Source organism: Corvus cornix, chromosome 1 (genome assembly GCF_000738735.6).
Source record: "Corvus cornix cornix isolate S_Up_H32 chromosome 1, ASM73873v5, whole genome shotgun sequence".
NCBI classification, from domain to species: Eukaryota; Metazoa; Chordata; class Aves; order Passeriformes; family Corvidae; genus Corvus; species Corvus cornix.
Genome location: NC_046332.1, coordinates 24,473,346 through 25,010,187, shown reverse-complemented (window position 1 = coordinate 25,010,187; position 536,842 = coordinate 24,473,346). Strand labels below are relative to the sequence as shown.

At 40.7% G+C, this 536,842-nt stretch overlaps 2 long non-coding RNA genes across 2 annotated transcripts; both read right to left on the bottom strand.

The window, feature by feature from the left end:
* Nucleotides 1-52,653: 52,653 nt before the first annotated feature.
* Nucleotides 52,654-56,453, bottom strand: LOC109144162. The gene is made up of 3 exons (XR_002044739.1): nt 56,028-56,453; nt 55,190-55,352; nt 52,654-52,969 (listed from the first exon to the last, which is right to left on the bottom strand). It is a non-coding gene; the product is annotated as an uncharacterized LOC109144162 (long non-coding RNA).
* A 25,015-nt stretch (nt 56,454-81,468) lies between these two features.
* Nucleotides 81,469-411,706, bottom strand: LOC109144161. Its single transcript, XR_002044738.3, has 7 exons — nt 411,393-411,706; nt 352,908-352,967; nt 319,290-319,411; nt 278,612-278,687; nt 196,220-196,283; nt 127,235-127,335; nt 81,469-81,525 (listed from the first exon to the last, which is right to left on the bottom strand). It is a non-coding gene; the product is annotated as an uncharacterized LOC109144161 (long non-coding RNA).
* Between the last annotated feature and the right edge of the window lie 125,136 nt (nt 411,707-536,842).

Here is a 536,842-nt window from a genome sequence, read left to right as displayed (position 1 = left end):
ACAGTTTTTTTATTGACATACTTTTTGCCCACATATTTCCTTGCAAATTTCAAACTTAGTTTACCCTCATCAGTAAGGCTCACAGGTGCTGCAGTTTGTTTTTGTTTTTTTAAGATGTCTCTTTTTTGCTGAACAAGAAGTCTTTTATAAGAGATAAAATATACTTACAGTGGTTTCCAAACGGTATCACTCTTCAGGTAAATTACTCCAAGCCTTGGACCTAGTGCAGACGTTCATTGGGGCAGGGAACAGAGAGAGGCTGTGTCTGTACCAGGAAGAATCAAAAGGAAAGGTCAGGGGGAAATAATAATTATTTACTGAGAGCAAGAAAACTTGCTACAACTCTAACTGGCATTCTGTGCTGTGAGCACAGCTGGCTGCAGCCTGGTAGTGCCGAATTCTTCCCACGTCAGTCCCTCCAGCCCTGGCTGCAAACGACCACAGAGTCAGTCCCCAGTTATCCCAGTCTGCCCATGCAACCTGATCTGGTGAAGTAAGGAGGAGAGGGAGGATTAGCTACCAAAAGTGCTATCAGTAGGATTCCTTCTGAGAAGTTGCTCAGTCCAATGGCACGAGCACGGAGCACTGATGGAGAGCTAGCACAAACTTGGCACTCAAGTGCATCTCATCAGAACAAGGCCAGTCCTGTTCTGAGGAGCAACAAACACTTCCTCAGGACCGAAAGGCAGGAAAAGGAAGGAAAAATCCTCCTTCCTTTTGCTGTCTTTACATCACAAAAAGCATGGCTCGTATCAAAGCAGAAACCCCACTTTTCTCCCATCAGCCACCTGGTCTACTGCAGTAACACCAGGGAAGTAACCTGTCCGCCTTGCAGGAAAGGTTCAGCTCAGCAGCAGTTTTATCTCTGAAATCTTCTGAGCTAAAGAGACAGCTGGAATCAATGGACTAAGATGGTATCCACAGAAAAACCTCAACTCCAGTATTTATTAGATGGCGATTTCACCATCCAGATCTAAGTTTTTGGGAGTATTTATATTTTTGGGGGACTTGAATCCCTCTCTAGACTAAGAGAACTCCTCCTTTGCTAGCTTTTTATAATCCTTGGGTGGCTCACTGTGGATGTAGGGAGTTTGTCTGAAGTTGACATCCAGGGACAGAATTAAATCCTGCTCACTTCACCTATGCAAAGAACTCTTGGGACAGGAACATATTCAGTGCCATCCACAGTGAAGCTACTGGTGCCACTTCCATTGAAAAAATGATTTTGCCTACTCTGAGCAGACCAGAAAAGCAAGTATTTGTTTTATCAAAGAAATCAAGAAGATGAATGCAAAATGATAAGAGATGTAATTGTTATTTCACAGGTAGCTAATATCACTGTGCAAGTTGGAATTTATGTCTGAAAATGCAAAACAAAAAAACCCACTGTTTGTGCAGCAGGAACACTGCAATGAGCACCAATGGACACAATGAAGGATTTTAGATGACACTGTAATAAAGCTCTTCACAAAATATACATTCAGTTTTATGTTCAATTCACACATTTTATAATGACGATGTTCCTTAGTGACTGGGATATATACTAAATTCTGATTTCAACAGGCTATATGAAACCTGGCAGCTACATTTTACAGGGGCTCAAGCAAACATTTTCTCTGATTCCAGTTTTTTTAGGTTCTCCCTCTTTGAGTCTGCTTTGAACCGCAAATTAAGTAACTTCAAACACACACACACAAAATCTACAACTTAGTCTGAACCTCTGAGTTTCACCAGGGCTTGGGAGAGGAACCACATGCATCAGGTTAGCTCGAAAGAATTACATAAAACAGCGACACCTTTGACCAGAACCTAGGATTGAATTTCAAAGGTGCAGCAGCAACGCCCAAGGATTCTGTAGATTTAAGTCCTTGCTAACACTCAGCATGGCTGACTTTGAAGCTCTCCTTCCCACCTCCATGTATGCCCCACCTGTTCTGCTAACGCTGACCTTACTTCTTATACCCACTTTGCACACGAGTCTGTCTTTTATCTGGCTATTGCTCATCTTTTTAAGGCATAAATCCCACATGCCTTAAAGACTGCCTAGTACTTCAGATAATGTGCATTTTTAACTTGTACTAGAAGCCGAAAAATCACAGGATCGGGTCTTTAGTCTTTACTTCGGCAGAACTCCTGCTCACTTCACTCCTAATTTCACACAAGAGAAGCCTAAGAACTGCATGTATTAATCCTGCATATTTTGTCACCTCTCTTTTTGTGTCATTATTGCTCTTCCAATCTCTGGGATCCCAATCCAAGTGGCTCTCTCTTGTAGCACTGCCTAGCACTCAATCTGGCTTCACATCAAGGGTCAGGCAGACAAGTTGTTAGAGATGGGCTGTTGGAAGTCTTCTATAAAATCTGGGCACAAAAATCTCTGTGAAAGGCAATACTTAAAATATCTTCATTTTTCTCCATATTTTTTGCTATGGCCTGGGAAGATACATCTCTTTCCTCCAGTGTGATGAGCATAAAGCACTGAGATCCTCAGCAGTTGTTAGGTACTTTTTAAGTACATGAAATCAACAAAGCCAATGGTACTTCTGAAGACATTGGGAGTGCAACAGAGAATGAAATACCCTAAATTTTTGTAGAAGACTTAATCTTTCTTTGGACAAATTAGAGGAAAAGGATCTTTGACCATAAGAAGACTGGGCAAAAAGAGAGACAAGCAGGACAACAGAGGAATGGGATGAGTGACATTGGGTTAAGTAACTTCTCCCCTGTCTACCTGGGCTTCTCTGTCCAGAAACGGAAAGCATTATATTACTTTTCCATGAGGTACTGTGTGCTTAATTAAGATTTTGGAGGATAAATTTTCTGCATGAATGCATTCCAGAAATGCAGACTTTTATTACTTAAATATTCCCACTGATGATAGTAACTTGGGCATTTTATATATGCTCACTTTTATTGCACCTTGCTCTTTCCAAGTTTTATCTGGTAATTTAGAGGGTGTGAGGAACATTAATCGTATCAGTGTTTTTATTAAGGAAGGTTCATTTTATGAGAGTACTGATGTACTACAGATTGTGATTTAAGATGTACACTTTAGGTCAGTTTTATACTGACTTCAGTGCAGTTGCAGTGGGCATAAAGTCAGGAGAAAATGTGGTGCTTTACATAATAATACTGATGATTAATAGACTTCTGGATCATAACTCTATATTCTGAGGCACTGATCCTCCTTCTCCCTCCTAAAATTTGTGTCTTGACCCTTTCATCTCTTGTTAGCTACCTTTCCAGAGTTGTTCATTAATCAGCACCATTGATCTGATGTGGTCTGTCATATTGTATTACCTAAAACACAGAGAAGCAAGCACTGGCCTGACTCTGCTCTTTACACAACACACCATCATATTTCCTTTACAGATGACTTAAATATTATAAACATCAACTTACTGCTGTTTCTTGGTCCTAAAATTGGCTTTTTTTTCATTAGTTCCCTGCAGGGTATTTCTTTCCCTCCCCCTGGACATACTTCTGTCTGCTCAGAGACACCATCAAACACATTCAGTATTCCCTGCTTGCTAGGGGCACTCCTGTATCTGACCAGCAAAGGACAATCAGCAAAATAGCTCCTTCTCTTTGCTTGAGACCTGATACCACAATTTTCTGTTACTTTTTTTTAGTGACTCCTGATCAAGCAGACTCAATTTTTTAGTTAATTGCTATTTATTTTATTCCTGCAATAGTCTTTTCTCTTGTATCTTCAGAATGCTTCCTTCTGCATTTCCTCTAATCCCTAGTAATGAAAAAATTAAAAGATGAGCTTCTTGTGAACTTATTTCTGATTATTCTTATTTGCTATGCTGGAACAGTGCTGTCTATCATGAGGCAATGGAAAGTAACTCACTAGTGCCTCAGAAGTTAGCATGTCTGATCCTAATCCACATTATTGTACAGGTCTCTTGAGTCATGTGGGGTCAGTTTTAATTGATGCTTTCACAGTCATGATATACTTTCAGACTGGGATGTCTAGGCTAAACTCAATTCTATTTTGGTCACTTTTTCTCTCTGGGAGTAGCATTTTGGATTAAATTCTTAAAGCCACAACAAGAAAATGAGAACAGCAGTGTCAGCCATCAACAAATATGATTCAAGAATCAGCTTTCTGCATGAAGTGGGTTGTTCCAGATATATTTTACTGTTTCTCTGTAAGTAGAAAATATATCTTTTGACTAGGCCTGACTATGGCATTTACATTGTATGAACCCCACTGTATGTATCCAACCCCAATGTCTTAAATGGAGATCAAGATGGACTGAGATATAAAAACCACAGTTCCAACAGAAGCGAGGACTTGTGCCATAAAACCCACAAAAGTTTGGCAATATAGGACATGTTAGAAGGCCATAAGCATGATTTTTTCACAGTAGTCAAGGCTTCATTTAGGAGAGGAAACTGCTAATTTCTGTATTCTACTGGGACATCTCTACGTCCACTATCAGTATGGCCTAAAAATCAGAAATTAATTTGTTAATGGATTAGACATTTATAGAAAGACTGTTTAAAGAGGCTGGACTGCTCTAGCCTGGTAAAGGCCAATTTCCCACAAGGACATGTTTGCAATAGCACTAGAGAAAAAAATCTCTCCCTGAAGTCCCAGAGGTACTTACTGAAATCCAGAATTGCAACGTAGTCTACAGGAAAGTCTACATTATGTTCCCCCTTCTTGTCTCACAGGCCCTCTATTACTTGCCTGCATCTGTTTCTTTTTCCCTTCTTTCAGTGCCTTTTATCTGATACTATAAAATTTCACTGCTCTTAAGCTGCAATTCTTAAGTTTGATTTTGGCACTCGGAATAAGCATTTTCGAGGTCTCACTTTTGTCTGTTGATTTTTCTGATATTTCTTTCTATTTGGAAGCAGTAGTCTCAATGCAACAGCTAACCATGCCTAAGAGTTCAGGTCAAAAAGGATAACTCTTGTCCTTCTGACTTTCCTTTCCACTTCCCATGCCAAATGTCTCCTCCTACCTGGGGCAGTGGTACAAGGCCTCAGCCCAGAACATTTTGTCTCATTTCAGGTCTAACTCTGAGTGCTGCCTATTTCCCACTAATGAAGATCTCATCATGCTCAGTGTGTTGGGTGTATAAACTCCACACCTGCAGGTGTGGCAGGTGCCCAAGCAGAATGTGTGCTGCTCTCTTGGCTGCTCCTCGGGGCGGGCGGAGCAGGATAAAGCCATGCTTGGCAATGTTAAGCAACTGTTTGGACTTTGCACACCTGATTTGAAATGAAGATAACTGCTACTTGGAAGAGGGAACTAAATGTCAATAGTTGGTAAGCCTATCAGAGCAGGAGTAGGTCACCAAAAGCCCTAATGTAACATTCAGCTAATGGTTTAAATGAGTACAAAAATCTGTGATGCCAGACTAAACCATGGCAGTGGGTCAGACCACTTTTCACAAGTGGTAACACAAGAAACAGTATTGTACACATACACAGATATATACATATAAGCAACCATATATATCTGTATGTATGTGGAGTTATATACATGATCGTTATTTTAAAATTATCTTTTTCTGGCGAAACGCTGCTGGGTATAAAATACAGAATTCTGTATATTCCTACTGTGGAGCCTTCACAGTTGTACCTGAATGCTGAGTGAAGCCACATAATTCTCAAAGCAGTTAATTAAAGTGGGGTGCGACTGAGGCAAACAGATAAAGTCCTAATTTTATTGATGTTGGTGTCAAATGTGGAGTAAATCATCTGTGCTCAGTGGAACTGCACCTACATAACCTTTCCCAGCAACAGACTGATTTGTGGGTAGTGCTTGTATACTGCGAGCGTTGTTGAATCTTGAGTGCTACTTTTCTACAGATACTTAGTATTAATAGAAGCAGTGTGAGGGCATAAACAGCCTCAGGCATTTATGTGCTGATGCTGTAGGTTACAAGGCATCAGCATTATGGCCTGAAACTCAAAAGGTTTGTGGGAGGGGAACAAGTAAGAGGTTAACGTTTTGAACCCATGAACACTAAAGATGGCCAGTGCAATCAGAGTATCGTCTTGTTAAAAAGATGGTGGCACTTGGACAACATGATACTGACTTGCTACCTTAAGCAAGATTCTCACAAAACTAAAGGTATAGTTGTGCTGCAATTAATATCTATGTTTCTGAAACTGAAATATGAGTTGCCATCACTGCAATCACCAGAGACGAAGAAAATGTGTAGAAATTAAATTGTTACAGTAATATATCCGCCTAAGCTACTGCTTTGGCTAGATGAGCCAGATTAGCTCATGACAGATGAGCTTCATGAACATTTCATTGCCAAGGAACCCTGTCAAAATATTGGTGATTTCTCCGAATCTGTTCAACATCATGGAGATGTCAAACGAAATCTGAAAGGACATTATTTTTCAGGAAGAACAAAAACAATGAAAGCATACGAAGAAAACGAGCTGAGTTTCTTCCTTCTCCCCTACATGTTGCCTTAAATGCTGTCCTTGCAAATACTTTGGCATTAACCCTGAAACCTTTAGTCCCATAGATGCTGGTGAACTGCAGTACTTTTACTGAACATCCTCAAAGAATAGATCTCCCTGTTTCAGTAACCAGGTTTTCAAACTGACAGTGTATTTTCATCAAGGTGCAGGGACTGTATAATCTCAGCACATAACAATTTAATCAAGATTTACACTATTGACATTGGTTCTGCCATACCCGCTCCCTCCTGGTCACAGTGCTACAGCACTTGAGGCATCAATGTCTGGCCACCAAGCTTGTGGTTCTTATGCTGAAAGACGATCTCAATCACAAGTCGGCAGTACCCTTTCATGAGTATGGAACATGATACAAAATGGTAAGTGATAAAAGTAATTAAATACTGTTTTTTCATGGCTTGTTGCTTGCAGAAACTATGAGATACTGTTTACATTAATTAAAGGTAGAATTCCACGTAGGACAGTGGAATAAATTTCAGCTATAAATTTCAATAGATTTGATCTATTTGTCACAGAACTATCCGTTTCAAGGTAAACTAAGAAATAAAAGTTTCACCGATACATCTGGTTTTCTCAAGCACCAAGAGTCAGGTTATCAAACAGATAAACAGAAAAATTGAACACCCTCCTTCCCCCCAACAAGTCCTTAGTATCTTCTTGACAGAATTCCTCCCTCTCCCTGAGCTTTCATTATATGACTTGTTTTATAAGGAGATGAAAATGCTTCCGTGATTTTTATCTGCATTTACTAGAGGAAGATTTATATTAAAAATCACATTTATATGGATTCTGAGGGGCAAAGTCTGAGACAAGGAATCTTTTCCTTAAGTTTTAACATTTTTACCACCGCTGCCCAAATGCTGAGCTAAACAACCGTGTTACTGTCAATTATGAAAAAATGAAAATTATTTTGTTGTTTTGGATGAGTGTCTCTGTCTCTGAAGATTTCCCTTGCCAGTCATTCATTAAAGAGTCGGTAACCAACACAGTGAAAAGACTAGGTAAAAAGCATCACAAACGTGTTTTCCCATACCATTTTTCCTGTGTGTTTGCTGCCTCTGGCCTCAAACTGTACAAATGAAAGCTTATTTGATTTATGTCAAAAACTATATATAAAATATCACACGGGATCCACAGAGAAACCGAGTCACTCTGGGCTTTAGTTTCATTACCCATTGAGGAATAACTGACTACAGCCTTGGAGTATGTAGAACTGATCAAAGCGCTTGCTTCCTCACAAGCAAAGAGAAAACCACTGTAGATTTCCTGTTTCATGCTTCAGTGCCAAAACACAATGAAAAAAGTTCTAGATGAGCATGTGAATTATTCTAAAACATTGTTCAATCAAATCTGATGGTTATGCGCATTTGTGAAACTCATCATTTGAAATGTCAAGTCACTGACAGCAGTGTGTCCTGAGGTGTGATGTATATTTGTGATAATTATTTGCTTTTTAAAGTTATGTATCATCTGCATCAAACCAGGATTTTTCTTAAGTGTGCCTTAAATGTAGAGATGTCAGTGCCAGCTGCATTATTCAGATCTGGGTTTTAAACACCCTGTGCCAGGAAAACACAGAGTCAGGATATGACTACAATGCCATTTTTAAGGCACTCTGAGTTATTTTTCACTGTTCTCTTAAAACTGTATGCGGTGTGGCTGATGGAGAATGATTACTAACATTAATAATAGCTGAAGTGATTTCTGTGCAGTATATGCAGCGTGATGCATTAAGGAAAGTAACATAGCAATAATTGTTGTTATTCTTACTTCAGTATTAGTATTATCCCAAATGATACTCTTGGGATTTATTGTAATTCAGTATTCAGCTCTCTTCTGTGGCTCTTAGAGGCCTCTTCTCTGGTCATTTCAAAACTTTTTTGAATGAAACTGAAGGCAGTTGGCTCTGTTGTTGGATAAGTTCTGCTAACGTAGGAGGGCTGTCTCCTGAGTGCTAAAAAGACCATTTGCAAATCTTCAGCATCTTCTTCCTTGACAGCAGAAGTTACTATGCAGAATGGTTTAGATGGTGCTGAAATGAAATTTTAGAGGAGATTCACAATATTCCAAGACAAGGCACGGTAGGGAATGGCAGTGACTTGAGGGAACCTTATAGCAACTTCCCCACCTTTTAGTTTTGGAGAGCGACACTGTAAATAAGCACCCCACCTATGACTGAACGCAACATTTTTCTTATCAGGAAAGAAATTCTGTGAGGAGGTGATTGAGTTTTTGACAATCTGGCAGCTACCTTACTCCTGCTATTTTGTGACAGAAAATCTTATAAGAAAATGGCCCATATGAACGAAATTATCAGGGTGCTTGCAGATATTCTGATTTCTGCCACGACCGGCAATAAGTACCATAGGAGATGGATCACGAATCTTAGCTGTAGGGGAGCTTAGAGCTATTCTAGTTCAATCAGATTTCACAATTTGCTCTAATGAAGAGCACTGGCACAAGTTCAAAGCTACTCCAGGTCTCGACTCTCCCTCCACATTACTATAAAAATGTCTGTAGAAGTGTTAACTGCAGAGGAGCCAAAAGTTGTTTTGGTTCCAGTCTTTCCCAGCAGGAGTAACTGAGAAAATAGAGTAGGAGTGCTAGTTCTGCTCACAGCTCCCTCTGCCTCATGCAGAACACCAGAGACGTTGCCGGGAACATGGCAAAGTATGCCCAATGCTGTCACCCCTCACAGCTCCCGCAGCCTCAACCATGCCCTGCAAACACCACCAATACAGATGTACCAGCTCAATAACTCCAGAAGTCTTTGGAATTAGCATCAACCTCCACTGCTGATAACCTGAAGTCTGTTTGCAAGCAGAAGGTATCAGGAGGATGGCTGTGTTCAGCCAGCATTGATTTCTTCAGCCTTTTGTCTATGTCTGCTTTCTGTCTGGTTTGGAGGTGGTTACTGTTACTACAAGTCGCATGAATCATGTCTCTGTTAAAAAACAGAGCTCCAATTGTCTTACCTAACCCGTGGTAACTGCATGCCTAATAATAGCAAGCCATTCCCAGGTAGGGATTCTGTCTGTGTCCCAGACCCAGACACATCCACATGCATGCACACACACATATTCATATTACTTTCTACACCTCATTTCTGGGAAGAAGTGAGCTTTTCACATGCAATATGACAGTTCTGAGCTGCAGGACATGGCAACTATTATTTTAAAATGCCATTTTCACTTATTGCCTTGAGAAGCCAGTCTGGTATGTGCAATTTGCTTCTCAGTCCAAGCATCGAGAAGGAGTGAAAAAAAAAACCCAACTGCACTGTTTGGTTTTGAGAGAACATTGAATGATGAAGGCTGTGGTTGGATCCTGTCCTGAAAGCTCAAGTCTTTCTAGTGTTAACTCTCCTTCTGTCTCTTAGGGAAGGCCCACACTTTAGTAAGATACGTCTCATAGTTCTGACAAACCCTTATTTTTACACCTCTCAGTTTCCCCCTTGGAAAAATAAATGGCAATATGCAATTCCCTCATTACTGCAAGGTTAATAGATAATGCTGCAAATCAATAATGAGGTCTTCAGATGAAACTTCTCTAAAAATTGAAAATATTATTCTTTTTGTAATTCATGAGTGGTCTACAGAAGGAAGGAGTTTCTGAAGATTACTCCGATGTCACAAAATTCTGAACTTTCATTCAGTAGGAAGTCATCCTTGCGTGACTACCTACAACTAAATCATTTAACTGAGCACCATCCAGACACTTCCTGAACTCTGACGGGACTGATGTCAGGACCACTTCCCTTGGGACCCTGTTTGCAAATGTAGTGGTTTTAGACTATTTCACAAGGTTTTCCAAAGAAACCAGTTCCTTCTGACCGCTCTTATCATCAATCACCATTTCTGGGCATCTAAACTTGAATTATATGCTATTACCAACGTAAGAGCCAGATTTAAGTCATCCCAAATCTCTGTATTTTCTCATTTAAGGAGATGTCTTGGAGCCAGGGATTTGCAAAGTCAGTTTCACTTCTGAATTTGTTCAGCTTTGAGAGTTCAGTTTAGGTTCATCTCTTCACATTGGGTGAATAATACGTGTGAAGAAACAGCTGAAAATGTAGGTGATGACATAATAAAAAATGTCCTCCTTCAGCTTTTATTTCTGAATCTATTATCTTTCTTAGCTCAGATAATCTTTATTGAAAGTTTGTTGGGAGTACTTGAAAACAACAAAACTCAGTGGATCAGATGTCAAACTCTGGTTCTGTGCCTACCTCTGACCAAGGCAGGCTGTACTGCATGCCAAGCAATATCTTTGAAGAAATCCTATTTTCTCGTTTCTCGGGATCTATGGACAACAACCGACAACTTGGTATTGTTATTATGGGATCAAGTGTCTTACTTCTTATGAGCCCCTGGATCTACAAATCACTTTGCAGTAAAGTCAGACCTGAACTAAATCTAGACTGTGTTTGAACTCACAAAGTGACTGGTCTGGCCAACAACTGCAGACCGACTCTCATGGATGCCCTCCCACTAAGTTAGTCTACAATACTCATATGATCTCCCACAGATTTCTGTGGGTGCAACAGGGAAAAAAATTGGACCAATGCTTTTATTTGTTATCAAATAAAAGCCTACAGTTCAGCAGCAATAAGCTTACTGTGAGAAGTCCGAAGACCCAAGCAAGTTAAAAAACCGAATCAAACAAGAAACCTACCGAGCTGTAAACTGTAGTTTATCAGTATCATGCAGTCATGAGCTGACTGTGTTACTGCCCTAGGGTAAGAAGTTCTTACCTTCTCTGTAGGAAGTCAAATTAATTTGCCTTCACTATCTAGTAAGCCCTTTGTCAAGCACTGAGAAATTCAGATATTGGCCCCTCTGTGCTACAATGTATTCTTTGGAAAGTTGAAAGACAGAAATGAATGGAAACCGTAGAACGTGCATCAGTTGCTGAACTGGCAGCATTCTTGCTGGAAGAGCAGTAGTAATATTTTAATTGCTGATTATAACACTATGTCCCAGATTCCAGCTGAGCATCTAAGAACACAATGGATCTTGTGCATTCAGGCTGTTTTTATTAGAACTGAAACTCCTGTAGGAAACACTTTAACTGGGGACTCAGTAATGGGTTAAACAAAAGTTGGACTCAAGTTTCCAAAGCCATCTGAACTGGCTTCAAGAAGACATGAAACATCTATGCATCTAGAAAATGGAACCTGCAATTGACTTTTCTGTACCATCTGCTCTCAAGAACATTTTCTGCTTGGGAGTTGCATAAGCAATGAAAAAAAAGCACACAAACAACTTCCTGTACCATGTTTTCGGTCACTTGTAATGACGCATTACAAAGCAAACCAGCTAAATATGCACAACTGTGCCTCACTCCAGATGACAACATGTATTATATAAGAGCAATGCCTGACAGAAAGACACTCATTTTAAGATATCACGACACAAAGAGCACTCAAGAGGAAATATTCACTACATGTGAGAGTTGGGGGCAAGAGCCAGGGAGAGTTTTGCCTCCATCTCAAAAGGCCAGGAGTAGTTCAGAAAAAACAAAAAGCAGACATTTTTCGGTTTACAAAGTAAAATGATGGAACTTGTTGCGCCTCCTTCTGTAAAGAGGATTTTAACTTGGAATGAATGTAAGCTTTTTGTTGTTATTTAATGTCACTTTAATGCATTTTAGATTCAAAATTGTTCTTATCCCAAAAGCTTTCAAAAATATAATTTGTTTAGACTCGCTTCGTTTGTCTGTTGGGAAGCCATGGCCTGGTTTAATCTTGTATTGTGGCATAAATAAAACAATATCCCCAGGAATTAAGAGCAGTTTAACCAGAATAAAAATATCTACCTCTCCAAATGAGTCCCAAAAAACTGTGTATGTATGTATGTGTTGGCCTTTCTCTTTCCAGTGACTGCACTAATGGAATTGGACGGAGACATATGGGGAGATCCCAGTACCTGTGCAAATGCAGGGAACTGCTGAAGAGGGGCTGAAGCCTTGACTGAAGCAGGGTGTGCAGCTAAAGGAGGTGGTTTGCCTCCACTTGGGGGTGTTTTTGGAACTGAAGTCGAGATGAGTTTGCCCACTAATGAACAGACTCAGCTCAGTTGTCAGTGTAGATCTGACCTGGATGGGCACGGGCACACGATCACATTACTGTTAAATTAGCAAGAGTTTGTGTTGCTGCAGGAGAGCAGATGATACCTAATCTAGCCTAAAGTCACAGGGGTGCAGACAGGTGATACCTGATCTGACATCCAGCCTGCCACATAAAGATAATCCATTTGTTCTGAAAACATTCAAATCAGTGTGTGAATCTATCCGAGATCAACATTTTGTGCTACACAGCTACAGCGGTTTTGATACTGTTTTATGACCGAGATCCACTATGCAGTCAAACTACAGCTTCAGAAACTGATTTTGCATGGAAACAACCAATTCTGTCAATCTACAGGGTAAATATGGGGGGGCAAACAGCTGCAGGGGAGACAAAATCCCCCACCTGAGAAGCACATGGTCTTTCTAAAGACTAGCCATGGAAGAAAAAAGGGCTTCACTTCCAAATCAGTATCTATTGTTTTCCATGGGCCAAAAGGACTTAGACTACCAAATTTTCTTCCTACCTTCAAAATACAGTGGTTTAATTGTTAATACAGGGTTCTCCTAGATAATGAACCCTGTAGTCTAGAATCTGCAAGATTAGATAATTCTCAGGAGACAAGTCTGTCTCCAAGAAAATATCTCAGCCTGTGGCAACAGATTCTCAGGTTAATGAAAACTGTTTTAAGATTTCAGCTGAATTAAGGAGGTGCACAGTTCATATAGGTCACCTCTGCATGGGAGGGAACATCGATATGTTTTCTGTACCTACAGTTCATTAAAAGCAAAACCTGGTTAATATCCTCTTTGCTACACCATCCTTCCTTTCCTGCCTAGCCCCCTTCCTGACTCTAATGCCTTACACCTCCATCCATCAGAAGGACACCATATAAAATTTTGTTCATAATTACAGTGGCAAGTCTCCTCTGGTTTTCATGGAAGTTACATCCTCATAAATGAGAGCAGAATTTGGCTCTCTGTCTTTTCAAAAGGAAGACTAACGATCAAATAATTTTCTCACATCTCTGTTTGCACTTTCACAGTCTGGTTACATTGATTTGTGTCTCATAAGTAGACATTTCCTTTGTTGGTTACAAATCAATGTTATAGACCTAGCCTGCCTGCACATTTTTTCCTTCCCTCTTACAGTGAGAAAAACAAAGTGCAGCTTCAATTCCCCTTGCTTTATAAATGTGAACTTCCTTGATGAAGCATGAGAGAAAAGCAGATAAAATTCCAGCTCTCCCTCAAAAAACAGGAAACGTCTGTGCTTAAATTTCTAATTACCAAGATGCTTTATGGTATGATAAACACCTTTATCATTCCAGTCCTGCCACTGCTTTGTTAACCTAGCTATAATCCTCTCCTTCAGATATCACAAGACTTCCCAGGGCAACCCACTGTGATATCAGAGACAGCAATGACTTCATGGCATGAGTAAGGAAAAAAGAGGCAAAGGTTTTAGTCTGCAGCAGGACTGATCTGCCACACAAATCTCCAGGAAAGGACAGAAAAGAAAAGGGTTTGCAATTGGTGCCTGAGAGGCAATGAGGTTTATGACTGCAGTGTGAAAATATAATGGTGAAGATAGATGGGTATTTCATTGCAAATGGATACGCGTGATAATAGAAAAGGAGTAGTAAGAAACAGAGCCATCAATCATAATATACCAAGTAAAAGAAGGTACAGGTGTAAATGTAGAACATATCAGTTTGATTTTCCTTTATTAAAAGAGAAAAAACTAAAGTTAAAAAAGAAGAGTCAAAGCAGCCTCAACTCAATCTCAATTTTAATACTGTGAAGAAGTTTAGTAAGTGATGGTTCCACCAATTTGATGGAAAACGCGTGACTGCCAAAATGAAAATAGAAATTGTTTAGAGCTGGCAGCAATAATAATAATAATAATAATAATAATAATAATAATAATAATAATAATAATAATGTTTAGAGAATGTGAGATCAAAAAGGAAAAGAAAAATTTTACAAATATGAACGTGGCTGTCACCACCATCAAAGAACATCCTCACAAGTCAAAAGGGACTTTTATTTATTTTAAAGAACAGCATTAGGAATCAGGAAATCTGGGTCCTACTTGCACCTCTTCTGGGGAATCTATGCTTGGCCTTGAGAAAGATATTTCAGTGTTCTGTGCTTCAGCTTCTCTGTAAGACCAATCAAGATAATAATAGATCAACTTCACAGGCATCTTAATTCATGGGTGTTGAGCAAACACTTTAAGTTTTTTATGTAGAAACTATTTAAAGGCAAGAAAGACAAAAAGGAATGTGAAGATTTGGGAAACATTTGAAAAAGAAATTCCACAACTCGACCACCTCCTCAAATCAGAGGAAGAGAACAAATAATGTCCTTTTTTGTATTTTATTTCCAAAGGAAGTATAAAGCTTCCCAGCCAAATGGGCACAGAAGTTTCCCCTGCAAACATAATCATGTATATGGCAAGAGGGAGCCGTGGCTGGCTGCAACCTTGCAACGTTGTGTACATGTGCCTGTTGCCTGCGAGATAACACCACACTGCTGGCCCAATGGAAAGCAAGATGAGAAGTTACGACTACTTGGAGAGCTGTCTACTTTCACAGACTCTTGACACAGCAGTTCAGGCAAGAAACCACATCACTCTAAGACTATGGGGACCAACCATTTGGACTCCCTGTTCCACCAATCCACAACCTTAGGCACCTACCTGTTTTGCTTGTGTTTAAAATAGGCCTGGCTTTCTAAAAACCTTGAGTATTGTAATAGCAGATATGGTGGAATAGGCCTTGATAGAGTAAACTAGATTTTAGAAAGAAAGAAAGAGAGATACAAAATAAGAACACTAAAATGAAGAGAATTATAAAAACAAAACCATTATTCTGATTTGATAAAACTTCGATCCAACTTTTCCAAACTCTTTTACTTAGACAGAAATGACAAACATAAAATACCAAGATGCCATGGGTCAGACTGGCAGAATCAAATATGTTAATCAATGTCTGTTGCAACTTTTGTCTCAAGTAAGAGTTAAGAAAGAACTCAGGGGACAGAACTACTCAGATCAGTTTACTGATTAGGAACATATCTACCAAAACCTCTAAGCAGGGATGTGTTACCAGCCCAAAAGGACTAGCACGACCATGTTCAGCTATAGGACAGAGAGAACTCAATATGCATTTCAACACAAATATATTTATAGCAGCTTGTTTACAGCTTATGGTGCCTTCCACTGTATTCTGCGTATTTTTCTATCTTGCACTATCAAAGTTAGCAGACAGTGGAGAGGTATGCATCTTTTTCTTATCTTATCCTGAACAGGCTTCACTAGCAAGGACATAAATTCTGTCCTTTCAATACCAAGCTACAATTAGCACAGAGGTCATGACATTGCAGTGAGCACAAAGGTCACAAGTAGCACTGCTACCACCCAGGGGGTTCCAGAGCTAAACATGAACCCAAAGCACTCTGGGCATATGGAAATGCAAAAGCTTGTTTTTCATATCTGCATATATGCATGTCAAGAGTAAATATTTAAGGAATGAGCAACATGATAACAAAAAAAACACCCCCATGTTTGTAAGCATAACAGGGATCAAAATATGCAACTGACAGGTGGACAAAGTAGGTTTACCTGGTGCAGAGCACTGGAGAGAAATGAAGCCTTGCCTTTTACATTTCATGCATTTCAAGAAGCTGCTCAGATTATTTGTTTACTTTAACCTGATGTCTGTTCTTTTGACAGTAAGTGCCAAAGCAAAATTTGTACTGGAATACAAACACCTTCAGAAATTCCAGAGTATCTCAGCATGGCATTTCTGTTTGGTTCTTTCTATAGAGTTGTATAGATAAACATCAAAAGGTGAAATATTTGGGCTCAAGTCACCCAAAGACTGGGAAGTGCCCAGACTGAGTATGCATGTTACTTGAAAAACCAGTTTCATGCAGAGTCATTACTGAGCTGAACATTTTCAAAGAAGCCTTGGCTAGACTTAGCTGGCTAAAGGTGAGTGCCAGTATTTCCTACACATTGGAGCAAGTAGCCTCAAAAGTCCTGGCCCACAGGATTGGCTCCAAAAGCGGGTAGAGCTGAACTGTTAACTGAAGTGTTTGAAACACACCAACCCTGAGAGGATTATACTGAGTTTTGTGACAGCTACACTTGAGGAAAAAGAGGAAAGAAAGGGGCTGAAGGAGCCTGAAAGGAAAATGAACAATTCAGATCAATGGAACAGGCCTGGAGGCTTCTAAAGAGAATCTTTTAAAGAACCACAGACAATGGCCACAGTCTAGACTGAACACACAGAGAAAAGTCAAGACAAATAGTCACCATTAAAAGCTAAGTAATCACATCACATAACAGCAAGATACAGCAATAGTCTCTCCGTCTCTGCTCTGAGGTGAAATCACCTGGAATGTGACAGTTGTTTCTGGGCACCTCCTCATCAGAGTGATTGTAGACAGTTCAGAGAAGAGCCTCATAAGCCGCCAGCGTGGTAGAAAGACTGAGCTATTAGGGAAAGAAATGAAGAGCTACATCTGCAATAGCCTGGTTACATGCCAGTGACTATCAGATGAAGGCAGAGGCATGAAAACAAGCTGCATATAATTGAAAGGTGCAAATGACAAAAAAAAAAAAAAAAAAAAAGGAAGAAAAGAGGTTAGCTAATAATATAAAGCTATATGGATGAAATCAACACCAGTAATGTAAAGCTGAAATTCCAAGGGGCAAATATTATAAACCTGAAAAGTAGTCTCCTTAGGGAAGTAACTGAAGTTTGAACGTGTATTTAAAACTGACCTAGACAAAACATTAGACATGCAATGCACACATCCTTCATTTGCCCTGGGGAGATGGGCTGAGCAGGTCTTGATTGTTTTTCCAGCTTGATGACGATGACTCCAAGGTACACTGTGTTTTTCTGGTCTAAAAACCATCCATAAAAATATGGAAACCCATGAAACACACTTTGGTAGGTTAGAAGATGATTAACCAGAAGGAGACTAAATTCATGTGCATTGGATAAGCCTGTGAATTAGGCAGAGTTGTATATGAAGAAAGAAGTAAACCAGCAAGGAGTAAAACTGACCAGGTTGAAGAAATGGCTTTCAGCATCAGGTTCCCAAAGAGGAACAGCCACACAGCAGAGTGGTTAATCCATTTCATAAAAAGAGAGCAGTATATATGGATCAGGTAACAAGATGTGAGAATGGAGTTGGGGAAATTACTTTAAAGCATATGTGACCTCCTGAATTACAAGTTGGCAAGTCTAGGGAAAGGTTAAATGCTTGTGTCACAAATTCAGAAAGCTAAGTGTTCAAAAAGGGAGCTTGTCTCTCTCTAGAAAGTATCCTAAGAAAGTAAATGACAGACAGAGTGAGCCTTGCACTTTTCCATACTACTGAACTAGTATACATGGATATAAGCCTATAAAAGAAAAAAATAATAGTCCACTTACCTGAGTATTGAAACACTGCAAAAAGCTGCACACAAAGACAAAAAGTATGATAGAGACATGCGGGGGGTGGCAGTGAAGGGAGTGCAAGTGTCTGGACACAGTGGGATGAAACATTGCTGTCACTTCCTATCCATAACCTCCCCAGGCAGCAAGGAGTGCAGACAGGAAAACCACTAAACCTGAGACACAGAAGTTACTACATAAAACAAACCAGATCCTGACTGATTTCAGCCTGTACTGGAAATAATCTTTAGTTTTTTTAACTGGAAAGTAAAGACCTTATGGGTGAGATGCAAGGGGAAGGCAGAGACAGAGAAATAAACTTTTTACTGATAGTTTTCAGCAAGAAGAACAAAGTCTGCCTTTACAGCAGTCATGTTATCAAAGAGAAAAATTAGGTTATCATCATTTGAGTGGTGTCTGGTTTCATGTTTTTCGGAAGCAAGGGGAAAAAGACAACCTTCTTTGAGCCAGATACACTAAGTGATTTAACTCCTGTGTCCTTACATAGGAGGGGCTACGTCAGATTTTATGCTGCCATGTAGCCCTGACAAGGCAGCCCCTTCCTGACACTGCAGCATCTTCCTGACCCTTCACTCAGCCTGAGGTCTTATGAGTACAGCACTGCTGTCTGTTGGCTCCTTCCACGGTGTGAAGGGAGAACATCTCATAAAGTTTCAGGTGACATTATACAAAGATCATATTGGCTTCTGAGCTATACTTCTGCTAACCTTTGTCATTGGTCAAGTATGACATCCAGAAAACTTTCCTCTTGCTCTACCTTCAGGGGCCCAACTCCAAATTCAGCATTAAGATACATCTTTGAAGAAGTCGAGCTGGTTGTATCAGCAATGGTGCTTCCTGCACAAAATGGTAAACATAAATGCAGTACTGATTACATTGCAAATCATGCCCTGAGGCTGAAGGTCCAATTAAGTAGTGATTTCAGAAGCAGTATCAGGTAAGGTACTCTCGTTACTCCCCAGGCCATTGCAAAAAATTACTCTACGATCCCTGCAAAAACTCATGATTTAAAGAAAGATTGGTGGTCTCTGTTTGTAGCTTGACTCTACAAACATCTGTGCTGAGATGAGTGGGAGAGTTGTGCAATATGTTGGTAAATCTGAGCAGCCAAGGAGGGAAATTTATTCCACTGGTTTGGTCCCTGAAGCCCATGTATCGACCGACCACAGCCTGTGCTCCATCTTAGCTTTCTGCAGGTCTCTGCTAACTAATGGTATGTACCTGTCCAACTGCAGAGCCAAATATAGCTTCTTTTAAAGAACAGAAAGGAATTCCTGCTGAGCCTGACAGAAGACAAGCCCACCATGTGTCTGCCTGGTGCTGAGGAGTCTTGTGACAAAGGTGGCCGGAGGCTGCGTGTTTATTTTCCAGCTGATGCGCACTGATAACCTGACCTCTACACTTACAAGATTCATGTAATATTTCATGGCTCACCCCAGCTACCACAGGGCCTGCATCCTAAAGCCCCACATATGTCACAGAGGACCTTCCAAGCAGCTGACAGACAAAACACTTCTGACACCCATTCTGGCTAGCATAACACTTAAATATGAGGAAGAAATACAATGCTGCTTACTCCCCCAAGTGCAAGGTAATTTTAAAGTTCATCCTATGAGTCCTTATAGAGAGGATATTTTAATTACCTTCAGCCTGTCCAAACCAGCACTCCTACCCCTATGTGTACTGCTGAAATGACTGACAGCTGAGAGCTTTTCTAAACACCAAGCATAACACTGCAGTCACTAGCGACTCAAACTGCCTAAAGTGGTGTGATTTTTATCACTTTGACAATACTTATGACAACCTTCTTTAAGTGTAAAGGGATTTTCAAAATTTACTAAGATTTATAAAACAAGCCTACCTAAAAGTTTCGTGTGTGTACGCAAATGTTGCCTAAAATCATACACAAAGAACAGTCTGATTTTTGCCTCATACCAACATTAAAAAAAGGTGTCTCAGCTCAAAGAAACAAGCTTGGCCCTCCTTTCCTCAGTTTACATAGCCTTCCACTCAAGCCTGGGAAAACAGATAGGGCTCTTCCCCCCAGTAAAACAATATTGGACTTTCTCTGTGGAAGGGTACACTAATGTAACCAGTGAGACAAGGCATGGAAGAGAATCAATGGCAGAACTCATCAGGTTAATTCAGCTATTAAGAAAGCAGCCAAACCCCAAAAGCCCCTCAAAGGTCAAAAAGTATCTCCGAGATTACGTCTGAGAATGACCTAGAAGTCGGCGTCATCCAGAGTGCTAAAATGTTAAATTCTATGCAAGCAAGAATTCGCTCTGTATATGAGCTGAAGTTTTCAAACCATCCCCCACAGAGATAATCATAGTAGGATCCACAATAAGAAAGATCTTGTTACCTCCCAAATACTAATGCAAACAACAGCATGCTTCTATATTCAGAAAGCATCTACATCTCTGACAAGTCTAAGATTTCTGAGACCAGAGCAATAAAAGAAAGTCAAATGCAAGTAGGTCTTAATTTCAAAATACAGGTATCTTGACATCCAAAGGGTGCAAAGATTTTTTTTCCTGGCTCACAGTGTATTAGGTATTAGAAACCTAACCTCTATTTTATGTCTGACTCAGCTCCTGCTAAAATAAGAGATGCTGGTGGACCCAAATGGGAGTCTAGGACATTTTTTAAAAAGTCAGCCATTATTGGGCTTGGCTGGATATGATACATAAAGATGATTTTTCAGGCAGAAGCAATGAGCATAGCTCCACCCAACACAAACTGTGGTTCTGCTAGAACAGTCCCTTTAGTAGAGATCTGCAGACCCTCCCCTGTGTACCTGACTGTCTGCATACTGCCAGTGTAGGTGCACCTACTGCTGGTGCAACAGATGTTAAAGCAGGAAAACCTGACTCCCAAAGCAGAGGGATTAATGGGGCATTAACATTAAGGACCCAGTCGTGGCCATTTAAATACTAACAGCTTTAAGTAAGTTATCCGAATCTCGAGCTTACTGTGTGAGCCACTAGCACTTAATTATAGAAGATTTGGGGCCAAAACTTGCCCCAGGGTATGCATGAAGTCATCTCAACGATGCTAAGGGAAATCCATGTGCTATATATTAGAAAAGCAACTGGTTCTAAATAGGGCTATTTTAAAGCAGAATGCAACAGGTTATCTTTTACTGAACATCCTTTTATTATTTACATTTACAAAAACTAATTACATGACAGTTGCCCAGATTCATCAGCTGGGCTTCAATTTACATTCTTCACTAACATTCCCACAAAATCGATTAAAGAAAAGCTTGGTTTTAAAGCCTAGCAGCTTGAATTAATGTTCTGTTAAATCTGACAGATTTTGTCCATGGTTCTTTATTGACCCTTGTGCTTTTTTTGACACCTTTGTGAGGCACCTTTTCCCAACCAAAGTGTATTTCATGGTCCAGGGATGGTTTCTGACTGAGGGAAGAGTATTTTCACCTCCTCTTCACCTCCCAGAGCAGTATTTCAGGGCTCATCAAGAGGTGTGCCATTAAACCTAAAGCATGCTCATGGCTCCTCTTGCATTGCAGCAAACAGATCTGTCAGGCTTCAAATCTACTGAGCAGCAGCAGGTAAACACAGCTTTTGTTTTAGCAGCTCAGTTACAGCTAAGTGAGCATCTGCCCTGGCTGTACACAATAAACCTTCTATTTCAGAGGAGTATAATTGTCATTGTATTTCGTTGTCCTTTGAAACTTAGAGCAGGAGGCTTCAGCCTGAGAGGCCACTGCAGTCTTTAGGACATTAAAACCCCCACATTCTTCACCACTTACTGTAATATGCAATTATAGATACCTGTGTAAAATGAAAGGAAAATATCATACTATGTAAAGCCTCAAATGATCACTTGCCTTGGGATTCATCTACAAGAGGCAAAGCCATACAAGTTCAGTACTGTTACATGACTGTGGTACTTGCTATGAGCAATATACTGAGTAAAACTCTTTGAAGGTTTTCCTATTCCTGTTAACAGGTTAGGGGGCTCTTGAGAAGTGTCTTATCAGATGCTACTTTTCAGCTCTAATGAAACTTTCTGCTAAGTGGGAGCTGAGCTGCTCCATTTGCCACTTCTTTTGTAAAAAAATCACTTGTAGAAGTTATGGGCCTGTTTTCTTACATGCAGCCCTTTGCTTACTCCAAAAAAGACTTTTATATCACTATTTCTTCAAGAAATGCACCAGAACTTCTTTCTGGTTAAAGTCTCAAGGAATGGCACAGATGCAACTTTGAAAGCAAATCTGTGGTGAAATTCAGGACAGGAATGCAGCGTGTATGTGTTCAGAACAGTGTTCAGAACACGTTCTTCATACAGTATGAAGACCATAAAGTAATTGGCAACTCACCCAAAATCTTAGAATGAGTAATTTGTGGCAATTTCATCTACGTAAAGTTATCTATAGCATGTAGGGAACAAACACATACATGCTTTTGAGAAAAAATACCCAACCTCTTGCTACACACTGACATTGCATAGTATATGCCTAAGAGTTTAATGAAGTGTTTGGGGCCCATGCTAACTTTGGTGTGTAGGGCTCTAAGTCATGCAGTTCATGCTGATGTTACTGTATGCTGCTATGAATACAGAGAAGAATTTTTAAGACCAGCTCATTGTGTTACACTCACAACCCTCATTTTATTTTAACGTAAATTGTGTGTTTAATCTCTTTTGAAGATTTCAAAGATCCTATCACCTCTATTTTTTTGGGCACAGAATCTCATGAGAGGATGCAGAATAAATGATACCCATCCATTCCATTGTGTTTCTTCCTTTCTACACTGTCCTTTCTTCCTGTCCCTTTATCTGCCTTTTTGGGTCTCTCTTTACTAATTTCTAGTTAGTCCCTTAGCCTGCCACTTGTTCTCCACTTTCACATCTACAGTTTCTAATACTCTGTAGTATACACCTTTTTTCTGTTTCTCCTACTTACCTCTCCTGGCACCATCAACGTTCCATGCCATCACTGTACCTGGGCTTTAGTTTGTGTGTTTACCTTTGTCTTGCATTTAGTAGGATAACTCTCTCTCTTGTCTGACACACTCACCTTTCAATAACCCTGGTTTCCTATCATCTTCAGTTCCTACCACCCCAGAGAAGGCAGGAGGGAGAATGAAGTGCTTGTGGAGGCAGTGCTGGCTGTCACAGACTGATTGACAAGGAGCACGGTGCCTCCAAGTGCCGAGATGCCGCAGTTTGTGGAGTGAAGTGAGACCTTGGTGCCCGATACACCCTCCTTGCTTGAACAGACATTTTGAGTGTGGCTGCCGATCACTGTTAGCCCAGTGACTCCCTGCATTCTCCTCACTTCCTTCTCCCAAGCTGTCAGACTGGCAAGGCTCAGGAGGAATCACAGGTTTCCTAATTGCATTTGTGCCTGCACAGAGAGAAAACTTAAATACAGGCTGGTCAGATCTGTACAGATGATGGAGAATGTTTCGCTCCATTCTGTGCTAGTGTGGGCTCTTCAATTTGTGCCTGGCAGCTTCCTTGTTCCTGAGAACAGAAAGATAAACTGTGGCTTTGTATGGATGGGGAACATGACAAAGCAAAAGGACAGAAAAGGAAGTTCATTACATTTATCTGTGCAAACATTTTCTCAAATGATTCATGCAATTTCACATATCGAGCCCCCTCTGTGAGCACATCTATCTTGGATGGCTGTATCTTGGATTTATAGAAAAAGCTTGTTCCTATATCTACTCAGTCAGATTGGAGCTCTTTATTGGTGCTGATGAGTCTATTCAGACTCTTCTGACTGTTCCTTGATCAGAGGCAAGACATCATGCACTGTTTTCAATGGCTATTTAGGCATCGAGGGGGCTCTGGTAACTAGGTAATCCAGAGAGAAAAGCACAGCAGCAGCCAGTCTGGACTGCGACTCTGACTCAAAAGTGGTCAAGTTTTCCTTTGACTGCCCAGGATAGGCTCATTTTTAAGAGGTCATTTTCTAGTCAAACCAAACACAAAAGTTGACTAAATCAAGATGGCCCAGTGACTCTTGGGCATTCCAGTGCCTTGAGTGATGGAAGAGAAAGCAGGAGCCACAGACAGTCCTTCCCCCAGGTTAAGGGTGGCTCTATGGGCAGCCTTAGTTTATTTGGCTCAGTGGCTCATGATTACTGAAATAACAAGAAGCTTTCTTCTGTTTTATCACAAAGTCTCACAGGAGGCTTCATTTGCATACAGTGACTCAGAAAGCTGCCTGCTGAGCTGCACGTACTGGATGTCTGTCTGGAACAAGTCAGAGTAATTTGTCCTCTTGTTTACAGCAGCCTATTTATAACAGCACGGAGATGACCCATGGATACACCAAGTCTACCCTCCAAACACCCAGAAAGGGGCTTTTCACACTCATCACAAAGCCTCAAATACTATAGCTCCCTCACCTCCTCCTTCCAGTGAAGATGATCTCCAAGAGCTACAGGCAGCAGAGTGGCTTAGAGCAGGTTTTGATGAAACACATCAGCAAGAACCTTTGTTGCTTCATGGTCACAGTAAGAATCCATCTGCTTCAAGATGATACAAGGCCCAAAGGATTGAGGACAAGTGTCCTTGAATACCTGTGGACTATGGTATCCACTATTACTATTTTCCTCAGAAATAAGTTGTTTGCAGCCACTCCAAGGTGATCTGTGGCTTTCAGGATTTTTGTTCAATGGCTTCCAATGCTCAAAACTCCTAGAATGAATTCTATAAAGGCACAACCTGTCTCAGTCAGATAATTTCAGCACTTAACAAGACCAAGTTTCAGAAAGCACCATATGTCATGTATGTAAAAATGATAGACCTGTAATGAATCATATACATGTATTCTGAATTAATTTTTCACAGGAGTAATTTTTAATGTCCTACATTAGCATCTCCTGCTGGCTAAGATTTCCCCCTAAGAATCAGATTCTCCAACCCATGCACTTTCAAACAACTGCTTCTTCCCAGACAAGGAAACAGGTTTTTCCTCTCTGTTACAGATACTGTATTCTTCATTAGAACCACAGAAACCTAAGGTCCTGTCTTCATCCAAAATTCTGTCTCATGTGCAATTTCTATTTTGCATTAGAAGACGGTCCATGTCACTGCTTTGGAAAAGAGAGCAGGTTTCTTAATCAGACATGCCATGCTTATTTTTGACCCTGTTGCTAGACTGAAATTAGTGACTACATGAATATATCTCACATATTTAACGTACAAATATAAGTATATATGTGCACACACACCCACCAAACTTCAACAGTTATACGTATTCATGCATGCATATGTGCAAGCAACTATTTAATTTTTACATATATATATATATATATATATTTACAGGCATATTTGTATATGTACCTACACACACTCACATATGTAGCTTGTAAGCATTTGACAGTCATTGAGCACTACCTGAGCTCTGCAATGTCTCTTTTGTGATATCTGAGGTATTTGATATTTGAAGAGGAAGGGAGTAGGTCAATCACTCCTGTACTTACAGAAAAGAGACCCAGTATGCTCAAGGCTTACCTAAAACACTTTTCTGTTATATATATATGTATGTATACTCCATTAAAGGACTCCAAAACTTCTCCCTGCATCCTCTTTTATTTGGGCTGAGCAGCACCACTTGGAAATGGAGAGTATGTTATACCCAAGCTCATGTCAGCAAAACTATCTGTATTTTATCATGAGTATGTCTGCCATTCCTACCCCAGCACTCTCCCTAAGCAGAGCTACAGCAGACAGTGATTCTTCTGCCTTTGCTCAGAAGCTTCTCCTCCACAGTGCGATTTCGAATATCTCAAGTTTTCAAATGCTTACTGAGAAAACAACCTCTTCTCCTGCTCCCTAATTAATTTTTCTTCTTTCTTTCTTTCTTTCTTTCCTTATTTATATCTTACCAATTGCACAGGCCATAAACTAAAATGGCCCAGAGTTCCTTAATGGCAATTTTGAATCCTGGAGCAATGACAAATACAAGGTGTGAATTTTACAATTCATGATGAAAAGAAATAAAAGAATTCTGTATTGAAGCAATACAATTCCTTTGATTTTCAAAGAGGATATGCAGAACGGGGTTAAAGGTGGCTTGTAAGGTCCTGAGAGATCAGCAATGCTATTTATAGCAACACTTTGTACAGAAAAACCATATATGCAATTATTCAATTATTCTGACATATGTTTACAGCTGTTCCCTATCTCCAAGGCTGTTCAGGAAGGATTAGTAGAGTTGACTGTACAACTGATTCAGAATGGAAAAATTTACCCCCTTTTTATTTTTGGTACAAGTCTTAATTTTTCAAGAGATGTTTTTGTTCAGTTGCATGAGCTGAGCAGTCTGGATAGATGGTATACATCCCTTTGGCAGTATATGAAGGATTCTTTTTTTACCATTTGTTATTTATACCATCAGTCTGGTCATCTAAGTCATATGCTTCCTGTTTTTAACTGAATGACAAACTTTTCAAGCAGGAGGACAGATTCCAAATGATGCATAAGTATTCATAACCACAAAAATCTTCACCTGAACATTTTGAAAATGTTCATTAGAAGAGAAATATGGCAGAATAAAATAGAATCTGGACAAGTATGCACAGATGCCATTTTGTGGTGTTTTGCCAGGCCTAAGATTAAAGAATCAAGATATAAATAGGTGAAATAAAGAACTCTTAATATTTTGCAAATAATTATGGTTATACTTCACAAAGAATTGTATGTCACAAGTTAGAGAGTGAAATAGGGTGGGATTAAGGCTTTCTGACACTAATATGGGAAGACTTTCATTACTAACTGATCAGAGACCTTACTTTCCAGGAAAATTTCCCAAAATTTAAACATGTTGTGCCAGATGTCAAACATTCTCTAGCTACATCACAGCAGTGAGAACAGAAGCCTTCCTACTAATCACTCAGTTTTACCTGTGGCTGCATTTTGTTGTTTCCTGGCAATCCCACTTCACATCTTTGAGCCTTCTCCATCCAGAAGGAGGGGGAGAGAAGTGGAGATTGGTTGAAAGCAATATAAACTCTCTCTTCCCAGAGAAAAGATGTCTACAGCAGTGTGTGACAGTAGAGTCAGCAGGGAAATACATCTTGGAGTGCAGGGAGCTTAAATGATTATTCCTTGGCCTTGTAAGAAGCAGCCTTTGGGCCCATTTGTGCTATGCTTCCTGAGCATTTCAAAGAGCTGTTTTCCCCCAAAGACCTCAGCAGGATGAAAAAGAGCAGCTCGTGGGGAAAACACTACCCAGAGTGGGTATGGGAGGGGTGGGCAGAGGCAGCTGCCTCTGGTGCTTCGGACAGAGGAATCAGGAGGGTTTCTGCAGGGGGGAAGGAACACCACTATATCCATCATAAATGAAACCTGTTTCTTTATAGTCATGTAGAGTGATCAGACTCTTTCCTTGTGACACTAATGCATTGATGGGCATTCTCAACAGAGTCTGTCTTAGACACTACGGCTTGGAAGGAAAATTAGGGAGAAAAATAAAAAACATAAAGTCAAACCTGTCAACAATGATTTCTTCTGATTACAAGCAGTGCTGAGGTCATATACTACTGACATCAATAGAATTTTGCTTGTGCCTCAATATCCATTAGATTCCAACAGTCAGTTGCACGTTTAATGCATTTTAATATGAGTCAAATCCTTTGAAAACTGTGCCTGAGATTGGGAGGAGAGCTGGACATCACCACACACCTTATCATCATTCTTTTATGATGGAAGAGCATTTTGTACAACCAAATCTACGTTCCACTGCTCTCAGGTTAGGTCTCACTGATGATGTGCATTCCCACTATTTCTTTCTTCTTTAGATACTTATGCAAACCATACAGATGAAGCATCATCTCCTCACATAACCTTCAAAATATTTTGTCTCATACTGTCCTTGTAGGTTACTGAAATGCAGACATTCCTAACTTCCAGTCTAGAAATTAAGGCTTGTAGATGATGTTACTTGCCAGGTTCACAGAGGAAAGTAATAAGCAAAAATCTGAAAATCAGACTTTACAATTCCAAGCAAGTAATTTAACTTTTGGAATAGTTCCACTGTCCACTTTGTGATTGAAGACCCTGAAGACCCTTTTCCTCCTGCTACCCCACATAATTAAATTGGACCTTGAAGCTTTTCCATTTCTCATTAGATTTTGTCCTGTGCTTTTACTTAAAAAATATTTTGCTTTGAATACTTCTTTTTTCCTCCCTGTGACTTCCATTACTCCTGTTTCACTTTTGCTTTTCCTTCTGCACCCACTTGTTGCAACTGAGATCAGTAGAAGCTGCTGTGTTAGACGTCCCAAGAGCCAGAAAAACCACACACAGGATTTTTGAACTTCTGACCCTATCTTTTCCCTTTGGGTCATTGAGTTGCTTAAAATTTTATGCACCATGCAAAGCAAGTCTAGTTTCTCTGTAGGCAGCATAGACTATAGTCCGTTATGGCAACATTTTCTGGGGCTGTTAAGGGAGGATGCACACTTCTTCCTATTGCATTGTGTATTTCTGATTTCCTTCTGAATGCTCTGAGGGCACTGGATATTTACTGAGTCCTTCATAAAACTGAACTCTACATCAAGATTCACTTTCACAGGCCAGTTGGCAGCATGGCTTTTCCCAGCCCTGTGTCTCCTTTTCTCTCTTCTCTGCCATTCAGTCTCCAAGAGGTCTCACTACGTTGTGTTTTCCCCTCTGCTCTACTGTCTTGTGCTTGGCGGCAGACTGTCACATGCAGCTGAGATCACTCTGACCCCATAACTGAGCAATCTTGCATGTCAGCAGCAAGAGTAGACTGGGAACATCTCTGTCAGGTGTTATAAAATGCAAAGTGTGTCTGGCAGCCACAAACTTCATTACACCTCTAGCAAAGGCCTTATACAAAAGGCCTCCTGATGCAAGAACCTAGACTTCCCATATTTCTTTACAATTTCAAGTACAGTCCTAGAGCCAAATTCATAGCAGTGAAAAGTGAAAAGTAGGCTGAAGGCTCTTTTCCTGATGGAGAGAAATTGTGAATGCTAGCTACTTTCAATACCATGCTCACTGTGCTTTGGCATTTGGAGACATCCTTAAGCATGGATTTCTTGGTTTCTATTGTTTGTATGTTCTGCCCCAATGCTATTTCAGTGTATATTTTAATGAGTGAATTTATTATATAGCTCACTGCACAAAAATTTCAGTTACATTATTAAAAACTCCCTAGTACTGATTTTTGGATCAGATATTTCCTGCATGTATTTTGAATCCACTGTTGGTTATTGAATAGGTTTTTTTTTGTTTGTTTTGGTTTTTGTTGTTGTTGTTGTTGTTGTTGTTGTTGGTCCTGTCTGGGAATAAGGCCTAATATGGGTCTGCCCTCAGTACTGCTACCTTTTTTTCCTCCCCTGTGTCCCAGACTACAGCACAGACCTCTCTTAAACCCAGTAAGACAAGATAAGCCTTTTCTGCCTGGCAGCATTTCAGAAACATTAAGTGTAAGAGAGAAGGTAAGTAATCCACCATGCTTCCCCATTTCTGTAATGGCAGAGGACATCTTGCTACATTTACAATGCTCCTCTGGGGATATTTCATCAGTTATACCTAACTCTAATGGACAAGAATTGATTTGAACTTTCTACTTAGCACAGAGCTGTAAACAGCTTCACTCCAGGTCGCAGCAATGAACTGGTGTGTAAAATTGAGAGAAATTTGGAAAACTTCTGTGTTGATCTATTAAGTAAGCTAGCAGTTGAATGATCCAGGGTTTATTAACTTGTCTTTTTGATTTTTTAAAAACAGAAAGAGCAATTACTAACCTAGATTATACATTTTTTCATTCTAACATTTCTCCTTCATTTTTTCTAGAGTACTGACATTTGAGCTATCTCATTTACTTTCAGTTGAGATTTGTCAAACCAGGATACAGTTTGGGAAGGTATTTTTATTGTTCTATTTAATGTCAGATGCTTATTTTTGTAGTTCTCAGAGCAAAAAGTCCAGAGAACTCTTTGTCCTGCTGTAGTAATATCTGCTAATGTCTAAAGTCTATAAAAAAATAGCATACAAAGCTCTTGGGGTATTCCCCCCACTGTCAAGTTTTCTATTGGTTGGTACCTTAGGCAGTTTTAATCCTGGGCATGAAAGCAAAATTCCATCATTTAAAAAAAATTGGCATATACAGTATTATATCTTTGCCAAGGTTTGCAAAGTGAAAACACAGAGTTCTTCATAGCTCTGCTAGGGAGCAAATAAGCAGCTCCTGTTATCGCATGCTGTATTTTTTAATGCCTGTTGTATTAGAGATTATCTAGAAAGGTTGAGGCTGGGGCAAATGATCACATCAGTAATCCATATTTTAAGATCCCTGCTTCCAACATACTGATCATCATGGTGAGCTATGAAAACATTTTGTAAAGCGTTAACAATTCTTTACAGACAATACAAATAGTCACAGAAAACAGACAAGCAAAGGAGATATGTTTTATATTAATTCTAAATTTAGAAATCAGGCAAGCATAAGCAAGAAAAGACAAAACAATGACCTTCCCAGCTCAGCCTTTTGTTTCTGTTAACTAAAGATGTCATTCTGCAAGACTGTGTTTCTGCGCTGTTCCTTTGCGCTGAAGACAGAGAGAAAACTGCTTTTTTTTTGTGGATCATCATCTGGAACTGGTGCTGGAACAGGACACTAGCCCTGAAACCTTTGCTATGGGGCCACAGAATTTCCTCTAACACAGGCAGGGCAGAAGATGTCAGGTTTCAAAATCAAGCAGCACTAGCTGCCACCACCATCTGACATTCGAATGGGATCCCAACCTAATTCCAGCTGGTATGAACACTGAGAGCCTAATCCTCACAAGACTTTCTTCTTTTGGAACTCTCACTGACATCAGTGAGAGTTCCCTTTTGTTAACAATTTTTCTAGTTTCTAGCAAGAGATAACTTGGAGATAAATTGAAACAAAATGGCAAAAGGCAAGACTGTCACCAAACTACTCTAAGTTTGATATTGATTGGAATAAATAATGAAAAACAGCCTATGTGCCTTCAGAAACTTGAGAACCACAGTACTGGTTGTGCAACTTCTGTATCTCTGGCAACTTCTGTATCTCTGGCATTTTAAGAGAGAAAAGCTTTTAATTTCCTGTTGGTCCCATGTTTGAGTAGAGTTTTTGGCGTTCATCCAGCACAAATTTAAGGAGTTAGCAGCAAAACCTAGGTGCAAGTCTAAATTTTATTCCCTGGTTTGTACTGGTGCTACAAACATGGCAGTAGGGAAACTGGACTACTGCTGTTAAGAGGTTGTGCTCTTGTCTTCAGTTTTCAAATAACTGATTAATTTGGGTAATTCCATACTATGAGGGTCAGGTGAACTAATGTAGAATGCCAATATGTTTCTGCTTATTACTTTGGTGCTTTTGTTCTCTTATAATTTTTTTTATAGTTCAGTTTAATTTGATTTTATAACAAGAGGCACAGCTGTATTTTAAGTGTTTTGTAATGAGTTGCTCTGAGACACACTTCTTGACCCAGTACCTCGATTTAGCATCTTTCTTGAGACAAATTTGCAATTTGGGAATGGCAGAAGATGAAGAGAGAGAGGTGCTAGCACAAAGGATTTCATCTGAACACTTCTCATTCCAGCACATTTCAGGGAGAAACTGCTAAAAGGAACTGGCTCTTCTAATACACTCCTTATCATAAAACCACAAAGACAGACTGGAATGAATTTTTAACTTCTGTAGTGATAACATTTGCCCCATCTCTTCTATCCTCATGGATATCCTGGGAAATGGATCCTGGATGCAATACACAATATTGGCTGCCAATTACTGCTTCACAGACCAGCACCAAGCTGGTAGCGGGAAGTGACAAAACCTCCTGGCATTTACTGCTTCAAAAGGTGCCCATCTGCAGAGATGACACCTGGGACCAGAGGGATGGGCTGTTCAGCACAGGAGGCATTAGGCATTGAGGCACTCAGGCATGGACAGATTCTTCCAGCCAAGTGGAAAGAGTCACTAAAGACTAACCAGCCTACAAGAAAGTGTTTATGGTTTTAACTATAATGGTAAACAATTTATAAACTACCGAAAAGAGGTTTGCCAAATTAATTAATGAGACAACCACTTGGTCTTTCAAAGTAATTGAGCAATTTTTGAATCTCCTTGTTTCTCCAGCTAACTTGCAGAACAGATTGCATTATTTGGTTTGTTTGTTTGTTTTGTTAGGCTCACCAACACCACCCATCTCAGTTCCCTGCATGCCCTAGGATTCATATGCAATATGATCCTAGACAATATGCCACTACACCCTCTGTGGAAGGTGTCTATAAAGGATCTTAATTGGCTGAGAATCATAACGTTCTTCAATACAAACAATGACAAATGAAAAGAAATTCTTTACAATGCCTCAGTATTCCCATCCTTATATCCTTCTTCTTTTCTTTGATAATGTCCCCATCTATTCCCCCTCAAACTCAAGTTAAACTACAGAACCTTTTCTTTCTATGGGTTTGCTTTTTGCTTTTTCAACCACTGTTGCACCCTTTTCTCTGTACCTTTTATCTGAGATTTATAAACCTTTCTTATGGATCTGCTTGTCCTGGACTTGAGCTTAGTGAAAAGCACTTTTTTGACTTGAACAACCTCTTCCACTTTTGCCCATTTAGGCACACTCACCTTCCTGCTTTCCTTCCTGCACTTTGCAATACCATGTCTCTGGTATGCGTAAGAAGTCTTTGTGAACCTTTCCATTTTGTCACCTGCATTTTATGGCCTTTCTTGAATTATATTTTTTTTCTTCCTTTCTTTTCTTTAAGCCAAAGTAAAATAGGCTACCATTATGAATCTGTTCTGGTATTCAGCAACATCAGAAGTGTCCTTGAAGCAATTCTTAAACACTGCAGTATGGCCTGGGCCAAAGAGCAGTTCTTTAAAGGCATATTATAAATGAAAACACTCTCCATAATAAATGCTATTTGCACAACTGCTTGACTTCTTCCTTCCAGCCATTCACTAATGAAAACAATAATATTTCTAATTTACCAAAATAAATAAATAAATGTAGGTGCAACTTCTAGTTTCTGGCAATATTCTCATCCTTACTAAATCATATTAAAGGAATGTACTGAAATGCAGCATGATGAATTCATTTTCATGAAAACACGGATGAAGACAATGAATCTGGTAAGAGAAGATGCCAGCATCTTTATACACAACATCTTTGAAAACCTATGCCTTTCCATTCAATATCAGATACAAATTCTGCATTGAAGTGGCTTAGCCCAAGGTGCTATAAACTTTGGAATTCAAACTAGATGCCTACCTTTTCAAATAACACTTCAATACAAAAATTCATACATATTGTTCCTAATCATGGACTCCAAAATAACACTGCTAAAGAAAGATGTAATTTTTACTGCTCACCCCTTCCAACCTTTCCCCAAGAGGCAGCCCACATATCCGATCCTGATATTTTTCACTTGTGATTCTGGATACATGCAACAATTGCCTGGGAAATATTGCAAGGTCCCTTTACACAGGGTGAATTGGGTAAAGACTCAAAATAAGTGGTGCCAATCCCTTATCCATCTGGTTTATGACTGTTCCAGATGGAAGGAAGCTATTAGAACACCACTCTTAACTCCCAGCAAAGGCGGAATACAGTCTCCAAATTAATGATTTACCATATGAGCGACCTAAGCTTCGTCAGAAGGCCAAGAAAGTATTTGGCCCACTCAAAAATGTTCAGAATCGTCTTGAAACAGAAAAGATCAGATTAACAGTTCCTGAAATTTAGTAGCAAAAGGAGTTAGGACACCTTGACAATGGCTGACAAAAGCAGGACAGAAGTCAGCCCTTCCACTCTTACACAAGCTAAAAATGCAGGTCTTCAACCCACAACATATTGTAGGACAACCATCCTCTCCTGTGGCAGAGCTTCCAATTCAGGTAATGCAGGTGCAGCCTCTGACATCCAGCTTTGCTGGAAATGAGAAAAGCTACAAAAATGAATTACTTTCATTTTCATTCAACCTAATGTTGTGCAACTCGTGTGGACAAGCAATGCAACCCACAAAGCGAGGGAAGCAGTCCCTGGGGGGTGACCAGGGGGCCCCCAGGTTGCTGGGGCAGCTGAATGGCAGGGCCGGGCTCAGCACACAAAGGGACAGATGAACAGGAGGAACCCAAAGCTTCGAGTGACACCTAAAGGCAGCTGGAATAATAGACACCTTTAAAGAGGTCTTTGAAAGTGGAATGTGGAGCCGAGATAGCAGGGGTACAGAAAAGGCATTGCTGAGGATTTTTCTCTTCGTTAAGTGAAGTAAAATACAGCCCTCGCTCATTATGGAGGCAGGCAGCCTCGCCAGGCTGATACATCTCATCAGCCTATTAATAAAGCTCTGCTCGAATCTAGTTTCACAAGGCAACCCATCAGAGTCTGTGCTTCCAACGAGTGCTACAGACACAGGGCTATGGAAAATCTCACCCTCCAGAGAGACCTGAGTGAGGCAGTCTTTTTCATTAATACCAAGTCTGCACAATGAATCAACAACAGATTCAATAAGGCCAGGAAGAGCAAAAATAGAGCTTCTGACCAAATAAAAGACATGTAATGAGATCAGAGTGAATTTAATGGGAACCTCTATTCCACTGAATAGGCAAGGTCCCAGACATCCTCCTTCCTGGGTCTCAGGAGCTAAGCCAATAGACTTCAAGTTGCATCATTAAGTTCAAAATCAGACGAACTGTAATTGAAATAAAAGTCTTATTTTTGGCTTGTTGATCAAAATGGAGCTCAGATGTGCCTGAGGGCATGATTTTCATCAGGACCTCAATGCAATCCTTGATTTCCCAAGCACTGCACCTGCAATGAATCATGGGCTCAACTAGTAGCATATTAATACCCAGTTACCTGGTGTGCAGGTGGAAACAGAAAATGCAATATTTAAATGCTTTAAAAGCACCTGCCATTTATAATGAACACAATTCTTTCCAGGCACAAAATTGCATCTTAACACACATATGCCATTACTGAAAATCATGCCCAGTGATTTTGAAATACTATATTCACATTTGTGCCTACATCCTGATAGCCTTTCATTTCCCCTTCCTCCAATAATTAGTCTAAAAGACCCTCTTCCTGACTAAGGAAGTTAGTAGAGTCTCCATATCGTGTTCATAGCAGATCCCTTAACCTTGTGGGAGAGTATCACAAAGCACACATCAACCGAGAGCCAAGCAATGATCCTACACTGCAACTCCGTCAAAGACCACTAGTTAAAAACAGCCTGTGGGCCCTCTAATATGTGATACAGCAGGTGACAGAGAACTGAGAGAAATGAAAAATCTCATTCTCATGGGTGAAGGGGCAGCCTGTCATCTGTCCAATTTTCCCCACACATGAGTAGGTAATAAATACCAATTAGCATCCATTGTCCTCATGCCTTGAAGCTTGGCCTCTAACTTGGTGTCACACACAGATTCCGCGAATCCTGTAGGATATTGTAGTACCTAGGCAGAAGAGAAGGTAATTTGGGAGTTTGGAGATCTGGGGCAGACAAATGAAAGAAATAAATGGCTTCTATGATTCTCTTGTTTCCTGCAGAAGAAAGCATCTGCATCAAAGTGAGTTTAAACATAAGGGAATACATTCTCAATGTGTTGCACAGGGATTTAGCCACATGACTCCCATTGATGTTTATGGGAAATGAGTGGCTAAATCCCCATGTAATAGGTTGAAATTTTAGCCCAAGGAGACTGACTGTGGAGGAACTCATCAAGGTCTCTGCTTATAAAAACTGTGAGCATATCAACCATTCTCAAATACCATCTCTTTTGACTGGTATATAATCAAGAGGACCCCTTGAAATGGACTAGTGAAATTAACTCTGTAAAAGGTTACTGAGAAACCTGTAAAACTGCTCTATTAGTGAGTGCATGAACATGATCTGTGGGTCCAAGGGCATGTCAGAGGATGACTTTTGTGTTGATCATGTCACTTTTTACAAGCTGATACTCTTCTGGAAGACAACAAGGGGTTATTGAATAATTTAATGCTTCAGACTTCAGCAATGAAAGGTATCTAGCAGCACGGACATCCTGCTACAAAATGCATCAAGAAGAGCTTCTAACCATAGTTAATCTCAGTAGGTTGCAAGAAAACAAGGAAGATGCTAAATCCCTTGGCTTTCCTCCTGCCTTAAGGAGGATGCAGATAAGCGTCAGATTGAAGTGAGAGAATCTCTTCTGTCTTCCAATTACACAGATACAGGCCTACTGCAAGCCAGAAAATTTTCAGTAGCCAAAATTTACAACCAAATTGGCTATATGAATATCAGATTAGAGGTTTAACCAGGAAATACATGTCTAATTCTTTCCTCAACTGTATGACAGCTACTGCTCAGGGTAAATTAGCAAAGGACTAGCCTATTTCTGACTAGCCTATTTCTTACCCCTAAAGTCTGGGTAAGAGTGCTCTGTGAGACCTGCATCCTTTCTGCAGCAATGCCAATGGCATTCTGCAGACATTTCCCCTCCATGCCCTCCTGTCTGCCCCCACCCAACAGGGTTTTCTGGAGGTAATATGGACAAAAATGAAATGTTTTAACATAGCAGATCAATCGATTTTATTCTATCATCCAAGTGCAGGTTTCAAGGAAAACTAGTTCAAGTACAGTTATTACAGAAAGCAGGTTCTCCACAGATGTGCAGACAGCAAAATGATTGTTGCATGTCTCTAATCATTTTTATATAGCCGCCAAAAAACCCCTTCCTGGAGAAGTTAGTATTCCTGATTATTACATAGACTTGAGAAATCTCTGAAGATTGTGATTACAGCAAAAGATTTTTTTTTTTGACAATTATAAGCCATCAGTAAGTGTCATTCCATGAAGTTTGAGCAATGCATACTTATTCTTCTTTGGCCATCACACTACTTATTCAAAAGATAAACTGCATTCCTCTGTGCGTTTCAACTCTGAAATACTCTATATGTGAAAATTAATCTGGCAGACTCTTCTGAAATCACAGGCTTCTGAGATGAGCAAATGGGTACAGTTTTCTTTTAACTGTTTTTTGAACCCCATGTGTTGAGAGAAAACAACAGAATGGAAATTGCTCATCAAAATGTTAACTTGTGGCACGGCAGAGCCCCAAGCAGGTGTGTGGCATGCCGTTCCCTCCGCTGACATGCCTACCACATGGCACCCAGTTCTGCCACCTCCGTCCCTTCCCTTTGGAATTCCTCCTCCTGCAAGAGCTGAAATGTGGCTTGACTCCGAGTCGCACAGAAGTGAGACCTTGCAGAAAGCAGGCGGTTTGGGAAAAGCTTCATTTAGGATAATCTGTCATGGAATAATCCTTTAGATTATCTGAGGCAACCACAGTTCTTCCAGCCCAAACACAACTGTCTCAGCGAATGCGCTTGCTATTAGGAGCGCATCTAGTCAGGGAAAGATTATGATCTCGCTAATTCAAGGGAACAGCGAGGATGCTGACCCATCACAAATAGCTGAATTCTTCAAATTAACAAACAGTTGAACAGACAATACAAAATATAAATAACTAAAGGATAAAGTGTCACAGACCATACTTTGTTCATTTATTTTGACAACTCCTTAGGTTTAAATTGTGAAAATACTTTACAGTGTACAAGTAAATGTGCTGTGATGAACTTTCTAAAAATAATGAAGGCTTCATCATCTTTGAATGAATATCTATCCCTATAGCTTGTAGTGGGAACTGAAAGATAGTAGAGAAATTACCATACCAAGATAGCTTTTTCAGAGAAATTATGGGAGCAGAAATGTTCTTCTTGACTTGTTTTTCATTTTTCACAGTGTTGTGTGTATTTCAGCATCACAGACCTCAAGAAGCCAAAAACTATTCTGTGTCTCCTGGATTCTTTAGCCCTCTGCTAAACCTTGGGGAAGGCTCACTCACATTTCCCCCAAAATGTCTAATGAAGAAAACAGTACTGTGTCTGGTATCCACCCCCATTTGCCTTGTGTAGAGTCTTGCCAGACTTTCACAATCTGATATGCTAAATTTCAGTTACCTGCTCACAACCAGGTTTTGGATAAAGAGATGGATTTGAAATAAAACTCTCCATGGGCTTAGAATAAAATTTCACTTGCTCCGAAATTCCACATTTCTAAACATACTACCCAGAATTTTAGAAGTCATGTTTGAAATATAATCTTAAGGGTATAAAATGTTTATCTTCACAACTTTTTCACCCCTCTTGAAATGCAAGAAAATGTTCTATTTTTCTAAGACATAAAGAAAAATGTAGCTCCATAAATTAAAGAGCAGTACTCTTCTTCCAGCCACATCTTTGTCTTTTTCTCCCACAAAATGGCAGCATAGGATACCTTATTAATGTTATTTGAAAAGATGTTATTAAACCCGCGCCACGTGATTAGTTGTCTCAGGCCTTAAACTATCACTCTCTTCCTGGCCAAAGCAGCAAACCAACAGTTCACTGGTTTAGTTACTGCATTGGTTCAATGTGGCCTGGAGGTGCCAGAGATCATTCTCTCCTGGAAGAGTAGAGGATGTCCTAACACACTTTCAAGGGCCTCTGCATCCCCACACAGGGAATGCATCTACCATCTGCTTCCCATTTTCATGTAACAGTGTTCCCCCATGGGTTTACGTTTCCCTTTCTCAGCTAGAGAGAGTATCACCTGAATGGGGAACTTGAGAGGTTTCAGAACAGAGGAAATCTCGCTGTGAAAAGGTAGCAGCACACAGGAAGTTTAAGAAAATCCTGATAACGTCAACAGGCTGCAAGAAAATCTGTGGGCTACAGCAGTCCTTCTTTGGTGGCCCTGGTATATTTGCTGAATCCATGTTTTCTCTTAGAAATGTCATTATGAACAACTACTGTTTCAGGTTGCAAAGAAGAGTTACCACGCCAGAGCACACACATGTGGCACTCTTTCCAAATCTTCAAGAGGAAAAAAAAAAAAAAAGATTGGAGCAAAAATCCTCACAGATTCTGTCTCAAAAGAAATATGAACTCTCAACTATTTCAGCCACTGGGTTCCAGCAGCTGCTGTTTATTCCTTTCACCCACACAGTGAGAGCTGAAGAATAAAAGGCTAAGGACAGAGTATTGTGAGTGAGATGGTTTGAGTCAAAGAATTACACTGAATGTAAATAGACTGGAGATGAAGAGGGGAGCTGGTATGGACATCTTATGCTGATAGCGGATTTATTTACCACAGTACAGGGCTGACTGAACAGGCAGCTGTCAGGGGAAGCATTCATCGATGGGACTGGGCTGGAGAATGGTAGAGGGCCTGATCCAAATTTACCATGAAAAGCATTCCTAGTAAAATATAATGCAGCAGTAACCATTGTTATAATATTTATTACAGAGTTAGTGTAGTTTGCTACTCAGATGTGACAGTATTCAGAGGTGAAAAAGGGGCAGCTCTTGCTACATGGACAGCACTGATGGGATTTTCAGGTTTGCCATTTTCCTGTGGCCAGAGAGGTAAATAACTCAGAGACATAGTTTGATTTCAGCCGTGGGATGGCAAAGGGAAAACCAAGTCATAGCTCTGTAGATACTCAGTTGCTCCACTGGCGGCCTCAGCCTTTCCTTTCTTCTCAGGATGGAATTTTTTATGATAGATGTGAGCTTTAACTTCATTCTTAGTGACTGAACTTGTATCCAAATGCCTCTTTGCTGGCTGCTTAGACTAGGTGGGGGGGTATTGCCCTAGAGCATCATGCTGTTTGAGGACAATAAACAGCTCTAAAAATTCATTACTTTCTTTAACCCCCAACTTCTCATTATCATTTTGCAGTGATAAATACAAAGTGCAGATAAGCAGAGAAAATAGAAGATGTGAAATACCCATGACAAAATACAGAAGCATTAAAGTGATACTTCCTTTGCCTTTACTTGGAACAGTAGTTAACTGACACGATAGAAATCATAAAACTGAAGAGCCAAAGTATTTTCAGCAAAAAAAGTGATTTGATCGTGTCTAAAGATTATTCATAGCCTATATTTCACTGGAGAACCAAAGTCCCCAGGGTTTGTTGGGATACATCCTGTGTGGCTTTCAGGATGGTTACCAACACCATACTGTTAGCTGAGCTGCATTAAGAGCCATATGATGCCCTGTAGTCTAACAGCAGGGTATGCAATGTAGATCAACCCTTCCGAAATTTGGTGGGCACGATCTTCCCAGCGCAAAGCTCACTCACATCCTCAGCATTATCAAGACAAAGCTCAAGAGTCTTTTCTTCCCTATGACTTTTTAAAGAGAAATGTGTCCTTAGAGAAAATGTTGGGATGAAAATGTTTAAGTACTATTCAGTACGTTCCTGAAATTTTCCAGTGCTGCTCTTATTCAGGATTAAGTTCTACTTTATTGTGTTGTACCAACAAACAAACAACAAATCCAACCCCAAGGCATTTAGTCTAAATCCACTGGATTTTTACTGCACTACTGCTTAAGTGGGAACAGACCTCAAATGCTGCTACTCCTTTTCTGAAGGCAGAAGACCGTAGCACTTGAGCTCAGAAGCTTGACCATTAATTGTTTGTATTGCAGTGCCTATGACATACTTAAGTAGCTGAGCACAACAATAAACACAATAGCCAGTTCATTAAATCATTCTTTGTTAAGACTTTCCAAAGCTTTGGGCTTAAGCCTCTTAAAATTGAAATCATTATGCTATTTTTTTTTTAAACAAAAGAGCAAACATAACTCACATAAAAAGGGGAAAACACAACAGAGTCTTTGATGTATGCATCATCACTGTGATGTCTTACTGAGATTAAACTGTATGTCTAACACAGCTAAGAGGTTTCAACAGCTCTTTCCAAGGACAAGCTGAAATCAGGAAGGGCTATAAAGTGCTGTCGTTGCTGTCACCTCTCCTGCAACAGCTTTCCTTGGCTTGTCACATCATGAGAGAGGCTATCAATAAACTTTGTAGAGTGGTGTTTGTGGTCCCTCTTGTGTCTGTAAGTTCCTGTCAAAACCCTGACTTGTTGACGCACCCTGACAGGCTCAGAGGATGACTGGAAATGACAAAAGGTGGAAGCAGGAACGGAGGTTTGCTGCCTTGGGTGAGTTTGTGCTTTTAACACCATGTACTAATATTCTGTCTTAGAAAAACATAGCCAGACTATTCACAGCTGTGAGGTATTAGGCAGGCATTTTACACAAGGCTATTTAGATATGGATAAAATACCTTAATAAATTGCTACTGTGATGAGTGCACCAAGTTATGCTCCTTTTCAAATAAAATCATAAACCTTACCCTTTCTTTTGCTACACAGCTCTGGCAGCCTACAGCTTGTTTCTTTTCTCTGTGCCAACATTGCAACCACACTGCGAAAGAACTCGGGTTCTCTTCCTCCATAAAACAATCCTGCACCTTTACTCACATCATATGCCATGGGCAGAATCTTTGCCTTTCCAGTACTGTAAAAACAATTAGTATGTGAAATCACACACTATTTGCATGACAACATATTCTAAGGAAAGCAGAAGAGATATGCAGAGCTAAGCAAAGACTTAAAAGAAGAAATTACCATCTTTTCCCCCACTGTTGCCACTATCTGCTTTTTTTCTTCCCTCACTTGTTATGGTTATGACCTTTGTTGTTAGGACCATGTTGGACTAAGAGCCAGCTTCTGATGGTGCCGAGTGCTCCCTAGTTTTGATGGGTTACTTCAAGCTGCTAGGGCCCAGTTTCCTTTCCACAGGTATCTCCTAGACTCTAAGCAGTTCAGGGCTGGAGAGTGTTGCTTACAGGGTTGTGAAGTGCCATGTTCCTCTCTGGGAACAACAAATACAAACAATAATGGGTGTGTTGAACATCCTACTCTACCAGACCTTTTAATTGCTTTCTCACAGTTTTTACCATTTCTTACAATTGTTGCTACTATAAATTTCAGAGCTTACCCTGATATGGAAGTTACAGGATCACAGCCAAGGATTCCTTCTCTGTGACATAGCAGCCTCCAAGGCAGCTCTTCCTGACAAGAGGGAGGGTGAAGAAAAAAGGTGGGAGGGGGAGAAGGAGGCAAAGCCCAGCTTCTTCTTGCCCATGTAAGGTACTTCAGCCTGAGCACAGGGCTGCAAACTACCTGCCTAGGACAGTTGTGGCCACAGATGTAAGACTAGGCTCTCCTTTCTGTGCACACACAAAGCACTTACAGCTTTAAAATACATGTATAAATGAATTGAGAGTTAAAAACTACTAGAGAATACTCCACGGGATTATCTGTACTATCAAGACAGGAAAACTTTGCAGATGCTACTGTCTCTCTAGAGGAATAAATGCTTGCATTTTAATATTCTCAGCAGCTGGTTCCTGTTGAATGCCATCAGGATGATTCAGCCACCCACCAGGAACACCAGTAGCAAGTGCACACACAGACAAATCTCCAAAACTTTCTTCTCCTGATGCCACTGTTGTTACTTAGGCAGAGTCTGATCTGTATAAGCTATTCTTCATTACTACCAGTAGCAGGTTTAACTTCACCCCAGGATGGTGAAAGAAAAACAACTAGTCCCTGGGGCTGCCCTAATCAATCCAACTGTCTGCTTCCTATCAGTAGTGCTTCCCACAATCCACATCATTAGCAGCTTACTCTGTGGTTACCTCATTCACTTTCAGCCTCACCACAAGTAACATATGTCCTGCGAGCTCTCTGCTCAAAGTGATGGCCCAGGCAGTCTGATGTCCTTCCCCCCACCACAGTCAATGTCTGATGAAGGGGACACCACCTTATAACATGCTTGGTTTCTGCATGAGACTCAACTGCAATAGATTACTTCCTCACCCCAGCTGATGAACAATCTATATCTAAAAATACAAGATCTGCTATCTTTTCCTATAAGGAAAAAAAAAAAAAAAATCCACCTCAGTGACGTTCTGTCTGTGGTCTGTGGACCACTTCCAGGTGTTTTATGGAGGTGCATCTGTCTAGCAGCAATAATGAGGCATTTACTTTTCCTCAAGCGGCAATGCTTCCTGACAGTTGTTGACTGGGTCAAATCACTCAAGGCTTCCTCTAATCCTACTGGGACAAATTTCTGCCTCACTTTTGTCTGGCACTTCTTGGAAGTAGAGTAAACTGTGATGCCAATATGCAGAACCCTACCTGGAGAGGCGAAACACTAGAGAAGACAGAACTAAACAGCACAATCACTCCTGCAGACTGGTAGACCCATGACTATAGATCCTGCAGTAGGGAAAGAGTCTTTCAATGGTAATTAATGTGATGACTGACAGCCAGGGAGTGAAAATAAACAGCTCAAATGCAAAATGGTGGGAATGTAACGGAGCAGCTGCATCCATCTGGTCAATAACACCTGCTTAAGTTTTCCTCCTTAATACTACTGCCATTTCACTCGGTGCAATAGGAAAGATGCTACAGGTGGACTGCAATGCTGTATCAACATCTATTCTAAAATTTTGGGGTTTAATTCCATCATTACAGAGCATCCTAATTTCAGCATTATTTAATGTTTTGAAAACAAATCATGCCTTCAACATGGAGATAAATGTTAGCACTGACCAAATCAGTGGTGTTGGCTTTCCAACAGGAACAACCTCAAATACTGGTGCCATGCATATAGATAACTCCTCAAGTAGTCTGTCAGACAAATGTAAGAAATTTAGGTTTATCACCTGTGCCAAGTTGCCCTGATGTGGAAAACAAGCCAAAATAGGTAAGTCAGAAATTGTGCATTGGGTAAGTGACAGAAACATTATGAACACAAGTGTTCTCATGTCAGATCCCTGATGTACCCATACAGCTTGTGACACCTACTGCTGACTGCGGTGATATTCATCCTGATTAAAAGACATGCTATCACATTCCTTACTTGCTTTGCAAAGAATATCTTCAAGAATTTGTATCATTTAGAGAATCCAGAGTTGTCCCTACCATGATCTCACCTTAAATCAACAAAGTTACAGAACCACCACTTGCTCTCTCTAATGAGTGAAACAGTTAAGTGCCATTCAGAGTGAGCCAGGAGTGTGCATGAATATGGAAAAGAGAGACAGGAGGGCAGCAGAAACTGAGAGAATAATCTTTCATACCAAATTAAAAACAACAAAAAAAATTAACGAGAATTTTAACTGCATGCCCAGTTTCCTGGTATTTCATCTCACGTAAAAAACAAGAATTAAAATTCACAGAAAGTAAAATCACCGAAAACCAGCGATTTAATTTAACTGAATCATAAAAAACAGTGTTTCACTTTTCTTTTTCCATTTTGAAAAAAGAATAAGAGGAAGGAGAAAAATAACATTTTAACTTATTTTACCTTTTTTTTTTTTCCCCCAATCAATATTGAGGTTTTTTTGACCAGTTCTTCCAGTAAGCTATCTCACTGGATGCGATGTGGCAACAAAGGTCTGTAACAGATAGTGGTTTCAGGGCTGAGAATGCATTGGATTGTCTTCTCTGTTATTTTAGACCCAAAGTATATTTTAAATAGCCTTAAAGAGAATGAAAATTCTTCTCATACCAGTGACAGGGAGAAATGGCTTTAGAAAGGACTTTCATGTTTCTAACAGTTTTTGATTTTTTGTCCTTTTGAATTTTTTTCTTTGCTTGCACAAATGCAACAGGATAGCATTTTTAAAAAAGATCTTGGAATATGACACTCAGTAATCCATCCATCAAGAATATCCAGATATGTGTTTCTTGCAAGCAGTGAGTGTCATAGCATTTACTTCCATGCACTTCATTCACATTGGAGACAAGTCAGCCACACAAAACCAGTTTGAAGGAATGGTTTTTTTTTTTTGTTTTGTTTTGTTTTTACATCTTTTTAAAAGCATGTTATCGTCTTAAAAGTGAGTCTGAATGATCCAGACTGGCCCCATTTCAGTGCTTGGCCTACAATGGCAACTTTGAAATTACCATTTCTCTTACTCTATTTTGCCAGATTGGTTAGGACCAGTCATATATTTCCACAAGCAAACCAATGTCCTTCAGAAAAATATTTTTTCTATCTTAATAAAAACCACCCAGACGTTTACCTCGGCCAGAGGCTTTTATCAAGTTTGAAGAGGAAAACACTGATACCTTCAAAGCATGAAAACCTCATTACACTCACAGTCAATGATGAGCATTACCAGAGATGTTTCACAGGTGAAGGAGGACAGGAGAGAAATTATACGATATTTGAAGATGCAAGAATTCTTCATACTGAACTGTGTGAAATCCAAAGACAAAGGCAACCTTGCCAATTGCACCTAATTACTTTGTAAGCATTTCACAGGCCATGTTGATGCCATCTTCTCAGCTGCCCCTGAGACAGGAAACCACCAGCTGGTTTTAGAGTTGGTTGGAGTAATTTGAAGCCAGGGGTTAAGTGACCTGTTCCAGACTGCACCATAAATGGGCAGTGGGTGAGGAACGAGTCCCTTTCGTGATGTCCCAGCCACCAGAGGAAAGAGAGGTGTTGCTCCAGAGAGGGCTGGAAGAGAAACAACTGGAGAAAACTAACAGTACACTTACCGTAAGAAAGTTTTACCCTATTCTTTGTTCCTTTGTTGGTAAGGAAAAGAAAAAAAAGAAGCAAAAGCTATGTGTGTCAGAAGAGCTTTCTCTTGCCTAATTAGGCCCCCCTTTCGTTATGCCCTGAACATTGGAGTTTTAATCCTGAGCACAGAGAGGCCTTGGGCAGAAAATTTGGCCAGTCTTTTTCACAAAGTTTGAATGTGTTCAGACCTTTCAAAACTGTACCAACCCCTCTCTAACCTTCAGATTAAGCAGTGCATTTTCAATGCCATAATGAGCTAAGCCTGCTGGCCTCCTGTGAGATGGGAAAGTACCCACTGCTTGAGAAGCCCTAGTCCAAGGCGAATTATTGCTAGTTTTTGTTACATTCTTAACATACTCTGATATTTCACCATTTGTTTTGGCCTTATTGACAAGTGCAGATTAAATTGTTTCTTTTTCCTTTTTTTACTAGCTTTACGATGCTTCTCTTTTCACATTACTTTCTGCGTCGGTTCTCAAGACCTTTTCTCTTTTGTTCCCATCTCTTTCCCTCTTTATAACTGGATCTTTGACTTTAGCCACATATTTCTTTCATTTCTGTCTTATATATTCAAGTAGAAAATGAAACCTACTCTCTCTGCATACTGTTTCTCTTCTCTACTCACCCACTTCTTCTGCCACCAGTAACTCCTCACCTCTCGCTTCAAATTCCATTACTCACCTCTCCATCCCCTCTAACTCTATTCTGGGTGTCAAAAACTTACCATCAGTCAGCCAGACCAGCAAAGTTTATTAATACCAACCATGGGGAGAAGATTTCTGACAGTAGAGGGCTCCTTAATACATCAGACAAAGTCATAGCTGAAGTTAAGTTTAATTCAGACTCAAAACAAGTAGAACAGACTTTAAAATCTTCAGAATAATTGCCTTAAATATGTGGTCATTCCTGATGACCACGTATGCTGAAGACTTTAGGATTATCTGTCTTCCTGAAAGATATGTTCTAGCTCAGCAGAACAAAAGTGCTTTAACGAAGTCAGTAGGCTTTATCTTGTAAAAGGAACTAGTTAGGACTACAGGAAGTGCCCTTCCTGCTTGACCATCTTCAGAGATGAAAAGGCATCACTGTCCAGTCTTTCTTGGACTCTGCCTGGCAGTGTTCCTGTTGTTCCAACTGCTAGCAGATATTGGATAGTTTGGGACAATTCCTCCCCTTTTCAGCTACAAGTCTATTTCTCCCTGTTTGCAGGGGTTACCCTTTCTCAAGCCTGGGCTTCACAGCTCCTTTAAAAATAGTGACTTTGAGGATCTAAATGGACGTATTCCCCTAGCACCCACCGGATGCTGAGAGGAAAAACAGAGCAACTTCTACTTTTCAAAAGCCTTTTCTCATTTTACAGTCCAGTCCCTGCCCCAGCTCCTGCTCAGGGCTTTTCCAGACTACCTCCAGCAAGCCTGACCTAGCTCTCCTTGGCTCACTGAGGTCCCCAGAAGCATCACTAAGAGCTCAAGATTAATATGTTTTTCCAACTACATGTTCAAAGGACCGTAGCAGCCACAGAGCTGTTAGGCCCAAGACACATGAAGTTATCAATGACTCAATTGACATTAAATTACCATTTGGATATTTATGTTCTTAATCATATCTATGAGAATATACAGTCATGTCTTAACTGAAGTACAACTGACAGATATGGAACCAATCAGCATTGAATACATGGATTTTTCAAGGTCTGTTTAAATTCAGTCTAAACTGTGGGTTTATGGCATGGCAAAAATTTACTGAAAAAACATGAGTTAATATTTGTCCAGTTCTTTCACATGAGAAGTGCTGTTACTGTTGTCAAAAAGTCTACTGTAGGCTTAAATAGCTGTGAGAATGCAAAACAGTTTAAAATTTGAATAGCTTTCGTAACTAATAGCAAGTAGGCAATATAACAGATGGCAACTCACATGAAAGATAAACCACATCTTAATAACAATAACTTACGTTCAGAGGGGTAGTGTTTCCTAGTGCTTAGAGCATGACACTGAGAACCAGGATTCCCAAGTTATCCTCCTGGCTCTGCCATTGATTTGCTGTGTGCATTTAGAAACGTCAAACATTTCTGTGCCTCAGTTTCCTCATCTGCAAAATAGAGATAGTTCTTACAAATATCAGCAGACCACTGAGGGGAAGAGGCCGAAGCTGTCAGATTTTATAATAAGCATCTTAGACAAATGAAGGTATGGAAGAGAGCTGTTGTGTGTTGTCATTGCTGAGTCAGTCATTGATCAAATTGCAAAGTGGTTACTTTGAGCTGAGCTAATACAGCCATCCCAAGAGTGGGAGGTGGCAGCTGCTTAACTATGCTCCACACCCTTATGGTGTGGTTCAGGCCAGGAACTGAATATTGCCCTGCACAACTGACACTTCAGAGGAAATTCAAGGAGGTCAAATACAATTACCTTCATTGAAATTTAGCCAGGATGTTATGCAATCTTTAACATCAGTCTGAATCTCTCTTTTTATATGTCTGCTAAAAAAGAGCACCTAGAGCTCTCCAGGTTTCTATCATCATTAGTTTTAGGCACATATTAGGCACAGTACTTCATTTTGATCAGAAACAAGATTGCTTCTCACTCGCTGACTTTGCTTGGTGCAGTTCTACAGAGTTTCACAAAGGTTCTCCAAAGCAAACACCAGAAAAGTCTTACGGTGTCTGACCATAACTGAAAAATGCCTGAGCATATGTCTGAGCATAATACAAAATGAATAGGCTGAAAATCAATGTTCCCCTTTACTTTCCTCTATGTATGTTCTTTTGATGATGTTGTTATTTTTGTTGTTTATGAGGGATGGAAGTTTTAACTGTATGAGTAGTAGTCTACTTAGAGAGGGTCCATTTTTGCCATGCTTGCCAGACAGAGATGACTTTATTGAGAATTCAATGAAAATAGAAGTTAAAGAATTAAATCAAGATGTTAAAAAAGATTACAGAGAGTAAAATTCCTTGTAGGGTACATCGGGGCTGCTTCAGCAATGTGCAGGCAATGGCACAAACTAAAGCTTGAAACCAACTTGGTGGCTTCTCTCATTAGCAGGGAAGTCTGCCTCAGATCCGCTCTGCTTAGCACTCTCCAGCTGTACAAGGTTATTGTGGCACTGATAATTTTCTGTGGCTTCTGAAAATTGTGGAGATATATTTCAACAAGAAAAAAATAGTATTATCTATGTATCTATCTATGTATCTATCTATCTATCTATCTATCTATCTATCTATCTATCAAGAACAGTTGCTCTCACTGAAGAAGACTCTGGCATCTTCCTTTCAAAGAGCTTTCACTGGTATTTCCTGATTCTCCAGCCAAAGAAATCATCACTAAACCCTTTTCTCTGGAAGGACAGAACAAAAATTATTTCTCACGCTGGCTTGATGGGATATGTAGTTGAGATTAACAGGTCAAAGAGTTTTAGGAGTCCTATTCAGAGGACTGCCTAAAGAATATTCTATGTAACTAACTTAACTGCTCTCCAGATGGTCAAACTGAAAAGGCCATCTGAGCAAAAATCAAGTTTTGGAAAGTGACATGAGAAATTTTAGCCAGAGGATGTGGATTCTGCTTGCGCTGGCTTCAGTGGAGACAGACTCACTCTAAATATTAATTTTGTTTTTTTTTTAAAAAACCCTTAATTTCTTACAAAGAAATGTCTGGAAATTCCATGTTGTTATTTTCAAAAGTGATGAGCTCAAATCACAAAATCTGGATCTGGATGCCTAGCAGTGCCAGAAGTTCAGGAGAGTTTGGACCGAGAAGGCTGGCTCAGGAAAGTGTTGAGTGTTTTCCCAGGATTTTCTGAAGGCCAATACAAGGGTTTCAAAGAGGAGAGAGGCATGTGCAACATGGCAGAGTTACAAAAAAACATCGCTTGGAATTTCCTGGGTTTTGTGAGATTAAAATTGTGAGTCTAATTAGTTTAAGGAAATTAGCTCTTTATAATTTTCATTTTGTATTGAAGAAGTAAGAAAAATTAAAAATAGAATGAGAATGGAAAAATTAATGGGTTTCAGTAATTAGTTAATCAGAAAATGCTCATGTCTTAGTGTGGCTGCCCAACACATTAAAAAAGAAAAAGAGAAAAAAAGTAACCATGACTTTCCTCATACTTTCCAAAACAATATAAGCTTCACCTCTGAGCTTGGAACAGCTACTTGACATTTCAACTCAGCTCATTTTTTAGCGGTAAGACACTGAAATTGGTGTTTAGGTTGAAATACCATCTCACCATAACATTAGTACAGACATAGAATAAATACATACATCCTGGCAAAAATAAATCAGAATTTGTTGCTCCTACTGGCCACATCACATTTACATGAGTTGCATGCACTAATGAAATGTTAAATGGAAGGGAAACCTCTTCTGAGAGCAGACCTTTTCACCAAGTGCTGAACTGGGGATCTCTGACATCTGAAAGCAGCAGGACAACTTATTACGCTGTAGGAAAACACATTTCTCTTGACAGTGGTTATCCAGTCTGAGGCCTCACAAGCCACACACTGGTGCACTAAAGAGACATGTGTTAGACAAGCTGTTTTGTCCCTTGGCTATCACCCTCCCGAGCGCTGAACAGATCTGGATCGGGCTGGCTTAGAAAAAAAGTCAGATGAAAGCAGTGAAGTTAAGCCAAGTCAAAACACAACTTTGGTGCAATACCACCAAGTCCAAGTTAGGCTAACAAAGCTTCAGCAGCAGCGACCCTGTCCTTCTCTGCCCAGCCCAGAGCCATGCTTTCAGGCATTAGCAGCAGCACTTTGCTTTCAGCTTTCTACATGTCTTTGCTATATTTATTTTGTGAGGCATCTAAATAAGTCTTTTATAATTATTTGAGCCTGTAACATCTTTGAAACAAAAGAATCTACTCTGCAGAGATGATGTTGAAGAAGTCTGAAGAGCACGGGGTTCTTTCCTATAAATAAAGATGTTGAGCAACAATCCACTGAAATGGACAAAAACTTGAAAGAAGCCTTTTAATTCCCACTTACATTGCTCTCAAACTTCAGCCTTATCGTGGAGCTGTTTACTGATTGTCAAGTCAACTAAATTCATGGGCAACTACCAGAACGGGCTGACAAATAAATACAATACCCACAGCTAGGACTGCTCAGAGCACTGGAGCACGCGTAGAGTACCAGGGAACATCATGTACCGTGCATGCAGAGCACACAATTCTTACATTCGTAACACTTACTCCAAAAGCAGATTTCTTCCAACAAAGTCTGTAATTGCTTCCTCAGGAGCATGAATGTGCCTTAGCACGAAATGTTAAAGTAAAGCTGGTTTTAAGTTGGTCGAGGAAGAGAGAAAAGTAAAGAAGCCTGAAAATGTCTCTGGTCAAAGAGTCTCTTACTCCTCATTGGGACAACTGGCAAAAATGAAATAAAAAGAATGAGTGTGCTATTGAGAGCAAAGCAGACACTGGCACTTACCTGGAGGAACTGGAGGCATACACAAATAAAGTTTCAGACTGCAGGAGTCATCTCAACTCAGCTGTAGCATCTCCACTAAAGCAAGTGCACCCTGCAGGCTCCAGAGGGATGCTATGCTATGCAAGCACACACTCTGGGCTGTCTGGTTTCCAACACTTCTTCAAGGGGACTACCCTAAATCCTGATGTTCTAGCTCTGTTTTTCAATACCTTTTCTCAGGAAAACCTGCACTGACTTCAGTGGGAAGGTGCCTTAGATGAGAAGGAAGAAACACAACCAACTAGCAGGGTGACCTCAATTCAGTTCAACACACCTACAGTACAGTTGAAATGCAGGTGTTTCTGGACTCAACAAAAAAAACCTCTGGTCTGTATTTGCCTCACTTACAGGATTGTTTTTGTACACTGGCCTAAGTATACACTGGAGAGGAAAGGCTAAAACTTATAGTTCTTCAGCTGTTCTAATAGGAATATCAGCCCAAAATGTATATAAATCACACACCAAAATCTGTCCATACTTTCCTCCAGAGCGTGGCGATCGGCCCGCACACAGTCACTGCTGAACAGCACAACTTGGTAGAATGACTGGCTGGCCAAAGCATCTACCTCTGACAGAAAGTATCAGTAACTCCTTTGTGTCTCTACAGTGCAAACAGGACTTCAGCTTTGCTGATCATACCAAATTCTGACAAATAAAACACCAAGTTCCATAAAAATACAGCAGTAATTACAGAGGGAGCAAAGTTGTGTAAAAAGCTTATTTACTGGTTTGCTTGACAAAGTATATTACGATGCAGGTTGCAAAAAACTGAAGCAAATGAACAAAAACCCAAACACTTCAAATTCCTCCGAAAAAACCTAAGTCTCCTCCCTTCAAAACCTCACATTTTGGAATGTTTTAAGGATTTTCCTCCCCCCCACCTTTAAAAATCAATTCTTAACAATTCTCAACATAAATCCTTAGTTCACAAAGAGAAATTAAAACATTGCGTAGGAAAGTATCAAAACAAAACATTACCTCTCTTGGAAAGACAGACCTTTTTCCTTGCAACGATTTAGTAAATTTGATTTCAATTCAGTGTTTCTGTTGACGTGACTTAGCATTTTCAGGCAAAAAAGTTTTGCAGCAGTGTTTATCTAAATAATGTCATACTAAAGACAGCACAAACAGGGAAATATATAATCTCCCTTAACTAAAATGTGACTGAGTATCAGAAATGCTGCTGCCATAAGGCTACTTTGCTACACACCTCCAATTGTTAGCTGCTGTCTGGCTCCCCCCATCCTATTATTAGGCACCAGCATTCTGGTGCAGGAAACTTTTATGGGCGGCGTACACAAAGCGTGTCTAATTTCTATCTCGCACTTCATCCTCTCTTCCTTCAGCAGAACATTTCATTTTCTTACAGCCTTAACTTCCCCCATTTGCTCACCTAAATGCAGAAAAGCCCAGCACAGGGATTGCTGCCTGACAGCTTTTCAAACTCGGTGTGGAGAAGGTGCCCAAATGAAATAAATAAATAAACAGAGAGAAGTTTATGAAAGTGAAAGGAACGGCACGGAGCGGTAGGAGCGGCAGCAGGCAGCTCTGTATTCCTCCTTAGATTGACACAGGTGTATCCCAACTTCACCCACTCAGGCAGGAGAGACAGGGAGACACACAACAGAATATATGGACACACCGAGAAGTGCCAGAAAGGGCACAGGAAGAAGTAAAAGAGAGAAATAAAGCCGAAAGGTGTTATTTATTTTTACAACTCGACAATGAACTTCAATTTTGGCAGAGGATTAAAAACAGCCCTGGGAAATGATTAAGTTTTTTTTTTTTCTTTTCTATAAAGCTTCAGCACAAAAAGAGAGATTATAAAGGGGATACGCTCACACAGGCACACATAAAATGGGGGGAACTAAGGAGAAGGAAATGAAAGGAAAAGAAAACAAACAGCCTCCTAACAGGCCCATACTGCTAACGGGAGTCCAAATAAAGAGTCATATGATATCTGATAGTGCAGGACACGTCGCCAGGAGCTGGAGCGGATTGCCTGCAGGAAGAAAGAGCCAGTGTGTTACTGCTCAAAGAGCTTTTCTTTCCCCTTTTTTTTATTTTTTTTCCCCTCTCTCTCTTTTCTCCTGTACTGTGAATGTGTTACTCTCAGGTCAGGTCCACGGAGTCCCCAAAAGACAGCTATCGCCTTTCTCCCTACTTCTGGATGCAGTGACAGCCACTGGAAGATGCTTTCTAGTTGAGATTGAGGGGGCTAAATCTAGGTTTCAGCTCTGTTCTGACCTCTCTCTTGAATCACCACCTCCAGGGTTGCAGATACAAAATTCTCACCAAAAGCATGTTAGATTTAAAAAAAAAAAAATAAAGGGGGATTAGAGAGGTTGGGTGGAGGGAGAAGAAAAAGATTCAGGCAGAAAAAAAGAGCCTGCTTATCCTACGGAAAACTTCAAAGGCCAAGTCCCATTTCTGCTCTCTTTTGCTTACTTTTCCTGTGATTTTTTTTTTTTTTTCCTTTTTGGAGAGAGCAAGAGAGGAAAGTCACTGAAAATATTCAGATCATGAAAAACATCAGGAGCTGGGAAAACTCTCTGAAGGAATGAGGAAAGCAAGGATTTTAGGTAGAAGAAAGGCATTTCTAATTTGCCAAAAGTTTTTCTATTTGTTATGGTGGTCCGTCCCTCACGGCCAAGCATTTCACATTAAACTGGGGAGCCCACTAAGTACTTTTGACTTGGCACCACTATTGCTGCTGCCCATGGAAAGGCAGAACACCTGGGTTACCTACAGCAAAGGAACCTGTACTCGGGGCGGGGGACTTCAGCCCCGGATGACTCCCCAACTTCTGCTGGGAGAGCTGTGCCCACTGCAGCTTTGGAGAGCATTAGCATTCTGGCTAATGAAGCTGGGGGGTTGCAAGCCCCCAGTCTAGATACTGGTATGAAAACAAAACTGTGTTTTAACTGGTGGTTTCACTTGCCATGGACAGTTTTCCTTCACTTCTGCAAGGGACAGGCTGTATCCTGTAGGATGTTTTGCCACTGTAGGGTAGTGAGATTTCTAAAGCGGTGCAAGCACAGAGCCCAAGGATGGATTTTTTCTCCCCTTCATCATATGAGGAGATGTAAATGGACTAATTCTCCGTGTACACTTACACAATACATAGGTGCTGCTTAAAAAGTGTTACCATACATATGCGATACCTACGTAGCTGTAACAGACAACCTCTTCTGAGGAAAGCCTGCAGCATGAAAATAAAAATCAAGGTATTGTAGCAGTAGTGCAGCCAGAAACAATCATCGTAACTCTGTAATAATTTGATCTAGTTTTGTGTATTGTGTGCTCATGATTTTTAGGGGGGATATAATATACAGTTTCCTCTCTTGTTTTCTGTAGCTCTGCTATATGATGCTGTTCTTAGATTGGCGATTTGTCAAAGCCAGGAAAATACAAATCAATATAGGAAGGAAGGCAGAATTTGGCTAAAGAAAGCACTTCCTTAAGCTACTGAATTTGCAACAGTATATATTCTCAAACATCCTAACCACTGCACAGGAGATGCTGTAGAGAAGATATCCTGCGTGCTACACACTGTATGCAATGAAATTCAAATCAAACATCTCCTTAAACATGATGCGCTATTCCCTTCTATATTACATGTGCCTTTTTCACGTACAACTAGACAAAGAGTGTATCTATAAGAAACACATTCAGAAGAACAAAAAATCTACAGTGCAAGGAAGTCTATCCTGAAACCCTCAATCTGGGGATCGATTGAAGAACTAAACTCAGAAGGTGAAATGAAGCCATTTAAAAGAGGGTCCCACTGAACAGGAGGAAGAAGCAAACAAACAAATAAACAAAAAAAATCCCTGAGCTCCAACTAATCATTTGAGCTGCCAGTGAGAGGTGACTTTTAGACAGATGGTCAGGGAAAAGCTGGGTCCGTGGACACAGACGTTAGTGCCCCATCTGTATTTTAAGATCCTAGCTTCAACAAGCCATTACCAACTTTTTTTCTAAGTGACAGAAAGTGAAAGATTTCTGTTCCCACTAATTTGCTTCTTTTTTATCGAAACCACCCCATTTCCCTCTTTTTTTTTTCCCAGTAAAAATTTGTTGATTGATTTTTTAAGTAATCAGAAACTGTTTGCAGTATAACTTTTATAAAAAAAAAAAAAAAAAAGCTAGGTAAGTTGGCAAAACAGCAATTCAAATTTAAAGAGAGAGTTAAAAAAAAAGGGAGAAAAGAACGACATACCAAACTCACTTCTTCTTGTCCCCCTTCCATTCCTGTTCTTATTAATTCCAAATTATAATTTGGAGGTAAGGGAACTGCATTTCCTTTCAATCTATTTTGTTGCTGCCACACATTCTGTGCTTTGCTTCTCTCTCTTTCTTTTTAGGAGGGGGAAAAAAAATCCCTAATAAAAATAGAAAAACATATCTCAGGCGTTAAGCTCGCTCTCCCCCTTCCTTTGTAAAGAACTCTTTGTTCTCTAGTGAAAATGCTGAAAAAAATCCCCGGGCTCCCTGAAACAAGTGCAAAACACTTAGAGGCTTTTGGGCTGGCGAGGAGCCAGAAACCCTCCCGCTGTCTGGTTAGGAAGAGAGGAAAGAGAGAGAGAGGAGAGAGGGAAAAAATTGGAGCTTCCTTTAATAGACATAGGAAGCAGGTCTTTTTTTTTTTTTTTTTTCCCCCCTTTTTTCCTTTTTTTCAAAACTGGCGGTCAAGCGTTAAGTAACTCCCTGTCTAAATCCACCTGCTGGAAATGAACTTGGGTAACCCCCCCCAGGGGTGCACAAAGAGGAGACACAGTAACACACTCCCGGCTCTTCTCCCACCCGCCCCCTCCCCGCTGCCCTGCTTCCATTCTCCCTGCTCCCAGCACACAAATGCCCACAGCTCGCACTCCCCCTGCCACCACCAACCAACGTACCAAAATAAACGCTCGCTCCATCTCCTTAAAGAGCAGAGACGGCTGACGGGGGGGGGGGAAGAAGGGAACAAAAAAAACCCAAAAAACAAAAAAGGGGGGAGGAAGCGCTTTTTTCCATCTCGGTTGCGACAGTGATAAGGGGTAGGGAACATCTCATACCTGGTGTGAATGCTAATCAGCCAGGAGTTCTCCTTTTTTCCCAAGACAGGGAACTGTTTCCTTCCAAATTTATTAGAACCTCCTCCACTGCCTCTTTGAAAAACCTTCTTTGTCACCCTCTTCCCAAGTCCTGATACTTCTTTAAAAAAAAAAAATGGCTTCGGAGCTCCTTCTATTCTTGATATTGATTCTCTCTCTCTCTCTCTCTCTCTTTCTCCCTCTCTCTTTCTCTCCCCCGCCACCCCTCCTCCTTTCTCCTGTCTCTGTCTCTTCTGAGTGGTCTATTGATAAGTCCCTAGAGGCACTGGGTCAGCCTGCCCGTAGGAAACCAGACACAATGCACAAATCTCCGAGTGCCATTCTGCCATCAGCAAGCAGACCACGTTTAGGAGAGAGGAAAAAAAACACACACACACACACAGTAGAGCAAAAGACAGAGAGAGAGAGAGAGAGAGAGAGAGAGAGGGAGAGTGTGAGAAAAAGACTGATTGGAACAGGAGGGAGGGAGGGAGGGAGGGAGGGAGCGAGAGAGCGAGGGAGAGAGAGCGACACTGCCAGTCAGGTTAATCATCCCTACTTTAATTAGCTGTTCGGCTTAGACATAAAACAATTGAATTTGAATGATCTGTCAGTGGGCTCGGCTGAACCAAAGGGGAAATGCGAATATTACAAAAAAGACTGTTGGTGTATTCAGATAAGCTCGCAGGGAAAATCCTCAAAGGATAACTATTAAAACTTATCACCAAACAAAAAGTAAGATTCAAATGGCGTTATACAGAGGCCATCTCCAAAAAGCTGGGAGATCCCTTCCCTCTCTTTTTTACACATCACTGCAGCTTTTGCTGAAACAAACACCTGCACCATCCCACAGTCTTCAAAGACTACCTGTCCTGCAGGGTGGGGAAAGGAGTGCAGGTTTGCCTGCTACCTTGGCTTGCTTAAAGCAAGACCGTGCTGCCCTTCAGTCAAATTTTCCTGATGGATCACTGGAATGTTGATTCTGGAACTACACAAGCTCTGGGAGCACATCCTTGCCATGCATGTCTACACAAACACAGACAAATCGAGCACCGGCAGGGTACAGATGGAGACATTGTGAAAAGGCAGTGCTGGGTACTGGGGTAAGACAAGTCTCAGGCACCAAGGAGGTGGAGAAATTATCCCCCCAAACAGGTGGCAAAGTAATCTATTTCTTCTACCCTGGGCTGCAAGTTCAAATGGATGGTTCATATGGATGGTTCCTGGTACAGTTCAAATGGATGGTTCCTGGTGATACCCAGTGCAGTGGCAGCGCTGTGCAGCAGGCAAGGCAGAGATTTATGACACTTGTGCAAAGTCTGCTTCTGAAAAGGTGTGGCCCAGTTGGCCTCTCCCCCTGAGAAGGAGGGCAGCAGGTAACACTCTGCTCTGAGAGGGAGCTGTCAGCATGTTTGGCTCCCAGACATCACCGCCCTGCCTTGCCCTGCCCTGCCAGAACTTTCCCTTGTCAGATCCAAGGGACCTGCTTTGGGTTTCAGGACACTGAATGTCCCCTCATCAGGGACTCAGATGTCTCCTCCTGAGCAAACAGCACCAAGGGAGGTGTCTGAATTTATTCTGCAAGGCAGGTATATTCTCTGTGTTTTAAATACATTTTCTGTATGTCACAGAGGGCTGCAGCTACAACAACAAATCCATAATTCCTGATCAGCTCTGTGAACATCTGCTGTATATAAACTTTTAAATGGGCATGACTAACCTGCAAGTGCCACTCAAAATCATGGGAAGAAAGTAGAGAAGGGACTCACAATGCAGCTGACTGCTGGCCTTCTAGAGGGAGTGCTGGGATTCTCCCCCCACTCTGTATTTTGGGTACAAATGCTTAAGGAAGGAAGAAACAAAAGACCAAAGTCCTATCAACTTCTCTATATTAATTTCATCGTCTTTTTGACATATGTCTCCAGGCAAATCTGGAACCAGTTTTTATGTGTTTTGCTTTTAATGGAGAGCTGATGGGAGATGTCAATATTATTCATTCCTTCTATCAACTTCTGCCATGGGAAAAGGTGGGTTCCTGGCCTTTTCCACCTTCTAAAATGTTACATGCTGGCTGGCTGTGTCCCACCTGCCTACCAGCCCCATTGGGGCCCATTGACTCACACAGTTTACACAAGATCTAAACAGTCAATGGGAGAGGGATGCATTGAAGAAGCAAATGGGACATTGGACTTAATGAAGTTATTTATGAGTTCTTTCCTCAGCCTCTCCAAAATATGAATTGCTTACATTTGAAATATTATGTAACGTAAGATATCCCAAGGAACAGAAAAGGAGATTTCAGAGAAATACAGTACCATCAAAGGCCTCAACTCCTTTTCAGATGAGATTTTGTAGAGCACAGTGACAAAGACAAGTCTCTTCCCTGGGTCAGTACCAAAGTAATAATCCAGCAGAGTGCAAAACAGCTCTGGGCTACATTTCTAATAAAACATGCAGAGGACCTGACCACCTTATGCAGGGATTCAGTGAAGAAACAGTGTGCAGTCATGTAACTACAAGGTATGATAATGGTACATGGGGCCCTCCCTAAGGTTGCACAGACAACATTAGCAGTGGCATTTCCTAACTTTTAAGTGTTTGACTTAGTAACATTAACATTACAGTGATGCATTTTCAGTATAATTTCTCAGGGTTTTCTTTAAAAGTCAACTTAGAAGCTGTTCCACGTTGCTGCTGAGGCTGAGGCAGGTTAGCACCTGTGGAGCTGTAATACAGGACTCCACCACTTCAGCCGGCAGCGCCAGCAGCAGCTCGAGTAAAACAGCACTTACGAGGGGATCAATCACTGGACTGCGAGGATACTTCATTCAGTGATTTGACAGTGTCTTCCTGACAAAGAAATTGCTGAGAGACAGGAGCCCTAAGCTGACTTTCAAGGAGGAGAGCAAAGCACACTGCTATGGGGAGAGACTGGACCCTGGCTCCCCAAACCCATCCATCTTCTGTTGCTGTCGGATTTGCTTCCATTCAGTTGACTCCATGGACTGCTGTTCCTCCTGTTTTGTAGCTTACTTTCTCTCACGTTATTTCTCCCTCCCTACACTACTCCTTGTTACAGTCTGTTCCTCATCCCAGTGCCCTAAAAGAGGCATTCCCTCAAATACCTCTTCCCCTCTGCTCTATCCCAGGCATGAACAGACCCTGAGCATAGAGGAAAGCAAACTGCTTAGCATGGTAAATTAGGCCACGTGGTGTTTCAAGCTGCCTTAACTAGACCACTCCTTGCAAGACTGTTTAAAACTAACTCGGGTATCATAATTTGCAATCCACAGTGTAGACATATCAAAATGTCCTTGTTCTCATTTCCACTGCTTGCTGCCATAGCAACCCCTGGTCAAAAGGAAATTTCCATTGATATCAGAAGGAGCAGCATTTCACCCAGGTGAGTTTTTACTATGTGGCACATATTTTATTATCATGTGTTCTTGATACAGAGGTCCCCAAATCTCCTATAGCGCTTAATGTAGAAAACACTACTGTTAAGTCCTGCTCTCAGCTGGTCCCATTCTACAGGAAGCTACAGAAGTCAAGGACCTCCTGCTTTCTACCTGAATATCATCCAAGAGCTGACTTGGAGTCTAAATAAATGCATAAGGCCAGGAGGAGCTCCAGAAAATGTACATCGCCTTCCTCTCCTGAGATTTTTATCACAGATTTTAACTCAGATGATGATGATCTCTAGCTTTGCATGGTGCCCTCTTGCTTGGTCTTCCTTCATATAAATTACCGTGTGTATCAGGGAGGTTTAGCCGAAGAAGTGATAATTGAAAGCTCAGTCTGTCTGATCAGTTGAACAAAGTTTGCTGTTTGCTATGGAAAAGGCAATCAGTGCTGCAACAAGTTTTCAGACTCATGTATGACACCCTCTCCATAGGAACAAAATATTGCTACAGAATTGAAAGAGATCTTTATGAGAACTGCACCTGGATTTGCCATGGGCAAACGGCACGACTTACCAAAGGAAAAGCCACCAGAACTGCTCCTCACTTTCTGACTTCTACATGCATCACTTAACGCCATGCCAAAAGCAGGACACGGAAATGGCAGAATACTTACTCCTTTAATGTATATGAAGTATTCTGCAATGCAACTTGTAGCACTCAGTATAGCTGACAAGAGCTGACATTAATGGAAAATCAACAGATCTGGGTGGCACAGAGAGGAATTTGGTTCCTTTGCAAAGAAGGAGCTCTGTCTGCTTGAAGAAATGGAATTTAACTATGTAATCTAAGGATGCGTTGTATAAATATATTCCTCTAGATTTATTGGCTTGTCTTCATAAACAGCTGTGAGTTTGTGCTTTTTGTTCAGAGATGTAAACCAGCACAGCATGTTGGAGAGGGTGAATACACGGTTATTATTCAGTACATAAGAAATTAGAGAAAGAGACTGGGAAGTCCACTTATTACAGAAATCAACTCCTTGCTTATCTTTTGGGAAAGCATAATTCCTAACTTGCACCACTGTGCTCAGTAGGTACCATTGCATGCTAAAGGAAGAAAGGTACCATGCCTCACATTGAGCTCATTTCTATCATAAATGCCATTTGATTTTCTGGGGCAAAACAAAAAAGCTTACTCCTTACTGCACTGATTACCAAAATCAGCCCTCTCTACCCCTCACTTCCCCCCACTCCTCCTGCCCCAAACTATATCAAATATCCAGGATTGGTTCCTAAAGCACCTTTTACCTACAATATGCAGTTCCCAGTTCCCAAGGCAATTCCTTTCAGAGATTTGTTGACAACAGGGAAATGTAAAGGGAAGCATCAGAGGGTCTCCACATTTTTACTCTCAGACAATCCATACATAATGGCTTATTTTGTGGGAGAGCCTCTCTTAGGAAAAAAAAAAAAAAGGAAAATACTGCAAACTGGTCTGTGAGAAGTATGTTTGTTCTTTTGGTTTTGTTTTAGCGTGCTACCACCACAGTAAGATGTGCTGAAAAGTGAGCCATGCCCTCCTGGGCACCAGTGCAATTTGCTTGCCTTCACTGGAAAAGCAACACTGCAACCTAGGGGAACTCCATAAAACATCTGGTTGAGAAGACATGAGACGAGCAGAACTCTGGCCTTTCTTCCTCCTCAGCTGCACTGGGTCCAGAAGTAACATTTTGAAAGTGTGTTTTTACAGAAAATTAAGGAAGTCTGATCACTGGTTAAAAAGCAGTTAAATGAGGACGTGATTTTTGCAGGTAACGTGTTTTCTGTACATTTACAAGGAAGTTTATAATGAAGGCCCCCGAAGACTTTTAAACACTGAAAACATTAACTCTCTACTCTCTATCATGATCCATACTATTGTTACCAATTGCATCTCTGCTCTAAAATTAAAATTATTTAAACAGCATTGTGTGTTATATTCAGCCTATTCTGCTCTGGTCTATTATATTTTGTTCTATGATTTTTGTAAGAAGCATAAGTATCTCAGGATGTCAGGAGGTTTAATTTTTTTCTCATACCTTCATGGGTAGACAATTATAATTCTGATTTGAAGAACTTTAAAGCGGACGTCTGCCCCACTTCTGTTCTAAATGCTGACGGGAAACATGCTACATATCCCTCTTGCTAACTTTGGTGCTGTCACATATTCGTAAATCTTATTTCCTGCATTTGGAGGTGACAGGTATTGTGCCTCTGCTTCCAGCCTTTCTTATCTAAAGATGTCTTGTTTCAGGAGGCTTTTCCATAGGCTCAACGGTGAGGAAAAATCGTAATTATTCTCATATTCCTCATTCTAGACAAAACCTTTGTAAGAACAACAACATTGCTTGCAGTCTGGGGAGCTGTATGGCCACAGCCATGCCAAAAACATGAGATTGCCACCAAAATAACCCCACTGAGGGCTTTTGTTTTCTCTGTCCAACCATTAGTTTTGTCTCAGGGACAGCTGCAAAAGGGTCTCTATCTGCACATACGACTTCATCTCTTAGACTTGGATATAAATAGAGTGGGAAGCCAAAAACCCAGAAGAGGGTGTAGAGTTCTGACTCTTTTCTGCAGCAGATATAATCGTCCATCACGTCCTTCAGCTGGGTGAGGCCATGAGGGAAGAAGACACAGATAGGGTTGATTTCCACCTCCACTCTCTCCACAGACAGAGCTGCAGCTTGCACAGTGACTGGAACAAGACCGGCTCAGGAAATGAAGAGTAGCACATCACTCACTCTTCCTGCCTGTTTGTTCCTAATTATCTTGCAATACATCTCACTGGTAGTTTTATCTTACAGAAAGACAGAAGGTCCTTCTGGTTACAGCACATAATGACTAGTTTTAAAATGGCTTGCTATTCATTCCTGGGAAAACCTCAGTCTCTTTCTCCCTCCCTCAAGCTCACTGCCTCTCCTTCTGGGTAATTGTTTTGGTTTTTTTGGGGGAGGTAGGATGTCAATTCTCTGATAATGTATCCTGATAAAAGGAAAAGAAGGGCCAGCAGAGGTGGCTTTCCCTTTCTTTTGATGAGACAGCGGCCACACTGAAAGAAGTGACAACAACTGCAATAATTTATTTTTGGCTAATACAACACCTCTTACAGGCTTGAGCTATGCAACTCCTGTGTAGTCCTTAGTACAAATCAACAGAACCACTTTTATACTTGTCTTCCAATATTTCTCTCCAACCTCAGAGAAACAGAGAATTGCTAGAGGGCAATGAACTCTCATTTTGCCATTGACATTTCTGCAATCCATCTCCCTGAGTTGGGAGACCCTTTCACAGATCCGGAACCTCACCAGCATAAGGAAGAATTAGTATAATTAAGAATTAGACACAGGGTCTCTAAAATGGGAATCATAACAAGGACTAACATCACAAGAGTGTTTTCACAATTAATTCATGTAAGTAAAGCACTTACAAGATAAAAATGTAGGAGCTGCCACATCAGATTAGACCACTGCTCCATCTAGTAGAACATCCCATGTGCAACAAACAGCAGCAATTAATGCAGGGTAGCAGAACTGGGGTTCTCCCCCTTTGCAGGAACAGGGTTCAGTCTAAGAATAATCCTTGGTTAAAGCATTATTTTATTACTTAGGTGAGATATTTATGCCCCTACAATGCATCATCACTAAACAAAGTGGTCTTACAATTAAAGGAAGGAACCAGGCTCAGCAAGGGTTGGGTATAGGGACTGTACAGCTGCACATTCATTCCTGTGCAGGACAATTTCTGATGAAGAGTTTTTGCTTATCAGTGAGAGAACCTAAAATTATTCTAAAAATCACAAGTTTCAGAAACTCTTATTGAAAAAATGCATGGTAGGATATAAGTATTTCTAAAATTGGTATATAGGAAGATATATATACATACATGCATACATGAACAAGCTGGTTAAAAAAGTAACCTCATCCTCCCTGCCTCTACTTTGAGCAGGGTGAGGGTGGGACCCAGATGACTTAAGGAGGTTTTTTCTGATTTTATTATTCCAGGATTCTGTGAATTACAATTTTCCATGGCAGAGCTCTGTCACTGAACATGAAACAAATTGTGGTAAACATAATTTTCAAGAAAAATATAATCAGGGAAGTTTGTTGGGATGAGGATAGAAATTTAGCTCAAAGTGAAGAGGCTCCCATGCTCCCTCACCCAGTGGAGGAGTCCTGGTCCTAGTCTTTTAAAAGCTAGTTTCTTTATGAAAGAGTTTCATAAAGTTTCATTCTCATACTCCAAAACTGCAAATAGTTTCACTGTGGGATATTGCTGGTTTCTGGCCAGCTCACCTGTATGACTCTGCATTCTGCAAGTACCTGCAGACTTTGCATCACTGCTAACATCAGTTGTGTCAAGGCAATGACAATCTTCCTGTGATATTTCACTATCTCAGATGGTTTCACAACTTTATTTTAATTCTTACAGATTTTTCACTTTATGAAACAGCCTTATTTGAAAAGTAAATGGATGAGTTTGGATGAGTTTGTCTCAATTTAAGAGTGAGGTTTTAAAATTTGGTTTTACTTTTGTATTAACCAGGCAGTATTTAATAGCTACAATCATTACAATGCAAAACCCTCCTGAAAGACAGAGCCACAATATGTTTCCGTGCATGATTCTATTCTATTCTATTCTATTCTATTCTATTCTATTCTATTCTATTCTATTCTATATTCTACTTCTGTACAGTGTAATGAAAAACCCAACAAGTTAGAAGATAATCTGTGAAAAAACCAAATCCCTCATAACTGACCGAACCATAAATGAGTATTACATTACTGGGACTGGATAAAGTATCATCAGGGCCAGACTATTACATAAGAATATGTTAGTAATGTAGCAGCAGTCTAGTCTTTTAAGATGTGAAAGAGCGTTATCTAACCTCTCTGCAAAGTTCAGGAAGAGGAGCCATATGTCCAAATAATCATTTTCTTGCTGGTGTTTAACATGTCAGTTTTTTCAAGGGGCCTATTTCAAGTTTAAAAAAAAAAACAGGCGTGAAATGCATTTTGATTTTTTTTTTCCTTTGGCAAAAGCAGCTCATTTTCAAGCTTGCAAGGAAACAAGAAAAACAAAATCAAATGTCAAGTAGATTTGCTCTTTGTTGTAATTAATACGCAAGCATTTGCTCGTAGATGGTCCTGAGCCTGAAAACAAGTAGTGCCAGTTGTGGTACTATTAAAAGTAGTTCTCTGGGCTTCAAAGAGCCAAATGTCCAAGGAGTGAAAATCCTAACTCCAATCAGGGGCCCTAGGCCAGTGTCCATCAGTCAAGGGTCTGACCACAAAGGAAGGACAGCATGAAGCCTGATGGCTGACGACTGAGGACGCGCCACATGCTTGCAGCACTGGGCCCTACCTGTGATGAGACAACAAAGAAAGGCAGGGCAGACTTCTTCAGAGCAGGAGGAGGGGAATGACTACCTGAAAATATGGAAATTCCAAAGCCCCACGCTGCAGACTGTATGCATGCTCAGTTTCTGGTCGAGCAAGTTACGTGAGATTTCTCTTTGAGTCAGAGCAATGTAGTGGATAAAAAGGCCCTGTCTAGCCAGGGGGATTTCCTGAGGCCATCACAGACCAGCTCCACACGCTGTTAAGAGGCTCGTTTTCATGAGAGTTCTTGTTGCATTTGTAACACTGGCTCCAGGCCCCTAGAGCTTCAAGTGCCACATCACAGTGCTACAAGCCCAGTGCTGAATGCTTGGCACACGACCAGGCATCTTCCCTCTTTCTGTTCCCTCAAGTCAGCAGGTGGGGCTCCAGGGCTCCATCTTGTTTTGATTTGTGTGGGGAATTTTTTTCTCCAAGAAGAAAAAAATGAAGACAAAATTTCCCATTGAATATTTGCTATTCTCCTTTCCCCCATGTTGTTCTGTGGAGGTGTTTGGAGATAGAGAGAAAAAAAAACCATTTCTTTTTTCTTCCTCATCAAAGGGGCTTGGTATTTTCCCTGAAACGGGATGCTGGAAACACCTCATCAATGAGGCCTCCTGGCCTGAGATCTGCTCATCTTCACATCAGGGTGAATCAGTAGCAATTCCAGTGAGGTCACCATGAGTGCTCTGGCAGGCAGCTCCCCTTGCCAGATGTGGGGTTAGCCCTGCTCAGCCAAACTCTTCCACAGGATCAGCCAGGGCCCACGCCCTGTGCCAGGTCACAGAATGGGTGTACACGGATGCAGGGCAAAGAAAACATAAACCTCTACCAACTTTCCCTGTGAAATAATCATAAAAGTGCTGGAACTCCAATGTTGGAGGCAAGAATTAGGGGAAAAAGCCAGCACCAGAACAAAACCCTACCAGCAAAAGTGTGTGATACTGGCCAGGATAAGAGAGAACCAGGGCAACATATACTATTTTGTTACTTACTTTCCCACACACTGATGTCCAATGTGTAATTCTGTCCTATCATTTAGGTCACTGCTGGATTTAGCCCTATGGGTTTGAACAATTAATTATTATCAGCAATAGAACTATTCCATTTTCGAAATGGGTTTGAACAGTAGATTAGTTCTAGATTAAATAATTTAACTACAGATCAGTAGTAGGTGTTTGTTCTACATTAACTTGGCATATCATTGAGCAGATATTACTTTTTAACGTTTCAATATGCTTAATAATTTATAATACTACATCGTAAACTGGCTGAATAACCATCACCTTGGAACACTACAGCCAACACCTCCAAATTTAATCTCTTCTCCAAAAAGCCTTGTTCAATCTTTTAAATGGTCAGCTACATGAAGAAAGGAAGGAATGTAACCACAAAAGACTAAGAAAAGAAAGCTGCTTAACTCTGTGAGCATAAGCTCTCAGGTTGCTTGACCTTAAGCAAATGCTATGCCTTGGTTTCTCCATCTCTACGTAACAGCGGTACCTAATTAATTTATTGCTATAAACACTATTCAGTTATTTGTAAGATGCTTTTCAGCAGACAACTTGAGGCAGATATTTCAAATGACTTCTCAGAAAATCTCTTGAAATGACCCTTAAACTCAAAGAACTATGTGCTTAGGTATTCTGTTAAATCCAGATTCATCCTGTGACTCAGTTTCCTCTACATCTAAGTGCTGAAAATATGACCTCCCTACTTCACAGAAGTCCAGGGAAAGCTGAGTCATTAACAATCACTAAGTAATTGCAAATCCTTGGGCAGAAAGTCTTGGAGAATGCCTTAATGTTAGATACTATGGATAACTGAGGCAGAAGAGGCCCAGAGCTCACGCCATAAGAAGTTTCGGGGTTCATCATATTGGAACCAAAAGGATATGAAGTCAGTTTTGCACAGAGCAGCAGCATCTGGGAGCCATGAGGATGAATTATGCTCCACTTTCAGGGGAGAGAGAAGGGCTTCAGGCTGCTCCCTCCCAGGCCATTTCTCATTCACAGTGAGAAGGGCAGGCTGCTTCTACTCTGCTGGAAACAGGGGCACCACACAGATATTGTTTTCCAAAAGGAAACGCAAGAGTAAGAAGAAGAGGTGGATGGAAAAGGGATGAAGGAAGGACATCTTTTCAGTTTTCAAAAAACTTTCAGAAGTGGCAAGATTACTTTCCAGAAAAGGAGAATACGGGAGATACGTAAAGTAAATGGGCAGCTCAAATGTCCTATTTAAGTTCAACCAATCATATTATTAAGGGTCAGGAATGCTCGGTTTGGGTTAAAGAAGTGTACAATTGGCCAGCTGCACTAAATATGGCCTTTACCTTCCTGCAGTGCTTAGGTGGGGACAGACCGAAATCAGGGCACTGGAGGTAACTTCTGATACAGAGCAGAGAAACTTGTCCTCCCTCTCATCGTTGTTACAAGGTCTGAAAGGCTGCAGACAGAGCACTCCTCATCGGAGAAGCCACAGTGTACATTATGGAAATAGACTGGAAGCACAGTTAAAGGTTAGCATGTCTTTTTCCCTCCAGCTGCCATTGATATGAATGAAGCCCATTCTTGCACTGGCAAAGGGAAAGAAAAGATGAGTTAATGTCACCCTCCCTTCTCTAAATTCTCAGATTTGATGACTAACAGGCTACCATATTTCACTAGGAAAAAGCCTGGTTTTTACTTAAAAGCCCCAAAAAGTATACAGAGAAAGTAATCTTCAAGGTCAGAGGGTTGTTTTGACATTTAAGAAATACTAAAAAAGAATTTGGCTTTTAAATTTGTAAGCCAGAACTACTTCCAGGCCTGAGAGACAATTTGCCAAACTTCTAGCTGACCCCAGGCTCTTCAGAATAAGCTAGAATTATCAGATATATTGTGCTGTCTAGGTGCACACCTCTGATTTTAAAACAAAATTTTGATCAGCCTTAAAAGAACACAGTTTCTGAGACCTTTCATAGAAATAACATGCAGCCCTTGACACAATAACTGAAGAGGCTTTCTTTAATAACCGCTTTGGTGGAGTTTTTTGCTTACTGTTGGAGAATTCAATTGCTTAATATACACTAATAAAAAAAATAAGGGAAATAGAAACATTTCAGCACACAGAAACCAAAAACCTCCTTTTATTTTACACCAAGCCTTTGATCCTCCCACCAATCCTGTTGCAATACAAACCAATTTCATTTAATGTTACATCTGACGAGCCAGACTTTTGTGAGATTGCAAAACTCTGCTAAATCACTGGGCAAACTGTAAATGGGCTGAGGGGAAGGTTCAGAAATTCACAAATAGCATGTACATGCAGGTGGACCACGCAAACATAGGTAGCACAACCTTGCTGTGCCAGCTCAACAAAACTTTGTGCATATATAGTATCAAAGGGTCATACTGCTGCTTAAGATGTGCCAGAGATTGCAGTGCTTCTCCTTGCAGCCTCTTTCTCTCACAACCCATCCTGCCTACCTCCCTGGCTCCACTTGTGCAAAGTGGGCTGTAAAATAGTCATGTTATTTTAAATAGAGGGGCTGTACTTTCTGCTTTGCCTCTCACACCAAAACAGCCAAACCAATTTCGCTGTTTCAATTAGGCAAGAGAAATGAAACTTTTGTGTTTTCTCCATACTTTTTTTTCAGTGACAAAGTCAGAAAACTTTCAGCCAAAAGGAGCAACACTTTAAGATGCAGTCCTGCAAAGGCAGCTGAGCTGAAGAACAAGAACCTGATGGAGCGGAGTGGGAGCAAAGAGGATGCTGCAGTTTCTGATGCTTCCTAAATGCATCCCATATGCACCCATGCTATTTAAATGTTGCCAATTCTTATATGGACTATAATGGGAAATACTTTCTAAGACTGTTTATGAGATTTGTTTCTTCTACCCCTTTCAATCACAGCTGAAGTAATCACAGTAATCTTCTGTTAGTTGGTTTTGGTTTTGGGTTTTTTGTAAGTTCTGTTCATAATAGCAGAAAAGCAGAGAATTTGTCAGCCTGCAACTCTGTTATATCAAACTGATCTGAGCATTACAGGATGTAACTTCTTCTCTGGGAAAGGATTTATCTTTAACAGAATACCCAACTTGCTGACTTCTGCCTTTCAGTAGTTCTTCTCTTTTCTCCACCCAGTCATCTCAGCATATCATTCTCTAGCCAACAAATACTTAAAATTCATACAATCTGAAAGATGACTCAGAAAGCAAGAACTGATGAGTTCTGACAAAAAGATCCATGAACCTGGCACTTCCTGGTGCATAGGATATTCACATACAAGAAGGAGAGATATGCATAACACCACTGCTCAGCGTTTGAATTTTTTTAGGCACATGACTCGCAAAACACTTCAACATAATAATGGAGAAGTTTTGGATCAGATAATTATTTGTGAAGCTGAGGAAGTGATACTGTTAGCAAAATGAGAAGAGTGTCATTTCCTTCTAATGCCCAGTTAAAGGCTAGCTTAGGCTGTGATTCTGGTTTTGGCAGGAGTACGTGGACAGCTTCTTGTGAGAACCACTGCAACACTACACAGCTCAAAGTGGAAATGATAAAGGGAAAACAAAACTGAGGCCCTTCATGAGTAAAATGGTCAATACACAGGGCACACAGCCAAAACTTTTGAAAAGCTGAGAAACGACTGATGACACCTGCTTTTACCGAAGGAACCTGCGGAGTTAGGTGCTCCTACCTGGCTAAATTCATGTTTTTCCTAATGTAAATCCATAGTTTAGGTGCAGAGATTAAATCTAACCAAATCTAGGGCTACTGCAAATGTGCCTGCAAAGATTGCAATGTCTCGTAATTACCATTTCTCGAGGATCTCAGATCAAATGTGTTGAGAAAATGAAATTATATCCCACTGAAAATATCAATACCAAATTCTTAATCTGAGGTTGCTACTGGAAATCCGCATAATGCACAAGGCAGCACTGAATCTTTGCTCCCAGAATTGGTGATTCTTCCAAGTTAAAAAAGTGAAAGCCATAAAAGCTGGTTTAATTGGGAAAGTAAGACAATGACTCTGAACATTGACAAGGAGTGGGCTTGTTAGGTTAGAAAAGCATCTCTACAAAACCTCTGCTAATATCTGAACTTCAAGAAGAATGGTATTCTGGTGAGCTAGGTCATAGTTGACACCATGAAGATGAAATTGAGGTGCAACAACAGGACATCAAGTGATTTCCCCAGCATCAAGAGGGAGTTTTACAGCTGGGGTTAAAGTGAAAAATTCATGTTTTCGGTCCTGTTAGAAAACTACAAGCTCATATTGCTTTTACTACAAACAGATTTCCCTTCACCATACTGTACTTTTCTTCATACTGACTGCTCAGTGTGACCATCCAAAACCACTCCTATTTGTGTTATTTTTCACACACACCACCCTGAAAAAAAATTCAGTATGAAAGTAGAGCAGTTTCCTCCAATACAGTTCAACATCCAAACTAAGCAGCAGTAAAATCATATTTATTCAGTGACTGAGGTTTCGAACAGTGAAGTGATTGTTAGAGAGTTATAGACTGGACCATGCACTGAAAAAGACCCCAGAAGAGGCTTCTGGTGACAGCTCTCTCACCTTGACAGTCCTCAAGAGCACAGAGGGAGAAGGAGGAGTGTATGCACGCTTGAACTGGGGATGCTATCTGAATACAGTCAAGCTTCATGATCACAGTAGCCAGAATTTGGCAGACTTTACCTTTGGGAATGAAGTATGGGGACAGAAAGAAGGGAGCCAGGTACCTGAGCCCAGCCCATGCGTGTTCACCTACAAGCTGGGTGTGCCTGAAATGGGAGTCAGAGGGAAAGAGAAGCCAGGAGCTCCCTGATGCCAAATGTGCTCCCACACTGCCAAGCTGAGCAATCTGAAGGCACGGGTGCTAAATGTGGTCTTCTCTTTCTGTGCAGGCTCTGGCAAACACTCTACCTTTCTCTATGTCTTTGTTTTCCTGTTTGAATTTGTGGTATTCCAATGAAATATAAATATTAATATTTGATTAGCGCTCAGCTACAAAGCTTAGCTCCTTAAAGTCTAGTACAGATCTTTGAAATCCTTGAAAAACTATATAAATATGAATCCTTTTATTTTTATAGCATTACATTAACGACTGTACAGTGGAAGTTGATGAATTAAATCATCTCTGTCTATATTTGCTCATACCTTTGTGAAACTGTTACCTTTTCAGCTGCTATTTCTCATGCCTCGTCTCAATCCAGAAATGACATTTTTGGTAAAGTTTTGCAAAAACTCATTCAGCTGCTTTTGAGTCATCCAAGTATGTAAAAAACAGTTTCCAGCTGTTAAGTTTTCCATAAGCCTTTTTTTTCTCAAACATGCTTGTATAATTATAACACAGCTTTGTTTTAAAACATCAAACTTGACACGTACATAGTCCTGAAAGGGAAGTAGCAGCACTGACATGTTTGAAGCCATTTTGTTTTGAAATAACAAGTTTTTTACCATATTAAAATATCTTTATTTTCTTAAATATTCTTCCAGACACTGAGCTTTTCTAACTGTAGACAGTGAATTGTGTAAATGACCAGTAAAAAAAGAGTATATAAAAAAGATACTATTCTTGTAATCTGTGACTGAGCTGTAGCAGGAGGACTAGGGGACAGTTTCAATTATTGCATATTTGCACTTTGGTATAGAACGGCATCAAATCAGACTGGAGGTGTTTCCTCACTTATATTCTGCCTAGACAGACCTGATACCAAGCAGTGAAGAATCAGCCATTTCACAGAATCACAGACTGGGTGGGTTGGAAGGGGCCACAGTGGGTCATCTGGTCCAACCTCCCTGCTCAAGCAGGGTCATTCCAGAGCCCATTGCACAGGATGGTGTCCAGACAGGTCTGGAATATCTCCAGTGAGGGAGACACCACAACTTCTCTGGGCAACCTGTTCCAGTGCACGGTCACCTGCACAGTAAAGAAGCTCTTCCTCACATTCAGGTGGAACTTCCTGTGCATCAGTTTGTGCCTCTTCTCCTATTGCTTGGCACCACTGAGCAGAGCCTGGATCCATCCTCCTGACACCCTCCCTCCGGATACTGACAGACATTGGTGAGGTCCTCTCTCAATCGTCTCTTCTTGAGGCTGAACAGGCCCAGCTCCCTCAGCCTTTCCCAGGAGAGATGCTCCAGTCCCTCAGTCATCTTTGTCATTCTCTGCTGGACCTGCTCCAGGAGCTCCATGTCCCTCTTGTACTGAGGAGCCCAGAACTGGACACAACACTGCAGATGTGCCTCATTAGGGCAGAGATGCAGGATCCCCTCCCTTGACCTGCTGGCAACGCTCTTTCTGATGCACCCCAGGATACCATTGGCCTTCTTGGCCACAAGGGCACACTGCAGTTCTTACATACCTTTATAAGATTCCCTCTCAGTCATCTCTTCCCAAGGCTGAACAGGCCCAGCTCCCTCAACCTTTCCACATAAGAGGGATGCTTCAGTCCACTAATCATTTTTCAATCCCACTTCATTTAATCTGGAATATTTCAGGTTCTGATGTCTTAGCAAAATAAGTGTTGATTTTGAGAATATTAATGATGGCTGAAACAGCAGCTGTAGTCTGAGGGATTATTGGATTACATGGGTTTCACTCTCAGAACTACTTTTTTATATGACAATATGAAGGCATATGCAGCTTTTGTGCCTTGTATGAACTGCTGGCCTCAGCATGAACTCTTCTGTCATACTAGAGGAATTCTTTCTAAAGATGAAAAAATAAAGTCACTGCATGTGTAGGTTTTTATATGGGGCTCAACTGTGTTGATTTGTACAGACAACAAGAGACTCCATAGCTGTTTCTTATTCAAAGTAAATAGCAGTATCTCCTGCTCCTGCCTTGCCTGGGACATATCCTCCTACCCTGCAGGTGTGAGTCCACAGAAATGTCAGTGACATGACAGTGACTCTGAGGAGACAGCCTGACTCATCTGGAAGCAAAAGATACAACTCTGGCAAATGTGTGTGTGCATGCATACACTCTTCCTTACCTTACACTCTTTGTGCTTCTTTCAGTACACCTATAAATCAGTTGTATGTCCACTACTTGGAGAGGTTTTCTGAATGTGTCTCAAACCACATCAAACATACAAGCGGTGCTCAACAAACAAATGTCACTGGAAAACAATGACAGGGGGAAAACCTCAAGCAGTTCCTCTTCATTGCCCTGTCTTCTCCCTGTACTGTCTGCCTTGGAAAGCTCACAGCCAGGGATCAGTAAGAGACTCTATTGTAAGCAAGTGGCAGAGGCAAGATTGCTCTGGGAACCTTAAATCTAAATTTCCTGAGTTTAGGTAGATTAAAATCTCAGCCGTCACATCCATTAGTGCACTTTTGTGTGCATGGTCCAGGCAAGTGTATTGTTCCTAAAGGAAAAGATACCCTATTGGGTAAATAGGTGTCTGTGCACATTTTGGCAACTCTAAGCTACATCATTCAGTTCTAATCAATGCTACTAGGTTTTGAAACCCACCAATATAACAATGAAGTGGAAAAAGCCATAGAAAAAGTCCAAACAAACTCTTAAGTTATGCTGTATGCTCTACTATTCTGAGTTTCAGTGTTGAGACAAAAGAAGAGTTTGCCATTTGCTAGTTGTTAATAATCAAGAGAAGATCTGCCAGACACACTCTTTGAGGGCTCTGTCTGGACCAGGTAGATGCTGCAATACACAAAGAGCTTCACACACAGAGAAAGAGTGTTCATGGACAATGATGCAGCGTTCTTAATTAAGATTTTCATTACTGATACATACATTAAGGTTTTTCTAATGCAAGTGCCCAAGCACTCTAATGTGCAGGTAGATGTCTCTGATTGTATCTCTATCTCCCTTTTGCACATCATTGCAAACATTCACCAGCCAAGGCTCAAAATCAGCTCACCTGCCCTTTGCTATAATGACTATGAAAAATAAAAAATGGTATTTTACTTGTCTGCCAGATGAGAACTTAACTTTTTGCAGTCATGAGAATGAATAGGCTCTTGCAAAGCTGTACTACAGTGTATTGAAACTGATTCTGATCTCACTTACACCTGTTTGATGTCGATGTAACATCAGGAGCTTCAATAGCATGAGAGAAGCAAAAACTGAAGGAAAAAATAATGGAAAAGACATGTAGGTAAATGGAAAATGGGATGAAACAAAACATGAGTTTGCCAAAGGTAGTTTGTAGTAGACTAACCGGATAACTTTCTTTGATAAGATAACTGATTATCCAGACAAAGGAAATGCAGTAAATTCAATTTATCAGTAGAGCATTTGATACAGTATCACAAGGGAAATTATGAGTTTCGATCAAGATTTGCAAAAGGACTGTAAGGTGAGAAACTGCTTACCTGAAGGGAAGATTGAGCAGTGGTGAAGAAAGAATTATTGGGCAAGGTGAAGGCTATATTTCCACAATGGTTTAGTTAAATAGAACAGCTTTTTCTATCTAATAAGATTTGGGTGGAGCAGGTAACATTTCTTTACAAGGCCACTCAAAGGGAGGGGGCATAGATTAGGAAAAAGTGGGGTCATGCTTAACAGCTGTAAAAGGGTCAATCAACATCAATAAATTGCTCATGAACAATATTTAGTTCTCATTCACCTGTAATGTTTCAGTGTTATTTCTATGGTTCTGTTCCTTGGGAATTTCAGAAATGCTACAACTCTCTCAGCCATTTACTTGTACAGTTTAATTAAATATCTAGTTCAGTTTTGTGCTTTTAAAATATTCTTATTCCTAGAACAGGATGCCAATTCATCTACAAAATCTGCTTGCTGAATGCCTTCGAATGCTGGACCCCGCATCTCAAGAAAACGCTGCTGGAATAAGATGTGGAGGAGAAATACTTGGTGAACAGAAGCCCTTACAAAAGCCTTGCTTCTCCCTGAACACATGATGTGCTTTTCTTGATCTAGTCAGACTACAATGCTTTGTGAATTTCTGCTTTAGGAAAAACGGGGCTGCCCACTAGCAGAGTGGCACAAGCCAAGATGGAAGGCAAAGACGTTGCCACAGAAGTCACAGTAGAAAGTATCAATGTGAAATTAATTTGCAGGCTCCACAATAAAAGATCTGCCAAACTGTCTTCAACAAGTTAAGAAAAAGAAGGATTTTTGACAATCTTCCCCGAGGCATGTCTCAGTCCGCAGGTATTTCAATGACTAAAACTGTTACCTTTCCATTAAAGTTCACTGGAAGAGAAGCTCCATTTTTGTTTTAGCCTTCTGTGGCAGAATTTAAGTATTTAATGTCATGACTGAACTATGCTAAGCATGCACAGACATTCACACAAGAAACTTGCCCTAAACCCAAAAATGTAAAAGATTTTTTAAATGCAAAAATTGAAAAATAGTGTCTGAACCTTCATTCTTCAAAGTTGGTTATATGCTGATCACACATAACAGTTCTCCTTCACAACCTCCAGTGCATACTGCAGAGAATCCAGAATGTTACACATTATTTTTTGTCTTTTATGTAAAAGTGGATTTACTGCAAAAAGCGAAAAGCAATTAATCCCTCTACAGACATCCAGGATAAGTGAACATGGACTAACATGAAATTTAAATACACACCCAGATCCAAACGTTGCAAGTGATCCTTGCTTTGGAGTTGGGATTTCAATTTTGTCCCTGAAAAATCAAACTGTTTAGAGTATGCTTAAGAAGCTAAAACAGTAGAAAACAGCATTCAGAAAATGGATACAGCTATTCTATTAAACTTAAAACTTAGTAAGATGGAACGGGAGAGAGCAAGATCTGTTTAAATCCAAAAGCATTTGCTTTTGGTGCTGCGCAAAATCTAGTATTTTGGGCATGCAAACATATGAAATGAAAATATTACCTGGGGGGCTGAATTTGTGAACCATACGCAGCATGATATTATCCAAAATGATGGAAAGCTTCAGCAGTGAACAAGAACTTCAGAGGGAAGAATCATTATTTCTTAATATGCTGTGATCTTTTATGTCTAAGAGTTCCCATTCCCACCAAGAGGTAAAACAGCCTTCATGAAGCACAGCCTGAAGAACAACCACGTGTTTTGACATGTGCACCTCTGTAACGGCACACGAATGAACTACATGGCGGATGATTTGCTTCTTTTTTTAAGTGGGAGTGGTGGAGAGGAAAAGGAGATGGAGGAGATGCTCTTACAAGCTCAATTCTGATTGTGGTGTCTCACACATAGGACATTCAGCATGGACATGGACATGTGGGCAGGCATTTAGACCTCCCTGAGTATTCGTATCTTGGTGCCAGTTCCAATAGACAAATCTATGATGTCTTGATCAAAAGGTGACTTCTGGGAAGCTTCCTCTTTCTGGATGTTGTGTTTTATAATAACCACTCCTCCAGCACAACTTGTTCTTGGTACCATTTTTACCTTATATCTGGTGAATACATCTGATGGAGGCAGATACACAACATGATGCTAAAGCAGGGTGCATCAAAGAGGATTTCTGCATTACGAGAAGGACTCACAATAAAGCTCAGAAAAGAAAAAGACCTTTGGTGATACAGCTGTAGAACAGCAATGTGCTTGCCAAAGCTGGAAGATAATTTACCATAACTACAAAGGGAATATTCTGAAAAACTCTGCCACACTCTGTAGTTGTTACCATTTCGCACAGTGATTTCGACCTAACAAATTGGTCTGTCTTAATATTTTGATGGTTGGTGTTCAAACTGCTGTAGGAAATGCTGCTACTGCTTTGGAAAGGTGGTCTTTTCCATCCAAATATATTAAATTATGCCAGTGTGGGGTAAAAGTGCATTGAACAGCTCAATTTTCTCTCTGTCTCCTTCTTTTTTCTAGTTAAATCTGAAATATTATGCTCCTACAACTGTCTAGTTAAAGTCCATTTTTTTTTTCTGTCGTACTCCATAATATTTCAAAACAAGCTAGCACTCAGTCCATTATATTACACTAAGTAAATGAAAAACAACTCAGAACAAAGAGATTGCGAGTATGCATAATGGCAGAAAGGTGTGACATTTTCAGCTGTCATGCTGGCCAATCTTAAGTTCAATCTCATCCAGCACCAGTGAATATACTGTAGGTATTGCAATTAGAAAGCAGGTTGAACACATGCCTCTATTGTAATCCACACATCAACTTCACAGCCATGTGCAGCCTTCATTACTTGCTAAACAATTTGAATGTCAACACTTAAACTAATGCTTGAATAAAAAACTGGGATCAAATTTTGCCCCTTTTTGTAAGTCTGGCTACGTCTTGGGTTTTCTACATATTGGGTCTATTATTTATGCAGAAGTTTTAAAACAAACCCATGAACTTTGTCAGATTTGTTTTAAATAATGAGGGGTTTTTAATTCATGCACATCTATTGCTTAAGTCTATTTGATGGCCACATCTTCAGATAAAGATTAAAGCTTAAAATTGTGGCACTTGCTCAAGAACATTCATCCCAAGGTGTACTCTCAGTCATACAGTTTCATTTCTATAAACACATCAGGGTAGAATTTCAGCTCTGCTGCCATTTTGAGGCTGTTTCACCATTTCTCTCATTTGCCTCTGCCCATGTTATTTTCTTTTTTGGAACATTCCCTTCCTTCAGGAGACACATAATAGCTGGGGAAAAAACACTCCTTTCCTGTCTCAGTTTGTTTAGGTGACCATCCCCTTCCTAAACCTCCTTCAGAAGCAGATCAACTGATTCTTCTAGATAATATGCATGTCTATTTATTACATTAATTATGGTAATTCTTGAAAAATGCTAACTCTTGAAAGCTGTTGTAAACATAAGGCTTATTACATGTAGACTTTTTTGGCATTTTGCAAATGTTCATTTCTGATTCATGAATACGCTTGACCTGGAGGTTGCTATCCTCTTCTCAAGTAAGGGAGAGCTTCTTAAGAAACCTGAGAAAAGATGCCTCCTCCCTGTTCCTAATGTAGTAATCACTGATGTTGTTCCTCATCTGCAAAATATCACTAAGCACAGAACCAGATAAAGGGATTCAGAGGGTGCTAATCAGTTGCTATTTCATGATAATGGTTCAGAGTGGTAACAGATGAGAGTTTGGTGGTGAACAAGTACCAAAGCAGGGACATATACATAGATAGCAAAGACTATTTGAGCATCATCACGTCTGATAAAGCGAGCAAGTATTCTCAGAAACTGGCTACTGGCAGGTTGGAATACTACAGGGTGTTTTTTGACATACAAATCACTGACCATATGATGGATGGTTCTCATAACTATGATGAGATCAGTAAGATGCCTCTCAGCTTCCCTTAGGTCATCATTACTTGACCAAATATGTCTTCATGAAGCTGGGGAATAAATGGCATTTTTTTGCACTTTTTTCCTTCTTTTCTTTTCTTTTTTTTTTTCTTTCTTTTTTTTTTTTTTTGCCTGTCTTAAACTAGGATGTCAAGTAACAAGAATTAGAATCAGTGCTCAATCTGATAGGAAAGATGCTGGAGCTCAGTACAACCTGGTGACATCAGAAAACTATTTAAACAGAATGGACAGATATCCATGGAATTAGGTTAACATGTCCTGCAACTTCCTTGTATGTGGATGACTCTGGTGCCCTTCTGATTTGCACTTACCAAGGCTAACAGCAGATAACTTTTCAATATTATATGGGTTCCATCTGAACAGAGAGTGCTCTGGAAGTAAAAGAAGTGTTCTGCTGTAGCTATTTATCCTAGTGTAGCTATCTCTCCTACTGTAAAGTACCTTGGTAATGCTGATACTGCTACAGGATGTTGACATTATGATTAAAATGCTCCAGACTGGTTGGAAGACTTCTTCCATGAAAAGAATGATTTTGACAAAGAATACACCTGTGTCTCTCAAAGTCCTGAGGACATTCAACTGGAGCAGAGATTAACTGTATCCCTCTTAAGTGGGAATATAGTTTGGGGGAGAGATCTATGAAATCTTTCCACCTTCAAAACCCTGATGCCATATAATTAGGCAGACGTGTGCGTAACATCGGGAGGAGAATGAAGACTGAATCATCAGCAACTTGTGGGTAGGGATACGAAAAGAGAGCCCAGTGCTGGACACTGAGACAGAAGGCAGAACAAATCAGTTACCTCTAGATCAGAAACATCCTTGACAGGTACCATTAACGGCTTCTAATGTAAAAATGTCCCATTTACACTTTTTCTGTTACCAAAAAGAACCCAGACTATCAATGGCCTGAAGGACCTGCCTATCAGAGAGAAAGGAGAGAGCCAGTACAGAACAAGCAAGACATGCCTGAAATAGAGTAGGGCTCCTATGGAGCTTGCTAATTTAGGAATGCAGGAGCACCAAGAAGGCCCTCTTGGCTGTGGAATAAGCTTGACTTAGAGAAGCGAGAGAGCATGTGATTCTAATCCCACATGTCAAGAAAGAAAGGCAGACAGATGCAAAACAACTAATGCATGGTCACACAGCAGAGCACTGTTGAAGAGGGATTTCAGCTTCAGGTTTACACATGCCTACCTATCATGAAGCCATCTTGCTGTTTCCAACTAAACTGCCTTGCCCTGCAGAGGTAAAACAATGTTAAACTGGTGCCTTTGAATGTCGAAGGCACACGGTGTAGGCCACAGATATAAATGGTTTTGCCGCTGCTGCGGGAAGTGTTAACACAAGCGGTGTTAATGCTTCCTGTCCCTGAGTATCATTAATGCTTTTTATTGATATTATGAAGTTCTGCAACAAAAGTAATAGGATTTGTCAGGGGCCATTATAAACTGCCCCTGCTGGATAAATACATAATACATGATGGCAAGGGTCCGATGGGCCTTTAATCAATTGCCTTTCTGAGTCAAATAAATGTCACATTAGACATAAGCCTTGCTGCATTCTGTGGGTGCCTCTGCTCCCCTCATCTCACAGGCCTGACACTGCCACGGGCAGCTATGGACACGCATAGGCTCCGACTTACTTGTAGCAAATATATCAGAGCAAAACTGGAACAGCATGTTGTAAATTACAGATTTGGGACACCTTATAATGAAAGGCAAAGGAGAAGGGAGAGAAATATGGGGACACCATAGGCATGATAGGTCAGCTCAAATACATCTCCTTGGGAGCTGGCATTGTCATACCACCTTTTGCAGCCACTGGAGCAAATGTCATCGTTCTGCCCACCGGGCGGGGGAGAAGGCACCGTGCCATTTCTTTCAGCACTGCAAAAGTAGTGGGTCAACTTTAAATGTTAAAGCCACATATTTTAGGTCTAGAATGAGGAAAAGAAAGCTTTTTCATTGTTTCAGCAAGCGCGTTGAAACAATTATGAACACCCATTTGCACTTTAGCATGCCTTTAAAGAAATTCCAACAATCAAAACACAACTCGAACATAAATTTACAGATTTGCAGGTTTAATTTGTCTCCCATATATGAAAGAGCTATTTTTCTTACAGTGCTGGTTTTTTTTTTATAATTCCAGGCAGCACTTTAACAGTCATCTACTTTTCTCTCTGAACAGGTAGGAGATAAGAATTTAAATTGCAAAGTGGAGATCTAAAGTAACACGAAGTCCAGGTATATTTGGACGTGGAGTTCTAAACCTAAATTTAAAAGCCCTCATTATTTTTGGCATTCACTAAATAGCTTCAGCTTGGACATCCCAAAACAGTGGCTTAAAATACTAGTGGACATTTGGAAAACTTTGGTCTGTCTTTACTTAACTATAGTAAATATTATGAAGTGGTAGTGCTATATTTCCCTTTATATTTCAACAAGAAGAGTCATTGTTTCAAAAGCACTACATTTCACTGCCAATATGTATGAAGGAATCCCAGAAAAATGCGCGTTTTTGTTCCAAATGCGCAAAACCATCATGTGTCAGAACCTGACAAAATTAAAACTCAAATGATAACAAACAAACACTCCCAAAGGCTCCATCCCTTATTCCCCCCAAAAAGAAAAAAACCAAAACTTAAACCAGGAAAACATTAATTCTTCCTGTTCTGGGTCTTGAAAACACAATTATCTGGATAAACATAGCATTTTCTTCAGTTAAAAAGGTCAGCGAATCACCAGTCTACATAGCAGCAGCCAAACTCAAGTGAATGCAACAAGGTGAGAAAAGAACCCTGCATAACATCCTCCAAAGAAACCACTCACAGATTTTTAATCCTGATACTGTTGGATGTCAATGAGAATACAGCCCATTTAATCTTATGAGATAAGGAAAGCAGGTCAGAGAACAGCCAGGACTGGGTAAGGAAGGGTCCCACACCACAGGATCAAACTTCAGCAATGCTAGTTGCCTGTTTTCTGTACTTGTTTTGCACTTGCACAGCATGGAATACTTTATATTTAATTCTGAATTAGAGCACAACAGCATAATGTCCATCAGAACATGTATATCTCCACACATAAACAGAAATCTTCCATATTGTCATCTAGAAACGTACATATAAATTCTAGATCAATCAATCACACAATGTCACTGAACTAAAATGTTGAGTCCCATAAGGTAACACTGCATTAAAATATTGGACTGCATTTGAGTAAAAATTCACTATTGAGTCCTGTGGCCATGGGAAGTAACAGAGGCCCCAGGCTGACTTTGATGGAACTTGAAGAAAATGCGCAACTCATATCAATGAAAAGTACAAAATGTTATAAATACTTACACAAGAGACAAGGAAAGGTTCCTTCAGAGAAAGGCCACAAACTGATTGTGAGTGATCTGAGAAGAAAAGACAGAAAGAAAAAAGGAAATAAAATTGATAATAAACACACTGAATGATATCAATGTAACAATATAAAACAAGGATCAAGGAGACTTACAATTGCAATTCCCACAGCAGAGGAAAAAAAATTGTTTTAAATTCACAAACAACATAGATCTTGAAAGTTTTGAAACTATCTGACGCCAGAACTATGTAGCTGAGAAAACTGGTAATGGTTGAGGAGCCTTTCAGTCCTGGGATAATTCCAAACCAGCAGAGACTAAATATCCTCTGGTGGCTGTTCAACAGTCTCCGTGAAATAGGCTTGTGGCTCCTATGGACAAATGCTCTTATCACAAAAACACTGCCAGATTTGAATGGCATCCTTCTTAGCAGTCATGCCAGATGACACAGGACTCTGAAACAGAACTCGTCTTCTTGATCCTGACCTTCACAGAAGAGGGGTTAGGCTTATTATTAGGGCTGAGAATGCTTTCATTACAGCTGATAGCTGCACAGAAAAATTGTGTTGTCTTAGTTCCTTCTGTCAACACAGTATCTCTTGGACTTGATTGATCTGTTACCCTAAGACCCCTAAGAAAAAAATGACTGCATGAAAGTGGAATGGCTAAAGGTTTGCAAACTTCTGGCAGACTACAGGTCTACTATGGAGTATCTAAGCTTTATTTCCAACATATTTATTTCCAAAACATATTAACCTGGGATGAAGCAATAAACAAAATTAATCAAAGCCTGATGCTCTAAATTGTAACAAGAAGACACAACTCCTGTTGGACACAGAAAACAAAGGCAGATGCTCCCCAAATGTTCAAAGCTACATATCAGTCCTGTCTCCCATTCCCTTCACCAAGCTGAAAAAATTGGGGTAGTCAGGCCAGACAGTGCTCTCCAGAAGATTGTTACCAGGGGATCAGGAGAACAGTGGAAAATGACCACGGGATCCATGTGGTGTATTCCAGCACTTAAGACATGGCCTTCAACTTCTGTTTCCTGTCTAGTTACAGGGAGAGATTAGCTCTATCATTCCTCAAAGCACTTAAAAAACTCAGAGAAATATAAACGTGAGTTGTGAGAGTGAAGGAAGAGAGAGGAGCTGTCACAGGAGAGTGAGAGGGAAGGCAGGCAGCAAATCTGTTCAGAGTTGTAGCTACTATTTGTGGGAATTATGGTCCTGGTAGAGGGGAGCGTGAGAGAAAGCACGTGTACAAATCTAGTGGTTGGTTTGCAAGGGAAGTGGAGGAAACACAGTAAAGAGCAGAGACAATCATAAAAACTGAAGGGCAGGAACCAAGATGCTTATAGCATCCTTTGGACAGGCCACCCTGAGAGGCCCTTCCAACAGCAAATTTCTCTTTAAAGGAGCTGACTGCTCACACAAGTAAGGAAGAATTGCATGAGACAGAAGACAGGATGGATTCTGCCCAGACTGAAAAGCTGAAATGAAATAAAACAAAAGGAAGGGCAAGATCAAGCTTGTGGAGAGAAGGTCACTATCCTGCTTTCAGGAATCTATTATTCTAATGAACTGTAACAGGGAAGTTCTCCTGGTGGAGAAAATCTTTCCTAAGCATGTATGCCTTATCTTCCTTTTACATTTCTCCTGAAGACTTAACCATGGAACTCTATGGACTTATCTGTAGTAGATGATAGTGAAGGATTGTTAGGGGCTGGTAGTTGGGTAGTATTTCTTTCAGAATTTTGGGCAGATGGGACAGTGAGATGCAAACCAGGGAAGAACCTGAGTCAAGAGGTCTGAGCCAAAGAATGTGCCTTGGAGTCCCAGAGTTTAAAAAAAAAAAAAAAAAGAAAAAAAAGTGGGAGGCATCCAGTATGGGAAAAAAAACCCAACAAAACACAGAATGGAAAATTTTAGGCTGAGGTTAGAGTTTGGCTCTGTTATAAGCAACATAAAACAAGGTCTCTTAAGGGAAAGCATCAAGCAATTTTGACAACATAGATGCCAAAGAATTCTACAAATTATGGCCCGAGATTCCGGATGTGCTGAGTAATGACTTACACCAATATTACCATCAAATTTGCTCTAAGAAGTGAACAAGATTGTCTTCCCTAATTAAAACTGTAGGGTAATTTTAGACAGGCACAATATACTAGAAGCTGCAAACTAGAATCCAGCAAAATCACCAGAACTGAAACACATTGCTTTTTTAAATGACTGCAGTCGGTCTGGACACTTGATTACCAGTTTTGTTCAAAAGAAAATATATGAAAACAAAACCTTCCCTGTAAAGTACTGGAAAAACAAGATGTGTCTGAGGAAGCTATGATTCATTCCAGGTTAGATAACTTCAGAACACGTATGCGGGAGAGAAATGGGCCAAATCCTGTTCTCACTGCCCTGTGCAATCATGCTGACTTAATTGAAACCATGAGCAGAACCTGAACCATTAAAATGCTGGGGTGAAACTTTTTATCATACGGCTCTGTTGGTCACTAGAGACATTTAACCTAATTACATTAGAGTAACACACTAGATTTCCTCAAGATATAGTATTATATAACGACATAAGAAAATGAAGTTGAAGATAGCTGACTGTTTTCCCCAGGTCTCTATGTTATAAACAGAATAGTTACCTTTCTCTATGTATGTTGCTTGTTTTCAGCCCAGTATGGCTCTGTTTGTTGGGATGGACAAATGGAATCCACTGACTTTTTTTTATATCGAATTCCTAGTGTTAATTAATCAATATTACTTGGAAGACGTTGTGGCCACTGAACAGAATAGCCAAGGGCTAATCTTAAATCTGTCCTTGCTTCACTGTGGTCAGATTCTGTTCCCCTTCTCTTTCTTTGCTACATGAATAAATTCCATTTAACTCACAAAGACTATGAGACAAGCAAGGTCTAAATGTTAAGGCTGTTTAGGACTCTAGCTCCCCCTGAGTTTAATGAGAATAAGGTTCATAAACACTGAATAATAGCTATTTACCGGGAGTTAAGATGCTGAAAACCAGTGGTATGAGTTACATTATATAAGCTGATAACAGATTTATGAGGCTAACTACAATTTTCAAAAGTGACTGAGGTGTTCACGTTGAAGTCCATTGGAAGTCAGTAAAATTTTGGCTGCAAACCATGCTGAAATATATTACCTTTGTTAGCTTAAGGATTGCTTACTTTCAACAAAACTAACATCTTAGGTGCCAAAGTCATTTTTGCAATTGGCATTCAGTTGCTTCTTAGACTTTATTCACTAAATGGCTTGAGTTAACCTGCTTCAAGTGCCTTCTTAGAAGTAAATTGGGACAGCAATTCTGCTCTATTTCTGCAAAGTGATTTAGGATCTCTCTGATGTAATGCACTACGCCAAGGTGAGCAAAGTTAGTCCTTTAGCCCCAGACTAGGAAGAAGCAGGCTTGAAGGACTGACAACAAATTCAGATAATCCTAAAATGACTGTTCTTGCCTCAAAGCATTTTCACCCTTTACTGATATGGAACCAGTGAGGGGCACAGCTTTATCATATGTAATATACTCAGTGAATTGGATCTAAGATGCAATCTTGTCTCTCCTCCCATTCTCGGTGCACTACACCTGCCCAGTATCAAAACTAAAATTTACTCCCAGTGGAAGATAAAGAAAATCATTTACTAGAGAATTCCTCAGTTCAAAGGGGGCCGAATGGAGCCAGTGTCATGCTGGGGGGAAAGAACAGACTCAGCTGAAATTCAGTGGAGCCCTTTAAATGATCTGAGGGGGCAAAGAGGCTGCACTGTGTCTCTCACATAGCAGAGACAGATTACAGCAGAATTAAATTGAGGATTTTAGTGGATATAATTGTTGTTTTTATATATTAATGAATAACAATAATACATGATTCTAAACTGAATACCAGGTTTGACATTTAATCTGAGTGCTTATACCATCCATAAATGTTCATAAACGTCACAAGACCCCTACCCTTTGATTGAATTACAATCTAGTATGCAATTTAGGAAACACGGATTAATCTACATAGATTTATATTTCTGCAGGTTACACAGTTATTTGTTGATTTATACCCTTTCCCCCTAAGTGTCCTTTCCATTGAGAATCCAGGAACATACATGCAAATCTTTAATAGGAGAGCAGCTCAAAATCCAGTGACTAGCAGCAGATGGAAGCTTGGTTCAGGGAAATCTATACTAATTATCATCTGCTTTTTGAAGTCACCTCTGCTAATGGCCAGCAAAATCTTAGTCCCTGTGATATCTTCTATTACCTTCACATTACTTGTTACTACAGCCAGCAATCACCTAACATCTTTCTTGGCAATGCTGTGCAATTAAATCGCCTTTCAATCAGCTTGCTGAGGAATCCAGGGATGGAAACTGCTTTAATATTAGGAGTTAATTAAAAAAATGCAGAGGAAGGCAGTCAAATGTTATGTTAGCATACCAGAAATATGACAACACCTTAGCCACAGATGTCACACACAAGGTAAGGGGCCACATCAGGAAAAGCAATGTGGCAATGTAGAGAGGAAAATTACCTTCAAGTTCTCCCTTTTTTTTTTTCCTGTGGTCATGCTACTTGAAGTGACCACCTCCTTTAGCAGTCAAAATATCTGGAATTTCAGTGACCTGTATTAACAGGCTCCACTGCACAATGGTGTTTGCTTGGGGACTGATAATGACACCGGCTCAAGCACTGTGTCACAGCACACAAATGGTCCAAAAGGCCCATCAGAGAAAAAGCAGTTCAGCAGATCTTGACCCACAGAGAGGCCCAATCCTGCTCCTTTTGAAAGTGAGCAAGTCTTTGCAAAGGGCTAACAGGGCACATTGCTTTTCTTCCTCTGCATCTTCACCTCTGTGTGCCTAGCAGAAGAAGCAGCTCCACAGCCCAGCCCTTGTCGTCGTGGACTCACTCATTCATACAAGACTGAGGAGAAGGGCTGGCTACTCTGTTTAATAAGACAGGAAATGAACATCACTCAGTTGAGCTAGTGCTTAGAAAGGGATGAACTAAGGAGATGGTTTTACAACTGACAGGTTATTGCAGGGAGGGAGAAAGCTCACATGGGAGAGGACACTGCAAATACAGCTCAAGAGCCAGTTATATGGCCATGTATAAACCCTTAGTCTGCAATACTGGAGAACCAAAATAAAATGATCTTTAGGAAATGACAAGGAGTTTTTCTATGTACATTAGAATTAACATAAGTCTGTGTACATTGGCACACATGTATGTATTTTCATTATGAATCATGAAAGAATTTGAAAAGAAATCTAATCAACTACAGGTGCACATGCTCTTTTTAACGAAATAAACAGCCAAATTGTGGTTCTGTAAAGAATGCAGTGATGACACGACAACAATTTTGAATCAAAATTAATTGATAATATTTCCATCACTCATTTTCCAAAGACAGGGTTTGTTTAGAAGCTGTAGTCCACCAAAGATAACAGAAATGGTAACTGTTTCCTCTCTCAAATTTGAAGACAGAATGCCTTGCTGTTTGCCTTAACACATACTATAAAGGAATTATGACACAGCTCAAGTTTATATTTTCTTTCACTAGTGTATTTAATGTTACTAGTGTACTTAATATTGCTGTTAAATTTGGGCTGCAAAGTGTAGTAAAAGGAGACTTTTAAGTTTTTTTTTGGTAACTAAGAATGGTTAAAATTTTAGCCTTGTCTTTTTCACATCGAGAAATATGTACTGGAAAAAGTAGACTTCGAATGTGCATTACAAATGCACACACACAAAAATGCTTTTATAAACCAGAAAACTTCATGGACCCACAACTAGAAAATACAAAAGAAAAATCTTGCTGGCATAGATTTTTCAGCACACACTGCTTGCCAGGAAGGCTGGGTAATATTATGTTTTGATAAGACAAATTAATCCAATCCAAATTTGGACTTTCATGTATACGTAAGCTAATTCAAAAAGACATCAAGCTGACTTATTCCACAGGTAACTCAGCCCAAAATAAGTCCTAACAGCTGTTCCCAGTGAAAACACTGAGACAGATGAAACAAGAACAGTAATCTCTTGCATCTGCAAACTGAACTCTAATTATCATTCATTGGAGGTCTCTTGCTCCCCAAGAAGAACTTCAGTCAAGAAAAGTCTCTATACAAAGCACCTCTGAGCAAAACATCTTTAAAAGAAGAGCAGGAGAGTTCTCTGGAAGCAACAGCACATTACAGCTTCAGCAGCAGTTGCTTTAAGGGGCTCAGGGTGAGGGCAACACTTGCAAAATGTGAGAAAGACGAAAGGTTAAATAAATTCTTGTATTGTAATGTAAATGTAGCATTTTGACCATGCATCTTGACTTAAAAGATGGCCTGGAACAGTACTACTTTTATCTTCCTGTAACTAACCACTGACTACATCTTTGAGGGATTTGTTACCATAAGTGAAATCAGGGCATTTTGCTGGCAGGTGCCTGGCCAGTGCAGCCTCACACAGCTCATCCCACTGGCAGAAGGAGGCTGCCCAGCACCACCTCCCAGTGCCACAGCACTGCCCTGTTCCTGCTGCCCACCACCACCCTGGAGTGCTGCACGGACAAGGAAATCACTGCTAGGGGACTAATTCCGGGAAACAGAATACCTGGGAAGGGGTGGCCACTGCCAAAATAACTCACAGCACCCACTTCTGACTGCCGAAGGGGCTTGTGCTGTAGGCCAGCTTCACTGCTCTGGTGGCAGCTGCTGCCTGCTCCTGTCTGTAATCTTTCCAAGGCTCCTGATGCCCTTCTCCCTCGTTTTCGGGCCGTGTGTGCTCCCATCAAGAGACTGTGAAGGAGCAAAGGTGCCACTGGAAAGATGTTGGTTGCATTGAGACTGGGTTGTTCCCACCCAGCATACAGCCTGCTCCCTGTTCACTCTTGGAGAGAAAAGAGAGGTCAGCTGTTGACCAGATGAGTCGTCTTGGTGGTCCAGAAGCAATCTGGGCATTTCCATTTTATAAAATATGTTGTGTTGGTTACTCTTGGCACTTAGAACTCAGCTTTGAAACCTTAAATAGAAGAAAACAGAAAACATATCTACCTAAATATAAAAGGATATATACCTAAAGGTTCTGGCTGCCTTTCAGGATCAGAGCTTAAAAATTACATCTTGGCTCTGCTTATACTTGTAGGTGAATTTTCTGTTCTGAGGGAGTGTGGTTGAAGTGGCAGCTCACAAGTTGGATCTGTTGTCTTACACTGTAGCCACATCAAGTCATGCTCTCCTTATTGCAAGGTGGATGAGCAATGAAGCATCTTTGCTTCCCTGCTTGGAGGTTTGCAGACCTAGTGCATGGTCCATGTTCCCTACATCCTCTCAAGTACTTGTCCTGAACTCTGCTGTTCCAAAACTGGACTGCACAGCATGAGAAAATACAATCAAATAATACTGAATTATTTAGGCAGATGACACTTGAGTAACCAAAATGTTAAACTGAGAAAGTAAGGTACTAAGAACTAAATGCATCTTTATTAATAATAGCAATTAGTGAATTTACTATTAATAAGGAGATAATTGCTATAAAATCTAGTGATACATACAAATAGGCTACTAATGTGAGGAAGTGACCCTGAAAAAGTTACTGGTTGGGAGCTTTCTATTGCTAATTGTTATTTGCTTTCTGGGTACTAATGTTCCTCCATCATTATCTGATAAATCTAGTGGTGTTGTGATCACTTCTCTAAATGGTGTCCTTGGATCATATGTGGTCCCAAGAGCCATGACACTCCACTGTACGTAATTTATTTCCACAGCAAGGCGTGCTGACTCTCCATAATATTTCTTTCATTTTAACATCTGACTAACATTCAATTTGGGACATAAGTACTCTGATATATCATTTTCCCCTGATGGCACTGCAGAGCAGAACTGAAGGGCACTGGCTGAGTGTACGAGTACTGCAATACCTGGAGAACAGGCTGGGCTGGAGTGGGGAACACTGCTAAGCCTGAGCTGCAAGGGGACTGGAGGGCTGTGCAGCGATGTTGGGGTCTGCTGCTGGGGGCAGAGGGTATGAGCAGAGTTCTGGCAAACCCCAGGCTGAGGTTACACCGGACTTTAAAAATCCAGCTTGCTCTCTTTGGTGAGAGGTGCATGGTTTAGGACTTGACTGTGAGGGTGTTTGTTAAATCAGGAGCAAAATGGCAGCAAGATCATTATGGAAAAGTGTGAGCATGTCAGATCCATCACCACAATCATTTAAAGAAACTGTCAGGATGTTTTCTTGACTGCCTATCCATAAAGAAATCACAACCTGACTCTATGAAGACCTATAGGAAAATCCTAACCTGACAGATACCATAGTCAAGAGCAGCAAATCCTAGAAAGATTAGAGAGCATATGGCTTGTGCTCCATCTTTTAAAATTTGTACTGCTTCGAACATGAGATGTGTTCTTGTGAGAGTACACAACACTTGGAACAAGACGAAAAGCATTACAGAAGGATTTCACTTGCCTTTAAACCCCTGCAGACACACTGAAGTCACCGGGGTCATGCAACTGTATGCAGTGTTAAGCCCTCGGCATCTACAAAGACAGGTTAAGTATGTGTTTTTTCCGAGTTTTCCAGAAGGAGAACCAACTGTTTTTCTCCTACAAGGCCATAATCAATACTTTGGAATTTATCTTTCACCTGTTTCTTCTCACTTTATGCCTATTAAAATAAACCAAAACTACCTTATAAAGCTCCACTAAAATGGCTTCTGGGAACAATAGTCTCCATTTCGTATTTGGTATGAGAACAGCATATTTTGTAGGACGCTGTTACTTCTGTGATGCGTGCCCTGAAAACTGAGTTTCAGGGTGACTAAACTTTACATTGCTCTTTTATATGGGAATGAGCGGCTAAAGCGTCAAGAATGCAGTCTCCTACCAATGAATTTGATCCCTCTTATCAAATGATATGATGTTGTTTTATAGGAACCTGTTCCTAAGTTTTACTGCCAATATATCCAAACCGCCTTCCCTCTTGAATCCTTGTTACATCAGTTTAACTTTGATATGCCTCCCTCCCTCACCCTCACCACCAAGGTGATACTGCAGGAAGGGAGTTTAAGTTGTGCAACAGCAGAGTAGCTTAGATGGCATTTTTCACCAACTCTTCTATCTTAACTGGAGTATTCATTTGATAATATAGATAGAGGATGAGACAGCGTAGTTGGCTGAATCAAATCATTGCAAGATGTAATTGAAGGGAAAAGGTAAAAGAAGTCATACTGTAAGTACCTAGCACCTTCTCTAGTAGGACTTAGCTTAGAAGTGACACTCTTGTTCCAGTCCTGAACTTCCTCTCCTGAGCAACCAAAACATCTCAGGCTATCTCAACCTGGGAATTTCCTTTGCTGACCCAGTCAACAAGTAGAAATGATACTTATAACTGAATTGTGCGTTATGTTTTGTGAAAGGCTGAATTATTCATAGGATTTTCTAAACTTCCCAGTTTTCCCTAACACAGTACAGCTTATCCATATCTATACAGCTCATCCAGAGAGCAACTAGCGTGCCTTAAAGTTGTGGAGTTCAATATACAGTCTCAGGAGCTTTATTTGTAAAAAAAAAACCAAACAAATCCCCAGCCAGCTGAACATCACCTTTAGCTTTATAGGGGTAATTCTCCTTATTCCCAATTTATGGAATGAAAAAAGGAAAGATGAGAAAGCTAAACTGATCTTGAAGCTGATCAATACTAAGGCAGAACTATGAAATGAACTCACATCTTTTGATGCCCAGTTTAGAGCCTGTATCACATCAAATGAGAAGAAAAATCCTCACAGAAACCTGAAAAGCCACCTGCATGCTCCTTTCTGTGAAAAAAATCCCTTTGATTGCTAAAGCCAAACCAAACAGCAGACACAAAGATTTTACCAAGTCTCTTAGTGGTGAGTCATAGTTTATGCTACTTATCAGCTTTCCTGCAAAGCTAAGTGTCCATTTCACAAAGACAAAACCAAAACCAAAACCAAACAACTCCAAGAACTCATCCAAACTCAGTTTACATAGTTCACTGCATCCATTCAATTCAGAAATGTAAACCCCTCTTTAAGGGTTGGATTTGAATATAATCATTATATTATTTTCCCAGTTATCTAAAAATGCAACAACTTATGATGACCAAAAAGAAGTGAGTTGGTTTAAGATGCAGCACAATGAACTGGTTTTAAAGTCTAAGAACATGTCACTTCTTTAGATGGACCCTGTCTCATAAGTGACTGCAGAGTTATACTCAGGGTTAGTTTGGGAGACTGTTGGTGGGGGAGGAAAGACTCAGATCCAATGGATACTGTATAGCATGAAAGCAATGCTACCTTTATTTTGCAACCCATTGTTTTCATACGAACATGAATCAGTGAGATAAACTATGCCAATTTCTTCATAGCTGACTTGTTACAGGATATTGTTTGAGTCTTCACTAATGACTCCTTGAGGTTGGATATTACTGTGATTAGAAGTTGGGAGGATAGAGGTCTGAGACCTTTCAAAGGAAATATTTTGTTCAGAACTGTTACAAGAAAATAAAGTCAGCATTACAGTAACTTTAACAACCCAACCAGGATAATGGTCTGCTCATGTAGACAGTGCTTTTGCTATTTTAAATGAGGGAGATAAAGTTCATGTAAGATGGGAAGCTGAGATATCCAGCTATTCAGTCTGGGCAGTCAGAAAGCTGTCAGCTTGAGAAATATGAGTATCTGTGGAAATGCACTGGACAAGGAAGGAAGGCGAAGTTATTAGCAGTTGCAAAAAAAAGAACAACCCCAAAACCGAAAAACCAAACCAAACCAAAAAACTAAAAAAACCCCCCAAAACAACAAAAAAACCCCAAACCCCACAAAAAAAACCCCTCCTTAAAAATTTACTTTTTGTTTGGGGCACAGATAAATGAATTAATGAATCTGAGATGCTTCAATACCCTTGGAAGCCTACTGAGACAGATTTTGGTTTTATGCTAAAGCAGGCTGTAGGCAATGCTATTCTGCGCTGACAATTATCCCAGAAAGTCTGGTGGCTGTGCTCATCACCGAGGTTGGCATGAAAAGTTCTACTGGCTTTACTGAGAGTGAAATGCAGAAGCAGCTCTACATCATGTTCATTTGTAGCAAAGGCAGATAAAAAGCATTCCCTGAAGACAAACACAGGTTTTGTGGGATCTGACTCCCCTCCAGGCTCCTATCTGCTTTAGCCACAAAATCTTAGTTTCCTTATTGCCAAAACCTGACATTAAAATAACTCACTTCCTTAGAAAGCATGATGTGAGAGAATGCATTTTAAAACAAAGCATCCTTTTCTTTCATTATCAGCTCCAGCTTTAATCACCAGCATCTAGCAATTGCCAGTATGGCAGGATCAGAACCAGCAGTGTTTGCCCAGACCCCTTTAAAACCTCCAATAGTGCAAAGTATCTGGCAGAGGTACCACCAGACTATGGTGGATCTTCATTGGAGGATTTCAAGTAAACCATGTATTTGAGAAAAACTAGAGAGTTTCCTTATTCAAAGCACTCAACTATTTCCATTTCAGTGCAAGTGGAATGGTAAAAAACACTGAGAAATGTCTTACATGTGCAGAGCTTTTTAATGCACTCATATCAACAGACCAACCTACACACTTTAAGAACTAAGACCATGTCTCTATCCTAAAAGAGCCTTGAAGAAAAGTTAAGGACTAGACCACAGAGAAGACTCATTTACTAAGAGAGCTATACAGAAAGTGTCTGTGTTCCCTCAAAATACATTTTCCTGGGGACAGGTCAGGGATAAGACATAATATGTAACCTGAGAGATGATCACTGTTTTCTAGCTTCAAAGAAGGGAAAACCATGTGAGCAAACAACCTCCCCCATGTGCACCACACAAAAGTGATCACTGGGAAGAGTTTAATGGAATCAGCTTGTCAAAATGATGAAACTGAAAAAGCTTTTACAGATTATGTCCATGACAAAAACTTTAGCATAATGTATATAGTGCAGAGTGTTTTTTGTCATGGCAAAAAGGAAGGAATATCATTAATTTAGACACTAAGTGTAAGGTTCTGCTGAAAATCTCCATGGGATAAATTGCAGAAATACAGCCTTGACCAGACAAATGGAGCCAGGCAAGTCCCAGGTCTTGTTAGAAGTTATCGAAAGTGCCATTGAGATTTAAAGTCTGTCATCTCCGGTAGATGATAAGAAAAGGGTTGGGCTGTTTTCTTCAGATCTACAAGCATCTGGCTACAGTCTTGCTGGGGCATATACATGATTGGAATCGAAAATGAGCTCTTTTAAAAGTGCTTCTTAAAGGGACCCTATTCATACACAGTACTTTCTCCCCAAATCTTTTATGGGAAAAAAGCTCATTACGGTCACACAGACAAATGCTGTATAATCTTTCACCCTGTCCACTAGCAACGTGTTCAATCCAATTTACAGCACTTCCCGCTATTCTACTTCTGGACTCCCCACACAGCTCTCCTAAATGCATACCCATCCTGACCCACTGCTCCCCACCTGCTGCTCTTTCAATTTCAGGCTTCCCTGGAGCACTGACTGCCATTTATGCCTAATAGCAAGGTGGAGCAACTTGATTATACAACTCTGAAAAGTGAAATTTCTGAGCCATTTTTAGACATAGAAACACCATAATTAAGACACATATTACTGTATGTTGGAATGCTCTGAGACAGGGATGAGAATGGCCTTCACTTCAGGAAATGTCATTTTGTACCCATGACAATATATATTCATCTGAAAAACAAAACTTTCTGATTGAAGTTCCTTTAAACTCCTTCTCAGCTTGCTGACAGATCTATCCTTTCTCTTTACATCCATGTCAGCTCTAAGGGAAGTAAGGGCTGGCAATTAGTAGAGAGAAGTTTTCAAGGATTCATTTACCGGGCAAATTCATACACTTATCTGCCTTTGGAAGGTCCACCAGTAGATTCAATTTTTTTTCCAACAAAGCCTATTTTTTTCATCTACCTTGGGCAATGCTGCTCACTAAAAACATACAATCTGCTTCAAGTACTTGACATTTGGAGCAGGGGTGCATAGATGGCATCAAGCAGTGCAATAGACCACGTCACACAACTGACATACAGCATTGTTTTTGCATCCTGACAGCATTAATGTTAAACCTTGAGCCCTCAAACCATGTACTCAAACCCATGCTTAAATCTAAATGTGTGAATGCAATGGGATTCAAGAATATAATTAAAATTCAACCTTTACTTCAGGATCCATTAAACAGAAATGGACTTATGTAGGTGTTTAAATGGTCTGCTTTGTAAATACAGCTGAAGTAAGAATTGGGAAGAAGAGATGAAGACATCATTGTGAACTGGATACACTCAGAATTAGAGGGGAAAAAAATGCTACTGTGAAATTATAAAAGATGGTGACTTCTTTTAGAAGACTAAAAGCATTTTTGATGCAATTCTAGATTTCCTGATACTCTATAGCTTCCTGGTTAGGGATGCAGTTTGATTTTCTCTCACTATTTTTCCTTAAGCTAGTCCATCACCACTTGGAGAAGATCAAGCCAACTCCTGGGCTGATTCCTTTACCTGCACAAGGGAGGTGAGAAGCATGTGCAAAAAGCCATCTCTCACAGTACTTACCACTTACAGGGCAAGCTGATAGTTCCCTGCCTGAAAGTGTATGAACACGTGATTTTTCAAGCCTGCCTGCTTGAATGTTTGTGCAAAGCAAACATGCAAAGGGTGTGACTGCAGCCCGAGCAAACTCATTTAGAAAAGTAAGCGAATACTCCTGGACTTTTTGCCTGTGTGTGCATTAATGTCCACACAGTTGCTCTTTTATTAGGTGTAAGTGGCCTTTCTGGTTGACACTGAGAAACAGAGCATCAGTCTCATCCCAAGGATACATGCACATCTGCCAGCTTCCCTCATCTGTCAATACAAACATGCACAGGGTAGGAGCAGGGGTGAATCAGAAGGACTGAAAGGGACTGACAATAGGGCTTGCATCAAAGGTAGTATTTCCCCCTCTCTCTGAAATGCAGACATTTTACAAGCCTTTCTCCCTGAAGGAATTAGGATTAGACTTCAAAGCCGCAGAACAAAACAGAGTCATACAGGCACACAATTATTGGACTAAGTCCATGGACAATGATACCAAGGGGTTTAACGTTCATGAGATCTTTTCAGGCTGTTGTAGTATCCTTTCTGTTCTGAGAGCTCTCTTGCCAGAGAAAGCCTCCAAGCCCTCTGGTAGCCGCTGTATTCACTGGCATGACAGCACCATGTGTCCCCAGCCTCACCGGTGGTATCGTATTCCCACTAGAAAGATTCAGTACACATCTTTCATGTTTCTTAATAAAGGAAAGGATTACAAGGTACTAAGAGTATCAGACTTAACCCCACCAGTTCCTCTTTCACCCCAATTCTCTTCCAAGATACTTATTACATCAATTCTAAATTAATTTATCTTAGGTAAACAGCACAAAAATATTATAAACAGAATCAACTCTTCTTCAACTTGCAACACATTTTTTTTTCTTTTACATTCTTTACAAATAGAAGAGGAAAAAAATAATATATGTACATAACGGCAAATGTTCTCCCACTATTTTTCTTTTTTTCTGTTTTTTAAACTGTTTTTATCTTATATAAACAGTGGTGATGGAACTATAAACACCATTATTCCACCTCCATGTTAATACTCTTATTATCTTGCATAAACAGAAGTGAACGAATATGTACATGACACCAATCAATCCTTAGGAAAAAAAAAAGAGAGAAGTTTTTATCTTTTATAAACAGCGGAGGAAGAACTTAATGAATTCAAAATGTAGTTTTCCTGTTTATATTATTATGATCCGAAAGTAGAAACCAAATGATGTATATTCAACATCGTGCACGCAGCCAGTTATGAAATACTTTCTGCTGACTTCAAGAGTAAACGCAGCGCCAGTGAAATCTGCAGGTCTGAGGGGTTTGAAAACTGGTGGTCTGCCTTGAACCACAGAGCAGGGAATGTGTTGTCTTCTCCTATGATACTTTTCCAAAGTTCTTCAGCCCCTTCCTTGAAGGGCCACCCAAGATAAAACACAATAGCTCAATCTCTATGATGAACCCTTAGTACTTGGTCTGTCTGGTGAGATTGCCAGATATGGGGAGGTAATTAATACAGATGGGTTTTGTGTAATGTGGACACCTGCCACTAGAAACTGGGCTCAAACCCCTAAGTCATTTCACACAGGCCACCCAACAGCTGTTCAACAGTAATGACTTTGGGGCATGATTGACCTAGGTCAGATTTAAACAAGTAACTTCAAGCTGATAGGCTCCATATGTCAGTACTAACCTCCATAACCACCCACGCCTTCTGCTTTCTTATTTTTGCGTGTGCTTTTTTCTGGCTGATCTTCTAAAGCCCATCTCTCCAAGCCTGAAAGATTCTTCCCTCTACCTCATACATCAGCCTTAACCAGGATGAAGTGTAGTTGCAATTTTTTCCCCTTTACCATAGCTTTCTATAGTGGATCCTCCCTTCCTTTGCTTTAGTCATGCGGAGTCCACCTCTTTCTCACCCTAAACTGTCAGCAGTGGCTGCTGCGTTTCCCACAACGGGTGAGTAGAGGAGATTCTTTTTTTCCAGGGCCTGTCCATTTTCAAAAAAGGGGCTGCTCTCCAGGTTGGTGATGCTCTTCTCTGCTGTTATCCTTTGCAAAAGCAAGATGCATTTTGTTTCAGCCAGTCTGGGCATAAACACAAGCTGGGGTCTCCTACATAGCTGGGTGCAACTGGCAGACCAGGTGGTCAGCCTTGCATTTCCTTCAAAAGCATTTATTCTGAAGCTCCAAGACTTTACACAACTTTAACTTGTATCCCGCTTTCCCATCCCTAGAAAAGTTGGGATCCGTGCACAGGAAGGGAAGATCACTTGAAAAATTAGGACCCAATTCCACTGAACAGATTTTAACAGGATGCATGGTTTGAACCACCTGCTAAAGGGCAAAAATCTCTTCTGTGGGTTACTGTACGTACTAAGAAGACCACAAAGGAAAACGTCTGTAAAAAAATTCAGAAAATTTGAGATATTTGGGCCAATGAGGGACTGCAGATCCCCCCTGTTCTAGGAATTAGAAGAAAGAGTTTTGCTTGGCAGCAATCTGCTTTGCTGCACTTCAGACTGTGAAAAAACTTTCCTAAAATTATAATTGCTCAGATAATCATGATGCACTGATAGTGAATATAGAAACAGTGTTGTCCTGACTTGTTTCCCTCCTTTGTTTTCCATGTATTCCACTTATTTTCTATATTTGTACATACTCTGAGATCCAGTTAGTGACCCTTCTGCTTGTTATTAGAGAAGATCCCTGAGATCCACAGCTCTGGTCAGCAGGATCTGTCTGAATTTTCCCTCCTCACAGGCATGTTAAGTCTACAATTTGCAGCCTCTATCTATAAAGGCTTTTTCAAGCACCAAATTAAACACACAGGGAGAAGTGAGGCCTTTCAGAGGAGGGTAGCCAGAAATAGAAGAAAAAAAACATATTTCACCATTTGTTTTGAAAACACCAAAAATGATTAAAACATATTATAAATGAAACCAAACTAAGAAAAAAAATATCTTACCATATGAACAAATTCCCTGCCAAGTTCCATTTTTAAATCAAAGCCATTTTAGGCTCATATGTCGAAGAAGAGAGTCTTAAACTAACAAACTTATGTAATGGATTTTAAAAATCTGCACAGACGTGCTTAACTGAAATTGCCAAATCTGTTCGGACTACATGAGGAGAGAGGAGGAGGAAAGAGAAGGACGTAAAAAGGTTTGGGATTCATCTGTGCAACTGCCCCCAAGTTGAGACTCCCTTTGAAGTTGGTTCCAGCTTTCAAGGAGCCAAGAATGATGACTCACTCTAATTTAGTTTCTCCCCCTGCCCCCTTTCAGTAGACCTCAAAATCTGGGACAAATACTAACAGGCTTCCTTACCCATAGTAAAAATTATGAACTTACATGTAGATAGCAAAGGGAGAGAAAAGGGAAAGAGGTGAGTGAGTGAGAAGTAAAATACAAATCCACAAAGACTTTCAAACAAGAAGTAACAAAAGTTAGGGAGCTTTTGGGGTTGGCAGAAAAACGTAGACTATAAACCAGGACAGAAATGAACTGAGTGGTAAGCAAAACACTGTTAAGTAGCGTGAACAGAAAAATGTGAATGACAATGAAATACTTGTATATCTAATCCATCTTTGGAATAGTTCTTTTCACCTAAGAAATACCAGGTTTTGTTTTTATGAAGAGGCTATCATTGCATTCTTCTAGGTAAGTATAAGAAAATATAAACGGTAAAAGGAAGGATTACTCAGCCTCTTGTGTAGCAACTGAAAAGGCAAAACTGGAGTTCTCATTCTGCCAAGCAAGGACTCCCTGCTTCAAGCACTAGACCTCTTCTTTCCCCCTGAAAACTATTCTGATACTCCAGCCCCATGCAACAACAGTCACACAACTTCTACGACCTCCACTCTGTGAAGAAACGAGATGTGAGACCTGCCTTGTACCTGGCCTTTGAAATTCTCCAAAGCCAAGTGGAACACCCTCTGACCTACTCAGAAGTGCACCTGCTTCTCTCTCCACGCCAAATTTTGGGTGGCCAGGAAGGCCTGCTTACCCTCTCTCAGACTACTCAAGTGACCTTCTAAGTCTTCCTAAGAGTCGCTTGCATTCCTTCATCTGACATCTGCCAAGGTCAACTAATAGCAGGCCTCTTTCTTTCCCCTTCAACAGATTCCCCAACCAAATGTTGTTCCTTTAGGATTTTGGAGTTAGCAATAACAACAAAATTACATCTGCATCGGATGACTGCATAGCCTTGCTTCCCTGGCACGTTTCTGCTCTCGCTTTCCAGTGTTCAGACAAGATTGTGTCTGGATCCAGGTTTGAAAAGCCCTTCAAAGTCCACAGCTCATGAGGTGGTTCAGGGGCAATGTCCTGATTTAAGCCTCTCTCTGTACTAATCTGACAAGAATGCTGTGAAGACCAAAGGGTAAAGAGCTATAATTGCTTAGTATAATCATAGGAGAGCAAAGGGGGTTCTGCTGCTTTTTAAAAATTAAAAATGTGTTCAAGAATGCTTCTCTGTTAAATTTACACAGAAAAATAATCTCAGCTCATAATGACGAACAATGACTTAACAGGAAAAATAAATCACAGCCAGAAGGCAAGTCCCAGGATTGCGCAGTCACTAGAAGATACAAAATATATGAAAAGTTACAATAGGGCCACAATAAAATATCTGCATTTGGTGGCCTAAATCACTCTCTCTGTTAACTCCTGTACAACCCAGACATCTGCAGATGTTTCTTCCAGTGACACTTCTGCAACCACAAGGCCTAAGAAACACACTGTCAGTGATGCATTCTCTACTCCACCACCTTCCGCGAAGAGCATGGGTGTAACCTAGGGAGAATTCACCTGAATGGGATGAGGGAGTGCAGAAATCACCTCAGGAATGTCTCATTACAATGGGATTTGCAGACTGTTTATACAGGCACATGCAGCACTCTTCTTTATATTCCTTGTTTGGATTGAGGTCCTTTCATGTGAGGCACTGAAGGTCCAGGTTCCAGGGAGCCTGTCTCTCCCAATGGCAGAGAACCACTGCCTTGGGCTGCCAAGTGCATGCAAAGGGCACGATGCTTTAGGTCTCATTTCCCCAAAAGAAAAGGCTGGATAACAGCTTCTTGGAAGGTCCCAACAGTACGTGGCCACCAGCTCAGACTGAGGAAAGTCTAATCTGAGCTTAATTATTGCTTTGTTATAGCTTTAACGTAGGAATTAGCAACTGATATTAAGGTTGGACTTGATGGTCTTGGAGGTCTTTCCCAACCTTAATGACCCTGTGATATGCCTTCATCATCATCCCCAAAGGGAGGAGTTGTACCAGGTGAGTCTGGCTACTGATCCTGACCAAACCTTTAAAACAGACTGGGAAAGAGGCAAGGAAACAAAATACCCATGCTAAATCAACCCATTCTCAGGGTCTTCCCACAGCAGGAAACACATGCTTTGGTAAGTCGTTATTTACTTCCCTACTTCCCTGTGCATCAGATTAATCAGTCCTGGGATTTGTTTAATACCAAAAGAAGATGGACATTTGAGCTATACTATACAGCAAAATATCAGAGACTGACATATAAGAGACTGAAATATGCCTTCATTTACACTCCCAGTTGTACAGCTGTATGAAACCTTCTAGGTTGTGCAGGTAGAGGATGGCTTTTGTTTAAAAGGTCTAAGATGACTGATTCTAGAAGGTCCTCATGCTCTTGGTTTTTACCAGCTTTCAAGAAAGTTGTGAGTGCTCACATCCTATCATAATGATATGGTAAGAGTCATGCATATTCAGATATTCAAAATTTTAAATTCTAGTAAAAAAAAAAAAAAGAAATAGACACTTTTGTTTAATAAATGAAATAATAACAATAAACCAAAAGTATAACTCCCCCAGCTACAGTTCATCTTTTCTGCATGTGTAGAAGTGTCTTTCTGGGTAGAAGAGCAAGGCTGTGCTAGGAAAATGAGTAATTTCCAGCTGGGGAAATGAAAAAAAAACCAACATATAATTTGATCAAGGGAGTGATCTCTTTTCCTTTCTCAGATCGGTATTTGCTGCCAGATATGGGAAAGCTGTGACTCAAATCTGCAAATGCAACTGAAAACATGACTGCTTGCAATGGAATGTGCAAGTACTTACAACCACCTCTTTAAACAGAAGTACAGAAGGAAGGATGGTCTCGGGGCTAGTGAGGCTTTGCAGAATTATCACAAAATTCTACCAGCCCCATGGTGAATAGCTACTTCAGAGCAGTTAGCCTACCACAGCTATCTGGCACCACTGGCCGGACAGGTCAGTGATGAGCAACAGTGGAAAGAGAAGATCTTTTAAGACCTCCATCCTGCCAACAACCTGCCAAACCCCAGATTCCCCACACTTCTGCACCCTAGAGAAAACCAAGATTACGCAAGACCTGTTTAGAACAAACTGCTAAGAAACAAGAACACCTGGGTAGTACTCTTTGAAATCAGGGTGACTCATAGTGAATCCCAGGGCAAATAAGTTTGGTGTGAACACTTCCGACCAGTTGGAGGAGAACTTGGTTTTCCGTAGGGCTAAAAAAGCATGCAAAAGTATAGCAGGAGACAATTAAAATGCATTGCCACACCACAGTGATGCTGTGTTCTTTTAATGGGCCCATTCCTTCAACAGATGTTTGAGCAGCGGGCTGCAGCCTGCTATAGCTGCACCCACAGAAAACGGACATGTGCATTGTTCAGTTTTTGGAAAGTACTCTGTGGCCTTTCAGAGTCGTGGTAAAAATGCAAGCCATACCTGATCCCAGCTCCCAGGAATAATTAAGAGCCAGTGCTAACATCTATTCCAATTCTGATTTACAGCTCTTGTCAGTATAAATACAACTGTCCTTTTCTGCCACAGGGAAGGGTGAACTGCCTTGCAAAAAAATGCAAAGTGGCCTGATCTTTTACCCAGAACACTGCTGAGTAACTAATCCTTTAACCATGCCCGTTTGGGAGGGAACAACAAAAGCAACAGGCATTTTCTTCTGGGAAGTGTTGCATATTTGGACTCGGAACCTTCTTCAAACTTTAAAAATGCTGACGGAATTTCTGAGCTCTTTATTACTAAATACATACAATGAACTTTTGAAGACTTTGTTTAGACATACAATGCATTTTGCTAGGCCTATGACACTAAATGACAAAAAATATCCTGTTCAACACAGTTCTTAAATAACTTATAGTCCAGTTTTGAAAATATAATTATACAAAGGAATTCCTACAATCTTGGATACTTAGCTAAACAACTTCCTGATTTGAAGCCATAAGTACTCAGACAAAGGTGAAATGGACAGAAAACGGATGAAGAGTCTGGAGCTATCTTCAGAAAAGCTGGTCCCATCAGTCAGCTTTGCCTTGGATTTCAAGAAGCCAGCATTAAATGTGGGATTTCATTCTCTGCTTTCATATTCACTCCATTGTATGACTTAGTCATTTTTTGCCTCAGTTTTCCCGTGGCACTATGGAATAAATTCAGTTGTAAAATAAACTGTTGTTTTAAAATGACAACATGTAACTGTCACAAGAAAAATACCTGGATCCCTACAACACAGTTCAAAAAGGGGAGAAGACCCAAGTTCCATCAGCCCTAAGACAGTCAGTATCTGAGATAGTGAGAGCCTTAGCATAAAGGTTCTGCCTCGAGTGAGCTTTCTTGCAACTTCTGCTCATATTTCTGAGAAACAGGAGTCCTTTGGAAAAGGAAAACCAGATCAATATAGAAAAGAAGGGCTCTAAATGGAGAAATCTTGTTTGCTGCAGCTCTCCTGCTGACCATTGAAGTTTAAATGTTTTCAGCCAAACATTTAAAAATACTTATACATTGTGGATGTCCTCAGGGCCTTTTGTCCTTTTTATATCTAATAGCAAGACAGATATACTGCATTAGGTACAGAACACCAGATAAGCATTCTTGCGGAGCAGATGGAGCACAGATGGAGGATGCACCTGACCTCAGTGCTAGAGCAAAAAGAATTGGTATGACTTAGAATCAGTCCCAGGCACTGGGATGTCAAATGTTGTTGCCACCCAGCTCTCCACCCACCACTGCTACAATGCTGTCTGAAATGCTCATGAAACAGATTTTGAAGCGTCATGGCTCACAGTTCAAGGTAATAAAACAAATCATAAGCAGTGACGGTTTTCTTGAAAATGTTTGGTAATAAACTGGTACAGTTCAGGGCTCGTCGCTTCAAAAGAACGTCAGATGTTTGTAGAGCTGGGATAGAGCTTGGGCACCTTGGGCAGGTAAGTTTACTTACCACACCAGTGCAAGCTGTCTGCACTCATGAGTCAAAATACATGGCTTTTCTACCCCCTGAAGTGACTCTCTCCCCTTTTAACCCTAGTGCCACAGCAGAAACTGTATAGCCAGAGAAATCTGGGCTTTCTCACCCTTCTTTGTCCCCGCCTCCCCTGCAAATGGCCCCATGCTGTGGGCTCATTCTCTTCACCTTTTTATGTACTTGTATAGTCCACACTTCCCATTTTTGCAACAATTATTTTTAAAGTACCCTTTATAAATCAGAGACATGTACGTACAGGTGGGAAATGGTGGCACAGAAAACCTAAGGCTAAGGTTTGCAATGGTATTTTGATTCCTATTTCCTAGGAATTCAACCAACTTTATCATCCACTTCATCTGCCAAGAAGAGTGGAAGCTCAATTACCTGGATATCAGGCAAAACCACTAATAATTATCTGACCAGTAAAAGGTTCAGATTAGGTAGGCATTTTTCATTGGAATAAACAAGCTATAAAGAACACAACCCAACTTGAGATAAATGGAAATTAGCCTGTATCCTAAACCAAAGTAAAAATTACTGAACTTGAAGCTTTAAGTGGTGCTTGGACTCCAATCTGCTTATTCTGAAGTGCAAGCACAGGCCTCAGTGTCATTTCCACTATCACTTTCTTGTTTTCCTCTTGCTGCACCACATACCATACGACGGAACATATCATGAAACTGAGTATCATCTGGGTGCATACAACTAGGACGACTTGAGATTTTTCCAATAGAACATATGGCCATTGGAAGATGCCGATTTATCAAAAGTGAAGCCCTGAAAATACAACAATTTCAATGAAATTTTGTTTAGGGAAAAAAATTGAATGATCTGCTACAATCAAGTCAATATTGCATCTCAATATTGCACCTTCTAGAGGGTTTTTTATTCAGATGGAATTGCATAAAAGACATTAAAAATAAAAGGAGAAGTCAGAACAAATGTAGTAAGTTTTTAATGGACTATCAATTAATTTTTTGGAGCAAAACCAGGGGCACTTATGCCAGAAGAGGAAGAAAACACACACCAACCCTCTCTTCCCCTGAACCAACCCACAGAATCCTACAGTGCTCTGAATACCTGAAAATGAATTCTCTCTTTTCACCTCTCGTTCTGTGCACATGCTAAAAGAAATAAAAATCAGTTCAGCTTTGTTATGCAAATGAGAGCAGGATACTTGGGAGATAGGTCTGTATTTTCTACATGCCACAGAGCTGCAACATTTCAGACATTTCAGACCATCTTGTGAGTGGCAAGTGGAGGAATAACAGTGAGGAAATACTGTGGCTTACAGGATCTCCTGCCTAAATGCTACACATATAAACCTAAGCACTGTCAGTGAAGGCTACTGAAATCCTAGGGCTACAGTGATTTCAGCAGTGGCATCAGTGTGTCTGTGGGCTGGGACAACAAGGTCTCTTGCAGGAGGTGGTAAATGGGCTGAGGTTGCACAGTCCCTCTGACTTTTTGCCTGACACTACCAGACTGGGTCTTCAAAAAGTGTTGTCTGAAGTACACAATCAGAGGATGAGACTGTGCCTCCTGATGCAGAGTTCGGCATGTCCCAGGCTGTGAAGTGCTGCTGTGGGTCACGGCCAGCTGGGTCTGTGCTTCCCAAAGCACCACTACTGGGCCCATGGCTCTATGCAGATTTAGCACAAGGATCAAGGTAAGTATACCAAGCATGGAAGCACGGCAGATCCCACACAGCAATATAACCTGAGGTTAAACTCCCCATACCAGCTCTCATCTCCTTCCTGATAATGTGCTAAGCCTCCAGCCCTGCATTTGTCTAAGCAGTATGGCTCTTGGAGAAGAAACATTACGTTCTGCTCTGACTCCACGGGGGGCAGAACCACCATTCCCACAGCAATCAGAAAATGAGAGACATACGAGGACATAGTTCAGGCCTGAGAAAACCTTACCCTAATTGCTGATTACTAAAGTACCATAATGTGCTAGAGAAGAAAGGATTCCTGAGAACATCAGGACAGGACATTAGCAGATTAATATTAATCTCTAGAGTTCCAGATTCATTTCCTGTCCATGCTAATGTCCTTTTGATTACTGCAGAAAACAATCACACAAAAAAGTTTAATTACAAACATGAGAAGAGACTTAAAATATTAACATTTTTGAAGCTTTCAACCAAATATGTATAATTAAATGTAAACCTAGGATAATGCAATGTTAAAGTTGAGATTTTAATTGTGCAAAGGTCATGGAGTTTAGCATCAAAGTTCATCAGTACATTTAATCATACTGGGCCAAATTCTGCTCTCAGTCACATTGGCATAAACTTAGGATATCTTTACTTTAGTAAGTAAAGATTGTTACATTGTCATGCTACATCAGTGTGCATAAACACTAGAACTTCCTCACAATGTTTGCAACACACAAAGCATTACATGTGTACTAAAAGGCACATTGCTGACATGAGACAAAGCATAGTTGAATTTAATTACATTGTCTATGCAGAAGTTCAATAAAAAAAAGAAGAAGAAAAAAAGCACTGCCTTTTCAATTGCACAAGACTTTATCACTTGTCAAATTATTACACATTGTCCAGGACAGCATGATGGAAAATTGTATTCCATGCCTGCAAGACAGCAGAAGTATATTCATTTCACTGTTGCACAAGCAATATCTGAATCTTCACACTGAGTTAGCATCATTGCACAACTAAAGACCTGTATTCAAGAGACAGCCTCATTTTGTCTATCTAACCTTGCACTGTGCAGTCAGACTTGCATACGTGGTGCCAGATATCCACCAGAACCACAAGGGTCTGAGCTGTTGTTTTCCTGCAGAGAACAATGTGCTGAACTTCAAAAGCTTTTGCACCCATAAACAGCCCTGTTTGTGAGCTCAGTGCAGCAAACAAGTGTGCTTGCCTGCACAAAACTGCATGTGAACAAACCTTGCTTGAAGCCCGTCTAAAAATCTGCTACGAAATGTCCTCATTCTCTTTTAAAAGACAACATAATTTAAAACAGGAGAAAACAGAATAATAATGTACTTTATTGGAATAAGTAGGTCATCAAAAAATAAATGCACCTACATTTATTGGAAAGTCTAGTCCTCATAAATGGCTTAATGGATTTTTTTCAACCTTACAGAAACATTATTCACCTCTGAGCTTCGAACAAGCTTGAGAAATTTCAGCCAAAAAGGTAATTGTTTCAGAAAGTTATAAACCACCAAAGATAGGGGGCTTGCAATAAAAGTGCTGTCTCAACCATAACTACAATAAATACAACTAATGAATAAATGTGGTCTGGAAAGAACAAACAAAATATGAAAAGTGTGATGTGGCCTGCACAAAATGCAGGAAGGTAATTGAGTGAGTAAATGCCAAATGAAGGATGATCCGGTCTTCTGAAGAATTCATCTCAGCAAAAGATTTGGTGAAGGACCTCTGGACCCAAAAGGAAGATAGCTACATTTTGGAGCGAGGGAAAACCTCTCCTCATTTATTAATGGAGTTGTCTGCAAAGCCTGCAAGCAATAATGATGCATCAAAGATCACATATTAGAACTCCCCGCACTGGTTATGTCTAGCTGAAACACTGACAAGACTCCACCTTCCTTCTCTTCCACAGCTTCCTCAAACAGTACCAATCTGCACAAACACCATGATACTCTTCCCAGTGGCAGCTCCTTCTGTGGCAACCCTGTAACTTAACACCTGTCTTAGTCATCTTGAGTATCTGCAATAAAATTATGTGTACTCATCACATCCTTGTGCTCTAGAACTGGACAGACAGGAAGACTCAGGCACTTGCTTTCCAACAACTTTATCATCTTATGATACAGTCACAAGTGCCTGTTTATATACATGCATGTGCAGTCTCAAAATCCCTTACAAAAGGGCATGAGTATTTTAAATTGGATTCAAACTTCCACTGTAAATAACCAGAAGGCCTGCATTCCCTAGTGCCATCTAGATACCACCAAAATTTTCCTCTACCAATCCTTCTTGAAAAATACAGTGTAGAAATCTTGGGAGAAAAGCTAATCTTACATCACTTGGATTCAAGATATGTAGACAGAAAATTACAAGAAAAGCTTCAGTATGACCACTGACTTTGCCTTGAAATCCAGCCACATCCATACTTCAGCATGACCTTTTTGGTTCAGCTGTGGAATGTGGTACTTCAATTAAAACGTCGGTCTCCACATCCTAAGGCGTCATTTGAGGAGGATTTGGCAACTGAGAGAGGTGTTGTTTATTCCTCAACTGGCTGGATGTTATAAACTGCTCCACCAAAATAAACTAACAAAATCAAACAAATTCCCAACTGTGATAAACTGTAACAAGTTGCTCAACTTGTGAAATTGTAAATGAAAAGGAATTAGAACTCCATTTCACAGCTGATTTTTATACTTTCCAGGTAGGCAAGTCAAGGGAGAATTTGAATGAATTTGGAAGATGGCGGAGTCCTTGTATTATCTCAACCTTTATGAGAAAGATGCTGTTAAGGATGCTGGACCACCATTTCTTTAGACAATTCTGCTGAACTTCCTAAATTGCAGAAAAAGGACAGAAAGTACATAACAGTATAACCCACAATTGCCTTAGTGCGTGTTGCACTAGCAAACAGTTATTTAAACATTAAATCTTTAGTTCAGTCAAGGTTTTCCTCAAATCCTACGTGTAAGCAGCCTTTTGCAGGTGTTTTACTAGCTAAAATCCCACAAATGTCTCATTTTGTAATTCACTCTGCCATACACTTTGTACAGAACACCACCTTCATCTCTCTCTGAAAAACTTGCATTGGCAGTTGTCAGAGAACGAAACTAACTCTGTCAAACAAAGTCTAGGAAGAAATGTAATTCAATGCTTGTGTTGTAATTGTACTTTTCAATTAAAAGGTTCCCAAAACCTATTTTTTGCTGGTTTTAGGAGTTCTGAATTGCCATTAATCTGATTTAAGGCACAGTGAACTTGGTGGGAATTTCTCTATTAACCCAACATTTTTTTTATGTGGTCCTTCTGGAAAATATCAGTAAATAAAAAAGATACATATGAAATCATGGCATGTTATTTCATCTTGTAACTATTTCTTGCAGCATGCCATCTAAAGCACTTCCAAAACACTTTCTGAATTATGAAAACTCCCAAATTCGTGCAAAATGTCAAGTGCATTGGATTCTTCCTTGTGTAACTGCAAGTATTCTATTGCTATATGACTGAGCTACTTTGCTGGAAAATCTCTGTATTTTTGCTTCAGCCACTAGAGTAAGAGTATCTATGGCTTTGCGACTTGTAGATTCCAGTTTGTCTCAGGTTTTTCTTTAGATGTTTTACGATTCAAAAACCCCAAAGAATGAGACCTGTTACAGAGTGACATTTCCATTTGATTTGGTTTAAAAACATGTGTTTGAAATTTTAGAACATCAACACCCCCATAGAAATAGTTAACCACACACAGGGATAAAGCTCTTACTTTCATGAATTATCACAAACAAAGGGCTGGATATTTTGCAAGTATAACTTAGCATGTTTCAACTAAGATCTAAATAATCATACTGATTTTACAACATCTAAAAATGTGGCCAGACATTCTTTTGGCTAGTCGATATGCTATTTCAACAGCTTGGTGTTCTATCATTTCCTTCTTGCTTGATACTTAGAGCCATCTTTTCTCTATCAGTGTCACTAAATGTACCATTTGGAAGCACGTAATAGTCAAAACATAGCATAAAGGAGAGCTTTTCTCTCTGCCTGGACTGGTGACGTAGGTATCTTCTTCTGAGAGGCTGTTTATCAAGCCAAGCTATGCTGACTGTTGAATGGCTCAAGTTCATATTGCAGCTGATTTTGTCTGCTCAGTATTTCAGTGTGAATGTGAAGCCCACAGCAAGCATGCCATCCTTCAAATCCATCTCCTCCCTGCATGGCAAGCACAGCAAAATGACAACACTGTGGCTTTCAGTGCAGTGCTCATTGCACAGGCTTTCTCTACCCTCTGAAAAGTCAGTTGGAATTTCCTATTTTTCTAGTTCCTTCTTATTTACACCCCCTTCTCAATACTTTTGTGCTTCTTGGTACTCTGAAAGAAGCAGACCACATCATGCCCTCACATGCTTCATACAGCAGCAGCCTAGAGGGCACTCACAACTCGGGTGGGTGAGCTGGCAAGCCTTGGAGGTAGCAACAAAGATCTTTAGAGAAATTCTAATAATCAAACATAACAGCAGGCAGCGACCAGAATTTTAAAAGACACCCAGTGCTAAAGGAACAACCCTAACCTGCTAATGTACTCTTGAAAGTACCTTCAGGCAATCAGTGACATCTTTAAACATCTAAATGCTTTTGATAATCTGGCATCCAACAATTAGATCCCTCCATTGCAGAGTTCCTGGAGATGGGAAAAGTGACAACAGTATACATGTGTTGCCAAATGCAACACACAAAACCCTGCTGTAAGGGCTGACATTTATCTCTCGTCCTGAATATCAAGGTACGATCCAGAGAGGCTACACTGTCCATCATGTAGTAATCCACTGTCTGGTTCTAGGTACCAGATCATCCCTGCATGCTACAGAAATAGCTGCAATCTATTTTTTTTCGGTATGAAGTGAGGGTGTTTGTGAAGCTCCAGACATTATTTGCCCAAGGCAAAATTTCCATTTACTTCACGGGTTCAGAAAGTATTGTTCGTTTACTTTAGTATTGTTCATTTGCTTTATTATAAGCATTTGTTCCAGTTTCAAAATATAGCAAATCTAAGAATTAAGAAATATGCCTCGTCAGTCAGATGTCTGGGTATCACCAAAAATCAGGATGGCAGACCATTCTGAATCCCTGTTTTATGGGAAAAACCACTGTTCAGGAGATTGTTTCCTTTAGCAAATGATGTTTACAATTCAAAGGATTCAAACAAAAAATAAAACAAAAAAAGGGACAAAGCCTAAAAACAATGATTAGTTCAGATAAGCAAATGGTTAAACCCAGTCAGAAATCAGAGTTGCTCTCCAGTTTAATTTGATTGGATTTTGATTTTGCTCTCTAAAAAAGAGCACTTTTCTCTTACAGAGAGCTAAATACTAGCTATTCCTGAAGTATTATGAGAGTGAAGAAAGGATTCAGGAAAGCTTTCTTCTCTGAACCTCTTTATTTATCTGACTGGGATTAGGTATAACACTGTCATTAGCACTTGCTTAGCTCAAAAGTCCTGGGTGCATCATGCCCACTGGCATCTCCGGACTCCCAAGGGGGATGACTGTCTGTTGAAGAGCAGTGCCAGCCTCCTCCTATTCCCCCATTCCTGCTGGCACCCTGAGGCAAGCATCTGGGAGTGTACGCTGCCCCTCTCTGAAGCAGGTGCAAAGAATGGTAGTCAGCGTGTTTGCTCCCCATGAGCCTGCTGCAGGCAGACAGAAAAGCCTGGAAATCCCTCCAGTAACCCTCCCGGGGGAGAATGAGAATTTAGCCAAGTGCACTTAAGACCAAAATTGTTGCAGAAAGGAGACACATACACTTGTTAAAATCCGTCTGTAACATTCCCTCCCATCCTCCCCTTACTGTGGACCGATCTGGATTTCTGAAGAGTATAATTATGTCTTGCACAATGATTATGAGCTTTGGGAGCTCTCAGAGAAAATTTCCTCACTGCACATGTGGCCATTGGCTGACATACCAAACGCATATCACTCTATTTTTTATCTTTTTTTTTTTAAAACTCTGCATTTTGCTGAGAGAAAGAGGCCAAAGAGAAAGGACAGACACCCAAGCCCACGGCCAGGTTCTGCACTAACCTGGTGTGTCCTGAAAGCCAAAGGGAAGAGCCATTAGAATGGCTTTTGTTTCCAAACACTCCTGTTCCCCTGTCTGCCTTCCCACTACCAACAGTAGGACATCTAATCTATCTGTACATTACCAACAGACCCTATATCAAGAATTATTGACAGATTTTTAATCTACCCCACTTATTTTATGTTCTCCTTTAACAGCCACACGAAATAGATTCTGTCTTCCCTAAGGCAGATGCTCAGAATTCACTGTAAGCCCATGCAGTGACATCAAGGTTTACAATCATTGTCAAGCTACCTGGAAGCTTTAAAAAAACCCCACTGACTGGCAAAATGCTAACAGCAAAAATTACTATAATACACTACCCTCCTCTCTGAATGCACCACTGATGGGCTGGACATGAACTTTGTCAATGGGAAATGTCTTTGTACTGAGTACAATTAATGCTTTTATTAAAAAAAAATCTTTCCTGAATGAGAGAACACATTGTCCACTCATGTGAAAATGGCACCACTATTTATCACAAATGATAGAGCCAGTCAAGAATAAAAGAAATTATTTCACCTGCAAGCTGTGACAATTTGAAGGCATGTAAAGAATAGCATCAGTCAGCTTGTACGGCTGAGGGTAATGGACATCATCTTTTTCCCATCCCAGTCACCATCTTTCCCATTTCCAAAGGGCCTCCAAAGATGAAAATGAACTTGACAATCATTCTGCAAGGCAAACTGACCCTGATTCTTCCAGTCACTTTGTAATTCACTGCAGATGGCAAGAGTGAGATGTTTACTGGCTGGCAGGTAATGAGCCTCGCTGTAGATAATAGTGATGGACGGGCAATCTCGCCTGCTGACAAGGAGGCAACTCAACATGGGCACATGGCATTCATCCATGACTTCATGGAAAAGGATAGCTGTGACAATGCACACAGGTTATGAACTACCCTCCTCTGTTAATGTCAGCATGCAGCTACACTTAAACCTTTCCAGTTCACATTTAAGTAGCATAGAATTGATCCTGATTGTCCACGAAAGTGGAATAGTCAGATTTGTGACCTAATGTTTACTCTTCTATAAGAAGATACTTGATCTGTTTAAACATCTAGATATTCCCTCTTCCCAGGTAATGCCATTCATCACAGCTGTCAGTGCTTCTTTAAAAAAGAAATGACCCTCAGGCATAGCATAAAATTTTGCGGAAGAACTACGCACACCTTTGCCAAAAGAACAAATAGCTTGGGTTTTTTGCACTGGGCTTGTATACACTTTGTGAAAGGCCTACACACACTGAATTATAAATCACTATTTCCATTTCCCCACCCCCACATAAAGCAACTCATATTAAGACCTACTCACTGCCCTGGTTTTTTTTTAATCTCAGACATAAGGGTAGTGGATTTGGACAAGCTCAGCCATTTGATGAGATATACTTAAGCAGCTGGTTCCAAGGGAAAGTCAGAGTAATTCAGAAATGCAACAGAAGATAACAGAAAAGCTCTAACTCCATTCCTCCTCTCCTTGTAACTTTGTGAAGTAAAAATAAAAAATCATACTCAACCAAATCCCACTGATTTCTTTTGTTTCACCAGAATATATTCCTCCTGAAGAAAGTGGGTATGGTTAATATTAATAAAATATATGTTTTAAAAAAGCATTTGTTTTTACACATATATGTAAATATACACACATTTAAACACAGATATTGTTATTCCACAGATAGACACTTGGTCTTAGCTTTCCTCTTCTGAATCGAATATCCTTTCCCTCCTTCCCTGGTGAAATCTGATCATTTGTACTGTACCCGGGCTTCAAGACGTGATAAATGATCCCACTGCTATGCAAGTTTCATCCAAAACTTGTCTCTTCATAGATTCACTCCACATATTCTTTCTACTTTAAAGACTCATGTGATCATCACTTTGATCCGTTCTCCCTCAGCTCTATTAGGGGCACCATCTCTTCAGGGCTTGCAGCTTATAAAAAGACCACCATATTTTGATATGCCTTTGATGTTGTCTTCCAAAGTATCTTTGATTTTTAAGTTCTGTTCAACTCTTTCACCATTAACCTTGATTTCACTTAGGAATTAATAGATCTATAGTTTTATTGGAAGGCTAATTTAGAAATTCTGTTTTCTCTGGCACTGTTTTCCCCCCCTTAGCTGGAAAGGTAGGTGAAACCGTACTAAGAAACTGACCAGTGCTTTCAAAAAAAAAGAAACTATAGATAAGCTAATACCTTTCTTGAATTTCGAGTTGCGCTTTTTGAGCAAGTCTCTTACTGAATCATTAAGCTGCCAGCAAATGAAGTGGTTCTGCAGGATGGTAATGAGCCACACAGACCCTCCACACGGCCACTGGTGACTGAGAGCTGTTACTAATGGATGACTACTTAGTAGGACTGTGGTCTCAGTCCTGTGCTTGAAGATTGTCTCCCCCACACAGGACACTTGCATTTCTCCTTCTTTTGATGCTCAGCAAAGATGCTGAAACTGTAGAGGCCAAAGGAACCATATAATTTGAAGTAAACTAAACATAGAGGAGCAAAACACATTCTCAAGAGGAGAAACTGGCACTGTCTTTCAAGTCTCTTTAGTAGGTATTTTCAATTTTTAGCTTATGATATTTGAGATTTATTTGCCCTCCTCAGGCACCACTAAGTGTGACTGAAGATTCATTTTTGCCGGTATAAAGAGACAGATGAAGGCTAAAACCAGGTCAGCCATATACCTGTGCACACTCCCCCCACCCCCAGATTTATTTATACACCCTGACTACGTTCAGGTGACATTCAGATACATTTCAGGTTCTTGAAAAAAAAACCAGCTTCCGTAGACGGAGCTCTATATCTCAGCGTGCCTTCCCTTTATTTAAAACTATCCTGCTTTTCCTCCACAACACTGTTTATCTCCTATTCTTCTGAGGAACAGCTCAGTAGACTTCACTCGCTCTCCTCGGTTAAACAGAACTGCTTCTGATGAAGACAAACACATGAAGTCCTTGCAGCAGCTGGCATGGGCAAACCCATCCTTTTCAGTAGCTGCATAGGGCCATCACTGCAGCCTGTTGCCTTTGCTAAGGCACCACCACACAGTTTAAGGGTTCTTTCCCAAGAGCACTCGTAACGCTGCCACAATTATCATTCTGGGCTAACGCTCTAACACCTAACCCTTGGGACACCCGGAGCTTCTGATAAGACACTGCGATGAGAGAATCCAAATGCAGCTCATCAGATCCGTGCCCTTTCCAATGATCCTTCCTATCACTCATCGCACTTGCTATCTCAAACATCTTTGGCACAGAAGCGCAGGCTGGGCGCTACATGACCTGCTCACAGCACTTCTCACCCTCCAGCGCTTAAGTGCACAGTCTCACATCGTAGCAAGAGAGTCCCACCCGGGCTCTCTGCGTAGCCCCGTGGCCCGGCACAGTTCCGACTGTATCACGCCTTTCCGGGAATCTTAGCCCTGCTGGAAAGCATTCAGCATTGAGAGGACCCATCTTTATGCTGATAACACTAAAATATAAAATAATGCCAACAGCTGGTGCTACAAATGGCTTTTAAAAACGATGTTCATTCACTAAAATTCCTCTTGCTACTTTTGACATGAAACACGCAGTCTCTAATTATTCTGATCAAGACGGTGAAATACAAAAACAAACTTTAATTGTGTTTAACAGATATTTAATCAGGACTCACTGAACTACAGATTAAAGCTGAAATTCATAAACCATAATTACCCAATTGTCGCAAGCTTTTTGGTCCACATTCTGCTTCCGTCTGGGCGTCTGGCACTTTGCCCCGAATTTCTTTTAGTGTCTTCTCAGTTTCATTGCTGTTCATGTTTTCCAGCAGAGATTTAGCACAGATTATAAAATATCTGTTCTTGGCAACTTTATTAGTTGTTTTTTCTTAAAAAGATTACATTCCACCTATCCCCATTCTGGGGCTGAATGAACAGGCATATACCATGGGTTATTTCTCATCATGAGCTGTCCTTCCCAACTGCCAGGGTGACCTGCCCTACTCCGGTCCTGATTCTCTGACCATGGTCCTGCCACCAGAGCATCATCCGGATATTGCTTTGAGTGTGCCATGCAACATAACTATCATGAATTACTCCTTCCTTCCTCCAGAGACAGAACTGGGTGCAATATGGTTTCCTGTTTTGGTAGAGGCTTTTTTATGCGCTTGATGCTCTGTATTTATATTTAAGAAGACATGATAAAAGAAATACGCTTCCCATGGGAAGCAGGGGGTGGTAATGTATACACCAACCACCAGTTCCTCAGGGATGTAACTGCACGGGTTCAGACTGCCTCCCAAGCAAGTGACAGATTGTCCTTTAGCACCGAGAGGATGGTTGTGCCAGAGAAGCCTGGCTGTTGACAGCAGTTTTCTAGGGACCTCCATACACTGTGTGCAGGTCATGTCAGAACTCCAAAGGCAAGGATTCCCTCCCCAGGAAGCATTCTCAGGAGCTTGCAAGGGAAGATTATGTGGCATTTCAGACACAGGAAAAACAGCTTAAGAAACTCCGGGTCAAGGTGGTGAAAACAAAGACCCTTCACCTTATCAGAAGGGGGGAGGGGGTTTCACACACTCAGTCTGTTCTGTTGTGGGGAAACACAGAACTGCTGTTAGGCTTAATGCCTCAGAAATTTGTGCCATGAGACCAAATGGCGTGAGATATGGAAAAGATAGTGTGGAAGATGGGATCTCAGCTCTCTGCTAAGATACAAAAAAGAGTGAGCTTGTTTAAAAACCAGGATGCCCTTCCATGTGTACCTGCTATTGCTTTTTCTCTTAATAGCTGGAGTGCTCTTGAAGAATTCCTAGTCTGGGTGAAGATATATGGAACCCCACTGAAGTTCTGGCAGAGGTATTAGGCCTTCACGGCCATTCATTCAGTTCAAACAATTTCCTGACAATAAGTATAAGAATACAGGCTAAACCTTTACCTTCCTTTGGACCTGTTTTTAGCTAATGTGCAAAACATATGTGTCTATTTTTTTCTCTTTTGCATCTTCCAAACATTCTTCATCATCAAAAATAGTATTTCATACATTTCTTTCTATCATGGTCTTTATGCCCTATCTCCACTTTCACTTCTTTTGAAGAGACAGGCACTGAACCTTCACATACCAGACACATACCTTCTTCATCAGCTCCTTCAGAGCAAGTCTTAAACAAGAAGCAGTACCACCTTAGTAGTCACTGCTGTACTTACATCAAACTGCTTTTTTGTTTGTTTGTGTCTGAAACCTCCTCTGAGCTTTCAGGACTTGACAGTCTCTGCAAGAACCCATATCTCACATTTAACAGCAGTCAGACACAAGCATGTGAACACAGAGAGACAGGGAGAAGTATGCTATTTCTTTTGTTTCTTTTCCTGCAGAAGAGAGATTTGATTCTTTCTGTCAGCCACATAGTCTGAAGTCCAGCCACAGTTCAGTCTGTCCAGCCTATGCAGAAGTCTGACAAGAACACAGGGTGGTTGATGACTTGCCATACATTGCAAGCCTGATTTTTCACAGGCAAATTGTTTTCCAGTTTGGCACAGTTGTTTGTCCAAGGGTTTCAAGCTTCGTATTTAAACAGTGATAAAGAAATTGCTATCCAGTGTTAGTGTCATTCTTCATTCAGACTGTTCCTCTGAAAACAGCCTACAGCCTTTGAGATGCAAAATGTATCGTTTTAATGTAGTCAAGGTCCCCGCTTGCAACATTGCTAAATCTATTTAGCAGATTCTTCCTGCTATAATCTGTCCCCAGACCTGAAGAAGCTCAGTGATTTTAAGTGGTTTAAGCTAATGATAATGGTTAGTGCCGAGAACAGATGTACCTGGCTGTGGTGTGATCTATTCTATTCGGCTGTTAGGAGCTGTGTATTCATATTGACTTAACATTTTATGTCTATTTTCAAGGTGTGATGGCTGCATGGGGTGCAGTCTGGGTTTTTTGCCCTCACATATGATGTATTGTCTGCCTGTGCTTTTGATACATGGCGACTGCATGGAGAGATAAGAACATGTGCCTGTTTGCTCTGATGCCTTCCCAAGATTTTGTATGTCTGTTCTTGCTGTCCACTGACACAACTATGGGAAGTAATAATATACACCTGTATTCACACCAGACCATGACCCAGGAAACAGTTGCACAGATTAGCTGTGCATGCAGAGAGTTTGATGACTATGCTATGTATTACAGAAGTTTACCTTCCCTGTGAAGGTACTGTGCATGACTAATTAATTCCCTATAACTGGTGGTTGCATTGAGAACATGGCAAGTAGAAGCTGTTTTACTATTCTTCTCCATCCATAACACAACAGAATGTAAAACTCCTCAGTTGTGTCAATAAATGGTGCTTCACTTCCCCTCAGCACAATGAAGTGAAATTTCTGCTGAAAATGATTTTCCTGATCATACTGGAGGCTTGGTCTTGCCAGTCACAAACATCTGCTATTGCCACCCTCTGGTAACAATGCACTGGTTGGGGCTATGATGCAGAGGAGGTCTTGTATCTTAAGACCTCACCACAGTCTTCCGACAAATAAGCAAATTCTTCCTACTTACATGGATCCTGATCTTCTGCTAGTGGGAGTTACAGTTCAGCTCTTGCAGAATAAATGCAACCTTAACTGTTCCACATTACCCTTGTGCAACAGGAGATATGTCTACTGAAAATGAATGCAGTCTCCTTGAACAAATCTCCTGTGAGAATCCAAAAAGCAGACACAAATGCAAAGCCGTGTGCAGCTCTAGCAGAGGCGCCATCTCCACGCTGACTAAACGAACGGAACTTTTAAGGGAAGATCCAGCAAGGTTAAAATCCAAAACCATTTAAACAACCATAATCATGGACAGGTTGAGAGATATGCAAAACCATGACAAGACACAAGATCTCAAGAGACATTTAAATTACTACCCTGATCTGTAAAGATTTACTGAGGGTGCCGAAGTGCAGCTCTGGACCAGCACACTGCCAGTTCAAGTTCTGAACAGTACTTTAAGCAGTTCTTGTGCTACAGGGCAGTGCAGTGATGTGCTGCAGTGCTAGAAACAAGAGGTTAAAAGGTTAAATTCAGAAGCCTAATTTTCTCTGATAGTTTGGCCAACTTGACTAAAGCAAAGCCCAGCTAAATGACAGGCACTATAAGCTTAATTCCATAGCTTGATGCCTCTCAATCAAAGAATGACACCAGTATCATAAACTTAATTTTCATTTCAGTACAAGGAATATTTACTCAGATGTGATTGATACACATTCTCTCCAATCCCTAAACCATGTTCTGGGCTCTTTGTCTCTTTGAAAATAGGAATGCATTCTTATGAAAATATTACAGGCTAAATACCTAGGACACTGCTTCATAAAACAGGTAACTTTACTATGAAAAAGTAAGAATATAATCTAATTCTGACCTTTGAGGTTCTGCCTATACATTAATTTCTCATTACCCCATTTCCCTCTCAAGTCTAACTACCACAGAAGTCAACTTGCCCTGCATTACCGCTCAGAACATGTTCTATAAACATCCTCCCTTTTCCCAAACCCCTCTTTCCCCTGACAGGACTTTATACAGATGTATAGGAGAAAATGCCTAGCATCTGACATTTAATAAGAATCTCAAAGAGAATACACACAAAGTGCATTAAGATTTTCTCTCTGGTACTCAAAAGGAGGTGAATGCTGTTAGCCCACTGCTAGGGGACTAGTCTGTATCTGAAACTGGGATCTCTGTTTCTGCAGCCAATACAGCCATTTCTCTCTTACATTTTACATTCCAGCTAATAAGGTTCATATTTTTGATCTGGGAAGAAAACATCTTTGCTGGAAGTCATGATTGTGGAATTGGGTAGTCCTCAATAAAAATACCAAAACAACTTAAGTGGCACTAATCTGGGATCTCTCACACTGGGACATGACACTGTACCAGCTATGCTTGGCTCACATTTTTAAGACATGTTTTTCAGCTATGATGCTGAGAAATTTCTATGGGTTTGGTTTTAAGTGCAAATTGCTGTTGATAGAATTTAAACTGAAGTTCAAATATGCCAAATACCATACAGAAGGCTCTAAAAATGCTTCATTACCTTCCATCATTCTAGTGGTCCTATTCATCTCCCATTTGTTTCTGATATGCACACATTACCTAATACATTTACATGTATTGGACAGTGGGTCCTTGCAAGAGGCAGCCTGGACTCAGCCAACAGTGCCTTTTAAACTTCAAGCAGTAATAGTGATTAGAAGTATCACCTAGAAACTGAAAAATCCATGACCATAACCTCTCAGGCAAAGAAAATAGCCCTGCAGGACCACCCCAGGCAAGGGGTAGCATGGGGGAATTTTGCATAGATCAGCAGCTGAAGAGACATGCGGGGACAGTGGGAGAGGAGCAAGGAGTTTGGGGGTGCTGCTGAATGACAAGAGGCCTCAAGGAAAAATTAAAAGACACAAAGAGACCCCTTGCTACACCTCCCAGCACAGAGCCCCTGCAAGGCAGTGATTTCACCAGCACACACAGGCAAAGGACTGCATTTCTTCTCCCCACAAGGACTGCAGCCCATAGAGAAGGAGTGAGGAGCATGAGGTGCAACAAGGGCAACAGAAGAGACATGAGACAGACAACTGTTTTCTACCCCAAAGTCTAACATGAGAGGGAAAATACTCAGCTTCTTTAAACATCATTAGGCATGAGTTCTCTCCAGCAGGCAGTGAGGCCAGAGCTCCTCGCACACTGACAGGGCAAGCAGCAAAGCTGGCACTGCAGCCAGCTGAGTCAGGACCTGGTCACAGTCAACAAATATGTGCTGTGTGGCAGGTAAGGTGTGCCATGGCTTGCAAGACACCTGAACATCTGCCTTTTCCCACTTTGGGAAGCACTTGTGCCAACTACCACACTGATGGCAACTCGTGGCCCAGGACTAAACCAAACCGGACTGACTCCACAACAGGGAAGGGACCAGGGGCCTAGGGAAGATGGTGCTACAGCCACAGTGTAGGACAGGGAGGATAATGTTATTCTGTTAACCAAACAGGAGTTGTTTATGTAACCAAAAAGGAAAAATGTGAAGATGTCAAAAGCCTATTTTGACATGAGCGAGAAAGGAAAGCATTCATTAATGTCTAATAACAGTCTTTATTCTTGTACCAAACTTTATAAACTGACCAGAGTTCACTTGTAATCTGTTAGTCAACCCAACACTCTGAAGAAACTTCTTATAACGGAGGAGAAAATCCCTAATTATTAAAAATAACCATAGGCTGTGCTTTAAGGTTTTGGTTTGAATCCAGTATTTGCAAGAGAAACCTTTCAACAGAAGGCACCAAGGAATTCTCATGGAATAGCTACAGGATCAGGACACGTATTTCCAGCAAAAGCTGGCCTTTCTTTCCCCTCCTCCCAATCCCCTTATTCCCAAAAGATACCAAGAAAACACAAGATTGTTGGGATTTCTATAAGAAGATTTGGCAGGTTTTTCATATTTGTTTAGACTGTAAGATATAATTTGAATTTGGGTCTTGCCTCTTTCTCTCTCAGAGAAGAAGAATGAGTTATTTGTTCTCTGAATAAGTATTTGTTATTAGTGGATCAGACATGGATAAGGTATATTATTACAACCATGTTTGTTAGGTATGATTTACATTGTTTGCTGCATATCATCTTAGGCTGTCTTTAATTTTGTTATACTTTAGGGGGTTTTTGTTTGGGTTTATGCATTTAGTCACAGTTGGTTGTGTTTTGAACTTGGAAAAAAATTAATACAAAGGAAATTAAAAAAAGAAAAAGAAAATATTTTCAAAATGATGTGGAAATCAAATCTATCCCTGAGTAATTTGATTTGTAGGAAATGGAGAGCAAAGCATTACAAAGCATTACAAACAGAATGCCTTGAAGTGCATCATAATTACTTACATGTGCAAATACATCGTCTAGGTTTAGGAATTCGGTTAATAATAGTCATAATAATTCCATGCCCTTACACCAGGTCTTTCTTCCAAGCTTCTCCACGTTTGTGTAAGCAGTCATTAACTAATGCCTGGGTACCTGTAAGCACTCTGCTGCCCTTATGTGTGGAGAAATAAGGGAAATAGGGGCAAAAGCTCTCCAGGGTTAAGGACAAACTATGATTTGCTCTACAGGTGGGAGACAACTGCAGATGATTGTCTTCTAACTACAGGTGCATCAGAGGTGCAGAAGTTTGTAGCTGATCTGACATTTCTACAACTTCATGGCTCTGTAAGAATGAAGGAGTGCAACAAACACACATCTTACACCTTCTGTTCCAGAAAGTTTAAAGGTTAAAAATTGACGTAAGTCAGATCCATGTTCCATCTTTGGTGGAAGACTGGTATATACAAAAACATACTGATGCTTTGTATCAAAGCACAAAGATTAACGAATTTGCCTTGTTTGGAGCTGTTTATGAGTGCAAATGGTTTTCATCTGAGGCTCCACAAATGGTTTTCAGACTAGGCATCCTTTGTGGAAATCTGGGCTGAATGTGGAAGGAATCTGGAGAACGGTACCCTATGAAGTTCAGTTGTTATAGAAAGTCCCAAACACCAATTTCATGCTTGTAGATTATTCTCACATTGATCTCTTAAGTTTTAAGAGACCTGAAACTCTTAACAAAAATCTGAGCATGCCATATTACCCGAAAGCTTTTCCACAATTCCAGGCCGTGAAGAAATGTTGGATTTTATACTCTTCTGCTGTTTATTCCATGCCACTTCCTCCATGTACAACTACATTACTCTCTCTCACAACTCATGAGAGGAACCCATGGTTTCTGCAGCCCAGGTCTTTAACACTCCAACCTTATTTTACCAGAATAAATGTTTTCATGCTTCATTGGATGACCAAAATCCAAGATTGCCAAATACTTCTGCTGTTTCATTTAGCCATGCAATAATTCTAATGCTTTGAACTAGTACCTGCTGAAATAGCAATAAATTACTGACCCACACAGACACACAACTGCCTGTTCGAGGGGTTTGACATTCACACATCCCATTCTCTCTCAGCCTACATTTCTGTGCTCCCTGTGGCTGCAACAAGAAAGTGTCTCTCCATACATTTTTATTACCTGTTATGCTTTACACTAATAAAAACACTGGATATTATTTATTTGTCTGGCTGACTGACAAAGCCAGGCATCAAAGCATCATTCCAGTGTCAAATACTTCAACGCTCTAATCTTTCAGAACTTGTAAAGCAATCTCTTACGGCGCTTTGTGGGCTGTGAGATCACCCTGACAAACTGTGATAATGTTGGCAATCTCCAAATGGGTGTTCATTTGCAATCTTACTACAGAGGAATTGCTATGTTTCCAAATTTGAGGGCTTGACATAATCTGTCTTCACAAAGCTATCAGGGTCTGTCATAAGGCTGTCTGTGACCCAGGGATTTTATGGGGTCAATATCTATCCCCAGTGAAACTTCATTGCAGGCAGTGGAATTACCTAGAGTACGACTTTCTCTATCTATTTGCTTTCTTTCTCTTTATTTAAAATACCCCTTCTTTGTACTATATGTTTTGAAGTGCAAACAGCACCTACTAATAACATCTGAGCCGGGTAGGGGAGACTGCTCCTCCAAATCATGGCCTGTTCCTTACAGTTCATGCCAAACCCTCTGCTCCCCTCATCACACTGAGTGACTAAGAAACAATGCAAATGTCAGGTCAAGCTACAGAGCTATTGCCATCATCTCTTCCCTTCCGTATGCTCCCAGCACTGGCAGTCTCTGGGCTGCAGTCCACAGGATATCCACAATTATGGCCCAGATTGAGGGAGGGGTAGAAAAACGATGGTACTCTGCCAATTATGTCAGAACCTAAACTTGATCCATTTTAAAACTGAAGCTGGGGACTGTGGGATAGCACTGTGTTTGCTATAATTTGTGTAAGGAAAAGAAAATAACTTATCATCTCAAAAAAAAAAAAAAAGGCAGAGTTAATGCAGACCTATAATAAATAACTATTTTATATTTACCTCTGAACCTTATATTTAACTACAGACAATGCTATCTGGATGCAGAAGGATGATTTTTAAAATGCTGTAAGATGGTTAAGCACCTCAAGAAAAAGCGAGACAGGGAGTGTCAGGCTTTGTTATATTCATGAGGGCCACACAACTGCTAGTGAAGTAATTCTGTTTTAAAATTACTTAGGATTCCTTTAGAAAAGCCGGGAACACAGGATGGAAATAGAAAACTAAAAAAAGTGCATCCAGTGTTTCAAAATACTCTCCCTGCACAACACCCTTTCCCTGCTATCATCTCCTGAGGCAAATTTCCCAGGCAGTTCCTCACACTTACGGAAAGATCCTCCCCAAATCCTGCACAGGGTGGGGGTGAGCAGCTGGAACCTGGCCATGGTCGGGTCAAAAAGCCCATGCCAGGCAGAGGCTCTGGGGCACAAGCTGAGCTTTAAACACTGGCTTGGATACTCTGCTGAACTGATGTTGGAATGTGTTTTGCTATGTTTACTACGGTTTTACAAACTAAGTTCTCTTCCTTGGATTATTCCATCTAACCAAAACAAAAGCTGAGAAAGATGCACCATACTTTGTTTTATCCCCATTTAAGCTATTTTCTGCATTTCATTCTCTGTGAAAAGGAAAGTCAGCGTCACTATCCAACCTTAGGAATAAGGACCTAGCTGCAATGCTACTGGAAAATTTTGGAATCCAAGTAAATTCCAAACTCGTATTATGGCCTGAATTTACAGCAAACTTGCTCCTGCTCTCAAAACGCCTACTGCTTTCACCAGGAGCAGCAGTTATCCCTTGTGCCTCCTTCATCTTTCAGGAAAGAATGCACAGCCTTGGAAGCCCAAGGTAAATGTTTTAATGTGTGTGCTATCTTGCTGAAGTCAGTAGGTTGCATGAATATTAAAAAAAGGTTGCATGAAAAGATAGCACAAAGATCCATGGGCTTCAAAAGGTTAAGCAGCTTCACTAATACAAACACTGCAGCTGGGACAGCCCTGAACAGAGCAATACAACTGGTATGTGCTTTTCCTTCCTAAAAATCCTTTCTTGAGGGTGAATGTTATTTATTTTACAGTAAGCGGAAAACTGTTGAGTAGGCTTTTATACTAGTTATTATTTGACTCTTTTGTACAAAAATCTATTTTTAAAGACAAAAAAGTCAAAGCAAAGAGCCCTACCTCTCTGCTAATACCACTTCAGAAGGTTTTTGCTAGCCACAGCTGAATTACAGCAATGTTTCTCCTTTTTAATTTCCATCTTTTTAGTATTTTCAACACTGACAACAAAATTTTCCAAAAAATAAAGAAAACAGACTGTCACTGGTAGATCAGTATTTATAGATGGAAAGAATACAGAAACATATTAAATTTACCCTAAACAAGGGGGCTTATACCATGACAGAAACTTATAGTGTAATTCATTTGTCTTATAAATTACATCCCTGGGGATATCCCTGAAAATTAATTAGGTCAGAGAGGGAAGGAAAAAAACCTGAAAACTTCTCAAAACTACAGGAAACTAAGTTTTAAACACAGCAGTATCAAAAATCTCACTATAAAGTTCTTCCCTCCTCTTCCCCTATTCTTCTTTCAAGGAGACCAAGATCCTCATATTGAGAATCATTTTGGCCCACCAAGGTCAAGGAAACCATATACATTCAAGTACAAAACATTTCTGAAACTGAAGATTTTGCAAGCAGCTCTGCCTTTTCAAACAGCAAACTCCCTGGAAGAATTATGAAATATAATTTAGTAAAGACATTCATTGTGCTAATGTGGCTTTAAACACAAAGTTACAGTCACAAGATGTGGACATGATACATTCATCACACAGATGAGAGAAGAGCAAAGGGGAGGATGGCAGAAGGAAACAATAAGAATTTTAGACGAATTTTAATACCGGCCAAACTCATCCTCAAATCAAAACTCTGAAGGTTTGCCTGTTCATTAGTTTCTCTAGAGTTTAGGAAAAAAGGAATTTGCCCATGTACTCTCCCTGTAGCTCCCTGTCTTCATTTTGTGCAAGAAACAGCACTTAGGTTTTTTCACTCTTCTCAACACAGTTCACCGGATTGGAAGTGTTGATACACGTACGCAAAATCCAAGACATTTTCTGATTCCATTTGTAATGTAGATCAAATTTCGTACTTCCTGATGCCTGTGCCACCTTCCAGGACTAAGGGAAGAATAGAAAGACAACAAAATGCGGGGACGTAACTGAGCTGATGGTGCTTTATCACTGAAACTTTAACAGACTGCATCAATGGATAACTCCACAGTACAGATTTCACCTGGATCACATGAGGGCATGAGATGCCATTTCTGCCAGCCCTTGCAAGTGTTAATGTTAGCAGCAAGGAATAAAAGGTATCAGATAAGGCACAGAGCTTGCTGGTAAAAGTCAACACATCAAAATATATTTTAAAAACTGCATCAGAGAATTTATAATGGATCCGTGCTTTGCATTTTGAGGTGACAGAGTTCTCGATCTGGTAGAAAGTTCCCAAAGCTCAATTTACTACATTGTCAAAATATAGCCTGAGGGGACAATCTGACTTACAGCATCTTTATGACTGGTGATGAAAGAACCTCGCTTGGCTTTTAGATCCCAAGTTTGGCTCAAGATAGTGCAGTAGAGAACAGAACATCTTCTGTTTTATGCTGGGTGTTCACAGTGTTCCTCTTCAGCACAGAATTAGGTTTTACTCTATAGAATTCTCACACAGCTCGCTGATGGGTTAGAATTCACACCTTCAGATTTTGGGGATATACTTCACACCCGGCATTGTTACTGCTACTAAAGATACAGATTACACTGTCCTCATGTCATTGTGGCATCTGTAACAGAAAACTTTAGAAAATTCAGGGAAAAACTGCATCTTTTAGAAGGCCACAGCATGTCTTATTCATTATTCTTATTCTTGGAGAGACTTCAGAGCACAGTAACCGCATTAATTGAACATTATACGGACAGCCAAGCAAAGCTCAGTTACTGTGCAGATTTTACTGCTTTTTGCCATGTTGCTTCAAAACACATTTCATGTTTTAACCAGTCATATATACATATGAAAGCATTTCGCAACACTGGACAATGCTACAGATCCACAGGAAATAACTGCTTCACAAACATGAAGCAATCTGCACAAATATAAATAGCGTGGCCCAAATCTGTTCTAAATTATGCTTGTGCAAACCCATGGAAGTCAACTAGTACCACTAACAGAACAGAACACACAAGAGCATGTAAAAGTATAAAATATGGCTCTACTGTTCAGCTATTCATGGTCCAAACCCTGCCAGCCTGCCATCACTTACATTCTACTACTTTACCAGCGTGGCTCTACAGGAAATAAGAAAAATACTGGGATTTCTAGTTCTCTCATGCACTGGGGGACACAAGTCCAAGAACATACGGGCTTAAATGTGTCAGCATCCTACATCACTCTTATTTGAAGAACATTTTTAATTTTTGTGGGTGGAGTCCAAAATTCTAATGCCATATTAACACACAGTGGCTGTTTCTGTAAGGCGGATGTCACAGGGAGCGTATGTGTAGCAGTCCAAGGACAGCATTTTAACTTGATTTCAAGTGATTTTCTGAATTGTAATACCCTCAAAAGATGAAGTACTGATGCTGCTGGCAGGATATTTCACAACTTTTGTCTTCACAGTTTCATCCAGTCACCTCAATTCTGACCTCTAAGATATCATGCTATTGCAGATCTGGACTCCACACAAGGCTGTTTCAACAAATCTCATTTTGCTCTCTAATACACAGCATGTGACTTCAGGATTGGTATTTTCAATGCTGAACCGAGTTATACGAGTGATGAATGCTACTCTAGGCAAAAAGAAAGACTAATAGCAGAAGATTCTTTGCCATGCTAACTCTAACTAAATTTCAATCCCAACCTTCTCAAATGAATTAACCTCTTTACCAAACTCACAGGTACAGACAGATACTGTGGGAATCAGCCATGTAACTCTTCCAATTGGACACAGTGAGTAAAGTATTGCCAAAGGCTTTTCGGCTGTGACTCAACAGGTGGTTTGGCACCAAGATTTCTACCTGTTTGTGGTTTTCATCTCTGATTTCAAGACAGAAAATGAGATTATACCTTTCAATGCTGCATCTCAAGCAGGCTGTACGTAGAGCAAGGTTTCATTCCAACCAAATCTCTCTCTCTCTTGCAAAGCTGAGGAAAACTGCCAACCACTGCTGCTCTTGACATCAACATGCGATGCAGATGTCAGGAAAGGGAATAGAAAAGGGAGAGAAGAAAAAAGGAAAATAAAACTGTAAGTTTTACATAAACAAGAAACTGTACTTAATGACTACATCTGAGGAAAACAAAATAAAAAGTACTGGCTTTAGTATAAGGCAAAAAATAAACAAAACCTTGGAACAGTTTAATCTAAGAGGTTGGGGGGGGGTTTTGTTTTATTTTTTGGATTTTGGGTTTTTTTTTTTTTTTTTTTAGTTTATTTGATACACAGAATTTTTGTTTACATTTAGTTCCAGGAGATAAAATACCTTTACATGATAAACTTGAAGGGACAACATAAAAGAAACAAATCTATCATAGCATCAAAATTAACTACTGCATTACTCAGAGAAGAGTCTAAGCACCTTTAACAAACACCCTGAAAAGCAGCCAAAGCACTCACAACATATGTTCTTCCCTGCAAATAGCCCAGGGTGCAAGAGGTGGGTTTCATTTTTCAGTTTTTAAAGCCTTCTGCATAGGCCTAACTCTGCCTTTGTTGAAGGTGGTGTTAACACACACTGAATGCAGAAGGAACTGAATGTGGGTAACTGCATACTTTGAAAAATCACACCCAATATGTTCGACTGATGCCATCGTTTCCCGAGGACAAGTGTAGGCTACGGAATACTACAAATAATAGAGAGCAGTCATCTAAAGCAAGCTTCCCAGAACCAAGGAAGCATATTTCAATACTGTTTCACAGATAATTGGGGATGCACATCTTCAAAATAGTAGTCAAGAGTAGGTAAAGACTGTCTAGAGATGCTTACTCTACTCAGTGACAGAAGTCTCAATGCCTTTTCATAAAATAAGGGTTCTTCAAAGCAACTCTCAACAACCATTAAGAGAACAGTCAGTGAATCTATGCTTTTCGGATTAAAGCAAGAAAATGAAAGTCAGTACTTCTCCACAGACATAGATGTAATGAGAATGACTTTAATACATCAGCATTTGAGACATCCAAATGGGCCCACATTCACTAGTGCACAGAAAAGTGGAACCCTAATGACCAGCAAGAACTTTGCTTTGCCCTGGTAAAATCCTTTCAGGATACATTAATTTGCCTATGGAAAATGAGACCCTCATAATTAAAATGTATTAAATCATCTATACTAAGAAAGACTGAGCTGAAGAGAAAATGGAAGTATCTTATCATGATGATATAATCACTTGAGGGAAAGGGGCCCCAAAATGTTCTATTCCTGAGTTGGAAGAATCAGCCAAATGGGTCTTTCTTCCTCATGAGAAGGTCTTTCCACAAAAATACACTTCTCAGATAACCAAACTAGAATTTTTTCCTTCAACTACCTGGAAAAGGAGGGGGGAAAAAAAGAGTAAAGAGTATTTTAGAACCAGCAGTTGGCAAATATTAATTTGACTTTTCTTGGGTAAAACAGTTATTCCACAAGAAAATTTTCATTTCAAGAAAAAAGAATTTCCACTGAAAAATCATTCTGATGAAAAACGCCTGGCCACAGCTACAAAGGCTAACACCACTGGCCTCAGCCAGGGGAAGGTCAATGCCAAGGCCAGTGGACTGGATCTGCCACAGTCCTCTTGCAGAATCATGGGCACAGTGCATCCATTCGCCGTGATGTTCCTTCTGCTCCAGCTTTTCTGCCTACATAGACCCTCCCCTCTCCAGGGCAGGAACCGTCTCTCACTGTACTTCGTGCACAGCCTGCTGCAACACGTGTTTTTGATGGCTTTCAGCACTACAGCAGCAACAGTGTCTTTTCCTCCTACAGCAGCTACTCCCCAATATCAAGATGAGGAGAAAAACGTGACCTATGGCTGCAACACACTGCTAATCAAACACCATTGTATAGCATGGGGATGTGGGGGGGATGCCTTTTCATCACAGAACTAATCAGAGTTTATACACACAAAATCAGTAAACTGTAGACTTCAGTCTTGTGATTTGTGTTCCAAGCTGCCAGAAATAAGGCAGGAAAGAGGGGTGGGGAAGGGGGGTAGGGGGGAAGTAGCTCCTGTGTTCATAATGAAAGAAGAGAGATGACTGGACTAAGAGCAGATGAGGTTACAAGGCAACAGCAGTGCCATGAGTTGTTTGGGCTTAAAGCCAGATGTCGTGTATTTCCTTTGATTGTTTCTAAATAATTAATGGTATTAATTTAATCATGTGACCCACCCACCCCCCTTTTAGTATTTGGCTCTGTGCACTAACACTAAATATAAAGGAGGAAAACGGTACTGTCTATAGCATACTGAATATTGATGCTATGTGTTTGGACTGCAGCAACAGCTGATACTCATATCCCTGAGACTCTGTATTGCACAGCACTCACACAGTGTTTGCATGAAGGAGATGGGAGTAGTATCCTTCATACTCCATCCATAAACCAACTCAACTATGGCATATGGACACTGCATGTCTGAAGTAGTAAAAGAGAGGGTACATCGCTCCCTCTCCGCCCACACTAAGATGAACCTGCCACTACTATTTCACGTAACATTTTCTGGCAAGCTCCCAGTTTTCAGTCATGCTGGTTTACTTGAAAGAAACACTCAGAGGAGACTCTGCTTGTCTTGCTGTTCGAACAAACAAAATAATCACGCATCTTGAGTTAATGGCCCAAAGCTTAATGAAGATCATAGGAAAGAGGCTGCCTGTGAAGGGAGTGTTCCCTTCTGACTTAGCCACATAAGCCACTGCTGCTGGCAAAAGGAAATGGATTATGAGGATAATAAGTAACCCAGAGCTCTGGTCTAGACAAGCCTTTGCTTGGTACAGTAGCAGTAAGTGCACAGAGAGAACAGCAACAACCAGCAGTAAAAATTTCATTTCCCCACAATTTTCTACCCCAGGGCAGCAGCAGCATCAGCAGGAGGACCCGTGTTTCTTTCTCATGGGAATATTTGAGCTGAGTACTAGGACCGCTGGAATCTAACAGCGGAATTCCTGAACAAAGAAAGGCTAGTGAAAGCAGATCCCTACATGCATGATTCTATGATATGCACTCAGGAGAAACGTCTGCCCACCCTCCTGTATATGACAGTGTACTTTCAGCTCCCCTTGTCAAGTCTCCGGTCCCACCCATCTTACCTACCTTTTTTCCCTACCACATTCTCACTTATCTTGAATCCTGTGGTACCCACCACAGAATCAGAATCATAGAACTGTCTGAATTGGAAGGGACTTTTAAAGGTCACCTAGTCCAACCCTCCTGCAAGGGGCAGGGATCTCTCTCTTCAACCAGATCAGCTTGCTCAGAGCTCTGTCCAACCTAACCTTGAATACTTCCAGGAATGGGGCACACACCACCTCTCTCGGCAACCTGTTTCAGCGCTTTATTCACCATCAGATAGTATTAAATGGGGCAGCTGGGAGGTAATGGAGAAAGAAATCTGACAGCTTGGAGCAGACCCTTGTTTTGTCCAGTAATGCCCCAGACTTCTGGAGGTAAGGACAAAGTGATATCACAGATGTCAAAAGAAGTTTCCAAAAGTCTGCATAAAGCTAACCTCACCAAAGCATACCTGTGGGGAGTCAGAGAGGGCTTGGTCAAGTCTCATTTCCTAGATTTTATCCATGGCTCCCCAGCTGGATGTCATTCGGCAGCTAAACTATCAGATCAAGACTGGCAGTGGTGCATTTTATAGTTACATTTCGTCAGTCAAGGAAAGTGAAAACCAAAGAATTCTCCACTAGAAAGCCTGATCCTAATCTTCAAGGACTTGACCCTAAGATTAGCTCAGCTGGTTAGAGCACAGTGCTAATAATGCCAAGACTGTGGGTTTAGGCCCTGTATGGGCCATTCACTTAAAAGTTGGACTCGATGATCCTTGTGGGTCCCTCCCAACCCAGAATATTCTGTACCTTCCGACTTGTCAGTCAAGGCCTAGCAATCCTAAGGCATATTCCTTCACCACCAACCCACCACAGGTTCATAGGGAGAAGTCTGTCTCATTACATAAAGATCATATGAGAAGTACACCTGAGTCCTTCAGCTGGGACTGGAGCAGCACCAAAACCAGCTCTGGCCCTGCACACTGCAGAGAACATCACCTGGAGGGAGCATCACCACTGCCAAATCACAGCACGAGGCACTGCAGACAGGGTGGCAGAGTGCCACGGGTACCAGAGCTCAGGCTGTGGGGCTCTTTGGCAAGAAAGGAGCAGGATAAATACCACACTGCCTGGGCTGGGAAGAAAACATCTCTCCCTCTCCTATTAGTGCTTCTCTAACATGGTTATAAGGTTGAATAAAATTATGGGCTTATTGCTCATGGAAACATGTAAATGGAGAAAATACTAAATCATACCAGTTAAACAAGATGAGGAAGAGTAACATACAGCCCAACTTCAAGTGACTCCTTCAGTTCCTACCAGCTACCTACAGTAGAGTGGCAACACTTACACAAGCAAAAAGCCCATCAGGAATACCCGATGCCAGAGTCCTCCCCCTTGGAAGTCATTCACAGAAAATGGGCTCTGCAGCTTTGAACTGGAACAAGAGGAAACTGCTTCTAGACAGGAATGACCACAGAAATGACTACACTTTTTGCAAGGTAGAAACACTGCAAATAGACAAAAATACAGCTGAACAGTCACAGCACTTTATAAGCAGCCCCTGTACCCAACTGCTTGGTTTTCAGGATTTTGGGAGGTTCTGGTAGAGTGAGAAGACAGCATTTTTTCTATGGCGACAAGGATCTCTGAAAGTGTCTACGTGTCAGCCTTGGCCGAGAACGTATCCTTTGTTCCTTCTTCTGCATTATTTCCCTTTAATGATAGCCTTGCAGTGAATCCCATTTGCGAGCTGCTCAAATAAATGCAAATTTTATCTTGTAAGCAATACCCTCCAAAATATAACTACCACTGAAAATAAAAATTTGAAGAGCTAAAAGGCACTGGGTCTTCCCTAGCGCCCCCATCTCCCCAGTGCACTGAACTGCTTGCTATTATTATATATGGAGTACCAGGCAGGGTACTTGCTATTATAAATATGTACTGTATTGAAATATATAGCCCAAGTCCCCAGGGCCCAACATTCTAATTAGAACTACAGTTGTGCAAATAACTGATTTATTTGGCTAGCTGACCAAACTGAGAATCTTGGAAAGGAAAAAAAAACCCACAAACAAAAATCACCTATGTGTTTAATGAAATGGGTTTGTTTTTTTGGTTTTTTTTGTTTGCGTTCAATATATTTCAATTAAAATTGACTAAGTTTCAAAACAAAACCAGAAACCTTGTTTAGAAATACCAAAACAAAATCTTCTAGCTTTCCAAAATTTTTAATTTTCTTCTTAGTTTATTTTTTTTTTTGCATAATTTTGGCTAACCCATATCTGAGGTGAGCAGCTTTCAGCAAATGAAACATTTAACTCAACAGTTTTACCCAGATTTAAATCTAAGGGCTGAATTGTGAGTCAAGCAGCTCTTGACTTAATGAAAGAACAGGGAAGCAGAGGATCTGCATTATCTTCTTGGGTCAGCCCCTATCTTTGCACCCAAGGTGAGTTATTATTTAATTTTTCTGTGGTTGTCTCTCTGTCCACACTTTGTCTCTGCAGTCTCTGAGCTTGTTGGGGTTACATGCACCTCCTACAGCATGTCTGTACAGCGCCTAAAACAACAGACTGCTCATCTCAACTGGGGCTTATATGATTTACTAAAATATAAATAACTCCTCAACTGCAGTCAAATCTCTTTTTAATGCCAATAGTTTCACTTGCATATATTTAGCAGCCCATCATGGGAACATCAGCTTCTTTTTTAATTAATTACTTATTAATAGATGTAAAATATGAACGGACAGCAAGCCTAGATTTTTCCTGCTTCATCAATTTCAGCACTCAAAGAAAGCATCTCGTTTACAGCTACCAGGAACCAACAGGGACATGTAATGAATGAAGCCTGAAACCCAAGATCCCCTCAGCACTTTTGTACCCCCATTATTTGGGGACAAATCCTCTCCTCCCTCCAGGGAAGGAAGACTAGCTGGATTGAAAGAGCTGGAAAAAGTGGAAAGTCACACAGGCAACCTTCAAATTCCCTGTGCAGGGCTTTAGGCACACAATTGTCACCAGCAGGAATGGGAAATGCAAGAGAGGTGGAAACAGCCTGTGGGACTGCAGGGAAAAGGTCTGCCTGCCTCTCTTTTGAGGACCCCATGCATCTCATAAGGCCAGCTTACCTAGCTGAAAGACAACTGAAGCTTGTTGGAAAATAAACACCACAGAAACAGAAAGGACTGCAACACTATGAACTCTTCAACTTCCACGTAGAGCACTCGGGGCTGGGGGTGGGGAGGCTTCTCAGAACATACATGGCTGTCACTGACAATAAAGTCAGTCACGTTTTTAAAACACTGGGGATGGAATTCAAATGTGCCCCATTATGTCTTGAGATGTACTCCCTGGGTACAAAAGGTGCGTGGGTTACGCTAAGCTCGTGTGTTCCTTTGCTGAGACTGTGAAAGGCAGCGCAAAGTGCAGACTGAGAAGGAAGGAACTGTGGAGCACATGGGGCCATAATTCCCACCCAAAGGGGCCTGATCATGGGTGCCCCCAGCGTCCTGGAGTCCCATGGCAGCTTTAGCCTCATGCTAGTTTTCTCCATCCCTGAGACTGCTGCCCAGCTCCAGGAGACCCCACTGCTCTTTCCCAGCCCTGTGGCTGCGCCTCAGCCACGGCTCCTGTGAGAGGCTGTGAGAGGGAACAGCCCGAGCCAGGTGTGCCAAGCAGTCCTGCTCTGGCCACGGGCAGCACTTGCAGTTGGCCATTCCCCTCAACACACACGTGCCCCCACACCACGCTAAAGGAGCAATTACTATAATTAAAAATAAATCATCCTCCCTGTCCTTTGACTGTACTTATTGGCCATTGCTGCCATCTAGCCAGACGCATCTCCAGCATTCACAGAAGCCTTGAGCCTGTTTATTTTCTCACTGCTGCTCAGCCTGAAGCAGGGACACATGCATTCCTTGTTACTCACTGCATCTGCAGAGACATTTGTAAACTTTCACAAGGTTTTCCTTTTTTTTCAACAGGTGACAAAATACTCTATAACTGCAGGTGCTCTGGGACACAAACAGGAAAATGGAGATCAGATGCAGCTGTAGTTGGAGTAAGGGAAAAATCAAGATAAAGGCAGCAGACGAGAGAGTGCTAAAACAAGCAAAGAAATGATTGAGAAATGGTAGTTAGCTATTTTTGTTGCTAGCTTACTCTTGCAAGGTAGCTGTAACACAATAATTTTGTCTATTTTGTTATCATGCAAATTTTTGCAGGTGCTACCAAGGGAAGTTTGTTGAAAAAAAGTTTCTGAACATTATTGGAAAAGGATGAAGAAGTTGTCGACTCAAGCTAGCACTGAAGGATGTGCTGGAGGTCACAGATGAGGAGCACTGGCTGGTGTTACTGGACTTGCAAAGTAGGAATGATAAGGAAGTGTTTTCAGAGAACTTCTAAGTTCAGATTTATTTGTCTAAGAATTTGGTCCCAAAATTCAGTCAGGAAAACATTCATAATGTGGGGGGCTGACTTTGCCCCATCCCTTCATCTCCTTTTGGTATGTATGGCATGAAATAGGTTCCAAAAAATAGTATGCTAAGGAGACTTAGAAACTGAAAGATTCAGACAGAGTTTCATGGCCTGATTTCTGTCCACAGTTCAGCTCTAAAAAACCAATGCAAACTTCCAGACACTGTGGCCTTTCACTTCTCTAGACAACCTGGTTTCAGAGCCATATCCAGCAACATAATAAGCAAAAGATGAAGCACAATGAGTAAAGAGAAAATAAACATGGCTGTATCATAAAATACAGTGATTGTTCTCTAGCTATAATGTTCCAACCAAACAAAAAAGGGAAGGAGGACATCAATAAACATCTGTGAATTCAAATTTATTTTACTGTACTTCCCATTCCACCAGAGAAATGAAGAAAATTTTGCATTTTGCTTCCCTGTTTTTTTTAACTCTGAAAAGGGAAGTTTCATGGATAATCCAGAGTAATATTCAGCTGTGAATCCAATTTATGCAGTGGGATGGGATTAAAAACGGAACAGAAGGTCTGGATTCTGAACCTGCTGTAACAGTTTTGATTTGAATAGAACCCAAGTCTTGAAATGGCTTGTTTTCCACTTCTGGTTTGGAGCTGGTTGAAATACTGCCACAGTAGCACTTCCTGTAATATTTTAGTCCAATATCCTCATTATTTGGAACTGAACTCTAAAGATTTTGGCACCATGAAATCCAAACAAAACTCTGTTCCTGACTCAACTGGCCCAGAAGTCAACCCAGGCTTAATCTGGTTCTGGGTCCAAATCCAGCTTCAGCCCATTTCCATTGTTACATAGATTATGCCATAATACCACCTCTAGCCTCAGGATTTATGATGCCTCCTCACAGGATGCATATTTGTGTGTAAATACATAAATCACATCAGATAAACAAAGCAGACATGCCAGAAAACAGGAGGGAAGGGAAGAGGAGAGATACCTACCGAGCAGTTTGTCTCTAAAGTGCTGCCAGTTGTGAAAGGACTCGTCGTGCTCATATCCCCTCATTCAGACTCTTACAGACACGCTAAGAGCGTGACGGCTGGCAGGCAGTGCATTTAAGTGCTGTTACTGAGGCCCCCAAATATTGACAGAGTGCCAGACTCTGAGAAACTATTGATGTATGCAGCCGGCCACTGCTCCAGACACCTCTCAGACAGAGTCTTTAAATGTCACAGATTAATGAATTTTCATGAAATGGAGAATGAGAGAAAGAATTAAGAAAAGAAAAAAAACAAAAAAACCCCATAGCACCAACATGAAAGCATCTTTTATCCCTACACAAAATTCTGCCCTCAAGCCTCAAGATTCCTAATAGATTATAACAGATTGTAAGTCGGCATGAGATACGGGATGGAGGAGGTTAGACCCTCTGGATCACGCAGAGCATCCCCAAACAAAGCCAATATGCGAGGCGTTCATTTAAAAAAACAACGAGAGTCAAGGACCACTCAGACCTCTGTTTCATTTTAACCTAAACCACAAGTTACAAAGCTTAAGGGGTAGAGCTGGTTAAATATTTTTTTTTATCTGAGGTAAAAATGGTGCCAAACTGAAAAATTCAGCTGTTGACTTTGAACAACCCTAACTTTAGAGACATTGAGATAGACAGATGTACTTGGATCCTCTCTTAGTATTTGATCTTGTGCTTGATCTTACTCAAGAAATTGCCAAAGTTATGATAGAACATTTTTATGCCATCAGATAAACCAAGTATGCTGATTATTTCTCTTTTTTCATTTATATCAGGAACTCAAATATGTATGCAAGAACTTCAAATATCATTAAAATGTAATAATGCAAAATGCAGTTGGAGTGTAAATGACAAATCTATGCATAACACATCACTTAAAGAGGAAGGAAGTGAAGGGATGATGCAGATGATGTATGCAGAGGTAAAAATGGGTCATTTATACCCAACCATGTTAAAGATACAGCTTCAGTGAGTCCCTCTGCACAGAGCCACTTGGAAGTGGGGCTCCATGAGCCATTTTTTCCCCTGTTTCCCCAGGCACAGATTCCTGCAAGGCTCTACTGCCCCCACTGCCCCTGGGATGTCCCACAGGATTCGTCTTCAATGCAATGACAGGAAGTGGGGTGAGCACCAACACACCCAGCTCCTTGCTGGCTGCCTCCTTCCCCCTCAGAAGCACAGCTGTCTGACACCATTGACTGGGAAATGGAAGCTGGTGCCACCACAACAGCCAGGCCTGTTGCAGGAAAATCCAGGGAAGCTGAGAGCACCCTGACGAGCAAAGGGAGTGCTCTAAGAAAAGCCAAGCAGCAAGACCCTGTGGTGTTCCACTCCATTGGAACAAGTCAAGAGGAGGGCCATGAAGATGCTCAGAGGGCTGGAGCACTTCTACGATGGCAGACTGAGAGAGCTGGGGTTGTTCAGCCTGGAGAAAAGGAAGCTCTGTGGAGACCTTAGAGCAGCCTTCCAGTACCTAAATGGGGCTGACCAAAAGGTGGTGAGGGACTTTTTACAAGGGCATAAAGTGATAGGACAAAGGTTAATGGACTTAAGTTCAGAGAGCACAGATTTAAATTGGATATAAGGAAGAATTCTCTATGATGAGGCTGGTAATGCACTGGCACAGTTTGCCCAGAGATGGTGTGGATACTCCATCCCTGAAGGAGTTCATGGTTGGATGGGGCTTTGAGCAACCTGATCCAGTAGAAAGTGTCCCTGCCTATGGCAAGAGTGTTGGAATTAGGTGATCTAAAGATCCCTTCAAACCCAAGCCATTCTATGATTCTGTGATTATCATTGCAGAAGTGTCAATATTCTTCACTGAAAACTGTTCTCCTAAGTTCCCTCTGTCTCTGGCCACACGAGGCTTTGCTCTCCACAGCATCTATAAAATCTTACTATAAGAACAGGGACTAACATGTGCAGTGTTCAAGAGGTGCTTGTTTTCAGATCATCTTATCAGTCAGATTATTTGTGGCAACCTTTGCCAAAGCAAAAAAGAAAAAAAAGTTTTTTTCTATAAACAAAGCTACATTTCTGTGTGTGAAGCCAAGTGGAAACAACCACAACAACTCCAATGGCAACCTCCAGCTCGTGATGACAGAGGAATCTTTGGTTTTCCAAAGCCAATACACTTCTGTAGGTTGGCACACCTGGTAATTAACTGTATCAGGGACTACAACAGCCATTTGTGTTAGCCACTCTTGTCACCACCCAAAGCATGTCCTCCCTCCCACCACAGACCCCACAACCACCAGAGTTGCAGCAGGGTCTCCAACACCATTATCCATTACCTGCAGCTCTACAAATGGTCTGGATGAAGTAGCAAGTAGCCATCTTTTCCCAAAAGCCAGAGAGAAGACAGAGCATATGTGTGTGTAGGAGGGGATGACACAAATGACTTATTAAGTACAGGAGAAGGCAAAATGTCAAAGCCTTTTTATTGGGAGAACAATTTCTATACAAACAAAGCAAAAGAAAATCAATATAGATTTTCACACAGAGAACTATTTTACACATCATTGCAAACTTACTTTAAAGCACTCAGTACTTTTTCTTAAGGACTTGTAAAGAGCCTGTCTAATGTTACTGCCTATTCTGGTCTGTTATTTCTCCTCACATAGCCCTTTTCCTTTCTCCTTTCTTCCTATCTCTTTTTAAAAACTAATAACTGAGGAGCCATCACAAAACACTAACCCAGCATTTCATTCATTCCAGTATCACATCTTCAGCAAAGGCCAGCACTGATTAAACTGAAGGAAGATGTAAAAAACATCAGCATTGCCCTGCTACAAAAGCCTTCACATACCTCAGCAGAGATCAGCTTCAGTATGAAGACTGAAGTTGAGCGTTGGTTGGGATGATCCCTGAAGCACACAGAGAGGCCCAAGTGCCCAAGCTGTGAAGTTGCTATGAACTTATGCAACAGCCTTCTCCCCCGTTTTCTTTTGCAAATACTAGAATACCTAATAAGCCTTGTCCCTGTTCCCTATGCATGCCAACATGTGAACAGCCGTTCCAGTTCCATAAACTCTGCACCATCTCAAAGACTGGGATAGCAGAGGTAGGCAAAAATCTAGAACTGAAAGTACTCATGATTGCACAAAATATATCATAGAACAGAAAAAAGTAGAATATAATATGCACAGAAAAGAGCAGTTGCAAAGTAATGAATAGGAACAAATGTGTTACAGAATTAAAATTATTAGGTCTTAAGGAGACCTTGGAAGTTCCTAAGTTCAACCTCCCTCACCAGGTTTAGGATAGTACCACAGGCCATCTTCCTTTGTCTCATCTTTTCTCTTTGATTGTCACCATAAACTTTCCATCAATCAGTTAATTTCTGGTAGTAACTTCTGATTGTCTACCTTCAGTCTTTTTCTTTCCTGTCCTCAGTGTGCATGTCTGTGCATACATCACAGATCACAACCAGCTTACACCCCCCTCCTTGTTAAAAGTCCCACCTCTTCTGCTGACTTACTGCACTCTTAATCAAAAGGGCAGGAGGAAGCCGCCAGGATTCATTCTTCCCCCTCTCTCCTCCTCTCTCCCTCCCTTTTTTCAAATGGCACAAATGTCAAACTTTCTAAAAGGATGTTTGGCATAGCTGAGTTCAGTCATGTAACGTACAAAGTCGGTATGATCAAAAGGTTGCGGGGCTGCCCACTGCTAAAGAAGAGTGGGAAAAAAGGAAACGGGGATCTTTTCTAAAGTGTGAAAGAATGCATGAGACAACTGTTGCCACTGGAAACACCATGTCTATTAGCAGCAGCGGTGGGTCTGAAACACGACAACCTAGGTCCAGAGTCCAGATTCTGTGCAAAACAGGGCTGATCTAATTTTCTGCCCGTGAAGAAACAGGGACAGACACAGCTATGGAACCGAAGAATTTTTTTTTTTTTTTTCTGTGTGCTTTGCATCATTTTATGGAAAATAACTGAATCTATGTGGAAATAACAGCAGTTAGTTTTGTAGTCAAAGTTGCTGAAACTAATCAGGTGGAACACAGATTCGCATATCAAAAATATATTGTCTCTCTAGTATTTTTATACTTCTACCTTTCACCACAGTATTTTCATTCTTATTCTACCCACTCCTGAAAAGGAGAGCAAATTATTCCTCCCTTCTACATATCTAAGATTGTTATGATTTTGTAAGGCAACTGGTTTGCAATTGTGGAGCACTTCACAATTGCATGCTCGCATCTTCCTCTACATTTCTGATGCAACTCTGCTGTTTTTTTTCATCTGTTTATTTGCTCCACTTTGCTGAGCCCTTGTGAAAATGTTTGCATCTCCTTACCCAACACCAACATTAGAGAACAGTCCAGTTATGCCACTGGCTCCTGCAACACGTCTGCACCACAGTGGCATGAAAATTGGTCATTTCTGACTGGTCAGAATATTCAGCACGAACAATCTCTCCACTAACTCAGATGGAGTTTCCTTGCCAGAAGATAACCCCAAAAATGTAGATGAAAAAGCTCATCGTCAATATCCATTTAATAGAAAAATCTTAATTATAGATAGCTTTCAGTCCCAGAACAGTCGACGGGAACTTGAGATTAATTCCCCTTATGACAAAGTATGTGAACAATAACCAGAATTTGTAATCAATACCCAGAGGAGAGAGCATCCAAATTGTAACGGGGATTTGGGATTCATTCCCAGAGGGCATAATATATGATTTGGAACAGGTAGACTGGGATTAATTTTTGATTATGAAATATTTGAACAGCAATTTTCAACTTTTAATGAACAGAGGATGTGGACACCACAATTAATATAATTTCTAAGTCTCTCCATCATATTTCAGGAGACACATGATAGATCACAAACAGCTGCTCGGGTCATACACAAGTTAATGTGGGAGTGCCACCTAAAGGAAAGTGCACTAGGATGGGACTCTGGAGAAAGGCAGGCAAAGACCAGAGTTGCACTTTCCCCATTTCTAATAAAACTTGCTTATTACGAAGTCTGCATTAGAAGTAATTATTCCATGTTTGCTGACTTTACATGGATAATTGTAAGTCAGAAAACATCAGTATGGGAACATGGCTTTTCTCTTACACAGGGAAAAAATATAAAGGTGTTCACAGGAGAAATAATTCTCACTCTGAAGGAAAATTTCAAAACAGGAGTGTACAAGGTAAAATATATAGAACTTCACCATATCCTGGGGGGAGAATACAACCCAAATTTCTAAATTTCCTTAGAATATAATAAAGCAGTTAATTGTTTGCCTAGAATGAAGATAATGACTGAGCTGTGAATCTTACCCTTTTCTGTTAGTTTCCACAAAATAATTTTCTTTATGTTTTCCTCATCAGGCCAATGAGTAATTTTAATGACTATGATCTGCATCTGTAGCCATGTAAGAAAAGACAAATTTTGTTTATCTGCATATCTTGCCATTTATGAATGACTGTAACAAAGTGATTTTTCAGGACACAGGTTTATTGTCACAGGGGTAAGAAAACCTAGCTCCATGTCCAGCATTCTGTACTGCTCAGTTGGAAGAGAAGCATCCAGAAGGAAACTGACTTGCCCTGAAACAACTGATGTTAGTTGCTTCAGAAGCAGGAATAAAGATGAGACGAACCAAAATCCTGTTTCAGCTCCACACATACTTTATTCCTAATATATCTTTTCAACCTTGTAAGGTATTTTAAAAGATACTCTGAATTTCTGAAATCGAAGATTTACCTCTTCCATTTTATGCCAGTTTTGTTAAACTTTTGGGTCTTTCACTGAAAAGACATGAGACAACTGGGGTTCCCTGTGGGGCCACTCCTCTCCTCTCCTCTCCTCTCCTCTCCTCTCCTCTTAAGCCTTCAGACCCACATCTATCCAAGGATCATTTCCTAAGTCTCCAAAATTATGTGTAAGTATGCTGTCTCTGCCAGATCCTATTAATCATAAACTTCTTCTCATTTCATTTCAGTATTAAACTCATCTTGTTCAAATCTCTAATTTTCCACACTGACAGAGAAGTTCTCTATACATCATTCAGTTCTATTTCCTAGATACGTTCAGAATTACAAAATTCATTCAAGCCCATCTGATCTCTTCTCACTAAACCTTCTGCCTTGCACTGACTGACAGAGAAGAATTAGCCTTCCTCCTGTCAGGTATACATCTTTTCCCCATAAAAGTATGTGAAAACACCCAAATACAGCCAGTGACTCAGCTTGCCCTTGTACTTATGTTTTCCTCTACAAAGCAGCCAATTTTATGGAGCAGCAAGTCCCATTGATATAATATCAGAGGGACTACTAATATTTCTAAAGTAAAAACAGCTGTAGCTGCACGGCAAGCTACCACACACTGAAAGCAGCAATAGGGATGAAGTGGTACCATCAGCACCCCTCATTCCAGTGGAAGCAGGAAATCTCACAATGAAGTCATGATACAGAGTGACACTGCTGAGCCTAATACACCACAGGTCATTTTAAGTCATTAAAAAGTAAAAATTGCCAACCACAATTTTCCTCATTGATCATATCTAATATTAAACCCAGGTGCAGATCTTAGGGTTGGGAAGAAAACGCATGTTAGGTATTTTCTGCTCTTTCCCTGCTGCAGCAATGTCATCTATCTCATTTCTAACCCAGTGCCACAGCTTCTCTCTGGTTTTACAAAGACGCTGCAGCACTGTGCCAGCAGAACAAACGATGGTATTGCTCTATAGCAAACAGGAGATGGGACTAGAAGAGCACTCAAGCCTCTCTCTGTGGTTTTCTGCTTGGGTTTTTTTTTTTTTTTGTTTAGCCAGACATTCAGCAGAAATGATTATGCTTTCCCTAGAAGATACATGCAACAGTAAGTTCGGTGCTCCAGAGGTGGCACCAGCCTCTGTTCTCCCCTAGGGCCAGCTATCCTTGCTCTGAGAGGCTCTGGTTCCCAACAACAAGTTGCAACCCACAACGTGTGTGGGGACCTGCAGAGTCCTCCACTCACACATCCACACACAGGCTCCAGCAGCCCTTCTGGTGAGTTAACCAAAGCAGCTATGGCAGGGGACTCAGAGTCAGATGGGCTCCACGAGGACATGGTGTTAGATTAGTCACATCACCAATCTCTGCCTCAGTATCCCCAAGTGTGAATTAGTTTTTGGCACCTACAAGTTAAGAGGGCAGCAGCTTTAGAAGCAGTGTATGTTAGACAGACAGATCGATATCTCATTTTAAAGAACAGTTTCTATTCTACCATACTTTTGCTGGTTTGAAAGAAAACAGACTGTTGCAGTATTTTTTGACTAAAAACCTGTAGAAGAAATCGTTACAGTCTTTTACAACCAGAATCTGGAAGGGTGTCCCATTGTAATATTTTCAAAGAGAAGTTGTGCATGCAGTATGTATGTGCATATGGTGTTTATGAATTGTTTTTTAACTTTAGATATTTTATTCATTTTTCCACATGGTACAAGTAGAACACACATCTTTGTTGGACAGACACCAACACAGTAACATAGCTTTAGATTTCAGGCACTCAAGACTCAGTGGGACAATAGGCTACTCTATCTTCATGCCAGGACATCACGTCCTGAAATTAGGATGCATGCCATCAGGCAGTTAATATCTCACTGAAGATACTCAGCCCTCAATACATTCAGTTATACTAAGTGAAGGAAACTGTAACCACTTCCAGTTATTTCATACAGAGATAAGGACCATGAGAACTTTGTGTCTTGGCATACAACACCCTATTTTGATTTCGCTGTACTGTGGGATCTGCTGTTATCCACAGTTTGCGGACTTCATTTTTTTTCTTACTTGGAGCATGCACTTCAGTCAAAACAAGGTTCAGAAGTCCCTAAAGCAAAGGGAAGGCAGTAAGGAATGGCACAAAAAGCCCTGACTAGAGTTTCTCAGGACAGCAACAGAAGAGCACAGATGCTACTGGTCCCTGCATCCCTACCCCCAGAGCCAGCAACACAGAGTTCAAAATTCACTTCTCCTGCTTGCACTGTGTGTGTGCGCATGAGCTGCTCTTGCAGACTCATGGAGAACATCGGAAGGATATTCTCCAGGATAACTGCCTATCCAGACTCATCAGTGCTCAAAGTCAGATGAAATGCAAGTGTGAACAGCTTACCTCCAGACCAGAAAAGTCTGCCCTGCTGCTGCAGACTGCCATGTCCAACAACTATATGAACCTTGTTTATTTAATTTCAAAGCTGCTGTTTCCCTTAAGCTGTACCACAGTCTCAGGAATCACAAGATGGTGGCATTTAAGAAGTCGAGCCAATTATTTAATTGCTTTTCAGGAAAAAACTAGGTGCAAAAGCAAAATAAAGTTTCCTTCATAAAGAATGGAAATACTAAAATTATAACTGAATGCTTTTTATAATTTAACATTGTGAACCATCATTCTGTTAAATAAAATGTAAGAAGGGACAAACGAGTTCAGAGAAAATACATAAATATTAATTCTGTTCCCACTGGTAATTTAACACCTATCTGGTACCCCAAGGTCTTGAAAACACTGACTACGAAAAATAGTTCTTTCCCACTATCTGGAAAAAAGATGAGGATAAGGGAAATTAAACATTTACATTAACTTGAGACGCATTGGTTTTCAGATAGGCAAACTAAAATGCCTGTGCTGGGTACCTGTAATGATTCTTATCCATTGTCCTACTGAAAGTTTTTTCCTGTGCCTGGCTTAAATTTGAGGTTTCTCGACAAGCTGTAATGAATGGTTAACCTCGCTTTCCTGATAAAAAGCAAATGCTCCCTGACTTCACTCTTCTCTTGAAACAAGTCCATATGGATGAAATATACAGACTTCTGTCAACGCGACTGCTGCCTGCGTATTATTTACACGCTAAAATAATAAAAGGGGGATTTTTTTTTCCCCGCCCAGGAGCAGCAGGTCCTACCACGGGGAAGTTTAGCCCTGCTCTCCCAGGCACAGACCTGGGGCAGTGCCAAGTCCTCTCCCCCTCACTCATGCCCTCTCCCGCTCCCCCAGCAGCAGCGGCGCTGCCCCGGGGCTGCAGGCAGCAATTCCAGCGAGGCGGGGAATAAGCAGGAGATGTGCTGTAGCCTTGTGGATCGCAGGTGGCACAGAGCATTTATCTTCACACGCGCCAACGCGGATACCTACAGCTTAGGAGTGGGAAAGGTCAGGTATGTCAGCTATGATGGCAACAAACAGCCTCACTAGCAGGCGCGGGTGTATTCACCTCTCGCTGCTCACGGCCGGCGGGCGCCTCCGGAGCTGGAGCGGAGAACCGGCCACCCCCGGGCATCTCCCACCTTGGCTCGGGGCTCCCTCTCCTTCCCCTGCCTGCTGAGAACGCGCCGCTGACAGAGAGGGTGGCAGACAACGCCAGTATTTTGGAAATGCTCTCTTCCGAAGCCACTGAAGGGATTTATTATTTATAGGCAGAGGGATGAAAACATGAAGTACATACATGGGGGCCCGTGGGGGGAGGGCCAGTTGCTGCCAGGCAGTAATTTCACTCTGAAGTTCCTATGACTTAAATAGCCACTTGAGCTCTGCTCTCGCAGTTTATGATGTCAATAGAACCCCTAAATGAAATTACAGCCTTCTGATACGCAGCGGGGTAGCTTTTTTTCACTGTGTAATATACACGGCCAGAAGAAATTGCACTATATGCACAGTTTCACTAAAGTAGAGTTTATCACAAGAATGTTCCCACTAAAATATGATTAGGCTTCTTGTTTGCTGGATAACACTTCTAATGAATCAGGGTATGCGTGATAGTCATGTTTTGTGAACGCAGACATGTACCCTGAGGTGAACTGGGCACTCCACCACCTCAAAGCACCAGCTATTTCATCTCCACCGTAATTTGCACCTGCTTTGTTTTGCCAGCAGCACAGACCCACGCTAGCTCTGGAACTCAAACTTGAAGCTTGCAAAGATGAAAAAAACAAGCAAGGCAGCAATGGGGGGATCTACATGCTGTATTTACAGGCACTTTCATTTTTTAAGCATGCCTGAGCCTGGTTAAACCTGATCAGTAGCCCTGTGAGGGCAGGGGAAAAAAAATCCACTTTTCAGATGGGTAAGGGAGAAATAGACAGAGGTAAAGATCATAATGATGCATCTGGGATACAGATTCAGGTCTCCTAAAGCCTGTTTCATTTCTCTCCATTCTCATTATGTTACCGATACCTTCCCCTTCACAGCCCGGGACAGGAAAAAACCCCCTTCATCTTACCGTTCATGAACCTTGCTATTTCTTTATCCTTGAGCTGAGGACAGACTGCAGCTGATAATTAAAGATCTGTGGTTAGTGGCTGCTGTACCTCAGTAACTTGCAATCCCTTCTACTTTCCTAACTTTCCTTGTCATATGACTTAATTCAAAATCAAGTTTCACTTTCTTTTCTGAATTACAGGAAGGCAAATTAGTCATGTTTCAATGTTGTTACCCAGGAAAACAAGCTGTTGTTCAACTTTTGGAAAAGAGAGGCTTACAATATTAAATAAGAAAACAAATTGAGAATACCTTAAAATGGGAAATGTACTCAAAACAAGGCAGTTGCTTTTATGTACTTTTATTGCAAAAATTGTCTCTGGATACTGCTTAAATTCTTGTACTTCTGAAGCATCCCAGTACCTATGAATCTGCCTACCTTTATCATTACATCTTTTTCTGTGCTTTGTTCTTGTCTGATGCAGCTAACAGTCACAGAACAACAAGCATATCACGTCAAACAATTGTTGTGCAGAAAACAGTAGTTTTCATTCTACTACATAAACATATATTCTCTTCCCCAAAAGTGTGAAGTGGTGGTTTGAACATGACGGAAAGAATACCATTTTCTCCTTGCTTGCATCAGGCAAAGGAAGATAACTTTCCCACTTCATCTATGGGTAAAAGAGAGAGGTTTAACTTGGCAGAGCATGCAGAGCACTTTGAGATCACCAGCTGGAAGGGATGCTGTAACTAAAATGGCTACTGCTAGAAGCAGTGTCTGTATAGAAGAATGGCTGTATGTATTAATTTTCTTTTTTTTTAAGCAACTATGATAAACTATTACACAGTAGATAAAGAAGCTACTACTAATGAGACAATTTATCATCTTACCATCCTAAACTGTTTAAACAGACGGTTAGAATATGATTTGAAATTGCAGATTTTCACCCTAACGATTTTAGACCATAGACAAACCATTATAACCTTGGCCTACAGTCAATAAGCAGCTTATACCATAATAAGAAAGACCGATGAATTTTTCCACATTGCTATAAATAAATACCAGCCAAGACAAGTTCCTTTGCTACCAGAGAGACTTGGAGAACAAATAAATTAATGAAATAATTTAAACATGGAGACGTTTAGAGCAACACAGAGACTCTTAAAAAAGAGATTAAACATTGTTTTTCCTTCTTGGTGAAAGATGCCAGAGTGACAGCCCTTGGCTTCAGTATATCCAGAGAACAAGTGTTATACAGGCAGAAATTTGAAGTTTCAGACATTTAGCACTGTGCTTTGAGAACTTTCCATTTCAGAAGTACTTATGTCTTTCAGACTTACACTGCCTGGAGGGAGAAAGTAAATCAGAGATAAGCTTCAAAGATCAGACCCAAAAGTGTGTGTGGGCGTTCAGTATAGCCCATTCAGAGAAGAGAAAAAAAAATCCATTATGTTTCTATCTGTGATGTGAACTGCCTGAAAGTTTGGGATGTTCTGATCTGTGAGCTGCTTTGAGTACACTGCAGAAAGGTGATGCAACAGCCAAGTTGGGATCTTAGCATCAATTTAGTCGAAAGCTGGACCATTTGGATTGAGGCTTTGATGTATGTAAAGGTTATTTCTATGTGTATGTAAGACTCTTTACTGAAGGGATCAGCCAACTTAATTGCGGGTTTTGTTGAGAGCTGGTGATTTAGTTTAAGTTCAGAGAGAGGTCTGCAGCACCAGGGAATGAGGAGAAACAGCTAACCCTTGCTGCTCAGTGCTGAAAAACGTCTGCGGTCAACATAGGGGTTTGTACATGAAAAAGAGGAGTTCACAGTTCTTTACAGTTCTAATGCAAAACCAGATGGAACTCTGAGGTTTTGTCCGTCTTCCACTGAAGTTTTCAAGATTAGTCAAACTTCAGGCTGAAACTGAAGCATGGGGAGGGACTGACAACCCCACGTGGATTGAAACCAACAAAAATATTTGCAAAAATTGCCAGGGAGTAAAGCCACCAAATCTTACAGGACTTTACTTCTTGGTTATAAGAAATAGCAAGTACCTTAATATGGGTTGGACGTGACTTGACACTGAGCTTAGTTCTGAAGTCAATGTCAAAGCCTCTGACAACTTCAGTGGAGGACTGCTCAGCAACAGCCTTTATGTACCAATCTCAGGACTCAGAAGGGGAATGAAACCAGGGAAAAGGTGACTGGACTTCTCTGTATGTCACAGGTGACCAGCAGTAGTTGAAGAGGGGCTGCCTCCCTGGATGTCACAGAGACAAGCTTGTTGATACACCTGCTGAATAAATGCTACTCAAAAGCAAGACAAGGGTGAGAAGAATGCTGCCTAGTTAATATCCTGTGTGAGATATGTTGGTTCCATTAAGGATCTTGGTCTTTTGCCAGGGACATGTTTCAAAGAACAGGATAATAACTCAAAATACAAATATTTTGACTGCTACCCTCTGTTCCTTATATGCCTACTTTGTTAAAAGTAGAAAATGTTAGTCAAGAAATGATTCATTTCTTCAAGTCAGATAATATGGAAGATGATGAAGGATGAATGGAACAGCCCACGCATTGCCCTGGCCTTCTTAAGCATTACAGCAGAAAAATATTAACAGAAGTGATATGTTCAGCAGGGCAGGAAAGGACAAAAGGAGACAATCTGGGCCTGGAGCTAGAGGTGCTCATCCTACTCCTTTTTTTTTTTTTTTCTGCCTTTCCCATGCAGCCGTGAACAAATCACCGCAGCTTTCTAAGCCTTGTCTTCCCTATCCAACAGCTGAAAATAATTCTAAGTACCTTGATGTTGGCTGAGACACTCAGTTCTTTGGCATCCAAGATTTTGTATATGAAGTTCTACAAAGTACATTATTTTTTTTCCTGATTCACAGTTCCCCGTACAGACAAAAAGAGAACAGACGGGAAGCGACAGAGTTAAAAAAGAGAGAGAGAAAAAAAATCCAACCTTTCCCACTCCCTCAAATGGACCAGCAGCCTATAAACCAACTAGTTCTTCCTATTCCCAGAGGTGGCTTCCACAGAAGCATTTTCTTTTACAATGCATCCACCGTAGAGTTTCTTTTCTGCTTGGCTGGGCAATCAGGTATTCAGAGCATAATGTAAATGCTCAGAACACAGAGGCATGAAAACTTGCCAGACAGAAACTCCAAGCGAAGGATTAGCATCCCCCCCCCTTCCCGTGCCCCCCCGGCCGGCTCGCCCCCCCCGCCGCAGCCCGGCCGCGCTGCCCGGCCTGACCCCCGCTGGCGGCCGAGGGACACCGGGGCGGGCGCGGCCCCCCGCTCCACCGAGCTCCCCGCACTCGGCTCGGCAGCCGCCGCGCTCCAAGCTTCATATTCCTTCCGTGCTTGCCGCTGATTCTGTTTTCATGTTAAAAAAAAAAAAAAAAAAAAAAAAAAAAAGGCAAAAACACAACAAAAAAAAAACCTTTATTTCCTGCTTCGCCGCGGCGGCCCCGAGAATAGAAGCCTTGACACATCAAATTCTGGGAGCTCACCACTCACCAGGGCTGTGGTTCCTGGTCCAAGCAGTGACGAAGGAGAATCACCTCACAGTCTCTGGAGAGTGGCAGGGCTTGGCTGCGAAGCGCGCCCTGCGCCGATGGGCTTTTTGAGTTCGCTCTGTTCCAGAGCGAGTGCCGAGGCAGAGAAATTAGGGAGGGGAGAGGTGGGAAGGAAAATCACTGGAGCCTCTTACGATCAAACTTCCACTAAGCAAGAGGAAATGTCTTATAAATAAACAACAGCAAGAGAAACAAAAAAATCCATCCCGTCCTGCCAGAGGAATGTACATTATTGTCTCTCGACGGAAAACTTTACACCACACCAGAAAGCAAGAAAGCAGCCATTTCTCCTGAAGCTACCCTCCCTTGGGTGGGGAGGAGGAGGGCAATGCAAACTTAAAAAAAAAAATATTGGGAAGTTCATGCGATTTCCCAGTAGACAAACAAAACTGTCCAAATTCAACAGATGTCACTATTCCAAGGTTTCACGCAGCACTGAATTTCTTTAGATCTGATGATTGTCACTCCACCACTAGGACACATTCAAGGAGGAAGTTCAAGGCAAGGGGAAGGAGGAGAAGGTCACATCATATGTATGTGTGAGTGTAGATCTGTATGCATATGTGTCTGTATTTATTTATGCATAATACCGACATTTTATGCATTTTATGATTCATAAGAATATTTTTATATCTGTATTAAAAAACTCGAGGTGCATGAAATTCTCTTCTCTCATACCTCCCCATAATTTTTTGAGATTTACGGGTCAGAGTTCCAAGGTCTTCATTCTCGTCTCACAAGACTGCAGCTGTAACCTACTTAGAGCTGACATGTTACTGTACTGCAGCTCACAAGTGACACGAGTTTGGTGATTTCAGTACAGTCCCTGGCTTTGCGAAAAACTATTGCGTGATTTGGCACAATGCACGGCAAATAGCAGTCTCTTTATGAGGAACTACAGATGGCAATTGAAAGAGTAATTCAAATAATTTATCAAGCACATTTGGAGACCTAGAATGGGGGATGGCCCGAGTCGCCGAGAAACCAGTATGCTACAAGTCATTATTAGCAAGCTTATTAAACCTGCCTCACGTGCACAGCAGTAAAAGATCGGAGATTGCTGGTGAGAACCGAGGTGCTTGGCAGTGTGTGTTTTGGGTCATGACTAGGAAAGCAGAGTACAGCAGGTGAGGACCTACTTGAGAGGAGAAGTGGGACAAAAGACTGAAAGACCATGAGATAACTGAAAATGGCTTGGCAATCTCAACCTGCACTTCTGTTCTAGGGTACTTCACCATTTGAGACAGAGATGCAATGCTGAAAGAACATAGTGCCCACCCCAAAATTCAGTTTACCAAGTCTCAAAAAAATTCCTAATCTGTTGAATTCTTGAGGACTGCTGTACTCACAAGACATGAATGAAAACATGTTTTTTAAACTAATTAGTTTTACATCTGTGTGTTCTTGCTGGCAAAGTAATGCTGTCACAGACTTTTGCTAGCAACAGTCAGTCTACAATGCAGGTGGATAAGGCAGAGACAAGCTTAAGATCGAAGTATGGTTGAAAATAAAAGCCAAGAACCTTTAATGCAAAATTTATAGTAAATCACAGCTTCTTCAGGCTCAGATCTTTAGGAGAAGAGACTATTACAGCATTTCTAGCTCTGCAATACCCAGGTAATCTTAATAAAATAAAAGAAGGAGGCATTTTCAAGAGATTTCTTAAGACAGAGCAGAAGTGACATCACTGACACAGCACTGGGGGAGTGTAGGAAGGACAGGAGTCTCATTGATCTCACCAGATCAACTGGCAAATTGTACCTCTGACCATCCAGCTCATAAGGGCTGATACCAAAGAGGTCCTTAACCTGGAAGGGCGCTGGGTGACAGAGAGAAGCTGTCAGCTGATCTGACCTCATGAGAAATGCTTTGCTGATTTACAAATCAGCTCAGCATTCGCTTCTCTCGCCACCTTTGTGTTTACCAGCATTGCCAGAAATACTGAAGAAAACTGAGACAAATCTGAGCTCTTGCAACTGAAACCTTATTAGTGAGAGGTGTCCAGAGAGCTGAGTGCTCAGAGAGCAGAGAGGTGCACGAAGAATAATGGAACAGAATTCGAAATAATAATTCCTGTCTGTGACGAGGAAAACCTTTAACATTTCTAAGCAGAAACACAATTAGGAGGCTGATCAACTGTGACCTTAGGATCCCAATACCTTAGCTGCCTTTAGGAGACTTACATAGATGGAAGTGGAGGCAGTATTTGGCCCTCTGTGTTTAGTAAGTCATTCGCTAAACAGTCCAGAGATCAATAGCAGACATTAAATTAAGCACTCTGGCATTCTTATTATTTAGTATCATTAAGCATTAGGGATGGCTGTAGTGTAAATATAGGGAACAGAGAACCAAATGAAATCTTCTATTAAAAAAAAGCCTATGAAGTTTCTGAAAATTAGACTAAACAAAAAAACACATGCAGTGAACAGATCACGCAATTGTGATCAAAATCTCAGCAAATTCCGGCTGTCTGCCTATCACTGCAGACTATTTCCATTACAGACTTCAGGAGACTGAATTGTGCCATTCCTGCTTCACTAGCATTAACAGTGGCCACAGCCTCAGAACTGCAAAATAATAAGAGCCAGGAGGACAATCATCTTCCTCAGATTTTTTATTTTGACATTTCCCATTTGTGCCCTTTTTCAAAGTTTTAATTTGGTAAAGGCACTTTTCAGCCTGTCTTTTAACAGGTCACTAATAACTTGGGATGCAAGATCTCATATTTCATTTTTTTGCTGCTGCCACCACTAAATATTTCATTTACCTTGAGTACAGCAGACCACTCTGGAAGGTTTATTTATTTTTCTTTTTCTTTTCATTATACTGTTTACAGATTAGTTTTTCTGAGTCATTATTTGCATTAGGTTAGTTTCATTCTACCTGTTAAAGTAAATTAATAAACTGCCTATCAAAATACTTTCTTTAAGTAGCTCAGTGAGGCAACTGTACTGACTTTCCTTTTCCTTGGGAATTTCCATATTTCCTATATGGAAGTAATTGGGAGTCTTGGAGGTGGCACCTAGTTATAACAAAAGCTTCTTCTATACAATATTTTTTCATATTCACAACTATGTAACACACACAAATATAAATATATACATTTGTGTATGTACATCTGTGCATACACACATACATGTAATCAAAACCATCAGAGTTTTATTTCTTCCCCCTGTCTTGCCTGTTAGTTCTTGAACCAGAAGACCAAATAAGTTTTGCAGAAATTCTACATACGCACACACAGAGAATACAGGGCTAGACACAATAACCCCTAAGGCTTTCTCTGCCTGCTTTGTATCAGTATAGAGAGGACAAGCCTCAAAAAGGGTGATGGTTTCCCCGTCTCAGCAAAGAAAGATGAGAAAAACCTCAGCAGAGGAAGGAGAGTGCTTGGAGACCCTGACTTTTCTTTCCTGTCCTCCATACGTCCCTCCACAAGCTAAAGCTCTGTGCTTAGAGAAAGGCCATGCTGCAACCAGACCTTGGGAGCAGCTGCAGATAAGCACCTGGAGGTTAATTCTGCTTTTTGCTCCATTAACCTCTGCTCCACCTTTGTGACACCCTCAAGGAAGAAAGACAGGAAGGCAGCGTGGCCAGGAGAGCCAGGCACGTGCCAGCGGCCAGGCAGCGCTGCAGGGGGATCATACTAGGGTAGGGCTGCCTCTAGATCCTGGGCTTCACAGGCTTTGGAGACCAGTTTGCTTTGTTCCTGCCAGTTCTGCCTCAGCACTGAACACTTGCAGGATGCAAGTATTCCCCTTCTCTGCAAGGCAAGCTTCATGGCAGTTCCCTGCAGCTTTTCCCTCTGCTCTACGTTCCTCTACATAGCAGGAGATACACAGCCTTTGGCAGTGGGTGCAAACACATGAGATAAACAGAGATGAAATAAACCTAGTGGAAAAGTCTTCTCTAGCTGTAGTGTCTCTCACCTATAAACAGATATTCTCCTGGTGTCCTCCACATGCAAACACAGAGCTGAGATTTTTTTTTTTGTTGTTGTTTTCTTGTTTAGTACAAAGCAATTAAAATGTAACGACCTCTCAAAATCTTCCTTTATTTAAAAAAAAACTAGGTCAGGGACACAGAAGCAGTCAGTCATGGCTTGGAGTGGGCAAGCAAACAATTTTCCTTTGATTGTGCCCTTGTTTTTGTAACTAGCTTTTCTGCTGTGACCTGCTATACTTACCCTGTCTGCTGTGCTAACCAGCAACATGCCTTTTTAATCTGCCTTCCTGGGGTCTGCATTTGATTACAGCATTCATGTTCTATTTAGATTCTTTTGAATCATGCCCTGTGGTGCTAGCACGAAAGGTGTTATTTATAAAATGAAATTCTGTTGTATTGCAACTTGGATTCAAAGAGGACAAGCAATATTAAATACTTACTTAATTTAATAATATCTTGGATTTATTAACTCAATTTCATTACAAGATTAGAGACGGTAACCTGGAGGGGGTTATTAACTAATAAACAAGCTTCAGGCAACTTTGCCCTATATAAAATAAAATAAAAATACACATATATGCATTTAAATTACTTCTATTTTGAGGGCCCAGATACAAACCTCTGGCTCAAAAGTATGGCTTTCTTGATAAATAGTATTGCAGAGAGCTCTTGGCTGGAATCCACGAAGCTCACGGACCCTTTAGGACCACACTCAACAGCTATTCCAAGTGACCGACCCTATTTAGTTGGTTGCATCCCGCGTGGGATGAAGTCTGCCACTCAGCTATGACAGAACTGATGCAGGCTACACTAACTTCAAACCACTGTGGGCAGCACACCAGAAACCATGAAACTATGCCAACCCATCTGCCCCTCCTTGACTTCCCCAGCACCTCAAGGCTCATGTTTGTGAGCTGTTGCACACCTCTTTCTCTCCCAGCATCAGTCCTGCAAATTGCAGGACACAACAAAGGAGAAGATTCCCCAAAGCATTTGGGGAAACTCACAGGCAACATACTGTATCTCCCATAAAAAAGCTCCTGATCTATCGAAAGCCTCTCTTTCCAGAAGATGAGGGGATGGAAAATTCCTGACTGTGCACACAGTATGATACGAATCTGTATTCTGATACTTAGCTCTTCATGGTAACTTTAACAACATTTCAAACCAGTACATATTCTGTTCAGCCAGATATGGCACAACTGGCAGCTGAATTGAACTGCAGTCTCTTCACCTGGTAAGATGCAGCATGTTTGTCAGCACCCCAGCCTAGGGACGAGGGCCAGATTAGAAAATTCACTGGAGGTTGAAAGCTCCTCAGGAGTACAAGAATACTGAGATGCAAATTTTTCTCCATTTCCTAAATAAAACTAACAAATGCTAATACACTATTAAATGCCTCCTCTCTGATACACTCTATGACAAGAAGTAGCTTCTGTGACTTTAAACCTGTCAGGTCCACAATAAAGCCTGAGTCTGACATGGGAAAATAGCACAGTATCAATGTCACAGATAGTACAGGCAGGGAATTCCCACTTGGAAGTGCATGGCTGCTAAAAGCTTTCACCCCACATCTGTTGCACAGTTAGCTGTGAGTCACCTGCAGTCAGCTTCATTAGACCCAAAGTGTCACTCAAATAAGACAAGCTATTGCTAGAACAAGAGAATTCAGATTTTTAAGCATTTGATAGATTAAAAGGAAAGTGTCACGATATGTTAAATGGATATTCAAATACTTTAGGTCTCAGTTTTCATCTGCTTACAGATCATATGCCTTTGCTTAAAGCTGCATGGTAGGCAGAGACCAAAAATAAAGGGCAAATTATTTTTTTCACTCATGTGGTGTTGTTCATTGCAATGACTCAGTGAAGGATAGAATCCAGTGCATGAAGATCATGAAAAGACAGAAAGACTAATGAATTAAGTCTGATCAGAAACAGATTTGAATTCAGAGTGATCTCTAAAATTCAGGACAGAACACCTAGAGCATGGTGGTGCATGGATATTCCCAAAAGAAACTGAGGTTAAGTAACAGAAATGTATGGAGAAGAGGTTAATTTGGGTCAGAAATGAAGGGAGATTGAGAAACAGATTTATGGTAAAACTTTCAAAGGCAAAAGCAATAATTGCACCCGCAAAAGGCATGTGCATCATTGCTACAAACAAAAACACATGCTTGGACTCTCTACAGGCAATCTGGCATCTGTCTCTCATTCCCTCCCTCCTCCTGACCCTGAGACCTCTCTCTCTGGAATTTTGTTCCATGAATATTCCATAATGCTACACTCAGCTCCTATTTTCAAGAAAAGTCAGCATTAGCTAATAAGTGGAAGTTCACAGCATTACTGTCAATCAGTGGTTGGTTTCCATGAGAATGGAGACAGAGCTCAACAGAAAAATAGTGAGGTTCAGGCACAAGTGATACTGTGTCTACATATGTTATGTATGTACCACTTTGAAACTATGGAACTAACTTGTTTGGCACTTGATTTATTAGCAGACTCTCAAGGGTATCTACAAAATAAGCCAAGTTTAAACAACATTCATTTGGGTCATTTTGAAGTGAGGCAGAAACAAAATGTATTATTTGGTAACTTCAGAATACTGCAATTTATTCTCCTTTTTTCTTTCCTTGCTTCTTTCTACATGCTTAAAACCACCATTAAGAAAAAGACTGAAGCCTTTTTTTTCTACCTGGCTTTTTTTTTTTTTTTAAATTTCATCCCACCAGCTCCAGGTCTCAAAGTATAACAATTTCTATCCTAAAATAATTAGTGAGAGAAATTTCTAACTGATTCTGTGCATTATAAAGGGGAACTATCTCTGTTTTATTGATAAAAGCATGCTATTATTCCTGAATTGATACAGTCTGTTTAAAATAAACAGACTGGGCAATATGATGCAATGGCACAGGGTATGCACGGGGTAGAACTTTACAAAGGCACATTTGTTTTCTACTATTTTTACCAATTCATCAGTTTCTGGCATATTCTCTATTAGAACTAAACAAAGTAAACAGTGTAAGAAAATAAGGAAGTCAGTTATTTCCTTTTTCAGGGAAGCAAAGCCCAAAAATCCTATAAAATGTAGATACATTTCTAAATTTCAAATGTCGTTACAATTTAATACAATTGGGCCAATAGCTTTATAAGGAAGTGCTATGAAAAGGTCATTTCAATACTTTAACATAAAGAAGGATTCAGTTATAAAGTACACCCCAAATTTAAGACTATTTAGATAAAAGCTCTTGGCCTTACTTCTGATTAAATTAATGGAAAATGAGCTCATGGGTGACGGGAGAGAAGCACCAAACCAAAACCAGTTGAGAGACACAGTTAAAAAGTCAAACTCTCTTCAGTTGTTTCAGTGTGACTGATCTCAAGAAGAATGAAGCAGTTCTGCAGGGACAGACAGTCTCAGCAGTGGATGGAAAAACAGGAAGAGACACTGGGGTGAGAATGTCACTTGGGTGAAGCCTGCACAAGCTAGAAATCACTTGGCCTCTCTAAGACCCACCAAGACATAAGAAGTATAAATGAAATGCCACTTGTATGCATTCTTCCAAGTCTCCAGCCTCTTCCATTCTCCTCAGCCAAGAATCTCTCCATGTATCTACCTAATGAAAAATTTATCTTCTTTTCCTCAGTGAAAATTTAAGAAGTTCATGGGACAGACCTGTTTTAAAGACAAACAATAATCACACTCTGGCCACACAGTGGGGGAATTTTCTCCCTCTTGGGATACTCTGGTTTTGCCCATGTGAGGTCAGCCTTTGAAGCCCACTCACATATCTCTATAATACAAAGCAAGAGTTCTTTAATTAACCAGACACTAATATAAAACTGGTACTTGATTTCTATACTGAGACTCAAGTGTGCAGTGTAGGAAGCTGAAGGACCTGGTCCAGCACAGCTGTAATCCCGTTCCACAGTATCCAGTGAAACCACAATTTAAAATTTTTCTTCGAGCGTGTTTTCATTCAGCATTCTGTGGAAGGGCTGAGGCCCATTACAGCCATATTACATGGTAGAACAAACCAGTCTGACCCCAGGCAAAGGCTTTATCCTCCCTGTATCTCAGTTTCCCTGAGTGTCAGGCTGGAAGAGTCATTCTTTTTCACTTAATAGAGATGCCTTGGGAATTACCTACTTAATATACAGATTAAAAAAGGCTCTGAAAGACAAAGTACTGTGGGGCTGAGTGAGTAGGCTTGCTGCAGTAACATGGCTGTTGCCAGCAGGCAGCAGGTACCACAGATCTCATGAAAGATCACTCATCGATTTTAAGTTACGTTCATTTTGTGCCTGTTCCGTAGGCCCCCAGAGATTAAATACAGCTGAGTGCTATTATACAGTTAGCTCCAGCGAATGAAAAATATACTCTTTTAGCAGTTTTATTCCTTTATCAATTACTACTTTAAGAGACTTGTACTGTATTATTTTATATTGGCCAGTTGTAAAAATAATTTATTCCCTGAAGAGTTTTATTCCTTTAACATTTCAAATTTTTTGGTTCGATGTTTAGCATGTGACCATTTTCTGACAGAGAATGAAAGGAATACTTTATTGAAGGAGCTAATACAGCTCCTTTTCTTATGTACATTTTGACCATTTTAAAAGATCTGAATAGGATTTCCAGCAACGCAGAAAATCTAGTAAGATTTTTCTGTTTTCAGGTTTCTTTGCATTACTGCATTATCACCCTGGGGGGGAAAAAGATGGAAATCCTGCCCAGATTTCTGGTAAAGTACCAGACCTATTGAGGACCAAGCCCATTTTCCTCCTCTCTTCTAGGTACGTCTTTTTTTCTTAAGCTTGCTCCAACCAACGAATGTATAGAATGAAGACAAGTTCCTTACAAACTAGAAACCCAGTAGAAGAGCCATTGGGATGAAAACCTGTCAAGTGAACACAGAGAGCCACTACAGCACTGAGAGAAAAGCATGCTCAAACACTGTTCAATGACTGACACTGTCAGGTAGCTCCGTGACTTAGTTTTCTCTGTAAGTGGCTCAAACCACAATGAAAAGAGCTGTCACAATGAGGAAGGTGCCCAGTTGGATTGAAAGGGCAAACCTCTGTTTCATTTGAGAACATGGTATCATGGAGGCAGGAACCCAGATCAGCCTCCAGCTCAGCAGATGTGTGTGATATCACAGAACACGGTGACATCGGTACACGTGCCTCAGTTGTGGTCATACACAGTACAGAGTCAATTAAGGGTGAAGCCATCTGGGATGAAGTTCATCTAAGGATGAAGAGGAGAATGCACAGGGTGTGCAACGGAGCAGAGCTGGTGTTTGAGCACTGCTGAAACCGAGCTAAGCTTTTGTGGAGGCAGTGTTGCACAGCCTCATAAAACCTCTGCTTCTCAGCAGAAGATGTTGATTTCATTGCCAATTCATAATTCAAATCAGACGAGGAAGGATTTCCTGAGGTTCTCTATCCCTGTTAACGATGGGGAGCCCAGCTCGGAGTAACCCTGGAGCTGTTAAAGTGAAAACATGCTGTATACAAGGTTTTGTACAACTTCAGTACAAACCCTGGAGGTCCTGAAGACGCACCTGAGTTTTACTTTAGGCTACGAAACACAAGCAAACTGTGGGAGAAAAGACTGGCAAAGCTCATAGCCAGCACCTTTCATCAGCTGTTCTCAAAGTAGTTTACAAAGGGATTTCCTAATCTATGAAGGCAAAACCACTACAGTGAGGAGGAACACCTTGTTCTAGACCATGGAGCATAGCAGCAGCAGAGCAGGGGCAGAACTTGAGTTTCTTTGTGGTCTAGGCCACCATATTTTCCACAAGACACAATGCCTGAAAAAATGAATACTACAAGTTAGCAGCAAAGCTTTGTACAACCCTAATCAGCAGCCATAGAACACCAGTCCCCTACAAACATCTGCTCAGTCATCTAAGCTTATTCACTGGATGTGGATGAAAAGAAGTCGTTCACTAACTGGAATGACTTGTGTCAATCTTTAGCCCTTTAAAACACTGACTAATTTTAGAATTTCTGTGGTTAAATACATTTGTAAACTATTAAAACAGTCTCCTGGTACATGGAAAACATATGGTTTCAACAATGTTATTCCTTCATGAAGGCCTGTTTCTTCAAAGTTTCCTTTAGTTGTACACTAAGCTTGTTGTTCAGAATGCTTATTTTTATAACCATTTTCCCTCCTTTCCACAGCTATTTACTGGAATGATATATATGTGCATGAGTGTATATATATATATATATTAAAGACACATTTATTGACTGAAGATGTAATGATACGGTGCTAGTCAGAAAAGACTATAAAAAATGCATATCCCCAGGAACACATTTCCTCCCATAGCTGGTGCACTGCAAGTTTGCAGAGAGGAAATGCTGCTCATTGTGCAGTTTTAATTTCTTACACATTTGGTGAATACATTAAAAAACAGGGAAGAAGACAGCCTGCCCAGGCCAAGACCTACACATACATTCAGAAAGAATCCCTACATTCTACTAATGAAGAATGTCCATTGTTTCCCCACCAGTCCCAAAGCAGTAAGCTAGAGTTGCTCCCTGTTTTAACTGTTTTTCCTGGGACTATTTTCCATGTCAGACGGTAATCACCATATTTGGCTAGCTCCACAGCCACCCTGCATTCACCTTCCCTCTCTGGAGTGATCCCAGCAAACCTTCATTGCTCTGATCACCAGTTCGTTTGTGAGCTTGAAGGAAGTCGTGTTTCTCTTGGGTATCTGGCTTGGCACTGCAGACTGATGTTGGGTAAGATGTTAATCTCAACCTTACTTTGCACTTTACGGTTGAAAGGGAGAAGTGTAGCAAACAAGACCAGGCTAGTGTTAAGTGGGAAACAGTCATCCTTAACCAATGCTTGGAGCAGGGTGCAAACCCAGGAACTCTAAAAATCAGCCTTTGGTGGAGAAAAATTAAGTAGGAGGCTATTTCTCAGCAGCCAAGTGGGCTACACTGAGCACCACTCCTTCATTTCTGAAGAACAATGGGTCTGGCAAAACACCACGCCTGAATACACGAGAAGTGGACAAGAACAATATCACTTACATAAGAGCAAAACCCTGCTTTAAAGAAATTGAGAGCCGTGTCTCTTGGAAACACACTAGACCTAAAGTCACAAATTAGGGAAAATAGCTGAGGGAAGTGAGTAAACAGGATGGAGCAGAAACAGAATTGGAAAAGGCATGGTGACAGAAATGCAGGATATAAGTTGGGTACTGTATTCTATTGCTGGATGAGGAAACGTGAAAGCCAAACAAGTCCATAAATTCATTTCAGATATTAGCTGCATTGCTTAATGAACTTCTGCAGCATGCTCATACTATGAGTGCAGAATGATAATCTATAAAAGAGATTTGAAAACTTTTTCAAAGGTGTTTTTGTTCCCCTTGCATTTTACCGCTCTTACGATCACATTTCTTTTTCCTGTGTGAATTTATGCTGCCAAGGTTGGGACTGACTGATGTGTATGCATCTTGTTTGTACAAAGAAATCTAAAACATTACTCATGCAAAAGTGTGGATGCAACTCCGGAGGTCAGAAGGAAACACTTGTCCATGGAATCAAAATTAATAAATTAATACATTTATGGCTAAAACAGTCTGCCCAAGTAGCACTGTTTTACCTCCAAGTAATGTAAGCCATAGAATTTCACTTGGCTATGTCTGCATTCAATCCTATGGCGAGAAGCATCTTTGAATTGTGAAAACAGAAGGGAAAAAAATTGATAAGAGAGAGATCAAAGAAATGAGAACTAGACTTGGCACGGGAGAATAATTGTCAGTTAAGAAGAGGTAATGCAGGGAGAGAAACACTTGAAGGAATAGATGCCTGTACACTGAGTGAGGGTACTTTCAAAAGATCTAATAAATCTGTAATGCAAATACAGAGAAGGCAGCACTAGGACAGCAAGGGAGTAAGGAAGTATAAAGACAGATTCCATTTATGCCTAAAATTGACCAAGGACACAGTAACTATCATACATACTTTTAAAATGAGTACATCTGAACTATCAAGCTTGAGTTCTGACCTCCTGCTTGATGTAAAATTAAGTTTCAAAAAGGGAAAAAGGAAGAGCAAACTTGGCCTCCAGATGGGATGCTGAAAGAAGTGCTGCTTGCTTTATTTGTCCATGCAGTTTTCTTGCCACTCCTGCTAGAACAGCGTGAAGGACAATTGCTTCAAGTGTAATGAAATGAGTGCCCGAACGTGAACACTTCCCAACAGGAGATCCATGACGCCTTGACAAACTGTAGTGCCAGAACCCTCTGCCATCACTGCTCTGTCTGGAAACTGCCCTCAAATATTTGAGGCATTCCTGGAATTAATAAATAAGTGCTGATTTGGCCTGGCTAGTTGCTGCCTGGTATCCCTGGCTGGCACTGCCTTACAATGGATGGCATTGTTTTGTTGCAGCAATTCTTTTGCTTTGCTTCTTAAATTTCCCAGTGCCAGCAACAGGAAGACTGATTAATTTCAACTAATGTGACTGTTGAATCAAAGATATGACTCATTTTAAGGAAGCTTTTGTTGGATGCTTAGTCTATCAAACCATGCATACTTTAGATTATTTGGCTCTGTAGACAATATGATCAGGCAGACACAACCATTTTGGTTGAACTCAGGTACACATTATTTTTGTACTGAAAAGCTGGACATGAACAAAAGTTATAGTGCAGCCTCATGTAAAGTCTATAACCAATCCTTTCTGTGCTATCTGGAAAGACATGCATAATATACAGTGTGCTGAACTTATCAGAAAATGACAAAAAAGCAAGTAAAAGGGAGAAAAAAATGTTTGTCAGCCTCAAGTCAGTGAAGCTGTAGTACTCAGAATTTGCTTTATGCAATATGCATAAATGTCAGGTCACAATACAAAAACTGGGAAAGGAAAAGAGAGTATTTTCTCTTGTTATGCTTTTGTGCCATGGAGCAGCCCATAACACATCAGTTAACTTGGGGCTCCTTGGTGGACTAAACAGAATAATGCATTTCAAACATTTCTTTAATGAATAAAACTAAATGTAATACTACAGATATTGTCTCTACTTTTTGAAGCTCACATATACAGAGCTAAGTTTCAGGGGAAGTTCATCAAAATGCCTTTGGAAAACACCCATCTAGGATCATACTGTTTGCTTTTCTATCCGTGCATTTTCATAACAAGCTTTCATTTACAAAAATGCTTCCAAATGTTAGTTATTCAAGACTCACAATGGCTGAAATGGAAAAACAGTGGTAAAGGGCTGTTGCGATCTACTCAAGGCCACAAAAAAACCCCAGAAAACTTTCATGTATCTGAAACATGCTTTCATTATCATAGAATTAACTGCTCGGCTCACCCACACTTCTGTAAGACAAACACAGTCCTGATTCTATTATTCAAAAAGTGTTTAGAAAGAACTAATTTGCAAGATGGATATATGTAACAAGCATGGTCCTTTTACAGAGAAGAAAGGAGGACTGCTCTGGGTTTTCAGACTACCTTCAAGCCTTCACTACCAGGTCATTTGACTTGAAGCTGCTAAGCACAGAGCTTACCTTGGGTGCATGTAGGTACAATAAATATTTACACATGTGTATACATAAACGATGAATGCAATACATCTACATAAGTTTGAGCATGTACACACAATGTAAGGTGACTAATGAACAATTCATTGGCATGGCAGCAGAGCTGCATTTTTGGGACTTGCCGCATGAGCAGGCTCAACTAGAAAGCAACTGGGAGCAGGAAGACTGGCAATTACATGCCCTCCTCTCACATCAGTGTCTTAACAGTCCCATATAGCAGTCTAGTCCCACAGAGTGGTCAAAGGAACCCATACAGGGTTTCTCTGAGAGAACAATCCTTTTCTACCACCTGGCAGGACTGTTGAAGCTGTATATAACTGTTCCAAGCGGGTAGGGGGTGTGTGTGTAGGTAAGAGGAACTGAACTATGACCTGACCATGAACCAAGAGGCTTTGGGCTTTTGATTCATGTGTTTCTGCCACCCATGTCATAGGGAAAGTTTCTGTTTCCACTTACCCATGTATTAGAAAAGAAATGGAAATAATTACCCACAGCACTTAGGAGACTGAAAGGCTTGACATGTGTATGTGTTTATATCTGTGTACATGCATGAAGTCTCCTGAATAACTTGGGAATATATGGGGCAGATGCTCCATTTAGCCCAGTCCTCCCTCTCCAATGGAGGTCAAGAGTAATCATCTAGAAGAAAATGCATAAAACCAGAGCAAGCCTCTTGTGATACCTTCCCAGAATATTCTCCTTCCCTTCAGTGATTTATCGGAGATACCAAGGAATTTGGAAACCAAGAGAAACAAACAAAAAAAATTAGACCAGTCCAGAAATACGGAAGATTACCCTACATTAAAACCTGTGTCCATGTCAAGCAATGTCAGCTCAGGGGAAACCCAACAGGAAAGCTCAAAACAGAAATGAAGAAGACCTGTTATCTTTTTCTGACCACAGCCAGGTGTGGTCAGAAAAAGACCACATTTAAGCTATCTGTAAAGTCTGCATGTAGACAGGAACCTGTAAAGAGAAATCAGTCCTATTGTAACAGGAGTACCAAAGGAGGAGAATAATTCACCCTGGAAGGGCCAATTTATCTTCATTTATTTTAGAGAAAAATCTAAATTTCTGACTTTCAGATTTCCAAAATTAAGCAGGAAGGATTTTTACCCTTAGCTGCAACTTTGACCCCCAATTGCTATGGGTTAGACCCAAAGGGTGAATTCCTGAACTTCAGAGCTTGGAGGAAGTTTAAATCCCAACTCACACCAAACTTGTCAGACTTTTCCTGTACATACATGCTCCTGTTTTCCTGCAGGGCAGGTTTGTGTTGGGGGAATTCCTCTAATACTTTTCTGCTGTAAACTGGTACTCTTTTTTTCCTTCTCATCTGATGGCGTTCTCAGTACACAGATGGGAAGACTAAAACATTTGGGATCCCTTCCTCTGTAGCTACAGAAAGGACTCATATATGAGTCCCATTAATATCAGTGGAAGTATTGTAAAGAAATCTGCACTAAGAAGAGAAAATGACCCTGAGTTAAAAAAAAATTTCAAAGCTCTGACATCTAGGAACCCCTGTCACAAAGACAAACAAAGAAGTAAGGAATGCAGGACAACTTGTTTGCCCAACTACAGGACATCTGGTCTGATAAACTCAAGTTGCCTTGATTTAGAAGAAGAAACTGTAACAAGTTAAGCATTTTCAAGGTAGTTTCACTTTTGTTTATTATTTGTTTGAATGTTCAAAAAACCAAAACTGGAATAACTGACAGATACTCATACAGAAGGGAAAGCAACCCAATTCCATTCACTGTTTTAAAGGCAACAGAATATTCCCACTAGCAGAAGTGGATCATGAAGCTACTCTTCAGCACTCTGCTGCACTTGAAAGAGAGATATGGAGAGGGATCCCTAAGCATACTTTCCTGTTTTTCTCATTCCACCTGGAAAAGAAGGATGAGCCTGTGCACAAGTTACTCCCAGTACATCCAAAGGCACTGCCTATGGGGTTCTGCAGCGAATTGTCTGCCTACAGGGAAACCTTACGAAAAGCTTTTAACAGATTCCTGCAAGAAGAATTAAGTAGTTCTTCAGAGAACAGATGGAAGGAGAAAAAAAACATTTTTCCATCCCCGGCACCTGCTCTAGCCTCATATAACTAGATGATTATAGCATTCCTGTCTTAAATCATTCTCAAAAAGGGACCAAGTTTAAACTTTACAAACCTCAAACCCTAATTTAACCAAATAAAATACCACTCAACCCCGTTGACTGCTTTATTCTTAAATAAAGGAGGTAGAGTTCTTCTCGAGTGAAGCATCATATTTATTTTGACTTTAGACCTAACTCAAATCCCGCAACTCTGAGAATAAGAAAGAAAGAAAAAAGTATTTCAAGTGCACTTGCCAGATTCCAAACTGGGTAAATACAATTTCCTCATTTCAGTCCATTTTGCAGTTTCAACAGTCTAAGTTTTCTCTCTCTATACTTTAGGTTAGTAATGCTCTTGTTTCTTATTCCAAAATGGGTCCTGGTTTTTTGAAGCAGATGATAAGATTCCTGTGCAGTTTCTTTAAAAATTTAAACCTCTGATTATGAAAACATGCACTCATATACTTAGCTTACAGCTGGTTAGCTATTCCCCTGAATTTTTTGTCCTACAGGACTAGTCACACACTTAAATAATAAGCAGTTAGAAGTATTCACAAGAGTTTGTAAGTTCCTTTAGAATTTTTTCAGGTAAACAAACCTACCAAAATTCAAAATACTAATGTCAGGATTTATATTTCTGTCACTGCTCTGAAAATATAACAAATATATATAACATAAAATGCATATGTAAGGTAAATATTTCAATATTTACAAATGTAGTTCCCAGTAGAACTGAGACATCTCAAAATCAGTGACAGTCTCAAATTCCAGAAGAAACAAATCTTTCTGAGCCATTACACATTGCAAATTGCAGTACCCATCATTGCATTTTTATAATTCTTATTGGTAGCTTTTCATGTTGTTACTACTTTTTACATAAAAGAAGTCCTATTGATCAGAACATCTATTTTGTTCCACATCCTTTTTAAACAAGAGCATAGACTATTCTCAGTAGTACTCAGCTTAGAGGTACCTACATGTACAGCCCAGCCCAGGGCATACAGGTGCCACTGGAAGCATTCCCACTTAGATAAATGGTTTTTGGTGCAGACTTCTTGGGAACATTCCTGGAGCTGTAACAATAATTGCACTGAAGCCAATGAAAGTTCTGGGTGTGCCATTAAATGAAAAAGAAATAGGTCCACACAGGCTTGTACAAATTAGAAATACTCTAAACAGACTGCAAATCTCCTGCTGATTCCTTAATTTGGATTTTTAAACCAGAAATTCCTTCATCTGCTTTTCACTTAGCAACATTTTTATTTTATCCTGCCTTTCACTCAGAAATCTGGTCATATTACCTGGTCAAGACCAGGAACATAAAAATCTAGCATTAAATCCTGAAGCACTGCTTGCTTCTTTCTTGGTCAAAATTCCCGCTGAGATCTATAAAAGAGTATGGGCTAAAAAAAGCTGCTGAGAATTTATCTAACTCAAAAAACAGATGACACATTACGACATGGTCCTGTGACAGTCCACCAAAACTGGGAGAACTGACACGCAAAAGGATTTCTTCCATGACCTGCCAAATGCACTTTGACCTCTTCTTAGTAATTTCCTTAGGCTTTTTGATGGAATTCAAAAGAGCTCTAAAGTCCATTGTCAGAAACGCAGACACCTCACAGTGCTATAATTTTAAATCTCAGGAAGAACCCGTGCACCTAAACTGTTCTCCTCACTCTGCCAAATGCTTTGTCCAGTAAAATGATACAAAAGGATTGATTTGACAGGATAGGCAGTGCATTCTACTGTTGAAATTATGTATTGCTAAACATCCATAAGTAACATTAAGACTAACCTAAAAGCAGTGCTCATTACTTATTTGATTTTCTTTAAGAAAAGGTATAATTCACAGAAATTATTTTATGTGCCAACAAGCTCCTAAAGTAGGCATTCTCTCTAAAGCTGCACAGTAAGAATGTCACAACATCTTGTTGATTTGCACACTGCACTTCACATTAGATGCCACAGAAACAGTCCAGGCTGAAAAACACTCATGGGGACAGCGGATCCCAAAAAACAATTACATAAACAACAGAAAATCATATTTAAAAGCAATAATTCAGCTGCTTCTGGATGAATGATTAATATATATTCACTGAAAAGTTAGATGGCTTGGTCTCCAGTCCATGATGGAGTATGCACGAAGTGGTTCCAGTGTTTACACACAGGAAGTAAAAAAGCACATTTTGCTCTGTACAGTTTTACATAAACTTCATAGTGTCAAAGGTAATACATCCTCCTGGCTAAGGGGCAAGAAGAGCTGCTATCAAGGCAAGTTTGTTGAACAACACTCATCTCCTGCCACACAAAGTGCACGTCTGGAGATGAGAACGATGTCTAATCTGCAAAGGGAAAAGACCTGAAGTAAACAGAGAAGTTCTATGTACAGTCTTATTTCTCTGTAGCAGAATGATCTGCTCTATCAGGCTATGGAAAAGAGTTTCTGGGAACAAAGTGTCTCTAAACTATGAAGCAAATTCTCTAGAATAGGATAAAAAGGTTTCCACTGTTTGTCTCCTCGGAACTTTCCATTACATAAAAAAAGTCTACCAGGACCTGGAAGCTGTGCTACCTGTAGAAAAATTCCATGCAGCAAAAAAGAAAAATCATAGAATCATTTAGGTTTGAAAGACTCTTAAGATCATTTAGTTCAACTGTTAACCAAGAACAGCCAAGCCACCACTAAACCATGTTCCCCAGTGTCACATCCACATGTCTCTTAAATACATCCAGGGATGGTGACTCCACCAGTTCCCTGGGCAGCCCGTTCCGATGCTATACCACACTCAGACAGGACTGCTGGTCCCTGCTGTAAAGTGGCTTGGTGAGCACTTCAGCCAGTACCTCCACTCAGTAGGCTTGGGTGGATTTCATCTGGCCCCACAGACATGTGTGTCTCTGAGTGGTGTAGTAGGCTGCTAACTACATTTCTCCTTGGACTATGGGGCTTCGTTCTGCTCACCATCCCTATCTTCTAGCTCAGGGGGCTGGATATCCAGGGAAGCAACAAGTCTTACCATTAAAGACAAAGCTCTCAAACTGCATCCAGTCAACCAAACAAGGATCCTTTGTTTCCATAGGAATCAGCATCTTTTTTGACACAATCTAGAACCCTGAATCACTGTTTTCTGTCTCCTTACCCATTTATTTGTGCAGCTGTTATCTGTTTGCTCAGCAGACAGGGCAGTGAGAACAGACCCAACAAATCAATACATATAACATAAATCTCTTAACTCTAACCTCAAACCAGTGCCAGGCCCATGAATCAGTGTATCCCCTTCTGAAAACACCAGTATTCTGGGCAGAAATACCACCTTTCTTTGGAAATCCTAATGCTATAAATACGACCTTACAGTAAAAAGCTCACAGCCCTCTTCAGGTCAGTATTACTCTGACCTCCTCCTTTACATAAGCAGCAATAGTCCGGGGGGGGCTGTCACAAGTACTATGTTACATCAGACTCTATCAAGTAACACAAAATCTAATAAGGATCTTGTGAGTGTTCCCCAGTAAAAAAACCAGAAGACATTGCAAGTGAACTCCTGCTCTCCTGAACCATAGGTTTCATGCCTCATCTGAAAATTCCATTATAACTGCTAGATAAATACAGGATCTGGATTATGATGATGGTGAATGTTGATCTTGTAGAAGTAACTGACTGCAGATCCTTAACACCATGTCTGGAACAAAACTATCAGGAGTTTCCTTCTACATGGTGCCCCTTTAGTGTGCAATGCTGGGAGTACTCATGATGTCTCTCAGCTGCACTCTTGAGCCACGGCAGGAAAAAACCTCCAGCAACAGTCAGAAACCCATGGAGCACAAGCAAAACCTGTGTTTTGGAAAAATAGGCCTCACTGAACCTGGAAAGTATTAGCGCATCTTGCTTTCCTATGTAGGAAGCTCTTCACCTCCATTTTAAGCAAGACAGAGCAAACAAGTCTATTCTATCTCCTCTAACATGGCAGCATGTGACGGTCCAAGTGTTTGCTTGTCTCTCCTTGGAGTGGGTGATGCAGATTAGACATGCCTGTAAGGGAGGAGAGTGGCTCAGAGCTCAGGATTCCTTTCAGGGGTGACCAACAGAAGATGTGAGTTTGCTAACGCACCACGTCACCCCCTTGGTCTGATGAAAGCCTCCACACCTCCCCTCCCTCCCCTCTCCTTTAATCTCTGCATGCTGCTATGCGGAAGGTGCCAACGTGAGAACAGACAGTTCTGAAAAGAAGGCAATTAGAAAAAAAAAAGCACAGTACTTTAGAAATTTAAACAACAAGCCCTGTGATCAAAATAATTCATAAAGGGAAGGATTTTATGAAGTCATTTCACGAGCACACAATGCCTTTTTCTTTTTTTTGCTTTGTTTTTTAAATAAATCCGTCAGTACACATGCCAAGGCAACACATCTGAATACAATATCAGTAGACACACCCTGAATCCCTGCGCCTGTGCTCTCCCAAGTTACAGCAAAGGCTAAAAGTTGGGCTTTTTGCCCGAATTTTAACAATTATCAATTTATTTCTTTTCGTTTGGGTGCCTTAGTTAAAGCCTTTTCTTCCCCTCGCTCCCCCTTTCTCCTCCTTTACGAGAGTTTCTTTCTCTCCTCCCTTCACAAAAAAAAAAAAATTCTGAAAAATAGATTTTTCTCTCTGTGACGGTAAGTGTCTGTTTAAAAAAAAACACCTAAAGAGATCTAACTTATAATGAATCCCTCTGGCATAAGGAAGCCTGTTCTAATCTCTCTTTATAGGGCTTGAGTGATAGTTTTGCTCAACGAGTATTGACAGGGCCGTCCTGTTTCTCAGGCTTTCATTTTCCCTGAGTTGGAAAAAGGATACAGTGCATTTTCACATTCTCCAAGTCTGCAGTTGTTTTTATATAAGAAGCAATTTGCTTGGGTCACATCAGGTCAAATGGGAAGCCTGCCCAGCTCTTGGTTTTAAAGGAAAAACATACAGAAAGACACAAAAACACAGCAGTTTCCTTCATTAAATTCCACTCTACCTGCCATGGGCTTGCAGCCACAATGGAATTTCCCACCCTGGCTGACCATAGCTAAACTTTTTTTTTTTTTTCTTCTCTCAATAAGAAGTCTTATTAGTTTTCTTTCAAGTGAACTTTGAGGTAAGGGTTATTAAAGTCGATGCAATTGTCCATTTTAATAAATAAATAAATTAATAAAGGCCTTCACGGGACTGTGGCCAAGTGTTGAAGTTCTTACTGAAGCCCAGATTCTGATCTTTGTTACAATGCTGTAAGTCAAAAGCAACTCTTCTAAAGTTGTTGGAATTGTGCCTGGGTAAAAGATCAGGATCTTGCCTCAGTTTTTAACTCATTTCTCACTCAGGGAAAACCTCAGCTGACTTCGGTATGAGTTTGCCTGAGTTAAGACTGCCTGTGAAGCACAGCATGAAGCCTGTCTCTGCAATGTGTTAGGCGTTCTGCTGGGCTCTTCCAAACTCACACTGCCTTCAACACTTGAAGGGAATGGCACCCAAATAACTGCCTTTCTTAGTACTTAGTAATTGCAAAAGTTACCAGAACTAGGAAAGCTTACTCCCAAGGAAAAGGAAATCAGCCACAATGCTCCCCCAGCCTCCCAAACAATCACTGAAACCTGAGGTGAAATTCTACCCTGAGCTGCAAGAAGAAGATGCTGAGGAAGTGACTCAGTGTGAACACTTTTAGGAACAATAGATCATGAAGATGCTTCATTGATTTCAATGCAGCCCTTAGGAGAACAAGAGCTGCTTGCTTTGCTTTGACTATGATTTTATTGTACACACAGGGAAGGGGGGGAGGGGAAAGATAGAGAGGGGAAAAAAAGGATACATCCTGAACCAGACTGTTTCTTTTAAGATGCTAGAAAGGTGTCTAATTCAAATTTGGATCCATCTAACTATCAAAGCCTTTATACCTGGCCTCTCTCTGCTAAATGCCCAGTTGTTCCCACTGCTTTGCTACGAGTTTGCATTTAACTGCAAATGCTATAATTAAGTTTGCAGAGCAGTTTCCATTCAAACTATTTGCCCATAACTTTCTGCAAAGTTCTCCTTTTGGGCTGAAAGACTGGCCTCAAATGAATGATGCAAAGCATAAAGCAGATTGGGAGCAGGTGGAGAGAAAGTAGTGGAGGATCTGCTCAGCCTTGACAGGGCACCACAAGTGGGTGGCCCCCACCCTCTTCACAGTTTTCTCCACTCTGAAAAGCCGTTTAGAATTTTTTTTCCCCCCACAATAAATTAAAAAAAAAATAAAGAAGGAGAAAAAAAAAAAAAAAGGCACAGTTGGCTCAGTGCCCCTGTATCCTCTGTTTTCCAGACACTCATGTGAAACAAGGGCAGTTTTGCCTGAATCAGAGCTGAGAAGTGCTGGAGTTGGCCTCTGAATGATTTTTTGGACTTACTATTGTGACTTTCATCCAGAGATCACAAAGGGGTTTGCACTATTTATTACACCGGGCAGACCTTTGAAGCAGTCTGAGCCGAAGGAGGGCAGAGTCCCTTCTTCCCTTGCAGTGTCCTTCCCCTGGCTGTCTAAGAAACAAATGAGTTTTTAAAAATTTCATATACTCTCTTTGGTTTCAAAGGCTGGCTAGTAAGATACTGCAAAGTTCTCTATTTTGTTTTCCTACGGTCAGATGGTTCTTTTCTTTTTCTTTTCTCCCTGCTCTCTCTGGTGTCTGTTTTTCTAGTTGATTCATCTATTATCCCTCTTTATGTAATTAAATTTCTCTACTCAGTGTGTCATTGTGCTCAGGCTGTATTGTGCTCTGTCACCTCCAATTCCTTTCCTTCAGAATCTCCACATCCCAATTCCTCTTTAAAGTTGCTTGCTGAAGCATTTGTTCTTTCAGCATCCCCATACGTTTATAAACTGGAGATTAGTTCACTTTGTCTGACTTCCAAAGCCATTTGCTGCTTGAGACCATTTCATGAGCTTGTCTATTCATGTGGATAAACAACAAAAAAATAAAATAAAATCATCTATACTGTGAATTAGGAAGAATAAACAGCAGTTGCATGGAACAAATACCAGTAAGGGTGAAATTAGTAACAGTCACAGTTTTGCTGATGTTGCCCCTGCCTGAACTATTTTAGTTTGACATACCTTTAGACAGTAGGATTTCACAAGTTAAAAGGATGATAAACTTTTTCAGTACAACCAAGTGATGTACCGTAACATTTAGCTCACGATTCCAGCATTTCTACACTGAAGAGTCCCTAAACTCACAAACTTCTGTCTAGATGATTAATCTGAATACTCTGCAGCTTCCCCAAGCAGTCCATTATTTCCCACAAAGCCTTTAAAACTTTCTACTAAATTCAGGATTTTGAAGGGATGTCTGGCTAACAGATGTGCTTGTTCTGACACTTTTAGATATCTTCCCTCAAAACAAGAGTCCTTTCAACAATTTAAATGCAAGTCAATGGCAAAATTCATATTGATTTAAAAAGATATGCTCAACTCCTGAAATAAGGAACTGAGCCTGTCAGTTACTTTGTATGCAACATCAGAATAAATACAGAAATTCCAGTCTCCACATGGATCCATCAAATTGTTTTCATTATCTGCAGTTCAAAAATATGGCAGAAGGGGAAAAAAAAAAAAAAAAGTTTTGAAATGGTTTACAGGAGAAATGAAGGCTGAAGTTAGACGTAGCCCAAGAAGGTACCATGAGCACTAGAAGGTCTCCTTCCCCTTGAGAATGGGGCTTTGAGCCCTCTGGTCTAGTGGAAGGTGTCCTTGTCCATGGCAGGTGGTTTGGAACTAGGTGATCTTAATTTAAGGACCCTTTCAACCCAAACAATTCCATGCTTCTATGATCAGATGTGACATTTATGGCAGTCTCCTCAGCAGATTTTCACTCCTCTGAAATGGCCTCAGCCAATTTGCAAGACAACACACACCTCACTTCTCTGCTTTAACTCCCTTGGATCTGCATTTCTGCTCACAGAGATGTACAGTGCTGAAACCTTCCAGGCTTCAGGGTCCATAGCCACAGTCTGCAAGACCCAGAGGAAAACTGGATCATCTCTAGGCAACCACAAATGGTATAAAAGCAGACAGAGGTGAGAAAAGAACTTTTTGTGTCTCTGGTACAAACCTCTGCATGGTAAATGTCTCATCACAGGCTAATGATTTATTGGAGAGAGAACCAGGAGACCAGGTGTACCACTGAAGTCTTAAAGAAACATTTGCCAGCAGAGCTTCAATTCTGGTCAGGGAAACTTAACAGCCTTAAACACCACAACTGACTAAATAAATGTCTTATAATTTTTAAAATGACAGCAGGAATGACTGCAATTATGCTTATTAGCAGATAAAAATGTCTTTAAAGGATTGGATTGGGGGGTTTATAAAGCAAAACAGGAAACCAGCTCATTGAATACATCTGTGGTGCATGGTTAATCTAAGCCTTGCATACGTTCATTTTCCATGCCAAGCATGATCAGTATAAGACACGATTACAGTCTATCAGTTCTAGGGGTTAGAGCTTCAACTACTATAGAAAACTAGCTTAAAATTATAATCATGTTAAGATATTATACTGGTCTTCTTAAAGACCTGCTTAGCACTTGTGTATTTTGACTGCTTCAACAATATTCCCAGAATCAAGCCTTTAAAATTAACTACTTCATTATTTGTGTTGCTTAGGATTTTTCCAAAGTCAGACTAGGAAAAAAGTTTCAAATATGTTACAAGTTCTTCTCTATAACCTGCTCATGCTGCAATCAGTTTGATTGAAATTCCACATAATTTATGATTTTTACAACCTTCAAGAGTGGTAGGAACAGGAAAGAGAAAGTAAGAGATATTAATCAATCACACTTAAATGATTTTGATATTTAGGATAAAACCAGGGACCTAGGAAGAAAATACTTATGATTGATTTCAATATCTCTGGGATTTCAGATTTCTTATTTATTTGCTTAAATGGTAGACAATTTAATTACTAAAGTACCAAATTGATAAAATAACTGGGCAGAGGTAAAAAAATCACTAATGATACGTTAACCACCCACAAAACCATTATTTATCCTTTTAAAAACCCTTACATCGAGAGCAACTAGTCTTCCTGCCTTTAGAGCCATGCACCATCCCTAACTTCTACACACTGAAAACCATAAAACACATTCCACAGACAAAGAAAGATACGAGGTCCGGGGCCGCAAGAGATCACAAACTCAAGGGCCCTGCTGTTTTACTGCTCAGCTGGGCAGGGCTGAGCTTGCAGCTGGGACCTGGGTGAGTTGCTAATCTTGGCCTCCCTGACGGTCGCAGGGAGAGGGACGGAAATGATTCAGCGGTGCCCGGTGCCAGCACAGCCCTGCTGTGCATCACACCCCATCCTCCCTCCTCGGCCCCGCAGCCACCCGCAGCTGGGTGTCCCAGGCCTCGGGACAGCTCTCTGCTAAAACCTGGGCTGGCACTGCCAGGAGGTTAAAGGTCTGTGGGTCTGTGCTGCTTGCTGTGCTGAGGGGTCCAGGTACCTGGGCCAGCTCAGGGCAAGCAGCAGTAAGCCCAGTCGGGGTCTTTAACATGGGAACTCATTTGGCTGCCAAACAGGAATTTTTGAAGACTTTTGCAAAAACAACAAAAAAATTTCACTGCAAGGCTGACTTTGTAAGGTAGGTGAGGATACCCAGACTTCTAATTTCAATTTCATCAACCTCCACAATGGAAAATACTTGCAATTTTTTTTCACATTTCAAAACCTGCCAAGATAATTTTTTTTCACTAATTTGTTATTATTACCATTATTTTTCCCAAATGTGCAATTCCTGCATCTGAAAGGTCTAGCTGGGTACTGTGTTTGAGATGCTAAAGTTGCATGAATTCCCTAGAAATACTCAGCATTCACTTGCTCAGAATGGCAAGTTTCAATGAGATTTTCCTTGCTTTAATCGGTTTGAGCTAGCTCTTTGGCATTGTCTTATAAATAATAGAAGCTACACACTGCACTGTTATAACATCATTCATCTAAGGATCTCATAACTTAATTAAGAGGGACACTGTCAGGTTAAAAATCATATATTTTTCATTAAGTAATTTCCTTATCTATGTTACTAATAACATTTTAGGCTATTAAGCTGGAACAAATTCTTAAAATCTAATTCAACATCTACTACTAACATGTATATATTATATATACACACAGCTGGTTTACTCTCTGAGATATTAAAACAGATGTGCTAGCTTTACTTTTGTTTCAAGTTGGTTTCATTTACAGATTTTCATGTGTGAACAATGTTCTTCCTTCACAGTGGTATAAACACTCCACAAGAACATTTAAATGCAAACAAAAAACTGTATTAACATCCAAGAAAATAAAACATATGTTTTTGTTAATGTAAGACTTGCAAGGATTCAACAATAAAACTTTAATTTTGGAGAAAACTGCCTAACATTGTATGGTGGTTATTTTCACTTTCTCTAAAGGGAAGGTGACAAGTACTATTTCCGTAGTGCTTAATTATGGGAGAGCACAAATCTGTTTGCTGTGAGGGAATACATCATTAATAAATCCATTCCGCTATATTTGAGCCTCTTCAGATAACCAGAAATGTGCTGTTCCTTCACTGAGGCTTAAAGCAAGGCTTGCTTTTTGATGGGAGAAGCTAGCTGTGGGGAAAGTTAGCATAATGAAGTTTCTACCTGTCAGAGTTCAGCTAAACTCGGGGTTGTTGAAGTCTGTGAGGCACTGCCATAATGGGGGGGGACAGTCAAGAAAGCACTGCGGGGTCCCTGGGAATCCATATAAATAAAGCGTAACATCAAAAACCACAGTGCCTTTTTTTCCAGGCTTCGCTTAATACAGGGTGGAACTAAGACACATGATCAAAGTCACACAGTGAGCTGAAGATAAAACCAAAACAAAAATCCATAGCCTGCACCACTCATTCCTCACTAAACTACTTAGTTTCTTCCTGATGTTTCAATGTATTTCATATGAAGAACAACAACAAAAAAAGCTATTTTTCACTTTTATTCTTATTAACTAATACAGCAAGAAAGATGGGGTTTTGACTTCCAGTAGGCCATTTTGCTTCCCAAGAGATTCCTCCTCTTTCTTCCCTTCCCTAGGTTCAGTGATCAGCAGAGCAGGTGCTCACTTGCAGATCCAGAGCTCCTGACACAAAAGGAGTTTTATATTTCATTTTGCTTTTCAATGGTCCATTGCTCAGACATCAGACCCAGAAGACATACTGCCAACTACTAAACTTTTTAAGCAGGTGGGGGTTGAAATGAGAAGCAGGTCATGGAGTCAACAGCAGCGAGTCAGGTCTGTCTACTGTTTAAAAGAAAGCTGCACTAAGACTGGAAAAAACACAAATAATAAAAACAGACAGCCAAAAGGCTTCTCGAGAGCCAGTGAGGAGCCATGGGAGTTTGCTAAAGACAACCCTGAAGAATGGTGGTACGACCTGATATTCACAATGAAACACAACACTGTTGTGCACAAGACTCCCTGAGATGAGAAACATTAGGGTTCTTCAGTTTAAATGAAACTGCCTTCCAACTCGGCTGCAAATGCTACATGCTCAGGGTTAACCCATTTCACAGAGCAGAGACAATAAGAAACTGGGCAAAGGACCACCTTCTACCACAGGAACAACTAAAGAAACATTATTCTGCCTGAAAATGTGTTTTATGCAGTAAATGTGTGAGCTTTCAGAGGTACCCTTTTGCTAGCTGATTGCAGTAGTGAGACTTCAGGGTATATTTGTTTGCTCATAGCCAAACCTCTGATAACCTCTGGTAAAACTTTCATCATTTCACATTAGTATCATTTTATGTCGGGGTCAGATACAACTGCATGAGAGTCACAGTTTTCAAAAAGGTTAGGAGAGTGCATCCAGGATGCTACAAAATATGGATCCCAAAGACAGACTTTTCATGTTGCATCTATTCAGGATCCAGGACATAACAGCTTAGAACCCATGGCATGGGTCTGAATGGTGGCATTCCTGTATCATCTGCCAACCAGAAAGTTGCTTCAAGGGCCTGGTTAAGTCTTTCAGATTATCGGTGTTTCATTTTCTTAGTTAGCAATGTGTGGGACTTGTCTTGAGTAATGGTGCTTTAGCACTGTGAAGTCCAACCACCATTATGTACATCTCAGCCAAGATAGCCAGGGACAACAGATAGGATAATGCTTTTCAAAACTGTATTTGTGTCTTTATGTTGTTGTCTTAAAAGTATGAGGTCTGATTAATCTGGTATTAATGTGTATAATTGTCTCATTAATCAGCACAGACCTTTTTCTATGCATGCTTCAGCAGTGAATAAATTGTAACAGTGATGATATTTTTTCAAGTAAGACAATTTTTAAATGTCACACACACATATATATGTCTGAAGATACCTGCCTTCCTCCCTGGCTATTCCTAAGACCAGAATATCAAATTTAAAAGGGAGCTTGTCTAAAACACCAAAATCAATCCTAAGAGTCAAGCACAGCTATCACCCTCCATGCCCACTTTGCTTGCTTTAAAACTATGTTAACGCCCAGAAAGAAAATTTAGTCCTGTATTTCTATGCTTAGGGAGATTTCTCTTAAAATTTAAAAACAAATCCTTAGTTAATGGATTTAAAAATACTGCTGAAGCCAAAGTAAAAAAGAAAAATCCAACACATTTGATACAACTTAAAGTTCATATTTGCTGTAATTACCGAGGACAAAACATCACAGCAAACCAGCTGTAGCTATTTATAAAGGAATTTAGGACTGACTCTGGGGTCTGATATCCTTTTCTCGTGGACAGGCTGAGCACACAGGGAAGATGTTCACAGTATAGTACTCTTGAACTGCTAAAACGATTAGCCAGAGCAACCATGAGCCAATGGCCTCAACCCTTTCCACATAAAGGCTAACAAATTCAAGCTGACCGTTACCCTAAAATAGTCCTGGTAGGCCACAACATGGTGATATTCATTACATGTGTCCAGTTCAAAGATGTTGCAAAACACAGGTAGAGAACTTGGTTTTTCAGAGCTGAGCATTAGCAACAAAATACTTGGGTTTTCAGTGCTTATACACAGGAAACCAAATGAGTTTCTATGTTTGAGTTGCTGAAAGCAAATATGATTGTATTCCATACCTCTCTCTCCTTTGCCCATTCTTGGGCTCACATGTGCACTAGTTTTCCCCCTCAGATACACACTGTCACATTTACTTTCTCCCTCCCTCCTGCATTCCTCCAACCTCTGTGTCCTTAACTGGCTATCCACACATGGTTTTACAAAGTGTTCACGTTCTCCCTTCCCTCTTTAGCCATGGCATGAACCCACAGCAGGGCTTTCTCCCCCCAGCCACTCTCCTGTCAGGTTGTGTCGAGCCCAGTAAGGCAGTAGCTGCTGCAGAAATGCCCTGCTGGGAATGGGTCCCTCTAGGATTCATGCAAAGGACTAAAATGGAGTCTTTTGGTCTATGTTTGAGTATCATCAGACAGCACACCCACTAATTATAACTTTGCCTTGTCCCTCACCTCTCCCTGAACCTGTTTTCCCTCTTCCCTGTCAGGAGAGTTAGAGACAGTGGAGTACATCCTTTGGGTATGTAAGGAAGGCCTCCTTCATTAAATGCTATGAAGTGCTTTGCTATCCTCAGAAGCATGGTGTTATTTAAGTGCTAATCGCTCTAGTCTTCAGCATGTCCAAAATTATTTCACTTGTTACCAAAAAGCTCCATTGTCACACATTACGTTGCTGTTGCACTGAAAAATAATTAACAGCCTACATTTTGGGGTCCATTATTTCAGCTGTCTGCCTGATTAGGGAATTATCCAGCATTCCCAAGTTTTCAACAGAGAAATTAGAAAACATTAAAAAGGTAGGCCAGGGAACAGCTCTGTGAAACAACTCGTACAAAGAATGAGAAAAGAGACCATTCCTTCCAAACACTAAGACAAAGCAGTAGCTAAAAGTCAAGGCCATCTCACATAACAAGCAATCTATATGATAATTCAGGAAGGTAATCTTTTAGATGGAGTTCCAAAGATTATCAAACTCAAGTATTCAGTAAACCATTCTAAACTAGAAATCCTAAAAGTTACAAAGAACAGCACGTAATGCTCAAAATAGAAAGTATAACATATGGTGATACAATTTTCAATTTCAAGCAACATTTAAAACCGGATGTATACAAGAGAAACAATCCCTAGTACTTGGAGCACTAGCAAATGAGGAATTCATTGTCTCCTCTCTTGCTTGTTCAGAACCTCTTCAATTCCTTGCCTCTGTAGATGCAATCAACTTGATCATCTTGAAGTCTAGCTAATACACTGGCATAAGTCAGAGAGCCAATATCCTTGGCTGAGCCCAACAAAACCAGGTGTCACTGAAACTGCATCCAAACAGACCTCAGACTTCAGTGCCCACCAGGGTGAGACCAGTATCACTTCTTTATCCTTCAGAGCTTCCCGATTCAGTTAGCTAACATTGGGCAAATACTTGTATTACCAAAAAAAACCCCATCAAACCACCCTTCCCCCTAAAAAACTTCAAACACCACAACAACAAACCCAAACTACAAAAAACCCAGTGATATAGAAAATTTAACAAATAAATAAACTAACCTCCAAAGCTTTCAACACATATAAGTAAGCTGCAAATTTGCACAAGAACAAATCTTTAGTTGGAGGTAGAAGAGCAAATGTCTTAGAAGTTAGTACAGGTATTTTAAGAACCTGAATCTCAAGATCAAACTCAGCCTCTGAGGCACAGCAGTCTGGGAAGGGGCATCTTTCAAAGACTCTTTCCTTACATTCCAAACTGGTGGTTCGGGTTTTTTTTTTCCCTTACTGTCTCAAAGCCGTAGAAAGTCATCTTTCTTTTCTTTCCAGATCCAACTCCTGACTTCCAACACTGCCAGCCAGGCCAGCACCCAATGCACTCTGCCTCCAGCCACCGTGGAATTTCTCACCCTGGCACCACATGCCCAGCTGTGCTCATGGAAGTGGAAAATCTGACAGCATTGTCAAATTGGGATAATTGTTCCCCATAGCTCCTCTGTCAGTGAATATTTTCATATTCCTCTCACAGGAAAGCCACTGTACCTTTCATATTCCTCTGCTCCCAGCCACAGAATTCCTCTTTGCCATTAAAGCAGCAGTTAAACATGTTATAATCTGAGAAAAGGTTAAAAAATCTTGAGCAGATTAAAGCCAACAACACCATAACTGTATCTGGTTTAATAAATTCTTTGTGCAGCATAAACATGGGAAGAAAATGGAAAAGAAACCAAAAAAAGGTATCTATGTTTATGTAACACAGATGGATGTACTTCACGCCTGTAAAATCCCTATTTTATAAATACAATACATAGCTTACACTTGTGTCAATGTAAGAAAGAAAAATCACTATCACAATACAAACACTTTGGTGTAAATTTTAAACAAAACACAGAAAGAAAAGCTGTGCAGTAACTCACAGCCAGGCAGGGATCTGGAGCTCACACAACATATCTCAGTATGAGGAACCATTTTCACCTCAGATTTACAATTTCCACCTTCAGATCGATCCAACCTTGGTATCCATGTAACCTCATTGCAATGCCATTGTTACCATCATGCCTGAGCTCCCCTTGATGTCCAGTGCCTCCATCCCACAGTCCCTGGGAGGCAAAACATGCTGCTTCCCCAGGGTCCTCTAGAAGAGTGGTGCCAAAGTACGGGACAGCCCAGGGCTGAAGGGTTTCAGGCTGGTATGGTGTTCAATTTTCCTCTTAAGTGCGTGTTACACAGTTTTGGGATTTTTTTTAGGGACACAGAACTGAAAAAAAGATGCCAACAAAAATCCTGTTCACTCCAGCGGGACAAGGGCTGCCCTTTCTAATGTTCTCCACTGATTTTCCTCCATTTTTTTTTCCCCTGCCACAACCAGTGATGTTGTACCTGACTACTTGCAAGTCATCACTTTCTTTTTTTTTTTAAATGCTAGCCAATGCTTACACTGTCAAAACCGAAGTCAAGACTGGAGGGATATTCTCTCTGCTGCTTCCTTCTGTTCCTTTTGCTACAGATAAAGTGCCATTGCTACTGGAAGCAGAATAAACAACAGTCCTACTCTACCCAGAGAACTTGAACAACTGTTTCTCTGAGCAATTTTCCACCCTCATATCTGTGCACGCTCCTGTAAAGGCAAGCCTTGTGCTGATCTCAACAATTTTAGGTGCAAACTTATGTTAATAGAGCAAATGAAGCTACGTAGTTTCACACCACCTCTAGCTGGTTCCAGACCAGGCCTGATCTCCCATAAGAAACAGGGATGATTTGAAACCAAAATAATTTAACCAAAGGCACTCAAGTATTACACTGGTATCTCCAAATAACTTTGGTGACCCAGAAAACATAAATAAATAGCTGATGCTCAGTGTAGGAAGCAAAGTGGTTGGTAATATATTAAGTGATATTCTTTCTTTTGATCACATAGAACAATGTTCATAGTCTCTACCTCTCTTAGTAACCCTGACAAGGGTCCCCTCCATTTGTTTCTGCACAGAAGCAGGGGTAGCCTATTCACAAATCAGTGACTGTGATCAGTATGTCTCTTTCAAAAATTAGCCATGTTGTGAGGCGATTAAGAAATACCTTAATGACTAAATGGAGGTGCACAAAATCCTTAGGCACTCAACAAAATTTAGGCCGAAAAAATATAAACCATGCATAAATAATAAATGTATTTAGTGCAATGAATGCCTTTTCCTATACATTTTATGTGTTATGAATTGAAAGAAATGAAAAAACATGAAGTAGATACAAATACATGCACACACAGAGAGAAAATTATGTGGCCCTTTCTAGCATGAAAAGGAAATTATTAAAAGTTGGATAAACAACAACGGAGGATATGACAGGGGCAGCTGGAGAACCACACTGGGGGACAGAACTTCTAAGTGAATCCACACAAAAAAATGTCTCCCCTGACAATCCGTTGTTCTTCAAAGAGAATAATGATTCTAGAGATGAGTTTGCATTTGTCTTCGGATGTCACAATAAACGCTAAGAAAGCAGCTGAATGAGAGTTATTATTTCCTCTGAGCAACGAAGGATTTGGGTAGACTGTCAGAACACCAGCACCCGCAATCTGAGGGCAGATACAAAGCAACAGCAAGCTAGCAGGGAGCTCCGAATCTGTCCAGGGCCCTGGGAAAGGAAGATGAAAGAGGCCATGGGGCAAACTGGAGATCTAAGAAAGGTAGATCTAAGGACCACAACTGCAAGGCAGCTGTTAAATCATGAGGGAAACAGGAACACTGTTTGAGAAAGCGATCACAGGAGGCATAATGTTTTCCAAGACCAACAGAACACAAATGCACGCGAATTGGCGGGGAATGTGCTCCACAGCAGTCTATGCTACTTTGTTGGAATAACTCAGACAGTTTGGGGGTACAGGGGCTGCATCCAAATCCTTACCCTATTCACACATGTGCTACTCTGAACACAGCAGAAGGACTTGTAACCCCTCAGTGCTCAAGAGTATCACAGCTATATTATGGGCTGTCTAATCCTCCTGCTCTAATTGAGCATGCTGGGCACAACATAAATCCAGCCCTACCTCTCAGTAACAAGATGCTTTTCCAACTGGCCTGATGGAGTACTTGGCCTGATGATGACTCTCACAGTCAGATGTGCAATCTACCCTCTGGCTCCCTGTTGGTTTGGACTCATTGCCTATATACTCTAATACCCAAGACTGCGAGAGATAAAAGAGAGACTCCTGTTTGACTGTATAAAACAGTATGTTACAGACTATAGGTAAGCCATGTCCTTGGCACCCGCTGTTGGCAGAACTGGCCCTTTCCACTGCACACTCTTGCCTGCAGTGCTCCTATATGGAAGAAGACAACTGTAAATGACACGAAATGATCTTTAAAGGCAGCTGGAAAAACATCACAAACTGACCAAACAAAGTAGGGTGTAACCTCCCACTTGGTCAGGCTGCTTTGGAGTGTTGGTGTCACAATACTGAGGAACCTGTTTCACGGTTTGCTAACTTCCATGGCACATCTGAATTATCTTTGTTTAATCAGAACTAAGTCTAAAACGGACTAGGGATTGTGTCATGAAAGCATAAAAATATTTTTTAAATCCACAGCCCTGCCCTACGCCCCCATACCATTCTATCAAAACATACACGGGAAAATGTTTACAAGTTACAATCTTCCAGATAAGCTTAGTTTCCTGTATATATTTCAAATGCAATGTCTCAAGAACACACACATCCAAAAATCTAAAAATGCAGGTGGGGGCTGCACAGTGCTAGCTCCAGATTTTAGATTTGAAACATGTTATCTTCTTACCCATTGGCTTCAGTCTTGCAGTTTTCCCCACTACAGCTGGGTTATAGGATGAAGTTCAGACTATAGCTGAACAAAGGGAAATGCTGCCTTTTCTGTATGTCAAGGTGCTCACAATTAGGGGGAACTCAGAATCACAGTTTAATTTGGCATTTTCAAAGCTGAGATTTCTTCATTTCAAAGACTGAGGTAGGTCTGTAAACTTCAAAATATCTAGCACACCATCAAAACAAGAGAACAGAGCAATCACCAGAAGAAAATCAAGTGCTTAAACTAGGACAAGAAATAACTGACATGGATATTGGGTTTGCATGGCAAGGCTTTGGCAGCAAGGGGGCAATAGGGATGGCTTCTCTGAGAATCTGCCAGAAGCTTCCCCGACATCCAACAGATCCAGGGTCAGACGGCTCCAAGATGAACCCACCACTGGCCAAGGCTGAGCCCATCAGTGACTGTGACAGCTCCTCTGGGACAAGGTACTTGAAAAAGGGGATACACAAACTGCAGCACAGCAGAGGTAGAAAGGAGTTAGATAGAATATGTGAGAGAAACAACTTTGTAGACATCAAGGTCAGTGCTGAAGGAGGGGCAGGAGGTGCTCCAGGCATTGAAGCACCCATTCCCCCGCAGCCCTGGTGCAGACCATGGTGAAGCAGCTGTGCCCCTGCAGCCCGTGGAGGTCCATGGTGGAGCAAAGATCCTGCAGCCTATGGAAGACACCACAGCAGTGCAAGTGGATTCCTGAAGAAGACTACATCCCCTTAGGAGGCCCACACTAGAGCAGACTCCTGGCATGACGTGGCCCCATGGACAGAGAAGTCCATACTGAAGCAGGGTTTGCTGGCAGGACTTGTGACCCTGTGGGAGACCCACAATGGAGCAGCCTGTTCCTGAAGGACTACACCCTGAGGAAGGGACGCATGCTGGAGCAGCTTCTGACAAACTGTAGCTTCTGGGAAGGACTCATGTTGGAGAAGTTCACGGAGGGCTTCAGCCCGCAATCTCCATCCCCCTGTGTCACTGCAGGGAGGCGTTAGAGAAAATCAGGAGTGAAGAGAAATTCAAGAAGAAAGGAAGGGTGGGAGGAAGGTGTTTGTAAGATTTGGTTTTATCTCTCATTACCCTACTTTGATTTGACTTGTAATAAATTCTATTAATTTCTCCAAGTTGAGTTTGTTTTGCCTGTGATGGTAATCAATGAATGATCTCTCCCTGTCCTTATCTGATCCACGAGTAATATTTTCTCTCCCCTGTCCATGTTAGGAGGGAAGTGATAGAGTAGCTTTGGTGGGACCCTACAGATCAGCCAGGGTCAGCCCATCACATGTGGAACTGGGCTTTTCCTCCTTTCACTCTCACAATCCTGTGGTAAACCATTTCACTTCATCTTTGGTTTAATTAAGGAAAAAATTATTGAAAACTCTCATGCTCAGAATGAGAACATATTAATCTTTTGTTCTGTGTAATAAGGTGCAAAGAAATGTAGTCCTGGCAGGATACTAATTTTTGATGTTGTCAATTAAAAAACTTCTCCTGGTGTTTTGAATGGAAAAATCTCTCAGAAAGTGTTTTTATCGAAGCACCCAGTTCCAAGTCCTGGATTATTAGGTTAAGCTCCGTCAGCAGAGAGACCAATATAAATGCTTTTCATACCATCTGCCTTGATGCCTTGACAAAAAAATAAAGAAGAGAAAATACATAAGTCCAAAATTCTCTTATTTTAACCTGTTTCGCTTTAATACAAAGCTGGGAAATTCAGGTCCTAAAAATATAAAATGAAAACCACATGATTACTTTTTTCTTTTTATCTTTCCTCAAAACCTTAAAAAACATCCCAAATCACCCAGTATTTCCAGGACCTGATTTCTTTTTATATTTTGAAATCAGAAAAGCAGCTTTAAGTAAGTATAGGCGCTAGCAAATCATTTGCTCCACTCCCTTTTGCTGTTCTGAAGAGATCTTGTTACAGTGCATGCATTTTACGTGGTGTTTATTAGGAGGCTCTATACAGTTACCAGGGTTTTGATTTTCCTGTTTAAAAACAAATTAGGGTGGTGTGCAGGGCCTTGCAATATTAGGCAGCAACTCCAACAGCTAATGATGGAGGACAGTGCCTCGGTGAAGGTGTTAGCGATCCATCTGGCCAATTAAAGAGTAACTTAGGCAGGGCCCGATACTATTTCTCAATTATGGTGGCTGTGACATCGAGACTTGAGCAGCAGAGAGATTTGGTGTGAAACAATAAAGTGAATCCATGCAGAGAAAAATCAGGGAAAAGCTGCTGTAATCCCACAGCAGAGAGGAAAGGGAAAATACTATCCGCCAGAGATGTACCTTGACTTATCAACAAGAAAGAGGGCTGGACTTCAAAAAAACCAAAACAGCTCAGACATGAAACAGATACTGATAAAGTCTGTCTTCCTACAGATTTGCAACCAGAGCCTGTGAGCACCAGACAAGAGGAGTACAATTGTCTTTGGTCTCCTCTCCCAGAACAAAGATAATGTTCTCAGTGAGCAGAATACAGCCTGTGCTGTGGCTCTTCTGTGCTGGCCAGCCAACTGTCCTCTGCCAAACATGTTTAGCTGATAAGTTCTGCTTGTTTGTCCCTCAGCAGGGGCACTACCCTGAGTTTTTCTCCTCTCCTTAGATACCAGTTCTGTAGAAAACAAATAATCTTTTCAGTTCTTTCCGACTCAGCTGAACAATATCAGCATGCTCAACAGCTACGTATGGGTGTGACAGACAGGCATAGGGACAGGCAGCCCCACAAACTCAGATGAGATAACTTGGACAACAGTACTCCAGAAATCTGAGGTGTTTAAAATCTGAAAGTGGATCCAAACTTTATCTTAAGCCATGCCCCAGGTGAAGAGAGACCAAGGCCTTGTTCTGTTTCTGCCTTCCCATTTGGACCTCCGTGAGGCCTGAACACACGCTCTTTTCTCTCGAGGGTTATTTCTCATGACTGCCAAAGCAGCCCAGCAGGATTGCCCACCGCTTAATTTGGATGTGGATACTGCACAGAACTGCACATATTTCATATCACAGACTGTTTTAAAATTTTTTTCTTGTTTTTTCTTGTCTTGCAGCTTCAAAAGCATCTCACTTGAACTCAGAAGCAAACAATAATATTTCTACCTGTCCTTTCCCGCTTGAGACATTTCTGCTGTCCCCACTTCTAGGAGGTTAGCACACCCCTTCCTTCCCATAGCCAGTCTCCCATGCCAGCTTTTACTCCTTTCTCTCATCTTTCAGCCACGACAGGAGAAGGAGTTAAAAATCTCGTGTTGCTTTCTGGCCAGTACCTTCTTAAGTATGTCACCCCTCCCCACGCACACAGGAGTTGCACTGCCCTCTCCCCAGATGGTTCCACATATCTGTTCTCTGAAGTTACAGAGATGGGAATGATTTTCCTCAACATGAAATGCTGTATAAAGAGTGTGGGTGGGAAATATGCAGTGTAATGGAACTGAAACCCCATAAGGGAAATCAATGCAGGCAGCTGCTGATACACTATTTACTTGAATAAATCATCCATTTTTCTCCCGGGCCAGATGACTTGAGGTATCACCTACCCATGATGGCAAGTGCAAATATAAATAATAAATAAAACTAACTGAGGAAGAATTCTCACTGTAATGGGGTTTTGTAGAAAACTAAGTTTCAGTTAAACTTAATCCTTGCTGTCTTCTGTGTCTCCAGCAGCAGAAACATCTGGTCGGTTTTAGATTCCCCTTGGATTCCCAACTTCAAAGGGAGTTATAAAGAATAACAAATACATGTACTGGCACTGAAAAAAAAAAAAATTAGAGCAGCAGGAGAGAATGGTAAAATTGTCCTTATTTGACTGCTAGTGACAGGCGCCACAGGCAGAACTGTGAGAAAAAATCTTAACAGCTCAGGCAAATAAGCTTTTTTTTTTTTAATGACTGGCTCTCTGTACCAATGACGCAGAAAATCTATGGGATCTGCCCCATAATGGCAAGAAGCACATGTGCCAACAAATATGCACACAAGGGTATGCAGAAAATAGATTTCAAATCAGATATGTACTAAATAATAGGCAGGAAACTGGGAACTAAGTTTTGTTCCCAGCCTTTTCACTCATAGTGCCCTGTGTGTACTGCTGGCTAAATAATGCAGGTCCAAATTTTGGCTCTTTAAAGTCAGTAGGTCGTTGTAAAGTATGGCCAGAAACAATGACTGTCATATGCACTTTTCAAATCCTACTTCAAAACCTCCAGGAACAGGGGTAGGTAAGCAAACACAGTAACAGATGTCTGCCGCTCTCTGTCTTTCCTTTACTCTCTGGTGGCTGGAAAGTGAATGCTGTGCTCCTTTCATGAATGCAGCACACCAGCAACTACTTATGACATGTTTCTGCCCTTATGTGCAGTGAAAAGAAGCATCTAGCTTCACCCAGAGCTTCTGAATCAGTGCACTCATGAAACAATCACACGCCATTCCTCACTTCATCCATGCAACATCAGGACCTCCTTTTTCCATTTTTTGTTTACCACTTCAGTCATAGGGTTAATAAAATAAATGTAAAATGAAGGATGTGTGAGGATTCAGAAACCTGTGTGAAGCCTCCTATCTGCTAAACATTAACTCATGCTGTATGAACATTAACTCTTGTATGAAAGCTGAACTTGTCGCCTCCTTTCACCAAAACTATAGACTCCCAAATGCCTGGCATCGTGTAATGCAAATTTATAAGATCGATGCCAGAGAGGAAAATTACAGAATAGGCTTTTGCAAATAGTATTAAAACCACAGCCATCCTTCTTTCACCTCCCTTTACAGAGAGTCCATAGAACGTAAGTTTTGAAAGCAGTCATCGAATAAATTCCAACGATTCCTGAATCAAAGAGACTGATCAACTTGTGTACATTTGATGGGACAAGAAAAGCTGTATTTGGCAAATAAATTATTTGTTACAAATAACTCATTCAGTTCTGTTGCTGGAGCTGCAACCACGACTTTTTTCGTGACCTTATTTTGCCTTATTAAGTCATGAGGTAAGCAGCTTCCCATTGTTTCATCTTTAAAGATATTTCAGGATTTCTTAAATGTCTCACATAACAGCAAGATGATATCATGTTTCCCATAAATACAGCAATCACATATTTACATGAAACTTTCAGAAGTTTCAGTTGCAAAAATATGAAGTTCTTGTATAATGCAATGACCAAAGGACTTACACACATCTGCAACAGGCCCCTTACTGAAGGACCCTATTTCCAAATTTGTTTCTCACTGAATATTAAACCTTGTAAGTGAAGACACTTTACAAAATGCTATAGGAATAGGAATTAATGAATATACGGTGAAATTTGTCATGCTTGAGACAGAAATCAGCAATTTCTGAAGCTGCTGCCATATCTCTGTTAAACAGTTGAGTCTGAAAAGGGAATCCAGAACTAACCTGAATGCACACAGTCAGGAAGACAATTCTATGGATGGTGTACTGCTAATAGCTTTGTGGGAGCCAGCAGGGTAAACTCATTTCTTTCGCCCAAATTAAGTTTTGGGAAAGTCACTGACTTCTTGACCTGAAGACCTTTGATTCCTGAAAGGGAGCCTGCCTTCTTAGTGGGGTTTCATTACCTGTGTAATGCAAAATCCTCCTATTAGGAACCCTTTTGGAATTATGCTTACAATTTCCATTTGCCAGCAAAATGGCCCATCTACCTCTATAAGGAAAGATTAAAAAAAAAGATCAGGAGATCTCAGGGTTCCCCAAACTCATACTCCCAGAGGTGATCCCATCAAGCAACACTTAATACCAAGTTAACATCAGACATTTTCTAACTTCTGTATTTGCAGCCAGGACAGCTGTACTGTGTTGATTTGGGGCTGAAGACAGCCCAGCCTGCAATAGCTTGAACAAGAGTCGTGGGTTCCGACTGCATGCAGCAGTGAGAATTGAGAGTTTCCAACATGAACTTGATACCCAGCCTGCCAAAGCCAAGGAGAGAACTTCGATGAGGCTCAGTATGTGTTCCAAGAGAACTTCATCTGTTTTCTACAAGAAATCCTGGGACATCAGGTAACAAACACTTCAGTTACATGGCAGGACTTCTCCAAACATCTTTCCAAATGTTTCTTTACATCCTGTTTATGGTCCATTACATTCTCCGGTGACGAGGGCTGGTAGACCAGCTCCTACATGGTCTAATAGTTTCTCAAGTACCTTTCCTGTGCTCTTACATATCTGCAGCCATCCAGGCACAATGCAGCAATTGAATATAACCATTACAAACACAGTTCAATTCCTGACCAACCCTCAGCATGCACATATACATTTACAAAGCATTAATGGCATGGTAAGCTAAAAACAACCATCCCAATAATAGCAGCCAGCTAGGCAAGACCTACAGATGCCTTCTGTTTGCTTGGGATATTTTACTGCTTATATTATTATCTTTTTGATGTGCGCTGCTCTACCAGCATGCAGGAAATATTGTGAGCGTGTCCATAACGTAAACGACTTTATTTATTTACTGAGCTCAGAGGTGGGGTAGCTTTTTTTTTATACTTTTTAAGGCCTAAATATATTAATAACCCAACCCTTCATGTCCAAGACCAGTGCAAAATATATTCTTGAGATTAAATCAGTCTTCTTAAGACTAAATTTAATTTATACCAATACAGTAGGTTGCATTATTAATCATGTAAAAAAAATGCTGGTGAATACAGGAGATAGCTGTTGGACAAAGCATATCATTCTGCCTGTATTGTCACAGGCCTGTTTACTGAGAAATCCTGAACCAACAACACTGTTGGACTATTGCCCCAACATAAATTTATCACAAAATACCCCCTTTCTGGTTTGACAAACAGAAACAATAGGTTAGGTGGTCAAATGAATGGCAAAATTTTTCAATTGGTGTAACTTTGTCACCTCCTGTTTACCTCCAGTGGGAGTGAGAACTCCAAAGTTTGCAGAACCACAACTTCCACTGAATGGGTAATCAGACGTTCACTGATCTATCACAAACTTACAAAAGTTGCAGTGCTGATATTCTCAAGGAATATGAGATTGCTGTATCTATCCAAGCTCAAGGCAGACAGACCTGAATAACCAAGATATCACATGAGTGGGTTAAGTAGCTCAGTCCTTCAAAAAATAAGGATCATCACACTGTTAAGACAAGGTCAGATGCTTTACATTTTCCAGCAATAGAGCAATTCTTAACTACGTTCTTTGCTTTCAATCTTCACCCTTGCCCTATTTGTCTAACATACCCCCCTTATATTCATGTTTTTCTTTTGTAGAGTGCTCTCAGTGAAGCAGATTTAGGCGAGTCCTGAAGAACTTAAACTTAGAGAAAGCTGTAATCTATGAAGTAAAATGCCCCCAGGGCATATACCACATTGTGGCCCTTGACAAGACTGCTGCCAGAAGAATTTCACTATTTAAGTACACAGATTCTACATGAGGAAGAAAAAGAGATAATGTCTTATGGGTGTTACACAGGACAAGGAAAGATGCAAAGCAGCAACCAGAATGTGTTCTTCTAAGGGAAGGTCCCTTTTAAATCAAATCTAGGAAGTAACAAATAAAGTGAATACACTAATATTAACCATATAGGCTTTACACTCACACTATCATTACCTTCAACTGTTTGCTCCCTTTGCAAGCAGTTGGACTGAGATAGGCACCCAGAGTTTGATTCATGACCAGCCCACAGAGATGGAAGTCAGGAGAGCTGAAATGGTATCAAAGGCTTCCCAGTTTGCTGAGCAGAAACACAGAATACATTTCCAGGGGAGATCTACATACAGTTGCAGAGATGGATTCTGATCAACTCTTACAGAGCTAGAAAGTCCCATGACAACATCAATACAAGAAGATTTCAGTGTAGTCCAAGGGTCACAGAATTATTTAGGTGGGAAAAGACGTCCAAGATCATTGAGTCCAATCTTTGACTAAACACTACCACACCAACTAAGCCACAGCCTTAAGGGCCACATGCAGTTGTTTCCTGAATGCTTCCAGGGATGGTGGCTCCACCACTTCCCTGGGCAGCCCACTGCAATGCTTTACAACCTTTTCAGTGAAAAAAATCTTCCTGAGGTCCAACTTGAACCTCCACTGGCACAGTTTGAGGCCTCCCTCCTCTTGCCCTGTTGGGTCCTCACAATTTTATTTATTTATTTATTTATTTAATTAAACACATTCAGCAGAATTCTGATGAAGCACTCCCTTAAGCACCGCCCAGGAGAGCCCAAACACAACCCAACATTTTTGCTTCACAGGATAGCTAGACTTTTAAATTTGCTTTTGTTTCACAGTTGAATTAAACACTGCATTGCAAAGTTACTCATGAAACAAAAATAAAAAATCATTTCAATCAATTGAATGTTGTTTTGACAAAATAATTTTGTTTTGATTGCTACTTTCAGTTTTGATTTACATTTTATATTAGAATATAAAATACATTTTCGAAATAAAAAGTTTGAAACAAATGCATTTCTGTTCCACAAATGCCAAAAAGCTTTATCGGGAAATATGAAGAATGAAAACAAATAAGAGTCCTGGAAGTATTTCCTTTTTAATGAACCATTATTTCCACAAAAAGAGAAGACCAGTATGTATTTTTTAGTGCTTCTAGTCCTGACCTTCAGTACACTTTAGTTAGCCTCAGAAGCTTGTGATACCTCTGCAACACTATCAATATATCAGTGACAATTGAATTATTATTAATAATCCAGCAGGTAGGCTGTTCTTGTCCAAGAACTGGTGGAGCTTACCACTGTATGAAAGGTAAGAGGCTTTTTCAGACAGCCAGTTATGTAACAACTAACACACATCTTGTTGGGTTAAGTACCATTAATTACTACTGCCATTTGGGGAAGTATCAGAACCAGTTCTGAGCAGGATAAAGCAGCAGACTGAGAGTCACAGAGAGTCCTACTCCTGCAGAAGAATCTGAAGTGAGGAGAAGTGAGGGGAATGACAGTTGTTTCTGCTCTGCCCTTTAACCTTAAACTCAACTGGTAGAAAAATGTAAGAGCAGTTGCAATTAATAAGATATTTAACATCTAAAATTCCTCTTTCTTTAACTATTTGCTTCACCTGATAAGAAAGCTCTTGATCATGGCTCACACATTTGCAAATTACTAAAATGCAAAATACCATGAAGTCATGTGAAGCTTGACTGAAACTATAAGATAAATCCTAGCCTGAACAGGGAAGAACTGAGAGCTTTCACCCAGATCAGGTAGCAGCAGGAGTGCCAACACATGAAACTGTTCATTTAGGAAGACCAGAAAGAGAGCTGAAGCACAGCTAGGCCTTTAACCATGACAGCACATCAGTCCCAGGCATCTCCAGCTGTTTCAGCATTGAGATGCTTATGGGAAGTGGTTGTCTCCCATGCCATTGGGTGAGAGGTTTTTGTAACATGGTCAGAATCTCAGTAAGAACCAAAAAATTTTTGTTTCTTATAAAGTGAATTTCTGAATGCAGTGCTTGGAGAAGAAGTATTCAAACAACTCTACTGCTTAGTCCCCCATGAAAGCATTTTTAACCAGAACTTGAACCTGCCTACTACAACATCAGATGCCACACTTTGCAAGGCTGAGATGGGCGAAATATTGGGAGAAAATGGTTGGGATTATCTCGCTTGTGGGTTTTTTTAGGTATTAGATTTGGGGACAGGTATTTGGGAGGAGCTAAGGGTGGCTAAAATAAAAGGAGTTTGGCTTGCATATCTTTACCAATAGGTTATTACCACAGGAGAGAAATACAAAGGCTTGTTCAAAAGTCTGAACAACAATTACCTCTAACAGAGATTTTCCTGCTGCACACCAAGCAGACTGCTGAATTTGTATTCTGCATACTGGACCCATGTGCTGACACCTTCCACAATCTGAAAGGAGTTGAAAATTCTCCCCTGCATCTTGTGTGTGCCTGCAGCAAAGGCTGCCTGTAACCCCTTCCTGACAGTAAGATTTCAGAGGAACTGCCTGAGGAAGATGACTGAATCCCTCACCCTGCACAAAATAAAAATACAGATTTAGAGATCAGAAAAAACAAGAAATACCCAAAAGCATGTCCATGCCTCAGCATCCTCATCACTAGCAGTCAATGCTCCTCGGGCTTAGATCCATATCAAGTGAAAAAGGTTCCCTGTACAAAACAGTGCCTCTTCTGAATGACTTCCAATCCTTTTACCAGCAGCTTCCCTATCCCTTAGCTGGTCTTAGTTACTAGAACAAACAAACAAGAAAAGCCCTCCCTCTGCTTAGCATCCCTCCACTCTCCTCTTTTAACTTTCCTTGTGTCTCCCTTCACGCCTCCCCAGGTTTGTTGTTTTTAAGCCCATGCACTAATATCTGCTCTCTTTGTCCTTTTTTTTTTTTTCCCTCATTCTGTTTGCTTAAAACTCCCAGCCCCAAAAGCAAATTTGAAGAAAACTGGCTTTCTCTAGTTATCCCATTGTTCTTCTCAGGCAAGATCTATTTCAGATGTTTCTATTTCAAATATTTAATGACAGACCTATTCATACAAAGACATGCCAACACCACTCCCCTGTCTCTTTGGCATGATGCAAAGCACAGAAAAAGATTGTCACAAGATACAAGGACTCTGTTAGTCAATAAAATCAAGTTCTAACTCATAAACAATATGTAGCAGATTCCATACATTGCCACACTTCCAGAAGCACAAACGTGACAAAAAGCAGTTTCAAGGGACACCCCATGGAACAGGCGCATCCTTTTAGCACTACCACAGTGGACCTTGGCTGGATTCCCTTCCTGTAGAGAAGCCAAGGACTGCATTGAGCCTTGGAGAGTTAACTTATTTTTGGGGTCTTGTCTTCACTGCAATGTTGTTTGTAAGTACAATGCTAATGTTGCCCCCAGCACGACTCCCACCCACAACAGAAGCCTCTTGCTCAAACTGAGAGCTATTTTAACTTGACTCTTTGGCCTAAAAACAGATTAGAAGTGGCAGCCCATGTGTTATAGTTACCAGTGTCAGTAACACAGTGGGAACTCATCAGTTCTCCAGTTACGGGTTTAAAGCGCTGATCTAAGTTCCTGCCTTGTAACTGGGATCTAGACTAAAACCACGGAACCCTTTTTCCCAGTTAGCTGCATTAAACTCAAGCAGGTAGAGGTGACACTCTGATGTTAATCATCTGCTTCTCCTCTCCTCAGTCTCGCAGTACATTCTGACAGAGAAATACTCCAAACTTGCAGAAGAAACTGCATATCCACAAATCAGTGTCGGATAGAGAACCCTTACAGACACCAGTCTGTAACACTGCTGTAACAAACTGATTCAACACAGCTAAAACAATACTGGTTTCAATCACTTTTACCCACTACCTCTGCCTACCCAGGCTATTGTTTGGAGTGAGGATGGCTTTTTGCAAGTCCCTTAGAGTCACCATCTGTGAAACACAGCACAGCTGCACCGACAGGCGACATGAACAAGGATTTTAGCTTTGTGGGAATTGCAGGTCTTACATATACAGTCAAAAGCACTTCAAGGCATATGTGGCATGTGAGAGCAAGCTAAGGTGTCCACACAGTTGATCTGTGGCAACTCCAACCTCTTGCATATTGACTGTTACCTACATAATCCTTCTCTTCACTCTAATAAATTGGCATAAGATGAGCAAATCTAAGTACTGGCAACTAATACAAACCACCACAAAAGTGGCCATATTATCATCTGAACATCTCATGCTCTACTTTATTTACAGTCTCCAGGGCTGTAATCCCAGCTGGTAGTTTTAATTAGCAGTGAATGTACTTTCACAACAAATTGGACCTTCTCCTTCTTGGGCATCAGAGATTCCTTCCACAGATGACTGTGGATTATGAAGAGACAAATTTTGGGGATGTTGGGCAGACAGTTTTCTCATATCACATATCTGAAAAACTAGCATCACTCTCTGGCTCACAAGAGGACTTGGCAGCAAGTCAGACTATGACTATCCAGAAGACTCTTCCCTCAGTGTCAGAGTAGTAAGACACATAACGGAAACTTGCAACAAAGCATAAATAATTCTATTTAGAAGTCAATACAGAATTGTGGACTACAAAGCCAGCTGCAGAGGCTGTCTTCTTCTTGCGAGTTTTGAGCCAAAACATGGGATAACACAGCAAGGACCATCAGAGTATGTAAATATCTACGCTTTTGCTTTTCCCAGTCTGTAGCCATTAGTGAGTGCCTTACTACAAAACTGCAAGTGGAGTAGGGTTTTAACAGCCTTTTTCCCCTCGTTGCTCTGGGATTTTTCCTTTCTTGGCTGTAACTAGTTGCAACCAGTTGTGAATAAGTCGTTATCCCTCTGTGCAACTCACAGCAACTAAAAGAAACCAGTGTCATTATGCAATTTAAAAAAGAAAAAAAAAAAGAAAAAGAAAAAAGAAAAAAAAAGAAAAGTTTTGTTTTATGGTTAATTATCCATGGTCTATTTACAAAATAAATCAACCCATTGTGCACCACCAGGATTTGTGGCCTCATTTGAACTTTGCTTTTCATTAATCACTTTAAAAATAAAAGCTAACTAGTTTTTTTTTCTTCTTTTTGGTTTATTACTTGCATCTGGGTATAAATTGTAAAAATGGTGAAAGAACAAAGTATGGATTATTCATCCTCAGTTTCATGACTTACATGATCCCAGTCTTGTCTTTCTCCACGTGCCTAAACAGATGCACAGTCCAAAAATTCCAACATTCTATAAGAAATGCAATCACAAGAAGATTGAAATACTTTTTATACTCAAACTTTGTGCTTAAAAAAAAAAATTGCATAAAGGTTGCCTTAAGAAACAAAAAGGTGGGCAAGCATCTACAAACATAATTAAGCCACTGAAGGAGGCAAATGAAATTACTCAAGTAGACATCTAAGTAATACAAAAATGTTTTTGACAGATGAATACAAGGCTATTTTGTTTAGACAAAACCTACTTGCAGGCAGGCTGGAGAAGGCAGAAGATGGATATCTGATTTCTTTACAGTGCTTACAATTTATACAAGAAACCAGAATTTTTTTTTTCTGAAAATGTTTGAATTATATAAGAAGTTTAGATCTTGTCCCTATGAGATGACAGAGAACTACTGCATTTCTGAAAACTCGCCAATGGAGAGGCAGGCAAAGGACATTTTTAGCTGCTCTGTTAAAAAAACCCCAACTAACTGTATTAACACTTATTTCACTCCGATAGGAAATAAAATACGTATTAGCATAAAACTGAAATTCTTAACCAAGAAAGACTGAACAATTCATTTGTCTCCACTATGAACTCCTCAAGTAAAACTGAAAAATAAGAAAGGCTGATACACAAGCATGATAAAAGTATATACAATGATGGGATACAAAAATGTCACCCCTCTTCTTTATTTATTTTTTTTTCTTTTTATTTACCAGTACCAATTAAGTGTCCTTTGCCTTTACTATGACAAACAGAAAGTCACAGTGCTCCACTTAATCGCTAATGAAATGCTACAGATAAAGTTGTGCTGTCTGGAGGTCAAAAAATGTGGTTTTGTTGCACTCAAGACTACAACTTTTTATTTCTAAACTCCTGAGCTGGATGCAAGTACAAAGGTGACTAAATGTACCCAACAGGTATATTTTAGAAACTGAGATAAAGAGTTGAAGCTAAGAAATTAGATCATTAATACTACATATTATTACTAATAGGAGCTCTGAAAGATAATTTTTTGCGTGCCTGTTGGTGTGAAAAAGAATTGTAGAGGTTTGAAAAGTTAAAGAAACCCACTGCCTCCTCCTCCACTTTGCAGATGGCTGAGATGCTTTAACTTTCATTTCCAAAAGTAAATTAGCTCCTACTTAAATGAAAGTAAAAATTTAAAGCTGCCTCCACCTGATTGCAAAGCACAGCGGCCGGGCTGGGAGAATGGATAGGCCTTCAAAGAAAATAAAAGCCTTTTTAAGCGACTCCTCATATGAACGCCTGCCCTTGCAGCAGCAAGCTGTGGCCCTACAGCCGCTTTCCATTATAAATGCTAAATTGGGAAATGTTTAACATTCTTTGTTTAATCTTTGCAGTATAAAGAAAAAACAGCTGATTCTCAGAAACATGACAGCCTGAGCAACCATTAGTGATCTGCCTCCCCCTTCCTCAAAGCAGAACAGGCCATTTCCAGCCTCAGCGGTGACTGGCACTTTTTAATCAGGAATTTATATTTAGATGGAACCTAGAAGACAGGATTGAAACTTTGTCATTTTTTTCTTCCAGTGGTGTAAGGGGCCGAAGGCAACCAGGATATTTAATAAAAAATGTGAGTAGAAAAACAGTTTAAGAAATGTATGTAGTGGAAACTATGGACAAAGGTGGTTTCAGATGCTTTCTGCACTCTTTTCTGTTAATACCTTTCCACAGTCCTTCAATGAAGAAGAACATTATTATTTATTTTGATTTAAAATGTTACCAATTGAGTGTATTTTTCTCTTGTTCACAGTACATACAAAGCAGTGAGTCCATCTATTCTTCTGCAACCAGTCACATATAAAACAGCACAAACTCGGGAGTGAGCAATCTTTTCTGCCGCTTACACAGGCAAACCTCTCTTTGTATCTTGTGTATGCAAGAACTTCCCTAAAGGGGTGAGTTTCATCACGCATCTGAAAAGTCACACAAGTCAGAGGTTTCTACAGTTGAAATTATGAAGTAATACCTCAAATCAAGTCCCCACGGAAACCAAACCAACTGAAATAGTTAGGTTTTTTACAAGATTTTACCCTGGAGCACACTTTCCGGATCATCAAGTTCTGTTCCCTGCTCTCCTCTACTACAGATATTAAAGGTCACTTCTTAAAGAGTTGTTTTTAATCCTCTGCATCAACAAGGTGAAAAGAGCTCAAACATCCTTCCCATCCCAGCTACCAGCATTCAGTAGCTGCCAGTGACAAGACCAGACATCCAGTGAACAAACCCACGAGCAAACGAGGATGTGCTCCTTCCCCAGCGGGTTCTGACAGACAGCACAGAACATCCCCTCGTGGGGCTCACGCTGATGGAGGCACTCAGTCCAGACAGAGCCCTTGCTCTGCTCACTGACAACAGGAAAACATGAACCACGGTCCAGAGGCAAAAGCAAGGAGCAGCCAGGTGTCGACCCTGCTCGAAGCACTGCACACATCCCCACAGCTCCTCCTCACTGCTGGCTTTCAGTGACCCTTCCCTGCAGGTGTCACGGCCCACCCGCACACAGCACCTTAAAAAGCAGGGGCAAGAATACACAGGTTCTCTCCGGGAGAGATGAACCAGCTGCTTTGTTTGCTGGAAATGTACAAGATAATAGCTTTGAAAAGGTGGACTGCAGGAACATTCAGTGCAGCTAGGCTTGATACTTTTGTTACAATTACTCCAAAAACATTGATTCTTGCATCATTTCCTTGGGACTTCTGCAAGGCAAAAAGACCAGTGAAACTACTGAAGGCACTAGCAATGAGTTACTGATAGTGAAGGACACAAAATTGTCATGAACTTCCACCAAAGTGTGAGAGTTGCAAAAATGACTGTTCTGAGGAAGGGAGCGAGGGAGGGAGGAAACCTTGCAGAATAATTACTAGATAAAAAGCCTACCATAGCTAATTCAGCACATTGCTGGATACAGCAAAATAATTTAGCTAGCTATTTTTCAAATAGCTGCCCAACCCCAACTATGCGTCAGGGAAGAGAAATAATGAAATTTTAAAATAAAAATTAATGTAGAGCTCTTTTCATTTCTGTTGTTGTTTTTTAATCTTTAGGGTTCATATTTAACCTTTTCTCTAAAATAACAAACTTGAATTTAAGAAAACTAAGGCACAGATATTCACAGAGACAGGACTCAAACAGCTTATGTTTAAAAATAAAATAGCTGAGTCTTTTTAAGTTGTGAAGTGAAGACTTATTCATTAAAACTGAATATTAACATCTCATTTCAGAAACTGTTCAAACCATCCCTTTTGCCTATTTTGCCTATGAATTTAGGCAGACAGAAGTTTCACAGGTTGCATGTCTAGCATCTGGTCAAGTCAAATCACCCTCTCCTCCATAAATTAAAATTAGATTTCCATTCTGCAGAACACACAAAATTCCCTCGTTCTGGTTGCTGTTCAACCGTGCATATATAACCAGAGTTTTAGCAGCAGGCATTTACAAGGGTTTTTCCCTTTTTAAATTAGAAAATACTCAGGAAATAATTAAATGTTTGTTTGACCATTAAGGAAGGTTAGTGTCTTGATAGTAGTCCAGCCAAGCATACAAAGCAAAGCCAGGGACTGAAGACTTGGGAAGTTAGGGGTAACCTAGTGACACGCAGAGAAATGTCTCAGTAACTGAAAAGCAGACAGATGCCTTTAAGAGGGAAAATTGCTTGTCTGCCATTAGAAGTTATCAGGTTTTGTACACCTATTCCAAATAAGTCTCCCATTGCAATCAGTGCTGACAAAAAACTTACAGACCGAGACTCTGAAAAGACAAGCAGAAAGTAATTTTCACTCAAAGACAAATGATCACTCTTTTGATTAAGTCAAACACTGGACTCATTACTGAGCATGTTCTCTGTAAAGTTACACCATTTACATCTTCCAAGCATTTTATAAAGGGCTGACAGCTATGAGGGACATCAGGATAAGGGATTTTAAGGAGGTTACCCTCCTCCACTGCATGCAACTATGTTATAAACTGCTATTGATATGTTGATTCAGCCACAATTACAATTACATAGGTTTTCAGTGCCTATAATTCCTATAGGATAGTCTTCCAGAATTTAATCATATGATGGCCAAGGTTATTTCCATTTATATATTATCATTACATTATATAGGGTTATTAAATCTTGTGTATGTTTGGTGTCCACAGTTTGGTCTTCATGGCAACACCGACCTGAAATTTAAATAATTTTTTAACCTCTACAAATTATTTCAGTGCCTTCTCCCTATGTATCCAAATTGATTTCATAAACATTAATAAAATAGATTTAGAATATTTCTGCAGGGCACAATAAAGCAGTATCTGCCAGTATAATCCCTAAGTGATTCCTTACTGAGACACAAATGGAGGTAGAAGAAGTTTTCATTGCCCAGAGCCAAAGCAAGGGCTGGTTTCAGAATCCAGGTGTTCCAATACATTTTTGAATATATGTGTACTCCCCAGCAGTTTGGTGAAATATACTTACAGAGCTTAAAACATACTTACAGAGCTTAAAATATTCCACTTCCTGTTTTCACAAAACCCTGTTTCATTTAAAGTTTGTCTCAGGGATCACTGTTGGAAGATGTCAGCTTCAAATTTTTTTTCTATTATGCCTGAAGTGGGCATAATTCACATGTAGACTCATTTTATGGTTCTTTTCTAATGCCAGAAAAACACTTTAAAATAACTGAGGCTCGAGCCCTATAACTTTATAACTGACCTAATAGACTCCTGACATCATATCAACAGAATTAGTAGCATTACACTGGGTAAGAATCTGTCCAAGAATGTGCACGCAGACAAGAACGATTTGTGAAGGGCAAAAGAAAACAAACCCTGACACAATGCTCGCAACCACGAACAGGTCAGATCCTCGGAGGATACAACCAGGAATAAATTGGTTGCAATAGCTACAGGAATAATTTCCTCCTGTAGTATGAACAGAAAAAAAAAGTATGAACTTTTCTTTACTATTGACCCATTTCTTCCCTTCCTTGAAGCCTAAGAATCCCTCTTTTTTTTTTTTTAAATTATTATTTTAGCAGGGCTACATGTATTTTTTTCTTGCATTTGACAGAAATAAATTAAAATATCCCAACCAATCCTAATTAGAAGAATCTCTGGATCTTTATGGACACCAATCACTTAAAATAGAAATGAATAAATAAAATTCAGCATAACATAAAATTTCACTGTTCCTCTGCACTTGCTGCTGTTATACAGAGACTGACTTGACGCTTGCATCAAGGTCAGGAGAGGAAAGGGAAAAAGCTTTCATTGTATACATCCAAAAGTTGGAAGGAGGGGTAGAAGAGAGAGGAGGAGAGAGGCAGAAACACTGTGCGGAAGCCAGGGATGTTCCAGAGCACACTGTGACAAGAAAATGCTCAGTAAGAATTCCTCCAGCCAAATCCAGATCTTAAATAGATCCATTGTCTTCTAGCCTGAAGCCCATAAAAAGGCTCAAAATTAAAGTCTGTGCTGTGGGCACCCAGTCGTTCTTTCCTTTCATCAGGATTTGCAGGTTTTAATACAATCTGTCGTCAGGAAAAACAGTAGAGCTGTACAGTCCAGAGAGGTAACAAAAGCGAAAGGCAGGCAAGAGTTACATAACTGGCTTTTTACATAAATATTACATTGAGAGGTATTTTGCTTTTCAGAAAGGAAAAAAGATTTAAAAAAAAAAAAATCTCAAACGCCAGAGAATTCAATCCAACTTCACTTACTCCTCGTCCCTCTTTCACTTTGCAACATGTATCAAATAGTTGAAGTGAGGTGTTTCTTTTTCTTTTTTCATTACGACTAAACAAATAACCAATTCAGCCTTAAACACTTCATAACAGATTGTCTTCTATTACCTGAGAAGTGCACCACATCATGGAAGCTGGAAAAAAGTCTTATTTTCAAGCAAAAGCAAGCCTGCCTTGCTTATCTGCAGCACGGGGCAATTAGAAATGACCATGGATGTTAAACAAGCTCGCCTCTGTACAGTCTGAGAAAAGGGAAAAAAACCCTGCAAGTCTCCCCATCTGTTATTTCCCTTTTCTTTTTTTTTTTTTTTTTTTCTTTTGGCTGTAGAAAAGCAAAATTATGCAAGAGCTTTTGAATGTAAAGCCTGTGTGTGCTTTTTCCCTTTTTGTCTCTGTGTACACGGTATGTGCTATTGCGTAACGGAGCAGAGAGTGGGCGGCGAGCATTTACTATTGATTTACACTACTCCTCACATTGAATTCAGAGCTGCGAGGGAGAAATACACGCAAGGCAATGCAGAGAAGTGACATGGACGTGGATTTAAGGCAATGTGCCGTGGAGAGAGGGAAGCAAAGCATGCAAAAACAGAACTGTGCCTTCCTGAACTAAATGCAATTTTCCCTACCTTTTCATTTTTATGCCCTTTGGTAGAAGAGTGGATGCTTAAAACCAAACCTGCAAACCCCTCTGTCCAAAAGTAAGGTTTCCCTCCACACACCTGTGCCCAAATCCTATTAGAAACCACAAACCCTACCAATTAATGCAATTGTGACACTTGTGCTTGGCATAAAAACACCTAGCAAGCTCTTACTGACCATGAGGGTCATTAAGGTTAAAAAGACAATTCTTTTTTTGGTAATACTATACACGAACTTTTTACTAATTTCTTTAGGGCCTACAGGCTTGTAGGAGTGCAGAAATCATAGACACTATGCAATACAAAGCCTTGAATTTTTCTAGATGATTGGGTGACATGGAAATACAAGAATTAGAAACCAGAAACAAGGGAAGTTCAACCTATTATGCTCACTTATTAAGCCTGCCAAAATATTAATGTTGTTCTCTTTTTTCCACACACCCAGAGTCATCAGTTTAGACAGACAGGCCTCTGGCTCATTAATGAGAATAATTTTGAGTCTGTAAGGGGGAATCCTCTCGTTCCCACAGGTGAATGCCCATCACGTTGCTGAATCCCTTGCCTCCAAGGTGAGGCATGGCTGTCCACATTCTGCCTGCTCCCATTTGACACTAGGTCCTACAAAGCAAGGGAGCACCACCAAGCTGGCACAACACTGGACTTCTGGGGATCCATTTATTTATTCATATTGGGTTGGGGATTTCTCTAATAAAGCCAGTGGGACTCCAAAGCATGTTAACATAGTTTCTAAAGGATGCTGAAAGACTGAAGACTAAAAGGGAGTCTATTACACGCCACAGCAGACACTGAGCCTCACACCAGAAATGAAACTGATTTTGATTAAAAAAAAATAAATAAAATCAAGTATCAATGCTCTTAAAACTTCTTTTGCACTACCTTTATTGGAAGACACACACTCCCCATATTATTTTCTTCAAATTGTGTTTAATGGACAACATGTTTCTACTTCAGAGATCTGACATCAGACATTTTTACAGGTCCTAAAATAGCACAGTGAGCAAACAAAAAGCTCCATGTTATAAGAAAGACAAACCCTATTTTAAGGAAGTTACACAGATATGCAATGTTTCTGACTATTATATTTATTTTTTTTTTCCTTTTACCCAGGCCCACATCTACTAACATTAACTATGGTACTACCAGGCAGCATGCAGTCAGGATCTCTGTCAGGCTGTTAGGAAAACATTCATTCACTGTCTTGCACATGCTTATTCATTTTGTTTGCACATAACTGGAATTGCATTAAAATTACCCAGAAAAATTTTACACAAAAAGTCATGTGCAGCGTAACTAGTCTCATTTGTCTTAAAATGAAATAGACCCTTAAAGGAAAAGAATGAGGTCTTCATTAAGAGGGACCTAGTCATGCAACTTACTAATACAGATGGGGCCAACTCAAAACATGCTCAGGCATATTTCCTTTGCTCACCAGGGGAATGCTGGGGGAAACAAAAGAGACCCAGAAGGCAAATTCTACTTCTCTGTCATGCAGTCACTAGAAATGCTGCTCCACAAGCAAACTTTGAGTGATGCTATGCAAGGTGAGTGTTTTGTGAAGGCTAAACCAGAGGACCAGCACATCTAACAATGAAAACCTGCATTCTTCTGACAAGACTGAATGTGAAAAATAACGTATTTTTCAGCACCTTTTATACACTTGAAGTTAGTCTGGATGTTTAGGATATCCTCATCTTACGGGATGCAGCTTACAAGCATAAAATGCTTTACAGGATATTAGATAAAACAGAGACAGAAAGAAAATAAAGCAGTAACAGCTAAGGGAAACCAAGCTCAGATACTGCTAAGGGCAGCTCCAATGCTGCTGTGCTTGATTTATCATTGTCCAGAGTACATCTATTTTTAAGCACTTGTTAGCATGTCAAATTTTAAGCAACTAGCTGTGTGGACTCTACATAGCAGGTTCAAACAGAGATCTGAATCACCTAAAAATATGAGCATACAAATAAGGGAGTTCAGATCTGGTATATTCTGTTCTTGAGGGCTATCAAGTGAAGCTGACAAAAATTTCCATTATAACCCACTTCCCTTCAATCATTCAAAAATGTTGGAAACTTCACTACGTCAATTTTCTGTTCATAATGTTTACCCAATCTTAAATTTCCTGAAAACTTGAATAAACAAAAGTTAATCTGTTTTGCACATAGAGAATGAGAAAAAAACATCCAGAGATTTAAGAGAAAGGGAAAAAGGAGAGAAACTATCTATAGAAAAAGCACAGAAAACAATAGAAAATATGAATGGACTCATAGCTTGTAAAGTCAATATTGGCTAGATTTATGTTTCAAGAAAAAGCTTTCTACTATGAAGAAAATACTGAAGTTCTTAAAAGTCCACACACCTACAAAATCCTACCAGACCTTTTATGAATACCATCTTGGATAGACGTTTAGGTCAGAAAATCCGGAAAGAACCCCTATGCGTGTGCTAAAAAACCTTGTATTTGTATTTAACTGTATTATTACATTCTTTAATGTCTCTGATAGATGTTCTCCCTACAAGAGAACATAACTACATTGCAACATTAAACTACATAAAGTAACATTATTTTTCACTGTGTTAGACAGCTGGTTTGGATAGATTTTTTGGGTTTTGATTAGCGAAACACATTAATAGCAGATGCCATTTGCATTTATCAAAGTTTCTATAGCTCTGTATTTGTAGAAAAACGATGTGACTTCTTATTAAAGACTATCATAAGGGAGAAACTAAGGTTATAAACAAGTTATTACTCTAGGATTTCATGATGTTGCAAGTAAGCTTAATGTTTCTCAATACAGATTCTGTCTTTTTAATGACTGTAGGAGGAGATAAGCACAGTGCTAGGTTGCCATGGGCTTTTAATGGCAAAATGAATAATAAAAAAATATTAAAATGATAGAGACAAAACCTAAATATACTGGAGATGCTTGCCAACTGTTCCTGCTAGTTAAAGAATCGATAAACCTTTGCAGACCTTGTGCAACATGACTGTACTTGCAATAAAAGTAATTCACAACAAGTATGCTTTTCTTGGCAATTTACCTTTACTTTTCTCCTACCAACTTCTCTTTCACATGAACTTTTTGGACTCCAGTGTTTTGGAATGACCATGACACAGCAGAAGTTGCTAAACTTTCCCCACCCCTCAGCTAACCTATTAAACATGTGTAATGGTGTTATTTCCTAATGGTTCCTACAGACTGATATATTTCCAAGACGGTTTTAGTCAAAATGAATGGCAGTAAAATTGGCAAAGACTCAGAAAGCAACGTCCAAGGAGACTAGCAAAGAACTCAGTCAGAAAAAATGGTCTCTGGATATTTTTGCCATGTCTGCCAGTACCAAAAGAATAGAGGTTATGTCAGTGTTTCCATAATAAACATCAGTTTTCAAGACTATAACTCAGCTGCAAAGATCTGATCCAGACTGAAATCAACACATGCGTGGTTTTAGATCAAGAGCAATTTTCTTCTTTAAACATGTATTTCCCCTGCTGCAAAAGCAGTATAATGTTATAATTTAATCTGGTGAGGAATTACTAATTTATCAGAATTAGGGAGAGGAAGCAGAAAACAAAATTCAGAATTCACAATAAATGCTTTCTGGGATTGCATAATTTCCTTCCAGATATTTATTCCCTATGAGATTTTGAAATGACCATATTTCTAAAGTAATTGCTGGATCAGTATAATCCCCATCCAATGAACCTTAATATCTGTTTTGCTCCCTAAAAGCAACATCTTGTTTTGAAGCAAGTGTGACTTTCATACTGTGCAGCAGATGCAGGAAAAGACTAGGAGGGATTCAGAAGAATTGACAGGATAGGCCAGTTAATTTTGGAAGTACTGTAACTTATCACATGAAATCACCTTATTCCTCTCAAACACCACTCTTAAAACACACAGGTTTCATCCTGAGGGAGCCTGAATAACTGAGCTGAGGATATTCAGACAAAGGGTAGATCACACACCTGAGACATCTCTGAAGTGCAGAGGGCACCATGAGGTGTGAGAGCTGTGCCCAGAGCTGAGAGCATCCTCCAGCTCAGAGGCTGGAGCTGCTGCTGCCAAAGCCACCACGAGCTGCAGCACCCCAACCAAGTCTGCAAGTCTCTGTTTCATAAAGCTTTATCACTAGGTCAGGGACAAGAGGAAGTGCCAACACCTCCTGTATCAGTTAGGGATTTCCCACAGGGTCTTATTGTTCATATACACATGACTTCAAACTCCTCTTTAATTCAAGTATCTCAATAGATACAGTAAAAACATGTGCCTTCACAGGACACTTCATGCGGCTCAAAAATCAAATTTTCAGGAAGCACCTAGGTGATAGGAAACTGTGGTGTAAACTGAGTATGTTAAAATATACCTGGCAGAGCTTATTTTCAGGTATCAAAATAAGAAAGCTGAGTGAAAAATGGCTTGCACCAAACCAACTAATTAGCTCAGGAGCAAAACCCGGATGTTCTGAGCTGCCTTTTTCTCTTTTTTTCTGTAGAGAAAAGTTATTTTAGACTAGATACTTTAGGAAAACCTGCATTACATGAGCTAAATACCACAGTAAGCCTTTCACCACTTGACATTTTAATTTTCTTTCTTTGGTTCTGTTTTGTCATATTGAGTAAGGCTGGTCTGAATATGAATATACACATGCTGGTGTTTGCCTTTCTTCTGCTTTGCTGCAAGTTCCTCAGAATACCAAAACTTGACAGTACTCATCAGCTAATGGCATATTTTGAACACAAATAAATTAAAAACAAGTGAATTGTTTGTAACACAACACAAATCATCGGCAGCAGTATTTTCTACTGTTATCTCTTTGTTTTTCCTCAGGATGGGCAGAGCACTTTGTACAAAGAGATACACTCTTATTGAACACCCTGCCCTGTGAGTAGTTCCAGTGGAATCATGACACCGATTAACCAAAGAAGGTATTATTCAATTACCCAGCTCTGTGACATATTTACTATTAATTAGACTCACAAATGGGAAAGTAAGTTCATAGATTCTAAATTATTTGTGCAAGATCTCACTCTAAGCAAGCGGTCAAGCTGGAAATAGGATGCCAAACAGCTGCCAGTCTATTGCTGAGGTAAACTCCTCAATACTACCTGTATTATACAAAGTAAAATAAACCACAGCATTGAGAAGTTTCAGGCATTTTCCAGCAACCTTGATTTATCTGAACATCCTCATCAAAGCACTATAGAATAAGAAAGAAATGACCTTTCATGCCCTTCTGAATAGCTGTAGAGTTTACTTTAGTAAGTTTAAAACCTTTTTGATTTTAACTACCTACATTACAGCTATGGATTAGCCAAAGCTATATTGCTAGAACAGAGAGAAAAGATGAGTGTTAAAACAGGCATCAGAGATTTACAAAGAGAAGGCTAAAACACACATATATGGGCACACACCCAGCATTATTTCTGAAAGTTAGTTTTGCACTTAAATGCTTTCCTCAATACTCTACCACCCAAGTTCATCTGGAAAGACTGTAGGACCTGAAGCAAAGAAGATTTGTTGTACAGCAGAAGCAGAAAGCTGACAAGCACAGTGTGTGAAGCTTATTGTAAAATAGAAACCAGAGGTAGCACTTTTTCAGACTGTGGGTCAGGATTTTTATTTTATATCCTTATTTTAAGGTAAAATTACAAATGTTATGCTGTGACTTCAGAAGAAACTACACAACCACTTGTATTAAGCAAATGATTAGAGATAGTAAATCCTCTGTCACAAGTGCTGCTCATATTGGAAAGAAGTTTTCTTACCTTTTTACTCCGTTTGCTGAGAGCCAACAGTGTCATCCCCTTACTCATGTCAGCGTCAGCTACTCTTTTATTATACAGAAGGCGAGTAATAGCGAAACTGTGCTGATCTGCCTGCCTTCACTCTATATAGTATCTATATTTATAGGCTTTTGCTTCTATCTGAATCTATATTTATCTGCTTTATCTGCCTACAGTGCATCTGCTTCTCGTACACACAGACATATATACATACACATGTGTGCATGCACACAAATATACAGACACACATAAACACACATACGGGCATACTCAGAATATGGGTGCTTACAGCAGGCTTCTGCTCCGCAGCAAGATTTGTATAAATATAAACATATGCAGTGTACACAATATAAACCAAGGCATGCACAAAGAAAATCATCAGCTATTGCATGAATATGCCTTGCTGGCTTTGGGAAGGTTTATTATTCAGCAGTCTGCCTAGTCAAGAGGATTGTATACAATTAGTTTCCTTTACATTACTCTGCTGTTGTAGCTTTGCAAGCAGTAGCAATTTATGCTGTTATTTTGCTGGGAGTTTTTTTTCCATGTAAGCATAGTTGGCACAGTTGTGAAATCACTGCCATCCTGTCAGTAGATGGATTCCCTGTTGGTACCACTAAGAGTTTTTCCTCAGGCTAGTCATTAAAAAGCAAGAGTTAGGCCATCCTATGCCAGTTCAGGAGAGCATTCCCTAGAGGGAAGGAAGAAGGTACAACCCCAGATCCAGGTCGATCTGGTAATTTTAAGACCAAACATTCCCTAGGCCTTAAAAATAAACAACATTTTCCCAATTTACTGGAGAATAAATGGAGGTATGCATTTCACATGAGGAGAAACCATCATGCCACACTTCCCTGTATCACCAGACAGAGTTGAGGGTATTCTGTGCTATTACTTAGACTGGAACTATGTCTTGCTTCAACCTTTCTTCTTGCTGGTGAGGCTTCTGTTAAGACCATGAGAACTGCCAGGGGAGATAATGGAAGTGGAGTATGTGACAGTAAAGATCTCTGCGTTGCCATAATGTGATAAAGCTTCCATCAGGCCAGCTATCTAAGCAGACCATAGCATGTTTCTGCTGGACAGTCTTAATTCAATACTTTATTCACTCACATCCTACCATCTCCAAGGAGGAGGAAGAGTTTGCACAGTATAAGAGCAAAGCCAGGCAAGAAATCACTGGGGATTTCTTTCTGTCCCCCTCATTGCAGAAGCTGCAATTTTGGCTTTCCAGTTGTTCATAAGGCAGTAAAAATGAACTGCTGATTTAATACATGACCTCTGGACTCTTCTGAAAGGGACAGGAATCCCTAAGCAAAAAACTACTGGGTATATAGGCTGATACTGAGAAACCCCTGGATATCAAGGGCAGCTGAAGAAGACAGTCTTATCCATAATCGTTTTTAAATCCTGCAAAACTTCAAACAGGGCCCAACAAACATCCTGGCATTTCAGGAGTCAAAAACTATACTTAATTATAAAAACCCAGTCTCCTCTGAAAACCAGGTAACAAGTACATTAACTGCTAACTTGATGAATAAACAAATTATCATTAGGATGTATTTAAAAACCCTCAGAAAGTTCTTTAACTAAAAATCAGAAAAAACCACAAACCCTTAAGAAGACTTTTTATGTCAAGACCATGTTTGATAACTAAACCAGAAATATTACTACAAAATCAAAGACTTTTGGATAATTCTTTCATTCACTTGATCACACTGAAGAACAGCTCCTGTAGTAATTTTATGCTTATCTGGTATTAAGCAGTCCATTTGAAAGGGTTTTCAGAAAATCTACAGACAAGATGGTATTTAAATATAATATATATACTTTTCGCTTAGATTTTCTTTTAATCTTAATACTCACATTTCTCAGTCTTTACACTGAACTGTAGGTACTGAACAAAACTCTGTTCATGCTTTCCTCACTGTTAAAAGTTATCCTTACCCCAATGGCTGACACAACCATCTCAAAATTAAAAAAAAAAAAGTAATTCCATCCTCTTAACTCACTGTTTTTTTAACTGCCCAACCTACATAGTAACAGGGGATCTGCTCTACTTGAAAAGTTTTGCTGTTTTGCCATCTACAAATAAAATACCAATTTGAAAGAGAAAGGATTTTGAGTTAACTCCTGCATCATCTGAGCACCATCGGTCTGGTAGGATCTATTATGAAAATACTAGCATACTGCAAAAAATGACAGTTTGTGATTACTGTAATGACTCCACATTTATGATATCTTTAGCAGTGACCATTTAGCAACTAGTCCATTAATTTTTTTCTCAGCAGGGTATTTTATAGTTTTAGTGTGTTTAAGAGCATTTCTAAATTGAAAAACATTATTTAATTATTCACGTGGTGGCAGATGGATTACAGAATATAGTTTCTCTTTGAGGGTGCCCTACAATGTACCTTTATACATATAAGAAAGTATTCAAGCACTTCTTTGATGCACAAATGCACAAACTCCTACCTCATTTGTACAGCATTCTTTGAAATTTTGTAGGTAGCACATAAAAGGAACCTGTCTAATGCAAACTCTCTCCTTTCTTATGACAAAGAGAGTGAACATTACTGGAGTTCAAGAAATGTACCCTTCTCTCTGTATACATTGCACTGAAAAAATATAGGCTGGGACAAATGTCTAATACATCTTGCATTGCTTGGATGAACTTAACATCTGACATCCATCCATCCCTCCTTAGAAATCCTTCTATTAGATTTGCTAACTGATAGCTAGGATCTTAAACACACTATATTATTACTTGGACCAGCTTTAATGATATGTTAAAATTGAAATTACTTAAAGTAACACTTTATTTCCAAATAAATTAAAATATAAAATTTAAGCCCTATCCATCCCTCAAAAAATGACTTATGTCATTTTATACTGATGCAGCTCTGTGGGTTTATAACTCAATCTTATATTAGTATAACTATATACCTTCATTAAGTTGATCTGGTTAATTACTTTAGTAAAAATATCAATCCTTTCAGATAGAGCAATTATATTAGCTAAAATTTATGCACATATTGGGCCTTAGTAGATGTCTGAGACCTTCTAAGACAAAATGGTAGAGACCAGCTGTCCATTCCACTGTTCGCATTCCTGAATAAATGCAAAAAAGCTGAAACTGCCCAAAATATGTCAGCTTAAAAGTAAATAAATTACATGAGCCATGCACTAATGTGTTGAGTCAGAATTTCAGGGACCAACAATAAGCATTCATGTATCAGAAGAAAATATTTGTCCAATTTATCAACAGACAAACAGTAATGAGAAATTATAAAAGAGAATTCCTTCAGTGAGTTCAGTGAGACAAATTTGAAGAATTACATGGATACTGTAAAGCAACCAAGTGTGTTCTGCAGCTTTGCACAGAATGGGCTGAAACCTCTTGAGGAAGGGCTGATCAATGCTGCTTCCTAACAAACAAAGTCTTAAGCCTCAGATACACAGGTGCAACTCAGCACCATCATCATCTCTTTATGCACTAGCTGCTTTCACGTGGCCAGCAACACTTAAAATATGGAAACAGGGTAAGCAGTGTGCTCTTCGAAAAACATCCTTCCATAACTATTTCAACTCTTTTACCCACAACTGTAACCAAAGACTGGAAGTGTCCTTTACAAGAGTCAGTAACAGAAACAATGGAGATGTACTAAAATTTGAATGGTGCAGGAATGCCTAGCTTAGCATGATGTATGGGTTTTCTTTCTTCTTTCTTTTTTAAAGCACTCCCAAGTAACATAAATGACTTAAGAAGAAAATACACTCTTGAAACTGTGACATCAATAGATGAATTTTAAAACATTATAAACAGACTTCCCAAAAAGCAGTGTTCCAGGGCTTTAGCACTGAGTTTGATATATCTTTTCAGGAGCTCCTAGTTCTTTACAACTCTTAAATACTCTGTGGTTCTCTGAACACAGAACACAGCCTTATTCCTCCTTAGAAACCAGCAGAAAAAAGTTCTTGAGAAACAGAGGAAAAGAAAAAGAAAAGAAAATATTGTTTAACTCCGTAGATCATCTTAACCAAAATAATGAATTAGCTCAACAAATGTTGACAAAAACTTAAGGAACTGACTATCTCAATCCTATCACTTTTAACTTAAATTGATCATCCCAAATTTCCTGCAGAACTGTTGCAAATTATTTGTCTCCTAACACAATGGAAGGAAAGTATCCTACTCCCTGCTGTAAGCACTAAAAGCTATTGAGTAAGATTTTTGTTGGTAATTATCTCAGGAAGTTTTCTTGAAGGCTCAGGGGGAGCCTGAGCAAATACCTGATGTGGGGGAATAAAGAAGCCCACGTTTTCCCACGGAAGGACAAGAGGATCGGCGTGAGTGGAAATATCTGAAATTCTATTTAAACATGAACAAAAAATGGTCTTGAGGGTACTCAAACACTGGAATTGCTACTCAGAGAGACTGTGGAATCTCCATCCTTGGAGATACTCAAAAACTAACTTGACATAGCACTGAGCAATGTGCTCCAGGTGAAGCTGCTTTGAGCTGAAGGATTAGACTAGACCTCACTGGTTCTGTGAAATCTTTGCAAATAAGAATTTAGAAGCCACACCAAACCAAATTAAAATACTTTCCTCTATATGACTTTATTTGCCTTGGTCCTGCTCAGAAATATGAAGTTTGACTCCAGGCTGTATGGGCTAACAGAGCAGACAGTAGAATTATCAGTATGCTTTTATAATACCTTCAGTAGCAGCAAAAGGCATATCCTTCACCATGTATTTTGTTTATGAGAGCTGCTGGAGATGGACACAGACTCAGGTCACCATAATCTATAGACTATCAGATCTCGCTGTCTCTGAATGACACCTTGCTTTGGAGATCAGATCTTCATTCTGTGTCTCAGCAAAGCCTAAAGACTCTTTGATCCATCTGATGTAAATATGTCCAAGAAAGAAGTAAAAATTCTGTGTACACATTCAACGAGATGCATTTTTCTAGGCTAATAAATACTTCTGCAAATCCAACATGTGAATGAACAGACCTGACTCAACTGACTTACATCATTAAAAGCAATATGCAAGCTCTCAGCTACCCTAAATTCAGTTTCCAAAAAGTATCATTATTTACAAGCCAAGATGAAACAGTGATAAAATTCCTAAAAGTCTTAAAAGTATTTCCATTATTTCTTCTTATTTGGTATGACTAAGAACTAGAGACATAGCAATTACAGCACAGAAAGAGATGAAGCAGTAATCATTTAATTGAAGTTTTAAAGCCAGAAAGACAGGCAAATACCAACCACCATGACTAGAAAACCTAAATCTGGAGATGCACGATTAGATGTATATAGAGCTACCCACATTCTTAAGAATTAAAACCAGTCAAAAATGCCAAACCAATGAAAAGAAATTTTAGCAAAGGCCAGTTTCCTCTCTTAGTCTTGACCTCCAGTGCTCTCATGTCCTCAGAAATATGGGGGAAAGTAATAAATGGTAAATATAATAACACAGTCAGAATCCTTTGGCCATTCTACCAGTCTAAAAGATTTAATTATATAAGACAGTGTTCTGAGGCATATCAATCTTGAAAAGCTTTTACTAGAGCACAGCCCTACTGATTTCCAGCTGCTCAGGATTAAAAGTAATTTACCTTCTTAGGATTTTTGTAAGTATCTACAAGTGAGAATTTTTTCAGATGTGATTTTTAAAAGATGTGATAACGCTCTACAACAACTGATTAGAAGAAATGGTTGGACAGAAGTGTAACTTAAAAAGTGTTTTTATGGTTATTGTCCGATTCTATTTTAAGAAGAATTTGCATTTGGACTGTCCATCTTTTACTCTCCACTCAGAACATATACATTTCTTACATACCCATTAGGGCATACTTTCAAGAAGGTTACTTCTGAAGGTTTAGAAAATGATTAATAAAGGCTTCAATAAATGCTTATTAGCTGTTATAAAGGATTGAGTGGAAGAAGCCAACTGATGTTTATAATAACCTCCAGCCAGATCTGTGATGCGCTTACAAAACATGTAATACTTACTATCCATCTCAAAAATGTTCTAAGAATGCTGATAAATCATCTATAAACTTCTATGGGTTGTTTATAAAGTGTGTCATCAATATAAATGTAGCTGCCTAAACAATGCAAGAAAAAACTTGCAAAGAGGCTATTTGGCGTAGCTGTAAATACACATAATACTTCATTGTGCGAAGACTTGAGTAACAGTCTTCTGCTTTCACAAGGATTACTCCTTCTCATCCCTCAGCTGGTGATCCAAGTCTTATCTCCCCCTCCTGCACAGTACCTGCAGATATCTCAAAACATCTAGGAAAACTGAGCAAATTGTACCCACAGAGACATATGGGCCAGAAACTCCCAGAGCATCAGTAGGGAGTATGGCTTCAGATTTTCAAAACTTTGAAGAAAATTCCACCCTAAGCAACACAGGGAGTATATATGTGGGGGGAGTATGTGAATTTCCTTAAGGAACTTAACCAGTGAATGGATTAGTCCTATGAGCACAGGCAAGTGTTACCTATGTAACAATTATGACACTGACATATTTTTCCCTTTACCCTGCAAAATCATAGATTATGCATTTTGCTGTTAAATCAGTAAAAAATCCTTTCATGTCAGTCAAATGACCTCACATTTCATTGAAAGCAGAACCTGTCCTGAATGTCACATCGGTGAGAACACAACAAAATGGAATTCTCTTGTGAGAAGCCAGTGCAGAATTTCATGGCATATTAATGAATCTTTTCTGATTGTGGTAAGCCTTTCACTTATTGACACATCCTAAATATCACAGACAACTTTCAGTCCTTGCTCTTTTTTTTTAGAAAAGAAATTTCCTGGTGATAAAAAAGGCCCATCCAGGAAGTTACATACTGTCAGGAAGTTCGCAGGAGGGAAATAAACATACTGTGTATTACTTCTTGAAAAAATATAAAATATGAGGGTAGAATTGCTAACAATTGCTAACAATTTCACCAACATTGGCACTAGAGCTTAATCTTCAGCAATGCCATTCTTCATTCATGTTTTGGCAGAAATCATAGCTGTGCTTTAACAGTAATATCATATATTGACTGTTCTCAGTAGAAAGTATCAAGACTATCGTGCTCCAGGTATTCTATGTTTGCAGGTCTATGAAGAGAACAAGATTGTCCATTTTTCATTGCTTATCCCCTAATTCTATTCTTTTAGGCAGCCAAGTGAACTATTATGTCTGAAATTCAAGCCCAACTTCCTATCTACCACCACTGACTGAACCAGTGTGCTTCCACAGGTTTTCCCAGAAGCACAACTACAAAGGAGTGCCGTGGTTACGCTCAAGAAAATACGGATAACATTTTGGTTTGAGAAACACTGTCAGATGAATACATCGCTCCACCTCAGCTCTGATTGTGTCTGAGTAGCACATCAGAAACACATTATAGTTCTGATGGGAGGGTAAGTTAATACAGGAATGTATTACATTGAGTACAGGAAAAATCGGAGGGCATCGTAGAAAATCTGGAGAGAGTGATTATATAGGCTCGGGAGGATACCAGCAATTATGAAAAGGACATTGCCAGTCACAACTGAAAAGCAAAGAACAAAGCCAACAATATGGTATTAATCACATACTCTGTCCGTGTGTGATGCCAAAATATTCAAAGCACAGAATGTTCTTTATTCACCTCACTTTAAATTGCTTGAATGAACCTAGCACTTATGAAAATGAGAGATTAAAAACATTGATATCAACCACCCTTTGGCCAAATCTTACTTATCTTATTGATGCAAGTAGTTCCACTGATTTTAATGGATGTAATTACCATTGACTTCAACAGAGCTACTCACAGAGTCAGGAGAGCAGGATGTGGCTCATTGCATAACCAAGCTTCACTTACCACCATGAATGGTGCCAACTCATCACTTCTGATGCAACGTCCCCGCTTTTCTGGTAATGGATCCCTTGAGCAGAAACAACTATACACATCAGATTCTGAGATACTTTTTATGTGAGCACAGCAACAGCTTGACTGAAATGAACAATTTTACTCTCTTCTGCAGAAGCAACAGTCAGAACTGCCTGACACATAGAACTTCATAGCATGATTTTATTGTTAATTTCTCCAATTTCTTATGAATGAAACATCTGTGTGGGGCTGGAATCACACTTCTGCAAGGACTGCCTATTCTCTGATGATCACTGTATATTTGAAAAGCACAGTACAAACCAAACTGATTTACAGTCAGCCTCCTGGGCACACGAATAGGTTGCTTCCAGTAGCGGGTTTCTAGCAGTGGATAGCCCTTCTGAAGAAGATTAGTCTTTTCCCATTCTCCCTGCTTTCAGACTTAAATGCAGAGTCTCATTTATGACCACACCAATTTTCTTCTGCAGTATCCCTTACAACCACGGCAGAACAGAGGGGATTTGAGGGACAAAAACACAGAATGTAACAAAAACATGACTGAGAGAAAAAGAAGGGAGTCACAGTTTTTGACATCTTACAAGTGATGCTAAGGATGTAATCTTCTAGAGGCTCAGTCCTCATCCTTCAGTCGTACTGCTTTAATGCCAGAGGTGGGAACTACTAAATGTGTGAGATGGCACGACAGACATGCAAAACTCAGGAAGGCAGAAGCCTGGAACTCTTTTTTCAAGGACTTCAAGAGGCAGCAAACCAGTTTAAAGGCAGTTAAACCCACTGGAATATACTATAAGCCATGAATGTCTGTCTTCAACCCCAGCTTTCCACAATCCTACAGCATATTCTGAATGGCTATTTATGGTAGGCATCAATTCTAGTGTCTTTCTTATTTCATTATAAAATTTAAGTTACCTCCATCAATCTTAAATTCCTTTGTGGGCAGCTGAGATAAGAACCAGTCTGAAGATGTTCTGCTGCACTAGTTCTTACTCATCTTGGTGAGAGGTTATTCATTGCCCTCTGAAATTCCTCACTGGCTCCTGAATGTAGTTACAGATTCAAAGATGACACAGATCTATATATTTAAGGACACAGGGTCCAGATACTTTAAGAAAAATGTGATCTTTGTTGCAGACCAAATCTCTGCATGTAGGACATTATGAAATTCTTCCTTTATAGAAATAATACAACTAGGCTGAGGTCCTGTGATGTGCATACTTTTTAAACGATTATTATCAAGCACACAGAATAATGGTTAATATTTCAGATTTTAAAATACAGTGGAGCCTCAATTATCCAAATTCAGTGAACCCAGACAAGGTTTTGCCCCTTGTCATTTATTAATTAAATGGTAAATTGCTTCTATTACTAATTATTTCCACAGATCCATGGGCATGCAGGGCATTCTGGTTACTGGTAAACGCGATTATCAAGCTCTATTCAGTGTTCTTCCCATGTTCTGTAGATAATTGAGATTCTGACGTACTCTGAAACCCATTTAAAATATTTTTTACAATGTATTACTGGGAGGGCTTCCAGGTCTTGTAGGACCTCCAGGATAGAGGCATCCCCAAGATTGTGGGAGGCAGCAATCTTGACAAGCCAAAAGACAGGGAAATGTGTCAGCCAATACGTAACATAAAAGCAAAACTACTTTGTGAGCTCAATCTGACAAATTTCTAATCCCAGAAGTGTATTAGTTTGAAGGAGTGACTGTCTGAATAGGATGCTAGCAAGTCAGGTATTACATTAAACTTGCTCTTTTTGGAGGCTGGTCTTTATTTAAAAGAAGTTCAGCTTAAGAATCCTTTAGATGTGAGGGATCCTACAAAGGAAAAATGGTTATAATTAGAGAAGGTGTAGCAGATTTAAAAATACTGAGAGATATTAAGGGTAGAGGGACAGAACTATACACAGACCAGAAAAATGCATCAACTATGGGTAAAACCATGAGAACTCTGTATCAAAAGAATGTAAGCTGACAAAATTCAGGTACAAAATACAGCAAAGAACTGCTTCGATGGTCAAAACAAGTCTGCTGTCATTCTGAGTAGAGTATCTTGAACAGCCAGGACAAATGCGTAAGCATCTCAATACAAAAACTAAGAGGAGTGAAACATCTATTAAAAAATAAACAAGGAACATATAAGACAAGTTCAGCAGCTGGAGAAGATGTTGTACATTGCAAAACTAGGGAGCACTTCATAATAATTAGAGCAGAATGCACAGATGAAGGATTGTTGCTGTAAATTAAAATATATATATGAGTAATATGAATAAGTAAAAATTAAAAAGTAACAAAAATCTCCATGGGTTTTAATTCCATGCCTAAAAAGAAAGAGAATGGTGTTAGAATCATACTATGCACCATCCTACTAAAATGCTAACAGTTACTATGAAAAGCAAAATGGAAGACTTCAGAGACAGAAAACCTACGGAAGAAGGAGCAACTTTGTTTTAGTGCTAAGATAACTAAACCTACTTTAATATGTGCATATTAAAGAACCACTTTATAATAATGAACAAAATGCAAAAAAAATTCAGTTCTCTATAGGACTGAAAAAATAACAACAGAATCCACTACAGCAATATAAAATTTTAGGAAGAAAACCCTATTTAAAATAAGGAACAGAGAAAAAAAAAGAAATTAAAAAGAAGCAGCTAAGGGTAACATGTTCTAAGATGCTACTGTTAGAAGATATGTTATCAGAGATTCACGTCTCTTACAAGTAACAGGAAAGCCTTTCCTTAGAGTAGCTGTAATAATCCTGACCCCCAGCTGTCTGCCTCAATCATTTTGAGGAACATCTCAGCAGTTTGTCTGGCAGACACAGCAAATTACAGCCTGAGGTACTAAAGAGAGCCCTAAACAGTTCTGATTTACCTGAATATTCTGGGTTGTAAACTGTCATAATTCGGTTGCCACTTCAGATGAAAATCCTTTGCAAGAGGGCAAAAATCTCCAGGAGAAATGCATAATATGGTTCCCTTAAATGAAAGAACCTTGAAAGTTGTCCTGCAGTAATTAATTTCTACTCAGAACTAGCAAAACAAATGTAAAGCCACATGTGAAAACAAGAAAATAATAGGATTTTTAAAGCAAGCCAAGTGAAGGGATTTAATAGAAGTAAAAAGACACCATTCAAAAAGAGGAAGTTACACTGAAACACAGAAAGCAGGAAAAAAGTGTATGTTTTGTTGACTTTTTTTAAAAGAAAATCTTGAATAAAACAGGCCCAGGAAAATCTTGAGGAACAGCTGTTTAAAGCCATAAATAACCTTTCTGAACACTTTACATAAAATCTGTTTCTGCCAACAGATGAGGTGCAAAAGGGGTATTCAAAGAACAAAAATCCCAAATAAATTCCTTGCAGTTGTGTTCACTATGGAGTAGTTTTAAAAGGTTTGCAAGTGAAATCCCTTCTCTGGAAGGTTAAATCTGAGAAAATGTGCAATGGAAAGAATAAATGGTTCCCATCTAACAGTTGTAAAAGAAACTGTTATAAAGAAACTCAGTCGTGAAAGAGCTTAACTAATAACCCTTGCACAACAAAAAAATAGAAAGTGATTTAATGGCAATAGTAAAAAAGGGCTTTAGGAAGATCCACATAGATCACTTGGTCTATAATCTATGCCATAGAAACTGGTAGAAATTATAATAAATAATAACAGACACTTGAGCAGATAAAACAGGGAAACTACAACATGAATTTTTGCAGATGGAAATTTTGATTCACAAATCAGTAGAGTTCTCAGAAGGAGGCAATAGGCGTATGTTTCTAAAAATTAAAAAATATGAAAATCCTCACCAAAGTAACTTTCTAAAAGAATGCTATCATGCCATACGAGAAAAAAATACTAAATATTCATACAACAAAATAGGATTTAATTTAGCTAGTGCTACACTGGAAAGACACTGTGGAATCCTTGAGGATATACCTATGAAAGAACCAGCTCAATATTCAGAATTGATGATAGAGGAGGAAAAAAACTCTTGGGAATTATTAAGAAAGAGCTAGAAAATAAAACTAAAATCATAATGATATCCTTCTAATAAAATCCATTGTAGACTCACATACTGAACACTCTATGTAGGTTTCAACTCTCAAGACAAAAGAGGAAATAAGCAGCCAGAAAGATGCAGAAACAAGCACAAAGATGTTCAAAGCACAAAACAACTTCTGTGCAAGGACAGATTAAAAAGAGTTGGGTTCTTCACCCTGGAAAAGAAATGATTGAGAGAAATACAAAGGAGCTTGATAAAATCATAACAAACAAGGACAAGGTGAACTGTTAATAATTGCTCCGTATTTCTCATTACATATTTCTAGAAAGCATCCAAAGAAGTTATCAAGCACCAGGTTTAAAGCAAACAAAAGGAAGTATGTTTTCACACAGTCTGTAATTAAATTGTGGAATTCATCGGCACAGGATGCTTTCGATGCCAAAAGGAAAAATGGTTTCAAAAAGCGACTGGACAAAATCAGAAAATACTGCTCAGGCTTTAACTGCCTTTCCATCAGGGCTATTAAACACAGTGATGCAAAAGCAGAAAACACTACTCCACACTACAAAATGCACATTTCTGAAGAGCAGAATGAACCAATCTGACATGTATCAGACAGCAGCTAAGCTTCAACATGGCTAACACATAGATCACAGAGATTTCAACTTCAAAATGAATTTATGGAGCACATGGATTATGGCTGCAACTGATGATTTACTACTGCACTGCCAACCTACTGGATGTTGATTAATATCCTTCCCCAGGTACAACCATAGTTAAAGTGTATGTTAAGGACAAAATGTTAAGAGTGAAACAGAGAAATATTTGGAGAAAAAAATATTCTTTCAGGAGACTTGTATATATAGATACAACATATTTTCCTAACTGGATGAGATTCCAATAGGTGATATTAATTTCTGAGATGAAAACCACCAAACTTTTGTAATTACCAGTGATGATACCCCCTTTGGTTCTAATGGGTGTTCAGCACTTACACTATGGAGTGATTTCTGTGGAAGCTGCACTTAGTCTATTGTGCATGTTATGCTCAAAAATGCCTTTTAAAACCAAGCAAAAACATTCAGGTCACAGAGCAAAGCACGCAAAAGTATGAAAATATCAAAATGAAGTCTGTCACAACAGCTGTAGTGTTACAATACTATCTTCCATGTTATGATTGTATATTTTGTGCTCTGTATAATGGATAGCATCCAGGGAATGAGACTAATTCAAGTACTCTTTTTTTATCCTCTCTGTTCAGTGTGTGGCCCCAAGCCTTGTTTACTGAGTGGCATCCAATTCTTGCATGAAATAAGATGGGGTTTTGTTTCTGGATTTTCTGTGGTACTCATTAATATAGCATCTGAATATCCCAGCAATCTTGGTGAATTAATCCTCACAATGTACCCTCAGATGTTTGGAATGATTTTAATTCCTTATTGATGAAAATTATGAGAGAAATGATGTGACTTCTTTTGTGGCCACACAGGGAGCCTGTATCAAAGACAGGAGAGAAATTTAGCTCTGCTCATTCTAAGGGGTGCTGAGCATCTCCTGAACTCATCTTACACAAAGAGCACTCCGAGAATTCATGCTCTGCCATCAGATCTGCAGGTCATCTGTAGCATAAACCTCTCCTGTGGAGGTGGGATACCATGGACAGGGACCTCCTTCCTACCACACCATCTCTCTAATCCCGTGAATTGGGAAAAGTGTCTCAAAGGATACATTGCTGCAAGATTTGCAAAGCCCTTGGAGATACTCAGATCACTGGCACAATGAAGAGCAAAGTCATGACATTCTGTTGTTATAACCTTATGCAGAAATTTCTCCCTCTGATTTGTGTTCTCTAGGATTCTTGCCAGCACGAGGGATTTTAAATTATATTTTTCTAAAAAGTCTCAAGCAGGGGCAGTAGTATGGATGTAAGAAATCAACCACTGACACGTGGACTGTTTCTATAATGTTAAAGATTGCAATTGATAGTTGTGCTGTAGTTTGTAACTAGGAATGACAACTTTATGAAACACTTCTTATATACTGTTCTTGTGTTCTAAGTGCATAAGAACACATTAAAAAATAGCCTTATGTTCTGCTACCTTAAGGGTCTGTCTCACACCTACCACATCCAAGAAACTGAGAATAAAGCTCTGTGTCTGTTCCTCTATTGTGTTTTGTGCCTACATATTGCAGCATTTGTGGTCTGTAAGATCACACACTGTAGGAACAACTTTCAGTTCTCTGTGACAATAGGGTGAGCTGAGGACAGACTGGCAATGTTTAGAGATGAATTTCCTGCCCTTTGTGGGTTTCAGTTAGACTCTTAGCATTATTTGAACTTTTGCGGTTTAATTTTCTTTGTTGTTGTTTTAATTCTAATGGCAGAAAACAGGAGACAAAACAACATCCCTCTGGAGGCAGTGAATCTCAGGATCTGAGGAGTAAATGGCCATGTTTTCTCCTTCTGGCATTTTAAGATACATCAGCAAACAGAGAAAGGACATAGCAGATCTGTAGAAAGGCAAAGGGACGTAGAGCTTCTTATCTTCTAGTAAAGATACCAAAGGCCTTTGGATCTGTTGGTGTTTAATGGTCTTCTGAAGTAATTTCTGCCCATTAGGATACCATCACAACAACAGGCTCAGGAACTGCCCACTACCATGGGGCAGAAGGAAGATTGTTGCATGAAAGCTGCCCTTTTCACTTTACACGTTTGAAAAAGAATCATAAAATAACTCCATCGTAAAAATAAATAAGCCCCTAAAGCAAATAACAAATTACTTTTCCGAGAGGAAAAACTGCCAGTTATGGGATAACAGTCACTAACTACTGCCAGGAGTTTTCTCAAATTACAGGGAACAGCAGCATGAGAAAGTTTTATTTAGGTCCACCTTGACTAACATATGCAGAAAGGAACATTTCTGATTCTTCCTTCTCTCATTCTCTTGCGTGTCACAGCTTCCTAGCCTTTGCTTTTGTTTATAGTCGTCTCTCAATATGTATTTCAGGAGAAGAAAAATCTAAATAAATATCACAGCCTGTTCCATTATGTGCCCTTCCTCTTCTTCTTCTCCTCCTTTCTTGCATATGTGCAGTGTTGTGGCACCTATTAACTACCCATGTTTTCAGAATGACATTATACAAGGTGCAGGATGTACCACTGTGCCCTAAAAATATCAACAACTGCATTAGTCTCACAATAATTAATGGCAGGCATTATGCAAATGACAACTTTTTCACTGCAAAATAATGACATTTCTTCATTTTGAGCAGAGTTATGCAAAACAATGAATTGAGGATGATAAATCACACAGGAGAATTAAGAAAGCCATAACGTTCCTGCCCAGGCAGGCAGAAAGACAGACAGACCAACAATTCAGAACACATTGTTTGTTCTCAAACCGCTATTAAGAAATAAATAAAAGCATAGCCAGTCGGTCATTAGAACGTATGTATAATTTAGTTTCCCCCCTTTAGGCAACTGTGCATAAGGGAACGTTAAATTCTAGCAATCGAATTATTACAAGTCACAAGCAAATTTTTTTTTATTAACCTTAATAAGTCATTCACTCAGAGACTACAGTCATCAGGCAAATAAAATATATCACATGTCATTCTCCTACACATTAACTAATTTCTTATGCAAACATCACAATGTATAGCAATTACCACTGCTCAAAAAAGCCCCAAAGTCAGTTTCAATTTATTTTAATGCTTTTGTGCGTGGCCATTTCCTGTGGAGCTTTGCTCTCTATCCCCATGTTTTAGGCACAAAAGAAACTGAATGCAAGTAACAAGAAGCTACTTCTCTGAAATGTTCCTGCACTTTTTCTTCTTTTTTGTGAATACTGTTGGAAAAAGATGTCAGTAAGATCTTCTTGTGAGCTTCAAGAAGCTTCTCGAAGGTAAAAAGCCAACACTGGACAGAGCACCCTTCCTTTCCCACCCCTTTCTCCACTGCATGCTTCCCACCTCCTGAAAGAGCAGCCCCTGCCCAGTCCTCCCAGTGCCTCCTGCAGGGAGCCTGGTGCAGGACAGTCTGTGAGCTCCCCAGAGCCACCATTCCCACACTGCTCCCTGAGGAGCAGGCTTCCCAGTGAGAATGGGACTGGAGGGTAGCTTTGAACTCCCCCTACGTACAACACTCCTCCACTGTTCCTTACAGTGTCTCCTGATGGAGCGGAAGTAGCTCTAAGCTTTTAATAGACAGCACTCCTGGATCTTTCTTTTTAGTGATTCCTGCTGGGAGAGTCTGATGTATCAAAGAGTTACAGCAATTAAAGCTGGAGAGACCTGTGGTATTTAATCATTTAGTCCATCCTCCCACCTGAGCTGGGGTATTCCTTACGCTCTTTTTTCTGATGCTCTATCTAGTCTAACTTTAGAGTGCCAAATAACTGGGCTCCCACCTCTTCCCTGGGGAGGTTATTCCACAGTGGCACACCATGAGACTGGAAATTTCCCTAGGTATTTGCTGTAATTTTACTTCTTTATGTTTAGTTTTATTAGAAACGCTTTCATTTTCAGACTCCCAATACCGCCATAAGATTTCTTTTCTGTGTTAGTAGAGACTGAAACTGCAACAGACCTCCTCACATCCATAGCTCAGCATGACACTTAACAACATTGTCCACTGGAAAAATAAAGCCGGATTTAGAGCACCTAAATATTATCCAAAACCTGTTTTTACTGTCCATGGAGGCTGCTGCAAAGAACTGGTATGAAAAAGGATCCAGGACAGCACCTTTACAGCCAATGCAGTATTACCTCCCCTCTAGCCACATCTGCCACTCCCCTCAGGAAGCACTGGTGGCCATTCCAAACACACAAAAAAGCAGAGCATCAGCAAGGATTACATATTCCCCACGAGAAGGTTAAACTGCAGAGCTCTTGTGAAGCATAGTGAGAGGGCCTGGAAAACCCACAGTTCATGTGTCACAGTAAAGACATTATCTGAATCAATAGGAAGATCATCCACCACTTTTTCTTCTCCCCAAACGTTAGTACCCTTGCCTCCATCAAAGACAGCTAAGTCATTGACACAGACATACAGAGAGCCCAGGAAAGAGAACAGTTGTGCTGGAAGTAACTGGTATCTTTGAAAACAAAGTGGTAGCAATTGACCACCCCCCTCCCACTATCTATTTCAGGACTTTCAGGATTCAGTGCAATTCACCCTGCCTTGGAACACTGCAAAAAATTCTCCACCTCCAGCCTCTCATCCGGAAGTTAATAACATTTTGCAGCTCTCCTTAAATAAAATCCAGCCCATCCTGGATCAATAAGACTGATGCCTATTTCCCTAATGGCAGCCGATTGCCATTTGCTATTCAAATCAGACTAGATAAATTACAGTACATGCCAAGGAACAGGCCAGTGAATTAAGACAGGCCTCCTGAGGACCAGTGATATTATTAATCTTTTAAGACACTATCATATTTCTTCTTGACAGTGTGCGTAGACTCTCAGACATGCTGCACTCAGATTGAAATATCAGCTGCTGCAAAAAATCAATAGCGTTAGAAACACAATAATTTTCTGTCTGCAGGGCCCCCAATAAGCAACACTTGTGCTTCTCCTCCTTTCCACATCTATGTTCCAAATGCGTTTGTTTTAAAATCCAGGCCTCAATTCTGAATAGTCATTGTGGAGGACAAAGGTACTTTTCTTGTCATCCTTTGCCACAGAAGCCACAAGTGTGATTCTTGATAAGGTTGCGGTTCTCAGAGACAGCACAAGGTACTCCAGGGTCAGATACTCATCCAGTATATTTTACCCTTCTCCCCACACCTTCCTGCTCAGTCTCTTGCTCTCTCATTGAAGGCTTTATAAAGATAGATATTACTAGAGTTCCCACTGTCCCTAAGAAAAATGAAAATAGGGACCTAGGACATGAACTGACGAAGGTAGACCATACATGACAAGAAAGCAGAAAGCTTAAGGGATTTCTCTTCAGACTGGCAACAGAGAGGGTCAATTCAAACAATTTTGATCTCTTTAGGCCTGTGGATGAATTCAATAGAGGCTCTGACAGTCAAGTAAGATGGCCCTGGTTTCTCAACTACTCTTTATGCTGAAGGGGAGAAAGAGTCTACAGCTGGTAACTATTCCAAAAAAGGGTATTTTATGATTTATGAGACAAGTGGGCTTAGGGAAAAATGTGTATCTTGGGGGATTGGTAACAAGATGTTAAAATGAGGTTTCTCCTCACCCTTCACATGATATAGTTTAACTGTGTGGAAAACAAACAATTCTATAACACAACAAAATCAGAAGTCTCCACACAATTCTAAGCATAAGATTATTCTGCATAAAACTCCATAAAATAAAAAAAATACAGAAATGGACCAGACTGGATAAATCATCTCCAGGTTGGCTAAGCTGCGATTCGAGATTGCCAGATTTCTGGCATCCCAGGTCAACAGTGACCAGGAAGAGTTGATGAATGTCCCAGTAGGGTGAGAGGAGGGAAGCGATGAAATCATTCAAGTTACATCACAATTAGCAGTTGCCTTCTGCCCTTAAAACATTGTTAACAGCACTGGCAGGATTGGAGACCAAAAATATTAACTCTCCTCTGACTCTTGCAGAATCATGAGGGCTTCAATTTGACTTCCATTTAAAAAGTGGGGTAAGCATGACCACAGGCAAAATAAACATAACTCTGCCTTCTAATGAATGCCAGGGTGACCTGGCTGGTGGATACGCAAGGCTGGCTGATGTCAGCAAGGTGCTCATTAGTAAACGGATGAGGAGCCACTCTGTGCAGTTCTGGTGTGTGCTTTACCTTCTCTATGCTAAGCAGAAGACCTGGCTCCCCTCCTTCCTTGGGATTCTCCACACCCCTCTCTCTGGTGCATGAAATGACGTGCTTAGACAAAGACAAGAGTGAGCTGCCATCAGGCTGCTAGGGAGAGGGTAATTTTAATTAAGGCTGGCCAGTGGATAAGAATTTTCTTCATTGGGACAGATATAACAGGTCTCAAACTCTCAGATGTTATAAAAAACCATAAACTGGCCAAATACCTTCAGATCTAGACCCCTGAAGTTTTCAATCTCTCTGTCACCGGAAGTGGCCAGAAAGCTCTCTTCATCAAAGTCTTTGTGCTAAAGAGAAAAGAGAGCGATACGATGAAATGAAGATATGATGAAGTGCTCTCATCAGCACCGTGGTGCAATTTTCATGCGGGAAAGGAGGCTCAGGAAAGACCTTAATGCTCTCTACAACTACCTGAAAGGAGGTTGTACCTAGGTGGGGGGCAGCCTCTTCTCCAATGCATGTAGGGACACAAGAGGAAATAGCCTCAAGCTTGTGCCAGGGGAGATTCGGATTGGAAATCAGAAAGAACTTCTTCAGTTAAAGGGTGGCTAATCATTGGAACAGGCTGCTCAAGTAAGTGGTGGAGTCACCATCCCTGGAAATGTTCAAGAAATGACTGAACATGGTACTTAGTGCCATGGTCTAGTTAACATGGTTGTGTTTGGTCAAAGGTTGGACTTGATCTTGGAGGTGTCTTCCAACCTTAGTGATTCCATGATTCTGTAATTTTCAATTAGAAAATTAGCTACTTCCCAGTACTTTGCACATCTGAGGAGCAGACTTGCGATTCACTCTTGCTCCTGATTCTCCATGAGTTGGACTTGATTCATGCACCTGAATGCAACTGCTCCCAGTGTATACAAGTCTCACTCTACTTCCAGTAGGTTTTGGTTGTGACATGTGGGACCTAGGAATGCGTTGATAAAACTTCAAAGTACTTGTGAAAATGTCATTGTGAGCCATGTGCATGTGGAGCTCAGCCTAAACTGTGGGGCTAATATGAGTATTGGCACAAAACTATGCGTGAGCAAGCAGTATGAGGACTAAGGAATAAATGCGAACAGACAGCATCATGGGTGATGAAGAATGGGATTTGAGTCTTCTGCTTTTCCTTTCCCATCGTCAGATCACTCCTCTGCCTGCTTCTCCTCTTTCTCCTCTAGTATCCTCTTACCTGTGCTATGTCCTCTAACTATGGATCATTGCTGCTTTGATTTTGCACAGCAAAAATCATTAATTCACACAATACAAGGGCTAACAGCAGCATAGTTTTGGAGAAGATGCCATGGTATCTAAGCCTACAGATATCACGGAGTGATCAAGAGAAGAGAAACTTATTTTTCCAGATCAGTTTAAGGGCTAAAATAATCTATACAGCCATGAATATTGTGAGCTGGGTCTTCTGACAAGTCCAAAGAATGTGGTGGTGGTCTAAAGCTACCCCAGAACCTGTGCCACATCTATGCAAAAAACCCCAAAGGTACAGCTGGGCTGCAGTACAGCATCATGCACACAAAACTCTCCACATCAAAGCACATGAGAACCATTACATTAAGAATGCCCCATCTTTGTATCTATAAGCACACCAAACACCTGAGAATGATCTGAGGTCTTTAGAAGATGGGAACTTCACATCACTGTGTATTGTAACAAGGTGTTTCCACACTAAACCTGTACTCCACCTGCATGTACCCTTTTCCTATTAGAAACTAACACAATTTACTCTGATCAATATAGACTAATTTCTTCTTTTCCTCCTAGGTGCTGTTATATGGTAGCCTATGCCCTCCTTCATCCTTGCATTTGGATAAGAAATAATTCCTGTGGCAACTGGCCATACAACTATCGTTCAGGTCTCCCTGATACTTTTCCTCTGGGAAGCAAGGCACCAGTGGTCGTAGCAAGACCATGTAACTCCTTCATGCCGAAAAATACTCTCGGGATTTAAAAGAAGCTGTGCACATCTTCCTTCTGACATTTCTGTTTCTAAAGGAAAGGATTAGACAGAGGGTGAAAGTACACAAAGTGTTAAGGCCATAGCTGCTGGTCAGAGCTGGTTGAGAGGAGATTCTCTAGACAGCCTCCTCCGGATAGATCCTGCTAGAACGGAATCTGCAGACTGTAATGTTTAAATACCATTCAGAAGCTAAAACAGTAGTGACAAACCCAGTTAGGTTTAAAGCCAGATTTCCATTGCAAAACACCCTGCATGCCATCCCTGCTGACAGGCAATGCTAGGCATCGCTGTCAGCTACAGGCTACAAAAGGAAGAGGAAGAAAGTAAATGTACTTCAAGTTTAAGGCACAGACACATACTGCTAACAACTGCTGTCTGATATTCTTCCTCACCCCCAGTCTCTGCCCCAAGACATTGCTCTGATTTTGCAGTACAGAAGAGACCTGGTCTGTGCACAGAAATCTACCCACCGACTACAGCTCCAGGACACCCAGAGGGCATTCATCTTACCCTGTGCTTGGCCCCTTCAGTTATAGGTGTTGAACAAGCCCATTCTGCGAGGAGGAAGCAGCACAGGGATTACTGTCAAGCTCCAGTTGTGATTCACTATAATCTACCAGCTCATTCTATAAAAAAAAATGGATGGAGATGGAAACCGCGAGTGCTTTTAGGGAAGAAGAGCTGGGAGAAAGCGACAGTGAAAGAACTCCATTCTAGAAGGGTGGAATAGAGAGTCCAAAGTTCAACTGAGATGGTAAGGGGTTGAGTGACTATATCATGGAAGAAGAAAAAGAAAGATCTGTGTGGAAATGGCCAAAAGACAAAGAAGATGCAAAGGGAAAGGCACAGAAAACTGAATAATAAGAAAATAATGTGAGATAAATGAGGATTTTGATGTGGTTGGGGGAAGAAAACCTAAGCAATGAAAAGATGTCAGCAAATCCAACCATACTTAACCCAACCACAGGTTGGGAGTGCCCTCCCTAACTAGATAACTTTTTATCTAGTGCAGCTAGATAAAAAGTGTGTTTCCTTTTCTGGCTGTTAGCATCTATGTCTAGCAATAACTTGTGAACAAACCATTTTTGAGAGCTTTGTCAGTTATTCTTTCCACATCACAAGCACAGTCTCCCTGGCATGGCCAAAAAAATAACCAAACAAAATGTGTTAAAAACTTTGGATGTCTTCACCTCTTGGTAATGATCCAGCTCTGCCGAGGTCAGAGGTGAGAGGAAGTCACCGCTGTTCAGTCAGCTCTGTGAAATGAGCCTGGAAAAGGTAATGAACTTCTCCAGAACAATACTCTCCATGGAACATTAAAAATAAATTCTGTCAACACGCCCTGTTGCACCCTTAAAAAAGGAGGTGAAGGGGAAGAAGGCCTGACATCAAAAGATCAGGAGCATCCTAAATTCTCCCACTGCTTTCAGTGTGAGTTGATGCAATGAGCTTCCACACGGCTGTGTGGGGCAAGTCATGACCTGTGCAAGGCATGCTAAGTAACGTGTTTCAGTAAGCCATGGCCTCCTTCTTTGTCTGAAGAAACACTTCCTCCAAATCATGGCTAAATCTGCTAAGAGGGGTGGGAGGAAACATCTCCCACTGTGGCAGACATGCTGCCTCTCTCACATGAGTAAAAATACGATTTCTCACACTCACACGACTCCATCTCTGCACTGGAACCTCCGGTGGAGACACTCCCAGCTCAGTTACAGGTTTTAATTATGCAATGACACTATGGCTTTGCTTGAACCAGCATGTGTCACCGAAGCCGATAGGAAATATGTAAGAAAGAGACCCAGTTTAATTAGCCTGAATATTTTACAATGATTATTTTCTACAAGAAAACCATCCCACATCTTGATTTGTCACCTGTCAGGTTGCTGTCCTTATCCACCATGATCTCTCCTCGCTTCTTTGTGTCATAAAAAAACCAATGGTGAAAATGAAAGACAGATGCAAACAAGATTTTGGTAATTACAGCCCTGTGGCTGGTGGTTGTTTGAACATCATTTTATTTCTTCCAATCAAACAAGTCCTTGGACTTCACAGCCCTAGAGCTTCAGACAGGAGTGAAGCTGATTATGACATTACAGTGCAGACTGGCAGATCAGACAAAGTGGATTTCACTCAGTAATTAAACTGCAGTATCTTTCGTCTAAAGTCCAGGACAGGATTAATCGAAAGGTAGCTCTTTATCATTGCGATTAGTGCTGGGATTTGAAGAGTGACTCCACAGATTTCTGATCTGATAGCTCGTCCTGGGTACCAGCTTATCGGAGCCCATCTGTCTGACTTGTAAAAATAGCATGAGGTCAAGATCTATTTGCCAAGTCGCACCATTTCCTTTATTTTATTTTTACTTGGAGGAAACTCAGATTGATTTAAATATTACAGTGTCCTTTGGCTTTCTGTGGCAGTACAAAGATTTCCATTTAAGACCTGCTAACATGTAACTCTGCCCCCACCCTAAACTGCATTGTATCTTGGGGACAGACTCAAAATTTTCTCTGTACCTTTAAGTTTATTCTTCAGGGTCCAAGAAAATCCACCTGATCTTCAGTAACTAAACAGTACAAATTTTACATACAATAGCTTCCTAGCTGCCCAAAAGTGTTTGCAAAAGAAGTTTAAAGCTTTCAAGGCACTACGAAGATTTACTGGAGGAAAATAGCATCTTAAGATTTTGGTTTTTTTCAGCATTGTATGAAATCCCTAACATAAAATGCCAGCTAATGCTTTTTTTTTTCCTTAAGTTTCCAAAAAGCTTTCAAGGCTCCTGCTTCTCCTCACAACTTTAATAAACACAGAGCTGGGAAAACTTTCTCAGTATAGCCAGACAGTTTCCTTATGCTGCTGGCTGGGGAAGCAGCACTCCTGGCACCTGCTCTGATTTACTCACTAGAGGAAGGAGACTTTCTACAAGTGGAAGCAAGGCAGGGAAAAGCAATGGATATCTCTTAATTTTCTTCTGCAAGTAGTCATTCTATTTAAGAAACAGAAAAATCAAGGACAGAGAAAAACACTACTTCACAAAGAAAAAACACTACTTGTCCCTCCCATCAACAAAACACAGTTGAGAAACTGACTTAAAAATCTGGAGATACTCTCTACCTAAAATCTCTTCCAGGCAATACTGTTTTGAGTTATACTCTATAGAGAATACCCTGGTAAGAATCCCAACAGATTCCAAAAGTGCATTGGGGAGGTTTGGCATTTAGATTTAAGAAGTCATATACATTTTTAAGTTCCTTTCAACAAGTTTTGAAGCCATGGCAGTCACAAAAACTGATGTCCTACAGGCTACTATTACTAGGTTCCAACTTTTCCCCAACAAAGACTGATAAAAAAAGAAATATATTTGTGAACACATCAATAAAAATTTTTTTTGCAGATGAATGAGGTTTTTGAAAGACAAATACTTTTACTGAAAATTGAAATAATTTTTTTTGTGGAATGAAGGCAAAAATCGAAAGTATTCTATCTGGAAGTCAATTTTCAGCATAGTTTCTTTAAAACTTTTAGCCTTCAAAAAAAAAAAAAAGTCACAATTTAAACTGTTTTGTTTCATCCACAGAACAGTCCTGTACCTACCACATTCTACACAATTCAGATGTGATTTAGAATTGCTTAGCCCATCTGTAGGAAAGGATAATCACCACAATGTTCTTTGACATTTTGCCTATAGCAATGTTTCCTCTCATTTGTATGAATCTTGGATGTAGATTATGAAGATCTAAAGCAGGGGCAATCTCTTAATTTCTACCCAAACATTTATTAGAGACAGACCCTAATTCAGTTTGGAGACTGGGTAGTACTACAATCCAAATAAAAACCTAAACAATTCCCTAGGAAAACAAAGTATTTTATTTGCAGTTTTATTGTTATTGTTATTTTTGTAACGGAATTTACAGAGAAAAAAGCCAAATTATTCACAACCATTCATTTTAAGTCTTGAAAGCTATTTCACAGCTCTCGGAGTCATAGAAGACCCTCAGTATCATGCAGTCTGATTCCCATACAATAAAAAACTTACAATTCCACCCAGAAATTCCCACAGCAGTTCTAATGACTAGTGTGTGAATGGGCACATAACATTTACTAACAGTGATGATCTTAATTTATGGAATTAAAACAGAAGAATATAAAAAAATACCTTGGAAATTTGCTTTAGTAAGCACTTTCCCTGCCCAAACACTTAAAAGTGGGGAGAGAAGAGGAAATACAGCCAAGCATGCAGGCAGAGGCACAGAAACATCACACAGATGAATGATGAATAGTGCATTTCTTGGTCAGCTAATAAAGACACAGATAAGTAATACCAGACAGAACAGTTTCAGTAATCTTTGTTTAAATGGCTAGCTAAAGATGTAATAAAATTCTCACTGCCATACTTGTTCTTTGTAGAGGTGTGAAGGTGTGAATTTTGTTCCTAGTCCTGCTGCTGATACTGTAGATATGATTCAGCTTGCATAGGGATTTCAAAGCTAGTATTCAGACCACTAAACTATTCCTCAGACCAAACTGAAAACAAAATGCAAATGAACTACTGCTGATCCTGAGCTCATGCTGTTTCCCTCCTGCCTTTTAGAATTTTTCCCATTTTTCCTCTGAAAATTCTAAAGTTTTAAAAACATTATTAACCAATCAAATAAGCACCAGCCTTTATATTTATATTTTTTCATTTCTGAGTCTTTGTATTTTGCTTTGATCATAAATTCAGTATCTTCCCTCCAATCAGGAGGACTAGAAACTATTTTATAAACAAAAAACAAAGAACTTGACATTATCTGTTTACTTCAAGAGTACAATCTTTAAGAAAAACATCAGCTATTATGACACTTTCAGTAAAACTGCAACCACTGCCAGCAAAGTGAAACATTAATCTAGGTGTGCACATCCTTCTGGTTTTCACATCACGCATAAACACTGAAATTCCACAAAAAGAGCCTTGTAGTTGTGTGTTGCTCTGGAGAAAAGCTGGATAGAATAACATATCCATGACTTCACACAGCGGTCAACCAGCAAGTGCTTCCCACTAAACAGGAAGGGACTCTCATATGCCAAAACCTGGCTTTGGTAACAGAGTGGGAAATTTCATATTAAGGTAAACCAGGGTAAGATTCATCCCAGTGTAAATACAACCAGAATTAATGTTATGTTTTATAGAGTTCCTAAACAACTACTATTTCTTCCACCTGGAAAAGGGGAAAATACATGTCCTGCAGCATGTTGTTATTTTTTGAAATAAAATCCCAGCTGAAAGCTTGGGTAAGTCTAGCTAGGAGAGGAAGAGAAATTCCAGCCATCAACACAAAAAGTGACTGCATTTGTTCCCCAAACTCTGAAGATGCTGCCAGCATCCAGTTCCTAGGCCATATGTTAGTAAGATGAACCAAATCGACCCATAATCCCAACCAGGAGGTTACCATGAGGGCTGAAACTGTGATGCACTCAGTAAGGATCTGTTTTTCTCAATTAAAGAAACAACCGTAACTACTTTCAGTTGAGTCACTCACACTCATAATGTATCTAGCCTCAAAAGATATTTAACATCATATATTGAGTATGTCAAGCAGTCATTCCATTAATAACACTTTGCACTTCTATTCTGCTTTTTATGCCAGTAGACCAAAGCACTTTGTGATCATGAATTAATCAATGCTACCACCACCTGTGCACTGGAAATAGTTGGCTGGCATCCACTTAATGACCTGGGATGATAGCTGGAGATGTGATCCTCATTTTCCTATCTCCCAAACCAAGTTTTAACCAGAAGACAAATCACCAAGTAATAACACCAAATATTGATGGCTTCCCCAAACTCACCAAGTACTGAGCCCAATCAGAATAAATCTGTCAGACTAAGCAGAGATCATGAACTTCGCCTTTACCAAGGCAGAGCATATGAAAACCAGAAAGATCAAAAATTAAAGAAACAAAATGCACAGCTTGCAACTTCCTAAATTAACACCAAGTTTGCCAGGATAACAGTATCTTATCCCACTGCATGATCATTAGGCAGGTTTACATTCCCTCTGTCCTGTGCTAGGCTTACAGGCAGTAAATGAGACTGCCCGTTGTGGAACATTAAAGAATTGGAGAATAAAGTAAACTGACCTTGCTGATTTCTAAGCCTGGTTCTAGGACGAAGTTTCATGAAGCTAAACCCATCAATGATGACTGTCAACAAAATATAGATTTCTGGAAAAGATTTTAACAGGACTGGCCATATTTAAAAGCTCCTCAGATTTTACGACCAAATAAAACTATTCTTTCAAGTCCCTCTAAATAATCCTGAAATACTTTGTTAACTTTTTATTTGGTTTCTACATAGGTAAAAAAACTGAAGTCAGTGGAAGGTGTGCTAGAATAAGGTCTGAAAAGAGAGTTTGTAAAAGATATTACTCTTATTTTTGCAGTAAAAAAATAGCTGCAGAAAAATATCTATGCCTGAAATGGAAGAAAAATGTTCAAACTTCAGTGTTGCTTTTAATAAGGATTATGTCTTCAAAAAAAAAGACCCAGCAGATCAGACTGATCACATCTGATTAGTTGATATATAACCTTATGTTCCCAGCTTAGAAAAAATAATGCCCACGGACCAGGACAAGATCCACTCACGCTATACACTATCTAGAATTTTAATCCAACTGTTTTAAACATTTGGTATACACCTTGAGTAACTTCAGATGATACATATTTTCCCTTTGTACTTCAGATTTTACCAGACTGCAGGTATTTAAACGTATTTAATATTTAAGATAGTATATTTCCATCTGTATCCTGCAAGGATTTCAGTAATATGGACACAAATAGTTTTTCACTTTTGTTTGATCTGTATTGCAATTAATACAGAGGTTAAGTAAAACAGTTCCACTTCTAAGAAACTTTTCTACAATTAGTAGACATGAACTCATGCCAATCTGGGAACTCAAGTCATATTCACAACATTCAGCAAAATGTGCTGAGGGAGCTTTTACACTATCAGGTGTTGAACAGTTAAACTGTATTCTAATTATTCTTAAGTGCCCATCCCACCACTAGTACACGGTACAAGTAGAAAGAGCATTTAAAGGTAAAAATTTTGGCCTGTGGGCTCACCTAAACTGCCAGAGGGTAACTGATGTTATCAAACTAGCATTAATGAAATCAAGTATTCTTTATATTATACACCATTTCAACAGATTCAGAAATTTTGTCTAATAGCTACTTTAAAAGGATTTGTCCTAAAAAAAGTCTATGGTAGGATTATCATCAATAAATCATATCTTAGATGTGGTTTCAAGTAGGTAAAGTTTGGGGCTTAGGGCTCAAAGCATTTTTTTAAGCATAGCTTTCAAGTGCCATCAGAAAAGCCCTTTGGCTTAATCACATCTGGACATGGCTAGCAGATAGGACTTAGCATTTCAGAGAGAACTGCCTTTGGGAAAAGCAGCTGAAGGCCAGGTGGTGTATCCTACAGCATCTCACGTGGTAACAAACATCCACGCTTGAGCCTTTATTGGACACACAGTGCATGGCTACCTTTCCATCTACTCACTGCTGTCAGAACTTCTCATCCTCAGCAAAAATGCAAAAAAGTCAGATTCCTTCTCTTTCTGGCTAACCATAAAATACAACATTAATGAAAACTCTGCTCACAAAACTTCATTTTATGCCCTCCATGTCATAGTTGAGGAAATTCATCCTCTGTCTCTGCAAATTAAACTGGCTGTAACATATGCAAAATTTCCTCTGAACGAGGGAAAATTTGGAATTGTAAGAAAGAACATCCCTTTTAAGTTTTATAAATACACTGAGGTCAGTCCTGACAAAAATTCACAAAGTCCTGACTGAATAAATCGTGTTGGACTGCATTTCCCCTGACTCTTGAATTTTCCTTTCAAGATTATGTGATTGAATTTTCCAGACTAGATCCAGAGTCTACACTAGTCTCTTTTACCAGCCAACACACTTAACCCACTGATTTCAAATGTTTGCCCAGATGCTGCAGAAAGAAGGTGTTATTTGCCCTAGTTCTTACCTTCCCTCTTCACACACTGTGAAAGCTACCAAGAAGACAAGCTGACATGAAGAGGCTTCTCTCAAAAAACCAGAAATACCTCCCTGTAAAGCTCACACAAGGCATTGTCAAATTTCAAAATATGAATTTAAAAACAGAGACTTATCCATATTTATTCAAGATCTCACAAAGATGGTAAATATGATTAGACAGGGATTTAAAGACAAATAATATCATCTGCTGTCTCATCTTCACTGCTCTAAAATAAGATGCCCAACATTGGTAGAAGCATTCAAACTGCAGCCTATATTCTTACGACTCTACAGTTTCTTTTTATTTCACTTGTACTTGCTCTCTTCGCTGGCAGTGGTGGCACTTTTCACCAGCTGTATTTTCCCCAGTATGGCCATTAAGAAGAAGACTTTTGGTTTAGAGCACTGAAAGGCTCGGCAGAGCCATGGGCACCCACAGAGGAGACATGGGTTTGGATTGAAAGCAGCCTGGGGGACCTCGGTCAGTGGAGCACAGACATGCTATAACCACACGTTTATTGAAATGGGAGACTCCTCAAGCAGAGTGCTCCTCTTGAATTCTTGAGTGTTTTTCTTTCAGGGGCATTATACTGGCTCTGAATTCAACAAGAAATCAAATTAGGACTCCTGGGTTCCATTTCTGGCCTGCCACTTACCCACGATAAGATATTGGGCAAATCATTTAGCATAAATAAGCTTCAGTTTACAGAGCTGAAATACTGCACATGGGTGCAGTAAGGCTGATGAAAAGTACCATAATGGTATTATTAAAGTGCTTTCTCCCAGATTCTTTAAAATTCCTTATCAAATGTTGTCTTAACCTGCCTTGCTGAATTTTAAAGCCTACTCACTTTCTTAAGAGTCTCCTTTTCAAAGGAAAAAAATTTTGACTGTCTAAAGATTTCCTTGCAAACAGTTGTAAAAGACTTCAGAATAAGGCTACATATGGTGCAAGTAGACAAAAAACAATATGAGATATTATTGCTTTTAAGTTCCAACATGGAGTAGGATAATATGCTAGGATCTCTTTACATGTTTTTATCTGACTTTAGCTTATAGTTCTGGGTATGTGTGATAAAGGGCAGCTGTTTCCATCATCTCAGTCCTGTCCCAGTAGCCATTCCCTTCCACTTGGTTTGATGTGTACTTGAGCTCTGTCAAGCAAGTATTGGTATGTGTAACTTTCTCAAACCAATGAAATTAACTTAAATTCAGTCTTTTAATGCACAAATTAATGTTCACAAAAACCTTGGGGATCAGATACAGCAGATTAGAAGTACTGAGGGGAGTCAGGCTACATCAATTAATATTTAAGACCAATAATTTCATATACAGCCAAATTCAGGAAAAGTGTAAGGTACTCATGCTGAAGCATATCCACTCAGCACTAATCTTTACACATTATGTATGTGGAAACTAAAAAGAGCTCATAAAATGTAAATGCAAACCATTTAGGGCCTAATACACAGTTGCATCATTATAATTATGTACCCAGAGAAGTCCATCTTCTCAAAACCTGCAAACCTGCACAGTGCTCCCACTGTAAAGAGAGAAACAGAAAAGTGAAGACTAACATTTTTAGGGCAACTCCCTAATTTTGGTTACTAAGCTTGTGACAACATGCATAGAAGAATTTCAGGTAACTTTTGAACTGCTTACAGTCTTCATCCAGACTTTACAACCCATGAAAAGAAGTGATCCCTTATATGAGGGAATATTTCAGATGCCTTTCTTTGTGACAAGGCAGAATGACACCTCTAAGAGCCTCGTATTTTTCAGCTGACTGCAAAGGGAGCCCAAATGAGGACGGAGGTACCTGCACCACAGGTAACTAAATGCCAGCGAGAAGATCCTTTGACCCTGGCTTTCAGAAGCTCTGAGCATTTCTGGAATTTCATGAAATCCATAAAAGCTACAAGTGCTTAGCCCTTATGTGAACCAAAAATGCATAAAAAGAAACTTTCCAGAATTAACACACAATAATTGGGAGATCATGTTGTGAATTTATTACCAGTTTGTTAATTCAAAACATTAACATCACAAGCTCAGGGTAGGAGCCTTACTGTTCCTGCAGGTTTGGGGTTTTTTTTAAGATGATGTCATCTCCCCAGCTACAAATAATACAATGCTCAGACTGGCCATGAGGAAGTCTAATATAAAATACCCCTCTAGAGACAGCACGACTTCAGCCACGATCAGACTTCTGGTGCCACCAGGAAAACTTTCTGATTAACTATTCTGCTGTGATAGCACACACTGTACCTGCTTTAGGGTAACAGCACTCTTCAGCAAACAGGACTGTCACCGAGGGGTTTCCTAAAGCTTTTGTGAACATTGTGCAATTGTCTCTTTTCCTCTTCACTAGTGTACTTTTTCCTCCTTTCCTCTTCAGTGAAAAAAGAAATCTGATCTTCACAGATGGAAAATTAAGTATTGCCAGGATGGTCAATATACCCAACAGCCATTCAAACTGGTCTGATAAATGAAATCATTTAAATAGTTGCAACCAAAATAAGCGACAGAAGGTGGGAAAAGAAATGCATAATTATGCCAGCTACTAGGGTACTGTTTATGTTTTATCCTTTGGAGCATTACAAAGTACAGAACACAAACTACTACTAGCATTTTTGTATACCTTAATATCTGCATATTAAACCACAGGTATGTGTGATATACAGAATTTAGGAAGAGTATAAATTACCTTAGCTTCTCCAAATGATATGCCAGGACTGTTAGTTGGTCATTCAAACCCACTGCCAGGAAGACTGCTCAATAATATAAAATGGCCAAACCCAATCATGATACAACACAATCACTTTAAGTCAACTCCATTCCTTATGTGATGCTTCCATGTGTGCAGGCAGCACATGTTAGAAATACCAGAGATGAGGTAAACAAGATTACACAAATTAACAGAATCATCCTTCTCTTCCACATAGACACCCTGACCTCCAAGGGCCCAAGCAGCAAAGAAAAGACAAAGTCGTAGTAGAGGGAAGGTCTTCACAGCTGTCCTTTCTTTCCCCTTCACTAACTGACTTTTCAGGGACTTTCCTGCATGTTAAGCATCTTTTTTGCATTGCTTAATATTGTTATTAATAATTCATATTTTTGTCTTTCTCCTCTCACTCTGACAACTTTTATTTTTAATCAATGGGCATGTGTCAAATTGCTTTGTTATTTATTTATAATGTAAGCTGACAAAAGAATGGGATATGTGGTATAAAGATGAGACAGTGTTTCTTTCCTACAGCTGATATCCTCAGTAATAACTATGTGTCTTATTCTAATCAGTAGGGTCCAAAAACTAATTTTGCCACAAATAATGGAGGACATATTTAGTATATTTGTACAGCTGGATGTCTCTCCCCTGTCCCCACAGTCATGCACTAACATAAAAGTCAAAAATGCGGGTTTATTTGTATGCATGCACACTGTCTTTGAGGAAGAAAAGGAGTGCACAAAGGTGTTAATAACAATGTGCCAAATACTGATGTGCTTATTCAGACAAATGTATTACTAAGATCAATGTTCTTTGTCCCCTAATATATCGACAGTTCTCACAGGTTGTTTATGGCAGAAACCTTCCTACTCTTTTCAGCTCACAAAACCCAAGCAGAATCACTAACTCACCCAAGACAGAGAGGACTTCAGTGGCACGTATCTGCTTCAGCCCCCCATGCCAAATGACACATGGGAAACCCCTCGTGGCAGGATGCATGGGGTAAATGCATCACGAGGCACCTTCTCTCATAAAGCTGGGAAAACAAACACTTCCTGATGGAACATGTGAAAAGTAAGCTTTGATTACAATTGGCTTCCATGTTACACATGTAGGATTTGACTCTTACACACCTTTCATGCACACATATTTTACCTTGATGGCTACTTGAGAACTCATTTAGTTTCTCTCTGGATTTATTTCTGTCGCATAGTAAAAGCGTCTCTTAGCTCCAGCTGAATGGAATTCACTGTTGTGACTGCCTTGGTGTGTCCCGAGGCAGGAGGCAGCCCTGTCTGGACTGTGGGAATGGTTTGGTGGAACTTGGGATTGTATTCCGCAGCAGTGTTTGCCTGCTAGACAGGATATTGCCATACAGGGTGTAATTATTGTAAAATAAAATAAAACACAAAGCCATAGGGGGAGAAAAAATGGATTAGACCTTTTTTTTTTAAAAAAAAAAAGGCTTCTGTGCCATGTGACTTCTAATTCAAAGGAGGGTGTAGACTGAGGTTGTCTGCTTAAGACTCCTTCTTCCTGAAAAGCTCCTACTACCTACTTTCCTGTAGTCACCCCCACGTGTTAGGTGCTCAGTGGGGGTGTGTTTGAACTTTTTATTTCAATGTCTGCTGAGAATGTTGGTGCAAGAAAGCGACATCCCTTTACATCCTGTTCCAAGCCAATGTAGTATCAGCAGAGTTACCTGGTGTAGCTCTGAAAGCCAACCAAGCAAGAGGACATCAGAAATCTCAAAGTCACCATACAGGCTGGCCAGTGAATTTGAGAATGTACATCAAAGAAAGCAAGGTAGAAGATTAGGCTGTTAGAGCATTACATCATTAGAACAATAGTTTGGGAGGGGGAAGAATTTACTTTAATTTTCAGAATAAACTGTCATAGTCCGCACATACACATTTGCTTTTATTTTCAAGTTTGCTGGTGTTTCATTCTGTTTTAATTTACCCACTATGGAGGGGAGAATAAAAATTGAAGCATTTTCTTTGATGTTATCCTAGACTTAATGCTTTCTTTCAGTGCCATTTTCATCACACACATCATGCTGAGAGTAAGCACGGCATTCAAAGTGAGGATTGTCCCTCCCGATTTACAGCTCAGGGACAAAAGAAGGCAAATGTCTATTTCTTGTGCTTAAAGACCAGTTGGTAACCAGATCTCCTCATCTTATGCCTTCTTTTGATACAGCTATTAGAAAATCCAGACTCCAATATGGCCATAATTGAAGTGGTCAGTTCACATATTTGTCATGAACACCACCAGTTAATTTCCCCTCTACAAACTAAGGGACCACTCAGATTTTGAGTGCTAGAGGAAACTACGGTCCTTTGAACAACAGAAATACAGTAAAATCAGGATAACTCTCAGTTATCATAACTAACCCCACTGCATAATCAGGGATCAGGCACATATGGCATCTAGACAACTTGAGAATTGGAGAATGCTGTTCTTGAGAGTGTTGTCCTTACCCAGGGAGAGCAACCGAGCAGTTCAAAACTTGTGACACAAGACTGGGGGAATTAGTCTCTGATTTTTGACCTCAGAAGTCAAGTGCTCCCCTCATCACCCTCCTTCTCCGAGAAGAACCTCACAGAATTAGCTTTTATTTCTTTTTGTGTTACCAGTTAGGAGTTGCATAAGCAAGTAAAAAGAGAAGTGCGTTCTTGTCCAGTAATCCCAACAACTTTGTGGATTTTAAAAGGCCAGAGGAAAATCCTCTGGGTGCACAGACGAGGTGAGCTGCAAGACAATTAAAAACCAAGCAATTTTTAAATAAGGCTAGTGTGCTGGAAAGCACCAGCTCTCCCTGGATATGAAATAATGCCCATTTCTGTTCATTGTCTTTCCATATCTGAGTCAGGAACACAAAAGCAAAGGTGTATATCAGTTATTCAGTTGTTGGTTGCCTTTTTTGTTGTTGTTGTTGTTCAGGTTCTTTTTTCATATGTGAACCTTTGTATGTGAGACTTTCACAATGTGGAGTACTGGTGTGCTTCACCTAAAGGGCATGGTAAACCACTCATTGACTGCCATGAATATAAAGTAATTGCTGACTCTTGAGAAGCTTGCCCTAAAAAAAAAAAAAAAAAAAGCAAAACCACCCAAACAAATAGGATCTAAAATAATCATGGAGTGTCAGCATGTACCTGATGCTTATGTGTGCTTGTGTGCTTCTGCCTCTTCTCATCACAAATTTTTCATTTCCTACCAGGCGAATCTTTTACTTTTTCCTTGATTTATATTACGCTTGACTAACAGATGTACTTACAAACTGAACTGATACAAAAGTACAAATGTCTAAGGCGGAAAGGGATTGCCACAGATACTACAGTTACCTATTCAATACATACTGGTACACACATCCATATGATTACAATCTGCCATGTAACATGTAGTGAATGCCATTCAAACCATTCCTTGGTGTGTGCTCAGTCTAAAATCTAAAAAAAAGGGAGGCTTGTCCTGGTAAAGAAGTGAGACTACCTAGGATTACTGATTGAATGACCTGGATCTTGGGATGACAGAGTCAAAACAATTGGATCATCTGAGGTTACACAGAGGCTGAAAGCAAAAAAATCAGCTTGAACTCTGCAGACATGTGCGTGCTTCCAAGGGCTATGGATCTTCTGATTTAAATAGAGAGGAAAAGGTCAGGGCATCTGGTTTTTTCTTCCTCTATTGCCACTTTATTTGCTGTGTGGCCTGCTACATTTGTGTGTCTCAATCTCCAACTCCTTAAATAGGAATTGTTAGTTTGTACACAACACCAACGCCTTGAGATGATGTGGTGTGTTTTGCTGGAGTTCTTTTGCCATTGACTGAAGAGGCTGCTGGTTTTCATGTAAAAAGTCATGGCACTACAACTGTTGTGAAACCAAGGGAAGTTTATCTTTTCCTGTAGTCGCTTTTCAAAGTATTTACTTCTGCTCTACAAGCCTGCCTTACGCAGCATGCACATTTTGAATTTAAGTATACTAAGAGGTAAATCTCCTGATTATATTTACACCATGAGCCAAATTTAATCCTGCCTTATACACTGAGTAGACACTTTGACCTTCAAGAGATGCCAGTCAAGACAGAATTTGTCTCAGAACCTTTCTCTGACAAAGTTTTCCACAATCTTGCTCATGTGTTTTACAGTAATACTTTCTTTTCTGTTCATTAACTATTAAAATAAAATATTCACATGACAGATTTTTGCCTCAGTTTTCCCACAGCAATCATATTTCCTGACCCAAGAGGATGTCAGGAAGCTTCATTAATTGTTTCTGAAACATTTACAACTTTTCATGGAAAAGGTAAAGCATCTGTCTCCTAAAGGAGAAAAATAATTTCCAAATGGATGAAGTATCTCAGCTCCCCTCTGAAGCACACATGTATTCTAATTCTTCACTCAGAGATAAAGAATTCAAGACAGACATTACAATCAGTTTGTCAAGTTCATGTGTATTATCTGAAGACCAGAGCTTGTGTCTTTTTCCCTCCAACTCCTCTTTAATCTCAAAACAGTGTTTCCTTGTTAAACTACCTCTGCATATGCTGACAGGCAAGAGGTTATGCAGATTGAGCAAGTCATCCCACAAGTAATAGCATCAGTGAGGCTTGGTTTCCTTTATATTTGGGTTCTCTTCCTCTGTGACATCCTGGCCATGATATCCCCAGTCTTCCCAGTTATGACTGCCCTCTCCCACTTCTTCCTCCCATGCTCTTTCGCTCTTCACCCTGGCCACAACTCACAGCTCCTCCAGCTCCCTCTTCCATGCTGAGGGGCTGGCACCCAGCAAGTGCTCAGGAGGAGGAAGCACCAGACCAATCTGGGAAAGATGACTGGCCCAGCTGGAAGGACAACACTCACATTGGTCTCTGGAGTGCACACTTCAGCTTCTCTTGCAGGCAGGAGTAATTTCTGCTTCTGCCTCATTTCTGGTTTAAAAAAACCCAAACTGTAGGAATTGGGTCTCCTTGCAGCCTCTCCACTTCTGCCAAGCTTGCTTAAAACTAGACAGTTTAAAGCTGACAAAGGAGGAGGAGGGTGATCTCCTAGAAATGAGGCATCTTCTCATATCAGTAACTCAGGAGTGCAAACACCCCTGTCACCTTTACTTGTATTTTTCTGGATTCATGGATAGGTCTAACAAGTTGTTTCAGGCCACAATGCCTAGCCCATGAGAAACACAAAGCCCACTTAAAGTACAAAGAAATTACCAGCTGGCAGCAGCTCACTTGAGCTCATCTTACATGAGAGTTTTTTTAGAATTTCTTTTAAAAGCTGTATTAGAAGAATAGAAATTTTAAAAGAACCCAAACAATCTTTAAGATTTCTAAACAAAAAAAAAGGCTAATGTAAAAGCATCAGCAGTTGATGCAAATACAGAAACACACTAAAGAAAGAAAAACAAAACCAAAAACCCTTGAACTTCAAAAGATCACCAGGGATACACCATCAGAGATGGCCACCACAAATTTAAAAGCTGTATTTTCCCTTTCAGAGGGTGAATTTGCTTTCTTTTTTCCTACATATTAGAACTGTAGCAGTATTTTAACACTAGGTGAAACTAGTAATATAAAAATGACAAGTTGGGAACGAGCTCCACAGGTAGGAACTGAAATAGTTCTCTGCTGCCAACTAGAAAAACGGGGATTGAAGATGGAAGAGATTAGGGATATCTCAGGGTTAGGGGAAGAAAAAAACATGTCAGAAAGCTATGCCTTCAGGATAGGAGACCACTGGGAGTTTGGGGAGGATATTGAGCCACTGTTAGCCGAGAACTTGAATTAATGTACTAAGCCTCTGTAATGACCAACTCCAGTGAACATACCCAGTCTGAGATCCACTGAAGGAACGATCAGCACTGAGTTCCAGATCTGAAAGCAAGAGAGCATCATATAAATATTACTCTGCCTTCATGCGTAATGCAGGTCCTAAAGTCCTGCCTTCTCCATGCAAACCAGATGAGCCCCCGGGAAATAAAGATCTCTTGGGTTTCATTTGTTCACCCTGAGATCTCCTCATGCAACAGCAGCCCTGCAGTGCCCCAGTGCAGCACAGCACCACCCGTGCAGGATCCCTTGTGCCCCCAGGCTGGGGAGGAGCCACGGCCCTGCACTGCAGTACAGCTGTGCTGGCCAAATGTCCCTACATTCCAAGTCCCTCTGCTGCCATGGGGCTGGTCCCATGCAGACTCCTTGGCTAACCTGGCTCACGACCCGAAGAATGAACATTCTCCTGACCCCTCTGCAATGTGACCCTGATGCACAGCTCTTGTGTGCTGGGCTTGAAAGCAAACAGTACATTTGGGGAGCCTTGGATTTATTTCAAAATAGATGAAGTCCTTTTCCAAAAGAAACAGGAACATTAAAGTCTTTGTAATGGAAACAGTGAGACATGGGTTTCAGACTGATCAAGCTGAAGCAGTCTTCAAGGCAATCCTTTGTCACAAACAAGCAATATTTTCACTCCACGCCCTGCAGCAGACCCCTGTGATATATTTTATTTCCTTTGCAACTGGCATAAAATAATTTTCCAAAGTCAAATACATCTACCTTCCTTGCTTCTCTCTCTTGGGACTCTTTGAAGGAGAAGGAAAACATCAAGACTAGACTGTGTTGTGGGATTAAACATGTCAGGAGAGAAACAACAAGAGGAAACAATTATAGGCATGATACATAATACAAAATAAATTGGGAAAAGTGTGAGAAAAAGAAAAAGCATAGCCAAATCATCTAAGCCATAGCTGCAAAGAGCCTAACTCCCCCTATAATTTGCCCACTCACCATCCCTTGGCTTAGGATTCTGCTGTACTCTGTTTCACCACTGCCTATCGTTCACACACATAAAACCAGTGCTGCTTTGAGCTACTCTGCTTGATCATAAAAAGCCTTCCTACCCCCAATATCTGTCCTCCTGCCAGCACATAAATCCCAGGTAGATCTGCCACGCAGTATCACCTCTTCACAACACTTGAGCTTCTGCGCTCCTGCACCTTTTATCTCACTTCAAACATCATTTTCTGAGGACTGACTCACACCACCACTGCCTTTATTTCTAAAAAGACAGGATAACCTGCCCTTTGTAGTAGCATCCATTTTGTCTGATTTCTATTCTTCTTGGAATTTCCTGATGTCATATCAATTCTGCATCACAGGAAAGTAGGTGAACTGGTGTGAGGGGGAAGATCATCATGGAAAGAACAAATGCCTTCATAAAAGGACACCATCACTGCCTTACATTTATTTACATTTCAGGTGTCATCAGAGTTTTGAATGGCAGCTGTCATTCTGTTGCTGACACCTCCCTGTGTGGAGATGTTTGTGGCATTTCTCTGCATTTCCTGCACCATTTATGCAATATGCTAAGTACAATCCTAAATGTATCCGTTCTTTTGCTCTCCTTCGAAACTCCTGCTCCAATAATCTGAAACCTCCATCACTGATCACCTTTCACATCCAAGGTTAAAGAAGCTCTCTGGAACTTCTGTTTGTCTGCATTTTCTACATCAGCACAGGGAAGGGATTGTATCACCTGACTGATGCCTTAAACATGCGGAAAAGAAGTAACACCTTTATAATGGAAAGGTGAGCCTTCTAGGGAAAGAGGTCACATCCTAGTAGTGATGTGCAAAGAAATGCTTAAGCCTCATTACTCCTCACAGCTGTAGGGAGATCTCCTTCAACTCAGTTGATAATTATGTGGAACAAAAGGACCAGGACTCCTAAGACAATTTTCCTGAAAACAGGAGCAGGAGAGCAATCTTTCCTCCAACAGTGTCACAGATATTCACATTTGGCTACAGTACTCTTACAACTTAATTCTCCAGCAAGACCCCATCCTTTAAACAAAAGCAGAAAAAAATCTCCCTATTACCTTCTTTTCTCCCAACTCCTCAAAAAGTTTTCCACCCTATTCATCTTTTCATTTCACATTCAAAATGTGTTTTAGCTCTTATGACTTGTTTTTCCAATTTTTATAAACTTTGCTCCAACCTGATGACTAATGGAAAAATGTTTTTATGGAAAAATTGAGAGCATGATGCATCAGATTCCATAACTCTCAGAAAAACTTCTACAGAAGATTATTGATCTATATTACTTTCTTATTCCTGTATTCATTCATTTTAAAATGTGATTATGGTTATGAATCTGCTTTCTAATTGGGCTGAACGCACTGAAACACTTTCCTTGCAATCTAGATTTTAAAGACGTTAATATTTAATGCTTGGGCAAAAAGAGCCATGTTCATTATATGCCCTTTCCTCATTTCTTGCTACTAGTTAAAATTCTGATTAGTTATCCTCCTGATTTCCTTTTCCTTTATTTTGCCCTGAAATAGAATATCCTATTCTCCAGTCTGCAAATTAGAAGGCTCTACATTAGTGTCTCTGTTTTTTCCACCTCCAGCAATGCAAAACTTGATTTTGTTGACTCATGTAAGTTACTTGCTCCTGCAAGGGTAACTCTTCAGACCTCTAGAGAAAGGTGGCAGCACTTCATAGTCCTCTGTCATCCCAAGACCAAATGTGCTTAAGAGTACCTACAACAATGAAGTGCTCCCAGCAGGGATTCAGTAAGCACGCACCAGGGATTTTCAGCTGGATAGCTCAAGCTTAAGATCACAAAATTAGGGCCTAATGATGTTATTAATAATGAAGCATTGATATTCTCCAACCATTTTCATTCTGAACTAGGATTTATGGCAGTGTGAACAAAACCCAGTATAAATTACATCTGAAGTTATCAATAGCTGCAGAAGAAGTGAAAAAGTGTGGACACAGCTCCTTCACCACTGGAAGGCTGACTAGATACTTTGTCTACTCCATATTAAATGTGTAAGATAGCACAGATGTGACTAGAAACAGGTAATAGTGCTGATATGATTTTTCTTTCTCTGTTAATGACCTGCATGGGTTGTTTTGCTTGAGGTATTCAACAATTTACTCTGTATATTTCAGGAACGTGCACTGAGTTGACTCAGTATCAGGCATTTCAACAGTAGGATACACTTTTCCTTCCTTACTCTTTCCTGTACAGGGTTCACAATGATCTGTAGAAGGATACATTAGTTATTCCTCTGCTACAGCCCTGCTTTTGTGTGGGAAACAGACAAGAAAGAGTTTGCAAATCGCTCAGCTCATCAATGGCCATGGTGGAATTCAGTGCAGGTCTCTACCTTCCAGCACTTCACTCTAGCTGTGAAGCTTGCCTTGTTCTTCGCAAGGGATGGCTACTTCCAGCACACACTGTCCCTGCATCACCTACCATAAACATGATTAAAAATATATATGTATTTGGACTCTTAAAGTCCATAGTTTTTACTGTTTTACCTGGCTTTTTCTGGTTTGTCTGGGAAACAGGGGTTCTTTTTTGCTTTGCAGAATCTGAATAGGGAGCTGCACCTGTTAGCTCTGTGATACCTTAGGGCTCTCTAGTCAACCATCTGCTTTTCAAAATCTATTTGTTCTCTCTTGGGCAACCAAAAAGGCATAAAGTATCTTTTATCACCTCAAAGCTGAAAGTGAACATTTACTAGAAAAATATACCATTCCAGGTAGAATTTTGACTAAGGAAAAAGGAAAACATTTTCTGGTGGAAGGCAGGGAGAAGCAAGAAGAGGAGGCAAAAAAACGGTGAAGGGGGGTGAACTGAGAGGAAAGGAATGGGAATAAAACTTGCTTGCAGCAAAAGTCAACTTGATATGTTCTACTGTGACTCAGGGACTTTTTCTATAGCATGCCCCTGTATATCTGCAGAAATAAAAAGATAAGATTTGACAATCTGAACTGACAAAAGCTTTTAATACAGACACTTTTAAGTGACTGATGGTCTGGAGTTAAGGCTTCTTGAAACACCCGTTTCAAAGGAATGAAGTATCCTAACACCATCCGAGGAGCAGTCCTGGGCTTCGCATGCTTTTGCCAGTAAGAGTAGACCAATGACTGATTCATACTTCCATTATATCACAATTGTGCTTTTATTTGGCACCCTCTCATCTCTTGCAAGTCACTTGCAGATGGTCTAGAAGCCACAGAACAAGCTGTACTTCCTTTCCATGTCAGACATCCCTATCTTATGGAATCTTTCCAGTTTGCTGCACACAAGGTACAAGGATACTTCTGCACAGATATCTCTCTTGACTTCAAAACTCCCACTTTCCATAGGATTCTGTAGCTAGCCTTTCCATCAGCAGAAATAAAGAAATAATTTGCACTGCTTCCATCTCCCAGTGCTCGATAAGTTCAAACAACCCAACCCAGGAGAGGAAATGGAGAGATTTAGTGGGGTTGTTCAGGGCTTCACACTGAACAACAGGGGGTCCAAAGGAAATACTTCTGAGACAAGTATAATATGGTTATATAAGTCACTGTCATGCCACCACTTCGGGATTTGCAGTCAATGCTGATCACCCTGTCTCAAATAGGATAGAGGAGAAACAAGAACGGTTCAGAGAGTAAAAGACTCATTAAAACCCTCAAGAGGTTTTTGTATGTGGAAAGTTTAGAAAGCTTCAAAATGACAAAGAAAACAAAAAAGACTGAATGTAGTGGAAGTGATATAAATATAACTGCACAGAGAAAATAAAATCAATCTGACTTCCCAAGAAAAGAGGGGACAGTCATTAAAAGGCAGAACACTAAAACCAATAAAAGGATTTTTACTTTTCATCCACATGCTATATAATAAACTTCCAGTACTCTGTACCCAAAACGCCAGATGGGCCAAGATTTTATCAATTTATAAAGGACTAATTATTGCAATAAGAAAGACTTTTATAATAATAAATATAATATAATTATTGAAGTAGTTAGCATAGTACTGAATAAACAGAATATCCACAATTATGGTACAATAAACTATGAGGACTGAAAAACTGCCCATGTTTAAAGACATAAGTCAATTTTAATTTGATATCTATTAATGAGAAGTTACCCTTGTGTTAAAAGTTAAACCACCATTGCTCTTTATGGGGAACTTGTCATTTTTTTCTGAAGGATCTGATACTGGGCTCTGTGATGCTTTCTGTGTGGCTTTCCAGAGCTCTGTCTCCAACACATATGTGCCCCCATCCATCAAGTGTTCAGCTTGTTCACCACTCCTGAACATGGTCAGTACAATCAAAATAAACCCCCTGTAAAATCAAAGGAACTGCTCTTCAGGAATACGAGCTGTTTTCATTTACTTGTGAGAAGTGAGATTGTTTTAGCCATTACTTTTAATGCACATGATGAAGTGGGGAGAAGAAATAAGGGACAGCATTCTGTAGGTTTGATAAAAAATGACAGTATTACAGTTTTGTTATTTGATGATTAAGATGTGAGTAACAGTCATATTTTAAGACAAAGTATTCTTAACCACCTATACATCTCCACACCCTTTTTTAGTATTAGAAAATGAAGTTCTCATGTGGAATAAACAGAAATAAAATCCTCTGTAAATTTGATCCAGCTCCTGAAGAGTCAAATGAGCCTCTTTTATAACGGATTTCTGTCGGAGTCTTGTATCTGATGTATAATTCTGGGTATAATTATGAGGCCGCCTGTCCCACAGAGAGGCTGTTAAAAGAACTTTTCCCCTTTAAACAGCTGTCTACTTAAAAGAAATGTGGAAGCTCAGGTACCTTGGAAACTTTCACCCATCAAACTTGGCTAAAAGTGGTGAAATTTGGGAGAGAAAGGAGTAGGAAACAGGTAGGCAAACTGTAGACAGGAGCAAACAGAGTGGGTTCTCAAACATCTGATTTCCCTGGGGAGCCACACCTAGGGAAGCCCTGGGGATTCAGGCAGTCCGTAAGAATCCCTTACAAAAAGTTCCTTCCCTGCAGCATCTCACAAGGCTTCCTCCAGTGAAACCAGCATGGCAATACCAGCACACACGGGCAGGAAGTACCTGCCCCACATTAAGCTGATGTGTAGCTTTTTAATTAGAGGCACCTCCAAAGAAGCCAGCACCCATTTAAACTAAATAAAACCGGGCCATATACTTTCTCCCAGCTTGTTTTGTTTTCTTGTCTGCCGATACCTCTGTGCTGACAGAAAAGCACACACTGCAGCCTGCCTAAAAGACTATCTTCACTTCCCCAACTTTCAGACAAAATATAGCTGTGAAACCAAAACACCAGTTCTATCAGAGACAGAAGAAAGTAGCAGTCCTGTAACCGATGGCAATCTAAAGCTTTACAAGAAATATAGGCAGTAATACGCACATTCTTACCTGCACAAGTCTGTACCATCAGCCTTTGAGAGGTTTTTTTACATCTACTCTGTAACGATGCATTTTTTGAAAATGGTTCTAGTGCTCAGGAATGCCAAGAATTTAGGAAGAGAGCCACAGCTTAAGAGAGCAATTATTTGCCAGTAAATACTCAATTTGCTTGTCCTGTGATTTTTCTTCTCCTAACTCGCCCTCTCCATAATCCGTCTCTTGCTGCGTCATGAGCACAAGAAGTCTTTTCTTCATAACATAACACTTCAGTTTGCTATTTTGTTAGCATTAATTAAGAATTCCCTCTACTGGTCACTTTCTATACTCTTACAAATAGCACCTTGAGCCCCGGACATTAGCAGGCAGTGAGTCAGTGTGTGGGATTCAGCCACCATTTATAAACACCTTCAACCACATTCACCCAGTTTACAATATTCAGGACATCTCAGCTGAATTACTGCTTTGTGTCCAGTTTGTATTCAGATGGGGGCCATATGTTCCTTCATGTATTAGAGCAGAGCTCATTAGCACTGCTCCAGTCACGCCACAGCAAATATTTTTTTTCTATCTTAGCCTCCATTTTAACCTGATTAAAAACATTTTCTCCAGGGTAGGTTTCTGGAAAGGAACTGCTCAAATCCAAAGTACTGTTAAAATGGATATGTGTAATTTTAAAATTAGTTTAAAATTAAAATTTGCTGCAAAAGAACTCAATTGTTACTTAGGATTAAACTGCTTACTAAAAGCACCTTCTAAAAATATGGAAGAGTCTTCACAAAAGCTCTGTTGCAGTAACCACAAGGGCTAAATATTCAGGGAGCATACAGACCTAGCTCTCCCATAAGGATTTAGGCACACAGCCTATTTTTAAAGAGGGTATGTATGTATGCATCTGTGCAAGCAGCACAACTAGATTAACAGTACAACTAGATTAACACCTTGCAATAATGGGGAGAGTGGGTGTAGTCAGAAATCTGGATGTGCAAATTGTATTTCCTAAGAAATTTTGTGTAGGCAAGTCCCATTCTGCTCAATCAACAGTAGGCAGAGAAATACTATATTTGGAAAAAATTCATAAAATACAGAAGGAGTGACTTGAATCACGCACATTAATTGCTAAATGAAAATCTAGGTTCTGAAATACCAAACAGGAACACCCATATTGGGAGCAGAAGAAAAAAAATGACACACCTGGGATTGAACAGTATGATAAAGAACCCCTTTAAATCCATTTTAGAATAGAAATGCATCACCTGTTAAAATCAGCTCGGGTCTGGCTACTCTTTACATGAGTGAAAACAACTTTTGGGCCCCAAATTGAAGATTAACATCACATCATAAACACTTCTGTGCATTTAGAAGGACTGTGTGCATTTCATATGATGCAGTGATACTGTAGAAACCCATGGAATTCCCACAAATTCAAACCACAATATAATAAAATGTGTTAACAATTCCTCACATACAAATAAGCATTTCAAAATACCACGTTCAGGGCACAAACTACATCAGAGGCATCAAACACCTCTAATAAAATGTGTTTATGTTATATATATCTTATATATCTACTGCTAAGAAGCAGACAAGTTAGAAACATACTTAAACCACTCAGTCATCTTTAGGATTATTGTACACATATATCTCCTGCAGTGCCATATGCCCAAACTGATTGGGAGCTCATGTTAAAAATTATTTAACTTTTCTCCCCAAACACCTCCATCAAAAAGCAACTGAACAGCAACACCCATAGGGTCAATTTTTCTGGGGCACTGACCATCTCCTCCACAAAAGACAGCACTCTCAAAAACCAAAATAGGATGGGGAAACAAACAGCATGTGAAAGGTGAAAAACCCCACTTCAACAACAGCACTGCTCCCTTCTTCCCTAAAACTCTGACAGCTCTAAAAACAGCACATAAATAATATATGCCATGGCTAATATACCTACCTACACGAGTGCCTTGGAAACAGGAGAACTTCCAAAAGCCCAGGTAGGGCCCATCCTGGATGCTCTGAAGTAGCCAACAGTTTGCACAGGTTTCAAGAAGACAGCAGTGGACCTGTTCCCTGATGCTCATTTGTGGGGGAAATACACTGAACTTCAGCTAAACAGAGCTACACACTAATTGTACATAAGATTAACTGTTTTCCCTTAGGCTTTGAATTACACAGACATAAATAAAGCATTTCAGAATTAAACCTGACTATTGTCAAGTTTATGTTATGCATAATTTGAGGGCAAAGAAGAGTGGATCAGTCTTAGGAAGTACTTTCAGGTTAGATTTTCAATATTTAGATGAGAATCTGAAAATTAAACTTTAAATCAACTCTAAACAAAATTAAAGTACATTAAAGAAAATGAAAGTGGCAAGTAGAATTCTGTTGTTAAGGTTTAAAGGAGAAAAATAAATATGAACAAAAATAAATTTAATTTTTATAAATAATTGCAAGCAAGCAGAGTTTGTTGCAATATTTTGTAATAAATAATTCTTTCTGAAAAAATGGATAAGGGCTCCCCAGTTTTTGTTGTCTTAAAATTATGTGCTTCCACATTAATATACTAATTTGCCTTTGCACAGCAGAGCTTTTGAAAGAAGAGCTGACACACTTAATAGGGACAATTGGGTTAAAAGGGAATTTCCTGGATAAAGTCAGAACATAACAAATTCTTACTTATCCAGCGTAGTTAATGTAAAATTATACTCTTCTCAACAGGGACTGCATGGCGAAAGGGATATCTGGTTTGTTTAGGAGGTGCCCCCATTAACTGGATTTTTTTTTTTTTTTTTTTTTTAAATGCTCTAAGCAATCAGCCAGTAGAGCCAGACATTGTCCTCAGGTAACCTCACACAGCTGCCTCCAGTGCAAAACGCTGTCACTTCTCAGCCTTCACACACGGTGATCCGCTTCCTTCCTGCCTTCACGCTGCTCCCCCGGGGGCTGCCCGCCCGCCCCGCTCCGCTCCCCGGGCACCGGGCGCTCACGTGGCTCGGTGAGCCCGGCACGGCCGAGCACGGCCCCGTCCTATCGAGCCTCTGGGGGCAGGAATCCCTCCCAAATCCCAGCGACACAAAACTGACTGCGTGGCCACTCCGGTTTGAACCTCGCGTTTGCTTCCCCCCCGCTTGCGGCACCTATTTGCTTTCACTTTCGAAGGTACTTTTATTACCCAAAGCTGGCCAGGCGTTCTGCAGGGCTTTTTCTAGCACGGAACATCTCTCTCAAAACAACTTAGTGCTTTTGTTTCTGTGTCACGAAGGCTCCCGGCACTAACATTTCCATCCCACCTCCACACTGAATTAACTCTCAGCGTTATCTATGAATTGTGTACCACAACTACACATTCAACACAGATGAGCATCTTTACCTACTTAGAAATGAAGAAAGCAGAACTCCAAATAATAAACTTAAAGAAATCATTAATTTTGAAGAAAAGAGAAAAGCAAATTAAGCCCACATTTAGGTACGTTAACCTGGTAATGTAAAGGATTCAACTGGTCCTGAACAGTTAAAATTCAGCTGCTCAATGATACATCTTTTTCCAGGTAAATTTCTACTGAAATCAACAGACAAGCTTCTGTACAGTGACGCTGATACAAACCTGAGCTACTTCTACCAAAATCCCACAGATTTAGAAAGGTGTGATCATGCCCCAAGCCTGACCCAGTGATGCTTTAGGGACGACTGACAAGATGATTAGTAAGAACCAGCTTGCTGTAGAAAGCTTTCCACTGGAAAGCTGTCTCCTGGCAGGCAGGAAGGTCTACTGCAGCCGAGTGGGGAGATAAAGGCTATCACTATTCCCATTAGCAGTGTTAGGAATCTAAGAAGCTACGCTGTGACATGTCCCTCAATCCAAGCACAGCACGTGAACTTATTTTTTATTTTGCTGTCAACACTGACACGATATTTTCCCTAAATAAACCTTGTTATTTATTTAGTAAAAAAATTCTAATTTTTCATTATAACATCATGGATCTTGTAACCGATTTTCTGTACACATTCAACAATAGATTAGTCCCCAACATGGCAAGATGATGTAACTTAGGTCAGGCATGGAGGCACAGTTTGTACAGGCTGTTACTAAGTGACAAAGGAATTTAGGGCATCAGTGAAAAGGTTGCATTTGTTAACTGTTCATTTTCAAACAGCAGCGGCTCCAAGGGAGCTGCATTTTTTTTGGCTGGTTTTTTTGATGGGATTTCCTGCCTACCTCTGCTGAAAGTTGCTGGAGAAGAGCTGGTCAGGTATTTTGGTGGAAGAATCATTCTGGGGAGATTTAACAAGCAGTCCAGGTGCTAAGCAGACACCACTGATGTAAAGTTCCAGCCTCTGCTATTTCACAAGGGTTTTTTTGTTTTATTTTGTTTTATACATCTCCACTTAGAGTTCATACAGCACAGTTATTTCTAGCTCAAATAATAAAAAAAAACCACTAGGAAAAAACCTGTAATACTTTATCCTATCAGACATGCTTATAATGCACAGCTTATATGCCATTTACATCAGAATTGCTTTCCCCCAGTGAATAGTGGATAAAATCATTCTAGACTGCAGCAGATGGAACTGGAAACTTTGTCTTCCTGTTAGTATCTGGGACACATATGATCAGCCTATGTGAACAAGGTTACAGCAAAACATTTAAAAAAAAATGTATCAGGAACACTAGCATTTGCAGATAGTCTATGACAGAAGCAGCGCTACACTGCTGCTCTGAAACAACCACTTTCACCCTGCAAAGGTTATCAAAAACTCCAAACGAGCCAGGCTGGGCAAGCTCACTCACTGCATCCTGCAAGGGTGAGAGGAGCACACAGGGTGGGAGGAGCACACAGAAGTCTCCTCTGTGCCAACAGTCCTACGCAATAGGGAGGGAGATGTGGACATTTCCCAAAGCAGCTGCTGACAAGGTGTGCTCGGGAAGGAGTGGAGAGGCCTGCTGTGATTGCCTGGAAGCATGGATAATGTTCTGGGGGATCTTCAGGACCACGTGCTGTCAGGAAAATATGGCCCTGTGGTGCGGGCTGGGAACCTGATCCACACGCACTTTTTCCCATACTCGCCATCAGTTTCAGAGAGCAGGTTTATCTCCAAAGCACTTCTGAAGCAGGGAAAGAGCATCCTCTTCCTTTTACAGCTGGGGAATGTAGGCACAAGTATATTATTGACTTTTCCAAGGTTACAGAGCCAGACAGGAGCAGCCGGATGTTGGTCTGGTCTGCTGATCAGAGCCTTAATAACACCAAGCAATCCTCCCTCCAGCTCCAAGGCCACAACGTCTGCGGTTGAGTACTTTCACAGAGGGCATAATCTGGGCATACGTAAGGATGTGCAAGACAGGAAAAAAACTCTTGTTTGATCTTCACAGGAAGCCTTAGCCCTGAAGTAACCTTGAGGTAACAGAAATAATGAAGAACCTGATTTTTACTCACAAGTTTAACACATGAGGTTTGAAGGTCATCAAAGTGTTTTTGTCTCTGAAGTGAAAACTGGTGTTTTTACACTACACTTTCAGCACAGTGGTTTTAAATTATCTCTGCAAAGATGGATACAAGCAGTTTGTTTACCAGGTTAGGAACTGAGAAAAAAAAATCAACAAGATTTAAAACTCTCTTTGGCTTAATTACCCTTAACATTTTATTCACTTAATCAAAGAAAAGAAAAAAAAAATCAGCTTGACTTTTTTAACAGCAAAGTCAAACCAACTGGAAAATTCGCCTCCTACAAGAAATTTTGAAAGGGAAAACTCCAGATACTAACATGTTAGTGAAATCTCTTCAGCTGCAGACAGAACTGTATTGTAATGAAATCTTATATTTTGACTCCCTACCTCTCTTTCCCTCCAAAAGACAGGGAAAACTGTTGGATTTGAATATTGGTTTAGATCAACTCCTTTCCCATGGGCAGAGCCACTGCACAGGATACAGTCATACAAAATTATACGCCTGTAAATTTATTTTGCAGACTACCTGCACACATAAACACAGAAAAGAAATTACGGTAAGGTTAGAGAGTATGACTATTTCTTTAAAAATAGTTTTTCCCTTCCCTAATGCATGTTGCTAAGTTATATAAGTAGTTTTAAATTAATTTCAGAAACGGGGATTACTGGAGATCATTAATATTTTTTTTTCAAAATATACAAGAAGCAACAGCAATGCTGGAAATGGACTGGAGCTACGAGGTCCTCATTCTGCATCTTCACAGCACTTTCCTGGGGCCCCAGTGATTGTCTGTAACCACTGGGAAACAGTGATTTTTATATCTAGAGATCAAAGGGGCAGAATCTGTTCTCTGAGGATATGAAGTCCTAATACAAGCTAAAACTAAATGCTCTTAAGTTGCTCACCGTAGGGAACTTGGAAAAGAGACTTTGTTTTGCACCATTTATAGTGCTCTGCAATCAAAAGATTTTAGAAAAAACAGAAAAGCGTATACATATGTTCAAAGAACTGTTCCAGATCTCATCCTACATTGACATTATATAGAAAAATAATAACATGGACATAGATATCTTTCATATCAAGCTTCCAGTTTTATTTGGTTCTATTTATACACATATTTTGTTGTGGCAAGCTGCATTCTCTCTGGTCTCTTAGACAGTGGGTTTCATGCATTCTTGCATATATTTGAACTTTTGATCGTTTTCCAAAAATTCACTGCTAGTATCCTAGGCAGCCATCACTGGGCAGTGATATGGGTCATTCTAGCTCAGAATTAAAAGGAGATGAGTGTGACTGATCCTTTTTCTCAAGGCCAAATCTTATAACAAATCATCTGGAGAACTGCCAACAACTTCAATAAGACCAGAAATTGTCTCTACTGTTATCTAAAAATCTTCATGTGCCGTATGAGAAAAATCAGGGTGCAAATTCTCCAGCCAGATTAGACTCATTCTTCTACAGACTAGGAAAAGGATAATCAGACAAAAGAGCAAAGGGAGGGAAAGCAGACTTTACTGATGCCTATATGCTGTTGCTCATCAAATTCCAAAATAGATGGAGAAAAAGCAGGGAAACGCAAGCAGTGCTGCACCAGTTCTTCCTAAGCAAAAGTGGAAATACTACCTTTTTTTTCAGTACAATTTAGAACAGGTTTTATTATCTAAATAATGTATATTATATGTAAATATAATATACAAATACAACACAGGGCTGCTCTTGTCTTAATCCTTTAGACTTTGCTCCCGGCAAAGAGTGAATGGAAGAAAATAAAGCTGGAATATAAACAACTTAGGAAGTTCTTTTCTTTTTTGTCAGAAAGTGACAGGACAAGGGGAAAAACCTGTGCTTTTGTTCCCTTTTTTGAATTTCATGCTCTGGAAAGATGTCAGTACATCTACACAAGCATGCATGTGCATGTATGTATGTCGGATTTACTAGAATGGCAAGGAAGAAAATGAGGCGATCTCAAAAGCAGCCAAGAATCTGGGACTTTGAATTCTCTGACTTCAATAGTGTTTCGAGGACTCGGAATGTGACAGATACTGGCATATTGTGTCTTGCTGTGAATGAGGGGTCGACTGAAGCTTTACAGCGTCTCTGTTCCCAAACAGGAATAGGCACAGCTCATGAGGCACATCTGAAGGCTTGGGATGGGGCATTCTTGACCCCTCCCTTTCCAGTGTGCAGTGCTTACCCCAACGAATGCCTGGCCTTTTACTGACCTTTAATTTCATAATAGGCTCATGTTGACAAAACACTTCAAAACGAGATCAACACAGATAGGTAGCTTGTGCTGTGATACAGAAAAGAGTTTTCAAAAGCAGGGGAGCAGAGGAGATAAGCAGTAGCAGCATACATAATGGGAGCTACGTGTTCAGCTGTTTGCATGTTGGGCTATCATCTTCAAGTACTGCATCATATTACTAAAGCATCTTTTTTCCTTTTTTTTCTCTAAATAAAACTTCATATTACTAAAGCATCGTTTTTCCTTTTTTTTCTCTAAATAAAACTTCATTTTTTTTCTTTTAATTTTATTTTTGGTGGGGCTTTTCTTTGGTTTTGTTTTTTGAATTTCATTTTAACTAGTCCTTTATTTCACTCAGTTCTATTAGGCAGCCACCTCTAAGCCAAAACACAAAGGCAGATGGAAGGTGGAAAGAGTTTGAGAGGATAACCAGAACTAAAGAATTTCAAGTTTGAGCTTCAAACTCCATAAACAGCCATTTTAGCAAAGTTACCTTGTCTCATTGCTCTTTAAATTTCAGGGCAAATACTTAGAGTGATAATTTAGCCACGGAATGTTTGTATTAAACAGGGGCCTCCTGCTCTCAAGTTTCTATAGTTTACAACAAAGAGTTTATTAAACACAACTCTTTCTGTCTGACATTCAAATCCATCTCAGCAACACACTCTCCTCTGGATTTGCGCCACCGAATGAAATGCTTTGGAAAAACAAAATAAACCAAAACCCTGCTGTGGAAACAGGACAAATCTAGTTTCACATCCCCTGCAGAGAGAGAAACAAGACGGAAGTAAAAAGCACCAAATGGAGCTCATAAAGCTTCACTCTGATCTCAGCCTCCACATTCTGGCAGAAAGCACCACCTAAGAGATGTGCTCTGCTTCAAGTGAGAACAGCCTCTGATTGCACCGTGAGCACAAAAATATATTGTGTGTGAACAATTACCCTGAACAAACTCTGAATAAGGGAAATCTGACTACAGAATAAGGGGAAATGTGGTGGGAGGCAGGCTAATTGTCCCCCTCCCTTGCCAAGACCTTATCTTGCACGCCAGCCATCTGTAGTAGCTGTGCCTGCAACTACAGTTTTGTGGGCTACGCTGAACCTCCTTTCCACAAACTGCACCACAAACCACAATGAGGTGCAATCATCTTGCCCATCAGACACCATCCACCATGGTAGGGAAGTGATTTGAGTGCGGTAATAAAACCAGTTTCTCATTTTATCACTGGTATTTGCTCGTATTCCTTATTCCATACAGCAGTGCCTAAGTGGAAGAAAATTCATCCTAACCCACAGGTGCTATGTGGAGTCAATGGGGCTGGTGTTAAAATTCACTACCTCTTTCTCTTTCAGCATATCTACAAATAAAAGGAATTTATTTATTTGGAAGTCACTGCCCAAAATAGGAGCATATTCTGAACATCGTGAGCCCAACATGACAGAAGTAGAAGAATGCACACCTGAGTACAGTCTTTCTCTATTTCTCTTTAATTATATTTTAAGGACAATCAGCAACTTAGAGAAAAAGTGCGTGGTGGGTCAGGACTCTGTTTTCAGGTTTTTGTTGAATGAATCCACATGCACTTTGGTACATATACATGCAGACAGTAAAGGAAAGAAAAGGCACACAACTAGATACAGGAAGGCCACCTTGTGATCAACCAGGCTCTCACCTTGCTCGTAAAACTGATCCAAAATTCAGGTAGGAAACAGCTTTTTCTGCATGAGAACACAGCAGAATGCTCTGCCCAAATATGGGAGTTTCTGTAACACAAAGCATTGCTGACAGCTTTCTTGTGAACCCCCTGTGATCACATTCACTTCAGGGACTTTGAGTTGGCTTTACTAGTACACTGGGCACTCTGCACATACTCATCACTGGGCTTTTACAGCAAGAACATCTCCCATGTCATATGACAGTCTCTAGTTTAGACTTTAGTCCTTTATTCCTTCAGAAAGCAATGTTCTGCTGCTATTCCTCCTTTTTTTTTGTTGTTTTTAATTAATTCATTTGAGACTATTCCTTAAATTTTCATGTTAATGCATTTTTTGTGGGGGTCTATTAGTCACTTCTAAAGCTGTGTACAACCGTCACTGATTTGAAGTCTTTGTTACCATACATGTATGAATCTGTTTGCATTATCTGTGCACATGTATGTATGTACATGTGCATGTGTATGCACAGATTAAAAAAAACCAAACCAAAAAACCCTTCCAACTGCATCTTCCTCCCTCCTTCCTTCTCCATTCTGAGCAGGTTCCTGCTATCAACTGCTGGAGTGTGCTCACTCTACACCTAGAGCTATAATTATTTTGCTTTAATTTTACAAAACCTTTTGTTCCATTCCCACGAGCCCACCTGATCCTTATATTACACTTGCTCTATTAAAACACTCATGCAGAACAAAGCACAGTTGTACTGATTCATAAGTAACTCACCCCCCACCCCCTCTTTTTCTTTCTACTAGGCTCATGCATCTTACCACAGTTTCATGACACTGTCCCTGATACCACTCCATGGTCCCATTTTTGCCTTTTTTTCCTTTCTTTTAAACTGTTATTTTTATGTGCTTAGGGTCCAATTACACCATTGTGTGCTGCTGTTTTGAATTGCTGTTGTTCTCAGTCATTTTATGTTACGCTCTTTGGCACAACCAATATAGTGCAGAGGGTGTTATGGAATTTATTTGTTGTAATCAGACTCTAGGATTCTTTTTCATTATTATTATTATTATTATTACTCATAGAGTACAAGCACCAAGGATAGCCCTATATTTTCTCAAGGCAAGCAAAGACCATTTGTGGCCATCCTCTGACATCAGCCTCCCCTATCTGCAGAAAAAGGGCCCAGCAGCAGCTCAGATCAAGGTGATCACTATTTATTTGGGCATGGCCTGCATGAACCACTAGACTTTACAGAAGACCAAAGACACCAACACCACTTGTAATAGGATCTTCACAGAGGCACTGGTCATTTCAGAACAAAAAATCCCAAACCAACCTCTCATAAATTATTGCTGAAAAATGGAAGGACAGAGTACAGCTTGTCAGTAAAGATGGGAATAATAAAAGGGCTGTTTCATCTTCTTGTCCTGTACAACTTCCTTGCGCTGAGAGAGCCTTCATTTTCTGCCTTATAAAGCACTAAGCATCTTGTTAGGACCAAGTAGCAGATAAATAATCATCAGCCAGAAGAGTGTGTGTGAAGACAGTGCTAGCAAAGGGCAAATAATGCCAAGCTCCTGGTAGGCACCTCTTAAAGATGGAGAGCAGGACATTCTGCAGTGCTCTCCTGAACGCCAGAGGAGGCAGGTGAGTACAGACCAGGCGAAGGGCTGAGAGAAGGCAACTACAGGAAGGAAAATGGGGTGTGTGTATGTTTTTCTGGGTGACATGTTTAACAATGGTGAATACTAATGATTTCTAGCAAGAGAGAATAACAGGAAAAAAAAGGGAATGTGGCAAGGCACAGAACAAACACATCTGTACAGGGTACAACCGAAAGTTGCAATTTACCAAAGAATAACCATTCTGCACATTTTATGTAGCATGTCAGATCTATCAGATTTTTCTCTTATTAAATCATCATTCTACAGCAACAATCATTCTCTCAATCAATCCCCCGTGTTAACAACTCTTAGTAATGACTAACTTGGCAGGAACTGATGTTTACATATATTTTAAAGTCCTGAGCACTGTTCTGTATTTTTTGGATGTTAAATTTCCTTTACATTTTGTCTCTTATTCTTTAACCTGTTTTTAAAGGATGGATGCATTCAATTGGAAAATAAAGTTTTGTGACACACACTCTCAGATTATGTTAGTTCAGGAAATTGGCAGCGGGATAAGAACAAAACCATTCACCTCCTGATTGCTGATTCAAATCTAGCCCAAGTGAGATAGTCACAGAAGCTATAAGCCTCCCATGGTGGCTTTGTGATTTGAGATTATTTTTTATTTTTTGTGAATCTCAACCCACTTTAGACCAAGAACAAGAATTGCAAATCCACTGCCTCAATGAGCATTAAGTGGCATCACTGCACACAGTAACAAGGGAGATGCCAAAAACCAAACTGGTTCTGGGAACAAACTTCCAACCTTATCCTGGGAAACAATCATTAAAAAGCAGGGTATTTTGTTCCACGCAAATGTGAAGCAAAGGAAATGTATATACCTACCTACCAGACAGAAAACATCCCCTGTAGTCACATCAGCTGGTTGTTGCAACGTTTACCTGAGGTGTCTTATGCTGTGGCCCTGGACTACTTGAGAGCTGAGAGAAAGGGAGGGCAGGAGGGGAGAACAGAGCAAAGGTTTTCCACCACAACCCCTGAAGAAGAAGCAGAAAGCCCATGCAGTCCTTATACCTTAAAATCAAAAGATCCTCAGAGTTACTGAAGGCTTTGGTCATTATTTGGTCCATTTTTCTTGCCTTGGTAAGACAAACAAATGAGGCATTTAATTCTGCAGAAGACCAAACCTAAGGAGGGCTGTGTTGCACTTTGTATTTTATTTGGGACACGACTGATTAACAAATCTAATAGCAAAGCTATTTCACTAAACAAACATCCTATAGCATACAACAAAATAGTGATGCTCAGGCATATTTCCCATGGCTCCTTCTTTCAGGGAGCATGAATAATTAAAATCATTTGGGAATTAGCTACTCCAGCTTCCTCCCTTAGATGCATTTGCTAACCTGAGAAAGGTAAAGATGTCAGGACTCACGAGTAGATTTAAGTTTTCCCACTCTCTGTGCTGAAATGCAGCCAATGCAGCTTCTACCTTCGGATCTGCACTCGGGTGCCTCTCTGTTGTGTTTCACTTCACATTTGTGAACTTTAATCCTTAGAAACCTGAAAAATGCACAGCTGGCACACCGTGTTTGCATGCAACTTGGAATTGTTCTTCAGTGACTGTAGCTTGGACATGCACTTTACTATTTACAAAGGGAACTGAGATAAGAAATAAAGCTGCCTTTTAAATGGCCAAGTATTGCTAATTTTACATGGAGAATTTTGGGAGCAAGTAGTTGTTCTCAAAGTTTTCAGAGATGTTACTGAACGTATTCATGTACACAACAAGAAAAAGTGGGTGGGAAGGTCCTCCATTTTCTCCTTCCCTTGCTCTTCATTAATATTTTTTCTTTTCCCTTTTTGAGAAGATGAAAAAGGAAGACACTGACAAAAAAAAAAAAAAAAAAAAAGCATTGATTTGACAATCCTTGTCCAAAACAAAATTTTTGAGAAGGAGTAGCCTTACAGATTGTAAAGTATATCTGTAAATACATACACAGGTAAGTGCTTCTATTACAGCAAATTCCATTAAAATGTATAAAATTCTAAATATACCTAAATAGACAAAGTACAGTTAAAAATTCAGCTGCTAAACTGGAAGAAGCAGACAAACAATAGTAGAACTATTAGGAATTTGGAAAAAATCGCATATTTTATGTGAATTTAAACTTAGGATGTGACACAGAGAATGTTGACTTAACTTCGGAGTCGTAAGGTTAATGCTGATTCACTGGCAGATAAATCAAATACACACTGCATCTTTCTAAACCTTTTAATTTTTTTGAATATGTTTTGGGGAGGCTCCAGAATGAGCAGGCTTGTCAAGGGAACCTGTATCTGAGTGAAAGCTAGTGTTCATTACACGACTCAAAATCATAAATTACAAGATGCATTAGTCCAGCATAGCAAGGAACCACCATTTCAGGGAACAGGTACAGCTTCACTGAAAATAAAAGGAAATAATTTTCAGAAGGTGCAGTAGACAACTTCAGATCTCCTTTAACATGAGCTTTTATGGACACTGACTACACTTCAAAAAAGCACTTGTGAACTTGCTCACTGTTTTCAGGGAAACTGAAAGCACCAGGAATCAGAGAGAACTCAGATGTAAGTCTGCTTCAATCTGCGTTGCCTATTGTGAGGATAAAGGTAGCACTAGGCAAGTTCAGATGCAGGAGCTGCACACAGGCCCACACTGATATGCTGAGCACTGTGATGATGTGCTGTGCACTGGTGTGCTTTTCACACTGATTTGATGTGATTTTCACTGTTTGATCAGTGAATCTGGACTCTTGGTATTCTTGGTCTCGGTGGAAGCTCAGATTCTTACTCAGAGCTGGCTGAACTTGATAGGTGACATGTTGGGCTTCAAGCACTGGCATTTAACCAACGCCTTCAGTGACAGCACGTAGGCTGGAACCAAACCATCGCTTTGTACCAAGTGACCGGCAAGCTGAGAGCCTTTACCAAGAGTCAGAGGACACAGACGTTTACATTACGTTACATTACACAGATGTGACATTCCCATGACAATGTGTTCACCAGTATGGAGAATAACACAACAGGGAATAAAACCTGTTCAGTTATTTTCTACAGGAGAAAGTCTCAGATGAAGAAAGACTACCTCAAGTGAAGATGCCATCACTTTTACATGCCAGATTTGGCCTTGACATGGTATATGAACCTACAGCAAGATTTGAATTTTACAATTAGCTTCACATGCTCCAATTAGTTTCTCAAGCTGCACAGAAAGCAGAGGAAGCTCAATAGTAAGACAATAGTGAGCTTTTGAAAAAACGTTATAGGGAATAATTGTGCTCTGGAGAATTTATTTATTTACTAATGCAAACAGTACACACTGAGATAACATCTGGCAGTGTTTATTACAATGAAACCCAATCAATACTTCTGTCTACTACAATATCTGTCCACAAAACAGTCATTCCTCCTGGCATCCACAAGAAATACTCAACTATCTATTACAGTATCCTTTGTCAGCAAAAACAGGTTGACACCCTAATTCTTCTATTAGGAAGAATTAGATGTACCTGGACACAAGAATGATGGTGGAAAATTGGAGAGAGAGATGCAGCTTGTAGCATCACAAAGAATATTAGAAATTAATAAAATCATAGAAATGAAATTTCAAACCTATGAAATGTTTTGTGTTGGAAGTGACCTTTAGGATCATATTGTTCCATCTTGCTCCCCCTGCCATGGGCAGCAATACCTTCTACTAAAGCAGGTTGATCACAGCTCCGTCCAGCCTGGCCTTAAACACTTCCATGGATGGGGCATCCACAACTTCTCTGAACAACATCCCTAAAGAATTTAAAAAGCAACAGATCCCAGCTCTTTTTTCTTGTGTCTCAGTGGAGGGTCCTGGTCGATGGAAAGCTGAACCTGAGTCAGCAGTGCCCTGGCAGCCAGGAGGGCCAACCCTGTCCTGGGGGGCATCAGGCACAGCATCGCCAGCTGGGCAAGGGAGGGGATTGTCCTGCTCTGCTCTGCACTGGGGCGGCCTCACCTCGAGTGCTGGGGGCAGCTTTGGGAGCCACAATACAAGATGGAGAAGGGCCTTGAGGGGAAGCCATATGAGGAGCTGAGGTCACTTGGTGTGTTCAGCCTGGAGGAGACTGAGGGGAGACCTCACTGCAGTTACAACATCATCATGAGGGGAAGAGGAAGGGCAGGCACTGATCTCTTCTCTGTGGTGACCAGTGACAGGGCCTGAGGGAACAGCCTGAAGTTGTGTCAGGGGAGGTTTAGGCTGGATATCAGGAAAAGGTTCTTCCCCTAGAGGGTGGTTGGGCACTGGAACAGGCTCCCCAAGGAGTGGTCATAGCACCAAGCCTGACAAAATTCAAGAGGCATTTGGAAAATGCTCTCAGGCACATGGTCTGATTTTGGGGTCCTGTGCAGGGGCAGGAGTTGGATTCAGTGATCCTTGTGGGTCCCTTCCAACTCAGTCTATGATTCTATGATTACTTTTGCTAGTGAGCTACCAGGCATTTTGAGACATTTTAAAGCTACAAGTAAAGGGAGAAATTTTGACTTCTCATTTCCTTTTGAAGTCAGGATTCAAAAAGAAGTGATACTGAACCTTTGCACATAATTAAAAAGCCAAAAATAAATTCGTTGTGAAAGTTCTGTGTATTAAAATTTCCAAGTAAGCCCTTTCATTTTTTCCTATTCTGTATTTGCTTTATTGCACATTGCTGTAGAAAAACTAGCATGTTTTGTGCAATGAAAAGTCACTAAGCATTAGCTTAGTACTGAACCTTCACCTTTCTGAAATCTAAATGCCTCTTGCAGTCTAACAAACAGATTGACATGCAATAAGACATGCATTTCTACTTACATAACATGAAATTAAGAAAAAATAACAAAGCCACACAAAACAAAATCAATACTATTATTTTTCCTCCTTACGTTTTTAATTGCTATAATTTTGCTTCTGTTGAAACAGTCATTTCCAAAGAAAAATGATATGTCTGATTAATGTGACTATACATAAAATAAATGTACATTTGCCCCTGTTTAATTTCACATTTTGCTGGCTCATTGTTCAAGGCATTTCTATTTGTACAAGACCTAGAGGTGAAATAAGACCTTCCGTGCTACACCACGTCCTGAGGCATGGGCTATGTTCAGAAGTTATTGTGGTGATATGTTACTGTTTTCCCATAAAAACTTCACTTTGAGACGATAATTGGGACTGTGGTTATGAACTGGGGAAAGCAGGGAGAAGAGGGGACACAATTTCTTTTCATCTCTCCTGGTCTAGATGTACTGGGCAGAAGAGACCACATTTTAATTTGGACTGGTACACTAAGCAGCCACTATATGCCATTACATGTGATGCCTGTTTCTATAATTTCTGTTTGGTACTATTTGCACTAGGATTTCTTCTTTAGCTTCTTACTATTTCTTGCCCTCCACAGCATCAATGTCTTACTATAACCTAAAAGTCCTAACGACATGGCCATTAAGAATGAACTGGGGAGGAATTACAGCAATAGCTCTATATTAGCAAAGTGATGAAGGAAAACAAAAACTGACCTTCCAAGCACTGAAACTGGTGAAAATCCCACTAAAGTAAATGAAGTTCCTATTTAAAAGGCAACAGTACCACTCCCATTGCTATCCATTTAGCCACATGAATTTGTGCTACACTTGCAAATACACAGAATATTTGACCTAGCTTTAAGTGAGAAGACTGAGAATTCAAATGTGCAGAACAGGCTCCATTATTTCTTTCTATATTTAAAGAAATGCAGGACAAATGCAGACTGGGTTTTGAAAGCTCTCAACACTGAGAAAGATCAGCACAGGAGTTTCCATTTGCATATCAGTGATGCAGAGGAATAAAAAGACCAAACTGAGTCAGAGACTGGGACTTTTACAGCTGGATTCAGGGCAAGAAAGAGCCCAGCCCCAGTCCAGCAAGCAACTGGTCTGTCTGAACTGCATATGAAATTTGCCAGTTCCTCATCAATGCCACAAAATGAAGACTTGTTTTGTAAGTTAGTATTAAAACTGGGCTAGATAAAATGGGAGAAGGGAATGATTTCTAACCAATATAGTCTTGTAACCTTTCACCAAAGAACTCCAAACCACCTGAAAATAGGAAAAAAATCCAAAATAGACCTTCATTTAGCCACTACTGGGCACAAACATGCATGCGAAAAATTTTAAGCCACTTTGGTATTAAAACAGGATAAATCTAGTTGTTTTAAGAAAAAAAAAAGGCTCTCTAAAGAAAGAATGATGTATTTATTTTCCCACTTTTTTTTTTTTTTTTACCAAAAGGTAAAACTTTTTCCTCTACATCAGTTCAAGAAAAGTCCTGGACTTCCAGCAGAACATCAGCCAGAACAGTTGGTGTCTGCCCCTCACCTGGGGCAGGACTTTTGGAGAGGGGGGGAAAAGATGAATACATAAATGCATCAGACATACCATAACCCAACCCATGTGAAGGTCCACCTCAAGCACATATATTTGCAATGATTCCTGTCTCCACTGGAAGGAATGTGGAAGAATCCCAGGGACTTTATTTGGACCAGGACTTCCCTGTTTATCTGTAAAAGAAGTTATCAGAAAATGGCTGCACTTCATCCAGAAATGGTGTGCTGCGATCTGGCAGGGACCACAGGTGATAATTATGTTTGCATAACCTCCCTGGGCACTACAAAGAACACTGACTTTGTCACACCACTTATCTGCAGCCCTGATTTTCACCCGGTTCCACAGCCCTGAGTTGCCAGCTCTAGGAAGCAGCAGGGAGGAGGTACAGAGAAAGTCCTATCCCATTCAGACAGTGGGATGAAGTACTGGCAGCAGTAAAAGTGAGACTTAGTGCTTCAAAACATGGATATTCAGGCTTCCTACAACGTCAACAAAGAAAAAACAGGAAGAAAAGCCTACTACCCTTTCTAAACTTCCACCAGTGCAACCATGATTAATCACAACATGGCTTTGAGAATTAGTTCTGCATTAAATAAAGAAATTCTATTTTGCTATACAGTATATTTCTTTCACAAGAAATAAAAGCATAAGGAGCTTAAAGAATACCTACTATATGGTATAGATACATTCTAAACATTATGACAGAGATAGTGTAAGAGATTTTTAGAAAATCAGTGCTTTTAAATGTAATTAAGTAATAGTGAAGATAATCACATACAAAACTGTGCCACTGACAGTCTGACAATGCAGGAACATCAGAATTGTTTTCCACCATTCTAAGGCATGGGAAATCTCTGCCTATCTCATGTTGATGAAAGGCAAATTCTATAGGGGGATAGAAAATGGTATTTTAACAGCTGATAATTTCATAAAAAGAAAATGTTCCTAGCACATTTGGAATTCTCTAGGACATGAATGGATTGCAGTAAGGAAAAATATATTGCTGGTAAGAAATCCTGTCCATGGGAGAATCACGAAGTCTTTAGTATCTAGAGCTTCCCTCCAGTTGCCTCTAGGCTGAATGCCATCCAACAAGATGCTTCCCTTTGCCCTTAACACATCCCAATACTGGATAAAGACCCTAACTCTAGGGTTTGAATCCCACTTGGAGTCATGCACCTAAAATGTTACTGCATCCAGCTTTGGACCTGGCAGCAAAGTGTTCTCTCACCACCTATTTCCTTTTCTTTGCAATAGTCTGAGATTTACATATGAGAAAAGAATGATGCTTTGAGCATCACAGAAGTTCAGGGACTATCTGAATGCAAAGTTTTGGTTCAATACCAGTCCAAAAACATATCTCTTAAAGGATTTTATATTTGCTATAGATTACAATCATAACTATTAGTTGCGATTTACCTTTCTACACTAAGAACTCTCCTGAACTCTTGCCAAAGGACAGTTCCCTGGACAGGGCAGGAAAACACTCGAGGTGACCATGACTGGTATCCTGAAGAAACTAAATATTTGCTAGACATCTAGGGCTGTACTAATATCTGAATGTTCTCTTCAGTGCCATTGTAGAGCCCAGCACGCAGGCACAAGAACACCACAGAGTAACAAAGACTGCTGAAGTGAACAAGAGTTTGCCATGATAAATGTGTTCTTGAATGGCAAGCACAATCAGAGGAAGGGCAGCTGTAGCTGTAAAAGGGCAGTATTTTCTAAGCCACACACACACACACAAAGAAGCTGAGAAGTAGCAATACGCCAATTTGTGACACAGGAAGAAACTGCAAATGGGATCCTTTCTGGAGTGATGTCCCATGGGAAGAGGAACCAAGACATTAAATAGCACTGAAGCCCTGACAAAAGTAAGAAGAATAATCCTTTCCTTCCTGCAGGATTGAAACAATTACGAGGAATCAAAACTTTCACATTCATGTACATCCATGAGCATCAGTACCTATAGCAACCTTGCCTATTGACTCAGGGATTTTTCACTTCTAATCATGCTATATTTCCAGCCGAGTTGATATACTAATTTAATTCTATACCTTCTTGGTCACCTGGTGTCTGGGTCCCTCAGCATCCTCTCTCTGCATTCCTCAGGCTTTTGTGATGCCCTGACCACTGGAATTTCCCTCTGGTTGCTAACAGCATCCGGACTAAAGCTGTCAGTAAAGCACTAAATTCGCCCCAAAGGATGATCATTTTATAGCTGTTTGCTTCAGGAAGCCAGTATCACTTGTTCTGGGGAAGTGACAGCCACTCAGACATAAGCAGGTTAGTCGTGTATTAAAACAGGGCAACAGACATGACAAAACAGATTACCCTCCTCACTTGAAACCCTAATGAATGGAAAAAGGAACTGGGAAGAGATGAGAATTCATCTGTCTCTGACTCAGATTTTTCCACTGATGGTCTGATCTTACAAACTATATACATAGGAACTGTGCCACTATATCCCGCCTAAATGACCTGGGGCTGCGTGATCATGACCTATTCTGGTTTGTATTCAGAGAGGACATGCAATGATCTGGTGCACAGCTGCTGTCATTGCTGTTGAGAAATATATACCTTATTTCTTGAAAAAGTTTTGCTGGTATGAGCCACAGTATTCTTGATTACTTGCTGCAAATCTTGGAAGAAATGAGAAAATATTCTTCCATTCTACAAAAGATTTTAATTATTCAAAATTTCAATAAGAACATTGCATGAGGAAATATGAACATTTTCTAAGGAAATATGAAGAAAAAGAAAATCTGCCAAAGAAAGCAACAGGTTCAGAAAATTGTTTATGCAGGTTTTGACTCAGAGATGCCTTCAATTATTGCTGACACCAAAACATTTTGTGAAGTCAAATACTTTTTGGTTATTATATAAAAATAAACAAATAAAACAAATATTCTGATCTCTTTCACGCCAGTGGAAACTGTTGAAAACAACAGACCAATTTTGGCACAGCAGATTAAAATCTTTTCCTAATCTATCATCTAGATATTGCAGGAGCAATGGCAGGAAAGAGGGCAGTAAAAACAAGATCCTCTATAGTAAAATTCAGAGCTGGACAACTTACACTAGCGAAGAAAACAGACCAGAAAATGTGGGTAACTCCCATTCATCAGACTGCCCTACATCAGACTCCGGAGTTTGAAATGATTCAGCGAGAGTGTCCTCAGGGACACTGATGTAAATATAGAGTAACCACAATGCCTTTCTCTGGAGTCCCTCCCATTATACACTGGTTTAGCTAAACAATTTCATTTCAGATAGAACAGAACAGGAATACTTTGGAAAAGGCCAGGTCTGTGTTGCCTTTTTTCCTTTCATAATCTAATGACATCTCTGGTCTAAGATAACCTTCCTTGCTCAATAATATTTAATCTTTATTTTATCTTGAAGTAGACTAGCAAATGCTTTGATAAATGGAGTGAAAGATTTTCCACTTTCCCCCATAACATCTTCAGGTGCTGAAATGCTGAAGTGTTTTACTACAACTCGCTACAGCAGTGCTGTGCAGAGAATCAATGCTTATATTCCCATGCCTTTTTAACATGAGTGAATCACAGCCCATACTCCTTTATATACTAAAATAACCACACACCAGAGAGCCATTTTCCTATCCTCATCTATTGTGGCCACTATTCTGCAAAAACAAGAGCTGCCATCTATGAAAAAAGTCAGGATTCTACCCATTTGTACACTACAGCTGATGCCCTTAACATCCAGGCCTACAACATACAAAGCCCCATACAACCCCTCCACCTCCCAAAAAAACCCTTAAACATTTGTAAGAAAACAAAAAAAAACCTCATGAGAGCCTTAATCAAAGATAATTCCCAACTCCTTTTCTGTGCTAAGTTGTGAATGAGACTGATTAAAACCAACCTGAGAACTAAGAAAATTTTCTTAGTTCTTGGCCAACTGCATTTTGAGATTTGAAGTTTCATTAAGTGAAAACATCTTTCTAGGATGTTTGCATGAAAATTCAGAAAACAGAGGCAATCATAAGAAAAGAGAGACAATTACAAAGCTCTTAATCTCCTGAGACATTTACCTTTTTGTAGCAGGCTTTACTCCAGCCTCATTACATATTTGCTCTGATCATCAATCCTATTTGCAACTTTCAACTGTCTCCATGTTCTTTGTCAGAGGAGCTTGTATCAGGCAATACTTGGAGTGTCTCCATTAATTCAAATTTTAAAAACCAGTAACTGAAGCAAATCAGTATTTGTGCACTGACTGGAAAGAAACCCCTGCAGACTCACGACAACTGAAAATCTCTTTCCATGTCTATACAACTCCCTCCTCTGTCCTTCTCTAAAAAAAGAAGGGTCAAAGCAAAATGCTGGCAGCCCAATGAAATCTTTGGAAGACACAGCGTGCTTTCGGTTATGAGAGGATGGAAAAATGAGAACCCTGGAGATCTTTTGGGAACATTAGGCTTTATTAATCAGGAATGTATTTGCCACATACCAATATTCCCAAACAGTACACTGAAGCAGATAAATGCCTGGGAGCAACAGAACCCATCCAGTTTGGTCTTCTGTCTTATGGGAAGTTCTAGCATAACCTTAGAGGTGGTTTTCCAAGCCATTCCTTTAAAAAGAAACCTCCCCTGCTTCCATAGTACCTACAGGTTGTGTGTTCCAGCACTTTACAACCAATCCAATCAGAACATGGCTCCTAATACCTAACTTGGTAATTTTTGCTGCTCATTGAACTGATTTCTTTAGGTCTTTCTCCCAGCGGACATGAAGAACAATTAATCACTGTGCTCTTGATTATAACTTCTCACTCACTAGTTTTATTGTTTTGGATTTTTTTTTTTTTTAGTATATTCTCCCTAACATGCAACAAAAGCAACACTTTCAGAAGCATATAATGCCAGGTAGGGCTCCTACATATCCTCTTGCCCCTGGACCAGATAACAATCAACCAGTTTCTGCTTTCTCACAGTTTTAACTCTAGGACAATTTCTGCCTTGACAAACGTTTTTGACCTCTCCACATTTCCACTGGGGTTCCACAGGTAGAAATCAGGGCAGAATTTATCCCCATGAGTTTCTGGATTAATGCCTTGGTAAAGGAAGGGGAAAAGGCAAAATTAATTCTCTTTGTTAGTGCTAACACCATTCCTCAGGGATAGTCAGCCCCAAGACAATGATCTTTGTTCAAAGCAAGCACACTTCCATACTCATCTCACATTTACAGCACAGCTTCTACAAGCCAATATCTGCATCAAAAGGGAAAAAAAAGGCTTAAACTCATGAGAGTCTACATTTTGTCAGAGGAACAGGAACTGGGAATGGACTCAAAGCCCATCTTAGACCTGAAATTCTAGCTAAAACAGCAAGTTATAGGAAGAGAAGACAGGTCCCAAATCCATCAAGAATCATGAGGATTCCTGCACTGTAAAGAACATGGTAGTGCAGCTTGTTTGTTACTTCAAAACTCTTCCTTCATCTAAAAGCAGTGCTGTGATGGACGAAGCCCTTCCCAGCCCTGACATCCTGACGCTACACATGCAGCCTGCACTCTGGGATGCCAGCTTACTGTGTCACATTGGCTTGGGTTCTGCCTGTTCTTTTCCTTATGCCTGCAAGCTCAATTGAACTTATGAAAATTCAAACTGTCTTCTGTCTGTTTCATACATCATCAGCAAACAATCACTAGACAAAATGAATTTGCTCTCTGTAATTTGGAGGTTACACAAATGCCTCTGCTGTATAATGTAAAAAAAAAAAGGGAATAAAGTTTGGTATGCAAGGTTAACTCAGCATGGAGGAAAGGAGCAAAGAAACAGAGAGAGAGAACATGAACAATAAAATACTCAAAAGTGGGGAGACTGACATAAGAATTACTTCTGTAAACTGGAGTTGGCCTTGATACCTTTGAGTGATGGGATTAAACAAAGGCACAAGCAAGTTGTGAAAGATCACCCCCAAGAGTGGCTGTATCGCCATCCCTCGTGATTTGTCTACACAATATACTTATTAATAATAACAATGGTTACTATTTATCCCCTAAGAGCTTTGCAAACACAAATTCAGTACTGTTCCCAGAGCCATATCAGCTCGAACCAGATCTAAAGAGTGATCTGCTGAACAAGGCCCAGTGAGGTTAAATGATTTGTCCAGTGCCATTCACTGCACCAGTATCCATAAAGATAAGAACGCTGGATCTCTTGGTCACTGATCAGATCAGGCTGCGTAAGGCTGCCCTTGACAAACCAACCTCTTTTTTAACAAAAATAACATGTCATATACTCCTTATTGCCCTCAGCACATAGCAACATAACTAAAACTATTGCTTTGAAAGCACATCTTTTTCTTCCACCCACAATATGCTGTCACTGTCTCATTCCAAAACCCAGCAGACACTGAGTATGAGCAGAGGTACCTCCTCGTGCTTGACTTAATCCTATTTGGGGTTAGCTGCAAACAGCAAAACACTAAACCACATCCTTAAAGCTAAGTGTTTGAGTAGTCCCATTGACCTCAATAGATCTGCTTGCCTATCAACCCACATGACTTTAGTTGAGAGAACCCAACATAGCAAGAATCCACACCACAGGCCTTTTGCATTAGGAGAATATCTGTACCACATTTAGAAAGTGGAGTTTTTCATGCAACTGTCTGACAGATGTTCAGGTGTTATGTACCTGTATTTTCTTCTAATGCCATGTACCAAGTCAAGTATTTTATATTAGCCAAAAATTTGGCTCATCTTATATTAATCAGTCACTTTAGGGACATCCTAACATTAAAGCAGATTTCCACACTTTCATTGAAGAAATAAAATACAAAACTACCAGGATATGGCTTGCCTTTTTTCTTTGCTGTTTTTGGGTTAATACAGAAAAGACCTTGTGCCAAGTTCACCTTATTTAGGATCTTACAATTAGAAACACCTGATTACAGCAAACATACAGGAAACAAAGGAAATCCTTAAAGCATACCTTCCTCTATAAAAAGTGCCACTATTTTTATTGTGCCAAGTAACTAGCTACATGGACACGAGGTATAGCAAGAACCACATCCTCATCTTACAGGATACGTGTGCTTATGTAAGCACCTCGTTCTCACCTTGTTCTTCTGTATTCCAGAGACAGACTATCCCAAGCCTACAGAACTTAAAAGCAGCTAAAAGTTTAAAAGTGGGGGGGTTTTGTGGGTGTTGTTTTGTTGCAGCTTCTTTTGTTTGTTTGTGGATTTTTTAAGCTATTAGCACAAGAAACTCAAGGATTAAAAATATGGACCTTTACTTTATGGAATGGAAAGACCTAGGCAGGAGAGTCTTAGGAGTCATGATCCCACACTCCATTTCCAGTTTGACCACTGATTTACTTGGACCTTGAGAAATCTGCTCAACATCTCTGTGTGGATGCACTTGACACTTTTGATAAAAAAAGAAAACAAAAAATATTTCCTATACATGAGTTTTAAACTTGTGCATTTATTTCCCCTTCAAAGTCTACAATCTCATGTAACTAAAAAAAGCTCATCCCAGCCAGCACCAATTGCTACTCTTATTTTTTCTTGGGCTGTCCATGGAGGACTTAGTGACCATCTGGATCCTAAGGATTCAAAGAACTTGCCTCAATTCACTCTTATGCTGCTGCTGCTGCATTTTGGAAAGAGAATTACTCCTGCTTTCCAACAAAAATTTTCCCGGTTGTTCACACTAAATTGCAAGACAAGCATGAAATTTGGTACTCACAGATTCAGAAGAGTTTCCCCATTTTTCCCTGAACACCTCCCTTTAAATTGCTGCTGGACCCAGCAAATCCACGAGTGTTTTCAACTCGGCTCACTAGTGTAATTGCAAGGTTAACCTCTGATGGCCAAGGAAGCTGCTCACATTCAGCAATGAAGAGCAGAAAATGTTAAATACCATTCACTGGCCACAGCCTGCAGTTAATACACAATATTTAAACAACACAATGGCATGGCCCTTGCCAGTAATGTAAAAACACAGTGGAGTAGAGCCAGAATGGCACAATCTGCCTGTCTGAGTCATGCTTGGCGCTGTGTGCTGCAGGGGCAGGCATTAGCTGCCCACAGTGTAACTGTACCCTCCAGCTAGTTTACAATAAAACATTAAAATATATTAAAAAATAAGGGGGGGGGGGGTGTAAAGGCATGATAAATCCCCTATAATAGTTAAAGTATTTTAAAACTGGAGTACAAAAGTACCACTTTAGAAGCAGGCTCTGGGTTTCATTACAGACTGCACATTTTGATCTTAAACAAGAAAACAAACTGACTTTGCTTTGTAATATTCCACAGCTTTGTACTGTTCAACTGAAATTGATCTTTTTTCCCCTTTCTACAAGCTTCTGGATTTTGTCATATATTATTTCATTAGACTGAAAGTATCTAAATATGCTATATTTTCCAATCCTCTTTTGCATGCCTGTTGTTCAGTCACTGAAGTTCCAAATCTTAATTATTAACCCAAATACATTCAATAAACAGATTCTAAATATGGGTAGATCAGAGTGATGTGCAATCTGACTTGCCTTTATGGAATAACTATGCTCTTAGAAAAATACTCCTTTCTTGCTGAGAGATGTAGCTGTTATTTTGACTGTTTTGTCGTGTCACAGCAGAGATGAATTAGGCATTTCTGCCTTCATCTACACCCTAGAGCAGCTGAAGTCCCCCATGATGTCATCAGAAAGTTGTTTGTTTTTTTCTCGTACGAAGGAGAAGAATTTGTTACGACATCATGAGAAGAGAACAAACTATGTTTTCTGCTATAAGGAATCTTCTGCTACTTTCTGTTATCTCTGCACCAACGTGCAGAAATCCTCGCTGACAAAGCGACAGGAACTGTAAGTCAACAAACAGAGATGCACAGTATTCCTCCTAATATTCAAAACAAAGCAGGAAAGAATGACCTATTCAGTGGTCTGAAATTAAAGATCTGCAAGATGTAAGTTCCTTTTTAATTTTTAAATAAAACATCCTTTGAACTTCTAAATCCCATTCAAGGGGACTCTGACCTTTATCCAAGACCAGCTACTGTGCTAACACGTTGGATGCATATAGAGGAAAAATACGGACAAAAGGTACCGGAAAAGCTTTTACTTACAGGAATGCAGTGTGGCTTAATCTTTTTGTTTTTAAGGTGCAGTGATTTCAGCATCTACAATGTAACTTCAGGCAGTCTGAAAAGAAACAGGTTAAAATCTCTTTCAGTTATAATTGGTATTTCAGATTTAATTAAAAATTAAACTTTCATAATGTTTCACCATCCAAAGCAATGCATTATCAGTCAAGCGTAGCCTTTTTTTTTTTTGTTAAAAGAAGCTCTTCCCAGAGTAGTTTGCTATGAAAGAAAAAGGCAAAAAGGCAATTGAGAGTAGCAAAATATATTTCTTCAGCAAAGGATCTCTGAATAATTTGGAAAGAAGCCTTCTGCCACTTAATTTTAACAATCAACCTTATACTAATTAAAAAAAAATCACAATTTAAAAAGACAGAAAAACACCATCACATACCAAAGACTGTGAGGATAAAAATGTTCATTTCAGCAAAACAAGGACATTGCTAGGACCAGAACATACGCACCAAAAGGGAAAATATGGTTTTACATAATGCCAGCCAACAACATTTTAAAAAAATTCGTTCTACAGCATGCAGCACTTTCAGATTGTTGCATGGAGGAGCAGAGAAAGACAAGTTCAAAAAGAGGAAAGCTGTTTTTAAAGTGTACAACTCAAAAGGTCCCTTGCAACCTTTTGTTAAGGGATATGAAATAGCTCATCTATAAAACTGCACGGTTTCTTAACATGTAAAATAAATGTCACATTACTGTGTAAAACAGATGATTGAGAAGTGGTAGCTGTAGACACAGCATTTGAACAGATGCAAAAAAATGTTTTTTTTTCAAAATGCAGTTGAAATAGTTGGAATGACAATAAAACTCCAGGGGTTGTGCCATAAATATGAGTTTAAATGTTAGGCTGGAGTTTAAAACCTGTGGTTTTAATTATATCTAATTATAAAGGCTCCAAAACCAGGAGAAATGAGAAAAACAAAAAAATATTAATAATAAATTAAAACAATTTTGCAATAAGCTGTCAGGTTTTGGCCTCATAATAACAAACCATACAGCAATATACACAGACACATACAATGTTCCAATGACTCATTAAAGGAACAAATCAAAACTTCATTAAATTTTATTTTTAAAAGGTGACAGCAGAACTTGCCTAATTTACCCCATTCAAAGTCAAAGCTATTCTCCTCACCAGCAACACACTCACAGAGATGGTCAAATAAATCCCGGATGCAAATCTAACACTGATTTTGAATGTACCACAGGCTGCGAGCAATTCCTAGGTGTAATTTTACTTTGTTCTCCCGTAAGTAAAAATCCAATTCCTCAAATGTCAGTGTTATATGAGGCTTCTCAATCCATCCTCACAGATGTTTAAAATAAAACACACTGTATCAGACTGTCACACAAACATGTTCACACACTCACCAATACCACAAAAAAAAAAAAAAAAAAGAGCTCACAAACTTATTTGTAGGCTTAAGTTTTCCACTCAAGATCAAAGGTATTGAAGAGCAGAAGGGAAAGCAGAGAGCACAGAAGGGGACAGCACAGGAAGAATTAGAAACAATTCTTGAGCATTTGAATGAACAAGAGGCCCCTGATAGAGGCACTAGGATGATGCTGCCACAAGATAACCTTTATAGGCTTGGATGAAATTTTTCCTGAAGGAACCATCTGAGACAGGTGTTCCTGTTCCTTTAGACAACCTTACATCAAACAGCTTTCCTTCTTCCTCTTGACTGACATCTAATAAGGTAGACAAACAGTGAAGAAATCCAGGCAAAAAATTGTTAAGTCCATCAGAAGCAGGCAACAGCACAACTGCCACATAAGTGATAACAGCCTCAGCTTCTGAACTTACATTTCTTTCACTTCCTTCCCCTTCCAAATTTACCCCTTTTCTAACATCTTCAGGACTGTAATGCTGGCTTGCTGGCAGGGAGGGAGAGGGGCAGCGGTATTTAAAATCCAAAGCTATTTCTTCTAATGAATGCAGTGAAAAACTGACCTCAACTGAGAAGACAAAGAGCATTCACTGAGGGTGAAATGTATCCCTCCCTGTGTAGGGAGCCAGCATAGAGAACACACCACTGAAGCCCTATTCTGATGACCTAAATAGGAATAAATTGGTGCATGGACTTCACCACTGTGAATATTGTCCAAAATGCCCATTTTCTTGTAGAGAATGAGGAAACACATGGCCCTCTCCTGTCAAAGCACAACAGCATAGCACCTCCTTCCCATGCTGGGCACAACCCTGACAACTGCTCTTCAGTGTACCTTCCTAGTAGTTTTAAACAGAAGTCTTTCATGCTTTGCCCTCTTTTCCTCTGACTGGAAAGGGAAAGGATGGCTTTACATTTGGCATTACTCTGTGAGTTAGCACGAGGGCATTGTGCCTGCAGATAGGGTGGCCCTTCTCGTCAAGGCAGGCATAATTAGCACACACTATGATCCTCCCATTAAAAGAAAGGGAGCCTCAGAAACAGCTCTCTGTAAGAGCCTGCCTTCCTGTGCACAGGTGAGAATGTTTAACACTTGTGGGGCAGGAGGTCATGATTGTTGACTGAAAGGAGTGGCCTAATCCCCTTGTGGAAAGCAAGAGACATGGCTCAAGAACAGTCAATGAATGTCTGCTTGAGAGAAGCATAAGAGCTGGAATTGCAAAAATTAGGAGTATGGCAGCTCATGAACGAGACACATGAGTAAAGTGTTAACAACAGAGCAAGTGGTACCTCTTAGTTAAGGCTTTAAAACAGGTTTCACTTTGCTTTCTGCCAATTCCTTCTTGCCATAAAGCTTATGCAGAGTCTGAAAACTGAGAGAGGAAAGCTACCAACTCTACAATGACCAAAGTTCATTAGCAATGTTCCATGACTTGCATAGGCCCCTGACGGTGCTTTGCCTCACTCATGTTTATGGTCTTATTCCCCACTTTGACAAGAATCACATTCATTCAATCTAAAAATTAAAGAGAAGGAAAAACAGTGCAATTTGTTATTTGGAAACATTTCAGAAGATGTCAGCCTTCTGCAAACTCTTAGCAATAAAGAAGTTCCATATCTGTAAGGCTTTGATTTTCCTTGAGTACCTTAAGCCAGCTGGAGCAGGTCAGTTAGAGTCATATATAACTGAGCAGTTACGAGGAGAAGGAAGACTGGAAGAGAATACAGCACAACACTAATCAATATCTTTAGAAATTTCTACATATAGAAGTTATAACATCCGTCAATTGATCTTTTTCAAGTTCACTTCTTGAACTGGAAATCAACAATGAAGCCACTGCCAAAAGTAACTACTCAAAGAAGGTAAAATACTGATGTCCTTATTCAAGAAAAAAAATCTCATTGATAATATAAAGGAACTCATCAACAACAACCAGGGAACGAGGGAAGGGGAGGGCACTGGGTGACAAATGGACACACACAAATTGAAAACCAAGCCCATTACCTTCAGGAGAGTATTCAAAAATACTCATGGGCCAGACAAGAGACCTCATTCCAACTTTGGAATCTAAATAATTACATGATATGGCCCAGACTATTTTCTGGCATTTTAGGTTTGAAAACATAAGCAAAGCCATGGAGTAATTGTGTCACAGACACGAAAAAGAAAAGTCAATTGTACAGGCTCCTCATCTAACAACAAATACACAAACTTTGAAATTGGAACCAGTATAGACACACCAGCACAGTGCTCTGTTCAGGTTCATCAGCAACTCAAAAGAACAAATCTTATTAATACAGATATAACATTACATTACTGCTTTTTGAAGGTGAATGCACTTTAGTTGGTATTAGCTCTCTATACAGCTTTATTTTTGTCACCTGTCTCTTGTCCTGAGTGACAGAATAAAAAAGAAATAAAAAAGGTAATGCCAGTGCTTGAAAAATCTTCCCAAAAAGTTTGAATTGGAGCTCTTACTACACTTTCAAAAACATGCAGGAATTTTGGTTATTTCCAGTTCTGCCTTCATACTCATAGCCATTTGTATTGGCTAGCAGAGTTGGCCCAGGCTTTTTCCTAACACTAGGAATAAGCCGTAGGACTGTGGCTCAAACCAGAGTCACAGGGCTGCTGATGGGAGAAACGTGGGGGGTTTTGTAATTTAGCAGAATTGGAGCAGAGAAAAACCTATAGCATTGTGCTGGGATCAAGGGATCCTCCCACCACAGGAATGGACAACAGGACATCAAAGGTTTCTTTGTCAAAATGGCAAATCTCCATCTGTTATTGGTTCACTGCAAAGATGAGTGCCGACAGAGATTTTGTCTTCCTTACGGCATGCATCCTTTGAGTTTACTTTCCCAGTGAAGACTATATCCATTACAAATTTTAATTTACAAACCATGGCTCTTTCAGCTAGAAAAGCATTTTAATCAGGAAAAAGGTGTATTTTTGGCTACATTTCACACACACCCCACATCCCCCAACAGTATTTGAACTATTTTTGTTCAGGTATGATAAAACCTGCCTTTGGGCGAAGACTAAAACTCCTTGAAATCTCAGTTTCAGAAAGTTAGAGACAATCAACTGTATAAAAGCTGCAATGTATAATCCATTCCAGCGGTCACTTGGAAACAGGCACTGGATCAATTTCACCACAAGGACCCTCATACTTGTTAAATGTGTTGGATCCCTTAACAGCACAGTCCACTCCCCTAATTTATTCCTACTGCTAACAGAGTAAGCAACAAGCACTTGAGAAGCCCAGCTGTGAAAACACATGAGAAGCTGAACTTACCAACCCACGGAAGAGTTGGTCTCTATAACTGCACTTAAGATCTGACCTGGACTCCTAATGTTTAGGAGTTAAATGGGTAGTTCTGTTATAATCAGGTGGGACCCAGCATCCTTCTAAATACCTCTTGAAGCTTTCCTCCTACGCAGGGGCGATGATGGTAATCAAGTTGGCTGCTGAAAACCATGATATTCCTTATTCCAACTGTTTTCTTGCACAAGCTGTCCCTAGATCCTGTTTATGTTCCCAAGGAATAGGAACAGTGACAGCATGCAGCTTTCACGAGGCCTTGCCCAAACAATTCTTTCTCTAAAGATACAGTTTTTTTGTGAAGCAGCTCTGAAGCTGATATTCACTGAGCATCTCTTGGAATACAGCTTGAAGACTTTACTTATGCCCTTTACAAGCTATTGTAGCATATAAGCTTCTCCCACTTCTTTTCAAGGTTCATAATGCTTTGATCTTCACAGCCTCACTGCTCCTGCTGAATGGTATCATCTCCCATGGCTCATATTATCTTTAGTGCATAAAATGATAATACCTGTTAAGAAGCAGGCTCTATCACATAATCACAGCAGAACCTTCACATTTATTCTGGTTTAACAGAGAAACTTACATCAATAAATGTTTCATTGTGATGGGTATTTCAGTGCGGTGACAAACTGGGCGGATAAAGGAAATGTGGTGGATATAATTTGTTTGGATTTTAGCAAGGCCTTTGACACACTACCACACAGGAAGCTCATAGAGGCACTACAGAATTATGGTCTGAATACTATTACAATAAGGTGGATAAAAACTGTCTGACAGATAGGAAGCAATGAGTTATTAATCAATGTTAGAAAAGAACAGAAAGAAGAATCTACTCTGATGCAGAGCAATAGGTGCTAGGATTATTATCACTACATAGATTCATTAAGGATGAGAAAAAGAATGTAAATATTGACAGCATCTAAAACTGATGATTCAGAAAAAAGAAATTTATCAAATGTGAAAGGTATCAAAATTGTTAAGATCCAAATAATGGAGATGTGCATGAGCCAAAACAATGTGGTATTTAATATATCTTAAAATGTAAAAAACATTATCAAAAAGCAATACAGACTTTTGTTTTCAAACTCAGAAATAGAAGGTTTTCACTGTGTTTGCTTGACTTCATCATGTTACTATGCACTAGTACGGTCTAGTTGTGAAACTAGCTCCCTTGCAAAGCAAAATAAAATAATATATTTCAGTCACTGTGGTAAGGGCTGATCATCTGGCCTATTTTCTTAGAATACTAGTACTAATGATGAAAAGTTTAAAGTTTAGAGTAATCACATATGACATCCTTAAATTCTTCTTCAGAAACAGGGTACTCTTTTAGTTGTAGTTTCTGAATTTCAACTGCCCTGAACAGCTAAAGCCATTTTGTTGCTGATTTCTGGTACAGGAGATGACATTGAGCTATCCCCACAGAGACACTGCGTACACTCAAAGTTTAATGGCTATTACCTCTCCACTTCCTTCACAGATCTGTCCCAAAGAAATTCAGCCTGACCCTTTCCTGTGAAAGGGCAAGATCCTGGATGAAAAGCAATGTACTTAGGTGAAATGAAAAATCCCGGGGTAATGCACATAAATCTCATGGGACATATGGCAGAGAAGATCAAAGTGATAAACATTTGTTTGGAAATCTACATATCCCTAAATGCTGAGCAATTAAACATAGCAGTTGAACATTTCCAGGATAAACTCATCAATATCAGCAAGATGCGAAGTTCACTACATCCTGCCTCTTTCTCTTTCCTTGCATGGAGAACACACCCCCAGCACCACAGCCTCTGCTTACTTGTGCCACTCCAAGAATAAGGCCAAAATAATTTTTAATGTCTTCTGTCTTGAGAAAGGAAAAGTGAATAAGTGAGTGAAAGCTATGTGTTTTCAACTGTGAGAAATTTGGGAAAGTTTTCACGCTTCCTCTTGACTTACTGCTCATGGTCGTTGTCTTGACATGTGCCATCAGGAGACTATACCTGGTAACTCATCTCCATCACCTATGAAATCCATCATCTGTGGTTTTGGGACCTTTGATCTCCTCCCAAGATCTCCAGTATTTCTTCTACCCTCACACAGCAGCCTAAACCCATCTCCTCTCCCTAACAAGCACCTTCTTTCCTCCATCTTCACTGCAAGAATCTGCCTTGCTCACACTGCAAAGCTTCCATTTTCCCTTCTTGCTGCAGACAGACAAGGGAATAGGATGAAGCTGTGACACTTCTCTCAGGAGAAAGACAGTGAGGGAAGTGGTATTAGCAGAGAGGCATGAATTAGTGGTTCTGATGTCAGAGAAGTGGAAAAAATGAGAGGTGGAAATATGCACCTCAGGTCTCCAGAGCAGCAAGGGCAAGTGTGGCTTCTGCGGCGCCAATAGACTTTAGATGGACAGTAGGTCCATCACTGTTATGCTACCCTAAGCAGATGCCTTATCTCTGCAGCCTACCAAGGACCTTGGGAGAAACTTGGGATTCTGACATGTAAAAAGGGGCATGCGACCTTCTAAAAGTACATAAAATTAATAAAAAGCAAAGTCAGGACTACAGGCTAAGTTTGGACTTCATATAAGCAGGTGCATCAAAGTGGTATCAGGACTCCTCCAGATTACACATAGACAGATTTTATTCCACCACGTGCAGAAGCATGAATCAATGCAGTCTTTTACTTCAGCACATTATTAATGCTTTTGCCAGAAGGCCATTAACCTGGAGCCCAAAACCAGCTCCATCTTGCACAATGTCATGCACAAACCATGCCCAGAAGTTTCACATTATTTCAGTTTATGTAACTGCCATATTAAGCTCAAGGCCCAAGGAGGATACTGAACAATATCTTATTGTACAGGCTATTGAGATTCAATATTACAGGGACAATGCTACCAACCCCCTCCAATTTCATTCATCTCAGAAATCTTTGCAAATTTAATACCAGAGGACTTTGAGACCTTTGGACTGTACTGCAAATCTGCTGCTTAAACTTTTAATGTAACAGTGATGCAGGCTCTCAAATATCTCCCAATAAAGCCCATATATGTAATTCTTGTTTAATTAGACATTATCCAACAAGAAGAGAAATTCAAACCCAGCTGGAACTGTATAAAAGTTCAAGGAAGTTCAGTTCCTGCACTGTGATTTGGCAAAGCTCTATTGTAATTTTTTTTCCCCAGAAACAATGCAGAAAAAAGAAAAAAAAAGAGAATATATCAGCAATGATTTGAACTGATCACTGTGTCAGGACAGGAAATAATATTTGGAAGAAAAAAAGAGAAAACGATCTTCCATTTACTTTCAATATTAGTAAAAACAAGAAAAACATTTTTATACTGTCAGCCGCATCCTGCAAAATCTAGGTAATAAAGCAACAGCATAATGACTAGATAAGTTTAAAATGGATTTTTAAAAAGCATGGCTACCATTTTCTGAAGAATAAGTGTATCTAAATACATTGCAGGACTGGATTCAGAGACCTCAGCATCCTGTCGGCCTGGTCCAATACAAATTATATTTATTCCAGGGACCTTGAACTGTGGAGTGCACACACTTAAATCTATGTAATATTTATCTTTGCTTCAAATACTTAAGATGAAGAATACATGGTATGAGTTCAAGTTCATGGGGCTTCTGCAAGAACTGAGTTGTTCGAAATTCAAAGACTAAAATTCACTCTGGCTCCACTTGCACTACAAAAAACCAAAACACACCTAAGATACAACAGAATGTTATGATTAGAAAAAAAACATTGGGTATTCAACTTGTTCCATAATCTATGTTTAAACAGATGAGATCAAATGTATCCTCCTGGTGGTCAACCAAACTACAAAATTAAAACTGGTATATAACTTTTTAACAGTAAAAAAAATTCTAACAAAACCCCATGTACAGAAAAACACAAAATTAAGTTCCATCATGTTAACACTAACACCAGGCAAAAACTACAAGACCATATGCTAATTACATTCCAGGTAAAGAAGATGAGAGTTCAGATTTGCAAGTGGTAACTAAATTTCTAATAAAATAACAACTTCAATCTTTTTCAAGTCTTTTCCAAAATACCAGAAGTGATTAGAACACATTATGGACCAGTCACTTGCCAAGTTTCATGTTTGAAATCAAAGCTGTTTTAAAATTCCCTGAACAACAAAAAAAGCATTTTAAAACTGGTAACATTCAGTCATGGTGATATAAGCAAATACCAGCCAATCTGAATTTTGGAACATTCTTGATCTAATGCCTTTATGTTGCAATGAAGCCCAGAAAAATATTTCAGGCCCAATTGCTGAGACAGTGAAAATAATATTCATAAATAAAAAAGGATCATTTACATATTATACAACTAAATATTTTATTTCTTCAATATACCTTGAAAGAATTAAAAGGATAGATCCTTCAAGACTTCTGTTGTCATAACTGAGACACATCTTCATTTACCACATTTACCAAAGATGAACCCACCTGTAATTAGTATGGAAGAGCTAAAACTCTTCTTCTTCCCTCCTCTGCACCTCCCACAGAAAGAACTCAGCACTCTTCAAGCAATTTCTCTACAAATAACTATAAAAAGGAAGTGGGTCTATCATGGAGGAACTGCTTCGTTTCTCTGCACGTGCTGAAGAACTCTTTCTGAATTAATGCAGGCCAGCACCATCTCAAGCTCTGCTGCCCCCCCTCCCCTCCCCCCCCCTAAACACTGCATAAGGAACAAAATTTGAACTTGTACCTTCCACAGTAAAGGCACTTGGGAAATACACAAAGCCTGCCAGGTACAAAACACCAACTGCTATTCCACTCTGTGCTACCTTTTTAAGGATTGTTGGCCACTTATTCTAATGTATGCAAGCAAAAGAATGAAATACGGTAAGAAGCCAAAATTTAGGGCAACAGTTTACAATAGAAAGAACAATATTCTAGGAGTCACATGTACCTATAAATTCTCATTATACATCTGTGCATACTAATAGAGACTATTACATAAAATACTGTATTATTTAACATCAACTGAATGGAGGTTTGGTTTCAATTACATGCAGTGAACTGTCCCTTTAATCAGTTGGTATAGTAACAGGGCTAAAATTTCCAAGCAAATTCAGCCTTTCCAAATCCTTGGATCTCAAAATTCTTTAGAAACACGCTTTCTTTTCCATTAAGAGATACAGTGATGCCAACAACAGCTACATTATTCCCCCAGCAGATCTGGAGATGCTCGAGCAGAACTCTGAAGTCCAGCTGCCAGATCTTCTGCTGTAGCCATCTGACACAAAACTCTCCCTCATGCATTTCTCTTTTCTAGCTGAAGTTTTTACTCTTTAACAATGCCCTATGACATTAATATCTTTATATTTTCTGACTGACTGAGCCTCATACTTGGGCAAGAAAGAAACTTTCCATTTCCTGAGCTATAACTGAAACCAGCCTAGGGTTTTATGTAGTCAGTGATCTCCTTTCTGTCCTCATTGACTGGAGGTCTGCATTAAGAAAAAATAACCAGTACAGTAGGGCCCTGATGCTCACAGAAACAAATAAATATATCTTGAATGTGAATTACAGGAGAAAAGTTGTTTTTTTCTTAGTTCTAAGCCACATTAAGTCCAAAAGGAGGAAGTACTACACAGTGAATGTGTACAGAATTATTTCCTAGCTCTGCAGGCTGCAGAAAAATTCCACTGTGTTAAATAAGATGGTACCAAGGCCACTTAAACATATTAGCCTATTAAATCTGCATCTCCTTATTGTTCTTAAAATCCTAATGAAATATTCCAGACCACTATCTGTAGGACTTCTGAAGAGTCATGCATTACCACAATTTCTCTGAAAGCAGGATGACAGTCCACATACCACTGGTGAGACTCTTGCTGATGGCCTGCAGAAAACTCATTAGCCATGTTGCTCTGGCTCACCTATCTTCCAGTTCCTAAACTTCATCTAAAAACAACTTCACCAGCACCACCCCATGCCCCACAATTTAAAAACAACAAACCCTCGGCAAAACCAGCTAAAAGCACATTAAAGATTTAACTTTGCACCGGAAGCAACCCCAGTTAGTTCCTGAATAGAAAACTACACAGGCTAACCTGGAGGGGAGAAAAGCCTCACATCTATGAATAAGAGGAGGATTGTCTCTTATTTCCTAGGATGTCTCTCACAATAAGATGTGTCTGTATCAGAAAAAAATAAAGAACCCTATCTTTAAGTTTCTACAAGTACAGCTCCTCTTAGGAAGGGTTCTTAGCTTTGAGCTATCACCGTGCTAAAAATAGAAATGTTCAGGAAACACATTACTCTTGAAAGTGATTTCACATACAATCTGTAAACATGTTGCCCTTTTAGGTAAAATGGCAATTGTTTGAAAGCCAGAAGCCAGAAACATTAAAGTGGAAGGGATCTTTAAAGACAGTTTGCAACCCAAAAGATTGAAATCTGTGCCTTTTTTTGTTTTCTGTAAAAAAGAGTCTGAAAGGACTAAGTAAAGTTGGGATAGGGGAAAAAGGAGATTGAAAAGAAACTTCTGCACTTTTGCTTTGGAAGTTTTTGTTTATATACACACAGACATATATATACACATATATAAAAGAAATGCAGGTGCTCTTTTCTTTTCATAACCTTGTAGGCATCTCTGAGGGACATGATTTGTAGCAATCCCAACTTTTGTCATGTTTCATGCAAATTTCATGTTTTCATTTTATCAGATATGGCTTATAAAAGAAAACTTAAAATTCACACAGTTCAGGTTACAAGTATAATGCTGTCATAGTTTCCTTTACTACTTTGTTTTTTGAGAAATCCTTATTTTTCTTTTCTCTTATGCATTCCCAATGCAGTTTGAATGCTACAATGCTACTTTATTGGAAGGTATTGTGGACAACTTCTGGTCTGTTGGGTGCAGAACATTGGATGATTATATCTAATATTAAACTTGAAGGTATTAAGAAACACAGTGATTTTTATTCTTCCAGCTGGTCAAAATACTATTTGTTAAGTTTCTCGATGCAAATTCTTAAGCAATGCTTGGAAAAATATGGGATTGTTAAGAACCAACTGTTTGAATGTGCAGTGGTAATAGCTAATAATGATTAAGAACTATTTGCTATATGTATTTTTAATAAATGCCAGTCTAGTAAAGGTTTTCTTTCGAGCTTTAAGCTGGCTTGATTTAGCAGTCTTCCAAATACTTGTTGGCTGTAACTGGTGCCAACACCCAGCTTCTCACTGCATGGCTCACGTGTTGCATCCCAAGATCAAATAAGAAAAGAAGGGAGGGACTGGCTCCAGCATACATTACAGACAGGTAACAGGAATGAAAAAACCTTCATGCCTTACTTTTCACAAATTTGCCAGCGTATGACTGGAAAAAAAACCAAACCCAAGCAAGTAAACTTATGTAATCTGTTTTTCTTACAGCAAATTTCAGTAAGTCACACATAGTACAGGAAGAGTTAAACAAATCTCTCCTAATTTTCAGGATATTTTATTAATGGGAAGGTAATGTTCAGGTAAACCTTTCAAATTCACAAATGATCTTAGGTCTCCTTTCTTCAAGCTGCACAGTCCATACCCAAACTGTCCTTGAATCAGAAAAACATTTTCACCTGCATTATTCAAACAGCAGAACCTGCCTAAATCTTTCAGTATGAATCATTATCAAGACAAATGACAGCGTATCTTCAGAAAATATTGACAGCCTGTTTACCACTACCTTCTACCTTCTCCGTATTTGGCAATAAAGAACCCTGAGATCCTCAGTCAGGAATCTGAAAATTACCCTCATCCCACGCAGAGATCGATTCAATCAATCAGTATTTTCTTACTGCATAAAGAGACAAGTGGTTTGCCAAAGGTCATAGAGCAAATCATTGGCTGAGCCTGGAATAACTAAAGATATCCTGCCTCTGGACACCAGCTTTTTCTCTTGGTTTCCTTAAGGCTAGAATTCCACTGCCTGGATACATCCTCTCACTAATAAATTTACCAATTTCAACCAGATTTGCTAGAAGGTTATCACCCTGAATAAAAAGGCTGATTCCCATAAACTTCATAAAATTAAAAAAATTGGATAAATAAGCAGGGGTAGAGAGCAAAACTATTCATTTCTCCCAGACAGAACCAACTGTAGAAGTTCATGCCTTAAGTACCACAGAACTGGATTTATAAACACCTCAGAACCCAGGAAATACTTCAGTGAGAGGTCACATCTTCTTTATCATGAAGTCAATCAACCATAACACTAATCCGTAGAAAGTCTAAATTCCAGTGCTTACTGAACTAATTGTTTCTTGAAAATTACTGGAAGTGTATTCTTCTCTCCTACTCTGACCTTCAGCAGTCCTGATAAAAATGAACCCTATGAGAAGTAGTCTCCTCATTAACTTCTTGAGGCGGAACAAAGATTATGTATCACCAAGAAACATCATTATGCATAAAAAGTATGTTATTGGAGGAATTTCCTAATACTTTGGCTACCTAGTAACTTTACCTACTAATGTCCTAAGACATCCAGAACATCCTTCTGATTCCAAAGTAAGGGGAAAAGTTAATTTCTACATTATTTCTTTTCCTACAACTTCAAACCAGTCTGCTTCTGGCTTCAGCAATATGTAACTGCGTCAATAGATGCAAGGCACATTCAGATGCAACCATCACATGTGAAAGGTTAAATAAAAGACTTCAAGACTGAATGGCTGTTTAGAAATCTGAAGTTGCTAAACAGCCATTCATTAGTACATCCTTCAATTGCTTGAGGTGGGAGAAGGATCCACCATAATCTGAAAGCATTAATGAATTTGTTAGCAATGGGCTGGACATGGGCTCAATCAGCAAATAATTTTTCCCAAGGAAAAGGCAGCATAGAGGAGAGATTCTCTTAGAAACATCACAGATGGTCACAAAAACCTAGGCTCCAGCTTCTGCATCAAAGAGTAATTGCTGCTGAGCAGTGGAGGAGGAATGATGCAGCCCCTGTAAGAGAATGGATGGTGTACAACACAACACGGTCTGCAAGAGAGGAGGTGCCCCAGGATTGAAATGCAGCCCTGGAAGCTACCACGTTTGGGGTGGGGGTCTAAAACAGCAGACTGAGAGTGAATCTGTAGTGTCCTTTCCATATTTCATGAGATTTTTGCTTATTTCTGTTTGAAAAACAGGCCATGTGAAATAACAGTTTGACTTCTGTGTTGCCTCTTTTAGGCATCATCAACCGTTTCAGGGTGTTGTTATAAAAGACAAGTCTAAAAATAATTTTTCTTCTCTGACAAGCAGTATGATTGCTCCATTAGCCAATACCATCACTTTTCCAGAAGCTGTCAGTAAAATGGCAACTGATACCTACATAGGAAATAACTACAGTACCTCAGGTCACACAGTGTGACAGCAATGTGTGAATGCTGACTACTGTGTACACCAAACTTCACTTTCCACTTCCATATTTCTTTTCCTTCCCAATCATGTGACTCCAAGTATTGTAATGTAGCAACCCCCAACCCCACAACACATTTATACCTTACTCAAACCTACACCATGTGCTTCAAGCTGCTTAAAGACCTGGAAATTAAAAAGAAAGAACTGGTCTTTTTCAGGGCTTCTGCCTTTTCCACTTACACTCTGGAAGAGTACTGTGCGGTCATCCCTCATGATTCAAGTATCTGCAGACAGTTTTCCTCTCTGTTTATTTCATTACTGAGGCCAAAATTCTGGTACATAATCCCATAGCTCCTGTATACACCCAATACTGCAGAGCTTAAGCACTTCATTACAGAAAAAACTGGTGGCCTTCCATGCAATCTTCACGCATGGAAGTGGTGCACAGGTTCTGAAAAGTAAGCACAGACAGAACAATGTACTCCAGCCACTCTGGAGAACACCCTTCATGATCTCAACAGTTTCTTTTGGCCTTTTCTGAGTCAGAACATGACCACCTGTGGATTAACTCCCTCCAGCACCTTTTTCTGGGAAGCAGTGTTTCTGAAAAGCATCTTGCTGTGCTACAAATCTCAACAGGCTCATCACACATGTAGTCATGACACAGCCTCTTACTGTGATTTTGGTTTCCCATAACTAAGCTCCATAATAATAATTTGGGTAGCACTGGTAAAAGAGTGAAGAAAAAAATAATATACTACATCCTGCACGGGCAGGATAACATCAATTTAATCCTCAGGCCAAATGAAAAAAAAAGCATCTGAATATCCCCACCTAGAACACAAGTTTGGTATTTTATCTGAGCATGAAGTTGGTGGCTCAGGTCCCTCTGTTTTCATTTTCTCCTGTGCTCTACTTTACATCCCAACTGTGGCTGCATTCAGCAGCACACATTAGTGATTTCCAAATCATCAGCTCATATTTAGTCCCTATTTTCAACTGCACACTGGAGACCTGCACCTATTCCACAAATAGAAAGAATCCAAATGCTTTCCCCTAGGCTCCTGCTTAGGATTTCATTATTAATTATATTTGAAGGTTATACAGTTAAAATACTAACTTTTTTATTTGAACATTTATATTAAGCTGCTGAGATTTCTAGCAGCTTAGCAGCATTATTTCTGTATAAGAAAATAAGCCTCTTAAATTCTGCACGCAGGCCTCTCGTCTAAAATGAAGATTTTAGAAAGGCACTGAAAGGTAACACTGAGTTAATGATGCTTTTTAGACTGAGACCTCCAAGACTGATCACACAGAACTCTTATCATTTATGCACCCCCTTGACCTCAAGCTCTTTCACCTGCTCTACCAACAGTGTCTGAATACAGATAAAGTTTAGCAAAAAGTTACTTCCAGAAGATGCCTCTCAGATTCATTGCTAGTTACAATTCATTACATGGATTTACTATTTCTAATGCAATAAGAAGTTTAAATATTTGGTAGCAAATCCCAGAAGACTGTATTTAACTATTTTCTCCAGAGATAATAAAGGTTAGGCACAAGAGTCATCCTTCAGGAATGGTGCGTATTATGGATAATGAAAATTTTTTGCAACGTGGATTTTGGTGGGCAGACCAGATGACCTCAGCAAAAGGAGGTCGATGCCAACCAACTCCTATTTCACAACACAAACTGAAACTCCCAAATTTTAGATAACTGGCCAAATTTTGATTTTAGATATAAGCTACAGTAAATCCAGAGCACTGACACTTGTACAAAAATCCAGGATTATTTCTTATTTACGACTGTGTAAGAGAAGAGAATTTGTTTCACTGAGCCAATTTAATTCCTAGTTGTCTTCTTTAATCAGTTGGTATAACCCAAGAGTTAGATAACTAATAGGTCAAATGCTGAAAAAAAATCTAAACAAAATTGTATGTCTAAGAATGGACACTTTTTTTTCCAGATACATATTTTATATTTTATATTTACTAGTGACAAAAACACAAGCACCATCTTTCCATATATGTCAGAGACTGAATTCTAACCCACCTATTTATTTTTTTTTATCCTTCACCCCTTGGTGCACCTCAAACAGATCTTTGCTCTTGGAACTTTTTGCCCATGCTTTTGATTGTGATGTACAAAAAAGGTTCATTTTCCTAGGTCAACTTCAGGTTTCACAGCTGGACCTATCTGCTTACAGATCTGTACAATTCCATGAAGAGTTCCCACCATTCACTACTTCTCTTCAAAGAATTCTTGCTGGTCTGCAGCACTGAAGGTGCTCCCTGATCACCATGACCATTTACAAAACCAAAAGTATCCCGATGGCATTGCTTTCAAGATGACACCACCATAAAAGTATCCAACCACTTTGAAATATGAAAGCCCCTTCAAAAAAAGAGTCGACCCTCATACCTTGATAAATTAAGAGTATACAAATACACCAAACCATGCTCTCTTCACAAGATCACAGCATGCCTTGTACCAGGTGACTGAGTCAAAGCAAAGGTTGCATCATTATAACTACTCAGCAGTTACAACTGTATTATAGTCTTGAAATTCATTTCTTGGAAAATAACACTGGAAGCATTAAATAAAACACACTTCATACATCTATTCCTAGGGTTTCTTATAATCACCCAAACTCTATATAAATACTAACTAATGTCAGCTAGTTAAATGGAAATATTCAATGTTTAAACCTTAAAGCACAAGAAAACAACACTGCATTTAAATCCCATTAAAGGAAATGTATACAAAGGGCTCGATCAATTTTTTCTCCATGTAAAAATAACGAGGAAGAGAACAGATAAGTTAAATAAAAATTTAAATAGAAGTCTTTCCAAATTTAAGACATGTGCAAGAACACCAAGGGGCATCAGGGCGCTCCTTCTAAGCAATCCAGAATCCAAGAACATAATTTTTAATCAAAGGCACAAAATGGTGGGACTTGTCCTTGCTCTCTCTCTTCTTTTGAAAGGAGCCATACACACCCCTTGTGTCTTTTAACACTGTCAGGAAGCTGCCTGAGGACAGCCTAAGTTTCAGCATAACTTGCAGAGACTCCATCTCGTGTGCCAAGTTCCAGCCTGGAGTGAATATTTAACAGTAGAGTTATAAACCCGTGAAAATGGGGGCTTACAGCTGAACTGCCGACAAACCCTTCACTGCGTGGTGCACACGGTGCCAATAATAGACAAAACTGCCCCATTTTATAGCATGCAAAAAGGCTGGAATTCAGCTGTTATCAGGCATAATAATAAACTTCTGCTAGGGACTCAGGCTCTCAGCCTCAGATTTACATTCCCTCTGTCACTAAGAGTTTTTAAGTTAAACAATTTTACATGAAAATGCAGTACACAACATTTATATTACTGATGGCATTTGTTCCAACTGCTCTTGTGCTAAAACGCTGTGCAACTTTCCTCATGCTCTCCACCTCCTCCTCCCTAATCCTGAGACACCAGAACTGGGTATTGACCCGCTCACTTCTTCTACTCTTGGGCAGGGCCTCATCAAAAAAAATGAAATACCCCTCCAGACTGCACTCTTGCTGCACTCATCAAGCCACTCCAAGAAGGAGGGAAAGAAAAAAAAAACAACCCAGCAGCAAAAAAGCTGTAAGTTTAAAGTTTCCTCCTGCTAAAGAGCTGAGGTCAGATATGGAAAAACTAGACAAAAAAAAATAAAAAAGGAGGCTTGCTTCTCACACAACAGACATGAGGGAAAAAACCCCATCTGGTCTAGAGGATGTAAAAGATCTTAAGAAGTTGTCACCCAAGTTGCCCCCAGTCACCAGCACACAGATCAGCTATTCAGACAAGTTCTTAAGCACAAATCTGCACTCCTTTGAAGTTTCCTTTTCTCCAGAAAACTATCCTTCACTCCCCCTAAGGAACAGAATTACATCAGTGACCACCAAGTTTAAATTTATCTGCCCAACGTCTATATTTTACTTTTTAATCCATCTCTCAGGAACAGCTTTTAACGCATTTGGAATTTTTTTTTTTCTGTCATAAAATATTCTATTTATTTCCCAGCAGCTGGTGTCAAAAAAGTTGTTGTTTTCTTTAAATATTACTCTTAAATAAATAAAATATGTTTTCATATCATGTAAAATTAGTTTTGCCTGCTGTGAGTTTGTGGCATTATGAAGTGATCATTTTTCCTATGAATTATTCAAAATTAGGATAAAAAAGGAGAATAAAAAGATGACGGACAATAGCATGCCATTCAATTTGTCTAAATGCTGCAGTCATACTAATAGTTCACTGTGTGCAGCACAGATGAAACACTTTTTCTTTGTCAAATGTAGCCACTAACCTTAATTTAGTATTTCAGAGAGAGGTAGTGAAAGGGATTTATTTCGTTCCTGTGTCCCCCTGCGACTTATCTAGTGGGGCAAATAACAGACATGTCTCTTTTTGCCAGCAAGATATCAGTATTTTAGACAACAAGTTTTTCTTGCTTATCATCTGTTCCATGGCTCAACTAGTCCTTGATGGCCTTTAAGTCTTTTATTTTTTTTTTTAACCTATTCTTGTTTAAACCTCTGGTTTGACAGTGTCTCTCTGTCTTTTGCGAAAAACTATTAGAATTGTTAACATTTCCTCTGGAGTCTTCATATTACCCTGTCTTTCAGAACTGCTGTAACTGCACAGCTGTAATTATTCTCACTTTGAATTCTGACTGTCATATTTGGAAGGGGATGAGGGGTGGGATTTTAATAAATCATTCAGGCTCCCCAAGGCATATAGTATGTCACCAAACCTACTGAGAACTTTTAAGAGAAGGGCTTATGGACTGAATGTATAGATAAACTAAGACACAACATGCCTTTTTCATCAAGAATGAAGAAATGATAATATATTTGTGGGTAAAAAAACTCAGTTAAAAATGCTATTTCAAATGCTTTATCACTAAGATCTGCTTGTAAAGGCTTGAAAACAGAATGCTTTTATGAAGCTTCAGAATACAGCTACTGAGTAAAATAAGTCTAGTGCTAAAAGAGTAGATTTGAGGCTCATGAATTTTATCTATCATTAGAACACAGAAATCAATCACTTAAATTCCATTTCAACTTCTACAATCCATACATGATGGCAATTAAAATATTTCTATCACAATAATGCCCAGAGTCAGATCAGAAACAACAATTCCTTGTATCATACAGAAAGAGGGATTCCTTACCAAATATTCTTAACAGGGATAACATTAACCTGCCACACAATGTTCTTCAGAAACACCAGCCATCCTTGGTAACTCCTTTGAGCAGGAAGAAGTTTCAATGTTCAGAAAGAAAGTGAGGATATTTTGAGGGAGAAGGAGACTGGGTGGGGTTTGTTTTTAAATAATCTGAGTGAATTTCCCTCAGCATACAATGCAAATGGATTTAGATGAAAATCCTGGATCTGGAGATTGGAATCCTGGACAGTTTTCTCTGACCAGTATCATAAAAAGTGGAGTGTTTCATGCAGCAATGGTATGTTGATCACAAAGTCCTTCCACAATAAAGCACAAACATGCCTGTTGTCAATTAAAAGCAAGATTACAATAAAAGTGTCCCAAATTCCATTATCCCATAGCTACAAGCCACTACTCTTTTTTCCAATTTAATTTTTTTAAGTAGGTCATTTTGGTATACTCTAATTCTTCTTCTTTTTTTTATTTATTTTTTTTTTTGCCATTGCTGCCAGCCCAATTTTGGCCAAGTCTCTACACCCTCAAGACAAAATAAAATGCACTTTTTTTTTAAATACAAAATTCAAATATTTTTTTACACGTAACTCTCATCCACATCTTACAAATTTCTATACAGTAGACAGTCAAATGCAGTAGTCCATGAATCTTGCTTGCATAGCCTTTCAACATTTTTCATTTAAAGGCTAATGTAAATGGTAAGTATTTAAGGCTTACTAGACACAATAGGGTGTTTAAAGCACAAAGCAATTCAAGTCTTAATAGGAAAGAAAATCATGTCTCAAGCTATCTGAAAGGAAGGCCCATCTGTTTCCAGGAGTCATCAGCCTCCTGCCTCCACACCAACACAGCTGCTTCACAGTCATCTCAGCACTACCTACAACTCTCTGGTGTTTGGAGAATTTCCCCACTAGATTTCCTTTGTGAACTTTAGGAAATGAAAGAAGGGACCAGCTCAGGAAAACCAAGCTTCACCCTGAGCTTCAGTACAAACAAGAAAAGACTGTGGGAGTACTGTGTCGATGGCCACAGAGCATATACATATGCTGTATGCAAGATAAAAGGAGATTTCAGATCCAATTCTAATTTTTGTAAGAAATCCCACAAACATTTTGATGGATTAAAATTCCAGTTAGGGGCCTTCCCCACTGTCCACTTTGCCTGTGGGGACTGCTGGGACTTACCAGTGCATTCCATCCACAGCCACACAGAGAAGTTACAGACTGCTTCTCCAAATATTACTCAAGTACATTACGGTATCCTTAGCACTGACTTTTACTTTAGTTTTTGCTTTCTTTAATAATACACACTCATTAGAAACACTGTAAGGGAGCAAAATGTACAAATCTACTGACACCAGTAAAGTTGCACTGATCTACGCTGACTGAACTTACTAATAAAGAACTGAAGGGTGGTAAAGTAATTAATGCTAGTCAATGCAGTTTTATGGAAAATAAGTCTTGTCAAACAAACTTGATTTCATTCAGTGGTAAGTATATGTATTTATAAGCCTAAGAGCTTATACACTTACAGTTTCATGAGCATTTGACTCAGGATTACTGCAGAACATTCTAGTTCCATCAATGAAAGCATGTGTTGAACTGCTAACTAATGGAAGACCCTCAGAAATCTATAACCCCCAGGGTCTTCAAACACAGGTGGGTTGAAGAAGATGGAGGTAAAATTAGTAATAACAACAACACTCTTCAGCATTTTGATCAATGACTACTAAGTTATAAAATCACTGCTGATAAAAATTTCCAGGTGATGCCAAGACTGACAAAATATCAGGAGAACAGGATACCAATAGATGGGGGGAATCAGGTTTTGTAAAACTTCTGTTCTTTCAAATAAAACTTTTTAGTAGAGCAAGCCTTCAAGAAAAAGGAATGCATGCTGTATCTACAGGATGGAACATGGGTGCAGGTGGGGTGTGCTGTATCCTGAAAAACAGCAATTCTTAAAAGCATTACAACAAATAAACAACTGAACTTCAACACGCAGTGCAATGTGGCAAGGATGGCCAAAGCAATCCCTGGAGGCATAAACAGGAGGTAGTGGGTAGGCTTGGGAAGGCATTTTTACTTTTCTCTATTGCATTGTTTTCTAAAGGGATCTTCAGTTGGGTGAAGAAAGGCATAACAAGAACCAAAGTCTGGAATGTGAAGCCAAGAATGAAAGAAAGAAAAGTCAAATCGAAGCAGAAACAAATGCCACATTTTTAAACAACAAGGGAATTGACCAGTGGAACAAAACTATCAATGGAAGGGAGAAGCTTTAACCTCTTGATAGGTTCAAGATGGAGAGAATCTGTTTGTGCAAAACTGGATTCAGAACACAAATGACCTTTCTGACTTCAAACCATACAAAAAGAAATTTCTGATATTATGTTTAATGTGACCTTCAGAGTGATAAAGAAAAGTGTTCCTTCTGAGTTACCATAACAAGCAGTCCTCCCACAAAAGATGAGTCCGGCACAGCGGAAAGGTTTCACTGCTTCTGAAGATTCCTGAGAAGAATTCTGAATCCTGGAGACAGCCTGGAAAGACACTGCTCACATCCTCTGAAAAATATGTGTTGCTTTGTTTGTTGAGTGACTGTATTTTACCAGAGCATAGCTCAGACGAGGGCCATCACTGAGAGCTCACATGCAAGCAACTCCCAGAGCTGGAATGTTTGCAGTCCTCTCGAGGTCTGCTTCTGGATTCAACTTCACCTTGTGCTGAAAGCCAAGTCAGGTCTGCTATACACACAGTAAGTTAAAAAAAAAATCATAGAATCACAGAACTGAATCACAAGGGCCCCTAAAGTTCATGTAGTTCCAACCCCCCTGCCATGGGCAGGGACACCTTCCAGTACACCAGGTTGCTCCAAGCCCCATCCAGCCTGGCCTTGGACACTTCCAGGGATGGGGCATCCACAGCTTCTCTGGACAACCTGTTCCAGTGCCTCACCACCCTCATAGAAGAGTTTGTTCCTTGTATCTAATCTAAAACTGCCCTCTTCCTGTTTAAAGTCACATCCTATCTCTATGTGCCCATTTGTTGCCATAGGGTTTTGTTCCAATTATGAGTCCTGGTACTCACAGATCCTGATATTTGCTTCAAGCTTCAGGTTCAAGCATATATGAGATGACTCTGAAACCATTATGTTTCATCCTCTACTGTATTTCCCACCACTCATGCTACTGAAAGTTCATATATGGTCTAAGAATACTGCTACAGCTGGGGGATAAAAAAAAAAAAGCAGCATTAATGAGATTTTGTTATGGCAGCAAGTAGCTAATTTTCAAGTCCTACCTGAAAGCTAGGGCTGCAGAGATAAACAACCCCCTAAATATCCTGCTGGGCACAGCATCAGAGCTGGCTTCAAGGGAACAGCACCACCTACTGAATTGCTCCCAAGGGTCCCTCCAGTTATTCCTAGTGATTCTCTTACCAAGTACTGACCAGCAACTCTAAATAAATCACACCCCAAGATGGCACAGCTGCAGGCACTCAAAGTGATAAGAGATGCTTTCCATTCCTAACTCTAGCTTTGAATTTTCCTTCTACCTGCTGTAAATGGTTCAGCTTATAAATGCAATCATTTTTTTGATGTCACTAAAACTATGTTTTAGTTACAGTTACAAGCAAATGTCACTCATCTACACACTCTACCTACTGCCTGAAAACAATATGATTTAAGGAGTATGTCAGCAGTAAGAAAAGACTCTTCCCACTGGATTAAAAATGTGCATTTTAAGAAAGGAAACACTTTTAGAAAGAAGGAGAGGGAGTCTTCTGTTTCTGTAGTTTATTTTTCTGCTTAATGAAACAAGGTTTCCAGCTTCTACAATAGCAGCTGCAAAGGCACTTCATTAATCTCCTGAGTGCACTGCCTCTCCCTGCATACCTGTAGCTGCCCTGCTCGAGACTCCTGAAAATTATCTGTTGGCATCATTTCAACATTCTTATGAAAGAAAAAGAAAAGTTTTTAAAGAAGTATAAAAGTATGTCAATTCTATAACTTTTGGAAAGAAGGTATTAACTAACAAGTTCATTGTCTGTACTTCTCCCATATTTTGTAGACATCCAGCAGCACTGAACTCCAACTTGCTCCCATTGAGAATAAATCAAAAGACCGTCTGTAGAGATCTACTCAAGTAAATGACAAACAAGGGAAGAAGTCATTACTGCAATCTCAACACAGACTGCGTCAAATGCCAGATGCTTGTTCAGGCCAAAGCCTTCAGGGATGATTAAAAAAACACACAAGAATTTTCAGAAGTGCTCAAGTATGCTAGGAAAACAAATGGCATGGGAAGCAACGGCTGCTTATGCCTCCTAACATCATCTAGATGATCTGAAAACCCCACATGATGAGATTTGGCCCAAGGATTTAGACAAACTCAAGTTTTCCCACCTTGTTCTGGAGTATTTAACTTGACTCACCTATTGCAAATGGATGGATATACTCACATTAATGCCCTGTATTTTAACAAGAAACAGCATCAGTGAGCCCCAGACCTCACCATCTGGGGTTTCTTGGTTTAAAAACTAAACATTAATTATGCAAGGGCTTTACAGGGCTCTCAGATCTGTAATGGCAAAGCTACATAGAGGAAATAAAAAGCTGGCGACAGGACAGTACTCACAGGCCTGATTACTAATTACATTTGCTTCCTTATACTTGCACCTGCCATAATTATGATAAAGGGTGGAGTTTCAAGTAGAGTTGATAGGGAATTTTATGACAGAATTCCCTCCAGAACATTGTAAGACACCACACTTTTTACAGCGCAGTATTTGTTAAAAACACAAAGATCTTTTGCGTCATCCATATCATGGCTAACCCACAGCTCAGGGACTTCCCTCACAGACGACCAAAATGGTCTATACTGTGCAAAGTTTAGCTGACTCTAAATAGCGAAGTCTGTAGCAGCATGGAATGGAAAAAAAATCTTTGCTTACAATTTATTTGATATATGGGTTTTAAAAAATAAAATCATTATCCCACCAAGTGAAAATTCTGGCTTGTGTTCCACTCAAGGTTTGGAGAACGAAAGGGAAATTAATATGTACGCTTGAGTCTATTCATGCAGTTACATTTTAACTCTGCAGTATAATCTCTTCTTCTTCACAATATCACAATATTTTTCCTAACTGATCTCCAAGCTCAAGCTTCACTTCTACATAAACCAGGACATACTGTTTTCCACATGCATACAGTTTACACAGAAATAAGAAAATCAAACAAAAACTACAAAAGTGGTCAAAATGGAGATAAGAGTAGAGGCTTATTTGCTCCAGTATTTTTTTTCCCCACTGGTAGAGTGACTTCCATAATGAAGTCCCTTCATTCACTAAAAAATTGCTCTTCATTTCAGCATCCATTCTAACAATAAACTACTGGAAAAATGCTTGTTAATACTTACTAATGCAATAAAACAATAAATACCATTCTGCCACCAGGAGAACGAGCTACTTAAGCCCATTATTTTTTAATTCACAGGAAACTAGTCCCTCCCACCACCTACCTCACCCTTCCAAAAAAAAAAAAAAAAAGAAAAATAATAAAGGAAAAGAAAAATAAGACCTTAGAGAATGGGCAGTTGAGCAGAGGACTAAAATATCCCATGCATCAGGCAAAAGTCTGCAATATTATCTAGAACGACAGCACAGCCATTGTTAGTGCTGCCAAAGCACTGCATGTTTGCTGTATCACCCCGGGTCCCTGGAGAATAATAAACTAAGCAGATTAGACAGAGAATGGTGTCTCTGCACCGCTCCCACCTCCGCCGAGCACGGCACTGCTCCGCGCTCGGGAGCACAGGCGGGCAGGTAACCCACGAACGGGTACTCCGTGTTGGCGGGGGCGGGGGGCCGGGAGCTGCTGCCAACAACCAGGGCCTGTTTATTATTTAACAGTTGGTATTGCTACAGGCCTGGCACTGCAATAGAGCAATCTCTGTTTCAGCAAGAGTAAGCCTGATTACAAGAGCGCGGGAGCCAAATCATGTTTACCATCATCGGCGAGAAACTCGGTGCCCCCCACAGGCACTTACAGCAGCGTCTGTCCGTCCATCCGCCCTCAGGCTGCCCCCTGGGGCAGAGTAAAGAAGAGGTGGTGGTCCTCGTGTGGCACAGGGAAGTAAGGTTTTTGACAGGGTGGTCCTCAAAACTGTAGGGTACTCGCTGTACTGGCACTGGCCAGTCCATGTCCTCGTCTCCCTTTTTGTGAGCCCATCCGCAGCCTCAACTCACCACCTCAAGCATCTGATATCACCCAGGAGTAAAATAAACTTCCATCTCTGGGCAGAGCGGGAGACAACAATGCTCTTGTGCATACAGTCTGCTTCACCTCCCAGCAAGGACAGCATGCCACAGAGACAGGACTGGAACAGGTTGCCCAGGGAGGTCGTGGATTCCCCAACTCTGGCAGTGTTGGATAGATAAGGCCTTGAGCAACCTGGTCTAGTGGGAGGTGTTCCTGCCCATGGCAGGTGAGCGGCTGGGACTAGACAATCTTTAAGGTCTATTCCAACCCCTTACCATTCTATGATTCCATGACTTCAGTGTAACTCCTATGATTCACAGAAAGGCAACACTGACAAATAACTTGGCATTAAAAGTTTTCTTCACTTGGTGCTGGAAGTCTTCCCTGTGCACAAGAAAAATCTGGAACACCTCCCTACACACACACGAATTTCAACTAATCCAACGTAAAAAAATTACTTACAGGAATGCACAAAGATTCAGTCACACTCTATAACAGAAATGGTGAAGTACGGAATCTATTGAGTAAATGCAATTATCAAGTGGCATGAATAAATAATACTGGGTCAACCCTCAACAATCTTTTGCAATCATAACAAAGGAAGATCAGACCATGTTGGTGATATGAAGCCTTCAGTTTTAGCCTGTTTGTTTAAATGATACCTCATTTTCGTAGCCACAAAAAGCTAATTGCATCTGATGGCTGCTTCTCAGTCTGGACAAAACAAGCTCAATGATCATCTACTTCCTGACAAACAGGCATTTCTCCAATTTTGGTGAAGTTCAGTGCAAGGGTGGGCTGCTGGGAGACATGTAGCCACTTGAATTGCCACCACTGGTTTGCTACGTGACACTGAGACCTGGTGGAAAGTGACTTTTCTCACATCCCCCCTTCATGAAATGGGGAAAATGAAAAGCTGTGCATGTAAAAACTAACAACTGACTCTTTAATATTGATGAAGAGCTTAGCAGGACTGACATGGTAAGTGTGCTTAGAAACACAAAGTTTGATTTTATTCTGTATCACTACAACAGACCCTGACAGGTCTCATCAGCAGAGGGAAGCAAATGCAAAAGCCTGTGGAAACTAAGATGTAATTTTAAGTTGAGGTCACTCCCAAGTTAGGACAGCCAGGAGCACGGTAAAGCAGGATCCTTCAATGAACTTGTTATGGTTGCACCATGAGGAGGGCCCTGAGCATCATGAGGGATCCCATATGCAGGGAAAACTGGAGCCTGCCATAGCTTCTGGGCAGCACAGGAAAGCGTTACTCAGACAGGTGGTTAGAAGCACAAGCCACCACCTGCTCCTGGATCTCTTGTCACTGTTTTCCCCAGCTGACTCTGGCCCTGGCTGCTTTCAGCTGGCCAAGGCAGCTGCCCCGTGCTGCTGGAGGGAGATGGCTGCAGGCTGCTCGCAGGAGCGGCGGAGCAGCAGCTGTGCAGCCCTTCCCTGCCACTTCCTGCCCAGCCCTCTCGTCCCCACAGACGGGGACCAGGCTGGGGTTTCTATTTAGATGTCCTAGTTTAGTCAAAAACCCTTGGCTGCAGCACACATGACCTGCACAAGCCACGGTCTCACCTGCAAATTGCAAAACCAAGAGAGTCCCTCCAAGGCCGGCAGGAGCGATGGCTGTGCACGACGCCAAGGTGCAGGGAAGGGTGGGCAGAGCACACTCAGCCACAGGACCTACCCTATGGATGGGTACAGCACACTTCAGTCCCCAGAGCTGCCAATTTGGCACTAACACATAATTTGTACTAAATAACCTTTCAAGAATTCAAACACAAATAATGTAATAATAGCAATTAGACCCTTTACTAAGCATAGCTGTATCAGACGTGCAGTCCAGTCATTTCACAGAAGGTAAAAAGCACTTGACAAAGAAATCTGAATCTTCACAGGCACTAGAGGTGTGCAGGTATATGTTATAATTGCATTCCTTGTGTATTAATGTTTGCATATAAGAAATGCATGCTGAGCTAGCATAACACCTCCTTCCTCAAATAATAACTAAGTTTCATACTGTGCCTGAAGTGCTCTTTATATAGTACACAGAAATGGGTTATGTAAAGATTAGAGCTGTGAGAGTTGTTCAAAACATAACTAAAAATCTAGCAACGAAATCCAATTCTAACCTGGGTTTCCCCAACACAAAACTCAGGCCAGTTTTACAGAAAGATCTGCGAATTTTTCATAGTTTTGACACTGAAATCATACCAATCTTATACCAATAAAGAGAAAGGAGGAGAAAAATAAGAAAAGGATGAAATGGCATGGAAAGAGGCTGGAAAAGAAAAACAAAACCAGGAGCAGTAAGGTTTCTTCCCTTCTTCCCATGCTACTGCCCTTCTTTCCCATGGTGAAAAGGGGAAAATTAGGCCCCAACTTTCAGTGAGTGAATCTTGTTATACTAGAGCCATGGTGCAATGTGTGGAGCTCAGGGTGTTCAGATGCTTTTGTATGTATGTGCATCGTTACTAGGAGATGACTAGATTTGGTACCACGATAATATTCCACCATTGTGTGGTGTTTTCCCATCTGATGTTGCCTTTTCCCCAGTTTAAAAAAAGAGAAACTAATAAAAAAGAAAATTAAAAAAGATACAATAATTGTTACTGCACACTCTAATGAATTATTGTGTTCGAGGTTCCTACAAAAAAAGTAATATTATACTCGGCTTATGTTTTAATTGATTTATTAATATTTTATCACAGGAATGTAATTTAAGCTCCTCATGATTTAGATCTCATAAACCTTTAGCATTTTGCAAATTCAAATTCCAATTTAAAGCCAGGGCGAGCAATTAACTTTTCTATCATCTTGTCAGGGGAGAAGGTTCGTGTTTAATTTGAGACAAAGTGACAGAAATATATATACACTGTATGTATTACCCCAATTTAATTTATGAGTCAGCACCATCCACCTTCCAAATGTAGATTTAATGGAAGGGGAGGAGGGAGTGGGGGGAAGACCCCCCGCTACTGTGGCACTTGCTGCAATATCTGCCCCAAATTCACTATGAAATACTGCCCCTGGCTTATTGAGATACAGGGCTAGATTGATTACAGCTCTATTTTCAACCCTTTTGTTTTAATTTCCATTCACTCATCACTTTTTCATATAAAGAATGTTCTCTCAAATGTCAATTAGCCTTTCCCAGCCAGCGATGGGCAGTTGAAGCCACAGCAGGTATTCCCATTGCCTGTCCCAACTGTGCTGCTTCCTTCCCCCAACAGCCCCCTAAAAGGCAGATATCACACAAAGAAAGCTCCCCACAGGATTGCCACAAGTTAATACCTGTGGGGCCAAACCCCGTAGTTCTCGCTGCTGCACCAGTCACACTGAAGCTCTGCGTGGTTCTCGTTTGATTAAGGAGGAAACAGAACAAGAAGTGGTGCTACTAAACTACCCTTGCTACTATTTCCCACTCAAAAGGACATTCCAACCTCTTCATGTGTAATGAAGGAAATCAGCAGTTTAAATTTGCATGGGCAAAAATTTGCATGAGCAAAACAAACAGTTGGTTAGCATTTGCATGTGTTGAGTAGAGTAAGGGAAGGGCTATTCTATGGCTACCTGCCAGAGGCTTCCCAGATCTGCTCTCCCCACAACACAGCACTGCACCAGGAGTTAGCTCGTGAGCTGAAAAGGTGACTGAGAAGATGGCCCACATACCACCTATTGGTCTTTGCTGTGTCCCTAAACACTTACATAAAGCAAGTTGTGTTTCAGCTTTCCGGGGGAGGAGAGACTTTATTGACACATGAGAACTCTGCCATTACTGCCAGCAAGCCTGACAATCCTGTTGTATCAGAGGGAATTGTTTCAGAAAGGAACCAGGGGCTCATTTCCAACACTTCTATAAACAACCAAGTTGAATCTCAAGAATTCCAAAATCTTGATGCTGCAGACTCAGGCCCAGTAGTCCAAGATATTGGAATAATCAGGTCTTATCCTAATTGACAGAGCTGTCACACACACTCTACAGCTCTACATCCAAACATAAGTCAGTACAATTTAAAGTTTCAGTGTTCAACAAGCATGTCAGATGGTGCCAAGTCAGAAACATTCTTCCTCCTCACGAACTGAAAATTCTGGCCTTCATCTTCAAAATATTTGAAAATCAAAACTTCTTTGAAATAAACAAAAACTCTCCACCAGTTTAAATTAAATGAAATATTTTGTTTTACTCATTCCAACCCACTTCTCTGGAATTCTTAGGCATCTTTAGTATTTTTTTCTTTCCCTAGAAATAGAAAAAGAATGCTCTTTATTGAGAAATCATCATTCCTTTAAGCAACAAACAAACAAACAAATCTGTATATGTACACAGGTGAAAAGTTAATCCAAAGATTTTCTCCAGAACTTCCTATGCAGTGCTATATCAGCTTAGGGTCAAAATGAGTGTGCAGAAAACAGACATGAAGTACAGCCATTACACAAAATCCAAGATGCAGAAGATCTGATATCCAGCCATATTTCACTCTCAATACACACTGGACTTAAAGCCAAGCTTGAAAATCTTGTTTCATGCCTGATTCATTTATGAAGCTTCACTCTAATTCAAAGCCTTATCACTCTCTAAACTCAGGTAAAAAAAGAGCTCTGCTGTCATGCATATTTTTAGACAAATTATAACAGGGTCTTGCAATTTCCTTTGTTTTGTGGTGTCTGCACTGCTGATAGACACCAGCCCACACTGGCATCACTACTGAGGTGTCCTAATACTTGTCTGAAAAATACTATTAACTGCACATCACAGGCATTTGAAGTGCATAAGAAAACCATAAACTTAATTACACTGGAGTACTGGTGTGATCTCACATGAAATTTGAGCTTCTGTTATTAAAAATAGGGAAATTGCATTTACTTAATGCTTCTTACAGTAAACCAGTCAATTCTAAACTTCCAAGATTGTATAATCAGACAAAACAATACTGGGGGGGGGGTAATAGACTCTGTGGAATTTACTAGCACAAACGTTTCACATGTCAAGCAGCAAAAATTTGTTTATTCTGATAAAAAGAATATTCCTTGAATTACTATTGTATATGAAATAGCAGAGCTAGTCAGACTGCACAGCCTAAAGACTTGGACTAGAAAAATTTGCAGAAAAGAGTGGTTGCTTTACCCCACCCCCAAAATATCCCAACATGTTGTGCATTTCAATCAGCTTTTAAATTCTTAGATCTTTTTTTTAATGCTCTGGAGCCATTACATCTACTCATCACAATGGCAACACAGTCTCCCTTTTCCATGAGCTATCCACTCCTAGGTCGAGAAGAATTTTGGTTTTATCACTCCTCTTGTTATCTAAGGTTTCCCTGTCTGAACCCATGAAGTTTATCTGGAAAAAAAACCAATGAGGAACCCTTCCACTTCCAAAACCACAGCCATGAAGAAAAAATGGATTGTGCTTGAACTAGGAGCATGAATCCATGGCACTTAACAACACCCAGACTTTAGATACTGCGCTGAACGACGCTCCTTGGAATGAATCACATCCAGAGACGCTGACATCCCGATGGGTACCCTTGCACTTGCAGGTCTCCATTTAGAGGTAGTGGAAATGGCAGGGGCGGAGGGGGGAGGAATTAAATACCCTACCCAATCGTTCCCTAGCCCTCAGAGTAGCAGAAGAGCTATATTACACAATGCCATTAAACCACCCCTTTGCTTGGAGAAAAGTAAAACCACCCCCCGCTTCATTTCTCTTCCAGTGCCCACCAACCCTACTCCCACCTCTTCACTCTCTGGGACTTTGATGAGGGAAGGTTTGTACAAAGGATAATGCTTTCCAGGCAAAGGCTTGCCAAGCATGCCTACCTTATAGAAATCCAGAAGTTTCCAAAAGGCAAAAACTTTTCCAGGAGAAGAGTCTTAAACCTGCTCATGATATGAACCTGCCATGCAAACACACCAGCTGGACTCTGAAGACAAGGGTGTTGAATCTTACTTCTGATCATTACAATTTGCATATTTAGATGAGAAAAAAAGTTTAGTTTTTTAATGTTTTATCATCAAAGATCTCTCCCAAGGGTAATGACTCCAGCAGGAGTGTCAAATCTTACAGTGTGCATTGTCAGAGCTTTTATGCAGCAATGTTTGCTGCTCATGATACATTACTTCAAACCTTTGCAACTGACTTTGACTTAGGCAAAAAAAAATCCTGTGTTTCCCATTTTTTGAGAATTAACAATGCCTAATGTAGCACAAGAGAAAAAATTTTCAGATTAAACTGACTCACACCTGATTTTAATCACAGCTCCTCCTTCCAGCAAACAATGTGCAGTCACTCCAGCTGGACACTGGAGATTGTAACACGCAAAGTAAAAGTAAAATTGTCTGTTGAGGAGTACATTGCTGTAGTAGTATCCCACCTAGAACCAAGTTCCCCTGAGTTATACTCATTTGAAAAGGGGAGAAGAACCTTTAGGGTGGGCAAAATGGGGGAAGAAATCATCTCCTTCCAGACTTCTTGAAAATTGGCATTTGAAAATGATGTTACCACATAGTCTTGCAAATCAGTATGGTTTTGACTCACTCTCCCCCCACTACCAAATTACAAAAAAACCCAAAAGACAACCCAGAATGACACCTTAAGAGATTAAAAACCGAAGTAGCAGAATAACCTGAGAGGCAGGGCCACTCTTTGTGAAAGGGCACTCTTCAAAAAGTAGCTTCTGAAGCACACCTACACAATTCATACACTACTTTATTTAACGTTCCTTTTCATGTTTGCCCAGGTTCACGTCAAGGGTACTGCAACCCAAGGTGTTTCCACAGCAAACTTTCATGTCCGCTGCAATTTTCCCTTTCAAATTCAATACAGTAAAATGAAATGAAGCAAAATGAAACAATCTTTATATACCAGTTCAGCGAGCATTCCCTAGACCTCATTGTGCTGCATCTCTCATCAGCTCTCATTTACTCAGACAAGACAGAAAAGATTTGCAGTTCCTATTACATTTTCCCACCCTATTTCCCATTCTCTGTGTAATTTTTTTTCTTCAAATAATACTGATTGTGTCAACTGGAGGGGGGGGAAAAAAGAAAGAAAGAAAGAAACAAGCACTCTTTGTATTCTCTCTACAGTAATAAAATATGAAAAAAAGAATTCACAAGAAAACAGCTGAATTCCCAGTGCTTAAAAAACGGACCTGGCTACAGACAGACACATTCTACTTAGAGCAGCATCTCCCACTAAACTGTCAAAGTGTCAGGAAGAGTTGTGTGCACTTTTGTCAGTGAATAAAGTATAACATAGTGCATTTCCTACCAACGGAAAGCCAAAGTCCTGGAAATTGCAATTTCATAGGGAGAGAAAAAAAAAAAAAAAGAAAAAGGAAAAAAAAAGTTTTTCACATACCAGCAAAGTGATGCAAGACCAGGGTAGGCTGCTACTACTGGTATTGACTTTATTTTTTTCTTTAAAGGAAATCAAACAGAATGTTTTAAAAGGCAGAAAAAGTGAAGAGTTAAAATGAGTAAGTGAATTGGTAAGAGAAAGCAGAAATACTAGCTTGCTTTGCAACCCACCTAAAGATGACTGATTTTACAAGCAACTCAATTCAAGCATATTTTTTGCTTTAAGCACATGCATGCTCTCACCATAATCCTGAGAATAAAAGCACCCTTTTCTTTTCTGCTGTATTCTGCCTTGTATACTAAACAATTTCAAGTGTTTGCAGTAAGTGAGGCAAGTGGTACTGAAGAAAACAGCTGCTTACTAAAGAATCTCTATTCCACCACAGACCAGGTCCATCAGGTGTACTATGAGGAGACTGGTTCCCACCAAAACCAGCATATGACCACATAAAAACAGGAAAAGCACAGGGAAGTTGAATTAAGTTTGCTCTGTCAACTTCAATTCTAGTGTTCACAAGTTTGACTTTAGGTAAATGAAATATTATTTCCCTTTTTTTTTTTTTTTAATGAATTTAACGTCCTGAATTTTCAAACAGCCAAGTGAAAAAGAGAATCTGCTACATACGAACATATATCAGTGCTTTCTGGCCATCAACAGTATGGCAACCTGCAGGACCACCAGACAGACCTCTGCCTCTTGAGTTCACTCAAGAGAAGAAGCTGATAACTGTAGTAGGTCCTTCTTATTTTCATGGAACAGCTATGGTCAGGATGGTGAGATGCACAAGCATAGAGTAGAACAAAAAAAATATGACCCTGACACAAAGGTCATTCAGTTGATTTCATTCCAAACTATGAAGACACAAGAACTCTTAGATGTTATCAGAATATTTTAGTATGGACAAAACAAAATGTTTTCCTCTGGTACCAGATTTGTAAACAGCCCACCTGAGGCAGAAGCAGCTCTCCCAAAACTTATGTTTAAAGCTACTAAAACTAATTAAAAATTATTACATGTCAATAAAGCTTAGACTCAAATGAGAGTGGTTTCTGTGATGGTAACTGCAAGGCAGTGAAACCTGTGTCTAATAAATGTAGATAAGGTGCACGAGAGAGCAGAAACATGTAATTTTAACTTACACTAACACAACAGAAGCATGGGTTCGAGGAAAATTCCACCTAATAGGAGGAATGGTGACTGATTAAGCTGAACTCTTCCTACACATATATTAAATTCAGGCAGCTATGCTCATTCAGTTTAGTGGACAAAAGTGCCTGCATCATTCCCCAAATCTACCCAATCCCACTGCCCTAAGGATTAAGATGCTGATAATAACAATAAGTGAAAAAGGGAAGATTTTTTTCAAAGACATGGGAGAGAACTGTGAAACAGGAACAGAGGAGCAGGAGGGGTCTCAGCCAAAAGGAATTTTGTCATCTGTAACAACTTCAGTCACTTCCTCCTGAGAGAAAACACACATCATCTTTATCACCACTGAATGAACTGACAGCGCAACGGAGTTATTTGTTAATTAGATGAAAAGCTAAAGTAACTTGATCCTACCTGACAAATCCTATAGGCTTTCCTTGTGGACCTGAAGGTCCTGCTTTACTAAAGTTCCTGCCACCACAGCCCTCTCTTTCACTGGGAGCACAAAGACAAATTCACTGCTTTGGAAGGAGGAGAAAAACAAACCACCCACTATTCACCTGGTGGTGTTCATAAGAGGCACTACCCTGACTGTACTCCCCAAACTGCACTGCTCCTGTAAATGTATACATTAGACACATACAGGTCTGGCATTTACAGTCAACAAACAGCAATACAAACAACCACCAGAGAATGTATAAACATTTGTAGGAGCAAAAATACTCAATCTGGCTGCACCACACACAGTGTTTATTTATCTCCCTCGAAGAAGATCAATGGGAGAAGACATTCGAAACAACTTTTTAAACAATATGTCACTTTGTGTTAGTTTATGTCAGTGGGGCTCCTTCCAAGTACTTGTGTCACAGTAAGATATGGATATGTTTTGATAGTTTTCCTGTTCCTTTACTCCAGTCATGGCAGCTGGGCACAAGAGAACAGAGAGAAGGGCTGCTAGCCTGATTGAGTTACTGATTTAACATTTAGAATCTTTGCAGCTCAAGAGAAAATTGCTGTGTATTTGTAACCTGAATGCAGGTCAGTAACTTTAAAAGGTCAGGCAGAACGTTTAAAATCCTATTGTTATTAATTCCCCACTAGCTCCCAGTTGTGTGAATGCCAATGAGCAGAGTCAGCTCCTACTGGGCTGCATAGCAGTCAGCCTGCACCTCTGAACACCAGGTCCTCAAGAAAATCCAAAGAGAGTTTTGAAGCAATGACTTTCTGCCGTACAAGCAAATTACTTCCCTGTTCACTCAGGGCACACTTCTTCAAGCACTGAAGGCACAGATTTCTTTATTGGGGTTTCCTCATTTGTTAATAACCCATTAGCTTCATGTCAAGGCAACTGAGTTTTCTCCATCCACTTACTTCACTCCTTAGGAATACACTAACTATTTTGGTGCCATCTTGCAGTAATTTACACAGTATCACAAGATCTGGTGATGCTTCTTAATAAAAATGCAACTCCCATAGTACACAGCACTTCTATAACCCCTTTAGTTCAGAGATATCAAGCTACTTTGCAAACAATACACTTGCTTCACAAACCACCTCCACTGCATTAGGTCCATGTCATTAACCATACTTTGCCATCAAGATAAAACTAAAGCAGGCAAGGTAATGAAATTTAGCAGGGTTACAAAGAAAGCAGTAGGATTAGGAGCAGAATGTGAGTTTTGCCTTTCTAGCTCCCCAATTCATCAGAAGGCCAGCCACCTGAGACAGTGAAATTCAATGATTATGTTTCAGGTAGGTTTATATTTCTAAGATGCAAATACTACAGTGGGGGATTTATGCTACTGGCCTTCCAGGGGTCTTCTGACTCTACAGAAGCTTTTAGATACTATGGGGAAATACCTGTAGGAAAATGAAAACTTTTGAGTTTTCTTTCCTCAGGATTTGACTCCCACTTGAAAAGATGTGGATGCTCAGACAGGAAAGCATTCAGTCTCAGGACACTGGTGTCTCCTCCTCTCACTTATTTCCATCACATACTCCCCTCCTCCAGATCTAAGGCACTAGATTTGATGCTGGACCATTGGTTTGTCTAGATTTCTAACACCAGAATGAATTTATAAGAATAGATGAACATCTGTGACCACATATTTGGTAGTAAACTTGTTTTAAGGATCAGTGCCTTGTGGAGTAGTTACAAAGCCAAGAAGGCAATATTATTAATTTTCAGGCTCTGGTTTAAGCCATACATTAGTGATGCTTTGCTTTACTTCCTACCTTAAATATACTTGAAAATTTGTCATGACTCCCCATAAGTTAGTACCTTCAATGTTTAATTTTTCAAGGCAAATTGCTCTTGCATTGCTGGTGCAGTAACCTTCTAGTACTGATGGCCCTATATGAAGCAGTCTTTTGTTTTAATGACTTCGAAAATCTCTTAAGATCTTTTACCCAGGACTTTTATGAGCAACTAGCTTTCTGCTCTGGGAATGTCATCTCCATTACTAACTGAAAAAAGTAATGCTTATGTATCCCACACCAATACTGAAACATAATCAAATAAGGAATACTGGTGAGATACTAGACACTGAGCATAGTAAGAGAGACACACTGAATCCTCAGTAACTGTCGGGAGAACATAGCTTACTGAAAACAGATCTTGTTTCACAGGAACACAAACTTCTAGCTTATAATTTAGTGCTAAAGGGGAGGAAGAAGCCCAGCCTAACATACATTCCACTGATAAGGCACCCTATATTCCTACAGCTTTTAAAGGCATTACACTGAAAGAAGCACATTTTGTATGCGCATACGGGACCTTCAGCCATAATAACACATGAACAACTGCCATCCATGTTATATTGTCAGTATCCCACTTCCCAGTGCTTGAAAGGTGACTCTGTTAGATTGAACAAACTCCCTTAATTTGTGATTTTTCTAGTTACGCACCCTGACCTATTAAGTGGGCACACCTTGTACCCTTTCCATTAAAAGACTCTCCTGCAATACATTTGCCCAAATCAGTGCACTCAAACTCCTACAGAAATTATCCAACAGCATGAGCTGACTTGGAAAAAAAGTCCGCCTTGCTGTGAAAGAAGAATTACCCCACCAGAACTATCCCCCTCATGGCTTTCTTTTTTTTTTTTTTTTATTTACTTTTTAATGGAAGCAAAAACCCCTATCATCTCACCTACTCCTCTTTTAATAAGGAATGACTGCCGTGACTACCCCCATCTAGAACCACCATTCACTGCCAGCACCTCTGCTCTCCTCGTGTGCTTAGAGAATAACTGATTAGCACTTTGCATAATTAACCTGATTAGCACTGTGCATAATCAAACTGATTAGCACTTTGCATAATTAAAAAGAAATAATAATAATAACAATAATAAGCAGTAGGTAATAGCAAAAGCTGCTAGTCCCAATGCCTGTTCGTTAGCTCTAGGATTAGTTTAGTGTGGCATATTTTATTTCTTAAAACTATTTCTTTAAAGATGCACAGGCTCCTCAGAGATACAGGTTTAAAAATTCTCATCTACTCTCCAGATCACTAGTGAAAAAAATTAGTTCTTCCACTATTACAGCTTCGGATTTCTTCGGTGCCTCCCACTGCTGAAGCTGAAGACATTAACGGGATGGATGCCTGATCTGAAGGACCAGGGGTCTGGTTATCATATCTGTGGACAGTACTGCTTTTGGATTCATCATCACAGGATACAAAAGTCTCACATCTTCTTGTGCATATATATGCTTGCAATGTACTTCAAGAGTAGGAAAGCTGTTTTATTGTTATTGTTGAGATGGATAAGGTAAAAAGGTGCATATCCTCAAAAGTAGTAGGCAGTGAATTCTCTCCTGCCCTGAACAATTACTCCAGACCACAGGAAGCACGGGAAGGAATACGGAATTAATCAGATCCCTGCCCCTAAGCCTGCACCACTCTTCCCCCATTTGAGTATCACTCATCTGTATGTATTTTTTGCAGCCTGATCAAGAATGTGACAGACAGAAGGCACTTTGTTTGCTAGCCTGTCCCATGTCCAGTGTAAATATCCCAATTAGGGTTTCAGGATTAACCATCACCTCCCAAAATCTGAAGAATGTGCATAGCTACACCTAGCTAGATTGCAAACTCGGTGTAAACATCCATGTTAAATGCCTGCATCACTAATGACTCTGTTCTCCTGGACGTTCAGTGCCAGAAAGCCTAGAAGAGTGGTGTCCCAAGTGAGCCAGTAAACCACCAACATTTTCTGCTTGCTAACATGGCCTCATCCCTCTTAGTCACCAGTACATCCCATGTTACTCCTCACTTTAACCTCACCCCTCTCTGGCATCTTCATCATCAACAGCTCAGATTTTCTTCACATTCCACACAATCTTTACCTTACATATTCTATTACGCCTTCAAGAGTACCTGAAATATTCATTGCCAAATCTCCACCACGTCCTTACAGTCACCCTGCCTACATTTCCCACTGGGTAGCAGACACATTATGGCTTCCCTGCTGACTACTCAGCCAGGGTGGTTGGAATGCTGGGCAGCTGATCTGAGTGATCAGTCTGACTGCTCTTTAGCTGTCCAGAAAGGAATGCAGTGCCCAGACTGCACACACTGCTCAGATGCAGCACATTGCACGGACCCATCCTAGATCTGTGGCAAAAATTCTCCCACTCTGTCCAAGGTTCACTCACAAGTTCTCTCTCAGGAAATCAGCCAATGAGAAGCGGTGGGGTAAAAATGGCAATAAAAGATAATCTTATCATAATTAGCTGGAAATGAACTACCCATGCACAGAGGTCTCTCCATCACCCCAAGCTAAAGAACCCATATGAACAACAAAGGGTGCAGGGCTAGTTACTTCACAAATTGTTTAGTTTCAGTAAAAAAGTGTTGCTGTAGAGATTTCTCAAGTCCAAATGTTCCTGGAGAAGGTAGTTCCAGTCATTCTGGGAAGGAAGCCAATCCCTTGGCTTTATATGTAAATATTTAAACAACATTATTTTTATATACATATCTTTTATACACATATACATATATGTCTTTAGACTTCCAGACTTGCAAAACGGCAATAGAAAAAAAAGCCAAGTTGACATACAGCTGTTGTCTCTGCCTGAAACCATAACTGACCATTAGAAACAAAATACAACAAAGACTTCAAGATAATTGAGCCATGTCACCTTCATATACTAGTCCACCCAAACAGAAATGCTGAAAGAGCTGGAGTAGAAATTCAAAGGTAGAGAGAGAAAAGTCTCAAATTTCATCTCCTTAGAGGTGGCAAGAAAATAAGGTTCATCTATTTTAAATCTTTCAGAGCCTAGATGGATACAAGTGCTCCATCCACAGGTGTGGAATCTCCAGCTCTGGATGACACAAAGCTTCACATTCTGAGCATTTTAGTGTTATGACACCTGACAGTAAAGCTGCAACTTCACGTTTAGAAAGGTCACTGCTGCTTCAGACTTAAATCAGGTCCATACCTCAAAAGGGATAAATTGGCAGAAAATGCAAGTGAAAGAATGGAAATGCATCTGGCACTAAGATTTGGTGAATAAATAAGATGGGAAAAAAAATAAAGCTTTGAAATTGTTGAGGAGGGGGTTGATAAAATGGAGGAAGATGAGGTAGCGAGAAAAGGTATCCAGACAGAGCATATGATGAATAAATCAATCTATGAAAATAAAATTTACCACGTGAATTTCACCTCTATCTACTCAGAAAGCAGAAAACACACCTGAGTACAAGATACATGTGTGTAAATTCATAGCTACATGATCTAAAGAAATAAAATACCTATGAATACAATAATTACATGTCTGTATGTATAGCAAAGCCAGTGAGTTTTAAGAACACAGAAGTGCACATACATAAAAAAACCACACAGAAAATAGGACCAAGAGTAGGGCAAGCCTTTTAGAAAATATTTTAATGGCTTTATAAAAAGCCTTCACCCAAAGTTTGAGGAGCTTTTGCAATCTTACATTTTTCTATTGCAAAATACACCTGCTTTCTTCTCTTTTTTCCCCCTAAACTAAATATTTCTTCCATCTAATGACTCTCTTTATTAGACAGCATCTAATTTGCATACATTTACATACAATTTAACTGCTAGCTTGTGAGAACAAAGAAATGGCTCTGTATTGCACTGAAGGACAATACTCAGAAAGGAAGGTATAAAAACCAGCCAGCTTGGTGGCTGTATATTCTCTTTGTTTCAGAAATACTAGGAGTTTTAAACACACTACTTAAAGGGTGAAAAAGATTATTTCATCAAACAATGAAAAAAGATACAGTGCAGCTTCCTTTTAACGCATTCTCTCTCTGGCCTGGTTAATGGGATTTAAGGGTCCAATATTTCTTTGCTTTCTTCTGTTTCTTTTATTAGAACTGATGGATTTAATTCTGTCACATATTTTACTTCATATTTTATTCCTATAACAATCTATGCTGAAGTTCAGCTCCAATGCTAATTCAATACTATCTTCCTTTCCTCGCAGTCAGCCTGGAATACAACTGAGTGATCTCTGATGGGCATGAAGTGCTCTGCCCTCAATGCCCAGTGCTAATGGATTTTAGAGAGTCTGCCAGAGTTTTGCCTCATGGCAACAAGTCTAGAGATAATGAAAACTTACCATGTAGCTGACTGGGAATCAACAGGAAGGGAAGCAGGGCTGAGCTCTGCTTGTGAGAACAGGGAGGGACTGTGGTCAGAGTAAATGCAGGATGTAAAGGATGCGTCAAGCCCTCTAGTTCCCTGAGGAGAGAGGAAAAAAAAAAAGAGGAGAAAATCATCTTTTAAGACCTTGCATAAAGGTAAACCCTTTAGAAACAGTTGCCAGGAACTCCAACACATGCCCTATCAAAAGCATGATACAATCAGCAAAGTGTTTTTCTCCAAAAGCTTTGCAGTTGGGATACCAATTGCTCAGGACAGCTACAAATCTAATCCATGTTGATTTGACATAAAAACCTTGCAGGAAAAAAACCATTTCAGGCTGCATGCTGCAGATGCCTACATCCTCTCATATGTGCAAAACCTAGGGATACAGAGCAGTCTTCCCATTTCTCCTGCCTGCACAGCAGAGCTGCTAGCTTCACTTCTGAAATCTCTTCTTCCCAACATCAAACTCAAGGACTTGTGCTCAGTGGGGCAGAAAAATTAAAGTAACACCATTCAGTGGCATAAGGATGGGTGAAAGATGACCCAATCACTCTGGTGGCATGTTCTAAGGGCCTGTCCTACAGAAATGTTACAAGAGAAACTTCTGGTGTAAACAGACCTATTGCAATGGAATGGAATAAGACTATTCTTGGTAAAAGAGGACTAGGCCAAGTTACCCTGCACACAAAGCAGGTGTAGAATTCAGGACCCAGCAGTCATCTGCTCTGCTCAGTTTGCCCCAGCCAGCCACGTGGCCCGGGGCACACTGGCTTTGTATGATCAGCACAAGGCCAAGTGTTAATTCCATGGGTATTCTCACACCAGCATGAGTGGCACGGTGACACTGTGACTGACGGTACCAGAGCCACATCACAAGCTGTACACACAAGAAACTTCTGCTGATACTGCCCTGGTGTGACCCGCTGGCACTCAAAACACATGATAGATTATTTTCAGATGCAAATTTTAATTTAAAGCTGGCTGAAATGTTAATGAAGTTTTAGCTCTTTTTCAAAGGGGAAAATTCCCTACTGCTTACAAAAATGTTTTCTTTTTTCCTGCCCTCTGCCTGATCTACTTCTAGTGACATAGAGCAACCAAACCTCATAAAAGAAATTAATCAAGCCTTCGTATCATTTTCCCTTTTCAAGGGTGGAAAGGTTGAGGTGTGTGATCTTCAGTGTTTCTGATGTGCACCAAAATGCTGTCTTAGAAAACAGCAGAGGAAGGAAATTCCAAAGCCACAGTTCCTGTGATTAACATATCCTATGCTCACAGCTGCATCTTGCTGAAACCACTGGGTTATCATCTCCAAAACCTTACAAGCATGGCTGTGTTATGATGTAAGCTGATTTTAATTGGAGCTGTCACAGTCCCACCCTTCCCTCACCTCCTTCCTCTCCTTGCCACACATCCCCAAGTCCATCCTTGAGCCAGGACTGCGTAAGTGCCTGGTTCAGGGAGCCTTCAGCTGAATGAAGGCTTCTTTTCCACGTGTTTTCAGCCACACCAAACCCTTGTTGCACCTCAAGATCCAGGCAGAAAACTTGGGGGCTAGAGCCAGGGAGACAGCAGAACTGTTCAAGTGGATGAACAGCAACAGAGCAGCGTCAACACTGATTAGTTTAAGCTGCTGTGGACCTGCATTTTGTGATGTCTAGGGCTGCTTTGGTATGCCACGGGAGAAAGGTTCTTATCACACAGCTGGAAGCCAAACCAATCACAGCTTTATAGGTAAAAAAGACCCCACCTCACATGCTAACTTAAAATAAACTGTCGAGCTACTCAGATCATACAGAACAGATGCAGTCTGCTTCTGACAAAAAATAGCTTGAGATAATGGTGCACAGCTACAATCTGCACCAGGGGCATTTTCCAAGTGGCAGGTTGAATTAGCCTCAAGTGACATGCATTACAGTAACACTTCCCTGAGGCAATAAGGCAAGGTCCCACATTCAAATGGAAAGAATTGAGCATTCTTGCCAAAGGCAAATGAAAAAGCGTGTGATTAAGAGCCACTGCTACCAGAACATGGTGAAACTCCTGAAAAATCTTTCAAGGACTTCAGAAAATACACCTGGAAATATAGAGCAGGAATTTTCCTTTACATGTATACAGTTACCACACTACACAGCTCTTTTGCTACTTTCCAGAGCAGAAGTATCAATTCTGTCCTGACTAAAAACTAACTTTGTAACCCTCAGTAGTTCTAAAGCCACTCTGTCCAAGCAGTTGCGCAGGATAGGCATCTGGATTTCAGCTGAACACAGGAGACACCGAAGTTCCCTTCTTTTGCTTCCCTGCTCTAGGGAATTGGAACATTTTACATCCTACAAGAGAGATCCTTTCGTGGTAAGGAATCACCTGGCACCACCACCTACAGTATCTTCAGGAGAAGGAGTCAGTAAGGAAGAGCTTCACTAACCAGTTAGCATCCACAGGTGATTCATCATCTTTGGAAATTACAGTAACTGAGAAGAGGAATCAGTGCCAACACCTGACCTTCCTCTGTTTTCATCGGCTGAACAACTAATACCCACCTTTTCAGTACTGCAGCTAGAATTTGTATTGCCAAGTTACAACCAGGCCTCAAGGGCAGGACACCAGACCAGGCATAAGAACTGGTGACTGGTTTTGTCCAACAATAACAAAACAATGCTTTCCAGCATAAGTGAGTCTGAAGCAACAGCATCCACACAACTATTATTTTTCATTCCAGTCTTCTACACATCCTCAAGATGGCTACAGTTATCCTGTCAACCACAGGCACCTGGACAGCTTGTTACACAAACCTATACGTGTTCAAGTTATGCAACCCCCAGACAAGAGGCTTGGCTGGTTTCCCCAACAGGAGATTCCCATATTCCTTCAACTGCCTTTTAAGATACAGGTACCAGTACAACCCATTTGTGCATATATCCTTCCTGTGCTGTCACTGAACATCTTTCTCTGTAAAATAACTGTCAATTGGAAAGCATGCATACTTAAATATCCACACAATAACATATACACACACACCAAATACCTTGGCCAATACCTGTTTGATTGAATTAATTTCACTCTTTCCACATTACAACAGGTGCCCACAAAGACACGACTATCTTTAAACCAATGACAGGAATCTAAAATTTTTAATTATGCCAACCTTTGAATGCTTTCTATTCAAGTGTTCTTGATCAGTTTAAAAGTGTATTACAACAACAGCAGCCTAAAATTTTATCTTCTTTTCAACAATTCTTCTTGGAGCTTAAGGTAGGTTAAGCAAATTCTTCATCAGATTTTTCCCTTTCCTTTCTTTTGTTGTTATATACTCTACTGAAGCTGATAGATGAAAATGTAAAAGCTGGTTTGAGCAGAAGAATAATTCAGTGAAAGGAAACTCCTATTGCACCTCAGTTTTGGCATTTATCAAGTTCTCCTTTTTGTACATATGGGTGGGATTAGCCAAAGGAACAAAGGTGTGATTCTCTTTCCACTCAAATCATGGAGAAGAAGTCCGAGTTGAATCCATCAGCAGCATATTCAGACAAGTTTCAAGCATTTTTGAAAATCCTCCCCCTTCCCAACCTGCCCAGAAAGTGGGCACAAATAAATAAACTTCCACCCCCTTGTGTCCTGGAAGCAACATCCACAAGCTGCAGTTTGTGCAGCTCTGTCAAGTAAAAGATGGTGCAAATTTCTTTTTAAATACAAACAGTATTTCTGAAGTTAGTTCTTTCAAACATTCACTTTGATTTGATAAATTATATTAAATACAATTTGCCTCAGCAGCATTTTAAAGCATGACAGCTAGAGCAGGAGTAGGTCATTTTAACACGGAGAGTATGGTCTCCTCAATTGTGTAGACAGCCTAGATTATGTATGCAGGCCCACACTCCCCGAGATAACAAAATTACCCGGCTTGCACTCCAAGCCAGTCAGAAACTGTGGAGTTGCAGATAGCGAAGTCAAGCCCGAGCCAATCAGTCCTGCTAAACAGCTGCTCTCTCAGTTGCTTATTAGTTCACCAGCACACTGGCCACAACCAAAGGCTTCAGATGGGCTTACAGCACGCACAGAACAAAATTCTCTGCATTCAAATACCACAGAAACGCAACCATGGATGAATACTATCAAAGGGTGGAGGTAGGAGAAAAATATCTTTTAAATTTACTGAAAACATTATTTTTTGAACACTGAAGAGAAAATCCTTGCTCCTGAATACTGTATAATAACAGAACCATGCTGTTTGCTGGCAGAATGCTAAGTTTCATTTTCAGCAGAAAAAAAAAATTGTATAATAATTTTTCCTGATTTAGATGGGGTTTAGGTCAACCTTAGCTACATACAAATGAATGCTTTGTTCAAATTACAGGGTAATTTTAATTAGGACACCCTGCTAGACATCCCGTTGTTCTATTTAATGGACTTTCTCAATTATGAGAAGAAACACCTCCCCACCCGCCTGCGACTTCAAGTAAAAATTATGCTGAATAAATATACAAAGACAAAAATTATTATTCTGTATTAGATCTTTTTATTTCTGTTAATCTTTATTTGGCAACTGCTGTATCAAAAGGGCAGAGTTCAGAATCCCACACCCATTAAACACCTGTTTAAAAACCACTTGAAGCACCGGAACCAGCCAAATATGTCCCAATTAAGCAGAAACATTGGCACTGCTGTCTCGGGTAAGGAACACCCATTGCCATTTGCTCTCATTAGGTTAAACGGGTTTCTTGGGACATAGCTGAATTCCTGATTATATGCATTGCAAATGGATGGAGAACACCAGAACAATAAAATTTAATTCAGCGTAGCCTTCTGTCCAGTTGTCAAGCACGGAATTTTGGGAAAAGCAAAAACTGAAGCTTTGGGAAGTAGACAAGAGTTATGTGTTGTAAGTATGTATGAGATAGCTCCTGCTTCTTTCAAGAAACTGCCTGGTCAACGTAATAGAAAGAATTGGGTTCGGATTTCTTCTTGAAAATGTTTTGAGATTTAGAGTCCATTTCATTTTTGTCAGCATCTCCTCCTCTGTGCTTTGCATTAGTTTGATTCGCTTACACAGTTTTATCTGTTAGTTAGAAGTACAATATGGTATCTTTTCATATTCACTTTAGTGTTAAATTGGTCACCAATTTCTTGATTTTGTATGTTTATGATGCAGTGATGGAACACAAAGCCCAGGCAATAAAAACTTTGTAGATCAGACACCATACTGCAAGTCTTCCAAATATTTTTGTCAACTTAATTAAGTAAAGGCTCTTCTAGAGAGGCCAACTGCATGGCAAACAGAAGAATCTTACTGTCACTCACTTAACCTCTTGACCCCTGTCAAGGATGTGGGCATGTTTGCCAATAAGCGACAAGTCAAGTGGTCTTTTACCAAATACCCAACAGTACATTTCAGGGTGGTGCCACTAGACAGAATCAGAGCAGAGTGGTAGTGATTAGAAAGTGTGTTTGAAATGGTTCTAATATCCATCCTCAATCCTCTATAATCCCACTTCATTATCAATTTATTAACTTCCTTTGTTGTCCTTTCTGTCACCCTCCTGGGCTAGTTACTAATATATCTTAGTCTGAAAAGCTCTGTACTCCATGGGCATAAAAATCTAGCATGCTTCACATAAAATCGATCCGTTATCTGTATCCAAGTAAGACATGTACAGTCTTTGAATGGATCCCTTCAAATTAAATGTATAAAAAGCATGGTTCAGCACAATAAACACCACTTAATTCACAACTCATAGTCAGGATGTTAGCAGACTGAAAAGAACATCTATATATTTTTCTCTTCGCTTATGCCAGATAGACTTCTTGAGAACATAAATCCCGCTGGTTTTCTACTACCTCTTGTACTTAGTGTAGAATTCACAATTATTTAGTGCCTGCATTTCTAAAGTAAACTTTAGTACATGAAAAAAAAGCATTCTAGGAATAAAATATATCAGCCAGCACTTGCTGCTGACCTAAAACTATATTTATCTTCAAGACAACCATAAGAGTGGCAGATGCTTTCTTGTTCTAGCTGGCTACAAATGGCACTAAGAAATCCTAAGATAGACACCTGCGTACTTACTCTTTGCTTGTTCCCCCCCCCACACCCCCAAGTATTTTTGAATACAAACAACATTTTCTAATTTGCTATTGCTATTTATTTAGATATCCATGGATGCTGTATTCCTTGTGGCCTCAAGAACAGTTTCTCTTCCATAATCCTACTGATCTCATCAAAGGATGCTGGGTACTCAAAACATCTGAAAAAGATAAAATATTCCATATTTGCTCTCCATTATTTAACTCACAAAAAGTGTCGCTTATAGCGAAAATGTTTTAAAATAGTACCTCTAAAAATTGAGAGCCACAGTCCTTGGCCATTTCTTCATTTAAGCCTTAGTAGCTTCCCCTCTTAGAAATGGTGGCTGACATTTTATTCAGTAGATATCTGTAGCTGAAACACTTGCAGACTACAAAGAGTAGCAAAAGCTACCATTACAAATGGATGTTTTTATTGGTAGACATTTTGAGACTAGGCAAAAGGGAGTAGGAAAGCAGGAGTGTGGGTGGAAAGAAAACAAAGTAAGTCCACAAACAAACAAAACACTACAAATCACAACAGGACAAGAGAAGAATCAAGCAGTGATATAACCCTACCAGATTAGTAAAAACAATTCTCCCTTGATTGGAATTCCATTTTTCTTTTTTCCTTTGTAGTTCCATCAGACAACCATTAAAATGTTTAGCTGCATCACTTCCACAGGTACAAGTTATACAAGGAAGTTTATCAGGGTATCGAAGCACACAGTGCAAATTAAAAGGTAAAACCAGGAGTATTTTGTACTGTAAAAACAAATAAATAAAGGGAAACATCTTCTGTATACTGCAAAATAACCCCAAAACAAATTAATTCTATATGTTTAAACTGGCATTTAGCTTCCACTGAATTGAAATTGTATTTTGAACCCCAGAGAACTGTGCATTAGTACATGTGCTGGAGAAGAGATGGAATATTCCATTTGAGGAGAGACTTTGCCTAAATCCCAAATAGCTACAGACAAATCAAAACCTTTCACAATGTGATATAAATGCAAGATATAGATTAAAAGGAGAGAAAGAAAGAAACAGCTTCAGAACTTGGAACACTTCGTGGAACTGACTTTTAATTGCCCAAAACAGCAATTTTTAAAGCTATTGCAGGAAACAATCAAGTCCCATACATCAGCTGAGGACAAGACCCTCTCAACTCTAGAAATATGTGGTAGTACCCAAAAAATGGGGAGGGGGGGGGGCAGAGAGAGAGAGAGAGAGAGACAAAGAAAAAGAGAGGGAGAGAGAGTGTGAGAGACAAAGAGAAAGAGAGAAAAAGAGCAAGAAATGAGGTGTGGGGCTAACACCAAAGATGAAAATGGCTGGAATTAGAAGTCCAGATACATCCTTTATCTCTGAGGCATGAAGGGACAAAATAAAAAGGAGGCACATAAACTTTATGCACAAACTAAGGGGGAGTCAGTGGAGGGATATATTAAAAAAATTAATGTTGCAATATGCCATCTTATAATATTACATTGAAAACCACACCACTGTGTGTTGTTACTGTATTTGGCCAAGTGCACTACTGTGTTTAATTTGAACTTTTGATTACAGTAAATCACTTGATACAGAGAGGCAACCAAGTGACTCACAGTCCCCTCTGAAATCTTACCATATTAAAATTTTGACTGTAGAAGGAACACAGTAACCAAAATCTATGTACACTACACCAGAGGAAGGGAGCAGAAGTATTGAACAGAACCTCCCAGGACTCCTTGGCCATTTGTTACACACGAACAGCAACTTTGCTGTGCCAGCAGTTATGGCTGTTAGAGCAGCAGATAAATTTGGGGCAGCCTGCACCAGACACAGCAAACCATGGGCTGCCCAATTTTCTAAGGAAGGCACAGAAGGTCTGCACACCTGAGCACGATTAAGTCTCACTGCTTATGAAGAAGAGAGTCAGTGTTGGCAGTGCAGTGGCTTGAAGGGGAGGGAGGCAGTTGGAGGGGAAGCATAAACCTATTCCTGCTCACTACCAACAACATTATTGCAGGCACCAGTAATGAGGTGGCTGGGCTAGAAGGGGAAAGGGATACAGGAACTGGAGCGCTTTATCAGCTCCAAGACCAATGCTGGTTTTGGCACTATTTTCACTCTAGTGAGTTACAAACAACAAAAAAACCCAACCAAGCAGGTGCTAGCAATCTGAGAGACCACATGCCAGCTACAGCTGCTTCAAACTGATTCAATTACATCTGCCTGAATAGTCCCAGGACACTGAATCCACTGAAGGGAACCACAGGTCGAAGGGAGATCCAGTGCTTGTGGGCTCTTAACACTCCATTAACTTAAAGTCGAAGCCCTCCCAAGTGAAATTGGAGGAGGGCATTCAGACAGGATCTGAACTGTATGATCACACTCAGACTAGAACAAGATGGAAGACAGCATATACATGACACTGGGATACACAGTAAAAGCCCATTGGAAATAATGCCTCAAAATTTTCCTGAAGCAGTCCGACAGCACTGCCTTGTTTCCCAAAACACTGGGTGCAGTACATTTGCTTGAACATGCTCTTGGGATTGGGACTTCACTCCAAACCTTGTTTGTACAAAAAAGGGCCAAGCAGCTGGGAAATTCTGGAGTGTAGTGTGTCCTCATTAGCTTCCATCTGCCATCAGAACTCAGCTCATGGCAAGTTTGGCTAAGTCCTGGTGTTCTCAGGTCCAAATCTGGGTCAGTTTTAATTACACTATACAGAATTCAGTGTGCAGTTTTTAAATCCTTATTATACAGCGCAGAAGAACGGGCAGCTCTCCAACTAATCAATTTTTTAAAAGTACATATATAAAAATTTTAAACCAGGCTAGACAGACAGTGGGTGGAAGAGAAAAAAAATGTATAAGCGAGTACAGGGGTTAGTTAAGAGAACTGTTAGCAAAAGTGGGTCACCAGCAAGTTCTGCTTTAAAACTTCAAAGGAAGGGGAAAAAGGGAAAAAACTCTTCATTTTTTAAGACACTGAAACTGATGTGCAAGATGTATACAATTCATACTGCTTTTAGAATCAGCGTGGATTACACACAATAATACTGCAGCCAGATTTTTACGATGGGAAAGATGGATTGTCTTGTGGCTACAGGACCATAACAGGCACTGGCTGACCTATTCCCCTACCTTTAACTGTGTTATTTCCAGGGTTGGGAAAGGCCTTTTCCTGAAGGGCAAAGCCTTTAGCCTACAGGTACAGAAAAGGTGTGGTGGTTAGAAGTACAGTTCAATGGCATTCTTGAAGGTGACAGGGAAATGCAGGATGTTAGTCTAAATCCTTACCTAATTAATGTGCTTTGGACTACTTCAATTGCTATTTATTTCCTCTTTTTCTATGCCATCAAATAGCCATCAGCCAGGTCAGGACTTGAAAAGAGTTTTGCTTGCCAGGTTGCTGGCAAACAAAATGATAGAGGCACAGATAGCTGCATGTTTTTCACTGAACAGACACTTGGGATAGGATAGCACGCCAAATCTTATCTATGTAAATTGGGCTAAAATCTACTCTCAAAGTCAACAACCAGAATCTGCCCTGTTTAGAATCTTTGTCAGATGCAAGGGAGCAAGTAGAACTCTTCAGTGACAGCTACCAACATAAAGGTAGCTCAGAAATGGAGAGGGATGATCAATGAGCAGAGTAAATAGCAATGAAATGATGGATACTTGTTAGATGAGCATAATATTCTGCCTTCTCGTACACAAAAACTACACCTTCAAAAACTTCCAAGTTTGCTTTAACCATTTCTATGAAAAACTCCTGTTAAAAAAAGACTCCCCTTCATGCACCTTGTTAGCACTGTCATAGTTTTCATCTCAGAACCACAACATAGCAGAAACATGACACAATCCTGCACTCTCCCTTATACTTCTTCACTTGGTGGCTAATCCATACATCTCCAGCTGCTAGATGAACCTAGCACATTCTGACACAGCAGAAAATGCACTACTAACTATTTCAGGATCAACAAAAGCTATGAGGCTGGAGTAATGACTCAATGCTCTTTATTTGAAAGGAAGCTTTGTCTTAAAGGTAACTGCCCTCTCTCAGATATAGCCCCACATATACAAAAATCGATACATTCAACACATTACACAACAATCCACACAGAAATAATAAAAAAACAAACCCAAAACAACCAAACAAAACCAAGCCCAAAAGCACCACAACCTTACCACAGGAGCAGCACAATCTTAGGTATGCCCAGCTTCTCCATTTCAGTACCTAGTTCACAAATGGAGGAGGCTTTTTTCCCATACCACCTGACTGGTCTCAAGTTCTATCCCCCAACTGGGCCCACTTGGATTAATTAGGACAATTAGCTTCAGTGCCTTCAAATAACACTCAATTTAGTTGAGCCTACATAAAAAAAAAACAAGTTGAAGCCACAAACAGACTGGGCAAGATAATCTTCTGTTACTGAAGAAGAAAATTACCCCATGCAAATTTGTTTTCTGAGGGCCTGGTTTCTTAGTAGAATGTTTTGCTCCAAAGTTTCAATGCAGATCAGTAACAGAACAAAAGGGAGTAGGAGAATGATAACACAGCAAACACTAGTATATTTAGCCCAGATAGTATCATTGTAATAGAATGATCACACTCTGTAACAGATGTGAAATTTCAGTGCCCAGAGGTGGACTATTCTCTCTTTTAAGGCACTGTTGCTGCGGTTGGGTGTGTCTGATGGACTGTTTGAAGACACGACCCACCAGTGACTAGGCAGAATTGCCAAGCTGTGAACTATACACAAAGAGTGGAGTAACAATGCTATCGAGTGCTGCACATCCTCTGAAACACCCACAAGGAAACTCAGTGATGGAACAGGCTGGCTACAAAAAAACCACCAATAACAACAACAACAAAACCCAACAAGAGGAGAGAATATAGGGTGAAAGGAGAGGTTCTGCCCGTGCTCTCAACTCTAGAGGCAGACTTTTCTCTTTCCCTTCCTCCCTCTAAAACCTTGTTTGGATGTGACCCAAGTCAAGGTTGCTGTGACTCGTCTGTCTTCATAGTCTCATAATGCAGCCACTTCTGAGCTGCCTGTTGTCACACTGGCTGGCTCAAGGTGTATCTGCCAGTCCCAAGTTCTTATCAAGGAGCCTATGGAAGAGGCCATTGACTGGCATTTCCTGAACAATCCACACTGTTCTAGCGTAAAGAGGGTCCCAGTGAAGCACATCATCTTTCTACAGTTCTTTTCACGAGGAAGCAGTGAAAGATGTGTCGTGGCACATGAGTGCAGATATAATCTACAGCAACAAAGCAAGGATGCCATGCTGAGACAGGGGACATTTATTGCAGACTGTTAGCACCTGGGGATGTTAAAAACATAGGAGTATTTTACAGAATGAATTCTAACATGGCAGTCACAAGTTAGAAATTAAAGAGAGAATCTTGTCAGACTATTTCCACTGGAATTTCATGCTATTGTATTCATCTTACTGTACCTACATGCAGCATCTCACAAAATCCTCTTTTTGGAGTCTGTCCTTTCCACTGCATCAGCTGGAACACCTGAGACAATAGTATGATTTATAAACAGAATAAATCTCTCAATTTTGTTGTACTTGGCTGCAAGAGCTTTAAGTCATATCCTTAACATCTGAACGCCATTTTTCTATTGCACTTTATTTTTGAGTGGGTGTTTTTGGCGCTATACAGTTTATGTAAAATGAAGCAGTACATAAGAAAATGCAACACCTATTCTCATGTGTTTCATAAACATCCAGCCCCTGACTCGTGTGTGCTGTGCAGCACAGTTGTTGTTGCCAGCTAACAACATGTTCTAAACTGACAGAATAAGTCCTACAGATCTCACTTTTTTTGAATTTTAAAACTAGGGGAGCCATATTAAGAGGAATTTGACAAATTAGCTGCAGAGAAGGAGGAAACCTGCAATTTTCTCACTGCAGTGATGAGATGGTATCAAGAACAGTGCTAAGCAAGGCCAACCAAAGGGACCACATATACTTTCCTAAAGAATAATACTCTTGTATATTGTTCCTGAATAAAAACTGAGAGTCCCCACTAAAGTGATGTCAATTGCAAGCTTTATGGTCCTGCCTGCATGACAGAAGACAGCAAAAACAGCACACAGACCTACACACATATCTCAGTTTATTTCTTTCTAGGAATTGATAGCCAAACTAATGTCAGAAGATGAATTCAGAAGGCCTTTTATGGCAAAACAGATTATAATCCAAGTTTAAAACAGAAAAGGAAATGACAACAGAAAAACACAGGGATGACCATGGAAAGAAAGTTTACAATGTAACTGCTTTTGTAGAGCAATATGAGATAAACACCAATTATCACAATTTTCTAGATGAGGAAACAAAAAGCTCTGATCACAAAATGAATCAAGCCGCTCATGCTGAATGTACATGATTATGTCATACTCTGGTTTCTATTAATTTTATCACATTTACCCTCAGGACCTGACAAGTAGTGCTTTCTATATTCAGATAAAGAAGACAACAACAATAGATAAGCACTGAAGCATGCATTTGGAGCATGGTTCAAATGAAAACCTACCATGCCCACATCACATCCCTTTGCAGATCAGAGAGACAAGCTCAAGAGCATGTCCCTGACTCTAGCCAGGGCAGTTTCTCACTGTACCTGTGGGCAGGACAAATGAGAAGTCTTGCTGCCTTGCACTAAATCTTTCCAGTTGCTGGCAAACCACTGGGCAGGCATTTTCTGAGCAAGTGGTTATATATGTTATACATACATATACGTATATATGTATTTGTTACATTATCTTTTCATTAAGTGGTCCTTGATAGGTTTTTTTTTTCATGAGTGTATCTAATTTCCTTAGTAGGCAGACTTCCTTCTGCTTTTTCTTCATCTTGGGTTAATGACTTCTATTGTCAATATTAGCACTGTGTGTCTAGAGGAGATTTTCTGGAGCTGCAGAAAAGAGATCAGTCTATAGATCACTCTTTCTTGGTTAAAACTGCACAGAGTGTAAACAGATCTCAGACAATGGCAGATCTGTTCCCATCCCATGATGTAGATTTCAACAGACTATAAGGATGCTATAGCTTTGTGGTTTGTTTAACTAGATTTATCAGATACTAACTCCTTTTACAAGAGCAAAGAGATGCTTTATTGAGCCAAGAGGCACAAACTGAGTAGATATGAAGATGAAATGGTCTGGATTTGCCAGTCAAACAGTGTGACTGCATCTGCTGCTTGGATGCTGCCTAAATAGGCCAAGATCAAGGTTGTAAGGATTGATTTGATCCTGATCCCTCAAAGTAAATGAGACCCAGAAATCAAAGCTCATAATAAAATTTAAAATTATCCAATCAAGTCATCTTGTATTTCCCCACTGTAATGCACATATAATGTATGCATGTGTCTGTGTGCACAGTTTCACACTCAAATTCATCTTATCCCCTGCATTTCTATGTCCTACCATTGCAAATACACTCTGAAAGAACAAAATTGCTGGAAGAAAATAGAATGCACTGGAGCAGAGAACCTGTGTGCCACCATTCTCCTTTCCTAATCAGCAAGCACCAATTCACACCTCCTTGCCTCACCTCCCTGCCCCTTTACCAACGAGGAACTCACCTTACATCTCTATAATGCTTTCCTTGGCAAAGTCTGCAACCCCAGGCAGCCCAGCCTCGACTGCAGGCAGCAAAGGCATCGAGCTCAGCTCAGAGTTTGACATGCTTGGTGCATGTCACATAACACAAGCAACCTGCTAACGAGCTGCTATGTGCTCTCTCAAAGTCACAGCTGCCAGCAACAATTGAGCAAGTGCAGCCTAGCTTTTCAGGATTCCTGCCTGTTGCCCAGGAACCACACAAAGCACTGGAGATTTTAAACAGGTGCAAACAGTGGTTTTCTCCCATGCCTTGTCCTCCAGCACATTAGACTGCACAGCGTCTGCAACAGCAACACAAGAAGAACCAGAAAGCAGGAAATGAACTTCCAAAATGTGATCAGAGTTCCTACTGATAATGCAACACTGACGACATGAGAAAAACAGATTGTATAAAGCACTATAAGCAGATGCAGGAAGGCTTGGTCAGGCTTGACTTCATGAAACCTGCTTTTCCCAGAAATATGACTCTGTGTTATAATTCTGGTTACATATTTTTCTAAATTTGTCAGTGTTTCTCACCTGCAAAATATTTTGTTAATGTAAGAGGTAATGTTTCTGAACAAGCAATGATTCAGAACATGTAATGAGCACCAAAAATAAATGAAAAGCGTGTATATTAAAGCTTAGTTTTATAATAATTTGATAGCTGCATAGGAATTTTTAATGCACAAAACTGTCTTTCAAATAAGCGTCTTAAAAAGCATAATACAAATCACGTACATTATCTAATTGTGTGTATGTACAGAAATTCTACATGTACCATCTGTTTACAGCTCGCTGCTTAACATTATAACCTTGTACATACACAGCTCAGTGCATAGGTGGTACCGTAGGTAAACACAAATTGTATCTCCTGAACTGAAAATCTGTGAGTCAACTTTTAACAGGCTCGTTAGAAAAGACTGCACCAACTCCAGAATGCTTTGTTTTGTCAATATTGCCTACGCTGTGTTAAGGTCATCAGTACGAGTTTGCTATTAGCCACGTTCCCACATTGGTAATCAGGCAAATTCCCGTTAATTTCAGGCAGAATCTTGCCTGAATTGGAAGGGAGCAGGAACTGGTTAAGGCCATTAACCAGATGGCCATGGAGATCTAGCGTTCTCATGTTGTGATCAGCTGCTCTACCTGCCACTTACAAGCCCACTCACTAGCCCACGCACAGGTCAAACCTTGAGCAAGGCTCTTCTGCTGTTCCTTCAGAAATGTAATGTTACAACGCTGACATGCATGCTAAGGGCTTCTGTCTAAAATGAAAGCACTCAGATAGGTTTTACCTTCCCTTTTGGATCCAGCTTTTCAGCTGGGTGTGAGGCTGAAAAGGCTAAAGGGTTCTCTTGTACAGACGCCAACAAAAACAAAGGTAAACTTAGAATTTTCATTAACTGTAAATTACAAGAGCAAACAGAAATAAGGATTGATGTGAGCAACAGGGAATGCTAAAGCTTCACCAAATGTAATGTGTAATGCTTCAACCCAAACATATTTCGGGATGACTGCCAAGAAGATGGGTATAAATGTGGGAGGCTTAGTAGAGTACAGTTTGAGCTAAAATGTGTAAAGTTTTCACTTGTGCTAAGGAAACATTCGTAGCTAGGTAAAAACAAGGGCTTATGAAAAATCCAATTTTACATCTAATCTAAATTTCCCTGGGCAAAGCAACTGCTCTCTTCCTAAACTGATCCTCGAGATAGCTGGTGGTGGCATATAATTATTGTGGATAGTATTGCCATGGGCTAGGCACTAGTTGAATACTGTAAATTCTAGAGGTGTGTCTTATCCAGCCTTATGTGGTTTGATGTATTCATCTAAACCTGAACTGGAATTAGTCATCATGATGCTTCTGTTATTTAGTGGTCCAATGACATCTGTACAACCAGGAGACAGAAGCATTGGCTCTAAAAAGTTTTCTCGTGCTATCTTAGTTTGCACTGTTACATGTTAGGTTTTCTGATCTAGAAGCTCCTAGTGGTGAAGGATAAAGTATCCCTAATAATCAGTTTCTCCACTGAAGAATAGTTACAATGTCCTGCATGTTTTTGGGGCTGTAGGGGAAAGGGCATTAAATAACCCAAATAATCTCAATTTGCTGCCAAACATCCCTCAGCAGAAAAAGGCCTACATGATTGAGGTTTGGTTATCTACTGTCAGAGCTGTGCCTCAACAGTAAGAGTAGGAGGTTCTTCTAGCTCTACTAGAAGACCAGTTCATTAACTAGGATTTAAGTTTACTTTCACTAAGATAAACAATGGATAATTCTAGTAAAGGCAAGAGACTGAACAGTAAAAGGGCTATAAATGCTATAGAATTTTTCAACACAGGCTCATTTCTCACCTTTTCTAAAGCTACCTTTGTCTTGAGTTGATAGACCAATTATTTCAGGAAAAATGTCAGTGTCAGCAAAGCTTCTTACCTGTTTTATCTGGATAGACTTCAGCTTACATAGTAATGAAGGTCCAAGAAGGCATTTTATTGGCTACCACTTCAGCTTTATTCATGTGATTGGTTCCAAAATATTTAGATAGCAACACAAGTTACTTCATGTTTCTCCATGTTAAGTTCAGGGTACATCCTTCCCTCTCTGTGCCTGAGATGATGCATTTCTTAGGTTTTCCAGATCTGCAGCTGACAGATACTGACAAGCTTTGGATTCCCCTTTCTGCACCTCGAGTTCCACAGATGTGGAAGTAAGAAGTTCATATTGAAACACGGTACAAGAATCATTCTAACAATACTCAGTGCATCCCGATACTTGGCAAATATACACAATGACCCTCTGATAAAGAGGTGGTGACAACAGGAACTTATCCTACCTAAAAGAGAAAAATCTGAAAAGATACCACCTATTCATTCCATTGTTCCACATGCAGATCTATTCAGCTGAGAGGGCTGAAGGTGACAAGCAACCCTAGGAATACATGCACATAATGCTACTTGTCACCAGATGTAGTAACACAGTCTCCAGTGGCAGGGGAAACTGTGTCTTTCCATTCACTGGAGAATGTCTTCCTAAAGGCTAACACTGGCATGAGAATGATGAGAACATTTAGGAAGGACTCAAATGTACATGCAGCTCAGATTTGTTCCTAATGGCTTAATAGCAGGCAAAGACATTTCTCAGGGTGTCCAAGAACAGAAAGCACCCTACAGAAGCTGCAATAGAGTTTAATGACAACAGTGACTCAAGAAAGTCTCTTTAAGCAAGGATCCTTGACATTATGGAACAGGCCAGGATTTGCTGTTTTGGCAATTACTGTGTGATGAAGTTATGCTTTCTGTAAATTGAAACTTTCCTTCAAATTACATCAAGTGTATGCACCTCAGCAAAGCTTTGAGGAGTCTGAAAGAAGAATGTATCCTCTTCTGCAGTGACTTCAGCAAAATAAGAAACTGGATTAACCACAATCTTCACTGGTGCCAGCCAGACCACAAAGTGTACCATCAACACTGTGCTTGTAAGGTAAAAGCTGTTGTAATTTTAAAAGAATATCAATTATACATTGTGCCCCAGAAGTACTATAACCTTACTTCAAATTTCTTACAAAGTATGTCTTCTTGCACTCCTATATAATACCAGAATAAGGAACATTAGATTACTTTCTAGGAGTTATTTAAAAAACTCTAGGATCTCTAAGCAGATACAAGCTAATGTTATTATTCTGAATAGCAGTACAAGCTGCCCTCCATCCACAGCACCATGCAGGCTGTCTTTTTTGTAGTTAGGATGCATTTTGCAGCAAGACTTAACTGTTCTTTCAAGTGCACTGTACTGTTAGTTGTTGTCACAATTATTTATAAGTGGGGACATCTATCTCCTACTAACCTTCTGTTCTGGTCCAATATACAGGAAACAATTCTGAAGCATTAAAGTACATTTATAAGAATTTAAACTCAATATTTCTTAGCTAGATTCTGCCCCCTGGTTTTGACTCTAATCTCAGGCAAGTCAAAGATGGCATTCAATCTTCCACTCTATTGTGGGGCTTGTGTGCATGAAAATCTAATTTTGATGAAAGGTCAGGATAGAAGATGAAGATGTTCAGCTAAAGAAAAGGGTTTTCAAAGAGACTTGTAAACATGAGACCACAAGTTGGGTTTCTTTTTAAAATGTATCGTAAAGGTACTGTAGCATTCTTTAACACAGAGAAGCAGCAGAATAGTGCACGAAACCCTCAATGCCAAGAAATAATCCATCCTTATTTTAGCCGTGAATTATCCTACAACCTTGAGAAAATTACTTAACTGTTCTGTGTTTCAGTTTCCCCATCTATCAAATGAGGACAATGATACTTTGTAAAACCACTCTAAGATTCTTTAAAAAATATAAATCATTTGGAAACTTGTAAAGTACATGCAACTTCTAAAAAATAACACTGAGAATATAAGAATAAATATTGCTTTAAACATTTGGTGCAATATTTTAATACAACTTATACCTTTCTTGTAAGTACTTTACAAAATTCTCAAGAGTTTACAATTACCAGCATATAGGATTTGAAGATACAACCTGCTTTAAGTTCAAACTTCCAACTGTTGTTTGAAACACAAATATTTTCAAGGACCTCAGTAAGAGATGGATTGGGTCCTACATTTTTTTCCTAAGACAGGCAACAGTCCTCCAGCTGAGGCAGCACTGGATTCTTTGAAACCCACAATAATCACCAAACTAAAAGAAAAAGAGGTTAACATTGTGTCCTGCCTCCCCAGCACTCTTTTCAACACCTGCATAATACAGATGCCACAGAAGACTCATTCTTTCTTTGAAGTACAGGAAACTATATTGTGGTAAAAGACTGAGTGTCATTCAAAGCATCCTTTGAAACTTCTTAAAAAACTGCATCTGAGCTTTGTATCTGGAGAGGTTTTAATGATTAGTTTATTTTTCTGTACTTTTAGAGCACAGAAGAGAAAATTCATTACATGTTTAAAACTCAACAAACTTTGCAGGCTTTAGATATTCAAATACCTCTACTTCTGAAAGTTTACCCTGCTTAAATGTATACTTGTAGGGTGTGATCAAAAAGTGGCTGGACATAATATTGTAGGTCTAATTCCAAGTCATCAATCAGTTTGTTGGCATTTTAGTGTAGAAGAGAAGTGTTTCCTCAACTTTGTCTTACAAGAATGGATCACAGAGTTTTTTTGATAACCTACCTTACAGACTGGACCAAGCATGGAAACTGCTGGGCCGAAAAGATTATATTCTCTGGACACTACTAAGATTGTATTCTCTGGACATTGTTAGCAATCAAAAAACAAGATATCAGAACTGGGGATGGCTCACAAGTTTAGAGACAACACTCATTATAAACCAAAAGCTACAATACTTATATTACTGAGGGAGAAAAAAGTTGGGGAGATTCTACAGCCATTTCATCTTTAATAAGTATTTCATTCACTAACTTTGAACACAGAGAAGAGAATTTCTATCCATCATGTTATTCAGTCATATTTATAGAAGATAAAAACTTACAGGTATTACATTAGGTATAGTCACCTTATCTCCAAGTAAAAAATGACATACATAGTTGAATACAAAGGCAGCAAACTGGATTTTCTTATCAAGATTGACATAATACTTGAATGCAAACAGGACAGCTAGATAAGAATTACAAAAGACATTAAAATCCCCCCGTTTTTAGGCGTGATTGAGAAAGCAACACCAGAAATATAAGCAAAAGGGAAAAAATACAATCATCCAAATAAATATTATGTTAAAAACTATATGTGGCCCAGAATCTGTGAAGACCTCTGAAGAGACATTGCCAACTAGAAGAACAGGAGTGAGGTGGGATGCTCTCAGATATTTAAGAGCATAGAGCGTGGAACAGAGTGCAAGAACACAAATGTGCCCGCAGAGGCTGTGTTAGAGCTTCAAATATCTCCAGCTCAAGTGACTAATGCTAATGTGCAAAGAGACAACCACTTCAAGCAGAACTTTTTACTGATTAAGTCACTACCATAAATCTCAATATGTTCCCTGCCATATTGGCAGCCTGTCCCTTTTTTCCTTTTAACTGTGGGCCAGATCCTCAGCTGGTATAAGCTGGCATCGCATTTTGTTGCCTTTAGTGGAGCTAAGCCAACTGATGCCATCTGAGCATCTGATATTATATTTCTGTAGCAGTTAAAAAATTATACAGTGGCATTAATTACTACATAGTCATGTCTCATAACCTCATGGCAGGGGTGGAAAGACTTCTCATTTATACTCACCAGTCAACATAAAGAGTGGAAGGGTCAATTGGTCATTCCATGCTCAGTTTGATGGCTGTAAAGCTACTAGTCATTTCGAACACAGGAGAAACCACTTTTCATTTTCCTATGTGGTTTAAATTCTTAAATTTTTGTAACTCACAGGCATGTAGTAGCTACTCTATGTCCTTAAAGCACCATACTCCACTGCATTAAAAATGTAATGCATCTGACATGCAGAAGAACAGGCAACTGGAGCACACAAAAATTCATTTAACTGAGAAATAAAGTCCCACTGCCAATAGTAGATGCTGAGGGGAAGAGGGGTAAGACCACTTTCATCTGTAAACATCTGCTATGGACTAACAGCATATCAGAAATGCAGACACAGAAAGTCTCCAGTTTTGATAATAGAGAAAGTGGTCAGGGTTTTTTTTGGTTCAGCAAAGGGAGAAATGAAGCACAGGACTAATTATGGACAACTGAATTTAGTTTGGACTATCTCTGACAATGACCTGACACTCATAGTTTATACTTTTTGTGTAAAAGGCCCAAATGTTCCATTTCACTGCAGAAGGAAATAATCGTAACAGAAAACTGTAACGCCCAAATAAAATCCTTCTTCTCCAATGAAAAAACATTTCCTACTTTCTACCCAACGCAAAAAAAAGTGTAAGCTGGGACCCCAAAGAACCAGGGTGGGCTCAGACATCTGGATATCCAGTAGAAGTAATGATCACTTGCACCAACATTTTGGATGCAGCAAAATGTTCACTAACTCACATAGGTTATTGAGGGTTATTGTCTGTGTATTTTAGGGAAGGCTGAAGGGAGTTAGTTGTGGCACTGAATCTAATCTTGGCCTGCCTTCATTTGCATTCTTTGCCCTTCCCAGTATTTCATATATAAATACCTCCTCAGCTCCCAAGTTACTTTTAGCACTTCATTGCCCCTGGACACTCAACATTGAGATCTTACTGAACATTAAACAAGCAGATTGCCATCTTTGTCTCTAAATGGGTAAAATGAAAGTACTAACCTATCAGACAAAAACCTACTTGTTCTCCAGCTACTGATTAGAACTTGCATGTTGGAGCAGCATGCACACTCCTAACAAGCTTCCAAATGGGGGATTGGAAGTAAGCAGATTCATTCTACAAGTAAATGTAAAATCAACGGCCTTACATTGGCTGAAGCCTATGTCCCAAAATACAGAGAGTTTGCTATCGATATAATGTAAGTACCCAACAACAAGCCAAGGCCAAAACATGGGAAGATAAACCCATGACTGACCTCAAGAGGTGTTTTACTTGAGTAAGGACAGACAATGAAATTCAGGGCTTTAGCCACTAAAGAGCAGAGCTACTGAAAAACAGGAAACAGAGGAGGAGACATTACAGAAAATGATTTATGGGGGAAGGATAAGAATAAACAGGAAAATGAATAGGAAACAGGAGAAGCAAGGAACTACAGGTTTCAAAACACACTAGTATTTAACATGCCAAAAGACAAGTAACTGAATCTCCTGAGATCTACCAGGAAAATGCCAAGATGCTGGTGAAGTCATGCACTTTGGCTGTTAGGTTCTGATATGAGGACAAAGACATAAGCTCTACTGTCATTCTAGAGAGCATTCCACTAGGAACAACTTCAGATGGAGAAATCATGGACCTTCTCTCAGACTTCAGTGTATCTGAATAAAGGTTTGAAACCTATTACACACTCAGTAGAAAATGGAAGAGTATTTTAAACAGACACACTCTGCCCAACTCAAATAAATTTAAACAAGTTGATTAAGAATATGACTTAAATTCATATGAAAAGTATCATCCATCTTATAAAGCTTGGCCTCCTATTTTTATATTGTACTTGGCAGAAATATATCCACGTTCAGTCATTTTGTCTCAAGTCAGTCATGGGATCCTGCTGTCCTGATATTGATGAGAATGAAAATGACAATATTCAAATACTTCATTTAACTATTACTTAAGAAATATTATCACTTAAATGAGACACTGCCTTCACAAAAGAATGCTCATAAAAATATAGTCTTAATTAAAAAAAAAAAAGGATTTTCTGTGTCTAAATTTTATAACAATCTATAAGTGTGTTCTGTCATCCTTACCACAGGGGAAGAAATTAAGCAGGAATTTCTGCCTGACAGAAATCCTGCAAGTGGGAAAGCTCTTAATTTTGACTTCAGGGTAAATTTTGCCTCAGTATGAATTCACAGGATTTGGCCTATGCTTTGTAGAGATGACTGGGATTCAAGTTTATTATTACTTAGACAATTTTTTTGCTAGAATTTTAGGAGCAGTCTTAGAAGAACTGGAAGGAATGAGTTTGACCAGAGACCAAAGAGATTAATTACTATTGTGTCCACTGGACATTAAGTGTCCAGTGGACACCAGCTGGCTGGGCAGAAGATGGGAATTAACACAGTTTAGTTTTAGAATACTAACATACAAAGTAGAATAATTTATTTCCTCCCAAAAAACATATTGGAGTTTATATTCTCATTGCTTATGTAATGGAGTTTTCCTAATATTTCTTGTTTATCAAAAATACTTGTTTGCAGTGTTTCCCTATAAAGCTCATATACCCAATTTCAATTTCTAATCAGAAAAAGCATGCAGGAGTTACTAGCAGGCCAAATGCTAGAATGCTTGCCCAGGATTTAGGCTGTCCACTGTTACAGCACAATGTGATTAAGAGTCCTCATAACATCTAGCTGGTAAGTCTGGAGAAGTCTGGCCAGGCACCTTGATCATAAACAGAAACATAAAGGTCATGCAGCCTCATAATATCCCCATCTCAAGTCTACTTGTCTGCTTTCTGTACAATTGACCCTTTTTTCTTGCCTTTGAAAAGATGTGGAAGGGAGCCAGGAAGAAAAGCAACAAGTCCATAACAGAGTCATTCTAAGTTTCTCTGAAGAAGCAGTCAGAACAAATAGCTCCTCAAATTGAACCGCAGATGAAAGCTCCCTGCTGCAGTTGTGTAGTCCCAAACAAGAGAAATGATGCAAATATTTTTTATGCTGGAACAAACTAGCCTCTAAATTTGTATTTACTCCAGTAAATAGTTCTGATTTTAACCTGTGATTTTGCTAGGTAGCAATAATTTTGGACTGTTGCTCAGAGGACATCTCTTTGCTTTGCTAACTATCTGCTATGACATGTATGTCACTGCAGAATTAAGCCATGTAAATTTTGAAAGTAATTTGCAGCTCTGAAACAATTTTTAGGTATTTCTTGAAATTCCATGCTGTCAAAACTCAGTGAAACTGCAAAAAGCATATGAAGATAATGTCTATAAACACTGCAGCTGGCTACACAAAAAGCTGCAAAGAGCAAGGGTTACCAGAGCAGGAAAACACTGTTAATTACTAAGCGTTGTTTCTTGAAGCGTAATACCCATACCTGGGAACTACACATTCCTACCCATACATCATATCAACATTACAGCAGTAAATCTCTCTAGAAAAAAAGAGAAGCCAAAAAGAGAAATGAAACAAATTAACAAACAAACAAGGTACTCACTGGTTAGAACCTATCTGCAGCTGTTCAACTAACAACTTCACTTTTCCCTCTCCTTCTTTCAGCAAAATGCAGTCCTATGAGCTTTACAAAGCTTAAATTCCTTTTCTCCAAAAGTTAGATGCTAATACTCAGTAGAAGCCAATTAAATTGCACATTAAATACTAGTGTATTCAAGCTTCTCCTATGCCTATGGATTGGGCAATGCTCTGCTCAGGAAGCTCAGGATAAATCTGTCCTCGGATTATTCTGGTGTGAGCTAGCTCAGCAGAAGGGACTTTTATTCTGATATGGCTCAACCAAAAAAGTACTCCGGACAGATATACAAGGAAAACAGAAAATACCCCACAAATAATAATCACATCATCGTTATGTATTCAAATTTAAAGTATTTACAGGATTAAGCAGTAACAGCACTGACACGATAACACATAGTATGGCCTCATCCTGCAAGCCTGTCACATGAATAATACTAACTAAGTGTGTGCAGTCCCTTGCAGTAATTGTTAAGTGCAGAAAACTATGAAATTTGGGAGGAAGCAGATCAAAAAGCTGAAGCAGAGAGCAGCAACGTGACTCACTTAAAATTCTACGGAAAACAAACAGAAATTCATAAATTAAACTGATTCTGACTTTTAATCTTGTCTGTGGGACTCAAGATCTCTCCCATGAAAATAAGTATAACAAAGCAAAAGCAACCCCTCCCTTGACATTTTATGATATTTCTATAATTGTCTCAATATACCAGATCAATTGCATTTGAAAATGCAGCTATTAAACCATAAGTAGACCATCTTTGGAGCCTTTGTTTGTCAATTGCATCAAACAACAATTCTTCTGCAGACAAGAAATCAGACTGTATTTTTACAATAATTGCAAGTCATTTCTAGGAGAAAGAGGTAGCAACAATACCCAAGGAAATAAAATAACACACTTTTGTGCTTTCCCATCAAAGCCAATAGTGGCATGGGTTTAAATCAGTCAGAGGCAGCTACGCATGAGAGATTGCACTCTGCAGGCTCTATCAGTCAGAAGTCAAGGATACACGTCCATGATTTATCATACTTTTCATGGTAATTAGCTAGAGTGCCATTTTGCTTCCAGTAGCATCACTCAACTTTCTTTTTTTAATTTGGTCTTTTTTTCTGCAAATGAATTTACATATTTCTCAGTCTCTCATCCCCTACTATGTTTTATTTATGAATATAGGCCTTGCTGATGGTAACTTTAATGTGAAGAAGGTAGTAATTAGTGTACCTCTCTGCTAAGTTAATCCCCTTCCCACAATGTCTGCAGAGAAGTTTAAGGTAAGTAAGAGTTTACAGTCAATATTAGGTTTAATTATGCTTAATGAGGGGAACTATCTCTGTTTACTAACTGCACCTAGGTGCGTAGCTCCTATATGAGTTTTTCTCCCAGCCTCATTCCACACTGTTAATAGTGCCACTGTGCAGGGTACATGTGGTGCTTTAATCCATAAAACTTCTCCAGGAGAGCCAAGCAAGTGAGGCACCTGTTTCAACACAGGTTCAGAGGGAGCAGAATGGCCTTAAAACAATGACAACTTTGTGTAAGGAAAAAGTTCTACTGTCTCAAATTTAGTGTATGCAGTACACTAGAGAAAAGAAGAAGAAACCCGAAAAAAAACCCACAGACATTCCCCAAGCCCTTCTCTTAAAAAATAAAATAAAATAAAATAAAATAAAATAAAATAAAATAAAATAAAATAAAATATTTGTTCCTGGTTTTCAGGGAACACCCACATGAATATTTCCTGTAGGAGCTACTGTGATCTTTTAGCTCACTGAAAGCTCTATTAAGAATTAATACCCCGAAGTTGTACAAACGAATGAATACTTCTGGTCATATTTCACAAGCAGATAACTTCCACAACTAAAAAGATTCTAGAGGCAACTGAAGATGACACCAATGTTGTCCTAGAACTCCATACCAGCAAAAGGTCAAAAGCAAAGCCTCACACTGAAACCCAGTTCTACCTCAACTGCTCTGTTTTTAGCATCTGTGCAATGTTGTTACTTCAGTCAGAGTCTTCCTAATAAGAAGATCTAAGTTTGAGTTTATTTCAGTACTTTTTGCCATAACATCTTCCTTTGTGATTTCATGTATTATCCCCTTAAGAAATTCATGCAATGGGAATTTTTTAATACATATTTATAACTACCTATGAAAAATGTACCTTCCCAAATCTTTGATTCCCTAGGACGCATGGATTTAGGGGTTTTTGTGTGTGTGCACAAGGGACCAAGTTTGCAAGAGAAGTGCTGAAAAACAAAGCTGTTTGATTTCCAATAAGAAATGGAAGTGGAACACACAGTGAAATTGTTCTGTAAATGGAGAGGTTACTTCATTTGATTTTTTCAAAGCAGTAAGAAGCGAGTCCTGCATTTCATTCATATCAGAGAAATGTGACATTTCTTCAGACATAGCTTAGGGGTTTTCTTTTTTCTTTTTTTTTTTTTGCCCTAGTGAGCACTCTGCATGAGTCCATGCATTCCCTCCTTATTTTCGCCATTGGCAAGACTTCAAGAAAAAATATCTCTGGTTAGGAAATTGATCAAAAAAGCAGGAAAAACTTCTGCTAAATCATGCTTTTTGTTTTTTAAAAAACCACCCATTTTACAATTACTTGACTGTCAAAATAGAAGTAAGTAAAGTAAGATTTTATTTAACAGCTAAACTCTGTAATTCTGCAAGTGATATCCAGATCATCTGTACATAGCTTTGACTGTACAGGTTTCAAAATTAAAGCTCAAGGCTTACATGTATTTTTCCTACAAACCAAACTAACCGTAACACCTATATTACCAGATGTTAAAGAAAAGTTTTTTAAAGGAGAAGTGTGATTTTTTTAACAGATGTTTTTTCCCTCTCGACACCACGTTCCAAAAAATGTAATCTGAAAATGTAAATACAAATTTAACTACTATGTAAAACTGTTAATAGCTACATAAGAAGAAAGAAAAGATACTTATTTTCCAAGTGACAATGTATTCTTCCTTTTGCTGTTTAGGACATCAATATTCAGATAAACATGGATTTCACTATGAGATGGAAATTATTTAAGGACACATATTTTCTTCAGAAAATTGATGAGGTTTTTGTATCCAAGAAGAGAGCAGAAGAGGTCATGTCACGTCTTGAATACAAAGTCCAGCATCTAGATTAATTTAATGACTTAAAACACTACAGAAGGTCTCCGAGGATCTGGAAAATTTAAAGAACTCATGATTTCAAGGCTAGATTATGGAAAATCTAACTGGAGAATGAAAATAGCACTTAACACAATTGGTCAACACCAGGAGAGGGCATATTGAAGTTACTTCTCACCTGCTGCTGCATTTCAGTAGTGACATGAATAAAGCTTGGGTAATTGAACATTAATCTATTTTAGCAAAGCACAGTTCTAGAGTTAGAGATGACAGGATCACCTGCAGGCCACTGATGCTCAGCGTACATACACGAGCAACCCCCAAAAATCCACAGGCAGCTCTCCAAACTACAGGAAGCAGATCTCCCTGACAGATAGATGGATGTGGTCATTTTACAAAAATCTGTGCAGCTCTCCTCCCCAGACAACTGCTTGGGAAAAAGTTCCATACTTTTCTGAGGGGCCTGGGAGGAAGGTGGGCTTGCTTATTTGGATCAGTCTGGATAACCAGGGTTTTCACATTGCAATGTTGCCTCCACACATCTCTCTGCTCAAAGTCACCAATTATAATGAAGAATAGTGGGAGGATGAAGAGTTTTAAAACTAATTGCAAAATAACTAATTGCAAAGAAAAGCTGTTTCTCAAACATAAAGAGTTTGCTTAGGTAATAATATTTCTTTCCAAGATCTAGAGATGTTCAGTCACCCCTAAATGAATTGAATCTCTGCTGCAGTATAATGTCTTGGCAAAGAGAAAGACATTTTCTCTTGATGACCTCTGAAGTAATGATAAGAGTCTCCAGTCTTGGTGGAGGAGATAACCTGAGAGTGATTCAGTCTGGTGGCCTCTGGAATCCCAAGGAGGCTTAAAGTTTATATGGAAATAGTGCATCTCACATTTATAGCCCAGCCAAGCAGGTGAGATCGGAACATTGTGTTTTAGCCATATACCAATCAAACTGTTAAAACATAACTTAGAACAGAACACTTAGACACAGATACTGAGATCTTGGGGCAGTCCCATCTCATAAAAAAAACCCCAAACATTTAAATTTGCCTATAAACATTACTGTAAGGATATTTTAATTCAGAGGAAGGAAAAAGGTTCAGATCAAAGTTCTGCAGCAAATGACCACAATTCAGATTTATAAAAACTTATGTAATTAAAACACTCTATGAGTGAATAAGTAGCAATGTTTCTTCCTTCTTAATTTTTTTCTCAATATTGATTTCTTGCCAGAAAAAATACAAGTTTTCAGCTGTTTTTCTGTCAGAAGAGCCTCTGCCTACTTTCATAAATTCTCTCTGCCATTCTAAAGATATGTCTTTGGAAGGCATAGAGACTTGTATAATCCCCCAAGTCCTATTAATATCACTAAGAATGATACAAGTTTGATTCCAAAGAACCAAATGGAATGACTAAAATGGCCTCAAAGCTGTTTTTCAGAGTCAAAATGGTCTACCTCATCTTCTTGGCACTAAAATGTGCTGCTGCCACAGAAGTGGTCCAGCTCCCACTGCTGCTGACTTCTTGCTGTCTCTCATTTTGTTGTCTCTCATTTTATTTGTGGTACAGGAGGAATAGGGGTTGATCTTTTAGTGACCCACACTGCTGAGAACACAGAGTTATGCAGGAATGCTACTCTGCTCATCAAACTATTGCATAACTTAGGGTCAGCTTTGACTGGAAGGTTTACAGAATGAACAGCAAAAGCACACGGGAAGGTTCAGGTTCAGCAGCAGCATCACAATGTCCCTGCAAAATGTCTGATTCAGGTCTAACAGAAAAACAGATGTCCATCTACACAAAGAGGAGACAGGGAGAGAAAGAGGGAGATAATACCATGGAGAAGGAGAGAGAAAGAAATAGAGAAAGAGAAAAGAAGAGAAATAAAGGGAAGAAAAGAAGGAGAGAGGGAAGGAAGAAGAGGAGGAAACAATTTCACTGTACTACTCAGTGAGAGATGTATCTCCTGAACTTTGCAAGACACAATAATGTTTGAAATTAAAATCTTGAACTACCAAATGGAGGATTTAGCCCTCTCTTTCACAATTAATTCCTTGTCCACCCAAGTTCTACTTTTATGGAAAAAAAAGGGAAGCCAAGTCTCTTTTGGGTTTTAAAAAGACAATAGAATACAAATCTGTCCAGGAGAAGCAGAAAGTCACTGTCCTGAGCTATCCACTGAAGAAAATTAACTTTCCCAAAACAAACACCAGAGATATTAAATATCAGTACTTGTGATATCTGGACAGCAAAATTGCTATTTATTCTTTCCAATGAACGTAAACTGAGTCACTGGCACAGAACTAAGAATTTAAAACCAAATGATGTTCCACGTGGCAAAAGTAGCAAGTATCCCCTGTGCCACATCATCCAGATACCACCAGATGATCTGCAGTTCAGATGAAGAAGAAAATGGGAATGACTGAAAATGAGAATGAATGTGTTTCTTCTTGGCTTCCACCCTGACATACATCTGAGCAAAAACCACGGTGGTTAAAGATCTTGTTCTGAATCTCAAAAAACTTCTGTGACATAAATTCCTTGCCCCCACTTTTTCAGTGAAGAGGGACGTTGTCTTTTTCATAGAGGAGGAATCAGGTCATACCCCCTGGCAAATCAACATGAATCACAGGCCACATGACTCAAACGTGCTCTAAGAGAGAGAATTTTAGCATCCTGAAACTCCATGCTTAAAGCACTGAACAAGGAAACTTGTTGTGCCAGTGTGTTGATTTAAGAGGCCAATCCTTTCACATTCATTATCCAAAAAAACCAGCAAAGGAGAGAGAGTAAAACATTACCCTTCCAACTTTTACCTTTTATATAGAAAAGCCAGGCACAGTGGCCTGGCATCATTAGTTTTACTAGAATATCTGCTGGATAACATGCCAGATATGCATGCAGGTAAACATAAACACACATGCACACACAATACTGAACTTTGGGTTGGCAGCCAGGCTGTGGTAACCCATGTCCCCTGGGCACAAATCAACTATGAAGGAACAGGAAAAAGTCAGTGTAATGGTTAACCAGCTCAGTGGGCTGTTATTCATCACAAGCAGAGGAACAGCAGTGCAGGCAGCAATGCTGGTCACCTCTCCCTCTGGAATGCTACTGGATGCCTGGAATTAAATTCAGCACTGAAAAAAAACCAGCAAATGTAGTGTCAACATAAGAAAGAAGCTGAATTTCCCCTCCAGGAGTTGTAATAAGGAGGATTTCTGCATGGAAGCAGAGATTTCCCGTGAAGCTTGATGTTGAAAGAATATGACAGATTCCAATACCAATATTTATCAAATATGAATGCATAGGTTTTGGTAGGATTAATAAGGTTATTGGTATCAGATCTAGGCAATTATTCCCTATACAGCAGCAAGTGATCAACTCTTGTGGCAACTGGCCAAGTGTCAGCATTGGTAGCTGCAACCACGGCATCAGGACTGCAACAGATGGTTAAAGTGCATCCATTCAGGTGAAACACTAAACCAGGAGAATTCCTACAGCCTATCAGGGAAGTGCTCTCAAATACTTTCAGACCTTTCAAAGTCTTTTACAGCAGTGTGCTAAAAGTGAACACACCACAACACCCACTGTATTTCTTCCAGTGCTTCTTCAGTAAGCATTTTGCAGAGAGGCAATACACTACTGCCTGGACTTGAGCTTGAAAAGACAAATTCCATCTGCTTTTTTTCTAGTTTTCAATGATTTAACTTCAGCAGCCATGGCAGAAATGAAAATCAAAAATTAAGGTTTATTTTTTTTATTTTTCAACAAAAGCATTGGGTTCTTTTTAAAGAAGACCTTGAAATAAATGGTTTAGCAAAAACGAACAAAAAAAAGCAAATTCTTGCTTTCAATACTTTCCCTCTGAAAGGGTTTGCTCTGTGTGTGGATTATTCATTTACTTTAATTATTTTGAAGTGCTTCTGTTTGAGTGGGTAGGAGTTAAGTATCCACAACACCAAAGTAGGTCCTAGAATTAGTTGTTGTAAACAAAATGTTCTGCTGCAGTGGCCCAAATCGGCACAAGCAGTAAGCCTTGAGTATTTTGGCTTTTTCACAAAGAGTACTTCAGGAATATGGGACTGAGAGATATGGGACCCAGATCTATGAGAATGTATTGTGGGACTTACATTTTATGGCCAGGTCATATCTTTCCGAAAATCAGGAACTTCAGCTGTTACCCTTTGTTGGATGTTTTCAGTCCAGATAGCTCTCTTGTTAATTAGCTACACACACTAAAAACAACAAGAAGAAAACAAGCCAGGAAAGTCCTAGGACAACTTCAGATGGAAGTGTTTGGACATAGTTATGTGCACACATCCACTGAGAGAAGAGGAGGAACTGAATGTGGGGAAAATACACAGGATTATCACTTCATAGTCAGTGCACACCGACTTGAACAAGGATTCCAAAAATAAACACATCTAACATTTAAATCCCAAGCTGCATATTCAGCGACACCCTTTCTCTCATGACTGTATGCACATTGAAAACCAAAACCCCAGCAGGTAAACATCTACAGCTTTGAGGAATTTCAGTTCTCGATCTCATGGCAAATCTATCATCCAAATGTTCCACTATATCCACAGGTTTCTACTACCACATTCTGATTTAAGGACATAAATGCAAGAAGACTAAAGAAGACCAAAGACAGAAGAAGCAGTTGAAATGAAGAGTTTACGCTACCCACTCCCACACAGAATGGAAGATCTGATGTAGGCAACTGGAGAAACAGAGGACACCTCCTCTGGTACATCTCATTTCATAAGTCTCCCCATTTCCTAACTGCATTCCTGTGTTTTGCACTAACTTCCACATACGGGCACTGCTGCCCATAGCTACACCCAGTATTTACAGGTAAGCCTGCAGCCTTATTCCTCCATGGAGATAAACTAGAGAGGAAGGAAAATAGTATGAAGAAAAGTAGGAAACAATTCTGCATTTACTTGTCTGTAGTTGGTAGCTGTATCTTAGGAATAGTTGCTTTAAATTACAAATTTTTACTGGGGTTTGATTTAAAAATCTCTGCCAGTTTTGACATTCAGGTGAAAAGTATTGCTGCTGGCTCCAGAATAATTTGCATATCTTATCACTAAATAAAATATGTGAGGTGTGCACCAATCTGATGAAATTATAAACAAGAGTCCACACAAGTACTCATGCCTTCCTGTTTGATTTCTGTCCTGTTCACTCCTCTATAATAAATTATATGATCATCTCCATCTAGCTGGAGGTTTAACTGTGCATGTAAAGAGGAAAATGATAGCAGCCTATTCTTTTCCATACTTTACAGCTGAGAACCTGACAAAAATGCGATTTTGGGGAACAAGCAGAAAGCCTATTTTGCTACCATCTACCTTCTCTTTAATTGCTACAAAATTAGCGGAAAACCCCACATATGTATGTATTTTTAAAAATAATTTCCCACCCTGGAAGTAAATAAATAAAGGAAACTACACCTCTTTTACTACAAAGACAAATATACATGCCTAACTTTATGCCCTGCAATTAATCTCATGTATTTCAACAGGATTACTCATAATGCTGTAAGTGAAATACATGTGTAAATCCTTGCAGAATCATGGCCTGAACTGCCAACAGTTATATGGCACAATTAAACGCCTAGGTCTAAATGTCTCTGCAGAAAGATCAAAAAAAAACCCTTTAGGCATAACAAGTAACAAAATCTACTACACGGAGTGACTATGGGAGAAATAGCATTGAGGGTGTCGCCTTCCCTTGGGAAACTCACCTGTCACCAAATTCTTTCATGAATTCATCTTCTTCCTCTACCAGTTACCACCTTCACTTACCACTCTGCTCTCTACCATCAAATATCACTCTCCCTTTCCACACTTCCTCTGCTGCTATGTGAGGAAGGAAACAGGAGATGCATCTTACTTGTTCTTTTGCACAGTGAAGCAGGATGAGAGCACAGCCTGGCTCTCACATCACCTAGCACGGTAATAAAGAGCTCATGTGCTAATTAACAGACCTCGGGTGCACAACTTCCTCCTTAGCCTGCTGCAGAACCTTTCACACGCCAGTGTCTCACTGAAAATTATCTGGTAAATACTATGGGCAACCCTTAATCTATTACTGAAGTTCATTAGAAGAAGCTGCTGATCAAAATGTATATAAAGTGGGATACCTAAACTGCCCAGCCCTGCCTCCTGAGGAGTAGCCTACCAACAGCTTCCTTCTGCAAATACTCATGAATGGCGTATGAGAAGTTACTCATGATCAAGTTTTTTTCCTAAAATCCATGGCTTACACAAAAACTTTTGCTTGTAAATTAACTCAGTTGGAAATATTAACTAAAATGCCAGGAAAACAAAGTCAATCCCTTAAAAGTTCAAATGACTATTTGTCACAAACGTTTCACCTCTACTAATGAACTGCAAAACTGAATGATAGAAAATGCAAAACTGTATTATGTTTAGCAGTTAACATTTTAATAAGGAGGAGATTAGCAATTTTTAATACCACCAGTGCTTTGTTATATACAGTAGCACAATAACTGAATATTTTAATTGCTAATTATTTAGACCTCATTCAGTTCTCACTCAGGCAAAACTCCCATTGAGGGACTCTTGCCGGAGAAAAGAGCTACAGGATTTGTTTTACTGTAATTTGAAAAAACTTTATCTATCATAAAAACTATCAAGTTATAGTGAGACAAAAATCATTAAATCCTTAGCAATATTAAATTCTACTGAAAGTCCCACTGACTCTCAACGCCAATGTTTTCATATTAAGTAAAATAGATAATTGCAGTTTACCAGTTGTAACTTACCTGTGTAATTTATGCCTAGATATGCTGGTGGCTCTTAAAGAGGTCTAATAATGTTTTGATTCCTCTTACCATATCCCTCCTTTTCTCCTGTGGGAAATCTCAGTTCAGATGTGATAAGGAAACAGCATTTCCAAACAATTATGATATCAAAACCTTCAGAAACACAAACATGAGCGTTTGCTTTTACCTTTAGACTTCGGCCTCCAAAAGGGTTAAGAGCAGCTCTCAACACTTCTTTCTTATGCTGCTGTAAAGAAAAGAAATGCATATGTTTAGGGATTTGCACACAAAAACCCCGTGAGTTTCCATAACAGTCAAATAGCTGGTGTTCAGTGGGAGAAGTGGGTGGAATGCTGTACATGTATAAACATACAGCTATCTGAAGGAAGACAAAACAAAGTCCTACACATTCACATGTAGTGCACAGGTGACAAACAAACTAAATGTACTAGCATTTCAAGCGTCACGTTAAGCACATGCTTCAGAGAGGAAAGTTATACAGCTGGACACAAAATAACTAGGGAGCCATTTCTAAGACTCCATGCTTCAAAAAAGTAAATCTCATTTTCTTCTATTAAGTGTAGTTTCATTCCTCTTAGGGATAAAAGCAAATGCGTGTCACAACCAAAGTTTTGCCACCCATGTTTGTCATTCAAATGCATTAGGAAAAAGTTACAGCTAAGTTCTCTGACAGGTCAAAAGTCTGAGGAGTTTATTTTTTTGTTTTTAATGAAAAATGTGTATAACATTTTCACATTTTCAAATAAAAATGGCTTTAATGACTAAAATGTTCAGAAAACCTCTCCACAGGCTGCATTGAGAAAAAAAAGAACTAAAAGCAGACTTGCTATCATATGCTGGTAACTACCAAAATGTTCAGAAGTGGCTGTCATACAGCCGAGGAAAGACAAAGCATTTTGAAGACTGGAAGTAGGAGTTGGGCACGCTCCTTCACCAGTTCAGAATATGGTTTGGGACCAGATTGGCATAGTTTCTAATTCCTGTTATACGAGGTTGACTTAGATTACAGTGCTCAAATCAATTCCAGTCAGGCTTCCTCAATCCTCGCAGGACCAGTGAGATCCCCTTGTTCCCCTCAAGTGCTGACTTTCCACCTGAGAACCTGTGCCCAAAACTAATGCCAGCTTGAGTATGGCAGGACTAACTAAGACTACTGGTATTAACAATATATTAAAAAAAATTATCCAAAAATACAATTTTAGATAAATTACTAAAATATTTTTAAATCATTAAATGGTTTATATATTATAAAAATAATCTATATATTTTGCTAGTGGAGGTTCTTCACAGCTAGCCGTGAAGACATTTTAACTACTGGGACTACAGGCAAGAACAGATTACTTATCAGAAATAAACTGATCTTTGGAGAACCTTTACTTATTTAGAAAGAAAGCACACAAAGTGTTGCCTTCTCAAATAAAGAAGATATAACACCAGTAGACTTTCAGGTTTGGCGTTTTGTTTCCAAGCCTTGACTTCCCACCAGATCCTGGCTACTAGTCTGTTTCTTTCTCTGAGACATCCTCATAATTTCTTTTCAGATCTCGTCATTTTCCTCTTGTTTTCTGGGTGATTTCTACCTCTGGTCATTACAAACAAACAATGCCTCAGCAGCATCTGCAGAAATTTCCCTATGGCAATCCCCCAGCCTTGGGTGCGTTGGTCCTGAGTGCAGTCAGCACAGTCTGCTGGATGGCAGCTTCCCCTGTTTTCAGGGAGGAAGGTTTATTTTGCTTGATCTAAGGCTGTGCAACAAATGCTTCATCTTTCCTAAGGTCTGCAGTTGCCTGAATAGAGACAGGCTCGCTGGACAGCAGCTGTTAGCACTTTCCAGCATTACACAAGGATGGTCTGGAACAGTCTGTCAGTTCTGCACAGACAATGAATAAAGCAAAGCAGAAGGCCTAGATATTGAGTAATGAGGATCAGATTTTGACCTTTAAATGCTGCTGGATGGATTGCACGAGGATATGTTTGATTCAAGCGATACTATTAGGTACAAAATTGTACTGTTTGCCTAATGTCTACTGTATCTACCACCTGAACCACTCTGCTTGCTGGCACACTACGTGCTGCAGCAAGAGATGGCTCTGCTGAATGAGCCCAGTAAGAGAGGGTGGTACTGGGGAGCCTGGGAGAGCTGAAAAGCATGGAAAGAGCATGGGAAAATCTGATTGCAAGGTGCAAGAGAAAATTCTGTATTTTAAAACCCATTGATCAGTCAGATCTCCAGCAGCGTTTAGACTTCTCAAGCTCTGCAAACGATTAAATCCAAGTCAAAAGCCTCAGTTTCTCTTCTCTGGCCCACTGGCATTTGAAATTTTGTACAACTACTCGTGATGACAAGCTGCCCTCTTGTCAGCTGTGATTTTTGCCAGAAAGTGCTGTACAAGAGTCTGTATAACTGCTACAGTTATTTTATTTTTGCAATCATTAATTGATCCTTTCTAAACATTTGAATGCCTGAGTTTAATTAGTGGCAACATTTCTGCTACAGTTTTTAAATCTATTTTTAGACATGATTTAAATTAATCAAGCCTTATACTTGAGATGGTAATTTGTTGGACCAAGACAGCTGTTTCCAGGCCATACACTTTGTTTTCAAATCCAACCTCCATGTTTAAACCTTTAGTGGTTTAACTTAGACCAACAGCTTATTGGTGATTCAAATTGTATCACATGAAGTAACACCCTCAAAATCTGATGCATTTGTATGACATCAGTGGAGTGAAAAACTCTGCACACAACTCAGGAAACCACTTCGGTTTTTTCACTTTTACATGAAAGTTAACTCCATGTACTAAGCAAAGGTGAATACTTTACAGCATAGGCTCACTAGAGGCTTACTGGGCTCAAAGCTGCAAGTCTATCTCAGTCCTCAGAGAGGCTTGAGGTAGGTTATGGGGATTTCCTAGAAGAATGTGCTTTTCACAATGACGTAAATGAGGTACATTTATTAACTCTGCTTTTTAAATATCTAACCAGAATGAGATCTACCACAAAACTAATTAATATAGAAATGGATAACTTAAACAGTCCTAAATGAAAAATGCCTCTTCCACTATGCTAATTGCTTGTACAGTAACAAGAGCATCCTGTACTGCTGAAAATGCAAACAAGAAGAACTATACACACTTGTTCATTTCCTTATGTTGATGCCTTATAGGCTGCATGGACTTCTGACATTTGCTACTAATGCAAAAAACACTGTTCAGTGACCTAGCATCAGATTTAGAGAAACCAAGATAAATACATTCCATTCAAGAAAATGTAATGAATGTGCCAATATTATTTACATTTTCTTCAAGATTATGGTGTGGGGGGGGAAATATTATAGGATGGTAACTCTTCTCTTTTTAAGATTCTACATTTAAGAACAAAATTAAAAGAGTAAGATAAATTATATTAGCATCACTCCAGTTCAATTCCTTCCAAACATAATCATCATACATACAAACTAAACTCCAGCAGCAAGTGAATGAAAGAAATCACTTATTAATTTTAGTTTATTAATGCTATAAATATAGGAGCCAAAAGGATCTCAGACATGATTCACTGTGAAAGTACACATTAATCTCTTGGTCTCTTTTGAGATTCAACCTGGCATGAAACTTGGGCAAAGTATATTCTCAGCAAAATGGACAGTGCATCCCAACAATGTTCTTAAAAAAAAATAAGATTCGTGTGAGAATTTAATGTTTGTGGAAAAGTCTTATCTGGCAGACTTAGAGCTTGAAATGCCCTCATCTCCAGGGCAGCATTTCTAGCAGGAGAACAGATTGTCTCACACAGGCTCACCACTACCATGCAGCTTTGAACTGAGGGACCATGTTCAGTGGTCAGTTTTGTGGCTGGTTCAACTTTTCACTGGACTTACAACCACAGGGCAATTCTTACTGACTGTAATGTTTTTTGTGATACTATTTTGGTCCACTGAGAACTAGAGTTGAGATCTCTTTAACTTTTCTCAAGAGTCAAGCTTGTCTGTCTGGGGGGAAAAAACCAGAATAAATCAAGTGACTAGCATTAAATTCCATGACGAAGACATTGTCTGAAGAATTTCTGAAGACAACTGCCCACAGCAGACCACTGACCTGGTCTGAAAGTGTAAGATAATGAACTGGACACGATTTGGCTTATTTGTGGGAAAGAAGGCTTTGTACATGTACAGAAAAAATTTAAAGAAACAACAGTGTTAACAGTTCCATTCTTCACACATGAAAAAGTCTTTCAGGAAACAATTTAAGTTCCCTGTGCACTGCTAAAATCTATTTGAAAAATACTGCCTGCCCATATTTATCTCTGTGGAAGACTTGGATTAACTGTCTAGGCTCGGGACAAAATGATCTTTGAAGGCAACAGTCATGTGATGGAAAAAAGGGAGCATCTGTAATGCTGTCTGCGAGGTTCATATGGCTTAACTTCATGTACATAAGTTTATTTAAACAGAAATCATCACCTGGAACATGAGAAGCAAATGGCATTTTTAATATCAGAGGTACTAGCAACGAGCCTGTGTATTTCTTCAAAAGGAAATACCAGTGCAGACAGTGAATTAAAACATGCCATGGTAACAGATGAAGACTTCAACTGTCAACAAAATCAGGCTATTAATTTTCACATAAACAGTCTTTTTAAATCCTTGATTTTTAATATACAGTCCAAAGATCACTTCTCACATTTCAGCAGCTTTTGTCTTTTAATGCCGATCCCTTCAACTGACTTTTCACACAGCCCTGTGCTTTGTCTCCCCTTTGGAAAAGGTGAGTGAAAATATCAAATGATATCTTATTCTGCCAAGACCAAAGGAACAGTTCAAACATTCAAAAATATTAGGCAGTGGCTTTACTTAAGGTAGGAAGAGAATGTGATTAGCAGTGGGCAGGGGAGGCGGGGGGGAACCAAACCCAAATCCAAACCTCTTCTCATTCTCTGTTTCAACCTATGCATTGGTCTGGACTATGTAAAACAACAAGCAAAAATTACTGGATGGAAAACACAGAATTATTTTGCTTCTCATCACATTCTCTTCTCAAGTGACGGACACTCAGATTCAAGAGGAGCCTGGGAAGCTGTTGGCCTGTTCATTGCCACTGAAAGCAGAGGTGCCCAGACTGATCCACTTGGACTAAACTGTTGCCTGCCACAGGATGCAGTCTCTCAATGGATGGTTCTAAATGTGTCTAGGAGAGCAACTCACGCTGCTGTGGCCTCTCTGTACCTCCTCAAAAGACAAGGATTTCAGACTGTACATCTGTCAGCTTACAACATCTCCCCAGACTGTAGCTCACTCAAACAAGAAAACAGACACACAGTGTGTCTGTTACTGATCTTTTCCTTCAAATTTCTGTGCTATTTCTGAAATGGAACAAGGCTGGAACTTTCCTTTGACTGAGATGAACCAAATGTCACCTCATACCAAAGAGAGACTTCTCTGTCTCTGGTCACTGGAAATACAAAGTAAGAATCAAAGGTGCTGCTTTTGTCTGAAAAATCATTATCACCTTTAAAATTTAATTCCCTTAAATCACTAGAGATTAGTCTGGAGGAATGAAGAAGGGAAGTGAGAGATGACAATTCTCCATTCTCTCCAGAGATTATGTGTCCCTACAGATTTTGTTTCCTGTGCAGTACTTAACTCCTTGATGCCTTTTCTCTCATGATCTCTTCCTTGGGAGAAACTTCTTCAAATTTAAAAATCAGAACATGAGCCAAGTAAATAAAAATAAATAAATAAAGTTCAATGCCTATAAAAAGTACACAGACTAACCTGGTTAATTATTAACAAGTAAACATAACAAATTCTGAATTATTTACTTAATCTTTTTCAGCTACAAACCTCAGACTTTTAGAGCATGAAATACATGCTTTATTTTAGGACACAAACCAGGTATTTTATAAGGCTGTGGACTTTTTTTTTTGGAGTTGGAGCTGTTTTGAAGAATACACGTTTCTTATTAACCCCCAAATACCTTCCTCTCACCAAACCATGCTGGAATTTTAAATACAGAAATAAGAGTTTTAGTATAAAGATCCTGTATTCATGTGTTTGTTAGTGAATAGGATGGCTGTTTCTGAATTGCAGCTGAGCAAAAATAAGATTCCTGTGAGGCATATGCACCTTCCCCAGCTTCTGTACATCTGCTAGGAAGATGCTAGATGCAGAGGGAGAACCTGGTGAAAGTTCCAGACAGAAATTCTACAGCAAAGGATGAAATAGCCCCAGCACAATCACATTTTCTTTACTGAATAAAGCTACCCTGCTGAAGCAAACCTTATCTGTGCCACAAGCAAAAAAAGGTCATTGCCACCGGTCCCCGAGGTTCCGACGAGATGTTGTTCTAGGCTGGACCTCCAGCTGGGCCCATCTTTATGTTCTCCCTTCTGACACATTGTTCTGCCTAATGCAGTGCAGATGTGGCACAGCCTTCCCAGGTGATATGCTGCAAATGAGGCAAGTTCAAAGTTCCTTGCTGGATAAAACAAGTGACATTTCTTTACCTGCTGAAGTTAGCACAGACCCTTTGAAGTCCCCAGCATTCAGCAGTGTAAAACAACGCCATCTCCTCCTCAGTAACCTCAGCCCATCATACAGTCACAACTTTTTGTCGGAATGGTAATATCATCATCATCATCACCATGGCAGAAACATGGCTGTGTATCTAGGAACTTTTCTTAACTAGCATTTCATTGAAATTATTCTGTAATATTGCCTTTGGAGCACTGGATTAATGAAGACATACCACAAAATCACAGAATGTGCTGAGTTGGAAGGGACATACAAGGATCATCAAAGTCCAACTCCTGGCCCTGCACAGGACACCCCAAGAATCACACCATGTGCCTGAGAGCATTGTTCAAATCCTTCCTGAACTCTGTCAGGTTTGGTGCTGTGACCACTTCCCTGGGGAGCTGTTCCAGTGCCAGTTCACACAGTAATATTTCCTCAGCCTTGATACAAACGTGAAATCTGATAACATATTTATTAATCTACTCTTAATTGCTCTAATGGTCAAACATTGTTTGTTTTTCCCCCTGGTTTTAGATCTTAACAATTTTGTCAATATTTATGTACTATACTTTTTTTTTTTTTTTTTTTGCCTACCAAAGCCTTGAAAAGGTGCAATTCAGGAGATGAGACAGTTAATCATAGAGTTGGCTTAGTCTCTAATTTAGGTGGCCTACTTATGTTAGCAACATTTTATTAGCACATTATGCTGTGTATTTAATATTTAGTACACTGTATGAGAATGGTTTACTGTGTACTGCTCACATAAATGACTTACAAATTCTATTTGACACATAGAGAAGAGTGTATAAGTAATACATGTATTTCTGAGTATACCTAATGCTACAGAAAATAAGGATAAGCAGAAGACATGTAGAGAAAACACTAAAATGTATCTTTGATGGACTTAAAGGCTAGCTTACAAACACTTCAGTAGACAAAAGGTGCAGCATTAGGGATATGTGCACAATGCCCATCCCTTCTTTAACTTTTATTTCAAATCTTCCTCTGGAAGCCTCAGCTGAAGGAAAAGGATTTTCATTCAAAATTGCTGAAGTCTCACAATGGAAACAATTGCAACAAAACATACAGCAAATCCTTCCACAACCTTTTGTACTTTACTAGACCCAGAAGACAAAGTAGGATCTTTCTTTGAGTTTAGAAGTGCTTTCAGGACATTTTTCAAGAGGCAGATAAGTTAGCTATGTCCTCATGAATTATGCAGCCTTTCCAGTGTGTACTTACACAATGCTAGCTGGAAGCCCCTGGGAAGGATGCCCAGTGCATATGAGCAGCAGGTGGTACCAAAGGAGAATCGCTCAGCCAAAGCAGATCCAAGTTTTCCTTGGAGAGCTGGAGAGCAGCTCTGAGCAGAGATCCCAGTTATCTGGTATAGCTGTAGCTATTTTGGTTATATTGGTGTTCAGAAATTACTGGAAAGGAGATTTTGACTTTAGTCCTTAGTTAGGAGGAAAAGTATACTGGTTTTCATGCTCCTTCTATTTACAAAGTGAATCAAAGCTACACCAGCAGGCACCTGTAAGGGCCAGAAAGGGGAAAATCACAGAATCCTTCAGCCTGACATGAATCAGCCCTATGTCAAAACACCCATAAGCAGTCCTGGTGCAATTCTTACACTTGATCTCTAACTAGTAAAGCCTTCACATTTATCAGAAATATGTTTTTCTGGTATCAATGAACAGGTGAATGTAACAGAGTGAAGGAAGGATGATAACCTCCCAAGACAAGTGGTCTCCAGTTGACTCTGAAGCTCAGGATACTCCAGTTAAGAAACAAAAGGTCATCAAAAGGCAAGAAAACTTGCTTGTAATCAGTTTCAGCTTTTCGTATTTCTTCTGCTGTGTAATTTGTCAATATATCTATCAATCCTTTCATAATAAGGTTGCTAAGACAGATGCTAAGACTTCAGTAAATACCAAATTCCTTTTCTGCAAAAATAGATGATCACAGCAAAAGCATTTTTTTTTTCTGCTGGTGAAGTATTTGCAGCATTATTACAAAGGACTCTTACTGTTTATTAAAATCCCTGACAAAATATCAGTTCCAAAGCTTTTCCTACTATCATCAGTCGATGTTTGTCAAGTGACATTCAAAACAATTTTATTTTTAAAAACAGAAACAAAACAAAATTGAGCCTATTTTCCATTCTTTTTATTCTTGTACTTTACTGAATTTTTCAATATTACTCCAATACTTGTATAAGACTTACATGGCATACCTAAAATGCCTCACAACAGAAAAATTTAGTTCACATTTCCTCTAGGAAAAAAACCACAAAACAAAACAATCTACAATACCTCTTAGAAAATGTATCTTTCCCCAGTTATATTCAGTGGGGAACATTAAAAATTCAATATTTGCCACTTTGCAATGATGTCTGGACACAAAACAGTTCCTTCATGTTGCAATAGGTTTGTCTAGTCTAAACATAAAGGGAATTAGAACAAAAATACACATTTGAAACAGTACTAAATGTGACAACCACAAAATATCTTCTATCCTGACAACACTCTTCCCCTTATTTTTTCCAGTCATTTCTACCATTCATTACAGATACAGTATTTATTTTTTATAAAGATTAATGTATAAAAACCAGTACATAGGAACCAAGTAACAAGAATGGGTCAAATTAAAAATTAATAATATTACAAAAATAACTATTGTATTAATCAATATGAAGACTGAGATGTTCAGATCTGTAGCACATTTTTAGTTCTAACATTCATTCTGCTTTAAGGACATGAGGACAGCTGATTTAGTAAAAGCCTTAGCTGAGATAACATCAATATATAGTATTTGGATTAAAACCGTGTTGGGAGCTATATTGCAAGCTAGCAGACATCTCCATTAAAAGAATGCATCATATCTTATAGGACAAATATAAGGTTTGTACAGATTAAGATCTGAAGAAACAATCCAAAAGGGGCTCCTCTTTTATCTGAAAATTCACCAGCAAAACTGAAGGGATAGTTGTGGATCAAACTTAACTATGGTTTAATCTTATCAAAACCAATAAGATTCAAGGATAAATTTAACTTACTGCTTATTACACAGCAGAGATTTTAAATTAAGAAAGCTTTAGTTCAAATATTTTCCATAGTAAAATCTGTTTCTTGAAGTGATACCCCTCAAAACATGTGATCCACTTAATATTATTTTAATAGGACCTATACATATAACTTTCATCTATATTTTTCTCAAACATGCACTGTTCTTTCATTTAATCCAGGTCAATGGATTAGGCAAGGTTTTGTCCTGTGATGTTAAAGGAGACGAACTGAAATTTCTGAAACACATCATATTCTGATAATAAATGATCTGTATTGCAGTAGAGTTTTGAGAGCACAGTGAGATTGATGTATTAGGCACTGTAGTGACACAGACTGGAAGGCAGTTGTCACTAGAAAAAAACTTTTCAGACAAGCCAGCCAAAGGGTGAAAGAGCAGGAACTACTTTTTCAGATGAGTTGAGGCACACAGATTGGAGCTCCTCAGAAAATCTGTGACAGAGTACAGTGTTGAACTTTTATCTCAGGTTACACTCCACTGCTTTAACAACAAAGCCTTCCTTCCTCTCTATTAATTAAACAGAGCAAAAAATCCCAGTATTACATCTACCCCATTAACTGAGCAATTCCAAGCATCATGCTACTTCACATTTGCATAAACCCAGTATCAAGAATCTCAAAGCACTTTAAAGCAAAGCCAAATAGAACTAGGTTATCCTCAATTTGCAAGTAGTGAAATAAAAACAGAGGCATTAAGGGTAAAGTCATCTCACCTGACTTTGGCCATCTAAAAAACACTGTGGCCTAGGCTGCTCCCTCCACCACTGGAACAAGGTGAGCATCTTGAGAGGGCAATTCTGTCTCTTCTCAGATACCTGGCTAAGTCAATCACCAAAGGAGTGTCATCCTTTCTTCTGCCTATTCCTTCCACCTAGCCTAGATGCTGAGACTAAATGCCTCATGTTTAGATGAGTGAGCTACAGATTTCTATTCCATCACGAAGTACTCCTCTATTCTCTTCCCTCTTTCCTATGAGGCAAAAAACCAGTGATGGGCAAAGGTTTGTGCTGACTAGTGAGCACACACATGTGGAAAGATAGGTGCACACTGCCAGACCTGTGAGCATATTGACAAATTACACAAACAGAACTCACTGCTTCTGGGTGCCCAGATATTTACACATTTCCAGAGGTACTGGCGACCAAACAAATGGCCATAAGTCTCTAGGTCTAGCTGAGATTTGTGCTGCTCTAAGCCCAGAGTGCAAGCCCAGAAGGAATATCCACGATGCTGTCACAATATAAATAATGCTAATAAATAAAACTCACATCAAAATGAGATTTTTTTTTTACAAGAAAGGTGATAAAAGTCTGCTATCAGACTTTGATCACAAGTCCTACTATTCAGAAAAGGGAATACTTCTGAATTTCAGTGAAAATGAATCTTTCTGTGGCTGAAATAACTTTTAAAAACCAGAAATGATTGTATAGTTTTCTCTGTCAACTCAAAGATCAGATTTAGGGATCCAAAAATGTTTGACTTTTCTATCGCAGATCTGCACGCATCAGAAAAATCTGGCACTACACTGCATGATAGGACCTTGAAGCTCTGAAGTAACTGTGAAGTGGCAGTTCAAATAGCTCTTCCAAAATGAAAACTGGTTAACACAAAATTAGAGTGATGCCTCCTCCAACATTAAAACAGACACTGGGAATGAAAAATTCGTTGTCTTCCCTCTCCCACAAAAGAATGACTTTGACTAACAGCTTCCATTCTATGCATAGAAAGTTAAGTACTGTATTTCAGTGTTTTTGCCAAATAAAGCCTGGGAAGGAGTTCTCTAAAGAAATCACAGGATGCCAATGGAGTTTTATGAAAAAATACCAGCACTTTCACTCAACCACTTTCAAAGTTCTAAAGGGAATGAGAATCAGACTTTGCAAATTCAAGCTTCTTCTCTTTCTTCAGTTCCTGGAACAAATCACTCAATCAGGTACATGGAAAAGCACTGAAGTCTCGCTTTTGAACAAAGCACTGCTGTGTGGCAAATGGGCCTGAATCCTTCAGGCTCATCCCAAGCAGAACCAATCCCAGTGAGCCAGTGCTAGGAACTCCAGCACCTCGCTCCTGCCTCCCTGCCTTGGCAGGTGCCTCTGTTCAAAATGAAAGCAAGGTGCTAACAGCAATGGTTATCTCTTATCAGCACAGAAGAATCGGCGTTTAATGCAGCAGCTAAAGAGCAACTCTCAGTGTTTCACGGCTCAGAGGCACAGGATGCGAAGGAGCTGCGCTCTGACCACAGATCCTGCCACTGGGAAGCACAGCAGCACCCGATCAGCTCATTTGTCAAAGAGCAGAAGGATCTTCCAGGGCAAGAGTAGTGGAATGGCCTTTTCTAGGAATAAATTTGCATCACAGACCTTACCACCTTCCTCCACACATGCAAAATTTATTTATTTGACCTGCCCACTGCAAACAGAGCTGAACTCAACAAAAAAAACCTATCGGGAAACCACAGTGCCTTTGAGTCTTTCTCCAAGTAATAGGATGAGAAAACAAATGGAAAAGCTCTCCGTGATGATGTGATGAATGTATCCTTACGCTGATAATGCTAACACTAATAATTCCTCCTGCAGGTACTACCCTGTCAATAACACTTTTGGACAATTTTTTTTTAAGGGCATGAACGTAATCTTAATACTTTGCAGAGTAATATCTTCACATCCATCTATGGTTAACTTTCCAAGCCAACATAATGCATATGAATTAGACCGACTGTTAATGTTTATTTTTATGGGGAGGAAGAAGAATATCTTAGCTCTGAACTTTCCACTTTTGTTAATGATTAAAAAGTTAATTAAGTATTAACTTTATTAAATTAATAATTTATATGACACACCTAAAAATTACCTACAACACATACTAGGCAAATCTGTTTGTTGTTTTCGGGGCAGGTGGATTGAGTGGATGAAGTATCCAGATAAAAAAAACCAGTTTCCAATAGAACTGTATGGAACATCTTCTATTTCTCTGAGAATAACATCTATTATTTAGTGTGGAGCAAATATGTTCAGAGGCTAAATCGTCTCTTTCAAATGACAGAGGTATTTTTTTCCCTCTTTTCGTTTAGTACAACATGCCTCTGATATACCAAAATAGCTTTTATTTAAAAGGCAATCTTTATTAGGTAATTTTTAAAATGGGAATTACAGTATGTACCAGGAAAAAATTGTTTGGCTGTTTACTTACTGATTCTTTACAGAGGCCAATTATTTTGCCAATAGGAAAGATGAAATCTGTTACAAAAAAATAAATAGGACTTATACTTTAAATCCTATTCATAGCAGAGAGTTATTTTGTTTTTAGGTCTGGTCACCTAAAAAAAAAAAAAAGGGACATTAAATTGAAGGCTGTATCATACTTCAACAATAATAACTGGTTCCCCAAACACTTTCCACCACAAATCTCACTGGCAGGATTCCTACTTTACAAGAGATCAAAAGCTATCAGAAAAACAAGTCGGGGTGAGATAAAGAACAGAAGAAAATAAAAGGCTTCCTAACTTCCAGTCTTCTGTGAGAAATGATTAAATTTCTGCTTCTAACCCAGAGACATGACATCATCTCATTTTTTAAAGAAAAAAATATCCTGTCTTTTTAACATCTCTCTCGTATATCCACCTTTGCAACCGTATCTGTGCAATCCACTATCACGACTGAAATAATCCATCAAATAGGTATCTTGGCCATTCAAATCAGAATGTGAGTGTAAAATTTCAGTCCTTACAATACTGTTTACCTGCGTGAGCCCCTTGAAATACTGGGTACGTCTGCTCAGCAGAGCCTCTCCAACACCCACACTTAAACAAGCCTCCCTGTGACACCACAGGCAGCACTTTCCAGTTACGTAAAGTCCCGCCAATCAGAAGAAGTCAAGAGTTAACAGCAGGATGCTGTAGAGAAAAAGCTAAACTTATGAACATGTTCAGATTGCCATTGCCCAAAAATCTGAGTAATGTTCCAGATATGTTATGTTAATCTGTTACACAAGACTGTCTGTAATGGGAATCTTTTTTTAAAGAGTATTTGAGGGTGGTGTTGGGGGTTGGATGAAGGCATGTGGCCAAAGTTATTACTGAATTGAAGAGGATTATTTTAATTATTATTGGACTATTAACCCTCTGCATGGCCCTATTTAGCCAGGGTCATTGTGTTTACAACTCATATGATCTATAACCATTGTACTTGAAATTATTGTTGATCACTGAGCATTTTGGAGTAAAAATAGATGTGATTAGATGTGTAAAGCTCATTTGAATGCAGTTTTATGCATAGAATGGATTTCTACCCACTAAAAAACAGCCCTTAATAATAAGATATCAAGGAAAACACAGTGAGAAATGATATTTTCTGAATGTGATCTGTGTATTCTAGATACATCTCATAATGAACGTGACCAAATACTGAACACGAACTGAAGAACAAACCCTTTGTGTTGATGCAAAATTTGAGTGGCAGGAAAAAAACATTACAGAAGATAAGGGTTTTCATTCACAATGCAATGTAAATTAAAAAACCATGGATACAAAAGAGTAGAAACAAGAAAGGTAATATAACAAACTTACATTTCACCCTTCATCTTTACAAGGATCAAAAGAGGGGTATACATCTTCATTCTAGTTGAATGGCCACTATAATAATAAATTACAGTAGCTCATACAAGAAATAAAATATGAAGGACTCAGTTATGTTTTAAATTGAAGGAATGCAAACCATAACAAAAAAAGAAACAAAACAAACTGTAAAGTCTATGGGATTTAATTTTTTCTTAAATGAGGGGCAAAATATACATGCAAGTAAGGTATTTCTGTATTTATGCAGTCACTTTGCCGTTGACTTCACTGGGAACAACACGAAGCTTGGAGACTTCTCTTACCAAGCCTATTTTCACTCTAAATAGGTCTTGACGGTGTTGTAGCTGCAAAGCCAAAAAAAAAAATGAGGCCAAATTTTATGTGGTCATGCTAGCGTGGTGGAAAAGCTTTTGTGAGGATTTGATGCTGTAACTGCATTTGTACATCTGGCCCCCCACAGACCTTCAAAGACTTAGACATCCATAGATACTTACACGGATTATTAAATGGCCTGTTAGTAAAAAGAGGTGGATTCAGGACACTGACACATTTGAAATTGGTATCTGCAACTGGACTCTGACATTTCATTTGAATACTTAAAGCATTAATGTTATTGTATCCTGAGAACCTATATTAACAAGTTTGACGTAACAGATGGAAGCTTTTTCAGAAAAATGTAAACAGCTGATCCGAGAGCCAGCACTTTCTATAGACAGAACTTACAGTGAAATATAGCACTCGACTGTTTATTCCAAACACATCATGGCATTGTAAGTAGACCACTTTATGCAGTGGAGAAATACAGATAAATGTAAAAGGAACACACATCAAGAATAGAACATTCTCCTGCAAATTCTCTGCTTCTGACCTATCAAAAAAATTCCCCAAAATCAAGAAAATTATAAGCCAGAGCAGATAACTTGAACCAAACCTCACTGAATCTTCTTGCAGGGCTACTCATTGGTCATTCTCTACATCATCACATTGCTGAATTTTGCTAATTTAAATATTATGCTCATTTTAATATTATCTATTACACTAGACCTTACTGATTGTCTGTAATGTGAGTAGCTTTCTAAACATATACTTGCAGAACTGATCCTCAATAAAAATAAAAAACCTGCTTCCTAAATAAGAGAAGCACAAAAAAGCAGGTTATTTTGTGAAAATGGGGTTTTAACTATTCTTCTTGGATTACCCTCTTTGGTCTTTAAATTGCATGATTGTTCTTGCACATGTATTTTAAGGGCATATTAATAATATAAATGATTACAAATACAGGACCATCTAGTTTCTGCATTTTTCACATTGTATATTTGCTTTTGCACAATGGAAATTAGTAACAATGGCCACATCTGACTGCTGTTCCTTCTTGCATGATTTCTGTGATGCTCTAATAAAAGACACTGAAAATTCAGTGCTCTGGAATGGTAACTCCAGTTACCATAATGTTTACCACAGGAAATTACCTACTGGACAACCTTGCCCAGAATCCTTAGTCAGAAGTGGGATGAATTTCAGTTTGTGGAGAGAAAGAACCAGCCTAGGGCATCACTAGCAGCAGTGCCTGAAAGCTGTCCTCCATTACAAAGGATGAAAGATGGAAGACTGCAGATCCTACATGAATGAAATATGCAACAGATTCCCAGATCTGTATCTGAACATGGCTTTGGGATTTTTTCCTGGGGAAAACAAGGACATCAAATTGTTTAAGGCACCATTCCAAAGTAATTGATAGGATTATCTTAATAACTTGGTTAAATAAGTAAACAAGAAAAAAAGATCCACGTTCACAACAGGCAGTGAAAGCAGCGCAGAGCTGCAGGATGGGAACTGCTCAGAAGTAGCACTAAGGCTCTGTGGTCAGAGTCCAGCTTGCAAACCCTTTTATTCAGATGCTCTTCTGTTTCTGTGAGTCCATAACACAATATGGCTAGTCTGCATCAGAGAAGAAATATCCATATTTATTAGGCTTATGACAGTGTAAACACCATTAGAAGTGGTTCTGGTATGACAACCCTCATTTTGCACTTCTCCATTTCTAACTTCCTTTGTCAATGCTCACTCTCATCCACTTAGCACTTCCATTTATTGTCTCAAGGCCAGATTTTCAGTACTTTGTGTTCATCTCCAGCTCTCTCTCTGCAGCTTTGTATGACAACCAAGCTGACTCCCCTGCTGTCATTTGGGATACTTTAACTGGGCAAAGTCCACATTCGGTTACTTTAAATATTTCTTGAGTATCTATTCACTCTGTGCTTTAGTGATCTCCAGACTTTAGTTTACATTCTTTAAAATTTGATTTTTGCCCCAAGTCCAGTATTTTTACAATATAACCTTTATATAAAACAAATGTTCCAGTACATGCAAAAGATTAAAGGAATGAAGGAGGCACTCAGCCGTCCTTTAATTTTACATGTGTTTAATGTTATCTTGAAGAAATGTACCTATTTTCATTTTGAATCTAATCTACAAGCTATGTTGGATGATTGTGCAAAGAGTCAGCATGAGAGCTGCTTAAAGAAATAAAATGCAGCCAGGAATAAGCACAGGATGTTCAGTGGCAAAATCCACTGGATAACGTTTGCTTACTCTCTTGGTACTTTTGACTTTATTTATGATATCCAGAGGATTGGAATCCAGAGGCAATCAGGCTGGTGGTTTTTGTCTGGCCTCTTACACACAGAAAGCAGCTAGACATTTCCGATCTGGGTTCAGCTACCCAACTCTTCTTCTAGTCTTGGGAATGGAGATGAAAGCAGGCTGTTTCAATTAGCCTGGCTATAGAGATGATCTGGAGCTGTGAATTAATTGATTTGAAGACCAAGAGGGACAGCTCCTGCCTAATAGAGGCCATAGAATTTCACTCTGTAATTACAGTTAAGTTCAGCTCCAAATCCAGTAGAAATCAAAGGTGACCATATAAGGCCCATCTCTAATCAAAAGTGGCTTTTTTTCCCTAACCACTAAGTGTAAAATATTCCATGTTTCTTTCTATTTCAAAAAGCCATTTGGGTCTCAAGTGAACCTGTGTGAAAGATCTTTATTCCTGCATAGACAGGAACAAATTTTCCACTGCTGCATGAAAAGACTAGAACAATGAAAGTATTGGGAAGGGAAGTGGCGGGGGGGCAGGGGGGGAGGAAAGCTCTGCCTTTTTGGCAGTACTCACAGAACATTAGTTAGGGTAGGTGGAGTCCTGCTGGGTCTAACCAACTGCTCAGATCCCCTGTAACATTTTACTGGCCTCCAGCTTTACACAGTACATCTCAGGACATGGAGAAAAGGCTCATATATACATATATTTTAAAAGACACAAAACTCTAGAGCGCGTATCCAAAGCAGATCAATTGCCTTTGCAATATTCTCAAAACAAAATGTTCCACCAGCAGAACTGATAAGAAGAGCCAAAAAATGGAAAACACTTGCTACCAATTTATTGCAGTCACCCATAAACTATTACTAGAACATTATGTATTGGGGTTCAAGCCAGAAAGCTATTAAAGCGGACTGCACTAGAGTTGTTCCACTATGCTACTGAAGCATTAATAAGTCTTCAGAGAATTGTGTTTACATTGAAAGAATAATCTTATAATCAAATTTTCACACACACAAAAAATGCAGCTCTTTCTAGAATTACTGTGTGCCTTTGCTCTCTCCCCCACACTGGCTGGTGTCTCCACAAATAACATCATTTTCTATGTTTCTGTCTGGCCCAAACCCTGACGTACATACTTGTTCCAAGCTGGACAAATTTCAAGATAAATGGTGCTAATTGACAGTGTTAATGGGTGCAGGATGTACCACATCCTTTCCCCCTGTTGTCTCTGTCTAAGTGTCTTTCACACTCCTTACAGCCATTCTTTGTACAAGATGAAAAAGAGTTAAAAGACGCTTTTACTTAGACACACGAATAATAAACATCCAGTGATATTCTGTGGGGCTGTGTTTCCATCCCTGTTACAGGAAAACCTCTAATAAATCAGAAACCTCCTTTCCCATTTCAGAGACAGCACAATACCCAGCAAGATGATTATTAACCCAGTGATTTACTGTTTTTACCTCAAGAATTGATGTTTTCCTCTGAAAAGGTGTTCGCTTTCTTTTCAGCCACTTTCCTCTGAGAGCACCCAGGTGCAAACCATACAACAGAGCAGGCCAGGTGGAATTAAGGCAGCTCCTATATCCCTAGAAACTGCTGAAAACAGTACAATTGAGTTCAAATATACTAGGCCATCGCTCCAGATAAGACTGAAGATTCTACTTGAATTAAGTAGGAAAAAGGCCTAAAATTCCGAGAAGGGAAACCAGGTCCCCTGTATGAATTTATTCATGTTATCCCAAGCAGCTAGTTTAGTTAAGAGCTGAGAACTGTGTTTATTGCTATCATCACCACCACCACAGACACCAGATAACCACTTCAACTAATATTCCCACTTGGAGTCCTAAAGAGTGCAGGCCTGGTGAACAGTATTATGTTATGACAGGTTTATGATAACGCCTTTCCTGATTTGCCTGTTCAATTCCTGGAATATCCTTAAGGTTTGAGAGATGACTGGTAAAGCACTTCTGGCTGCCAGCTGGCCTGTAGGCTGTTCTCACTGGGCAGGAAAAGTTAAATTTCTTTGCAAACAGGGAGAATCCTTGGGAATAGAATACCATTGTAATGGCTGTAAATACTATTTTTGCTGTTTTCTGAACTTGTTGGCTAAATGTCCTTAAATTAGATCAGACAGTACTGATATACTTGACAGCAAATAGCGTAATCTGAAAAAACAGTAAGAGCTTGCAGCTCTCTCTGATGTCAATGGAAATTGTAGAAACTTGGTATCATTCCTTGACTTGGGCCTTTAGAATGAACAGAATTGAAGGTCAAATGTATCCCTTAAGTAACTTCACTTGATCCCACGTGGTTTTTACCTCTTGATTAATGACTGTGGGATATACTGCTTGCCCAGGCAGCACATTCATGTGTGAAGCTTTTCTACTTGCTCATGTAATTAGTTACATTTCAATCAAACTTACAACAAAAATAATAAGAAATCATTTCTATCTGCAGTAATACAAAGGACACCAGAGAGTGATTTTGCAGTAGATAACCAGGCCACATCTACAACTAAATCTCTCTCTAGAGTTTTGCCTCTTCGCAGCAGGACTTGGGCTCTGCTGCCATCATTCAGCTCAAGAGGTCCTTTTTGATTCTTCAAAGAAAATAGAGTCATGTGCCAGCACAACAACATGTCAGAGAGCCATTTTAGGTGAAACCCTTAGCATAATGCTTAAAAACTCTCTCTATGCCAGGAAGGGGAATGAAAATACTTAATCACAAAAATCAACACCCCAGAAAGGCTTCAAAAGCTCTCAGGTCTCCGGAGGAGATTTCTTCTAGGACCTCTGCAGCAGCTGAGTTATTGCACCTTCTGCTCCAGCTCCTTTAGTCCCTATGCTTGCAAAAAGTTGTCCACTGCTTCACTGAAGGGTTTACATTAAGACAGGAGTCTGGTGCCCAGGAGAAATGTCCTAGATGTTTTCTATGCTTAAAAGGCAAGATGTGCCTAATATGATTTTTCTGTAAAGAGAACTGAAGTATGGTATTAATAAAAAATAAACGATGTTAACTTATGTTAAATCCTCCTCTCTTCTCCAAAAATACACAGCTGAAAAAACCCTACTCCAGCAGTACTAATGCACAAGCAAGTCCTCTCCATCTGCCAAATATGTAGGTCATTTCAATGAGTGACAGAGACAAAGAGGCCTGATTTTAATTCACGAAATATTCCTGCTAATAGCAAAGTTATTGAGACATCTGTTAAAAGCCTGACCTGTTATAACGGAGGGATATCTAAAATGACTGAAATTTCTATTTAAATTAATGCTACAGTATTTTATTGGGCATTTTAAAGAGGTATTGGTATTAACAAAAACATTATATAAATTAGAAACAGGCCTACAATAATCCTCCAGATAAAATCTGGTCCTGTCTTCTAATACTACGGTATGAGCTTGTATTTGTGCGTGCACTACGTGTGTATATATCAATATAGCAAATACCAAAAAAAAAAAAAATTAAAATCTTAAGAACCATGGCAGCCCAGTTTAAAGTTTGGCAGAGAACAGTTGGCAGACACTAGAAAAAAAAAAAAGAAAAAAAAAAGTAAGTATGTTTGATGGCCTGTATATAACTGAACATTCTTCAAATTCCTGTAATGGGAATGTCAATAGCATGGAAATCCTTGAAGTGTGGACACAGACAGATAAATGTGACTGGAGCCAAACACCTCCACCCAGAATGAATAGCAGACCTTCAGACAAAGAAAATCTACGTCATAATAAACTACCCACTCAGTAACAGTAACTAAACTAAGGTTTTTCCTTTGGGGTAGTGGTGAAGCGAGCAGAGGTGGGAGATATGGGAGGAAAGGTCTCTGAAGGACTGCCCTGCAGAGGCAAGGCATGCACAGGATCCCCCTATCAGCACCCAGAGAAAGGGAGCTGAGCACCAGGGAGGACTATCTGGCACTGTGTGCAGGGCTGGGAACTGGCCCATGATGAGCACAACAGCTCTTGGGTTGTTGGATTCAACAAAACAGGACCATGACAGGCTTTCTTCTCTTTGCATTAGGTGATGTGAGACAGGATGCATCACACAGAGGGTGAGCACCTCAGTCTCAGAGGCTGAACCAGGAGCTCTTTGCTGAATGTTCTTCTTCCTGCTGGCTCACTTCCAAAGGCCAGTGTTAGAACAGGGAGGCCAGATTTTCCAAGGCCACAGAGATATGAGCTAGAATGAGGGGCACAGGTCCCAGGTCTTCACTACAATTCCAAAGAAAACACTCAGAAGAGCACCTCAATCCCAACCCAAAGCGAACATGCAGCAGCCTTTCTTCTCTTTCTCACCCATATCTGGTTTCCTCCCAAGATGCTCCATGCCCACACAGGTGGATGTTGTAGGGCTTTCTCCAGTTCTGCCCTTGCTGTGGATGCCTTGTGGACTGATGAAATACTGAAGTGTAGCCAAAAAGTATGTAAATAACCAGATATAACTGAGGAACGAATCCTCAAAAGAGGATTGCTAAAAGACTTTGAATCATGTTGCAGGATAAAATACAGCTCAGAAAGTTTACCAGTAGACCACTTACACGTATTTTATATTTAATTCAAGGTTTCCTTTTTCTGAATCTAAAAAACACTAGTAACAGATAAATATATTTTCATTTAAATGCCACTTTGTCTCCAAGAGAGAAAATGCAAAGGTGTAACTCTTTTAAAAAGTGTGGGTCAGCCAAGGTAAACTCAATCCCGATGAAAAAAATTCTAGCAGGTGCAGAAAATACAAAGTCTAATATATGCTCCTCCACTATTACAAGATATTGTGCATCCCACTGCAACATCCACGTAAGTCATAGCATAAAGCCATTTGATGTACCACCCATGTGAAATCTATTCCTTTTTTATGAAACTAGCTAGACAGAGGTCTGGTTTTAATGTTCCTCCTGAGATGCTCTAAGAATGTTCAGAGTTTTATGAGCATGTCTTTACTTTTTCCTTCCATGATCAATATTTTACCACTTTTCTTATAGCTTTTTCCTTCTACTGCTGTGTGAGACATCAATGTACCATGTAAAACACAAAACAAGGAGGCAAACTGCCTCTACTGAGGGTCTACCAAACATACAAAACACACAGATTCTTTTCTTCAGCACTCAGCTAAAAAAGCACTAACACACAATTAACAACAGCAAGAGGGAAAAGCGATGATTTTAAGCCACCAGTCTCACCTTAGCAATGAAATGTTCAGTCTTGATTTCACCCCTCCCTAAACTCTAAATACTTCTCTGTGCAATTCTAGTAAGTAATTTCTTAGCTGTATTTTTGAATGGATTATGAGCACACCTTAAAAAAACAAATGATCACCAAACAGTGCCTAGACAGGTTATATTCTACTTTGGTAAGATCAAGGGATATTTTTGTATTATTTCATTCCTCTGTCTAAATTCATGCTCTTCTGGCACAGACAGTGGCTTTGAGAAAAGTTCTTAAAATCCCTACTTAACTAGGATCAAATAAACGTCACTGAAGAAGCCTAACTGTGCTTTTGCTTGCAGTCATTATGAAAAGAAAATGGAGTAAGAGTCAGACCTGTTCAGAATGTCCATCATTACTCAGTAATACTTTCCATCCTTTCAGCCTCATTCAGGGCCTTACTTGACAGACCTTTCTCTAAGATCACCCTTGCAAACAAGCAAAAAGTACAGTCCTACTGTGTACTTCAGGTAGGACAGAAGGACAAAGTACAGTCCTACTGTGTACTTCAGGTAGGACAGAAGGACAGTGGATGTACACTACAGAAACTGAACTTTGGGTAAAATTCCCTGTCAGAGAACCACACTGCCACCTTCTCAGCCCAAGGAATGTTAACAATCAGAATGGTACTTAAGAAGTAGATTATTAAAATCATTGAGAACCTCTTGTTAAAAAAAGGTCTTTCACTTGGGATTAAAAAAAAAAAAGAATTCTCTGCAAGTTTTCGTACTTAATATGGTTAAAAGTTACAGAACTGAAAGATGCTAGTGGGAGAAACCATTATCCAATTTTCAGTGCATGAGCACCTCAGAGCTTGTGTAATAAAAAGATTCACAGCTTGTCCATGAAGTCAGGAGGTCCCAGTCCTGTGAGCAGGTCTGTCCCCTCATACCCTGCACTCAGCTGAATTCACTGTAGTTCTCTATAGATTCCCCTCAAGAAATGTGTGTAAGTTCAAGGGCTTAGTTATTTTCTGTCTCTTTTAGTAGGTCCTTCTAACTTAGCATTGGAGGAAACAAAAGTCCTTATTCACTACAATCTTGCTTTTTAAAGAATGTTGACTCTGCTCCTCATGGGCAGCTAGTAGAAGCTGTGATTCTTTATCTTGTTTTAAAATACAGTCATTTTATGAAACTTTGTTTTCTTTTAATGCTGAAAGCACTGCCTCAGCATTTTCTAGACCAGACCAGAATTCTCCCCTTGTTACAAGAGACTTTGCTGTCTTACTTAAAAAGAGGACTTGTACATGGTTGGTCCCTATCTCATGTAAAGTGACTTGATCACACGGTGGCTTGGCATTCTCACGTTTTTGTGGCGGTTTTTTTCTTTTTTCCTTTTTTCTTTTTCTTTTTTTTTTTTTTTTTAGGAATGCTATAAAACCCAGGGATTCATTACTAAGATCTGGTAAAATACTGAAAAAAAAAACCAACCAGAAAAACCCCAGTGAAACCAAATTCAGTCTCCACTAATGCAATACTACCATAAATAATCATTAAATATCAGTTTCTCAGAGGTGATCACGTTTTATTTGCACACAGTTGTTTGCAAGCCCTTTTCCTGGCTACCAAGCTTCGCTGGAAAGTTAAGGAAACTTTAAGGGAAGTAAATACAATTTTCTTTGAAACAGGAAAGGGACTCTAATAGGAGACAGAGGTCCAAACAGGCCTTCAGGTGGCCCAGCAGACCTCGGGCTTGGCCCAGCCTTCCTTAGCATCCTTGAAAACACAGGGAGATTGGAAGCAGGGGGAACATGACAGGAGCAGTTGGGGGACCAGCTGCCATAACAAATCATCATCAGAACTTTTAGCCATCTCAGAAGTACCACAGGTACTATAGGTTTATACTGGGCCCAAGAGCTACTAAAGCTAATTCAGAAGTTCTCACTTCGGCACTGAGAGCCGGAATGAGGCCTCGGTTCCAAACTCAGGAGGTACAGAGCCAACCCTCCACCAACTTATGATGACTGCACAAGCAAATTTCCACCAGATCTAATTCTTTCAGTGTACATTCATTTCAGACGGATAGAGCAGAACAAATCCGAGATCAACTTTTCTGATTTAGTCTTTAAACAGTACAGTTGAAATCTCAGTTCCTTTTTGGCTTCTGGAAAATATGGGATGCAAAGGAAGGTGGAGAAAATCAAGCACCTAGGCTTTACATTCCTGTTTTGTCTTGCACCTTGAAGGATAATGACAATGCGGGGACCAGGGGCCTCCAGTAAACTGCATCCTGCTGTGACTTTTGCATTCACAGCTGGCAAAATCTTTCTGATTTCCAGTATTTTTATTTCATAAAAGATAGTAAGAAGGTAAGTTTCAGTTTCCCCCCTCCTTTCACAGACACAAGGTGCTTCAAAGAACAATGCCTGACCTTATCCCGAACTTGCCCTCTAGGTGTCACCTGGGCAGGAAAGTGCTGTTCTCAATCTCGGTCTGTTCCCTTTTACAGTAAGTTCATGGGGCATTTTCACTCAAGAAGGTGTATGCTTGAAAGGGATTCTGTAAAGGTTCCAAACAGACCTCTGAAGTTCAAATCTTTGTAGAGATTAGAACTTTTCTGAAGTTCCACAACACAAACAGGTTGTGCTTTAACGTATAAACACAGAAACCTCACTTCAAAGCAGATGAGACTTAAGATGTTTTTTTTTCTTCCCTAGGAGTGAGAGGACTGTATAAAAGATTTCCTAAGTGGCTGTGATAGATCTCTCCACAATGGCTTGGCACATGTTGTGTGCACTAATAGTTTGTCATAAAAGGATGATCAATGCTCCCAAGCACCAGCCATAGGCTGCGGAGCATCAGGTTCACCCAGAGGCTCTGAACAAGTGCTGTGGCAAGTGGCAACCTCGCCATGCTTCAATTTGTCATCTAAGAAATGAAAATAACAGCTCTGTCCCTCCGTCAGTATCGCACAACTAACCATGTTAGAGCTGTGTTAGTAAATATGAGGGTAAGAGGGGTATCACTCCCTGTTACTGAAGACCAAACAATTATTTGTTTTCAGCCTAGCTGGTGGGGCTTTCCATGCTGAAAGCCAAGGGTGGTTTAGGATTAAATTTATGGTGTAGTGTACAAAAGTTGCAGGATACATGCACAGAAGCTACTTTCCTCATCTGTGCCTCTCCCTCACTTGTAGAGAACTGCACTGAAGGGAATACTATAGTTTCAGTGCCACAAAAGTTGTGAGACCTTTGAATATTATGCTAGTCATAAAATAGGCATTTAAACAGTTTCTGAAACTAGTAGAGGCTTTTAGGGAACGGAATGCAAAGAGAAAACACAGGATGCTGGAAGGCAGTATGGAGAAAAACAGGTTGAAAAGATTTAACCAGAAAAATTTCTTAATTTATTTTCTTATTTGCATTTTGAGCTCTAATATTCAACCAAAACCTTCCAGGAGTCTCAAATAGTACCTTAAGACTTCTGGACTACAGCCTGTCAGCCTAAATTCAAAGCTTTTGTCCTTTCCACTTGTTTTCCAACACCATTACTATCCCATATATCTTAAAAAAACCCCCACCTAATCCATCAAGTGGGGCTTAATTTACACAGAAAAAAAATTATATATTTCTCTGGACATCAGACATTCCTATTTCCAAACTCTAGACCAAAATTTGAAGTTAGACCTTAATGTGGGCTTAATGTAGACTTAAAGCTAGCTGGTTTTGGTTAAAAGCAAATACAATGAAATGTAAGAAATAAGAAAAAGCTACATGAGAGAAACCACTGGAGGTTGGATTGTGTTGGATTTTTGTTCATGTTTATTAAACATTTCCCAAGAAAGAAAACATTTTTACCACTGAATGACTACCACAGGAACCCACTAAAGAACATTCCAACTAGTCTAAGAAATAGCAATATGTCAAAGAGGAAAGAAAGCAACCATATTCACAGGATCAGTCAAATTCTCTTTTCTCTTTCCCAGGCAAGACAAGTAACCCAAACACATATGAACAGAAGGGGTGCATATGGGCTAGCACAGAAACCTCACATTTCGATTACAACTCATTTTCAAAAGAGACTTTGGGTATTTCTGATCCCAAGATAAATCAAGCCTTAAAAGAAATGCAGAGGGCATTATTTCCTAATGGATGATCCACTACTGAAAATGGATTGTAAGAACTTCAGGCATGATTGAATCTACTATTGAAATACTGAGCTGGCATTTGAAAAAGACAAAATTAATGTGTACAAATGGAGAACAATTCTAGAGTAAAGCTTTTGTGAGAGAAAATTTAAGGAGGTTCAAGGTATTTTTCATACAGGATAGGCAGATAAAAGTGAATAAGAACCAATGAGAAAACCCTTTCAAATGCAAACATCAACTACCTTGCATATAATTTTGTTCTTCTGGGACTACTGAAAAATCCTCCATTTACTAAAGTGATAACTGTACTGAGCTTTCCATCTCAACTGACTAGTGGCATGCCATCCTCAATTTATCTCCCATATAGAAACCAGTTTCCAGTAAAGAACTACTACAAAAATACTGTATTGAGTACTGTGGTTGTAAAATTCTGAAGGTGCCAGCAAACTCAAAGATTGACAAAGCTGTGATCAACACTGGCAAAGCAAGTTGGAAGACAAAGTTCAGCTCCTGTCCCAAATATAACTCTGCAGGAAAAAAAAAATATTAACTAACCACAAGTAAAAGTTTCAAGTCTTTTGATCTGGAGTCATCATTCTGTATTTAATTCTGGTTTATGTAATGCCTTCTTCCCTCCACACCCCAATTTCAAATTTTTTTTTTTTGCTCTGGAAAATGGAGTTTAAGTATAGTTATCTGTTATTCTTGCTGATCAATACCATCTGTGGCAAAAGACTAGGGAGTTATACTGGACAGATTAAACGCTGAAAAGCTTTTAAAATTACCAAGAAATCAAGTGCAACATACCATTCTGTTGATTGGTCTGGATTAACTCCTAAAATTGGCTGATAGAAAGATATGAGAATCTTTCCAAAAAGTTAAAACCTGTAGCTAATAAAAGTAGCGGTAATATGAAAAATTAGGTTCTTCTCCCTTTAAATCACAACCCATAGAGGCACTGAAGTAAATCCCTTAATCTCTTTTTAAGTAGCTATTTTATCCCAACTTCCTCTGTGGTTTATACCCTCAAAGCATCTACACCACAATTCAAGAACAGCCTTGACAAAGAGCTTCAAGTTTCTTTTCTTCAAAAAGCATCCAAAATAAAAATTAAAAAAAAAAAAAAAGAAACTCACAAAACCCACCAAAACCAAACACAAAAACCCCAATCCCACAACAAAATAAAAAAAATTTCAGCAACAAAAAACTCACAAACCCACAAGAACCACTAACCTGAGTTCAGCCTTCCTGATCCTTTAACCCCTGTTCCAAGACCATGCATCAAGAAGAAACATTCACAACTCTTAAAGCCACATTATACATTCACTGAGGCATGCAAATGATTAAAACACTGTATAGATCATTAATCTCTTTTCACCCTTGTAACCAATTTATGGACAAGAAAAGTGGAACAGCAATTCTAAAGCCTCAAGTTCGTATCCATGGAAAGTTTTCCTCTTTCTTCACCACAGTATTCAATAGAGCACTGAGCAGATCCAAGGAGATCTGTCAAGATTCAGTGCATGGCAGCCAAATTAACTCACTCAGGATTTCTAGCAAGCCAAGGGTGGATTGAGATGCAGACCCAGAAATCTACATCTCTTAATCTCTTGCTGAAACTGAACAGCTGATGAAAAACCTTAGTAAAACTTTTCAGAAGAAAGATTCAGTAATCAGTTTTAAACGATGATGTTGTTTCTTGGGGAAAACCAGAAAAGGGTATTTCAGATGTTGGACCATGCCTTCCTCAAACAACAGTAATTCCACAGAGTCATAAATCTGGGCCTTACTCACTAAACTCATAAAAGGTGCTGGATTATGAAGGTGAAAGTGGTTGATTAGACAGGCTTCAATTCAATGGTGCCACATAAACTTCACCAGAAATGCAGGTGTCTTTACCTACACACCACAGATGGGAAATTCCAGGCAGAACAGCTGGGTAACACATCTCAGACCACAGGGGAAGTCCTATCAGTACCCAGGGGAGTAGACCCTTGCCCTCAGACCCACATTCACATCATGCCTCTCAAATTGCAAACTAGACCAGTTCTCCATTTGGTAACAAAGCTTAATCCTATCTTTCAATTTTTAGGAAGAGTAACACTGCAGATGTTGACAGCTTGTGGGATCTCAATGATCCCACCAGCTCAGCAAAGGAAACACCAGTGTAGCAGTGAGGGTTACAGACTGAAGTGGAGGCTCACCAGACTTTAAGGAACATGCCAGAGGCAGATGGTTATACAGCTATGAAAGGAGAGCATTGTAAACTAAAACCACATTCTACAAACTCCTTCCTTGTTTAGACATACGCACCCTGACTATTTACTAAACACATCTCACATCTTTACATTTCATCATCTGCATCAGCTCTGAAATATTTTGTGTTTGTTTTTGCTTAAATAAAAATAAACAGGAATTTTCACACCTGGTGCTCACATTTAAAGTCACAACACAGATAAAGAAGCACTCATGAACTGGCAAAGGGACACTCTATATTTGAATTATGGGTTCCCATAACATTTCATTCCTTTGGTTAATGCATTTCTTTGAACTCCTCTGTCCTAAGTGCACAGGATATATGAGCATATCAACACTTCCATGACAGACCAAATCACCCACTTTCCACTGCAGCAGATTGACATGTCATGGAGAGTGTGATTAGGAGGTCATCAGAGTACACAAAGCACCAGATTAAAGCTCAAAACCAAGACATATTTGCTCCTTGGGTTATTAAAAAAAGATCAGCAGAGGAAAAAAAGCCCTGTTGTAATTGAAAAATATGAGGCTTAATATATTGTTGAAAACCCTTCTGTGCAAGGCTGTTTGGGATTTTTTTTAAGCCAACAGTATGTTATCTTTTGATAGTGAAAATATGCATTTATTATAATGTGGCTTCTACTTAGGCTGGCATCAGGTTGACAGGCCAGCACTACTTGTTGCTGCACTAAACTCTTAAAAAAGAAAGCAAGAGGGGGTGGGGATGGGAGGGGAGGGGAGGGGAGGGGAGGGGAGGGGAGGGGAGGGGAGGGGAGGGGAGGGGGGGATATAAGCAGGAGGATGAATGTTTTCCTAAGTCTCAGATCCTTTTGATTCTGCCTGTAGATCACACTGCTGATTATGTTACAAAACAGAAGATAATTCTTTGGATCACTGTATTTCTCTCAACTCTAGCCCACTACGATCCAACGTCTGCTTTTTTAACATAGGAATCCGAGTCTGCCAGTTTGCTATCCTTTCTGAGAAAATCCATCAGAAAGAAGGGAAGCAGGCAAGCTATCATCATATCCCACTGATGTCCAGGAAATGCCAGCCTAGCAGCTGTCACAACAAAGGAACTTCAAAGCCACAGCAAAAAAACTAACAATTGCCCTTACTAACACTGTATCATTAATGAAAAACTTTGTAAGTACCAGAATCAGCTTAACAAGGAAAAAGAAGAATTAAAAAAAAAAAAAAAAAAATAGGGTAAGCAGAGAGGTATTTGGTTGTTGATTTTTTCCCCCCTTTTTGAAGGAGAGATCCAAACGCCCACATTCTCCATAACGTCCTTGATTAAATTCTTCAAGAAAGTTATCATTCATGCCACCTCTAACCTTATGTCTTCTTACTGAAAATTTTCAAGGAAAAATGCTTTCCATCACGTCCTTGGTGCAAGAACTCAAGGATGTGCCTTTCTCATGAGCTCAGAAAATTTTAAAACCCCTTGTCTCCTTGGAGGAAGTAAACAGATGTCTGACAAACACTTAGGTTTACATAACATTTCTTCCTCCTTATTTATTGAAAAAAAAGTCTTTTTAGAAAGCACTTCATATTTTGAGAACACTGAATGCTTTCTTTCCTTTTTTTAGTACTTTTGGCAAAGTATGTTTTTGATTATTTAAAGATAATCTCTATTCTAAATTGCATCTGACTCACATAACCTCCATACTTTAGAAACCACAATAAAAGTGCCATATATTAGCTATAAATGAATATGGAGTGAGTCAGTGAGTAGTTAAGGACATTCCATGAAAATGCATGAACTGCATACAAACTTTTTAGAAAAATATTCTATTTAATTTTTAGAATTAACAGTATAGACTCGCTGGAACAAAGAAAGTACTGTGGTTTTTTTTAAATCCCAGATGCAATGTGTTTTATTTCCCTTATGTTTCTTTGTCTACTGCACAAAGAAACCTGTAGTGAAGTGACAGAAACAGTGGTGTTTTCAGAGAAAAAATAGTCACAACTTGTACATACTAAAGGATTTCTGTAATTATAGGTGTTTTTTTAACTCGTTCACTGGGAATACCTTATTTTTCGGCCTTTGCAAGGCCATCTTACAATATCAAATTACAGAAATTTCTTTAGGGAAATCACATGTTTTCCTCTACCTACTGAGTTCAAGTGTGCTTAAGTTCAGTGCTTTGAGTATTAAAAAAAAGGAGACAAGAAAGCTGATACTTCTACTTGTCAAGGCTTGTATTCTCAGCAATGTCTTAACACTGAATACATGAAGAAGTTCATTAAAAACTAACCGGAGTTTTCCCTGCACCATCATGTTTGCAGATCCAAACACTGGGGAGTCATGCCCCTTCCACATGCATCCCAGATCCACTAGGCATGGTATAAGTAACTACATAAAAATCCTAAGTAGGGGACATGAGACAAACAGAATTCTTACAGCACAAGGTTATGGCTATAAAGAGAGTCATAATAACTCCCATTCTATCAAACCCGTAGCTACTGTCTGAAAAACAGGTTTTTTCAAGATCAAAATCTAACAGAGGTAACACATTTACTACAGATGAACCTAAGACAAAGGTTCTCCATTCCAACTTAAAAGCAACAAAAGCTGACTGGACCATAATCTGAGCATGAACTCTAAACATGACGTGGAAACATATCCAGGAAAGGGCCTTAGCTATCCTGCCAGACATAATTCGCTTCCAGAAAAAACATTAAGCACATAGGTGTTGAGCACGCTGGAGCACAAAGCTAGGGAAAAACAACAACAAAACCCCCCCATGGTAAGGAAGGAAATGCTCAGTGGGCCCAGGAGTACTATACCCAAAGGCATGCAATATCCTTTCCTACTGCCTTTCTTGACTTTAGGGTACACTAAATGCTTGGATGGAGAATGCAGGTTGAGTTCCAACAAAATTATGCAGCGACATCTCAGCTAACCCCCTGGAATGGACGAGTAGGCAGTCAGGGACACCCCAAAAATAACAGAAGATAACAGCAGTGATTAGTTATTGATCTCACACTGAAACATGGGGACTGAAGAAAACAGACTTTTGTAGCCAGTATTCTGAAGCCATAAACTAAGGTCATGCAGAGCTCTGGAGACAGACCACGTGTTAACCCCAAAGCCCATGTTGGTGGAATCTCACCTTTTTTCAACCCCTGCTCATCTGTCACCAGCACACAGCGCCAAGTTCAGGGTTCAAAAGACAGTCCACCCACCTATACCTTTGGCTCACAGCAATATTAAGAATCCTCTCTGTTAAATGACAGCTTGGGACAGCAGCTCTTTGAGCAGAGTAACTAAATAAAAAACCCCCACGCAGGCTACTAGTAACAAATCTTAAATCAGCGGCTGTTTTTCTAAACATGATAAAATAAGGATTTCCTCAAATGAGACTGGTGTGGGAGATCCTAAACCCTTTCCCACTTAATCCCCATAGGAAAAAAAAAACCTGGTGTTCACCCACACAGCTACAGCAAATCTTTTCCCCTCTTCTCTGATGGAGATGTACCCTCCCCTGATATCTCTGCCAATAAAATGAGAAGGAGGAGCGAAACTTAATGAGATATAAAAATATAACTGGATTCCTTTTTGCATCGTTTGCTGGTTCTATTTTTGGACTGTTTACCCACTGAGGTGACATGATCTGTAGCAACAGAGCATAACCCCAAAACCCAGCATCCCTCTCGGCAACACTTGCTCTGGTGCATCCAGGCTGAAGCTCAACAACGGCTGATGGTGCAGAAGAGGATCATCCACACTCGGAAAGTGAAACAACTGAGAGAAGGATAAAAGAATTCTTATTCTTGAGGTCTTAGATTGTAGGTGGCCACATGTGCCAGATAGCTAAGGATGGAAAGGCTCTTCCCAAGAGTATGATGACTGGAGCAGACAGCCCAGCATTTTCAGTGGGGAAGATATCGGTTCTAGTGAGCCTAAGGAAAACAGCAACAGCTTTCTATCATGTAACTTTTTCAAAGACATTTTTCAATAGAAGAAGGACTAAATAGGTCACAGCAAACCTTACATGCTGTCAACAAAGACTGGAGTGGTTTTGCCGAACTAATCTATTCTGTAATTGAAAATGGCCCATCCCTTCAGCCTTCCCTCAACAGCCTTCCTCTCTGGCCTCTGTCGTATCAAACAGTCTCCCGTTTTGCCCAGCCAGGTACTTTTACAAAGCAGAACAAGTGCTTTTATGAAACCAAACTCCCCAGCCTCGCAAACGAAAGGACATTTCAAAACATACCTGGCTCACCTGGTGCAATTCCCCCCTCCGCTTCCAGCAGTTTAAAGATAATGTAGGATTACTGAGGTTGGGCGTGCTCCCAGCTTTGTATCTGGAGTACTATAAAGAATGGCATTTGGTTTGCTTTCTCCTGTATATACCTGTGAAGTAGGACCTCCTTATATTCAGCCACTCCAGAACTAAAATATTACAGTAACCTAATATCACACAAGCTTAAGGGCCTATCCCCAGATGTTTGCTCAGAGTTGTCCAGTGAATTCAAAGCCACAAACACAAACCCATTCTATACACAGAAAACCCTTTAACAGAGCTACTGCTTCCCAGTGAGTTACAGAATGCATGCAACACTGGGTACTGCTCTGAAGTTGGAAGCAAGCACTATTTATACTGCAACAGAGAGCAAGTTTGGTCTTAACAGGAGGGATGCCAGCTTCCCAAGCTGGCATGCAGGATGGTTTTGCACATAGGAAAATAAAAATGAGGAACAGAGGGCAGAGGGGGGAGCAGGAACTGTAGTCCTCACTCCTTCTGTCTGTATCTGTTACAAGTGCAAAACCAGCTGTAAACAGTAAAGAAGTCCCTATTTAGCAAAAAATACCATCCCAATTATACAGTGGTCATGACAGTTTAATATTTTTAGACTTAAATTAGTCCACTACAATTCACTAGAACCTCCTAACTAAATGAAACATACAGTCTAAATCTGCAGCCTTTATCAGAATGAGTAAGTACCTGCTGATGACTCTTAAGTTACAGGGGAAAAGTCTACAAAAAACCATTTTTTAATGTGATTGCACCAACTTACAGAGATGAAAGAAGAGAATAAAAGAAAAAAGAAAACACCTAGCATGTCATGTTAATCCTTTGCCAGGATATTCCAAAATGCTATTCTTCATTATATTTCCTTGACTTTTCTGCATATATTTTGTTAGTGACAGCTTGATTCTGCCTACGCTTATCAAACGGATGGGTGCATGCACAGCCATATGATGGAAAAAGGGCTTCTCCATAAGAACAGCAGCTGAGGGCAGCTTGCTGCCACCAGAATGAACCCTCCATGTTGCAGCTCATCCTGCAGGAGCCCTTGGGAAAGGAGAACTTGGGACACAGGTGAACCCGCCCGCTCAGAGTCTAGCAGCCACCACTGAAGCATCACTTGGTCTCAGTAGCTCTTGGAAATAGGTGGCACCAGACTGGAGAGCTTTTGTGTGCACTCATGTGTGTAATCTCTGGGCCATGTGAGACTGCAGGCTTTTTACCACCTTTGTGCAGAGTATACTCCAGGACTTCAGCTCATGCAAGTCTCAGGAAGTTTTTTACGATTCATGCTGAAATTTTTCCTTGCTGAGTTTTACCCCTTTGAACATCTTAGAATAATTCCTTTTTTGTCTTAATATTTTACACCCTTCAAATACTTGTAGATTGTTATCATATGTCTTAGTCATCATTTAGTCCAAACTGTACATATTAAAATCTTGTAATCTTTGCTCATATTTCAATCTCTTCAGCCTCTTAACTTCTGTTGCTCTTCTCTGAATTTTCCACTGAATTCTTGACAAGTTTTTGGCAACAGAGTGGCCAGAATAATAGTGTCATGGACACCTTACGGCTGTACAGAGATGAAGAGGGAAACTTGTGCAACACCAAAATGACATTAGCTCTTCCCCAAAAAACAACAAATATGTCTAATCTGTTGTTCAGGATCACTTATTTTTAGTGGCTGCATCACGAAATACTCTGAAATACAAGTAAATATTCACCTAAAAATACTAACTCAGAGACAAGAGTTTAGTACACTCAAACCTGTGCTTAATCAATCTTCATGTCACCTGTGAGGAACATGACATGGAACAGTATTCACCTGCAATACTGAAGAGAAAATTGCTGAAGGGAAGTCTCAAAAGACAGGACCCATAGAAAAGGGACCACACAGAAACAAAGAATCCAGACAGTTTTTTCACCACAAACCAAACTAAGGAGCAAATTACAATCAAAGAGGTAAGGAGGCAAAGCAACATTTTAAAAAGGAAGTATTTTAAAATAGATACAACTCTTCCAAACTCTGTAAAATTCTAGCATACAAAATCTCTACAAAATAAGACAAAGCATGGTAGCTTTCTGTGTTGTATATTTGGACTGTAGAAATATTCTTCAGGTAAATCTGATCAGGCATGGGACTACGATGCATATAATCTAACTACTATCTCCCTAAAAGTTAGGTATCTAACTGAAGCCACCATAATCATCTCTAGAGAGCCATTAATCCCATCCTAAAACCGTAATATATTTAGGATGAATAGCTCTCTAGGGGTATTTCTCCTCCTTTCCACTGATAACAGAGGGAGACTAAATAGCTGTCTCAACTGCATTTTTCTTGAAGATGACTAAAGTTAAGCAACCTGTACCCTAACATCATTTATAGCAGCTGGTCTCTAAAGGAATTAATGTAAGCAATCAGGTTGTGCAGGATCTTTGAATATTATCTTCTCTGGAATCTTCCAATTATTTGCTATTAAAACCAAAGCAAGCAACCAACTAGCCACCAAAAAAAAAAAAAAACAAAAAGACTTACAGAATTGTATTCAGATTTCTTTTCACACAAGTCTCTTAACATTTGTACCAACATGACAGGTACAGGATGACAGAAATCTGTCACTGCCTTTAGAGGTAGGGTTCAAATGCTCTGAAGTGGCTATTAGCTGACTAAAGTTTGGGAAAGAGCATTCGACCTTCATCTGGTTCACAACAGGTTGAAACAGAAAATGAGCAGGAACAAAGTTACTCAACAGAGAAGACTCACACAAAGATAGGACTTAGCAATCAGGCAAAAAAGGTTTCATTTTAGAGGACAATTATGGGAAACCATATGGTTGCAATGGTAGTGATCTGCAAAACTTCCAGAAAATTATGTCTGAGGAAAAGTGAGAGAAGAGTGAGTCTATTAAGACAGAGCTGACATGAGAAAACACACACACTGGCCACAAGGAATGTGCAAGCTAAGAGAAAAAAAAATTTTTTTAAAAAGAAGAAAAGAAGCGGGGGTTTAAAAAGAAAATAGAAACCAGAAATATAAGAAAAGAAATATAATATATTGACAATAGAAACCACTTTTAAGTCAGTAAATTCAGATTACAATGGATGTAAGTGGCTTTTAAGTGAGGTCAGGGTACTCTCCTGAACTTTCCAATTCAGGGAGGCAACACAGGAAGAAGGTACAACAAAGAGACCATAAGGAATAAATAAAATCTACAAAAAAACACCTGAAGGATATCAAGGCTCAAAAGTGATTACAATTTTCTAGAAGCAAAGCTGAAGAAATCAGTGTTCCTCACTGTCCTCACAGCAGAGGCAGGAATCAGGCAAGGATACAAAGCCTAGAGATAACTGCATCACACATGGATACAACTGGCACATCTAATGAGAGATTTTACTTATTTGACCATGGGAAATGTGGTTAAGGGCAAGAGGACATTCACCTCACACAAAAGGAGGAGGGTGCTGGGCACTAACTTGCTAACCTACTGAAGGTCTTTTAACAAGGACTAAAATGGGCAGGTGAAAAAAAAGATCTCACAGCTAAATACAAACAACAATTTATAATGAAATAGTAATAATAGTAATGATGCTGTAATATAATAATAATAAAAGCACAGGCTATCCTAATAAAGAGGAAAGAAAGAGAATAGCAGGGTTTTAACATCTCTAAAGTATGAGTACTTTACTGCTACCAAGACAGGAAAAAAATCCTGACGAAAACAGGGTATCAGAGTATCTAAGTATAAAAGTTACACAAACATGTACAGACAAAATCATAATGGTTCAAAGCACAAAATTAACAAGGAATGTCAAGAATAGCAAGAAACCATTCTATTAGCACATTTAGGTAGATGAGGGAAAATGTGGCTTCGTTAATCAATGTAGAGGAAGTTCAATTGACAGATGATGTGAGTAGGCTGAAATGCTTAACACCTTTTTTTACCACCATTCATTCAAAATTTCAAGTGGAAAGACATGGATAATTCACTTAATTCTCACAAAGAGAGGTATGGTCTTACTCCAGAAGAAATGGCAAACAAATTAGAGAGTACTGAGTTAAATATTTTTCAAATAATTTGTATATGAATTCATCCCGGTCTCCTTAAAGAATTGTCTGAAACACACTTCGAGACTTTGCAGAAGCCAAGAAAAGACTCAAAGAATAAATCTAGTACCTACCATGCAGAGAGAGAGAAATAAAAAGGGGGGGGGGGGGGGGGAGGGTGGAATTCCAGACCACAGAATTTAGGCTTAATTCCCAGAAAAAGTAGTGAACAATGAATCAAACCAGTTTTTAAGCACCTAAGTATAAAAGATGAGTAGCACTCAACACTGCTTTAAGAACAAATCATGCCAAAATAGCCTGATTTCCTTCTCAACAGGAAAAGAAACCTTGTAGAAAGCAAATGCCATGTACCTTGACTTTATTTTGGCCTTTGACATCTTATATATTTTTATATGCAAGCTAGGAACAAAACAAGCATATCCATGGTATCACACACATGCAAATCTATTTTGGATGAGGGAATCCACAGAGTAATTATCAAAATACAAGAATGCATCAACTGGGTTTCTGCCCTAAGTTTTGTTCTATTTGACTTTTTTATTAATAATCTAGATGATGGAATAGAAAACATTATTATTAAACCTGCAGATGAATGAACACAGGAGGGCACTGAGTGGCTGAATAAAATTCAGAATTACCTTGGCAAATAAAAGAAATCTCAAGAGGTAATGGATGAGATTCAACAAGACTACAGGTAATGTACCTGGGCAGAAATTATTAATGACACAAATACAAGATGGTGATAACTGAGCAGGCAGCAGTTTTCAGAAAAAGACCTAGAGTTCCTGTGAATTATAAGCTTGGTATAAGTTAGCAGTATTTGACAAACAAGGAGTCAATCATCTTTTTAAGGTTTGTAAAAAGAGACGTGTAACTCCAAGGACAGAGGAAGTAATCTTTCAGCTCTATTCAGTTTGGGGAACTTTCAGGATGTAAACAGACAAATTATGGGTAGTGCTTTCAAAGCAGATGTGAAGCATCCACAAAAAAAAACTATGTTAGAGACTAACAGAAAGTCTTTAGAACATAATCCAATACCTGCTAGACCTTTCCATTAGCCTGAATAGCAGCTGGAAATTCAAAAAAATTTGGTCATCTGCTCACTGTCAGGGAAAGAAAAATGAATAATAGGTACAAAACTTCTTGAAAGCAGCAGCAAAGGTAGAGTGCTGGAAATCAACTGCACCAGGGCACAGTATTTTGTTTTTTTAACAGCAACTTGACGATTTTGTTAAAAGTACATTCATCAAGACTGTACTATTGTATTAAGAGAGCAGAAAATCTAGTAAGTCGACTCCATTTATTTTCAATGTTTTTAAACTCCTCCAAAAGCAATGAAGTTTCTTGGTACCAACATATCAGCAGTTCTGTGATGAACCGCGAGTGTGCACAGGTGGAGACATGTCTGGACTGTTCCTACTTTCCCTTCAAAACAGACCTCTCCACCCCATCACCTTCCCATCCTTCTAATGCAGATTCTACTTACACCAGCTATTTACACAAATTACTGTCCACGCCCTTGTGTCACGGCTAATCCCATGGCACTGGTCCCTGCTTCATTCCCTCTCTGCCTTCCTCACCCCCTCAAAACCCCCTCCTCTTACCCCTGTCCCACTCCCTGCTCTGTTCCTCATGACCCCTGCCTCATGTTGCCTTGGGTCTCCTTCCCTGTCCTGAGGAGAAGGTGCAGATCCTGCCAGGGTCAGTGTTTTGGCAGCAGCTGCTGGGGCAGAGCAGGCTGGGTTACCACCACCAAGAGAACCAAGTTACCACCTGCCACATTGCTTGCCTGAAGCACTTTTCAGATGTTCAGGGCAAATACCTGAGGAAGAATGTTTATCATGTGGTCAGATAAGAATCTTGGCAGCAGGGCCGGGAGCTTCTAGCTGTTCGAGTGGCTGAAATATCTCAATGGATTGCTCCAGTCTGTGGCAAATATCATAAAAGAAGACTGCGGACAAATGATTTCCCAAGTCAGGCTTCATAGCTTTTTGCCTGCCTAGAAGACAGGCACCTCAGCTGTCCCAATGTATAAAACTTCACACAGCCGTTTGTGTTACCTGGGCTGTCACTCCAGAAAAAATGCCTGCTGGCAGATCTCCCTGAGCTAAGGACTTCACTTAGAGGCATAAAACCCTGCAGATACTGCTGAGCACCATGGTGTCTGATTCCCAGGAACACACGCAGAAGACACAGCTGGCCAGCAGGGTGGTCTGATGCATCTCGAATACGGAGCCCCAGAGCAGAAGAGATGCTGCTGTGCTGCCTTTGCCAACACGTGGATTGCACACAGCATGGCTGAGAAGTGTAATGCAGAGTGTGACCCTATGGGCAAGCCCCAAACCTCACAGTGCCCTGCAGATCTGAAAGGTCTTCACACAAAAGAACACAAAGGCTCTTCCCATCAATTAAAGTCCACCTACTTGACAGGAAGCTATAAAATAACAATCATGTCTTAAAGAGAGGTAAACACGTAGTATCTATTGCCTCAGGAAACACAAGAAGTTTGCAATTCTCTTCAAATAACAAATACAGGCAGAGGTAAAAAGGCCTAATCCTACTAATGTGGTGGCAGAACAGTTTGGAGAATGAGAACAAGACTAAGTTTTAACAACGTTCAAATTGAACCATTACTCAAACTCATTATTCAAATCCTTATACACTCAGACTCTTTCCAAATGCGCTACTAGTAAACACGGGCGTAAGTAGGAGTAAGCACACATATAAACTATTTTGTGTATTTCTGTGATGACTGCAGCTAACCCTGAAGCCACTGAAATTCTGCTAATGACAAGACACACATGTCCACAAGACAACAAAACTGAAATACCAGGAAGCAAATCCACACCATAGTGATTCATGTTTTTGACTCTGTCTAATTACTCAGTTCTGTCTGCTTCTATATTACTGGAAACCTCAAATATCCAAACAGCTTTCCCAATATCCACATACAAAACTTCAGAAAAATTAAGCCATTTCCTTTCATGTGTGTATCAACCTGTAGATTGCACAATATCTAGTGCAAAGTAACAGTGAGACGAAGAGCCTATTAAAAATAAACAAAAAAATCTCTTTCATATGGCCAAGTATGAATACCCATTACTAAGTCAAATAAAACTCAAACTGATTGAAAAACTACATTTTTCAAAGACTTGGTCAAAATTGCCATGACAGAGTAAAGTAGGAACTTCTTCTATGGCTGTTTTTTTCCAGACTTGTTCATGAGAAGGCCTTCTACACCTACCTCAAAAGTGTTTGGTACTTTCAGAAGCTGAGATGACCAAACCATGCAAACACAACCTGATTTCTTTACCAATTCCTGCCTTCCTACAGATAGCCACACTTTTTACTTTTATGTAAATATCACACTCTGCAATTATACAACTTCTTAAAACAACATTTTTGGCAGAAATGTCATGCCACTTATCTGGAATTTCTAAGCTCACTAGACCAAAGAGCCTTCTGGCCAACTATTATCTAAAATTGCTCTTCTAAATGCATATACTATGAGAAGTTCTCTGCATCCAGCAGCTTCAGCAGGTGCTTCTGGGCATTAAGCACTTTGGTAGAAAAGAGGCTACTTATTCAGAAACATAAATACGGAATTGGGCAAGTAAGATGAGATAATTAGTTCTTTCAAAGCTTAAGTCTTGACAGTTTTAGGATGTATGTTTTCATATGAAAAAACCTCAGAGCAGTTAGCACACTTGAACAAACACCCCTCCTTGATGCTAGCAGGGGACTATCTCCAATGAAGCTTTCAAGTTGATTACTTACTTTCTCTACTGGCCTGATCGAACCAGAACCTACAGGTATTTTCAAAATTCATCCTTATGCAGAGAGTTTTCACTGTGCAAATCCAATGTTGTTTAGCATGGAGATTTTATCAACTAACTCACAATTATTCATTAATTATGAAATCTATGAATTAACAGTGTTTTAACCTTATATGTGTACTTAGGAACAAAGTCAAATTAAACAGATGTAATACAAGTAAGGCTGGCAAACGTACTCTAAAAGACTCTTCAGAGCACAATCTCAACATACAATTATGAGCTCCTATTTTCACACTGTGCATAGGCCTCTTTAAGAGAAAATGAGTTTTTCCCAGGCAGCTTGTCATTACTACGCTCCCACCATATTCCGTTCTGCCATCACAACCAAACCAACCCATCCCAAAACCCTCCTTCTCATCTTGGAACTACACTGGAGTAGTCAAATGTAAGTAAAATACTTGCTTTTCTTGCAATAATTATAGAATTCATTGCACATACACAGTATCTCTGACTTTGGCATGTTTTATATTGGAACTTTGCATGTACAAACTGACTAAAACTGACTAACAGAAAGCCATCTTCAGTTATCTGTGCAGCTCTCAACAACTGCACGAGAAAACAACAGTGTCCAAGGAGAGGAAGGGCAATCAGTACTGCTCTGTCAACAACAGTGCAATAGTTGGCATTATGATATTTCCCTCAAAGTAAACAAGCTATTGAAATTTGTTTTGTTTTGGATCCCCAGTACAGAATTAATTGCTTGGGACAGTTTATCTATCTCTTAAGCCAAGCCTGCATGAGGATATTGAGAATGCTACGGCAAATCAACTAAACGTTTGACACCAATGTGCACACATTTAATTGTCTTGAAGCTGTGAGTAGATGCTCTAATTCAACAGCAAAGCTCCCTGTAGCTCCTTACTCAGTTAAGCTACATTGGTCTAAGACTAATTTACTCCTGAATTAAAGCAGTCCCCCAAGGACTCAGCACAACTCATTTTTGCATACTAACTTCATGCACTTAACCAATTTGCCTCAGCTCTTCCTGAGTTCCTCAAGCCTTATGGAGTTTTCAGCCTATAGCTGAAGGGAACTTGGCTACTTCATCTCCAATGCTGGGAACAGTAAACTGAGTGTTTTCCACAACACCTTCCTTCTAGAACACAGAAGAAAACCCCCAAATTAAAGAGAAATTCCTCGCATTGCTTAGCTGCTTCCTGCTCCAAGGTGACAATTCAGTGGATTTGGAGTTTATCATTACCTTGGTCCTACTCTCCCTCCTCAACTTTGTGGAAGCCAGTTCTTGGCAACCAGCATGTTCACACATACAGGAAACAACCAGAAAAAGGCAATGAAGAAAATGCAGGTGGATATTAATCCCAAAGTGGGATTTGAAATGTCTTTAGAGGTTTCCAATTGCGTCGAAGCCATAATCTACTGATACTGGTTTTGTTCATCATGATTTGGAAATGGCAATCATATCACCATCTTCTACTGTTTCTCATCATGACCATTGTTGTGGTACCTCAGCACTCTCTGGAAATGAATCATAACCCATTAATTCAGTACTAATTCAGTTCAATACTAATCCTAAACTGGGGTTGATATTTCTCAAAATATTCTAATAAAATTATGTACAGATAGGATTGATTATTTTTAAAACAAATTAGTTGCTTCCTTACTTGTGAGAACTCAGACTGCCATTTTATTTAGGTCCAAATGTAAAGCACTTCTGGGACTGTAAGTACTCAGGAGAAGTAAAGATGTCCTTCTTCCATCTGGGGTCATTAAAACTTACCTGGATGGTGGCAGTACTTGGGGAATACTTTGGTTTGGCTTTACTGCACGGATGTACAGGTTTCAGTGATGCTTTGAGTGCACCCACACAGACACACTTGTGCACACACTTGTGCAGACAATATCCCAAGGTACCTCATAAGATTAAGTTCATTGACTGAGCTATGAGAATGATAAACTAGTGTTAGAGGCCCTGCTGTACAGCAGCTAGCTGAAAGGGGTGTTTAGAGGAATAAACAAGTATACATAATGCCTACCATTTCCTTTCCCCAAAATAAATTCATTCATTATAAACGAACTGTCACATCATCATCTTTAGAGACTTCGAATCATGTCAAAGCTGTATTTACTGACACTGGTTTTTCTTCAGCACAATTTAGAAACTGCAATCTTATCACCATACTCTAACATTTCTCATCACAACCACTGTTGCGGTACCCCAGCACTTTCTGGAAATGAACCGTATTCCATGGATTCAATTGTTGATCTAACACTTTAAAACACCACTCAAGCCATGCACCACCAGAATAATGTGGGTGGTAGGCAACATGGGATGCACTGAAATATGGACTATTCAAATCTGTATTTTCAATTCTAGATGTTTTTAAAACTAAGTATCTAACCTCTCAGTGTCAATTAAAAAAAAAAAAAAGTCCCAATCCCAAAGGGATTAATAACAAAAATAAGTATGCAAATGGAAGTGAAGCCCTCTGGACAATATTTTCATTGATTTGCTGGAGAGAAGGACCCCTAGTGTCCAGCTGGATTTTAGCCAGCCTGGGGTCTGGTGACTACACAGCATCCAGGACGAAAAAACATCCTAGCTTGTAAAATATTTCCTGCAAACACTTTCCCATCCCTCTTATTTGGAAACTGACTCATGAAAGGAAAAAAAAAAATACATAAATACAGTTCTGCTCTCCTAAACTAATTATTTCAAAATATAATCAAGGTATCATGTGATCACCTGGACTCTGAGGATTCATCATTACTGATGAACAGGAATGTGCCTTGGCACAATAGTTTCACTGGTTGATTATGCACTGCAGACACCTATAGATAAACATCTCTATTTGTAAAAAATGAGCACTGTCTCTGAGAGCAGTTGCTGATGAGGCTTTAAAAGCAGCATCAAAAAATGTAATGCTGGAAGGATGAAGCTGCCCAGCCCTGTCATGTGGTAGCTCCGCTTTCTAAGGAGGAAAAAAAATCTGCACGATTCCTTATGATCAAGGTTTTACCCATTTATTTGGATAATCATTCAAATGGCTAAACAGACATCTAATTTGAAAATAAAAACGGATTGATGCAATCACAAACAAGTTCTGAAATTGTGATTTATAAAAAAGAGGGGAAATCTTGTTCTAAGCCAAAACACACACACAGTTACCTTTTTCTAATCAGAGCATTCATTTCTCCTCATTATGATCTCACAAGCACATTAAAATCTTATTAACATTAATTACTTCTGAGCGTCTATGCATGAGCAGCGACAGGCTTGCGTGCGCGCGCGTGTGTGTATGTGTGTGTGTCTCTGGATCATATCTACATTTATATACCTTGCTGCACTTTGCTTATAAAACATGTGAAAATATTGCTGCTAACACCAATTAGCTAATTTCACACACACAGATAGTAAGCTGCTGTCTCGCTGCACAGCTTATTATAGACCAGCAGACAGATGGACAGACAAACAGACGCAAAAAGCATCGCGGCTCCTCCTAAATGCAAGATCTAAAATGCCTGGCACCCCCAGGAGTGCGAGTTTCATCCTCGTAAGTCTGAGGGAACAAAATGACAAAAATAATTAAAAAAATAATAGTAAAAAAAAATAGGAGACAGCCAAATATCCCATTTTCTACACAGATGGGTTCAATGATGAAGTGATAGAGACAAAGAAAAAACTGGCAGGCAGACAAGCAGCAGGCGCACAGAGAGACAGACAGAGACAGATAAACAAAGCAACAGAGAAAGAGATGAAAGCATATTCATACATGTGAATTTGGGCTAAGCAATAGTAACTTCAGCCCACCAACAAGGTAAGGAAAGAAATGGCAGAGGCAAGAGTCACCATAAAAGTGACTTCACAAGCAAAACCCTGACACTTTACAAAACTATTTATGGATTCTATTTACACTGAGCACACTAAATGCAGCAGTGCTGCTGGTGACACTCAGCTCAACCACAAACTCCAGAACAAACACAGGAACCTATGTGCCACTATGGAACTGCACCTTCCTCTTCTTCTTCACCCTTTGTTTCCATCTAATTTATATTCACCTCTATCCTACTTCTAAATCTCATCCTCCTGAACCCTTCCCTCTGCCAGAGGTTAAGACATAAACAACATATCAGCATCTCTCATCATGGCAAAGACATGTTCATCCATCACTGGGGGATCAGCCTCTCCACTGGGTCCCAGGGGGACACTTGCTGGTCATCTTCCTCTCTATCCAAATACCCATCTCTCCTCATCTTCTTCCACTCTGAAAAGAACTGCAACCCTCAACTGGTATTAAAACTTTAATTTATATCAGCAGGATACAAGGTTTAGAAGAGTCATAAATTGCCTTTCAGCCCTACTACCCTTTGTTCCATTTGTGCATTCTTCCACTGATGACATGATCAGGCAAAACACTATAAGGAGAGAAACAATTAAAGCTAATGAAGATGGTTTCCTTATTGGAAAATTTTTTGAAATGACTACATCTTAATTTCTCATGGTAACACATGTGTTTGCATTTTCTGCTCACTCCTCTCAGAACAAGAGAAGTTAAATGTGGCAATAATTACTGTGTTATCCCCAGCCTTTTTTACGTAAAGGTTTCGGAGCACTTCACAAACTGTTCATGAAGCTTTGAGGCATGCAGAAGGTTCTCCCATCACTCTAGCTCACTGCTAGGGAACAGAAGAGCAGAGGTGAAGTACCCAGATCAGTAAGAAGGTCTACAGCAGACCTGAAACATCCTCTTATTTGTCACATCTTCTCTTCTTACACATGCCATATCTAAGGTTATTAAAAATAGTACCTGAATTAAAAAAAAATAAATAAATTCAGCATCTGAAGATTGTACTCAGGATCCTTGATTTGTACTTAGCTCACTCATGACCTTCTCCTAATGCTGCTTATCCCGAAGAACCTACTCCCAGAGAAAGCCAGCACAGCTGCTGAGAAAACTACCATGAATTCAGTCAAGCAAGTTTGGGATGTATTGGGTGTATTCCAAACATCCAAATCAGTTCTGGTGCATTCTCAGCAAATCCAGTGATTCCAGGAAGCTCTGGAGCTCCTGAGCATGGGCATTATTACAGTTGTCTTGCACACAAGTGCTGAGCTTGGTGCACCTTGCCCGAATTCTGCTCAGCTTGGTTTTACTGTGCACACACAGCAGATCTGATTACACTGCAGAGCAGGAACCATGGCATATGGCCCCTTCTGCCACAAGGAGCAGGTTCCTGACCTGCTGAGGCAGAAAATAAGGAAGCAAATTGAACACCAGTCCATTTGCTCGGCTTACTGCGCTTCTTTTGTTAAGGTAAAATACACAGGCGTTCAGAGTAAGGATATAGAAAAGTAAAAGCATTATAAGCAAAGAGCAATAAAGATTTGAAGCTTTACAGTTTTATGCTTATGACAAAATAGGCTTTTTCTTGCATATTTCCTAAAAAATAGAGTATAGACCATTAAAGTCTCTCTTGAACTATGCAGAATTACTTCCTCTAAGAGGAAGTAAGATTCTTTCTGACAAGGCAAGGAACCTCAACAGTTTCAGTTAAGAGAGGTTCACCCAGAAGTTCAGCTCATTTCCTCAGGCTTCCCAGAAAGTTTGGAGTAATCCATGGCCTGTCATTCTTCCAGATTCCAAACCCTCCACTGTGTTCCCACCACACTGATCTTTAGGCACACTGAAACTTAGGAAAACAGGACAGCCAAGCAGAATTTCCCCCTAAACACATTGGTGATCCCCATCAAAACCAAGAAAGGGCCACAGAGAGATGTGAGTTCAATAAAATGGTTAAGAAGTAAGTATCCTCTAAATTTGCTGACTTAATGCCTACATAATTGTTGACTCTTTGACCCATCTTTCCCCCAAACCCAATTAGATGCATAACGGCTCATGGCACCCAGAAGGAAAAACAGTGTGTCCTATAAAGCACTGCTTCGGAGTTTTTGAAGACTACATACACCCTAATAAATTATGGTAAAAGTTGTACCTCAGTCAGTTAAAAAACAAATCCAGAAACTGATTTATTAAAGTAAATGCATAACACTGAAGGTGCTTAATGACAGAAAAAAGTTGCCAGTTTTTATTACCACAACAGCACGTAGAGGCAACTGTGTAGCAGGGAACCTTCGTAGAATATCTGTGTCTGAATTTTGCATGTAAAGTGGACACAAGTATCCTAAAGAGTAAGAGGACTCAAATACAATTGACTTGAGGATCTCTCAAAGGACCAGTGCTTATCAGCAGAATGAATCTGAGTGACCATTCAATCTAAAAAACGGTCATATATGTGTGAAAGGGGAGCAGGGGATAAACCTCTCCTTAGGGGATGGATGTAGAGGAGGGAAAGGTATTTACTGCCTTTCCTGTACGAAGAAGCTTGACTTTCCTTTCTCAGGTGGGAATTATCCCAGTAAACCTGGTCTCCATGGACTGCATTCATCTGCTTCATGAACCTTACTGTACTGCGTCTGCCAAAAGTTCCAGCAGGCTGAGTCAGTGTGAGAGTACTTAAGAGGTGCACTTGGCACGTTGACCAGCCTCGAGATCCAAACCCCTTTGTGTCCTCTTGGAGGTTAATAAGACAAGGTTTTAGTGACTCCATCCTGGCTCTTATAAGCTTCTTGGGGATTATCGAAATTGGAAATTGCATATGCAAAAGCTGGTTCATCCAGTTTTTAGGAGGGACATTCATCCCATTTGCCCTTCAACCCTTGAAACGTGAGACATGCCTGAGGAGTGTTCTTTGTTATAGTCTCACACATATACCCAGTTATGGTGAGTCCATATGTCTCTGATAAAGGCAAAACCTTATTGTGCATTCCAGCTTTTTCTTTTGTAAACATACTACACTAGATGAATTTGGCTCTTAAGGAAGAAAGTATTAATTGTGCTGGCTAATAAAACTTTCTGTTGCTGTCCTTCCAATCTGGCCTTCTAAGCATCAACAGTCATTAAAACTGGCTCTTGGGAAGTGAAAAAATATTAGAGAGCGGTACAAACCCAAAACTTGTTTGCAAGTTTTCAAGAACTGAGATCTCAAGATCTTGAGAATCTCATTCTCAAGTAACAAAAAGTTAAATGCAGCTATCCCTTGCACAGTTTTCAGGTTGAATATACAAGCAAATCAGTTCCTCCCACTGTTCATTCTCTGAGAGATGCCTCGGCAGCAACACACCTGTGCTCTGCCCAGATCCAGCACTCGTGGGCTCCCTTCACTGCCTGCATGGGCTTTGTCCCCACTGACAAGTTTAAACAGACCAGTAACAATCCTCTTTAGATGCTTGTGTCCCCTTAAGGGCTGTTTTTCCTTCTCTCACATGGCAGTTCTTAGACGTTAAGAGCCATTGCACGTAGAGCAGACATACACACAGGAAGTTCAGAACAACAGAATTATTTGAAGGCACCTTTGCCTTAATATGTGATAGGGAGCTCCGGTCGTCTCTTGACGACTATTTAATGGATCAAGAAACACCACTCTGTATTTCAGCCAGATATAGCTTTTCCCTATGATTTTTACTGTACAAAGAGAGGTGGAAGACTGGTCCAGTTTTGAATATCTACTGCTAACATCTAAAGCTAACACTGGAGCTCATCAGGATATATCCAGCTGAGAGAAATCCAGCCACGGGAAAACAAAAAAATTGAAGTTACTTTAACTCAGTTAAGAGAGTAATTATAAATAATAAGCAAACAAAACACCAAAAAGGTTTTTTTCTTTAAAAATTCTGCTGTTAAAGACTTTGTTGATGTGTTGGTATATTAAATGTATTTGGCCTCAATTTTCAGTTACTGTAGGGTCTTTGTATTTCATTTTGGAAGTAGAAACAAGACTTTAATGGCAAAGAAGTTGCGTGTGTGTTACAATACCACAATGGTGTAAAAAAAAAAAAAAAAAGAAGAAGCCTAACAGTCTTTAACATAGCCAAGAATCATCTGAGCTTCCTTTGTCCATGGAACATGGTCTTTACTTTTCCAACTCCCATCTGCATGTACAATACACTGAGGAAGGAAGAAAGAAAGGCCTCACTTCCTTCTTCTCTCTGTGCCTCGATTGTTTCTAATTAAAAAATGGAAATAATAATGTTGATTCAGCTACTGAAATTAGGCAAAACTAAATTAACTACTTTCATTAAACACTGTAAGATACTTGAATAAGTTTCTTCAGAAATGCAAAGCGCTATTTATCCATATCAGCAGCTATCTATGGCTAAACTGTCCTAGAACCTTTTGTGAGCATTCCCTCCTCCTGCTGAACTCAGCTGATAACTGTTCTTTGTTTTGAAGGACATGTGTAACTCCTTTATCTAAAAAAGCCTGGGAAAGACTGAGGCATAACTGGCACCTCACTTTTTTGGTGAATGAGAACAAAGCAAACCAAAACAACAACAACAAAAAGAGATCACACAGGGTCTCAGGATTAAACCTTTGCAGATAAGAAAAAAAAGGCATTTTTTTTGGATGGTAAATTCTTTGCAGCCCTTGCCTGAGCATTATTCTCATAATCACCAACACCTCGTAAAAGCAAGCCTTTTCATCAACTCCATAAGCTGAGATTTCAAGGAGAGATCTGGGAAGAATCTTATTAATACACCTATGTATGCTGCCACAAGGGAGACAGTATCTAACACAGCAGAAATGAGGTCAAATGCAGCAGCACTGTCCTAAAGAAAACTGTCTCCTGGTCACAAATCACTTGTGGAGTACCATGCATCATCTTTACTGCTTCAGACGTATGCCAGCTGCAGCCAGTAGGGAGAAATACAAAGCTAAATTCAGCTCTTGGTTCAAGGTTGGTTCTTCCAAATTTCATGGAACTGGTCCACTTTTATAAAAATGTAACATAGGGCAAAATACGACCCATAAACATTTTGACAGATACACAGACATTCAGAAATTTTGCATGGAACTTCTTATCCCAAGAGCACAGTCCTCTGAAGATGATTATTGTATGATGATTATTCCAGCTCACTGCTCATAAGGAAGAAGGAAAGGGCTGTGGCCTCATCCCACCCCCTCTCTGGTCCTACTCATACAGAATCCTGCTGTAAAATTTTCTCCCTCTCTTGCCAGTGGGACCAAGTTAGTCCCTATTTTTGCATGAAGTTCAGACTTTTTGTCCTCATTTTCTTTGAACAGCTCTGCCCCCTGCCTGCGTCTCAGCTTTTATTTCTTCTAGCTGCTCACATTCTTCACGAACCTCCTTCCTAAATGCTCCATTTGTATCCTTCTACCACACTGAAGTCAATGTTCCATAGTAACATTACTCCAGATTCCAGTAACTCTTTAAAACAGCCTACAGTCTTCTAAACCATGTTCCTGCACAAGCAGACTTCACCAAGAAACTCTAGAGATGTTCATTTTAGCTCACGTCCTTTTTCCTTTCAAGTTTCAAAGAAACCTGCAAAAGATGTGGAGTGAAAATTAAATAAATTCTGATAGCAGAATAAATTATCACAGGGCTGGATATGGATGTGATCTAGACAAGAGGGCTCTCTCTCCAGCATTGAGACAGTCTTAACTGAGATAGCTCAATTATTAATAGGAGTTTGGTCAAGACAACCTAGGGCTGAATGCTGTGAAATGACATGGCTCAAAACATATGCAAAATTAACTTGAGATCCAACATAATACAGCCTGCATGAGCAGGGCAGAACAGTTTTACAGATATCCAAGCTACCTAAGTAAATACTAGCTCTTAACCTCCATGTGGTAAAAACCTTTTCGAAAACAAAACAAAACAAAGACACAACCAAACCCCAGGGCTTCAGGTGTCAGTTCTAGTCTGACATGCCAGAGAAAGACCACAAGTATTCAAAAACTTCATGGGGAGGCTAAAGGGAAGTCATTAGAGTAAAGAAAGAATTTGTAATGCACTTCAGGGTGATAACAAGGCACAAACTCAAGAGGGAAGGATAAAACTTGCTAGTATAGCTATAACTAACACCCTCCTATTTGCTTTCAGAAATTGATAAACATCATTATCTCTATCCTGAAGACAGGTAACTGGGAAATGAAATGACTGGTTGAAAATAACACAAAAAACTAGAAACAAACTCTGAATCCTGCTTCCCTAATGCACAGCTTATCCTCATCACTATCTTGCATACAGTAGTGACTGCACTGCAATCTGATTAAAACTTCTGATACTGCACTATGACTTCATGCTGACAAAAATATTTAAGATCCCTGTAAACACATTGGGAAAAAAAAAAAGTTTGTCTACAAAAGTATTAAGAAAGGCTTGGAGTGGGATCCAGTCCCCTGTAAAAAGGGACTCAGAGACTAGAAGAAAAAGCATGTGAATTCGAGAATCCAGAAATGCCCAGCACTAGGGAAAAAGAACTGAGCTTTCTCTTGTCCGACACAAAGTTCTGCATAGCTAACTGTACTGCAAAAGCACAACTGGCTTTTAATCTCGTTCAGGAGCAGCTGCTTTCACAGCAGTGAGATGTTTCAGGATGAGCCTGACTGACTTGGTGGATAAATGATTTGAGGTTGGTATAGCTCAGAAGGAACCAGCTCATTTAGGATATGTCACTATCTTAAAAACACTTTTCCTATCCAATTGCAGCAAGCTTTGAAGCTTTCAAAACTTGGCCGTGGCTTGGAGAGGAAAATAAAGCAGCATTTTCATGAAATGCTGGAAATTACAAAACAGGGCTTGGACTTCAAACAGTCCACCAGGACAGGCTGGGCCTTTGCCGGGAACTCATGTCGCTTCTAATCACTTGTATTAGTTTAGCACCAGCAAAGGTGCCAGATTGGTAGTCCCAGGCGCTGTATTCTCTATTTATCCCCAGAGCAGGTACCGCAGGATGGCAGGCTATCACAGAGATGCCAACCCCTGCTCCAGTTCCTCCCATCCAGGGACCTGGTGAGAGGAGGGTGATGAGGTCTCAGTGCTGTGTCTGCTGTGACTGCCCACACGGGGGCCAGTACCCTGCACTATGTTTCAGAAGGATGGGATGCTAAACTGCGTGGCTTGTGAAAGGGAAATAACGGAGCATCAGTCTTCAAGTATCCTCCAAGATGCTGAGATAGAAGGACCAGGAAATCTTTTCTTTGCATTACATTCTAGATGTCTCAAAATGAATGAATACTTGAGAGAGCGACAAGGCCAGAGAGAGTCAACGTACTGAGTACAAATGAGATTTATACGTGACTTGAGTCACTCCAGACAATTAGCTACCCACCAGGCTATTTGGTTTATTGTCCCTACTGGATAAAGATTTAATAAGCAGTCACCTAGATGGGAAACATGAGACTTGCAGAAAGGAAACTTTTCATTACTCTACATGGAAAACTTGAGCCCAGTCCCGCAACAGCTCTGCACAGCTGATTCCCACTGGTGTGTCAACGGCTGCAAGATTAAGCTCTTTTTCATGACAGTCCACACAGGTGGAAACACAGGGACCATCTCTTATTGAATAATTACTATGTCAGAAATCTTCCACACACTCCAAATATTCTATGGAAATTTATCCAGCTTTTTTCAGTTTCTTCTGTCCAGTACTCAATCTTACCCAGGACAGACATTTTTTCATGGTATGAAAGCACAAAACGCTGGATTTTAAAAACTTATCTACTTGGGAAATATGCTGTGTAGGGAACACATTAAACAATTCAGTCTATGTTTGGAAAAGAAATACAGATTCATCACAACGAGGAAGGATGTTCAAGAGTATCCTGAAAAAACAGCCGGTATTCAAGCCAAAGGATAGGATGAAGTGGGCACAACAGTATAAAGCTGACAAGCAGATTTAACTGACAGTGACAGAAAGAATTGGAAGCTGCCAAAGCCTAAGCTACATTAGGGCTTCTTCAGACACTACATACAGTAAAATTGAAACTAAAAGCATCAATGAGAACATTTGATAAAACCCCTTCAGATGGGAAAAATCCTAGAAGCAGCTGCAGCAAAACAGAAAATACAAACTTTGGAAAATCATAGGAAAAGGGACACCTATCAAATATAAGACTGGGAAAAAAAGGCTGAATTACAGATTGAACATTTCATGACCTCTCAGCAGTCATGCCTGGTATCCAAGGGCTTAACACACTTCATCAGAAGACTTCTTTTGCTGTTACTGCCGCTCGTTGCAAGAGAGCTCAAAGCCATTCATTTGGAACAATTTTTGCCAGGCAGTGTCCCAGAGGGTGTGGCCCGGTCTCCTGGGAATAGCATTTGTTAGTTTTAGAGAACCAGCAGAGGGAGCACATCAGCAATTAAACATGGTTTTCTTGTGTTTGTGCCTAAACAATGAGATTTTTTGGTTGAGTTTTTTGTTGTTGTTTTGTTTTTATTCTCAGCATTCCTCTGTCACTAATGCCTGTGACTCACTTAGCTCTCAAATTGCTGGGAGTTTAGGAGCCAGAACCATGGAGAATAGCAGGCTCCAAATCCAACCCACATAAAATGACAGTGGACACAAGCTTTTACCTAGTTGTCTTTCTTCACTTTCTCCCCATGTCAACCTCCATCTTACGCATTCCTGACATCCTGCCCATGAAATCTTGTACTGCCACATGACGATTACTTTCACATTCCTGCACTGTAACCACTAACTTTCTAGTCAGAAAGAAAGGCATATGGATCGCTAGAGAGGAAAGAGAAATCAATAATTAACTTTCAGTCAGCTGAAAGGACAACTCTGAAGTCCATAAGACAACTTTCCCAGTCCTACTTTTGTAGCCTCAAGGAATTGATCACACAGCTATCGATGATTTTAGAAAAAAGATTAGAAAGCATGTCTTTTAGTTGAGAAGGAAGAAAAAGGAAAATCAGTAATTCCCATGCTGTATTTACCTCCGCATCAAACGACACACTATACTTGCTTGCATTTTCAGCTCTACCACGACCCCAAGATAAATTCACTCTGTCTGAAAGTGTCATATTAAGAGGTCACCTACAGGTGTAACTTACAGAATGGCACCATGTCTGTCCTGCAAAAATTTCCCATAGGTGCTCTGCAGAGGGTTGGAAGCACTGCATTTATTCAGGTTTCCTTTCTTCTTTGCTGTAGTTACCAGCTAGTTTAATTCAGACTTTCATAACCACTGGTTTGATAGTAGCTCAAATATTCTGGAAGACCCTACGGGTTCTGGTTCACCTTTGCTACTGTCACTTACACTTGTGCAAACTGGACATAAAATGTTACCTACTGATCTGTGTCCACCCACTGCAGAAAAGCACAAGGAAAGAACTACAGCATGAGGTATTAAAGAATTAAGTCCTACAGACACTGCCAGTGTTTGAATTAGGTAGGACTAACTTGTGTTAGAGTCCCTACCTGCCATAAAAGATCTCGAGGAGCAGTACCTGAGAACAGCAAGTACAGCACAGGCTGCAAATCTGCCCTCCATGGGGCTGGCAGGGCAGGTTGTCACTGATGGGATGAGGCCATTCTTGGCATGAAAGGATTTCAGCCTTTGCTCTGGCATAGTCCATGGCCTTTCCTCCCATAGTGCCATCTAGTGCTCGCTTCTCTGTGAGGTGAAGATCTGCCCCCTCGAACAGCCTGGGACCCTCCACACTCATTTCACCAAAGCCAACACCCAACTCTCAGAAGAACATTGTTTTTTTTCTTTAAAGACAGCTTTATCCCATTAGCCCAATTTCCAATTCCTGTATTCTATCTACTTCAAGATACAAAGTCTTCCCTGCACGTGGTAAAAGATGAACTTCTTTCTTCTTGCAAACCTCAGGGATGTGTAGCAACCTGCCCTGCAGCAGCAGCAGCAGCAGCAGCAGCAGCAGCAGCCCTGGCTGCCCCAGCAGCTATGGAAGAGGAGGTGGCACATGTCCCTGTGCTTCTGGTGACCATTTTACAAGACCCATCTGCAAACAGAACTCTCGCCAGCGCTGGGCGGTCAAAATGCTGTCATAGCACATGATGGTGCTGGAGGATTAAGTTCAAAAATGTAAGAAAACATGAAAGACATAAGCAGCAATCCTTCTGAAATGCCAGTCTCCTATTAGAGGAAAATTGGATCAGTGCCTTTAGAACTAAATATTAACTTTTATGATAAATACTAACCAAGAATATAGTCAACGCTATCAAAGGAAGAACCACCTGGACAAAAGCCTTTGCCTTTATTTACTCCTCACCGAAAGTTTAATACATCTGTGGAAATCTCCTCAAGTTAAAACGGTACAGCTCTTACAAAAGTATCTCAAAATTTGGTGTATGGTCAAACAGTACTTTTTACCAAGAGAAACCTGGCATAGACAGCTCATTAAAAATCCAAGTTATTTTTCACAGTTGATACTGTTTGTTTACTTTCTGAAATTTTCTTGGACCAGACAAGAACAGTGAAGTCCGTTTCACTTTGATTTGCCATCATTTTCCCTGTGCACCACAGTGTGAACATTAAACCCTTTAGTAGGAACAAGTTATTCTTTAAAAGTAACTATTTCCAGTGCATTGTTTCATTAAAAAAAAAAAAAAAGACATTTATAAAGAATTTGGATTTTCTGAAAGTTTTGGTAAAAAAAAAAATCTAAGTAACTTGAAGTTAAATTTCAGTCTTTAAATTCCCATTAACTTGTATGAATCTCTTTCAGCAGAAGCTCTTTACCATACAGATCGCAGTTTAAAAAACTCCTATAAAAACAGACTGGAGTGAAACCAACTGAAATCTATAAGGCCACAGCATGCGATCAATTTCTAAACAGAACTTCTATTCAAATTATTCTGCTTAAAACCTCATATGGTCTGCAAAAATGAGCAAGGTTTTCTTGAAACAATTTAAATAACAATTTATCTAAGACTGTAATCTCTCTTGTATGGGATTTGTAAGCCATCCCACAGAATTCTCTAGCAGGGGACACTATTCCCTATTTACATCAAAGTTTTACATAAATACTATTACAATTTTTTTAATATTCTGCAGCTGTTTTCCCTTATGAATAAGCTGGGCCTATGAAGAAAATGTGAAAATAGGAAAACTGTGAGTAATATTTACAATAATGATATATTCAACACAGGAAATTGCTACAACTGTCTTTATCAAAATAAACAAGATAGATATTTTTTCCTCCTTTAGGAGACAAGCAAAATCCTCCACTATTAAAAATAATTTGACTTGGTATTTGTTTGGTATTTGGATTTAACTGTCTTATATCCCATTTTTGGTCCTGTTAAAAAAAAAAACAAAAAACAACCAACCAAACCAAAACAACAAAACCCCAGCACAAAAACATACACACAAAAAACCCAACAGCATTGCTTCTCGTCTCACAGGAGTGAGAGCGGCACATACACACGCCATTCAGCCCAAAATTGCTCTAGCTACAGGGCATGGCAAGGCATGAAATAACTGCTCCAGGAGAGCACTTCCTCATGTGGGTGTGTTAGATAACTGTCTGCTCCAACACTAAAATAAAGCACAGTGTGACCCAATGAGCAGCGCCAGCCCTGGCCCGCACAGCTGCCCGGGCTGCGGGCAGGGGCACCCCGAGCACCCCGCGCACGCCGCGCCTCCAAACCCGGCCATGCCCCCCTGGCCAACAGGTTTGGCATTCCCCGAGTTCCAGCTACATCACCAGATGCCCGATTTAAGTTTACTTAGGCATACTTTACCCTTTGTTGCTTTATCCAGATTGCAAACGGACTTTGTGCTATTGAAACGGCTAAGTTGCTGGTTTGTTTTTTGGTTTGTTTTTTTTTTTTTGGCTAGAATATAGTTGGGGTTCAAGGAAAATCACATCCTCCTAGTGAAGAAGGTTTTACTATTAGAAAAAAGTCTTACTGGAGAATGAAAAATGTTTCTCCTACTGTGACTCTCTTTCTCTGCTTGAATTCTTCTTGCCTGGAGTTTTCATAAAATCAAGAGCTATCTTGTAGTCATTTTTAAAGTTTTTCAAAAATGTTCAGATGAGTCTGGGCTTCTGCTAAAAGTACATGCAAGAATCTGGAGGTCCATGGGCTCGCCTACAAAAAACCTGGGCTGTTGAGGAACATACACCTGCACTAGTTCAGGACAAAATGACAGGTGCCTGAAAACCCCTCACCCATCCCACAAGGAGGATGGCTGCAAATGCTCCTGCTGCCTCACTCCAGGCTGACCACCACCCAGAAGCATCAGCAACTCCACCTTTAAGACCCCTACATTTCTGGCATAACTTCAGCATCCCCTCTACTACCAATCTGATTTTCAAAGCCTGAGATTCAAACTTTAGGAGAGGAGGAAATACCTTGCTACAGTTAACAGGTCATCTGGAGCAATAAACACATTTAAAGTCTATCAACAAAATATTAATTTAGAAGTTTGAATAAAAGGAAGGAGGAAAAAAAATTAGTAAACAATGAATGTCATTCCCCAGCTAAGAGATGAGCCACCAATTTTTGGCACACTGATACACAAAACCTTGAAAAGTTTCACTCATGTTCTGGAAGAGCTGCTAATAAAATGGAGCAAGTAGTTTCTGTAGTTATAGTGCCAGTAAATAGATCTGCTGCTTTGGATTTCAATTAACTTAGTTTGTTCAGCGAGGAGGCACTTCTGTAGAAATGGGGACTCGTAAGTTAAAGGACAGCTAAAAAAAACACCAAACAGCAGCAAAAAAACCTGTTGGCAGCAAAAGTTCTTTCTGGCTGCAAAATAATGGATTTTTAAGAAACATTTCAAAGGTTTTGAAGGTTTTGGAGAATCTCCTAGGCAGTCTCAGGTGGGTTAGGAATATTGCATTATGGACTCCTTTGTGCTAAAAGGAAGGCCTAATGCATGTTTTTAAGAAGTCCGCCTCTTGCTATTAAATAAATAATTTTCTATTAAAAAAAGGTGATTGTTAGTGTTCAGAGATCTCCACTGATCAGCGTCCATTTTATATAATTACTTAGGATTCTCCAGAACATTTTATGTAACTCACTTCCACTATCCCTTTTCTTTTCTTTTTTCTTTTCTTTTTTTTTTTTTTTTGTTACCAGCAGAGTAGCAGTTTTACTCTCCAACAGAAATGACAAGAGCTCAGATAAAAAGACCATTTCAAATGGATCAGTTTAAGCAGTCTTTAGAACCCATGATAAATCTGGGCTCCAAAAACTCGACAATGCTAAATGGGCTATGAAATGCATCACAAATCCCTCCCAAGAAAAAAAAAAAAGAAGAAAAAAAAAAAAATCAATTCAGAGAAAAGCTTCAATGTTTGAAAAATACAAATAAGCAGCATATTTGTGGAACGAAAAATGGTAAATAAATAGTTACTATTTCTGGACAAAATGGCTCGATAGATTTCATAATTTGCCACCACTGTAAAAAATATCTATTCCCTTCCCCCCTCCCTTCCCCGTCAGTACACACGGAAACACAAGCATAACCATGTATAAAGTGGGAGGGTGGGGGGCAGCCAAGGATACAAACTCCCTCTTAGAAAGTTTGAATTCTTATTAACCCAGTGATGCCTCCATAATGTTACATTAGATCAGCAACACAAAAGTTAGAATATATGTCTCCTTTCTTCCTAGTAAAGAAAACTGCAAAAGCATTAATAACGAAAAATAGATGTTAAAAATATCCTGGAGGAAAAAGTACATGTACAATAAGCAAAATTAACCCACTCTGCCCCCAAACCAAAACAGATAAACAGCAAAATCTCTGAATAAAAATCCTGTCAGGAAGAGTGGAACCTGCTTTCTCTTTTTTTGCTTTTATTTACTGTATGCCAAGCATGGACTTTAAACTTACAGTGTGCATATATATAGAAAACAAAGAATGAGAGTCACCGTTAACCCTGGTCACCGGCATTACAGTTAAAAGTCATTGGCAAATACTAATAAACCCCCATTTAGCAGTAAATAAGGAGAACATGATATATGGACCGACAGATGGAACTGCATAAACAGAAAAGAAAAAGCAGAGAGACCCACAAACATACAGAGAGAGCTGTTTTAAAAGAGTGAAAGATATTGATTTACTTGGAACTAGTGTTGGAAAACAAACGTATTTGTTTCCTTCATGATTAAAAAAAAAAAGTAATTAAAGTGAATCATAAGGGGGCACACCCTTAAATAAGTAGGGGGGGGAACATTTGTAGAGGGTAAGGCCTTCTGTAGATGTTCCGAATTTTAAGCTAGCAAATAGGTCTGGCAAACTTACATCTCCAATTAAAAATCGAGGGGGGGCGGGGGGGGGGAAATAAAGAACTGCTGGTGGTTTAAGGAGAGTAGAGGCTTTATTCTTTTATGTTTTATAAAAGTTGACTGGCCTACCTTGTTCCCCAGTCCTCAGTTTGTCTCCTCATAGTCGCTGTCTCCCTGGAAGTACAGTGTGAGTGGTAATGACTGCCTGCCTCCCTAATGAGTCCATTTTCCTGCTCTTGATGTTGTGTATATACACACACTGCAACCTACCTTACAAACCACAGAGACGGGAAAGGGAGAGCGAGCGAGAGAGAGCGAGCGAGAGCGAGCGAGAGTGCGAGAGACAGGGAGAGCGAGAGAGGGAGAGAGAGAAAGGCGCACACAGACAAAGCCCTCCTACCAGACAGCAGACAACCCTCCTTCTCCTATCTAGCAAAATACAACTCGGCTAATGCAGCAACAGGTTCAATACTGCCAGGCTGAGGCAGCGTAGCAAAGGTATACGGGGCTGAGCAGGATTGCTGGCAAATAAACACTTCGGTGCCGGCTGGCTCCACCTTTCTTATTTATGTTACAGGATGTTGGAATGCATTGTTTCAGACAGTCCATATGATTATCATAAATACATTTTTTGTGCATATTAGCATGAAGCGCCGAAACGTATCAGCCATTCTGCTCCGTAACCTTATAGCTCTAACACATGCAGGGAAGGTGTAAACATATCTCTTTTGACAGGCAGACTACACAAAGCCCACTGATGATTTTAAAGTCATGAGATCTTTCAAGAAAGACGCTCCTGAAGATAGGTTTCCCCAGACAATAGGGGAGCAGGGAAAATTGATCTTGATGAGGAAGAAGTCTTCCTAAGAGACTGCTCGGTAAACAATTGAAAAGAGAGGGCTATTCTCCCCAGCATTCCCTCCTTTCAAAAATATATATTGGGAAGCTTCTACCCCTACAGCTATAATAATGTGCTGTGCTTATGTCTGAACAGGTGCAATGCATATAGTACATGGTGTTACAAGGACAGAAATAAATCTCTCAAGTAAAAAAACATTTTCCCAGTTGCAAACAGGCCAAGGTTATTTAAAATACAGACCTAATCTGAAGAATGTTCTCCCCGCTCCCTATATATTTTTGCTGGGGGGAGGAGAGGGGATGGACAGGTAGTGGAAGGTGCAAAGGGGAAGCAAAGATGGGAGAAACAATACATGTAAGCAGTTACTATATTTTTATTTTTACAATATTCTGTCACATCTGAAGAAGATACATGCTGCTTTTAAAATAATTTTCACTCAGCCCTGCTTCTCATCACACATAAACTTACGCTGTCACAAAAATTCTGTTTATTTTAATGACAACTACAGACACATCAAAGTAGCAGGAGCAGGGGGAAAAATATTTTGCACCTGTATTTCATCCTTGGCAAATGTTCCCCAAGAACTTTATCCACAGAGTATTTTTTTCGATGGAGAAACTAGGTCCAAGGTAAAAAAAAAAAAAAAAGGTTAAGTGATATTCCCAAGGTTATGCTGTAAAACAGTGGAAAAACAGATGAAAACTCAAATCTCCTGGAGCAAAAAGACTTTGCCTGGAGTAACTCATACCCACCTAAAAGTTAAGTATCCTGTCTAAGCCAGTTGTGTAGGCTCCCTCTATTGTCAGTGGGGAGCCAGGCACCTCCCAAAAGCAATTCATCCCAGTTTTCTCTCTCTCCCCACTGAGGAGGGAGCCTATACAACCAGATTAGGCTAAGCAGCTAGCTTGTAGTTGGCTAAATTAAGTAAAATGAATCTCACTTTTGATCTAAAGCTCTATTACAACATCCTGCTTCCCAAAACACATTTTTATTATCACATTTATTATTAGGCAATATATGCCTAAATTGTAGTGATGGAAAAGGGATAGCCTGCTGACTAAAAGAGACAGGTAAACTCTCTAGATTCATGGATTTGTACCCTCAGGCTGGCTGGATATTCATGATTCACAGAGTCTTTATAATATTAACCAGCCTGGTGACTGGTGAATTTGATTAGTTTTGTTCACTGGTAGATGGTACACATTTTTGTATTTCGCTTATAAACGTTCTCGTTTCATCCAGATGTAGCAGTAAATACGAAAGGATTAAGTAATTTATTTCAAAAGGTTAATTTTCATTAGTTTTTTCATCAAAACAAAGCCTTTCTTACCTTAGGGTAAAATATAAAGAGTAAAAAGCTCTAATAGATGACTTAGTTCAACTTCTTCTGTAATATTTAGCTACATACACACCTGGCATATGTAGAGGCAGCTCTCCAAGTTACTCCAAATATATATTACAAAAATTTAGTCATATTACATATTTTCTTCTCTGGACTTTATGACCATAGTCACCTTATTGAAGGATATGTAAGGTCAGGAAAGCAGAAGGGGCATTTGTAGACTTTGCTTCTAACTGTGGTAACTCGATCTGGCTGTAAGTACCAATTGAGCAGTCACTGCCTCAGTTTTTCCATCTGTAAAACAGACTCAACTGTAGTTCCATGAGTAGATGGTACAGTAAATATGTGAAGAGTCTTCCCATCTCGGCCTGGCATCTCTCAGAGTTTTATGATGGCAAATATTATGGGAAAAATATAAGTACTTTGTCAAGGGGCTCAGTTCAAATAATACAAATAGTCTCTGAATTTAAAATTTAAAAACCAGGTCTACACCAAAATGAGGATATCAGATGTGAGAAGTTCTTAGTAGTCTGGAATATTTGATCCCAAACTAACATTAATTCCTTTGTCCTACCAATACTACACATACAAATCTGAACAGATTAAAATGCAACAACTTTGGATAAAAAACAGACTTGAAGCCTTCAAATTTAAGACATTCAGGTTGAAATCTGACTACTGAGTTGAAAACACCAAAGTTTGAAAAATGTTCAGATTTGCAGTTGATCCAGATCCCAAACCTGTAAGTTTCTGGGAGGCATCTAGATCCTTAACTTTCCTCTAACTTTCTAGAAATGTCATATATGCATCTGAACCAGGATCACAGGCCACATTTCCTCATGTTTTGAGGAAGTGTGAATCTCATAAGAACACTAGAACTGAGCCCAGTTCCATTCAATTACAATAATGCTTAGAGCCAGACCCAAACTGGAACCCAAAGCCACCCCTTCCAAAGTCGCATGGAGTTTGTGTACTCACAGAACTATAGAACTAAACCAAACACTTTCAAACCTCAAGATTGTTGGAAAGCAAATATGAACTAGATTCCACTTAACCTAGTTCTGGCCCTCAATCAGAAATTAATCAAATTAACCATAATCTTTATAAAATCCAAATATATGTCTGACCTGAATGAAAAAAAAACCACAAGATGTGATTTGCACTACTGGTTCCTTGCCTGAAAGTCTTTCTTAGACTTGCATTCTAACCATCAATGGCCCGATTCTGTGTTGTCTTACTAATCATTCAGTCCATCTAAACCATTTTAAAAAAATCCCAAGTAGTGCAATTTGAATGGAGAATCCTGATTTAAATATTTTGCCAACATAAAACTGCCCATTTGCTTGATTCAAAATGTTCAATGAAAGCCTGCTCACCACCACACCACACTCCTGTGGGCCTGCAATTCCTCCTCTCCATTATATGAGGAGGTCAGTGGCTATGCACTTGGATCATTTGCAAGAAGAGGAAGGAGGACATGTGGCTGCTGGCAGCTTTCAGCTCTGTCACAGGACTGGACACAGACCTGCCGTGTGACAGTGAGGGCCTGCATGGCAGTCACACAGCTGGCCTATGCCTGGCATGCAACAGAACAGGAAAGCAAGCCTTTGTCATGTGCCAGGATCATACCTCTCCCATGGCAGAGACACCAAATTTTGGTTATGCCACACATGGTGTCACCCCAGGAGAAAGAGGCTGGGGCAGAGGGCTCCCGGCTGGCTTAGTAAAAGGCTGCACTACCCATCCTGAATGCAAGAACAAGCAACGCTGGGCTGCCCAGTAGATGATACTCCTGGTTTTCTTTCTCTGCAAACTTGTCTTCTCAGTTCAGAGTCAGTCTCTAGCAACTGTCATTAGGGAGGCAAAGGAGCCCTAACCCCTCTAGCAAAGCCTCCAAAAGAAAGAAAAAAAATACTAGCATCATAATGGCAGGTGAAAAATGGTTGTATTTGATGCAGCAGGGGCACCCATCTCCAGTTCTGCCAGGGAACTGTAGAGCCTTGATCTTCAGTAGTAAAGGGGAGATAGGGACAACCAAAGTGCCCAGCAGAGCTGTGAAAGACTTTGTTGCAAATGACAAGATTCTGGATGACGGACTGAGAGGGAAGGAAGGTACTTCATTGCCAAGTAACATATTCTAGACTGCTCTAGTCTCCTCTCTCCACTTTATGTCTCCAGGCGCACCAACATGCTAAGTTTAGACATATCTTGTTGGCAGCCAAACCTGGAAAAGAAGTCACGGCATCATATAAACATGTCTGAGGAGAGCTACTTCCTTCAGAAAAAAAAAAAAAAAAAAAAAAAAATATTAGCCTCTTAGCAGATACCTAAGGGTTGATTTTCAAATTGTGAAGAAATTTGAGCGGGACTGACTCCATGAACTGGTTGAGTACCTTGCCTATCCCTATGATGGGCTGAAACACTGGTTTTGATGTACTTCACATACTTGAACTACAATAGTTCCATTAATACTTTCAGGGAGCTCTGCCTTACCAGAATGCCAGGAACTGTTCCTAGAAACCAGGCTGGTTTAACACCATGCTGCTGTTAAAAATCCCAGGCAAGCTTCCATCACAATTCTGTTTCAGATGGTACAGGCAGGACCTAGAAACAGTCACAGCAACATGTCTGAACTCGACTGCTTCCACTCAGTCCCCTTAACCACATACACGGGTCTCTGAGACTCCCCTGGTGTTGCCAGCCCAACAGGATTGGTGATTCACATCCCTACTGGTGTCCTGCAGTGTCTCTGCAACTTTGCGCAAATGTAATGAGAGAGATGCCAATTAAAAAAGCACAAGAGTCCTGCAGCGTGGCAGGCTGATTCAAATTAGATACCTGTATGAAGTGATTAAAAATAGGTTTTTTAAACCTGAAGATAACAGGAGGACAGTATGTTTGATTTACATCAGCAGGGGCCAACAAAAAATGTAGAAGGGCCACACAAAGCTCTTTATCCCTGCAGATTTACTGATGATAATGCTGAGGACAGGAAAGGAGAAATACAGTGCAATTCTGGTGCCTTTCAACATGCAAAGTATCTCAATTGTTCTCCCATCTCAGCAGTCACTACTTACTGCCAGACCTCCAAATAAGTAATACTTTCCTTTAATATAGCAACTTTGATCCATCATACCATAGTTCAGGTGCACATAATCATAAACAAATCAAATCTCACTACTTCCTTTGGCAACAAAACTACTGTCATTCTCATTTTACAGATACCAAAAAAAAAAAAAAAAAAAAAAGGTAAGTGCTAATCACCCTGTTGAGAACAGAAAGTGAGATTGGGCTGTTGGCCTTTCCTGGTGAAAAGTTCAGGCTGTGTTGCCTCTATGGATCAGTCTCTCAGGCCAACTGATTGGCAAGACTGGCATGCACTTACTGAACCAGAACTGACTTTTCTATTGTTGTTTGTTTTGGTTTTTTTAAATCTCAGAGTGTCCTGAATAATAACTCAGATGCAAAGGCTGACACATCTCCAACAGTTTAAATAGATTTGTGTAAATCTGTGTGCAATCTGTGTACCAAGTACCATAAATGCCCATTTTCCTTTGTGATGACACTACCTGTACTTCAGTGGAGGAACACTTTGCACAATGACTGTTCCCTTAGGCCACATTGCACTAAGGCTGCAAAACGGTGTTTCTGTTGCATAATCATCCCATGTCATACATTTCTCTAGTACTGTCTTGGGTAAATGTTACTGCTACATCAGTAAATTGTGAGAGCGAGATCTCACAAGATAATAAATTTTGTCCCAGCAAGGCCAATCCCTCGCTTTTATACTCGTCAACACTGGTGTATATCAACCACCACCTACAGGGACTGAGAGTCCTCATCAGCTCCAGAAGACCAGTATCAGACCAACGTATCACTTTCTAATTCAAAAAACCAAAACCATACAAAAAGCCCTCAGACATCCATGCACACAAACTTGGGATGTCCATGTGTTACTAGCTTTCTGTCCTGAATGTTTAGATTGTGTTGCAATCATTTAACTCCTAGCAAGGTGCAGTTACATGTAGCCTTGGCTATATGTGTATGTTCATCCTCTCCACTTACAGGGTGCTGGGATATTACCTTTATTTGCATGGGGAGGCCATTAGTGACCAATTTAGCTGTTGAGCTAATGTGCCAGGCCCTCATGGAAGCTGTGGAGTTACAATGAAGTCAGATCTTGTTACATAGCCCACTGCATTGTATGGCGCACCCTCTATTATATAACGTTATGGTTCCCAAAGGTTACCTCTGATTCCATTATAGAGACGTGTTGCAGTTCAGCCAACATTTAAGGACTAGAAATTTGATGATTTACTTACGAAAATCCGCACTGAATCCATCCCAAACTGAACAACAAATTGTAAAAAGTAGTTTTACCATCTGAAAGGAGCAAATCAGGATGCAAATTCATCATTCTCCTCTACCAGATAACCAGGATGACTATCAAAGACACCTATTTTTGCTGCAGAAAATTAAGGAGCATGCAGAGGATTTGATTGCTGTCATAGTGATTGCAGACATTTATGACACGAACCACAGTGAAAATTCTGAAGCTCAAGGTGGCCAACACTTTTACCCTGTTTAAATAGTAGGGAGAAAAAATAGCCAGCAAACCATCCCAAACTTCTGCAACTCTAATGACTGCTGTAGCTGTTGAGATGCACTAAGTTGATCATGAATGAAGATCTGATCTGGATGGGGGAAAAAAGCTAGACACATCACTAGCAATATTTTGGAAGCTGTTATTTTACCCTCTGGGGCAACTGAATATTTTCATAAGCCTATCAGCGTGAATCCATTCTACCTGGAAAATATTTATGTCAGCATTTTCAAAGATGCTACTCATTCAAGAGGTAATTATCTCCTAGTTTAGAATATTGCATCTGGGAATACTGCCCCCCAAATGAATAGCCATTTCTGGAAAAATAAAAACAAAAATGCAGTATAAGTGTATCAGATGTATAAATGCAGAAATTTCATACTTGAACTTTCATTGCCTATACATGAAGTGGACAAAAACTCCTCTACACAAAAGAGACAAAGAGTGTTGAAACTTCAAACATCCAAAAACTCTTCAGTAGGCTCTAAAAGTTATGTGACTATCTTAAAGGCAGGGATTTTTAAAAAAATCTCTTTTATGATCAGAAGTATTTTTAAAACTTTTTTATGCAATTATTAAAACTAGAAATTTCTTTACATATTTTCTTAAAGCTAAGGATATATGGCCAAAAAATAAAAATAAATCACAGCATGTACAATAATGCTGTAATATTTGGAAGAAGCAACACTAAGTGCCATTATTCATCTAACACTTCACCATGACATCCCTTCAGTGGATGTAGGATTATTTCCCTCAAATACAGTCACTGTGAGAAAGTTTCTCTATGAGGTTTTTCTCCACATATTCTAGGCAAGGGTAGACCAAAGCATTTACCAGGCAAATGTAAGCTGTAAGTGACTGAAAAGGCTGAACTTTTGCTCAAACCTCTTAGGCTTGTTTCTCACTTTGAAGCAGTTCAGCCCAAAAGTTCACTGTAGGGCCTAGTTTCAGCTGGCCCAAATTCCTACTAAGTCCCTGTGCTTAGTGTTTCTGGATATGTGCCCCTAAAATCTCACTGCCAGCTAACAGAAAACATAAAGCCTAGGGACTTGGGGGCATTTAGGCCAAGTGGCTCTGACCTGTGAGTATAAAAAAGTTCCTGATTCTGTTTCAGGGCTAACTAAATATCGTGAGACCATTCAGTAAAGCAACGGAAATGAGTAAAACACCAAGCAAAGGTTTATCCTTGATAGCCTCAGAAGCCCGCTCCAACAACAAACTTAACTGCTGAGCCCTGTATCAAACACCCAGGAAACACTAGTAAGGATGTAACCTTTTTTACTAACAGCAATGCCACCAACCTTAAGTATAAAAGTTTCATGTTCACAAACTTTGATTATGCGTAGACCACCTCAGGATTATTTTTGTGTGTATGTGGGCAGGATTTGTCAGCTTTGAAACATTTAATCAAAGATGTTTCTGAAGAATAAAGAACTGAGATGCACTAGATGTAATAAAGAAAAGGAATGTCCCAGGTTGGGTTGGTTTTTTTTTTTTTTTTACTTTATATAATCTAAGTTCTATTAGAAAAACTAGACTGGTTCCAATTAGTCCTTTAGTTTTAGCCTAAAGGAGAATACTTTTTGATAAAGTGAACACAGTTTGCTCAGCTGTTTTAAAGGACACATTTAGAGGTGCATTTCTTTTCATGAAGTATTAATTGAAGTTCATTTTGAAAGGAAGAGATGAGAGAGTTTATTATTTAAAGCCAAAGAAATTAAAAGCAAAAAGTTGTAATAACTGAAAATTAAGCCTCAGGTCTTATTTTACAGAACAGAACAGAGATAAGAACCTTTCTTTCAATCAAACCTGTCAAATATTGGAAGATCTAGCGAGGTTAGTGGTGGTGTAAGCCTGACAGAAATGAGCTTCGGTATCCTATAGACAAACAACTCTTTTATTTTGCCTGTGTTTGAACAAAAGGGCCTTTCATTACAGAACTAGAACATACAGAACAAGGTGACATAATATTTTCAAAATGATATAATAGAAACAAAGTGTACCAACTTCAATGCTACTCTTCAGTCAGGTTTTGTAACGAGTTCAAGTCAGATACTATTTTATGGTCAAAGGGCTCCTTTCCTATAACTTTCTTTGCAATTATTAGCTAGGACTGTAAGATTTGGTATTGCTACCAGGCTTATCTATGATTATATAATGAGAGATCTCCTTTGTAATATCTGTGCAATTAGGCATAATTAAGTTTGTCGGAGGAACGTTAATTTCCTGATTTTTGAGTAAATAAAGAATCAATGTTAACATTGCACTAATCAGTACTAACTAACACTTAATTTGTTTTGTTTCAAAGTCAGAGGTCACATTGTGAAGCCATTTGATAATATGCAACAAAAAAACTCAGCAAAATAAACAGAAGTTGGAATAAAGATAACTTTATATTAGCTGGTACTTTGCTGTCCTACTGTTCCATTTGTTGAGTTGTCCTGAAGCCAACAAAATATTGGTGAGAATCGGGATAGAAATATGACTTTAAGTACTCTCTGTTGTAGTCTCAGAATGCATCGACATTTGTTTTTAACACACTGTGATAACATCACAGATGTTAGAATCATAAATGCCAGTACACCTTTACACTTTCTGTTTCAGAAACAAAAGTACTGCCACTACAGCTGAATGAAAGTCTCACTAGCTTCAGGAAACCATTTGAGGGCCAGGCACCAAGCAAGGGAAGAAAATCACGTCTGATAGAAATCCTACATAAATATGGAGCTATACATCACACATTCATCCAACTGAGTAAGCAAATGAGTTTCAACCTGAAATTCCTAGGGATTCCCAGAGTAAAGATGGAATGTACCATAAAAATTCACTGGGGATTCTCAGAAATGGGCTTATGGGGGCAAACTGTGAGCAAGCTGTTAATGGCTACCTGGTGCAGCACAGCTATTTTCAGTCATGAGAGCTGGGGCTTCCTGTTCAGGCACCACGTGGAGCTCATGTAAGCATCTTTAAAACAGGTATGAGAAAGGTAGCCACAGGGTTATAATGAAGAGGATTTATGGCGCATTACTCTCCCAAATTGCTGTTTCAATATAAACAGTATTCTGGGCTCCAAGTATCAAAATGTGACAATGCTGAAGGTCTACATAACAGGATTATCTCTTCTTTTTCCTGCCTTACTTCTTGAAAAAAAAAAACAAACCAAAAACCAGTAAAGCAGTAAATAGTTCCTACATTTAAATGACTGACAATAGTCTTCAGAGTCAATGCTGCTTGAAACATCCAAGAATTCTTGTGTTAGGAGACTGACTGGAAATAAACAAGTGTCAGCTCACATCTAATGCAATCTTTAATTAGAACCTCACAGTCAAGCAGCTACAAGCTTTTTACATCCTAAATTAAAGCTGTAATTTTGGAGCACAAGAAGTCAACCACCAGGGAACAAAAGCACCAGTTCACCACACTGCTAAAAGTCAACTCAGTCTGATCCCTGTTTCAAAATACGAAGAAAAGTGACAAATTACATCATTTTCTGGAGCAGACAGGCTATAGCTATTCCTGTGAATTTTCAGTGTTAGGTTCTTAATGATGCTGGAAGTTCTTTGGGATAACTACAGGTTACTCCTCTGAGAAAATGTGCAAGACAAATAAAGCCCAAAAACTTGACTTACAGGTTCTCTCCACATCCATGTTACACCACATCCACAGGTCTCAAAGTTTAAGATTATCCATCCCTATCTACAAGAGATCAGTTTCAGAGGAATGAGAATGCTTACATCACAATAGCTCAAAGGTGTTCAAATCCCTGCAAGATACTAACACTTCATTCCATTCATTTTAATGGAAAATAGATGTCCAAATTCCCAAAGACAGCCCTTTTACCACTGGGCCTAAAGAAACAGATTACTTGAAAATATCTTTTTATCACAAGAGAAGACAGGAAAAAAATTCCAATTAAAATTGATGGAATTGATCAAAGAATGAAAGCCATCAAGGAACAAGACAGGCAAAATGGGGAATAAAGTAAGGGAAAAGGGCATAAAGTTATCTCATTCTCCTCAAGGAGTATAAAAAACTTCCTACTAGAGTAAAAGAAGATATTTCCAGTTTGTTTTCTAACAGCTAAAAAGAAGTGTAGATTAAAGACTAGGAAGCATATTGAAAACTGTGGCAAAGGCATACAATAAAGCTGGAAGTAAAACATTGTACCCTTAATTACTCAATTGTCACAATTAAATGACCAGAAATCACTCGAGTGTTTTAGGAGTAGCCATAAGCCCCCTGAACATCACAGGTTTGACTCTGAACTGAAGTCCTTCCACTCAAAAAAAATTCCTAGGCAATACTTCTTGGGCTAAAAAGGAATTTCCTACAGCAGTCTTTAAGCTTATCATGGAAATCTGCATACATCTGGGAAGGGCAGTGGATTGTGGCATGTGATTAAAAAAGTACAGTAAAGCACCCTGCTTGAGTTGCAGCCTTCACCCCACTCCTCTTAGCACCTTCATTCTCCAACTCCTCCCTACTATCTCAGCCTTTCAGTCCCCAGTTGTCTCAAGTGCACTCAAGACTAGATCAAATCCTGGGAATTTCTAATCTGGGCCTAAGACCATCCCTGTGGGGACAAGGAAGTACTTGATGGATAAAGAGCAAACCATCCCACACAGTTACCACTCCACACATTCTCCCACTGTGGCCACACTCTCAACCCACAGAAAGCTTCTTGGAATTTCCTGCAGTACCGGATATGTCCTTCTCACTCTTAAAGCAGTATATGCACTTCCATCTTTGAGAAAATGTCAATTAACAATTTAAATAGTTACTTGTAAAGCTGATTGCTATATTTTCATTTATATTTTCATTTCATTTTTCATTATATTTTCATTTGCACAGAGAGGGTAATCATAGAATCATAGAATGGTTTGGGTTGGAGGGGACCTTAAAGATTATCCAGTTCCAAACCCCTGCTCTGGGCAGGGACATCTTTGACTAGACCAGGTTGTTTGAAGCCTCACCAAACCTGGCCTTGCACACTACTGGCACATGGATGCACACTACTTTGCAGCCATGAGAGAGACTGAAAATACAAAGAAAAATCCCCAGAGGCAAAAAAAGGTAATAGAGGACCACTAAATATGATAAATATGAACAAAAGAAGCACAAGTTGTATGGTGCTGGTAAATTGGCTTTTTTTTTTTTCCTAGCAACTGAAAGCATCTGAGTTGCACTGGCTTTTAGAGGGGTGCTCCCCATGCCCTTCCATTTAAACATCAAACCAAAACTCACACAGATGTGATTGGTGAGACAGAGCCCTGACAGACAAAGCTAGAGGTGTTTCATAAGCAGAAATGCATTTGACCAAAGATGGCCTGCTCAGCCCCTCACAATAGGCCCAGGGAAGATGTTATTACATTTTGCTGCAGGGGTTGCTTATATATAGTTTGGCCAAGAATCCATGAGTCATGTTACCTATATTTACAATGTCAGATACAGGAACAATCCAGTGCTGACTGTTCAGGATCTGACACTTAGAAATGTTTACATGAAAAAAACAAAGAATAGGAAGAAGTGATGCTTGAAAAATCAGGCTCTAATTTCTATCAGCAAATGAGAAATTTAAACATTCTAAGACTCAACAGGAAAGTGACGCGAGTAAAGCGGTTCTGTCCCTCTTAAAAGACAGCAAAAAACATAAACTCTTGCCTTCCTACTTACATGGGGAATAACGCTTTCAGGGCCTGATGAGAGAGATGCTGCCAGTTGATGGAATCATTTTTCAAATGATGCTAAAAAGAAAGTAATAAATGAAACAGGCTTTGATCATGAATGTACAATACTTCTAGTATCTAAAAACTTCCATTAAGTAATCTGAGTATTCTGTAACAAGTCTAACAAAAGCCAGTGCTCTCACCCAGGTTTTCCATCCTAACTGTTAAATCCAGACTGCAGGCTTCTTGCTCTACTGTTAATAATAAAGATACCAATGTTACAAACTGGAGCTTAATGGTTAACACACATAAAAATTTATATTCATTTATCTGACTTCAAGAGAAGTCGGAGAAAGCAACAAGTGTATTCATGTACCAAAGTAACAAAACCCAAGATAATTCTTTAACAGTATAGTGTAGGCATTGTCAAAATTGTTCAAGAAGTTAGGATGACTTCATATCCATCTCAAAAAATGCAGACAATTCATTTTTGCAGACCCTTCAAGATGAGATGTTCTTTTAAGTGAAACTATTGAAGCAGGACTCTGATGAGTCTGATGAACACGAAAGTGAGATGTTTTAATGCTGTCATTATCATTATTAAACATAACTGTAATGATGATATAAATCTATGTTCTACACCTCCTAGATGCTCTTAAACATTAGACACCTTTGTGTCTTGAAGACCCAGAAATAAGGTAACCAGCTGATTATGCTGTAAAGAAAAGCTCTGCTTAACAAGACAGATGCAACCTTATTTTGTCTTAATGATATTGCCTTCAATGGAACACAAAAGGAGCAATTTATAGCAGTGATTGAAACATTTCTTTTAGAAACTTATAAATTCAGCTGTCCACTACAAAAATCTCCAAGAGGAGGAACAGGAGGATAATAAAAGAAAAAGTAACAGCATTGAACAGTGGCATTAGTGCATGTTGGCTATCTGAACATGACAAATGATCTCCTAATGGCCACAAGCTTACAGACAATGAAATGTATCTTTGTATGCTGCTATTAAAAAATGAAAACCAGAGATATTGGTGCAGTGTTACCAAAGATACCATCCAGCAATGAGAAATAAATGAGAAAGATGCCTTTACTATTTGGTTAGGCAGGAAAAACAAATTTGAAACAAGAATGTTTAAAACTATTTCTTCTGCTTGTGATATGTGGCTGCTCTGTGCTGTATTTCAGCCACACTAAGTGAAAAAGTTAACAGCCAAACCTGTACTATAGAGCCTAAAGACAAACCTGCTATCATCAACAGGCTGGATAACTCAAGTGAAAAAAGGTAACTGGAGTGAAAAAGTGCCCCTCTGGTTCCCAGAGACACTCAGTGTTCCTCTCAGGAACACGTGATTCTGCATTTGCATCAACAAGTGTCTTGAAATTTGCACTGAAAACAAGAAGGACTTTGATCAAAAAATAGCACACATTTTTCTCTGCAAGGAACTTTACAGAGAGGTACTAAATTTACAAAAGCAGTTGAAGGAGGTTTCAGAGGGACTTGACAGATTACAGGCTGATGACACTACCGTTACAGCCTCAGTGGAAATGTGGTTTGATCTAATTAACAACAAAGAACTAGAACCACTGAAGAACAAAATTAAAAAATTATTCAAAGACTCTTGGAAGCTTTCCATTTCATAGCCACCAGGACGGATTCGAAACACAGACGGATGGGATTAAACCCAGGATAAGATGTCAAAGATGGGATAGGCATTGAACATATTCCAGGTATCTCAAATATTCTAAGATTAAAAACTGAAGATACGTATCTTGCCCTAAATACGTGATTAAAAATTGATTTGATTGAACACAATTAATTTAATCATGCAGGTGGAAAATACAGATGTTAAATTAGGGCAGACAAGATGGCTGAACTTAGAAATGCTGGATTTTAGAACAGATGCATTGCTGTCCAGCCAACTCAGCATCACTTTTTCCACATTTTTAGTTTATTCATATCGCTTTCATTGAAACTGTGTAACAGCATAGGTGCTAAAATCAAAGAATCTGGTGAAGTGCACCAATATGCAGAGTTAGATAGAAAGCCTCATAGACCTAAATTTTTTCACAGATTACAGAGACTGTGAAGATGTTCTTGTTTTTAAGTACAGAATCATGCACTTTGCATTTTAGGTAATGTGTCTTTCTGTGTTCAAGGGATAAATACACCCATAAAATACATCACACCATTTGTGTGCGCTATTTCAGTGGATAATATACTGCATTTGAGTGTTGCCTCCAATAGGGTTTTGCAGAAAAAAAACCCAAAAAAGTCATGCTGGGGAGAAAAATTCACCTTTGATACACTGGCTGCTGTTTCCACATAGAAGTTTTCTCTCCCCATCCAATAGAGAACACATACCTCAGCTGAACAATTGTGAGCATATGTTAGCTATGCCAATATCCTCTGGAAAATAACAAAAGGCTTTAACTTATTTTTAACTGAGAGGCTCACATAACTAAAAAAGTTTTTCCTTGAGAATTTCAAGTCAAGTTGGGATTACTGTATTTCCCTCTTTGGGAAGTTGTATGATTATTAATCTTATAATTAAAAAAGTAGAAGTTAATGAGGAAACATGTTAACGTCAGATGATTTACGGGCCTATTAATATTAAAAGTGTATTGGGAAAAAAAAAAGGGGGAAAAGGAAAAACCCATTGTGTAATCCAGTTCTGATGAAATGCCGGACAATTTTGAGACTGATAAAGTGAGTCACTGCCAACTGACTCAGCATGACAACGGGAGTTCATTGTTGCCTTCGGACTGAAGGAAGCAAGCACGCAGTTGGTTCAAACTGGATTTGTTCTTTCACTAAAATGTGCTATTTCCACCATCTTCTTCTCTTCTCTTCTCTTCTCTTCTCACGTCTTCCATCAGACCCTCTGGTGTCTCCAGTACACGCTGCATTTATTAAGCCCTGCACTATTCAGCTAGCATTGGATACAACACACATTAAGCCCTCAGATGCAGCATGTTACAAAATTAACTTAAAAGGCTGGAATGCAGCTCCATTTTTAAGTCCCAGTATATTTATATTTCACATATGGTTTTTGCTAGGCTATTCACAGGGGGGACTATAAAGCATCTCAACATGTGAGGTACTCTTGTAAACCTCACTATGTCCTCAGTTGAACTTACTGTCCTCAGGCATGGGGGATGTTGTACTGGAAGCATTAATATGTATATACGTGCTGCTTTTTACATCCACATTTCCTTCTGCTTGTAGGTTTGGCAACAGCAGGATGGCTGAATTCAGCTCAAAAAATGGAATTCCTGTTTGTCTCCAAGGCTTTCCAAAGATTAACTTCTGCCAATCACTGCAATTTCCCCCCAGCACCCTCTGAAGTTAACAAAACAAGGAGGGCACAGCAGCTCCCATGGGGCTCAGGACCCTCCAGAGTCTGGGCAACAGCACTAAACCAAATATACTGCCCCCATCCTGGAGATCTCTCAGTTATATGAGAAAGGTTTCCTTTAATATTGCAATAAAGTGGATTTACGTTGTTAACATGCACAAGACTGACCAAGAGAAAGGCTCACCTGTTGCACAACACTGCATGAAGTGTACAGGGTAATGTTACAAAATCTGGTTTGTGGCTCTTTACCTTCTCCTTACCATCATTCACTATTTTCTGCTTTTCCAGATAAAGCTGCTTCTCCTGAAGTCTGTCTGAAATGTGAAAGTCATGTTTTGGGGTTTTTTTACAGGGGATTATCAGCATCTTAGAAGTTTACTGATTGAACTGTATCTTATGAAAGATTCTTAGAAATAAAACTAAATTATTTTTGAAAACGAACAAGCAACAAGAAAGGTATACACTTGTTCAAGCAGCTAAAGCATACCCAGCCATTACAATTGTTTAAAATGCATATTTTGCCAAAACGAACTATGCCAAAATCAAAAATTGTCATGCCAGGTGAGCAAAACTCCTCAGAACTAAAGGATAAGATAGGTAATCAGAAAATATAGTTGGTTATATCCAACTTGAATGTAGACAACTTGACAGGTGACTTGAACTAAGTGAGTCAACATCTCCAAATATGAGCTTATCCAGTGCAGGAGGCTACTAATGCTTTCCTATTTCAGAAGGGTGTCTTAAAGCTTAATTAATTGTTCATAAAGAACTCAGAGTCTCAGATGAGAAGCATCAGAAAACACCAAAGTATTATTAATCTCAGGTGCCAAAAAATTATCCCTGCTCTTGCGTGAAACAGGTCTGAAATATTTGTAATTTTTATGGTAGCAATATCCCAGTCCAGTTTGCAAATGATGAGAGTTATCCAAGTAAAATAAATTTCTGGCCATCAGAGTAAACAAAGACATCATTTTACGAGTCCAATCTAAATTGTAGAGATAATCAATATGAGAATAGCAGTGCCCACAATGAAACCTGTATTAATTATGAAGAGAGTTTATGAAAGAAATTAATCATTATTATGGAGTTTGCTGTAGGAATTTAATAGCATGAGCCAATTCTACATGACTCTTATGATGCTTGAGGTCAAATATGCTGAGTTTGAAATAAACTTTAATCTACTCTGAACTAACTTTGTATAAAAAAAGAAAGCTTCTCATAAGTTCCACAGTACTGCCCAAAATAACAAATCTATTCTACCCCTTAAGTGCGTGTGGTCTGATATGCCATCCTGAAAATAGATTCTAATGTCTATCTTCCCTCTCTTTTCTTTTTTTTTCCTTTTTTGTTTAGATTGGTGCTATAGGAAAATTATATACACTGATTACAGGAGAAAATCTGATACGGGAGACAAGCAATATATTTTTAAGCTTACTTTGTTTTTTTGTTTTTTTTTTTTTTCCTTAAGTAACCACTCTTCCAAAACAAACAGAGAAACGTTTATGGAAATAAAGAAACAAATTATAACAATTTTAGGTAGCATACCACAGTCAAATAAATACCATTTTCTAATAAAACAAACTGGGAGAAAGCCTAATTGAACTTAACCCATAGTAACCAAGAAAGCAGCTCAAGGGACTTTCTGTTCCAGAATTAGAACCATTCTTGAGAGCTAAAGATTCATATCCATTGAACAACTTCAGAATCCCTTTTGTAGGATTATAAATTCTTCTATGTCTGGAAGTGTTGAAAATGCCCAGTGTGGGATTAATTCCACCTCCAGTCAAGTCCTGGTTGTGTTCAAAGGGAGAAGAGTGAAACTGATGCTGAGAGTTTTTGAAAGGCCTATCCTTCGTATTTATCTGGTTTTGTGAAGTTCATCTTACACGAAATAAAAGAAGGAAGGCATAAGTAATGAACCCATCTCACTGATGTGAAGTCCACACATGGCAAGAAGTCCATGGATCAGAAGTAGATAGGGAATTCTCAAGGGGTCTCTTGTTTGGGGTACTTCTGAGCATGTGTGTGTGTGCGGAGCTTGTGAGGGGAAGGAAGCCAAACCACTGGGATGCAGCCAAGATCGGGGGTCGGCTACCCCTACAAGTGCACAGAGAGATGCAGCAGTAGTATCTTCTTGCTTTTGCAAAATGTGGGATTAGCCATTTTGGAGACTCCTAATAACGTATGGAAAGCTCACAATACGGTCAACAACAATTAGGTGTGCAACAGGAGAACAAACCCTTAAAATTTTACAAGAACAGTCTCCAAATAAAAGAGTCAAAAAGAGCTCCGTGTGACTACTTCTCTGAGCTTCCTCTGTTGATGCTGTAGGATTTCTTCGTAGTTGTACAGTTCTGCTTGCTAAAATTCTCTTGGCAACTACAGACTTCCTTACTTCTGATCTCATCACACACAGATGGCTCAGGCTTGTAAAATATTATTAGGGGATGTGTTGGAGTGGCCTGAACATGGGTCACTCCAGCAGCGTAATCTGACTCTCACGATTTCTCTGGATATGTGTAACCTTGAGTTCTGCCACTATTTCCCAACCTGAAAAATGGGAAGAGAGTCTACCTCCTAACAAAGTGATGAGAACATGAGAGTGAATATACGTACAACCCTATATAAAAGAAAAAGTGTTACTGCTGTTTGGGGAGAGTAAGATAGGGTCATGTGGACTTCAGTTTTATTCTCTTCTCTGAAACAAACACCGATACAGATATAAATAGTGCCTGCAGAAAAGCAAGGGATGAACTTCTGTATATTTTTTTAAACATTCTGTAGCTTTTGTATGTAAGGTCTGCTTAGAAGAGTTTTGAATAGTTTAATAATTAAACCAAAAATCTTTAGTTCTAGAAGTATTAACAATTTACCAGAGTGGATTTATTTTTCCAGTGGTGTCATAAATTCACAGTATTTACCCACCAGTTCTGGTTTTCATAACAAGACTGTGGTTTTCATTTTGATCCCTGGTTAATTTACTGCTGCAGCACATCATTTTGCTTTGCTTTTGGAGGTTCTGAGGAAAAGTAATTCTTTACAGACACTGTTCAGATGGTATTTTTCAATTAAAAACTCTTAAAGCAGAAAGGAACTATTGTCTGGTGGGGGACTGAAGATCAGAGCTCAATGCTTGGCTCTACAATAGACTCCCTGGGGAAATTTTCAAAGGCACAAATGGCAGGTTGGCACATCACTCCCATACTTGCTTTAGTGGGAGTTAGTTGCCTCTGAAAACCTCTATTTCCTTTCCCTGGATTATCCCAATCAAATCATCTAATTTTTCCCTGTGTCTTGGTCTGCAACCACAACAGTGGAAATTCTAACATCTTGTTTCCCTCACCTCTCTCCTGACTTGCCTTTTTAACTAAAAGCTTCCTGAGGCATCACCTCTTTTACAGCATATAAAATACCCAGCAGCAGTGGATGGGGCACTGATCTCATCTAGCTTCTGTCAGAATGCACACATGCAAATAACATTAATACTAATTGGGAATCTGGAGTTAGCATGCTTATCATGTAAAGTCTGGGTTATCATGCTGCCCAGGAACAGTGCTGCTTAGATAAAAAGCACCACCACGTTGTCAGCCCAAGTGAATGGCATCCACAGAACATGGGCAGGACAACAAGGCTGGGTGAATGTCTCCCAGTGGCACCAAGATGAGCCATCTCTAAAAAAGGGGGATTATTAACCCTGTTCATCTCGGTCCTTGTTTTTTGGTAACTTCACTTTAAACTAACCTGTTCCATTGAAGTCAACACCCTTTGACCAAAATGTTACATTTTACTGGAACAAAATGCAAAGCCTTAACAAATGTCCATGTGGCCTTTCAGAAAGCAAATCATGAACCTGAGTATGTATTTGCAAGTACTCAGCCACTGTGGTAACAAAACCAGGTCTGTCTTATTTATCTTGCAAGTCAGGATTATGCACAACGATTTTTGTTTTTAAACCACAGATGTAAAATCCCCAAAAATGTGACACATGGAACTACTTAAAGAGAGTGAATGACAATATACTGAATAAATGTGCATGACCACCAAATTGAAGAAAACATTGATCTGTATTTGTTTATTCAAAAAGTGGGGTGCCTCACAGAATTATTCTACTAAAACTAATAATTCCTTTTTTTTTTCTACTCTGCTGAACTTAAATGCGTTGTGACCATGAGTAAAAATAAAAAAAAACAATTCATATTCCATGTGCACTCGTTAATTATCTCCTGCCCTACCAGGAATTACCACATTTGCCAAATGAGATGAGGCTAGTGCTCATTATATTCCAGAACATCACCACTGAGCAATGACGTCTTTCAGATACCCACTAGTAGTTAAACCAGGCTTTTTATTTTTGGTCTATTGCATAAATTATTCTCTAAGCCATTCATCTTTCTCAACAATTTCTTTATGGCTATAACCAAGATCCTAAGTTTTGTGGACAAATTTTTTCCCTCAAGTACACGCAGCAAAAGCCAGCAGCATTACAGTAGGAATCATTTTTTATGTAATATATTCATGAGTCTAAGGCATATCCTTATGTTCTAGGCACATCCTCCATTTCTTTCTGCATCACTCAGTTTGTATCATCTATGCAATCAGCCCAGTATGCAATGCAAGACAGAATTCCTACAGAAGATGTAAATAATTCAAGAAAGTTTGTAACTCCTCAGGGAGATTTACTCACAGATCACCTGTTCACAGAGTTTAAAGGGATGTCAGCAGAGTTCCAGGATTATTACAGACCAACGGTGGGAAAGGTTACAACAAAGCATCCACATTCTTACAGCGTAGAACTGAAAGTGGCTTTGATTTTGGATACATTAACAAACTTCAAAAGGATTGGTCTAAATCTGCCAGTGGAGGAATGTTGTTTGATTGCATCATGTACTGGGATGCTGCTGCAGTCGGATCCAGAAAGAATGACGCATCACAGTCTGACATAGCTCTGATAATAGATAAGTAAACGGTAGGATTGCCAAATGAAGAGGTCAAAAAAAAATCCCAACAAAAACAAAAGAGCTGATAAAGCAAATTACAGCAACAGAATCTGCAGTGCAACATGAACAAAAGAAACCCAAACAAACCCCATTCCTATTACTGATGGGATGCCCCTGTGTCCCACATGGCATCACTGCAAATGGATTCTGCAGAGAGTGAGAACGACACAAGCCCACAGCTCTGCAGTAACAGCAGCCCACACAGAGCATCTCCACTTGCCAGCTGAGAAACCTTGACCTGCTGGCCATGTGCCTCCATTTCTATCCCCCTGATCCACTAAATCAGTCATGCCTTAAGGTAGATTGCAGTCATGGGTGACAAAACCCAAACCTTTTCTGTTTGCAACAATCCTTGTATTTTCCTCCCACAGGCAAAGCACGCTAAGGACATTCTTTATATGTCCGGAGGCCAACAGCCTGTCACTCTCTTTACACAGTGCACCACATGTATCTAGGACATAAAAAGGATTCTTTAAAACTCTAAAGGAGACATTTATACCCAGTACATTTCCAAAATAAGGATGGCAAGTTGCTGAAATAACTAATTTAAAACTTTTTCTCAAGTACAGAGTGATAGAATTAGAGTAAAATCATCCAGAAGGGGTTGGAAACACTTTCTCATGAAGTCTTAAACATCACTTCGAGTGACATTAACTTGAGCTACACATCCCATCGGAGAGCAAGTGTCAGCAAAGTAAATGCATTAGTTAAAGCTTAATAGTAGTTTGGTGTTCAATATCCTGAAATATTTAATATGTTTTTTTCCCAAAGTAAACTGTTATTCAGTTTTAATGAAGACATTAACCTGCTTGATTTGTAAGCTCCTTTGGGAAGTCAGTCTAAAACACTGTCACAAGAGGTAGGCAGATGTAACAAGAGCTGTGACAGGAAATCAAGCATATTTTAAATGTTAAAAAAGCAACCAGACAATAAGTCTCAATATGCTCTTGTTTTCTTTTAGTTTTGTTTATTTTTTGGTAATATGATTTCTGCCCTTTAAAAGATGCCAATTAAGGCTGGCTATAACGTAGTCTGAAGGTAACTGTGGGTACTGAAATCTACGTGCGTCCTCACCAACTATGTTGTAAACAAGAAGTGGTAGGATACAGACTAGGAAAAAAAAAGTTTGGGTCAGATTCTGAACTTCAAGACACTTTGCAGTTTCCAGCATTGTAGGATGACAGCTTTAAACTGGAATCCACTGTAACACTTTTAGTCACAGTTTGAATTTTCCAGACTGACTTTGAATACAGTCTACACTTCATGGGAACAGCCGGTCTTGTGAGTTTTCAGCTTGAAATGATAGTGATATAACAAGATGAGCAAAAATGGTGAGACCCCAAGCAATTAAGGTGGGTGTGTACTCTTCCTGAAATGCATATTGGTGGTTTGACAAGGGAGACAAGCTGGCTGCTTTGTTTCACAGTAGCTGTGTTTAGTTCATGCTGTCAAGCGTGGATTCTGACACTTAACAGTATTAATATTGCTATTTCTATTGATATAATTAGCACTTCTATAAATAATAGCTAAGGCTGCCATAGCTAAGTATATTACTGCAATCAGCACCATCAGGCCCTTCTTCGTTACACACCCTCCTGGAAATACAAGCTGATTGATCTCAACAAGAAGACAGCCACTGAGCAACGCTGTTGATTCTAGCGGCCCAGCGAGGAGCAGCTCCCACCATGTAGAAGTCTCTCCTAAACAACTAGTTTGTATGTGTGAGACTAACATTTCTCACCAGTCTTGCACCTGCCAACGTTTGACTGCTATAAATAGGGACCCTTCTTTTCAGCCACACGATAAAAAAACCCTCGCATTGAGTTCAGTGGGTGTTATTCACACACTACAATAGGGGAGAAGTCCTACAAATTGTTTTGGAGACTATCTAGACCCCACATTTAAACTCAACCTAAGCAGCACAAAGATTTCATTTATTTACTTTACAGTTATGAAACAGAGAACTGTTTAACAAAACAGATATTGCTGCTTTTAACAGAAGAACAGCAGCACCTGCCATTTCAATCCCTAATTCCATTCTGGTACATTTAAAAATAGAGAAGAATGTCAACTTTTCTGGAGGCCCAAACTTCAGGCACTTCCAACCTGTTCCCCAGAACTTTGCCCTAGTTTTGCTACACCTAAAAGCTTTAACTTCTGTGGGAATTTTGACAGTGTTCAATATCTACCTTGAGGTAGTTATGCTTAATGACTGCAACTTACAACTAGCACCAGTGGGAGAGGGAAGTGTACAGAACCAGTGGTGGTGGTGGAAATAAAGCCTCAGGGTCTCAACAGATGCATACAAAAATACAAGCAGTTAAAAATTATCACTAGTTTTGGAAACAGTGGGTATTTTCTGCTTCCTTCATCTTCCATAACGTGATGTGGGTAAACACTGCACAAAGCTATTCTGAAGGCCAATATTTACAGTGTCTGGAAATAGAAGGTGTTATGTATAAGAAAAGCAGCCTAGATGTCTGACTGGAGCTTGCTACAAAAATGCCTTAAAACTTCTACCTTCTTAAGCTTTAGTCAAATGGACATGCTAACAGTCATATGGGAAATTAAGTAATTTTTGTGTACAATTAATATTGGGTTTGAGACAAGCACGTTTTTGAATCCTGGAAGTTCTTCCAGAAACAGTACTTGCTAGCTGCAGTACTTGAAAACTTAAAATGGTAAAGAGGAGACTATGGTTCCAAAGAAGCTTTGAACTCCTGTACTACTAATACAGCTCACTTTGCATGAGGCCAAAGCACTCAGAGAGCACTATGTCTTTCAGCAGTATCAACGCCAAAATCATTCCTGTATAATTCCACTGATGTCACTTCAGTTATTTCAAAGAGGAAATTCATGTCTAAGCCACCTTCTGTTTTCTGATGCCAACCCAGAATAACTACACCAAAGTTTATAAAACTACTGACATTGGCATTTATCGTCAAACCAAACAGCCAATGGAAAAACTGGCACATACCATTTGAAATTATTACTTGAGATAGTATTTATAACCTTGATGGCAGCATTTTGGAATTCTCCATATACATACCTTTGCAAATATTTGTGATGACAGCACATGGTATTATTCCTGTTGTACAGATAGGAAACAAAGACTGAGCAATTTTTCCCTAAAGTCAAATATGCTATTCGTGGCAGAGCAGAGAGCTTCATGAGGCCCAAGTCTTAAGCCAGGAACCCAATCCGGTAAACAAGTACTCAGTCTTCAACAAGCTTTCAAGAAAATATAAGAAGCAATAACTGGTTTGGACCCCATATTGGTTTAAAAAAATAAGAAAAGATGAAGGAATAATTATTTCTTTGAATAAGCTGTTAGAAGAGTCAGAATAAGCACTTTCTCCTATGAGAAAATTTGATTAAAAAATGTCTTATTCTGGTATTACTTGAGGCATCTTTCATGAATATCTGGGAAAATCAGAGTACAGTCTGAGATCCACTGGTATCAGTAAGCACAAAATGAACTACATCCCAAAATTGGGGTTTTTTTTCCTGCTCAGCCTACTCAGGCCACAAACATGGGACCTCCCAAAGCAACACAGACCTTCCAAAATCACCTCTGATTGTGAAAACTGGTCAATGGTAACTATTTTCTTCTGTTTCAGAAATGCTCAATGATTCCCCTCAGTGTATATACTGCTCATGAAAATTAAAGAACTGAATGTTGCTTTGCTTGGGTTGCTCTGATACCCAAGATCAAGGGTCATCATGCCTATGTAAGGTAAACAAGGACAGTTTACTAATAGCTGCCAATTTGAGACACTGTATTTTTTTTGTTTGTTTGTTTATCAATACTGTAATGATTTGTGCACACTCTCTGCAATAGTTCTTCAGAGACCTTAAACTGCTGGTAAGATTTCTTGGGCAATTACAGATGAATTCTGCTTACTTAACATTAATTTGGTACTTTGAGCAAATTAAAAATAATTATTTTTCCCCATAGCATCTTCTACATTAATATCTGCAGTCACTCTGGAATCTTAATGAGCTAAACTCGGTAAGTTCTGTCCATTCTTGGCTAGAGGACTGCCTTTTCCTTCATGATACACATGCAATCATTTGGGAACAGTTTGCAAATCTAAAACTCCACCTCGCTTGAAGGGATTTACAGCCTCACATGACAAACTATACTGAACAATACTGAGGCCCTGTGAAAAATAAACAGAAAGAACACACTTATTTTCTAATACCAAGATGGAAATAGTAAGTCTTGAGGGCCGCCTGGAATTTGACCAAGGTTACCCAGCAAGGATCAAATCCTATTTGTCTTAGGCAGGCAGCCCTGCCGAAATCAAATAAGCCTACAGCACAGATCAGTATACTAAGGCTATGGTTTAACCTCTGAGGCATGCTATAAATCCTGTGCCACAAAATAGGTGCTATGGATTAATTTCTAATCCCAAATTATAACTCGTCATTGAAGATCTGAAAACCCAATTCCCCTTGCAGATTTACATAACAAGAACAGAACCATGCTGAGATTTTTTAAGACCTTACTTACAAAATTTCTAACAAAATATTTTCCAGGATACTCAATTAATGCAGTGACAAATAAATCACACTGTTAGAGGTAGCAGAACAAACAATACACTATGACACACCATCTTTTTTTTCCTTTTTTTTTTTTTTTTAATCTGCCTGCATATCTAGTCATTAATTTACCCAATAAATTAATTCCACAAGTGGCTCTCGGAGTCATCAGTTTGAATTATCAAGTTTCTGCTCTATTTCCAAAACAATGCCAGGTATGCATGTGCGTAGGAGGGATGGGACAATGAAACCAGTAGGTGCAGCTGTGGCCTGGGAGGCAGAAGGTCTGTTCAAACTCTGTCACTGACTGCTCTTTGACATTGGGAAGTCATTCCAGTGCTGTTTAATTCAGAGTCTTTCTAGCAGATAAGATTTTAGCAACAAACATTTGGAAGGCAGAGACAAGCCTTTATGAACTTTATGAAATCTTATTTTCCCCTGAAAAATCAGGAACATGGGGGGAAATGGGTGTGTGCAGCCACCCAGTCTGTTTGGATTTCTGGCCTTTCTATCTTCCCCATGTGTAAAACAGAAGAAAATTAGACCTTCACAAAGCATCTTTATGCAAGTACAGGTGAAAGACCACCTCTGTAAATTCAGATGATTGAATGGGCATCTAGTACATCTAGTACATGTGGCACTGCTGCTGCACAGGATCTGAACTGTTCTTCTCTTTAATATGAGTGCTGGCAACCCTGATTTTAAAGCAGAGGGCTTAGGTTCCATTCCTAATGTTACATCACAGTAAGACCAAACATTAAATCCTCAGCCAGAAGGATTTTTCTTGTCTTTTACTTTTGTGCTAACACAACAAACAGGATACATTTTAAGACTCATAAACCATTTCTTTTTGGAAGACACAAGGCATTCATATCTTTAACAACTGAGTAGTCACAGATTCCACATGCTATCAGAAAGTTTTCTTCTCCTAGAAATGAGGATTTTTTAAAAAACACCTACAGATTAAATGATGAGATTTAAAATAATGCTAAAATTTTCTGTAATGTTCTTCCTGCATTACAAATGGACTATTAAATCAGTGAAGTGCCAATCAAATGCTTTTGTACTTTGAAAGAAAGGTTTAAATAACAAAAGCAGTTTTTCAGGCCTCTCTCTCCCTCGGTAGTCAGTGTCACCTATGCACTAATTACTACATATTTACTCGCTTTTCTAGTAAGATCACGATTGAATAGATTTTTTTAAGAACGTGATTTTTAAGAAAAGTTGCAATCAGAGCCTCGTGGATTATGCCTCTTATTAATCCAGCTTGTCTAAGAAAAATATAATGTTGTGCAGTAAACTTCAAGATATATGACAGGATTGAATAATAACAGCTCTGGATTCAGTCTCCAGCTTTAAAAATCAACTCGCTGCATGACCTCGGGTGAACCATTAATTAACTAGGGCCAAATCCTCTGTGGACTAAACACAATGGAACTAGCCAGTTTGTACAAGCCAAAGATCTGGCCCCAAGTTTCCAGTAGTTTTGAAATGGGCTGGCCAAAGACTGGAATTTTTGTGCTATGAAAAAATATTTAGTTGTGTTTCAGGGTAAGAAGTAAAGCTCTCATGTCCTTTGTGGAATAAAAATTCCAAGCAATTCCTTTAAAGAGGAGAAAACGGAGGAAAAAAAAGAAAAAGAAAGAAAAAAAAAAAAAGGTGGAAGTCTCTAAGGGGAAGATTTTGTTAACTCTGCTTTCTCCCTGAAAGCAGAAAGTAGAATTGACAAAAGTCTGCAAGGCAGGTAGCCATGAACCATCACTTTAATTTTCTGGTCAGAATAATGTAACTTCTTTTTTCCAGTAAAACTGAACTTTCTTGCAGAAAACTGCAACTTCACAAATACCACATTTTCCACTGGGGAGGGAAGGATCCTCCCAGTCAGCTCTAATACTGTGTCCTCATTGCATCCTCTGAACAGCTGAAAGAGCTCTTGCCTCTGAGGGGTTTTTGTGTGTTCAAGAGAAGGATAACAGTACTCTACTATCACAGATTTATTTTTGTCTTGAGTTACCCTTTCTTGCAAAGCACCCCAAGACTCACAGACGTGAAATGGTTCTGCATTTCTACAACCTCAGCCCCGTAAATTCCAAAGACATCATTTCTATATGAGAGCATATCCCAGACATTCAGAAAGACCCAGGAAGGCTCTCGGATTTCAGGACTGTGATCCAGTAGCTGTAGACAATAACAGTTTTTATGGAGATACTTTTTGCTCCTAAATAATTACTCTGCTCAGAGAGCCGAGCTTCAGGCGTTGCGCATTAGTTTGCTTGACTAGACAAGGAGTCTTACTTTCTCACAATTTCCTATTTGCCATTCAGCACAGAGGACTCCAAGGCTGAGAGGAGGGCTTTTAACCTGAGAAACACCGAGTTAGTCCGCTATAAAAAGAGGCAGAGTCTGGGAACACGACGGGCAGCGCGGCAGCCCGTTTCCCCTCAACCTGCAAATCTATTTCTTCCCTGCGCTCCGATTGACAAACGTGAGCCCACTCCCTGCGGACTGGGCTACAGAAACCTGGGTACACGACGCTGTCCCCTCAGCACAGGCACCTGCCCGGCGGTGGGAGGAAGGACGAGGGACCGATGGCTCTGGAAGCGCTGTCGGACGCGCGGTGCGCTCGGGTGGGACCGCGCTGCCAGAGCCTCAGCAGGGACAACGAGGGACAACTGATCTGCTCCGTGAGCCCTCAGGGACGGCATAAAAAAACAAACAAACCCCCCAAAACCCCGAAGCAGCTGAGATCTTCGGTGCGGGAAGACGAGCAGCTCCTCCCCAGCCCGGCTCTCAGCCCGCATCCCGCGGGGCATCCCGGGCACCGGCACTGCCTTTCTCCCGGGGATAACCCCCACCTGCCCTCTCAGAGCCACAGGATCACAGACTGCGCAAGGTTAGAAGGGGGCCACACTGGGTCATCCGCTCCAACCTCTCCGCTCGGCCAGGGTCATCCCAGAGCACACCACACGGGATCGTGCCCAGACGGTTCTTGGGCATCTCTTCCTCCCCGACCCTCGCTCACAAACGGGCGCCGCCAGCTTTTCCCGGCGGCGCGGCTGGAGAAGGAGGAGGAGGAGGAGGAGCGGCGCGGGGGGGGGGACAACCGGGGGAATGTTGGTGCCAACTCTCCCTCCCCGCCCGCGCGCACCCTCCGGGGAGTGGCGCCGCCGGCTCCCAAACTTTTTCGGGCCGGTGAAAAACTCCGGGAGGCGGCGGGTGCGCGTTCGTCCCCCCTCCAGGAATAGGGGCTCCGCTCCCTCCCGGAATACGGGTTTTCCCTCCCCGCCGGGACGGGAGAGCCCGTCGCCCCCCCCCCACCGCCCCTCACCCGCCCGCCCCGCCCCCGGTGGGCGGAGCACGCCCGGGCCCCGCCCCCGGCCGCGCGCTGACCCCGGAAGCGCCGGTACCTCTCTCATCTTCCCCTGCCCCGCGCTCGGCGCCGCCGGCTCGCGGCACTTTCAGAGGCGGCCGCCGCCGCCTCGCAGGGCCCCCTCATTGGCCCCCGGCCCCCCGCCCCGCCGGCCCTCACCCCATTGGCTCGCAGCGCCGCCACTCAGGGCGGGCCCCGCCTCCCGCCGCCGCCTGGGCCCGCCCCCCTCCTGGCGACTCACGGCTAATTCTCGATAGGCGAAGCCGGTCCGCTACGCGCCCCTCCTATTGGAAGGCGCAAACGTCCGTCAACCGGCGGCGCCTCTCATTGGTCGGGTTTTGGCAGGCTAGCGGCCGCCTTCTCCTCCCGAGAGCCCTGAGTGGCTCGGCGCAGGTGTCACTCCTGCCGGCACTCGGGCACCAATTGGCCGCCGCGGGCGCGCCCGCCCTCAGGCAGCAGGTTTGGTTGAGCTCCCCCCCGCCCCGCCCCCCCCCGCCTTCTACGCATTTCTATTTCCCGCTTTATTTATTTATTTTCCTCCATAAACTTAAATGACCCCGGAGGGGGCGGGGCCGGGGCGGGGCCGCGCCTGCGCGGGCGGCCAATGGGAGAGCGGCGGGGGGCGGGGCCGGCGGCGGAGCGGGCCAACGGGAGCGCGGCAGACGGGGCACTCTCGGCCAATGGGGCGGCGCCCCCGCCCCCGCCCGGAGCCCGCGGCGGGTCCCGGCGGGGGGGCCGGGGCCGGGCTGGGGACAGGGAACGGGGGAACGGGGGGGCGGACAGGGCGTCCCGGGGTGGGAGGAAGGGACACGGAATCGTTTCCTTCCTCGCACGCAGGAGCCGCGGGAGCGCGCTCTGCTCGCAGCCTGTGTGAGGTGCTCATCCCGGAAAGCGAGGGGAAGGCGTGTTCCCAGGAGCGCTTCTCTCGTCCCTGCCCTGGCCCAGGGATCTCTCGCCGCTGGACTGGGCGCTGTGGGACCTCTTAGGGCTGGGACAGAGGCCCCCTCAGGCAGAGCCCACAGGTGTTCCTGGAGCAAAGGCGTCCTTTGTAGGTGATGGGTTTGCAGCCGCGTCCAGAGCGAGGAGCACCAGCAGCGTCCTCTGAGCCCCAAGACCGCTGGTTCCTCCAGGAGGGACCTGAGGGTAGCGGGCTGTGTCACTGTCCTTCCTTTCCCATTAAAGAGAAGGCCCAAACCTTCCTTAGTTGTTATACCATTACTGCATTATAGAGTTTTCAACTGTTCTCAACATCTCTGGGTTTTTTGGGGGTTTTGCTGATGTTTGTGATTGTAGTCCTTGATACTTGCACTGTTCTTTCAGAACTCTGCCCATCTGACCTACCTTCCCCTTTCTGCATGTTTCCTTCTTGTTTCTGCGTGTTTCCTTCTTGTTTCTGCGTGTTTCCTTCTTGTTTCTGCGTGTTTCCTTCTTGTTTCAGGTCAAACAAAACTCACACTTTCTCCAAATTACTTGCTTGCTATCCCTCCTTCCTGTACACTAGGGTAGTTGAGATTTGGTGGTTATCATTCCTTTGAAGAACACTGAGCTTCCTACTTGCCCTTTTTTCTGCCGGACTATTCCTATGTGATCCAGCATAACATTTCTCCAGTTCTTTCATCCTAGAGATTGGTTATGTTTGCTTTTCTCTGTCCTTAGGTTTGCGCAGATCACCCAATGTAAAGTTATCATCCTTACCCAGGTTGGTTTCCCCATTCCTATCACAAGTGTTTGTCTCCTGGAGCCATGCAGAGAAGCACTCCCATTCCACATCGTTTCTCCATCTTCCATGTCAGAGTTTGTCACCAGTATTCCAGGAAATGTCCCTTGTTGTGGTCCTTCCTGCACAACCATGTGTCCCATTGTCATGAGCTTGGGTGATTCCGCTAGCTGTTTGGAGAAAGCTCCTCTGTCCCATGAGTTGGGGTTTGTGGGAGGTCCTTACCAGGACAGGGCCCAGCTTCTTTCCTCTCATCATTCTCAGGGGCTTCTCTTGAAGCAGCCCTCACTCCCTTCTCACATTCGATTTTAGAACTGGTGCATAAAAAACAAGGCTGTCTCTCTTCCTCTCCCATTACCTCCCTGAGGAAGGCATTACCTTTACCTTTATGTTTGTATTCCAGTTACCTGGGTTACACCTTTGTTGCCTCAATTAGAACAATTAGAAGATACTCTTTATATTTTAGTCTATGTAGCCATTTGTGCATTGGAGGAATTTTTGGTGGGTTGTTTTGTTGTTGTTGTTTTTTTTTTTAATATAATGGGATTAAGCAAATTAAATCTGGTAGCAGAAGAAGGTAAAGACCCCCATCAGACTCAGATCAGTATTGTAGTGAAGCACTTGGATTTTAAGCCCAGGCAGATTCTGACTGCATAGAATCCACATAACCATATGCTGAAGTTCTGTGCCGAATCAAAGCTTTAATTTCCTTCTCATTTCTTGTGGCCTGTTCTGCATTTTAAGATGAGACAGAGTGTGAAATAAAATACTCAGAAAAATAATTTCTCTAGGGCATATTCTGTTTGATAATGTCATACCTGGAACTTCATCTGGGCTGTCAAAACAATGTCGCATGACAGTAAAACTGAGCACACTTCATATACGTAAATCTTTCACAGTCTGTAACTCGGTATCAAGAATGAGCTGAAGGCTCCTCTAGCTGAGCTATTCACTGAGTGAGAAATGATGTGACCATTAGAGAGCAGATACCTCCGAGCTGGTAACTCCAGGTAACACTGTGTGGAGATGGCAATGAATAAATTCATGGCTGTACATTTATGAGGCATGCTGTGGAGGGACAGGGATTTAAAAGAGATGCAGAAGAAGAGGTTCTTCTCCTTGAACAGCATTTGTTGCCCACCATGGTTCTTAAGGCCACATTTCTGGTGGGAATTGCAGTTGTATCAGTGATGCCCAGCATCCAGCAAGAGGGAACAGCATTTCCAGTGGTGATGTGCGTCTGCTTCTTTTTGATGTCATCATTAACGATTGTAGGATACTGAGCATGCTTTCAAAATTTATGGTCAGAAATCATGCTCAAATATGTTACAAATCTCTCAGAAGCTGTGATTAGAACCAATTGTGTTAATTTCAGGTAGTAATCCAACAAACAACCTGGTATTTAATAGAATTGCTTAGCATGGTATAGAAATATAAATCAACTATAGAAGGAGTTAAGAAATTTCCTCCTTGAAGAAGCAAAAAGATGACACAAGAGGACTAGAGAGGTCAGGCTAAATCACAAATGAAATAAAAAGCGAAGGTGAAGAGGGCAAATCTCATGCTAGGGTATCCAAACAGAAGAGTCATACCAAAATTAAGTGCAGGGAGAAGTAGCTCTTCTATACCCAGTGCCAAGGAGGCCTCAGCTGAAATACAGTGTTTGGTTTCAGACGCTGCCTTTAAAAGAGGTTATAAAGATTAGAGACTAAAATCTTTGAAGTGGCAATGGTAAGGGTCTTAGAAAACATGGCCTGCAAAAGAAGAACAAAGGAACTAGATTTGTTTAGTCTAGAAAAGGGAAGAAAGAATGAGGGGAACAGTACAAAGTTCTGGCAGTAAACTTCTGTGGGTTCAGCACCGTAATAGTCTTTGGAGGCCATAGGATCCCTGGTGGTGGATGCTCTTAAAATTACAACAGATTGGGGTCAACTGCCTCTGGACAGTTGCCCAGGGCAGCAAAGCAGGAAGATCTTGAGTGACATTCTGCCTTGCTGGGACAGGCTGGGAACTGCAGCACTGGGAACATAGCGTCTGCAAGAAACAACCCAAACCTCCCCAGGTCTTTCAGCAACAGCCAGCAGCTCCTGCTCCTCCTGAGGACATGATACCACCAGTCAGCTCCATGGTAGCATGTCACCTTTCTAAGCAGCAGCATGTGCCAGATTCTGCTTAGTTTCGTTGTTGAGTTTCATGGCAAATCCAAGATTACAATATAGTCAGGACAACACTCTGGGAAGCTACCAGGCACTGAGGTGTCAGATATTGTCAAGTGTTGTCTACATCTGTCCCTGCAAGACCTTTCAGGTCTGTCCTAGCATTACATTCTTATGAGCAGGGGTTTGACTAGAAGAGCACTATAACACAAGGCCACTCTGTAGATCCACATCGTTGTGCTGCCTGAGCTACAATCCTAAACGGAACAATTCCTTTCACACCAATAGAGTTGCAAGCAAATGCCTTTATTGGTGAAGTAATATTGGACTCTTGTAAACAGCAACATTGAAATGTGTTGCATTTTTGTAGTCGCTTTATGAATGTGATTATCAAATTCCATATGGATGTTTACTGAATTCAGGTGTTGGGGGCTGAAAGCCCTACTGCAATTGGCAGGAATGAAGAAATAGTCCCTCATCAGGCAGAGCTCATAGTGAAAGCATAAAAAGTCTAATTTATTGCATTCTTTCAATATGACTTCATTTTCAAGCATTTTGTGACAATCTGACCTAATATTGCACTGATTCAGACAATAGAGCTGTTCTATTGTACTTTAATGACTGGAAATGTAATTTGCTTCCTGTTTAATATTTAAGCCAGCAATAATACCAAAAAGGCTTATTGCTCCTAAGAAAAGATGAAAGGGGCATAACTCTTAAGGTTTTTTTTGTGTTCAAAATTTGACCTACTTTAAAAACACTAGAAACTCATGGGAATGGTCCTCAGAATTAAAAATACCAATATAAGATTGTTGCCTGGGAATTTTAAGATACATCACTTCCAGCTCATTGAAAAGCAGAATTTCCCTCCCAAGGGAAATCCAGATAATTCAAAATTAATTTTTGTCCCAAAATACTGAATTAACAGAGTTTTTCCACAGAAAAAATGAAGTTTGAAAAGAAAAAGAAATATTCTGAACTTCAGAAATATTTAATTTGGGTTTGATGATAGTCTTGAAATGTTTCAGTCTGGCTTAGATGAAGAGCCATCTGTGCTTGTTCCAGCTGCCTCTAGTGACTCTCACATGACCAGTTCTCTGTGGTCTTGCTTCATTATACTCCTTGGAGAGAGCAGCTCCTTGGCCATCCCATCTTGCCCATACAGGGAGCAGCGAAGACAAATTTTGGTGTAACATGCAGGGAAGACAACTTGCAAAGGCTGATCTGAAGAGGATAACAGGAACATGCATTATCTGAACTGCTACAAAAGTGAGGTATATGGTGGCTCAGACAGTTATGCTGAGCCATGGAAATGAAGCAGTTCGAATGGAGAACAGCACAACTAAAGCATAACCTTCATATGGGACGCAGCTGTGAATTTGCCCTCCTGCTTCCCCCAGTAAAGGCCCATGTTCTTTTCATTTGGTGTTACTGCACATCCCATTGTATTTTTGGATGGTCGTATTATGTAACTCTGCCAAGCCTTTCCTTGTCCCCTGTCCCCTCGCTTTCTGTGTTAGACCTTTTGGGGACCACATTCCTCCACATTGTTGGTCTCTTATTGGGGCTGTCTCCATTGCAGGGCTCAGTGAGCTGAGTCCCACACCTACATTGAGAGAAATTCTGAGATCCAAGGCTTCATGAAATTCCTCAGGGACAGAGCCATTTCCAAAAATCTCCATAGTAAAAGTAGTTAGATATATACTGTTAAGCCACTGTCATACTTTCACTTGTCAGATGGATATCCTGGTCTCTGCATAAATTTACATTGGTAAATATACATTAAAAAACAACCCCAAACAACCCAAACTATCACAAGTGATTCCACAGAAACATCTGTATTTTGCCAGGCCTGACTAAACTCACTCCTCTAGCAGCACACACAAAAATTACAGGTGTTACTGAAAGGAGGACAGACAGCAGACAAATACTTTCCAATGTTTTTTTTTTCCACTTGCTTTTATAAATAAGAGTGTGGCATCTCTTTTTAAACCATGACATTTTGACAAACAATGATGCTTTGTGTTACCCTTGGGTGAGAAGAAATGTGAACAGAATAGTTTCGGGCAGTCTGAAAAGCAGCTTGGGAAGGAAGACGGCTGTGAACTATTCCCAGATCAGTCATTTACTTGCTCCATATATTTGGATAAGATACTTAGTCCTTATCTATATGCCAAGGTTGTACTGCTTCAACTTTAGTTCAGTAAAGCTATACAAACTCTGGTATTAACATGACTGTATTGGCATTCAAGTACTTTTATCAGAGTAATATGCTCATGTCGGGCAAATCTTACCACTATAAAACACCTTTGTACCATTACAGCTCCTGGCACAGCAGGGAGCACTGTTATAACCAAAAGATAAAAATCTTACCCCTTGCCGAAATACTTCTACCCAACATTGAAGTGTGCACAGAGCACCTTTGCTGCTTTACTTTCCCCCATCTAGAAAAGACTTTTAGGCCTTGCCGTGCAGGGCTGATGAGCCTTAGCTCCCATCTGCAATAGAGCTTCGCAAAGTCTGCGTGAAATGTGCCAAGGCTCATTTTTAGCCAGTCACAGAGCTTTTTTAAATCTCTAAAAAGTGTTTACAGGAGGTAGCTGTACCGCAAAACACACCATAGCAGAGGGGTTCAGCTGGGCCTGCTTCCTTTTTCTGTGAAGATTTCACTTTGCATCTGACTCAGATTTTTCTCACAGCTATTTCATGACATATTGACTGTGTGTGTGTCCCTGATGTTTCGTGCATTAATGTGAAATCCCGTCCTTTTTCTCTGGACTTTGGAGATTGGCTTCTTCCCCCCCCCCTCCCCCCCAGTCAGTCTGACAAGTGAAGGTTAAATCAAGAAGGACAAAAATCTTTCGTGTTCAAGGCAAAAATACAATAGGGCCGTTTTTCCTGCCGCCTTTTACCCAGCAGCTGAGCGAGAAAAAGCCAAGTCCAGAGGCTGCCATCTGTGGGAGGAACGAGGCAAGACACCAGAGCCTCGAACCCTGCCAGCACCTGAGGGGAGTTGAGCAATGTTGGGCTAATTGTTGGTGTAAATGACATCAGCATTTGGCCTAGGATCAGTAGCTTCTCTCCGAATAATTTAGTAAGTACAAATATTAAAAATACTTGCAGTTAGACATTAACCAGATTAAATGTTTAGACAGCAATAGTAAAATGCATTTGATCAAACTTTATGGACTGAAACTCAAACAGAGTTTTATTTAGCAAAAATAATGGGGATGATGATGCAATTCCTAGTTAATCAAAAAGGAAAAATTGAGAAGAATCTGCCTTTTGAAATTAAAAATATAATTTCAAGGACAGCTTTGGACTTGTTCACAAGAGATTTCCTAATCCACAAATCCATTCTGATGGCTCTTTTCCCACAGGCTTTCAGTCTAAGCACCAAGGCCACTGATATTTTCTCCAGGTTTGCTCTTCATTTTGAAGCCATGGAGCAGGATATTCTGCAGCAGGGTTTCTGCTCCATCTTGCCTGCTCGGCCCTGGATTGACTCAGTTGTCTGCTACACTGGATATGAAAGACTCAGATCCAACATTAGCAGGAAAAGTCTGGATTACACAGACCCCAAAAGATACCTACACTGAATAGGATACATAGGAATTGGATCCTCTAAAATGTCAGGCTCTAAAGGTTTACATCCCTATGTTTTCCAAATATCTAAATAGAACATAAACCCACATCATGGGCATAAAACCCCCCTCACCTGCTTTCTTCTAAGAAGTATGGTGTTTAAGCAAAATGCAGGGCACCAGGACAGCCAGTCTGCCTGTTGGATGATAGCCTGGGTGCAGGAAGTCCTGTAAGCTGGAGGAAAGGTGGGACCCTCAAGAGCCCCACTGGATTTTAAGTGTTGGAGCCTTCCACGAGGCCTGCTGTCCCAGTCACCTCCAACAGCAGGAACTCCAGCCCAAAGCTGCTTGCTGGTGTCTAGGGAGTGGGTCACATCTGGCTTGAATTTAGCATTTGCTCTTTGTTAGCTCTCTAAAGGCTGTTTAATTTATGCTCAGCCTCTGTGTGTGTGCGCATGTGTGCATGTATGTATTAAGTAAGAGACAGCTGGTCTTACACAGGCAAGGTTGACTGTTACCCCTGAGGCAAGAGGCCCATGGAAAGCAGGGTGGCCAGTGTTTTATTATTGCCCTCTACTATTCTTTGACCTCCACTTGATATATTTTTCCATAACCCTAGGCAGTGAGCTCTCGGTGGGTGGGAACTATCTGCTTGTTATTGTCTGCTAAATGAGGACCTCACTGTGGAATACAGCTTCTGAACATGGACAAATAGTACCGACAGGCAATGTGGCTAGCCTCTGTCTTAACTGGTCCATCACCACAGGCAAGGTGGGTGTCACCTGAGCCAGGGGAAGCCTGCAATGGGAGTAAAATGCTGTTCCCTTGCAATTGTGCCAACACCAGTAAAATATGAAAGCCTTGATACATATGCAAGCACGAATGCTATACATCTCAAGAAGGAATAACTAGATAGCAGGACGCAAAGGTGACCTCTAAACCTCTTGAGAAGGACAGGGGGAAACAACATCGATTACAGTCAAAAGTAACAGTGTGAGAAAACGCTGCTTCAAGGTGTACCAGAGGCACATACTAGGCACTGGTGTTGCCCTTTCAGTTGCATTTGTTGCTGAAAAGTGAGTGATGTCAGCGCATCAAGGGAACTTCCAGGAGACTTGTATCCGCATTTCTGGCCCTCTAATATTCCTTTGTCATGCAGAACAAAGGAGGTTTTTGCCTTGCCTATGCTATCTGATATGTGACAGTGCTTGCAGGATATCAAAGGAGCAACAGTTAGAGTGGTTGCAGTTGCACCATTAGGGATAAATGAAACAAAGCTGTACCAAAATGAAGTTGAGAGGCCATTAGCTCAAAGTAAACATAACCTGAAGGCCCCAGGGTATTCCCTGATTCCCTGGGAGGAGCATCCGTCATTTTGCCATGAAACTGCTTCAGGATGCAAGTCCTTCCTAAGGAAGCACTGAAAGCATGAGCTGAACGTACCTGATGCTGTATTGCCTGACTGCCTCAGTGGCCTCTGAGGCTTTAGCTTGGGGGGAATTACAAGCGTTCAGTTCCTCTCCAGGGGACATTAACTCTGGAACATAATGCTAGGCATTAAATTACAAAGCATATAATCATTTCACTGCTAATCAACTCATGCTCATACTGGAATTCTTACTTATTCCTTACACCTTACCAGATCCCTCAAGCTCACATTGCTTTCTACTCAACTGTCCAATTTCGACTGACAATACACAAGTGCTGTCTGAGTGGTGTCAGGACAAAAATGTTTGGCATTCTGAAAACTGAAAGTAAAAAGATTAAACCAACCTGAATACAAAAATATAACACATGCCCTGGCGTCCTCAAGATTGTATTTATTTTCACATTTAATTTTGGTAAAAATGTATCTTTAAGATTAGAGTCAACACAATCAATGTCTAGTCTGCTGCACTGTCAATATAAAAATCCAAGAGGCTTTCTAAAGGGACTGTGTCTAGCTGCCTGTGAATTTCATGGTGATGAAGGGCCCTGATAGTACAGAACATTGTTCAAGAGGCTGGGAACCAGGACATGCAGGTACTGCTTGTTTGTGCTAAGCACTTGCTCAGGGTTTTTGGACAAATTGTTTATTTGTTGTATCTTTCACACCCCCCTCACAAGAGAAAGTAGTAATAACAATATTCCTAACTTCTACACAAAAATAATTAAAAGCATAAGGCAAGAGGGGTAGAGTTACTACTCATAATATCTACTATCATTATTCTAAGATAATGAATAAGTACAATTTGTGGCATAATGGCCATTGCTGTACTAGCAGTAATGGAGTAAGATGGTACTGTGTTAAGGTTAGAGATCTATAAAAATGTTAAGTTTCTTTCTGCTTCCAAAAATAAGCTTGTCTCTGGACAGCTGACAGCACTTGCTGTATCTAGTGACAATGCTGAAGTGACAAGTCTCAACCCTGGCTTGCTCCCTCATTTCTGTTCACATTAGGTAAGGACCTAGAGGGTTGCAGGATACCATGTTGCCTGTTTGCTGGATGATGTCATCCCCAATCACTTATGTATCATGTTTCTGGGGCACTGAATCATTTCCCTTTTTGTGCTCTTGCTGTTTAAGAGGAACTGGAACTTTTGCCTTTCATAGCCCCTGGCTAGTAGTATCTGGCATGGGAGCCAGTTATATTGAGCAGGCTGTGCTGGAACTTCACATTTCAACCAGAAACGCTTAGAAATTATGGTGCTTGCATCCCATCTAGTGGAGGGATCAGATGAATTCATCAGCTGCTTGTTGCTAAGTAAGCACATACTTCTGCTGCGAGTGTAGGAGCAGAGCTATCAGCCTTGTCAGGATGCAAGCAGTTCACACAGCATGCTCACAGTTGTGATTCGCCCCATGCAGAATGAATTGCGTGCATTTCTTGATATAAAAAAGTCTGAAAGTTTTCCCTGATGTCAGGCATTTGCACTAGGAAGGAACAACTGGCTACCTTTAACTGTGGGCAACAGCTTTGCTGCTCCAGGGCATCAGCAGGAGAACCAGCTGTAATTTCTGAGTTGCTGCCAATGATTAAAACTAATTAGCCATTTTGAGGCTAACAAACACTTTGCAATTCCCTCTGAATCCCCCTACAGCCCCATAAGGCTCATGATCCAACTTGGAAGAACTTTCATCTACTTCACAGGCGGGATGGAAAGGGAGATAACCTTTCTTCCTCCATGGAAGAGGCTGCAGAGTCAAAACCTGTTCAGGTGTCCTTACATGAAAGAAGGCACTGTTCATCAACAGGTCAGGTGAGCAGGGCATGTCACAAACCACCCTAGTGCCAGTAGACTGAACCATCACTCTGTCTGTACAGATTATTTTGACTTGCACTGAAATAATCAGGGGGTGGTGTCTGGTAGGTTTGAAAATGAGCTCGAGTGACTCGTTCTTGAGAAGAGTTCATTCTGCCAGCCCCTGAGCCTCATTCCCTACTGGCCCCCTGCAGCTGCACAGTGCAGAGCTCAGCTGTCTGCCACCAGGCAGACATCTGCTGTTGGTGCCACCTGCAGGCATTTCCCACTCTCCACCTCAGCATCTGGGAATTTCAAGTGCTAGGGCAAAAGAGTTATTCTCGAATATTCTGTTATTGCTTTAATAGAGCTCAGCAGGCCATCTCTCCTAAAAAAAGAGAAAGTGATCCAGTTTTACAACCAGCAGTTTCTTACAACCAGGAGTCCTTCTGGTACACAGAAAGCCTGTGAGCACACAAGATCCTGACACATTACCCACTGCCAGCTTGTGGAAACCTATTTCATAGATCAAGCACTAAAAGAATTACTTATGTATAATGAGAGTGTTAGAAGGTGGTTGTTCATTCCTCCTCCTCTTCATACTTAGTGATTACCTGTAAGCTGAAATGCTGTTTCTCTATATAACAAAAATACAATGCCATCTCTTACCTGGCAGTGCCTCCAGGCTTTGCACAAACAGATGCAAATCACGTTTTTATAGTATGAAAAGTCTCTGTTCGAAGTGCACTAGATGGCAGTGTTCCTTTTGAATCATTGCAGAGCCACTGCTCCACCATGATCACCTCATTCAGAAAGCAAGGCCCTAACAACTGTTGACATTGTCATTCCCAGGATATTCTTCCAAATTTTGGGTTTGGTGAAAAACTGCATGCTGGCTCTTTGAGTCCCTTCTGCCATTGCCTTTTACAAAAGCTCTGTGTTCAGTTGTGCACTGTTGCTTACTGGTGGTGAGCCCTCAGACCTAGCACTGGACCCAAAGGGCAGCTGTGTTCCTGCAGCACAGGGGTTATGACTCATGAAGTCCTTAATCTTATTCAGACTGAGTTTAAAACGTAGTTTTACAGCAATTTCCCAGTACAAGCTTTGATCTGTTGTCTGTATTGCTCTCTGGATCCTTTGGAAAAGAAGGTGCTTTGTTGATGTATTAATATGAATTTGGAGCTTTTGAGTAACACATGGCTTTCCAATGTGAAGCCAAGGAGATACTAACTCTGGGAAATGCTGGGAATGCTTCGAATCAGCACATCTTACCAAGGGAAAACTGCATCTAACTGCAGATGGGGAGAGGACTAAGTACTTTTGATAGCCTTGTACCATATTTGAGCTTGCTCTGTCCACTCACAAGTGGTTCCCAAGAGATACATTAGGATTGCTCACATCTAGTGATAAATTTAACTTCAGCCAGCTCTCTCAACTGTGCAGGTGTGCCCCCTTTTGTCCCCAAAGTAAAGCTCCAACTGATTTAGCAACTGTGCTTTTAGGAGAGAAAGCAACTGTAAACGGAGCTGCACTCTGCAGCTGAGGTTGAAGGGGTGGTGAGGGTTGAGAGCAGCTCAGAGAAAGAAAAGAGGTAAAGAGCAAAGCAGTGCTCTAGCTGTATTGGTTGACTTCTAACTCCTCATAATGTAGGAATGCTGCAGAAGGCAATCATTTAGAAGGAAAATCTGATGGTAGGGTTAAACAGATCCCAGATGGCTGAAGGACAGAAATCCTGCCACCATAGACTCCGCCGTAAAGTGGAAGGTAGAGCAGCTTCCCTGGTAATGAATCCCTGGGAAGCCCTAGCATTGCACTGGTATGTGTGGCAGAGCTACATCTCCCATTTGGTGCCTGCATTTGGCCCATTCCTGCACACACTGGAGGAAGACACAGGAAATTAACCCAGTCCTCATCCCTGCACAACCAGTCTATGGAGACAACACCGGCATTTCCTTTTCAGCAGACCTGGGCTGAGTCCCAGACCCTTTCACCTATAGGAGGAAATCTGATCTGATGTAGCCTTCACCCTGGCTCTGGGCTCAGAGGTCAGTCCAGGCAATTATGTGTAAGCGGAGGATATGAAGACTTTTTTTGTTAAAAAAAGAAAAAGAAAAAAAAAAAGTATTTTCTCTTTAAATGCCACTCCATTGACCACTTGGATGGAAACCCACCAAAGCTTTTTGGGTACCGTGCCCTGCCAGCAGCCCTGTACAACATGTCAGATGACCTGCCTGGACTGCAACACTTGGGAGCTTGTAATCTGTATCCTGATGCTACACCTTGGCAGCAAGCTATGGTGTCTTTCTGATGGCCAGAAACACCAGCCCCTGTGGGGTAGTTTGGTGGCAAACATGGCTTTGTGTCCGTATCCAAGAGAGGGCAGCATTCTCCCTCGGCTGGGAAGGCAGGGGAGGAGGGAGCTGCCTGACCACACGTCTCTTTCTAGGAAAAGACATGCTTTGTCAGATGGCATTTCAGAACAGACTTTCGATTTAAGACTTTGTGCATCTGTTTAGGGAGATAACAACTGATTTTACACCTTGGAGTTGCTAGGGACAATTTATCACACACCTATAAGTAAAATCCAAGCCAATTCTTGGTGTACCATCCTCAGCTACCATTCCTGCCTTTATTCCAGCAAGAAGGCGTGGCAGTCTCCTGGTAACCAGCATCCCTCCCCAGGTGGTGGCACAGTGGGAAAGGCAACTGCATCTCTATTTCAGAACATATAGCTGTATACTGCAAGGGGGTGGTGGAGGAGGGAAGGCAGAAGAGAAGAACAAGTGGGCAGATGCCCACACTTTTGTTACTGCTTTATATTCATGCATAAGTTATACCAAAACTGGACCTCCGAAAGAGCAGCCAGTAAACATAAAAGGAGACTCCAGCATTTAGCAGTGGCTTGCATACCAAATGAGGCCCTCTGATTCTTAGAGCTGCATCTCCTCCAATTAGTTATCTGCATCATCCACCAAGGTGGGTATCTGTGGAAGCCCACACTGATGCTCATACTGTCCGTACATCTGGCAGCCTTCAAGCGCTGAGCTCCTGATGATCTCAGTGGAGCTGTGGTGCAGCTAAGAAACATCCAGCTTGTGCTGCAGCAAGGGAGAAAAATACACAAAAGCCTTTCCTTTCCCAGGTTCCTTCTGCAACAGGTGAGAAGGCAGGAGAAAATGTAAATAGCTACACTGCTGCACCACTCCCTGAAGTAAAGGAGACTGATCACAGGAAGTTTCCCCATCACTAGCATACTTGGGAATAGAAATGTTCCACCAGCATTTAATTTCAGAGCTCCTGTGGTATGCTTCTTATTGGCCTAATTAACAAGCTTGAAAGATTAGGAGTCACAAGGTTCATATGTAAAACAGATGGTAGACAGGACATCAATAAAGCTCTTTTAGATTATGCTGGAAAAAAAGCAGAAGCTTTTGCTTGATATAGTTTCAAGGAAATGGCACTTGATTTACAGCCCTAATATGGCATATTATTTATACTGTTGCAAACCTTTACGAATGTGAGTTTCTCATTGAAGATGAGTTTAGCTACGGCAGTGGATGAGGGTGGCTTGGGTGTAGTGCTGAGAACATTGCATCACTGTTCAAGAGGAGAAAGTCTTACTGCCATCTCTGCTGCTGACCTGACACACAGCACTTCACCCCACCCTGCTGCCAGCCTATTTTAAAAATGGGAATAATATAATGCTTCGAGATCCTTTTAAGCTACATATGATTAATTATCCTAACAGAGAAGAAAATGGAGTGTTGTTAGAAGTTCAAATCCTTCCGTTTCTGAGTACTGCTATATTTAAGTTGGCAAGTGTTTTCACCATTTTGGTTAGAATAATTTCAAAGAAAAGGCAGGATGAGCCACCCTGCACTGATGCACTCAAACACTGTGCAGTTCACAGAATCATCTCTGACTCAGTCCAATCCTTCCATAGAGTCACATGGAAGGACTTAAGCCCTAAAAATACATGAGAGCCAACAAAATTGGCATTTATCAGACTCTACTAGGGACACTATCCCCCCCTGTCACTAGTTCATAAATTTAAGATTAGCAGAACTCATATCACCATTCCATAGACAGCTGGAGGGATCCAAAGAGCAGTGAAAATATATGGATAAAAATGCCCTAGCCCCTAGACTGTGCCCAAAGGCCAGGCACCAGTTTATTCTGTCTGCTAGCTCGTACTGTCACATCTCCACCACAAGCAGACACTCACACTCCCAACAGGAAGCAAGTACTAGGATGTGAGCACATGCTACACTTCCACTTGTATTTACTGTAACAGACATGGCTCTCAGCTTCACTGTCACTGTGACACTGGATGCTGGATTCAAGCATGAAGAGGAAATCTCTCTGGGACAACTGCAGTCACTGTATAACAAACCCATCATGGAAACCCAGTGGAAACCATGAAATGAGAGTTTAGCAAAAGCTTGGTCTTATCTATTGACCAGGCCTATTGAAGGAACAACTGATGGCTGAAAAGTAACCAGGAGCATTCAGAGCTTGGTCTCATGAGAAGCTGAATATGAGCAGAATAGTGCCCCTTCTGCAGCCTGTGCATGCTGGGGTCACAGAGGATGCTGGATGCTCTCTGGGGAAGAAAAGACCCCACACTCAGCTGTTTGAATTTACCTGAAGCTCTGATCCTGACTGATTTTAGCAGAAAGATGGAAGAGGCACACCACCCCCGATAATTAACTTTTGTACTGGTTGTGGCAGTGGTCAGAACAGAGGCCATCTGATATGCTTGTCTCCCGTGAAGCATTGAGACATGTGAAGACTTGCAGCTCTCAGACCTATTTCTGTGGGAAGCAAAGATGTCTGGTGTGCTGAAAGCAAATGGGATCAGTAGTTTTCCTGTATTTCTTAAATGTGCTAAAGGGACTCAGCTCATTCAAGCCAGAGGAAGGCACATTAATATCCAATAAGCTTTTGGCAGAATACAGAGCATTCTTGCCAGAAGGGTTGAAATGCAGACTTGGACTAGGCAGATCCAGTAATAGGCTGGAGCACCTATAGTGGCAATTAGACAGAAGTGCATAGATCTAAAAATGCAATTCAGTACCCCTAATCTCCTTTCCCATCATGAACCCACCCTCCCCCATTCACCAGGACTGTAGGCCTCTTCACTTCCCTCCAAAAGTCCATAGATCCCTGTAGCCTGGGGGATGTTCACAGTGCTGCTTGTGCAAAGCTATGGTCATGATAAATCCCTCCACAGACAAGTCCATCCTACTGCTTTTTTCATCGAGGGAATGAAGAATGGGGAGCATCACACACCTGCATTCCTATGTAGGTGACACCTGCACCTGCATATCATGGATTTCCAAACTTAGCTTTGCTTCTCTGTGTGCCTGATGGGCGCACCTCTGTGCTGAGCTCCTACCTCACCCTGACTGGATCTGAAGTAGTAGGTACAAACCACTTAAACCTGGATTCCCCCACATCCTGCACAACTACTGACCATGGAACTGTTCTAGAGAGGCTCCCCCTTGGGATGCATTAAGGGACAGAATTGCTTGCTTACTCCTTTGACAGGCACAGCAATACACACCTGCAAACAGCAGAGGATCTGACAGCTGTGCACATATAAGATGGGCCCTTCCCTCTGCCACAACTTATTTGTCCCTCAGTAAAAACAGAGGGACTCTCTTCTTTGAGGCCATGGAGGAACTGCTGCATTTCTCCTAAACTCTCTCCTACCCTTGTCTTTTTGTTTCCTGACCTGAGACAAACCAGTCCAGCCCTTAAACCAACACACATGCAGAAGCTCCACACTCGGTATTGAGGCAGCAGCAAGCTCCACAACACAGTATTCCTGCTGTTATTTCCACACGGTCAAATCCCACTCTCAGAGCAGCAAGTCCTAGACGAGGGCCTCACTTTGTGTAATCCCTCTGTGGGCAGGGACAAGGACTTGCTCAGCCCAGCACTTCCAAGTTTCCATGGTTTTGCCAGTTGCCAGCTGACCCTGAGCTGTGCCCTTGCTTAATGAGCAGGTTTCTGTAGGTCTCTTTCTGTGCCATTTATCTTCCCCCAGACACTGCACAGGGAGCCTAAGCCAGGTGCCTGGGCCCCAAGGGCCACAACAGCTAAGCACTGTAGCACCCACATCCTTGTGGGATGTCATGGGCAGAATGGAAGCTTCAGAGAAAGTTTTCCAAGGAGATCATCCCATTGAATCATGAACTGCAGAAAAGATCCCCTTGTTTTCTAAATTCCTTCTCAGGGATGAGTCTATGATGCAGCTGAATACAATCTTAGTCCAAGATTTGGTCAACATTTTCTTTCTAGAGCATTAAAGAGGTGTTAATTGATCCTTTCTATGACTTTGTCCTGCAGGAGTAAGGATAGCAACCCAAGTGTATTTACATAAATAAAATAAATTATTGATTTAAATTCATGATAATGATTAGACCAAAAGATATTAATTAGAATTATTTACTACAAAGTATAGGATAGCTAAAACTGCTAGCATGGTGCACTACTTGTGGAAGCAAAATAACTATTAGAGATTGATGTCGCTCACCCATACCAATGACAGTGGGCAAATCTCACTGAGGAGTAACCTCGAGGGACAGCTCCATGTAAGGCAGGAACCTCCACACACACTCTGAGAAGGGGTATGTTCGAAGACCCTGCTCTTAAAAAGTGGGACTGGGCTTTTATAGCCCAAACTGATTATCAGTTATGTCTCCAGGTGCTATGGTGCTATGGCAGCTCAGCAGCTTTTAATAAGTTATCAATACTATCACTTGTTGGCTCCTTGATCAGGTTTGCTATGCTCTCACCAGAGCCAGTGCCAGTTCCTGTCAGGAAACATTGTTCTCCCTCAGAGTGTTTAACTTTGGGATTGATGAGTCAGGCTGGTCTCAGCATTCTTCAACACCAAAAGCAGAGTGACCCCCATTCTCTATGCACAGCTGGTAACTTTTGCAAATAGGGTAAAGTTTGAGCTGTGTTACCCACACCTAGGCAGATCATCCTCCTACAGAGGCTCTGGGTCTGCTCAGTGGTGAGCCACATGGTGTGGTGACTAAAGCACAGACTCAGGCATCAGTTTTGCCTGCCAGTTCCAATATTGACATCTTGTGTTGTTGGCTAATACTTGCAGACAAAAAGGACATTGGTGGCTTATTGCTTGAGCAGGCACAGCACTTAGGAGGCTATTCTCTCAATGAGTACTCCCAGCCCCTAACACATCAGCCCAGGCAGTTCCTAGTTTAGTAACATTTCTTTGCATATTGTTTTCACTTCCACTCACCTTTCGTTATAATTACAGAAGTTTATTTTGAAATAAGATCTCTGGTTTAATGGCAGTTCATCAGCTGCAAGCAGCAATGCCCCTTCTAGTCCCCAGAAGATATTTGTACTACCTTATTCTTGTCTATGGAATGCCAGTCCCAAACTCTCCATGAAGTTCTATAGGAAGCCATGTTGCTCACCTTGCAGAACGGATACTTCCAAAGCAGAACACTTACTCAACAGTTTTTAGACTATAAACTTCAGATAAAAGCTGACAAATAACTTCATAGCAGATTGAAGTGAAAGGAAAGATGTAGATTTGTAGTGCCAGTGCTTTATAAGAGTCCTACAGGTATCAATGATTGTAAATGGTCAGAAACTCCATTTTAGGTTTCATGCAAGAGATGGCACTGTTAGCACCAGCAATTTATTTAGAAGAAGGAGGAAGTGTATGTGGGAGGGCACTGATGTATTTTTAAAGGTAGATTACAAACATTAATATTAGAGAGATATTTTTGTTTCTGTTTTGATTAACAGAAGGTTATTAATTTTCTCTGAAGAAAGACTCATGCATTCCATGGCAAGCATATTGATATTTCACTAAGATTCAGGAAACAGAAAAAAGAGTCAACTAGAAAAGTAAACCCAGAAATCCAATGCCAACCAAGCTAGGAATGTTTCTTGTTTAATTAACAATTTATTTTTTTCTCTGCCAGTGAAAGAGCCCTATGCATACGTAGACTAGAATTATAAAATTGTAATAGGTGAGGAATTTAGATCTTTCTTGGCATGTATCATATTAATCTTCACTTGCTAGATTCTACAGATATTAGCCAAACATTTCCAGATTTAAAAACCAAAAGAAGAGTCAAATAATCAAAAACAATCTCAGCAGAGCAAGCAGATTATCAATGCCTAAACACACTGCTCACATCCTAGAGATGTTTCTCACTAACCTTACACTCACTGTAGTTGCGGAGGTATCAGTAAAACATCAAACCTCTGCTGCTCAGTACAGCAAAGCCAGTGAGCTGCTCGGTGCCTTCCAAACCTTGGCCCTGTACTGGCACTGCAGGTGATGAAGAAGAGCTGCCTCCTTGGTGGGGCCTGACCTGGCAGGGGTGCATAAGTCACACCAGGCTAACACAGCATAGCTGAATGAGGCCATGCCTTTGCTCTCATAGGCAGATGTACCCAATACTTAGGATATTCACTATGGTGTGAGGCACCCAGGCTCCCTTCTCTGGTAGGGAAGGGAGCAGAGCCTACTCTTGAGATGTGCTTTTAATCATTTGATAAAATCCCTCTTTTCCTGCTTCTGCTTTTCTGCTAAAGCCCAGTAAAAAGCCTTTAATCACAGCATTTCCTATTAGTCCTTTGGGAGGTTTCCCGCAGCATTTCCTATTAGTTCCTTTGGGTGGTTTCCTGTCAGGCTGTGGTTTCCTAATTGGTGAAGCTGACCAAAGTAGAGTCTGGAAGCCTTTCCTGCCTTCACTCCACCCCGGCAGCACATTTCAATCCCTCCCTGTGCCAGTGCAAGCACTTACACAGTCAGCTTTTTCGTTTGGTTGGGTTGATTTTCAGCTGTGTCAGTCCTGTGATTCCAGCTTCCTTGTGGCCCATCAACACTTGTACCAAACAAGGGATGGAGCTGGGAAAAAAAAAAAAATAAGGTTAAGGGTGCCCTTTTTGTCAGCAGCCTGCTTTTGGGACAGCTGAAACCAAGATAACACTCCTGTGTTGCCTTTTCTGAAAGTCTGTGATCTGAATGCACCTTGCCACAGAGAGTCTGAACTATCTCAGCATCTAGCTCAGTTCTTTGAAACCAAATGATGTTGGAATCTCAGTGTCAATGTGTCCTAAACAGTGAATGTATTCATTGTACAAGGAGGAGAATAATTCATGAGAGAAATACAGGCAGACCTTGCTGACCAATGAAGTTACTGGAAAGTGGTAGTTTCAACAGTCTGATGATGCCTCAGTGTTTGGAAGCCAGAAAAGTACAGTAAGAGTAGTGGCATGTGATGTACATCTAGATCACTTACTTGTAATGAAGAAAAGAAAGAGAAATTGAAATTTCCTATTACTGCTAACCCAGCAGCAGATACCTTTAACTGCTGAAATCTAGATGTGCCCAGCTCTGCCATAAAGCGACTTTCCTTGGGATGTTGGGCAATTTCCTAGAGTAAGAGATCCTATAACTAGAGTAATACCAGATAACACAAAATACACTGTAAGGCGCTTTTAGTGTCTTTCAGGTAAAAAACCCTAAATCTGACAGGTGAAGTAACAGCAGGTTGATGTTGTGCATTTTCAGCCAGGGAACAAGAGGAGAGGGAAAACGTTCAGTGCCTGGAGGTTTCCTCCAGTGCCATCCACAGACTCTGAGGAAAAGGAAGCAGAACCATGACACTTCCTTGCATACCAGAACCACCAAGTTCCCCGAATGTCTGAGGAGAGTGGGAATATTGCACATGACTTAGAAAAAGCAAAGTCAGATGTGATGCTGATGGGGTGCTGGGCAACCTTAAGAGACAGCCTGAGGGCCTGTATTTCTCTGTGTCTGGACTGGCATTCCATAGAGATGCTTTTGGGGAGCGATAAGGCAAGGTTTTTCCCACCAAATACGGGATAGCTGTGCTAGACGGACTCAACTTTGTGAGTGTAAGGTAACTGAGAATCTGCTCAGGTATGGAAGGGTAGGACTCTATGCTCAACATGTGGACAGAGGGAAGTTAAATGCTGATGATTCGGCTGAAAAAAGTTGTGGAAGGATTGTGGTGAATCCCCGTTATAGAAGGTTGATTAAATGAGCAATATGAAGCTATTGGCTCAGTGTGCTAAGATGGGCAAGTTTCTGCAGATAGTAACACCAAGGGACATGTGTGTCTAGTGTTAGACCTGGCTGCTTTTAAAAATGCATTCTGAATTTTGAGGTACTTTACTATTGGGTAAATGGGTATGACACTACCCTGGAGAAAGACTCAAACATTGCCTGTGGGAGCAAGAAACTTAAATGACAGCCATCACACCTCTGAGGGACTCAGTGTTCGTCACAGGCACAAGTATTTGATAGATCCTAATGGAGTAGTTCAGTGCTGTCCACAACACAGAAGGGATAAGTAGGGATGCCTTAGCATCCTGTTGTATCATCTCTTTCCAAGGTTCCTGGAGTTACAAAGTCATTGAAATTCAGGTAGAAGGCTTTGCATTGATCCTCCAGACAAGCTGAGAGAGACCTTTGGGTTGAAGTGCTGCATCTCAAGCATTTTCCACCGATGTGCAAACTATTACTTCCTTAAAGAATGGAGATTCAGTCTTTCCACTTCCATATGCTCAGGTCAGCTGTGTAGGAAAACACTGCCTTTTCCATGCCAAGGCAATGCTCTTTGCAATATTCTTCGCTTCTTCACTAGAGCATTTCCAAAAGGACTGGAGAAGAATTGGAAAGCAACCAGAGCTTGATGCTGTGACTTATTAAAAAAAAAAAAAAAAAGGTTGACTGGATAGCCAAATGTTTCTCCCCCAAAAAATGCCATCATTTTTTGCTTCCCCAGCACAAGACCCAGATGGGACCAAAATAACAATCTTCCTACATTGCTTCTGGTACATGTCATTAATTTAACACGAGGGATGTTGTTGATAGACACCAGTTTCTCAGCCTTCCAGTGTTATTAGCGATATGGAATCTGCTGCGGAGCCTGGTACAATGCCTTGTTTGCAGTAGGTTTGCTGCATGAAAAGAGAAAGTCCAGCCCCCACAGTTACAGAGATGTATGAAATGCTTGTTCTTTAGCATGACTCCTAACACAGAGCATGTGTTCACATGTGCTCACAGGAAAGATATATCTATATTATGAAGCAACATTTGTTCAACATAGTGGGTTTTGCACTGCAGAAAATCTTCACAATATTCAGTGTTCTGTGTTTCGCTGGTGACCCCTCCTGCTTTTGAGGATGTAGGACATCCATGTAGTTTAAATACATAAGTCATCAACCATCAAAATGCTAAAAGAAATCTGTGACTTTCTTCCTGTGAGCCTGGTTAGAGGCAGTGACTGAGAAATTAAAAAACCACATCATTTCTTCTCTGGCTGTGGATGTAAAAGCAGATGACAAACTGTATGAAAGAATTTTTCTTTCACCAATGAGTAATGGACCTCCCCTGTTTTCTGAGACGAATACTCAGTTGCTATACCTGCTTCTGACTCCCTGTATCTCATGCCCCACCTTGCAGGCAGCAACCTGACACTGCACCATGGTCAGGCTTCAGCAGCCACCGCCTTACCGGGCCCCTGTGGCAGGCTGCACTGCTCCCCACCTCCTGTTTGCCTCCCAAAGCGATATAAACGGATTGCTATCGCTCGGTGCCCCTGCCCTCTCTGCTAATGTCTGTTTCATGCATGCTAATGAGAAGACTGGTAAGAACAGATTTATGTTTGGCTCAGCCCAGAGGTAACACGCATGAAAACGCTGACACAAATGCTGAATAAAAGGGATTTGAAAATCAACATCCCCTACTGTTACCAGCTACAGTGTAATCCTTTTCCAGGCCTCTTGGGAAATGTCCTCGGAGAAGCTCTGACATCAGTGCAGCTGCTTCTCTCCTCGGCAGTTCAAGCTCGTTTTCACATCTTTGACTGAGGCAAAAAGAAATAGCAGGGAGTGAACACATGAGAGTGGACGAGATTATCTTCATTTCTTAAATTTAGTTGTGGAGATAACATTCTTCATATTTCTGAGGATTAAATGGGTAACCAAAGAGGATAGTGGATGGAAGCAGCTAACTCCTAGGCACTGCTTTTGCCTTTTTGCATGCTAAACCCCTTGCCACTGAACTTCTTGTCTAATCTGGTGTGGTTGTTGGTACAGTTATTCACACAGTCACAGCTCTGCTTTACTGCAGTCAAGTCTCTCAGTCTTTCAGGCCACATGCAGAAATGCAGCTGGGAAGATGTGAGGATATGCATGATCATAACTTCTTTTTCTCATTGTGTCTGCTCTACTTACTGCACCTAGCACATAGCTCCATGACACATGGCTCCATGACACACGGCTCCAGCCTTCCCCCTTGAGCAAAGAAGGCAAATCTGGGAATGTCAGTGGTGGCCTTCACCTGTGGAAGGCAATGCAGCTGCCTGTGAGTCTGAGCAGCTTCACATTTGCACTCCCTCAGAGACAAAGCGCAGCCCATGGGATTAGATGAGCACTGGCAAAAAGCATTTTAAAATGTGAAGAAGACTGGAAGAAGGTGTAAAAGCCCAAGTCCAGCGCTGAAGTCCTTTGTCTCAATCAATCAGCCCAACTTGCACGTTGTTTGAGGTGAAGCAGGGAGGCCTGGGAGCTTTAGTATCTCTGGATAAATGCCATCCCAGTAACCCATCCCTAGCATGCAGATATTTGGACACCCTGTGTACTGTAGTTCTTCTGCATTTGTCTTTGCTGGAAATGTCACTTAGACTGGGCTATAAATGATCAAATCCTTCCTATAATCCTTCCTAATCCTGAGGGGAAAATAAATGAGTTGTCCAGGCTTCCCTACAACCAACAGAAAGCGATGGGAGAGCATTGCATCCCCATGTCATCCCCTCTGCCCCAAATGATTTAACCTATTTCTCCTGGGATGGAGCGAGCTACTCTCAAAGATGCTTTTGACTGTAGCAGGCACCTAGGGGGTACCTTAGACCTATCTTGCTTTCAGGTTGCATCCTCTCCAAAGGGAAAGGGTGGAATTGTTGTAAGAAACACTGTACCTCTGTTACAGTGGTGTCCAGTGGGAGCTTGGATGCTTGGAAGACGATGGCTACAGTCAGGTTTACTCCTTTTCCCCACTGAAAGTCTCACTAACTGTGTACACGCAGCAAATATGTTTTGGACACTGAAAAGTAAGTGTTAGGTAATAACTCTTAGCAGATTACTTAAAATTTATAAGTGGTGATAAATAATGAATGATACATTTCAGCTTTTAAAGCTCTGTATGCACTCCAAAATTTAAAGCTCCCATTCAACAAATGTGTTTATTTAGTTTCGGAAAATTGCACCCTTTTTTTTTTTTTTAAAGCTTAACAGATAACCTATTAAAAAATGAATTAATATTTTAGGATCTGTAACAGCCCTACAGTAAATAGAAACCTGACTCTGTAGTACTGCACCTGATTATTGGGGTTTTTTTGGGGGTTTTTTTGGTTGTCTCTCACGGTGACATTGATGATTGATCCTGCCTCTCTTGCCAACAGGAGGATAAGGAGGCATTTGTGTCCATAGAGATGGTCTCTCTTGTCCATTTAGTCACACATGATTCAGATGACCTTGCAAAAGTCACCTGAAAAACAAATAAATTACTCTCTGCATGTCATAGTGGATCTAGACCCCCAACCTGAAAGATACCTCTGGAGATGCTGACTACTATCATTTCAATGAGAACTGAAGAAACTCAGAATTAGTTAAAACTTCACTGAATTGATCTTATGGGTCTTGATTGAAAGCCCATTAAAGCCCAGTGGAAACTCTGACCATCTGCACTAGGCTCTTGATCACTTTGCTAGAAAGGAACCCATAGATACAAGATAACAAAACCACACCAAAGAAAGGACCTTAACACAGCTTTGTCAATGTCAAAGTCCTGTGCAGTGATTTCTCTACATGCCAGTGTGAAAAAAGACCCAAAAAGGAACTACCCATCCCAACCATGTCTCTTGCCTGTGCAAGTTTTTTCTGCGTGTCTTTAGGGATTGCACTTCAAACTGGAAATAGTCTGTACCTAAGGCTTCTGTACCAGTCACCAATGCCTGGGGATTTGATGTGATTCAGAGCTGATTTGTGCAAGCTGAGCCTGCATGATCTCTCCCTGGGATCAGCCAGTGTTCAGAACCACTCGCATTATGCCTACTGAGCCATAGCCTGGGATCAACACCCACACAGACTGAGATCTCAAAGAATGAGGATGTGTTTATACATAGTATGTTATTGCTAGCATATTTTGAGGTAAATATTGATTCATTCTACTAAGTTGATAATTAAGGATTAGTTTATTTTCTTAATCATGTTTTCCTTGTTGTTTGGAGGTTTTTTGGTTTACTTTGGTTTCTCTTTCTTTTTTTCTTTTTTTCTTTTTTTTTTGAAGAAACTTTCTGGGTTCTCTAATTTACAGAATTACTGAAGTAAAAATGAATTAATGAATTTATCCTTAACTAGCTGTAATTTTCACTCCCTGTCTGGCTTGCTTTGCACAATAAAGGATGTGCAGAAGTTGTGAAGGATTTTGTCAGACCTGCAAATAATGCTGTTACATAATTGTCTCCTTCCCTCCATCTTCATCGGTGTCCTTAACAGAGGGACTGGCACTACTTACATAACCCACTCCCATTTCCCTCCCATTTCCCTCTCCCTTCTGGCTGTTCCCTATACACTTCTTGTTTCTCCAGCCCTGGCCATGTCCCAGCAGATGTAACCCTTCCCTTGAGACTTGCTACCAGCTGTGGCCTGGTGGAACGCAGGCTTTGGGATGTGTTTTTGGATGGCAGGGGAGACTGGAGCTGTTCCTGCTTTGGCAAGTGTGGTGCATCTTCCTGGACCTGATGAGGGATGGGTCATCTGACTCCACCTGGAGCCCATGTCTTGCCCAGCTAGGGCATCACTGCCATGCTAGTTCAGGAGGGGTGCTGCACCTTCTGGGGCCAACACTGAAATCCATGGAAGTGGTAGGTCTGACCAGCTCCTGTGGTACTGACCTTATGGTAAAGCCCAGCTCCTATGGACAATATCCTTATGGTAAAGATAAGGGCTGCCCTGTGCTGAAAGCCTGGGAGATCACATGTTGGCTGCTCTTTCCTCAGAGCAAAACTACACACGAGATCTTTCTTCCAGATTTTCTTCCAGATCATTTTTGGTGTTAAGCTCCACTAAGGAGGACACTTTGGTTTGTAGGATTTTATGCTAACAGCTCGGATGAAGCCTGGTGTGTGTCTTAACTCCAGGTGTGGGGTCCTGTGGCCACTGGGTAGGCTCTGCAGGACCTGTGATCTGATCCCAAGGACCCAGGCAGGATGCATGGAGCTTGTGCTGCCCCACTCAGTCCTGGCTCAGGGGAGGTTCTGGCAGGCATACTCCAGGCTCTGCTCCTCGTGTCTCTCACTGCTCTGAAAGGGAAGTCAGACATCTAGAGGGAATACAAACACAGGATATTACGAGGCACTCACACAGGCTCTGATAGAAGCAGAGTATTGTAGTAAAATGATCCTTTATGGTCTCAAAGGTATTTAAAAAAATCTGCCAGGGAGAGTATTTTGACAAATACCTCATTAAAACCCCCAGAATCTCACACTGCACCAGTTTATGCAAATCCCAAGGACAAAGGAATATTTAACTTTTCACGTACCATAAATAAACCTGTTAAACTAATACATCTCCAAGGAATAATAAAATAGGCAAATACAGTAAATACATTAGTTCTGCTCCACTTTTATGTGAGAGGTGCTTTCCTTTGTCTGCCAGAGAGGCCATTCTTTCTGGAGGGGAAAAAAAGGAAACTGTTATTGATGGAAGGTGGCAGCCTGTTTGAATCTCAGGAAGCAAAGTCACAGCCTTCAACTGAAAGAGTGGCCAGAGCAGGCAGAATACTTGGGAGATAATGGGAAAATCAAAGAAAAAGGAGAGAATTCTAGTGGTGGAAAAGAAGCATGAGGTGGATGCCAAATACAGCTCCAGGAATGGTAGTTGTGGTTGTTTAGAAGAAATTGCAAAGTTGGGGTAAACTGCCTCTCTTCCTAGCAAATGGGGAAGACTTGGACTTTGTAGTTTTAAAATTATCTCTTTTTTCTCTATTTCTGGTTATAGCCATCTTAGTTATCATAGAAGAAGGTTTTGAGACTTGTGTCACAAGTGGCAGGATGTGGCTGGATGTGAGAAGAGTGTCTGTACTCCCAGCAACACACCTGGGAAAGGACCACTATGCCTTAGAGGTCTAGTTCAGGAGGTTTTACGGAACATTTTGTAGAACATTTTAAGGCCAGGCTGGTTGGGGGTCTGAGAAACCTGGTCTATTGGAAGATGTCCCTGCTCATGAAGGGGGGTTGGAATGAGATGATCTTAAAGGTCCCTTCCAACCCAGCCCATTCTATGATTCTGTGATCCTGTGATTCTGTAATTCTATGATCTGCTGTGCTCACAAGGATCACATAAATCCCTATACCCTGACGATAAACTCACGATCTATTACAAGATAAAAAGTGTATTAAAATGTTCCATGGAAGAGGATAGGGAGCCAAGTCACCACCATTAATATGCTAGATTGCTGATACAGTAGGGCATTTGTTAACCAAATAACCTCTTAACCAAAACAAGAACACCAAAAGAAAACTCATGGGGAGAAAACCAAACACCTCACACCAGGTGGTTCTAAGCAGTCTGACCAGTGGAAGACATCCCCTGTTCCTGAATCCAGAGAGCAGTTTAACCTTGAGTGTGTGTGTGGAAAACATACCAGCCCCATAAGAGAAAATTCAGTGCAGGTAGGCATGACAACATGCACTGCCTGCATTGAGCCACTGGTTACAGGCAGTGTTAATTCTTCTCTCATTCTACAGACAATTAAGGTACAAAAAGGGGGGGGCGGGGGGAATTCCTATATTTTGCTCAGACAGGCCACCAGAGGAAAACAGATGCATGAAATTAATACAATGCAAATATGATGCAAATTCTATTGGTCCAGTCTGCTTTCAGCCCCTCCAAAGTACCAAAACATGGGACACCAAAGGGTTTTATCACCCAAGGCTGGCTTTCCCAGCTGCAGAGCTGTAGATTTCTTTCCATAGGCTTCCAGGTCTTGGTTTCTCCAATGGAGCTGTAACTAAAATTGCTCCAACTAAAAACATGCTTTTCTGTGATATGGATGCTTATCCTCTTCCTTTCCAGCAAAAACAAGCTTTTTCTTTTCTTTTTTGCTTTTAAAGGGTGGTGGAGGTGGACAGTGATTGCTGCAAGGGCTTGCTTGGTGCTGCTCTGTTATGTCTCTTCCTATATGTGAGCTGTATCTTAAGCATATCTTGGTTTCTCCATACTGCCTTGCATTGTACCAGGTAGCCATTCCCTTCATCTTCTTTCTGCTTCTGGAAATGGTGCTCTTAACTCCATCAGGCTCTTTCTCACATATTGCCTGATGCAGGGAAAGGTGCTGGTAGTAGAGTGGAGGCTGATGGTCTCGGTTTGGGAGGCCCATATATGACAGAGGAATATAAGAGCAACAGTACTGGCTTAGAGCAATGTTGGCTAAAAGCAGGTACCTGAAGAAACATGTCAGAATAGAGAAAGTAGGCATAGCACTACCTCTGCCTATACTTCCAGCTTGGTTTCCAGCTCAGGGACTTCCTGAACCAGGTCTCATTTCTGTCTACAAGAATTTTATTATCCACCAGTTTGTCCAGCCACTCTCCAAATGTAACTACAGTCACTACAGACCTTGTGGTAAGGAGTTCCCCAGTTCAACTGTGTGTTTGAAGAGAAGTACCTCCTGTGGGTTTTTTTGGAACCATCTACCTACTAGCTTCATTTGGTGTTCAAGGTTCTTGTTTCAGAAAAGACAGGCCACAGTCAGTGTGTGTCTACCATCTTCATGCCACTTGCTACTCTACAGTCCTATCAGATGTCTCATTTCTAGGCTAAAGATGACTTAGTCATCCCTTGTATGTAAGCTTTTCCATACAACCTCATTGTCTCTCTCTGAACCTTTTCCAGCTCTCCTATGTCCTCTCCTGAGACGGGAAGGCCGGAGCAGCAGTCAGTCTCCAACATGTGAACAAACTGTGGATTTCTACAATAGACTGCAGATAGTCTGTGCTTTCTGCTTGGTTCATCTCCTAGGAAGTCCTAACATTTTCAACCACTGCAGGCTGCCATTCTCTGAAGTAAAACTTCCAGAAGAAACATACGCTAACGGATCAACTTCGAAAGGTAAGGGCCATGTGTACACATTTGATGCAATGTGTTTATTCACAGACTTTTGTCTCAAGTCCTGCTGTAAGGATCACTTCGCCACAGCTGCCAGCTGATGTGATAAGCAGCCTGCAAATAAAGGCAATGTGGTGATGTAGAAAGGTTTAACAGGTACAAAAGCAGATAAAAAAAATTGTGGATTTCCTAGAGGAAGTTTCAGGTACTGGTGGTCAGAAATCTTAGGGTCTTTAGACAATGCCAATGCATTCCACAATTTAGGCATCAGAGCTCCCCTTCCTATGTTAGCCCCATAAGACCAAAGCAAAATAATTACTTAGTAGAAAGCACGAGCCTGCCACTTAAATACTTTTTTCCTACCACCACTGGAACCCTTATTTTTCAGCTATCCCATGATCCCAGACAAGTCAAGGACTTTTCTCTCTATGCTTTCTGAACAAGCTATTTCATTCCTGGTTCCTCCAAGAGGGAGCAGGTGCAGTCCTGCTATCCACCTGAGCCACAGGGACACTGTCCAAAGGTGTTAATCCAAAAAAGACGTGGTAGAGCTTCAGAAACCAATCTTCAGAGGCCGGGCTCCATCATCTGCAAGCTGGAGTTTTAGTTTTCTTGGAAAGATTGATCAGTGTAAGTGCAGGTCAACAGAGGCTTTTGTGGTGGCATTTAAATGTTAATCAGCCACATTTGTTTAGAAGTTTAGAGGGACTGATCGTGTGTGTATGTCAGTGTGTGTGCAGGTGTGTGAGCAGGTGGACAGTAAAATCTGGCCATGGCAGATCAGGCAGCAAGGTGGGCTGTCTTGCTGCTGCACAGTAGAATTTCAGTGCCACAGCAAAGCAAAATGGTGCTTTCTAGACTTACACAGAACAGAGACAACAGAGCCCTGCGGGACAGCTGAGAAACAATGCCTAGCTGTGTGTTTGAGCTCTGAGGTTATGCACTGAGTACCTCCATGGCTGGTAGCAAGAGGGTCAAAATTAGGACATACCTTGAAGCGCATGCCAGCACACGGTGGGTCTGCTGCAGTCACCCAGACTTGCACTGCTAGCCTCCACCTACCCCAGGGGCCTTGGATGACATCAAGTGACTGACCTTTTAAGTGAAAGAGAGTGGGATGCTTCCCTGCAGGCCCCAGTATCGTGGACTGCAAGGGGACGTGATGCTTGGCCAGCTCAGGACCATGCTGCTTATCAGTAAAATGTGAACAAGGGGTCCCAGGCTGTGTGGGAGGGCTTTTGGGAGCACCTCAGAGACTCAGAGGGTCAGCTAAGCATAGATGTGGCCAGTGTTTTCCATCCCAGCACCGGGCAGGTAGTACCTGGAGCAGTTCTTTAAGGCTTTATTTCTCTTAACTGAGATACAAGCTGTATAGCCCAGGAATGTGATAAAAGCCAATCCAGATTTAAAATGTCTGCAAGAGATTTGGAAACCAGGACTACGAAGGGTTATTTTCCTGGCTGTCATAGTCCCTACTATTCCCTGAGAGGTGATGCCTGACTGCTTCTCCACTGTGTTTTGAAGCAGCTGAGTAAATGGGGCTGTGTATCACACAGCCACTTGCTCACTACCCATTCCCCTGCAATGGGATGGGGAGAAGTGTCAGAAAAAAGTAAAACTCGTGGGCTGAGATAAGAGCATTTTAATAATTGAAACAAGGTAAAATATAAAACTACTACTAATGATAACAATAATAATAATAGTAATGAAAAGGAGAGAGAGGGGAGAGTAAAATCCAGAAGAAACAAGTGAAGCGCGTTGCAGTTGGTCACCACCTGCTGACCAATGCTCAGGCCATCTCTGGGTAGCCATCAGTCCCTCCTGGCCAACTCCACCCAGTTTATATACTGAGCATGATGTTTTATGGTGTGGAATATCCCTTTGGCCAGTTTGGGTCATTTGTCCCAGCAATGCTCCCTCACAGATCACAGAATCACAGAATCAGTTAGGTTGGAAAAGATTTCTGAAATCATTGATGATTTCCGTTCAACCAAACACCACCATGGACCAAACACCACCATGTCAACTAGACCCTGGGACTGAGTGCCACGTCCAGTCTCTCCTTAAACATGTCTGGGGACGGTGACTCCACCACTTCCCTGGGCAGCCCATTCCAATGTCTAACCACCCTTTGTGTGACGAAATTGTTCTTAATCTCCAATCTAAACCTTCCTTGGCACAGCTTGTGTTCTCTCATGCTGTCACTGGTTGCCTGGGAGAAGAGGCCAATCCCCACCTGGCTACAGCCTCCTTCCAGGGAGTTGTAGAGAGTGATAAGGTCCCCCTGAGCCTCTTCCTCTTTAGGCTAAACAACCCCAGTTCCCTCAACTGCTCCTCGTAGGAAATGCACTCCAGACCTTTCACTAGCTCCGCTACCCTTCTCTGGACTCAGTCCAGCACCTCAATGTCCTTCTTCAGTGAGGGGCCCAGAAGTGGACACAGGACTCAAGGCAGCCTCACCAGTGCCAAGTACAGGGGGATAGTCACTGCCCTGATCCTGCTGGCCACACTATTGCTGACACAGGCCAGGATGTCATTGCTCTTCTTGGCCACCTGGGCACACACTGGCTCACGTTCAGCTGCTGTCAAACAGCATCACCAGGTCCTTTTCCACACGTTCGTTTTCCAGCCACTCTGCCCCAAGCCCATAGCTCTCCACAGGGCTGTTGTGGCCAAAGTACAGGACCCAGCACTTGGTCTTGTTGAACCTCGTACTGTTGGTCTTGACCCATCAATCCAGCCTATCCAAATCCCTTTGCAGAGCCTTCTTGCCCTCCAAATCAACAGATCAGCAGATCAACACTCACAGCTAACTTGGTGTTGTCCCTGAATTTACTAAGAGTAGACTTGATTCCCTCATCCAGATCATCAATAAAGGTATTGAATAGGACTGGGCCCAACAGAGATCCCTGGGGGACACCACTAGTGCCCAGATGCCAGCTGGATGCAGCACCATTTCCCACCACTCTCTGGGTCTGACCATCCAGCCAGTGTTTAATTAAGTGACGAGTGTACCTGTCCAAGCTGTGGGTGCCAGCTTTTCCAGGATAGTGCTGTGGGAGACAGGGTCAAAGCCTTTGCTGCAATCCAGGTAGACAACACCCACAGCCTTTCCCTCATCCACCAGGCGGGTCACCTGATCACAAAAAGAGATCAGGTTGTTCAAGCAGGACCTGCCTTCTAAGCCCATGCTGGCTGGGGCTGTTCCTTTGGTTTTCCTGTATGCGCTTTGTGATCACACTTAAGATCCTTGTGTACCTGCTCGCTGGCAGAGCTTGGGAAACTGGAAAGTCCTTGACTTAGGGTAAGCACTGCTTAGCAACAACTGAAGCATCCATGTGTTATGAACATTATTCTCATACAGAATCCAAATCACAGCACTGTACCAGCTACTAGGAAGAAAATCAACTCTATGTCAGGCAAAACCAGGACAGGCTGGATAAGATACATAAGATGCATCTACTAAGTGTGCTCAGTATTAAGCTGGAGGGATGGGGCAGATTTTGTAGTTCCCAAAAGCCTCTGCTGATCAATGCCAGAGTGAAAGCTGAAGCGGAAACAGATGAATCAAAGCAGCATTTTAGGTGGTAGAAAGCTGAGGAAGTAGGTACATGATAGCTTAAACAAAGTGGTAGAAAGAAGACAGACATCCAGGAGAGGCAGAGAAGAAGGCAGCATATAAATCCAGGGCCTCAGAGAGGGACTGTTGATTTGAAAGAAATCTCTGGAGTATATATAAAAGAGGCCTTTTGCTGGAACTTCCAGTGACATCTGGGACAATGACTGTCTGAACCAAACAGAGATAAAAATCTCTAGAAAGAAAAGTATGCATCCTTTCCTCTACTGAGACGTAAAACCCATCTTGGAAAATGGTGCTGAACTGTTGTTCTATCCCCCCTACAAGAGAACAGGAAAATTATCACTGGGAAAGGGCAAGGCTCTATTTCAGGATTGTATTTCCCAAAGAAAATGAGAGTGAAATGTAACTGTGGATGTAATTTTACTGCCTTATGCAAGAAGTCAGACATATGCTCGTGATTATTTTAATTGTAAAAGGATGGCTGCTTTGCTTGTGTTGAGGAGAAAGGAAATTCCTCTTTCTCCTGATTCTTTGCAAGTCTGGGTTTATGTCAGTAAAGGTTCTTAATACTTCCAAAAATTAGATCATACATGCTGTGTTGGGCAGCTGGCTTGGCCACCAGTTTCCCTAAGTGCTGGAGTGACAGCTCTGGTTGAAGGGGACACTCATGGTCCCAGGAAGCCTCTTCCAGGATCTGCCACTACAAAAGGCTCACGCCTTAAATCTGGCTTCTCCTGGAGATCAACCTTAAGCTTGCAACTGTCAGAGCACAGTACAGGGATCACATCTGAAGGAAAACATCTTCCTAGTTAGGGAAAACCACCACGCCTTCATTTGTCATATTCTTAAGATAATTCTAGCTGTCTGCTGTAAAAGCGTGTGCTGGATAAGTGCAGTATCTATGCACACAGAGAATTTGCTGCTGACAGCTCAAATCAAACCATCTTTCCTGTCTTTGATAACACCTGTAAGCACCTCTGGATACTACAGTGATTGGTATTTTATGTGTACCCAACAAAGAAGAGAAACAAATTGCAGGACAATAAGGGTGAACAATACCTTCTTGGTGACTTTCAAAGTGATGTGCAGTTTGTCCCATGTGATATTTCAGTGGTCATATGGACCCAGAAGCCTCTGAGATTTCCTGAGCTGTTGTTCAGTCTGTAGCCTTGTTTTGAGCCACAAAGGTGGCCAAATTCAGTTATTATCACTGAATGTCCCTAAAGGGTACAGCCTTACTTGAAACTGACACTTGCAGAGAGACTTAGAGATGCAAAACTTTGCAGAACTAACAGATGCAAAATGCTTGCTTATCCTTTTCACTGAAATAAAGAGTGGTTTTGACTCTCAAATACAGTGCTGGACCATGTTGCCCCATTCCTTTCCAATATTCTGTCTCTACTTGTTATGTAGCCTTGGGGAAGATGCTGATTATCTCTATACCTTTAGTTTCCTAAAACATAAATTAAAATAATGGTTACCCACACTGTGGTGAGGTCCTGACTCTTCATCCATTAATGTTTTTAAAGTACTTTGGGATCCTGTGTAGAAAGCATTAGAGGACACCACTGTGGTTGTTTGTATGCAGGTGAAAGAGTCTGTTTTAGCCAAGGTGGGAGGTGTAGGTGGAATAAGGTGAGATGCAGATGAAATGACTCAGACCTTTGGAATTGAAAAGTCATTTTTCTGCCTGAGAACGTGATGTCAACTGATAAATGCTTTGCCTGGGTCTTTATGAAGGCCGTCTCTCTGATAAAGAGTAGATTCATCAACCCACCCTAAAATGGGGCTCCCACTAGGATGGAGCACTCAGAAGCCCAGGATGCCATCAAGACATCAGTGTGTCACAGGCAGGTGGCTGGATTTCATGAGTCTGTGCTGAGTTACAGGCATGCTGCCCATCACAGCGTTTGAATCCTGCACACCAAAGAGCAGATGTAAGCAATGCAGGGATCTAACACAGAACAGCTTGGGTGACTTCAGAGTGGCTGTGTGCTTCTGATGGGAAATGGTAGTATCAGGGCAGAGCAGGTGTGAGTCATCTCCCAGGAGAGAGAGGCAAAAAAAAGGAGATGGGGAGGGGAGGAGGAAAGCAAGAGAAACAGATTAGCTCATACAGATATATTCCCCTTGCCGGGCTGCCCCTCCCTTTGTGCACTCCCCTCTCCCTCCACAACGTGCATACATAAGCACGGAGACTTGACTCTTGCGGCTCGACTCCAAAGCCCTGTCAGACAGATCACTTGCTGCTTTGTTTTCTTGCCTTGCCCATCTCTGCCCCAAATTCAAGATCATTTAATATGTGGCTAGATAAAACTTGAGCAGTTCTTCAATAAGCATTTACTTTCTGCTGTGCATTAGTCCAGTTCAATACTTCCCGTGGCAGGGACTCAAATAAAAGTGGGATGGGGATTTAGACAGCACTGGCTGCGGAATGATTGCTGCGTTTCTTGTATGATCAGCTTTCACCACAGCCCCAGTGTGTGCCAAGTGCCTGGCTCTAATGACTTAAATATGCAAGGCCATGATCAGGGCAGGAGGTGACTCGAGTTTATTAGCTGGGTATGACAGATGAGCAGTGCAGGAGGTGAATGGGTAGGAGGGAGAATCTGTGTGTTATCGACACAGGGCAAAGGACACCCCAGTGCAAAACGACTGATGTTGCAAATGTTTCTCACCACCATTAAGCCCACAAAGAGCTGGATGTGCTCTCTCTAACAGGCAAGAAATACAGCTTGCAAATGAAAGCACAGTCCCACTCACCAGCCCTACAAGTCCTTCGATGCCGTAGCACCAATATTTAGGATAATGGAGAAAATAATCTATCCAGAAAAGGAATGGTACTCAAAATACTTGTTATATTAAAAGCTAAAATAGCAAAAGAGTTCCTGGGAGGAACAGATTAATAACAAACAAGACAGCCACAGATCCCCATGGATTCCCTGCTTTACCAAATGACCTCACTCCTGTGCAGTGCGCCAAATTCTGCCGGATTGTTACCAAATACAGAATCAGTGATCTTAAACTGGATTTTGAGATGACGACTGTGCACCCAGAGTAACAATGGGGAAAAGAAGTAGGGCGACACTTTCTCATTCAAGTCCCAAAAGGCCAGGGAAGAAAGATGAGTGTTTCTTTTAATTATGAGAAGAAACACAAGATGTTCTTTTAAAGACAATAATGGAAAAGTGCCTAATAGTAAAGAAAAAGGCACTACAGAGTAAGAGTGGTATGAATGAATACATAGAAGAGGTCAAACTCTAAATACACTGGAAAGCCTTAATCAGAGAAGATGCTTGTGTTAATGTATATACCTGTAACAAATCCCAAAGGCTTTTCTCCTGCTGTATCTTGACAACATTTTTCTCATCTGTAACACAAGTAGACGATTTTATGTTTAGGTGCAGGTTTGTGTGTGTGTATGGGAGGGAGTAAGAATTAATAAATTGAATGAGAAGCCTGGGGAAATCTGACCATTCTCCACGGTCCTGAGAGAGCCCTTTTTTTCTGCAAGCATTGAATGCATTCCTTTCACACCATCTGAAATGATGGGATGAAGCAATTAAGACAAAAATAAAGAGAATAAAACTACTGAGAAAGTCTTGTAATGCCAAAGGTTTAGTGTTCCATAACGGACCAGGATGACTCATATCTGTAAGCACTCTGAAATCCTCCTGCATGTTGACACAACTCCATTGTCCTGCTGTTCAGTGTCGGTGTTCCAGTTGTCACAGAAAATGAAAGGACAATAGTTATTGTTATGTTGCAGCTGTATATTGTGACTGATTCATAGTTTCCCTTTTGGGGAGGAACACCAGCTGATCTTGCATGTTCTCAGGCATTTGCAACACACACGTGCAATTCTCACATATCTGAAGATGGTGAATATTAGATTCCACTTGCTGCTAATAAACCATAATTAGTGAATGGCTGATAGAAGCTGTTACAGAAGTAGTATGAATGTTTCAAGGTGTAAGTGAGGTGAGGTTTTTAGGTGGGAAAGTCTCTTTTATTAGATGTACTGACAGGTTGGAAGGGAAAAAACTCACAGTAGAAAAGCCTTTGGGAATCCAACACCTTCTCCAAGCTGAATGCTTTCCAGCAGAACCTGAAAAAACAGCTTTTTTTGCCAAATGAAAATTCTGTTTTAATAACAAATTTGCATTTGTTGTACAAAAAAAAAAAAAAAAGCTTGTGTGGTTTTTCATGTCAGGAAGCCCCAGTATTTCAAAACAAACATGAGCTCTGTCTGTCTGTCTTTCAACTGATGTATTTTGTGGAGAAAACAATCCTTTCTAACATTGGAGAGTATGCACTCTCTCTCTCTCATTTACATAAATACAGTTTTTATTAACTGTCAGTACAGGACCAATTCATCATGTAAGACATAAGCAGCTGATAAGTAAGCAAATTGGATCCTTCACTGCCATAACTCAGCAGACCCACCTGAGTTTAGTGGGTCTCCATCGGTTTACATCATCTTGAGGCCTAACCCAGACACGGATAGGAACACAGGCCAAATCCTAACCAACTCTCCATTTTGTTTGTCCCAGTTTTAGATGACATACATCAGAAAATAAGGGGGAGTGAGCTCATGCACAGAGGCAATGCATGTGAGACTGTGTACATAAACAATGTCTTTTATTAAGCCACTAATAAACATGGACACAAATGAAAGATAGGCACCTGGACTGAAAGACAGACGACCATGGGCGCTGCTCCTCTGACTTTCCCTCTCATTGTTCAGCTGTGTTTGCTCGGGTGGCAGCCACATGGTTGTCTTTCAATAATTCAGGATCCGGTTCGCTTGCATGGCCAGTCCTGCTTGTCGCATTTTTTCACCTGATCACAAGTTCATCTCTCTGTAAATGAAGAGAAGCTTGTAAGGAGTTGCAATATCTTTTATTTGACTGTGGTCAGGAGAAAGGAGGACAATAAGAAGATTTTGTGTGCCTGAAAGCTTTATCATTTTCTTAATTGTACCAACTATTCTAAGAAAATATATAGCTTTCTCCAACAGCTTATCTTGCTGATTTCCTTAGATTGTTGTGACTACTGTTATTTCAATGACCCTATATTAAATTTGTGTGGACCAAGATCTGCATTCCTTCTAAGTACCCACCTCCACTGACCCCCTTTTTAATTACCACTCATGCATACCGCATTTTGTAAGAATAAGGGAACAAACAAGATTTATTAACATTTGAGTAAAGATGATTTAAATAATTGCTTGTCACTTCAAGGTTTGAACCATCGATCTGACCATTTATACATGAAGATGTTAATGCTAGAACTGTTAAAAAGTAAAGATCAGTAACAAAAATAAACTGAATAGTAAAATAACACAGTCTGCATCTCAAGCACGTTTTCCTAGTGTAATATGCAATGCACCACTAATGGCCACTATTCTTTGCAGTTTGAAGTAGGAGAGCTTGCACTAGGAAGCTCAATAGCTGCATCATTTTTAATCTGTTTTTGCTTAAAAATTATTATCCTTTGCTTCTTCATGTGCCACTCTTTAAATGAAAGTTTCAATGATTTCACCATCAGCAAAGTCAAGGTATTATCTCTGCAAATGTGGCTGGGCATGGAAGTGAATATAATGCATACAGAAGCTTCTGGAGAGTGATCTGAAGTCACACACCCATATATAGGTGCAAGCTATTACAGATCTGGGTAGCATGATCCCCTTTGGGGGTTATAGACTGCTGTGTAGAAGGGGCTGAAAAGAGCCAAAACAAATATTAAGGATGTTGTAAATATCACAGTCTCCTGTATTTAACAAGACAAAGGTCTCTTTTACCTGTCTCTCAACCTCCATCTTTTCTCATTATCTGGTCTAAGTGCTGTGCAGAAGGAAGTGTCCCCACCTCTGAGCACCTCTTTTTCAGTCCTAAGCGCTCACAAAACTGTGACTGTTCCCACAGAGATCAGTCCTGAGAGTTTAAGCTAATCATGTATTTTGAAATAGCAAGGTTTGAGTTCATTTCACTTGCCTTTAGGGTGCAATTGCTTTGCGTTTCCAAGCTTTTATCTGCAACGATGAAGGGCAGATGCTTTTCCAATTTTTAATTTTTTTTTTACAGGAAGCTGAGGGTCTCCTTTAATGTCTCAGTAGTTTAAGCAGTGTGAAACAGCAGAGACAGCTCTGATTTCTGGGGTCTTGGCTCCTACTTCTTGCTTCACTCATTACACTGATGTTCAGCAGAAGTTAAGATGCCAGTAAGTATTTACTGCCTCTCCCATTAGCAACTCCAAGAAATCTCTTGGATTGTCCTTTAGGTCTGTTAAGGTTTATTCTTTTGTTCCAATCCCATCTCTTATTATGTATGAATATTTATACATATATTTAATCTGTTTTGCTCTCCTGTCTTGCCTTGGGTTATATTTTTTTGCTTGGTGCTTTCCATTTTGATTGAGGTGGTGACTGGATTGCCCTCATTTTCCTCTTGGTTCAAAGAACAATTCATTATTTGCTCATGTCTGGGGAATGAATGCCTCTGTATGATATGTTGGGAGACAGGGATAAACATCCCTCCTGGCTGATTGATAGTCTTATTAAAGATTGCAGTAGGTGAAATAATCCCCTGTAGCTTCATATGGGTACATTCCCTTTCTCTTTTCCCCTCAGACTGGCTTTAGGGCATGCTTGGGTCTTGGCTTATGCTCTGCCCAATCTTAGAGCATAACTTAATTAGCCTTTATTGAAAGCCATTAGCATTGATCAATGGTGGCACACTTTTGTTTTTACCGAGGAAGATGACCAAGGTGTTTATCCACTAAAAACTTGCAAATGCAAGTTGAGTTTGATAATTCATTCCTATTCTTGCTGTCATTTTATAATAAGTTTAATCAATACACAAAGATTTTTAGCTTTTAGCTGTTATTTGCAATATGCAGGAGGAGGAAGAAACAGCAGTGGTAGCTTGATTCCCTAGGTACATATTCTTTCCTTGAGTTTTGCATTTGGCTTCCATATTGATCTTCTCTTAAGGGGCTTCTTTGCACATTTTCCCACCCTGAGGTCCACTGCCAGTTGCATCCTTGACACTGTCAATGCATTGAGTCTCGTCCTCATCTTCCTGCTGGCCCTCTTACCCTCTCCCACTGTACCCTGGCTACAGGAGACAACCTTCTGGACTCTATCCCTCGCATTCCATAAATCCCTTCTTGCTCATTTTTTACAGACAGCTCTCAGGGATGTTTCTCATCCAGTCCCCTCCCTGACTGAATGTCCTTTCTAAATTAATAATTAGAGAGCAAACAAAATGTGTATATAGCCTGCAATGAGTTCAGCTATTGTAGGCTGCTGATCCAAAGCATGTGAAAATCAGTGTGGACCCCTCCCTTCTTGATCAGGGTTTGATGCTACATTCCTGATCCTTCCTATAAAATGAACTTTTTTTTTTTTCTTGTAATGAGCTGCTGCAATCCATATAATAAATTAGATTATAATCCCCTCATGGGCAAGGACCTGTCTTTTTGATCTGCCTGTGCATTGTTGATCTCACAGTGCATACACGTCTTTGCACATTCTCACCTCCTGCTTATATCCAGCACACCAGGATATCAGAGTGAAATGAGAATAGAAGTGGACAATATTTTTCTAATTATTAGTGTGCAGATAAGCCTCTTTAATTAAAGAAATTATATACCCTGTAAAAAAGAAAGCTTCTCTGTTAGACTGCAGTCTTGTAATGGCTTTGTGTTTGTGCAATTAGGACCAAATCTTGAAGCCACCGAAGCCAACAGTGGTCCTTAATAGGATTAATTCTTCATTTGTGGGGTGATGGGCTAGATGATCTAAAAGGCCTTTTGCATCTTGTGCTTCTCTAATCTCTCTCAGGGTGAATGACATATAACGGAGAAGACAGCTGATTTTGAATAAACTGCATTAAGTGTCCACATACATTTCCTAATGCAGGTTAAAAAAACCCCACCCCTGTGTCTGTGCTGGTGTGCGTGCCGCTCTTACAGAGCAGGTCTCTCCTGTGCTGCAGACAGTGTGTGAGCTCGTCAATACCCTGCAGGTTTCTCAGGGGTATGTATCTCTGCACTTCCCGAGATCCTCTGGGAAAACTCCGCAGCTAGCGCTAATCAAATTGAACCACTGTCAAGACTTCCTGCAAAGCTTCGAGGAAACATTTCTGAATATTAGAGGTACAGAAGAGGAGAGTAAATGTTGGGGGAGGGAGGCAGGACAGTTTTAGAGCTTAAGTGGATTACATAGCTCCATAACCCATTTATGGGTCCGTGGACTTGAGTGAGCTGTTTTTTCCTCTCCTCTGGCTGTCTGCCTGTCAGATAGTTCCCCTGACAGGCAGGCTTTATTAACCTCCCCCAGCTGGTTCTCTCAGCATTTCTTATTTTCCAGTGCTTGCACCCCCCCAGCAGCTCGTCTCAGCCCTTCTCGTATCTCTGAGCTCCCCGGGGTCCTTCCTTTAGCTGCACCAGCTGTCGGCACCCGCTGAAGTCTCCTCACCAGCCTGCTCCACCCACATTTACCAAACCTGGTGGCAGGTCTCTGATTTCTGCCCACACAAACCCCAGGCAGCCAGCAATGGGTGCATGATTTGCCTCAGATCAGGAGACCTATGTTTGAAAGGTTACCTGCTCTCTGACTGTCTCCTGTTTTAAATTGCTAAAATGGCTATGTTAAAAATAAACAAGCACCGGAGCACCAGTGTGGGCTGGTATGAAGGAGCAGCAAGTGCCTGGTGCATCTGGATGCATTAATGTTTCCACACTTTGTGGGAAGGTTGGGTGATGAGTTAACATGAGCCTGGTTGTTCAGCCCCAGCCCTGAAATGTCCCTTCAAGACTGAGGTGTGAGCCTGACATCTGCTGGGACAGCACCGCTGCTACAGAAAATGCCAGGCCATCCTTCCTCAGGGATGCTTTGTCAGGAGGGGTGGTGGCAGGGAGGCTGCTGCCTGAGGGACTCTGAATGGGATACATCCAGCCTGGAGGGGGTAACACACCCAAAGGACAGGGTGACCCATCTACAACTCAATAGGAGGCAAGAGCTGAAATCCCAATTTACACTGAAGGGCTCCAGTCCCCCAGGAGAGGGATAGATGTAAGAGAGAAGACAGCCAGCATGTGTATCCAGGGTTTACAATGTCTGCGTGGGTGTCCATGGCCACATGAGAGACAGAGCTCCATGAATGGCAGCAAGCTGAAATCTGCTTTCCCTCTTTCATTTTGAGGCATCCACCACTGTCGCTATATTTTTGCTTTGCTGATATAGCTGCTGGCTTGTCTGAGTCTTATTCAGCCCTCTGGGCTTTACAGCTGAAAATGCTGCAGGTAGACTCAAAAAGTCGCTACTTGGTGTTCACCATCCATGTGTCTCTGTTCCTCCTTTCTGTCCTCAGCCACAGCCTCCTTCCCTTCCCTCCCTGCCACTATGATGCATCTGTATGGGACTTTTGTCCAGCCTTATGGGAAAGGATGGTTTCCAGGGCTGACTGCAAGAAAGTCATGTATGAGTGGTTCAAGGCCATGAGGAGTGACAGAGAGCAGAAGCAAGTGACACTTGTTCTAATTAAATGCTGATCTGATGCCTTAAAACTGTGTTGCTGTATTGGCTTAGGCAAGGAGTGCCATAAAAGGAGGGTGCTTGGCTGCTGGTGGCGAGGCAGCATCCCTGGGCATTGCTTTGGCAGTGAGGGGCTTTGAGTGACCTGATCTAGTGGAAGGTGCCCCTTCCCACAGCAGAGAAGCAGTGTTGCCTGTAGCAACACCTCTGCTCATGGCAGGGAGGTTGGAACTACCTGATCTTTAAGGTTCTTTCCAACCCAAGCCATTCTATGATTCTGTCATGAGGGCTGGGCTGCTTTTGGAGCTGGACACAGCTCACCCAGTACCAGTATAGGCACTTCAGGTTCTGATCCATTGGGTCTGCTAAAACGAGGGATCCTAAGCAGCGTGCACAAAATATGGTAGCTTGAAGGTTTGTCAGTAGCAGGGCTACCAGCAGCATCTTTGGGCTCTCTGCCAATACCTAAATAATTGGAAGCATTACCTTCTTCTAAAAGTAAACCTGGCCTTTGTGCTGCTTTGTCACAGCATTGTATTTTTGGCTCTCAGACATGAGCAGATAAAACATATATTTTAAACCCTTGAGGAGAAGAAAGAAGTTGGCTGTTCTCATGGCTTTAGCAGGGTTCTTATGACAGTGTATGTTGCTTTTTATTTTTCCACAAAGATCATACTCTAGAGAAATGTGACTATTTGAGGATTTCAGGGGTGTTATTAGTATTTTTAGAGTGTTTTTAGAGTGTTTTTAGAGCTTCAGACATGGAGGAACACAAAGAACTTGATGCCAGTTTAACCTAATGATTCAGAAACCATAATGCAAATAATAATAAGCTAACACATCTATTTTTAAACTCATGATTTAAGCCACTTGTCATGATTTTGATAGGGCCTGACATGATTTTCCAGCATTGGGTCTGGTAATAAAGCCTTTGTGTACTGATTTGAATGAAAAATCCTTTGAAAATCCTCCAGCTTGCTTGCCTTAGTCAATACTTAACAAGGACTCAGCCACAGCAGCAAAAAATATCCACCAGTCAGGACTTTTTTTTTGACCCTCTCTTTCTCTTCCCTCATAGAAAAAGATCTGACACCTAAGAGTCATGATTCATTGTAGTCCCAGGGTCCCTTCTGAGAAAGTGGGGCGCAGGGATCCCTGTACATGGGAATCTTGGGGCCAGCAACAGCCTCTCAGGAGTCTGAACAGAGGGCAGGAGCATCCCTAAGTCAGAGGTTTCCATAGGGCTAAGCAAGGGCTGAAGAGGGAAGAGGGTCAGATCTGAACAGATGGCTTGGGCTCATGCTACAATTATTCCATGTCCTTATGAAGTTGTTCTGGGATGACCAGGAGTTGAAGGTAAGGTGAGCTTCACGGATGCAGAGAGGGCCAAGCCATGGCACAGAGCCTCTGTGCAGCCTCCTTCAGTCCTGGAGTGGGCACATGAAATAAATTGCTTGTCTAGTGGCTGTGTCCATGGAGGAGTGGGAGAATGCCAGCTGGTCCCTGTGGTATTTAATTTCTTCTCAGGAGCTGAGTGAGGCGGACATTTTTGGGATGAAGCAGCTGAAAGCAGGAAAGGCAAAGTGCCATGCCTACTGCCCCCAGCCCACTGTGCTGTTGCAGGCTGGACCCAGATACCAAACTTGGTGGGAGACAACTCCACTGCTTTTTTATACCCCTAGATGCTACACAGTGTTTTCCAGCTCATCAAAAGTGTCTGGGAACAACTGAAGGAGCAGCAGGCTCTGAGAAAGCCAGACCCATCTCAGTGCTATTTTGAGGCACTTGGCTTTCTGGCCAGCGGGCATGCTGTTATTCCTCTAATACAAGAAAACAAACACATGGGGATATATATATGAAAAAAAAAGGGTGACTCATAAGTGAGAACAGCCTCATTTTGTCTTTAGAGGAAGATAATTTGCCACATATTTGTACCAATATTGCAAATGTCTGCACAAAGCTGCACCACCCCATCACATGCTTTGGGCTCCACGTGTAGGCACAGTCACCTGCAGCAGGGGAGCAGGAGAGGGGCCACACTCAGTTGCTATTTGACCCTGATTTCCTCTTTTTGTCTGAAGAGTGGAAGAAGCCTGCTGCTTGGCCTTAAATCTGCCAGGAAGTGATTAGACACTTTGAGTAGAGCTTGGCCTTTTCTTTCTTGCATTAAAATGGAAGAGGATGATGTTTGATAAGTCTGTTACATCAGCATATGCATATATATACATATGCACCCATCTGTAGAGAATGATGTGAATAGCTTTTTATGTGACTGCTGGACACAGAACTGTCAATAAAAAGATTACCTGGAATGAAATCTCAAACAAAAAGTGAATTGTGAATGGCCTTGAATCAACTAAATAGGTGTGCTCACTCTCAGGATTAATGATAACACAAGTAACTGTATTGGGTTTATGTAGCAAGGCTTTGGTAGTGGGGGGGCTACAGGAGTGGCTTCTGTGAGAACATGCTAGAAGCTTCCTGTGTCCAGTGGAGCCAATGCCAGCCAGGACCAAGATGGGCCCACCACTAGTCAAAGCTGAGCTCCTCGATGGTGGTGGTAAAACCTCTGGGATAACATATTTAAGAAGGAGAAAAAACTGCTGTGCAACAGCAGCCGGGAAAGAGGAGTGAGAATATGTGAGAGAAACAACTCTGTGAGAGAGACACCAGAGTGAGTAAAGGAGATGGTGCTGGAACAGAGACTCCCCTGTAGTCCAAGGACATCCATGGTGGACCAGATATCCACCTGCAGCCCCTGGAGAACCTCACGGTGGAGCACGTGGATGCCCAAAGGAGGCTGTGACCTCGTGGGGAGCCCACACTGGAGCAGGCTCCCGGCAGGACCTGAGGCCTCATGGAGAGAGGAGCCCAAGCTGAAGCAGGTTTGCTGGCAGGGCTTGTGACCCCATGGGGACTTGCACTGGAGCAGCCTGTTCCTGAAGGACTGCACCCCGTGGGAGGGGACCCACACTGGAGCAGTTCATGAAGAACTTCGGCCTGTGGGAGGGACTCCACACTAGGAGGGTGAGAGTGTGAGGAGTCCTCCCCATGAGGAGGAAGGAGCAGCAGAGACAACATGTGATGAAGTAGCTGCAAACCCCATTCCAGTGCCCCTGCACCACTGTGAGGAAGAGGGAAAAAAAAATTGGGAGTGAACTTAAGGTGTTTTAAGGTTCTGTTTTATTACCCATTTCCCTACTCTGATTTGTTTGGTAATAAATTAAATTCATTTTCCCCAAGTTGAGTCTGTTTTGCCTGTGACAGTAATTAGTGAGTGACCTCTCCTCATCCTTAACCCACAAGCCTTTTGGTGTATTTTTCTCCCCCTTTCCAGCTGAGAAGGGGAGTGACAGAGCAACTTTGGTGGACATCTGGTGTCCAGCCAATGTCAACTCACCACACTGTTCAACAAAAAAGAAAAATATTCCTTACCCTGAAAACGTCTTCCACCTCTGCCCTGCTGAAGCAAAAGCGATTTGTGATGAAATAAAACTTCCTAAGTGACTTAGGAACCTCAGATCCATTTGTTAAATCTGCTGACCTATTTACTTAGAAAGATCTCATCATAAGGCTTTGTTTTCTCGTGGCTTTTTGAGGCAGAGATTTTGGTGGGGACTTTTTTTAAATCAGAACTAAAACAAACTATCTGCACATATCTGGAACTCAGCTCTACTGCCAGCGGTGTGCACACCATCTATTAATGACAAAATGAATGAATTAATGTGAAAAAGCTGGATGGGGAAGGACTGTAAACTCCTAATCCAAGCCTAGAGCCCTGCCAGGATGATTACAGAAATAGAAGGGATGGAGCAGTTCCCTGCTTACTCCCTGTCACTGCTGTTGGGGGCAAGAAGAGGGCATTACGTTTTCATCAGGACTCTTCTCTACTTCTCCCTTTCTCATAAGAGAAAAAGAAACACCTGTCACAAGGAAAGTTTATGAAAAATCAGAAATACCAAGAACCAGGAACCGAGCATCTTTTTGGAGACAGGAGAGCAAGGCAAGCTTTAAACTGGCATTTCTGTTTCAGAAGCAAACTCCCATTATTTCAGGGAAAAGCAGTTGGCAGCTTGGTCTGGCCCAAAGCACTGAAGAAACAAGCAGACAAATGGTGTTGCAGACGGGAATCCCCTGGTGCCCTGGCTAGCCCCACCCCCACCTTGCTTCCTCCTGTATCTTGTTTTGGGGAAAGCAGGTGGCAGTCGTTCAAGGACCTTAAAGATCCGTTTCATTTCAGGTGCCAACTGTGAGATCAACTGTTCCCTGCTCACCCATTTTCAAAGTCCCAAGTGGGAGTCTTCTTCTTTGCAGGAGAGTGTTTGCTACTGATTCTTCCAACCAGTGCTCTGATCTACAGGAGCTATGGCTTTGCCAGTGTCCTGTTAATTTAGTTACCACAGTCGGAAAATATCTCAAAAGATAGCTCACTCAAATTGCAATAGCTGCAGGCAAGAGGGCTGCCAGCAGGGAGCTGCCTTACAACTGGGCTTGAAAGAGCTCAAAGGTAAAGGCAGGTTCAGTAGTGACAAACAGGAGCAATAAGCACCTCACTCTGCCTCCTGTTTCCTGAAACATGTTTTCACAAAGAAAAAAGAGAAAAGAAACAAAAGGTGCCTTTCTAGTGGAGCAGGTGTGTCAGGGCCTGTTAGGCGTCAGTGGTGTGCCAGAGCAACTGGCAGGGTGTTCCACCAAAATTCAGAGAGGTAGGATGATGCAAGGAGGAGGAAGAGGAAGGGGGACGGTATTGCTGCTCTTTTCTGGTAACAGAAGAGAGGGATCATTGAATCATCCAGACCTGTGTAAGGCATGGGAAAAAGTGACACCAGGAGTGGCAGGATCACAAAATCTGGTCCTGTAGGAAGCAGCATTCCCCATCCTGTGCTGTGCTTGTTCCCCTGGCTCAGAACAGAGCGACAGATGACCTGGCACTGTCCCAGTTGTTAGGGACCCACTGCCACATCTGGCTGTGATACATCTGGTTTCTGAAGGATGCCGGTTGATCTTCAGCAGACTTTATCAATAGACAACTGTTCTCAACACAGGCCAGAGGGATGTGGGAATGTGCAGGCATTCCTACCAGCCTAATGGACCAGTAGGAGACCCCATACACCTGGGCAGCCCTTGTCACATAAAACTATGCCTTCTCTGCCTTGTAGGCGATCTATTCCCAAAAGAGCACATTTTACAACAAGCACTTCCTGGTGTAAAGGTGTCGTGGGTGGAGGGTTTGTGTCTGTGGGGAGGATAGGACAGAGACTGAGTGCTGAGAAAGGAAGGCAGGGCAGGCAAAGTCCAGCTACTTAGGTGTGCTTAATGCCTTGCATGGACTAAGAAACAGGATTATAATGTATTTCCTGACAGAGCTGTGTTGCCAGCATCTTACAGACAAAGAGCGGTGAGAATCACTTTGGGCACAGAAGGAAGAGAACTGTTCATGAACGTCTCGGGGATGCCTCCTTTCCTTATCTGCAGGCCGGAGTCTGCGCCCCCCTCACCTAACTTCCCACGGGGAACCATGGTGGTGCTAAAAGCTCTGCGTGCGTTTCCAGAGCACCTCTCCCTGCTGGCTGCCCGAGCCTGAGCGCCAGCCTGTGCAGCAGTGACGGCCCTCGCTGTGCGGAACGCGGGGCCCTTCCCCGCCCGTCCCGTGCGTCTGGCACGGCGCACACACAGCAGGGCCGCCCTGCCACACCGGCGATGCCCTTCCGAGAGCAGCGCCCCGGGCCCCTGCCTTCAGACAGCGCTGACATCGGGACCGCAGGGACAGCGCCTGCTCCCTCTCCACGGAGGAGGAGGGAAAGGAGCAGATTCAGGCTCTGCAGTGAGTGGATGACTAGTGCACATATTGGTAATAGCACCGTGCCGGGGTCTCGGTGTGATCTTCCTGTTGCTCATTTGCTGGCAAGTGTGAAATGCAAATCCCTCCGGGCTTCTGTCTCCGCTCAATATTCACAGGAGCATGAAGGCTCCGGCGCGGAGGGGAGGGTGAAAGCTGGCAGACAGCAGGGAGCTTTGTTTCCTGCTTTGTCTGGAGTTTACGGGTTAAAAAATCTGCTTATTCGCGAGGCTTTGCAGGGAATGTCAGCTCACCGCACCCGCCCTGAACCCCGTCTCTGCCTCATCTTGGGGGCTGGCGTGGGGCACGACACCGGCAGGTTGCAGTTTGAGGGCAGAGGCCGCTGCACCAACGCTGTGGCTCCATCGAACCTGGCGGTGGCAGGGCAGGGATCTCGGGATGTAGGAGGGAGGTACCCCCGAGCGAGTGTGGCTCGGAGGGCTCAGAGCAATTACCCCCGTCCAGGACCCGCCGGGCGATGGTTCCCACCCTGCCCCTTTCCCGGGGTGTGATGGTTCCAGTCCAAACCCAGTCAGATCTCTGGAAATGGCAACTGAGACACTTGTTGCCATGGTGATCCTTAATAGTTCTGACTCAGATGTAGCGTTGCTACGGCAACCGCATCCGCAGCCCTTGGGAGGCAATGCCGGCACATTTTTTCTCTCATAGCGGAAAAGGGCTCCGAATCCCCATTTTGCTCACTTCTTGCTGCAGTGCAGTGACGAAGCTTTGGGGCTGTTTTATTATTCTCCTAATGAACGGCGATCCTGATCCTTCACCAAAGGATCTGCTGCTATTCTGCAGGGTAAAAGTGCTCTGGACCGCCTCAGCACGAGGCGACCCGAATCTCTGCCTTTCCGGGGCTCATCAGAAAACATTTAAAAAAAAATTTGAAATTTATTTTTCAGAAGGAGCAGTAACCTTTCCTCGTAGGTAGGAAAAGCTCCTTTCATCTCGGGAGCTGAAGATCTATGGGGGGGGGCGGAGGGGGGGATGGAGTGGGGTGTGGTAGCTCGGAGATGAAGAGCGTCTGTGGCTGTGAAAGGCAAGACAAAGGCAGGGCGCATGTGAGGGAGTGGGTGTGCCCGCGAGGAAAGGAGCGGATCTGTGTGCACCGAGTGTGTCCGTGGGCATGGCTGGGACTGTGAATGGGAGAGGAGCTTGCGGCAGAGGAGCCGCGAAGCGGAGCGTGGGTGTGCCCGCTCGAGGATGGGAGAGGGGACGCTCGGCTGCCCGAGCTTTTGTTTCCGAGAGCGCGCCTGCACAGGCACGGGCAGAACAGGTTCACGTCATGCAGAGCTGCGTGAAGACACTTGCTCACGTTCGGCCCGCGTCCCTGTCACCTGTGCAAAGTCCGCCACTGACACACGTAGTGCCTCAGAGGCTCTGGATTCCCAAAGGGGCGGATAAATGTAGGGAAGCGGGAGTGCATATTGAGTTTGCTGTTGCAAACCTAGGGGAAAAGACTTCTGCAGCACTAAATAATCCAGCCAAAGTCATTTCATGCTATCCTTCTCTGGCAGAAGCAGGTGGGAATGAAGAGGCATGTGAATTCTACATGTGGGTACCCTTGGACCTACAGAGCCAAGCCCCTGTACTGAGGCCAGGGCATGGATCCCAAGGGAGTTGGTCAGTGCTTTTCCTGAGTCAAACGGCTGACTGCTCAGTCAGGCAGGAGGAGTCACTGGAGAGATGCTTAAAGCTCCCAAGACTTCTCAGGGGTTTGATAAAGTTTCCCTGTGGTTTTTCCAACTTGTCAGAGAATCCCACCAGGCTCTCTTCTGCCTGACATTTGGGTTCTTTTAGACACCATTTTGCACTGGTAGGACATGGCTGTACATCCTGGAGCAGGCCTTCAGAGATGGGATGACTGAAGGAAGGAAAAAATTACAAATTCACCATGAAGATGGGAGATAATTTTACTGCAAGTAACAGTGGATCTGGGAAGGATTTAAAAGCGGCAGACGCAAAGGATAAAGGATGTTGCTAAAGAAATCAGCCTCATTCTGTAATGGGAGAGTGCCCAGGGTGACTCTTGTGTGTTTGGCTTAGATGAGGTGAGGACAGAAGCCATATTAGCAAGGATAAGTTAGTAACACAAGTCACAGAGAAGGTTTTGGCATGGAGTCTGATGAATATAAACCAACCTTAAAGACGTGGTGGGGGACAAAGACATGTGAATGAAAACTTTGGAGAGGTCCAGGATGGAGGAAGATATCTCAGCGTCCCTGAAGTGCATGCATGAAGGTCCCCTGCAGGTTAAGTTAAAAGGGAAAAGAAGAGCTGAATTAAGGTGAGAGCTGTGAGGGCTCCAGCAGAGAGAGGCTCTCAGGAGGTGGATAAACCTGTGGTATCTGCAAGGTTTCATCAAGAGAAATCTTGGGACTCGGTAAATAGCCAGTGCAGGGTTTCTGCATGAGCAGTTTGTGAGGCTGGAAAGTGCTAAAAGCCAGATGGAGGGGCTCCAGGAACAAGTCTAAGGCTCTTCAGAGGTTAATATGGCCCATCCAAGGAGTTTAGGGAGATGGGTAATTGTGAAGAGACTTAACTGAAGGGACTCAGTCAAAGGGAACTTTCAAATATGTACAATGACTTGCTTGGCATGCAGAGAGAAACTCATCCCTGGATTAAGTCTAATGAAATCAGCAGCTTTGGCTTTGGCCGTGTCTGTTAATTCCTCATAGTGGAGTCAGAATGAGGGGAAGTGGCCCTTCTGCCTGCCTCTCTAGAAGAAAGTGCCCATCATTGGTGTGGTGCTTGTCAGAGGCCACAGCTGTGCCTGCACTGGGCCTGCGCTGTCACACGTGGACCTTTGTCACGTGTGGTGGGCAGAGCAGTACCTGTGCCCTGTCACTGCACATGCACCTCGTTCAGAGGTGGGACCTTGTCTGGCAGCTTGTCTTCATCTTGCAGCCATCCCTGAGGAACAAACTGGGTCTGGATTTGGGTTCTTCATCGCACTAGGAAATCACAGATCCCTCCTTCCCAGTGCAGCTGGTGCTCATTCCAGTAACCGTGTCTGGGTAGCACATTTTGACTATGATGCCTGCTGGCATCAAAGTGAGAGGAGAACCACACCGGGGACAGCAAAGGCTGTTGAAAGAATCCCTTGGATCTAAAACTAAATGAAGCATAGGACTAAATATTTTGATGTTTTCATCTCTATTTTTGGCATGATCAATTACAGAATTTGCTGGATGTGATTTTTTGCCTGGAACCTGTAATAAAACATAAAAATAGGGCTGAATTACTGCTTGGAGTTTTGTTTATTTATTTGGTTGGTTGGTTCTTTTTTTCACAGAAAACAAGGGAAACTGGAGAGGACAATCCAAATAATTTGTTGTTTATTTATCCAGACAGGATCTAACCTGCTATCCTCTGCTCTCTTTGCTCACAGCTAAAGAAAGTGATGGAGCCTCTGTAAGGACATTGGTGGCAGTAAATACTTGCCTTCCTTGTATGTCTTTGGGACAGCTCAGTCTCTCTCACAGAGCAGCAATTTTAATAAACAAGAATTAGTGTAAAGCATGGAAAAACAAGATAATTATCATTGAGCCATTAGTCTCAGGATCCAGCAATTACCAGGTGCACTAAGATATTTTCAAAGAGAAAATCATGCCTGTGCAGGGAGAGGGTTTGGGGGCTGGTTGGGAAAGAAAGAAGAATAGGATGAAATACTGCAGCTGTCTTCTTTGTTGTTTCTTGCTCCTAAAAGAAATAAGTTGCTGTTCAGATATGCAGGTTCAGCCTGACCTAAGCTACAGACCTTCTAGTGGGATTTGAAATCACCAGCTAGAAAAAATGGCTGATGATGGCTGAGGCATGGGAGTGGGGAGACACACATGCTGGGACAGCAGAAGGAAAGAGGGGGTTGCAAGGCAAGGAGAAATAGAGCGAGGGCTGCAAAGAGGAAAAGAGGATGGTCTGGTGCCTTGGATGCTAAATAGGGTTTTGGGGTGATGTCTAATTGCTCTTGTTAATGAAGATTTTGTTTACACAGAACCCCTTTCTACACAATAAATCTCCCCTAAAGCAAATGGTAAAAAAAGAAGCAGAAGCAGGCAGTCGGAAAACTTGATGCCTGCCATCCCACATACATTTTGAATCACACTGTAGTGAGGGTCGAATCACACTGTAGTGAGGGTCAAATCACAAGAACCATGAAAATTTTCTTATTTCTTCTTCCTGTGCTTCTTAAGCAGTGATGTCCATGAGATTAGTGCTTACCTTGATTTAATGTCTCATCAGAAGCATGACTTCCCCGGCAGCCCTGCTGCGGCGCTACTAAATGAAGCATGCCCTGTTTTCTCAGCTGGGACTTAAACCTTTGCCCTTAGAGACCTGAGGGGTGGGGAAGAAAGATGGGGACAGAGTGATAGATATTGACCCACCTATCATGTCTGCTAAATTAAATTACTAGGCTTTATTTTTTAACCTATTGAAAACAGTTACTGTTCTCCGTACAATTGATGTTTGCGGAGGTTGCCGAGGTGGCAGCACCACAGCATGGGCCTCCCTTGCTCTGAACCTTCCCCCTGACTCACATTCTACGGGCGACCTTCAACTGTAAGGACAGACACTGTCTTAAGGAAATAGGAGAGAGAGGGAGAGAGTGGGGGAGAGAGAGAACATTTTTCTCTGCCAGTTAATTGAATTCAGGTCTTCCCTTCAACTTACATTGGAAAAGCCTTATTGTCCTTTCATGGTGAGGAAACATTTACTCATGGGGGAGCAGAACAGATGAAACCCTCCAAAGTCCCTTTGCTTTTTTTTAGATGTCAAACTAAATTTGGATCTCATCTGCTCTTAAACCAGAGCTGACCACGGTCTATGGGAGAACATCACTGATTTCAGTGCTGCTTTACAGTAGGCAGCAATATAGCTCAGTGAATTATCCAGCTTGATGACCAATTTTTCAGTGTATCCTACATTTTCCTTTTTCCTCTTCTCCTCAGCATATCTGCCCCATACTGAGTCCCTAAGAAATCCCACTCATTAAAAAAAAACCCCTCCTTTGAGGGCCTGTTGTGACAACCCTTTGAACCTCTATGCTGGGAGAGCACAATGCACAGGACACAGAATTACAGGCAGTTAAATTGCCTCATTAAGAGAATATTAGATCCTATTTGGTTTTTTCCTATCAAGCACTTTTGAATACTTTATCCAAGCCAGTTTTATGTCACAGGATCCCTGCCATTTCCCCTGAGAGATTTTGCTTTACTCTCTTCTCCTAGCATCTTGAGTCCTCACGAGGGCTGAATGTGAGGTGTGACGTGGAGAGGGCGCAGCACCAGAGCCATTCACAGCATGCCCAAGAAGGGTGTCTGGAGAGGACACTCTCTCCACCAGAACATCTAATACCTGCACATCACAGTAAACATCTTTGCCTTTGCAGCTAAAGTTGCCTTATTCTTTTTTTTTAAATACCACAAGGTATGTGCACCCTACCCTACTAAGGTGTTGAGTTTGGTTTAGCACTGCACCTCCAGCTAGGAACCATAGGATCTCTGTAATTCCACTCCTTTGTCCTTTGCTGCAGGGATTTACCCCACAGAAAACTTTCAGGCTGTAAATTTTCTTACCTGACGATTGCGCATTTATATTTCAGACTCCCAGCCATGTGGACTTTCTAGGCACAGCATGCAAACACTTTACTCATTTCCTGACATCTTCTCTCATTTTCTTATAATCTTTGTCACGGTTCAGAATTGCTTCTGTAATTTCATGAGCCTTTGTCATTATATTTGTTTTTCTGACTCTGGCCTCCTCCTTGGCCCTTACTCATGGCTTTCTGCAGCTGGCAGTGCCATACAAGCACCTGCTGCTTCATCCACTGCTCTGTCCTTTGCCATCTCCTGTGTGATGCTTTGCCTTTTAACATTACTGTAACCTGTAGAAGAGCAGCTTACCCCAGACCAGCAATCTGTGTGTGCTTGTGTGCTTCTGACTGCTTTCTAATTAGGAAGACCTTAATTTACAACCTCCCATGTTCCCTGCAGTGTGCCCTGCAGTACTGTTTATCATCTCTCTGCCACAGCCAGGATCTATGCTGGCTTGCTCTCACTGAGGGAGCTGCCTGCTGTGCTGGTTGGAAAGGTGCCTCAGCTGCTGGTGCTGGGGTGGGAGATGGGGGATGTTTTACACATGAGGTTACACAGGGTTTTCTTTTCCCCCTATTTCTCACAGCACACTGAAATGATACTTCCTGGCTTCATCTCTGCTGCTTCCCTTCATCCAAAGAGTCACATTTGATGCCTGGTCAGTTTGAAAAATGGTGCTTTTGTGCTATATGCTGAAACACATGAAGTAACTGATGGCCAGGATAAGAGTCAAATGCTCAGCAAGGTAAATTGCCATGGCTTCAGTGGAGTCAGTAAAGCTAATCCATTTTCTTCCAGCTGAGATTTGGGGAGCATAGATTAACTATACTGTCTGGAATCAGCCTTGATTGCAAACTCAGACATAAAGAAAGATGTGGCTTCACTGACCTTCTTGTCCTGCAACACCTCGAGCTTCTCCTCTGCACAGTGGGGCTCAGTGGCTCCTGTCCCTTGCCTTCCTGCAGTTGCAGGAGAACAACTCATTCACAACAGGGATGAGCGATGCAAGGGGAAGGAACTCGCTGTTCTTGCACTGAGATGCAAGGCTAGGCAGCCTGGGTCCACAGAGACTCTCTGATTGATGTGGCAGGGAGGGAGTGACAAGCCTGCTGATGTGCTAACAGCATTTTACTCCAGCAGTTCTTGCCAAAAAAATAAAACACCTGTGACAAAAACTAAACCAGCTCACTTGCTCAGGGCATAGATGTACAGGACCTGAGAGCCGCCACCTGATGTGAGTTATGAAGCTTGGCCTTTCTCCAGGAAGATGAGTGTGATAACACTTGACAGGTCAGGCTCAGGGTGCTCTGTGCTCTGGTTTAGTACAGCTTGGCTTGGCCTGTCTCTGAAGGGCTGCCACCCCTGACTGCCACCCGTGACTTTTAATTCAGTCTTTACTGCAGGTCAGGAGATGAGGAGTGTGCACGTGAGCCTGCACATATATATAACACAAAGCAGCAGGGATTGGGGCTTTCCTCAGGAAATACTGATTTTCCCTGTTACTCTTATCAAAAAATCACTTTACTTGGACTGAATTTTGGTAGAAGGCTGCAGAAGCTGAAAGGGGGCTAAACCATTTCCTCAGCTGTAAGAGGAATATAAATGCGTAATACCTAATTGCTTGTGATGTCCATCACCCTTTTCCAGCACCAACCCACACCATCAGGGCTCTTGGTGTGAGGGGACAATGTCTTCTCTTTTTACACCTGCCTGCTGGACCACACACTTTTCTGTCATCACCTTTTCTGGGTTCCTATAACTTTTCCTTATCATTCCCATGGTTAAACTTCTTTTTCTGAGTGGGGAGACAGCAATACCTCTTCCCCCATATCTTTGGTAGAGCCTTATCTTTATCTTCTGCCACCTTTTTTCCCCTGTTCCTGCTTGTGATGGCATAGGTCTCTGGGCAGGTGGGTTATGAAGCACATAAAAAAATCTATGGGGCTTTAAAAGCACAGCTTATCTTTTGGCAGGTTATTTTTAAGCCAAGGCTCTGCTTCCCTGCCCTGGTTCACAGAGTGATGGTTCAAGTGCAAGAGCCAGCTGTGATAAAGCAAGAATACTTAGTGTTCTCATTGCTGCTGAGAACTTTGTCACATGAGGGCCAAGTGACAAAAATGTTTATCTTTCTCCTAGTCTGCATGTCAGTGCAAAGTGGGACAGCCTCAGCCTGAAAGACCAGCAGCAGCTTAGTTCAGAGTAGCTCAGTCTGGTGACTAAGCCCTTCTCTTTGGGAGTGGAAGCAATGTGGGTTCAAACTGGAGGCTGATGCTGTGTCAGTGCCAAGAGGATGCTGTTGGGGAAGGAGGGTGGCTGGCTGCTCATGCTGTAGCACTTCAGTGCATCCAGGCTTTCCTCACTGTCCTGTTTAGGAGATGAGCTTACAAGTAGAAACTGGAAGTGTATCACTCTTCTCCCTACTGACATGGCCTCTTTCCCCTTAGTCTCCTTTCATGTGAAATTATTTAGCAAATTCAGCTGGAATTTGCTGATCATTTTGGCGTCCCAGAAAACGCAGCTCACAGGAAACAAATGATTCAGCAAAAAAAGAGAGAAAATATTCACCTGCCTTCTTGCTGTCACATTTGCTCTATTCAGCTGCTGATGTATCAGTAGCAAATTCTTCTCGTCTGTGACAAGGTTAGACATAACACAAAAGCTGCCATCTGCCTTAGGAGGTTTTCTGTCTCATGAGGTAGTTTTCTTTGGGTTTTCCCTAATTCCACCAAAGAAGAGGGATTCTTGCTCATGTCTTGGGGCTACAGATTAGTCTCCTTCCTTATCATGACACCCCCAAAATCTGTTGCATGAGTGTGGTAACACTTGACAGGTCAGGCTCAGAGTGCTCTGTGCTCTGGTTTAGTACAGCTTGGCTTGGCCTGTCTCTGAAGGGCTGCCACCCCTGACTGCCACCCGTGACTTTTAATTCAGTCTTTACTGCAGGTCAGGAGATGAGGAGTGTGCACGTGAGCCTGCATATATATATAACACAAAGCAGCAGGGATTGGGGCTTTCCTCAGGAAATACTGATTTTCCCTGTTACTCTTATCAAAAAATCACTTTACTTGGACTGGGGAAAGGGTCACACTGAATTTTGGTAGAAGGCTGCAGAAGCTGAAAGGGGGCTAAACCATTTGCTCAGCTGTAAGAGGAATATAATGTGTAACACCTAATTGCTTGTGATGTCCATCACCCTTTTCCAGCACCAACCCACACCATCAGGGCTCTTGGTGTGAGGGGACAATGTCTTCTCTTTTTACACCTGCCTGCTGGACCACACACTTTTCTGTCATCACCTGGGCTGAAGACATAGTAGGGAGGTCTTTCTGTTGAAATACACATAATCTGTACATTTTCTTCTTTGAAAACAGGAAGGGTAGACCCAAGAGAAAATGATCCAGCCCTAATTGTCCCAGTGACATTTCCTTTGCTGTCCACCTACTCTTTCTTTTTTCCAGTCTGGCTTCAAATGCTGTGAACGGTGAAGTTTCTGTCGCTTTTTCTGGACATTATTCCACTGCCTAGAAAATCCTGCTCTCCCAGGTTACTCTAAAGTGGTATTTTCATTAATTTCATGTCAATGCATTCTCTTATGACCATCTGCTTGCTGTCCTTTAATACTCTAAATCATTGCATTGCTCGTGTTCCATCTTTAAGGCTTGTTTAAGCCTTTAATCCTCTCCTGAAATTATAATTTGATTAAATTATAGGGAATTACTCTCTTTTTAATTTTTCTCTCTCTTCTTAACCATTTTTATTGTTCTTCGATGAGCTTCTCTTTAATGTTGTCAATCTCTGCCTGGTTTTCAGCAGCCAAAATACAATGCAGTGTTCAAAACACCACACAATGTTTTCTATTTATGCCAGAAAATTTTACAAGGAAATAATTATTTCCTCAGATAAAGAAATAAGTCCCCAAGCTCTGCCTTTGATCCTACTTGGTCTCTGTACTTTGTCACCTCTCCCTCTTAAAACATGAACTATTTATCCCATCCGGTAAGATCTGAAGATCCTTATGCATATTCTGTAAACACCACACTGCCAAAAAAAAAAAGGCAGACATCAGATCCCATTTCAGGCTATAAAAAAGAGACACGGAACATGGGACGCCATGGTCTGCTCTGTGGTGGTACAGCCTTGCTGAAGCACTGGAAAGCCAGCATGGAAAGACACAGGCTATTTGGTGGGAACAGCAGAGGAGAGGGATAAAAATGATCTGAGGTCTAGAAAACACAACCTGTGAGGGAAGACACAAAGATTTGTGGTTGTTTGGGCTAAAGAAGACTGGCTCTAGAGGGAAGCAGTAGGAAAACAAGTCTTTAAATATATAGGAAATTGCTACTAAGACAAAGGAATTTAAATAGTCTTCTTTCCCACTGAGGGTATAAAAAGGAATATTGAGTTTAAATTGCAGTAAAGGAGGCTTAGGCTAAACAGTAGGACAAGCTTTTAGGGTAACGAAAATGTATGTGAGGTCAGGAATATATGGCCTAGGAATACCACAGGAATTGCCAGCACCAGAGGTGTTTCAGAATGGTCGGAAAATCATTAGGGAAAGTTTATACAAACACTGACCCTGCTCTGGGGCATGGGGTGCATTCAATGAGCTTCTTTTTCCTGTGGTGCTGAGGACAGAAAATGAGTACAGATTGCTGACCTTTTCACACTGCTCCCTCCTTTTAAGTAGATGCTCAGTGTGTGTGTGTGAGTATGTGTGGATGCAGCTGATGTTTGTGTGAGAGAATAATATCTTTTCTCCTTTTCCAACAGCAATTGCCTTATCCTGACTTTAATTTACCCTTAGGTTAATGGGGCAGAAGTGATATCAGGGAGAATAAGCCGGGCTTCATAGGCTAAGGTTTTTTTCGCTTCTTCAGCACATCTGATCATAACTCCTTCCTACACCACACCTGAAACTAGGCTTAGAATTATTCCAGAACAGTAGGTACTGGATCCTGTTGTGCTGATCTGTGAATAGAGATGGAGAGAGGTGTTCACTGCTCAGCCCTCAGCTCAGCTTACACAGCCTTGGAGCCGACTGAAGCATTTGCACCACCCTTCTCGTTATTTACTAACACGAGATGTGTCCTGCTTCCACTTTCTTTTCCAGTAACATGCCTGCCTGGTACATCCTCACACCAGGCTCTGAATGAACATCCTTCAGCACAAACAAAGAGCATGTTGGAGCTGAAAGGAGACACAGGACAAGGCAACTATCTTTGGAGCCTTTGGTTTTGAAGCATACGATGGAGTTTAAGGTGGTTTTGTAACCTCATAGTATATCACAGACAGGGCCTGGCACCAGGATCCCTCATGGTAATAGGCTTGGGCAGGGTGTTAAAAGGGGGTTAAAGAAGCACTGTCAGTCCACAGGGATGGTCAAGAATTGCCATGAGCTAGACCACCAGTCAGCACCCAGATATCCTGACTCTACCCTTTCATCATGTCCACACCTCTCGGGCTTGGATTTGATTCAGAACTTTAGTGAGCTCCTGTTTTTGGGATGAGTGTGGATGGTTTAGTGGCTTTCTGTACCTACTGGAGAGCTGTGCCCAGAGGTGAGCCAGGGCCCTTTCTGTGTTTTCACTAATGGCACGGAGAGTTGTTGCTTGCTGGTGGGAGAAGCAGGGGCACTGAATTAAACTTACAGCTGAAACAGAGCCATGAAAAGGACATGGTTCTTCGAATATGTGGTTCACATGTGAGAATCTTTGCTGCATATGTTGCAGGTGCTATGTGCTTGTTCATGTGGGCTTCAGAGGGGACTGGACTCTGAAGTTTAGAGAAGGGAAACCTACTGAGACATCAACAATTGCTTGTAAAACTCTGGTTTCAGTGTGTTGGAGGGAATTTTTGAGGTTTTCTGGATATTCCAGATACACATTTTATATTTGGTCTCTTAAGAACAAGCACCTTCCAAGTAGTTTCTTCCCTTCAGTGATGGACTAGAGGGTCCTGGCTAGATGGACCATTGATGTAAGCAAGGATAGCTGACTAAGTTCTTATGTCAACTTGATCTGTAATTATCACATCAGAATTGCTGGCATGAGCTGATGTTCAGTGTAAAAGATGACACTGTTGGGTTTACCTTGGTGAAAGATTCAACTCTGATTTCTAAATATGGACTACAAAAATCTGCTCCAAATAAAAAATCCCACCTGTAAAATGCATTAAAATTCTGAGCCAGAACTCAGCTTGTCTTTGGTGGTTTTCACTGTTTCAGCTATTACAGGCAGCAGTTTATAAAAGGGGCCTTCACATGACATTGTAAATCCCACAGTGAGCTATTGCAAGAGTAGGGGGAAAAATATGTTCATCCATTGTAGTAAATTCAGGATCACACAATAAGCACATGCTTCCTTCTTGGGGCTGCCAGTTGTACATGGAGCTGCAAGTTGACTCACCGTGAGCCATTTTGCACTCTGCATTGTTTCCTCCCTGGGCTGGTGGTGTTGTTAAAGACCTTTGCACTTGCTAGTGACAGTCAGGTGTGAACAGAACTGACAGAGGACTTGGGTTGTGCCTGACCTACCTCTGAAGTGTGATTAGACAAAATGCAGCCAAAATGCATCATTTTTCATACCTATAGGGCAGCTTAATCTGCTTTTGAGCTCTACAAAGTACCTTAAAGCACTGTGTAAAAATCTCTAGCTCTCTTAAAATTTGAGCCTGACACATGAAAACTGAATTTGATAACACACAAGGGAAATGCTCTGTAAATCCTGATGCTCCACACTAAGTTGTGAGCTGTAAGAAGCAGGTATGACTTGTCTTCATTGGAGGGATGTCTGCAGATCGGGGTTTGCCCTCTTTGGGAAAGGGCTTTTCACACCCAGTTTTGTTACCTCAGGTAAATAGCTAGTGCCATGTTGTTTGTCAGAAGCTGAGAATCAAGCTGTCACCTTTGTGATCTCCTCGGCTATTCCTGGACAAGTTAAGGGTGACTGCTCCCATATGGTAGTTTTTCAAACAGTTGGGTCCATGCTGTGCAATAATGCTGCAGATTGATTGAGGCTTTTCTTTCTCTACTGCTCAAAAATTTCACATTATTTACTTAATTTCTTTTTGCTATTATTTGCCTCTTTCCTTTGTATTTGATCCCCTGTACTTTATAAATGCACATAATCAAAGTTAAGTTAGAGCACAGATTTATGACACGTGATCCTAAGGCATGCTCCTGTAGACAAAGGCATTTTGCTGTTAATCTCATACAGAGCACTTCTGGGAACTGAAGGAGTACATGCTGCTTCTCAGCTGATCTGATTTTTTGCTGTTCTGCAGGAGCACTGGAGAGCTGTAATAATCTGCTTGTTGTGCTAGAAGATCAAGGATCTCTTAGGGTGATGGAGTTTTCTGGAGTGATCTTCTGTAGTGGCCAAGGTCACAATATAGCTAAGGGCACCTGATTACCAAGCTCCTTTGTTTGTGGTGTGACACTAGCTACCTCTAGGATTTTTTTTTTCAGAAGAATACATAGAATTCTCTGTCATGATTGAGGTGTCTGACTGAAAGGAGCATCTGCATTTGCCTGTATGTGTTGTGGTCCAAAACCTTGCTCTCCTTGAACTCTAAAGGCAACTTTTCCCCAAATAGTTCTCACATTCACAATTCCATGGCTTTAAAAATCAAAGATATGTGTACCAAGTTCAAGATCAGAATGAAATCTGAATGTTCCAATAGATTTGTTCTCTTCCTCCTCTCAGTATTTCTACTACCCTGAAACAATGACTTAGATTAAAAAACATTTTGTTCATTTTTAACAATTTCTGCAGAAGATCTCAATCGATTTTAGAAATACGAGTGGTATCTTCCAGGTTTCCTGTGTCTTGTCACATGCATTTCATGGATGGAGCACTGAGACACATTTTGCCCTACACTGAGTCAAGGGGCAGACCAGTGCAGACCAGCAATGCTACATAGCACCCTTGCACCTCTACAGCGATACGTGGTCTTTACACAGTGTCTTGGAACATTTATATTTTTGTTCACTTTACCTCAACAATAAATTTGAGCATTTTCTCCAACTTTCTGGAGGGAAGAATCCATTTCCCAGGAGATTTCTCAGAGCTGCACATGCCCCTATCAAACCTGGGTAAGTTTCTGAATGTACCAAATACAAGCTGCTGTGAACCAGGCGTGGGCCTGGGATCTGTCTTACTGCTGCTTTTCATTTTAAAGAGCAGGGAAATGAAGTCTGGACAAAAGGATAAACAAGAACATCTGATTCACAGCTTCTTCACAGATTATGCAGTTCTCTTCTTGTGCTTTCCTGTACCACCCCAGGAACCATGCTGCTTTCATAAGCACCTGCTTTTATCCCACCAGCACTCATGTCCTATTAGGTAGAGAGCAAGTTTGATCTTCTGGACTGATAAGGCATGAGAACTACTAGCAAAGGTGGAAAAGAAGCTTCCTTCAAATCACAATCTGAGCCACTGTCTCTTAGCAGTGTTTAGAAATCTGTACTATCCTGCTGCAGTTTCCTGAACTCTACTAATCAAGATTTTTCATGGCAACGTTTTATGTGGGACAGAAGTGGAGATACATGGGAGAAGACAGTGGTGCAACTGGTAAATGACTTGAGTTTTCAGCCAAGGAAGAGAGAGCTGGACTGATGCTCTCAGTGGAAATGAACAATAGGGAAGAGAACAGTTTGGAAATTAGGAAAATGTTCCCACAGGTGAGATCCCAGGGCTGAAGAACAACCTTCTCGTGAAGGGAATAGCAAGAAAGCCTTCAGATCTGTTTCACAGCAGGTGACCACTTCAGACTCTAGAAGGACCTGTGCCCAGTGGAAAATGGGAAAAGAAATAGGCACTGCTGCATTACTTTTGCAGGCTTCTCTTGCACATCTGCATTACCAGGAAACTCCAAACTGCAGAGCATAAGGAGTGGCAGTGGCAAAATGAATTGACATGACTTCTGGTACCTGCCTATGCAAAAATGACATTTACTGAGTGACTGCCAGCCTAGGAAAAGTGCTGCTAAATCCAACTACACGTAGTGGGCACAACCACTGCTACCTGGTTTTGAGATGCCTCCCAGAGCGCAAATTTAATGAGGAAAGCTGATGCCTCTGAATGCCTTTGGATACAGATGCAGAACAAGTTATACAAGACAAAACATTTCTCAGGTTAAGGGGTGATCTTCACAGTGTGACAGCACAGAACCTTCCCATGGACCTACTTCTACCACACAGTCAAGTGAGATCATTTATTTGAAAATGGAGTAAGTGACTCCCCATGCAACACGGGGAAAGAATGTACACAGGAGGCCATTGCACCAGAGTTGGTGATGCTCTCCTCAGGATCAAACCATAGCTATTTTTGGGTTAGCTTCTCTGTGTGCTGGTACTCACAGATACCAGGGGTAGGATAGTTCAGTATGGGTGATTAGAAATATATGGAAAAAGTACAGAAATGGAGAAAAAAAATAGTGTCCTTACAAGCCATGCAGTCATCTCTGAAGAGGGAGGACCAGGGAGTTATATGGGGACAGCACTGAGTGAAACCACTGTTGTCTTGGAAACTCAAAGGGAAAAATTATCATACAGAAGGGGTTTAGAGTGTTTTTCAGAGACACTCTACACACACACACACACACACACACAGACAAGATAGATAGATAGATAGTTACACTCCTCTGCTTATTTGCAGGTGATTTTCTTGCCCAAAGTCAGTCATTATAAGAATTCTTTGTCTGATTTTAGAAGTAAGAAGAGGAATGAACCCCTACACTGTTTCTTCAGTATAATGAGAACTGGTCTTGTGTTAGCAATTCAAAGATACAGCTGTTATATATATAGATGAATTATAGAACATATAAGCATGAATTAACAGATCAGCTCTCTGATCCACCCCAAAGAAGAAAAGAAAGGAGACCTGTCTTGGATTATGAAGAAGGAGAGCTGTGGGCATATCTTAAAGTCTCCTTCATGCATCTCACTGAAATCTGAAAGAGCCAGGACCACTCACATCCCTCAAGTAGCTGCAATCACAGGAACTTGAGGCATTAGTGATGGAGAAGGCTTGCAACCATAGCGATTCCTACAGAGTACTTCCTGGCCAGTGAAGCAATTTTCCATGTGCCGGAGGTGGAATGGCAGGAGGGACATGCAGAAGACTCTGGTACCCTCTGGCACACATTGGGAGCACAGTCCTTGCTAGTAGGGATGAGCTTTTTGCCTCCTGAGGCTGGGGGTGGTGACAACGTGTGTGTGTGTGTCTACCTGAGCATGCATGGAGTGTGAGACACCACTCAACTTCTGTGGCTGAAGGCAGCTCCAGCTCAGATACCTCCTGTTCTCCTCTAGCACAGATGACATGAGGTGCTATCAAGGAGAAGCAGTGGAGCATTTGGTCCCTCAGCTCAGATGAGGCTCTAAACCAGCCTGCCAGAGACAGGCATTGGCAGTGAAAGGAGGAAGAGACTCTGTCCAAGGGAGAAGGCTGCTGTCTTTGCTGGTTCTGTGACTTACTGAACAGGTAGAAAAAACATGCTGGACTTTCTCTTCTGAGGCAAAATTTGTTTCCCTTTCCAGAATCTCAGGGAAATAAATTTTGTGATTTCCCTCTTGCTGTGTTGTGCATGGGTTTAGGAAGGCAGCCAGCAGCACAGATCCAGGCTCTGGCGTATGCATACACTCTGGCGTGGGCAATGAACTCCTTTAATATAGATTTATTTTACTCCTTTCCATGCCACCTCTCTTTGCCCATGGTGATACAGTACCACAGTGCCCATAACATCTAGCTCCTTTAGTCCATAGCCTGCTATGCTTTAATCCATAACCTGTTATTAACGGCCTGGAGTTTGCTCCCCCATCCTTAATGTGCCCACCACTTCCAATACCAGCAAGAAGCTGTTGTTTTAAGACTGAATTAAGTCTTTTGGTATCCTGCAGTGCCCTCTGTGTGGGCCTGTATCTGCCTTGGTCTATACCACCCTTGGTCTGTTAGGTCTGTGACAGTCCACTGCAGCTCCAGAGCTTGGCATGCCATTTAGCTGGAATCCCCTGGCTGAGTCCACAGAACCCTCTTTTTAGAGACACAGATTTTCTCAAACTGCAGACCTTATGAAAGGTCTTGGCTTGCTGGTTGAAACAACTCCCAGCATCTCCTTCTACTCTCCAAGCTCCCAGTTGTGGTTTGTTTTCCGGAGCAGCCTGGCCATGGGAGATGACAGACACAGACAGCATGAGACCAGGTAGCCTGTTATCAGAGGGCAATATGCAGTCCACTTGGAGTCTAATCCACCCTTAGAAAGTAACTTGATGGACACTATAGAATTTGTAAGGAGACCATACACTGGTGTCATGAAAACTACAGACCTTGTGGCTAAGCCTCACACCAGGTCATGTGAACGGAGGCTGTCCTGCTATTAATTCAAAACAGCAGCATCCAGCTACCCCGAAACCACTGCTGATATCTTTCTGACACTCTCCTTATCTTGGGAGAAAGGCACTGATGAAAGCCATGTTAAAGCAGCCTGTCATTGAACAGAACCATTGCTGTAAGCCAAAGTCAAAGCCTGACTTACTTGTGGTGGTTTATGAAGGTGCATCAGCTGCATTGCATGACCTCAGTAACGAGTGTCTCTAGCAGCACTTGGGGCACGGTTCATCCCTTCCAGGAAAGGGTCCCTAAATACATGTTCTGTGCCTCACCTGGGGTGGTGTTGCCCTAAGGCATCCCATCAGGTGAGTAGCAGGGCTGACTCCCCAAACCACTGTTTCTTCACTCCAGCTGCTTCTTGAACAGCTTAAGGACCAGCCCTTCAATGCTCTCCACAGTGTCAAGTGTGTGTAAATTAAGTGACAAATTTCAGAGTTTACCTTACACCACACTTGGCCATGCTCTCTCCCAGTGTAAAATTGGGATAGAGACATTAGACCCCTGGTACTAAGCTGTCTTATGCTGTCAGGTGCCTGGCCTGTGCCCTCTGCCTGACCTAAGTTAGCAAGCAGATTTTGCAATTTCTACCCTGGGAAGAGGGAGCTGCAGGGCAAAGGCAGGGGAAAAACCCCAAGATAAACCCAAAAGAAAGCAGAGCTGGGGGCTGGCACATGATTTCTGCGGTGTGATGGGTTTACTGAGTTTCCTATGATGCGCTTATGATAAGGTAAGGGTATTAATTCATACCCCGTGCTTTGCCATGGATGGCAAAGTGCTCAGCCCAGGCACTCCTGTGTAAGACTTGTGTTTGTTTATCTGAGAATCGTTTCTTATGTGACCTCCCTTCTGGGTGCACTAGGGGAAGGAGGGGCTCTCACTTCAACTACAGTAAGTCCCAACTCATTCCCACAGAGCATCCCTGGGGACTGCAGTTGGTCAGGGTTCCTGGAAACATTCTTTGCATCCCTCTTCGCACGTGACGGCTTGAGCCTATGTTCCAGATGTGACCTTTGTGTAAGGGACAAAAGAAGGTCTCCTTTGTAAATCTAATGGCATCCCTTATCCAGCCTGCGTATTTCCAGAGTTCAGAGATAGATTTTTGTGCATCAAGAAACAAAGAGCTATGCTTTCTTCCTGTATGTGCTTTTCTCTATTTTGTACCTTTTTATCCCCGACTGTTTTATATCAAGGGCTATTCATCATAAAGACTACAAAATGAATCCTCTCAGGAGACAGAGAAATATCTTGGCATCAACAGTTTAGTAATGGGTTAGACAGCCTTTTCATGTGGAGTTTGCCAATATGAATCCAGCCCCCACACCAGCAGGGACTGCAAATTTCTATCATGTGCTGACTGGCTGTCAGCCGATAGGAAATGAACTTAGTCCCAGTCCAGTTTCTACTCGATCAGTGCACGTCAGAAATACCATCACTGCTGGAAACTGTCTCCCTCTTTCACTGGCAAGCCTGGCAGAGAGGCTAGAAAGTGAAAGCGAGTCTCTCATCTCTGGGAGTAATATTGGAGACACATTAGCATCAGAATCTGTAAGGAAAAAGCTTATTCAAGCATTGCTAGTACTCAACCTGCTCTGTGTTGAGGCTTTTTGCTGTTAATATGAAACTTTTCACCAGCCTTGCATTAAAGCAATTCTCAGGAAGAAATAAAAAAAAAATTGCAGGTGGTGCCTTGACTGTAAGGGCACTAAATGAGTAATCTAGTCAGAGTTTTAACAGGTGAATGTGCCTTCACACAAGAGCTTGAAGATGTCCCAAATGCAACAGTTTTGTATGCTGAAGCTGTGTCAGGGAGAGGCAGAACTGCTCAGATGTCACAGCCAGGCCTGCTTGGGAATTCTCCAGCTCCATTGATTTTATTGAAAAAAACCACCAGGTTGCTAAAATCCAAAACTTCTCCATAGTTAAAATTCAGTTGGGAGGGTTTTCTTCCAGATTGATGATTGAATTCCTACCAAATATGATTTTCTGTCTTGCCCTGAATGAAGGCCACTAGCCAAATGCCTTCTGGTGCTAGACATACCTTCACATCAGAGAAACGCACCCAGGGAGCTGCAGTGGAAAAGGAGAAAAAAGAGCCAGATGAAAGTGTTGACACCATGCCACCCCACTGGTACAAAGAGGGTTTGCTTCTCTTCACACCCGCAGCACTGCAACAGCCCTAACACACCCATCTTTCATCTGCCTTTTCTCTCCGCATTCCAGACTATAGGAACAGGTATAGAAGAGACATCCAAAGTTTCCACACTGTTTGAACTTCTGAGTTGGGAACTCTTCAAAACAAGAGGGAACAAAGCGTCTCTGTGGAAGCATGGAGCACGTGTGCCAGTGTGTGCCTGCATGTACAAAAGTGTGTGTGCACCATCTGCCACTGGGATTTTGCTCTCAACACTACAAGCACAGGATGCTCTCACCTGTGGTTTTGGTACATGCTCAGGGCTCTTTTTACCCAAAAGAATTTCTTATTGGATTCATTGCTTTGACAATTGGAAATGGCAGGAAAGGTGATGGCTGGATTCATTTGTCGCTTGAGATTGCATTGACGGCACATAATGCTTCAGAGGCCTGGTAAGCATCACCATGCCAATCCTGTGGCTGAGGGAGCCAGGACACAATGTCCTGTTTGCAGCCATCAGAGACAGTAGCAGAACCAGGGCCAGGATTCAGACCTGGTACCTCGCTCCCTGTGCCAACTGCTCCAATGCTGCTTACTCACTGCGCTTACAGCCCGATCCTGCTTTCACTGCTGCTTTCACATTCTTGTTGATCTGAGCTCTCCCTTTAGCTATGCCTTTCAAGTCTTAGAAGCTGTAATGAATATGTATCAACATTTCAAAGCCATAGATCCTGTGGTGGAGAAACAGAAAGGGGACGGGAGAGACAGACACACATACAGTCTAATTCATTTTTAAATGTCTGTAATTCATCCAAGAGCATTATCAATAATTACTATAAGAAAGCAGTAACTCACATCACGAAAAATCAGTGCTTTGACAAAAAGTTGGCAGCAGACCTTACAGATATCTTGCACATGCAAAACCTTTCTGGAGCATGATAATCAGCTGGGGGTTGGTGTGGGGGGAGACCTTTCTGTCTGTTCACAGCTCCGGTGCCCTCACCAGGGAACCCTGCTGTTCTGTTATCCCTGTGCCTGCGTCAGGCACACTGGAGCTCCTGCAGACAAACTCAGTGGGTGCATGCTAGATCTCATTCCTGCAGGAGGTGTGAGTTTTCAGAGGAGGTTTATGGGAGCTGGATGAATTGTAATCTTAAGCATCCCTTGAAATATCAAGCCTGGATGCTCACTGAATATCTTCTCAGGGTCTCAACCACTGCCCCCCTTCAGCTGTGGCCATCACTGTCCTGTGCTCATGGCAGGGCAATGGGCATCTCCAACTCTCTCTATACACCACCTTCAAACTCTTTCCTCTTAAAGCTCTGACTGGGACATAGGTGGTGGCCTGGGACATAGGAGTGGGAACAGAACCTGAACTGCTTCCAGTTTGGAGCATCCAGCAGCCATCTCCCACCCACAGACCAGAACCCCCACCGTAAACAAAACCAAGGCAAGACAGATGGGAGAAAGGGAGAGGGGCACTCAGAGAAGGGAGGCTGTTTGTGTTAAAACTTGGATATCTTTTTCACCTGAACCCAGTTCTGGCTGCTCATTTTCTGGATGTGAAGCTACAAGGGCTGTGGCATTTAGATCCATTCCCAACCATCCCATTTTTGTGGGCTGCCAAAACCTGCTTCAAATGTATGGCCCTGGAAGGGCTGGTGATAAGATATGGGGATGCTTTGTCATCTTTCAGACCTTTGTGTTAGTTTGTGGAATATGAGTGATCCTCCTCCTCCTTCTCCCCACCATAATACAACCCATGTGATGCACCCCTGACTGTGGGACAGGCGCAGCTGGGTGCTGTGACCTTTGCTGCTGCCACATGCTACCAGTCATGCTGCTTTCTTGACTGCTTCTCCCTGTGTTTACCAGCACCATGGGAGCAGACACACTGGCATAAGTACCATGGAGCATCCCTGCTGTCATGTCAGACCTCAGGCAGAAACACAGCTGCAACCACAACATCCTAAATCCAATGGTTAGATCTGCCGGCAGTCATCAGTCTGAGACTTGAGCCTCCTCCACAGCTAAAGCTGACCAAAATCTCATTGCAACACAGAAAGTCACAGAATTTGGGTCACCCCGGTACAGTCCTCTGTGCTGGGCTACAAGTGAGGAACATTTGGCAGTTTCAGGTAATACAAGAGCAGCTGCTGCCTCTGTGGTGAGTGTCTCATGAAACTGCCAAACACCTGTACTCTCCAGTTGGCATCTCGTTAATTAACAGATAAAATTCAAGAGATTAGCTTCCTGCACAAAGACCTATATGCTTTAAATCCTGCAGGTGCACCTGGCACTTTAGCAAATACAGAGAAGGCCTGGAACCACCTGTCCCAATGGCCTGAGAGGGCGAGGACAGCCCATGATCCATAGATGGACAAACGGCCTTCAAAGGATGCCTAGAGAAGCTGGAGTTCTTTTATTTTTGCCAAATGTTGCTGTTGAAATCTTTATTTGAACCCTGCCAGTGTTAGAAGATGGACCTCTTATACACTTGGCACAATTTCTTATCTTTATATGCACCACACTGGCTTGATAAGCACATTTTATTTAATCTCATAAATCAAATGTTTATAGTGGCCCATGCTGTTCCCATGTAATGTCTGCTGCTCTGTGTTATAAATGGGCCATGTTGCACTGGCCTGTAACTCAGGAGGCCATACACCATAAAGACACTCAAAGCAGGAGCATTTCCTCATTGGCAAATACCCATGTTTCCTATGGAGAACACAGTTGGGGCATTTTCTGGGTCTTTTAGGGTTTGGGGTTTTTTACTCCTTTAAATCACGTCGAGTTTAGCACTTCAGCACTTTATCAGCTCATGCCACAGCCTGATGTTGGTTGTTGAGAGTACCTAGTCCTGTGATGTCCTCGCTGTGCTGGCTAACAGGAGGCAACAACACCTGTGGGGCAAGTCTGGCTCCCAGGACAGGGACCTGAAAGTTCCCAGTGCTTTGCAGATGTGCAGCTGCTTGGACAAACTGGATGTGAAGCTCTACCCTGATGCGCTGGACAGGAAATTGGAAATTGATTGTTTTTATTCCATCCCTCCCTGAAATTGTGGCACCAATGCCACACTGAAGGCAGTGAAATGCTGCGTGGAAATTGGTTAGATCTAGCACTCTCTAACTTTGTAATTACAGCACAGTGAGAAAGCCAGGCCAGAGCTGTGCTTTGTGAGTAATGATCTGAGCTACAGATTAGCCAGAAAATGAATCCTCAACTGGTATACAATGATACTGTCATTCCTGAATTCATTCCATACAGCAGCATATGTAAAGCCATAATACTGACTGCATAATCAGTGGGTGGTGTTGCTATTTTTTCTTTTAAGCATATGATGGACAAACAGCTTCTCCACTGTACATTTAAACCACTTCCATCATTTCTATTCATCTGTCCAGGATAAATTATATAGGAAAAAATGTGTAGGTGATGAAATTGCCCTCCATTTTTATCTGTTTTTTTTTTTAACTGACAAAGGAGACACAACAGGCGAGGTGTGTGTTAAGAGGTGGGTGGAAATCATAAATAACTTGTGTCTTCAGAAACAAACCCTAAAAGCCAGCTTGACTGTTTGGGGAGTAGGGCTAGGGGCAGTCTGTGTGATAAGGTGTTGGCGTTCTTCCTTCTTAAAGCTTTCTATCTAGCTCTGCGATCTCTCAGCTATTTTTTGTGGGTTTCTTAAAACAAAAACAAACTAAGATCCCATTTCACAGGGATTAGAGTTTCCATGGAGAGCTGTAGCCCTTGGCGCCTGTGGTAGGTTGTGGCGTGGCTGTAATGACAGTCCCAGCCTGGTCCCACCAGTCCTGAGACATTAAGTGTAAGCACGAATGTGCACATGGAGAAACACATGCACTTCATCTTTAATGGGGTTTTAATTTTGTGCCTGTGGGAAGCGCCAGATAACAACCCTGGAAGCAGAAGCTGATTGATCACAGATCTGGTGTGGGATTTGGGTGGCACCAACAAGGCGCTTGTGACGTCCCAGTCTCGAGAAAATGACCTTTGTGGACCAACAGCACCAGTGGTTTTTCTGATGTGGAGATTGACCACTGAAACTAGAAAACCACCCTCTCCAAACTTCCTGGTGTTTCTTGCCTTTCTGTGTCCTAGTCTCCAAGGCTTCTGGCCAAAATCAGCCTGGAGCCAAAGGGTCAGCAGCTAAATGAAATTACGAGGCTTTTAGAGAGCCCAACTTCCTGGGCAAAGGCGTGGTTCAAAGGAGGAGTGGAACAAACGGGGCACAGATCAAGGGATGGGGACCTCACATGGTGCTGGGAGCTGGCAGAGGAGAGAAGGGAAAGGGGAGGCTGAAGTCAGGCCAGCAGGAAGGAGGTGAGGATGGAAATGCAGGGGTGGCACAGGAGGGGTTCATGCAGGAGCTGGGCATTGGGTCTGAGGCATCAGAAGGGTGGCACAGGAGGGGATCTGCTCCTTACTCTTCTCTAACCCTGGTTCATCACACACATGAATCAGGAGGAGCACAGGGCTCAGACAAAACCACCGCCAAGTCAAAGATCAGCTGGGCAGCCTTTGCTAGGCTTTGCAGCACATACCTGCTAGAATATTATGTTTGATTATGTGCTTGCCTATGATTTTATGAACAAGGTGGGCTCTGCCTTGCAGCCCCCCAGGCATACCTTGCTTCCTGAGCTCTGAAAGGTGTGTAAGCTTCACCAGTGGCAAGCACCCAGGGCTGTCAGCAGCTGAATTCTGCTGTGGCAGCAGCAGTCGCTGCTCACATGAGGAAGGCACTCGAGTGAGAGGAAGGCTTCCCTGCATTACTGTGCCAGCCCTATTGCTCTAGCATGTTTCAAGGCTAAGAAAATACTCCAAGTCTGGAATTGATTTCTGGCTTTTTAAGTCATGCTGGCTGCACTCCTTGGAGGGAGGGAGCCTGTGTGAGCAGTTGGGGGATCAGGGGCTCTGCTGGGCTGCGGCAGCAGGAGGGGGTGTTAAAGGGAGAGGGTTGCAGGCTTCTACATATCAAGGCAGAGTGTCCAAAACCAGAACATGGAAATCTGCTTGGGGAGGGAAGAAAAACATGGGTTTACCCAGCCTAAGCTGAAATGGAAATCTGTGAGACCAGGTGACTGAACCCATAAATATTATTAGTGACCAAAATAGATGGTCTGGGCTATGCCATGCCATGCTATGCTACTCATTCCTTCTTTTCTCAGCATAGGACTTTCACAGCTGCCCCATTGCTTAATTTATTAATTTTAGAAGATGTACTTGCTATTGGCATAACACCTGTGGTCGACAGCCTTGCTGTGTTTGCTCTCTGCACCCAAGCATACCTAGTTCCTGATAGGAGGCAGTGAGGACTCTGGCAGAAGGCACTAAAGCAAACCTAAGGTTTATTCCAATGAGTATCAGGGACTGTTATTTGCAGCACTATAGTATGTAATTCTTTCAGTGTAGGTAGGCCCACGTGCTTGGTGGGTGGAGCAGCAGGAGAACTAAGACTTGATCTGTTTCCATTGAAAGCAAATGGGATTTTAGTCATTGACTTCAGACAGAGCAGGATTGGGACCCAAGAACAGAGTCAGTTTGCCAGTTTGTTGCTTGCCTACTGGTCTCATGCCAATATTGTCTGCGTTGGTGCAGGGGAGCGCAAATGCCTGGTCATGGGCAGGGGGGGAATAATTAGCAGTGCTTATTAAAAGCTATGGTGATTATTCATTACAGCTGCTGTAGGCCACCCTGCTTCAACAGCATGGGCTCTAGTGTCAGAGGCGGGGGGAGGGGGAAGGAGAAGCAAATGGGGGCCTCCTTCATGGTGGTGTTGCAGTGGCCGTCTCTTTTCCAGAAGACGGATGTTGTGCTCTAAGTACCTCTCCAGAGAGCTAATGGCCGACATGGCATTATTACCAGCCTGCGATGAGCTCTATCTTTTTTTTTTATGATAGTAATTTGTTACACTGGTTTGCCACATGCCCGCTGCTTCCTTGTTAATCCAATAATCTATATGAGAAAAGCAATTTGACATTCCTCCTTCCCATCTGCCACCCATCACCCAATCTATATCTTAACTATCAGTGATTTATTAATGGTGTCTGCATTAAGTACATCTCCGCTTCATTGGCGCCCTCGATTCCCTCTCTCCTAGAGACGCTCTCTGGATACATTTAGAGAGCAGAGTCAGCGTGAAGAGGAAAAGCCACAGGAAAAGCAACCAGGTTGGGGGATTTTAGGTGCTTTGGCCAACTCCATGTGTTCAACAGCCTGGAGCCCACTCAGCTGAGACTCAAGTGCATACTCGGCCCCTGTGCTCCTTGCAGAACATAATGCTCTAGACAATGCAGGGCTTTATCAAGTTTATGCCTATAGTCCTTTTGCCAGCATCAGTTTGTACCCAGTGTGGGTCAGTGTTCAGTGGCTCTTAGAAGGGGCTTTTGATGGGCCTTAATCCAGGGTTTGTTGGGCAATGCTTCAAGGGAAAACAACCATATTCATGACCTGTGGAAATAATGAAGTACAGTATCCAGTATCCTGGATTTCTCGAAGTCTGGAAAGAGTGGTTCTGTTAGCCTTTCTGTCAGTGGCAGAATGAACAGCACAGCCTTTATGTATTCACCTATTTTCATGACTCTTGCAAGAATACTGTACCTTCAATAGCTTCAAAAAAGTTGGTTTGAAATCAGCCAGTGAGCTCAAAAGCTTTTGGAGGTGAAGGGCATCCAAGAAGCCCACATACATACACACACACAGACACACACACTCCTGTGTGCTTACAAAGGCCTTGTTTCCTTAGAAACCAAGCTAAAAATCTACTGGCAGTATTTCAGCCTGCTTGCCAGTATCAGGAAAGAGCTCAGGGACTACTTGAGTCCTGCAAAATGAAAATCTCTTTTCTTTTTGAAGGAATTCTCTGCTTTAAATTAGATTTGGGAAGCACTGATCCTCACACAAATCAAAGCTTGCACTGCTCCATCCACATGGGTCACAGGACAGGCATTCCCGGTCATTCACCTTTCATTCTCAAAACTCGGGCAGTGTCCTTGCACGTGCTGGCCAGGCACTGCAAACAGGTTTCATTGATTCAATTACTCCCCACACAGCCATTGCATACAGCTCTAGCAGTACAGCTCAGCATCCTGCTGCATTTCCGTGTATGCTGAAACACTGCTTAATGACTTTCAGTTTAACTCACATGGGGAAAGCAAAAAAAGAACATTTGACTTGACACTAAAGTTCATTACACATATCTTTCTTGCCACACTCCTGGGGATCTAAGGATGCAGAGTGCAGAAACCAGATCTTGTGGATTACATAATCTAACATGGCCGGATTCAGTCATGGTAATGTTTCTGTTATACAGAAAGTTAATACTGCAGGTTGGATGCAACACCTTTAGAAAGCATGGGGTGTGGACAGCATAGCAAATGATAATTTTATTTCATTTTCACCACAGTTCTTTTTAAAGGGCCTTCACTTATTTAGAATAGCCTAACAGAACCTTCCCTCTAATTACTGCTATTTTTAAGATCCAGAAAGAAGTCATTAAAGAACAAAGCGTGGTGAGAAAAGCCAGAATCCCAGGAAACAGGGACAGTGTGGAAATGAAACAGTTACAAGCAAAACTGGAATGGATTTCATTGCTTTTTGAAGTCCGATGCAAAGAATGGTCACACAGCATGCACCTCTGTAGATGTGCAGGGGCAGAGGATGATCTGTGCCAGGGCTGGCAGAATGCACTGTTGGTGCTGCTAAATTGCCTTCTGAGATAGCTGGCACTGCCTGGACAGTTCCCACCCAGCTTTTTCTCCCTGTACAGGAAGGGTAACTGGGGAAAGTTTGGATTCACCAGGGTCTGTGGTGATTGACTTGGTGGTCTCACAAAGTGGTTCTCACGTAGCCTTGCAGTCTTGCTACATTGAGCAGTCTTTATTTTCCTTCTGAATTTTTGCCTCTTGGTGCTGGTGAGCTTTGGTTGAGATGCTATTCCCAGTGCTTGGCTCCCCAGCCATTTTCAGTTCCTCAGGATGCCAGTCTTAATATTGTTGAAGGCTCCCTAGGTGATTATTTTTTGCTGTTCCCTTTCCCTAAGGCTGAGATTTTCATTTGAGATTTAGAATATCAGTTAACCCACATTTATCAAATGTCAGTATCATTTGGAATAATTACTCTTTTATGCACAATGAAAAATCTTGGGATAAACAGACTGGGAAGAATGTAGGTATAGAGTCATTATTAGGAACTAAATGATCTGGTTTGGGTTTTCTTTCTTTTCTTTCTTTCTTTCTTTCTTTCTTGAAATGATTTGGGTAAAAATCTATTTCTTGATATGACTTCAGCCATGGGCATGTAATGACCACAACTAGATCTGCGGAATAGTCGAAAAAGGGGGGATTTGCTCTGGTTTGGTCTGTGGTTTTTTTTAAAGGAGTAGGAAGCTAAATTCCTGAACTGGAGGATGATGAGGAACAGCCCATGTAAACCCAGCTGTTTCCTCCAGGCATTCATTCACAACAATGAATGAAGACACAGACCCTATCCCTGCCTATGCCTCATCAGCTTGAAATTATATTTCTACCCCAGGTTTTCTGGGGTAAATCTGTTTTATTTCCTCCTGCAGGAGCTGTTCCACTTTCTCTAACGTATTAGGGAAATCCTTTTTGTATGGAGTTCATAGAGAGGTTGGTTACAGGCATTGCATGTGTGGTACAAAGCAGAGAAATGTGAAGATGTACCTTAAACTACATGTGAACCTCCTATAGCAGAGGAGGTAGACCTAAAATGGGGAAACATTAATATTTCACAGTCCCATCAGATGGAGAAAGCTGCCCCTCTGTGCTTTGTGTTTTTTAACACTGCACTGCTGAATAAAGCAATGTCTGCCTCCAGTCTTTTATTCCCATCGTTTGTTTCTGTTAAACTTACTGAAAATGGAAAGGGAGCATTTCCTTTTGAATTGAATGACATGTTTTCTTGGAGCCAAAATAAGGGGGAAAAAAGGAGTTTGTTTATTTGTTTGTTCACTGATTTGGCAAGGAAAGTCCCCCGAGCATTTGAATTTTGGCTGAGATCAGGACTACTACAATGTTTTGTCTTTTTTTTTTTTTCAAGCTTATCTGCCAAACAACAATAGCTCCCTACACAGGCCTGCTGGAAATGAGACGCAGTGGCACGGAGTACCAAATGACTGGGCTAGGGAGGGTGTGATTGCATGATAGGACAGTTCTGACCATGCAGACCTGAGGGGTGTGGCACAGTGATGGCGCTTCAGCTGAAGACAGTGAGGCTGAGGTGTGTGGAGACAAAGTGCAGGAAAAAACCTGCTGCTCTCCCTCCTCCCCCCCAGAGACATTGCTTGCAGTCCCCCCACACCCTTCTGACTGTGTGACACTTCTCCAGCTGACTTACTCCACATGAAAAGGACAAACCCCCAGAATAAAAAACAAATCCAGGAATAATCCTGGCAACTGTTTCCATAAAGGATCCTATAGGCAAAGATGGGAAGCACATCTTTGGTGTATGATACTGCAAAACTGTGAGAAGAATCTGTATATTTGCTCTAGGCATTCCCTTAGGCTCCTGTGTTTTAATAGCATAATCTTGAATCAAGCTAATGTTAGAAGTAAAGCAGAGATCAGGGAGTGAAGGCAGGAAACTCTGGCTGAAGCTAGATCCTGATTTCATGTATTCTCTCCTACTCCAGATAACACCAGTTTGCTTGACCAGTAACCACTGCAAGTTGGAGCTTTTGACAAGCCAGTGTTCTGGGACCTGGGGTTTCCAAAGATTTTCACTTTCACAGAATAGCTCTTCTTCAAACAGTCCAGAGGAACTGATTCAGTATTTATATCATTACCTGTATATATAGCCTTACATTGGGAAAAATTTAGAAGTCAGCATTTTGTATTGTAAAACTGCCTGGTGCTCATGATATCAAGAGCTGCAGACAGGAGAGCTGATGGATTATTTGCCCTGTCTGCTGTGTATAGAAGAGCTCATTTTGGGGTTTAGTAGAGAGAAAGATTTCATGAAGGACTGCAGAAGACGGAAGTGAAAGCTGGGAATTATTTGGGGTGGAGGAAAAGAACAGAAGGAAGAATGGTAATCTCTCATTTGTAGCATTGGAGATCTCTGCAATTGCCTTTTGAGTTAGGAAATTATTTTCCCCTAATAATCTGCCTGTGGTGTGGTTTTCCTCCCAAGGAATATGAGGCATGTGTAAAATTCTTACAATCAAATGTGAAATACCAGTGCTGGAAAGATAATGGTTTGACAGCAGCCAAGCTGCCCCAGGCTGCCATCACCTTGCATATTACTCCATGAGGTGTCTGAAACTTTTTTTCAGTGGAAGATGTAGTTACAATTATATAATTAATATTTTCCTTCATACTTCCTTTAAAAAAAAAAAATCTTAAAAGGTATTTTTCCTGTTTGTACTGAAACCACTTTTGTGTTTGATGAAAGCTCTTTTTTTTTAGAGTGAGCCTCTAGGGAATAAAACCAAACCCAAACCCTAGCAACTCATATTGTTGTAAAAATGCTTCCAGAGAAAAATACAATTGCTTCTGACTAGCTTTAGTTATCATGGTTTTTTTATTAAAATCTCCATCTCTTTGCATTCCTGCTGCTTATTTGACAGTCTCTGCTTGTCTTTCTTATACTCGCTTGCCACCATTTCACAATCTCTCTTTGTACTCCACACTTCCTATTTTTAATTGGAATTTTCTTCTTTCCAATTCCTTCACCTTTTCTGTAGCAGACCTCTTAGGTAGTAGATGATCCTAATAATATCTGAGTTGGAGCTGAACTTTAGACCCACAGTATATCTGAGTTGTTTTGAAGTAGCTAAAAAGTATTAGAAAGAAAAAAGGTAGACGTGAGACATTGTTGAGTGTTTTTACCTGATTTGTATAAGTGGAAAGGGGATGCAACACCACCAGCTAAAACAGAGTTCGCATTCTCTAATAAGGACTAGAGGTTGTTATATGGGAGAAATCATCTATTTTTAATACATTTATATATATTTATATGTTTATAATGAGTACTTTGCATTCCACTTCTATTTTCCTGCCCAAAAATGTGTCAGTGAAACAACTTGAAAGATCACTGAATGGGAGAGTAAAGGATGTGGCAATTGATCTCTGGAGGTCTCTAGACCCACCTCCTGGACAGGGCAGGGCCAGGCAGAGCAGGTTGCTCAGCACCTTATCCAGGCAAGCTGTATGTCCATGGACAGAGATCACACCACATCTTTTTGGGCACCTGCAGCAGCCTGCAGGGACACAGTAGAACCCAGCTTGGTTTGCACATGGGGTCTGGACAGGAGGACTGAATCACAGAATGGCTTGGGTGGGAAGGATCCTTAAAGATCATATAGTTCTGACCCCACTGCCATGGGCAGGGACACCTTCCACTAGACCAGGGTTGTCAAAACCCCATCCACCATCGTCATGAATACTTCCAGGGATGGGAAATTAGGCATGAAGCTGTACTGGGCTAAGCCTTGGCCTTCCCTTTTGTTGTAACATGCTCATGCCTTCTCCATCTCTCAGCCTGAAGCATATCAGAGAAGCAGTTCTAATTTCAACCTCTCTCTACTTTGTAAGTGTCATTCAGGTTTAAAGTAAACAGATGCAGCTCACATGATCCCATGCAAAAGAAAGGAGAAGAAATATTCTCTTTGATCCTGTCGGGTGGACTGTACTGTGCTATGAGACCTCACACCTTGTCTTTGTACTAGAAGATGATGTAAGGTAAGGGAGAAACGGTGAGGAAAAGCAGCTTTGGGGCTTTTGTTGCTTCCTGTAGGCCAAGCAGAAAGGCAGCACCCAGAAAGGGTGGATGCTTGGGATGCTGCTGGCATCAGTCAACCATGGGCCTGTGACTGTGTGAGTTCAAGTCCTTGCTCTGTTTCCTGTTCAGGTGGTCACAGGAAAAGGAAGTCAGGCTCTTGTCTCATGCATTGAGGCAGAGCTCTGTAGCTCCACAGGCTCTCAGGGGGTGGATGTGCTGCTGCTCAAAAAGCAGCACATTTTCTGCATGGAGCAGAAGACAGTGAGGCCAAGGTCTCACCCTGCAGGTGGCCCCAGATCTTGTGGATACCTGCAGCAAGCTCCATGAAGCCATGGGCCCTCCATTCAGGGGGTTGAAACAGATTTACCATCTGGACATCTGTGACTTTACATCCAACGGAAACAACCTCAGCACACTGTGGAAAAAACTGGCCTAGTCAAAGTTCAGTAGCAGAGGAGAGATTTATTGGTCTGGCCATCTTCTTCTCTTCCAATATAATTTATATCTACTCTTTAAATCAGGAGTAATAACCAAATTATATATGTTGAAAATGCTGAGGTCTAGGAGTGCATAAAACATCTGAAATGAAACCTGGAGTGAAATTTGACTAGTTTCAGCTGTCGATACAAGCTTAAAGCTCAGGTAGGGCTCATTAGAAAGTTCAGCTGACCTTTTTGACTGAACCCAAGGCTGATTCTATGTCTGATCCATAGAGAACATATTTTTTCTTTTTTTCCCCCTTTTTTTTGCCTACATGAAATCTCACTGATTATGACTGGAAGCTCCTAAGTTTGTTCAAATCCAAAGTTCAAAGCAAGTTCAAAGTACAGGAAGCATGTAGCCATGAAAATGGAAATAGTTGAGTTTTAAAGCCATGAGATCAGAGCAGCTGGAATTTGTACTTTGCTGAGGCTGCCTGGGCCAGAATGCTCTGAAAAGATGAGAGTTAAATCCCAATGAATAGAGAAGAATGAAGGAGGCCCTGGTTTTGCCCTTTATCTTTGGCGAAGGTATCTGTCTTTCCTAAATGGTTTTCCAAGATGAAACTTACGTACTAAATATTTGGATAGAGCCTGCCATGCAATACACTGGTAATGGTAAAACAATGCATACTAGAAGAGAAATAACATCTTGCCTTTTTGGCCTTTAAGTAGAAGTATGGTATGGCTGGGAGAGGTCTAGCTCCATGGAATTGGGTTATTCAGGAGTTGTTATCTCAGTAGAAGTCTAAGCAACAGTTTACAATCTGCTGTATGAAGGAGGCTCGCACTAAGGAGTGGTGAAGAAATAAAGCCTTAGCCTTGCTAAGTTCTGAAGATAAGAGCAGAAAAAGTGCAGCAATTTTGCTAGAGGAAGTGAGTAAAACAGGCATGTGCTTGGGTGCAAGATTGCTTCTGTTGGGGAAATTAAAAGAACAAGCAAGTGGAGAAAGACAAGTCCTATCATTCCTTTTCCTCCTTTCCTGAAAGCATTTTGCATTTATACATGCTCTAGGAGTGAGAAAGAAATGGAGAAATGGACCTGGGGAAGATACAGTTCTGAAGGATGGAAAGATCTATCTGTATCACCTTGCCTGATGTCAATCCCAACATCAGGCATGGAGCCACATCCAGCAACCACCTTGTGTCATTCAGAGACACGTAGCTGAACAAAAGGGCAGGATTTTGAAAGTCCTTGTCATGTAGTTTAGCACAGGCTTGGAGCTGACGACCTGTAGCCATGGCTTTGTCATCATGGATATGGAAGAGGACTGTACAAGCTCATGTGACAGACTGCATTAGATTGCCATGACTTCTTGGGGACTAGTGCCATCTGAACTTCAGTGACAAGGACAAATCAAAACTGAAGGAGAAGATCTTGCTTACTAAGAATTTTGTACATTTTGGTGGTTAAATCAGGGTGTTTAATCCACAAGTTTTTCAGGCACTGTTCTGTCCAACTGAATTGCTCTCATCATAATGTAATTCATGCAAGCAATTAGGCAGTGCTGCCTACAGCAATACCTCATCCTCTCGAGGGATTAGAGGCAAAGAGGAACTCACCATGGTTTCCTAGCCCACCCCAGTATATATTTCTGTGTCTCTGCAGGTCTCTCCAGCCCTGTGCAACTCATACAAAAATCAACAGTCTCTCATGCTTCAGTATAGCACACTGGCTTTGTCTTTGGCTGTAACATGGAAAGCTTCGGGTGCTTTGAGTATTGAACACAAGTGAAAGAAAAGTTGCTTTCAATACCCCTGGGGCAAAGGTTTACCCCCAGTGTTACCCCCGGTTTGAGCCACATGTATGTCTGCTAAATGGTATGGGTGTCAGCCATCCAGCATTTGCTTATTCTTCTAGTCCTGCTGGTAATTCAGAGGTGTGCTCTGTCTTCTGCCCCAGGAGCAGAGCATTCACTCTGGAATGAAGAAGAATAATGTTGGCTCTTCTGCTGCTTGTACCCTTCCTCCATTCCTTTCCTGCTTCTTCTGAACCCCCTGACCCTTTCAAAGGCAGCTCAGCAGCCTGCTCCATCTTCTATTGAATTGAATTGCAAATCTGGAGAGGTTGCACTGGGAGCAAGCCATCCATTTCAATTCTGTGTCCCTGTTGTCCCTGTCATGGGACCAGGGCAGACCCTGAGGAAATACAGTCAGCATTTGTTGATTGAGCCCTCTGATAAGATTAACTTCTGGTTTAGCAAGAAGCCAGTCATATGGTCCCAGCTGTGTTTGGGCCAGCCAAGACTCAGTCACAAGACAGAACAAAATTTCTGGAGCTCTGCATACAACTCATGGACAGTGACTCACGCTTCCAGCAGCATCACTGGAGAAGCAAACTTGCAAATCTCTGTTGCCCATTAGGAAAAAATAAGGCAAGATCAGGCAGCCAATTTTGGACAACCTACCTACCTACCTACCTCCCCACCCTACCATATGACAAGAATTCTTCTGCCGGGAGCACCCTTCAGCAAATTGCCTTTCTGCTGAGGAACCATGGAAGATGGATGGCCAATGGGAGGAGCACCATGTGCTGCAGGGGATTACAGTGCCCTGATCCTACAGTGCCCTGATCCTAGGGAAACCAGCACAGATCACAGACCCAGGGTTTGTGTCCTTACTTGGAGTGACTAATTTTCCACTGACTGCCAGAGGTGAGGGGTCAGAGGGAGAGGTCAGAGGGGGTCACAGATCAGTGGAGACAATACAAATCAAAAAGAAACCCTTGGCCTTTCAGGTTAGTTTGTATTAGCAGTTGTATCTATCATTTTTTAGCTCCAGTCTTGCTTACCCTTTGGAGTAAACTGCTTTCCCTTGAGCACCTACAGAACAGCAGGTCAGAAGATGGCAGACACACAGGTTTATGCCTGACATCCCTCTGTGCCGACCCTGTGACAACAGGATTTCACTGCTGTGTCTCTCCAGAGCTGCTCTCACTCTTGGTGACTTCAGTGACAGAACTTTTAGCCTTTTTAAGCAATGTAAGACATGCAATAAATTGCAACATGCTATTATGTTTGGTATCTCAGGCAGAACTCTGCTCTGTAGTGGGCTGGGTGGCACATCAGCCCTGGTGTAGTCTGCCAGGCACCCTGCATTCATCTTGTGTGAGCTGCCAATGCCCCTTCAGCACACTGGGGTTACAGTGTCACTTGAGAGCATTCCCTTTCACCATTGCTGCATCCCAAGGGTGCTCGTTACTGACTCTCAAGGATTAGGTGTGGAGAATACAGGAAAAAGGGGCTTCTCACTCTGTGTCTCAGCTTTGGCATGTATATGTGTGTTTATGTTTATCTTTCTTTCAGTGATGATAATAAATGAACCCACAATCCCCTTCCAAAATTAAGAGTTACATGGTTACTTTTGTGCCATGCCTGCAGCCCTCATAGTGGCTGTCTCAAAAGGAGTAGTTTAATTTTTCAACAGATTGGGAGTCTTTAAAATTAGGTTTGTGTCCAAAACTGAGAAGCAAAAGGAGCCTTCTGGCTATTCCTTGACAGAGTGTTTTTGTCTCCAGCTTACTGCCAACTCAGTGAGACTAGCATGTCCTGATGGCATGGGAATGTCAGGGAATGCAGAGTGTGACCCACTCCTCCATGTGGGTGGCTGCTCCTTGTCATGGCACTCAGGACATGCTCTGGTTGGAAGCAGCAGGAAGGCAATGTGCTTCCTTGCTTTCCTTGTCTGGTTAGTGGTTCTTTCTGAGGAGATGGTAGCTGTTTCTCCCTTCCCTCCTTTCAGGTGTGTTTGATTTGGGGTTTTCATAGGTGCTGTTTGCGGTTTTCAAGTCCCTTGGGCAAAGATCTCTGGCCCTGGGAACAAAATTGTCACAGGGCTGCACATTCAAGGACTTTGATAGGGACCAGAAGTTGCAGGGTTTGGCTTAGTAGGGGAACGTGTTCTAACTGTGGAGAAGATAATTAGTTGTAAAAAACATATGGCACATCTCTGTGTGAGCAAGGCAGTTGTTATGTTGACAAACTCAGCCTTGCTGACAGAATGGCTATGGAGCATTTTACTGTACAGTGAATTCTTTATCCTGTTGTACGTTTCCCTGTAGTTACCATGAGACATTACCATCTTCAATATCCCTCTTGTCTCACATCTGGTGAGAAATAGTAAGGTCCATATCCCACAAGCCATCAATGTCTCAGCAAGCCCACTCTTCTCTATTTTTTGTCTTGACAACAGCCAATAGATCTCAGGCGGCTTCCCTTGAAATACAGGAGAGAGGAATCTGTTTATAGTTTATATGTTGTTACTTAGAATATTCATAAGAGTCATAGAATAGTTTAGGTTGGAAGGGATCTTTAAAGGTCATCTAGTCCAACCCTCTTGCAATGAGCAGGGAGCTCTTCAACCAGATCTGGTTGCTCAGAGTCCTGTCCAAGTGGACCTTAAATGTTTCCAGAAATGGGGCATCTGCCACACCTCTGGGCAACCTGTTCCAGTGTTTCATCACTAATACCTGCTTTTTTTGTTAGAATAATCGTTTCTACTTGAGCTGGAAAAAACCCAGATTGTCCCAGGAAAAGGTGGACTTGTGCCCAGGAATGTGATGGTTTCCATGGCAATAGATTAAGATGGGCTATCTAAGGCCAAATCAGATCTCAGAAAGCTCCGAAAAAATCTGGGGTGTTGGTGCCCATTACAGTCTGTAAGCACAGCACCATCACTTCTGAGTCCCTTTGATTAGCTGTGAAATAGAAATGGACTCTGCAGCTTCCTAGGGATTTACATTCAAAAGGTGCTGCAGCACTGCCTGACTTGGTCAATATTGCTGGAAAAAAAGTAAACCAGTGGTGAATTTACTGCTCAGGGTTGTGCTTTCACAAGGAAAGCAGGGTAGAACTAGTCCTTGAATCATGACAGCTCCTCTCTGTCCTCTCTTTATAGTCTGGTCATGACCCTCAGCATGGCAATGTGGGAAAAGGAGTTTTGGGATTATTTGGTCCCATATGCTTTGATACAGGGAATGAAAATTTAATCCTCTTACTGCATGTAGTTTTCTGCATGAGACTAAACAGAAACTTGAGATAGAGGCATTAGGTTGGGAATGTCAGTCTGTTTGCTTTAGACTTCTCTGCTTTGGACATCTGCAAATGGAAGTGGCTCCAATAATGGACAGCCTCCAGCAAATCATCTGTGTGGTTTTTTGAGGAGCCTAACAGTAGGAATTGCTTACTTGGAGATATTTTAGCATGCTTGATGTAATCTATCTTCTTTTCTAGCTGTAGGTTGTTGAGATGAGTGATTCTCTGCATAGGAAGAGAACTATTTTTTGAGAAGAAATCTGGTTCTAGCTTGACTACTTATTCAGTATCGAAGTGGATCTTTCTTTTCTTATTTGCACAGTTTCAGCCAGAAAAAGGTAACAAATCTGCTGCAATCTCTGGTGTAAGTCTTTCTTACTCATTACTTTAATGAAAATACGAGTTTAGAATCCCTTCCTAGACAGGCTGCTTCAGCTGTTGCCCAGAAAGTAACTCCAAATTATGTATTAGCAGCTTGGACTATTTTTGAACGACGACAACAACAACAACAACATCTTTTTTATATTAATAATTTATGTGCCTAAAAATTTCCCTGTCATTCTTCCCCTCAGAATTGGATTTTTTTTATTAGTTCCCTGTTGAGCAGACTATGTTTTGATTTGGGGAGAAATGATAGTTACTGCTCGATGACAGTTGAGACAGACATTATTGGGAACATCCCTGCATGTCTTACCAGCAGTTGGATCTATTTGGCTGAGCTGATGCTGGATGACATTTTCACTCCAGTCTAAGACAGCCCATGTGGTTGTGTGCCGGTGTCTTGCTGTGTGGTAAGACATAACCTAAAAACTGACACCTCGGCACTAGTAAGATTGCCTTGTCCATTTTTATGTTTTCAGCATGGCCAGTTGAAAGCAGTGAACAAGCAGTGAGGAATCTTTTCTAAACCCATCTTTCAAAGTCCCAACCATTAGCAGATAAGGAAATTTAAAAGTCACAGATAAAGTTGCATTGTTACCAGCAGTGCAACTGTCAGAATCTTTTCTGAATGCATTTCTGCTCTTTACCCGAACAACTGATTCTAAGAAGATATAAATGTATTTAAACACTACATGAAAGAACTGCTTCTACCTAACCCTGTCAATTCTGATGATTCTTTATTGGTGAAATAACAACTAATTGTTCCTTAAGAACCCCAGGCTTGTAAAGTTTGTTGATAGTCATGTTGTTTTATCTTTAATTACTTCATTCACAAGCTATTATTCAGGCTTTTGGTTAACACTGTGTTTTTTTCATAGACTTGTTGATGGCCCCAGTTTAGCAGAGCCAGTATTTGTCTGCAAACTCACTCCTCAGTGGAACTGCGTGTAAGTCTTGAGCTCGACATCCTCTCAAGGATCTTTCCACACCTCTTGCTATTAGTGTATCTCTGCACCTGTCTTTTCCATTTGCTTTTCTTTTTTAAGGAAGCGGGAGGCTGTCTCATTTCCCTGAAGAGCCAAGCACCCCTGTCAGCCACCATTACTCATGGTGACTATGGCACTCAGCTGTGACGGCAATGGAATCTCTCGGATTGATACCGCTGTGTCTCATGGGATAGGCAGTCCTCCTGAAGACCCCAGGAGGTAACATGAAATAGGAGCATAAGACATTTCATACTGTTATTCCCATAAACCACTTCAAACTCAAAAATAATGGCACTTTGAACTCAAAATTATTATTTTATTGTCACCAGACCATTTTGGCACAAAATAGTTTGGTTTGCAGTAATGAGTAGGGAAAACTCCAATTTTTTCACTGAAACTTTTGATTATATTGTTTTTCCATTTTTCTCTTTTCATTGAAATTTTCTATTCAAACACCTGACAGTAAATTTCTGATATTGTTAAGTTGAATCTCCAAGAAGCTATTTCTACCTTCCCATAACAATTTCTTGCATACTGAACCAAAACTTTTGGGCAACTTCAGTGATAATGTTTTTATTTGTTTCCTTGCTCCGCTGTCTCTCACAGCTGAAAGAAAAATACAGGCTAACAATGTCCAAAGCAGCCAAGTCCCCTCAGCCTAAGCTTTACCAAGACCAGCATAATTAGTGCCAGCTTTAAACACAGCTAACACAGGCAGTTGCCCAGGGCAGCAGACTGCTGGTGGCAGCACAACAGTCACTGATCTTCTGCCTCCTTTTCTGCGTCAGAGCCACAGAGATGGAGCTGCTGCCAGGCATGCAGGCCAAGGTGTCTGTGCCTGGGTGTACACTGTCTCCCTGGGAGCAGTAACTGCAGCCCATCCTCCTCCTACTCCCCTGACATTACCCTGAGGGTGGAGCTCTCCCAGCTCCAGTTCTGCCCTCTGCTTGCCATCCCCAGGCAGAGAGCCCATCCATGCTGCTTCTCCATAAGGTGGCAAAGTTGAACTTCATTTATACCAACAAAGGGCTTTGAACTGGCTGTGCAAGAGGTTCTGCCTTGTATTTATAAATGAGGATTATGTTCTTCAGTCTCTCATACTCTTTGGAAAGCATTACTATGCAGAATATGCCTACCACTGGTTTTTTGTATTTACACATAAGTCATTTGAATGGTTGTCAGGCTTGGTACCTTCAGAAAACATTTATTTGCCTCAGCACTTTTTTCCACTTGGATCCATGTGTACATTTGTGTGTTGTGCATGTGGCGGATGGGAGGAATATATACTGTACACATGTATTTGTGGGTGAGCATGATTTTGACTAAGTTTGTGCTTATTTAATCATGTCTGATGATGGTTTACAAAAAAGGTTTAAGACATAGATGCTGGGTATAGGTTCTGAAGTTTGTGGATAAACGCCTCTATGCAGGCAAAGGAGAAGAGGAGGCTCAGGAGTGATATTATCACTCTCTGCAACTACCTGAAAGGAGGTTGGGACCAGGTGGGGGTTTCCCTCTTCTACCAAGCCACTAGTGACAGGATGAGAGGACATAGTCAGGGGTTGGACATTAGGAGGAATTTCTTCACAGAAGGGGTGATTAGACATTGGAATTGACTGCCCAGGGAAGTGGTGGATTCACCATCCCTGGAGGTGTTTAAGAAAAGACTGGACATGGCACTCAGTGGGTCCTGAAGCCTGTGTTGCCTGCTCCCACCCAACAGAGGAGCACTTCCAGTTCCTGACAGGGGCTACAAGGCATCACACACCAGGTGAAGAGGTGTCCACTGTGGTTAAACACTGCAGTACCTCTGGTGCACTGCCTGGGCTGGCTCTAATAAAGATGGTGCTGGTATATAATGCAGCTACAAAGTCTTTTCCAGATGAAGAGTATGTCTATTCCAAGGGACATTTGAGGTGGACATTTCTAGCCAGAATAATATTACTGTCACGGTGGGCAGCGGCTGCAGAAGGGGTGTGTGCAGTCACACAGCATGGGCTCTGTTTGGTGGCTGTGAATGACAAGTGATGTTGCAGCTTAGTGGCAGCGTTTCAGTGCTGCACAAAAGATGCTCTCATGCTTCTGTGCTGTGCTAGCGAGGGGCCATGACTGTGGATGTGGTGGGCAGAATGTGCACTGGCAGAAACACGGGCCAGCTTTTTAGTTTTTGTTGTTTTGTGGGGTGGGCCATACGCTGTGTGCATGCTGACATGGCCCCTGCAAGGCGCTAATCTGGGCAGTAAGAGGGTTACATGTTTGTTGTTGTTTGGGTGGCAGGCACTGTTCTGAGTGTCAGACCTCCACAAAGAACAATAGAAAGTCAAATAGAAACGCTGTCACTGTGGACACAGCACAAGGCAGAGCTGTACCTTTGCTTTAGTCCTTCGTGTTTTCCCCCATGGCTTTTTCCCTTTCATTGTTTTCAGGGCAGGGAGATCTTCCTTTCATCTATCGAGTGACCTTCCCATCCCCTGCCTGCAGCACCAGAAAGAGATTAGCACAGATGAGAAAACACAGAAGAAACCTGCTGGAGCCAGTATGGGAAAGTCTGTGACAGGAGGAGTGAGCAGCAAGGTGTCTGAGCATGGCCGGGTTGTCTCTAGGGGACACAGACACAGGATGGTTTCAGGTCCTGGTGCCACTGTTCCAGTGGGGAATTGCAACCACTTTAATTAGGAGCTAGCTTTAGCATTTCCCCAGAGCAGCAGGAGGGGGGGAGACAAGAAGTCCCTGGAGAGAAGGGGGAAGCTGGAAAAAAAGAAGCAATGAACACAAACTGGAATAGATTTTCTAAAGGAGGTACCACACACCTGGAGATCTTCTAGGAGGGCATCAAGAAAAAAAAATAGGAGTGGTTGCAATTAAAACAAAGAAAAGCTGGAGGGGAAAGAGTTTCTTGTTCCAAATATCAAGAGTTCCAAGTCTGTGGATCTTTGTGTGCCTACAGCATGGTTGCCTGTAGGCCATGAGGTCTGCTGTGGGCTACAAGCAAATTCCCTCACTTGGTATCCTCATTTGCAGTGGAGTGCTTGAGAAATTGCTCGAGGGCCACCCTGATCTAGTATGAGTTTGAGGTGAAAAGTAGAGCTGGGGGGTGGGGAAGCTGGCATGTTATCAGCATATGTAGTGAGAGAGACTGGCTGTGAGGACCAGGAACACACTTTCTGTGTATAGAGCAGGTTCTAGGCTTGCAGAATATAACAGCAGGTGTGGGTGTGGAGGAATTGGATCATGCTGGGTACGCAGACAAAGAGGGACCTCAGCAGAATGGGCAGGATATGAGTAGCCTTCTCTCTGCAGCCAAATCTTGTCTTCCTATGGCTGGACATAACTTGCGTGGAAATGGCTATTCCCTGGGCCCTAGCTAATATAGTAAGGGTTAATGCATTGCATAGTGGCAATAAATTTTGCGTCTATGACAGAGGAGTGGGCCGGAAATGTGTGCTGAGGAGAAGCTGCTGTCAGCATTGTGCCTTTTATTAGTCTGTACTTTTCTTCCTTCCCTCTAATGAAATGCCCATTGACATTTATGTTCTTGTCACCTGGTGAGAAAGACATTGTCACTCCACTGATGCTTCTCCCATCACAGCGGGTCCCATTCTAGCACTTCAAAGTAATTTTCATCTTCTTTTTCCATGGACAAACCTATCCTGGATGGATTTACCTGCCCATTGAACTGGCAAAGATTACCTCTAGACAGCAGCAGAGTGGACCTCTATGGCTTTGCTGTTAACTGCACCTGCACTCTTTCAGGGTCACTTGAGGAGCTTGTGTCATGGGCAGCCTGCACCCTGCAGGGCTGCTGAAAAGGATCCAAACACACCCTGCTCTCTAGTGACTTACTCTTAGTTTCTCTCACTCCTGTCTTTGCCTTGCTTTGTCTTCCAGATAGCTCTTGGTCCCAGTGGCTCTTTTATGGGGACGGCAGGTCTCAAAGACAAGCTTTGTTCATTGACCAGGCAGATAGGAAAGACCATCTCAGTGTCTCAACAAGGGAAAGACAACAATGGAGCTCATCCCTTATTAGCCATCAGAAACTGTACACTAGAGAGAGCCCTTAAAGGTATCCAAGATGTGAAAAACTTCTTAGTTTCCATGAGTTACAGGATTAAGATGGCTAGGAAACTGTGCTTCAGTAGTAGTAGAGTTTATGGAGCCACATGCTTTATTGCAAAGCAATAGTTATTTTACTATGAAGGTACACAGCTTCATTGACAAGCAGCTACACATTCCTTTGTAACATGTCTTGGTCAGGCATGCACTCACAGGAGTTTTTAACATAAAATCTACCCATACTACCTGTCAGTGAAGAGGTAAATAATTAGTCTTTGCTCAGTTGTCTTTGGTGTCTTTCATGCTCTTTTTGTTTATTTGTTTGTTTGTGTTTGTTTGTTTTGTTGGGGGTTGATTTTTTTTTTTGGTGGGGGAAGGGGGATCTTGGCTTTTTCTTCAAGGTTTTCTTCGGCATTGTAAAACCCCTTAGCAGAACTGGCCACCTACTTCCACAGCTGGTAGGGTGAGATCACAGAAATATTTCATGGTCTCTCAGAGGAACTCCTAGGTTGCTGGTAGGAGTGTATGAGCAAAGAAGAAGGCTTGATGCCAGTACCATCCCCTCCTGCATGCGCAGCTTGAACTATCAAATTTTTCACAGTCACGGGGGAAGATGTTTGATTCTTAGGTCCAAGTGTGCTTCCCAGGCAGCTGTCTCCTACCTCCTCAGAGAAGACACAATGGGCTGGAAGGAAGGCTGGTTCTGGTCTTCAGACTGCCAGCTGGACCTCCCTGGTACAGTGTTGGCATCTGGGCAAAGTACAACTCCTGTATGTTCTCTTCTGGTGGTTTAATTCTGAGTGTGGAAACAAACAAGAAGAAAAACTCCTAAGTCTGGAGGTGCACAAGTCTCACATCACATGGGATCCGAAATCAAAAAATCTTTACTCCTTCACATCACAGAATCACAGACTGGGTGGGTTGGAAGGGGCCACAGTGGGTCATCTGGTCCAACCTCCCTGCTCAAGCAGGGTCATTCCAGAGCCCATTGCACAGGATGGTGTCCAGACAGGTCTGGAATATCTCCAGTGAGGGAGACACCACAACTTCTTGGGCGACCTGTTCCAGTGCATGGTCACCTGCGCAGTAAAGAAGCTCTTCCTCATATTCAGGTGGAACTTCCTGTGCATCAGTTTGTGCCTCTTCTCCTATTGCTTGGCACCACTGAGCAGAGCCTGGATCCATCCTCCTGACACCCTCCCTCCGGATACTGACAGACATTGGTGAGGTCCTCTCTCAATCGTCTCTTCTTGAGGCTGAACAGGCCCAGCTCCCTCAGCCTTTCCCAGGAGAGATGCTCCAGTCCCTCAGTCATCTTTGTCATTCTCTGCTGGACCTGCTCCAGGAGCTCCATGTCCCTCTTGTACTGAGGAGCCCAGAACCGGACACAGCACTGCAGATGTGGCCTCACCAGGGCTGAGTAGAGGGGCAGGATGACCTCCCTTGACCTGCTGGCAATGCTCTTCCTAATGGACACCACTGGCCTTCTTGTCCCCCAGGGCACTGCTGGCTCAGGATAGGTTGTTGTCCACCAGGTCCCCCAGGTCCTTCTCCACAGAGCTCTTTCCAGCAAGTCAGCCCCCAGCCTGTGCTAGTGCAGGGGGTTATTCTTCCACATTTGCCTTTGCTGAATTTTAGACAGTTCCCATCTCTCCACGATGCTGAGGTCCTTCTGAAGGGCTGCACAGCACTCCGGGGTATCAGCCACTCCTCCCAGCTTTGTGTCACCAGTGCACTTTCTGAGGAGGCCTCTGCCCCCTCACCCAAGTCATTGATGGAGAAGTTAAATGCTACTCTTAAGTTAAACAACATCACTCCCTGCATCAAAAGTGAGAAGTTTCCTGTGAATTAAAAGGCACGATATGCATGAGAGTTGCTTCATCTTGTTTCAGTTAATAACATGAATATACTAAACTTATGAAAACATAGCCTGTTATTGATTTAATCTTCCAGCAGATGATTTTTTATGTTGTGGCTGAAACTGTTTTCTGGAAAAGACTGTTCCTCATCACTATCCTGAATCTGGCTTGAAGAGTAACATATTCCCTCACATCTTCCTTAGGCCAGTAAAAAGGAGGATAATTTAATCATTTTCTTTCCAGTAACTCAGGCATTTTCCCCTCTCTGAACCTTTGTCTTATAACAGCTGAACCATAGGTCATCATTATTTTTCTTTCAGCCTTTTCTAGGTATAACACTGGCTCTATCCCCTTTGAGAACACCTTCTTTTCCTCCTCTTTCTCTCTTTTATTATTTCATAACTAACTGTTTGGTCTAGACATAAAATCCTAGGAGACACATATTGTTTATTTACTCTACCAATTTTTTTCTCTCAGCTCTTTTGACAAATCCTATCCAAGTAAATACAAATTAATCTGTAAAATGGTTGTTTAAAAATAATGCAGTCAGAGTTTTCTCTAGGGTCAATAGCAGCAGAAACTTGTGAGATAGTACAATTAAAAAAGGTTACTGAAAGACCATCCCTGAATGTTTGTTCCAGGGTTCTCTGAAGGACTTCAACAAAACTTGCTGTCAGTCCATCTGACCCTAGGTGAGAAGCAGGCAGTGCCCTGCTGAATTTATTTGAAGAATAGTTGGAAATTTCTCAAAACTGGGACAACAATGGAGAGTTGCATAAGGTATGAGCATTTTAAATCTCATCCTTTTGAAGTTCAAGGCATAATTCCCATTGGCCAAAATGTAACCCAGACTATACAGTCAGGCCATAGGTAAAATACCATATTCCCTACAACATCACTTCATACAAGGGTCATTTGGTTTTGTGTTTGGTTGGGTTTTTTGTTTTGTTTGTTTGTTTCTGTTTGTTTTGTTTTTTAATAAGTCTTTACAGTCAAACAATAAAGGCCGTGTTTTACATTTACAGGATTAAGTAACTTCTTCACTCACAAACTTCTAGTTTAAGGGACAGAAGGGAATAACATACTATCATCTAATCTGACACATACCAGAGACATTTACCCAGCTGTTTCAGTAATGAGTCCAGTAACTTGTGTGTGCTTAAAATAATGCATCATCCAGTAAGGCATCTGATCTTGATTTGAGGATTTAAAAATGTGCCAAAGCCAGCCTATTTTTGTACTCCATTCTTTGATTTGTTAAAAAAAACCCCAAACAAACAGGTTTCATTTCTTGTCTGAATTTGTCTGCGTCTAGCTTAATGTTAGGATTTGTTGGCTCGTTTTTCTCTGCCATACTAAAGACCCCCATATGTACTGGCCAATTCTCTTGAGGTGTTCAAAAATAAGTTAGTCACCTCTTGGTCCCCTCCTTGATAAGGTGAAGAGACTAAGATATTGATACATTAGTCTCATCACCTTTGAGATGTGTGAGCTGCCCTCTGTCGTGTTCTCTTCTGAGTCCGGTTTTCACCCCATGGCTGCTACAGAAACAACTGAGCAACACAGAGTCCCTGTACTTTGCTGATGCCATCTTTGGTGCCTGTGCTTTCCCCAGCTGGGACTGAGCCTCCTGTCTTACCCATAAGATGTGCTCTCTGGAGCTGTTCGATTTTGGCTCATGTTCACAGATTTTTTGGGGGAATTCCGTCATATAACTGAGCCCAGCAATCTCTGCATGTTCCCAATTTCCTTATGTGAACAATCTGCAGCTTCTTCTTAGAGGAGGATTCTACATAGCAGCAAGTTCTGGAAAGCTCTTTCATCCAGCTATAAATTTGAAGTGATTTTTTTTCTTGTTTTGAAACCCCAAACTTCGAAAACAGCTGTTGTCTCCATCTGAAAGAACACAGCATAAATAAGCCATCGATGAAACTGTGTGAGTGTGGAAAGTTGAATAATGTTTCCAGACATAAGGAAACAGACATTTGGACTGGGCTTGGTGTGAAGTTCTTTGAGGGATGAGAAGCTTGTTTATTTTGTTCAGACCAAAATCAGTCCAAAAATACTCCCATCAGCTTATCCAGTGTAAGAGGACATTCCCACAATAGCCTTCCTCTCCATTGCAACTGAAGACTACTTGAGGCTGATCTTGGATTCCATTCACATGCTTTAACTTATCCAGATCTCTGAAACCCTCTCCTCTTTGCGAGTCCTATTCTGCAATCTCCTTCTTCTGTGAGTTGTCTCACAGGAATTTGTGAACAAGTTTTGTCTTCAGTTTTACCAATAAGTGATGCTCTTTGTGATCCCCTGTGGAGCTGTGAAGCTCAGGGTAGGTATTTTCTAGAGAAATACAGGAGCAAAGGATATTGGGAGGAGGCCAAAGCAACTCAGATGTGATGCATTTGTTATTATGGGGCTGTAGGAAAAGGCCTCTTTCCTTTACCCATCCCAATTTTCTTTTTCATTAGCCTCCTGACGCTAACCTCGGAATAACTTCTAAAGTAAGCCACCCATAAATATTGCACGAGTCTCCAATACTAAAAGCTGATAAAGTTTATAGCACTTATAAAATAAATAGAAGGAAATGCTTTTCAGTTTCCTATTTATAGGTCTCAAGAGAGATCTCAGGTATGATTTATCACTTCAATTTTAACTGTATTAGTCTCCCCCTATGACATACACAGAACTCTTTTCCTTGGTCATTCTTTTTTTCTCACACACAGCTGCTTCCTCTTTTCCCTGTAGACGTGCTCACACCCACACAGCCATTTGCCCTCCACATCCTTTGCTAACAGGCAGGAGACTGTGCTCTTTTACAGAGTGTTGAGTGCCATCAGTTTTCACCAGAGTCAGCAGGTGTTGAGGGTTCTCAGCATTTAGTGAAGCGCTCTCAAGCACACGTAATTCAAAGGAAAAAACTACTTTTTTCAAGTGAATGTGGCATGCGGCCAAAGAAGGATTAAAAAAGAGGGAGGCAACATTTTGGACGTGGGTGGATCATTAAAGCACAGAGAGTATAGTTAACATAGGGTATGTTTCTTTTTAGGGCATTCCTACATGCTTTCCAAGTGTTAATGTTTCTAACCATGCAGTATTCATCCTCAATTGCCAGTACATTGCACTTGAGCAGATAAATGGACTGTGGCTAATAATACTCTTTTTCTTGGAGGAAATGAACATCACTCCTTCTGTTTTATAAAAGTGGAGGCACACTTCTGGCCATGTACCGTGTGTCTGAATTAGCATTTTATTTCAGTGCAAAGGTGCACTTCTGAAGTAAATATCCCTGTCCCCATGTAGTTTATTTTCCCATTTAAATGGAAACTCTTATTCCAGAAATATATCTGCTAACAGGCATTCAGCCCATGGGGCTAGACTACAGCTAAACCAACTAAAACTCTCCAAAACATGTAAATGTGGACATCAGATTGTCAGTGCCAGCTGTTTTGCTTTAGAGTTCCATTCCTATTACACTGCAGCATTAGCTAATGTGTCAAGCCACCACACTACCAACCACAGCATTTGATACCACTGCATCCTAACTGCACTTTCCTGTCCTGGTTCTACATTAAAAACCAACCAAACAAAAATGCCTTTCATGACTGGGATTGAAATAAATACACTTATGTTTGAAATACCCACAGACTTCACTTCCAGGGCTTTCCTTCCCAAAACCTTCAATTGATACTGGAATGCAAAGAACAGTGAAAAAGAGACCACAAAAACCAGAAGTCCTCAAAGCTGAAGTCTAATTTGCTCCACGCAAATAAAGGAATTAAAACTGCTGCTTCTGATACTCCTTATGTTAAGCTGCCCATCTCCTTATAACAGGAGGGAAGCTGAAGTTTAGATGACATGAACCTGCTTTCTAGAAGGACCCATGTTGAATGGATAGGTGAGGGGGTATGGATAATGGAAGAAAGGTTCAACACAGGAGAAAAAGGAAATGACAGCTGAAAATATCTGCATGCAGTGAAAGGGGAATTCTTTAAAAGCAAATGCTTCTCTTACTAAAAAAACCCCAAACAAACTGATGTGGGGTGAAGAGTACTCCGTAGACATAGAGAATTCCTCTTCCTGGGTGTCAAGAAGTGGCATTTCTGTTTGAAATTTGCAAAGCCCTTCTTACAGTTTCTTCATGTATCCTCTGATATTGGTCTCTGCACATGAAAGGCCACTGAGAAAATGTTACTTTCAGTGAATTATGCTCAATTGTTTGGCTGAGGCTCTGCCTCGCTGATCCTCCCTGTTACAAAATACTGCCTTGTCAGCACTGCCATTCTCAAGGGCCTGTCCCCATCCTCTCCAGTTCCCACTGCTCTGGCTAAGGCTTTGCTGTTCCTGGCGCATGAGCTCTCACTTCTACCACATCTGATCAAACCATTGCACTTTTATTATTCAGCCCGTTAGTTAGCACAAGTAAACCTTCCACCATTTACTGCTTTATACCCCACTGACCATGCTGTCGTCTCATATTGACAGCAACCACAGCTGCACTTTTCTACCTGCTCAGGACAAAGACAACTAGTCAATTAGTATCAACTCTATTCCTTTCCAGTTCAAAGCTTACTCAGTCTCTGTGGTTGCAGAGAACCAGTTCTGGACACAAAAAAGTAATATTCTGGTTTAGTTCATAATTGGTCATATCTGACAAAATTGACCTGCTGGATAATATTGGGATCTATTCATTATCTTCAGGAAATATTGAAACTGTAAGAAGAGAACTGTAACTTCAAATGACTTATAATTCCACAATTTAACCCCTGTGTTGTCATCTTGAGACTGTCAAGCACAAGGTTTGTTTCAGCTGAGTTCAGCCACCTAAAACCCAGATATTTAAGTGTGAAGTCAGAGTCCCTCTATATCAGTGGGGAGACACAAGTGGCTACATGGAATGTTGCTTCCATCTACTAGAGACACCTCTTGGGATGAGATGAATGCTGCCTAGGTTAGGAAACCCATTTGTCCATGTGGCCTGTATTGTTAATAAAATGAGAAGACTCCTTGCAGACGGGCGATTCAAAGACAGATTTTGCTGCTTTGTGATGCAGGAAAAGGCTGGAGAATGCACAGAGAAGGCCAGTCTGTAGTCACAGGTCTGACATGCAGCTATGTCTCCATGCAAATGCTTCTCCTTCTAAAAGGTACCACTGGAAATCAGAAGGGTAGTGTCTTTTGGTTGTCGTCCAGCCCCTGATGAATAAGTTATTGAGGATTTTCATAGCGATAAGGAAAGAATTCCTGAGCTTCTTATAGAGCAGCTGGGCAGCAATTCTTCCTTCTCAACCTTCCTGACCATGGCTCACCCCCTGTCT